Source organism: Plecotus auritus (genome assembly GCF_963455305.1).
Source record: "Plecotus auritus genome assembly, chromosome: 1".
Lineage (NCBI taxonomy): Eukaryota > Metazoa > Chordata > Mammalia > Chiroptera > Vespertilionidae > Plecotus > Plecotus auritus.
Window position 1 is genome coordinate 65,207,619 of NC_137770.1, and position 552,077 is coordinate 65,759,695.

The following is a 552,077-nucleotide window of genomic DNA, read 5'->3' on the forward strand; positions in this document are numbered from 1 at the left end:
GGCAACCGATAAATCTTCCCTCTCCAGAATCAACTCTTTTGTAATTGGCTCACGAATCCACCAATGGGCGCACAGGAGGCGCTTTCCCGCCACCTCTGGCGCCCGCTTTTAAACAGCCTTACTTTTGCAACTGCAAGCGGACTTCTCAACCAACCTTGAGCAAGGCGGAGACTTTCGCTTCCACGTCCCGCCCCACCCCGGCATGGCCCCGCCCACCAGCAGAGCCTCTAGTGGGCGATTGAAGGAGGCAGCTGTTCCTCAATGACATCAGGACTCCGAGTTCGGTTGTGACTAGGAAGGAGCTAGCAGATTGGAGCCTGGGTCTGGGGGTTTGCTAGAAGTTGGACTTCAGCTGGGGCTAGAGTTTCCCCGCGGTGACAGCATCCGCGGCCTCCGGTGAGTTTCGCTTAGCCTCCGGGCTTGGGGGGTACAGTTAGAGGAGGTGCGGGATCCTCCGGATTCTGGCTGAGGCTTCCGGGAGGGCTGACCCGCCCCCTCCCCAAATCCCGCGGAGGTGCATTGCCCTGCGGGAGCTCAGCCTTTGACTTTGAAGTGTCATTCTGCTTAGCTGTGAACTCTGGGAGGCCCTCTTCTCTTCTAGGCTGCTGGGGTAACCCTGAGCCTCTACACTGGGGACTCCCTCCGTGGTCACCCTGGCGCCGCGCCTGGCTCACAGTGGGTGGTCTATACACGTGTGTTGACCGAGTGCATGTGACGCTGGCAGGCAGAGCCCGCCATCCCAGGCATCCTGGGCTCTGTGCAGCTTCTGTCTCGCGGAACCTGCTTGCTGTGCCATAGCTGACGCCAGACGCAGTTCCTGGGTAAGGCCTTTGATTAATTCATTCGTTCAGCCCGTGGGTACTTGCTTACTCGCTGCATCCTCTGGGATCCCTGACTTGATTTGTCTAAGCTGCTGTCATTAGCACTGATCACAGATTATTGTCATTCTTTGTTTATATGTTTATTTTCTTCCACCAAGTCCTGTTAAGTTTTGTCATCTTGAACAGTGCTTGGTAAATGGTTGAATGAATGAATAGACCTCCTAAACCTGATATTGCAAGTCTAAAACAGTCTAGTGTGCTCCGGCTATTTCCATTCTAGAAGAGAAGCAGGCATGTAAGCAAATAAGTAGAATTTACTAACTCTCAGAGCTCTTATAAACCCCTTTTGTGGCACATAACGTTTTCTATCTTATAGTCATGAACTTACAGTGTGATTTAAGCTGAATTTCGTGGTATCCTTTCACCATATGTGACTATATATATATATGCACTTCCTAGATATGTGAATGCATTCAAGTAATTGCCTTGGAATTTTCTTATGGCTGGAATTGAAGCCAGAAGAAAAGCATAGGAAATATAGACCAAAAGTGGAAAAAGAGTGATTAATTCCATGGGGGAACAGGATAGGGAGGGCATTTTGAAGGAGGTGGCATTTTTATCTCAGAAGGGGTTGCGTTATATAAAAGTTTCCCACAGGCTAAACGTTTACCTTTTCTCAAATATTCTGAATGCTCTCTGTTCCACCTCTTTTGTAGTTGGCCGACTCTTATTCAGCATTAATGTCATAATAATAACTACAATGTATTGGTTGCTACACAGTGCTAAGCATTTAGTATACATTATCTTGTGAAGCCTTATAACCAATCTTGGAGGTAGGTACTACTTTTGTCCTCATTTTACTAATGAAGAAATGGAAACACTTTGCTCAGAGTTGGGCAGCTTATAAGTAGAAGAGCCAGATTTGAGCCCAGGTTGTCTGAATGAGTGTCCTCTTTCTTCACTTCCAGCCATATTGTGTCCTTGAACATCTATTTCTGATTACAAGTCCTTCTGTGAAACTTCCCGCAGCATTTTTTTCTTCTCAAAGTTAATATTTGCTGTTACTTTTCTCTATTATAAAATTTATGACAATGTATCATTGTAACTAGTAATTAATATCATTGTTTCCCTAAGGAACTGTTAGCTTCCCACGTTTGGTACTATGTCTTGGATATATCTAGGATATAACCTGGCACCCAGTAGGTGTTCAGTAAAGTTTTATCAAAATAATGAATCCATATAGGGTAACATGAATGCATTATATTCATTCAACCAGGACTTGTTGTGTGCCTACCATGTCCAAAGGGCAGGGTAGATACATTTAATTTCTGCCTTCAGAATGCTTGTAGACTCTTAAATGAGGCAACAACAAAATGTTTTAGTTTAGCTTAACGTTTTGTCTAACTGCACACCCATTGGTCTTCCTTCTCATTGCAAGGAGAGCAAAGACAACATAACTGGGGACAACAAAATGAGTACTGAGACCGAGCCCTTCTAATTTGAGTGCAAGAAAGGGCACACCATAGTCTTGATAATAGGTTCAGAAAAGTTATCTATCTGGAAGAAAGTATTAACTTGCTTGCTATTAAAAAAGCATACTCGACACATATTCTGCCTCTTGATTTTTAAATGATCAATCAATAAATATAGAAATATTTAACTTTTATTAGTGGCATAGTATTGCCAGGTTTATTCAAGAGTACATTTACTAGCCCTGGCTGGTGTGGCTCAGTGGTAGAGTTTAGGCCCGAATACTGAAGGGTTTCAGGTTCGATTCCCAGTTAAGGGCATGTACCTGGGTTGCAGGTTCATTCCCTACCCCCGGGAAGCAACCAATCGATGGATGTGTCTTTCTCACATGGATGTGTTTCTCTCTCTTAGTGGAAAAGTCCTTAGGTGAAGGTTAACAACAACAAAAAAAAGAATTGTCATGTCAGTTGCCTATTTTTAAATTGTTTTGTGTTTTCTTGTCCTCAATTTTTGTGTGAGAACTGTATATTGGGACTTTGTCATGTATTTTGCAATTATTTTTTCTCATTATTATTATTATTTTATCCTTTGACATTTTTAATGATGTATTTTTCCCTACATAATTTTTAACTTGTTAATGTTATCTTTTGCTTTATACAAAACTTATTGTGTGGTTAATTTCTGTCAAGTTTTTCCTTTATGGCTTCTGGGTTTATTATCTTGCTAATTTTTTTTTTCTAAAGCAGGCTCTTTTATTGTTCTGAATATTATAGTAAAGTCTCTGATAGCAATGGTAATTAGTAGAGGTTAATAAGTTGAAGAACATTGGCTTTTATTTTAAATTTTAATTAAAATACTCATTATCTTTTTAGTCCTTTTTTTCTTAACCACAGTTAGTTTATCAAATTCCCCTTTCTGCCTATAATAGTTCTTAATCTCTCTGGTATTTCACTTTTCAGAAGGAAAACTTGTTTGTATCTTTTCTTCTGCAATGTAGAGAGATTTTGGCCTTCTTAGATATTTTCAAATTTCTTCTTTAATGAGATGGTTTGAATTTAAAATGTAATTTAAAAAAAGATGTGCTTTTATCTTTTATATTCTCTTAACTTAAAAATCAAAATACCAGCCCTGGCTGGGTAGGTCAATTGACTAAAGTGACGTCCCCATATGCCAAGGTTGCGGTGTTTGAATGCCTGGCAGGGCACATCCAAGAAGCAACAAATGAATGCATAAATGAGTGGAACAAGAAATCGATGTTTCTCTCTCTTTCTCATTCTCTCTCTCCCCTCTCCCCCTTTCTCTTTCACTAAATTCAATAAATAATGAAAATACCTTATAGAATTCATTATTCGCTATCTGAGAAAAAAGTAGGCTCCTATAAATCTTTTTTTCAATGTTCAACACATTACTGGCATGTTAGTGAAAGAACACCTTCCCTTCTTTTACCTAATAAAGAAGAAATTAACCCAAATTCCATCTTCTGGCTTTAATGATAAAATTCAGGAAGAGGTGAATAAGAATCAAAAGCAGGAAAGATTTATTTATGCCTGGAGACTTTTGGGAAGTCTTTAAGGTCTAACTTAATCTCATTTCTTTTATGGAGCCAGGATTTAAATGGCCTAGTATTTTATTTATCTATAGATTGTGTAGACTTGATGTTCACAAGCAGTAGTGAAAAAAACCATGGACATGAGCTTGTATGTTTTCCCCTCGCCATTTCAGCTCTACTATAGACTTATAGCTCAGGGGTGGGGAATGTCTGGCCCATGGGCCGTATAAGGCCCGTGAAATCATTTGGTCTGGCAAGGCATTAGGGGTGAATTAATTAAGTGTTTGACCAAATAGCAGGCTAGTTTTTTAAAAAAAATATATATTTTATTGATTCTTCACAGAGAGGAAGGGAGAGGGATAGAACATTAGAAGTATCGATGAGAGAGAAACATCGATCAGCCGCCCCTGCACACCCCCCACTGGGGACGTGCCCGCAACCAAGGCACATGCCCCCAACCGGAATCAAACCTGGGACCCCCCAGTCCACAGGCCAACGCTCTATCCACCGAGCCAAACTGGCCAGGGCTAGCAGGCTAGTTTTTAAGTTGATAATTTTGGATGGCCTGCAAATGATGTTACAAATATCCAAATGGTGCTTGGCAGAAAAAAGGTTCCCCACCCCTGTTGTAGCTGCTGGGGGGAGACAGGGTTTAGGATCCCCAAGCATAGATATTTTCCCTCTCAGTGAAAGAGAACTCATGTCCCCTCCTCCTCTTAGCCCTGGCACAGGAGCAGCAAGGAGCAGGGCAGGCCTAGGCAGCAGAGGCTTGGCGGGTTTACAGCTGATGCAAGGAGTGTGAGTCTATAGAGTTGAAAGTGATGGGCAGGGTGTAGGAGTCCAGGAGGGAGGGATAAAAAAGGTGGACTGCAAATTAGAGTTTGGCCAAGAAACATAGTTCAGACCTTGAAAAACAAAAACTGGACAAATGGGAATTTCAGCATTGAAAATCCTGTTTGTGTTGACCTGTAATCCCATATTTCTCCTACTTTAAAGTGCACGTTTTAACATCTACAAAGTCAGGCTGCATTTTAAAATTAATGATGTGCCATAATTTAATTGGCCACATCTTTTTCTTGGTGGTACAAATGGAACTGTGTCATACCATCCAGGGTGCCTCAGATCTGATGATGTGGAATATCTTTTCCTTTAGAGCTGTTGGCTTATATAAAAGTTTGTGATCATAGCTCTCAACTGTTCACACGCAGGAGTTGAGTTCTTTATGGCAACATGCTTCTGGATGGCTGGGTCCATGTTTCTTATTTCACTTCCAGCTTAATGACATTTTAGAGCCTGAACAGTGTAGCGAATGAGCTGTGGCTCAGGCTCACATCAAAGTGCCTTTCCCTGGCGCACGGAAGGGCCCGCCTGGAGGGCAGTAGCAGGGTAATTGATGGCGCCCGTCTCCTTTTCTGTCAGGATTGTTCAGAGCTTTGAAAATCCGGGTCGTTTCTGTGTAGCGTCAGGATCCCAAAGTATAATTCAAATCATCGGCAGCTTTTTCAGTGTAAGTGCTTGAAAACCCATTTCCTGCTGCTGCTTCTGCCACAGCGGTTACCATTCTCCAGGGAGCCCCGGCTGTTGCCTTTGGAATGGGAACTCCACAGTGGTACCACTTCACAGCCTCCACTTCTGTTTTCCTGGAGTATTTTTTCCCTTGGAACCTGATTTTATCAGGTTTAAGAGCAGGACATTAACCACTTAGAGTTTAGTTGTGTGCAGTACGGAGTCCACCTGATTGAAAATGGTTTTTGGGTTCCAATGATTAACTCGGGATTTAGTGGCTCACTTTTTGTAAAACATGAACTTTGGATTTGTGACATTCAGAGGAGGGAGCCAGTTGCGGAGGTACTTACCTGTGCCATACCGAATACGTCCAATTAGAAACTTGGAGCATGTTCTTAAGATTTTTATGTTTTGGGATATTTCTAGTTTATTATTATTTTATTTTTTTGTGCGTGTGAACTAACGTCTTACTTTTTAAAAAAATCTTTATTGTTGGAAGTATTACATATGTCCCCTTTTACCCCCATTGACCCCTTCTAGCCTGCATCTGCCCCTCTGCCCCAGGCCTTCACCACACTATTGCCTGTGTCCATGGGTTATGAAGTCTTATTGTTTTAAGTTATATTTTTCAGAACACTGGAAAGGTCTAGTCATCACTTTATCACATTTTTGCATTTTTTTTCCTGCGAATTGCTGTCATACCGCTATTTTCTCTGAATCACAATTGATTTATAAGAACTCCCTTTATATTGGGAATACTAGCCATATGTCACACGTGAGTTGCAGGTGTCTTCTTTGTGTATGGCATCTTCTGTATGGTTTGGTCCGGCGGGAGTTTGGGATATTTAGAAACCAGACATCTTTCTCGTCTCGCAGGAGGACCATGTCACTAGACTTTGGTAGTGTGGCACTGCAGACACAAAACGAAGATGAAGACTACGACGACGAGGATTATGAAAGGGAGAAAGAGGTGAGTTGCTCAGGAAAAAAGACTCCAAACCCAATCTTAAACAACTTTATTTCCTCATTAAAATTATGTCCTTGTGTTATGTTGAAGGAGTTTATAATCCCCCCTGAAACCTGATCAATACTTGGACTAAAGGTGGATGAGTGGAAGGCTTCCTTTTTTGAGACGAGAACAGAACACAAGCTTGAATGATGCCACTAGATAATGGTTAGATTCTATAGGCCAGTGGTTGGCAAATCGTGGCTCGTGAACCATATGCGGCTCTTTGGCCCCTTGAGTGTTACTCTTCCACAAAATACCACGGCCTGGGCGAGTCTATTTTGAAGAAGTGGCGTTAGAAGAAGTTTAAGTTTAAAAAATTTGGCTCTCAAAAGAAATTTCAATCGTTGTACTATTGATATTTGGCTCTGTTGACTAATGAGCTTGCTGACCGACAGCCAAATATCAACAGTACAACGACTGAAATTTCTTTTGAGAGCCAAAAACCGACTTCTGCGCATGGGCCACGAAGTTTCAATCGCACTGTACGTGCGCACCTGCACGTGGTATTTTGTGGAAGAGCCACACTCAAGGGGCCAAAGAGCCGCATGTGGCTCGTGAGCCACAGTTTGCTGACCACTGCTCTAGGCTGTTTCATTTAGGAGGTAGTGGCTGGCTTTGGAGGCAGAGGCCTAGAATCTGGCTGCTTGGAACATTGCGTTGACCAAATGTGGCAAGGTCCTTAGCTTACTTCTTAGTGGAGGGCAGACCATTTATAAGAAAACAAATGAGTGAAGTAATTTGAGTGAGTTATAATTTAGCACTGATAAATGATAGGGGAACAAAATAGGGTTATATGAAGCAACTGACAGGGAACTGGGGAGGAGGAAATGTTTGAATTGAGGCTTGACTTATGAGAAGGAGCAGCCTTGCAGAAGCCTGAGGAAAAATATTCCAGGCCGCCCTAGCTGGTTTGGCTCACTGAATAGAGCATCGGCCTGCGGACTGAGGGGTCCCGGGTTCAATTCCGGTTAGGGACACATGCCCGGGTTGCGGGCTCGATTCCCAGTGTGGAGCGTGCATGAGGCAGCCAGTCAATGGTTCTCTCTCATCATTGATGTTTCTATCTCTTTCCCTTTTACTTCCTTTCTGAAATCAATAAAATATATTTAAAAAAATATTCCAGGCCAAGACATCAATGAGTGTAAAGCCCAGAAGTCGGAAAGAGACCCTGTGTGTCCGCCAAACAGCTGTTGGGATTGTGTGAGCAAGGGCTGAGTGGTGGAGATGGGGCAAAGATGTGGGCTGGGCCAGATCTCAGTATGTCATGGTGAGATGTTTGTAGTTTATTCTAGGAGCAATGGGAAGCCAGTGGAGAATTTTAAGCAAGGAAGTGATATCTGACCATATTTTTGAACGATCTATGTAAATGCTGTGTGGTGAGTAGACTAAAGGAGAAAAGGAGTACGTGGAGGAGATTTTATATATATATATATATAGTGCTTAATAGAATTCTTGGCACGTAGTAAATGGTGGCAGTAGTGATAGTAGCAGTTGGTGCAAGTCAACTTACTTGTTAGAATTGTTTTTAGTTTGAGTCAGATTTCTTGATTGACTGTGATAGCAAGTTTCTTTTGCATTGAGTCTATGCTTGACATGGCACTTTTCTAAGTGGCCCATTAGTGTTGACAGGAAGCAAGGAATAGGGTCAGTTGCCCTTGTGGTTGGCAGTACAGTTAGGGCAGAGATACAAAACTGCCAGCTCAGTGGGTTTTGTCCATAGACGTGTATTATTTGGTCGTACGGTATTTTTAAAATATTGAATCTATATTTAAAGATTGGAAATTTTCATATAACAGTTCAGATTTTCTGGTTTGTCTTGAGACGTCCTAAGCCCTGGCCACATGCGGCCTGTGTCTGCACCATGTGGCAGGGGGGCTGGAGCTGAACAGTGGCTCTCCCTTCCGGCTGGCCACGGCCCCCACCTCTCACACAGACATGGGCTCCGCTCTTGGACCTGCCAGCTTCACTCTTATACATTCTCTGCCAGGTCTCTGAGGGACTAGGTTTTGTGACCCTGGTCAGGGTGTTTGGATTTTGACAGGGTCCTTCACAGCAGTGTGGCAAGGACAGGGATGGGGATTTTCTGTTGCTTTGTGAACTCACAGCATGAGGTTTTCATGGCCCCAATGGCTTTGCATAGTTTGCTGAGATTTAGCTACTGGGATTCTTGAGAGGATCAGTTTAAGTAATTACTATAGTCGACTTTAGAGAAGAGGAAAAAATAAACGGATGGGATTTTTCATCGGAAAAGATAGTGGTAGGGAGATGGATAGGGTATGGGAGAGAATTTACTGCCAAGTGTATTGTGTGGTGAAAGTTTTAAAGGGGTACTGGTATTAGTTAAGGAATCAATTAATTCTAGATAATATACAAAATAGCCATTAGGATAACTTCTTTTTTTAAATATATGTGTTTTATTTTATTTTATTTTAGAGAGAGGAAGGGAGAGGGAGAGAGAGAAACATTGATGGGTTGCCTTCTGCAGGCCCCCTACTGGGGATGGGGCCCACAATCAGGCCATGTGCCCTGACTGGGAATCTAACCGTGACCTCTTGGTGCATGGTACGATGCCAACCAACTGAGCCACACCTGCTAGGGCGGAATCATTTCTTGATAGATTATGTGCTGGGGTAGGGAATTTCCAGAGGCAAAGAAGCTCTTTCGAGGTAAAGGATCTGCGAATGAGTGTTTCTAGCAGAGTGGAAGAAAATAACACATAGATATGTGACTCTGACATGATGATTATGGCTCGTGTTAATAAAAAGTGTTTCATGTTAATAAAAAGTGGTTTTACTGTTTTTTAAAATTGCTTCAAGGTAAGAAGTACAATGGATAAGGTTTCCATTGTATAGACACTTTAAGATTTTCAGCAACAAACTTTAGAATTATTCATGAAAATCCAGCTACATATACATTTTGTCACTGCAAGTTAAAACCAGAAGTTGACTGATCAGACCTAAGTTGTTTGCATATCCAAAAGCCTTTTCGAACCTCCTCACTCACTGACCTACAGTAGCAGAACAGCTAGATGTTAGCTGTGGCCTTTTCTTGCCTGCCTGGTTGGTAGTTGTGGGATTGCTGGCTGGGTTATGAGTGTTAGCAGTGGGCTAATGCATATGGCTTTCTCTACTTAGTGAATCCCTTTGTATTCAGTTCACTTATGTGGGCGGAATGCCTGTGTCAGTGAGGATGTGCTGTTGGCCATATCTGACTCAGAGTCTACCTTGCTAAGGATTTTGAGATCCTCTCCTGGCAGAATAATCCTGGTTTTGGTCAGTTGCTAATACAAGATGCTTTACCAGCTTGAGTTTTAATTTTGGAGCTCTGGGGTCAGTTGGGATTTTGTCCACACTTTCCCATAAGTCACTGAATAAACCAGAGTCAAATTCTAACCTCCATGCCCTCCTAATTAGCAGCTCTGCGATCATTAACTTGCCTTTTCCATTTCTATTCCCTCCATTGTTTGCTTTGAAGAGCAAATGGAGAAAATGCATTTAATCTTCAGAAAAACAAAGGATTTAATAAAGTGATTTAATATTCAGAGAACACAGTGGAATCTCAAGTCACAGCCCACTATGAATAGACCCATTTTTTTTAAGCTCTAAGAATTTTGCAGAAAAGGCAGTGTGATCGTTTCTAAATTGTTACATTCTAACTGGTATATTGGTAAACATTTGGCTACTGTGGGCCAAGGCATAGCAGATAAGTGTATAACCCAGAGCCTCACCCAGTGTTTCACCTGAAACTCCATCTCCTACCCAGTAAACAGAACAGATTAGGGTGCAGGTGAGTGAGGGCGATGATACCATGGAGTCATGGTGTAATGTCAGTCAATAGTCTTATCACTCAACATTCCTTACAACTTATTGGAGCTCATTGCTTTCTTGCTGTACCATTTGAGAGCTACTGATATAGTTCTCTTTCTTGCTACTAAGTAGACCTCATCCAAAACATGTTAGGCGAAATTTTCCTGGAAAAGCTGGCCCAGAGAAGAGGAATTGAAAAGTTCGTTCATTAACTCATTCTTAATGTGACACTGTGATTTTACAAAATATTTTTCACCTAAAGTCACTCTATTTTGGGATTTCACTGTCAGATATGAGAGAAATGTAGTTGATATTGTGATAGGAATAGTTGTTATAAACTTCACAGTTATTGGGAAAGCCCTGGCTTCAGGTAGATTGTCATTCGGGGTCTCCCGTTGGCTCGTATACAGGTACTGTATGCAGTGTCACCAGAAACAGCTCTGTGATCATTGCTTGGTTCTTGATAATAAAATTATGTATGTATGTACATATTTTGGAGCTGGTGGTTTGGGGCAGAAGTACTTAGTAATCTATGCTATCCAGATAATATTTGCTGATGATGGTTCATTTAGTGATGAAATATTTGAAACCTGGAAAATGATCTTGAGTAGAAAGGTCGGTGGTTTAAGTAGCAGATGGCCAACAGAAACTTGCACCTGGCAATTCCGATTTGAGGCCCTTTTGGTTTTTCTATTGGTACTCCTCTAATAGGATAATAAAGCTCAGTTGAGCTTGGAATTGTGCACTTTAGAGATAAGGTTTCCATTGTATAGCCTTTCTTCCACTTTTTTTCCTTTTTACTGCCTGATTTGATGTAATTATGGAAGCATTTTGATATTTTGTCCCCAGTAGAGGGAGTTGTAAAGCTACTATTTGTTTACATTTTATATTATTTGACCTATTTAGTGGAAATTTCTTGTCATCACCCAAGAAAATCAAAGAAACAAATGGTTGAGTATTCATATTTTTCTGATATATATATATTTTTAGCAACTTCTTGTACTTTATCTAGATTGGGCCTTTGAATGTTTCCCATAAGATACAGGTATTTTTTCAAGGACTGCTGCAATGGGAACAAACACATTGGACTCTGGCAGCCTGAAGTTTGTATACAAACAGGTAGAAGTACGTGTCTCCCAGTGGTGATTAAATGTCCTGTAGAAGAAAATAGGTGTGGAAATGGAGAGGGTCAGTAAATGGAGTCAGCTCTGGGGCTGTAATCCTCTCTTTTCATGGGCCTGCCCCGTACCTCCTCTGGGCCTTGGTTTGCTGACTTTTTAGGAGAGGTTTGGCTTGGAGGCACCCCTGTGCTCCTTCCAGGCCCAAAGTTCTATCTATTATGTGTCGTCTGTAGTGCGGCCGGTATTTTTCTCATGTTGCCATATTTCTTTTTCAGAGATGTGGCAACCTAGACAAAGTCTTCCCCACTAACATTATAAAATTTAGTTCAACTCATGGAATGGATTTTTTTTTTTTTGGTATCCTGCATAGAATGTAATTTGTCATCTAAAGTTTTAGCTGCCAAGTTATTTGGCTTGTTATCAAGCCCATAGAGGGCCTTTTCAAAGATGTTTTTAACTTGGCTCTTAGGTTAGAATGAAGATTCTGCTTAGTGTGTATCCATAAAAGTATTATTTAATAACTCATCTTCTAATCGATCAGAATCTTTACAGCATACTTAGGAGGTAACCTGTTCAGGAGGCACACGAGTGTTGGCAGTCCATTTGCTGCTTTGCTCTGGGGAGAAGATGGATTGTACAGTTTGTAAGCTGAGAAGTCTTGCTTTCATGAATCTCGAGAATCATAGGCTCTGAATACTGTCTGTTTAGTTAAGTTCGAAATCCTAACAAAAGGTTTATGTGTTCTCTGTTTTACATTCGCCCTACACGTAGGTTGTTGGTGTTCTACATTGAGTTATTGTAAAGTTTTTTGTTTTTGTTTTCTGAAGTTCTTTGAGTAAAATGCCCTCTTTTAAAGGAAGGAACAGTATGAAGTAGTAAAGGGAGAGAGGTGTATGGAATGGTTTAGAATGCACTTCAATAGAAGCCTTCGCAATAGCAAATTATCTTTTTTTTCTAGGGAAGGTAACACTTTAATTACTAAACTCAGCTGATTCACAGTAATATCCCACCGAGAAGATTGTATTTGCTGCCAAAAAGTAATTTGATGTATTTGGAAGTAATGAGTGGAATTAAATCTTGTCATTTGTAAGGATTGTTATCTTTGCCCTTGAATCTATTTGGTAGTGGATTGATCTTTAATGAGAAAACTTTATAGTTTCTAAAATTTTCAATTTGGTAACATGCATAAGTTGATCTGGTAATTCTGTGTTTTATGGCACAAGGTTCCATGACCAAAAGCAAAATCCATTTGACAGTGAATATGAGGAGAGCACACCTAAAATAACGTTTTTGTTTTTTTTTCAGTTTTTTCAATTACAGTTGACTTTCATTATTTATTAGTTTCAGCTGTACAACTTAGTGGTTAGACATTTATATAACTTATGAAGTGACCCCCCCCAATAAGTCTTACACCCACCTGACAGCATATGTAAATATTGACTATATTCCACATGCTGTACTTTACATCCCCATGACTATTTTGTAACTGCCAAAAATTTGTACTTTAAAAAAAAATATTTTTACTGATTTCAGAGAGGAAGGGAGAGGAGGAGAGAGATAGAAACATCAATAATGAGAGAGAATCATTGATCGGCTGCCTCCTGCACGCCCACACTGGGGATCGAGCCCAAAACCTGGGCATGTGCCCTGACCAGGAATGGAACCATGACCTCCTGGTTCATAGGTCAACGCTTAATCACTGAGCCATGCTGGCTGGGCCAATTTGTACTTCTTAATTCCTTCACCCTTTTCACCCAGTCTCCCAACCATTCTCCCCTCTGGCAACCATCAGTCTGTTCTCTGTATCTTTAAGTTTGTTTTTGTTTTGTTTGCTTATTTTCTTTCTTTAGATTCCACATATAAGTGAAATCATATGGTATTTGTTTTTGTCTGACTTATTTCACTTAGCATAGTACCCTCATGTTTTGGCAAATGGTAAGATTTCATTATCTTTTATGGTTGAGTAATATTCCATTGTATATATGTACCATGTCTTTATCCATTCGTCCTTTGATTGGAGTATTTAATCCATTTGCATTTAAAGTAATTATTGATAGATATATAGTTATTGCCATTTTATTAATTGTTTTTTATTGGTTTTATAGTTCTTTGCTCATTTCTTAATCTCTTGTTGGTTGATGACTTTCTGTAGTGTTGTTTTTGAATTCCTTTCTCTTTATTTCTCGTATATCTTTTGTAGATTTTTGGTTTGTGGTTACCATGTGCTGCATATCTACCATGCTGTGTATATAGCAGTCTATTTTAAGTTGATGTCTGCTCAAGTTCTAACACATTCTAAAATCACTACCATTTTTTCCACTCCCTCCATGTTTATGTTTTTGTCATTATTTTTTACTTCTTTTGTGTGTGTGTATTTGTGTGTATATCCCTTGATTTACTGTTGTAATTACGCATGATCTTCCTACTTTTGCCTTTTAACCTTTGTACTAGCTTTAGTGTTGGTTGATCCACTGCTTTTTTCCACTGCTTTTATTAGGGTCAGTGAGAATTTTTTTCTGCATTATTTTCTTATTCATATTTTTGATTTTTTCCTTCCTCTTCTTAAAGAAGTCTCTTTAACAATTCTTGTAATACAGGTTTGGCAGTGATAAATTTCTTCAGGCTTTTCTTGTCTGGGAAGTTCTTTATCTCTAAATGATAACCTTGCTGGGTAGAGTAATCTTAGTTTAAGTCCTTGCTTTTCATCACTTTGAATATGTCATGCTAATCCCTTCTAGCCTGCAAAGTTTCTGTTGAGAAATCAGTTTTATGGGAGCTTCCTTATAGGTAACAACTGCTTTTTTTCTTGCTGCTTTTAAGATTCTCTCTTTGTTTCTAAACTTTGGGATTTTAATTATGATGTGTCTTGGTGTGGTCCTCTTCAGGTTCATCTTGTTTGTGACTCTCTCTGCTTCCTGGACTTGTATGTCTATTTCCTTTGCCAGGCTAGGGAAGTTTTCCATCATTTTTTCTTCAAATAGATTTTCAATCCCTAGCTCTATCTCTTCTCCTTTTGGTACCCCCATGATGTGATTGTTGTTATGCTTGATGTTGTCCTAGAGGTTCCTTAAACTATCCTCTTTTTTTAAATTCTTTTTTTTTTTTTTGTTTGTTTGTTCCTATTGAGTCTTTTCTGCTACCTAATCTTCCAAATCACTGAATTGATCCTCTGCTTCATGTAATCTGATGTTGACTCCAAGTAATGTAGTCTTCATTTCAGTTATTTTATTCTTCATTTCTGACTGGTTATTTTTTATTCCCTATCTTTGTTAAAGTTTTCACTGAGATCATCTATTCTTCCCCTAAGCTCATTGAATATCCTTATAACCAGTGTTTGAAACTCTGCATCTGGTAGATTGCTTGTCTCCATTTTTTTTTTTTTTTTTTTTTTTTTTTAGTTTTGTTCTGTTCTTTTATTTGGTACATGCTTTTTGTCTCATTTTGGCTGTCTCTCTATGTTTGTGTTTATTAGGTAGAGCTACTACATATCTCAGTCTTGGCAGAGTGGCCTTATGTAGCAGTGGTGCAATCTCCCTATTTACCTGAGCTGGGTGCTCTAGGGTTTTCTCTGAGTCAATTGTGTGTGCCCTCCTGTTGTAGTTGAGCCTTGATTGCTGTTGGCACATCAGTGAATAGGATTGACACTTCGGCTATCTGTCTGTGAGGACTCCAGTGATTATAGTGGACAAGATGTTGTGGATTTGCTTTAGTGGGGTTCTGGTGCCCACTGAGTCCACCCTTTGGGTATGTCATTTGTGGCACTAATTGGGTGGTGCTCTGGTGTGGTCTGAAGCTGGCCACCAGGTGTGTTGGTTCTGGGGTCTCTTAGGGTGGGGCTCTCATGCAAGCCCAGGTCAGGCACTGCCTGTATCTGGCCTAGGGCCACCTGGTAAGAAGAAGGGTACACTTTGATCCTGGGAAAATGGAAGCCTTGGGGGTGGGCTTTTGTTCCTGAGTGAGGACTCACCTCATTTAGCGTCTCCCTGCCCTGAAAGTTGTGGAAGTCAAGGGAATATGGCCCAGCTATGCCTTTATGGAGAAGGTTTTTGAAGGTGAAGGAAACGATTTCAAATGTTAGCATATATAAAAAAATAGTTTATAAGGCATTAAATACTACAGGGATGATTTTGCTGATTGATTTGGATCAGCATGGATCCAGAAACATTCAGAACTTATTGCTTATACTCAATTAAATTTCCTTTATAGATACCAATTTTGTTAATGCTTTTTCAGTTACACCTGTGGTGTCACAAAGAAAGGTACAAGAGCTGCTTAATTATTGCATAGCTTTTTCTATCTTTGTGAGGGGAAAATGTACTGTTCAAGTGTCCCTGTCAAACTTCCCCTGAATTATAAGGCTATGTACTTGAACCTCACTGAAGATTTAGAAGAAAGTATTCTTTCTGTACAGGAGTCCTTACTTGATGTAAGTATAAAATATTTATTTTGTTATTTTTTTACCCTGTATAATGTGTGGGTATAGTCTTTTTTCTTAAAGCAATGATACATAATTATAGCCATAACAGGTTAGACTATTTTAAAAGACCTCATAGATATTTTTTTCTTCTTAGTAAATTTTGTGTTTGTAAAATCTCTTTATTTTTCACTTGAGGGTCACAGGTAATATACTAATATTTTGATATGTTCTGTTTCATTTTTAGTATTGTCTCTTTTGTGTTTCTTATTCTTTATATCTTTGCATCAGCTCTGATATGGCTAACTCTCAAAATGATTTTTCAATTACCTTGCATGAGCAGGTGGCCAATAATCAAGGCCTGACTTATTTAAATTTTGAAATGAAGGTAACTTGTCATTGAATAGAATATTTTTCTCTAATATAAAGAATATTTGTAAAGAACCAAATGAATTGAGAAAATCTTTTTTTTTTTAAGTTATCCAGTGAATATTAGAAATATATAAGGGAGTGAGGAAGTATACCCCCTTCCCACCTCACACACCTATTTTCCATTCCCAAGTTTGATTTCACCAAAAGTAAGTTAATAATTGGAGCAGACCTTTCTTAAAATATTTTTAACTTTTACCATATGTATTTTGTATATGAACATTTTTTATTATAAATGTAACTCTCAGATATGTTTTATAACTACATTTTATTTTTTATTTTAATGATAAAGTAGGGAAAATCTGTCATAGGCTAAGAAATGTTTCATTTTCTTCCTCCAGGGTTTTACACAGAGTATTTAATATCTTTAAATTTCACTCATTGCATAACTTAATGGGATTGATTTATATACTGTGGAGGGCCTCAGTCAACTTATTTATTTAACTGGTGCTTAATTTGAAAGAGAAGGCATTATAAACAGTCTTTTAACTACTTAGTAATATAGTATTTGAATCTGTTACAGTTATTTTGGGATTTGATAATGTATTGGGATTTTAGGAAAAACATTTACTGATAGGTATTAAAATTCAACAGATTAGACCATTCATCTCTTTATCACAGTTTATCTGGAAACTTAAATGAATTTATTCTATATCTAGTTTTTATAGTGAGAATGCTAAAGATATGAGATTTCTAGAAAAAAATTGGAGATCAAAGTCAAATGCTTTTATTGTTAGTTTTCGAGTTATGCTTTTGAGAGTGCGACCTGTAGAAAACTGAATCTTACGTCTCTTTTCACTCAGCTGTTTTACAACAGCTGAATGTTGCATATCTTTTCATCATTGGAATTAGATGGCTGTCTACTAATTAATCACGCCCCAGGAAGTTTTTGTCACACTTTTAGAGCTTTTAATAAGGGCTTCTAGGCCACCTGCTTCTTTTTCTGCTGTTCTCACCACCTGGGCAAAGCCACTCTGGCAGTTCAGATTTCCTGCAGGAAGTCTGGTTATCAAGTCCCCAAGGCCTGGTTTCTGGTAGAACAGGATTCTGAGACTCACATCTACCCTGCAATAACATAATACAGTGATTGTACCATTATTACGATGTGCTGTATTTTCAGAAAGAAGTTTTTAAGTTCTAATGCAATGTTATGTGTGTTTAAATCTAAGACCTTTGTAGAAAAAAATAAAGCCTTCTAATATAAATCCTGAACTGATCCCCAAGTGAAATGGTGAAAGTAACTGGTGTGGAATTGATGACGTTATTAAATGTAGAAATTAGGAACTTCTTTGACTTCTACAGTTGATTCCTTGTTCCAGGGCAGCTTAGGTTTGGCATCTTGTTCTAAGTTAGTGTGCTATTGACGACGACTCTCCTGTCTCAGTTGCAGCAGTTACTCACGGACCTGCCTCATGATATGCTGGATGACGACCTGTCCTCCCCCGAGCTCCACTCTTCAGACTGCAGCGAGGATGACACAGAGGGACGGTAAGGGCGCGAATCATTTTCACATGTGTATTACATTCTATAAGTGTCCATCTTTTGATTCTCTGCAGGTTATAATAATGTATGATTATAAAATTGTGGACTAATTTTTAAGCTTGTAGGTGAAGGTTGGAGGGAAAACATGTTAAAATCTTGGGGTTCTTTGTGATAGCTGCATCCAAATAAATGATAGGCTCTAAATCAAAAGTGTTGATTTTTCTCAAGACCTCATCCTTCTGAGCAATTGGAGATGAACTGGAATGACCATCAGGTGCTGCCTAAATCTAAAAGTGCAAATGTGAGTATCTGGTGTGATAATGATTTTGATAAGGGTGGGACTAGATCTTAGTGCTTTTGTCTTACTCTTGTTATCTAATAGGACTATAATGAGATTCGGGATATATATATGGGAGAGAAAATCGGCAATGGCTGGGAAGAGAATCCAAGTAAGACTGAAGAGCAGCATCCTGGGTACCATCCTGAAGAAGGTGGCAATGAAGGCGGAAGGGGTTACAGTTCTCCGAGTAAATATGAACAGACTGATTTATATCACCTTCCTGAAGACTTTAGGCCATTTACCAATGGTCAGAAGCAGGAATTTAATAATCAGCCAGCCAATGTAATTAAATTTTCAGATCCTCAAAGGAATCATTTTCAGGTATTGTAAGAACTTGACTTTTAAGAATTTGCTTATATGTGCCCACACATATGTCTATTTAAGGAATGCATGTAAGTACAATGATAAGATTTATTATAAGTATAAACAATTCTGAGAGTGCATTTATTCAGGCTCATGCTGAATTAGTCATGCTGGTTTCTGTTTACAATCTAATGAAATCATGATTTTAAGTCAGAATTTTAAAATATCATAGAGGCTTTATGGAGACAGTTAATTAAACATTAAGAAGTAAGTTTGTCAAAGGATAACATTCCTCATTTACGCTGTTTCAGGCTTCTACCACTTCGCTATGCTTTTGTGAGAAGCTATGTTTAGGTATCTTGATATAGTTTTTTATTTTTTTAATTTATTGATTTTAGAGAGAGAAATGGAGAGAAAAAGACATCAATTTGTTATTCCACTTATTTATGCATTTATTGGTTGATTCTTGTATGTGCCCTGACCGGGGATTAAACCCACAACCTTGTCATATTGGGATGATGCTCTAACCAACTGAGCTACCTGGCCAAGGCTGATACAGTTTTAGAGCAGTAAATCTATTTATTTAATTATCATGATTTTCTGGTTCACCACCCTTATAACACATTTTAGGTCAAACACTTCAAAGCTGATACCTGTTTTGTGATAATAATGGCAGTAGATGGGATGAATGTTAAGGAAAGAAACACTTTTTTTTTTTTTTCACTTAACCCTGTCAGAGTTTAATGAAGTAAGACCTTAGGATACAGTTAGCTGTTTCTTAGGCTTTCTTAATGATAATGAATGCCTCATTTTGCCAGTAACTATTCTGTGTCCCCCAGTGACAGGGTGATTTTTTTTTTTTCTTTTAAAGTGGTCATTTTCTCTTCTGTCTCTGTAGAATAGTATTCATTCCACAAAAGTTATTGAATATTTATTACATATGAAGCATTGTATAACATGTTCTTGGATATGTGTATTTTTGTGTTCCCAGGATGTTGGCATCATCTAAGTCATTCTTAAATATTTCTATAGTCTTGTTAGAATTCTCAAGTGTTATTTATGGGATTGGCCCGATATAAGCTCAAAAGTCCAATTTAGATGTGAGAAATTATATTTCACAGACTTTCAGTTAACCGTGTTAAATAACAATAAGTTATTTTAAAGCAAAGATCTTTGTATAAAATTTTAATTGCACCACAATTAAGTTTTGTAACAAAATTAAGATGATTCAGGTAATTTTTGAGGAAAAGGCCAAATCCTAATTGTCAGTTTCATTTATTATCATATAATAGCAATTTGGTACACCACAAGCTCCCAGTTGTCAAGTGTTGGAACCATATACAGTGGTATATAAACCTTACCAGTCTCCTGCTCCGCACAGCGACTCACCAACCCAGGAGATAGCAGGAGGTGACACATTTGAAGGCCTGCAACAACAATTCTTAGGAGCTAACGAAAGTATGTATCGTGTTTATATTTTTTAATGATTGGAGAATTTTAAACACGTTAAGCATGTTCAAGAATTATTTCTTTTTTAAATATGGTGATTGAATTGTGGTTGATTTTTTTAAAAGAACCCTTATTGTTGGAGATATAGCTGAAGTATTTATGAATAAACTGATATGAAGTCTAGGATTTACTTCAAATAATATGGTGATGGGATTCATTGTGCTCTTTTTTGTACCTTCTTATATATTTGAAATTTTCCATAATAAAAACAAAAATAAAATTTTCTCAACTGTACATTTGAGTCATTGTAGTTGGTTTAGATTTTTCATTAGTTTTATATTTTTCTAACTGAAGTCTAATTTGGAAAATGAAATATAGTTTTCCCTTTATTCTAGATTTTTTGTTATATAGAAATATAATTTAGTAAATCAGCCATTATCATCTTAATTTTTCCTTTTGATTTTTAGAATTTTAATGTAATAAGTAGACAACTCTGATATAAATTACTTTATCTTCAGAATTGAAACTGGGCTCCTATCTCAGGTTTAGTCATGTGGCACTTACCAAAAATTTTTTTGGATTGTATATGTATAAATATGAAAATGAGAAAAGTAGCTATGAGAGCATTTTGAGGAGATAAAACACCCAAAACCAAAAATCAAAACTTTTACTTAGACTGACCTGAATTAGTGTTGTCATACATCCAACTTGCATTGTCTACTCTCGGGTAATTGTTGTGCATGTTGAAGAACCATAGTGATCCTAAGGTGTGACAGCAAGTTTTTGTTTGTTTGTCTTTCAGTAAGAAATGGGCGTAGGGGAGGGAGCCATGTTGGATATTGTAGGTTTCCTGGGCTGTGGCCAAAGAGAAAGCTAGCCTTCAGGCTCTCCACATAGGCTCAGGCTCCGGACTCACAGGCCCTCGAGGAGTCAAAGCAAACATGGGGGTGGCCTCTCTTTGTTTATGCTACTGTGGCCTGAAGAGATGAGGAAGTGGACAGTGAGTGGCAGAACTGGTTTGGGGATGTGTCCATAAGCACCACCACAGGGGTCTGAGGTGTAGATTGCTTCAGTTCCCATGGTCGTTGGTCGTTCTGCATATATAACCTTTTATCATTTTCTTAATCTGCATTTTGTCAAGTTGATTTATTTTTTGTTTGCATCAGTTACACATGTGCCTAAATTTGACATTTGGAAGTTAACTGAGTAACTTAATGGCAGTGCCAGATTTAGTGATTACGGCTTCCTAGAAACAGTAGTTTAAAAAGATGACCTTGGAGAGAGGTGTGGCTTGTAAACTGTTTATTCCTGGGCTGGTCCTCCTCTAAGGTTGGAGAGAAATTTAACTTCCAACAATGTTTTCAGTCTTCAGTTTTTTTTTTTTTGGGGGGGGGGGGGTGGGGGTTTAACCATATCTCTTTTTAAAAAGAGGCCTGCTTTGTTTGCTAGCAAGTAGGAGCATTGGTCTAGCATTTGTCATTATGTAGTTTAAGCATATCCTCCTGTGAACCCCTTCCCCCCCACCCCGCAATCATTTTTAAGTGCTCCCTAATGTGACTTTGATCATTTGTGAAAGAAGTCCTCAAAATCCTTTATTAATCTATTCATTACTTTATTAATTCAGCAGTTTTGTGCCAGCATAAACATGAATACTATGTAATCCCCACTCCTGCTAGTAATAAAATATTTTGAGGATATCTAGAAATGTTTTTAAAAAATGGTTTTATACAATTTTATGAGATCATAGAACTCTATTCTGTTGACATTTGTGTCAATGTAAGAAACGTCCAAACCTGTAGAGAATTTTTATGGGTTTATTTGAGCCAGCTGATGGCACTGCTGGGGAACATACGCTCCGCTCCGAGAATGGCAGCTCTGCAGCTTATTTTATACATTAGAGTCAAAGGAGAAGGTGTAAGGACGGTGGATGAAATCCAATGCTGGTAGGTTAAGGGGTTGGGAGAAAGCATAGAAGGAAAAACTCTAGCACTGGATAAGAGGCAACATGGAGAAACACATTCTTTTACCTGGGTGGGTAGGGGGTAGTTAAATTTACATCACATAGAGATGGCCTGTGGAGAACAAGATAGCAATAAGGGGTTCTGTGGTCTTGTGCTCTGGTGCCTGCACTTGTGCCTTTGAGGGGCAGGAAAAGGAAACTACCTTGTTATTTCAAAGCCACGTATCAGAACAATGGATAGGGTTTCCTTAAGGCAAAGATGGGCCTCTGCCCACAATGCCATAGGCCTGGGACACGACTACGCACTGTGACCTGCCCAGTTCGGATGTGACCAGACCATCTGCGTGATTACTTTTGGTCACAGAGCTTGTCCGCCTGCCATGTGTTCCCCTGAGCTTGTCGGGGTTATGGCATAGCCTGACACATTTTCATTCACATTCGTATATATTTATTTTTAATTAGCCAGAATGGTCGTGATGAAGGGTTATACTCTATAAACTAGTGACATTTCAAACTCTTCTGGCAGTGAGCACAGTAAGAAGCACATTTTGTACATTGTGATGGGGTCTACAATACTTATCTAGGTAAATTAGTGTATGTAACTAAAACATACGTTCCACAAAACACAAAATAGTACTCATTTGTACTACATGATGGACTCTGATATGTTCTATTATAGTCTATGTTTTTTGTTTCTTTAAGAAATGCTAGCCACAGTTCACCGAATTGTTTTCATGATACTCTGATGAGTAGTACCCACGGTTTGGGGAAACACTGCCCTAAATGACCACAGATTTATATTTTGGTATGCTTTTATCTAATAAATTGTCTTTCATCCCAAATCAGGTTCTGCAGAAAATATGCAGATCATTCAACTTCAGGTTCTTAACAAAGCAAAAGAGAGACGCCTGGATAATTTAGTTGAAAAGTTAAGTGAAAGTGAGCGTCAAATCAGGTATCTGAATCACCAGCTTCTGATAATCAAAGGTAAGATGACAGCTGTCATTTATGAGGTATGCTAGAGCTTAGATGTCTTGTTTCAAAGATCCTCATTTTCAATATGAAGCTTAGCGAGTTGACGGATTTGGTCAGAGGGATCATAGTGAGTCAGTCAGAAGGAATCAGAACCCAGGACTTTGATACCTTTCTTTGGGTCACTTCTCTCCAGAGCATACTGTTTTGAAGTCCTCATTTTCTCTCACTTCTTCCTCCTCTTCTTTTTGTTAGTCTGTTAGAATAAGTGAGCATTATTTAACTATGCTGATAGCATCCTGTCCTAAAAATTTGTTGATGAATTTATCTTGGATGAAGTGTTACAATACCCAGTGAGACTTGTGATTAATTTGCAAGATATTTTCTGAGCCTACAAATTAGCATCAGGTTTTAATCCAAGGAAGAGACAGTGACCCTGAACTCCTTCAGGAGTGCCAAGGAGACAATGGAGCTACACATGGGAGAAGCACACAGAGTAAATACAGATTCAAATTCTAATTGCTTACTCTTCGTGCTTTCTGTAGTTTTGGTCCATGTTGAACTTTTCATTTATAGAATAATTTTGTGACTGCACTCCAACTCATTTCAAACTTAATTGCTAGTGATAAAGGTATCTTTCTGTAGTGATCATAAATTTTATTTTGAGAGAACAATTTGTAGGCTATCATATAAAGTATGTGGGAAGAATTAAGATTAGGTGAATTTAAGAGTTCATTGCAAGTATGTGTATGTATAGAACGTAATTCGTCTTCAGATTCCTTTTCAAAAAAATTGTTTTTTATTAATTTCAGAGAGGAAGGGAGAGTGAAAGAGAGATAGAAACATCAGTGATGAGAGAGAATCATTGATAGGCTGCCTCCTGCACGCCCCAACTGGGGATCGAGCCCAAACCCTGACCGGGAATCGAACCGTGACCTCCTGGTTTGTAGGTCGATGCTCAACCACTGATTTCTTTTCTGATTAACGGTTTTGTCACATCTGTGTAGCTTCTCAAATAAATAGAAGCTGAAGTCCTTGTTAGGAAACCTTTTGGTCCCCAAAGGGATACAATCAGATTTTTGAAGGAAGAGGTTCTGGTTCTCTAAATTTTTTTGGTGTCACTCAGGCATTCTTTTTTGGAACTTTTCTGGTTTTCTCTAAATCAGCTAAAGTTCATTATCTGAATTAAATGGAATGCAACAACTTTTATATGTGATATAGATCTGATACTTTATAGACATTGTGACAATTGGGGTCCCTTCACAGTAACATATTATTCCTGTAAACATTTTTAATGTCCTAGATGAAAAGGATGGTTTGGCCCACAGCCTTCGAGAATCACAGAAACTCTTTCAGAATGGGAAGGAAAGAGAGATACAGCTTGAAGCACAAATCAAAGCACTGGAGACCCAAATACAAGCATTAAAAGTCAAGGAAGAACAGGTAACTATTTTAACTATTGATGAAAAATTTAGTTACTTAACTTTTGGTATGGTAGGACTAAATTTAGTTCATACTTTCTTCCACCATAAGCCTGCTATTCTTTTCCTTACTTTGGAGGCATGGTGCTCCCATCTACCCAGCCATCTATACATCAGACATCAGGAAGAAACCCCAACTTCTCTGTTCCCCTTCATCTGCTACATTCTGATGAGTCTCCTCATTTCTGTTCACAAGTCCTGAATTTGGGATTTTATCTATTGCAAAAGTCTCTTACTAGTCTCTATTCTTTTATCCCTTCTCCAAATTCTCTCTTATGACCATCTGGTTAATCTTTCTAAAGTACAGTCCTGGTTATGTCTTTCCCTTGCCTGTCTCTCCTCTAACTCTCACACTTAAGTCGGTTCGTTGTTTTAGATACTTGTACATGGACAAAACTTTCCACAGCACACTGCTATTTGATTACCAAGCCCCTGCTCACAGGTTTTGTTTTCCCCAAGTCTCTCCTGCTTTCCTCCCCAAACCAACACCAAGCAATTCTCAGACACAAGCTGGGTGTCCAGGAATTCATCAATTCTGACACTGTCTGCACCAACTTTAGATAACAGGTGTAATCCGAGGTTGTTACCTGTACTTCTGACTGACTGGCTGTAAATCAGTGGTTCCCTCGACCCCCTTGTTGGGTCCCATTAATTGTTTAGAGAGGCTCACAGAACTCAGAGAAACGTTTTACTTACTAGATCATCCTACATACTAAAAGCCTAATATGCAAATCGACTAAACTGTGAAATGACTGGTTTGCAGGGGGGGGGGGGTGGCGAGCGGGCGGTGCCAGGCCAGCCAAGGCAGGTGCCAGCGGGCAGAGAGAGGGGACAGCAATCGGGGGGCGGAGGGGCGATTGAGGAGTGGGACCGGCTGCCCGATCGGCCCGCCGGTTGCTTCCTACAGGGGGAGGCCAGACTGTGGCTTAGGCCCGCTCCATAAGCCATCAGTTGGATATACCCTGAGGGCTCCCAGACTGCGAGAGGGCACAGGTCGGGCTGAGGGACTCCCCTCTCCCCGCAGTGTACGAATTTTTGTGCACCAGGCCTCTAGTTGGTTTATTATAAAAGGATATAACTCAGGAACAGCCAGGGGAAGGGAGGCATGGAGCAGGGTATGGGAAAAGGACGTGGAGCTTTCATGCCCTCTTGAGTACACCCTCTCCCTGCGTCTCCACATGTCCACCACCCCAGAAGCTCTGAGAACCCTGTCTGATTGGGTTTTTATGGAGACTTCATTGCCTCGCACGGTTGATTAAAATCAGCCACCTACGATTAATTCAACCTCTATCCCCTCTCCCCACCTTGGAGGTCAGGGGATGGGACTGAAAGTTCCAACACAACCAGCCCCCATCCTCAGGTGAAAAGTCAACCTCATTCATGCAAAAGGAGACATTTTATCACTCTCAATACTTAGGAAATGCCAGGGTTTTGGGACCTGTGAGCCAGGGATTGCAGATGAGGACCAAATACATTGGTCATTTGAATAACCAAATATATATTTCTTAGAAATCACAATATTGCAGTAGATTATTTGTATTTAAAAAGTTTTGAAAACTGATAAAGTTATTAGATTAAAAAGTTGAATTTATTTTTATGTAGTAAAAGGTTATAACTTTGTAATCTTCTGAATTAGAAATTGCATTTATCAGAAATAAAGTAGCATAAATACAAGAATAAAATAAAAAAACCTAATAGAATAACCAGGTGATTTGGTTTCTTATTGCTGTTATAAGAGAATATAAAAAATGTAGTGGTTTAAAACAACACAAATTATTATCTTACAGTTCCAGAGGTCCGACGTCTGACATGGGTCTCACGGGGCTAAAATTAAGGTGTGAACAGGGCTGTGTTGCTTTTTGGAGGCTCTATGGTGTTAGCGGTAGGGAGATCTCCTCATCCCCACCAGTTGCTGGGGGAAGTGGGCTTCTTGGGGTGCCACTGGAATAAGAATTTCTGGAGGTCCTCATGGGAAGCTGAGATATTGTAGAAAGCTTTATTTCTGTGGGGTTACACCCCTGAGTTTCCAAGGTCCCATTCCCCTCTGTCCAGTCATAGAAGTGTAGCTGTGACTTCAGTAGGGCTAGAACTAAAGCCGTTGCCCACCGTTTTCATCCCATGTTGGAGCAGTGTCCCGTCCAGCATTAAACCAGCTTAGTTTGTGTTCCCAGCTGCAGTCCAGCAGTCCATTGCATATGGGTCCCCAGGGCCACACGGCTACGGAGGGAACATGGGCAGGAGCAAAGCCAAAGGGACCAGAGAGCCAAGAGCCAAGACAGAGAGCTCCTTTGCTAGGGGATTATGTATTCCCAAATTTTTGCGGGCTTGCAGTAGCCCTGCCTCCTTTGTCCAGTGATTTCTGTTCCCAGGTTTGACTGATGGCACCTTCCCTAGGTCACCCCGACTTCACTGCCCATGTGCCCATCTTCCCTTTGTTCAGTCCCTCCCTCCAGTAATCTGCAGGGAATGGGCCGGTTGTTCCCTGGGGAGTGTGAAGCTGCAGCTTCCCGGTGAAGCTGCCCAAATGACATGCTTGTAATGTCTGGCCTCCCTTTGCCTTCTTTGCTATTATTAGTAACTAGAGGCCCGTTGCACGAAGATTCATGTAAGAATAGGGCCTCCTTCCCCTGGCTGCCAACACTGGTTTCCTCTGGCACCTGGGACCCAGGCCTTCGCTCTGGCTGCCACCTTCCACCTTTGCTCCGGCTGGAGCCTTCAGTGTTTGCTCTGGCGAGAGCACCACTCCTGTAGCTCCCTCCGCCCCCCACCCTCCCCCTCTTAGCAGGCATCCTGCTCCACCCTGCTGCTCCGGCGCTGCTTATGCAAATTAACCTGCCATCTTTGTTGGGTTAATTTGCATACTCACAATGGTATTAATGGGATAATCCATTTTCTTGCTTTTTCTAGCCTTGAGAGGCTACATGCAAAGGGTTTATGACCCATTTCCATCCTCAGAGCCAGAGGTCACTGGTTCTGATCTTTCTGCCTCATTTTTCCTCATGTAAGGACCATTGTGAATACATTAGGCCCACCCAGATAATCCGGGACAATCTCCTTATTTTAAGGCCATCAGTTTAGCAACTTCAGTTCAGTCTGCAACCTCAATTTTCTCTTGCCATGTAACATAAGGTATTCACAAGTTTCAGGAATTAGGACATGGACATCTTTTGGGAGCCAGTATTTAGCTTACCAGTATTTTGTAACTGTACAATTATAGCTTTCAAAACCGTGTTTTTAGTAAGTGACCATTGACAAGTTTCATCAGTCTTTCAAGAAACAGTTGTCATTTTTCTGTGACCTAACAATCGGATTGCCCCCCATACTTGGCTCACAGAGCAGTGCAAATAGCACTGGGACTGTACAGTAGCCGCAGGTTCCTTGTCTGGTACCCACATTGTCATCTCGGGTAATTCTAGTTTTTTTTTCTCCTCAGTGAATAATGTTTGCAGCCCCTATGGGCCTGGTGGGTCCCAGACAGGGAAATCTTAAGGAACCAGAGCCACCATGGGGAGACCCTTCTCTCCTGTCATTAAAGCATGGTTGATTTTGGGAGTTAACGTTTATAAAGAGAGCACAGAATCACATACCATAAACGTGGCTGTCGTGTGTCTGCTAGATGATTAAGAAGTCCAGGACGACGGAAATGGCCCTGGAAAGCCTGAAGCAGCAGCTGCTGGACCTGCATCACTCCGAGTCCCTCCAGCGCGCCCGGGAGCAGCACGAGAGCATCGTGGCGGGCCTCACCAACAAGTACGAGGAGCAAGTGCTGTCCTTACAAAACAAGTTGGATGCTACGGTGGCTGCTCTTAAGGAACAGGTTGGGATGATTTCAAATGAGCAACTGTTATCAATGAGCAAAGCCGTTCTGTCTTGTAATGACATTTTGTGGTTCTTCATATAGAAATTTTGGATGTTTGCAGTAGGTTTTTTATTGTAAGTAAAATTTTAAAGACAAAGATTTTTTATTTATGCATACTCCCTAAGGCAGGCATGATTTTGGAAATCCTTCCTGTGGTAGGATGGATTCTCACAGTGCTAGTCATTTACTTGTAGAGTGTTTATACATATTGTCCTGGAGTAAATCCAGACTGGAAGGAATGAGAGTTCTGGGAGATGGCGTGCACTTGAGGGCTGGTCCTGGGAGCTTAACAACTAGAACACCTTTCTTGGGTCTCCCAGCATTTGGTAAGAAGCCCATCATTAAGACTGTCTAGAAATGGTTCTTGAGAGAAGAGTTCATTTTGAGACTAACATAATAAATGAGGGAAGGTAGTCTGATCTAAAATTATTAAGGTTTGAGACTTGAGCATATTTCACAGTTTTTATTACTTTAGCCCCAAAGGGAATAGGATGTTGTTAGCTGATGGTGAGTCAGGTGGAGGGTTTGTTTGAGCTCCAAAACTCCAGGTAATCGTTTCAGTGAATAAAACTTCAGAGCGCATTTTCCTTAATGCAGTTTCAGAACTAATTTAACCGAAAGGAAGAAGAAGAAAAATAAGATGTGAGGGTATGGAAAATTCCACTACACTCAAAATTCATTCTGATTTGAGTTTTTATTTCTTATTTATACAGCTGACTCTAAAATTTTCCATTATTTAGGTAGAGCTATATAAGATGCATTATTGGCAATAATAATTGTTTGTATACCATTTTATTTTAGTTTTATGTACATTTATATGAGTTTTTATTATGTTCATTTTCCTAAATATGTTTTTATTCTTTTTATAGAGAAACTTATTCTGAATCTGACCTGTGTGGAGCATATATAGGGGTGGGGAAAGACAGGGCTATGTCAAATTATTGAAAATTTACTTTATATAATATACTAGAGGCCCGGTGCATGAAATTCGTGCACGGGGGGGGGGGGGGGGGCGCGCGGTTTGTCCCTCAGCTCAGCCTGCACCCTCTCCAATCTGGGACCCCTCTCACAATCCAGGACTGCTGGCTCCCAAATGCTCGCCTGCCTGCCTTCCTGATAGCCCCTAACCCAGGGGTGGGCAAACTGTTTGACTCGAGGACCACAATGGGTTCTTAAACTGGACCGGAGGGCTGGAACAAAAGCATGGATGGAGTGTTTGTGTGAACTAATATAAATTCAAAGTAAACATCATTACATAAAAGGGTATGGTCTTTTTTTTTATTTCAATAGTTTTATTCATTTCAAACATTTTAACAAGAAGAATGTAAACACTAATTATTATAATTTGAAACTTCAAAAAATGGAGGAATCATAGCACAATAACATACCTTATATTGAAGATGGCAAAGGCAAAATAAAATTGCCTAACAAAGGAAAGGTACAAAAGCCTTTCAAATTAAACTTAAATATAATAAAATAATTTAAAACTAAAACAAATAGAAAAGAACAAAATGTGTAAACAGTAAATGCGGTTAGTGGCCACGGTAGCATTACTGATACCGCATCCGTATCAGCAAAAAAATGCAGCTGCAGCATGGCTAGTGTGACATGTCCTCTGTGTGTCTTTTTCCCTGCTGCGCGCGTCCGCAGTGGGAAAAAACTGCAGTGGGAAAAAACTGCAGTGGATACAAGCCCTAAAAGCTGAAAGTCTTTGTTGTTTTATTAACAAGTCATTGTGATGTACAGAATGTGGGAACAGGAAAAAATTGTGTTTGAGTAGACCTCTTAATCTTGCCTCAGAAAGGCTCTGATACTGTGCTCTCCAGGGGCGTGTCTCCCTACATCACCACGATAACGTGTCTACGCATTCCTAGGGTGATGTCATTCCTAGGGTGATGTCGGGGGATGGGTCCACGGGCATTACAAGGAGCCTCTGGAAGATTGAGAGGTTGTTCCTTCTACTGAATGGGCAGATATAAATCCGCCCACTCAGAAGAAGGAGCTGTGGCCGTGTTTCCCGACATTGCCATGTTAACACTGCTGCTGGTGAAGGAGCGGAGGGGAGAGCAAGAGAACCCTCCGCTCTTTCGGCTCCGCGGGCCGGATAGAACAGCCGAACGGGCCGGATCTGGCCCGTGGGCCGTAGTTTGCCCACGGCTGCCCTAACCGCTTCTGCCTGCCAGCCTGATCACCCCCTAACCACTCCCCTGCCAGCCTGATTGATGCCTAACTGCTCCCCTGCCAGCCTGTTTTCCCCTAACTGCCCTCCCCTGCAGGCCTGGGTTCCTCCCAACAGCCTTTCCCTGCAGGCCTGGTTGCCCCCAACTTCCCTCCTTTGCCGGCTTGGTCACCCCTAACTGCCCTCCCCTGCAGGCTTGATTGCCCCCAACTGCCCTCCCCTGCTGGCCATCTTGTGGTGGCCATCTTGTGTCCACATGGGGGCAGGATCTTTGACCACATGGGGGCAGCCATCTTGTGTGTTGGAGTGATGGTCAATCTGCATATTACTCTTTTATTAGATAGGATAGAGGCCTGGTGCACAGGTGGGGGCCAGCTGGTTTGCCCTGAAGGGTGTCCCGGATCAGGGTAGTGGTTCCCTTGGGGTGTGGGGCGGCCTGGGCGAGGGGCCTGTGGTGGTTTGCAGGCCGGCCATGCCCCCTGGCGACCCAAGCAGAGGCCCTGGTATCTATTTATCTTATACAATTGAAACTTCGTAGCCTGGAGCGGAGCCAAGCCTTCTGCTTGCTCCGTGGCGGCAGTCATTTCTCTTGGGATTTATGTATCTTCTATAATTGAAACTTTGTAGCCTTAAGCGGAGGCCTGGGCCGGCCAGGGTGTGCGGAAAGCTTGGCTTCCTCCATCGCCAGGGGCAACCCTAGCCTCCTGCTCTTTCCAGCTCCGTGGCTGCCACCATTTCTGTTTGGGTTTATGTATCTTCTCTCATTGAAACTTTGTAGCCTTGAGTGGAGGCCTAGGCCGGCAAGGGCAGGCTTCCTCCATTGCCAGGGAAACCCAAACCTCCCTCCTGCTCTCTGTGGCCGTAGCCATCTTGGTTGAGTTTATTTGCATATTCGCTCCTGATTGGCTGGTGGGCGTGGCTTGTGGGTGTAGCAGAGTGATGGTTAATTTGCATATTAGTCTTTTATTAGATAGGATAAACAAATGGAATTTGAAATACAGTTTTGTTAACTTTGGCTGTGTGTGGGGGGAATAGCATTAAGGTTAGACATGGAGAATGGTCCTCCTTGGATGATGAGAGGAGTGGAATCTGACGGCTTTTGCATCCTGGGTTACTTGAGGATGTCTCCATTCTCTGCTGCCTTAGGCACAGTTACGGGGAGGGCTGAGAGAACTCCTGTGTGTTCAGCTCCTGAGCCCAGTCCATCCTTGATTCTCTGCCCCCATCGTAGAAGAACCTTAGACTGGAGCAGAGAACAAAGTCTTGACTCTGTGCTGAATGGGCTTCGGACCCCTGAACCATACACTGAAGGTGCTGATTAAGGTCTTTTTTCCGCGGTTACATTCTGTGACTGTTTTGTTGTTGTTCTTAAATAGCATAGCACAGCACGGCACGGATATAGGCCTCTGTGTATAATTGCACAACTGCTTTGCAAAGTGCGGATTCCAAAGTGCTTATCGTTGTTCCCAGAAAGAGTGTTTCATTATGGTGCCCCTTTGTGCTCTCCATTTGCTCTCAGTTGCCCCAGTAGTATTTTTAATGAAAGGTCAGTCTATATTATTTCAGAATCGAAATTGACTCTAGAGGTGCTGTAAAAATCCACCAGGAGCGAGGGCGATGCCTGCCTGTCATCTGAAAATGCATTGAGTCTGTTCCACACGGAGAGGGTCGATGTAGACTTTCTTACATAACCGGTAGCCGTACGTACATCCTGCATTTTACCCCTTGCCTGCTTTTTCTTCATAAGAGTTACTAAAGAGGGAGCTGTATGTTATTTCCCTTTCGGGTGAACATTTATCTGCTACACTCTATTCAGCAGATTGCAAAGAAAAGTAAAACAAGTCTTAGAAAGTAAGTAGCAAGGAACAAATAACTGGATAATTCAGTAAATGAGCTTGAATACGTCCGCCAGTGTCTGGGTTCTGAGCAGCTCTCATGTAGTTACACATGACTATATGCCCATGTACTGTGTGTGTGACGTGCACAGTGTTGACAGAGTAGATGCTCACGTGGAGTAAGTGTTCCTGGTTAGAGCGATTCTTACCCTGGCATCCTCTAAGGCAGTCGGGACTCGGCCCTGGGACATGGATGAATCCTCTGAACCTGGGGAGGAATTTCTTTTGGGTGTGAGCATATGCAGCTTTTTTTAGAAGACCCAGGAGCTTCCTCAGATTTTTCTTCTTTGCAGAAGATTGAAAATCACCGCTTTATGAAAAACACATTCTTGCTGGGAAGTGACTGCAGTTGTAGATTAATTACATTATTTCACCTGTTTAGCAAACCTTTATTGAAAAACAGCTAAACATCAGGATGTAAACTAGCTTGAAGTATATTTAAATATATTTTGAAAGACAAAATTCAACATGGATTGCCTAACTTAGCCATCCATGGTACAGTGGGCTTTTTTTTTTTTTTAATTTATTTTTTTATTGTCTAAAGTTTTACATATGTCTCCATTTTCCCCCGATCGACCCCCGCCCCCAGCCATTCCCACCCCAGGCAAGCCCCCACCGCCCCAGTGTCTGTGTCCATTGGTTATGCTAATAAGCATGCATACAAGTCCTTTGGTTGCTCTCTAACCCCCCCCTTCCCCTGCCATTTGTCTCTGGATCTATTTTTGTTCATCAGTTTATGTTGATCATCATATCCCACATATGACAGTTGTGCTTTCTAAAAATATCTCTGTGACTAGTATATTTTGAGAAATATATGGCTTGTGAAATTATAGTATGAATTTACTGTTGTCTTTCAGCCACCAGCTTTCCTGGGTAGGAAGGATTGTACACACTCACAACACATTGTAACAGTTTTCTTTACTTTGGCTGAGTTTCTCTAGGTTCCTCCGCGTGACAGGGAAGATGAGAGCAGATGAGCTGCTTGGAGCTCGGAGTGTTCCTCAGCGACAGAACTCGCTCCTGGCCAACTGTCTCCCAGATTCTCTCCTCTACCCTGCCTCTGTTTCTCTAATGCATGGAAGTGTCATATTCTAGAACCTCTGGTTGTCTCTCCAAATACGCCTCCCATTTGTGGAAATGTCATGGGAAGATCTCTATCTCCTTCAGGGTCTAAAACCTTTTTTCATTCTGATTTTGAAATCTGCAGCTTTCAGTGAAGATTTCTGTGTCATGATTTTCACGTGATCCCTTTCCTGCCTTTCTTCTAACGTTATATTAAATTTAAACTCATTCTATTGGCTGAGGGACTCTCACAGATCTCTGTGTGTGTGTGTGTGTGCATGTGTGCGTGTGTGTGCGCGCGCGCGCGCGCGCGTGCACGAGCTAATCCTCATTTTGGCTGTGTCATAGAAATCTGTTCAATTTTATTTGCTTCCATGGGCTCAGCGATTATTACTCTTCTTATGACCCCACTTGTCTCGTTCAGTCTTAAAACATGTCTTTGTCTTGAGTTGAGTGTTCTCATCACTCAAGCTAATCATGGAAAAGATGGAGCCATTCATTTTGTTACATTTGTTTTTGGTGTTTAAGTTGCACAGTTTATGAGTGTAATCTGTTTTCCTGAACATGTCAACAGGAAACAGCATGATTTAATTGATGGATGCATGTAGTCAAATTATCTCCATGGTCTGCCTTTTGTTTACAATTTTTTTCATATCTACCTTTAAAACACACACACACACACACACACACACACACACACACACACAAAACACACCCCAGTTTGCAGTCTCTTGTAAAATCTCTTATGACCTCCCCAGCTTGTAAACGTTAGTTCTCTCCCCACCCCCTCTTGCACACACGTTCGCACTGTCATTGACTCTAGGGCACTCACTGTGCTTGCCGTGGTACTCCGGTGCGTGAGAGCTCTGCTTTCCGAGCTGGCCTGGGGATCAGCAGCGTGGCCAAGAGGCTGGCAGTGTTGGATAAACACAGGCGGTTTCCAGGAGCTCCATTTTGCCCACAAATTCAGAAGAAAAAATTTAAAGCAAAAATGGCTACATTATGAACTAGAACACAAAGTTCACATGAATTGCTAAGCCAAAACAGGAGACTTCAGAGTCCCTTTCCTCTGCTTTAGGGCACTGTCAGTATCCTTATGAGGTGTGCTTTGGGGTGGTATCCTTAGGGCATTATTAGGCGTTAGGTTTTCCTATGGATCAGGCCCCAATGCTTTCTTTTCTGCTTTAAAGCCCTTTCTTGGTTTTCCTCTTTCTATTCATTTCTTCAGGCTTTTCCAGGGAACTTTAGCCAGTTTACCTCTCTGCCTTTCTCATGCTCCGTTGGCCTGGAATTCAGCCTGTGAAGCCCTTTTTGAATGAGAGGTGATGATTTCCCCTACAGGGGCTCGGCACTCCCGTGACTCACTACTCCCAAACACATTTTTTTTTTTTTTGAAGAAACTTGAATACATTGTGTACATGCTCTATATTTAAACATCCCCATACAGTTACACACATGCATGTGTGCACACATTCATCCTGTTTGTTGTTGTCATTTATTTTTAAGTTTTTTTTGTTTGGTTGGTTTTGTAGTACATTTTATGTGTAAGGCAGTGCATAGGCATCTATAAGGAGACTATGAAGAGAAATAAGACAGGTAAAAGGTAGAAGGAAAAAACATGAACAGATCAAGTTTAGAAGAAGTTGAGAAGACGGAGAGATTATTTTTGGCTGCTTAGAACTGAATGAGCTTTTGGATGCTCAGAGTCGAGTGAGGCTCTGTGTGTTTATCTGTGTCCTGCTGTCTTGGGATAGAAACTCCATGCTTCGGAGTCAGAGTGGCCTGCCTGTGTCTACGGACACTTACACTGGCAAATAGGAATGTACTGCCTTTCCTTTGGCCTGAATAGGACCTAGTTCTAGGACAGCAGTATCTTGTGAATGTAGAGCAGAAGGCACTTTAGAAATAATGGAATTCAACCTTTGTTAGTGTTATTCCAAAAGAAAAAACAGACTGAGAAGTTGATGACTCACCCAAGATCGCATGATTTGATTCACCTGACTCCCAGCCCCGTGCACTTATCCTTGTAGAAGAGGTGATGTTGCCATGTGATGATTTTATCGTTGACTTAAAACCCAATCATGAATGATAATTGATAGTTTAATACTTAATAACGGATCATAAAAATGACTTGTTGAACACTTTTTCTATTTAGGAAGACACTTGCTGTCATTTGAAAGACAAGGTGAAACAACTGGAAAGGAATCAAGAAGCAACCAAATTAGAAAAGACGGAGATCATTAACAGATTGTCCAGAAGTCTAGAGGAGAGTCAAAAACAGTGTGCCAACTTATTACACTCAGGTGGGTGTCCGAGGCACTGTGGTCTCCCTGAAGGCTGGGATACTATGCAGAGAGAACATAGGAGCCTTGAATTATAAAGACCCAGAAAAGCCAATCAAGATCATTGGTGACAATTTTTCAAACATTGTTATTATACTCTAGAGGCCCGGTGCACGAAATTCGTGTACGGGGGTGGGGCGGTCCCCTCAGCCCAGCCTGCACCCTCTTCAATCTGGTCCCTGTCACAGTCCGGAACCACTGGCTCCTAACTGCTTGCCTGCCTGCCTGATCACACCTAACTGCCCCCCACTGCTGGCCTGGTCACCCCCAATTGCTCCCCCTGCAGGCGTAGTCTTCCCTAACTGCCCCCCACCCCCCTGTGGCCTGGTTGCCCCAACTGCCTCCCCCCCACTGCCGGCCTGGTCGCCCCTTACTGCACCTCCTGCTGGCGTGGTCGCCCCCAACTGTCCCCCCCCGCCCCCCGCCAACCTGGTTGCCCTCAACTGCACCCCCCCTCCCCGTGGGCCTGGTTGCCCCATGCAGCCTGCTGCTCGGTCGTTTGGTCGCCCCTCACTAACCCCCCTGCCTGCCTGGTCGCCCCATGCAGCCTGTTTGGTCGTCCGTTCAGTTGTTTCGGATGCGATGGTCGCTTAGCCTTTTATATATATATAGATGTGTCAGAGCTAGTGCATATTTATTACTAGTAGATAATTTGGAAAACACAGACAGTATAAGGTAGAAAATAACAATAACCAATAATTCTACTGCATAGAAGTAACTGCAGTAGACATTTGAACGTATTTCCTTCAAGTGAAATGAAGGCCACACGCATAGACAATTCCCTGCTTTTGAAAACGTACCAAAGCTGAATGTTCAAAAATTGAATAATAAATTACATGTTATAATGTAGATTCTATCTCTGAAAGCTAAAAATGATATGAAATCCTGTTATATTTTGCTGTTTAGAATTGATCACTGATCATGTAGTCTCTCATTTTGTGTGACTTCTTTAATTATTTTCCCTCTCACAATGGAATATAGCCACTTACCTGTTCAATTGAAGCCAGTGATGCTTTTTTTTTTTTTTTTTTTTAAATCAATCCTCACTCAATTTTTCCATTGATTTTTAGAGAGAGTGGAACAGAGAGGGAAAGACAGGGAGAAACATTGATGTGAGAGAAACACATCGATTGGTTACCTCCGGCCTGGGCCCTGGTCAGAAGCATCCTACACGCCCCACACTGGAGATCGAACCCGCAACCTGGGCATGTGCCCCGACTGGGAATTGAACAGTGACCTCCTGGTTTATAGGTCAATGCTCAACCACTGCACCACACCAGGCAGGCTCCATTGATTTTTATAGAGTGTGGAAGGGAAGGAGGGAGGGGGGAGAGAGAGAGAGAGAGAGAGGGAGAGAGAGAGAGAGAGAGAAACATTGATGTGAGAGAGACACATTGATTGGTTGCATCCTGCACGCACCCAGAGGCGGGGGGTGGGGGAGGGCGGGGTAGGAGGGGCACCAGGGATTGAACCTGAAACCCATTATGTGCTCTTGATCCGATTTTGAACTCATGTCCCTTTGGTGCAGGGGCAGACACTGTAGCCACTGAGCACACCATCCAGGCCTGTCATGCTTAAGATTTCTCCTGGGTCTCCATTCTATTAAGTTTGAGAATATGCTTCCTATCATTAGTTTCAGCAGTCTTTTGCTTTCCTATTCATTTTTATAAAATGATATTAGAGTAAAAGGCAATAATAATTAAATTTTTATTTTCCATGCTGTGGAAATAGCTCAGTGGTTATTAACATATATATGAAAGTTACACTTTGGCATGTTAAGTCAATTCTGACTATTGGTACAATGTGTATATGAGTGGGTTATTCAAAAGTCAATGAGAGCCATGACCCTGGAGTAGGGAATGTGGTAGACATGAGCAGAGCAAGGATGATGGGCCAGGTACAGAAGTTCCCCTGGGCAGAAATCCCCAGGTACCTGGCAATGGGCAAAACTAGGAAAACAAGGACCTGCCTCAGGGTGACCTTTCCTCCCCTAGAGTGTCTCTGGTCATGGGTTTAGACTCCCTGACCCTTCACATTGATGGTCATGCGGTTCGGCCCCTCCCCTGACCTTTCCTCCCCTGGCATGCCGCTAGTCATGTGATAGACCCCCTTAGAGGAGGGACAAAGGGCTGAAGAGTGGCCTCATTTGACTCCCATGCAAGCCCTTGCACAACCACTCCCTTAAGCACTAACTCCTTAGAGATAACGTCTAAGCCTCAGTTGCATGCCAGGGCTGACATCAGGACCAGCTGCAATGACTAATGGTCCCCTGCCCTGGCGCCCACCAATCAGTGGAGACCACAGCCCTGAAAGGACACACCTGGAAAGCTGATGAATATTCTGTTGAGATCTGTCGCTAAGACCTCCCCTAAGATCCCTACCTTTAAAACCCTCAAGACAGAGCACCTAGCTCATTCTTTTGCTCCCTAGAGCACGCCCACTGGGGTCTTTTTTTTTTAGTGTACTTTGCTTTCTTTCTCCTGATTTTCAAGGGCCCTTCTTTTTGCCTCTCTGCCTGGTTTCCTGAGCCCAGTTCTTCTAAAGCTCACATCATCCATCTCTGTAACTTTCTAAAGAAGCTTTCTCTTATAAAAAAACACCAAAAAGTTAGGTTATAGGTTCAGTCCCCAGCCCTATTTGGGACACGTGCAAGGGCAACCGATTGATGTTTCAGTCTCACATTGATGTTTTTTTCTCCCTTTCCCACTCTCTAAAAAACAAAACAGAACAAGTCAAAAGTACTAATGTCAACGATTGTCTAAATATGTGTGTTTTGATCAAAATTTGGACCATGCTCTATTTAGGTCTCCCCTCCCTGTTTAGTTTTGTATTCTTTTGTTTCCCATGTCATAAACTATGAGCCTTTTTCCTTGCCATTAAAGGATTTAAAAATACGATTTTCTTTAGTTGCATAATATGTCATCATTACTTTGCTTAAACATTTCCCAGATGCTCATTTTCTTTTGAGGAAACCCAATAAAGTTCCTTGTAAATGGAATCCTCCTCGTCCCCCCACCTCATTTGACTCCATGTGGGTGTGGCTCAGTGGTTGAACCAGGGGGTCTGGGTTCCATTCCTGGTCAGGGCACGTGTCCGGGTTGTGGGTTCAATCTCCGGTGGGTGGGGGTGTGTGCGGGTTGATGTCTCTCTCTCATTGATGCGTCTATCTCTCTATCCCTCTCCCTTCCTCTCTTTCTCAAATTAACAAAAACTTTAAAGAAAGAATAAGAGAAACAAGAAAAAAATTAAATGGGAACCTCCCGTGTTTTATTTACAATACTAGGTTACTAAAGTTTCAGAGGCATAATTCTAATAGGCTTCTTTCACGTGTGGAGGTCAGGGTGGCGGAAATAAAAACATTTAGAAAGAAGCTGAAGGCAACCAGATGTCGTTTTCTTATTAGAGGGCAGAAATGGGTTCCAAAGAATTTTCACTTTGGCTTTCTATGAGTTGGAATGTTATGCTCCTATTAAAGGACTTCTGGAGTGTTCAGGTCTGGAGACGTGATTTGATTCACAGCAAGGTCACCATATCCCATGTCTTTAACTTCCCAAAGACATATGGGGAGCCATATTAAATCTTGGACCTATGCCTTCTGGGTCCCCCTGGCTATTCCTGTATGCACCTGAATATATAATAAAACGTAATAAAGCAAAATCCCACCTTCTGTAGCCTCAGTGGATTCATATCTTCTGTACCCCATAGGTGCTTTGGCCATTTACGTTTGGTGTATTCTGTGACCCTTCCCCCCTTAGGCTCAGTCCAGGAGGTGGCTCAGCTCCGGCTCCAGCTGCAGCAAGCGCAGAAGGCACATGCTATGAGCGAAAACATGAACAGGGCTTTGCAGGTGAGCGTGGCCCCTCGGAAGAGATGGCTGGATTATATCACCTTTCTGAACCTTGGATTTCTCTATATCAAGGAGGCAGTGGACCATCTCCAAAGCAGCCCATCAGAGTTATCCACAGTCTCGCCCCCACGGCTGGGTAGTCAAGCCCGGGGCCTGTCTATGTGTGTGCCCCAGAGAAAAGGTTATCTACAGGCGTGGGAAACCTACAGCGCAGCTGCGGTGCTGTTGCCTCCTCCTCCGGTGCTGCTGACGTTTCCTGCTGGAGGTAGAGGTCCAGGGGCAGCTCCACTGGAAAGAGGCGGTTTGCCTTTTCGCTGCTGGCAGACTATAAAGGACAGCCGTTGCTGGGAAACCAGTCTACTCTGTCTCCCGCTCTAGTGAGCCAAAAAGTGCTGCCACCGGTACCTCAGCTGCAGGGATACTTTTCATGGAGGAGAACAGAGTGTGAGGGAGGTGTGGGAGGAGCTCCTTGCATGTGCTTCCTCATGCATTCGTTCCTCCGTTCAGTTTACTGGAAAACCTGTTCTGCGCTGGCCTTTGTAAAGTTCTATTTAACGTGCGCTAACATGTATTTGAAGAAGCGTTTCTGCCTTCTCTTGACCATTAAAATGAATCTGAAGCACAGACAGGATGCCTTGATTCCTTCTTATAGGAAAATCATGAAAATAACTTTTAGTAATTTTGTGTTGTAGGAAGAATTAACAGAACTAAAAGATGAAATTTCTCTCTATGAATCTGCTGCAAGACTAGGAATACTTCCAAGTGACTCAGAAGGAGAATTAAACGCAGAACTCACAGAATCATACGTGGATTTGGGTATTAAAAAAGCCAACTGGGAAAAATCCAAAGTTAAGAGGTATGGAGAAAATAGTTTGCCATGGAAGAGTCTACATTAATAATACTGATGAGGCTTGGTAAACAAGTGGCACCGGGCATGAGGCGACCAGAGGTCCTTGAATGTGGGGCAGTATGTTTTAGTAATATCTGATGAAGTGCAAATGTCTGATATCAAAATGAACAGAAACCTCAAGAACTGATATTGCGCTCACTTTAGCACCAATAGGCACATCAGTTTTAGTAAGGTAAAAAATGACTAGCTAAAATATACAAAGTAAATTCTACAATTGAGGTTATGGATCTGTTTTACTATTAAGGCGAAGCATATTATTTTTATTATATTAACATTGTTGAAGGCAGGCATCTGGCATTTATCAGTAGTCTATGAGAAAAGAAGCATTAATTTTCCCTAGGAATCTTACTGTGGCCTTACTTTTAAAATAGGGACTTTGTCTTAAAATAGAGTTTTTAACACAGCTATTTTATCAGTCCTATGGAGGGGATTGTTTTATTGTCCCTCCCTGGAACTGACGGGGGAGGACATGTGGTATTAGAGGAGGGAGTACATTTAGGAATCATTACATTAAACACTTAAAAGATGAATGGAGGAGAGGATGCATATTTGTGAAGCACTTGCTTTCTGGAAGGTGTAATGCAAGGCACTGGGAGTGGAGACTACAGAAGATGAGCAAGAGACACTCCCTTCCCACAGGGGTTCACATTCTGTCTGGTGGCGAGAGGGAGACATACTTGTAAGCAGCCAAGTGCTACATGCTTAGTGTACAAAGGGGTATTTATCCTTCCCTCTGTTGATCTGGGGTAAGATGAGAGGTGCCTGTCTGGAAGAGACTGCATTCAGGCTAAGGAAAGCCTTTCTTGAATGCATTGGCCCACACCAGCACCATCTGGTTTCCAGTTCAAGACTGAGTTTACCATCGTTATTGTTTAGTGGGAGTGTCCATTTCCTGTTGTGTTTCAGGCATCAGGCAGCTAAATACAAGTATATGTCTCCCGAAGGGTTTGCTCTACAATAGCTTGTAGAACTTATGTATTTTAGTACTGGATTTTGTTTTTAGAACTGTAAGGTGAGATTCAGTAAATTGAAATCTCAAGCGATCAGGAATACTGTGAAACAATATGTTTTAGTTTAGTAAGGCCCCATTTATCTGGAGGTCAGTCTTTAGCGACTGTCGTCTCCAAAGACCACAGCGACAATCCGTAAGAAAGCAAAGAAGAAAATCCACAGAACTAAATCAGGTGGTGTATTTCATTGGAGTCACCGTCAGGCTCTTAGCCCAGGGCCATTATTGACTTGGATATGTTTGAACCCCATGAGTTATCTGATGGAAGAGTAGCCGGGGCTAGGGGTTGGGAAAGGCACTGCCATGGGTTAGCCAGACAGCTCAGCAAGGAGAGGTCTATGGGAGCACAGTGGGCTGGGTGGAGCTGCTGATCCACAATGATCCCAGGTTGTCCAAGAAAGCTGTCAGCTTGGTTAGTTAATTAAAGTGCAAGAGGATGAATGTGTTACAATTTTTAGTCAGATTCACATAAAATTTTAAAGTTAAAATGTCATCTGGAAAATTTACTGCAGTGAATGCCTCATTTCCTGTTGATGCCAGATGATTCAGCTTTTGTTTTGAATAATAGTTTTGCCATTTATTAGTAGCTTTATGACCTTGGGCAAGTTTCTTAACTTTTCTAAGCCTGTTTTCTTATCAGGCTTTTTCTATAAGTGGATTATAGGATACATCTTGGGGGTTCAAGTGAGGATTAAAACAGATAATGAATAAAAAGAACCTTATGTAAGATGTTCCAGCACGTGAGACACTTAATCAATGGTAGGTGTTACTATTAATATTTAATAGATGATTGGTTAAAATATATCATTGATCAGATCTTATATCAATCTACTTCTTACTCAACACATTCTTTATAAAAGGTCCTTGATCCACATCTCAACCTTGAGAAAAGCATCAGATCCATTATTAGTCATCACATTAGAATTGGGAAAATCAGAGCTCAAAGAGCTAAACTCTTCTGCCCAAGAAAGTGGACCATTATCAACAGAGCCAGTACTTGAATCCCAAACTTTACTGTCACGTAAACCTGTTGTTCTGTGTTTATATGACAGTCAAACCATTTGGCCTTAAACGTCATTCTTTATGTCTTTTATTTTAAATATTTAGTTCATGCCAGAAAAGCTTTCTTTCCAGTATATTACTGCTTTAATTTATGCCATAATTAGCTTGGAAATTGGGTAAATAATAATAATATATATTATATATGTATAATATATATTTTTTTCAAGTAGACTGACTTCATCACAATGTCTACTAAAATGTATTCTACTTTTGCTCTTTCTACTCAAGTAATACTCATAGCCAAAATCTTATAGTAATCTGAAGCCCATTCCCATAGATAATAAATCTGAGACATCACATCTCTGTCATGGGAAAGGGAATACCAGCCATGTACAACTGGGATAGTGGAGAGTCACTAACACATAGTGGGTAGTCATTGAGGCTCAGTGAGAAGAATTGAATGAAATACAGGATATGTGAAGAAAGGTTCAGCTACAGTTATCCCACCTACCCTCAGTTTAATAGATAAGAATTCAGTTTAGAGGAGAAAGTAGATATTTTCTTTCTTAGATCAGCATGAGAGTTTTAATAGGAGAGAAGATTTGTACCTTCCCTCTGTTGGCCTGTGATTCTTAGAACAAGTGGAAGCAATGGTTTTCCCAGTGTCGAGAATTTTAGTTCTTTGTTGACTTGAGCTGCTTTCAAATCACAGCCCCAATTATTAGCGGCTCCAAGCTTTTATCCGCAGCTACTACATCCCTCAAGCTACTGCCTGGTAAATGTGAAGGGTTTAGCCTCAGTGTTCTGTTTCACATTCATGGAATTTGAGTAACTAAATCTGCATGTGGCTTGCACACAGCTTCTCCTCTCCCTTATTATAGTTGGCTGCGAAGCTCAAATAATAAACATTTAACAAGTGGAATGCCTTTTCCCTTTGGTCTTCTCAGCAGGCTTCACAAGGGACTACAGTTTATTTGGATTCAGGGGAACCAACTTCCACAGGGCTCAGTAGTGACCTTATGCAGGGCTGGTCACCCCGTTGACTTTTTCCCTTTTGGGAAAGAAGAGAAAATTATTTTAGCAAGTACTTTCTCTGCTCTCTGACTTGGCTCCCTCCAGGAGTACATGATGTGCTGTTTCAGTGGTCAGCAGTCAATAAGGAAAGAAATGAGATGCATAATTTGTTAACTGAGCAAAATAAGTGTTCTGCTTAAAGTCAGTTCACCATGTCTCACAGCATGGGCAGATCCATTCAATATGTTTTATATTCTATTTCTTATATATAAGTCTACTTCTATTATATTTACATATTCTATCTAGATAGAAGTGGTTAAAATAGGTGAGATCTATATATACAGGCATATATATATACACACTGAGATCTATATATATACTCTGATACATATATATCACATATATGAACAGTATATCGATAAGTATGTCGCATATTGGAAGGAGCTCCTTTTATTATGTTAAAACTATATATGTTCTTAATTCTCTCTCTGTATGCATGAGTATGTGTACACGTAGCATATACACTAATGTTTCCTTTGGAATCATTTGAAACTGAAAACAGTAAAAACTTTAATTCAGATACTATTTATTTCTTTTTTAAGAAATAAATGTTAGTCTTTTAGAACTGTTTTAAATTTAAACAAAATTAGAATAATACAAAGAGTTCTTGTATACCCACTTTCCCCTATTAATGTCCTACATCAGCACAGTACTTTGTTACAATTAATGAAATAATATTGATATAGTATCATTGATTGATATATCCATGGTTGATTTAGATGGTCTTTGTTTTTATTTGATGTCCCTTTTCTGTCCCAGGATTACATCCAGGGTACCACATTATATTTAGGAGTCATATTTCCTTAGGTTCCTCTTGAATTTTCTTCTTTTTGATGACTGTGACAGTTTTGAGAAATATTGGTCAACTATTTTCTAGGAAGCCCCTCTATTGGAATTTGCTGTTTATTTCACAATTATGTTTTCCTTTTGGGTTTTTTGGAGAAAAACTCAGCAACGAGGTTCCATTTTCTTAAAATCATTTTAATGGTACATGCTATCAATATTTATTTTTTTTTAAAGTAACTTTCTCCTTTATTATGAAAAAAAAAATAGAAAATACAGATTGAGAAAACAAGAAAATTAAAAGCACCTATAATCTTACTTCAACTCCCATGAAGAAAACCACTATTAACATTTTAGTATATAATTTCTTTAAAAAAATATGTTTTTATTGATTTTAGAGAATGAGAGGAAAGGAGAGGGAGAGAGAGAGAAGCATCGATGTGAGAGAGAAACCTAGATCGGTTGCCTCCCACATGCACTCCAACTTGGGATCAAACCTGAAACCTGGGCATGTACCCTGAACGAGAATCCAACTGGCGACCTTTCAGTGCCTGGGAGCATGCTCAACCAACTGAGCCACACTGGCCAAGGCACATTTTGGTATATAATTTCCACATCTGTTTTGATGTTTCTAAGAGATAAAATAATGTAGACTATAGTTTTATAATGTGCCTTAATACATTCTGAAATCTTTAGTCAGTAGATAGTGTTATATACTAGAGGCCTGGTGCACGAAATTCGTGCCCGGGTAGGGTCCCTAGGCCTGGCTGGTGATCAGGGTTGATCTGTGGGGCGACCAGTGGGGTGATCAGGGGGTCCCCACTGGCACCTGCCTTGGCTGGCCTGGGGCCTGAGAGCTGGGGGGCAGCTCCTGCATTGAGTGTCTGCCCCCCTGGTTGTCAGTGCATGTCATAGCAACCGGTCATTCCACTGGTCTTTCTACTGTTTGGTCAATTTGCATTTTAGGCTTTTATTATATAGGATACTTACTAATGGATATGTGGATGAGTATAATATATTTTAGTTAGTGACACACTGTTTAAAAAATTTGAAATGGTTAATAATACATTATTATTACAAGCATCCTTGTAGCCAAGTCTTTATTCACATCTTTGATTATTTCCTTAAGATGTGGAGGAATATTCTTGCTAAAGGATTTGCACATTATGTGAGGCCTTTGATACATGTTGCCAAGTAGCCCTGTAGTTTGCATTATTTCCCATATCCTGACAGTACCTATTTCTATGTACCTAGCCAGTGTTCAGAGTTATCATTTTTTCCTGTTTAAAATTTTGCTGGTGGTATTTTTCTAGTGTTTTTATAGTTTAGTTTACTTTTTAAACCTTTAAAAAATTGTGAAAAACAACACATAAAGAAAAGTGTGTGAAGCATAAACTTAATGAATGATTTTAAAGTGAATTCCCATGGAACCACTGCCCAGGTCAAGAAACTGCCCATATTCCTCTTGCCAGTCACACCCTGGAGAGTAATTGCTGTTTTGACTGTTATGGCAATCATTTCCTGTTTTTGTTTATTGTTGTTATCCTTTCAAGACCTAATATTCATACCTAAACACTATAGATTGGGTTTGCCTTCATACGAATGGAACTCATATAGTGTTTGTGCTTGTTTGTTTTCTTCTACAGCTTTGTTTATATATTTCACAAACCATAAAATTTACCCATTTTAAGAGTACCGTTCAGTGGTTTTAGTATAGTCACGTCATGGAGTTGTGCAACCATCACCACAACTGAATCTTAGAACATTTTAATATCCCCCCCCCCAAAAAAAAACCCCATACCCATTACCAGTTATTCTCCATTACCCCTTCCTGCCCACAAGCTCCAGGCAACCACATTGTCATTTCTTGTCTCTGTAAGTCCAATTTGGATCTTTTTTATGTCTTCCATTTCTATCCTCATCATGTTTGATTTTTTTTCTACCTTCTTAAACATATGGTATATTTAATTCTATTGCCTGTGTCATTTCTGGTTCATTGTCTGTTGATTGCTTTATCTCCTGGTTATTTTCTTTCCTGCTTATCTGCGTGCCTGGTAAATTTTGATTGGGTGGTGGACACTTGAAAATTTGTATTTTAGAAGTTGGATTTTACTGTATATTTTTTTCTTTTTAAAAAAAAATAAATCTTTATTGTTCAGATTATTACAATTGTTCCTCTTTTTCCCCCCCATAGCTCCCCTCCACTCGGTTCCCACCCCACCCTCTGCCCTTATCCCAACCCACTGTCCTCATCCATAGGTGTATGATTTTTGTCCAGTCTCTTCCCGCACTCCCACACCCCTTTCCCCCTGAGAATTGTCAGTCCACTCCCTTTCTATGTCCCTGATTCTATTATATTCACCAGTCCATTCTGTTCATCAGATTTTTTATTCACTTGATTTTTAGATTCACTTGTTGATAGATATGTATTTGTTGTTCATAATTTTTATCTTTACCTTTTTCTTCTTCTTCCTCTTCTTAAAGAATACCTTTCAGCACTTCATATAATACTGGTTTGGCGGTGATGAACTCCTTTAGCTTTCTTATCTGTGAAGCTCTTTATCTGCCCTTCAATTCTGAATGATAGCTTTGCTGGGTAGAGTAATCTTGGTTGTAGGTTCTTGCTATTCATCACATTGAAAATTTCTTGCCACTCCCGTCTGGCCTGCATAGTTTCTGTTGAGAAATCAGCTGACAGTCATATGGGTGCTCCCTTGTAGGTAACTAACTGTTTTTCTCTTGCTGCTTTTAATATTCTCTCTTTGTCTTTTGCTCTTGGCATTTTAATTATGATGTGTCTTGGTGTGGTCCTCTTTGGATTCCTTTTGTTTGGGGTTCTGTGTGCTTCCTGGACTTGTAAGTCTATTTCTTTCACCAGGTGGGGGAAATTTTCTGTCATTATTTCTTCAAATAGGTTTTCAGTATCTTGCTCTCTCTCTTCTTCTGGCACCCCCATAATTTGGATGTTGGTACGCTTGAAGTTGTCCCAGAGGCTCCTTACACTCTCCTCATATTTTTGGATTCTTTTTTTTTTTCTTTTCCGGTTGAGTGTTTTTTGCTTCTTTGTATTTCAAATCTTTGACTTGATTCTTGGGATCCTCTAGTCTGCTGTTGGATCTCTGTATATTATTTTTTATTTCAGTCTGTGTATGCTTAATTTCTAGTTGGTCCTTTTTCTTATCCTTGAGGGTCTTGCTAAATTTATCGGCCTTTTCTAGAAAATTCTTGAAAAACCTTATAACTGTGGTTTTGAACTCTATATCCAGTCGTTTGCTTTCCTCCATTTCTTTCATTTGTGATCTGTTTCTTTGTCTCCGCATTTTGGCTGCTTCCCTGAGTTGATAGAGTGGCTTTGTGTGCTAGGTGTCCTATAGGGCTCAGGGGCTCAGTCTCCCCAGTTCCCTGAGGTGGACACTCTTGGTGCTCCCCTTTGTGGGCTGTGTGCACAGTCTTGTTGTAGTTAAGCCTTGATTGTTGTTGGTATCACTGGGAGGAATTGACCTCCAGGCCAATTGGCTGTGAGGATCAGCTGTGTCTATGATGGGAGAACTTCTGTGCTGGAGACACCCTTATGAGACAAGACTTGCTTCAGTGGGGCTTTGGTGCTCACTGAGTCTGCCCCCTGAGTGTGTCCTTTATGGATCTGAGGAGTTGTAATCTCGATGGTCCCACTCTGTCCCCTGGGTACACTGGCTCTTGGATCTCCAAGGAGGTGCTAATTTAGCCTCTGCCTGAGGCCACCCAGCAGGAGCTATGGAGAGATCTGCAGATTCCTCTTCTTTGTTTGGGTTTTGGAGGTGCCCAGATGAGGCCCAGCTGTGAAGCAATGCAAGCTGCTGTGGAGCCTTGGGCCTTCTTTTGGATGTTCTGGGTCTCTCTGACTCAGCTGCAGTTTGTTAGGTAAGTTTAAAATTCAAAGGACCAGGCCATTCATATGCCAAAGCCTCTGTGCTCAGCTTGGATAGGGCTGAGTCTCAGGGTGGAGCAATCAACAGTGGCTTTGTGGGGCGGAATCTCCGGGCGGAGCAAACAGTGATGGATTCCCGTCAGCCCTGCTCTAAGAGGCCCCTGGTTCTCAGTGTCCTGCGGTAATTGCTGCAAGCACCTCTGAGAGAAAGCCGCCCTCGAGTTTCACCCTCTTTCAGACAGTCCAGTTTCTCCCCGTATGAGTCTGGGTCCCCAGAGTCTCGCCTGGAACTGGAGTTCAGAGCAGTTGGGAGCTTTTGTCTCCCCCCTGATTGAGAAAGCCAGCTGCGTACTCAGTTGCCCGCCCTCTCCGCGCGCACGCGCGTCCCAGTACTTCTGCCTCCTGCAGCTCCTCTGAGTCTCAGTGTGCTTTTCTCTTTCCTTCTAGTTGTAGAATTTCCACTCAGCCAGCCTTCCTGTGGTTCTGGATGATGTCTGTTTTGTCTTTTAGTTGTAGTTTTGAAATTGTTGTGCAAGGCAGCAGTTTAGGTGTTTACCTATGCCACTGTCTTGGTTTCTCAGAATTTACTGTATATTTTAAAAAACTGTTATTTTTTTCCTATGACACAGTTAATTTACCTGGAATTCACGTTATCCCTTTGAGGCTATTTTATAGGTTTTGTGAGATTAGGTTTAGAACAGCCTTTAATCTGGGGCTTATTTGGCCCCATTACTCAAGCAATTGTTGATGCTCTGAATTAGGAGGTCTTCCCACTATGGCTCATTGGAATGCAAATACTTCCCACTCTGTTCTTTTCCTGGTCTTGAGGTAACTTCCTCACATTCGTACATAGAGCTCTAGAGCTCTCTTTCTGTGTGGCTTTCTTTTCCTCTTCAAGGAAAAGAAATTTGTAGCCATTTTGTCCTCCCCAAACCGAGGTCTTTGCACCTGAGGTTGCTGGGTCCTGTTTGGGTGTCCTCTCCCTGTGCTCCACCCTGGAGAATGCAGGCAGGAAGCTGTGGCAGCTGAGGGCTCCCCTTGTTTGTTCTTCTTTTCTCAGGGATCACTGTGCTATGCTGCCATTGCCTAACAACCAAAAATCATTGTTTCAGATATTTTATTTGGTTTCCCAGCTTTTTAAGGCGGGAAGATAAATCTGGTTCTTTTAACCCATTACAAGAAGGAGCATAAATTTTCATTGCAGTTTGAAATTTATTGAAACTAAAATTGGGATTAAATGGCTCTTATTTTTGTTATTTTTTTCCAGTTGCTCTGATATCCACTTAGACTTATGTTTTAATAAAAGAAATACAGAAATTGTAGATTAGGATGACTTATGTTTACTATTTTTCCTCCTTTGTTTTGTTGTATTTCTCCTGAAGTCATAAAGTACACACATATATGCATATACATCGTGTAGCTTATCAAAAACAAAAGCACGTGCCATATTGAAGTTCCTGTGGCTGACCTTTCAAAGGAGCAGCAGGACTAAGCTTAGGAATGGTCCTCCTAGGAATAAATGTATTCCTGTACATGGGGATGTAGCCAAAATGATGCCCTTGTGTCTGACAAAGGTTAACACGTTAAGCGCCCAGTCCGTTTTGTCTTCTGGACGGAAAGTATAGTGTCAGTCACCAGTGACTGAGAGGGCGCTTAATGTGTTAAAATTGCTTTTGAAATACTGGCATAGGATTGTATAGGTCAAACACATGGCCACCGTTGCAGTTTGTAGCTTTTAAGGAATAGCCTTGCTTGACCTGTTACTTGATTTAATTTTAAATATGGCAATTTCTCCATTAGCATGGTCCAACAAGAAGACCCAGATAAAGAGCTTTCCAAGGATGAGGTGATCCTGAGGCTGAAAGCAGAAGTGCAGCGTTTGCTGGGCAGCAACTCCATGAAGCGCCGCCTGGTGTCTCAGCTGCAGAGTGACCTCAAAGGCTGTCGGAAGAAAATCGAAGACCTACAGCAAGTGGAGAAGGATGTAAAAAGCATCGCGGTCGAGGTTCGTAGTTTGTAGAGCTAAAATGCCATTTTTAAAGAGCTCAATAAAGAAAATGCTTACAGTTTTCACAGTTAAATTAAACCTTTGTCTTTCCAGGGGTTCATTTGACTTTCTTAGAAGTAAATTTTAGAGAAGGGAATGCCACTTAAAGGAATACATTTTCTGGGTACTCTCGGCACCTAGTAAATGAGATGCCAATTTGCCGAAACCGGTTTGGCTCAGTGGATAGAGCGTCGGCCTGCGGACTGAAGGGTCCCGGGTTCGATTCCGGTCAAGGGCATGTACCTTGGTTGCAGGCACATCCCCATTGGGGGATGTGCAGGAGGCAGCTGATAGATGTTTCTCTTTCATCGATGTTTCTAGCTCTCTATTCCTCTCCCTTCCTCTCTGTAAAAAATCAATAAAATATATTAAAAAAAAAATGAGATGCCAATTAGATAATTTTTAAAAAAAATCATAAATCCAAGGAAGCATCCATCCTCTGTAACATGGTATCTGCATTTCCTCTAGATTGGCTTGTACCATCATGCACTAACATCTAGCTAAGTTCCCCACTTAGCATGGTGGCCATCAGATTTCTCTGGCCCATATTTCTGTAATGAAAGTCATTCTGTGTAAGGAAATGAATTATTTAGTGATGGTGTTACAGGGGGAGCGGCACAGAATTAGGTTTTGTCAGAGTCACTGATCTACCTTTATGTCTTTCAATTACTCTCCTTACTTTATAGGTGAGGAAAGGAAGCTGGAGCAGTTTGTGACCCTTCTGAGGTGATAGAGTCAACCTCGAAGCAAAATGAAATTAAAACACTTGAATGACAAATAGGTGAAGGTTATTTCCCCAAGATCGTGCTCTCACGGAGATCTTTAGGGTTGCCCTCCATGGACAGCTGCCTTTTTCACATTTCACAAATTCAAGCCCATGTGTACTCCCAATAGAAAATAAGGCGGAGAGACTTAGCAACTAACAGGAAAGGGAAGGAGGAAGATTAATGTAGATGGTGTATTCTTTTTCCTCCTGGATGGAAAACTTTTTTTTACTTCCTGTGTTAGTACTGTTTTATCTCCTGATCCATTAAACTAGGAATTGTGTTCATTAAAACAGTCCTATTAACACACAGTTTGCAGGATGTTCTATGGTGCCTATTATTGTGGAAATTTAATTGGGTCTAATTTATTTTCCAGAAATAATAGTATTCTTACTGTTAAAGGCCTGCCCAGTCGGGTTCCCTCTTCTGAGTAACTATATTTGATGAGTACAGCATTGATTTCAGTGTTAATGACCACTTGTGACAGACCCCCTTCTCCGCAGCACATCCAGCGTCTTTAAATCAAGCTGTTTGAACTGTTTCCATATGTTTCTTAAAAAGGAAGGAAGTGAAAGTTGGTGTCTCAAATTGTGTTAGATCAGAGTGAATTAGTTTACACTTTTTGGTGAGAGTATCCTAACATTTAGGAGAGTAGGAACCTGTTTTTGAGTCTGAACCTGAGCTCAGGTATCTTGGTGCTTTCTTCTTTTTTTTTTTTTTTAATTGATTTTTTACAGAGAGGAAGGGAGAGGGACAGAGAGCCAGAAACATCGATGAGAGAGAAACATCTATCAGCTGCCTCCTGCACACCCCCCACTGGGGATGTGCCCGCAACCAAGGTACATGCCCCTGACCGGAATCGAACCCGGGACCCTTCAGTCCACAGGCCGACGCTCTATCCACTGAGCCAAACCGGTTTCGGCGCTTTCTTTGTTTTATAATCAAATTACTGGTGGCATTGGTCAGACAGGTACACTCTCACATGTGTGGCAGTGATGGTGGTCATGGCCTATGTTGTTTTTTTGTTTTAGCCTTTCCCTTTGCCTCTGTAGTCTAGTTGATCAATAAGTCGAAGGGGGCTACCTCCTCTTTGAATATTCCTTTTGTCCAGCTTCTCTTTGCCATAGTCATTTCCCAGCAGTCTGCATTTGGCTCTTCTTTCTTTTTATTTTTCCTCACCCAAGAATATGTTTATTGATTTTTTAGAGAGAGAGGGAGAAAGAGCGAGAGAGAGAGAGAAAGGTAGAGAGAGAGAGAGAGAGAGAGAAAGAGAGAGAGAGAGAGAGAGAGAGAGAGAGAGAGAGAGAGAAAGAAAAAGAGGAAGGAAGGAAGGAAGGAAGGAAGGAAGGAAGGAAGGAAGGAAGGAAGGAAGGAAGGAAAGAGAAAAGAAGAGAAACATCAATGTGAAAGAGAAACATCAATCGGTTGCCTCCCGTATGTGCCCTGACTGGTGATTGAACCCAAAACCCTTTGGTGTGGTATTCCAACTAACTGAGCCACCCAGCCAGGGCTGCATTTGTTTTTGTTTTTGTTTTTGTTTTTTTACGTGTGACTTTAGCTCTTGCTGCTATGTCTGTTCTGCCTCAACTTACTATATAGGAAATTCTTATGAGTATTGTGTTGATAATTCTCCGCATATTTTCTCAATAAATATTTGTTGAATTAATACAACATTGAAGATCTACTTCCTAGATGGGGGAATGGGAGAGGATACAGTAATTTAACCAGTGGGTGGTTTTTTAAAATGAACTTTCAAGTTTAGTCATCTAATTAGCCCATGAACACCTTCAGGTCTTGCCTTTGTCACTCATTTCTCACATCTTTTCTAATAGAGTTTTCTATTAGTCTTTAAAGTCAGAAAGCAGTGTTAGGAGGCATGTGGAGAAAGAACAAATCATTCAGTGTAAACTTTTTTTTTAAAGATGCTTTGTGCAAGATCTTGTGGGATTCAGTGATAAAAGAAACAATGGCCGTTTTCTAAAGGAACTTTGAATCTAGAACAGCACTGTCCAAGAGAAATACATAGAGTCACATATGTAACTTAAAATCTAGTGCTGCCATTAAAGTAAAAGTAATAAGTGAAGTTAATTTTAATAATATATTTTATTTAACCCAACATATACAAAATATTCTCAGTATTAATCAATATAAAATTGTTGTAAGGTGGTCTGCATTTTTTTGTGTCTGTGCTAAGTCCTTGAAACCTGTATTTTTGACTTAACTGCACATTTCAGTCTGGACCAGCCACCTGGCCAGTGGCCATAAGCACCAGTGCCCATAAGCACACGTAGGTTAGCGGCTGCACTTTCAGCAATGCAGCTTTGTAGTGGATGGACACCTATAACTCTCTGTTAATAAGGGTGGTACTGGTTACAAAGCCAGGAGAAGGAATGACTACCTGGGCTTGGGTGGGGGCGGGGGTTGGTAAGGCAGCCTAGCGAAGTCTTTGAGGAGGCCATGCTGGGTCTCTGTCCTGAAGGATAAATCAAGGAGAGCCAGGTGGAAAGGGACATTTCAGATTGGAACACAAGTAAATAAAAGAATGTAGCAAAGAAGCTGGTGTGACTGGAGCAAGGAGGGCATGGGAATAGAATCCATATTGTGTAAGCTCAGTCTTTCTGAAATCTTTAATGAGGCCAAAACCATTTAGGTGTCTCATTGATTTCCAGAAAGAATGGTTTATAGCTGGGATGTAATGTTGAACTCCTTTGCTTGCTGTAGGGATGTTATGAGAACACATCAATTTAAACTTGTGTGGATTTGTTTTTAAAGATAACTAGGCCATCAAAATTCTCTCCTTAAAGCTTTTGTAAGAATTAAGAAAGCCAGCAAAAATATTTATGTACGTTGTCTTAATTTTTTTTTTAATTTCTTGATTTGAGAGAGAGAGAAACATTGATTTGTTGTTCCACTTATTTATGCATTTATTGGTTGATTCTTGTATGTGCACGGTGACAGAACACCCCACATGTGGGGATTGACCCTACAACCTTGGTGTATCAGGACAATGCTTTAACCAACTGAGCCTACCTGGCCAGGGCTATGTATGTAGTCTTATATGGCATTTTTTAAAAAATGAACATTATAAAGATATTGATATATTTATTGAATTATACATAACTTGTAGTACATTTTATGTTAGTTTATATCCCTTATACAGAACAAATTAATATTATGATACAGAATCAGTATTTTGCTTTCAAATCATATGACTATTCAAAGTGGTGCTGTTTTCTGGCATTCCTGGGATAATACGTGATGAAAATTAGGAGTCTGCCCATTCATAGCACTGTGTAATGATTGGGAATGGATCCGATACTTTGCTGATCGTTCCAGTTGAAAACTGGGCTGTTAAGGTAGAATGTGGTCAAGGCCTTAGGAAACCAGACTACTCACTAACAGTCAGGGTCTGCATCTGCACTTAACATTTTGTAAGCATAATAAGTAAAACATAGAGGCCTTTCTGTGCCTGACACTCAATAGAGACCGTTACCTCACCATATGTTGTGGTGAAAGCCATACTTTGATTCCAAGGTATTTGATAGACAGTGTTCAGTAGACAACCTAGAAGGTGCCTCGTTAGAATCTTTTAGGAACTAGGAAGATAGTTATGAGAGTTGGTGTAATATTATAATTCTTATTTTCTTGAAGATGATGTCTTCAGAATTCCACCTTTAGAAAGAAACTTGATTGTGCCATTTATGTGGTCCTTCTCTTTTTCAAGATGTTTGTAAGGGTTTTGTGCTGACAAGTACAGGTATCTAGGCCCTGTGTGCCTACAGTGTGAAAATAGGTAAAACGGAGTAATAGCTAGCTATGAAAGAATTTCTTTTTAGTGTATCTGCATATTACTTTTATTTCTAGTAATAAAAACTTACCAGTGGGGAAGGAAGCACAAATGATTATCAAAATTTTAGAAAGTAGAGGCCAGTCTTGGCCGGGTAGCTTGGTTGGTTGGAGCATCCTCCCCATACAACAAAAGGGCATGGGTTCAATTCCTGGTCAGGGCACATAACCCAGGTTGTGGGTTCAACCCATGGTTTGGGTGCATTCAGGAGGCAACAGATCAATGTTTCTTTCTCACATCGATGTTTCTCTCTCAAATCAATAAAAAAAATAAACGTTATCTTAAAAAAAAAAAAAGTGGAGGCCAAGTTAAAAAACTGAAAGCTATTCTCCTGAGTCAGAGATCTTTTCAAGTGTCATTAGTATCCCCATATCTGGAGAGAAGCTATCAGAATAAGCAGTCTTAGCTATTTTCTCTGCCAACTGGGGTAGGGGCAATGGCTTCTGGGAAATGATGGCAAGTGAAAAGGGGAAAGTCAGTAACTGGAGCAGTTTCCCTCTGAAAGTGAAGGCTCTGTGAATTAGAAGACTGAGCCAAAGCCTTGGTGTTTTGTCACTCCACCTGGGAATGAGATACACATACCTTCCCGTCCCCAGTGAGTAGAATGAACCTTGGTACACGATGTTTTTTAAGCATTGTGTAAGAGAGCTCAGAGTTCAGGTAAATACATAAACCAAAAAGCCTAATAATGTACGTTTTATTTTTTTTTCAATCTTTGTACCCCCTGAATAAAAAAGTCATAAATAGCCTGGCTGGTGTGGCTCAGGTGGTTGAGTGTCATTCCACGCACCAGGAGGTCTCCAGTTCCATTCCCGGTCAGGGCACATGCCTGAGTTGTAGGCTCGATTGCCAGTGCAGGAGGCAGCCAATCGATGTTTCTTTCTCATTGATGTTTCTGTCTCTCCCTCTCCCTTCTTCTCTGAAATCATTTAAAAAAAATTAGAAAAAGAACTCATAAAAATAAATACGAAGACATTTAGATGGTGAGAGGAAAACGTGCAGTCATATAAACAGACAAACTTGGGAACATGTAAAACAAATGAACAATGAGGGTATGTAAGAGGTTCCACTCTGATGGCAATACAAGGAATGCCAATGGAAGCCATTCTTAGATACCCTTTCCCCCATCAAATACAACCATTATTTAAAGATAGTCACTGCCATTGGATGTAAAGAGAGTTGGACAAACTCATGAGAGTATACATTTGTACAAGCTTTCTGGAAAAAATTTGCCAAAGTCTATCATAAGCCTTAAAAATTGTACCTATTGAGTAAAATATGTATCTATGAGTTAATACTGGTTATATAAATAAATAAATGCTAAATTTAGTGGGTGAAAGTATGATGAAAAATAGAGTATTTGCATAGTCTCGAAGTATCTTCTTATAAGGTACTTACTATTAATTGTAAGTGGAAAAATAGTAACTTTTCAGTGGAGGTACTTGCAGAAACTCCCTTCATCACGAGACGAGACATATTGGTATCGTGTTTCCCCGAAAAGCATGCGCATCATTGCTATGGCATTCATGCCAAAAATGCATAACCTGAATTTACTATTGAAGTAACATTAGAAAAAAAAATGGAGGGCCATGCTAAAAAATAATTGGTTAGTACTCAAAAATATCAGGAGTTTGAAGGACAGAGACTGAGGAGTTGTCCTAGACTAGAGGAGACCAGTGAGATGTGACAACTAAGTGCAATGGGGGATCATAGATTGGATGCTGAACCAGAAAAGGACATTAGAGGAAAATAAGAAAATTTTGTATGAGGTCTGTAGATTAGTTAATAGTATTGTGTCCTAGTCAATGTCCTGGTTTTGATCATTGTACTGTGGTTATGTTTGGGGACATGGAAAAAGTTATATGGAATCATTTGTACTGTTTCTACAATTTCTTTGTATGACATTATTTCAAAACTAGAGACCCAGTGCATGAAATTCGTGCATGGGTAGGGTCCCTAGGCCTGGCCAGCGATCGGGGCCAATCAGGTTCCCCGCCTCCCCACCTCCCCACCTCCTCCTTCCCTCACCATCTGCATGCCGCCACTGTGGTTCCCCTGCCTCCCCGCCTCCTCCTTCCCTCGCCACCCATATGCCACCCTGCTGCCGCTGGTCACATGCCATGTTCTGCGCCGCCCCCTGGTGGTCAGCGCATGTCATAGTGAGTGATGGAACTCCCAAGTCTCCCAGTCAAACTCCCGAGGGGACACTTTACATATTAGCCTTTTATATAGATAGGTAAGTACTTAGACTTTTTTAAGAACCTGAAAAACGTTTGACTTTTTTTAAACATTTAGACTAAAACAGATGCCTCAGAGAAACCAACTAATCAGTTATGGCCTGATTCTTCTACTTCTGAATTGATTGTCAAAGATGATATTCTGCGACTTGAAAATGAAATTCAAGTTTTGCAACAACAAAATCAGGTAATTAAAAATTTTAAAAATATTTTGTGAGAATTTCCATGGCCTCATTAAATGCAAAAGTACAGAGGCAATGTGCGTTAGTAGACAAGGATATTACAGTAGCTGTCTGTACGGTAGCTTGGCTAATAGAGGTGTCCTTTCCTCCTTAGCCAGCCCTTGACCAAAAAGTAAAACTTTGCTTATTTAAAAGGCTACTGAAGACTGTTAATTCTAAGACTTATTTTAAGGCATCAATTAGCCAATACTTCTCTGGTTAAGTGTTTTCATTTCATATATTTCAAATAAAATACAAAATTTTAATTTTTACTCCTTTCAGAAAGCTCCTTGTCAAAGAAATGATTCTGTACTCTCATCAAAGCATGAAGAGACTTTTGTGGAATTATGAAAATGCTATGTCAAATAATGTTACAGGGTAGAGATAAAATACAGAGGATGTTTAAAAATGAGATTAATCATTGAAAATGATACTTATTTCCAACAAACACTTTATTCTTTTATATGTAGGCACTAAAAGAAACAGAAGAAAAACTGAGAAATACAAATCAGGAGTTGTGTAATCAAATGAGACAAATGGTACAAGATTTTGACCGTGATAAACAAGAAACTATTGATAGGTAAAGTCTATAGTCTATATAATGCCTGCCTCCTGGGCACCCTCCCCATTTGCTTTCCCCTCATCTTCCTCCCCTCCCACACCCCCAAAAAAGATTCGAGAGAAATGATGGAGTGACCCCTCCCTATTGAGACCTTAGCTTGGAGAAGACGAGTCCCTGGCTTCTCAAATTAGAATTTGGAACTCATTTTCCATAGAAGTGGTGTTAGGTGGTGTGTTGGGTTCTATAGCACCGTCAAATGGTGATTCATTGAAATGGTATAGCTTAAGGGTGTTTTAAAGGCTATTTTATATAAGGAAGAAATCTGTGAGAGGGTATGTCTTCCAAATACCAAATCATAAACTTGGAAACGGACTTTTGGAACATAACTTACGTGTGAGTTCGGTACTACTAAGTATTTGTGTTTAATATAGATGACTTGCAATTTAGGAACCACACACACAATTTAGGAACACTTAACTCAGTTATTTCAATTCATTTTTTATAAACAAGTCCTCAGCACAGACTGTTCTCTCTGTGTGAAGGACGTCCTCAATCCAAGTTTTCAATTCTTTTTCTAGAAACATTTGAGGAAAGAAAAATTTGAAGATTCTTATGATACAATGAAAATTAATCATTACCATTTTTGGTTGGTGACAACCAATCTACCTTAATTATCATGGGCATTAGAGAAGAGTGGGGGAAAGGGAGGAGGGGAAACCAGTTGGTCCTGGGGTTTCTTGTGAAGCTGCGCACTGCCTTAGGTTTAGCTGGCCGCCTTGTTCGCAGGTGTGAGAGGACTTACCAGCAGCACCACGAAGCCGTGAAAGCCCAGATTCGCGAGAGCCTGTTAGCGAAGCATGCTATGGAGAAGCAGCAGCTCTTTGAGGTCTATGAGGGGACTCGCTTGCAACTTAGGTGAGAATAAAACAGTTTAGCTGTCTTTGAAGCTGTAAGACAACGCTCTCCTATTTCCTATTTTAGAGAACATTGTGCTGCAGCCCTTGTATTTTTTCTTTTTTGTGGTCATTTAGCTACTGGTTTTGTGTATCCAAGGTCTGAACTGGATAAGATGAATAAGGAGATGGCCTCTGTGCAGGAGTGTTACCTGGAAGTGTGCAGAGAGAAGGATGACCTAGAATCGACTTTCAGGAAGACCATCGAAAAGGAGCAGCAAACGCAGGAGAAGGTACAGCACAAGTTAAGACCATGTTTCCTTCAGTTGATTTCCCCGGCCTCGCTGCTGTCATTGAAACCAGTACACTTGTTCTCCTATGCAACAGGGAAGGCATATGTAGAAGTCTCTTTTCTTTTGGCTATTTCACACTACTATAGCTCACGTGATACATTTAAGTGTTGAAATGATTATTAAAACCTTATTAGAAATTGGCCTACATATAGGAGAAAATCATTCTTCTGTATCGATTCTTTCTTTTTTTTTAAAAAAAATATATTTTATTGATATTTTACAGAGAGGAAGGGAGAGGGATAGAGAGCTAGAAACATCGATGAGAGAGAAACATCGATCAGCTGCCCCCTGTACACTCCCCTACTGGGGATGTGCCCGCAACCAGGGTACATGCCCTTGACTGGAATCAAACCCGGGACCCTTCAGTCCGCAGGCCGACGCTCTATCCACTGAGCCAAACCGGTTAGGGCACGATTCTTTCCTAAGAGGCAAAAATGAGTTCTGAAAATAGGAGTGGACCCGAGTCACTTTGAGTCTGAAACCCGGGATCCTCATTTTGCATTTGTTTGTGGGCTGCTCAGGCGACCCTACCCAGTCCTCTGAGCCCAGTACAAAGTATTCCTTCATGGGCATTTTGCTCTGGTCCTTTTCTCCACCAGTGTCGGAGCATCGTTGCATTCTGGGGGGCACAGTGGTCATATGAATTTGGGTTTCACGACAGGGAAGGGGGTGTCATGGTGGCTGTGGAGAGAAAGGTCAGTGTCAGTGTGGCCTCTCAGGGAAACGGGAGGGGCTACCGTGTGCTCTCCTCCTCCCTGACTCTTTCAAGCGGCCATTGCTGCGTGTCCAGAGTCCGATCGCGTGGAAAGAGGTCCACCTCCTCTTTTCTTCCCTGCCCTCAGAGTCTCATCCAGACACAATTCTCACTCCCACTTTGCACCAGGTACAGACAACAGTTTGAAAGCCACCTGCATCTAGATTAGAAAATCTTTTTAAAGGCCTGAGTAAAAGTTCTAAACAGTTTTTGAATAAGTCACATTAAAGCAAGGCCTTGCTACCACGGACTTAAAAAGAATAGTAAAGAGCAGGTGAGGATCTCAATTCATTTAATATTTTGATTACTTTTGAGTAATTAATATGGTAAAAAAACATGTCGTGTAATTCAAAAGGGAGCTGTTAAAAGTTAGTACTGGAAGTGTAAAAGTTAGAAGAGATCTTAAATTAGCTAGAAGTTAAAAACTTAGCTTTTAGTAATGTTATAAAAATTAAAATAGATCTCTAGTGCGATTCTTTCTTTTTTTCTATTCTTTATATATATATATATATATATATATATATATATGTGTGTATATATATATATATACACACACACACACACACATATGATCAGTGGCAACGGCATAAGATCAAACACACACACACACATACACACACACATATATATGATCAATGGCAATGGCATAGGATCAAACACACACACACACACACACACACACACATATGATCAATGGCAAGAGCATAAGATCATTTCTCTCAAAGAAGTAATTCTTTTCAGGAATATATTTTCTGGTACTTTAAAAAGAATCAATTTGGCCCTGGCCAGGTGGCTCAGTTGGTTGGAGTGTTGTTCCATACACCAAAAGGTTGTGGGTTCCATCCCTGGTCAGGGCACATGTTTAGGTTGCAGGTTCAAACCCCAGTCAGGGTGAGTGCAGGAAGCAACTAATTGATGTTTCTCTCTCTCTCCCCTCTTCTCCTTTCCTCTCTAAAATCAATGAAGACATACCCTCAGGTGAGGATTTTAAAAAAAAGGAATCAATTTGTCTGTAAATTTGGACCGCATATAATTGGCCAGTTGCAATTTGTAGCTGCTGCAGACTGGTACTTTGGCTTTTGAGTGCTTGCAGTGGGGCAGGAAGAAAAGTCAAGACTGTTATTTGGCCCTTCTGAAGACACAGGTTAATTTTTTTTCTTTAAAATTTAAAAATTGTCCTACAGTAAAATTGACTCATTTTTAAATTTGGTATATAGCTCTATACATTTTTAACACATGTAGATTGGTCAGGATACAGAGCAGTTTCATCATCCTAAAAAAGTCCCTTGTGCTATCTGTCTCTTTGTAGTTACACCCCCATACACACTTAAAGGGCCAGTGTACTTAAAGCATGAGAAGTTTAATTCCTTCCTTTTCTTTAGTTTTTTTATTTAGATATATATAGAGAGAGGTACACCCTTTATTTGGCTTAGGATTCTTTATAAGCCAGTCAGGACAGAATTTCTTTCTTTTTTTTTTTTTAATATATTTTATTGATATTTTACAGAGAGGAAGGGAGAGGGATAGAGAGCTAGAAACATCGATGAGAGAGAAACATCGATTAGCTGCCTCCTGCACACCCCCCACTGGGGATGTGCCCGCAACCAAGGTACATGCCCTTGACCGGAATTGAACCCGGGACCCTTCAGTCCACTGGCCGACGCTCTATCCGCTGAGCCAAATCGGTTTCGGCAGGATAGAATTTCTTTAAATTTAAGAGACTTTAATTATTTCATATCCTCCAGAGCTAGGTAAAGATATACCAAACTGTTTTTCTATTATATATATATACATATACATACATATATATGTGTGTATATACATATACTTTACTATATTTTTATTGATTTCAGAGAGGAAGAGAGAGGGAGAGAGAGATAGAAACATCAATGATGAAAGAGAATCATTGATTGGCTGCCTCCTGCACCCCCCCACTAGGGATCGAGCCCACAACATGGGCATGTGCCCTTGCCTGGAATTGAACCTGGGACCCTTCAGTCCATGGGCTGATGCTCTATCCACTGAGCCAAAACAGCTAGGGCCTATGATATATTTCACACTCGTACAATGGAAGAATGTTATTAGACTCTGGAAAAAACTAGGTAACTTTTTGGGTAGCCCTTCTCTGCTGGGCATAAGCCATATTTCCTGTGGTTGAGCTTCAGGTCAGGGACTTAGTCTGGATACAGAATTTATAAGACAGTCAAAACCAGGAGTCCAAAGTTTCATATGTTTCATATGTGCTCTGTTCTGAAACAGTTATTGAGTCCAGCTGGGGGTTAAGTAGGAGCTCAATTCCAAGTTCTAAAGCTTTTATTAACACAGAACTTTCCTCATGTTAATCTGGCTTGTTCAAGAAAGAGAAAAAAAGTCATGCACACAGAACCCTTCAGACTCATAGACAAGGCAGAGATGTTCAATAGTCCCATTCATAATGCCATACCTGTACACATTAAGGCTCATATATTTAGTTATAATACATGCTAAGTCAGTCCTTACAAGTTAGAGGGTTTTTTGCAGTTCGAGCCATGCAAAACAAGTGCTTTAAAACTATCCAAATATTTCTCTCCCTTTAGTGGTACAACTTTCGGAATAGATATTTCTGTAATATCTTCAGGTGGCGGATCCCTATACCCAATAAACCTGCTATTTTTCCTCTGTGAAGAGAGGGAACAAAGTTTTCCTCACTGTGGTGAATTGCAGAAATGGCCAGACCTTCTTCCTATCCCTGAATGCATGCCCCCTTGCAGCGTGATATTTTGACTCTTCTCAATAAGAGGCAGAGACTCTTCCTAGTCCTTGAATTTGACCTTGGTCACATGACTGACTTTGGCCATTGGGAAGCATTGATGCATTGAGGCTTTTGGAAACTTGGTGCTCCTAGGAACCCTGTGGCCACCACCATGTGAGTGATCTGGGATAACCTGTTGGATGTTGACACATGTGATCAAGTCATCGCCATTGTCCTTGCAGACACCGCACTAACTACCAGACATGTGAGGCCAGCTTAGACCATGTAGCCCCAGTTGCCTGCAGAGACCAGCTGTATTGGCTTAGACCAGAATCAAGCCCTGGCTGACCCACAGTTTCATGAGAAATAAGAGAAGTTTGTTATTTTAAATCACTAAATTTTAGCTGGTTTATGAGGTAGCAAAAATTAACCTATATACCCACAAACACAGAAAATTGGTAGCAGTTTTCTGCTGTGAGTCAAAAGGAAATGCTGGTACAAATGGGAAAAATCTCCTGAGTGATAGACATGCACAGAGAGGAAAATTTGAGGATTTCTTCTATAGTCAAACAAAAAATAATCAAACAAAAAAATAATACCAGTGTTACGTGATGTAGCACCAGACAGTTTTCTCACCTATGTGATGCAGATGCAATCCCCAAGACCTGATTGTGAAGAAATGGGTCCCTTGGTCACTGGAGATTTTCCAAAATCACAGAGCACTGAACATAGAGCTCATCTAGTCGGCATGTGCCAGTGGTGGGGAGGAATCAGATGGCAATTAAGGCAGAACTAGTCTAGGTCAGCTGTGAGCCAGAAAAGACCCAGACAACCAGTGTGACGGAAGAGCTCCAATCCCAGGAGTGCCACACCATCCTTTGATAGTCCAAAAAAACCCACACGGGGGACCAGAGAGGAAGGATAAAGCCTTTACTACTTACACATGAAGAAGACCCCATGGCAGGAACGTTTCCGCCCTCAGCCAGGGTTAGGCAGGGGCTTACCTAGTAGAGGAGAGGGGCTGGGTGCCATGCTTGGAATGGCTTGCCTGCAGGCCGAGGACAAACAGAGTCTGGTGAGACTTGTAGGCTGTCAAGGACAAGGCACCTGAGTATGTGCTGCTCTGCTCCTTGTGGCTGCTGGCCAGGTGGGCACCGTTCAACTGACTGGAAGGGGGAATCGGGCTTTGTCCTCACATGATCCCACAACCAGGTAGTCAAGAATCAGAAATAATACCAAAAGAGAGGCAGAGCAAAAGCTCGGTGCTGCGTGGCAGTCGGTATGTGGGGTGTACGTCTCTGGCACTGCAGTTTGTGGGCATCTGTATGTTACTTCTCACGGCCTTTCAGTGATACCTCCAGAAAACTGTCTCTGAACATTTTCAAACAAACGCTCATAAATAATTTTGACCCCTGTGAGGAGTCTTATTTGCAATGATGTAACAGCATGCAAGGGATTCCCATTTTCAGATGCACTGGGTTCCTAGAGTGAATAGAGAATGTTGTATGAATAGTTCAAAAACTGACACCTGACATTACGTATCTGCTAATGCTTTAGCTAGTCTTGATAAAAACATTTTGTCTTTGACAATGAAAAAAACCCAATTTGGATTTATCACAGGATGCATAGCTTTTAGTACGGAACAGTGATTTTTGGCTTATCTCAAAATGTAAGGCTTTCAGAAAAGTAAATTTTTTCTGGGCTAAGATATCTGATGAATCCCCTGATGGTGGGATGTAAATGTATATTTCAGTTTTACTTTTTAAAAAGAGTATTTTGTTTTCTGGGACTGTATTTATTATATTAGATGTGTTTCTGTTGATAGAGCCATCATGATTTTTTATCCAATATTTGAGATGTATGCCGGCTTTTTACAAGCAACTTATTCAGCCAATTGACTTGGCATTTGGAAAGGTCATTTGTCTCTGTTGCTGTTCTCTATTGCATACATGTAACCATTATTTTATAAATTTGACTTGGAGAATATTAGTGTTGTACAGAGATATTTACTTGGATTTTTGTTTAAAGAGACAGTTATTGGAGGAAAGAGAAGAATATATAAGCAAATTGCAGGTGGAATTTGTAGAAAAGTACCAAGATACCCTTATTACAGAAAAAGAAAACAAGTGGCCAAAAGAACAGGAAAGTGATATTGAACAGCAGGTTAAAATGAAGTGATGTTAGCCAAAGCACACAGATAAGGATCAGAAAGGTATGGGTTAAAATTTCTTTCTAGTCACCATGCTTGAAAAATGTAGTACTAACTGTTGAGAGAGAATTCTTCCTGAACAGACATGTAACTTTTCATTGCCAAGTACATAATCACTCATTATACTTCTCAGAATTGGGCTATTAGTAGCTTAGTCCAATTTTATTTAAAAAAACTAGAGGCCCGGTGCATGAAATTCTTGCACTGGGGGGGGGGGGGGGGGAGTGTCTCTCAGCCCAGCCTGCACCCTCTCCAATCTGGGATCCTTCAGGGGATGTCCGACTGCCGGTTTAGGCCCAATCCCACAGGGGTGTACGTCTCTGGAACTGCAGTTTGTGGGCATCGGTATGCAGTGATTTTTGGCTTATCTCAAAATGTAAGGCTTTCAGAAATGTAAAAGGGATCGGGCCTAAACCGGCAGTTGGACATCCCTCTCAAAATCCGGGACTGCTGGCTCCCAACCGCTCACCTGTCTGCCAGCCTGATCACCCCCTAACCACTCCCCTGCCAGCCTGATCAATGCCTAACTACTCCCCTGCTGGCCCGATTGCTCCCAACTGCCCTCCCCTACAGGCCTGATCCCCCCCCCCCCAACTGCCTTTCCCTGCCGGTCTGGTCACCCCTAACTTCCCTCCCCTGCTGGCCTGGTCGCCCCCAACTGCCCTCCCCTGCTGGCCTGGTCGCCCCCAACTGCCCTCCCCTGCCAGCCTGGTCGCCCCCAACTGCCCTCCCCTGCTGGCCATCTTGTGTCCACTTGGGGGTGGCCATCTTTGACCACATGGGGCGGCCATCTTGTGTGAGGGCATGAGGGTCAATTTGCATATTACCTCTTTATTATATAGGATTACCTCCCATACCCCCCCCCCCCCATATTGATTCTTCAACCCAATTTTGGATATAATTTTTTTAGGGCACTTTTTATTCTTTAAAATGAAACCATGACCTACTTTCTTTTTTTTTTTTTTTAATATATTTTATTGATATTTTACAGAGAGGAAGGGAGAGGGATAGAGAGCTAGAAACATCGATGAGAGAGAAACATCGATCAGCTGCCTCCTGCACACCTCCCATTGGGGATGTGCCCGCAACCAAGGTACATGCCCTTGACCGGAATCGAACCCGGGACCCTCCAGTCCGCAGGCCGACGCTCTATCCACTGAGCCAAACCGGTTTCGGCATGACCTACTTTCATATTGTGAAATGATTCTAAGTTTAGACCAATCTATAATCCTATATAATAAAAGGCTAATATGCAAATTATCCCCTTGGGAGTTTGACCAGGAGTTCGATCACTCACTATGACGTGCACTGACCACCAGGTGGTGGCACGGAACATGGTGGGCAACCAGCGGTGGCGGGGCGCTGAGGGAGTGAGGGCAGGAGGAGGCGGGGAGGCTGGGAGGCAGGGAACCTGATTGGCCCTGATCGCTGGCCAGGCCTAGGGACCCTACCTGTGCATGAATTTCATGCACCGGGCCTCTAGTCCTATATAATAAAGAGGTAATATGCAAATTGACCGTCACCCCAACACACAAGATGGCCGCCCCCATGTGGTCAAGGATGGCTGCCCCCATGTGGACAGAAGATGGCCACCACAAGATGGCCAGCAGGGGAAGGCAGTTGGGGGCAACCAGGCCTGCAGGGTAGGACAGTTAGGGGCGACCAGGCCTGCAGGGGAGCACAGTTAGGGGCAATCAGGCTGGCAGGGGAGGGTAGTTGGGGGTGACCAGGTCTGTAGGGGAGGACAGTTAGTGGCGATCAGGCTGGCAGGGGAGGGCAGTTAGGGGCAATCGAGCCGGCAGGGGAGCAGTTAGGCATCGATCAGGATGGCAGGGGAGTGGTTAGGTGGTGATCAGGCTGGCAGGTGGGTGGTTGGGAGCCAGCAGTCCTGGATTGTGAGAGGGATCCCAGATTGGAGAGGGTGCAGGCTGGGCTGAGGGACACCCCCCCCCCCCCCCCCCCGTGCACGAATTTCATGCACCGGGCTTCTAGTTTAATATAACAAACAAAATTCTCCTGTGTTCCAGTGAGTAAAATTAGGCTCATTAATTAGACATGCAGAGTGCCTGCTTTGTGGAAAGCCTTGTGTTGATGGGAAACACATATTAATAGCAAAAGTTTTTCCCTTCCCTTCTCCTTCCCTCTCCTTTTCTCTCTTCTTCCCCTCCCATCTCCTCCCCTTCTCCCTCCCTCTCTCCCTCTCTTTCTCTCTCCTTCTCTTTCTCTTCCTCTCTCCCTCTCTTTTTTCTCCCCCTATTCCTTTCTTCCTATCATGTCATCTTGGTATCGGCAATGCCAAAGCCGATGGCATCTTGAGAGCAAGAAAGCCTGACCTTACACGACATACTTAAATTTTCCATGTGATTTGTGTCACGTAGATAAGGTCAAAGAGTAATTTTCAGGAATTACTTGAGAACATATTTCCACAGACTTTATTTCCAAACCTCATGTAATTATCACAACAATGTCTAGATGGTTTTCAAACACAGCTGTGGCTGCCTTTTTGGCTATCTATTCTAGTTTTCACTAATAATGATTTGAATATTTTTCTTTTGAAAACAGATGAAAGAAGAACTTTTTCAACAGATTGAAAAGGAGTGGCAGGCTAAGCTGGCTCAAACTGTACAGGCAATGAAAAAGACAACCTCTGACTGTTGCAGCCAGACGGACCAGGTAGCCGCCAAAGATGCTGTTTCCCAGAAAGAGATGGCAATGGTGACAGAAGGACAGGAGCAGGGGGCCCAGCAGGATCTAGAGCAGGAAAAGGACAGAGCTATCAAGGCAGCCCTGAAGAAACTGGAGGTTGAATTGGAACTCAAATATTGTGAAAACATTGCCAAACAGGTAATAGGTCTATTTTAGTAAAATTATTGGAACCGCTTGTCTATTAGCAAAAGCCTATAAAATGCTATCATCGCACTGGTTCATAACTTTATACTTTTAAGTGTTTGTGCATTCTAGGGTAGTGGACTCCTATGCGGTTCCTAAAATTGTCTTCATTATGTTTCTGTTATAAAAACTGTTACCCCTCAACGTTTTTGTATATTCTTTCCGTTGACAAAATGTTTGCTCCTCTGAGGTTACTCTGAGCATTCAGAAAGCTGAGGTTAAAGACGGTGGTTTTACAGCTGAATTAAATACAATTTAATTATGAATCTTTCCTGTCTAACTGTATAGAAAACATTCCACCAACGTAGGTGTAGATCAGCAAACTTAAAGTGAAAGGTCTTTGACAGTGTTTGTGTTAAGACTTGTGGAGTTGAATAAGCAGGGATGTGGTCTGTAAATCCCATCTTCTGCCCCAAAGTGGTGCCCTTACCTCCCCTGGGACACACCCAGAAAGCTGTTGCACTTCTAACTGGGGCTTGTCACTTCATTTCCAAGAACTGTCATACCGAGAAAAGTACAGCTCTGTGTGCACAGAATAAAGATGAGCTGTTTGTTTTATCAATTACAGCACTTGTTGAATTTTTTGGTCTTGGGCTACCTTTACATAAGGAATTTTTCAAAAACATCTATTATAGCACGTATTCCATCAGCTGTGAGAACAGTGACACCACCACATAACGTATTGCTCGGAGAACGATACTGTTTCAACGTGAGAAAACAAGAGTAAAAAAGATGGCCGAAACCAGTTTGGCTCAGTGCATAGAGCGTCGGCCTGCGGACTGAAGGGTCCCGGGTTCGATTCTGGTCAAGGGCATGTACCTTGGTTGCGGGCACATCCCCAGTGGGGGATGTGCAGGAGGCAGCTGATCGATGTTTCTCTCTCATCGATGTTTCTAGCTCTCTATCCCTCTCCCTTCCTCTCTGTAAAAAATCAATAAAATATATTTAAAAAAAAAAAAGAGTAAAAAAGATGGAGAATATCTGAATATTGTTTTGAAAATGGTTTTGACCTCACAGACCACGTGATAGGGTTTCTAGACCTTAGAAGTTCCTGGAACCTTTATATAATATTATTTATTGTGTATTTATTATTTAAAATTATTATTAAAAGTCTTAAGATAATAACCTGAAGTAACATTTTGAAAAACATACTCAGCTTTTGCTAAATACTTGAAAATTCTGCCTACTTGTTAAATTGTTCTACATGATGTTGCAGGGCATCCTTAAAGTCTGGAAACATAGGCAAATGCATGTAATGGTATCAAGAATATCTTCCGTCAGTTAAAATAATTTTCTGAAAGGTTTACCATAAGATTTGAACAGAGCAAGAAAATACTCTGTCAACAAAGAGACATGTTTAAGGGTTCAGTTATAGATCAAGCTCTTGTGAAGAAAAGCAAATAGCATAGTATAGTGGACAGGGAATTGCATACGAACTTTTTAAGGAATATAAATTTGTATAGGCACTTTATCTTTTCCCCATATTTTTAACTCTTTGGAATTTACCTGTAACTGTATTTGACATTTTAGTGAGGAATACAGCCTCTTATATCAGCTGCACTTTTGTGTGTATGTGTGGATATACTGTATGTATGTGTGTATCTGTGTATTTCAAAACAAGAGAATAAGGAATGATTATTTAATGATCTTATAATAGATTTATAAGCAGATTAGCCTTATAATTCATCAAGTCTTAGATTTTTGCCTGAATTGATGTACTACCCTTATTCTTTAGTCACAAACTCATTCTTGACTGCAGGAAAATTTGCCAGGTAAAAGGCTCTAAACCAGGGGTGGGCAAACTTTTTGACTCGAGGGCCACAATGGGTTCTTAAACTGGACCGGAGGGCCGGAACAAAAGCATGGATGGAGTGTTTGTGTGAACTAATATAAATTCAAAGTAAAGGAGCGGAGGGGAGAGCAAGAGAACCCTCCGCTCTTTCGGCTCCGCGGGCCCAGATGGCCGTAGTTTGCCTGTGTGTGTGTGTGTGTGTGTGTGTGTGTGTGTGTGTGTGTGTGTGTGTGTGTGTGTGTGTGTGTAGGGCGTGAGGACTGAGAAGGGGATAGGTGTACTGATTGGACAGCAGCTAGCACCAAGCAGCCCTCCTGTCTGTCTTCTCCTTTTCCCAAGATACATAGGGAAATGGCAATTGGTACTTTGTATAGAGCTTTCTAAAATAGTACTGGCCATCAAACATTTATAGGCCCTCACTTCCTGTTGTGGCATTTGCATGGGACAGTACGGGAAGTTTAGAACAGATGGATTAGACCAGTGGTCAGCAAACGGCGGCTCGCGAGCCACATGCAGCTCTTTGGCCCCTTGAGTATGGCTTTTCCACAAAATACCATGGCTTGGGTGAGTCTATTTTGAAGAAGTGGCGTTAGAAGAAGTTTAAGTTTAAGAAATTTGGCTCTCAAAAGAAATTTCAATCATTGTACTGTTGATATTTGGCTCTGTTGACTAATGAGTTTGCCGACCAGTGGATTAGACTCCACTGTTTGGGGTGAGGGGAGGTACTTGAAGTCAGTTATAACTGTGATGCAGTACAGTGCAGTGTGACATACACATGCCATCATAGTTGCTATTTGCAAATGGGGTCCTTTTGAAATTTTATATTCCCCTTTACCTCTTTCTCTTGCAATATCCTGCAGGTAGAAACAGCTGTGCAAAATGCTCGCCATCGATGGCTGGAAGAACTGCCTGAGCTTGCAGAGTATAAAGCACGTGTCAGAGCGGAACAGAAGAGGTGGGAAGAACAGCAAGAGGTCTTTGTGGCCAAACGGGTAAGAACTCTCCCGGGAAGGGCCCCTCCTGCCCTCTTCTCTCATCTCAGTCCTGGAAATTGGTGCCGACTCACAGGGTTGTTGGAGGGTTAAATGTGATGATGCATGTTAAGTATTAGCTCATAGTCTGGCCAGTAGTCCCTGTTCTCATTGTCATCAAGTTGCTCAGGGAGAGAGAATGTATTTAGGAAATCTTGAAACTCAGAATCAGGAAGATAACCTTACCTGTGAAACTCAGTTGCACTCTGTCTTGCCAGATCTTTAGGAGAAATTGAGGAAGGTGTTTATCTGTTTACTAGCTATTCAGTGTCCTTTCACCTGCTTAAAGATTGTTTTTTCTTCTGTGTCAGTAGTCTTCTTATAACATACTAGAGACTCGGTGCACGAGATTCGTGCACTGGGAGGGGGGGGTCCCTTAGCCCGGCCTGTGCCCTCTCCTAGTCCAAGAGCCCTCGGGGGATGTCCAATGAGGGGAGCGGGCCTAAGCTGCAGTTGGACATCCTTAGCGCTGCTGCAGAGGCGGGAGAGGCTCCCACCACGCCTGCTGCGCTTGCCAGCTGTCAGCCTGGCTTGTGGGTGGGAGTGCATTGGCCACCAGGGGGCAGCTCCTGCATTGAGCGTCTGTTCCCTGGTGGTCAGTGCTCATCATAGTGACCAGTCGTTCTGTCGTTCGGTCGATTTTCTTATTACCCTTTTATTATATAGGGTTCTCCTTGGTAAATAGTCAATCCAACTCTCCTTTTCAGAGATCTCATGTTCCTTCACTGTAATCATTTGTATTCTCCCAGCTTAGTTTCCTAGTGTAAATAAATTCTCATCAAAATGCCATCAAACTGAACATAGTCTTGAAATTTGACCCTATGATTCTAAAATTTATTGGAAAACTAAAAGGACCAGATATATTTTTTTAATGTTCTAGAAAAGAAGTAGTAGTCCAACCCCAACACAGAATATATTGGAAAGCAATAATTCCGATAGTAGAGAGTCACAAATATAACATTCTTTTTCATTCAGTAAAATACAGACTTCAGAGTTAGGCCCAACTGTGAATAAAACATCAGTAAATTATTTCAAAAACAACAGAATGATAAATAATATCATAATAAACACTCTTCTGACAGCCAGATAACACTTGGAAAAAATTGAGTTTACCTACACCCTGCATTGCCATAAAATCTAGGTTGACTAAAGAGTTTTGTTTTTTTATTTTCCATTGATTTTTAAAAATTTATATTTATTGTTGAAAGTATTATAGATGTCTCCTATTTTTCCCCATTGACCCCTCCACTCCACACCTCTTACCCCCCAGACCTTCCATCGATTTTTAGAGAGAGTAGACGAGAGGGAGGGAGGGAGGGAGAGAGAGAGAGAGAGAGAGAGAAAGAGAGAGAGAGAGAGGAACATCGATGTGAGAGAGACACGTAGATTGATTGCTTCCTGCACATACCCCAACTGGGAACAGTTATGAAACCTGCAACCCAGGTACGTTCCCTTTACTGGGAATGGAACCTGTGACCCTTTGGTTTTTGGGCTGACACTCTAACCACTGAGCAACATCAGCCAGGGGTAAGGAGTTATTTTTTAAAATTAAATCAGATATTTCAGATATGTATCATAATAAAATTTGAGGCAACAGACTCAGTAGCAAAGACAAATAGTATAAAATATGTACAAACCTTTAAAACATTTTTACTTGTAATAAAAAATAACAAAAGAAGATGATAAAAATAAGGAAAATAAATGAATCAAATAGGAGGAGCATTATTACTATATGTTAAGAAAACAAGCATCCATGACTAAGTGTGCCAAAGATATCCTATATAATAAAGAGGTAATATGCAAATTGACCATCACTCCAACACACAAGATGGCCGCCCCCAAGTGGACAAAAGATGGCCGCCACAAGATGGCCGGCAGGGGAGGGCAGTTGGGAGGGACCAGGCCTGAAAGGGAGGGCAGTTGTGGGGGGACCAGCCCTGCAGGGCAGGGCAGTTGGGGGAAACCAGCCCTTCAGGGGAGGGCAGTTGGGGGTGACCAGGTCAGCAGGGGAGGACAGTTAGGGGCGACCAGGCCGGCAGGGGAGGGCAGTTAGGAGTGACCAGGCCAGCAGGGGAGGACAGTTAGGGGTGACCAGGCTGGCAGGGGAGGGCAGTTAGGGGCAATCGGTCTGGCAGGAGAGGGCAGTTAGGGGCGACCAGGCTGGCAGGGGAGGGCAGTTGGGGGCGACCAGGCCTGCAAGGGAGGACAGTTAGGGGCGACCAGGCTGGCAGGGGAGGGCAGTTAGGGGTGACCAGGCTGGCAGGGGAGGGCAGTTAGGGGCCATTGGGCCAGTAGGGGAGCAGTTAGGCGTTGATCAGTCTGGCAGGGGAGTGGTTAAGGGGTGATCAGGCTGGCAGGCAGAAGCGGTTAGTGGCAATCAGGCAGGTAGGCAGGCAAGTGGTTGGGAGCCAGCAGTCCTGGATCATGAGAGGGATGTCCGACTGCCTGTTTAAGCCCAATCCCACTGGGATTGGGCCTAAGCGGGCAGTCGGACATCTGTCAAGGGGTCCCAGATTGAAGAGGGTGCAGGCTGGGCTGAGGGACACCCCCCACCCCCGTGCACGAATTTCATGCATTGGGCCTCTAGTGAACAAATAATCTTCATGAAAATCCCAAATAGCAAAAACCAATGGAAAAACATTCATACCTTCCAGATTGGAGACATGCAAACTAAGCCAAACTTCAGGTGCCATTTTGTGCCAAATGTATAAATCCTCTCTTCTTATCTGTAATACACAAAACATCATGGATTGTAGTATCAAGCATGTGCTACTGTCCCAATGTCACAAACACTTTGGATAATAATGTGCATGACAGACATTATAATGATTCATACATTGTATTTGTAATCTTATTCCACAAATTACTTAAGGAAATAATCCAACATAAATAAAAGTGTTTTAATCTAGCATTAAGTCATGTGGCAGTACCTGGGTGTTTATTACATTATTCTCTATACTTTTTAGTTTGTTGAAATAGTTCAAAAGGAAATTTAGGAGGCAGAGAGAAAGAGGAAATAATAGGATGTTATGCATGTGTGTCTCATAGCTGAAGAGTAATAAAGTTGGGCAGAATATAGAAAACAGAAAAGAGATCATTCCTTAAGAACACAGAGCCCTGCACTTACGCGAATGCAGAAATATAGAGACCAGAGGACAGTGTGTTGCTTCTCAAACTTGAGCAGGCACAAGAGTCACCTGGAGGGTTTGTTAAAGCAGATTCCTGGGCTTTTCTCCTGGAAATCTGATTTGGAGGGTCTCGAGTGAGTCCTGAGAATTTGCATTTCAGACAGGCTCCCCGCTGACATGACACTGCTGGTCTTTAGACCACACGTGGGTGGGAGTTGCACGATTGAGATAATTATTCAGCCACAGAACAATGTTAGCATGTTGGGCATCCACCCTCAAACCACAGGAGGCGGGCAAGGTCCAGTTTCCTAGCACTGGCTAGAGAGGCAAGTTTTTGCAGGATTAGAGTCTTCATCAAGTGTGTGGAAATTTAAAGCCATTTCTCAGAGTCAAGAAGTCGTCAGGTTGGTTTGGCGGTCCCCACACTTTGCTGCACATTGGGAAACCTTGAGGATTTTTAAAAAATATATTGTTGCCTGGCTCCCACACTTTATGTTCTACTTGGTATGGGGTGTGGCTTGGGCATTGGGATTTTTAGAAGGTGCTTATGTGATTCAAATATGCAGCAAAGTTGGGAACCACTGAGTCAACAAATGCTGTCCGTTGCTCCTTGTAAAACTTCATGTGAGGATGTGTGCTTTTAGTGAGCTTGGGCTGGCGATCCACATTCCGTAGGATCCACTACCTCCGCCTGCCACCTGGCAGTGATTTCCAGGCATCCATTGTGACATGACCTGTTTTCTCTAAAGCATTCTTTAAACATGTTTCATACACAACTGAACCATTCTGCTGGTAGCAAAAGAATTTTACTGTGAATTCTTTGTGGGTTCCTTTTAGTAAAGTAATTCAAATGCAATTACTTCAAATTTTTAAATTATTATATGCAACTATTTAAGAGCACATACAATTGAATAAAGATATATAACGTGTTTATAAATCTGTATAGGTGAAGATGTTTGCTATCCTATCTAAAAAAGAGGGAATATGCCCTAACCGGTTTGGCTCAGTGGATAGAGCATCTGCCTGCGGATTGAAGGGTCCCAGGTTCGATTCCAGTCAAGGGCATGTACCTTGGTTGCAGGCACATCCCCAGTGGGGGGTGTGCAGGAGGCAGCTGATCGATGTTTCTCATCAATGTTTCTAATTCTCTATCCCTCTCCCTTCCTGTCTGTAAAAAATCAATAAAATATATTAAATAAATAAAAAAGAGGGAATATGCTAATTGACCCTCACACCATCACAAAAATGGCAGCACCCACAGCCAATAAGGAGGGAATATGCTAATTGACTGTCCCACCCTCAAAGATGACAGCACCCACAGCCAATAAGGAAGGAATATGCTAATTGATTGCCCCACCCTCAAAGATGGCAGCACCCACAGCCAATAAGTAGGGAATATGCTAATTGACTGCCCCACCCTCAAAGATAGCAGCACCCACAGCCAATAAAGAGGGAATATGCTAATTGACTGCCATGCCCTCAAAGATGGCGGCGCCCACTGCCACAAGATGGCGGAGACCAGTCCCCTTAGCCACACCGGGGTGGCAGGCGTGCGGCAAGGTGTATGGCAAGGCCTGGGGGCGGGCCTGGCCGCTCTGCGTGCCTGCCTCCAGAGTCCCCCAGCCCCCTCATCCCCCAGCCGCCCATAGCCGGCACGAGGCGCAGGCAAGTCTTGGATGGCAGCTGCCCAGCCACCCACGGCCGGCCTGAGGCACAGGCAAGCCTCAGATGGCAGCCGCCCAGGGCCGCCCGAGGCTCAGGTAACCAGGGCCGGCCAAGGCTTGCGCTGCCAGCAGTGGCAGCAGCAGAGGTGTGATGGGGCGTCGCCGTCCCCTGATCACCTGGTCACCTCCTGCCCCTGAGGGCTCCCAGACTGTGAGAGGGGGCAGGCTGGGCTGATGGACCCCCATCCAGTGCATGAATTTTCATGCACCGGGCCTCTAGTAATTACATAATAGAAAATTTTGTAAGCAGATAGCCTATCGCAGCATAAGGAACAAAAGTGTAGTATTAATTAATCTAGGCTAAGCCTTTGGAGATACCCAATTCTTTTAACACTTTGTATTCTAATGACTTTTTGGAGTCACTCAGTGGATATTAGAACTAAAAGGGATTCAAGGTCATTATCCAGTTTGCTCATTATATAGATGAAGACACCAAATGCTAAAGAGATTGACTTTTCCAAGTTCAAGAAGTCAAAAGCAACAATAACTACATAACATTATTGAATCCTTATTATTTGCCACACTCTGGGCTAAGTGCTTCAAATGGATTATCTCTGTCATTTAATCCTAAAATAACTCTTTCATGTAGGCATGATAATTATCCCCATTTTATTTATTTATCTATTTATTTATTTATTTTGTAATCCTCACCCAAGAAACATCGATTGGTTGTTTCCCGTATTTGCCCTGACTGGGAATCGAAGCCACAACCTTTTGGTGTATGGAATCACACTCCAACCACCTGAGCAACCTGGCCAAGGCTATCCCGATTTTATTGCTGAGGAAACTGAGGCTCCAGGAAGTTGAGGAATGGGCCTGAGGTCCCAAAGCTAATTCCTGAGATCCCGCAGCAGTTGGTCTCCAGGGCCCCCTCTGATAAGCACTCTACTGTACTAAGGAGGATTAGAGCTAGAGCCCAGGTGTTTTGATTCCCTGTTACTTTTTGGTTACATACTCTTATTTTCTATGATCTACTATTTCTGTTCTGTTATAAAAGAAAATTAACGATAAGGGGGGGAAATAACCTTTTATGTTTGCTATTGTCATTTAATGAACTGCATTACCACTAAAATTGCAATTATGAAAATACAATTATGTTTGTCAGCAAGTAATTATGCAGGTATGTGTTATATTCATAAATAACAATAAGATTTCCTTATGAGGCTGCTTTTGCTTTATGTAAATGATGCTTAATTTGTTTTGAGGCTTTAGATAAAATTTGAGACCTCATCTGTATAAAACAAGTGATATGGATTTTTCCTAAAATTAGTTTTGAGTAAATAATTACAAATACATATTTTTGGCCAGTTTAAAGTTCTAATTCTTCATCAAGAAACCGTGTTTTGTTTTTGTTTTTTGTTAATCCTCACCGGAGGACACTTTTTCCATTGATTATTTTATATATATATATGTTTTTATTGATTTCAGAGAGGAAGGGAGAGGGAGAGGGAGAGATAGAAACATCAATTATGAGAGAGAATCATTGATTGGCTGCCTCCTGCATGCTCCACACTGGGGATTGAGCCCGTAATCCCGGGCATGTGCCCCGACTGGGAATTGAACCGTGACCTCCTGGTTCATAGGTTGATGCTTAACCACTGAGCTCAACCACTGGGCTCCACGGATTATTTAGAGAGCTTGAAAGATCAGGGAGGACAGGGAGAGAGAGGAGAGAAAGACAGAGAGAGAGAAAGAGAGAGAGAGAAACATGATGTAAGAAAGACACATCAATTGGCTGCCTCCTGCAAGCACCCAGACCAGGGCCGGAAACTGAACCTGAAACTCAGGTATGTGCCCTAGACCAGGAATCAAACCCCTGACTCTGTGGTGTGCAGGCCGATGATCTAACCTCTGAGCTGTGCTAGCCAGGGCAGATATTTTGTTTTATAAATAACATAAGATAAAATGTTAGGTGACTTAAAATGAAGGAAAAGATCCTTAAGTATAGTGTAAGAATATTTTAGGAATAATATCTAAATTCACTGTTTCCCCTTAATTTTGATTCTAAATCTCTTACTAAGTTTAGAGGTTAACCCAAATAATTACTTTAATTTTTTTTATTAATGAGGAGAATCTTAAAGATTTTTAAAAGTACATTATGTCGTTTAGATATTGCTTGCTGTTTCTGAAGCTAAAGAGAAATGGAAAAGCGAGCTTGAAAATATGAAGAAAAATGTAACACCTGGAAAGGAATTGGAGGAGAAGATTCATTCTCTTCAGAAAGAGCTGGAACTGAAGGCCGAGGAAGTCCCTGTGGTTGTAAGGGCCGAGTTGGCAAAAGCCCGGAGTGAATGGAACAAAGAAAAGCAAGAAGAAATCCACAGAATTCAAGAACAAAATGAACAAGATTACAGACAGTTTTTAGATGATCATCGAAATAAAATTAATGAGGTGCTTGCAGCAGCTAAAGAAGACTTTCTGAAACAGAAAGCTGAACTGCTCCTCCAGAAGGAGACAGAATTGCAAACTTGTCTAGACCAGAGTCGCAGGGAGTGGACTGTGCAGGAAGCCAGGCGGGTCCAGCTGGAAATCTGTCAGTACGAGGAGGACATTCTGACTGTCCTTGATCTTTTGCTAAAGGATACCCCGAAGGAGCAAGCCTCTGGTTCAGAGAACAAGCATCTCTCAGAACTCGTGTCGATGTGTTCTTCAAAGTGGGTGTCTGTGCGATATTTTGAAAAACTAAAGGCCTGCATTCAGAAAGCACTTCAAGATATGCTCTCCCTGCTTACGGAAAATGCCAACTCAGAATGGGAAAAGGTATGTGCCCAGGAAGTGAAAAGAGCTGTTAAACATCAAGGAAGATTGTAGAAGTTGCATTCGGTATTTTTTTCTTTCATTTTGCAGATGTAATACTTGTGTGTTTTTTAACCAGTGGTTTAAAAAACTTTTTGTAACAAATCTAAAGCATTGCATCCTTTTTTTTTCCAAAATAACATTACTTCTTCATAGTGCCATAAATATGAGGCAGAGTTTTTAACCCCCAGACATCTTTTTTTCCTAAAAAAAATATATGCTATTCTTTGTAAGTGCCTGAGATTTCAGAAACGGAGTAACTCTCATTCCTATTTTATTTTTTCGGCATTGCCACTCCAAGAAATATGCATCATATTAAAGTAGGGTTTCTTAAGAGCTTCTAAAGAGTTTAGAAATCTGTTTCTTGCCCTCAAGGAATTTATATCTCATATAGGCAAAAAAGTGCCAAACAAGTATAAAGAATATTGATGTAGAAACAAGCCAGTAGAGGTATGGCTTGCTCGGAAGCCCAGCTTGGCTGGTGTACTGTGTACATGCATGTGTAATGAAATCATTGTATCCTTCTTATTCTATAAGTACTTTTTGACACCAACTTTGAGTTTGTGGAACAGTTGATAAAGTCAAAGTCTTGCTCCCTTATGACTGAAGAAATTTGGTATGAGTGAAAAATCCAGAATAATACTCTAGGCATTGTGATCAGCCAGTTTCAACATTTGTAATTAGAGGAAGAAAAAACAAACCAGTATTATAAGGTTTGTCTGATAGAAGAGTTGAGATATGAGCTAATTCAGTCAGATAGCATGATTAAATATTTTTCAAGGCAAGAATTGAGCATTTGGTATTAATACCTCCTGCAAAGAGTCATAAGCTAGGAAAGAAATCTGAATTCCAGTCCCATACTTGGGGATAACTAAGTTATTATCCTGGGTAATCGTATAGTATTGTTTGTCATCTGAAAAAGAAAGTACAAATCCCTTGGGTTTTGGTAGGATACACATGATGCAGCTCAGCCTTTCTGCACCCCAGAATTTTAGAGCTGAAGAAACCTGAAAGATAAATCCCACCCCACCCCATTTCAATCCTGTCGTTTTTTGTTTTGTTTTGTTTTTTAATAGGTTTTTATTGATTTTAGACTGAGAGGGAGAGAGAGTTAAAAGCATTGATGAGAGATAAACCGCAACATTGATTGGCTGTCTCCTGCATGCCCCCCACTGGGGTTTGAGCCTGCAACTTGGGGATGTGCCCTGACCAGGAATCAAACCAATGACTTCCTAGTGCATAGGTCCACACTAAACCACTGAGCCACACCAGCCAGGCTCCAGTTGATATTTTTAATTCTTTTATTGTTATTATTTTTAAAATCTTTATTGTTGAGAGTATTACAGATGTCCCCTCCCCCGCTTTTTTTCCCTTCATTGCCCTCCTCCACTGGATCCTGCCCCACCCTATTGTCTGTGTCAATGGGTAATGCATATATGAATATAAGTTCTTTGGTTAAGCTCTTCCTGCTCTTTCCTCCCCTCCCCTCTCCCCCACTCTTCCCTCCAAGATTCGTCAGTCTGTTACATGTTTCCATGCCTCTGCTTCTATTTTATTCATCAGGTTTTTTTTGTTCATTAGAGTCCTTGTTTATTTATTTTGATTTTTAGATTCCATTGTTGATAGATATATATTTATTGCCATTTTATTGTTCATATTATTTATTTTTTCTTCTTAAAAAAGACCCTTCAACATTTCATATAATACTGGTTTGGCAGTGATGAACTCTAGCTTTTTTCTTCTCTGTGAAGCTCTTTATTTGACCTTCAATTCTAAATGATAGCTTTGCTGGGTAATCTTGGTTGTAGGTCCTTATTTTTCATCACTGAATATTTCTTGCCACTCCCTTCTGGCCTGCAAAGTTTCTGTTGAGAAATCGGCAAACAGTCTTATGGAGCTCCCTTATAGCTAACTAACTGCTTTTCTCTTGCTGCTTTTGAGATTCTCTGTTTGTCTTTAACCTTTGGCATTTTAATTATGATGTCTCTTGGTGTGGGCCTCTTGGGTTCCTCTTGTTTGGGACTCTCTGTGCTTCCTGGACTAGTAAGTCTATTTCACCAGGTAGGGGAAGTTTTCTGTCATTATTTCTTCAAATAGGTTTTTAATTTCTTGTACTCTCTCTTCTCCTTCTGGCACCCCGATGATGCAAATTATGGTACACTTGAAATTGTCCCAGAGGCTCTTTATACTATCTTCATAATTTTGGATTCTTTTCTCCTTTTGCTCTTCTGTTTGGCTGTTTTTTGCTTCCTCATATTTCAAGTTGCTGATTTGATTCTTGGCATCCTCTCCTCTACTATTAATTCCTGTAAATTATTCTTCATTTCAGTTAGTGTATCCTTTATTTCTGACTAGTCCTTTTTTAGTTATTGATGTCTTCACTAATTTCCTTGAAATTCTCACTAAGTTCCTTGAGCATCCTTATAACCATTGTTTTGAACTCTGTATCTAGTAGGTTGCTTGCTTCCATTTCATTTAGTTCTTTTTTTCTGGAGATTTCTCCTGTTCTTTCATTTGCGACATGTTTCTTTGTCTCCACATTTTGGCTGCTTCCCTGTGTTTGTTTCTATGTATTAGGTAGAGCTGCTATGTCTCCTGGAATTGGTAGAGTAGCCTTGTGTAGTAGGGGTCCTTGTAGGGCCTAGTGGCTCAGCATACCCAGTCACCTAAGCTGGGCACTCTAGATATGCTCCTGTGTGGGCTGTGTGCACTGTCCTGTTGTAGTTGAGCCTTGATTACTGTTGGAATCACTGGGAAGAATTGACCCCTAGGCCAATTGGCTATGAGGACTAGCTGTGACTATAGTGGAAGAGCTGCTGTGCAAGAGAAACCCCTATGGAGCAGGACTTGCTTCAGTGGGGCTTTGGTGCTCACTGAGTCCGCCCTTTGAGTGTGTTGCTTGTAGATGTGGTAGAGCTGTAATCTGCTGTGGTCTGAAGCTTTCCACAAGGTGCAATGGTTCCGGGGCCTCTCAGGAGGTGCAAAGTCAGTCACTGCTTGTCCCCTGCCTGGGGCCACCTGGCATAAGCTACAGAGCAATCTGCAGATGGCTGCTACTTACGTTGTGCTAGGAGGTGCCCAGGAGAGGCCAAGCTGTGAACCTTGGCAAGTTGCTGTTAGTGCCAGGCCTGGGGCCACTTATTGAGAGGAATGGTGCACACCAAGTCCAACTGCTGCTTGCTTGAGAGATTTTAGGAAAATCTGAAGCCTGAGCCAGAACAGGCCATTAATATAAAAAAGCCACTGCAAACAGGTTGGATAGGGCTGCAAATTGCTTGGGGTGGAATCTCAGGGGATCACCAGGGTGAACAATGTTGGCCAGAATGATGGAGCACCTGCCAGTCAGCTCTGTTTGTAGGGAGATCTCAGCAGGGAAACAATGACCTCTGACAGCACTTTGTTTAGGAGATAGCTGCTCCCCAAGTTCTTGCCCTGATGCTAGACAATTTAGTTCCTCCCCATATGTCCCTGGATCCTTTCAAGCTGCTGTCCAGCACTGGAGATCAGAAGGAGTAAGTCTGTGCAAGGCCCCTTTAAGAAGAACTGCCTGGGTCTCTGGCAGCTTCTGTGTCACTTAGCCATAATTCCTGCTGGTTTTTACAGCCCAGAGTTACGGGGACTTCTCTTCCCGGCACTGGAACCCTGGGCTGACAGTTTTGATGTGGAGCCGGGACCCCTTGCTCCTCACAGGAGGCTTTCTCAGCCAAGATATCCATCCCAATTGAAAACACGTATTGGACCAGCCCATTCTGTGCCTCTGCCCCATCTACCAGTCTCAGTGTGGTTTCTTTAAATTTTCTAGTTGGAGGGCTTTCATTCAGTCTAATTTTAGGCATTTCTGAATGATGATTGTTCTATATTTTAGTTGTAATTTTCATGGGTTGTGGGAGGTGGTGAGTACTACGTTAACCTATGCCGCCATCTTCTCTATAGCTCAAATCTGATATTTTAAATTACTGATTTCAAAAGATGTTATTACTTACTAGTTGCTTTCAATTTAAGAATAATTGGGTGAGCCTGACCGGTTTGGCTCAGTGGATAGAGCGTCGGCCTGGGGACTGAAAGGTCCCGGGTTTGATTCCGGTCAAGGGCATGTACCTTGGTTGCGGCCACGTCCCCAGTAGGAGGTGTGCAGGAGGCAGCTGACCGATCTTTCTCTCTCATCGATGCTTCTAACTCTCTATCCCTATCCCTTCCTCTCTGTAAAAAACCAATAAAATATATTTAAAAAAAAAAAAAAAAAGAAAAGAATAATTGGGTGAGACTCCTTCCCCCAAGAAAATGTAACACCTTTCTTCTACCATTAATATGAAATCAAACCTGGGGTCTTTTTATAGGGCTTATAATTGGGCAAACAGTGTAAGATCATTTGTATGACTCAATGTGGCTTACATGTCTCTGGAGACAGAATCACGTAATTTCGCTAAGAACTTAGACTTTTGTGACTTTAGTTGGGTGGGATCAGATTCCATTCCTGAGAAAAGGGTGGCTTTGAAATGCCTAATCTGGCGTTTGTCACAGAGTAATAATTGACTTTTGCTCTTTTAAAGCTAACTCATTTCAGAACCTTGAGGTAAAGCAGTGATTATAGATTTGCAATATAGGTGCCATAAATGTGAAGAGCTGTGATTGATGATTTATTAAATTTATAGTTTTTAGAGCTGTTCACGAAAATTAAAACAGGAACATTGATCAACAGGTATATATAAAATAAGTCCCATTAAAATAATTTAGATGATCAAAGGTTGTTTTTTTCTTTTTTCTTTTATTTTTTCTTTTTCTTTTTTTTCTTTTTTATTGTCTAAAATATTACATATATTAGTACATATATCTCCTTTTTTTCCCTCATTGACCTTCCCCCAGCCTCCCCTACCCCCTGTCGCATGCCCTCATCCCACCCCCCCACCCAATGTCTTGTGTCCATTGGTGTGCTTATATGCATGCATACAAGTCCTTTGGTTGATCTATTTCCCTCCCTCCCCAAGACTCCCCAGCCTTCCTGCTGTAATTTGACAGTCTGTTCAGTGCCTTACTGCCTCTGCATCTATCTTTTTATTCATCAGGTTATAATGTTCTTTATTTTCCATAAATGAGTGAGATCACGTGGTATTTTTCTTTCATTGCCTGGCTTATTTCACTTAACATAATGCTCTCCAGGTCCATCCATGCTGCTGCAAATGGTGAGAATTCCTTCTTTTTTTATAGCAGTGTAGTATTCCACTGTGTAAATGTAGCATAGTTTTCTAATCCACTCATCTGCTGATGGGCATTTAGGCTGTTTCCAAATCTTAGCTATGGTGATTTGTGCTGCTATGAACATAGGGGTGCATATATCCTTTCTGATTGGTGTTTCTAGTTTCTTGGGATATATTCCTAGAAGTGGATTACTGGGTCAAATGGGAGCTCCATTTTTAGTTTTCTTTTTTTTTTTTCCATTTTTTTTATTAAGGTATTATATATGTACATATCTTACCATTGCCCCCCCCCCCACTCCCATACATGCCCTCACCCCCTAATGTTTTGCGTCCATTGGTTATGTTTATATGCATGCATGCAAGTCCTTTGGTTGATCTCTTATCTCCCCCACCGCTCCCTAACCTTCCTGCTGTAATTTGACAGTCTGTTTGGTGCTTTACTGCCTCTATATCTATTTTTTTGTTCATCAGTTTATAATGTTCTTTATTATCCACAAATGAGTGAGGTCATGTGGAATTTTTCTTTCATTGACTGGCTTATTTCACTTAGCATAATGTTCTCCAGTTCCATCCAGGTTGCTGCAAATGGTAAGAATTCCTTATATTTTATGGCAGCATAGTATTCCATTGTGTAGATGTACCATAGTTTTCTGATCCAGTCATCTGCTGATGGGCACCTAGGCTGTTTCCAAATCTTAGCTATTGTACATTGTGCTGCTATGAACATAGGGGTGCATATATCCTTTCTGATTGGTGTTTCTAGTTTCTTAGGATATATTCCTAGGAGTGGGATTACTGGGTCAAATGGGAGTTCTATGTTTAGTTTTTTGAGGAAACTCCATACTGTTCTCCACAGTGGCTGCACCAGTCTGCATTCCCACCAGCAGTGCACAAGGGTTCCTTTTTCTCCGCATCCTCACCAGCACTTATCGTTTGTTGATTTGTTGATGATTGCCATTCTGACAGGTGTGAGATGGTACCGCATTGTCGTTTTGATTTGCATCTCTCGGATAATTAGTGACTTTGAGCATGTTTTCATATGTCTCTTGGCCTTCCTTCTGTCTTCTTTCGAAAAGATTCTATTTAGGTCCGTTGCCCATTTTTTTATTGGATCATTTATCTTCCTTTTATTAAGTCGTATAAGTTCCCTGTAGATGTTGGAGATTAAATCTTTATCTGTGATAACATTTGCAAATATGTTCTCCCATACAGTGAGCTTTCTTAAGTTGTTTTGTTGATGGTTTCTTTTGCTGTGCAAAAGCTTTTTATTTTGATGTAGTCCCATTTGTTTATTTTCTCTTTCGCTTCCATTGGCCTAGAAGTGGTATCGGTGAAGAAGACATTGCTTCGGCATATGTCTGAGATTTCTCTGCCTGTGGATTCCTCTAGTATTTTTATGGTTTCCCGTCTTATGTTTAAGTCCTTTATCCATTTTAAGTTAATTTTTGTGTATGGTGTGAGTTGGTGGTCTAGTTTCATTTTTTTTGCATGTATCTGTCCATTTTTCCCAACACCATTTTTTAAAAAAAATATATTTTATTGATTTTTTACAGAGAGGAAGGGAGAGAGATACAGAGTTATAAACATCGATGAGAGAGAAACATTGATCAGCTGCCTCCTGCACACCTCCCACTGGGGATGTGCCCGCAACCAAGGTACATGCCCTTGACTGGAATCGAACCTGGGACCTTTCAGTCTGCAGGCTGACGCTCTATCCACTGAGCCAAACCGGTTTCGGCCCAACACCATTTATTGAAGAGACTGTCTTGACTCCATTGTATGTCCATGCATCCTTTGTCAAATATTAATTGAGCATAGTGGTTTGGGTCGATATCTAGATTCTCTATTCCATTCCATTGGTCTATATGTCTGTCCTTGTGCCAGTATCAAGCTGTTTTGAGAACAGTGGCTTTGTATACAGCTTGAAATCTGGTATTGAGATCCCACCTACTTTGTTCTTCTTTCTCAGGATTGCTGTGGCTATTCGGAGTCTTTTTTTATTCTAGATGAATTTTTGGAGAGTTCTTTCTAGGTATGTGAAATATGCTGTTGGTATTTTAATGGGGAGTGCATTGAATCTATAGATTGCTTTGGGTAGTATGGACATTTTAATGATGTTGATTCTACCAATCCATGAACATGGTATGTTCTTCCATCTGTTTACGTCTTCCTCTATCTCTTTTTTCAGTGTCCTGTAGTTTTCCGCGTATAGGTCTTTTACCTCCTTAGTTAAGCTTATTCCTAGGTATCTTAATTTTTTTGGTGCAATGGTAAATGGGATTGCTTTTTTAGTCTCTCTTTCTGTAAGTTCACTATTGGTGTATAGAAATGCCATAAATTTCTTGGCGTTAATTTTGTATCCTGCTACATTGCCGAATTCATTTATTAAGTCTATTAGTTTTTTTGTTTTTTTTAAGTCTATTAGTTTTTTGATGGAGTCTTTTGGGGTTTTTATGTACAAAATCATGTCATCTGCAAATAAGGACAGCTTTGTTACTTCTTCTTTTCCAATTTGGATGCCTTTTATTTCTTCTTCTTGTCTAATTGCAATGGCTAGTACTTCCAGTACTATGTCAAACAGGAGTGGTGAGAGTGGGCATCCCTGTCTTGTTCCTGTTCTTAAAGGAAATGGTTTTAGTTTTTGCCCATTGAGTATGATGTTAGCTGTGGGTTTATCATATATAGCTTTTATTATGTTTAGGTATGATCCTTCTATTCCCACCTTGCTGAGAGTTTTTATCAAGAAACGGTGTTGGATTTTGTCAAATGCTTTTTCTGCATCAATTGATATGACTATGTGATTTTTATCTCTCAATTTGTTTATGTGATGTATCATGTTTATTGATTCGCGGATATTGTACCATCCCTGCATTCCTGGGATAAATCGTACTTGGTCATGGTGTATGATCTTTCTGATATACTGCTTGATCCGATTTGCTAGAATTTTGTTGAGGATTTTGGCATCTATGTTCATGAGGGATATTGGCCTGTAATTCTCTTGATCAAAGGTTTTTTTAAAATGGAAAGGATGGCCCTAGCTGGTTTGGGTCAGTGGATAGAGCGTCGGCCTGCAGACTGAAGGGTCCCAGGTTTGATTCCAGTCAGGGGCAAATGCCCTGGTTGCAGGCTTGATCCCCAGCAGGGGGCATGCAGAAGACAGCTGATCAATGATTCTCATCATTGATGTTTCTGTCTCTCCTCCGTCTTCCTTCCTCTCTGAAATCAATATAAATGCTTAAAAATAAATAAATAAATACATACATACAATGGAAAGGATGAAATGAATTAAAAATCAAGTGTCCAAGGAAATGAACATATCAAAATATATTAACACAACATTTCATAGTTGAAAAAGAAAAGAAAAATACCAATTGGAATAAAAATTTCAAGCAGACTTAAGGATGTACATTCTATCTTTTCTTACCACCAAAGTCAAGTAAAAGCTAAGACCAAAAAGTGCTTCCTAATTTTTTTTGTTATCTTAGCTTTTCTCCAGTTTTGAGTAGAAACTGGAAACATTGACTGTTTGGGGGCTCCACTTTTATTACTCCTTTTGGCCTCAACCCCATCTGTGTCCTCTTGAATGCTCGGAATTTGCCTCTTCTCTTTACTTGCTGATCTCTGCTTGTGGTGGACATCTTAGGTAGGTTTCCTGACAGTCAGTTAAATGAGTTTCTCATAATCAAAATAAAGGCTTCTAGAATCCAGCATATACTAGTATAATGTGTTTTAAGTAATTAAGCAAGACAGCCCTCTCAAGATCATTCTTTGGGATTTAGTAGTTGTCCACAATCTGAAAATACTACCTTAAAAGAATGTCTCACCACGAATTAGTTTAGTGGCTGTATTGCCTGTAACAGGACTAGAATGCAGAAAGTGTTCAATACGTGTTACGGAAGAAATGGTCTTGTGCAAGGTGCTTCATTTAGGTGAGCCTCAGTTTCTCTTTTTTTTAAATTTCTTTATTGATCAGTTTCTCTTTTTAACATTGGGATTTAACTGGCCTTCCTTTCAAAATGGCAGCATATATGAAAATATTTAGAAACTTATGTAAGTTAAAAAATTTTTTTTACTGTTGTTATTTTACTTTCAATTCACAGAAGGCAAAAGATCGCTGTTATAGTTTCTAATGAATTTGATTCCTGCTGCAGTGAAGATGTTCTGGATTTTCAAGAGCAATTTTGATTTCACCTAGTCTATCCAATGGTTTGATCACATAAACTACTAAAATACTTCAAATTCATATGTATCTCCATCTGTCTCATAGTTGGCCGCCAGTCCTCTGCCAGATAATATTCTAATTTGGAAAATTAGAGAGACTAGTTCATAGTAATGACAGTATTCACATTAACACCATAGAAAAATATTGGTGATAGTTTAGGCAAGATTTGTTTCAGGGTGATGGGTGTGTGTGTGTGTGTGTGTGTGTGTGTGTGTGTTCAATATTAGCACGTTAAATAGAGAATTGTGTGAAGACTTTTACTAGGCATTAATTATAAAGCTAATTTGTTTCAGAGAAACATGGGTGTCACCGGCCGAGGAGACCCTGGAACCCTGGTCGTCCTTCCTGCACCCACGTCTGGACACCATGCTCAGATCTCGGCCTCAAAACAAACAGAAGCAGAAGCTGGTAATGGGGTTTGATTCCTACTGATCTTTGTAACATCCATGACCACAGTTCCAGAGGATTGCTTTGAAGATAAAAGGAGAGCAAAGATGTATATAGTTTTTGAGTGAACAAATGTGTAATGTTACTCCTACTTGATGTGTGTCCTCCCCCTAAATTTCATTTTGCATTTAGAAGACAGAGTTGCCTTAGGCCCTCTTATGTCTATTTTTTCATGGCCTTCCCTCCATTCAGAAGTGATTCTGTTTAGAAGGAGAATAATGAGAATTTTAATGGTGCAGTCATGTTTTTATTCCCTGGCTTTATTGAGAAATCAAGGGTTTCACATAAGAAAATTGACAAATATCGGATACTTTTTCATTCAGGTTACTGGTTTATTTCAACCATTTTTTTCTTTTTAAAAAATATATTTTTATTGATTTCAGAGAGGAAGAGAGAGGGAGGGGTAGAAACTTTAGTGATGAGAGAGAATGATTGGCTGCCTCCTGCAGGACCCCCCCTCCCCCGCCCACGTTGGGGATCGAGCCTGCAACCCGGGCATGTGCCCTTGACTGGAATTGACCCTGGGACTCTTCAGTCCATAGGCTAACACTCTATCCACTGAGCCAAACCGGCTAGGGCTCAACCATTTATTTTATTTTTAATTTTTTTTATTTTTATTTTTTATTTTTTATTTTTTTAAAAATAAATCTTTATTCAGATTATTACAATTGTTTCTCCTTTTTTCCCCCCATAGCTCCCCTCCACCTGGTTCCCACCCCACCTTCTGCCCTTACCTCCCCACTACTGTCCTCATCCATGGGTGTATGATTTTTGTCCAGTCTCTTCCTGAACACCCCCATACCCCTTTCCCCCTGAGAATTATCAGTCCACTCCCTTTCTATGCCCCTGATTCTATTATATTCACCAGATTATTCTGTTCCTCAGGTTTTTAATTCACTTGATTTTTAGGTTCACTTGTTGATAGATATGTATTTGTTGTTCATAATTTTTATCTTTACTTTTTTCTTCTTCCTCTTCTTTAAGAATACCTTTCAGCATTTCATATAATACTGGTTTGGTGGTGATGAACTCCTTTAGCTTTTTCTTATCTGTGAAGCTCTTTATCTGCCCTTCAATTCTGAATGATAGCTTTGCTGGGTAGAGTAATCTTGGTTGTAGGTTCTTGCTATTCATCACTTTGAAAATTTCTTGCCACTCCGTCTGGCCTGCATAGTTTCTGTTGAGAAATCAGCTGACAATCGTATGGGTACTCCCTTGTAGGTAACTAACTGTTTTTGTCTTTCTGCTTTTAATATTCTCTCTTTGTCTTTTGCTCTTGGCATTTTAATTATGATGTGTCTTGGTGTAGTCCTCTTTGGATTCCTTTTGTTTGGGGTTCTGTGGGCTTCCTGGACTTGTAAGTCTATTTCTTTCACCAGGTGGGGGAAGTTTTCGGTCATTATTTCTTCAAATAGGTTTTCAGTATCTTGCTCTCTCTCTTCTTCTGGCACCCCCATAATTCTGATGTTGGTACGCTTGAAGTTGTCCCAGAGTCTTCTTACACTATCTTCAACTTTTTGGATTTTTTTTTTGCTTTTTGCTTTTTCGGTTGAGTGTTTTTTGCTTCTTTGTATTTCAATTCTTTGACTTGATTCTTGTGTTCCTTTAGTCTGTTGTTGGGACTCTGTATAATATTTTTCATTTCAGTCATTGTATGTTTAATTTCTAGTTTGTCCTTTTTCATATCTTCGAGGGTCTCGTTATATTTATCGGCCTTTTTTAGGATATTCTTGAAAAGCCTTATAACCGTGGTTTTGAATTCTATATCCAGTCGTTTGTTTTCCTCCATTTCTTTCGTTTGTGATCTGTTTCTTTGTCTCCGCATTTTCATTGATTCCCTGAGTTAGTAGGGTAGATTTGTGTGCTAGGTTTCCTATATGGCCCAGTGGGTCGGCCTCCCCAGTTAACCTGAGGTGGACACTCTTGGTGCACCCCTTTGTGGACTGTGTGTACAGCCTTGTTGTAGTTAAGTCTTGATTGTTGTTGGTATCACTGGGAGGAATTGACCTCCAGGCCAGTTGGCTGTAAGGATCAGCTGTGTCTACGCTGGGAGAAGTTTGGTGTTTGAGACAGCCTTATAGGATTAGACTTGCCAAATTGCAATAGCCTCTGTGCTCAGCTCAGATGGGGTGGAGTCTCAGGGCGGAGCAGACAGTCTTGGCTTCCAGTCAGCCTTGCCCTTGCGCAGGTGCACACCTGCAGACCTCTGCCTTCCCCAGCTTCTGACTCCCTTCCACTAGGGAAAGCCTGTGGCAACCTCCGCAGCCTTTGTGCGTACTGGCATGCACGCGCCTGCAGACCTTTGCCTTCCCCGGCTCCCGAGTCTCTGCCCGAGAGTCCAGATTCCCCCCACAAGAGCGTGGGTCCCCAGGGGCTCGCCTGGAACTGGGGTTCAGTGCAGTCAGAACTGGGGTTCAGTGCAGTCAGAACTGGGGCTCAGTGCAGTCAGGAGCTTCTGACTCCCTTACACTAGGGAAAGCCTGTGGCAACCTCCGCAGCCTTTGTGCGCACTGGCATGCGCGTGCCTGCAGACCACTGCCTTCCCCGGCTCCCGAGTCTCCACCCGAGAGTCCAGTTTCCCCCCTGTAAGAGCGCGGGTCCCCAGGGGCTTGCCTGGAACTGGGGTTCAGTGCAGTCAGAATTGGGGTTCAGTGCAGTCAGGAGCTTCGGACTCCCTTTTGCTAGGGAAAGCCTGTGGCAACCTCCGCAGCCTTTGTGCACACTGGTGCGCGCGCCTCCGGAACCCTGCCTGCCGGGGCTCTCCCAGGTCTCCCCCGGGTGCCTTTCTCTCTACCTGACAGTCCAGACTCCCCCTGTATGAGCCTGAGTCCACGGGGTTTCACCCGGGACTGGGGTTCAGTGCAGTCAGAACTGGGGTTCAGTGCGGTCGGGGGCTTCCTTCCCCCTTCCGCCAGAGAAAGTCAGCCAGGCTCTCAGCCGCCCTTCCCTCTGTGCGCACAAAGACCCTTTGCCGTACCTCCAATTCTCTGTGAGCTTTTCTCTTTCCTTCTAGTTGTAGAATTTTCACTCAGCCAGGTTTCCTGTGTTTCTGGATGGTGTCCGTTCTGTCTTTTAGTTGTAGTTTTGAAATTGTTGTGCGAGGCAGCAGTTTAGGTGCTTACCTATGCCGCCATCTTGGTTTCTTCTCAACCATTTATTTTAATGGAAATGTTCCTGGAGTGTATTAGGTGTTTTCTGATTTATTTGTGAGTTTCTTGTGGGCAGGGGCAGTGTTTTTATCTCTTCCTCCCCAGCACATGGCAGAGTGAATGACACAGAATTTGCGTTCCTTGAGTAGTTGATGAATTGACAGTTTGACTTTTCCTTAATGACTTAGAATTGTCATTATGAAAAAGAATTAGTGTGCTGTACTGCAGCCCCTTGAAATTTTCAGAGGTCACAGAGGAATATAGGGCTTATATTCACTGAGCTTTGGAGCTAGGCTTGGCATGTCTTTTAGTAGCTTTCATCCCTTATGGGAGATTGACCCCTTGCAGCCTGCTCCTTCCCCCCACATACCAACTCGTGCACACTCTCTCTGTTTGTAACCTGAAAAGAACTAAGAATTGCCAGAGCAAATCATACGTATTAAGCCAATAACCTTAGTTTCCACACATTTCTAATTCAGTAGGCAGTATTACTAGGATCCTTAGAGAACCTCTGCCTTGCCTAAGAAGTCAGTCAACAGTATTTTTCTCATTGTGCACAGATCTTTTCCCCTTACTGCGAGGTTGAGAATATCTAATTGCTAATTAGGTGCGTGGTAATACCACCTTAATTTATATCTTGCTCCTTACTTTTCAGTGTCATTTTATGTCTGTTGTTATATTTGAAATGGCCTGAGAATCATATTTTTGTGTGTGAAATGAGTAGTTTGGCTTTGGGAAATCCTGTCAATATGAAAGAAATTGGACTAAGTCAAATCAGACTATAAACAAATTTATTTTTCTTTCTTCGGTCTTTTCCTCTAAAAACAAACACATTAACAAAGTAATTAGAAAGGCTTAAATAATCCAAAACATATAGTAAGAGATAAAGTCCTTTACAATCCTACTCCCGGAGTGCTCCTGTTGACTGTTTGGTTATAGTCTTCTAATATCTCATTATTTCAAAAAGTAATTTAAACATTAATTATTAAATACTTGACACATACAAAAAATACATGTAATGCTTATATAAGTTATGAGGGCTGACAACCAGGAACCCACTTTAAGACTTAAGAAATAGAACATTACCAATACTGTTAAAGCCTGCTACCCTCCAGTTTGCATAGTTATTTATCTATTTGTTTGTCTGTCCACCCATCCATCTGCCTATCTACTTACCAACTTGTCTACCTATTCATCCATCATCCATCCATCCACCATCCATCCATCTATTCCATTTTTGGTAGGATTATTGGTATGAATCATGAATTCATATTTTAAAAAATATATATATTTTAAAAATATGTTTTATTGACTTTTTAGAGAGAGAGGAAGGGAGAGAGAGAGAAATATTGATGAGAGAGGACCATCATCGATTAGCTGCCTCCTGCACGCCCCCTACTGGGGATGGACCCACAACCTGGGCATGTGCCAGGTGACCTCTTGGTTCCTGGGTCGATGCTCAACCACTGAGCCACACCAGCCGGGCTAAAATATATTTTATAATTCATTACTATACTTAGTGTTCAAATTGTCCCAAATTCAGCTAATGGAGCCTCTTCAAACTGGCTCCCATTTCCTTGTGACATGCTATATATTTGAGTAATTTCTTACTTTCTGGTATAGCAAAATACTCTAGCCTCATCTTGTATATACCCTTTCCCAGTACTAGAGTCAGCCATTTCTGAAGATTTCAGGTCCTTTTTAGTGGGGAATGGTATTCAATACTAAAGTCTGAGCATTATTTTTCATAGCAATCGAAAATAGATGGTTTTATTCAATTTTGCACATTAAAATACTAAGTCTCAGAGAGGTTAAGCAATAATCTCCGAGTCACACAGCCAGTAAATAGTGGAAACAGGATTTAAACCCAGGTCATTCCCTTAAGTATCATACTTTTTACAGTTATACTGTAGCTTTTAGTTATGTCATTTGGTCTCCTTTTTCCCTCCTTTCCTCCCTCCCTCCCTCCCTCTCTCCCTCCCTCCCTCCCTCGTACTCTTCCTTGTAGTTCTTAGTCTAAATTGATATAAAGGTTTGCTATCATTTAATTTTTGCAGATAAGAAAAAGATCCCTGAAATTAAAGGTTCATGCTGTGGACACAGCTTCCAAGAACTTGAAAAGGCAAAGCAGGAATGTCAAGATCTGAAAAGAAAACTGGAGAAATGCTGTAGGCATCTTCAGCATTTAGAAAGGAAGCACAAAGCCGTAGTGGAAAAAATCGGAGGTTAGCATTTAAGGTAGCACTGCTACCAGTAGAAATCGCTTGATCCTTGTTGAAATGTTCAGATGTGACATTTTAGTTAACAGGCACTGATTCTCTTTGGGAATTAATGTAAACTAATTTGGACCTTATTTTTACTAACCAAATTATTACTGAACTCAAAAGGGGAAAATTGGAGCTCTGATGAAAAGGTCACATTCCTTTCTTCCTTTTTTGACTGAAGAGATATTGAGTGCCCATTATGTGTCAGGCAGTATTGTAGGCACTGTCGATACCGCAGTAAATGCATCAGGCAGAATTCCAGTTTAGATGGAGATGTGCAAGACTGTTCTTTTCCTTCAAGAAGCTTCTTATCAAGTGAGTAGAATTGAAAACAAATTAATCAATAATTTGTTGCATTGAGTTCTGGTGGCAGTATGTTTGTGTAAACTTGGAAGAAAAGATGTTAATTAACTCTTCCTCCTGTTTCGAGTTAAGGGAGGCTTTTTTTTTTTTTTTAAATATATTTTATTGATTTTCTACAGAGAGGAAGGGAGAGGGATAGAAAGTTAGAAACATCGATGAGAGAGAAACATCGATCAGCTGCCTCCTGCACACCTCCCACTGGAGATGTGCCCGCAACCAAGGCACATGCCCTTGACCGGAATCGAACCCGGGACCCTTCAGTCCGCAGGCCGACGCTCTATCCGCTGAGCCAAACCGGTTTCGGCAAGGGAGGCTTGACTAAGCCGTAAAAGGTGAAGGTCTTTGCCAAAGAGAACAGCCTTCTAGGCAGAGGGCAAAGGCATGAACAAAGGTGCCTGGGTCTGACCTGGTCGCCTTCCAGTCCATTTTTCACAGTGTTTTCAGGGAAATTATTAAAACAGGCATTTCTGCCATTTCCTATTGCCCTTGTAAGAAAGGAAGCTATTGAGCTTATGAGGGTGCACCCTCTTACCTTTCACTATTCACTTACATTCCGTGCGCTGTATTCTTTACATTTGAAATAGTTCAGATTCCTGAACTGGTCAGGAATTTTCTTTTACTACTGTAAGTACCCTGAGGATAAGGAATGTTTTGTCTTATTCACCCTTGTCCTGGTGCCCACTACATACCAGACAATAGTAAATGTCTGAATGAATGAAAGCCTGAATCCATGGGATCCAAATAATTGCATCATCCATAAAAGACCAGGTGGATAGACTTACTTTGTTTTTTCTACATTCACCTCTTGTTTGCCTGGGCAACCACAGTCACTTCCTGAGTCTTTCTGCTTCCACTCTTGTCCCTCTCATATGTTCTCCTCAGGTAGCTAGAGCAACCTTTTACAAACTAAATTGGATCACCACACTCTTAACACCCAGCAGGGGCTGGATGTGGTCCTCAGTGTGAAATACAAATACTTAATTGAAGAGTCTAAAAAGCCCTTCATGACTGAGCATCTGCTAGCCCTTCCGGCCTCCTCTTCCCCCAGCCCAGTTACCCATTCATAGAGCCATAGCATGAATTTCATTGTCTCTTTCCTCTGGACCTCTTTGCATTCCCTCCTTTTACCAAAACATCTGTCCTACCATCCTGGCCATATTGCCTGGCTAGCTCCTCCACCTCTCTCTCTCTCTCAGTGCATGCCTTCCTCAGGGAGGTAATCCCAGCCACCAGACTTGATTAGGTTTTTCTGGTAGACGTCCCCCCACCACCTGTGATTTTTATAATAGTCATCATCCTTGGAGTTATTGGACATTTATATTCTCCAAAGGAGTAGAGACTTGATAGTGACAAGGACCAAGTCCTGGCCTAGCACTTAGCACAGTGTCTGGCATGAGCACACACTGTAAACACCGTTGCCTAAGAGAAGCTGTGTACTTCCACCTACTGCTTGCTAAGTCTGTTAAGATCTATATATATAAAACTCTAAGCGACCATTACGACGGTACGACCGGAACAGCTGGTTGCTATGACATGCACTGACCACCAGGGGGCAAACACTCAATGCAGGAGCTTCCCCCTGGTGGTTAGTGCACTCCCACAGCCAACCTCCCTGTGTCCCTCCCCCAGCAGGCCTGGCCCCAATGGGCCCCAATGGGCCCCAATGGGGGGCGGGGCTGGCTGGCTAATCTTCCACGATCCCTCCCCCTGGCTGGCCAACCTCCCTCAGTCCCTCCCCCCAGCATGCCCCGCCAGGCTGGCCAGGCTGAAGGATCCCACCCATGTACAAATTCGTGCACCTGGCCTCTAGTAGATAATAATTACTTTAAGGCAAGAAGGGTTTTAAGAATTTTGAGAAAAAAACTTTAACAGTTACAACTCCTATAGTGATTGCTTACTTATTTAGTTTATTTGTTCAACTGTAGATGTAGATACCATGTAGCTACTGTAAAATTAGGTGAAAACCAACAATATCTGTTTTATAGAATAAAATGACAGGGCAGTTGGGTGTAATTATTATTTATAAATAATATTTAGCACCCTTTATTGTGATCATAAAATCATTCTACATAGTGCTTTTTAAAAAAAAATATATATATATTTTTTTATTGATTTCACAGAGGAAGGGAGAGGGAGAGACAGATAGAAACATCAATGATGAGAGAGAATCATTGATTGGCTGCCTCCTGTATGCCCCCCTATTGGAGACCAAGCCTGCAACCTGGGTATGTGGCCTTGATTGAAATGGAACCCAGGACCCTTCAGTCCCCAGGTGGACTCTATCCACTGAGCCAAACCAGCTAGGGCTACCCAGTGCTTTTTGAGGCGGACCTCTTCTGTAATTTGTGCACTTAGAAATAATCCAAGGAAGTTGGTGATTAGCTCAAAACAGTGGCTGAAAAAAAGGGGTTAACGTTAGAATTTAAGTCATTCAATAGTTTCATTTTAGTGTTTGTCTTAATGTAAATCTGTTGATAATATTTTTGCTATTGTGGTTGCTTCCTTTTTGTTTCTTAAATTCCCTTTCCACTGTCTTGGTAGCATTTATTGGAAAGTGATAGAGTAAGAAGGAATGGTTTAAAAATATACAGGTTAACATCAATCACTAGGGGGAATAGAGTGAACCATTCCCCAACTTACGGGGTGTAATGAGAGGGTTACAAGTAGGGTACATGAGGAGCCAGGTTTGTACTTCCTGAGCAGTGGTGTTGCCAGGCCTTATGTAAAGTGCGTTCATTTATTGTTTTATCTCTGTTATAATCTTCAAAGTAGGTAATACTGTCCCCATTTTTCCAATGAGAAAACTCAGGTTCAGATAGTTTAAGAAATTTGCCTAAGCTCATCCAACCGGTAAGAAGCAGAGTTAGTATTTAAACCTGTGTCACTGACTGAAATTCATGGACTCCATCGGTCTCCTCATCTTCTTTTTAAAAGTTCAAAGAATTGAAAAATCTGACTTTCATTCTGAAAACAGCAGCTACTTAAGCTTGATTTTTAAAAAATGTTTTGAGGTGCTTGTTCAGGGATCATTGATATTATCATAGACTGTACACCAGGATCCACGGGAACCGGGAATTAGAAAACCTAGTAGTTTCTACAGAGCTTCAGTCTAGCTGGAAAACAATTGGAAACCATTGCAGAACAGTGTACAACGCGAAGCAAGATGAACAAGCCGCGTGGGTTTTAAGTGCTGAGAAAACAGAACAGGAGTGGTCAGGTTAGGGCTCATCAGGGAATGAATGGCACAGGGAGCAACTGGAAATCCTGTAGTTTCCTCTATAAACATTTGGGTTGTGAACATAAGGGAACAGGATGCTGAGAAAAAAAAGATTAATTGATCAATATGCTATCAACTTCTTTTTTAGAAGAGAACAGTAAAGTTGTTGAAGAATTAATAGAAGAAAACAATGACATGAAGAGTAAATTGGAAGAACTGAGAACCCTTCGTAACTTACCACCAAGGTATACTTTTACTATTTTCAAGAAATTGCTTATTTCTAGGTATCTTTAAATTATTTACATCAATCGTGTTGATAATATACCAGGAAAATCAATTATTGCCCTAGCCGGCTTTGCTCAGTGGATAGAGCGTCAGCCTGCGGACTGAAGGGTCCCAGGTTTGATTCTGGCCAAGGGCACATGCCTGGGTTGTGAGCTCGATCCCCAGTAGGGGGCGTGCAGGAGGAGGCCGATCAATGATTCTCTCTCATCATTGATGTTTCTATCTCTCTCTCCTTCTCCCTTCCTCTCTGAAATCAATGAAGAAATATATTAAAAAAAGAAAAGAAAATCAATTATTGTCATTGTTATATATTCCTATGCCGTGTAACAACATTTTGCTTAATGATGGACTTCATACATGATAGTAGTCCCATCCTATATAATAAAAGCCTAATATGCTGTGTTCAACTGCAGTCGCTATGATGTGCACTGGCCACCAGGAGGCAGATGCTCCAACCAGTAGGTTAGCTTGCTGCTGGAGTCTGGCAGATCAGAACTGGGTGAGATGGGCCGGACATGACCTGGAGCCCTCCTGCAGTCCCTTCATGGCCCCGATAAGGCACTGGTGCCAGGAACCCCACTAGTGCATGAATCCATGCACTGGGCCTCTAGTTAGATTATAATGGAGCTGAACAATTCCTCTTCCTAGTGACCTCATAGCTGTTGAAATGCAACACTTTATTCATGTGTTTGTGGAGATGCTGGTGTAAACAAACCTGATGAGTCATACAAACATATAATACATATAATTATGTACAGTGCATAATACTTGGTAATGATAATAACTATGTTACTGGTTTATGTTTATTATGTTTCCTGTTCGCATCATTATTTCTGGTGCTTGATTTAATCTTATGTTGTTTCATACAGTGATAGGTGTACAGGCTTGTAGTCTAGGAGCAATAGGCTACACCAGTGGTCGGCAAACTCATTAGTCAACAGAGCGGCAAACTGCGACTCGCGAGCCGCATGTGGCTCACGAGCCGCAGTTTGCTGACTACTGGGCTACACCATATAGCCTACGTGTGTAGTAGGCTATGCCATCTAGGTTTGTGGAAAGTCACTCTGCGATGCTTGCACAATGATAAAATTGCCTAGTGACACATTTTCTAGAACTTATCCTGATCATTAAGTGGTGCATAACTATGTGGCACAAAGTATAAAAAAAAGAAGAAAATCTTCCAAAATCCTATCCCTGGGATACCCTCTTTTAACCTATTATTTTATATCATTTAGGCTCCTTTATATACACATACCATGTGCACATGTTTTAAAAATTGAGAATATTGTAAAAGCTGTTTTGTAATCTTTATTAACATTTCCTCACCTCATCATATACTCTATAATATGCTGCATAGATTTTTATCATGTGGATTTACCACAACTTATTTAAGTAACCATAACATTTCAGTTGTTTTCATTTTTCTTCTATTTTAAATAACTATATAATAAAGATTCTCCTATGTGAACTTTTAAGCATATTTCAATTTGTTTTATTGGAATATATAGACAGAAGTTTTACACTTACAACCTATGCTTTTGCAACCTTCTGTTTGTGTTTAGGTCATTGTCAGAAGGGGCCATTGCGTGCAATCAGGGGGCCTTGGAAGAGCTTCGTGAGCAGTACATTAAAGCAGTGAAAAAAATCAAGCGTAAGTCCCGAGAGAGAGTCCCACGATTTTCAAGTGGTTTGGCCTTTTTGTTACTAGCAGTAGTAATTTTTGGGAATTTTTCAAACTACTTTATCCTAGACTCTTACCAGCTTGTATAGGAGAACATTGATACCTTTCCTAATTAAACAGTAATTTCTTTTGGAAGTGACATATGAGGATAGAGTTGTTTTTATATTATTGATTATCCTGTTTCTTTTTTGGACACTGATATTAAACTAAAAATGTTATAATCTTTTAACTGGTAGCAAAGAAAAGGTCACCTGAGTGTTAAATTATTTTTTTACTACCATCAACTTTTAAGGACCATGGAAAACAGATCTAGTTAGGGGTCCTTCTCCTGTTTCTCATTATTTTGACTAAGTTGTAGACATGCATTTGTTTGCCAAGGCCTTTTCAGTCCTAGGTGGTGCAGTGCACCCCGCAGAGCGTTTCTTCAGTTATGTTTTCCCAGTAGCACGAATACCTCCTGGTTTTTAATTACAATAAATATTGCATAGAATGTGTGTGTCCCGGAACAATAACCAACACTTATATAGAAGAAATGTATATTTACGTCCTAACATTGCTTTCATTTTTAACAGAAGGAGTGGAGCAGGTCTCAAGTTCCGAATATAATTCGTAGATCATGAGAATCATCTACTTTTCAAGTAGATGTTTGAAAAGCCCATTTAGTATCATTTTAAGAGGATTTGCTTCTCAGTTGCCGCTTATGTTAACAGAGGCTCTATTACTACAAACAAGGCAATTTTTGTTACCAATCATATTAATTGGGAAATTGAGAAGTGAAATTTTAATATAACTTGTGTGTGCATGTGTTTACATTTTAGAAGTTGGTGGGAAATTTTGTGTTGACATGTACTTTGTTTTCATTGTCCCCACTTCAGATAGTGAAAAGTAGTCTATCAGTATTTTTGCAGAGAACATGTGATTTTTCAGGACAAGCTAACTGTTCTCTGTGAATTGGAATCCTTAATATAACAGGGGTGGTGATATTCTAGATGGAGGATGCAGGCCTGCGTTTGGTAACAAAAGTCAACCTTAGCTAAAGGTATTCCCCATCAAAGCATGCTGACTTAAAGACAAAAAGAGATTTTGAAAGCTTGTGGACTATTTTAAATGTGAATTTCAGAAGGCAACGTGAGTCCCATTCCTTTCCCTGCAATAGCACTGTGCACCTCTCTCTCGTGGTTGGTGAGATTCCATATACTTGAATGCTCACCAGTGCTGAAAGGATTGAATACATGATGAAACATGAATTTTCAGAGCACAAGTAAACAGAAGACTCTGAGTCTCTTCAGCTCCTTTTGCCTCCTTCTGTGTCTGCTCTCTCCTCCTTTCTGGCTCCCCTTTCCTGTATATTTCTTTTTTTCTCTTTTAATCAGACCTAATAGACAAGTAAAATGCATACAGGGTGGAGCAAAAGTAGGTTTACAGTTGTATGTGAAAGTTTATCCTTGTATTATTATTTCTGAATGATTGCATTTTCCATATGAACAACTGTAAGCCTACTTTTTGCCCCACCCTGTGTTTATGGTCGTTTTCTTATCTCAGTGTTTCAGAAGAGGACAGAATCTCCCCGGGGAATGTACTTTGTGTCCTTACCATATGTGGCTGTCATCATTCTGGAAAGACTTTTAGATTCCTTTGCCTTTGAGTCTACCAAAATAGTCATCGGAAATGTTCCATTTTAATGACCGTGGAAAAGTGTAGCTTTTAAATTATACCTGTAATCAGTTCATCTCTTAGAAAATTGGTCTGAAGTCTGCCTCTCTTGTTTTTGAAGAATTGGTAACAAACGTGCCTCTGTGGGGATTTCTCTGTGCGCGCACACACACACGCACACCCACACGCACACGCACACTTCTCCCCCTCCCCTTGCCCGCAGGTGACATGCTGCGGTACATTCGGGAGAGTAAGGAGAGAGCTGCGGAAATGGTCAAGGCAGAGGTGTTGCGAGAACGTCAAGAAACCATCCGTAAGATGCGCACGTACTATTTGACATGCCTCCAGCAGATCTTGCAGGATAATGGGAAACAGGAGGGGTAAGTTTAAACAAACATCGTGTCCTTAGAGTACCATGATGCATGTTGTTTTCTAAGCATTTTGCTTAATCACGCTATTAACTGTTTCTACATGATCAGCCATTGGGGGTTAAGAGAGGCTCAAAGGCTGTGCTGCTCTAATGTTGGCAGAGCTAAGAGGAAAACAGAAGTCCTGGGGTGAAGGAAACTCATTTTTTCCTTTAAACTATATTAATTTAATGTTCTGGAATTCCCACAGAGCTGAGAAAAAGATTATGAATGCTGCTAGCAAACTTGCTACAATGGCAAAGCTGCTGGAAACACCTATTGCAAACAGATCCCAGAGCAAAACCACAGCGTCAGGTATGTCATGAGTCACTTGCGGGGTTTTCTCTCTCTCTCTCTCTCTCTTTTTTTCTTTTGATACTTAATATTTTTTGAATGAAAACAAAACAAAACAGGAAATGTAGGGAGTGAGAGGTAATTTATTAACTTCTGTGTGTTTTTTACTTAAACTGGAAATGTACAAAACAGTGTCGTTTCCAGCTCAAGTAGGCAGACTCAGCAAACCCATCAGCTTCCTGTTGCTGCTTCCATCCCTAGAAATAATAGAAAAGATTGTAAACAACAACCGTAAAGAAGAAATTATAACTGGGCTTAGAAAAGTGTGATTGATAGGCCAGAAGCCATGAGAAATCTTAAAAGAAAGAAGACAGGAGAAGATTGAGGAGAGGAGCCTCAGTTCAGAACTGCCAGAGATGACAGCCACAGTAGGAGCAGTATCAGAACTGTCCCACAGACGAAGGTGGTTATGTTGCAGGAGAAGTAAGCCTGGGCAATCCCAATAGGAAAACTAGTTGGGGTTCTAGAACAGCAGGATCCAGGTGGGGTCACCCTCTTCATTTCTTCTCCTCTCCCTTCCCCAACCCCAATATTGGGCTGGGTCAGAGCAACAGGAAGAAGGGCCTGGAAGCAGGGCAGTGTTCGGGGTGGCCAGCCACACCAAGACGCAGAGTGGGAGCCCACATGCTCAGAGGACCAGCTTTTGTATTTTTTAATTTAATGTTTTTTATCCTCACTGGTGGATATGTTTATTGATTTGAGAGAGAAGAAGGGAGAGAGAGAAAGAGAGAGAGAGAAACATTATGTGACAGAGAAACATCGATCACTTGCCTCCCAAATGCACTCCTACTGGGGATCAAACCCATGACCTAGGTATGTGCCCTGACTGGGAATCAAATCTGCAACCTTTTGGTGTATAGAACAATGCTCCAACCAACTGAGCCACCTGGCCAGGGCCAGAGTACCAGGTTTTAGGTCTTTCTACCCTGCAGCTCATTTCTTCCCATTCCATTCCCAACTCCTTTAAACCAACAGCAAAAGGTAAGCATCATCACATATTTATAGAAAGCCAGTACCATGAAAAAAGGCACCAAACTCAAAAAAACAGAACTTATACCTAAGGAAATAGAATTCGTAGAACAAACAGCAGGACCTGAGAATGTTAGAAAAATATAGTATTCTCAGAAAAATGTAAGAGAAGATTATAGCGGAAACTAACAATAGGCTAAGATTTTTATTATTTTCAAGGAGAGGATATAGATACTGGTAATTCTAGCTATTACTAGAAAAATATAGGTTTAAGTATGTGTATTGAAATTTAAGGATAACCAATAGATAAATAGAAATAGAGTATGTAACTTTCAAACTGCTGGGGGAAAAACTTGGAAGAAGATGTTCTTAATCTCACAGAATCGAGAAGAGGAAAAAGACAACTAGAAAGCATGGGTAAGTAGGAAACAATAATTGGTTGAAATATCAGCAATCACACCAAATGTGAATAGCTTAAACTCACTAAGAGACCACAATTTGCAAACAGTTTTTTAAAAATCCAGACATATGTCCTTTTCACAGGAAGAACATTTAAAATTCAAAATAAAGGGATGGAGGGTGACATACCTAGTCAATGCAGTGCTGATATTAGAAAAATTATAGAGTTAAATGCAATATTAGGTAAATTACAGAGTTTTAGCATTAAAAGGGACCAAAGTTCATGATCAAGGAATTGCCTCCCAAGAAGCTATATAATTGCTTTCATTTTCTACAAAAAAAAAAGCTTTAGAATATGTAAAGCAACAGCTGGTGAAAATACATGAAAGCATTGGTAAATTCCACATGGATGTCAGGGAGCCGGATTTGGACTCTGGGAAGCTTCAGGTAGAAATTGTTCAGGAAACCGAGTCTGATATTAGTAGATGTAATTCTTTGTGTGAATTTTGGAATGGTAACGTGAACCTGGTAGAAAAGGGCAGTGGCATATAATAAGAAAAGATTTGTCTGGATTTGGAGCAACAGTGTGCAAACAGTGTTCCCAGTCAAAGCCCTCTTCGGGGACTGTGGGGACCAAGCTGTACTCCTCTGAGACAGATTGCCTCTGATTCTGTGCCCTGTGGCTCCTTTGCCTCGGGTCAGGTTTAATGCCTTCGCTGATTAAATGAGAGACTCCGATTAGTTTGTGCTGTGTGTGGGGGGGCATAAGTGTTGGGCAGTGCGGTTCTTCCAGTCAACTTTCTTCACCAGAAACTCCCTATCAGAACAGGACTGGAAACGTCGCAATTGGCTCTTAAAATGTTATAACATGTTGCAGAAAATGATAGACCCGGTGGTTAGCAATAATAATGTATCAGATTTCAATAACAAAATTGCCTACCTTTTTCTAATGCGTGTATATAAAAGAGGATTTTAACATGTTGACATTGATGTATTTTTGAGAGTGATTAAAATAAATATGCCTTCTTTGGGAATACATAAAATGTCCTTCTCTTTCAATGTTAATTTTCCCCTAGTTTTACATTCCCCTAATTTTGTGTTCCCTTGTATTATTGTAGTACTGCCCCTGACTTCAGAGATAATTGGTGTTGAAAAATCAAAAAGTAATGACGTGAACCAGACTATACCGGGTCACACTGAAAGCAAATCAAACAGTATGAAACCTCTTCCCAAAACTACGTGCGACCAGGTCCCCAAGAGGAGGGCTGCTTGCGACTTACGGAGGCGGCTGGAGGAGGCGGAGCTTGGGGACCCAAAGCACGTGGGTCCCAAAGGGTCCCATCCGGACTTTCCGTGTGAGGATAGCAAACATCGGGACGTGTCGCCAAGGACTGCCTCTCCCGAGTTTGTTCCTTGGGGGGGCGAAGGGGGCTTTGGTCTGCACGAGAAGAAAGACCTCCTCGGTGACGCCGCCGGCTCGGAATCCTGTCTGCATGCCGCCGGATACCCCTTCCTCGGACCCTGCGGAAGGAAGTCCTCGCCGAGAAATGGACCGGGTCTTTCCGAATCCGGATCCGCACACCTAACCTGTCGGAGTCCTAAGGAAAGGCTGGGCTTCAAAGTATACAAGTGTGTTCCCCTCAGTGAAAGTGAAGATGCTGCGTCGGAGAAAAGTGAGCGTCCGGGTGTGGAGGAAGCGCCGGTCAAGGACGGCGGGGACCTCGGTGCCTCCTCGCTGGGCTGGCATGGCAGCAGCGCCACCCTGCCCTGCAGCAGTCGCGAGGTGTCCTTTCTCCGCGGAGGGCCACACGAGACTCTGGATACGCTCGCCGAGGCTGGTCATTTCAGACAGTTCTTCGCAGCCGGTTGCCTTTCAGATAAAGAGAAAAATAATAAGAATTCTCAACCGATGAAATGTCGGACCGGTCGCATTCCAGACCTGTTCGAAGAAGCCATGTATTCCCAGCCAGGGAAGGTCAGCATGGCTCCTGGACACCCATCTCATCCTAAGGCTGATTCGTTGGCGTCAGATTTCAAAAAGCTGAGCAGTGCAGAGCCGTCCTCAGCGCATCGGCAACCTTCGAGAAAGCTGATGGCCCCTCTGTCCAGCCAGCAGGACAGCGGCTTTGACAGCCCCTTTGTCAATCTTGACTAATAGTTGTACAGTATTTAAGAAGAATTTATTGACAAGAAAACTGGAAGAGAAGACTTCATACTGAAAAATGTCTTGAGATGTTTTAATAACATCTATTCTATGAGTAAAGTATTCCCATAAAATTACTTGAGATATTAATGTTGCCTTAATCTCCCAAAGGCCTGATAGTGTGTGTGTAATCTGTTTCCGTGTGGTGTTTATATTTGATTGCTAAACCATCTATTTTTTATACTTACAAATTAGCTCTCTGTGCACTGTTAAATTATTTAAATAAAACTTGCATATGGTCTATAGATTTGTTATGAATTATTTTGTAGCTCATGATATAGAAATGTTATATTGACAATATGTTTGAAATTCATCCAGAAAAATATGTAAACTTCGATGGTTTGTGTGTATGATCAGCCAAATTCAATTTTTAAAATTGGCAATATTTAATGAGGCTATATACTCACTCTACACATACCTTTCCTGGAAGTATCTTCTCAAAATTTTTATTCTTGCTTTCAATTTGTAGAAGAGAAGTTTTGTAAGGATCGCCACAAAATATGTAGCGGTGTCCTGGTTTTATTGTTTAGAATAATAGTATACATTTTTTAGTTGGCATTCGCATTATTTCATGTCTCCTAGGACCGTGGTCGGCAAACTGTGGCTCGTGAGCCACATGCGGCTCTTTGGCCCCTTGAGTGTGGCTCTTCCACAAAATACCATGGCCTGGGCAAGTCTATTTTGAAGAAGTGGCGTTAGAAGAAGTTTAAGTTTAAAAAATTTGGCTCTCAAAAGAAATTTCAATCGTTGTACTGTTGATATTTGGCTCTGTTGACTAATGAGTTTGCCGACCACTGTCCTAGGACATCCAGAGACTTTCTTTGTCTCCTTTATGGTTTCATTTTCTTTTAGTTAAAATACCACTTTTTAAAAAGTGGAAATGATAGGCCTTGTCATGTAGCAAATAATTTTTAGCTATTAGATTTTTATTCTCATTTACAGAATAGAAATTGGCTAAGTTATTAATGCTATGTGTCAAAGATCATAACTTTAAACCATGCAGAAATGAATGACCACCTGAATACTGTTGTTTTTAGAGGAATTGTTTTACAGATTCTTAGAGGTGCGGATGAAAGTGTTAGGTGTATGCAGGTGTTTCTCTCAAACCTCTCACCCTCAACCATGTTATGGACAGGATATGTGGTTTGATTCAGTATAGTTTCCACCCAGAACCAGGCTAACATGGGTGTTGCTGGGAGGGGTGGCAAATGCATCCTCCTCCTGCTGTGAATCATCTCTAAAAGCAAGAACCTGGAACGGAACCTTCTGGAGCTTGGAAAGCTATATCATCTTAACTGGTGACTGGATATAGAGAGAGAAGCCTGAAAACTAGCCTGGATTTCAGTGCTTGAGTTGACATGCAGTTAGGGAAAGGAACACGGCATCTCTTCAAAGTCTCACTTCTGTTCCCGAGGATCAGTGTCCCTTGTCTAATAGTTTGGCTGGAATTTCTGACTCTGGGAAAACTCCTAAACCAGCTGAATTTATGGGTCTGGTTGGTGATTGGTCCGTTGAAGCCCTGGGTGTAACTGAACTGAGAATCTAGCTCATTGCTCACCTACCTTTTCATCTTTTGTTTGTTTTAAAACCTTATCAGGTATTGACATCCTCAGCATCAAGGTTGACATTGGAGATCATGCTTTCTGCTCCTTTTATGGTGTGTCTGATCTCTTTTGATATCATAATTTCAACCTAATTTTTTTGATATCCATATTTCATTCTATTCAATAGGATTAAGTTACTTTATTTCAAACACCTTACCCACAACCACCAAGGAAGGTATACACAGACAACTGCAAATGCAGGGACTGCACAGCCAAACCTGCACAGTGATTTGCATCTGAAGGATGATGTCAGACCAGAAAGGAAGCGGGAGCTCCGTGGATGACACGGTCACATAAATATAACTTCATCGTGGTGTTTAATCTTTTTTATGTGTTGCTGGGTTTTGTTTGCTAATATTGTGTTAGGAACGTTCATGTGTATGCTCACAAAGGATGTCAGTCTCTAGTTTTCTTGTGATAACTTGGTCTTGCTTTGATAAAAAGGTAATACTGGTCTCATAGAATGGGTTGGAGGGTGTTTCCCTGCCTCTGTTTTCTGAAAGAATCTGTATAGAATTGGTATTATTCTTTAAGTACTGGATAGATCACTATGTGAAATTTTGGTTTCTTTGCTCCCCCGCATCCTTATTTTTCTGTTTCCTATTTAATTGATTTTTCTCCCCTTTGATCTTTGTTTCCTTTCTAATACTTGCTTTAGGTTTAATTCACTCTTATTTGTCTGTTCTTAAAGTGGAAGCTTAGATTATTGATGTGAAACCTTTCTTTCCTACTATAGGTATTTAAACCTCTAAGTACTATTTGAGTCCTATCTTGTAAATTTTGATATGTTGTGCTTTTTTTTTTCATTTAGCTCAAAATATTTTCTGATTTCCCTTGTGATTTCTTATTTGACCCATGGGTTATATAGGAATTTGTAACTTCATTTCTAAGTATTAAGGATTTTCCAAATTTCTTGTTTATTTTTAATTTTTTGTCATTGGAGAATATACGTTGAATGATTTAAATCCCTTTAAATTTCTTGAGACTTGTTTTATGGCCTGGAGTATAGTTTATCCGGGAGAATGGTTACACCTGAAAAGAATGTGTACAGTATACTCTTGTTTGATGGAGTATTAAAACTGTCAGTTAGGCCCTAGCTGGTTTGGCTCAGTGGATAGAGCATTGGCCTGCAGACTGAAGGGTCCCGGGTTCGATTCTGGTCAAGGGCATGTACCTCGGTTGCAACCTCCTCCCTGGCCCAGGCCCTGGCCTGGGCCTGTGCAGGAGGCAGCCAATCGATGTGTTTCTCTCACATCGATGTTGCTCTCTGTCTTTCCCTTTTTCTTCCACTCTCTCTAAAAATCAATGGGAAAATGTCCTTGGGTGAGGATTAAAAAAAAAAAAAAGTCAGATCAAGTCGTTGGTTGATAGTGGTGTTCAAGTCTGTGGTCTGTGATAGCCTTGTTGATTTGTGCCTATTCTGTTAATTATAAAAAATGTGATATTGTGATTTCCAACAATAATTGTTAAAGTGTCTATTTCTCCTTTCAAGTGAGACCATGCTGTATGGGGGCTTTCCATGCTGATCAGAGGAAGCAGGCAGGGACGCCAGGAGGGCAGTGTCCTGGTATAGTTAGGCAGGAACAAGGCCAGAGCCAGGGTAGAAATGGTAGGAAAGGAGAATATCACAGCACTGAGCTGAACAGGACCTGCCGCCTGGTTGAATACAAGGTCAAGAGCAAAAGAAGCACCAAAAGAGGATTAGAGCTGGAATGATTGTGAAGATTATTGTGCTGTTCATCAACAGAGATTGGGAAATCAGGAAGAACATGGGACATGGTGAATTTAACTGGACGTACCTTCCATTCAATATGACAACGCCTGGTGCTTTGGTGGCCACACACTAATGTTAAAACTAATTTACAGACACTTAACTGCATGTGGAGCATTGTGCCAAGTACTTCATTAGCTCATTTAATCCTCACTGGAGTCTTTGAAGTAGGCTCCATATGACACTTTTTGGATGAATGAAATTGAGGCTTAGAGGGGTTAAATAATTTGCTCAAAGCTAACACAGCTAACACTTGGGCAGAGCCAGAAATCACACCCAGGTCTTTTTTTTTTTTTTTAAATAAACTTTTCACTTAAAATAGTATTAGGTTTACAAAAGAGTTAGAAAGATATTAGAGAGAGCCTCCAAATGTATCTCACCCAGACTCCCCTATTGTTAGCATCTTACATCACTATGATGTATTTGCCACAACTAAGGAACCAATTTCACCGACGTCTTTTTTTTTTTTCCCTCCAGAGCCCATGGTCTTAATCCCTATCCTGTCTATTTGGCTTGGCTTATAGGTGAGCTGGAATTCACTTTAAAAGGGGAGTTCTTTCCTTTTTCCTCTCCTTCCACTTCTCCCCCATGCTCCTGAGAAGGAAAATGAGTTCAGCAGGCTTTTCCACATGTGAAATCCTTTTAACTTGCTTTCTTGGTAGAATATAGGGGAAAAGAAAGATCTTACTCTTCAGTGGAGATTTATGGAATATGACATTATGTGGAGGTTGTGTTGCAATTCAGAATTTACCAACACAACTGGAAAATCTATAATACAATAGAGTCATCTTTCGTAATTTTAAAATTCAACCAATAATGGTTCATCTAAAAAGAAAAAAAGAAAAGACATTTAGAAATTTCCTAGCAGTAAATAAGCCATTCTAAAGCTTCTTGATATTATTATAACAACATTTTTCCTTAAGGACCAGAACAGGAAATTAATTGGAAATCAAAATAGTAATATCATTAAAGAGAAACTTCATTTGCAAAAGGAACATAAACTGAAGGAATTCTTTCATAAAGTTCAACAATAATATGAAAACTCAGAGACTGAGTTACTAGGTGTACTGGTTAATAATGCAGATTTTTGTAATCAAAGAAAACAATAATTTCAAGAGAAACATCAAAAGTGCTTTATTCAAAGTAATGTCCATTGCTAGCTACACATTTCCCCCATCTTTCAGGTAATTTGTGGATACCATCCCAATAGAACTTTCCTTGTTTTGAGGCAAACCATTCAGAGACCCAATTTTCCACTTTTTCATACATTTTGAAGTGCTGCTCAGAAAGTGCGTGTGCCATCGATCAGAAAAAGTGGTAATCTGAAGGAGCAAGGACTGGTGAATACGGTGGATGGTTAATACTTCCCAGGCAAGATCTTTTAATGTGTCTTTAACTGGTTTTGAAGTGTGTGATGGTGCATTATCATGAAGCAAAATTACTTTGCCATGTCTTCTGGCCCATTCTAGTTGTTTTACAATCAAAGCATGGTTCAAATTGATTATTTGTTGTCGGTAGTGATCAGTATTAATGGTTTCACCTGGTTTTATAAACTCATAGTACACCACACCTTCCTGATCCCACCAAACACAGAGCATTGTCTTCTTTCCGAAGGGATTTGGCCTTGCAGTCGATGTTGATGATTGACCTGGATCAACCCATGATTTTGTGCATTTGGGATTCTCAAAATCAGTTTTCATCGCCAGTCACAATTCGATGCAAAAAAGACTTCCTTTTGTGCCATTGAAGCAACATTTTACTGATGACTTTTCGGTTTTCCATTTCTTTTGTTTAGTTGATGTGGCACCTATTTTCCTTCATTTAAAATCTTCCCCATTGCTTGTAAACAATCGGAAATTGTTTGTTGAGCAACGTTTAATCTTTCTGCAAGTTGTTTTTGAGTTTGACACGCATCTTCATCCAAAAATGCTTGTAATCGTTGGTCTTCAAACTTTATCGGTTGACCTGGACATCCTTTGTCTTTCACATCGAAATCATCACTTTTAAAGCATTTAAACCAGCGCTCATGTGATATTTATCTTTCTCTGACTGGCTTATTTCGTTTAGTATAATGCTCTCCTGATGAACAAAAACAGATCCACAGACAGAGAAGCATCGATCAGACTGTCAAACCTCAGAGAGAAGGTAGGGGAGGGTGGGGGTAAGGGGGAGAGATCAACCAAAGGACTTGTATGCATGCATATAAGCCTAACCAATGGACATAGACAATAGGGGGGTGAGGGTATGAGTGGGGGGGGAGTAGGGGGGGTAAGGGGGGGATGAGGACACATATGTAATACCTTAATCAATAAAGAAATTTAAAAAAAATCTGAAAAGAAAAACAAACAAACAGCGCTCACAAGTATCTTGAGATGGAGCAGGTTCACCATAGCTTTCCGAAGTATACGATAACTTTCAGCAGCACTTTTCTTCAAAATAAAGTAATGAATTAAAACTTCCCGCAAATGCTCTTTTTTTGGGCAAGAAATTTGACATTTTTAAGCGTAAAAATATCTATGATGTTAACACCTTCAGAAAATTTAACATATGAAGTTTTGAAGCTTGCTGTCAATACAACAAAATAGCATACATATCAAATCGCATATATATCAACATATGTGTAACTCCATCTATTGAAAAAAATCCGCATTATTAACTGGTACACCTGGTAAATCTTGTGCTCTTAGAAATGTCTGATGAGTAAATCAAATAGAACCAACAAAAAATGTGGTTTTTAAAATTATCTTGTTTGGGTTCAGGCATAGTCCTTGTTGGAAAGATTTTGTTTTCTCATAAGTTTGATTTCACAATTTTATTAATCATGTTATGTACATAGTATACTGACCAAATTCTCCTCCTGGTGCTTCCTGATCTCATGTGCCCTAGAGTCATTTGTATAAGGACATAGAGTGAACACACTTTATGCATGATCACAATGCCCTATAGGTATTAATTGTTTTATTGGCTGTCAATGAGTTTTCTGGAGATTTTTGAAAATGTGGTTCAATTTCACAATTTACTCTGAAAAGTCTACAACGCTTTGATTATTGTTAGTTACTTTGATTCTTTGAATCTAAGTTGTTTCTGACTTTCCCATGAATGCAGGTTTCTGTTTTAATTGCTTAAAAATTTTCTAAAATTATTTTTTTTAAATTAAATTTATTGGGATGACATTGGTCAACATGAACATATAGGTTTCAGGTGTGGCTTTCTATGTTACAAGATCTGTACATTGCACCATGTGCCCACCACCCAAACCAAAATTCTCACCTGTTACGTTTCTTAAAGTTCGGCCTAGGTATAAACACAAAATAATAATATATGCTTTTTGGATACCTGTAATGGAGCAGTCATCATATTAAGCTCCATACATATACTTTGTCCTAATCCTTTCAACAGCCTTTCAAAGTGCATCTTCTTATCCTCATATGACCGTTGAGGAAGGCTTGAAAGGTAAAGGGACTTGCACAGGGACTCTCTGTGGCTGAGCAGGTAACCACAGTGGCCATAAATGCGAAGGTGGATATGAACCCATATGCTCAGCAAACATTGTCTTTAACCCAAAGCCATACATTTCTAGCATTGATATTGCTTCCCTTGCAAAAACAATACATGTGCATGCTACTGTATCATTAATAAGTCTCCATACTAAAGACAGTTAAGAGTTGCTACACTGTCCTTAAAAATAAAAAACAAAAAACCTTCCTAAAATTAGATTAGGTGTGTGCTGAATAGCTCATATCCAGTTAGTACAAAGTAGGCTTTTCTCTGGTTAGACACTGAGGTAGTGATTAGGCTCAGAACTTTGGAATCAAATATGGTTCATATTTTTATTCCATCACTTACCAGTGAACCTGCACCCCACAACTGAAAGGTGGGGATATGTGGCTGACACTGTTGGTTGTGTATCCAACATGATTGATTACCTAGTTCTTGTTGGCAGAGCAAGGAGGCGGGGTGTCTGTTCCTTCCCTCATGACTCAGTCCCGCCTGCAGAGCTGACTCCTGGTTGGCATGAGCTAATCACAGTGGTCCCAATTCCAGCTGCCAGGGATTGTTTTCGGGGTGGACATACAACTCAGTTTTGTGGGACATTGGTAGAAGGGAAGGGCTGGAGGGCTTCTGGAAAATGTTCCTAACTGCGTGTCCTTCCTCACTGGGAAGGAGAACTGACCTATAATGACAAATACTACTAGATTGGTGGTGAGACCCACTTCCTCAATGTCTTACCTATTGGAAGCAAATTATCTTCTTCAAGTCACCTGAATAAATATTGTAGGAAGTTTACTCTCAAAGGTCTTTTCTCTGGAGCACATCTAATTATTTACATGTATTTGCCCAAACTGAAGCAAAAACAGACAGAAGAAGAAATTCTGAACTGGCTCCAAATCAAAATATGTAAGATTAACCAGAGGTTTTCTTAGGAGAAATGAAAAGTCTTGTTGTTCTTGGAAGAAGTCTTCAAAAATTTTATGTTATTTATTTTTAATTGAATTTTGAGAGAGAGAGAGAGAGAGAGAGAGAGAGAGAGAGAGAGAGAGAGAGAATTTGTTGTTCCATTTATTTATGCATTCATTGATTGATTCTTGTATGTGCCCTTACCGGAGATTGGACTTGCAATATTGGCATATGGAGAATACGCTTTATCCAACTGAGCTACTGGCCAGGGCTCAAAGATTTTAGAGCCAAAACATATATGGGTATGGGCAGTATAAGATGAAAAAAGATCTCAAAAAATGAAATGTTTTGTCTCGTAAGTCCTTCAGAGTAATTAAGATGTTGCCGTAGCTGACAAAATCTATGGCCAAATATATAGAACCTGTAAGTTGAAAATCTGGAATCCTCTGACCTTCCACCTTGCTGCTCTCCTCCTTCCCATCAGCCTGCTTAGAGAGGCCAGGCCAGTCTCCCCAAGTAGGTGCAAAGATAGTGGCAGAGGAGCCAAAGCCCAAGGCCAGACATAGCTTTCAAAACCTCTCCTATGATGGCCTCAATGCGGAATGCAGAACACCCAATTGGCCAGAGAAAGGCTTTTGGAAACGGCTGAGGGATAGAAGTTCTTCGGTGCTCATTTTCCAGCAGGGACAAATATTTGATTATATAATGAAAAGTTACGTCTTCTGGCATCCAAAAAACTGACCTACAATGACAAATGTGCAACTTATTAAACACATTCCACTGGGCCTGCAACACATGCTGGTTGTTTTCTCTAGACACGTAGTAGCTTTACCACGAAGAGCCCTTTCCCCGTGGCTCCAGCTGGCAAATCCCTCTCTCATTCGTATTCGTGGCTTTGTAATCACACAAAGCTTCGCTGTGGGTTTTTTAAAACACAAAATAGGTTGATGTGGGTTCCCCTCTGCTGCCACAATTCTAGAGACTACGGATCATTGTTTAAGGCCAAACCCATAATGCAAGTTTCTATTAGTGAAAAAAACAGAGAAAGAGAGCCCCCTCCATGCTGTATCTCATATGTACTGCTTCCTCCCTGGTGGTTGTGGCTTTGTTTTCTTAATCAAAATTCACATCCTAAGCATATAAATGGGTTCACATGTATTTGTTTTGCTCTGGAGTTTTCACTAATGTTAGTTGGGAAATCTTGATTCTATATGTTATTGGGGTTTTTCCTTTTCCCACAAAGCACATGCATGGGTGGTTGTACCAATGGTGAGCGTGGTCACTACAGCTCATGAAGTTAACCGGCACAGTCACCTGCTTGCTGAGGAAGAAGAGGGGCATGTGGAGTATTTCTTTGAGGTCCTAGCAGGCTGGGCTCTGGCGAAGCTAGGGAAAGAGATGAGGACAGCAGTGGCTGGCTGCTCTGTGCAGAGTTGTGTTGTAAGCGCAGCAGACAGAATGATTGATCTATACGTAAAAATTGTTCACAACTGAGTTTGTATTGTTTTTTAAATTATTAATGGTAAGTTAAACTTGGATGGTAAGCTAAACTTATAGATGTTAAGTTTAACATTGCAAGAAGATGTATAGTGAAAAGCTTCCTTCCCAGCTCTGATCCCCAGGCCCCTCCTTTTCCATCTTCGAAGCAGAATCGATTACTCCGAGTCTATGTACACAGGGATGTGTATATAAATAGCCTCTATTCTAAGTGGTAGCTGATTATACCTACTGTTCTGTACCTTACTCTTACATAAACAAATTAAAGCAAGCGTATGAACAACAGATTGTCATACTTTTCCAATGCTACAAAATAATGAAAACCTGAAAATAGTGAAAACTGGATAAAAAAGATCAGTCCCTTATAAGTATGGGGTGGTCCTCTACAGATATTTATAACTGAAGTGTGGGGTGACCTTCTAGTGGGGACTGTGCAGTTACATGTAATCACTGAAAACTGGTTCACAGAAGCCTCTTCAAACATCAGCAGTACAAGACAGCACACTCAACTGCTCTCTCGAACAATATGCAAAGGAAGTGTAGGTCCCAGGATGTTGGCGGGTACAAACTATGTAGGCATCAGAATGTCAAGCAGAAACTTATTTGACATACATGTGAGCTCCTAAACAGTCCTACATTAGCTCACATGCAGGTCAGGTAAGAATGCCCTAAATATCACAAAGGACTATTAGAATTTAAATTTGAATTTCCGGTAAACAACAAATACCCCTTTAGTATGAGTATGTCCGAAATTACATGGGACTTGTTAAAAAAATTATTTGTTCATCTAATATTCAGATTTAGTAAGGAATCCTTTATTTTCTCTGGCAACCCTAGTCATTAATCTTAGTGGCTACATGATTGATGTATTGATTAATCTTAGGTACATAAGTTAGCACAGAGATGGGCACAAGACTCAAGCTAGGCAATCAGCCTGTCTCTAGAATTGTATATATAGCTGTCGAAAGAAAGGCTCTTTCTGGGGTGGATGTCATTTTTTAGATCCTCTTCCATTAGCCAAATAAAGTAGGCAGTATGCTATTAGAATTAAATTTAGGGACTCTAGAATAAAAATATAAAGAAAAACAGAGAGAGAAAGAGAAGAGAGAGAGAGAGACCTGATGACATTGTCTATATAGATAGCCTATTTTGAATTTGATTAAAGTTCATTGTAACCAAGAGTCCTGCTTCACATATTGTGCAGAAAAGGTTATGTAAATAGCTCCAGGTCACACAGAAATCAGTTCATCAACCTAGGATTTGTCCAACTGACTCCAAAATTAATGCTCTCTCTACTTTATCATCTGCAACTACTGGGAAACGAAGAAATTAAGACACCTCCCACCCCCTGAAGTAGAATTCAAAGAACAAGGATGTAAATCCCTGGTCCGCTGCCTGATTTTCCAGTGGAGCCCCACTAGGGCACCATCTTGCTGTTTCTGCTTCTACTCTTCCTTTCCTCTGAGGCTGGTTCCCTGAGAATAACCAGAGGCTCAGACCTCCTTTTAAAACATAACTTTAAAAGAGAAGATGAGAAAATGATATTAAGATTGTATTTCTTCAAAGTAAAAACTACTAGGCCAAGGGTCTCTAATAATTTTAATGTGAGAGAAATCCCACCTAAGGAATATTTCTTTCAGGCTTTGGATGCAAAGAATTTGGAACGCAGACAAGGTTCTGAGGTCTCTTTAAACATGGAACTACTCAAGGGCTGGGAACACTGGTGTTGTTCCTGCCTTTCAGTAAGAATTAGTTGTCAGGATGAAACATTTCTTATGAAATAAGGATTAGGGAATCTTTTTGGTTGCTGTAACTCAGTTGTAAATAAATAGAAAACTAGAAATGGAATGGGCATGCTTGTTCTAAGGAACTGATCTTGTTCCATTAGCCAGTGACTTTAAAGAGTACAAGGCTTGGGGCTGTATTCCATAAAGCAGAAGATTTCCACACGAAATTGGTGAAGCCCTCACATCTTTGTATTTTAAAACAATCAAATGTGATTGATTGGAAACAACACACATTAGGCAACAGTTGCAAATACAATTGATACAAGATACCCAAGTTGAATTGTGGTATGTCCTCATCTAATGTTTTACTCCCCTCTAGTGGCTTTTTATATAGGATAGCAGATTTTAGAGGAAAAAATAATTTAAAGCATATTTACGTTTTATAGAACTTCTGTCTAATTCTGTAGAATTTAAAGATAAAAAAATTGAACTTGAAGTGCTGTTAGTTTACTGCTCATTTTGTAAGTGAAGAAATTAAGGCAGGAAGGGGAAATGACTCACTCAAGATCACATAGTTGATTTCAATCAGATCTTCTCATCACAAATGATGTTATTGAACATATAAATTTATGGTTTTCATGGCACTAGAAAGTTTACAGCTGTCCACTCAGATGCTCACCAACTGAGGAGAGACTTATGCTTGGAGGAAGTTGGAAATTAAATTCAGTAAGTGCATTATGGACTATGGGCACTCTGGGATGAGAGGGGCTTACACCAGGAAGGGAAGAGTAACTGTTAACAAGGATACCTAGAGATGAAAATAACTGACCAGGTAAGCTCTGGTTTTCCTTTCTCCTTGCTAATGTTGATGGGTGCCATACCTGCACCGAAGTGTCCTTTGTCTTAGAGACTTTCCTATTTCACAGTCTGAATTCTTGCTATGTAATTTTTAGCTCTGCTTCATTCTCCTAAGGATTTTACTATCGTTCTCCAAAGTCTACTTCCCATTGTTCTCTATATAAATGTAAAGTTTCTTTCTTTTTTTTTTTAATGGAAAGTTTTTGCATATGATACAACTAGAGGCCCAGTGCATGAAATTCATGCACTTGGGGGAGGGTCCTTAGGCTGGCCTGCACCCTCTCGCAGTTGGGGACCCCTCAGGGGATGTCTGCCTGCTGGCTTAGGCCCGATCAAGCCGGCAGTCAGACATGCCTCTTGCAGTCTGGGGCTCTCGCAGTCGGGACCCCTTGCTCCTTACCGCCCACCTGCAGCGGAGGCTGGAGAGGCTCCTGCCACCACCACTGCGCTCGCCAGCCATGAGCCTGGCTTCTGGCTGAGTGGCGCTCCCCTTGTGGGAGCGCACTGACCACTAGGGGGCAGCTCCTGCATTGAGCATCTACCCCCCTGGTGGTCAGTGAGCATTATAGTGACCATTTGTTCGGCCTGTTGTTCCATCATTCTGTCAATTTGCATATTAGGGTTTTATTATATAGGATATTAATATAATAAAAAATAAGTTTTTTGATTATAAAAGAAACTCTTGATTACTTTTAGAATGCCCCTCCCAGGGATAACAACTATAAACAATGGGAAAATGAACAAACAAAGACTTCCTGGAAGCAATGGAGGCTGAACAGAGTTAAACAGGTTATGGAGAGGATTGGTATTTGGAAGAGGGAAATGGCTAAGGGTGAGTTTCCTTTTTTTTTTTTTTTTTACAGTTGAATACATGAGGAAGCTAAAATACCTGTAGAAAACCAATAGTCTTTCTGGCCTAAAGGCTCAGAGAGCAGAGCTTAGGCAATCATGGCCTCTGGGAAGTGAGGGAGGAATTCTGGCAATGACAAATCCTAAGAGAGGAACCAAAAATTCTGTGTACTCCTTAAGGGTGGGTCAGATTTTAAGTAGCTTAGCTCAGGATAAAATAACAGATTTGGGATAGTGCCTAAGAGACAAAAACTTGCAGTTTTAATTAAGCTAAGTTATCTGCTAAACCAAACCAAAACAACAATAATAAAAAACAAAACAAAAGTAATATTCTTCAGAGAAATGTAAGGTAACCCAGTCTCCCTAGATAAGGTTCACAATATAAGGATACAATCCAAATTTATTTAACATAATAGGAACAAAAAATATCTATTTTTGAGAAGAATGACAATCAAAAAGATGAAACCTGATATGACTCAGCTTTTGTAATTACCAGTCAGAGGATTTTAAAGCAGTTATTATAACTATGCACAATTATGTAAAGGAAAGTATGCTTAAAATGAATGAAAAGACAGGAAATTTCAGCAAGAAAAAAAACCATGGAAAGAACCAAACAAATTCCTGAACTAAAAATTAAATTACATGAAATATAAAATTTAACAACAGAAAGGAGAAGACAGAGGAAAGAACCATTTAAGAGCTGAAAGGAGATGTCAGAGAAAGAACCACTGAACTTGAAGATAAATCAGCAGAATTACCTAATCTGAAGTACAGTGAGCAAAAACACTTTAAAAACAAAGAAATAGTACCTCATGGATTTGTGGTACAATATCAAAACATTTAGCATATGTATAATTGGAGGCTCAGAAGTAAGAAGAAAAAGCAAATGCAACACAAAGAAACATTTTAAGAAATAATGGCCAAAATACCTCGATTTTTTGTAAATTATAAGTTTATGATTTATAAAAGCTTAGCAAGCCCAAAATCAGAATACAGTCAAACTGCTTAAAATTAAGAATAAAGAGTAAATCTAGATAGCAGCCAGGAAAACAAAGCAATGCATTACATATAAGAGTACAATAATTTGAATGAGTTCAAATTTTATCATACAGCAGTGCCACTTTTAATACTTTGGTATTAAAAATTCTTAGAAACAATGAAGAGAGAAGACAGCTAACCAACATCTTTAAAGAACTATAAGAGAGGGGGAAAATACCTGTTTGCCCAAAACTATATTAAAATTTTTATATCAACAAAAATATTGTTTAAGAAATGAAGGCAAATAAAGACATTTTCAGATAAAAGAAAATTCAGAGAACTTGTTTTAAACAGAACTACACTAAAGATACATTGAATAAAGTTCAGGCTGATGGAAAATAAGGCCAGATGGAAACCTGGTTCTTCAGAAAGAAGGAAGAGAGAGAGGGAAAGAGATAAGTAGGGAAAAAGGAAGAAAGAACATCTGAACTAGTAAAAATGTTACTTTTCTCTTCATTTCTTTAAAATATGTGACAGTTTAAAGGAACACTTGTAACATTATCTCATGAGTTTATAATGTATATAGATGTAATGCATATGACAATTATAGCATAAAGGCTGGAGGTGGCTGATAAGTGGACCTATATGGTTGAAAGGGTTTTACATTTTACATGGAGTGATACAGTTATATATCTTGATAGCAGTTTGAATTACACAGATACATGCATTTACCAAAACTCAGTGAATTTATATTTCATATTTGTACATTTTACTTTATATAAAAACTAGAGGCGCGGTGCATGAAATTCATGCACTGGGCAGGGGGTTGTCCCTCAGCCTGACCTGCACCCTCTCCAATCTGGGATCCCTCAGGGGATGTCGACTGCCAGTTTAGGCCCGTCAGTCAGATATTCCTCTCACAATCCGGGACTGCTGGCTCCTAACCGCTCGCCTGCCTGGCTGCCTGATTGCCCCTAACCACTCCCCTGCTGGCCTAATTGACACCTAACTGCTCCGCTGCCAGCCCAATCGCCCCCAACTGCCCTCCCCTGCAGGCCTGGTCCCCCCCAACTGACCACCCCTGGAGGCCTGGTTGCCCCCAACTGCCCTCTCCTGCCAGCCATCTTGTGACAATGTGGGGCAGCCATCTTGTGGTATGTTCTTCCATCTGTTTATGTCTTTCTCTATCTCTTTTTCCAGTGTCCTGTAGTTTTCCACGTATAGGTCTTTTACCTCCTTAGTTAAGTTTATTCCTAGGTATCTTAATTTTTTTGGTGCAATGGTAAATGGGATTGCTTTTTTAGTCTCTCTTTCTGTAAGTTCACTATTGCTGTATAGAAATGCCATAGATTTCTTGGCGTTAATTTTGTATCCTGCTACATTGCTGAATTAATTTGTTAAGTCTAATAGTTTTTTGATGGAGTCTTTCGGGGTTTTTATGTACAATATCATGTCATCTGCAAATAAGGACAGCTTTATTACTTCTTCTTTTCCAATTTGGATGCCTTTTATTTCTTCTTCTTGTCTAATTGCAATGGCTAATACTTCCAGTAGTATGTCAAACAGGAGTGGTGAGAGTGGGCATCCCTGTCTTGTTCCTGTTCTTAGGGGAAATGGTTTTAGTTTTTGCCCATTGAATATGATGTTGGCTGTGGGTTTGTCATATATGGCTTTTATTATGTTGAGGTATGATCCTTCTATTCCCACCTTGTTGAGAGTTTTTATCAAGAAAGGGTGTTGGATTTTGTCAAATGCTTTTTCTGCATCAATTGATATGACTATGTGATTTTTATCTCTCGATTTGTTTATGTGATGTATCACGTTTATTGATTTGTGGATATTGTACCATCCTTACATCACTGGTATAAATCCTACTTGGTCATGGTGTATGATCTTTTTGATGTACTGCTGGATCCGATTTGCTAGAATTTTGTTGAGGATTTTGGCATCTGTTCATGAGGGATATTGGCCTGTAATTCTCTTTTATTGTGTTGTCTTTATCTGGTTTTGGTATTAGGGTGATGCTGGCTTCATAGAAGGAGCTTGGAAGTGTTCTCAATCCATGTTCTATTTCACATTTTTAATGTCTGTATCTATTGACTTGTATTCTAGTTATTCATTTAGCCCTACTATTCACTTTGCAAAGTCTCTTTTCAGCTGCATCTGATCTGCTGTTTCACCTGTCATTGAATTTCTATTTTTAATTTCTAAACATTTTATGTGCTTTTCAAGAAATGATTTCTTGCTATTTCTGATAAACTCTTATTCCTTGACATATTTTTAATAGTTTTAAAACATTGATAGTTTTAAAACATTTAAAGCAAAGATATTTTATATTTATTTTTAAAAATTATTCTAACGTATCCAGTTTTTGTTGGTATAATTCTTAGTATATTCTTTTGTCAAGTTCGGTGACATTTTTAAAAGGGGAACTCAAGTGCTTTGAAACTTTGTTCTTGGGATTCACTGAATCCTAGTTTAATTAAAGTGTGCTACCAGCAAAGAACTGTGTTTGCTTCTGCAGCATGTATAGGGCATTTACAACTTGAGAATCCTTTAAATGAAAAAAAATTTTTTTTTTTGGCCTTAGATGATTTGGCTCAGTGGATAGATCATCAGCCTGTGGATTGAAGGGTTCTGGGTTCAATTCAGTCAAGGGCATGAACCTGGTCAGGGTGCTGTGCAGGAGGCACCCAATCGATGTGTCGCTGTAACATGGATATTTTTCTTTGTCTCTCCCTCTCCTTTTCACTCTCTCTAAAAATCAATGGAAAAATATCCTCAGGTGAGGATTAACCAGAAAAGAAAAAAGGAAAGTTTTTTGAACCCAATAGAAATTTAACTCCATGCTATAATTTTAGAAATTTCAGGAGAGAAATTTTATTTCCTCTATCTGAGGCAAGTCTGAGATAGGCAAAATTCTTTCAATGGGGCTTTTGTTTCTTTGTTTTCCATTTTGCCCACAAAGAGTGTTACCTTGCAGGGGTCTTGCTTTATGTGGGGGATCTGATCTGACTCTCCCTGCGTGGGTGCTGTGCTTCTTCTCCTGTGCCCCTTTTTCTCATAGGCCACCAGGGATTGACAAATATTTTTACTGCAACCTTTGACTTCAGTGCTGGCTCACCCTCTCAATTCATGCTTTCTTGTGATTTGGGGCCTCTGAGGATTTTCCTAACTTTCTTGCCACATAAACTATTTATTTAATGACTCGAGGGATTGCTTACTCACTGGAATTGAAAGATACTCTAACTGGATTTAAGGGAATAAGATCAGAGTTTTTGTTGGTCATTATTTGGCTGTACATCTGTAAAGACCTCCTACTGTATATAAAACATACATAACATATGCTTTTTATCTGCTATTTTGAAGTGTACTGTACTAGGAGAAAATTGCTGGCTATTTAATTCAGCATATTGAAAGCAATAGAAATACTTTGCTTCCTTTCATTATTGATTTTTCTTTTTCTTTACTTTTCCCCTCTCTGTCCTTCTCTGTCTACTCTGTTGACTTTCTTGTTTTTATTCATTTTCACTATTCCATTTTGTGTCATTCTATTTTTCTTTTCACTTGTCCTTGGCCTTTTTATTTCTTTTCACATTCTTGTCTCTTTATTATTATGTTTCTTTTCTTCCTTTGTTTTATTTCTTTCCCCTCCGTTCCTTTCCTCCCCTTTTTCTTTCTATTGTTCATGTACTTTCCCAACAAGGGCCAACAGATTATTCTTGGTCTCACTTAGAATAATTCTTTAATAATCTCTTTTATAAAAATTAGTTTAGCCAACACTAATTAGAATAAGGAGTCTATGTCATTGGAATGAGGTCAAATTTATAGTGCCTTTCATATAATAAGTGCTCAATAAATGTTTTTGTTTTTGAGTGCAACTTCAATAAAGATTCTAACTCGCCTTTGGTAAGCACACCATGAGATAAAAATGCTGCCAAGCAGACCATACCTGTGACTCAATCAAGTCTAACCCACACTGACAGGGAAGCGGATGGAATGTTAATTGAGAGCAGCTGGATGACTGGCATGCCTGCAGCCACAGGAAGGGGCCAAGGAGCTCTCAGTGAGTGGACAACTTACATGTACCAAAGACCCCAGAGGCTTTTTAATGAGAATGACCTCTGGTTAAAATTAGAGTGAAGGGGAAGTAAAGATAGTAATTTGGGGACTTTGGGTCTTAGCATATTTTCCACCTAGTAGCCACTGTCCTAGAAAATGAAACTCATGGAATTCTCAGAATAGTAATGACTTGGCCTTAATAATCTCAAGAACCCCGTTAGGTGGGCTCACCACTTGTTGGTTAGCAACATTGGGAAATATGTCATGTGGAGAAAACCGAGATAACCCCCCAGTTTAAAATACTATTATTGTTGTCTTGGCTGATAGAAAAGAGGTTGTGGTGATCGGATTTGCCTCTGAGAGGGATTGCTTACTCACCGGGATAGAAAGATACTGTAAATGGTTTTGAGGAGAATAAGATCAGAATTTTGGGGGATCGTTAGCTGGCTATACATCTGTAAAGACATCCCACGCTATGGAAAATCCTAAATCGAGGCTGGAATAAAGTGACAAAGCTAATCCAAAAGTTTTAAGATGCATTTTGGTGGGGACCCCCAGACAACTCCTTTTGGGATTTGGGATTTCACCAGGAGAAATTAGTAATCTCCCCATCCACTAAATGTTCCTGACACATCCATAGGAATCCATAGAAATCGCTAGGCACATGAGAGGAAGTATCATGGACCACGTTCATGTCTTGTGGCTTCATCTATCTAATGGACCAGCTGGGTACAACCTGGACTCTTCTCAAGAGTAGCCAGGATTCTACAATATTTACTTAACATTTCAAACATGCTCAAAGTCAAACTAGTATATTACAATCTAGTTGCATCAGCCAGCTTTATAGTCACAAACCAAAGGCCTCATTTAGTGGATGGGGAGATTACTAATTTCTCCTGGTGAAATCCCAAATCCCAAAAGGAGTTGTCTAGGAGACCCCACCAAAATGCATCTTAGAACTTGTTGGTTAGCTTTGTCACTTTATTCCAGCCTCGATTTAGGATTTCTAAGTACCTATACATTTTTATACCCATTTCACACCATTGACAAACTTGGAGGGAGTGGTTTCCTTGAGGACCCACAGACTATCAACCAATTCCACCTTTACATCCGATCAGCATATGCCCTGTAAGAAGTGTTAGGAACTGTGACCCACTGGGCGCCCATTTGGCTATTTCTCCTTTTTTCTTTGCCACTAGCCTCAGAAGGATGGCGGTGATTACACTGATTGCTTTTGTTTTACCTATATATGAAAATCCCATTCTCTGGATAAAAGACCATTTATCCAGAGCATAAAGAGATGTTTTTATTCTGGGAACCTGGAAGGTATTCTATCATCAGAGCACTGTTTAAAGCCATCTTTACATTTTTTACTATTAAACAGTGTTTATTTCAGGTATTTTCTGCTTCTTTGGGATGATTGTGAAGAAATGCAAGAAGGTATGTTGAACAGACAGACTTATTTGGAATTAATCAGCTTTCTTTCCCTCAGAAGGTACAAGGAAAGTAAGTTATAAATTATTATCTACTATGGTAGTCTTTCAGGTTGAATACTTTAAGTTGGAAAAAGGAGGCCTTTCCAACCCTATAACCCAAGGAAGTTTTCCCACTTGCACTTTCACTCAAAAAATACATTTTGAACAAATGAAGAAATTGTATAATATTTTAAATACATTATTTTATAGTTTAAAAATTATAGATATAAATTCTCTGGGAATTCAGATGTACATAGGATGATTTTTTTTTCCATTAGGAAGAGGTCCTAAGCAGTGATCTTCCTCCAAGTTTATGTAACTATTTTCCTGTGTGTGTGTGTGTGTGTGTGTGTGTGTGTGTGTGTGTATACTTTTAGCATTCTTAAGGTTTTATTTCCACATTTAATTTTTGGTCCTTGGAAATATTTCCAAGTAGTCAGGCAGTGGTCATAGTGGTTTATATTGAATAAACCATCATTTCTCCAAAGGTATAAAACCCTACCCAATTCCCAGAGTAATTTCTTAAATGTAAGTGTTTCAGGACAGTTTATTCTGTTCCATTAGTGTCTATAGTTCTGGTACCAATATCACGCACTATTATAATTTAGGTAACTTCAAAAAAAACTTTTGTATCTAATAGGGGAACTCTGTGTCAGAATGACCTAGAAAGTTTTGAAAAGTTCTGATTCCCAGGCACACACCAGACTTACTGAATCAGTAGGACTCTCAAGAAATGAGTCCAAGATGCATATTTTTGGAAGCTTCCCCTGATGTTTCTGATGTGCAGCCGGTTAATGTAGAGCTACATCCTGATGTTTAATGGGTGTATAATAGTCCATGATATGTGTATGCATGTTATTGCTATTATAAACAATATTGTAACAGACATTCTTGCTCCATAGACACTTTTTCAACTATTTATTTGGAATAAATTTTTAAAAATAACCATTTTAAAAATATGTTTTTATTGATTTCAGAGAGAAGAAGGGAGAGGGGGAGAGAGAGAGAGAAACATTAATGATGAGAGAGAATCATATGATCAGTTGCCTCCTGCACACCCCCTACTGGGGATAGAGCCCACAACCTGAGCATGTGCCCAGACCGAAAATCTAACCTGTGACCTCCTGCAGGGATTGGCCGCTGTGGGAGCACTGCTCATCCCATTCAGCTGAGCAGCTGTGGATTCACCCTCTGAGCGGCTGCTGAATGAGGAAATTAGTCTGAGCTGATATTTCGGGGTAATGTCTTGGGTAAAGGCATGTTCTGTGTCCTGGAGGAACCTGGCAGAGAGCTTTGCATCCCAAAGCCACTCAGTGAATGTCCTTGATGTGTGATGCCAGGTCGGTGACACCACCAGGAATGTTCAGGGCAGCTGTGCTCCAGGATTCAGTCATCAGGACAGCCTCCCCGGGGGTCCACAGTCAACGTCCCCTCTTGCCATCCACCTATGCCAGCTCACTGCACTCTTTCTGGAACACCTCTTAGAGGGCCTGCATTAGCTGGTGGGGTCAGGCCAGAGTCTGGATTGTCTCAGGTATTTGATAGGTGCAGAGACTCAACCTCACTCTGGGCCTGCTAGTGGGCTGCTCCTGCTGCGGGAGCAGCCAATCATCCCGATCAGCTGAGCGGTGCTCCCACTGTGGGAGTGCACTGACCACCAGGGCACAGCTCCTGCATTGAGCATCTGCCCCCTAGTGGTCAGTGCGCATCATAGGGACTGGTGACCAGTCGTTCTGCCATTCGGTTGCTGGGCTTTTATGTATATAGATTTGTCAATTGTATGTCTCTGTGAGAGTTGAGACTTGAGGGCATCAGGAAGAATGAGGAGGAAGAAGCATATCTTCAACTCACACTGGTGTATAACTCTGGAGGAAATGGGATTTGGAACAACGATACCCATGTTGTACTGTTTTCCTTAACTGTTCGTGTAGGGGGAAAGCACTTCTGGAGATTATTGAGGCCTAGAGGTTATTACCCTGGGCTGGGGTGGGGCTGAGAGAGGAGATAATATATACGAGAGATAGAATTTTCTGTAAACATGTGGCCGTCAGATGGTTGTTCTGAAATGGGAGATGTTATCTAGGAGAAAACACAAGCGAGAGTTTGGAGTGGAGTTGGTAGGTGGGAAAGAGGAAGTATTTTCTAAAAACTTCAAGAAATATCAAATAGGGGACTGGATTTCTTAAAATTACCTAAGATTCAGGTTTGAATTATTTTATTTGTATTTTTAAAAATATTTCAGGTATTATCCTTGTGTCATATATATTGCAAATATTTTCCTGAATGTATTGTGTACCTTTTTAATATTTATGGTAGCTTTTCTTTTTTGACATATAGACATGTTCTTTTTTTTTTTTTTAAACATTTTTATTTATTTCACAGAGGAAAGGAGAGAGAGAGAGAGAGAGAGAGAGAGAGAGAGAGAGAGAGAAACATTAATGATGAGACAGAATCATTGATTGGCACACCCCCTATTGGGGATCAAGCCCGCAACCTGGGCATGTGCCCTTGGCCGGAATCGAACCTGGGACCCTTCAGTCCAAAAGCCGACGCTCTATCCATTGAGCCAAACCAGCCAGGGCAAGACATGTTCTTTTATTTTATGGTTTTCACATAAATATTTCACATTTTTTCAGATAAAAATTGTAATTATTTGGTTAAATTTTTAGATGGCACTGGAATTCTTTGGGATTTATGATTAGTTCAGGTAAAATTGACATTTTTTATTGTATTTAATTTTTCAATTTGAGGCATACCATATCTGCCCTTTTAACTTTTTTCAGGTAAAATTTCTTGTATTGCTTCTGTCTTCTTCATGAAGCTCCTATAAATTCCTTAAGTTTATTCCTAGATATTTTATAGTTTTTGTTGTTCTATATTGTAATTTCTAATGGACCAATATTGGGATATAAGGAATCTATTGAGTTTGTGTATTAATTAGTAAAAGATTGGTTTCTTATTAGTTTTGTAGGATTCCAGTTGTTTTTCTTGGTATTTCAGCTAGGCAATCATCAGCAGTAAGTAATAATGATTTTGCCTTTTCCATTTCACAGTATTCCTTGTTTTGTTGGCTTCTCAGATTGTACTGACTAGCACTTCTAGAATGATTTTAAATTATTCTAGACTCTTTTTTGCCTTATATCTGATTGAAAAGAGAGTGTCTTTGTAGCAGTGTTTTTCAAAGTCCCCTTTGATATCCTTTAAAAAGAGTTCAGTAGTCAAGTATGTTTTAAAAACATATATTAGTGAGAGAAACCAAGATGGTGGCATAGGTAAACACCTAAACTGCTGCCTCGCACAACAATTTCAAAACTACAACTAAAAGACAAAACGGACACCATCCAGAAACACAGGAAAGCTGGCTGAGTGAAAATTCTACAACTAGAAGGAAAGAGAAAAGCTCACAGAGAATTGGAGGTACGGCAAAGGGTGTTTGTGCATGCAGAGAGGAAGGGCGGCTGAGAGCCTGGCTGACTTTCTCTGGCGGAAGGGGGAAGGAAGCCCCTGACCGCACTGAACCCCAGTTCTGACTGCACTGAACCCCAGTTCCAGGCGAGCCCCTGGGGACCCACGCTCTTGTGGGGGGAATCTGGACTCTCGGGCGGAGACTTGGGAGCCAGGGAAGGCAGAGGTCTGAAGGCGCGCGTGTGCCAGTGCGCACAAAGGCTACGGAGGTTGCCACAGGCTTTCCCTAGTGGAAGGGAGTCAGAGGCTCCTGACTGCATGGAGTCCCAGTTCTGACTGCACTGAACCCCAGTTCCAGGTGAGCCCCTGGGGACCCATGCTCTTGTTGGGGGAATCTGGACTCTCGGGCGGAGACTCGGGAGCCGGGGAAGGCAGAGGTCTGAAGGCGCACACGTGCGCGCAAGGGCAAGGCTGACTGGAAGCCAAGACTGTCTGCTCTGCCCTGAGACTCCACCCCATCCAAGCTGAGCACAGAGGCTACTGCAATATGGCTAGTCTAATCCTATAAGGCTGTCTCCAGCACCGAACTTCTCCCAGCGTAGACACAGCTGATCCTTACAGCCAACTGGCCTGGAGGTCAATTCCTCCCAGTGATACCAACAACAATCAAGACTTAACTACAACAAGGCTGTACACACAGTCCACAAAGGGGTGCACCAAGAGTGTTCACCTCAGGTTAACTGGGGAGGCCGACCCACTGGGCCATATAGGAAACCTAGCACACAAATCTACCCTACCAACTCAGGGAAGCAGTGAAAATGCGGCGTCAAAGAAACAGATCACAAACGAAAGAAATGGAGGAAAACAGATGACTGGATATAGAATTCAAAACCACGGTTATAAAGCTTTTCAAGAATATCCTAGAAAAGGCCGATAAATATAACGAGACCCTCGAATATATGAAAAAGGACCAACTAGAAATTAAACATACACTGACTGAAATAAAAAATATTATACAGAGACCCAAAAACAGACTAGAGGAACACAAGAATCAAGTCAAAGAACTGAAATACAAAGAAGCAAAAAACACTCAACCGAAAAAACAAAAAGCAAAAAAAAAAAAAATCCAAAAAGTTGAAGATAGTGTAAGAAGACTCTGGGACAACTTCAAGCGTACCAACATCAGAATTATGGGGGTGCCAGAAGAAGAGAGAGAGCAAGATACTGAAAACCTATTTGAAGAAATAATGACCGAAAACTTCCCCCACCTGGTGAAAGAAATAGACTTACAAGTCCAGGAAGCGCACAGAACCCCGAACAAAAGGAATCCAAAGAGGACCACACCAAGACACATCATAATTAAAATGCCAAGAGCAAAAGACAAAGAGAGAATATTAAAAGCAGCAAGAGAAAAACAGTTAATTACCTACAAGGGAGCACCCATACGACTGTCAGCTGATTTCTCAACAGAAACTATGCAGGTCAGACGGGAGTGGCAAGAAATTTTCAATGTGATGAATAGCAAGAACCTACAACCAAGATTACTCTACCCAGCAAAGCTATCATTCAGAATTGAAGGGCAGATAAAGAGCTTCACAGATAAGAAAAAGCTAAAGGAGTTCATACCACCAAACCAGTATTATATGAAATGCTGAGAGGTATTCTTAAAGAAGAGGAAGAAGAAAAAAGTAAAGATAAAAATTATGAACAACAAATACATATCTATCAACAAGTGAACCTAAAAATCAAGTGAATTAAAAACCTGAGGAACAGAATAATCTGGTGAATATAATAGAATCAGGGGCATAGAAAGGGAGTGGACTGATAATTCTCAGGGGGAAAGGGGTATGGGGGGTTCATGAAGAGACTGGACAAAAATCATACACCTATGGATGAGGACAGTGAGGGGGAGGTAAGGGCAGAAGGTGGGGTGGGAACCGGGTGGAGGGGAGCTATGGGGGGAAAAAGGAGAAACAATTGTAATAATCTGAATAAAGATTTATTAAAAAAAAAGAAAGAAAACATATATTAGTATATTAAAGGCCTTCAAATATCTATTGTAAATGTACTTGTTTAAATTTGTTTAAATATGCTTACCATTTCCTAATTAATAGTTCTTTATCCCTTCTCTCTCTTTTTTTTTTAACACAATAACTATAATCTTACTGAACCAGTGCTCTACATATTTAAGCATGCTGTTAGATGTTGACTTGAAATAATTTTTAAGACCACTTTACATCAGTTCCTTTGATTCCTGTATTGCTAGTAATTAAATGATAAATCTTGCCAAATATATTTTTTTAGTATTTAAGATGATAAAATATATATTTTTATTTTGATTGACATAATAAATAATACTAATAGTTTTTTAAAAATATATTAAACTGTCTTTGAATTTCTAAAAGAAACCATTCCATGACTATTGGGTTTCATATCTTTTATATTCTTCTGTATCTTATTTGCTAATATTTTATATAATATTTTAGATATATAGTCACAAATGATATTGACCTCTAGTTTTCTTTGATATGTCAGTATCAGCATTATGCCAGCTCCACAGAATGAATTCAAGTCTTTCCTACTTTCTCTATGCCCTGGACCAGTCTTATAGCACATAAATTATCTGTTCCTCAAGTATTTGAAAGAACTTTCTTGGAATTTGTAATGGTTTGAACACATCGGGTCTGACACATATTTTGGGAGTAGTTCTGATAGCCCTTTCAGTGTCATTCATGGTATATGCATGGTATATACAGATTTTCTCTTAGTCAATTTTTGCAGTAGGTTGATTGTATGGATGGATCCAATTAATGCCCACCTTGTGTCCATGCTCTTTCCAGTGGCTTTGCAGCTCTTCCCATCAAAGTGCGGCTTCTCTTTCTTTGCATCTTGAATCTGGGCTGATCTTGTAACTTGCTTTGGCCAATAGATTCTCGTAGAAGTGACAGTGTGTCCCTTCCCAGCTTGTACCTCACAGGGCCTCGTGCATTCTGCCCTTACTCTTGGAACCCTGCCACGCTCTGTGGATAAGCTAAAGCGAGCCTGCTGGAGAATGAGAGAGCACATGGAGGAAGTCATAGTGTCCCATCCAAGACCATCCTAGACCAGCTTATAGCCAGTCATCTCCTAAAATGTACAAGATCTGAGACAAGATTAGCTGAGACAAGATGAGCTGCCCAATTAACCTGCAGCTGACTGCAAACTTAGGAGGGAGCCCAGCAAAACCAGAAGAAACACCCAGCTGATGCAGACTCATGAACAGTAATAAGTGCTTACTGTTTGAAACTACTGAGTTTGCTATATAGCAGTAGTTAACGAATGCAGTTATATTTCTTTAGAAAATCATCCTTTACAAGGAGATTTTAAAATTTATTGCGGTAGTTTTATGTGATATTCTATCATGAATTTTCCATGTTTTCTTCTTATCTGTAGCATTACCTCCTTCATTAATTTTAATGTGTTTACATTGCCTTTGTGTATGAGTGTGTGTTTTAGTTAGTTTTGTCTCTTTTATTGGTACTTTCAAATAATCCCCTCCTAAATACTTTACATATACACTGAGTGGCCAGATTATTATGATCTCTGAACGCATAATAATCTGGCCACTCAGTATATATATTAGAGCCCCAGTGCATGAATTAGTGCATGGGTGGGGTCCAGCCAGCCTGGCCAGGGGGAGGGGACATGGGTGATTGGCCGGCCTGCCTGCTGGTCAAACTCCTGGTGGAGGGGACAATTTGCATATTAGCCTTTTATTATATAGGATATACACTGAGTGGCCAGATTATTATGCGTTCAGAGATCATAATAATCTGGCCACTCAGTGTATATAAATTTTATATTAAAAATATATTTCCTTCTTTTTTATTTGTGTTATTTTATAATTTAATAAAAAATGTATTAAGCCTGGCTGGTGTGGCTTAGTGGTTAAACATTGACCCATGCACTAAGAAGTCACCAGTTCGATTCCCAGTCAGGGTACATGCCCGGGTTGCTGGCTCAGCCCCCAGTAGGCAGTGTGCAGGAGGCAGCCAATCAATGTTTCTCTCTCATCAATGTTTCTATCTCTTCTTCTCTCTCTCTAAAATCAATAAAAAACATTTGAAAAATGCGTTAAGTTTTACCTTTACCCTCGGTTCAGCTTTGCCAGAAACTCACATTATAAGGTATGACGTTGTCATTTTGTTGCATCTTGTTACATTTAAATTGGTAGTTTTAGCCACTTTTTTTTTTTCCTTTTTTCATTAACATGTAAAGTGCCCAGTCAGTCACCGGTGACTGACACTATACTTTCTGTTTGGAAGACAAGACAGGCTGGGCGCTTAATGTGTTAAACTTTACATAAAAATGAATTCTTTAAAAATATGTATATATTTTTATTGATTTTTTACAGAGAGCAAAGGAGAGGGATAGAGAGTTAGAAGCATCGATGAGAGAGAAACATCGATCAGCTGCCTCCTGCACACCCCCTACTGGGGATGTGCCCATAACCAAGGTACATGCCCTTGACCAGAATCAAACCTGGGACCTTTCAGTCCGCAGGCCGATGTTCTATCCACTGAGCCAAATTGGTTAGGGCTAAAAATGAATTCTTAGTTTTTATTTTAATTTTGAAATTTTTTGGTTAATCCTCACTCGAGGATTTTTTTCTATTGATTTTTAGAGAGAGTGGAAAGGAGGGAGTGAGGAAGAAAGAGAGAGAGAGAGAGAGACATCAATATGAGAGAGACATATCGATTGGTTGTCTCTGGTACGGGCTTCGACCAGGGCTGGGGATCGAACCTGCAACCCAGTACGTGCCCTTGACTGGGAATCAAACCTGTGATTCTTCAGAACTTGGGTCAACCCTCTAACCAGTGAGTACACTGGTCAGGGCAAAATGAATTCTTAGTTTTTAAGTGTCTTTGACTTTTTCTACCTGTCCTTTAGTTATAAACTTCCAATTTTATGGCACTGTGGTTAGAGAATATGGTCTTTACAATTTTGAGAACTTGAGCTTTTTATTTTTTTGTGGCCTGGGATAGTATTACTTTCTGAAAATAAACCCCTGGACTTTCAATCAAAAGCATATTAGCCTTATGGATTAGTAAAATGTGAGAATTTTTATAGGTTAGGTTTCAGTAATACTTTGAGTACTTAATATAATATTATAGAGGAGAATTATAAAAGTAGAAAGGGATAATGGGAAATCAGTTCAAGAAATGCTGATGGAATTGCCAGGATAAGCAGGAAGGGAAAAGAAGGCCAGGGGAGCCTCAGTCTTGGTTGATAATATTGCCTTAATGTTTTAGTTTAGTTAAAGAAGAAAGCGAGAGCAGGTTCTTTTTTTTTTTTTTTTTTTCCTGAATGGGCTTTTACACAGAGAACAAAGACTCAGAATTGTATAAACCAAAAGACACCTTGAATGTTGTTCCAGCCCCCACCCCTCCTCATCCCTTCATCCCTAGTCCATAGGAATATAATATTTATCACTTGGGGAAAGACGGCAATTTTACCATCAGGTATCAATAGGTATAACAGTCATGTGTGGACCTGCATGTGGTTCTATCACCGAGGCTGTGCTGGGGAGAAAGCTAAGCAGTTCCCCTATTAAGTGGCTAACTGGGAAGTCATGTTTTCTCATGAGATGCTTAGGTACAAATAACCCAACAACCCTTTCTAATGATATAACCAGTGGTAAACAAGATACCCGTGCGTAAATTCAAACTACTGCATTATATTCAAGTTACATTCTTGATGTATGTTGCTATGGTCCCAGTTGATATTTTTTGCTGCTACTCACATCTTTGTCAGCTAAAGACTGGATGTGAAATTTTCATCAGAAAATAAAAAAAGAACTTCAGTCTTTCTCACTATCAATAATACAAATACTTTTTGTTACCGCTGATATTTCAAAACACACTTTATCCAATTTTGCTGGGTTTTAAAATGAAAGGTTTGGAGAAGGGAAGGGAATTAGTAATGGCTTATTAATGGCCTGTGGCAAACCATGCTTGTCAAATTGAAGATTTGAAGAAGGAAAAGTGCTTTGAGACAAATAAGTATTGTGGAACAGTAAATAAATCCTCACTAGAACCTGAAATAAATGAACAGAAAGTAAAATTATTCAGATCTCTCTCCCTCTCCCCCTCTCCCCCTCTCCCCCCTCCTTCCCCCTCCCTCCTCCCTCCCTCCTCCCCCTCCCTCCTCCTTCCTCTCCCTCTCCCCTCCCCCTTCCTCTCCCTCTCTCCTCCCTCTCCCTCTCCCTCTCCCCTCCCTCTCCCTCTCCCTCTCCCTCTCCCTCTCCCTCTCCCTCTCCCTCTCCCTCTCCCTCTCCCTCTCCCTCTCCCCTCCCTCTCCCTCTCCCTCTCCCTCTCCCTCTCCCTCTCCCTCTCCCTCTCCCTCTCCCTCTCCCTCTCCCTCCTTCCCCACCTTCCCCACCTCCCCCACCTCTATCTGAGAATTAGTTCTTTGCACATTCATGGAGGAAGCCACCAAGGGGCCTGGTGGTGTACAGGCTTGATAACTGGAGTTGAGATTAATATAGCTGCATCCCTTCCACCATGTGGTGAGATGCCAAGATCCTGTTCAACTGTAGATGCCACTTTCTTTTGTTTTTTTTCTTGTTAAATGTCTATGAAAATGAGAGAGAAAAAAAGCCAATCCATTTAAAAAAAAAAATCTTTATCTGAGGTAGAAAATCTGAAGTCTAAAGGGCTGAATCTAGGCCTATGGTTAATAATAGTTACATACTAGTATATGATGGCAATTCTGGAAACCCATTTTAGTCACAGGTTCAACCTAAATAGCATTGTTAGTGTGGGTAATTACAACTACCTGCCAGTGAGCAACCAGCACCTGGTGAACTTTGTTGCTGATCATATCTGTCAGGGTTTGGTGTAAGTTACATCACCCTGTAGAGGACCCAGTCCTCCTTGTTCCTCTAAGGACCTCTTTTAATATTTCTGTGCACCCTCCCCACAGTTTGTATAGGCCTTTGCTTTTAACCACCTGCTTCTCTCCAGAAAACTGCCCTGGGATTCCTGAGCCACGTTGTCTGTGAGCACAGGGGATCCCCATATTCTGAAGGTGTGGCCTATAGCCAGTGGAAGATGGTGGGAGGTTTTGAAGGCCCAGGTCTCTTGTCTCAACCTAGGTCAACCTCTGAGGTGTAACTAGCTTCCTGGGGTAATTTAATTTTTCCTGGGGTAAGCACTTCTGTGGGATCTGGATGAGGCTGGAACTATGACTAAAATTGCACCCTCACGTGGCTTCTTCCCTTTCCCAGTTCCACTTCCATCACCCCCTTCATGGTTTCTCTGGGAACCACTTCCTTAATAAATCACTTGCACGCAAATCCTCATATCAGGGTCTGCTTCAGGTAAACATGACTCAAGGCATCGCTGAGTATTTTAAGAAGAAATGGATTTAACACAGGGAACCAGGTGCTTTCAGAATTACTGAAAGGAAGCAGGAATCAGAGGCTATCACTGAGTTTAAGGATGAACTGCCACAGTCACAATCCAGGGAAGCTGCTGCCATGATGAGCACAACTGCCTCTCCACAGTTAAAGCTGATGGCTAGACAGCAGAACACCACGCCTGGCCAATATCAGGGAGACACGTGTGTTTAAGACCCTGCTTCTAGCTGGGCCCATCCAAAATCTAGAGCAAGTGGTATCCGACTTAATTCCAACTTTCTTTATTATAATTGTTATTAAATTTAGTGGGGTGATATTGGTTAATAAAAGTTTATAAGTTCAAGGGTATAGTTCTGTAATATATCATCTGAATATTGTATTGAGTGCTTTCACCATCCAAGTCAAGTCTCCTTCCAAGACCATTTATCCCCCTTTGCTCTCTTCTACTTCCCCCAGCTCCCCGTTCCCCCTGGTGATCACCACGCTGTTGTCTGTGTCTATGAATTTTTTTTTTCCTTAATCCCTTCACCTTTTTCACCCAGTCCCCCATCACCCCTACCCTCTGACAGCTGTTAGTCTGTTCTCTGTATGTGTAAGTCTATTTCTATTTTGTTTGTTAGTTTATTTTGCTCATTAGATTCCACATATGAGTGAAATCATATGGTACTTGTCTTTCTCGACTGACTTATTTCATATAGCAAAATACTCTCCAAGTCCATCCATGCTGTCACAGAGGGTAAGATTTCCTTCTTTTTAAAGGCCAAATAGTATATTCCATTGTGTAAATGTACCACTGCTTTTTTGTCTACTGATAGACATTTGGGCTGCTTCCAAATCTTGGTTATTTCAAATAACAGTGCAATGAGCATAGGGGTGCACATATTATTTTGAACTGATGTTTTGGGTTTCTTCTGATATATTTCCAGAACTAGAATTGCTGCATCAAATGGGAGCTCCTTTTTTAATTTTTTGAGGAAACTCCAACTGCTCTCCATCGTGCCTGCACTAATCTGCATTCCCACTAACAGTGCAGGAGGGTTCCCTTTTCTCCACATCCTCCCAGCACTGGTTGTTTGGTGCTGTATTAATGGTAACCATTCTGACAGGTGTGAGGCAATATCTCATTGTGTTTTTTTTTTAATTTAATAAATCTTTATTGTTCAGATTATTACAATTATTCCTCTTTTTTCCCTCATAGCTCCCCTCCACCTGGTTCCCACCCCACCCTCTGCCCTCACTCCCCGCCCCCACCACTGTCCTCATCCATAGGTGTACGATTTTTGTCCAGTCTCTTCCCGCACCCTCCACTCCCCTTTTCCCCCGAGAATTGTCAGTCCACTCCCTTTCTATGCCCCTGATTCTACTATTATATTCACCAGTTTATTATGTTCATCAGATTTTTTTATTCACTTGATTTTTAGATTCACTTGTTGATAGATATGTATTTGTTGTTCATAATTTTCATCTTTACCTTTTTCTTCTTCTTCCTCTTCTTAAAGAATACCTTTTAGCACTTCATATAATACTGGTTTGGTGGTGATGAACTCCTTTAACTTTTTCTTATCTGTGAAGCTCTTTATCTGCCCTTCAATTCTGAATGATAGCTTTGCTGGGTAGAGTAATCTTCGTTGTAGGTTCTTGCTATTCATCACTTTGAATATTTCTTGCCACTCCCGTCTGGCCTGCATAGTTTCTGTTGAGAAATCAGCTGACAATCGTATGGGTGCTCCCTTGTAGGTAACTACCTGTTTTTCTCTTGCTGCTTTTAAGATTCTCTCTTTGTCTTTTGCTCTTGGCATTTTAATTATGATGTGTCTTGGTGTGGTCCTCTTTGGATTCCTTTTGTTTGGGGTTCTCTGCACTTCCTGGACTTGTAAGTCTATTTCTTTCATCAGGTGGGAAAGTTTTCGGTCATCATTTCTTCAAATAGGTTTTCAGTATCTTGCTCTCTCTCTTCTTCTGGCACCCCCATAATTCTGATGTTGGTATGCTCGAAGTTGTCCCAGAGGCTTCTTACACTATCTTCAACTTTTTGGATTCTTTTTTCTTTTTTTTGCTTTTTCGGTTGAGTGTTTTTTGCTTCTTTGTATTTCAAATCTTTGACTTGATTCTTGCGATCCTCTAGTCTGTTTTTGGGTCTCTGTATAATATTTTTTATTTCAGTCAGTGTATGCTTAATTTCTAGTTGGTCTTTTCCATATCCTTGAGGGTCTCACTAAATTTATCAGCCTTTTCTAGAAAGTTCTTGAAAAACCTTATAACTGTGGTTTTGAACTCTATATCCAGTTGTTTGCTTTCCTCCATTTCTTTCATTTGTGATCTGTTTTTTATCTCTGCATTTTGTCTGCTTCCCTGAGTTGATAGTGTTCTATAGGGGCCAGTGGCTCAGCCTCCCCAGTTATCTGAGGTGGACACTCTTGGTGCACCCCTTTGTGGGCTGTGTGCACAGTCTTGTTGTAGTTAAGCCTTGATTGTTGTTGGTATCACTGGGAGGAATTGACCACCAGGCCAATTGGCTGTGAGGATCAGCTTTGTCTACGCTGGGAGAACTTCTGTGCTGGAGACACCCTTATGAGACAAGACTTTCAAAAGCCTCTGTGCTCAGCTTGGATGGGGCGGAGTCTCAGGGCGGAGCAGACAACATTGGTTTCCCATCAGCCCTGCCCTAATAGGTCCCTGTGTCTCAGTGTCCCATGGTAATCTCTGCAAGCACCTCTGAGAGAAAGCCATCCTCGAGTTCTGCCTGCTGTCAGACAGTCCAGTTTCTTCCTGAATGAGTCTGGGTCCCCTGAGTCTCACCTGGAACTGGAGTTCAGCACAGTCAGGAGCTTTTGTCTCCCTCTTGCTTCAGAAAGCCAGCTGCGCACTCAGTTGCCTGTCCTCTCTCTGTGTGTGTCTCAGTACCTCTGCCTCCTGCAGCTCCTCTGAGTCTTAGTGTGCTTTTCTCTTTCCTTCTAGTTGTAGAATTTCCACTCAGCCAGCCTTCCTGTGGATCTGGATGATGTCCGTTTTGTCTTTTAGTTATAGTTTTGAAATTGTTGTGCTAGGCAGCAGTTTAGGTGTTTACCTATGCCGCCATCTTGGTTTCTCCCCCTCATTGTGGTTTTAATTTGCATTTCTCTGATGATTAGTGGCATGAACATCTTTTCATATGTATATGGGCATCTGTATATCTTTGGAGAAGTGTCTATTCAGATCCTTTGCCCACTTTTTAATTAGATTGTTTTTTGTTGTTTTTTTTTTTTTAATGTTGAGTTTTGTAAATTCTTTATAAATTTTACATGTTAACTCCATATCAGATGTACCATTGGTGAATATGTTCTCCCATTCAAAAGGTTTTCTTTTCATTTTGTTGATGGTTTCTTTTGCCGTGCAAAAGCATTTTTAGTTTGATGTAGTCTCTTTTGTTTCCCTTGCCTGAGGAGATATATCAGAAATAAATATTGCTATAAGAAATGTCCAATATTTTACTGCCATGTTTTCTTCTAGTATTTTTATGGTTTCAAGTATAATATCTAAGCCTTTAATCCATTTTGAGTTTATTCTTATATATAGTATAAAAGGTGGTCTAGTTTTATTTTTTTGCATATATCTGTCCAACTTTCCAAATACCATTTATTGAATAGACTATCTTTACCTTATTGTATATTCTTGTCTCATTTTGTCAAATATTAATTGACCATAAAGGCATGGGTTTATTTCTGGCCTCTCTATTCTGTTTCACTAATCTAAATGTCTGGTTTTATGCCAGTACTATGCTGTTTTGATTACTATGGCCTTGTAGTCTAGTTTAATATGAGTTAGTATGATTTCTCCAACTTTGTTCTTTCTCAAGATTATTGTAGCTATTTGTTTTTTTTTTTTTTTTGTGATCCCATATAAATTTTTGGAATATTTGTTCCAGTTATGTGAAATATGCCATTGGTATTTTGATAGGACTTACATTAAATCTATAAATTGCTTTGGATAGTATGGACATTTTAATGATGTTAATTTTTTCTATCTATGAACATGGTATATACTTCCACTTATTTGCAACTTCTTCAGTTTCTTCCTTCAGTGCCTTATAATTTTCTGAGTACAGGTCTTTTATATCCTTGGTTAAATTTATTCCTGGGAGTAGGGGACAGTTTAGCTTTACTCACAAGATTCGTCATTCTATGATTATGTAGGTACACGCAGCACAGAAATCTACATACAATGCCATTAAGAGGTTCTTAATTCACACTTACTAAGGAGCATGTAAAATAACTGAACCACACTTAGAATATGTCTCATTTCAATAAACTACACATATTTACTTGGAATGTGTTTCTTATATGCTTCCTATTCTGCTGCACTAAGGAGTTGGTGACAAGTCTTTGCACCGAGGCCAAGCGGGGAGTCTCTATGCTAATCGGGTCAAAATTTATCTTCAGGTTCCATGATGCTCTTGTTCTATTACTGGTTGATTGTGCTAGGATATCTTTTCTTTGCTTAAGTTTCTCTGGTTGCAAATCTTATTTTGAGTTTATGCACTTTTTCAAAGTCTCTAGTCTACTCATTAGTCCTAGGAATAGTTAAGCAACACAAAGTCCATAACAAACCCTTTCTCCTTTATTCATTCAACAAATGTGGGAAAAAAAAGCTACTACATGACAGACCTCATGGCAAGGTAACAGAAAGCAAGACAAACAGTATCTGACCTCTCCTCTGGGAGCCAGAGTCTATTGAGGAGCACAGATATTGAACACGTGTGTGTGTGTGTGTGTGTGTGTGTGCGCGCGCGCGCACGTGTGTGCAAATGGAACTATAAGGAGTGAATTACAGAGTTCTCTGCAATACACAGAAGTACCACAGCCAGACTTAAAATACCAGGGAACTGAGGGAGTTACTTGTGAGGAAATATTTTTCGACCATTTTTACTATGACCTACACTAAGAAATACAACTTAGAGTACAACACAACACACACACACACGCACACACACGCATAAAACCAAAACATATATTTCATAAAACAACATTTATTTTTCTATTTTATTTTTTATCCTTTGTTTTCTTTGCTGGTAAATGCCTACTAGAGTAGGAACTAAGACTAGCAGACACATATTCCGAAACACAATGCACAAAATCCTGGAATGAATGCAGGTTAATTCATTCTTCTCACCTTTCTGTTGTGCTTATGATCTATTTGCAAACAGCTTTTGGGTGCCTTCTGGTTCTAGGATTAGGAAGTAAAAACTAAATTTCCCAGACTTCCTTAGAGCTAAGTTTTTATATTTGAAATAGGTTATGTAAGTTAGCTGCAGTATCATCATTAGAAAGTTGGAATTGGAGGGGATTTTAACACCCCATTGATATCAATGTATGATCTTCCAGAAACAGTGGCTTTAAATGACACACTGGATCAGATGAATTTCACTGATATCTTCAGAGCATTTTACCCCAAAGTGGCAAAATATACATTCTTTTCAAGTATACATGGAACATTTTCTGGGACCATATGTTAGGACATAAAACAAGTCTCAATAAATTTAAGAAGGTTGAAATCATATCAAGCATCTTTTCTGACCTTGATGGTATAAAACTAGAAATCAGTCACAAGAAAAAAAAACACCTGAAAAACACACAAAGACAAAGTGGCTAAATAACATGTTATGAAACAATGAATGGGTTAACAATGAGGTCAAGGAAGAAATCAAAAGTTACCTTGAAACAAGTGAAAATGAGACCACAACAAACTAAAACCTATGCGACACAGCGAACACAGTCCTAAGAGGGAAATTCTACCTCAGGAAACAAGAAAAATCTCAAATAAACAATCTAACTTTCCACTTAGAGGGACTTGGAAAAGAAAAACAAATAAAGTCTAAAGTGGGTAGAAGAAAGGAAGTAATAAAGATCAGAGCAGAAATAAACTAGATAGAGTTTAAAAGAATACAAAAGATCAATGAAACTAACAGCTGATTCTTTGAAAACATAAAAAGACTGACAAACCTTTAACCAGACTCATAAAGAAAAGAAGACAGAGGTCCCAAGTAAATAAAATCAGAAATGAATGAGGAGAAGTAACAATTGACACCAAAAAACAAACAAACAAACACAAAAAACAAAGAATTTTAAGAAAATATTACGAACAACTATATGCCGACAAATTGGCAATCTGGACAAAATGGTTAAATTCCTAGAAACATACAATAATCCAAAACTGAATCAGGAAGAATTAGAAAACCTGAATAAGCCAACAACAACTGATGAAATCAAAGCAGTAATAATAATAAAAAAACTCGCAGCAAACAAAAGCGCTGGTCCGGATGGCTTCACAGGGGAGTTTTACCAAACATTTAAAGAAGAACTAACACCTCTCCTTCTCAAACTTTTCCAAAAACCCAAGAGGAAGGAACACTTTCAAGATTTGTTTACAAGACCAGCGTTATCCTAATTCCAAAATCAGATAAAGACATTACAAAGAAAGAGAATTACAGAACAATATCTCTGATGAACATAGATGCTAAAATCCTCAACAAAATATTAGCAAATTTGATCCAGCAATACATTAAAAAGGTCATACATCATGACCAAGTGGGATTCATTCTAGAGATGCAAAGCTGGTACAATATACACAAATCAATAAATGTGTTAATCACATAAACAAATTGAAAGCTCAAAATCATATGATTATATCAATAGATGCAAAAAAGCATTTGACAAAATCCAACACCCATTTATTTTAATAGAAACTCTCAGCAAAGTGGGAATAGAGGGATCATATCTCAACATAATAAAGGCCATGTATGACAAATCTATAGCCAACATCACACTCAATGGGCAAAAACTAAAACCATTTCCCCTCAGAACGGGAACAAGACGGATGTCCACTTTCACCACTCTTATTCAACATAATATTGGAAGTCCCAGTTGCAGCAATTAGACAAGAAGAAAAATAAAAAAGCAGCCAAATTGAAAGGAGGAAGTAAAACTGTCATTATTCGCAGATTACATGATATTGTACATAGAAAACCGTAAAGACTCCACCAAAAAACTACTAGATTTCATAAATGAATTCAGCAATGTAGCAGGATACAAAATTAACACACAGGAATTAATGGCACTTTTATACATCAATAATGAACTCTCAGAAAGAGAAACTACAAAAAACATCTAATTTACCATTGCAACAAAAAATTAAGATACTTAGAAATAAACTTAACCAAGGAGGTAAAAGACTTGTACTCAGGAAACTACAAGATGTTGAAAAAGAGATAGAAGAAGATATAAACAAATGGAAGAATATACCATGTTTAAAGATTGGTAGAATTAACATCATTAAAATGTCCATACTACCCAAAGCAATCTATAGACTCATGCAATCCCTATTAAAATACCAATGGCATATTTTGCAGATCTTGAACAAATACTCCAAAAATGTATATGGAACCAAAAAAAGACCCCAAATAGCCGTGGCAATCTTGAGAAAGGAGAACAAAGTTCGAGGGATCACAATACTGGATATCAAGTTATACTATAAAGCCACTGTAATCAAAACAGTGGTACTGGCACAAGAACAGACATATAGATCAATGGACAAAGACCCCAGAAATCGACCCAAGCCATTATGCTTAATTGATATTTGACAAAGGAGGCAAGAGTATAGAGTGGAGTAAAGACAGTCTATTTAATAAATGGTGCTGGGAAAATTAGACAAGTGCACACACACACAAAAAAAAAAAAAAAAAAAAAGAAACTAGACCACCAACTTACACCATACACAAAAATAAATTCAAAATGGATAAAATACTTAAAATATAAGTTGTGAAACCATAAAAATCCTAGAAGAAACTGTAGACAGCAAAATATCAGACATCTCACAAAGCCAAATTTTCACTAATGCATTCCCTAGGGCAAGAGAAACAAAGGAAAAAAATAAACAAATGGGGCTACATCAAATTAAAAAGCTTCTGAACAGCAAAAGAAACTAACATCAAAATGAAAAGGGAAACCACAATATGGGAGAACATATTTGCCAATGATACATCTAATAAGGGGTTAACTTCCAAAATATATAAAGTACCTATACAACTCAACACAGGGAACACAAACCAACTAAAAAATGTGCAGAGGACTGAATAGACGCTTCTCCAAAGAGGACATACAGATGGACAAGAGACATATGAAAAAATGCTCCAAGTAACTAATCATCAGAGAGATGCAAATTAAAATGGCAATAAGGTACCATCTCACACCTGTCAAAATGACTATCCATCAACAAATCTACAAATGACAAGTGCTGGTGAGGATGTGGAGAAAAGGGAACCCTAGTACACTGCTGGTGGGAATGCAGATCAGTGCAGCCACTGTGGAAAACGGTATGGAGTTTCCTCAAAAAATTAAGATGGGAACTGCCATTTGACCCAGTGATCCCACTTGTAGGAATATATCCTAAGAATCCTAAAATACCAATCAGAAAAAAAATGTATGCACTTCTCTGTTCATAACAGTACTATTTATAATAGGTAAGATCTGGAAACAGCCCAAGTGGGCATCAAAACATGAGTGGATAAAAAAGCTGTGGTAGCCCTGGCTGGTTTGGCTCAGTGGATAGAGCATCAGCCTATGGACTGAAGGGTCCCAGGTTTGATTCCAGTCAAGGGCAACTGCCCAGGTTGTGGGATCGATCCCCAGTGGCGGGCGTGCAGGAGGCAGCCGATCAATGATTCTCTCTCATTCTCTCTCTCTCTCTCCCCTTCTCTCTCCTCCTTCCTATCTGAAATCAATAAAAATATATTTTAAAAAAGCTTTGGTACATTTACACCATGGAATACTATGCATCTGTAAAAAAGAAGGCTCTCTTACCCTTTGAGACAGCATGGAACGACCTGGAGAATATTATGCTAAGAGAAATGAACCAGTCAGAGAAAGACAAGTATCACATGCTCTCACTAATATGTGGAATGTAGTGAACAATATAAACTGATGAACATAATAGATCCAGAGACACAGGTACATGGAACAGGCTGACGAATCTCTGAGGGAAAGTGGGTGGGGGATTGCAGGTGTGGGAAGAGATTAATCAATGAATTTATATGTATATATGCATAATCCATGGGAACAGACAATAGTAAAGTGGTGGCAGGTGCGGGGTAGAGGGGAGTCAATGGAGAAAAAAGGGGAGATCTGTAATACTTTCAACAATAAAGATAAATTAAAAAAGAAAATAAATGAATAAAGCTGCATATATTATTATGTAGCAGGGACTGGGCTAAGAACATTATGTCATATAATTCTTACAACAACTCTGTAAAGTTTTAGCTGCATTTTATAGATCGAAAAAGTCAGACTCAGAGAGAGTAACTATCTTGCTCAAGGTGGTAGAGCTAGTGTGGAATCACTCCTGAGCCCATGCTCTTAACCACTCTGGCAAGGCAAGTGGTGACTAATTGTCTAATCCTTCCCCTTGCCCTTAATTATTGCTTTCTGCTTCTTTGTGGCCTGAGCTTTATTTTAATTTTTCTTGTGGTTGATGGTCTCTGTTCATATACCATAATTGCAAAAAACCTATGTGGATGGCCAAGAAAAACTTCCCCTTCAGATTGCAATTGCTTGGAAACATTTGCCTTATTCTGTAAGTGCTCATTTATGGCTGGAATGTATAAGATTCCTTGTTAGTTATGCTTGTTTATTTATTTAAAAAATTGTTTAATACTATGTATCACACAGAATTCTAGACATTGGGAATATTAACCAAGTCCCTTCTCATTAGAGGAGATAAATAATTTATATTTGACATTCTATATAATAAGAGTTAATATGCAAATGGTCGTCATGCCCTCATGCCCTCGCACTGGGGCCAAGGGACCTGAGGCCAGGCTGGGGGACCTGAGGCTGCACCCTCCTGTCCAGCGCCCTGCTGGGGGACCTGAGGCTGCAACCTCCGCCTGGTAGGGCTTGAAGGAGGACCTGAGGCTGTGTCCCCTGCCCTGCGGGGCTTGACAGGGGTGGGGCCAGCCGGGTCTGGGTCTTGCAGGATTTCAAGGCATGAGTGGGTGGGCGGGGACTTGACTCTGGGTCCCATGGCGCGCCCCAGACTCTGACAGGAGGGAGATTTTCATATATATTTTACTAATTTTCTTTCATCTCTGACACTTCCTCCTATCTAATAAAAGAGTAATATGCAAATTGACCATCACTTCAACACACAAGATGGCTGCCCCCATGTGGCCAAAGATGGCTGCACCCATATGGACACAAGATGGCTGCCACAAGATGGCTGGCAGGGGAGGGCAGTTGTGGGCGATCAGGCAGCAGGGGAGGGCAGTTAGGGGTGACCGGGCCGGCAGAGGAGGGCAGTTGGGAGGGACCAGGCCTTCAGGGAAGGGCAGTTGGGGGGGACCAGGCCTGCAGGGGAGTGCAGTTAGAGGCGACCAGCCCTGCAGGGGAGGGCAGTTTGGGGGGGACCCAGGCCTGCAGGGGAGGGCAGTTGGGGGTGATCAGGCAAGCAGGGACGGGCAGTTGGGGGGGACCAGGCCTGCAGGGGAGGGCAGTTGGGAGGGACCCAGGCCTGCAGGGGAGGGCAGTTGGGGGGGACCAGGCCTGTAGGGGAGGGCAGTTAGGGGTGATCAGGCAAGCAGGGACGGGCAGTTGGGGGGGACCAGGCCTGCAGGGGAGGGCAGTTGGGGGGGACCCAGGCCTGCAGGGGAGGGCAGTTGGGGGGACCAGGCCTGTAGGGGAGAGCAGTTGGGGGCGATCAGGCCAGCAGGGGAGGGCAGTTAGGGGTGATCGGGCCAGCAGCAGAGCAGTTAGGCATCGATCAGGTTGGCAGGGGAGTGGTTAAGGGGTGATCAGGCTGGCAGGCAGAAGCAGTTAGGGGCAATCAGGCAGGCAAGCAAGCAAGCGGTTGTGAGCCAGCAGTCCTGGATTGTGAGAGGGATGTCAGACATCCCTCAAGGGGTCTCAGGTTGGAGAGGGTGCAGGCTGGGCTGAGGGACAAACCCCCCCATGCACGAATTTCGTGCACCAGGCCTCTAACCTATTATAAAGGGCAAATAGCAATATTAAAATATTTCCTCTAATTAATTCCCTTTTAATGTGCACTAATTTTGTGCACCAGGCCACTAGTATATAATACGAAAAGTGGAAGTAAGTACAACAATAAAAGCGATAATGGGAGATAGTGACAGCTGTATCTGTATGTAGGTGTGTAACTTATTTTCTCTAGGGTGGTCCAGAAAGACTTTTATGATAGGATGACATTTGAGCAAGGACATAAAAACAAAGAGAGAGAGAGAGTCCTATGGGAATGCAGGGTAACACTTTCCAGGTTGATGACCTACAGGTGTAAAGGCCCTGAGGTAGAAGTGCACTTGGCTTCTTTGAGAAACAGTAAGGAGGTTCGTGTAAGTGAAATGAAGTGAGTGAGAGGGAAATGGTGAAGAGAAGGGCAAGAAGCTACAGGGTCTTATAGGCTCTGTTAAGGACTTTACCTTTATTCAAAGTGAGACATTATAGAGCACTTATCAAAGGAGTTATATGATCTGATTTACTTTTTATTTTTATAAAGTTTATTATTTATTTTAAATCTTCATCTGAGGATATTTTTCCATTGACTTTTAGAGAGAGTGGAAAAGAGAGGGAACGACATAGAGAAATATCGATGTAAGAGAAACAAATGGATTGGTTGCCTCCTGCATATGCCCCATCCAGGGCCCGGGACAGGGAGGAGCCTGCAACCGAGATACATGCCCTTAACCAGAATTGAACCTGGGACCCTTTGGTCTGCAGGCTGATGTTCTATCCACTGAGCCAAACCGGCTAGGGCCGCTTTACTTTTTAGAAGGATCACTCCAGTTGCTGGATGAAGGCTATAATAAAGGGAACAAAAATGGAAGCCAGACCAAAGAGGAGGCTATGGCAGTACACCCGGTATGATATGGATTGGATTAACATGGTGATGGTGGACCTGGAGAAAAGAGGTGGGATCCTGGACATAGTGTGAAGATAAGTATAAAGGCTATAGAGCTCAGGTGAGTGGACAGAACTAGAACTATTTAAGGGCAGTTGTCACGTAGAGCTGGGACTGAATGAGACGTCTGAAGAGGGGATGTAGATAGAGGGTAGAAGAGGTCCTAGAGTTGAACTCTGGGACCCCACAATGATTACAGTTTGTAAAGGTGAAGTGGAGCCAGCCAAAGCAGCTGAGAAGGCGTGAACGGTGATGGACAAGGAAAACCAAAAAGTGTGGCATCTTGGCCAGAGCCGAGTGAAGAAAGTGTTTCATAAAGGAGTGAGAGGTCAACTACATCAGATACTGCTAGAGATTGAACAGGATGGGTTGGATGACTGAGGATTAACCAATAGATTTGATGTTGTTGAAAATGTTGACACTTTTGGTAAGAGCTGTTTAGGGGAGTAGTGGCATTGAATGAATGAAAGAAGAAGTCCTGGAGGTAGCAGGTAGAGGTAGCTCTTTCTTGAAGTTTTGAAGAAAAGTGGGCTGGAGAAGGATATTGATAAGGAAATTTTTAAATTTGTTTTTTAATGATAGAAGAAATGACAGCATGCCTGTTTGTTAATAGGAATGATCCAGCAGAGAGAAGTTAGCCTCAGATAATAGGAGCTGGTTTGTCCACCTTTGAAATGGGAGAGAAGGCAGTGTCCATGGTCATAAATGCAGGTAAATGATAGTGGAGGGGGCATGTAGATTTACCCTTTTGATAGCTTTTATTTTCTTAGTAAAATAATAACCAAGGTTAGCAAAAAAGAGTTAAAGCGGAGGGAAAGCATAGTAGGTTTGAGAAGAGAGGAGACAGTGGGAGAATTGAACTGAACAGGAAAATGTAGGAGTTCCAGGCAATATAGAGGGCCCATGAATTCAAACTAAGTCAAGTCAATATAGTGGTGTGATTTTCTCCACTTATACTCAGCTGCTTGGGTGCTGTTCTGGGAGAATAGGTGAAGAGTTGGATTTGCCAGGATTGTGGTTAGCCAGGCAAGCACAAGAAAATTTTCCAGGCAGAGAACTTACAGAGGGACAGAAGGGGAAGGGAGTTGGGTGAATGTGAGAGAGTAGTTATAATAATTTTTCATGGTGTCCAAGCTGAGTAAGAAGGAAATAACTCAACAGGATTGATGGACAGTAAATTGGTGACAGGGTCAGTAAATTGGATGTCCTGGTGGTGTCAAAGAACCAGCAGAATTGAGGTTCTAAAGAGATGCAGCAGGAGATATGGGCATGTGATGTTCAGGGTATAGAATGCTGGAGACTTAGGTTATAAAATGACCCAATTATTGGTCCATAATGTGAGAAGTAGTCAGGCATTCCTTGGCTGAAGATAACCTACTATTTGATTATTAAAACTACTAGAGGCCCGATGCATGAAGATTTGTGCAAGAATGGGCCTTCCTTCCCCTGGCTGCTGGCATCGCCTTCGCTCCAGCCTGGAGCCGCCTTTCCGCCTTCCCATGCTGCCCAGAAGCCCAGAGCAGCTGGGGCAGTGCAGAACGCTATGGGAACGATGCAAGCATCCTGCCCCGCCCCTGGCTGCTCGGCACCTGCATATGCAAATTAACCTGCCATCTTAGTTGGGTTAATTTGCATACTCACTCCTGATTGGCTGGTGGGCATCACGAAGGTACAGTCAATTGGCATCTTACTCTTGTATTAGTGTAGATTATTTTATAAAATATTATATTAGTAAAAATAATATGTTAAAAAAGCATGAACATAATATGATTGTATTACTGAGTCTTTTTTCAAAAAGATTTTTTATTAAAATAATTTAAAAATATGAGGACTTCCTTTGGACCCAGGAATTCCATATTTAGAAGATAATTAGAGATGTGTACTAAGATGTATGTTCATACTGCTTACCACATAATTAATTATAATAAGAAAATTTGGGAAAGCCTATTGGGCTTTAAGAATATCTAATCACCATCGAACAGACTGTCAAACCTCAGGGGGAAGGCAGGAGAGTGGGAGAGGGGTGGATAAGAGATCAACCAAAGGACTTTAGCAATAATTGCTAAAAAGGACTTGTATACATGCGTGTAAGCATAACCAATGGACACAGACAATGGGGGTGGTGGTGAAGGCCTGTGCTGTGGGGCAAGGTAGGGCTGGGAGAGGTCAATGGGGGTAAAAGGGGACATATGTAATACTTTCTACAATAAATAACTTAAGTAAGAAGACATGTTATAAATATGATGTATCTAATAAATGTTCTAAAACAGATGAAGCAAAAACTGACAGAAATAAAGGGAGAAACATACAACTCAACATTAGTTAGTTAATAATAATATTTAATTTATAATTTAATAATTATCTTATTATTAGTAAAGACAGAAAATCAGCAATGATATGGAAGACTAGAGAAACAGTATCAACCAACATAAATTAACTGACATCTACAGAATACTCCAAAAATATAAAAATAAATAAAAAAAGCTAATCCCATATATTGATTAAATATACAGTATTATGGCCCTGGCTGGTGTGCTCAGTTAGTAGAGCATCATCTCATGCACCAAAGAGTCGTGGGTTCAATTCCCTGTCAGGGCACATGCCCAGGTTGTGAGTTCAATTCCAGTTGGGGTACATTCAGGAGGCAACTGATTGATGTTTCTCTCCCACGTTGATGTTTCACTCTCTCTCCCTCTCCCTTCCTCTATCTCAAATCAATAAAAAACTGTTAAAAATATATATACAGTATGATGGAATATTTATACAATGGAATATTATACAGACATTAAAATACTATATGGAAAAATATATTTTTGGCCTGAGATATATTTACCACACATTACTAAGAGAAAATCAGTAGGTATATTATGAGACTTTTGGTAAACAACATAGGTCTAATTGCATAAAATATACTGGACAGAAATATAACAGTGATTGGTGGCATTGTTAGAAGATATATTTTTCCTCTTTGTGAAAGAGGTTGTCTCTGATTTTCAAGGTTTTTAATTGAGCATGTACTACTCTTGAAATTAGAAACCAAAACAGACAATAGTTGCTATTTAAAAAATTCTACCTTTGTAGTACCTATATCTGTTAACAATTATGGCCCATTTATAATTTGGTTCTTTCCTTAAGCTTGAGCAGAAAATTTTTTCCCAAATTATCCTTAGTTAGATTAGGGTTCCTAGGCTTATCGGTAGCTAAACTTTACATTCTTAGGACAGTTATTCAACTTGTGTTTCACCTGAGAGATTTTTCATGGCCATAAACTTTTTTACTCTTCTAATTATATCTATTTCCAGCTATCACTTCTCATGTAGCCTGAACAAATAATGAAGCAATATAGATTTCAAGTAAAATTTAAAGATATATCTAAAGAAAGAATCCTCTTGCTCCTTTTCTGGTCATAAAAAGGTGTTTTTCTTCATAAAAGAAAAGCCTTCTTATTTCCAGCATCAGATATTTAGCTGATCAATGTTTACTGACTGATTTCCTAAATGTGACTGCTGGCATCCTTGACTACACTGACTGCAGGCTTCCAGATCATTTCCAAATCGGGATCCTTTAGGAGCTCTATCCCATTGTCTTTTTTGGAAACAAAGTATTTAAAAACCATATTTAATCGACAACCAATGAAGTTGTTTAGAAATCTAGCAATTTCTCAACAGCCTCATTGGGTTGGCATAAGGAGCCACTGGTTTTTGTTAATGGCATGGTTTGTTTCTGATTTCTCTATTGCTTATTCTCCTGGGGCATAGAGCCAAGTACATATTTTCAAGATTCAGCTGCATTCTCTACACCTAGGAAATGTGAAATGTGTGTCAAATCCACTGAAAGACTGTGCCTTCCCCACGGAGTCTTCTTCATTTGAACATCTACTTTGGTTTTCCAGTGTGAGAATGCTACTTTCTTGTACAATTTAAGGCAAATATTTTCTTGAGTAGTTCTTCTGAGTCACCCCTTATTCTAATATTGGGTTTTCCAAACTGAACTTCCTCTTACCTTTGTACACTTCTAGGTTTAAATATGATGTAAAAATTTTACTGTCTTTGTGGTTTGGTTTGTTGATTTTCCTCTTATACGCAAGGTTGAAATGGCAGATTTTTCTTTCCATCAATAGCTTAGTGGACAGATAATGAAATCAAGTTTGCATAACACAACTACAGGGCTATCTACAGGAATAACTGAATGTTTTATGAAGATAGTGTCAGATTAATAATGCTTTCATTTGGCTTGACCATCTGACTAACTCTTGAATTTCTATGTGTATGTGATTTCTACTACCAGCTGTACACATTTTTTTAAACTATAAAAAGAATAGCTAAAGTACTAAATGTTTCATTTTTCTGAATTCCCTTAGAATATTTGTCCAGGCAAATGTTAACAGACACATACATCTTTCCAATTAAATCTGCACTGTCATCACTAAGTGAAAGCAAATGGTGGAAAAGGCAATTCTGAAAGAGTAAAAAGTTTAAATTGCAGAATATTTAAGAAACTTGTGCCCTGACCAGTGTGGCTCAGTTGGTTGCAGTGTCATCCCATACACCAAAAGGTTGTGGGTTAGATCCCTGGTTGGGGCATGGGCAGGGGGCAAGAGATCGGTGTTTCTCTCACACACTGATGTTTCTCATGTGTTTTTTTTCTCTCTCGCTTACTTCCTCTCTAAAAATCAATAAAAACATATCCTCTGGTGAGGATAAAAACCCCCCAAACTTGTTTCAGAGACATTGAATCAAGGCTGCTTAGAAATGTTCTTCAGGGATTTTGTTTTACAGATTAACCAAGGTAAGTTATTTATAATCAACTTCTCAAGTGTTTGTTAATTGGTCTCAAAGTGAGGAAGATGCTTGAAAAAGTCTAGTATTTCTTCAGATGGTATCTGTTGGCTCTCTGATGTACCTGTCAAAATGCAGCTTCCACTTCCAGCTTTAGTTGTGAATATAAAGGCTTAGAAGTTGTCACTCCTGTCTTTACAACAAAGAAAAGCTGAACAAACTGAAAATTAGCATCATTTTTGGACCCCCTCCCTCTCAGAAAACTGAGGTTTTAGGACAAATCACCACCTTAAAATCTGAGGAGAGGCAAATCTAGAGAGTCATAGCTGAGATCTGCTTACTTGGGGAACTCCTGGGATGATAGACGGATATAATACACTTAAGTAGTTGTTTTGATTTATTGGCTGGAGGCTGACTGTGGTCTAGCTTGAGAGTTAAAACCTCCTGGGGGTATAATCTTAGGAGGGGAATCTCTACATTTCGTGGAACCTTACCATTTCTCATGGTGAAGAGTCAAGAAAGATCCCCTTATAGTTCTGGAAGGGAAAAGGGAAGAGCAGCTATTGTGAAATACAACTAAGCAATATCCACCTCAAAAGCCTACTCTCCAGGGGAGGAAATATTGCCAGAGTCCTAACACTTCTGGAGGAAGGTCATTTCTTCAAGGATAGCCCCTACTATCCTCCCTGCATCACCTAAGCAAGATGGGGGAGATAGAACCTGGAGAAGGAAAAGGTTCTAGCCCAAGGACATGGGCCTGCTAAGGGACAGATTTAATCACCAGGCCACCACACCAATGGGGCTCCATGGATTATAGGTGAGAGAGCTTTAAGATTCAGAGTTTATCTGAATGGAAGTTCTTCAGCAAACCCAGAGCAGACATAAGCAAAGACACTAAACAAATTTGAAGCCCTTGGCACCTATAGCTACAGCAAACATGCAAGATGATAGAGAGAAAAAAATCCTCACCAATCTAGATTCTGTATCCAGTGAAATTATCCTTATAATGTGAAGGAGAAATAAGGCTTTCTCAGAGTACAAAACGGATGGAATTCATTGCCAACAGACCTGTCCTGTAAAAAATGCAGAGGAAGTTCTTTACGGAGGAGGAAGTTGATATTGTCAGAAACTCAGATCTCTATAAAGAAAGGAAAGCATCAGAGAAGGAATAAATTTCTTTTGAAAGAAATATAATCTATCTATCTATCTATCTATCTATCTATCTATCTATCTATCTATATATAACGCTAATATGCAAATAGACCGAATGGTGGAACAATTGAACAACTGAACAACCGGTCTCTATGATGTGCGCTGACCACCATGGGGTGTGCACAGAACATGGCGGGCGTTGACAGTAGGCAGCAGAGTGTGGAACATAGTGGGCATCGGCTGTGGTGGGATGGTGGAGCAGATGAGTGGGGGCGCCAGATCAAGGCGGGACACCAGTCACTGTCATCAGGGTGAGCCTCTAGTGGTTACTGAAAATTCTTTGCTCCCATGTACCACAGTCCCACCCAGTGCTCACATCTGCCGCAAGCACTGGCCTCACTTGCACCCGCTGCCCGGAGCTGGTCCTGATTGCTCGGTGCCATCAGTGGGTGCGAATGCTGGCTGCCAGCCCCTGAGGGTTTCTCCACCTCCCCCTGCTCCTGAGGGGCAATCGGGGCAGCAGCAGCCGCTGCTCGCACCCGCTGATGGTGCCGGCCCCAATTGCTTCGTGCCGTCAGTGGGTGCGAGTGGGGCCGGTGCCATCAGTATGTGGGAGCGGTGGCAGCGGGAGTGGGGCTGCCAGCAGACAGGGGACCAGGGGCCATGGCGGGCGGGGGCGCAGAGGATGGGCGGAGACCTGCCCCTGTGCCCACTGCAGCCTTGCAGCCCACAGTTCCTTTCAAGGTGCACGAATTTGTGCACTGGGCCCCTAGTTGATATATAAAGAGAAGAGATAAAATGGAATTACACAAAATGTTCAATGAATACCAGAGAAGACAGGAAAAAGAAGAAACAAAGAACAAAGACAATAAATAGGAAACAGTTTAAACATGGTAAATAATTTTATATTCTATATCTTTGGTTAAAGTAAAATGTTTAGGACTTGCCATTGCCTGTTTTAATGGAGTTTTTCATTGCCATCTAGCTCTCAGATCCAACAGGTCAGGTGTGAGGACACCTGCTGCATTTGTACGACATGTGAAGAGATGGTGCCCTCAGTTTGGGTTCCTTTGCCTATTCATGGGCCTCTTTCTCCTTTGCCTTCTTTGTGCAATTGCCTTGAAAGGAAGCCATGGCATGTTAGACTAGAGGAAAACCTTGGACCAATTTTGGGGAAGAGTTTTTCTGCCAGAAGAAACCTGTGCTGACTCTTCTGCTCCTGCCTTTTTCTCACAGAGCCCTCAGGAAAGATGTCTCACTCAATTATCTGAGAAGCTAATATATGTAGCAATGACAATAAACCCTTGGGGAAATTATTTATATTCTGGAATTCCATGACACCGTTAACTCATGAGAATAATAAGCGAATTCTGGCTCCCTGCCTTCCCCACTGGAATAGTCTAATTTCCAGGTGCATTGATCAAATCTCAGTTTTGCTATAAGGCACATGCCATAAAGCTTTAAGAACGGATATCGATCTAATAAGTAGTCATTGGATAAACACAGTCAATTGACGTAATGGGATTCATATAGAGGAAGTAAAGGGACTCTCACCAGGGCATGGCCTTCAGAAAGATCTCCATGCTTTTTCTCATTAGGCATACCCTTCCCTGATGCCTTTCCACCCCATCTTTCTCTATTAAAATGCTCAATCAACTTTTACTCTAAAATTAACATATGCTTATTTTGTCACATTAAAAATATGCACGTGATTCACTCTCAGATTTGTCACCAAATTAGATACACTGTGCATACCTTATATAGAATTAGCATTTAACTTGATCACAGTAACTGTGCTTTCTAGTACCGAGAGATGATTCCTTAGGGTTACAACATTCCTGAGTGACAGAAGTTCCAGTTTTCACTGTTCAAATTTTCCTAGGGATTCCAAGAATGCCTGTTAGGCAAAAAATAGGATCTGCCTTTATTTTCCACTCAACAAATACTGGTTAGTTCATTTGCCTTCAAAGGTCCATCACATGTTTATCCTTGCAAGTTATCATTGTAAAATATGATAACTCCAAATTCCCAGGAGGACATTTAAAATATTTCCCACATTTTAATGTACTGAGATGCTTTCATACAATTAGAGTAACATTTCCTAAATTGATGTTCCATGGATATTAATAGTTTGCCACAAAAATTTCTTACTAAAATATTTTTGAGAAATTGTATTAAGATAACTTTAAAAGATTATGAGTACTAATATTCATAATAAATTTATAGAAAGTGTTGTTAAATACTTGGGCAGTGTTTAATAGCACACTCTCTAGAAGTCCCTGCATGGTTAATTTAGCAGTAAACATGCAGTTTTATTGTTAGTTTTTAGTAGAAATTTTCAAGGGAAGCTGTGAGGATACATTACAATTCAAAGAAGTCTGGACACACACAAAACACTTCCTTAGTAATTTGTGTTGTATTTGTTTTTGTGCCTGAGGCAATTACTAATTATGTGGGGATTGAACTAGAAGATAACATGGTAAGGTTTAGGATTCAACCAATATTCTGACTTATTAGAAGAAATGAAGAGATTCTTAGGAGAGATCAAATACTCAGAGTAGGAAGCTGGGATAGGAGATGGAGATTCTTGATAAAGAACTTGAAAGTTGGAAATATGTCAAGGGGATGTGAAAGGAAGAAAAGAAATGACATCACTATATACAGATCAGAGAAGCTGGGTCTGGAGAGAGAACACCCAGAAATGAAGCAGTAGCAGCCACTCTTGCTCCAAACTATTAAGGTGCCTTCCCAGGTATTGGCAGTTTATGGGATCCTATTATCTCAGCCTCAAGAAGAAGAGACACATCCTTGGCAGTTGATGCAGACTCCTTGCTGAGAAGAATGGAGGTGGCCAGAGAGAGCCCACAGGTGGTTACCAAGGAAGAATACATTTCTCCTGGAGTATGCTTCCAAAACAAGCTGACTACCGCTAACCCAAGTTGCTGTTATACACTTCTGCAGGTTCGTGTGGAACAATTCACATTGCCTTAGGACTCATGGACTGTTTATCTGGTGAATGCACTCCTGAGAAGGAAGTTAAGGGCACGTAGCAAACAATTATGAGCTTTGGAGAAAAAAAATGACTTGCTTGCAAGTAGTGTGATTTGGGACAAGTTCCTTGGCCTTCCTAAATCTTAGTTTTGTTCACTTCTAAAACAGGGATGATGTCTGCATCTTCAGAATATATAAGATGTCTAGATTAGAATTTTGCATATAGAAACCTCTTACATAAATACATTTTTAAAAGCTCCAAATACCTTCAATTCAGCTTTGATTAAAATTAAAGCGAGGCCCATAAATATTTCAAGGAAGAAACTTTAAGACTAAGAAGCAACATGTTTAAAAAACTCAAAGCACGACATTCTGGAAAAAGGGTAACTATGACGGTTAAAAGGCTGGTGGTTGACAGCGGGACAGGTGACAAATAAGTGGAGCACAGAGGATTTTTAGGGCAGTGAAATACTTTATATGATATCATAATAATGGCTATATATTCATTATACATTTGTTGAAACCCACAGGACTTACAACACCAAGAATAAACTGCGATATAGAAACAAATGTACCATGGGGCTGGGGCGGGGGTTGGCTAATAGTGGGGAGGCTATGCATGAGCCAGAAGGGGTATTGGGAAATCTCTTGACTTTTTCTTCAATTCGCTGTGAACTTAAAACTTCTCTTTAAAAAAGTTGTAATAAAAAATAATCACAAAAGGGGGGTGAGGGCATCAGTAGGGGGAGGGGGCAATGGGGCGATAAGGACACATATGTAATACCTTAATCAATAAAGAAAAAAATCAAAACACTAGGTTAGTCATTAGATTTTTAAAAGAGAAAAGATAGCAAATATATACTAATTACCTTAAAATTTAATTTAAATCTATATCTTGTTATCATAAGGTCGAGTTTCTATTTAAATCTGTTTGCAAAAGTATTTTTGTTGTAATGCTTTAGGACTGTTGAATTGTGACTATGAATGCTTGTTATAGGAAGCTACATTTGTTAAAATGTGTATGTGGAAAACTGTTCAGTTAAAATGATAGCCATGTCTTATGAGGCTAATTTCATGCTTTGACTGGTTTACTGTATAAATTAACTCCACTAGTATAAAAAGACTATACCCCTGATTTAAAGGGCTTTCCTTCTTACAAAATTTACCTTTCATAGAAAAGTGGCTAAAGCACATTAACTTGAAAATACAATGCAGAAACACAGTTTCCCTTAACACATATAAATATTTGTCCTAGTCAAGTCTGCAACCTCTTTCTTCTTCCTTGAAAGCTGATATTCCACATAGCCCATGGTCTGGCCAAACCTCAAAAATTCTAAGTTAAATATTTTAAATTCAACACAGAGGAGGACAACCCTACCTTTTGCCATTATGTTCTTGCTTCTAACGGGTTATAACCTACCTGTCTGGCTGTTTGCTGATTTTAGAGCCATTCTAACTTAACCGGGAGAGGACGGACAGGGGAGGGGCTGGTATGCAGGTTGTGAGTGGTCATAGTCATTCTATGTTTACATAAAGTTTTCATTATCTCTGGGTTTTCTCCTGACTCTTTTTTATTAGGACTCTTCTATATTGGAGGGGGGCGGGGAGAAAATGATAAAGCAAATTGGTCTAAATGTTAATAATTGGTAGAGCTAATGTATATGGGTTTTTTGTTACTATTCTCACATTGTTTAAAACGATTTCAAAATAAAAAGAAGCATGCCCCAAATTCCATATAAGAATCTTCCCAAACATTTCATGCTGCACACAGAAGACTCTAAGAGATGGTACTGCCTGCCTTCCTGCTGTCAGCTCTGACTCGGCTGCTGCACCATGTACATGTGGATGAGGAGTTAGTGACCTAGAAAGAAAGATGACTTGCCTAAAGGCCATACTACATCTCTGGTTTTCAAAATAGTTGGGGGTATAATCTAGGCTTCCTGACCCTGACTTTATGAAGGTAATAACAGCTAGAAAGGTCTGAGAAAGCCAAATGGGCCGCTGCCACCCAACTTCAAACCGTGGTGAAGTTTTCTGACAGGGAAGAGAGAAATAGTTTTCTGTGTGTGTGTGTGTGTGTGTGTGTGTGTGTGTGTGTGTGTTTGGGGAGGGGTGTGGTCTGAACCATTTTTCCACAACAAGCCTGGATCAGAATCCCATTATTCACTTTTCCTCCTTGTCTCTCTCATCCCCGCCACACTTCTCTTTCAGGAATGGTTTCTGGTTCTGGAAGATTCCACCCAACATGGCCCAGGTCCTTACACTCTGAGTGAAATTTCATTTAGGAGCATGAGTCAGCCAGGGCCCAGGAAGGAACACCTGTTGCAGCAGGCTGCTGCTGGAGCCTGGGCCCAATACAGGGGACCAGTGAGATGGCAGCACAGCAGCAGGTGACCTGATGGGCATTATGGACCTTCTTCATGTCTGCACTGTTCTCAGCACCCTGCCAGGAAAGCTGTAGGAGGGCTAACTACCTCCTTTCCTTAGATAAGTCCATTGATTGGCAATCAAACTTGGGCTCAAATTTGACCAATATTTAAAAATACAGCATACTAGCCTGGCTGATATAGCTCAGTCATTGAGCATAGACTTATGAACCAGGAGGTCAAGGTTCGATTTCTGGTCAGGGCTCATGGGTTTAATCCCTAGTGGGAGGAGTGCAGGAGGCAGCTGATCAATGATTCTCTCTCATCATTGATGTTTCTATCTCTCCTTTCTTCTCCCTTTCTCTCTGAAATCAATAAAAATATTAAAAAAAAACATACTAATAAAAAATCCTATCTAATAAAGAGGGAATATGCTAATTAACCATCACTCCATCACAAAGATGGCTGCACCCACAGCTGAGGCCAAGTTCCCATAAGGAGCCTTAACAAGCAATCAGCAGAAACCTGAGGCTACACCCTCCCCCACCCCTGTGGGGCTTGACAGGGGACCTCAAGGTGTGCTTTCCGTCCTGGTGCTGGGCTAGGGGACCTCAGGCTGCTCCCCCTGCCTCAGTGCCAGGCCAGGGGACCTCAGGCCATGCCCTCCACTAGATGGGGCTTGACAGGGGACCTAAGGCCACACCCCCCACCTGGCAGGGCTTGACAGGGGACCTCAAGGTGCACTTCCTGTCCTGGTGCTGGGCTAGGGGACCTCAGGCTGTTCCCCCAGCCCCAGTACCAGGCTGGGAGACCTCAGGCCATGCCCCCCACCAGGTGGGGCTTGACAGGGGACTTCAGGCCATGCCCCCCACCCTGGCACCAGGCTGGGGACCTCAGGCGGCACCCCCACCCCAGCACCAAGCCAGGGGACCCGAAGCTGTGCCCCCCTAACTGGCAGGGCTTGACAGGGGACCTCAAGGTGCACCCCCAGTGCTGGGTTGGGGGAATTCAGGCTGCGCCCCCCACCCATAGGGGACCTGAGGCTGCACCCCCCTGCTGATGGGGCTTGACAGGGGACCTGAGTCTGTTCCCCCTTCCCAGTGCCGGGCTGGGAGAGCTGAGGCTGTGCCCCCTTCACCTGGTGGGGCTTGACAGGGGACCTCAGGCCATGCCCCCCACCAAGCGGGGCTTGACAGGGGATCTCAGGCCATGTCCCACACCTGGTGGGGCTTGATGGGGGACCTCAAGGCACGCCCCCCCATCCTGGCACCAGGCCAGGGGACCTGAGGCTACACCCCCTGCCTGGTGGGGCTTGACAAGGGTGGGACTAGCCAGGTCTGGATCTATCCCAATGAGGGGGGTGGGCGGCCAGGTCTGGGTCTCACACGATTTTGAGGCACATGTGGGTGGGCGGGGACTTGACTCTGGGTCCCATGGTGTGCCCCAGACACTGACAGGAGGAAGGTTTTCATATACATTTTACTAATTTTCTTTCATCTCTGACACTTCTATTATAGAGAAAGGGCAAATAGCAATATTAAATTATTTCCTCTAATTAATCCCCTTTTAATGTGCATGAATTTTGTGCACTGGGCCACTAGTTTGGGATATAAAAGACCAACACATCAGAAAGTGATTACCATTGAGAAGATAGTTTATTACTCATATTCCCAAGAGGAGGGGGTGAACCACGTTACAGCAGGGGTGGGAGGACACGTGTGGAAGCACCAGGGTCATTTAAGAGGCAGAGGGAAAGGGAGGCATTGTTGACAAGAGCCTTTATTATGGTTTCCACAGGGATATAGGATTTATAATTTGCATCAAAATCATTGTCATATTCTTGTCTAACTGGATACTTTGTGTTATACTCCCATCGTATCATTGGTTTCCTGATACACCATAATATTAAAAACAATGTAAAAGTTTCTAATTAGAGTTACAGCAAACCCAGAGGCAAAGGAAACTTTTATATAAAGGAAGGATTGCTTTGCTTGTTCAGAATCTGCATAATGGCTGATGATAATGAGAATCCTGAGCTTTCTGTGAGGTTACAAAGAGTTCAGAAACATAAGATTGCAGACATGACACATTTGTGGACCCCAGAGAGTAAGTTATATGTGAATGAGAGTTTGAACTAAATGAACTCTATATCCTGTCCAGCTATAGGGACTGTAAGATAATAGAACAGCTCAAGAAGAGGAGACTGTAGGCCAGCAGCTCCTCAGTTCAAGTTTTGCTTTCCATCTCCTGAGTACCAGGCCACAGAGAGCTAGGCACCACTCTGGCCACAACAGGGCCAGAATATTTGCAGTGTCTCCACAGAGATAAGTTACTACTGACAACAACCCCGCCATGCCTCAAATAGGGTGGCCAAAGGCCCCAGGACAAGGCTAGCTGGGAAACTGCAGGTGGAATGATCCATTCTAGGAAGTGATCAGAGGCAATGGGGTATGTTGTAATAGATCAGAGGATCTCTAGACCATGGGAAGATGATCACTGTGGTGACCCTAACATGGCACATTTCCCCATGGTTTTCTGGTATTTTTGTAATTGCTTTTATTTCTGCAGCACTTTATAATGAAGGGAAGGCTGGACTGGGTGGTGAGAGCCAGTCTAAGTGCCTGTAGGGATGGCCTCTTACTCTGACTTTATGAGACTTTGCCTTGGATCCTTCCCACTTCCTCATATTTCTCTATTAATACACGACTCATAATTGGCCCTCTAGAGAATTTGAGAAACATTTTATACTAAATGCCTTCATTGGTCACTTCTGTGAAATCAGTTGGGGGCTTTGCACTGTTGAATCATTTGTTTTTATGTAGGGCCACCTAAGAGGGCATTGGCTATACTGATGTCTAAGTTTTCACTTTCCCCTGTGGGGTCTGGCTTCCAGTCTTCTCATGATACCTCAGAGTAAATCCCCCTTAAATTTCTTTTGACCACCCAATTGCCAACTAGAACCAAGATTTAGAAATCCTGGGTGGCAAATTTAATAAGTAGATTTGATTAATTCCTAGATAATAAAATTTTAAAATGTCTTCAGATGCATTTAAAAATGTGTCATGTATTATTTTAGGCATGTGAGCTATGAAATAATGGCAATAATGATGTGTTTAAAACCATTAAATCATGTCGCTGGCTGAAAGTGTTCCATAAAATAGAGTGGGAGTAATAACTGTAGGTCAAATTGAATTCTGAAAGATGACCACACAGGGACCAGGAAGGCTCAAGAACATGGATATAGTCTGAGACAGAAATCATTTTAATGGAATTTCCTGAGGTTCACAGAGAACATATGTAATTTACAAGACAAAAATAGTATGAAGGTTCAGATATTTAATAATTGATGTAAAGGTCAAATAGAATGGCCTGCTGAGATAGTCCTTCCATAAGTCAATTAGTGTTGGACAAGTTCTATATGTAAAGGAATCTGGTAGGCTCTGAGGAATTCACAGTTGATTTGTTCTAAGGTGTTTTTATGCATCCCATTCAGTTCTTTCATGAGGTAGGCAGAGCAAATAGTTGTCTCTCCATCTCACAGATGAAGAAATTGAACCCTGTGGTACCTCTCAAATTTTAATGTACCTATAAAACAACTGGAGCTTCCACTGACATGCAGATTCTGCTATGATAGGTTGGGAGAGTGGAGCCTGAACTTTTGCATTTCTAACAAGTTTCCAGAGGATACTGATGCTGCGATGTGTGATGAGATCTTATAGGGCACGAATGATTCCAAATAGCATGGTCAGGAAAAATGAGACTGTTTCAAGGCATAGTGGAAAATAAGTGGACATCATATGTTTGCTGAGTTAGTATCCTTGATGCTATAGGCTAATAGTTAAAAAAAAATTTGGTGAAGACCTCCATAATATAACTGATCATGATGAACTTCACCTTACTTGATACTGAGCCACCTCCTCAAGCAGCCTATATGTTCCTGAGAAGTAATAGTGGTGGTGGTGGTGGCAAGGGGTGAGGTGGTCATAGATAATGACAAAGATGATGATCCAGACAACAAGAGCTAAAATTTATTGAGTTCTTACCTGTGTCAGACATTGTATTAATCCTTCACATCACTTAATGTTTACCACAGTCTTTACCATGGGACAAATATCATCACCCAACCTACAAAAGAGGTACTTAAAGGCTAGAGAAGATAAGCAACTTGTAGCTGTTCTTCAAACTCAGGTGTGTCTTATTCAAGACAGAGACTATGTATATCTACTGTCTTTGTCTTTTGAGAGCTGACATAGAACTGGAGAGGGGTAGCTTTTGTTTTTGTTAAATGGATATTTTGGGCCAATAAGAGGTTGTACTTCCTCATAACTGTTGAAATGATAGAATGGGCTTTACTGATGGAGCGAATGCCCTGATTCTAAGGATTCTTGAACTGGTGGGCAACTGGACTAACTCAGTGGTTTAAAATATATATATTGATTTCAGAGAGGAAGGGAGAGAGAGAGAGAGAGAGAGAGAGAGAGAGAGAGAGAGAGAGAGAGAGAGAGAGAAATAGAAACATCAATGATGAGAGAGAACCATTGATCAGCCGCCTCCTGCATGCACCTCACTGGATCTCGAACCCACATCCTGGGCATGTTACTTGACCAGGAGTTGAACTGTGACCTCCTGGTTCATAGGTCAATGCTCAACCACTGAGCCATACCGGCTGGGCTAACTCAGTGGTTTTCAAATTGTGTTTTATGGAGTTGCTTCAGAGGTGACCTGAATGGGGTTAAGTAGAGGCCTGGACCCTCCTCTGCTTTTACCAGAATAGCACTGTTTTATCTGATTTATATATTGGGGTTTTGTGTAAGATGTTTGAAAAAAGGTTTCTGATGTCTTAACCGTGTTCAAAGTCTTTGGATCAGGTGATCTCTAAGATCTGATCTAAAGTTCACATTGTATGATTGGTGGCAGAGCTTGGACTAGAATTTTGGTAAACTGGCTCTTCCTTCTCTCATGCTATCCTGGTGCCCAGATCTAGTACCCCCTTTTACAGAAAATTCACTGACAAACTTACTTTCCTGAGGCCCAGTAGTTTGGGGAAAAGAACTGAAAATTGGGTGACTTTGGTACAAAACCTGACTCCTCCACTAATTATCTATGAAAACTGGAGCAGTCATTTATTTATCCATCAAATATTTATTCTAGCTCACTATGGACCAGGCACTGTTTGGTGCACTGAGAATATGATGGCAAACAAGGTAGACAGAGTCCCTGCTCTCATCAAACTCACATTCAAAAGGGTGCCAGCAAAAATAGACAAATAAGATAACTTCTCCTAATAAGGACCTCCTTACATAGAAAAATAAAAAGGATAAGAACAGACAGTAGAAGTGAGAGAGGATTTGCCTTGGGCTTTAGCAGAGGCTCAGAAATAGTTCTTTAGTACTTCTCCACCTCCCAAGAGGGTAGGAAGTTCTCTCAAACGGAAACAAAACAAGGAGATTCATGTCTCTTCTCAGTTGGATCCATCCTTTTGGAAGGAGCAGATACACTTAGACCTTCTGAGACCCCATCTTCAGAAGGCCTGCTTGGGACAGGTGGACACTCAAAGATGTTTCAGTGGGCACGAGAAGCCGCACGTGACTCCAAGGTGTTCTGATTCCCCCCTCCCTCTTGGTTTTCACAACCTGCACAAGCCGTGAGCACTAACTAATCGGGTACCCTTAGGGACTTCTAGAATTTTAGAGCACAAGATCATAGGGAAATTCTTCATTTTACAGATAAGAAAAGGAGATTCCAAGAGGTCAACATTAATTCAAGGTCATTTGGTGTGTGCAGTCAGGTCTAGAACCTCAGGCCTCATGATTCCCAGGTCAGTGTTTCTATCACAAAATGTTCTTGCTCCTTCTCTGGGCCTTAGGTACCTCACCTGTAAAACAAGGGATTGAGTTAGGTCAGGGGCCTAACCAGTGCATAGATGTGCTTGGTCTGGCCAGCATGGGGCTGTAAAGTCCTTCAGTGTGAGTCCTTGGGGTGGGTTATCACATCTCCAGTTTGACACATACCCTGTGACTCCCCTTCACTATTTTCTGTCATCTGCCTGGCCCTTGTTTTCATGCGTTTAGGACCCTAGACCACATGATCTCTAAGATCCCTCCTAACCTTGTCTGATCCCAAGTCTTCTCCCCTCACACTTTAGACAGCAGACAGGATTTCTGATGGGAAAAGAGAATCCTTTGGACTGACTTTGTCCCTTTCTGGCAGAAATACCACCCATCAAATCAGAGAGGAGTGAAAAATTACAAAAGTTTAGTCATCTTAACCCAGAGAGGCCAAAGTCTGACTAAAGATAGCCTCAGCTTATTAAATTTAACTCGTAGACAGCCACCCAGCAAGATCAAGAGGACTAACCCCTTTAGGCTTTGAAATGAAAGCCCCGTTGAAGCTAAATCTCACCCTTTCAGGGAGACCCCTGCATCACACATGCAGAAAGCTGCAACTCCATGTTTTCTGGGATGGCAGCGTCCCAGTGGATCCAATCTGAAGCTTAGTGCTGGGAGGAGCAATGTTGGCTGCAGATATTGGCCTCGAATGAAACAATGACTATGCATGCTTTAGGGAATTTTACTAAGTATGAGATCACCCCGGCTGTGCTGGGCTTTCTTCACACAGCCTGTTATCTATAACAGGGGAGTTAGAAAAAGCAATGATTTTAAATATCCCTGGGAGCCTTTCCCCTGCCCTGCAGAATGAAGCTCTTTCTCTAGCCCTGCTGGCCCCCCTGCCCACAGGACACTGGCCTCGGATCCAGGAAGGATTTACCTCTTGTTTCTATGCAGTGGAAATGTGATTTGCATGGTTTGCTCTGTCAAAGGGCCTGTGTGGTCCAAGCAACAAAACATCAGTTCTATCATATATCATCTTCCTGATCGCTTCATTTATTCATTTACTTGTTTTGCTCAACAAATATTTATTGAGGGTCTACTATGTACTGACATTATTCTAGTGCTTAGGATACATGAATGAACAGATCAAGAAAAAAATATCTTGTGCTCACATGTTCTATTTATGCAATAGATGGCTAGTCTGTATGGATCTTAAAAGGATCTAAATTTTTATGAATATCTTCTTAGTTGCCTGAAGTCTCTTTGATGGCATTTGAAGGGATACTAAGAGTCAAATGCAACCCCTCACTTTTCTTCTCACACCCACAATGACTGCGAAGAACAAAAATATGATTTCTGGGATTCTATGGCTCTTTGTCTTCCTCCAATCCTATAACCATTGGAGAACCTCAAAGCTTGACTATCATAGCCTCAACTTTCACCCTTGACTTCTGAATGCCAAAGGTAGGCATTTCAACACCCTGATTTATATATAGAGTTTATAATAACTTCTTGAATGTCCACATGAACAATTGTGATATTCATAAATGAACTGGTTTCTCCACAACCATCTATCCATCCTGGTTTTGATATCTCTGTTATCAACATAATTTTTTTCTCCAATTTTCTAAGTTTGAAAACTTGTCTTTAGTCACTTCTGATATCTCTGATCCTCAGTCAGCTATCTGACTTCTTTTATCTTGTTCTTTACGTCTGTTTCTGTCTCCCTGTTGTAATTGCCCTGCACCCCCACCCCCAGCTCCTCTCCAGCTCATTCTTGGATCAGTACATCAACTTCCCAGGGAACCTCCCTGACTTCAGCTTCCCCTGCTCTAATCTACCCTGCACGTGGATACCAGATGAATGTTCCTTAAACGTTGCTTTCATCTTACCACTCCCTCCTATCCAATATAAATCCTTTGCCAGGTTTCCAAGGCCCTCCATGGTCTGACTTCCCTGTACATTACCAACAGCTTTTTCCATTTTCGTCTACACATACTCTCTGCTCTCAGTCAGGTAAGTCTCTTAATGTCCTTCAGACACACAGAGCTCATTCCATGTATGCTCATACTTTTCCTCCTCAGCCTGACAGCCTATTCTTACTCTAGCCTAAGTAGATCATGTATCTGTCACTTAGAGTATAGTGCCATCTTCTCCACAGAGACTTCACTGACCAACTCAGAACACCCTTCCTGTGAACTTCCTCAGGTCTACAGTTTGTCTGTAGTGTTTAGCAATCATTTACATTAGTCATTAATGGTTTGTTCATTGTTTCACATATTAATCCCATCTCCCCAAATAAATCAAAGCCCCTTGGCCAGGAACTATAGACTATATACTGTAAAATATATACTCTATTTTACTCCACTATACCACACTGTACTACACTATGATACAGTCTAAGCTTTTATGTCTAAGCTTTTGAGATTAAGCTTTTTGGTTGATTGTATTTAAGTAGACTCTACCCCACCCTGCATTTCCCCAAGAGAAAGGAAGCTGCCGAATTTTATTGTCTTTTCATAACTCTGCTGTGTCAAAGATAAATAACATTTTTTTTTATTATACATAACTAGCCATGTTTATCCCATCTTAGATAATCCTTATTTATGCAAATGGATACATTATACATTTTCAGGCAAAGGGTCTATTCTGGTGTTCTTGGCCATAACTTTTATATTGATGTGAGATTGTTAATTAAATTAGTTAAATTTCTCACTCTTTTTTTTTTTATCCCCTAGTCATCTGATCTCAAAGAAAGAAATAATTTCCTGTCAAGGAGCTAAGATTTTAGAATCATTTACATACAACAGTCACTTTATGCCTGTCAACATGAAAAATAATTTGTCTGGAAGAAACGGGAATATGGTTGTTTATTTTTTTGGCAATATATGCAACTTCAAACTCAGTAAGCTAAAAATCTGTTCCTTTCTGAATATAAATTGACTGTCAAAAATCTGTGTACCAAATGATTATGTTGCTGCATATTTCTCTCAATTCATGCACCCCATGTATTGTATAACATTACCTCATATGCTGTAATCATCATGTGTCACATGCAAGATACATAAAATACATCATGAATGTCCCACTAGATATCAAAGCCATCCAAGTCTAATTAACTTATTTTACAGACTATTTCTAGTTCTTGTCTCAGAACATACAAACATCAGAAATCAGAAGTCAGTCTAAATGTTTGAATATCCTATTGTAGTAAATCATAATATCTTTGTTTGCTATTCTTTGGCTATCTGGATTTCTTTCAAGTGCACTCCTCGTTTGTTTTTTAACATCACTTTGGAGCAATTAAAAATGATACAAACAGGAACTCCATTTCATATTGAATAGGCTCATGAACTGTGAATTATTGCATGTAGCTCAGTCATCATTTTAATCCACTATAGGTTTTTCAAGAGTTAAAAGGCTCTATCTTGCTTCACTACAGAGCAAAAGTCACACTCCTTTCATTCAGGAGAGTCCATAGGTGGTAGAGAAATCTGCAGGAGAGAATAGAGCTGATTTTCCTCACAAATCTCATAGACATATTGAGGTTTCTAGCCATTTGGGATCTGCGCTACCTCAGAGGGAGATAATACCCGAACTTGGAGGACAGAAGAAAAGCATGGCGTGGCTCAGCCTCCATTATCTTTCAGGGCAGGGTGATTGTGTCCACAGAGCTCAGACCGAAGAGAATATGAGCTCTGACCCATGACTTTGTGCATGTCTCTTACTCACCAAGGCACCGCCTTGTAAACACATTCCTCCATCCCACATGCAATTCCCTCCTCTGACACATGCCTTCCGTACCCTCTGCTTTTCCCAGATGCATTAGGGTCAGAGCAACATAGGGTAACATGGGCCTGGCATGTTGGGGAGACTCTGTGTCAACAACAGTTATGTGTCCCTTTCCTGCTTTGGGAAAGATAAAAATTTTCCTCTCAAGAAAACTTTTTGCTTATTTCAAGCAAAAAGAAATAAGGATACGAAGTATACTTAGAGGCCCCCATCCATTCCTGGTTTAAAAAGCAGGACCGGTGCTTCTTGACACAAAATCCTCAGGTGAAGGGTTAAAGTTTGTAGGCTTAAGCAGTCTGAAGTCCAGAATTTCACCGCGACACCTGTTGCCATCCAGGAATCAGTGGCTGTGTCTCAGGGTTCACTGACCATTTGGGTGAGGTAGCTGGCTGTCTTCATAGTCATCCTGGTTGGGCCTGCTAGAGAGATGCCCAATCCCAGGGTGGAGGAAGCCCTGAGCCTTCCCAGAAGACCGCAAAGGCTAAGGAAACTCTTAAGAAATCCTGCCAGCTTGGATTGTAGTTTCAGTACTTTTATGACAAATTCCTGTAAGGTTTATTAATTTTCCCAATTTTTCCCAGAAAAGCATATATCTCTGCCTCCCAGGGTTTGCAAGTAATGCTGACACATTTTTGTAGCAGCTGTTATTGAATGATACATTTCCTAGTTTTCATCATGAAGTTAGAATTCATTGAAGTGGGACATAGGAAGTATTTTTTTTCTGTGGGTTTGAGACCATATTGAGGCAACAGCAATAGAGGAAATGGGTGGGGAATTGTTATTAATGATATTGAACTTGAGTTCTCCCAAGTTGAAAACATTATTTTTCTAGAAAGTTGCTCTGAGCTCTCTTTCTTTTTGCTCTTTCATTTTTCTCTCTCTTTTTTTTTTTTTTACTAATCTGAAATATGAATTATTTCTACATTATTTTCTGTTTTTTAACTTTTTATTATATTATCAGCCTTTTCCCAAATTATTACCAGCATGATTTTTAATAGGCATCTGTATATATAATAGAGAAATATGCTAATTAACTGGGATGCTTCACCGGACAAGAGGAGGTTGTGCGCGCAGCGTCGGGGGCGGGGCAGCAGGGGCTTCCGCGAGCACCTGCACTGGGGGAGGGGCTGCTTCAAGGGCCGGAGAGGCGGGCAGGGCTGGACCGGCAACTTGAGGGTGGGCCGTGCTGCACGATTTCGAATTGCACGCTGGGCTCCTAGCATCATATAATATTCATGCTTTTGCCCTTTCAACAAGATTATTTCTAATATTGAAATACTATAAATATTGAAATAAGGATGCTGTGACCATCCTTATATAAAAATGTTTTTAATTCTAAGTGTTTCTTTAGGGTTGATTTTGTAACTGAAATCACTGGGTAAAGGTATATTTTCCTTACAAAGTGTATTAAAGAAAAGTGGCAGAATAGTAAGGTGAAACCTATGTACCCATCACTCAGCTTCAACAGTGATCAACTTAGGAGCAACTTATTTCTCCTCCACCACTCCCCCTCCACCTCCTCCAGGGCATTTTGAAGTAGATCCCAGTCATCTGGCCATTCCATCCTAGAACTCATCTTTGACTTCTTTCCTAGTCCTACACAGATAATCCATCAGCATGTCCCACTGGTTTTATCTTCAGAAAATACCTTGACTGTGTCCATGGGGCCATTCTAGTCCAGGCCACAATCATCTCTTTCCTGGACCATTTCAATAATCTCCTAATTGGTTTCCCTGCTCCTACCCTTGCCTACTTATCTTAAGGTAAAGATTTAATACTTCTAATAATGATTTCAAAACTATTTCCTATAAAACTCATAATAAATTGACCTTGTCTAATTCTTCAAATTTTTGTTGAGCATATTCTTTTTTTTTAAAAGGATTGCAAAATGTGTCCATCCTGTTTTAACGAGGTCATTCTAGGTGCAACAACAAGAAGTAATCTCTTGATAGAGAGATGGGAAAATATTTATAATTGTATATATATCTAGATTATGAAAACAAAGAGATGGAAAAATATTGCTAAAATCAGTAACTAAGTGATATATAAAATTGGCATATCTGGAGGTCTTTAAATATTATATATGCGTATATTAGTTTAAATATATACACATGTATATATTAGTTTAAATAGTTTTGCCTGGAGAGAGGTAAATTAAGTGACTTCCTAACCTTTCTTCTAGTTACTAAATTCTTGGAGTCTATGATATTTCTTTTTTTTAAATCATGTTTTTATTGATTTCAGAGAAGAAGGGAGAGAGAAAGATAGAAATATCAATGATGAGAGAGAATCATTTATCAGCTGCCTCCTGCACACGCTACACTGGGGATGGAGCCTGCAATCCAGGCATGTACTCTGACTGGGAATCGAACCATGACCTCCTGTTCATAGGTCAGCGCTTAACCACTGAGACACACCAGCCAGACTGATATTTTTTGATGTACTTCAAATTTCCAGGTAAAAATTGAACAGTTTATTGCTTTTGAAGACACAATAAAGGTAAGGCTAAGGTCAAGAAGATTTTGATTAAGTGAATGATGGTGATGCTTACCTAATTACTAAATAAAATACATAGATTTACATCTTGTCTGTCCTTTGGTTATTGAAGCCACTGTTGTCATGGAAAATGTAAGAGGACTGAGATATGATGATTTATAATGGTCTGTGGAAATTTGACTGTGCTGACTCCTTAAATTAGAAGACTCAGTTTCTATTACTTCAATATTTACACTTCGGACTATGTCAGACAGCTTTGAAGCATCATTTCCAATATCCCTGTATCCCCAGTCTGTATGGCAACCAACTCTATGCAGACTCCCTTCAACTTCATGCCGGTGCAGTGGGGCCCATGGCTACTTCATGGCCTCTCACCTCCTGCACACACCTACTTCGCAGGAAAGCCCACTCCAAGCCCATGCTTAGCAGAATAAAGGAGTCAGTTCCTCGTGGGCAAGACTTTATGGATTGTTAGGCAAAATGTTTCTAATGCTTGATGTTTCCAATGCTATCTTCAGAAGCACATTGCTCTCAGTGACCGCCAGTTCACCCCAGAAGACGAGGGTTCGTATCATCTGAAAAGAATGTTCTTACATAGAAAAGTAGGCCCATTAAGTTGTTCACTGCTTTGAAATGTACAGTGTTTATCAAGCACATGGCACTGGAATACAAGCCTGGAGGCTACACTAGTATATATCAACCCCCCATCCCCTTTCCCGTGTGGAGATCTACCATCTTACTGTGGGCCAAGACTCTACTTCTGTCCGTAAGTTTCCTTAATAAACTCTTTGATTCTGGAGTTTTTAGCCTGGGGAACTCAGGAGAAGGGCAAATCAATGCAGGACCAGGTGACTTAAGGACCATGTGAGAGAGTGGAGGGGGTGCTGTTAGCTTGCTCTAATATCCAGCACAACTGTATTTTGTCTAGTCCATGTTTCCCATGAGATTTCACCGTAAGTGCCAACCGGACAATACCAACCACCTATGTGTTCCCCTACGGCGAGGTTGCCTTCCTGTGATTTATTGTCTTCTTCAAAGCTGCACTTGCTATTCATTTGAAGTAGGTTTCATTTATGCCAGAATATGTAGGGTGGGGCCACCGTACTCTGATTCATTCCAGGTTTCACCCTCTCCCAGAAGTAAGCAAGCAGTGTTTTTACTTCACATGTGGGAAAAAACTGGTTCATAGGGAAGTTAAGAATTTGTCCAAGATGAGAAATCGGAAGGAATGGCAGAAAACTTTATAACATTCTCCAAGATGCAGAAATTATTTATTTGGACAATTACATTGTTTTGAAATCAAATATATTTGAAAGTTTTTAAATTCAAGCTGACTTTTGGTGAAGTCCTTAGAATTTATCTTCAATATGTCCTGTCTTTCATTTCTGTGGTTTCCCTCCCCTCCCAACCCCCCTACCCCCGCCCACCGCCGCTCTTTTTTCCAATGCCTGCATATCTATGATGTTTCAACCAAGTATCTCCTATCAAAACCTGGTCCAAGCAAAGGAGCTGAATCTATACCCTCATACAGAGAATATTTATTAATGTTTAAGGTATTACTTCTCCCTAAAATGATGCATAAATGAATTTCTAATTGTGGAACTTGGGGACTACAAAAACTGGGATAGACTTGATTGGAAAAGCAAGGTGAAGAGTGGGGAAAGAAGTTTGGAAAAAATTTATTTCCTTGACTCCTGGAACAGATGAAGGTTCTACTTATGTGTCCTGTTGTTGGAATGTGCCTTGCAGTGGCTAGCAGGGTGTGCCAGGCAGAGTGCATCAGGAATAGTTATCCTACTTGCTCAGGCTTACATATACTTTTTAAATAGACTATTCTTTAGAGCAGTTTTAAGTTCACAGCAAAAATAAAGAGAAATTATTGAGAGTTTCGACGTATCACCTAACTGTCCCCATGCACAACCTCCCTTGCTATGAACATCCTGCACTAGAATGGGACATTTGTTACAACTGAACCTATTCACACATCATAAGCACCTGAGGTTCATAGTTTATATTTGGATTCACTCTTGGTGTTGTGCATTCTATGCATTTGGACAAATTTGTAATGACATGTATCCTTCATCATAATAGCACGCAGAATAGTTTTATTGCCCTAAAAATCCTTTGAGCTCCCCCTATTCATGCCCCCTCCTCTGAATCCTTGACAATCAGTCATCTTTTAACTATCTCCATGGTTTTGTCTTTTCCAGAATGTCATATAGTTGGAATCATACAGCATGTAGCCTTTTCAGACTGGTTACTCTCACTTGGTAAGAACATTTAAGGTTCCTCCTTATCTTTTCATGACTTGATAGATTATTTATTTTTAGTATTGAATAATAGTCCATTATTTTAGATATATTAGTACTGGAATAAACAAAAGAGTCAGAAGTAAATCCATTTATTTGTCCATTTTACTGAAGGATATTTGGTTGCTTCCAAGTCTTGGCAATGAGGAATAAAGTGGCTATAAACATCTATGTGCAAGTTTTTGCATGGAATATTTTTTTCAAGTAGAGTGTGATTGTTGCATTATATGGAGAAAAGCATGTTCAGTTCTGTAAGAATCTGCCACAGTGCCTTCCAAAGTGGCCGCACCATTTTGGATTCCCACCAGCAATAAATGAAAGTTCCTGTTGCTCTACATTCTTGTCAGCATTTGGTGTTGTCAGTATTTTAGATTTTAGCCATTCTAATAGGTGTGTAGTGATATCTCATTGATGTTTTGCCTTGCAATTCCCTAATAACGTATGATGTAGAGCATCTTTTTATATGATTATTAGCCATCAGTATATTTCCTTTGGTGAAGTATCTGTTCAGGACTTTTGTCCATTTTTAAACTGGGTATACCTTTTCTTACTATATAAGTTTGAGTGGTTTTTTATATTTTGGATAATAATCATTTATCAGATATCTTTTGCAAATATATTCTCCCAGTCTGTGGCTTGTATTTTCATTCTCTTGAGGCTCATGCTTCCACATAAGAAAAATAGTTTGTATTCTTTTTCATGTTCACTTACTTCCTGGTTCCTGAGCAGCTGCCAACAAAGTTGAGGTGATATGAAAAGAACATTATGTTCTGGTATCCATGGAGTATGCAGATCCCAAGATACACAACATATTTCTTGTCTGTTTTTAGCTGCTGTATGCCATATATCTCACCACTAGCAGCTTATATAGATGGATCAAGGAATGGTATATGTGGCCTCTGGGATGGAGGTTACCCCTAGGGATTTCTGTTATATATTCCTTAGAACTTCAGGATATGATTGCTCTTGGAAGTTTCAGATTCCAAATTTGTGTAAATGTGTTGTCTGCAGGACCAGCCCTGTTTCAAGGGTTGCTTATCAATAAAATAAATTAATTCCTCTAGTACACAGTGATCACATTGTGGTTTTAATTTGCATTTCCTTGATAACAAATGATGCTAAACATCTTTTCATATACTATCTATATGTTTTCTTTTGGGAAATTTAAATATTTTGTACTTTTTGTAAATTGGTTGCTTTCTTATTATTGAGTTATAGGAGTTCATTACATATTCTGATACGAGTCCTCTGCCATATATACACCATTTCTCCTTTTGCCTTTCCTTAACAGTGTCATTGATAAACAAAAGTTTTAAATTATGATGTTCATTTTCTCAGGTTTTTTCTTTTATGGCTAGTACTCTTGTTTTCCCTGTCTAAAAAATCTTTGCCTACTCAAAGTTCACGAAGATATTCCCTTCTATTTTTATCTAAAAATTTATTTTTTACATAGCTCTTTTTTGTGTTAAGTGTTTTTTATGGTGTGAAATAAAGGTCAAGGCGCATTTTTATCCACGTAGCTGTCAGTTTTTTAGCATCATTTATTAGCAAGACTGTCCCTTCTTCATTGACTTACCTTGCCACCTCTATCAAAAATTAATGGCTCATATATATGTGGATCTACTTCTGATTCTCTTGTTTATTCCCATCTTGATTATTAATTATAGTGTACATCCTTTAACTTTGAAATTTCTATTTCAATATTATTTGGGGAACTTCTGGTGTGTCTAAGATTGTGTAGCCCCATTGCACCCAGCTCCTTCCCCTTACAACTAAAAATCCCTGGACACAACACAACTATGAGCATAGGAAGTCTCTGAAAATCAGAAGAAAGAAGTTGGGCTACCTAGACACCCCAGCACTTAAGGGAGAACAAGATGGCAAGTTTCTGAATTTCCCTGTAGACTCTCATATATCTTAAATAGGGAGCTCAGAAACCTCCAACCAACACCAGGCACAGATAAAAAATTCTCCAACCCCTACCCCCAAAACAAATAACAAATTACTCTATCTTCCCTTGTCAAAGAATGGGAAAAAGGGGGTCCTAACAACAAATATATTTCTGGCAATTCCCACCCTACTCCATCCAAACACCAATAGGAAGCCCATAGCCCCCTCTCCCACCTTGCAAAAATAGATTGTTTCTCAATACCGCCCCCCCTCCCCCCACCTGCTGTCAGCAGGGCTGAGCAGGAAGCTGATCTTCCATTCCCTCTCTGCTCAGTGGAAGCTAACAGTGCTCTGATCTCCACCACAGGGCAGTGTCTGTGCCTTCCTGCCCATACTGAAGCAACAATAATTAAGGAGGCAGTGCCAGGCAGTGCTTGTTACCACAAGAGAGGTAGACAAATCCACAATTCTAGCTGGGGACTTCAATACCTCACTCTTTTTTTCTTTTTAAATTTATCTTTATTGTTGAAAGTATGACAGATGTTCCAATCCCCCCTATTTTCTCTCTCCACCCCTCTCACTCTTAGCAATTAATGGAATAATTAAACAGAAAACTTGTTTTGGTTAATTCTAGGCTCTTTGTATTTTCTTTGTAAAATATGAACCAGTTTTTCAACTTCTGTATAATAGACTACTGGGATTTTTAGTTGGGATTATGTTTATAGGTTGCAGGTTTATAGATCAATTTAGGAAAAATTTACTCACTAATATTGAGTCTTTCAATCTATCATAAACTGTTATCTTCCCATTTACTTAAGCCTTTAATTTCTTTTAGTGATGTTTTATCATTTTTAGTGTAAACATCTTGCACATATTTTATTAAGTTTATTTTCTATTGTTGATAGTATTTTAAATATCTATTTTTTAATGAAAATGTATTTAGTCTTCAAGATATTTTTGCTGCATATAGAATTTCGGGCTGATAAGTTTTTTGTTTCAACATTTTAAGGATATTGTTCCATATATTTCTTGCCTCCGTTGTTTCTAATGAGAAGTCCATATTAGTGTCATTGTTCCCCTGTATATAATATGTCATTTCTTTGCCTTCTTTCAGGATCTTCACTTTGGTTTTCAGCAGTACCAGCATAATTTTGTTCATATTTATTCTTCTCAGGGTTTGCTGAGCACTTTCAGTCTGTAAATATATGTCTCCAAAATAAGGAAATTTTGGTCACTATTATTCAAAAATTTTATGATCTCTTCTATCTTTCTTCTCTTCTGTAACTTCAAATACATAATACATGTGTGTTAGACCTTTTTATATGGTCCCATAAGTCCTTGAGGCTCTCTAAGTTTTTTTCCAGTCTTTTTTGTGTTCTTCATATTGGATAACTTCTATTGATTGAAATTCAAGTTTCCCAATTCTTTTCTCTATCATCTAAATTCTACTATTAAGCTGATCTAGTACATTTAAAAAATATATTTTGTTGATTTCAGAGAGGAAGGGAGAAGGAGAGAGAGAGATAGAAACATCAATGATAAGAGAGAATCATTGATTAGCTGCCTCCTGTACACCCCACACTGGGGATCAAGCCTGCAATCTGGGCATGTGCCCCGACCAGGAATTGACTCATGACCTCCTCATTCATAGGTTGACACTCAACCACTGAGCCACGCTGGCCTGGGTTACATTTTTAATTTCAAATATTCTATTTATCAGTCCTAGTATTACTCATTGGTTCCTTTTTTTTTGGTTTATGCAACTTTATTGAAGAAAAATAAATCAATTACTAGCAGAGCTATTAGTTGATCACTCATCCATTGACAACTTGCATCATTTATTCAGTGCTATATTAAACAGTGTATTGGAAGATAGATTAACTAATAGCTCCAAGCCTCCTAACAATTTAAATGAAAATTACAAAATGTTTGAGACCCTATTTTGGAATACAAAGGGTGTTTGACTTCCAATTTCCATTCTCCGTAGAACAAGAACAGGTCATTCCTTTATTGACATGCATAAAATACATCACATTTTCTGTGCTGCTGATGCTATAAATTCAATACCAATTCTCCAGCCACATCAGTTATGAGCATAAAGTATATCATGTAACCTCAGATCTCTAACAGTGGAAGGCTTAAACAAGAATGGATGCTGCTAGAATAATGCTGTTTCATTTGATGCGACAACTGAGACTCCATTTCCCTCCCCCCAGATGATTTCTTCAGCATGTTAGAGCAGTGAGGAATGGTTTTAGTCTCATAACCAAATTAGAGTGAAGACATTGGCCACATAATACACATGCTCCATTTTTTTTTTTTTAAATTCTGAATCTTGGGCAACTGTTCTCTTGTAACTACTTTACAGTTCCTAAAAGCAGTTATTGTCCAAAGCTGGAAGAACTTAAGTCTTCTCAGATGAGCATGTGAATGAATGGAGGGAGGTAAACAAAAAATAAAATTAAAAAAGATGAGGTCTGATAGGAGAGCAGCCGGATAAGAAAATCAAAAAAGGAACAGTAATTTAAAGTTTATTCCAGCTATAATGCAGGTTATTCTGACTTTAAGGTAGCATCACATGGCATATTTCTGAGTCCATTCCCGAGATATTCTGTTGTACTTATCTCTGTCTGTTTTATAGATCCGTGCAGTCTCTGGCACTAGGGGGTCATCTGGGTTTGGATCACATAGCAGTGAACAAATGGATAAAAGAACTTTAGAAATAGTTAATGCAGGAGACCACTGTGATCTTAGAATATCGAGACAAATGCTGCCATTACTGTTAATATTTGGATGATAAATTCTTGTTGTAAATGCAACCTTAGATGGTTTGAAGGGGTAGTCTGTAGGAAAATGAATTGTCAAAAAGAATACACCACCTTGATATGGGCTGTCATTAGGTCCCATAATTGTGGCTTGCCAATGAAACATGTCATCCCCAACTGGACCTGCAGAACACTGTGCTGGAGGGTCACGGGCCAAATCACTAAGTTCCTTATTAATCCGTTTCAGCGCCATAGTCTGTGCTTTGCGTCTGGCTCCTCACTATCTCGGTGTGTGCTCAAAGGTCCGGCCAAAACTCTTGATTACCCCGGCGGCAGGGAAGGCTTGTCTCTTGGTCTCACACCGGCTCTGCCAGACACAGGCGCTGAGGGGCCGGGGCCTCCCTCTGGCTGTGGCCTGGGCCTCCTCCCCGCTCGGAAGCTGGGTGCCTCCCCAGCCCTACGGGGCTCGCGCGCACGACACAGCCACAAGATGTCCACTCTCTCATTGGTTCTTTTTTGTAATTTTTATTCCTCTGCCTTTTCATTCATCATATTTTCATTTGCTTCATTGATCAGAATTATAATATCTGGTTTAAAAATTCTTGTATGTTAATTCTAACATCTAGATCATCTTGGGGTTTGTCTCTGTTGATTGTCTTTACTCCTGAAAATTGCTTGCAGTTCTCCATTTTTCGTATGTTGAGAATTTTGGATTGTATCCTGAACATTGCAAATGTTAAGTTGTGAAGACTTTTGATCTTGCTCCTTTATTTCCAAAGAGAATTGTGGTGTTGTTTTGTTTGGTTTAATAGACAATGAACTTCGTTGGACCCAATTTATGAACTCTGTCTCTTGGGCAGTAGTTCAAACCACAGTTCAAATTCTTACATTCTTAACTGGGTTGGTTGCAGTCTGTCCAAGGGTTAGGCAGAGATTAGGGATGAGTATATACACAAAATTTGTGATCCCCCCCCACTCATGCTTCACCTTTTATGTGATTCTACTCTCGCTTTTTAGCAGTTGTGCTGCCTCAAACTTTGTGTTTTCAGTCCAGAAAGGCCATGGGATTTCTCTCAAACTTTCAGTCACCTTGTGCAATGCTGGCTGCAGCTTGTCTTTAGACCTAAAGCCCTAAGAAATGGGATGCTCACCCTATACTATTTCCTTCCTTTAGGTGACAACTTCCCTCCAGAACCTGCCTGCTTTTGTTCACATTCCAATCCTTTAGGTAATTTTGTTGTTATTGTTTGCTTTGTTTTTATTTTATTTTTCAGAGTTTACTGTTATTATCAGTGGAAGGATCAGTGGAGTAGGGGCCTACTCAGCCAAACAAAAAGTAGACTACCCAATGATACTGTTTTTAAAAATCTATTCCATAATTTTTTCCCTAGCACATAGAATTTTAATGGAATTTTTCTAATGAACATGTATCCTGGGTCCTTGCTGAATTTACTTTATAGCTCTAGTCACTTTTTTGGTAGATCCTTAGTGTACTTTATGTACATGATCATTTTGTCTGTGGCGCTTTTAGTTCTCTCTCTCTCTAATTTGTATGTCTGCATGACTTCATTTCTTTTTCTCACCTGATAACACTGGGTTGACAACTTCCAATACAATGTTGAATACAAGTGGTTAGACCAGATATCCTTCCCTGTCCAGATTTAGTCTTTGAATATTAAAGGTGATGTTAGTGTAAGTTTTTCATACATGAACTTTATCAGGACATTCTCTTTTATTCCTAGTTTGCTGAAAGCTTTTTATCATAATTACTACAGGCCTGATGTACGAAATTTGTGCATGGGTAGGGTTCCTAGGCCTGGCTGGTGATCAGGGCCGATCTGTGGGGTGACCGGCAGGGTAATGGGGGGGCCCCCACTGGCACCCGCCTTGGTTGGCCTGGTGCCACCTGCTCACCGGTCCCACCCCCAGCCTCCCCCTCCCGTCCCCCCCCCCCGGCACTACCACTGATGCTGGTCGTTTCCCTCTGCCAGAGGTGACCATAGGGGCAATGCGGCAGGGGGAGGGGGCGGCCAGTGCTGGCCCGCTCGCCAGCCAGCCCTGCCCTCCCCCCCACCTGTTGCCTCCCTCTGCGGGTGACCAGCGGGGTGATCGGGGCCCCTGCTGGCACCAGCCTTGCCTGGTCTGGGGCCTTCAGGCTGGGACAGCTCCTGCATTGAGCGTCTGCTCCCTGGTGGTCAGTGCACGTCATAGTGACCAGTCATTCCACCAGTCATTCCACCGTTTGGTCGATTTGCATAGTAGGCTTTTATTATACTGTATAGGATGATTTGGTGTTAAATTTTGCCAAATGATTTTTCTGCATCTCTTGAGGTGATCATATGGGGATTCTCTTTTAACCTGATAATGTGGTGAGTTACATTGACTTTTAAATGTTAAATCAACCTTATACTCTGGAATAAATTCCATTTGTTCATGATTCATTTTCTTTGTATATATTGCTTGGTTTAATTTGCTAAAATTTTGAGGTTATTGCCCCCTTATTTTTAAAGGATATGGACCCGTCTTTTCTTTTCTTTTCTTGTAATGTCTTTGTCTGGTTTTTGTATCAGGAGGATGATGAGCTCATGAAATGAATAGGGAAGTGTTTGTTTCTCTTCTATTTTCTGAATGAGTTTTTACATGATTGTTAATATTTATTTTATAAATGTTTGATAAAATATACCTGTGAAGCTATTTGTACTTGGTGTTTTCTTTGAGGAAATATTTTAAATTATGAATTTAATTTCTTTAATTGCTGTAAAGTCTCTTCAACTTTTCTATTATTTTCATATCAGTTTGGTAATTTATGCATTTCAAGAAAAGTTTCCATTTAACTTAAGTTGCCAAATCTACAGGCATAAATGTATTCATATTATTTTCTTAACCTTTTAATGTCTGTAGGGTTTTTAATAAGGTTCACTCTTTTATTCCTGATATTGGTGATTTGGGTTTCCTCTACTTTTATCCTGAGCAGTATAGAACTTGTATTACCCACAGTAGGCTTTTAGGGATGTTAAAAATATTAGACCATGCCCCAGGAGAGGGTGTCACCTTGGATGAGGGTGCTCCCTTTGGTCAAGGGCAGTGTCCACTTAGGGACATAGCTGTTAGCAGTTAACATTACCAGCAACTGGTGGATGGGTATATGAGCCTAGAAGAGGAGATCTTAGCAGAGAATGGCATTATCCACTTGGGAAGAAAAAGCACATTTTGAGTGTGAGGTAATGTTTGAGCAAAAGCAGGGTGTTGAGTAGCAAGAGATCAGCACAGGCAATATAGAATTTGGCTTGGTGAGGACCAAGGAGCAGAGAAAGGTCCCTAAGTAGTACCCACAATTTGGATCCCCTTAGTTTCTAGGGGCCTAGGAAAGCCATAATGTAATCCTAGAAACAGTGATGACTGCCCAACTAACTATATCTACTTTACATTCTAATTATTTCATGCTGATGAGCACCTAGACTAATGGAAATGGATACTCATTTTACTTAAATACAGAATAAAATCTGTTAAAGCACAAGCCTCTGGTGAAAAATTAATAAAGGAAGCCTTTAGTGGTAAAAAGTTAAAGGCTACTGGCATGGACCCTCAGGTGAAAGAATTTTGGTTTAAAGTCTGCAATAGGAATATACTTCTAGGTTCCTGACCAAGAAAGTAATTATAATGGATTCTCAAATCTTAAGTCCAGAGTTTCAAATTTAACTCTGGCAATGTAAATTTGTTATTGTGTACTGTAGACAAGTTTGAAGCAAAGACTTCTCTCTTAAAAGAATACAAACATTTTCATAGCTTTTAAAATTGATTATGGATCTGAGAGACAAAATGGCGGTGGAATAGACAGACTTGTCCTGAGCCTTGTCCTGGAGCAGATAGAAAGATCAGCTGAGGGTCGCACGGGGAGTCTTTGTTGGTGAGTTGAGGGACAGCTATACTCCAGGAGACGGTGGGGACTGATGGACAGGGCTCCCCTAACCAGGCACCCCCCACTGCTGCTGGGTTCCCTCTCGGAGCAACCAGATCAGATGCTGAGAACGTGTCATCTTGAAGGGGAAAGTGGATGTTATCGGTTGCCTGAAAAGCCCAGGGAATCTATAACTATGGCATGCACTGAACAGCTGCGAACCCAAGAACACGGGTCCCCTAGTGGCGCAAGCACGCGGAGTCAGAGGAGCTCTGCACTCCACCACAGAAAGGTCAGATTTCGCCTGGGATAAGGTGAGGTCTGTGGTCCCGGCAGGAGAGAGAAATGCAAGCACAGCGGGAACTGGAGGTCCTGGGGAAGTCTGCGCCTAGGAAAATCCGTGGCTGTTGGGGCTGACGTGATCCATGAATATGGAAGTTGGGTTCGCAGAGCTGCTAACAGAAGGGAACTCTTAAAAGCAACCCATTTTGATCTGGGTGCAAAAGGACAGCCTAAAAATTTTAAAAGTGTCCCGGCTGCTTAGACCCAAGGGGAAAAAACACTGCACAGACTTGCGCACAGCCCTGAGTTCGCACACTTACTCTGGTTTTTTTTTTTTTTTTTTCCTCTTTAAATCCTTGCTTCTGATTACTAACTAGGCGTCCTCAAACTACAGCCCACGGGCCACATGCGGCCCACCGAGGACATTTATCCGGCCCACCGGGTGCCGCTGCCTGTCCTGTTTAGTAGCTGACTCGTTCTGGGCCCGCAGTGCGCATAGGAATTTGTTCATAGTTTTTTTTTAAAAAACTATAGTCCGGCCCTCCAACGGTCTGAGGGACAGTGAACTGGCCCCCTGTTTAAAAAGTTTGAGGACCCCTGATCTAAGCCCAATACATAGGATCACCCAATTGGGGTCACTCTAAGAGACTGCAGGGGAAAGTTGTTTTTCTGGAACCTGGGGATCAGAGTGGGGAATAACCACCAGAGAACCAGCTCTGGGGCAACTCACTCCACCAAACTGGTATTAAGTGCCACAGGGAAAACAAATCTAAACACTAGCTAGAGAGGACCTATAGACCCGGAGGTCTATCCGGAAACACTGCCACCCAGGGGTTGAAACACAAATTGACTTCTGTGTAAAAACAAATAAAGGAAAATAAGAAATAGAGATGTATTGCCTGCTTAAAAATCAGGACTGGCTTACAACACTGAGGAGCAGCGGAACGCAGGGAACTTCAAAAATGTCCTGACTAGGAAACAGGCATGCCAAACAGAACAGTAGAGGAAGTGAATGACCTTCACTACTGCACATTTTTATTTTTATTTTTTTCATTTTTTACTTAAGAAACTAATTTTTTTTCTTTTTTCCTCACTTGATTTTTTTTAATTATTACATTTTTATTTTCAATCAGTATTATTATTACTACTATTTTATCTTTTCTTTTTAAAGTGTCATTTTATTTTCTCTTTATTTTACTTTGGGATTAGTGTTCTACATTCTATTTTCATCTTTTCTTTAGCATCATTCTATTCTATCTCAACTTTACCTTTATGCCAACACTCTTACTCACTTTCCCCCTTTTGTTGTCCTGTTTCTCTTACCCTATTCCTGCTTTAGATTTTCCCTATTCCTTCTTTTTACCCCCGTTAAAATTTCTCCCTACTTATATATCTAATTTTCAATCCCCTGCTCCAAGTCCATACACACCTCTCTTCTCTTTCTTCACTATCCAAATTTTTTTTCTCTCTGTCCTTTTGTTGTTGTTTGCTTGATTGTTGATTATATTGATTTTTTATGCGTTTGTGAGATTGTTTTGCTTTTTCTTTTTGTTTTTTTGTTTTGTGTTTGTTTGTTTTTTGCTTCTGTTTTCCCTCGCCTAGCCTGATATTAGTTGTTACTTGCAGTTTGCATTCACCTCCAGGTACTTGTTGCTGACATTTGTTGGGATTAGTGGCTGTTCTATTGGAGTTTTCTCCCATATATATAGTTTTTTCCCCTCTTCTTTCTTATTCTCTCTCTTTTCTCTCTTACTTTTTTTTTCCTTTTCCCAATTTCATTTTGGCATGTCTTTTCCCCCCCTTTTTTCCCCTCTTCTTTCTCTCCTATCCTCTAATTCGCCTTTCTCTGGTGGTCACCTTTACTTGGGGTTATTAGTATCGTGAATACATGTGTGTTCAGTCCCTTGTGCGTTGTACCTTGTTGTGTTGTATTTTGTGCCTTTAAATAATCGCAGGAGAGAGAGAACTACAGAACCAGACAACCGGAGAAGAAAGATCATGGGGAGACAAAGAAACAGCCCGCATATGAAAGAAAAGTAGGCATCACCAGAAAAGGGAGTAAATGAAATGGAGGCAAGCAACCTGTCAGAGAAAGAATTCAGAGAAATGGTCATAAGGTAGCTGAAAAGAATGGAAGACAAATTCGACAATATGTGTAAGAACCAAGAGGAAATGAAAAATGACATCACTGCTGTAAAGAACTCAAAAGAAAGCATCAAGAGTAGACTAGAAGAAGCAGAGGACTGCATCAGTGAGCTAGAAGACAAGGTAGGAAAAAATACACAAGAAGAGCAGCTTCTAGAAAAAACAATTAAAAAGCAGGAGGAGAGCCTTTAATTTGGGGAACTTTGGGACAACACAAAACAAAACAACATCAGCATAATAGGGGTTCCAGAAGGAGAAGAAACTGAGCAAGGAATGGAAAACCTGTTTGAAGAAATAATGACAGAAAACTTCCCTGATATAGGGAAGAAAAACCCCACATAAATCCAAGAAGCTCACAGAGTCCCAAGCAAAATGAACCCCAAAAGACCAACGCCAAGGCACATTATAATTAAACTGGAAAACACCAACGACAAAGTAAGAATCTTAAAAGTGGCCAGAGAGAGAAAGAAAGTTACCTACAAAGGATCTCCCATCAGGCTAGCGAATGATTTCTGAACAGAAACACGTCAGGCCAGAAGGGAATGGAATGAAATATACAAAGTGATGCAAAGGAAGTGTCTGAATCCAAGAATACTGTACCCAGCAAGGCTATCAATCAAAATTGAAGGTGAAATCAGGAGCTTCACAGATAAAAAAGGACTAAGGGAGTTTATTACCACCAAACCAGCAATGCAAGAAATGCTAAAGGGTCTGCTGTAAAAAAAAAAAAAAACAGAAATAGGAAGCGAAGAAGGAACACAGGGTAAAGAATAAAAATGGTGACAAACAAGTACCTATCAATAATAACTTTAAATGTAAATGGATTAAATGCCCCAATCAAAAGACATAGGGTAATGGATTGGATAAGAAAACATGACCCATATATCTGCTGTCTACAAGAAACCCACCTCAGAAAAAAAGACGCACACAGACTGAGGGTGAAGGGATGGAAAAAGGTTTTTCAGGTGAATGGAAATGAAAAAAAAGCTGGGGTAGCAATACTTATATGTGACAAATTAGATCTCAGAGTGAATGACATAAAAAGAGATAAGGGAGGCCACTTCATAATACTAAAGGGAACAATCCAACAAGAAGAAATAACTGGTAAACATATACGCACCCAATACAGGAGCACCCAAATACATAAAAAAAAAACTCCTGGAAGATATTAAGGGAGAGATTGACAGCAATATAATCATAGTAGGAGACTTTAATACCCCACTATAACCATTGGACAAATTCTCTAAACAAAAAATCAGCAAAGAAACATCAATCCTAAATGACTCACTAGACCTGATGGAATTAATTGACATCTTCAGAACATTTCACCCCAAAGCCACAGAATATACATTCTTCTCAAGTGCACATGGGTCATTTTCAAAGAGAGACCATATATTGGGTCACAGGCAAAATCTCTTCAAATTCAAGAAGACAGAAATCATATCAAGCATCTTCTCAGATCACAGTGGCATAAAACTGGAAATTAACTACAATAAAAACAATCCAAAAAAATCAAACACATGGAGACTAAACAGCATGCTATTAAACAATGACTGGGTTACCAGAGAGATCAAAGAAGAAATAAAAAACATCATGGCAACAAACGACAATGAAAGCACAACAATCCAAAATCCATGGGACACAGAGAAAGCAGTCTTGAGAGGGAAGTTCATAGCTCTACAAGCCTACTGCAAAAAACAAGAAACAATGGCAACAAATGACCTAGAAGTAATCCACTTCTAGGAATACATCCCAAGAAACTAGAAACACCTACAACTCAAAGAGTTAGAAAGAGAGCAACAAGAAAATCCCAATGTAAGCAGAAGGAAGGAAATAATAAAGATCAGAGCAGAGATAAATGACATAGAGACCAAAAAGGCAATACAAAAGATCAACAAAACCAAGAGCTGGTTCTTTGAAAGGATAAACAAGATTGATGAACCTCTAGCCAGGCTCACCAAGAAGCAAAGAGACAGGACCCAAATAAACAAAATCAGAAATGAAAGAGGAGAAATAACAACAGACCCCACCGAAATACAAAGGGTTGTTAAAAAATACTACCCCTGTTTTCCCGAAAATAAGACAGTGTCTTATATTAATTTTTGCCCCCAAAGACACGCTAGGTCTTATTTTCAGGGGATGTCTTATTTTTCCATGAAGAAGAATACGGTACACATTTATTGTTAAATGAAAATAAAGGAAATTTATTACTTGTATACGGTATGGTAGTACGGTAGTTGTCAACACAAACCAGACAAACTGTGAATCCTACAGTATCAAGAATTTACTCATTTATTCAATGACAATCATGTCATCATCTTCTGGAACACCATCATAACAATCCAATTCCTGATTTTCCTGGTGAATTTCTTGTGACTCCATTTCTTTCAGAATCAGTGGACCAGATCTCTCATGTTTAGCAATAGCGCTGTCTTTAAATGAGTACTTCTTGTCAAGGTAGCCTACTCGCAGTGCATTTGCAATGCAACTGTCAGTGATTTTCTCCCATGAATTCTTCACCCAAGTCACAACTTCTTGCAGTTTAGGTTTCATGAAGTTTCCACGCTGATTTCTCTCCATTCTATTTTCAAAGTAGACATTAATTTCCATGCGCAAATTGTCTTTGAATGGCTTGTTTATTGCAATATCAAGAGTCTGGAGATAGGCCGTCATTCCTGCAGGAATCATTATCTGATCTATTTTTCTTTCGTGAAGAAATGTCTTCATGTCTTTAGCGCGGTGAGTGCTGGCTGCATCCCAGACTAGCAGACCTCTTTGGCTCCCTCGCATAACAAGCGGCAGCATTAAATCGACCCACTTCCTTATAACTGCTTGTGTGGCCCAGGCTTTTTCAGTTTCAGGAATAAAAACGTCCAAAACACGTTCAATCTTTTCCTTCTTGCCCTTAGAAATGATTAAAGGTGGGATTTTAGTGCCATCCAGACGAATTGCCAAAACACAGGAAACATGTGCACTTTCGTAAGCAGTGGAGGGAATGTACGCTAAGGAGGCACCCTGCTGTTCAGTTGTTGTTTGAGATGATTGGCCCATAAACACTGCAGTTTCATCCATAGCAATCATGTTGGAAAGATTGTATTTAGAGAAGTCAGCATCCTTAATAAAGGACTTGAATGCAAGTGCTCCCTTAATAACTTGAGTATCTTCCAACCTAAACAATATTGTAGATCTTCTTAAAGACAGTTCACTTTGCTGAAGGAAATTATCTAGCCAGTGTTGTGATGCTTTGAAGTCTTCGGGGGCTATGTCAAACTGTGGTGCCATTGCAAGGGCAAATTCTTGAATCTGAGCCCTATTCACAACCAAAGCCTTTGCTCTCCTGTCAACAACCCATTCACAGATCAGGTCTTCCAGCTCGGAAAATAATGGTTGCCGACCTGATCCACACTTGCGCTTTTTAGCATTTCCCTTGTCCACTTGTTCAATGAGGTTACCATACTCTGCTCGCCATTTTCGGACCAATTGGATACCCAACATCTTCTCTTTGCAGAAAGCAGTAAGATTTTGGCCCCAAGAGTCTTCCACGATTCCTTTCTTGTACTCCACGGAGTAGCTTTTTCTTTTTGCGCTCATTTCTAGGGGTAAAAAAAAAGGAATTGGGGTATCAAGGTGGGGGGAGGGGGATCACTCAAAATGACACAGGGAGGATCAGAGGGGGGAATCAAAATGGCACAGGAGAATCAGAGGGGGGATTATCATTTTAGTAACCCCTTTTGATCCTCCTGTGTCATTTTGATTGTTTCCTCTGATCCTCCTATGTCATTTTGATTGTCCCCTCTGATCCTCCTGTGTCATTTTGATTGCCCCCTCTGATCCTCCTGTGTCATTTTAAGTGATCCCCCTCCCTCTACCCCTGTGCCACTGAACACCTTCACCAGACATCCCCCCTACCCCTTTATCAGACATTTACCCCCTGGGGCCTGCCTGGGGACTGTCACTGGGCTTGCTGGGGCCTGGATCTGGGCTGGAGCAGGGTCTGCCACTGACTGAGAACCTTCAGTCATCATGAAGGCGGCCGCGAGCATCAGGTAGTGTCACCAGAGACAGACCAGCACTCACCACCTTCGCCGCGTCCCGTCCGCTCTAATCCTCCTGTTCTTGTACACGCATCTGCGAAAGTCTCCTCCTCTCTCCCACCCCGCGCTCACCGCTCACTCCGATCTCTGCTCCGCCTCCACACAGCAGTGACGTCAGGACTCTGCATAATGTCACTGGTTGCTAGACGCCAGTTGGGGCGGCCCTAGCGACCAGTTTACGGTAAATTAATTTTCATTCTGAGACAGAGCCTGGGGGCCTTATTTTCGGGGGATGCCTTATATTTCACTCAGAAGGAAACCTGTAAGTAGGTCTTATTTTCGGAGGATGTTTTATTTTCGGGGAAACACGGGTATGAATAACGCTATTCCAACAAACTGGACAAACTGGAGGAAATGGACATATTCCTAGAAAAACACAACCTTCCAAAACTCAATCAGGAAGAATCTAAACACCTCAATAGGCCAATAACTATGGAAGAAATTGAAGCAGTCATCAAAAAGCTTCCAGCAAACAAAAGCCTGGGGCCAGACAGCTTCACAGGGGAGTTTTACCAAACATTCAAGGAAGAACTAAAACCTATCCTCCTCAGACTATTCCAAAAAATTCAAGAGGAAGGAACACTTACAAGCTCATTCTATGAAACCAGCATCACCCTAATACCAAAACCAGATAAAGACAACACAATGAAAGAGAATTACAGGCCAATATCCCTCATGAACATAGATGCCAAAATCCTCAACAAAATTCTAGCAAATCAGATCCAGCAGTACATCAGAAAGATCATACACCATGACCAAGTAGGATTTATCCCAGGGATGCAAGGATGGTACAATATCCACAAATCAATAAACATGATACATCACATAAACAAACTGAGAGATAAAAATCACATAGTCATATCAATTGATGCAGAAAAAGCATTTGACAAAATCCAACACCCTTTCTTGATAAAAACTCTCAGCAAGGTGGGAATAGAAGGATCATACCTCAACATAATAAAAGCCATATATCATAAACGCACAACCAACATCATACTCAATGGGCAAAAACTAAAACCATTTTCCCTAAGAATAGGAACAAGACAGGGATGCCCACTCTCACCACTCCTGTTTGACATAGTACTGGAAGTACTAGCCATTGCAATTAGACAAGAAGAAGAAATAAAAGGCATTCAAATTGGAAAAGAAGAAGTAAAGCTGTCCTTATTTGCAGATGACATGATATTGTACATAAAAAACCCGAAAGACTCCATCAAAAAACTAACAGACTTAATAAATGAATTCGGCAATGTAGCAGGATACAAAATTAATGCCAAGAAATCTATGGCATTTCTATACAGCAATAGTGAACTTACAGAAAGAGAGACTAAAAAAGCAATCCCATTTACCATTGCACCAAAAAAATTAAGATACCTAGGAATAAAGTTAACTAAAGAGGTAAAAGAACTATACACAGAAAAGTAAAGGACACTGAAAAAAGAGATAGAGGAAGATGTAAACAGATGGAAGAACATACCATGTTCATGGATTGGTAGAACCAACATCATTAACATGTCCATACTACCCAAAGCAATCTATAGATTCAATGCACTCCCCATTAAAATACCAATGGCATATTTCACAGACCTAGAAAGAACTCTCCAAAAATTCATCTGGAATAAAATGACCCCAAATAGCTACAGCAATCTTGAGAAAGAAGAACAAAGTAGGTGGGATCTCAAAACCAGATTTCAAGCTGTATTACAAAGCCACTGTTCTCAAAACAGCCTGGTACTCAAAACAGCCTGGTACAAGAACAGACATATAGACCAACGAAATGGAATACAGAACCCAGATATTGATCCAAACCACTATGCTCAATTAATATTTGACAAAGGAGGCATGAACATACAATGGAGTCAAGACAGTCTCTTCAATAAATGGTGTTGGGAAAATTGGACAGATACATGCAAAAAAATGAAACTAGACCACCAACTTACACCATACACAAAAATAAATTCAAAATGGATAAAGGACTTAAACATAAGATGGAAAGCCATAAAAATACTAGAGGAATCCACAGGCAGAGAAATCTCAGACATATGCCGAAGCAATTTCTTCACCGATACCATTCCTAGGGCAATGGAAGCTAAAGAGAAAATAAACAAATGGGACTACATCAAAATAAAAAGCTTTTGCACAGCAAAAGAAACCATCAACAAAATAACAAGAAAGCCCACTCTATGGGAGAATATATTTGTAAATCTTATCACTGATAAAGGTTTAATCTCCAACATCTACAGGGAACTTATACAACTTAATAAAAGGAAGATAAATGGTCCAATAAAAAAATGGGCAACAGACCTAAATAGAATCTTTTCGAAAGAAGACAGAAGGAAGGCCAAGAGACATATGAAAACATGCTCAAAGTCACTAATTATCCGAGAGATGCAAATCAAAACAACAATTTGGTACCATCTCACACCTGTCAGAATGGCAATCATCAACAAATCAACAAATGCAAGTGCTGGCGAGGATATGGAGAAAAAGGAACCCTCATGCACTGCTGGTGGGAATGCAGACTGGTGTAGCCACTGTGGAGAACGGTATGGAGTTTCCTCAAAAAACTAAAAATGGAACTCCCATTTGACCCAGTAATCCACTTCTAGGAATATATCCCAAGAAACTAGAAACACCTATCAGAAAGGATATATTTACCCCTATGTTCATAGCAGCACAATTCACCATAGCTAAGATTTGGAAACAGCCTAAATGCCCATCAGCAGATGAGTGGATTAGAAAACTATGCTACATTTACACAGTGGAATACTACACTGCTGTAAATAAGAAGGAATTCTCACCATTTGCAGAAGCATGGATGGACCTGGAGAGCATTATGTTAAGTGAAATAAGCCAGGCAATGAAAGAAAAATACCACATGATCTCACTCATTTATGGAAAATAAATAACATTATAACCTGATGAATAAAAAGATAGATACAGAGGCAGTAAAGCACCGAACAGACTGTCAAATTACAGCAGGAAGGCCGGGGAGTGTTGGGGAGTGGGGGAAATAGATCAACCAAAGGACTTGTATGCATGCATATAAGCACACCAATGGACACAAGACACTGGGTGGGGTGGGATGAGGGCATGCGACAGTGGATAGGGGAGGCTGGGGGAAGGTCAATGGGGGAAAAAAGGAGATATATGTACTACTATATGTAATAAAAAAGGAAAAAAACTAAAGTTTTCTGAAATAGCAAAAAAATAAATAAATAAAATTGATTATGCACATGTAATTGTATTTATCATCTAGAAGTGAACGAGTTCTATGAATGCAATTTCTTAATCATCCCCCAGAATACCAACCACCATTTCCACTGGTGATGTGTAGGTCTTTTTTTCTCCTGGTGTGTGCTGGGAGCATAGTCCATTTCTGATATTTATAAGGTGTCCCTCTTTGACTCTTTAATTACTCAAAATTTCTACCCTGCTTGCCTTCAGGATCTCTTCCCAAGAATATATCAGAAAAAAGAACAAATGATGGTTAACAAAAGGGTTATCCATCTCTTTCAGGTTGATTTGAACTTTTATTAGGAATCAAAACTCTAAACTATGGGGAAAATGCAATTTTAATTAGTTGGTAAATATAATATCTTACAGATGCTCACAATTCTAAATCCCAAGTGCCCCAAATCAGCCCTCTGCATCTCCTTTGCCTCCTGGCTACTCCCCTTGGCTGAGCTGCCTTCAGAATTGCCACATAGAATAAGCATCAACTTGACATCTTCTCCTTCCCACATTCCCAATTTCCTCCTTCATTCCTCATTTCTGCTCATACCCCATTCAACTAGTTTCACGTCTCCATGTCATCTTTGGCTTCCCCCAGCCATGATTGTCCTACCATGACCTCATGCAGTAATTTTTCTATTCTGCTTCATGTCTGCTGCCACATTCCTGGAGCACACGCCCATCACCAAGACCCAGAGGCTGCACAAGCTTCCTGACCTCCTTTCTTAAAGGATTTTATTCCTTCATCCCTGAAGCATGGTGACAAAACATTAATTTTCAAAATCATGTCACTCCCATGCTCTATATTCTTTAATGAGGTATATTTTCCTACAGTCCTCAATGTTCTGGCCCCATCCCACTTTCCAATCTTGTCTTACTCTTCTTTCCCTCTATACAGCCCGCTGGTTTTGTCTACCAGCTAAACAGGTGGCAGAATTGCCTGTCTTTGGCCTTCCTTTTACAATAGTTTCTCATCCCATAGGAGAGGAGGGCTCCACTGTTCGCTTATAAAACATTTCCCCATGTTTTCAACCTTCAGCTTATCTCCTCTCTTCTCCATGACTTCTCTGGAATAGAGATATCTTTTTCTCCGCTAAGCATCTAGAAGTCCAATGTTCTGTCTAGTTAGTATTTAAGCATGTACTGCCTTATAGTATTGGTTCCATTTTCTTAGTGTACAGGGTCAAAAGTATTACGTTAGACATGGCTATGACCCTTCAACTGAAAGCGGATCCCAGGCTTTTCTTCTGTGGAAAATACAACAGAAGCTGAGAGAAGGGGGAAAAGCTCTACCTAACAAAGGGCTTGTGGGCCAGAGAGGGGAGGGGAAGGGTGCAAGAGAACCAGAGTGAGGGCAGGTGAAGTGGTTGATCTGAGAAATTTGGAGAGAGGGAAAAAAGGGTCTGAGAGAGAGTTTTCACAACAGAGTGTCTTGCTGTGTGCAATGTGGCAACAAGTTCCCTTTTCACCTCCTCATAGGGCTTTAGCAGCGACTTGCATTGTTTAACAGATATTTTTTTATTAAGTTAGATTTTGTCTCTTTTTTATGTACTGTGACCGATTTTTTGTGTCCCCTCCAAATCCATATGTTGAAGCTCTAAAGCTTCAAGAGTGATGGTATTTGGAGATGGAGTTCTTGGGAAGTAATTACACTTAGATGAAGTTATGAGGGTGGGGTGCCCATGACATTAGTGGTTTTATAAGAAGAAGAAAAGCCAGAGATCGCTGGTTCTCTTCCACATGAGGAAAGAGTGAGAAAACCACTGTTTATAAACCAGGAAAAATGTCCTTTACCAGGAACTGAATCAACCAGCACTTTGATCTTGGGACTTCCCAGTCTCTAGAACTGTGAGAAATAAATATCTGTTGTCTAAGCCACCCAGTGTCTGGCATTTTGTTATGGCAACATGAACAGACTAATATAATGTGACATTGTGTTGTGATAGGCTGTCAAATAGGGACAAGAAGGCCTAACTCTGTACACACACACACACACACACACACACACACACACATTATCATATAGTTTGTAAATTCTTTTGGAGTAATAACTTTTACTTCTCAGTATCCATGCAATGCCAAGCAGTACTGTGACTATAAGGAGCCCACCTCCTAACCTGACTGTTTGTCTTTGGTATTCCTGGACCTTTGTGTCCCTCTTCACCCAATTCCAGTATACCTGTCATGGCCTCCAGTGGGTCTCCCAGTAAGGGCTATGTGTCCCAGTGACTATGCAAGGATATCCATTAGGGTTTGGGAAGAGAATAAAATGGAAAAAAAGAACAACCAACAACACCACACCACACACATGTGCATATACACATATGCACACACACAAATCCATTCTTTAAATTTTTTTGTTTTATAATGTACATGCAAAGTAGAATTGGCAATAGTAAAAACTATCTGGCAATTACAGTATTAGGATTTAGATATCCTTTGAGAGGATCTAGTTCAGTATTTCCTTGATAAACTTCAAGGAGCTGGTCACTTTATTTTTTAATTTATTTTATTTTTTAAAATATATTTTTATTGATTTCAGAGAGGAAGGGAGAAGGAAAGAGGGATAGAAACATCAATGATGAGAAAGAATCATTGATCAGCTGCCTCCTCCATGCCCCCTACTGGAGATTGAGCCTGCAATCCGGGCACGTCCCCTTGACCGGAATCGAACCCGGGACTCTTCAGTCCGCGGGCCCATGCTCTATCCAATGAGACAAACCAGCTAGGGTTAGCCACTTTAGAAATACAGATTTCTAAGCCCCACCTTAGACCTGCTGAATCAGCATGGGGTAAAGTAGGGACAGGACTCTGAAGTTTAACAAGCTCCCAGTTCACCCTGAAGCAATGCACCCGTGGGTCTGCTATCCACTGACATCTAACCTCCTCATTTTGCTGAAGAGGAAAGTGACTCTTAAAGAAGTAAATGACTTGCCAAGGACACAGCCAGTTAGTAGTAAAGCCTCAACCAGGACCCACATTTCAGCCTTTGAATCCTATGCTTGTTCTATCTCCCATATAATGTGCTTGCTTTTCAAGATACGGGCATAGTTTTCAAGTTTCCCAGACTCTCCCTTCTTCCAGTCTATCACTCTGGACACTTCCCAGGGGTTTAGTATCTGCGGAAAGACATCCAGGATGATGTCAGAATCATGCAGAAATTGAGAAAGTTCAAGCTGCGGCATGTGACGCTGCACAAGTGGCTTAATTTCCAGATGGAACTCACAGGGGGCAATATTTCAGCTTACTAAGTCATGTTGATTGAAAAATACAAAAGCTTTTGAGCTTTTGTAGCTGTAAGAAAATCAAATGAAGGACTTCTAACATCCTATTGTCAGCTTAGGGGAATGGGTGCATGGTGGTCCTAGCAATTAAAATAGAGAATTTAGGGGAAGAAACAGGTTTAGGGAATTTGGTGATACATTAGTTAACTTTTTTGTGGAACAAATTACATCAAAATTTAGCAGCTTCAACCCCCACACATTTATTACCTCCTAGTGTCTGTGGATCACCAATCAGGCACTGCTCAGCGAGGTGCCTTGGGCTCAGCATTCTCATAGGTTTAATCAAGGTGTTGTAGTCCCCGCTGAAGACTTCCAAGCTCACTCATGTGAGTTGTTAGCAGAACTTAGTTCTCCCAGGGCTGTTGGACTGAGAGCCTTAGGTCCTCACTGGCTGTTGGCCTGAGACCTCCCTCAGTTCCCAGCCACAGGACCTCTCCATTGGGACAGCTCAGAATATGGCAGCTGGCTTCCAGCAGTGTGAGCAAGAGGAGAGTAAGAAAGGGCAAGCAAGATGGAATCTAGCCTTCTTGAAACTTGGTATCAGGAGTGATACCTCATCACCTCTGCTATACTCTGTCTGCTGGAAGTGAGTCACTAGGCCCAACCCACACCCAAAGGGAAGGGATAACTCAAGGGCGTGAGTACCAAAAGGTGGGGACCAGTGATCATTGCAGGCCATCTTGGAGGCTGCCAACTGTGGGAGGACTAGGTGGGGACACACGGCAGGAATTTGGACATCTGCATTTGAAGCTTTAGGGAGATATCTACTGGAGACACAGATCTGGGAGTTAGCCCTTTATGAGTAGGAGATGAAATCATGGGAACAGATAGTCAGCCAGAAAGAACATTTTTTTGTTACCCACTAATTACTAACTTCTAGAGAAAATTCATATTGATATTAAAAAAGAAACAAAAATATACTAACCAAAGCCATTTGTTACTCCTAACTTAAGACTTTCAGATTGGCCATGAAAATTTGGGTTAGTGCATGTGGCATCTTCTGGTATGATTGGAATATTATTAAGATTCTGAGAACAAGCTCATTCTCCACTAAAATTCCTTAAATTAAGTGACTAATTGAAACTTGGAACATCTCCTGATGAAGAAAAATAACTTCTAGTTTGTCCCCCATCAGTTTTAAATTGTGGATCTGGTGGATCTCAGTGTTTCCAACAAGTTTTGGGTGATGAATATTATAAATATTCCTAAAATATGATTAATTGTAGTCATTTAAAGGCCTGTTCCCAGGGCCCACAATACCCATCCCCTTCATACACACCAGGCCCAGGGTGTGTCACAGAAACCTTGGAGAGCCAGAAGTATGTCACCGTCTCCACTGGTCCATGATCTTTCCTCCCACTGTGCTTTGCCTTGTGCTCATCACTTCAGCCTGGGATGTTCTCCCCAAACGGTTCTGTGCAGCCAAATCCTACCCTCCCTTCAAGGCTGTGCTCAAATCTCTTCTCTTCCATTAAGTCTTCCTGACTGGACCAGCCCACCCCACCTCTCTCCTCTCTGGACTTGGGTTGTGGTGCCACCCATTTTGGGGACTAACTCCCAGCCATTTCCTATCCTTTCCTTTGTCTTATTCATCAGGGGTTGACAAAGTATGGTCCATGTGGCTAATCTAACCCCACTGCCAGTCTTTATATGGCTTGCAGGCTAAGAACAGTTATTACATTTTTAAATTGTTGGAAAAACCCCTCAAAAGAAGAACAGAATTTGTTACATGTGAAAATTATATGAAATTTCAATTCAATGTCCATAGATAAAGTTTTATTTTGTCAGTAAAACACTTGTGGAAATTTTCTTTCTTTTGCTTCTGGCCCCACAAAGCCAAAATTATTGATTATTTGTCACTTTATAGAAAGTTTGCTGACCTCTGCTATACGCACTTGCTTTCTCCCTCCATGAGGACACAGTGCTGACACATGCTGGTAGCTTCTGCAGGGTCTACCAGAGTCCAGAGCACAGAGCTGGTGTTTGCTGAATGCTGTTGAATGGAGCTGAGAGAAAATGTGTTTTTAATTTGTGATGGATACAATGTTATGTCCTTTCTTGCTGTCCAGGCCTTCTCTTTATTCCCCTCTGCTGTTGGGCTGGTATCTGTTATGTCTGGTAGAAAAAAAAAATGACAGGGAATACCAGGGTGGGTCCCAGAACTCATGGAAAACACAAATGAAATAAAGTCTGGGAACCAGAGCTTTTGTTTTGGGTGGGGAGGATCTGTTTGCTTTTGGGGATTGAGGTAATGAAAGTTATTTCAATAACATAATTCAATGGTTGTGCATGCTTTCTGCCAGAAGAATGGCTAAGTGAACCTCACTCAGGAACCCCATCTGCAAAATGCGAAGGGTAAACACTGAAATGCTGAGCAAATTCTCCCTCAGCAGAGTGCAAAACTATGCACAATATGCGGGAGGCTAATTCCAGCATGTCATAATTACGCAAGAAGTTCATCAAAAGGTTGATGAACCTTGGGGCTTCAGCAGGGCTGAAGATCTGCATATATTATTGCCTGCTGCAAGACAGCTGAAGGCAGTTCCCCAACCTGATAATCTTACTGTTTACCAAACCTTACCTTTGATATGCATATCTGCTTTGCTATAGGGCAAAATGTGTTAATAAAAAGCTAGGGGTCCAGAGACTGGGAAACTTAGTTACTAAAGCTAAGCCTCCCCTTGCTCCCCCAAAATGCTCCCAAGTTTATATTTCATGTCTAGTTTATTAATTTACTCGTGGCCCCTTCTCCAGATTCCTGAACCCTTCTAGATGTGGATAACACCCTGGCACACACACTTAGGTTAGACTATGTAAGAAGCACAATATGGACAAAGACTAGATGAAGATGTGACTGGAAAACCGAGACAGAGAGGCAGGGACGTTGACTACAGCAGCTGTCATGATCCCTTCATTTCCCGGTGAGACTTAGTGATGGCAGCACAGAATACATGGAGCTCTCAGATAGGATGTGATGTAGTTTCACATAGCAAGGAAGCGCAAGGGATGAATTTGTAGCTTCCAAGAACACACCAGAGAAGTGTTATAGATACTGGGAGTGAGTCCAATCTATATCAACCCTAGATCTTGCCTGAGATTTTTATGGCAGATGGATGAGGTAGCTGTGATGAAATGAAAAGTGGCCTTGACTTGTATCAAAGGCATGGTTTTGAGTCCAGCCCTGCCTCTAGTACTAGTTTTATGAATTTGAGCAAGTTTCTTAATTGTTCTGAATGTCAGTTTATTCATCTATAAAATTGAGGCAGAAGTATTTTCTTTCATAAGTTTGTATTAGTTATCTATTCATGTACAACAGACTACCCTAATGATTAAGTGGCTTAAAATTACCATAATCTATTTATTCTGTGGGTTTACTTGGCAATGCTTGAATCTTGAGACAATGTAGTGGACATCTGGACATTTTTGTGTGTGTATCTGACAAGCATCTATTCCCCAGTTTTTGGCAACAGTGTTTTGCACCTTTATGGAGCAACTCTTTTCCTCTAGCATGCCTTCTTGTTGGGACCATCCATCAAGCTTCTCCATCTTCCCCTGGACAGAACTGTGGGCCAATTGGACCCTAGCCTTTGAATTTGAACCCTGAGAAGTGTGGCAGAAGGACCAAAATGGTTGTAATGGATTCACTCAAACAGTATCACACTGAAGAGATTCTCCATTTGTTTCTGCTGTTTCTACTCAGAACTGAGCTACTCACCATTTGTCACAAAGTCAGGTTCAATGAGCCATCTTATGACCTGATAATATTTTATACATTTTTAAAAACTTAAATTGTCCGGAGTTAGTTTTCTTGCTTGTAGCAGAACCCTTGCTGACAGAGACATCTATTCAGGAGATATAAAATGATGATAATGGTCTGGAAACTAAAATGTCAGAAGATTCCAGTTGATCAAACAACAACAAATTAACTAGTTATGTTTTGTAACAGTTTTTAGGACATTGTACAAGTTTCCTTGAATAAGACATGTAACCTTGTCCTTAAGGATCCATAATCCAGCTAGGGGAGAACAAGTACAATGACTCAGAAAAAATATATATTTTACTTTAACAATATAATAAACATCCCAATTGTCAGTACCTAACAGTGCTTGGCACACAGGAGGCATACTATAATTACATATTACAATTAATAAATTATTAAATGAGTGATTCAGTTAATAGGTGCAATGAGGAACAAGAGAGAGACCATAAAAACTAAAACGCCTCGTGAACAAGGAGGAATTTGAGCAGATGCTCTTGGAATGGATAGAATTCTTTGAAATGGGAAAGTGGGATAAAGGCATTCTAGCCTACTAACTTATTTTGCAAAGAGAGTTATAAACTGTGATAAGTATGAAGAGAGGTGGCTTCTGAATCATCTGGCAAAAGAAAATCTTATTGCAAAGACATAGATTTTATTTGTTACTGAACTTTGTTACTGGAAGCACACTGCTCTACTATATGGTGATTGCCTAGATAATGGGAATATTTCTTATGTATTTAAAAATGCATTTCCCTTTCAGTAATCAGATTTTTGCACCGTTCTCTGCAGATTTTTAATCTTTATAATTAATGGTAGAAGTCATGAGACTTATTGCCCAAAGAAGGGAGGATATGAGCTAGAGCAGCCGTCGCCAACCTTTCAGACCTCACGGACCACCACTGGTCCGCAGACCACTGGTTGGCGACCACTGAGCTAGAGCTCCCATGCCATAGAAAGAAGATGCAGAAAGTCTTTCCTCTACTGAAGGAAGGGGCCAAGGAGAAAAGAGGAGAAGATGGGGACAAAGCGCAGAAGCAAACATTTAATCTAAATTTCTCCCTTAGAGTGAAATCCTGGAAGGTAGTTTAGGGTTGAGGTAGGAATCATAGAAATAGCCAGAAATGCTGGAATGGGGGCCGTGCAAGGCACCAGGATATACTCTTTGCTTAGTGGGAAAAGCCTTGGAAAAGTTGTGTTCAGTTGCTGCTGTCCAACATGACACTGAGTGGGAGATTCTCAGAGAGAGCAGAGAGCGTCTCCCATGTTAGTGGAGTGTAGGGAAAGCAGGCAGGTTCCATCAGCCCTGCTTCTCCTGAGCCACAGTCCCTCTGCTCAGACCCTTTTCCCAATCTGATCAACCCCCTTACCTCTCCCTGCCCATGGAACTTTTAAAATTGCCCCAGGGAAGGTTCAACCCCAGAAATCAGAACCATCAGGGGTTGGGTCCTGGTGACAGACTTTTTTAAAGCTCATAGGTCATTCTACTATATAGCCATGGCTGAGTACCACTACCCTAAGTCTAGTCCAGTCATGTGTTTGAAGTTAAGTTAAACATCACTTCCTCATGGAAGCTTTCCCTGATAGCCCCCAACATAAGTCAAGTCCCCTTTTTATATGTCCTCTAAGCAAACACCCAGTACTTCTCCCTCTTGGCATTTAACAATTGGGTCATTATTTATTTTAAGTAGACTGCCTGGAGAGAAACATTCTGTCTTGCTCTCCAAGGAGCCTGTTTCAACCATGCTCTAACTACTACACAGTGCTCAGCAAAAAACTTCTTGAATGAATGATTGCCTTGACTCAATCAAGGGTGTGTGATCAAGGTTCCAATTTATGACTCTGCTAAGAGCATTTTAAACCTTAAACTAGACCCCATGTACTTATAGGACTATGATTTGAAATGGGCTCATGGTTTTGGCAATTAGTTTTCTTCTCCACCTTCATGTGTCACAACAGTTCAGCAGGCTCATTCATCATCACGATTACAACCCGTGTGGTCAACATTATTATTATTATTATTATTATTCCCATTTTGCAATTGGAAAGATGGTAAATAACTTGCCCAGGTGCCTATACCCTATTATTTAGGCACAAACTATTGCAAATGAGGAAAAACCCCTTCAACAGGCTTCCTGTTGTGTTGAGCTGTGATTTCTGGCTTGGCAGCTGGTGGCTGATACATGGGGATTTTCTGGGGGTCTCCAGTCCCAGCGGCCAAGGCCCAGGATGCGATTTCCTGGCCTCCTAAATCGTTATAGGGTGCAGGGAACACCGGGCCTTATCCATGTAAAGATGCCATTGCCATAAATACTATATTCTCCGAAGTCACAGTGCTTTGCTTGTCCTGGACAGGCAGTGTGTGTGTGTGTGTGTGTGTGTGTGTGTGTGTGTATGCTCCCGCGGTTTGGGCAGGTGAAATAGGGTCATCTAGCAGAAGCCCAGTCTTAGCTTTGGGCTGGGCAAGAGGACCATCTCATCACAGCCCTACCCCAAATCCCAGGTTTCAACATGCACAGGCCTATGGGGCAGAATCACACTGAGACTACTGGAGTATCCTGGATCCAGACTGGCTGGCTTGAACCAAGCCTCAGAAGAGCTGTGCCTGGAGCAGGCTCTCGACTCCCCAGGTGGCAAGTGTCAGGGTCCCCCGTTCCTCCCCCCCACCCCACCCCCCTGCACATCAGCCCCTGCCAAGGCCCAAGACCCTTCGGGGCCCCAGGTCCTGGCCTCCAGCGCAGGCGCTGCTCGGTGCCCTGCCCAAGAGGCGCTGTAAAGAGGCACAGGCAGCGAGGACAGGTCTCATCTCGCCCTTCAGCCGCCTAGGCCTCCAGGGCCGCTGTCTCCAGCGCGCGTTCTTGGTGCAGGTGGCACAGCTTCCGCGCGCGGGCCGGGTTTCCTAGATCACGGGAGAGGCTAATCTTGGGTCTTGACCTCCCAGCCGCAGAGCGGGCTACACCGCTACTCCACTTCTTCCCATTCCTTCAACTTCTCACCCGCAAACGAACAATCCCAGGCCGGGCAGGACCCGATCACCTCTGCCTCCTCTCACTGCACTAATTCCGCGAGCGAGGGAGGCCCCTGCACCGAGGCGGTGGCTGGCAAAGGGGAGTGGAAAGGGAGGATGGATGGGGCCGAGGGGTGGGGTGGTGATGAGGGGGATCTAGGAGGGGGTGTCATTTTCTTTTTCTTTCTTTTTTTAAAAAAGTATTTCTCTCGCGAGAAACCGCTGCGCAGACGATACTTGAAGAGGTGGGGAAAGGAGGGGGCGCGGGAGCCGCGGCAGAGACTGTGGGTGCCACGGGCGGACAGGCGGCCACAGCTGGAACAGCTGCGGGCGGAGCGGGGCAGCGGCTGCTGCGGCCAGGACTGAGGGACAGCCGCCGCCTCCCCAGGAGCCAGAGCCGCCGTTTTTCCAGTGGGTGCAGCCGGGGTCCCGACAGGGGTCGGGCGGCTACCGGGGGGCTGGAGGGGCGGCCACCGAGGCTGGAGCTCCAGCCACCGAGGCTTTTGCGTTTGCGCCGCTTTGAGGACAGGGATGGGGGTGAGGGGCTGTCCCAGAATCCCAGAACGTCCACAGCTGGAGCTGGCTCCCTTCTGCCTGACAGCTTCCTGGCCCGGGTCTCCCGGTGCCCGGCTCCGAGTCAGATGCTTGGGGGGCGGTGGCAGCGCCCGCAGCCGGCCTCGGAAGGCGCGGCGGGCTTCTAGCCCCGCGGCTTGGCGGAGGGGACAGGCTGGGCGTTCAGAGCGCGCGACTCGCGCAATTTGTGCCATTAAAAAATAAACCCAGCGAACTGGCCCCCGGGCGTAGGACCTCTCCGGACATGGGTACTTTGCGGCGTGCTTTTCAGGCGGCGCCCGGGAGGCCGTGGGGTTGGCTGGAGCCACTACTGCCGGGGGCCTGGGCTTTTCAGCCAGCTGTGGACCAAACGGTCTTCACTTACCCAAAATAAGTGCGCCACGCGCAGGCGGCGCGCGGGCTGGGCTGGGGAATGGGGACAGCGAAGCTTGAGCATCCCGATGCCCTGAATGACTCCCCGCCCGGGCGATTTGTCTGTTGCAGCTGGCACGGGCCGCCTGAAGTGGGAGCAGCGCCTGGAGAAGGCGGGAGGAGCCCGGCCCGGGGGACGGGCGGCGGGAGAGCGGGACCCCGGCGGCGCGGCGCGCGTGAGGGCGCAGCGGCGGCCGCGGAGCAGCCCGGGGCGCGGCGAGAGGCGGCGGGAGCCGGCGGCCGCTCGACACCATGCGGCGAGGGGGGCTGCTGGAGGTCGCCCTGGGATTTACCGTGCTCTTAGCGTCCTACACGAGCCATGGGGCGGACACCAATGTGGAAGCTGGGAACGCGAAGGAAACCCGAGCCAGCCGGGCCAAGAGAAGAGGCGGCGGAGGACACGACGCGCTGAAAGGGTAATGCATCGGGGCAGCTCCTTTGGGGTGGGTCTCCCCACCCTCTCCTCCAGAGAAACTGAGGGGGTGGACTCCCGACCGGGGAAGTATCCCCGACAAGACCTCCTGGGGGCACCTTAGAAGTGCAAGCGTTACCGGTCCTCTACGCATTCGAGGATAAACCACTCTAAAGATTCCTGCCCCAGAGGCGAGGAGGTCATGGGTAGAAGGAATCTTGGGCCATTGTGGAGGCGATTTGGGGAGGCCAGAAGGGTTCTTTGAGGAAGAAGGGGAGGAGCTGCGACTGAGAGTAGAGAAGTCCATTCCTTTCCCTTCATACCAATTCCGGTTGGGTTTGGGGGCAAGTACTTTCCTGTGGGCATCTTTGCAGATACTCCGTTTGTAAGGGAGCAGGGACAGGGAGGGATCCCAGGGACAGTGGGAGAAGACGCACAGTGAGTGGTCGGCGTCCTCTAACTTGTGCTGTTAACATTAGGGAGTGAGTTTTCTGAGTAGCGCTGCTTTTCAGATGCTCAGCCTGGAAGCACAGCAGGGCAAGCGTTTCTGAGAACTTGTTTCTGGGTTGGAAGGAGCTCTTCATCTCACTGGGGCACTAACGCTGCTGTGACCAGCTTTAAAGGGGTGTTTTAAACCAGTGGTGTATGTGTTATGTACATGCAACTGGGCACTTCACCAGCTTCTTATGCCCCTGTTACAGAAACTGTTTCAGCAGGAACTATTTAAATTGGGCAGCTCGACTGTATAAAGATTGTCAGTTTCCTGAATTGAAGAAGGGTGGGAATACACTTCTTTTAAAATTGCTCAGATTGAAAAAGAAATTCCTTTCTGAGGTTAACGTCAAGCCTCCATAGGAGCAGCAGGATGGACTGTAAATGACCCATTTTACCTCCTGGGAGGAGCCTATTAAGTGAACCCAGACAGGAAATACTCAGAAGCTTTCCATGAAGTGCTTATGATTCTCATTGTTGCTCTTTTTTGAGTAGTTCTGTAGCTTGATTATAGGGCCCTGAGTGACCAAGTGATGTCTCCTGGGATATGTGGCTGAACAGTTCACTTATTATTTCTTGTTATGGGCTGTTTTAATTATATATGTAGACATTTGTGTTTGCGTGGCCCAGGTAGGGAATAAAAAGTGCAATAAACTGACAGACAAGGGTTTTTGAGTCCTGGTCTGGACTGGGGACACGATGATTGTCAGAGCCACGCACTTAGGCTGTGGTAAAACATGTGTGATTTCCTGACCCCAGGAAATAGTTACAGTTAATTTAGTTCCATCTTGGTCTTTGTGGGATTCTTGGTCTTTGTGTTGGAAAGACAGTTTGCCTACCATGTGAAGCTGGATTCTGATCAGGCAGCAGGCATTGATTGCTCTTTGTGTGAGGCCCATTGCAAGTTCAATAGATGGACCGAAACTCTGATTTTCATATGCTCTCAAAAAGACCTAATTTTTCCAGCATTTTTTCCTTCAAAAAATATTTCTGCTATGTAATATTATCTTGATATCTAAGCTTGATGCCATGGTTCCTATAGAGAGAGAGAGGAAGTGGGGGTTTAATTCTGTGGGTGAAAGTCTGCAGGGAGACATTAGGCCCGGCAGACATTTGTCTGATCTCTATGTGCTCTCACCAACCAGGGTGCTTCCTTGGGAGGCACAGACTCAGTGTGGAAATAGAAACTAAGCTCTGCTGCTTAACAGGATGTCCACACTTTCACGCACACCAGCGCTGACTTCTGTTGGGTTTTACATTTTTATGACTATAGAGAGATAACCCTCTCTGTTCCTCGTAGTATTTGCTCACTAACACAGATGTTACCCTGGTGCAAACTATTTATAAAGCCTTCCTATAAGCATGATATTAAATAGAACAGCAATTATGACTATTCCTAATTCTCATGTTACCTTTAAGATGTTACATATAGAAATGTTTTAAAAATAATTAAAATTAACCTTTATAGTATAAATATTATATGTTAATATGATATAATGTAATAATGAACCCTCATAATATAAGGGTTTTTATTGTTATCTTTCTCATGTTATCTATTTGGAGAGGTAAAAATGATCATTTAAAAAGATATACAATTAAGAGTTTTCTCTACCTAGCACTCAGAGACCATTTTCTTGGGCATTTAAACAAATTATAGGCATATACATATACAAATACATATACACATAAATATATATGTATATATACACACATATATGTGTGTCCTTTTTAAAAAAAATCTTTATTGTTAAAAATATTGCAGTATGTCTCCTTTTCCCCCCATTGGTGTGTGTCCTTTTTAATTCATGGAATATATTGTACATATTGTATTGAACCTTGCTCACTTTCATATATCATTAGTGCATCCATCTATAAACTTATATGGACCTACCTCATGCATTCTCTTGGCATATAGAATTCCATAATGTGGCCGGTACGTTCCCTAGTGATGGCTCTTTAGATTATATCATTTTTGTGTGCAATTACTAACATTCTTCTACATACCTACGTGTGTACATGTGCAAATTTATATGTGGTATATATGAATAAAAATAGAATTGCTGGGTCAAAAGTTTTCCGATTCATTTTAAACAAATGCCAGTTCTGATGTTAAATTTGAATAGCATTTAAATGTATTCTCTCTGCTTATTGCTATTACAGTCTCCCATGAATAAGTCTTTGAACCATGCCCTGCTGCATAAATCATCAGGGAAAGCAGTTGTGTGTAACATTTTTCCAGTTATTGCTTAAAATTCTATTTTTGCTAGTTAAAATATTACCAGCTTTAAAACTAACCTCTTTGACTAAAGTAAAACCTATTTACCATTTTAATGGAAATGCACCATTTATGAAGTGAAAGTGATTTGTAACCCCTAAGTCTGCCTGATGCCCAGATGGTGGCAGCAACTTTCAGCACCTCACTAATATTTCCTCTAGTTAAAATGCACTTTAAGCTCATCAGTGTCTGGTGTGCGCTGGCCTAACCTCTCTTACAAATACTGCCTTCTTGTCTTTCTCTGAGGTGACAGGTGGCTACAGGATTCGCCTTCATGTTCTTGGTACGTATATGTATTCCTATTCTGTCAGCTGCCTCACTTCACAGGCTAGGGACTGCCTAGCTTTACCATCTGGGTGTATAGTCCTAGCTTGTCTTCCTCTCCTCCCATCCTGTTGCAGGTGTTTTTTTTTTTTTTTTTTTTCTCTTCCCACTGGGCAGCAGAAGTTGTTCCACAGTGGAAATTTAAGCATCCTCAAGTTTCTTCCCAGTTTTTGCTGTGTTTTCTTAGAGTAAATCACCAATTCCTGTCTTTACAGGAATATTTTTAAATGGAGTGAGTGTGGTCTGCATTTACTCGGCAAAAATTACATTTTTCTCAATTTTGAAATGAGAATTTTGCAAGTTTCAAAAGTGTTTTCAAATAATAAGTGTATAGTAGTTTTCCTTTGCTTCGGTGTTGTTAATTTGTGTGAAATGAGTTTATGAGAAATAATAAAATTCTAGCTTTGTTGTTGAAATTTCAGTCCATCAGATTTTTTTCTCAGCCAAATTCTTAACTTGTGTGATTAGGCAAAAAGTGTGGGAGACAATCCAATAAAAAAACACAACCACGCACAATTTTACTTGAATAGCAGTAGTTATGCGCCATTTATTCATGATTGCCTTATTGCTTTAGCTCTCAAATAAGGAAATATTACAGTTTCCTGTCAAAGGGGAAAAAGAAATCATTAGAGTGGAACCCCTGTCCCTAAATCTCTGATAAGGTGAATTGAGAAGTTTTATCCTTGTTGCCTGGTTTCTAAGTGTATGAGATTGGTTGTATTTCACACAATTTGTACCCTTGTGCGTGATTCCTTTTGGTCTTTGTTTATTTGTTTATTTTTTCCAGAGGTCTTGTTCCCAGAAAAATACACATGGAACAGTTCATACACAGGGTAGATTATGTGACGGCAAACTCCTAGGGATTAATTACACAGAAGTCTGTTATTAAAATAAAGAACGTTAACAGGGAAACAGAAAAAGTTCTGTAGACTTTATAAAGCCCATTTTTACTTTACAAAGAGGACTTTAAGGCTTCACCTGAAGTCCGATAGGCTAATCATGAAATATGGCTGAAAGACTCCTGCAGTGGTATGGTTTGTCCTTGCATTTATTGAAAAGATTAAGCTAAAATATTGAGGCACCATTAAAAAAGATATTCTTAAGTAGAAGGCTTCAGTAATTCCACATTTTAAACAAGAAGATGGAGATACAATATTTATTTATGTGACTCATTTCGTAACATTAAGACATAGTATCTGTTGACAAAAATGCATAAGTTGTTGATATTACAAATTAATTAAAACATGCACCAGTTTCCTTGAGATGGGGTTAGGGCTGATGGAAACAGAATTACAGATATCTGTCCAAATTTATTTGGAATTATAAAGATGAGTGAAATGTTTCTTTCTTGTCGTGTGTAGCAGATACTTAACAAGGTTATAATATTATGCCAATGACTCTAAGCAAGCAAAATACTGAACAAATTATTAGGCTCTTTATACACTAGTTTGTTTGCTTTTTCCTACAATAAACCAGGCAACCAATCTAAATAATTTGGGAATGTGAGCCTTAATTTTCAGTGTGAAAATAAGATTTTAAATATGTTTTCTTGAGCTCTACTAACATATTTTCTGTTTCTAGAAACTAACCCCATAAATGGGGCCCATTCGAGCAACTTAGAATTTTTTCCCCATAATTTTGTTTTTAGAAAGCTGAAGTCAATAATGTATTAGGCCTGAGTTATATGGCAGGCATATGAGAGTGGAATGTTTCAAGAGTGTTAAGCTTGATTTTCCCATTAGGTTGTAAAATCATCAAAGGCAAGAAACCAGTCATAAGCATTTTAACATTAACTTATTGTTAGATAGAATTTCAGAGAGTTCATTAACTCAGGAAGCCTCAATTGAAAGCCGTCCTGAATTTAGGTGCGTGGAATGCCAGAGACATACAGCCAATGGCCTTGAGGGGCTTAATATTTGCAGGCACAGTCAGATGCATTACAGGAACCAAGAGTCAACAAAAAGATAGTAGAGGACATGGGACCTAGGATTAAGTAAAAACAAATAATAACAACAATTGTTGCAGTGGCAGGTGACATTTAGATGACATTTATGTACCAGGCACTGCTCTCAGTGTGTTACAGATGGGACCTCATTTGATGCCCACAGCATTTCTATGAAGTGAGTCCTTTTATTAGCTTCCTTTTACATCTATAAGAGCTGAGGCACACAATGGTTAAGTTTTAAAGACCAATTTTTAATATTAATTTTTTCTTCATTAATTTTAGTTCTGGTTTTGTTTTTTCATTCCACTGGACAAAAATGTGGGGCTAAAACATTGTAAAATTTCCCTTAAAATTCCTAATATTTCTTTGTGCCTGATCCCAGGCATAGTTAATAACATGATAATATTTTGTCAAACAAGAAAATTTCTTTAACATTTCTGCAATAACGTAATAGAACAGAAGGAATTAAAGAATGTTAGATCTGGTGGGGTCTTTGGATGGCGTATATCTTATGTTTTAGTATTATACCTTGACTTTTATTGAGAGTGGTAGGTGACCATCACAGGCACTCTCCTGCATCACCCAAGGCTCTGAGCTACAGACATTGCTCATGATGTCATTCAGATGTCATTGCTCATGATGTCATTCATGATGTCATTGAACTCATGTGCCATGTGAGAGATTTTTCTCAGAATCAAGTTGCAAGAGAGACTTCTCTTTCCAGGAGAGACTGCTATGTGTCTTAAACTCTTAAGACAGAATATGATGAGTTACTGAATTCTTTCATTTTTTACCTTGGTTGTCTACAATATATAATTTTTACATTAAATTGCAGGAATAATGGTAAAGAATAGCAGGCTCTGATATATCCCTCACGATTGCACTTTACATATGTTAATTCATTTAACACATACCTTCTTTTTTTTTTTTTTAAATATATTTTATTGATTTTTTACAGAGAGAAAGAGAGAGGGATAGAGAGTTAGAAACATCGATGAGAGAGAAACATCGATCAGCTGCCTCCTGCACACCCCCCACTGGGGATGTGCCCGCAACCAAGGTACATGCCCTTGACCGGAATCGAACCTGGGACCCTTCAGTCCGCAAGCCAACGCTCTATCCACTGAGCCAAACCAGATAGGGCAACACATACCTTCTTGAAGAGGGAGATTATACCTACTTGCCCATTAAACAGATGAAGAAATGGAGGAATGCAGAGTTCTAGTAGTTACTCCAGAGATATAAATTAGTAAGTAGTAGAGTTGGGAAATCTGTCTTCATAATCTGTGCTCTTAAACAATGTGTTGCACTGCTTCTCCAGTGTAATAAATCTTGTACCTGGTAAGTTTATTCTTTTCTCCATACTCTTGAATCTTTCATTTCCCCAAAATCTTTTACCATTGCTGCGGGGAAAGACTCAACATTTATTGAAGGCAGATGCAGTCACATGACAAAGGAAGCATCATTGTGGAAATTGGATTAATCAGAAAAAGACTTCAATGTGAAAGTCTACCAGGGATCAGCCAACTGTGGACCAAGCTTCCTGTTTTTTATAAATAAAGTTTTATTGAATCAAATTCATGCCCATTGTTTACATATGGTCTATGTCTGCTTTCACACTACAGGGATAGAGTGAAATAGTTGAGACAAAGACTGTATGGCCTGGAAAAAACCAAATTATTTGCTATTTGTCTTTACAGAAAAAGTTTGCTGACTTTTGTTCTATGGGACAAATAAGGGGCTATCAGGATTGAGAACTTTCTAAAAGCAGTTTCCTTTTTTGTTTTATTTATTACTAGGAATACTTAGGAGTTGGGCATATGGTAGGTATCCAATATTCAATTTTTGAATGCCTGGCCATTTTGAAAGACTGGTTGACAGGATAAGGTAAATTATATAAATTAGAGCTCCAAGGACATATATGAGAGAAATGAAGAAAAATTTGAGTGGAAAAGGCACGAAGTGAGAAGAATATAAAGTGTTTGTGGTCATGGGCAGGGTTTGCATTGCCTGGCTCCAAGGGGCCCAGCTCACAGTGTAGCCTGTGAGAGTGGTGCCTTGGAGTTGTGTAATATGCAATCTTGTGTGCCTGTCCATAGAGTGACATTGTCAGGCTGGGAGAGGAACTAGAGGACACATACCATTCGCTACCTGATCGTGGGAAAGGAAGATGGTGAGTTAGTAAAGGACTTTAAGATGGGAACACGATCAGATCTTTGCCACGTGGTTTAGAGAGTAGAGAGATTAGAGGCAGGGAGGTTTGGGGGGCTAACATAGCAGTTAGGGTGAGTGTGGATGATGGCCTAAGCCCGTGGTCAGCAAACTGCGGCTCGCGAGCCACATGCGGCTCTTTGGCCCCTTGAGTGTGGCTCTTCCACAAAATACCACGGCCTGGGCGAGTCTATTTTGAAGAAGTGGCGTTAGAAGAAGTTTAAGTTTAAAAAATTTGGCTCTCAAAAGAAATTTCAATCGTTGTACTGTTGATATTTGGCTCTGTTGACTAATGAGTTTGCCGACCACTGGCCTAAGCAATGGCAGTGGAGGGGGTTAGAAGAGGCTCAAGGTGTTCCAGAACTAACCTGGCCAGTACTCAACCACTAAGTTGTGTGAGGCAAAGTGGGCGAGGCACTTAGGTTGCTCCCACCTCCATGTATTATTAAAACTTATTACACATGAGAACATTATAGCACCATTAATGAGAAATGAAATCATTCCAAGTCCCTGTACTACAAGGAAATGAGCTATTTTCATCTGTGTTTTGGTTATCTTATTGCTATGTAACAAATTACTCCCAAACTGAGTGGCTTAAAAGAACAACAATTTTATTATTTCTTATGATTCTGCAGGCCAGGAATTTGGACAGGGCACAGTGGGGAACCTTGTCTCTGCTCCCTGCAGTGTCACTGGGGCTGGAATGAGCAAGAGGACTTCTTCACGTGTGTTTCTGGTTCTGTGACTGTGGACTGGCGCCTGTAGCCCTGTTTACTTTGGTGTGGTTTAACTAAATGGACAGATAGAGGAGGGGGATAAAGGAAGCAAAGAGTCACTTGTCTGGCTCTTTTGGGGGACTTCCAGGTTTTAAAGCTCTCTCCTATCTGATCTCCTGCCTGGGCCTGCCCCTGGAGATGGAGCCATGTAGTGTGTTTTTTCAAAATGGGGAAACTGAGCCCCAAGTGCAGTGACCAGGCCTTGCTCAGGATAAGTGTCTGTTGTAGCTCAATCTTGAGCAAGAGCTTCTTGACCCTGGGTCACATGCTTTAATCCCATATGTTGACTGCAGAACTGACTTGAATGGCTGAAAGCTGGCTGGAAGGGCTGGATGGGCACATTGTGTTTGGATCATTGGCTGCGTTCCTCACATCTTCATGTAGTCTCAGATTGTCCCCCTCTCACATGGCCTTTTACATGGCAGCTCAGGATTCCAAGAGTACAAAAGTGGGAGCTACCAGACTTTCTTCAAACTTAGCTTGGACTTGCATGGCCTGGAATTCTATGTAAGTCACAGGCTTTGTCCAAGTTCAAGGGCATGAACAAAAAGCCATAGTTTTAGCATGGATGGAACTGGAGAGCATTATGCTAAGTGAAATAAGCCAGTCAGAGAAAGATAAATATCACATGATCTCACTCATTTGTGGAATATAATGAACAACATAAACTGATGAACAAAAACAGATCCAGAGACAGAGAAGCATCTATCAGATCATCAAACCTCAGAGGGAAGGTAGGAGAGGGTCGGGGTAAGGGGCAGAAATCAACCAAAGGACTTGTATGCATGCATATAAGCCTAACCAATGGACACAGACACCAAGGGGGTGAGGGCATGAGTGGGGGGTTGGGGGGCAATGGGGGGGATAAGAACACATATCTAATACCTTAATCAATAAAGAAAAAAAAGCCATAGTTCCCCCCCCACCCAGGTTCTTCCTTTATTTTTTTCCATCACTATATATCTACTCTATGCCCTCATCCACCTCCACCTACTTCCCCTGAAATCACCACACTGTTGTTCTAGTTTTTTATGTGGGGAGCAGCATGTGTCTGTAGGAAGGGGAGGAATTGGGGAGGACATTTTTGGAAACTAGCTATCAAAGTGAAGGAATGGGTTTTGGGGAAGGATAATCAGATGTTTAAGATTTTTGTTGTTGTTGTTAATCCTCACCTGAGGATATTTTTTTCCATTGATTTTTAGAGAGATTGGAAGGGAGGGAAGGAAGGGGAGGAGAGACAGGGAGAGAGAAAGAAAGAGAGAGAAACATTGATGTGAGACTGACACATTGATTGGTTACCTGGCCAGGGTAGATGTTTATGTTTTAATCTAATTTGATTGAGTCTGATTGGCTTAGTTTCCTACTGAAGATGTATCATTGTGTTTTGCTACCGTGACTGCATAATGAAAAATGAACAACATGTTTCCACATTCTGTTAGGTTAATGTTAAGGCACTGTTCTTAGCTTGTCTACAGTTCCACATTTAAAGAATCCACAAACCCTAGGAATAATGTTATAGTTCTAATAAACTGGCCAGTTTTTAATTTATTACCTTAGGTACCTGATATGTTTTGCCTTCCTTCTATATGGGATTTTATTTTTAATTTCTATTAATAGCCAATTTTTTACATATCTGTTGGTGTAATTTACCTTGAAAGTGTTTTTTTTTTTTTTTTGAATCAGGGAGTATAATTAATAAATAAAAAAGATGTACAGTTGCCAATAGAATTAAAGTTGTAATGAGCCGAACGCTATTAATTTTGTCTTAAACGGAGCAGCCATATTGTTAATAGAACAAAACTGGCTTAGGAATGCAGTTAAGTTTTGATTGTGGATCCAATACTCTACTATCAAAGTCTGATTTTAAGTCCTTGTGACTTTCCCACTTTCTCAAGTGGCTTTTGTGTTGAAGTTATCACAGAGTCTATTTATTCAGCCCCTTGGAGCGGAAGGGAGAGGGGACAATCCCCTATCTCTGCCATTCCCAGCCGGAGATGTATTCCAGACATCAGGCAGGCCAGAGCGGGAGAACTGCTCCATTAGACAAGTTATTTGGTTCAGTGTTCTGAAGGGTTGTGAATTCCTAGACCATCAGTCATACTTACATTCAAATATAAGTATCCAAACACATCGAAGTCCAAATATAGTACAACCACTTTACGATGTGGGTGCTGGGAGACAGGATTTATGTCGGCCCTATGGACACTTTATGTCTGCTGTTAAGCTCTGAGTTTCATAGTTTTGAACTAAACTGTTGTGATATCCCTGTTAATAAAGAGAAGTATTCTAGAGACAGGTTTTTGTTTTTCTGTTTCTTCTCCTTTTTCCTCTACCTCTTTTCCTTCTTCTATGTCATCAATATTCTTCTCCTTTTTACTCTTCTTCTTCATCATCATCTCAGCTTTTTTTCTTTTTCTTATAAGTAACTTCATGAGCTGAGCTTCACATAAAATAGGGATAATAGGAATATCAAGTAAGGGTTAAAACATTAAGAAAATTAAATTTTAAGTAAAACTTTACATTTTTACCTAAAGGTTTTGGGGTGTTCAAGAAGAAAAACAGAGGTAAGGTTTTGTTAGGGGAGGGAAGGAGAAAGACTGAGGGAGGCAGCAGAAGGGAGTCAGGAGCAGGTTCTGGATGAAGAGTCCAGTCTACCAGTTACCTGTGTTGGACAGAACAGGTCCCTCACTCATGGCAGCCTTGCTACCATGTGACCTATGGCCTTACCAGACTGTTCAGGGGACCAAGAAAGATAGACACTTGGATGTCAGAAAGATTCTTATAAAAATTTTAGAGGAATTTTGTGGAAAAATCAGGTCAAACCAGCATTTATTATGCACCTATGTATATGGTACTATGTAAGGGTTGGTGCTCTCTCACTCTCCTCATGAATGATGGCTTATTGTCTGCCACTTCCCCTACTCATCTGATGCTCATTTATGATTGAGTAAATTAATAGGTGCCTTTGATGAATAACTTTTAAAGACTCTTCTTGGTTTTGATTTTTCTGGCATATGGAATCATGACTTGGGTCTTCCTCTATAGACAGACCATCCATCTTTATAAAAATACTAGAGGCCCGGTGCACGAAATTCATGCACTCGGTGTGTGTGTGGGGGGTCCCTCAGCCCGGCCTGTGCCCTATCGCAGTCTGGGAGCCCTCAGTTGGACATCCTTAGTGCGGCCACAGAGGCAGGAGAGGCTCCTGCCACTGCCACTGCACTTGCCAGTCGTGAGCCCGGCTTCTGGCTGAGTGGTGCTCCCACTGTGGGAGTGCACTGACCACCAGGGGCAGCTCCTGTGTTGAGCATCTGCCCCCTGGTGGTCAGTGCGTGTCATAGGGACTGGTTGTTCTGCAGTTGGGTTGATTTGCATATTGGCCTTTTATTATATAGGATTACAAGTTAGAGTGATAGTGGGGCAGACATTAAAAATTTATAGATGCAGAAACCGAGGCCCAGAGAGAGTTTATTAACAAGTGCTCAAGATGCTTATTTCCTTCTCTATGAAGTAGAGAGATGTGGAAGCTGAGTCCCACAGAGCCAGGAGCCGATTTAGATAGACGTGTGTCATTGCACAGGAGATTATGCCTCTCTTTGTGTTCATGCCCTGGAGAGGGTGAGTGGTACTTGAGAGTCCTTAGCTGGGCTGCCAGTAAGGGCACAGGGCACAGGCACTTTTCTTGTTCTCACTTTATTTGCCTTAGGAAGTGCGATCAGCCTCTCGGTGGTCGATCCAGATGGGAGGCTGGACATCAAAGCTTTAGCTCTTCAGGACACCCTTCAATCAGTGGAAGTCTCTGGCTTAGGTGGGGTCAAATGGGATGGGGCTTTTAATTGAAGGTGGTTTCTGGTGAGGGTAGCAGTGAGTGGGTGGGAGAAGGAGCATTGGGAGTCTTCTCTGGGAGTCTGAAGAGTAACTGCCCCTCACCCCACCCCACAGTCACACTTCTAATGAGCAATTAGAATGTCAAATGTCCTGGGATGGGCCACAGCAATTCTAGGTCTGTAAACTTGGACTCTTGTCACAACGTGCAGACTCAGTTATCCAAACTATTAATTTATACCTTTAGAATCCATGTAATAAGCATGCCAGTAATGAAAAAAACTCAAATTCTTGTTTTCCATATCGTCTATCCCAGTAATTTTGCGGAACATCTGCCTAATCTAAGTGACAACTACTTATTGAGCATTAGCCGTGTTTGAATCGGATCTAATGCTTAATTCTCAGAATGAACAGCCTGTCTCAAGCCAGTTGATATTATTATCTTCTGTCTAATGATTCTAGGCAGAACTACATTTGGAATACCTTTCTCTCTCTTTGCTGATGGGGTTAATGTCCGAGATGACGTGGACACGTGCTCTGCAAGGAAGGACTTGATATGCAACCTTCAAGTGGATAGAACGTTTTTAATCTTTCATGGACTGCTGCTGCTTCACACCCCAGAGTTTAGGCCACTGACCTCAAGTTTGCAAATTTTATATCCCATTACCACCCTGTGAGCTCCGTACTCCCCAGGGCCACATAGTTGATGTTTTAGCTGGAATCTGAGAAAGTGTCTGAACATTTCCTGAGGAGTTGGCGAGGAGCAATTTGGCAGTTCAGTCATAAAAACCCAGAGCTAGTGGCTGGGGTATATGTTATAATTACCTCACACTGTTTCCTATTTGAGCCTGGTCATGGGTAGCTGGGTAGAGTGGTATTGCTTGCTGGACTGACTGTATTTTAAAGGTCCGAGGAGTCATTTTCAATGAAGACTAATAACCATTGGCCATGTTTTCAGGGAGGCTTAGAAGTGTGGCATAGGATCTGTTAGGAAGGAACCTCAGACAAGTGGCTTGATCAGTCTGAGCTCAGTTTCTTCACTTATAAACGAGATTGTAATACTTTTCTGGGTTGCCCTGAGGTTTAATGAGATAGTACATTTCCCATTCCTACTACAGTGCCTGATGTGTTTAGCTATGGCAATGAAGATGATTCTCATTCTGATACAGTGAAGGCAAATGAGGGAGGGAGTCATACAAAGAGGTGGGATTTTTATGGCCAAAGCAAAAAGTTAGATAATTATTGGTATCTGGAGACCACAGTCTCCATTTTCACTCCTTGGAACTGATTATTTTCAGAAACAAAGGAAGCAAACTTGAACTTCAAAATCTTTAAAAATATAATTTTAATGGAAACTTACTTTGTCTGTGGAGCTCTGGCTATACCTAGAGGCAATGTGCAGGTAAGGTTTTTATTTTTAAATGACCCCTTCATCCAAATTGTGTTGCCTTCGTTAGGAAATAAACTTACTAAGCACTATTCCTTATTAATATGCCCCTCTCAACTCCTCCAAAGAAGTTTGCATTGTTGTTTTGGCAGATGTGGCAAATAGGCTTGTCTTTTTCCTGAAGGTCACTTTTTTTCCAAGAGCTTTGTGAAAGGAATTTGTATTTTAGGAAATGGAAGGACTGGCCCCAAACCGTTTTCTTTGGCATCAGTGCAAAGAGAACCCTGAAAGATAGTACTGTTTTGTGGTGAGGTGGTTGGCCGTTTATTGAAACGTGCTTTCTTTGGTTACGATGGAGTGGACGACAAGCCACACTACCTTTCAGCTCATGATCTCACAGGTAGAGAGAGACACTCTTTCCCAGCTTCCATACATCAGAGCCCATGGAGAAATCTGGCTCTCCTCCTGTTCATGTGCCCACCACTGTGGCCAAGGAAATGGGGCACTGGGGCTGGCCAGGCCTGAGCCATGTGGAATGGGTTCCTCTTAGGAAAGAGGAGTTTGGCCAGCAAAGAAGAGGAAGGGAAGCTGAGTGGGTAAACAGCACATCTGCACCCAAACAAAGAAAGCTCCCTTTTTCTTTCTTTTCTTTATTTAAAAAATATTTTTTTTACTGTTAACAGTATTACAGATGTCTCCCATTTACACCCCCCCCATTTGTCCCCCTCCCCCAGGTTTTCAAAAGCTCCCTTTTTCGTAGACCCAGGACATCTTCAACTCACTGTTATTACCGTTCTCCCTGGGCGCTTTGTGGGCGGGCCTCACTTGCCTGATTTGGGGCCAGGCTGACACAGATTGGCCACCCCTGAGAAGAGCCATGGCCTTCACCTTCCAATGGACCGTCCCCTTCCTTTGGCTTCATGCTTTGCAGCAGCGTAATGCACATTCAGTACAAAAGGGTTCTTATTTGTTGTTTTTCTTCTGTGCCCTATTTCTCTTGAGAAATTGAAAATAGTTTTATTTTTTTTTCTTTTCTTTTAATGATTCCCATTTTGATTTTCAAGAGATCTTAAACTGTTGAACATCCAGGAAAGTGGAACAAAACATACATTATCTTAATTGAGGCAAAGCTATAGTAGAATCCCTGCACCCTTACATTTCAGCCTCTGGTGAATTGATGGCTGTAAACATTCTGAAGTTGTGGTTGCTTCATACTCATTCTCAACCTATAAAAGTAAGAGTGCTTTAAATAAGGAATGGTTTCCACAGATAATAATTTTTCTAATTGTCATTAAAAATGTTCGCATTCCCTAATATTTCTCATCCCTTTAGGGTAAATCACACAGCCACCAATACAGTCAAGGTTTATGAAAAAGCAAAAATATAAAAACAAAGCAACAAATACCAGGTACTTTTTGTGCTCTGCTAACTTCTCAAGAAAGAAAGAAAGAAATCTCAAATAAGAAAACAAACTTTTCTTTTCAAAGTTTTGAAGACCTTTCAGGAATTTTACAAGAATATGAGAGCCATTTTTCTTCTTCTTTTTCTTTGGTAAGCAATTCTGACTTAATATTAAGGATATTGTTGACTATTTGACAGAATTCTAGACAACAGAGTTTCCTTTGACCTTGGATTGAGTTGTCTGTTCATTTGCATTTGGGCTCTCCCTTGAAAATGGGTTAACACAGATTCTCACATATTGAAGAATCAGAAAACATAGCAGGATTTCTTGCTAAATGATTTCCTCCTCTCATCTCATATTTCCCATGACTATAAGAATTCTCTCACTTATGAATAGAAAAGCCAAAATTCAGCCCTTTAATGGACCTGATACAAATCAATCCCCTCAAATGTATTTTTTTTGTTAACTGATGGGTTTATTTTCTTATTAAAAAAGATAAAGTATCCTTATGAAAATGAGTCATGTCAAAAAGTAGTTGTAGTACCCAGGGAAGCCCATCCCTTGGGCTGACATGCTTAATTCTTTGCACAAGTGTAGTGAAGTCATTGCTCTTGGAGTCCTTGTCTAATGAACAGCAGCCTTATTTAGTTGCCACACACTTTAAATCTGTAGAAACACGTTGGTTAGTTTTTGCCACTTGTTTAAGATGGTAAACATGTTGGGATTGGACTGTTATCTCTAAATGGGGATTCCCATCCCTCTTAAGAATGTTGAGATAAATAACAGATAAAAGTGGTTCCTGAAGTGGTGTGGTGATGGTGTGTAGGAGAATATGCCGATGAGGATGAACTACTGCAAAGTTGTTGTTTTAACTTTTTTAATAAGGAGAATTTAATACATAAAAAAACTAGGGAGAACAATACAAAAGCTCCAGCTTCTGCAGTTATCAATTAATGGTCAATTTTATTTTATCCATTTCACTCTCCACCACTGATTATTTTTGAAGTAAATCCCCAAAGATAATTTAGTGAATATTTCAATATGCATTTCTATAAGATAAGCATCTTTAGGAAACTTAAACTTAATACACTATTACATTTAAAAATAACATTAAAATATCATCAAACACTCAGGATTTAAATTTTCCTGATTAGGTCATAAATTTTATTTATTTATTTTTTAAGTTTGTCCAAATCAGGATTCAAGTAAAGTTCATATTTTGTAATTATTGATATGTTTCTTAAAAATGTTTAGATATATAGATTGTCCCCTTTGTCATTTTATACCTTGTAGTTAATTTATTGAAGAAATTTGTTCATTCTATTATATCACTTGTATGAGGAATCCAAAAAGCTTAACAAACTCAGAGAAACAGAGAGTGGAGGGGTGGTTACCAGGGGGCTGCCAGGTGGGAGAAAAGGGGGAGATATTGGTCAAAGGGTATAAATTTCTGGTTATAAAATACATTAGTTCTGGGGATCTAATGTACAGCCTGGTGATTATAGCTAATAATACTGTGTTATATACTTGAAAATTGCTAAGAGTAGATCTGAAATGTTCTCACCACAAGAAATAGGAACTATGTGATGAGGTGGAGGTGTTAGCACTTGTTAGGGTGGTAATCATGTTGTATCAAATCAACACATTGTACACCTTAACCTTACACACTGCTACATGTCAATTATATGTCAGCAAGGCTGGAAAGGAAGAAACTGGTGCATGTCCTGTAGAGTAGACCTACTTAAATGCCAGTCCATAAACAGCTTATTACCAGTTTCTAATGAGACGAGAAGCATGTGCCAGATTGTAAATCCAGTCACTAAGCACACTATTTAGCTCAGCTGATCCATATTTTTTTCATAGCAAGACTTTCTCCATGAAGGAAGCAGGGAGGGATTTGAATGCCGTCAGCCCCTTATCTCATTACAGATGAGTACTATGGAGTGTGCGGACCAGCACTGTGAATCCTGGGACCACACCTGAGCACACTGCTGTCCAGTTTCTCAGTTGAGTGGTGCCTGCATCCAGTGCTGGTGGTACTTGTCCTTCTCCTCTGTCTCCTGTATGCACTGTGACTTGCTTGTTGGCGCTAGAGGCGGATCCAAATCAGAATCAACTTTTTGGCGAGAAGACTTTGTTAGGTGTACTCCTATTGAGAGGCCGGTCATGCCTACCGGTATATCTTTTTGTGATGTGAACAGCCCACATTGATGATCATTGTCTAGATCCATGAACTTACGAGGGAAGCAGAATGGGCATATTTGAACTTGTCACTTCCTATTTATTAACACTGTAAAGTTTTATACGTAGATTTGAACTTATGCTCATTGCTCCACAGTCAGCAATGTCAACGATGCTGCCAAGTGCGCTTTTTCTGCACTTATCCAGACTGACCCATGGCTCTGAGAGTTGTGGACAATGATTTAATATCGAATACTAAGTCTTAGCAATGTTGAGGCATAAAATTTTTGGAAATTCATGCAGAGGAGCCTGGCACTCGAGGGGGCAGAAAAGAAGGATGTAATTATGCAAGTGTCTGTGGCTCTCCCCTTATCCAATGATTGTGTGGGAAAGTCAAGATGGAGAAGCTCAGTGTGTTATTTTTATTTCACAGTAAGAGTTTCGGGCCGGGGTCTTATGAAAAGTTGGTAAGATTTTGGACCAGGGGTGGAAGGAAGATGCTTGCAGATATTTTAACATTCAGGAGTGAATGTTTGTCTTGTCATTGCAGCATTGCTTTCTCAGGAATGCTCTTTTTAATTCAAGAAATAGTAACGTTTAAATAAACTTTATTGTAGTAACCATTTCATAATAGTTAAGTCAAATCATTATGAATCTGTTTAACTTAAACTTATACAGTGCTACAAGTCAGTTATATCAATAAAACTGGAAAACAAGCAAACAAAAAGAAATGGTACAGCTTTAATGACTCAAGTGAAAGATTTTGAAAATCACCGATCTATCTAGATCCCCTTGGGAAAGGAATGCGGGGACAAGAGCTGCTCCAGTAGATTCATACTAAATGTTTGTGGGGAATAGCGTGTGTGTGTGTGTGTGTGTGTGTGTGTGTGTGTAAGTCACATTTCCTGTGTGTTTCATGTCAGTGAAAAAGATGTATACAGTTCCTTGAGAACAGATGTATTTCTACCTAATGTCCAACTTCCAGGTACATTGGCAGGTTTTTAGACCAAGGCTTTGTCTTTGGGAGCTGCTGCAGAGATTGGGAACCTTTCAGGTATGTTAGAAGGTAGAAAGGTGGACACGTTTCCCTGTTCTGACAGCATCGTCTCCTGCTCAGAAGTTGTCACTCTGTTGAAGTTTTGTGCTGACATTATCACCGCCTCTGCATAATTATAGCTTGAAACATGAATGCTGCCACACCCTCCCCGGAGCTCCAAGGTGTTGAGAGGACAGCGCTGGCACCACTGAGGCCCAGAGAGAAAGCTTTTGGGTTGGATTTCAGGGGAGAGCTGTGCTGGTGGTTGGGATGAATTGCCAGTCTCTCCGTACATTGGACCGAGTGCCAGCAGCCTCTGCATTAAGTCAGAGAGCTGTGACCTGGAGGGTTTTGTAGAACATCGTCCTGCTCACCCGGCTTTCGTGCACCAGGTCAGATAGTTACCTGGGTGATCTGATGCTTTTGCTTGAAGCTGCTTTTCTAAAGATGAGACACACCCCTGTTCAAGTGTATGTGCAAAACACATTCCAGTGGGGGCTGTGAGTAGGTTTAGAATTATCCACATTTTGAATCTCCACATTGCTCCCCACCCACCCGCTCCCCTCAACACTGAACATGTTAAGAGCTGGCTGCTATTTCACCAGAGGGAACAGGACAGGATACTCACCATGGAGAAGCTATTTCAGAAAGGGAAGTGCCAATCTGTAGGAGTGAGTGCTCCCAAAATGTATTTATCATTGCTTTCCCTTTCCAATCTACTTTGTAAGATTGATCTTCAAATTTTTGGTTTGCACACCCAAGAAAAGAAAACCAGAGCACAAAAAATGAGGCACACATTAGTTTTTATGAGGGAACACATTCTTTTTTTTTTTTTTAAATATATTTTATTGATATTTTACAGAGAGGAAGGGAGAAGGATAGAGAGCTAGAAACATCGATGAGAGAGAAACATCGATCAGCTGCCTCCTGCACACCTCCCACTGGGGATGTGCCCGCAACCAAGGTATATGCCCTTGACCGGAATCGAACCCGGGACCCTTCAGTCCGCAGGCCGACGCTCTATCCACTGAGCCAAACCGGTTTCGGCGAGGGAACACATTCTTTCTGGGATATTTATGGAAACATCTTTCTAATCGCTAACCTAGAAATCTTTAGTACTAACCTTGGGATATTTTAGGAGTAAATTCTTTTGGTTCTGAATTAGTGACCTATGACATGCTTCTATTGTGTACCCTCGGAACAATTACTTCACATCTCTGAATTTCAGTTTCCTCATCTAAAAAGGAACACAATAATACATTTTCTTGATAGAATCCGAGGGAAGAGTCACATGATAATTTTGTAAATTATAAAGCTCTCTAAAATTTGCTAATGATATTTGTTCTACAGTGTGACTTCACATGGACTAGATAAATTCCTGATTTAGTCATATTCCCTCAAATTTAAATTAGGCTGTTTCATTAAAAGTTTTCTAGATATCTAAATGTTTAGAAATAATGCTTACACTTTTGCTTCAATTGCAAAGTTAGAAAGAAAAAAAGACTTAAGTTCTTGACCCCTAATATTGTGAATTGTTAATTTCTATGACATACTCTCAACAACTTGCTTTTAGCTAACTTCCTCTGACTTTTTAAAAACTTAAACTCTATCAATGAGTTGTTGTTGTTTCTTAGGAACAGTGTTGTCTCTGTTCTTATGAAAGGGTTTGGTAGAGAAATGTTTTGAAAGACCCACTGCCTGTTGACTCCCATGAAATAGAGGTAGAGATACAAGACCCTCGAAGCTTTTGTAGCTGTAAAATGTTTCTAAATAATGCACCTGAAACATGGAAAAACTTTACTCTTGTACCCCTCGCATTCCACCAATGGGTATTTTTTATGTTTTTGATTTTTCATGTTAATTTCTTCAAATTTAGAAGAGTGAGTGAAATTATATTGATTTCTTAGGACTCATTATCTTTTTTATTCCTTTATTATTGGATTTCTTCTAAACAGAGGGACCTTTGCAATAAATTAAATACCCACTACTCTGACTGAATTCGGTCCCCTTGTGTTGTTTTAGTTGGATGTACGTTTGACACCTGAGCCTACATTTACCATTTAAGATTCAGGTATTGTGCGAGATGCTGGGTGGCAAAGATCATTCTGAACTTTATATCTTTAAGGAACTCACATTGCAAAAGAGAGGGTAATTTTTTGGTTCCAGGGGATCTGAAACGCTTGAATAACTTGAGTACAAGTGAAAGCTGCCAAATGGAGTTCAAATATGACCTGCCTCCTTGTTTCATCGGGAAGCTAGTCTTTCTGGAAATGGCTCCCTGAACCCTTGTTCTGTGAACCCATCTGGGGACTGATTTTTATATTGGAGTTGCAGGTGGGGTGGGACCTTCTGGTCTATAAAAGAAACCAGGTACATTGAGGATGAGAATATCTAATTCCTCGCCAGCGTTTAAGTTCCTACTTTATGGACTTATGGATATCCTGCATTGGCCCCAATGGTCTTGGGCTAGGGGCGAGGGTGACACTGAGCCTGGGGCCAAGAAGGCTTATTCTGGCCGCCCCCTTAGGACTGTTTGGAGTGGTCTGAGTTGAAGGTGTTTCGTTCTCATAGTTCTCTGGGCAGCTTACTGTAGCTGCAGGGACCACAGGCTTGAGTGGCCAAGTTTCCCTCGGCTTGCCTGCCGTGGAATGTATTTTCCCATAGAAACAACATTTTAAGTTGTGGTCAGGTTCCCAGACCAGCCTATAATAACCTATTTAGCTGATAATGTAGTCCAGAGACTGCTATTTGACTAGCTTGGGGACCAAACCACCACCTATTAACATTGTTTCTATTGGAAGAGCCATCCCGAGTTCTAAATACCAATATAGAAATGACATTTGGAGCCCTTCCTGTTTGTCAATTGGGAGCTGCCAGTACTCAGACCCGGAATATCGCATCACTCTGCACTCCCAGTTCCTGAAGAACCCCATTCATTCCCCTCAGCCTGACCCCACTGACTGGTATTCTTGTCTTTTCCTGCGGCTGCCAATACATTCAGAAGATATTATCGCCCTGGACAGAGCTCTGGGTTTGAGAATTTCTGGGAAGGGGTGAGAATCATGGTTTCTGGCCCCCACTTCTTCTGTGGGTGATGAAGAGGAGGGAAGGGAAAAGTAGGGCTAATGGGGCAGTGAATTCCACAGACCTAGCCCTGGCCTGCCTCTCACCATGCAGGTTCTGGACCACTTGCTGAGTTTATGTGTTTGTGTTTTAATAATCTCTATAATTTTGCCAGTCTTTGGGAAAGTACAGTATGGCTTTGGTTTGAGTGAATGGAGCAAATATGCTAGTAAAGGCAACTGTGATGCCCGTCCTTGAACTCGTGCAGAAGGCCAAGGAGTTGCAGGGCTTCGGGAAGCCATTCTACAGAAGCTGTGTGTTTCCATGGTGTCATTGGTCAGATCCTCTAGGATGCTGGAGAGACACAAATCTGAGATGTGCTGGTTTTCCTGTTTTGAGGAAACCCTCCCTCATCCTTACAGAATCAAAGAGTAAAGTCCAAATTCGTTATCAACAGATACACCGCCTTCCACATTTAGATGGGAGCATCTTTTATACAACCAAGCATGGGTGTGATGCCGGCAGGCCAGGCACAGGTCCCTCCCTTAGAGCAGTGGTTCTCAACCTTTCTAATGCCGCGACCCTTTAATACAGTTCCTCATGTTGTGGTGACCCCCAACCATAACATTATTTTCGTTGCTACTTCATAACTGTAATTTTGATACTGTTATGAATCGTAATGTAAATATCTGTGTTTTCCGATGGTCTTAGGCGACCCTGCTAGCGTTTCTCAACCTGTGGGTCGCGACTGCTGTAGAGCCTAAGACCATCGGAAAACACAGATATTTACATTACGATTCATAACAGTAGCAAAATTATAGTTATGAAGTAGCAACGAAAATAATTTTATGGTTGGGGGTCACCACACCATGAGGAACTGTATTAAAGGGTCGCGGCATTAGAAAGGTTGAGAACCACTGCTTTAGAGAGAAGTGGGTCCAGTGCAGACTGTGGCGGCAAGTTAGCCAGAGCAGCGCCTTCAGAAGTCGGGGGCCTCTGGGTGTTTAGTAGTGTGTGCAGCCTTGGTGCTCTCTGTGTTGCTCCGTGCAGAGCACCAGAAGTAGGAAGTGCCCAGCTTCAGCGGGATCAGGAAATGCTGCACACAGCCGCGGGCTTCTGGTCTTCAGGGTTCTTTCCTATCACACTGCCCCAGGGCTTTAAATTCTTCCTTTCTTTTTTTTCCAAAGTAAATCACATATACCCACATGCTTCAGTCACCCATAAAAGATTCCAAAAGTTGGCCGCCAGTCTAAAATGACCTCCCAGATTGGGGAATTGCCTTTGCTGCTTTCCATTCTTTCAGCTTCTTAGTGTGTGTGTGTGTGTGTGTGTGTGTGTGTGTGTGTGTGTGTGTGTGTGTCTGTCCTTGACACAGTGACCTAAATTCTTTGGTTCTTAAGTCCTTGGTCTATTGCTTTTGATCAACACAAAATCCCCTCAAAAGCACAGTTTAGGGCAGACAGCAAAAAACTGTTGACGCAACACCCTCTCTGTGCTGTGAGTTCCCTACTCAGCGGTGGGAAAAGCCTTTGTCCAAACAGCACCTGCGGCAGGCCTCTCCAGGCCACCCAGTGAACTTTGTGGTGTTTACCTTTAGGAATGGGCTGTACATGGTGGCTTCATCTGTGGCCTTGGTCAGCTGCACCAACCTGTGAAAAGAAAATATGCACCAATTTGTGAACTGAAAACTTTTGTTTCATTGCTTTTGGGATTTTGATCAGCTGCCTCCTGCACACCCCCCCAAGGGTGATAGAGCCCATCACCAGAGCATGTGCCCTTTTGCTAAAGAAATAAGTAGAATCAGAAATTCAGATATGATTTTGTCTACATTGATTTTGTTTTTTTCTCAAAGGAAACATATTGATCCCTGAGTTGTAAACACTGATAACTTCACTGAGCAGAATAAATTAGTGCGCTCTGGCCCGTGTGGCTCAGTTGGTTGTCTGTCATCCCATGCTGGTTCTATTTCCAGTCATTACACATGCTCAGGTTGCAGGCTTGATTCCTGGTGGGGGGTGTGCAGGAGGCAGCTGATCGATGTTCCACTCTCACATTGATGTTTCTTTCTCTCCCTCTTCTTTCCTCTCGCTCTAAAATCAATGAAAATATTAAAAAAGGAAATCCTATATAATAAAAGCCTAATATGCTAAGTGTCTGGTCAACCGGTTGGCTGTTCAACCAATCAAAGCATAATATGCTAATGATATGCTAAGGCTGCTCAACCTCTTGCTATGATGTGCACTGACCACCAGGGGGCAGATGCTCTTACCAGTAGGTTAGCTTGCTGCTGGGGTCCAGCCTATTGAGACTGAGCAAGACGGGCCGGACATGCCCTGGAGCCGTCCCGTGGCCCCTCCCCAGCTGGCCAACCTCCCGCGTCCCTCCCTGGCCCCAATTGTGCACCAGTGGGGTCTCTCAGCTTGGCTTGCACCCTCTCACAATCTGGGACCCCTTGGGGGATGTCAGAGAGCCAGATTTGGTAGGATCCCACAGGCCAGGCTGAGGGACCCCACTGGTGCATGAATTCATGCACCAGGCCTCTAGTAAATTAATGATCAGCATGTCAGCAAGTAACCAAGGCATGAAACCATTATACATCACTGTTTAACTGCCTATACCTTTCAAATAGGCATGAAATATGCTCTGTTTAAATAGATTAACTAATAAGAAATACTTCTCACTATTAGACAGACTTCCATGTTGGTGACATTTACAGCTGGCCTATTTATGACACCAAAGGGATGGTGTTCATCTTTGTTAATTGTACTTTGTACTTACTAAGGCATTTATTTAGTTCTGTGTGCTTTTAAAGAGACTCCAGGATATTCTAGGCATAACAGACACTGTTTCTCTGCTTAAAGAACTATTAGTCTGAGATCAGAGTGGGTGGGGGCAGGGATGAGAATATAGACATATAATTATTTAGAATATATAATTACAGTATAGCATATGTTAGTTTTTGAGACGTATGTTTGGAATTGTGTTGATAAGGTTGCAAGGTAGGTGGGATTAATCCGGGAGTAGGGATTAACAGTATGGGGAGAGATGGACTGACATTAAAAGGGAAAGATGGGAGAAAAGTTTGGATTTAGCATGTGCATGTCATGGGTGTGGGGGCATGGCATTCATGAGGGCTGAGACGGTAAAGAGGAGCAGAGCAGGAGAGTGAAAGTGAGGGTACAGGTGAAGAAGAGAGCGGCAGGTAGGTAGGCCTTCCTGGTAGAGATCTGAAGCTAATAGTGAGATGTTTCACATTTTATGGAGGGTAAAGGTCTATCTCTGGATCATAGAACAGAATTAATCATGGTGAACATGGAAAAATACTTAGCTACATTGTCCTAATGGAGTAGAGAGGAATTAGAAAAAGAATGTGATATTGATCCCACAATGAAACACCAGAATTTGGACAAGGGATTTGTTAATGGGGTTAGAGAATTTAAGAAGAATTTCAGCAGTGGGGTGAAATAAAACTAGCGACTCCTCTAAGCATCTGGGAAACGTTAAGTCATAGCTCAGATAGTCTCCTTCTGAGCCTACTCTGGATCATGAGGCGAAACACCGTTGTTCTGGACTTGTTTAGCTCCCGGGCTGACCTTGATGCCCATGCTTTACCTGTTCCATGGACACTCGGTGCTGGGTCAACATACATGCCTATCTTCTTTCAAGAACAATGACTGTGTTTAGTCATGTTTTTGGGGTTGTAACAGTTTATTTATGATCACATGGTTACAAACTTATTATTTTACTTTTTAATAAACTTTTCATTTTAGAAGTTTTAGATTTACAAAACAAATCACCAGGATATTACAGTAAGTTCCCTTATACTCTAGACATAATTTCCTCAGTTAGCATCTTATATTAGTTTAACACACTTATTACAATAAATGAACCAATACCGACACATTATTATTAACTACAGTGCATTCTTTATTCAGATTTTCTTAGTTTTTAACTGAATATCTCGTTTATGTCCAGGATTCCATCCAGGAGACCAAATTACCTCTAGTTGTCATGTCTCTTTAGGCTGTGCCAGTTTCTCAGACGTTCCTTGTGTTTGATGACCTTGACAGTTTTGATGACTCTTGGTCAGGAATTCTGTAGATTGCCCCTTAATTGGGACTCCTTTGGAAGGAAGTCACTATGCATAGTCTACACATAAGAAACGGGAGTTAGGCTTCACCTCCCTGAAGGCAGAGTTTCTATATGAATTATTTGGAATCTCCAGCACAGGAGATCCTTCTCTTCTTTCCATTTGTTTATTTATCCAATGATGTATTAATCACTATGGACTCATGAACACTTATTTTATACTTTGGATTATAATCCAATACAACTTTCGTTATTTTATCACTCACATGGTCTGAGCTTTGACCATTGAGAGTTATTTCATTTGCCTCCTGTGTCCCTTGACATACCCCATTGTGGGGTTTTTTGGGTGTGTGTTTAGCACTTCCTTACTTTATTACTTCCTGTTATTGCAAGATGCTCTAGGCTCATCTTGTGTATTTCTTGTTCAGTCCTAGAATCAACCATTTGTCCCAGGAGCTCTGGTTCCTTTTACTGGAAAATGGTGTCAGAAACCAAGATCTGGGAGTTAGATCTGCTCATCTTTGTCATTTTTCTTTTTTATGTAACACAGTGCTTGGCACATAGTAGGTTCTCATTAAATACTGTTGAATAGCTTTGTGCTTGTGGGCAGGTGATTACTTATGTACACCATGTGTGCCCAGCATTGAACTTACTGGCTATACAGGAAGGTGAGCTGTGCGATCTTGACTACAATGAGTTTGAGGTAGAATGTTTGGTTTTATTTTATTTTTTTTAATTTAATAAATCTTTATTGTTCAGATTATTACAATTGTTCCTCTTTTTTCCCCCATAGCTCCCCTCCACCCGGTTCCCACCCCACCCTCTGCCCTTACCCCCCCACCCACTGTCCTCATCCATAGGTATACAATTTTTGTCCAGTCTCTTCCCACACCCCCACACCCCTTTCCCCCTGAGAATTGTCAGTCCACTCCCTTTCTATGCCCCTGATTCTATTATATTCACCAGTTTATTATGTTCATCAGATTTTTTTATTCACTTGATTTTTAGATTCACTTGTTGATAGATATGTATTTGTTGTTCATAATTTTCATCTTTACCTTTTTCTTCTTCTTCCTCTTCTTAAAGAATACCTTTTAGCACTTCATATAATACTGGTTTGGTGGTGATGAACTCCTTTAACTTTTTCTTATCTGTGAAGCTCTTTATCTGCCCTTCAATTCTGAATGATAGCTTTGCTGGGTAGAGTAATCTTGGTTGTAGGTTCTTGCTATTCATCACTTTGAATATTTCTTGCCACTCCCATCTGGCCTTCATAGTTTCTGTTGAGAAATCAGCTGACAGTCATATGGGTACTCCCTTGTAGGTAACTAACTGTTTTTCTCTTGCTGCTTTTAATATTCTCTCTTTGTCTTTTGCTCTTGGCATTTTAATTATGATGTGTCTTGGTGTGGTCCTCTTTGGATTCCTTTTGTTTAGGGTTCTTTGCACTTCTTGGACTTGTAAGTCTATTTCTTTCACTAGGTGGGGAAGTTTTCAGTCATTATTTTTTCAAATAGGTTTTCAGTATCTTTCTCTCTCTCTTCTTCTGGCACCCCCATAATTCTGATGTTGGTACGCTTGAATTTGTCCCAGAGGCTCCTTACACTATCTTCATATTTTTGGATTCTTTTTGCTTTTCTGGTTGAGTGTTTTTTGCTTCTTTGTATTTCAAATCTTTGACTTGATTCTTGCGATCCTCTAGTCTGCTGTTAGATCTCTGTATAATATTTTTTATTTCAGTCAGTGTATGCTTAATTTCTAGTTGGTCTTTTTCATATCCTCGAGAGTCTCGCTAAATTTATCAGCCTTTTCTAGAAAATTCTTCAAAAACCTTATAACTGTGGTTTTGAACTCTATATCCAGTCGTTTGCTTTCCTCCATTTCTTTCATTTGTGATCTGTTTCTTTGTCTCCGCATTTTGGTTGCTTCCCTGAGTTGATAGAGTGGCTTTGTGTGCTAGGTGTCCTATAGGGCCCAGTGGCTCAGCCTCCCCAGTTACTTGAGGTGGACACTCTTGGTGCACCACTTTGTGGGCTGTGTGCACACTCTTGTTGTAGTTAAGCCTTGATTGTTGTTGGTATCACTGGGAGGAATTGACCTCCAGGCCAATTGGCTGTGAGGATCAGCTGTGTCTACGCTGGGAGAACTTCTGTGCTGGAGACACCCTTATGAGACAAGACTTGCAAAAGCCTCTGTGCTCAGCTTGGATGGGGCGGAGTCTCAGGGCGGAGCAGACAGCATTGGTTTCCCATCAGCCCTGCCCTAATAGGTCCCTGTGTCTCAGTGTCCATGGTAATCACTGCAAGCACCTCTGAGAAAAAGCCACCTTCGAGTTCTGCCTGCTGCCAGACAGTCCAGTTTCTTCCCGAATGAGTCTGGATCCCCAGAGTCTCGCCCAGAACTGGAGTTCAGTGCAGTCGGGAGCTTTTGTCTCCCTCCTGCTTTAGAAAGCCAGCTGCATACTCAGTTGCCCACCCTCTCCGCACGCACGCCTCGGTACTGCTACCTCCTGCAGTTCTTCTGTGTCTCAGTGTGCTTTTCTCTTTCCTGACAGCTCAGTTTCACCCTGTATGAGTCTGGGTCTCCAGAGTCTTGCCTGGAACTGGAGTTCAGCGCAGTCAGGAGCTTTTGTCTCCCTCCTGCTTGAGAAAGCCAGCCGCGCATTCAGTTGCCAGTCCTCTCCGCACACAGGTCTCAGTACCTCTGCCTCCTGCAGCTCCTATGAGTCTCAGTGTGCTTTTCTCTTTCCTTGTAGTTGTAGAATTTCCACTCAGCCAGCCTTCCTGTGGTTCTGGATGATGTCTGTTTTGTCTTTTAGGTGTAGTTTTGAAATTGTTGTGCGAGGCAGCAGTTTAAGTGTTTACCTATGCCACCATCTTGGTTTCTCCCAGAATGTTTGGTTTTAAATGCCCTGAGGATGGGAACTGAAGGGAGAGAGGGAGAAAGGAAGGGAGTAAAGGAAGGAAAGAGGGAAAAAAACAGATGGATATTGGCTTTAGAAGAAAAGGCAATGGAGTCACTAATCTACTGGGGATGGAAGAGAGAAAGAAGAGGTTAAAGGTTTTGCAAACCAGAATATGAAATTGTTCATCTTTCTGTGTGTTTTTTTTTAACGGCATAAAGTAGCTTAGAGAGGTTGACTGGCTTGCTTCTTCAAAGAAGGAAACTGGCATTGTCTACATCCCAGCCAGTGTTGACCCAGACACTCCAGAAATGAATCCCTGGGTCTGGAGAGCCTGGCTGAGGCTCGAGGAGGCCATGGGAGCTGTTTTCATGACCAGGGTTTGAGGTTTCATTACTCAAGTTGTTGTGACTGGCAGATGGGTTGGAACAGTCACATGTGGTATTCAGATCACTTCTGGGAGATCTGACCTCTGTCTTCAGTGAGGAGGGCCAGAATACGGCACTAAAATAAGAGAGAGCATTTGCAAAGTTTATTGGAGTAGTAGTGGGGCCCCTTTATCAGATAGTATACATGACTTTTCTTTTCTTTTTTATCTTGATAAAAATTTTGTCAAGGAACTAATACAGTCAAGATGTGTGGTTCACAATACATGTAGCTCATTTGTGTATTATAATTTTTTCATCTATCATAATTTTTACCTTGAAAATTAAATTTTTGTAAAATTCTGGAACAGTGGAATATTGCCTTGAGGTATGTTACATGGGCAGATGGGCCCTCTTCATTATGTAGGGCATATTCCTCTTGATATCCCTCCACAATTATACTCAAGGAGACTAGATCATAATTTTTACCCCCAAGTTCGAAAAAGCAGGCCACTCATGGAGCAGTGTCCACCTCGTTCACCTTTATCTAATATTTAGTGTTCTCCTTGTCTAAGGATTGAATCATGTCACAGCCTAAGAAACTCACGCAGATGCAATAAGAGCCCCTGAACTTGTTTCTATTACCCCAGTCTTGTCTGGAAAGCAGTTTGCACTCGGGATAGGAAGCAGAAAGGCTATCTTGCTATAAGAGAGGCCAGACTTGCAGAAGTGGGTTCTGGCTAAGGAATCTGGACACACTGCAGACGTTTTGCACAGAGGCCAGTTCTTGAAATAATGTGGTCAGACGTGGTAGAGCCCAGCTGTTTGCTCCATTGAGAGGGGCTCTCGCTAGCCCACGCAATCTCTGAGTGCTGTGTCTGAACTGGATCCAAATATCCAGCCTGCTGAGGCTCACCCATCCCCCAGACGGATGGGTGAGCCTCAGCAGGCTGGATATTTGGATTGTTTCAGAACACAATATTCACAGCAATTTGTGAGAGAAGTTACAGATGAAGACTTAGCAATTTAAAAAAATGTAATATACAGCGGTGACGTGGAATGTAAATGTATTTCTTCCTTCCCCCCCATGAACTATTAGAATACAACTATAAGTAATTTATGCTTTATCTTTGGCCTATTGATGGACATTTTGTGATTTCTGTTACTCGTGCCACCATGAAATGTCATCTTATTTCCTAAATACACCTCTGCCTTAACATAGGGCTTAAGAGGGTGTACTAGTATTTCTGAGTAAGGTTTCCTGAGTTCAAATTCCTATTCTCTACTTCCAAGCCATGGGACCTTGGCAGTTTGTATAACCTTCCTACGCCATGGTTTCCTCAGTGTTAAAGACAACAGGAATAGAACTTCCCTCAAAGGGCTGCTATGAGGATGGGAGAAAGTAATGTATCTTTAGCATTTGGCACGAGGTTCTTTTCCCTTTGACTTTTCCCTTTAATTTGCTGAATGATACTGCCACTTTCATGGGGCTTTAACTCTGACTTTTTTTTTTTTTGATGGTGGGCTAGTGGGTATGGCTGATGAAGTGAAAAGGAAGAGAAAGAGGTATATGAACACTACACTTCCATTTACACAAAAACGTAGCTTCATTAAAGACATATCTTCTTTGTTAATACTTGTGCTGAAACCTTAAAGTCTTTCACAATGGAAATAATCCAACATGTCTACTTTAGACTTTACATGTGTTAGTGCTTTCCAACTTCAATAAGACACTCATTTATTTCTAGAATTAGAGCTGTTCTTTTATGTGCATACGTAGAACAGATGCCACCCAGCTTGCTTGAATGAGTTCTGTTAGTTTGCCGTTCTCAAGACCAAAGTCAGCAGAGGAGAAATCTTAACATCTTTGTAATACTTTGCATTTAGTCATATAACATAGTAGTATTTAGTGTTGTTAAAGGACGAATGAGATTAAAACAATCATCAGGTGAGGATGTTGGTTGAAACAACTGAAATTAAATGATACATTACTTATTATGAAGGATAAAGTTATGAAACACAATAAAAAGTCAGAACATGCAAACTAAATAAGTCACAATTCAACATTATCTAGCATCTTAAGAAATGCAGTGAAAGGAAAATGTGATAACTGAAAAAGGGACTGTGATAACTAATAAAGCAGAAAGTGACTTGTTTGTGAGATAAGATGTTTATGCTTTGAAAGTAACTTGTTGCTTTAAATAAAAAATGATGGCCCTGGCCAGTGTGGCATCATCTCATGCACGAAACAGTTGCCAGTTTGATTCCTGGACAGGCACATACCTGGGTTGCAGGCTTGATCCCTGGTGGGATGCATGCAGAAAGCAGCCAATTGATGTTACACTCCCACATCCATGTTTTTCTCTCTTTCCCTCTCCCTTGCTCTCTCTCTAAAAATCCATTTAAAAAATCTTTTTTAAAAAGACGATCAAAGTATAACAGTGTATATTTTAAAAATAAACAGTTTTGGATGGGATTAAAGTGAGAAAGCAAGCCCACGGACACGGACAATAGAGTGGCGAAGGCCTGGGAGGGGTGGGTATGGGGTGAAGGTGGGTCAGTGGGAAAAACAAACAAATAAACAAACGAATGGGACATCTGTAATACTTTCAACAATAAAGATAATTGTTTTTAAAAATTGAGAAAGCAAAAGAATTCTCTTTCCACTTCCCCAGATCCTCAGCTCTTAAGGCAACATGTTTTAACCATTTCTGTTTTTAATTCTTCTCATATTTATCTGCATAGCACCATCTGCTTTGCTTGTATCTATATGCTTAGATGTAAACAGTACCCACTGGCTCCTTGCCATGAAAGATGGGGACATAGCTCACGTAGATATAACATCTAACATGTTTCCTTGGTAGGTTGATTCTAAACACTAAAAAGACCAATAAAGAACGACTATATTTCTGTGATTTTTCAAATACCTTGGAAAACTTTTTGAATACCTTGCTTTATAGGACTGAAATTACTGATTCTTTTTTCCTTAACTTTTTCACCCTGTTATGTGTGTTGTTACTCCATAAATATACTCATTCTTGTCAGACAATATGTCCTGATTTTTGTTTGAAAAACATCGTTTCTCCAAACACAGGACACCCTGCAAAGGCTCAGGGGCCCTCTGAAGCCATTCCAGGATTTGGTTTGAGGTTGGACTGGATCCAGTGGGGTTGTTGCAAATGGGATATTGGTGAGGGAAAGTTTGAGGTGGTTGACTTTAGCCTGGATTGTCATTTTAGATGGAGAGAACATTTATGAAGTTTAGAAGGGTTGAGTGCCCCCCTGCCCCCTCCCCTCCTTGTAGCCCCCTACCCTAACTTCTCTTCTCATTGTCCTTTCCAAGATTTTAAGTTGCCCTAGGAAATTCTGGGGCAACTGAACTAAAGTTTTTGGCACTACTTCACAGGAGGGGCAAAGGATTGATGGCTGTTGGCTAATAATTCTTACAAAATCTTCCTTCCTCCCTTCCTCCCTTCCTCCCTTCCTTCCTTCCTTCCTTCCTTCCTTCCTTCCTTCCTTCCTTCCTTCCTTCCTTCCTTCCCTCCTTCCTCCCTCCCTCCCTCCCTCCCTTCCTCCCTCCCTCCCTCCCTCCCTCTCTCCCTTCCTTCCTTCCTATCTTCTATGGTTCCTTTGGCTGAGTAGGTAATTTAGGTTAGAAGATGATTCCATCAAGAAATCCATTACATTTTCATTGTCTTTTTCATACATGGAGCTTTCATATCCATCATTTCAACTAACACACATATTTCATCCTAATGTGTAGAGAAATAAACTAAGGATCAGAAAGGCCCTAAAGTCATGTAATGTACATATTAAGTCTCTATCTAATCATTTTCTGTTTAGCCTTGGAGAAGCCCTGGGCTCTTGGGTATGGATTTAGGGCCCTTGGCCTGGTCCCTCCATCTTTCTTCCTACTTCTCTTTCTGACCTTAGCATCAGTGAGCCTGAAGTATGCATTTTATCCTGCAAAGTGTTCCAGGTTCTCTTAGTCTGTCAAAGGTGTACAGGACAGGGCAAAGACCATACCTGCGTTCTCAATCCTGCATGTGGTCCAAGTAGTGACTTCAGAGGAAGATGCTCTGCATACATAGGGAGAAAGTGTGAGTTCACACCAACCAGAACTACATTTCAGCTGTGTATTTATTTTTAAAGGCTTATGCTTATGGGCTACAGTATACCAGAAAGCCTCAGAATAGCTCTTGGTTTATGAAATTGATTGCAAAACATTTGACCTTCCTCATTAGTCCCTGAACTCGAGGAACTAGCATGAATGTTTAGGCTTCAGATGTGGCCAAGTATCCTCAGCCATTGTGGAACTAGCTGGATCCTCACCCAGTTGCTCCTTAAAATTTTAAATATGGATCATCTGGATTTTAAATGGAGGCTTTGCTCTAAGATGTGTGATGAGTTGTCTATAAACAAGAAGCCCAGAGTGACGTTGACTTTATTTTCCTGTAACTGTGGGTATCAACTGTGTTTCCAAACTTTGGCTAAAGAAATATTTATGTGTTTCGGCTTTTATTTATTCTGAGTAATGTCAGGATTCGCATTCCTGTAATTCTGGTGAAGGGAAGAATGCGGTCATCCTTCCTTTTTAGAGGTGAACTGGGCCATAGAAAAAAAATTGTACAAAGCTTCAATGAATAGAAATTGAAAGTCTTACATGCAATATATTTTATGGTGACCTTTCTTAACTAGATTAGTAGGAAGTTTATTGTTTTTTAAATGTTTATTTAGACATTTCATACTGTTTTTTTTTTAAACATATTGTTATTGATTTCAGAGAGGAAGGGGAGGGAGAGAGAAACATCAATGATGAGAGAGAATCATTGATTGGCTGCCTCCTGCATACCCCACACTGGGGAATGAGCCCACAACCCAGGCCCTGATCAGGAATCGAACCATGACCTCCTGGTTCATAGGTCCATGCTCAACTACTGAGACAGCTGGGCAGAAGTTTATTGTTTAAATTAGACTCCTCTATAGCTCTACAAGCATTTATATTTGTGTATTGGGATAGAAGGCACTGTATTTTGCATCCCTGTTTTTTATTTTTTTTTTTTGATGTACTGTATGCGCAGGTGATATTAAGGGATATCGTTACTGATATCATTATGTTAAAGTGTCTCAAACTAAAAAGCCAGCATTGAGTTCCATGAGTTTACTTTTCTCTGTCTGCAAAGATTCATCCTGCTCTTTAAAGAACTTTTTGTAATCCTTACCCAATGATATGTTTTTTTAATTGATTTTTTAGATAGAGAGGGAGAGAGAGAAACATTAATTGGTTGCCTCAGGTATGCACCCCGACCAGGGATCCAACCTAAAACCTGGATATGTGTGACAGGGAATTGAACCTGCAACCTTTTGGTGGACAGGATGTCGCTCCAACCAACTAAGCCACCTGGCCAGGATTATCCTGTTCTTATAACTCAGGAATTTTTGCTTTTATTTGGTTATAGTTCTTTCTTAAAAAATTATGGATTTCTTATCATTGAATTTTGCTTTTGTTTTTGTTTCAGACCCAATGTCTGTGGATCACGTTATAATGCTTACTGTTGCCCTGGATGGAAAACCTTACCTGGTGGAAATCAGTGTATTGTTCGTAAGTAAATAGACAATCTGTTATTCTTCATGTTCTTCCTTTGTGGGTTGGTTGCATGGTGATTTTTAGTGTTTGGTCCTTTGTAATTGCATAGCAGTAATATGTTGGAGTACCTTCCAGCTGTAAGATTTCCCTACTTTCTCTGAATCCAGTTGGGAAATACACTAATGGGGTCAGACCATTGTTATCCTTGAACTCAGTGACTTCTTTTGGAGTATTTCTGAGATACGGGAATAGAACCTTAGAGTACTGGGATACTTGGGTCAGTGTTGCACGTCATCACATATGCTGTGCCTGGCTGCATAGATCATGTGATCTCTTTGAAGGGATTGTGAAAGAAGGTTACTATTGCTGTTTTCCTTATTTTAACTTCGTTGTTAGCCAGCCACAAGCCTACCCAAACGTTGTATGTTGAGTTTGTGTGGTCAAGGCCACAGGCAGACCTTCCTGTTAGACAAAGGGGAAAGGAGGCAGATAGAGCATCAGATGAAGACCAGTGAAAATATTAGGGAAAAACTCAAGTGACACCAGAGATTCCTCTGGGAACTGTGCTGCTGTGGCAAACCTCCAGGTTCTCAGAATAGCCCACAAATGTTGAGTGGTATACCACATTCCAGGCCAGATGTTATTTAATGGAGATACTAAGTTAAATTAGTTATGGCATCTGTTCTCCATGAACTTTTACAGTCATCATACCTATGAAATAATTTTCAGTTTTCAGAAAACTCCATTAGTATAATGGGAGAATTTACAGCTGAAAGGACACTAAGGAATCACTCAGTCTACCTTCTCACTTGGCTAACAGTGGTATGTGGATAAGAATAGACTATTTCAATAAATATTCACTTGGTGATCTGAAAAAATTAATCCTTTTTCCCAATTCTATTTTTCCCCAAATTGATTTTAGGCAGAGAGAGAGGGAGGGAGGGAAGAAAGGAGGGAGAGAAAGAGAGAGGAAGGAACGGAGGGAAGGAGGGAGAGAGAGATTTTTTGTTCCACTTATTTATGTATTCATTGCTTGATTCTTATATGTGTCCTGCTGGGGAATTGAACCCGCAACCTTAGCATATTGAGACGATGCTCTAATCAACTGGACTACCAGGCCAGGGACCTTTTCCCAATTTTTGATTCTGACCAAAAGCAACTTACTCCTTTAACACATTGCCATGTATTTCAAAACTAAAGTTGAGTCAGTAAAAAAGAGATATAAATGATATTTGGAGTTTTTTAAGTGAACTTAACAACAGAACCCTTTCCCTGGTGTTCTGTAGAATCTCTAAGAAATGCTATCCAGATATTTAAATAAATGTTTATAGGATCCTTTGACAACTTTTTTCTTAATAGTTTTCAGTCTCCATCCGTGGATGTTTTGATGTTTCAATGCATTTTCTATCAAGTGTATTGTATTTAGCCTTGCCATCTCATTTGCCTCTTGCAAGGTTGTGTAGGAGTTTGAGGAAAGGATCATGCCTATGAGTATTAAAAATAGTCACCAACTTTTAGTTTGGTGATAAATAGAAATCATTTGCCATTTAGACTTACTGTTTTGGCCACTGACAAAGCATTTGGTACCCGTAAGATATTAGTCTAAAAACCAACAGCTTCCTGGCTGTGGAAGTAGGACTGTTGCAGTGGATTTCAGACATCTGCTCTCAGACTGTAGACATGACTTACGATTGGATTGTAGGCAGGATCAGAGCTGCTCCATAGATCGTATGTTCTCAACGAGCAGGATCTGATCTAGAGAAGGAGGCTCAGTGGGCCCCAGTATTTTTATACAAATTATTAAAGATTAAGCATTTACGATAAACTAGACTTCCAAGAATACTGTGGTAATTTTTATATCATTAAATATTAAAGTTGATATAAAAACAGAGTGCTTGTAGGTATGTAAGTATGTTTAGCCGCAGGATTTGTGTTTTTGTTTTTCCTTCATAGGATGTCTGGGGCCTCTGGATAGACTGAGTGCTGTGGAATAAGCCAAGAGAGGCTGAGAACCACTGACATGGATAAGGAAGTTACCAAATTTTATAGCCAGAGTTTATTTAGTCTAAATGATTTGTTTTTCAAATGAATAAACCTGAGGCCTAAGGTCCCATAAGTCATGATGACAGAGTTAAGGAGGAGCCGGAGATCCCAGGTTCCTCATTTGAGGCCTGGGTCCTCGTCAATCAGTGTGCGCTGAAACCGTGTGTTCACAGCCCTCTGGTTTTATTCACAGCCATCTGCCGGCATTCCTGTGGGGATGGATTTTGTTCTAGGCCGAATATGTGCACTTGCCCATCTGGTCAGATATCTCCTTCCTGTGGCTCCAGATCCAGTGAGTATAACATGTTATTATATATAATATTATTTTATGTGGTTATGCCCTATTTTCTCCTAAATTTGCATTTGGCTTTTCTCTTGCCTGCAATACATTTTTCACTAGAACATCTGCCTTCTCTGTTTTGCCCAAAATACTTGGAATGACTTTGCTTAATCTGGCCTCCCATTTCCCTTCTTCACTCTTTATAGGGAAATTGCTATATGGGGCATAGTTACTATGAGTAATATAAAGATTATGACCTTCTTCTGTGTAGCCATTGCCTTATTTATCTTTGTATCTCCAATGTAAACACCATAAAAGATGCTCAATGAAATGGTTGTTTAATGAACATTTTGGCTCAACCTAGGCATTCTTTCTTGTGGTACTGAAATATGAATCTGATTAAACACTTTTTAAAAAACTCAAGACCCCTGCCTTTGCAAGAAGAAAATGCAAGAAGTCATTATGGCAGTTTCTGGGGGTGATTTATCTTGAAGCACAAACATATTTTCCCTTTCAGAATTTTATCACTTTGTTCATTCTGTGAGCCAAACAAATATTTACAGTTCATTCCTCAGAACTTTGCTTGCTTGTTCTTTAAGTGTGGGGTTCTCAGCAGTGAATTAGGGGAAATGGGGGGGAGGTTGGAAGGAGGTGAGTCATTATTGGTTGTTAACAAGTTGAAGTTCATGTTCCTCAACACCTTGACACTCCCCTTATGGTGTGTTCTGTTTCTGACAAGGTTTTAAGGGAAGGTATTGTGAAATAAGTTCATTCTTTTTGGTTTACTGCAATTAGAGACTTCAGCACAGTCAAGGTTCATCATCCATTCAGAATTCTGACATTTAAGTGTGACTCTCATAAGCCAGTTAACAGGATAAGGCAACTAGTGCTGGGTAGCCGACCCTCTCGATGCCCACTCACATACCTTGGCATTCGTGGGTTGACTCTGCCTGAGACATCTGTAAAATTTTCCTGGCCAGGGAGCATGCCAGGTCTGCATGCAGGGAAAGATGGAAAGGCTGGGAGTGGGAATGGGGACAGTTAATGGCCCCAGAAGCAACTTTTAACCAATGACAGAAGGAGAGTGTTAGTGCCCTCGCTTCCTTGCCTCTCAGTTTGCATCACTATGAGGTGTATTCTGCACTGTCTCCTGAAGTTCCCCACTTGAACACAGTAGGAATAGGCTTGATAATGTACTTTATTAGCTTCTTTCTCTTCCCTGTCTCACTTTCCCACTCTCTTATCAGTGTTTCCTGAAATTACCTCTAAAATAAACTACTCACATTCAAATAATTGTCTCAGAATTTGTTTTTGATGGAAACCTAGAACTACACACAGACAGGTTGGGATAGAAACCCCACCTTGGGCTGGGACTCATTTGCTTATTGCACTGAGTATAGTTTATTCTTATTTTATCTCAGCTTGGTTTTGAATGTATGTCCTTCAAGCAATAGAAGGTTCATTTGCCATATCAAGGGCACCTGAGTGGGAGGAATAGCAAGAGGCAGAGAGGTCAGCTGGCAGCACAGGAACATGTTGGACGTCTCTATCCTCATCAGGATGGCCCTCAGGCTGCTGCTGAGGAGTGAGAGCCTCAGGGTTGGGGGAACAATCTACATATCAAGCTGGGAATAGACCATCTCTCAAATTGGTCCTTGAACCAATTAGCAACACCGTATTCCTCTGGGGGAAGAAAATAAAGCCAGATGGCAAAACTGAGCAGCCAGCTGGAAAGGCCTTCAGTGATAGTGTGAGCTGCTAATGATTTCTGTCAAGTAATGACATCTCTGTCATGAGATGTGGAGACAGCTGTTAATAAGACCAAAAGGGAAAACTGTGGTCCCAGTAGACCTCATGCTAGCAATGAGGTGGGAGAAATGGTAAGTCTTATGCCCAGATTTAGGCGAGAGATTGAAGTTTAAGACTTCTGGGTGATGTTCTCTAAAGAGGTTTGGGTTCATCTATGGTGTTTGGACACTGGACAAAGTAGATCGTGGATGAGAATAATGTGAGGAGGAAGATTTGGAGCATCAGGATCTTTGCGGCATTTGGAGCCTGTAATGTTGTTGGTTTGGGCTCTACATGACCTAATATTTTCTAAATAGCTTGCAAAATTAAAGATGGCAGAATGTTTTTCATTAAGGTAGCTGGGGATGATCAGAACCATTTCTGATCTTATGAAGTGATGTTCTAGGGAAGAGCTACACCTTCCTATAGAACTTCCTGACCATGATGTGGTAGACAATAAATGTGGATGGATCACATTGCTAACTCTCTTGCTAGTAGAGGATAACCCAGCTCAGTGAAATGTTTGCACTCACTCCCTATGGTTCTATGAAAATGGGGTAAATTTAAATCATCTCACTAATTTTTCCTATTAGAAGTTTTATGCTTGTTTTGTGATAGGTGTCAAGGAGTGTAGGCAAGTTGTAGGACTTCTGAGGCCTTAGTTTTCTCACTTGAAAATGAAAAGAATGAAAGGAAGGCTGTTCTTCTAGGACCTAGGTTGTTTTTGACTTGAGTGTCCTGAGAATCTGAAAATTGGAAATGACTCCTTAGTGGTCTGAATGAGAAACTGCATTTCCAGAAGGTCCAAAGTGCTAGTCCGCAGTTCCTTTAGATAACAAGGGCATGGCTTCCCTTAATCTATTGGGATTCTTCCCACCGGTCATTGAGGCATCAGGGTAAAAAGAGAAGGTTGGCTAGACAAGGTTATAACAATGGATTTTTTTTTACTCTAATTCCAACTCTCAGGACCCTTCTCTACTCTACAAGTCTCCGAGGCTAGATGGATTCTGAGTAATCCTAATTCTCACAAAGATCTCTCACGGTTGACTGATCCATGAATTTGTCCATCAAGTTACTTTTACACTTTTGTCAAAAATTAGTTGGCCATATTTATGTAGGTCTATTCCTGGGTTCACTGTTTTATTTAATTGATCCATATGCCTATCCCTTCTCCAATACCATACAGTCTTAATTACTATAGCCATATGATGTCTTGAAAATTAAGTAGATGAATTCTTTTCACTTTTTTCTTTTTTTAAATTTATTTTAGCTATTTCAGTTCCTTTGCCTTTTTATACATATTTTAGATTAATCTTGTCTCTATCAACAAAAATATTTCTAAGATTTGATAGGAATTGTATTAAGCCTGTATGTCAAGTATTGGCATCTTTATACTTTGTTAAATTTTATCATTTTCAATTCACTTCAAATTCAGTGAAAATTTGGTGTGCTTATACTCCCAATAGGAATCCGACCTCTAAGGGTAAAAGAAGGATAAGACCAGGGTAACATTTCCAGAGCAACATGTTATTGGGTCTGAGTGAGCATGGTGCAACCACATAGTGAAACTGCAATGACTCCCCAAGCACGGGAAGGTGATGTAGCTAGTCTGGAAGAAGTGACCCTTTGAGTAGTTTTTCAGGGAAGTGTGGGATTTATATGGTCAGGGAGGAAAGGGGTGAGTAGAATCTGCTTAGACTGGTCCATAGAAACAATTCAGTTCTTTGCTTTCTAGTCTATCCTCTATGGAAGTGCCTTTATCATTGCTATTGTATAACTTGCCTTTCTGGCCCCTTTCCAGCTCTGCTAGGTTGTTGGTTTTTTTGTGTTTTGTTTTGTTAATACTCACTTGAGGGTATTTTTTTCCATTGCTTTTCAGAGAGAATGGAAAGGAGAGAGGGAGGGGAAAATAGATGGAGGGGAGAGAGAAAGAGAGAGAGAGAGAGAGAGAGAGAGAGAGAGAGAGAGAGAGAGAGAGAGAGAGAGAGATTGAAGTGAGAGAGACACATCGATTGGTTGCCTCCTGCATGCACCCTGACTGGGGATCAAATTTGAAACCCAGGCACACGTCCTTAACCAGGAGTCAAACCTGTGACCCTTTGGTGAGTGGGCTGGTGGTCTAACCTCTTAGCAACACAGCCAGGGAGAGTTTGTTGTGTTTTTTGTTGTTGTTGTTTTTAGATATTTTAGTGAAGTTGCTCTTCTGAGTGGTGTGTCTTTAGGCAGCACAGGATATTTATGCACTTAAGGAAAATGTTATTGCTGTTATCTCTTCCTGTGAAAATCTTTTTTTGTCTTTCAATGATTCTGGTTGCCCTTATGTACTGTTGTCTCAGGCAGAGAGTCAAGAAGTCAGTCCAATTGTTTGATTTGTCTGTCTTGTGCTTTTCCTAGTTCCTAAATTAAAATCACCTGCTCACCATACATATACTTATTTGCAAATTGCTCCCAATGTTCTGTCTGCCCCTGTGCCTGCCAAGATAATGGCAGGTTTTTGAACCATTTCCAACCTAATGCATCCCAAAGAAAATCGTTACCTGGGTATTTAGACCTTAGTGCCAGCCCGGCATATCTTGTTCCAGTAGTGTGCTCACATTGTTCTCTTTTGATTGGTTATTTTAAGAATTAATTTGTACTGGGCTGTGATCTAAAGAAAGTTTCCTTTACTTCTCCTGATGCCTGTCAAATGGAAGGCATTCAATCAATGCGGGATGACTGAAATCTGGAACGAACATAAAATTCATTGGGATGCTACATGAATACAGGTTAATTCCATCTTCAAGGGTAAATCCTCACTGGGCTTCATGAACCTTAGGTGGCAGCCTGCACACCGACACTGGTACTGAGAACATCCAATAAATTTAGAGCATCTTTATGGTTTTAAGTAGAGCTATTATTTTTCAATTGCCATTTGTTGAGACATAGAACTTGGTCTCCAAATTGACAGACATCTGGAATTCTTGTTCACATCAGAGTAGACTTAGAATATGCATCAATGGAAGAACTCAATAAAAAATACAACCAATTGGTGTGCATATACTTTCTAAACTGTTTCTGTTGTGCATTGAGGTCCTGGGTGCCTGCTCTCCCCTAGAGATCTAGAATGCAGTTTCTGCCCTGCCCCGTTTGGCTCAGTGGATAGAGCGTTGACCTGTGGACTGAAGGGTCCCGGGTTCGATTCTGGTCAAGGGTGCATACCTGGGTTGTGGGCTTGGTCCCCAGTGGGGGGTGTGCAGGGGGTGGCTGATTAATGATTCTCATCACTGATGTTTCTATCCCTCTCTCCCTCTTCCTTCCTCTCTGAAATTAATAAAAATATATTTTAAAAAAGAATGCAGTTTCTTTGGTAAACATATTTGCGGCAAAGCAGGTGTGATTAAGATCTATTCTCTGTTGATGAGCTTGCTCCCCCGGGCCAAGGACTCATAGCTCATTGTTTTATTTGGACCACTGGACTCACCATGCCTTATTGTTTCACAAATCTGACCAAGTTCTTTTATATTTTAAAGGAGAAAGAATATTTCATGCTGGAAAAAGTTCACTTGAAAGGGCAGAAAATATATAAAAGCATATGAGAGAGGTTTTTATTATATTTATTATATTTAAATATAAACTTACCATTCTTCCTCGAAGGAAGAATTAATTTTAGTTTCTAATTTGAACAAATAATGTAAAGTCACTATTTAATCTGCTGTTAGCCTTTTTATCTCAAAGTAGCTAAATGGCTTTGCTGCTCATGTGGGAATGGAAATTAGCTTTTGGCATGAGCCACTTTAATTGAAATCAGTTTGTGGGTTGAGTTCCTCTGCTGCTTGACAGATGACATCATTTCCTGTGCCTTTCCCAGTCCTCGCTGTTTTGCTAAGATAGGATGGAGCTAAGTTTAACTTCAAATTTTAAAGCAACTATACACCTTTTCCTGACCTACTTAGAATACTATCCAAATTTTTCAGCAAATCATTTCCTTTGTGTACTTAGTTAAAAGCATTTTGGCTAAGACGTTTTAATGGAACTATAGGAGCCTAAAATAACAGTTTGTTTTAATCAGTTTCCTGGGTTGCTTGACTTCTATAACAATTCTTCAACAAAGGAGTTATTTCTGCTTTTACACACGGGGAAATGAAGATAAAAATATTTTCACTCTTTGGTGGTGCTCTGTGAGGGCATAGTAAGTGTTGAGTTCGGGGCTGTATAAAGTGCTTAGGACACAATGGGCAAATTCCCAGTCTCAGCTTTTTAGCATAGCTCTTGATATCATTATCAGGTAGCACGATTTACGTAAGTAGATGTTAATTTAGTAAAGTTTTAAAAAAATATATGTTTTTATTGATTTCAGAGAGGAAGGGACAGGGAGAGAGAGATAGAAACATCAATGAGAGAGAATCATTGATCGGCTGCCTGCTACATGTCCCTTACTGGGGATTGAGCCCACAACCTGGGCATGTGCCCTACCCAGGAATCGAACTGTGACCTCCTATTTCATAGATCGATGTTCAACCACTGAGCCACACCGGCTGGGCAGTTTTAGTAAAGTTTTTACTGCATCTACAAATAGGCTTGGGTTACTCTGAGCATTTATGAGGCTATAATTAATGATCATGATGCTTCCCACTTTCAAGAGCTTTCAGACAAATGGGCTGAGGATGGGAGAAATAATTTAAAAAAATAGGTTTGGTGACATAATATACATTTCAAAAGACAGGTATAAGGTTCTCTGGAGTCAGAGGGAAAGAAGGGGAGTGAGGAGAGAATAGAAATGAGGAAATGTCAAAGTAGAAAAGAGATGTTTGCAGTGGGTATTGGAGATAGGTGGGATTTCAGATTTGGTAAGAACTGTGTATGCTTTATGTTGGGGGTGAAGAGTTAGGCTCAAGAGACAAAGAGGTTAAAGAGGAGAGTCCATGAAGAGACCAGTGCAAACAAAGTGCCTGGCATTTTGTACGGTATATATTAGGCACTCAGAAATATTTGTTGAGTGAATGAATGGCTGATAAGGAGATCGGGGACTGAGTCATAGGACATATTAGCAGTTTGCAAAGGAGCCTGAAAGGCGCCTGGGGCCTTCCTGAGGAGGGCTTTGATGCTGAGAGATGGAGGTTGCTCTTAATACAGTAGAGAGAGTGAGCCTTTGATGGTGTTTCAGTCAGTGTGTGACATGTTCTTGCAAAGGTGCGTCACTTTCAATGTGACTTCACTCTTCGGTGCTCTGTGAGGGCATAGTAAGTGTTGAGTTCTGGCCCCTTCCTTGCCCTGTTGTCATGCTGAGATTTGTGTAGCTCCTTATGAAATGGCCCTTTCTCCTGGAGTCAGCAGCTGCTTTTAGATCCTCACAAGGCTGCTGGAGTCTTCTCTCTGCTCCTGGGAGAAGATTTGGCCTCCATGCTCCAGGAAAACTGAGCAGAAGAAGGAGCATAGCCCCTGATGTCTGCACTTGCACAGAAGGATTCTCTTCTTTTTTTCCCCCTTGTTAAAATTCTTTAATGTAATGATTTTTTAAAATTTTCTTTATTGATTAAGGTATTACCTATGTGTCCTTATCCCTCCTTTCCCCCCAACCCCCAGTCATGCCCTCACCACCCCCTCTCCCCACCCCCGGTATCTGTGTCCATTGATTATGCTTATATGCATGCATACAAGTCCTTTGGTTGATCTCTCCCCCTTACCCCCACCCTTCCCTACCTTCCCTCTGAGGTTTGACAGTCTTATCGATGTAAAACTGTTGAGCCTTTTTCTCTAGAAATTTACTCCCACTGCTTGTAGGACAGGAGAGTAAGGCAGACTTCCCATGCCTGGCCTGGCCTCCTTGTGTAGGGATGTGTCACCGAGGATTGATGATGGATTCAAGCAAGCCTTCAGTCTTTTCCAAGTAGAGTAGTTACTGTTTCTGGAGTCCTAAGGAACAGCCTGGGATTTTGAAAGAGTTCTTAGCATGCCCGCATGACTGCAATAGAGACAGCCTAAACTCTAGAGAAATGAGAGCCCACGACTTGCCATCACACTCATAGGCGTCTTTTACTCCAGCTTTCTCTCAAGTCTGCTTGCCTGCCTGTGGTCTTTCTGTCCTGGGCCCTGAAGCCCCCACTTCTGTAGGTGACAATGTGATGAAGAATGAATTTCAAACACTGCAAGTCTTATTTGATTTAAGGTTACTGTTGAAGCAAGCAGATCTTTCTGAGCCCAGTCCAGCAGGTCTCCATTATCAGGAGTCTTGTGACTAAATGCTGTTGTAGGGTCTTCCTCTTCTTTTTTGTTGTTGCCAAAACTTCTTTTAACAAAGTTCCTTGGACTTTCTCACTCTGACTGTTTTCCTGGGCACCTAGCTGGAATTCTAAATCTTTTAAAAGAAAAATTATTGCCGTAGTAATCTTGCCTCATATGGTTACTCAAAACACTGCTTTCTTGGTATAAATTACAGAAATGATATTGAGCGGTAAATTCTGCTAAATTAGGGAAGTCGGTTAGCATGATTAGAGTAAATATCAAAGAAACAATTACATTGCATTGTAAATTATTTCATACATACAAACGATAACATGTTTATCATTGCCAATTAGGTTACTTCTGAATAAATATATGAATCTTGATAAATCATTTTATTTCCTCTTTAAATCACTACAAATCAACTTCTGTGAACTGTTGCAATCTACGAACTTAAATTGCTAAACTAAGGCATTCTTCTTTTCTTTTTCTTTTTCAAGTCCAACACTGTAATATTCGCTGTATGAATGGAGGTAGCTGCAGCGATGATCACTGTATATGCCAGAAAGGATACATAGGGACTCACTGTGGACAACGTAAGTAAACCATAGCTGTAAGTATTCTAGATGTTAATCCATGTAGACAGACATGTAGGCAGATATATAGGCCAAGAGAATACAGAGATAAGTACCAATGGATTTTCTTTGATTACCTGGGACATGACATTTTCATAGACGTCCAGTGGCTTATTGGTGAATAGGTCACTTACCCAGCACAGTTAGCACCAAATTTCTAATAGGAACCTTGGGAATGGGTAGTTTGATTCATTTTCCTCTCATTTGTCTTCACTAGCCCACTTTACCTTATCCCTTTGGTTTACAGTCACCACTAAAGGTGCAGAATTGTTATTCATTCCAGCTGTCTACCTTCCATTTGATCACTGACCCTGTCCACCTGAATTTTCAAGAAGCATTTCAAATAAAGAAATCAATCTCTTCTTTCTCCTCAAATGTGTCCTTTCTCTTGATCAATGGTGTTTGCATCTCTCTAGTTTCCTAGTCTAGATTCTGCTACTCTAATAGGTATCACATGGTGTTCAGTTTGTTGGTTCATTCACAAACAGTTCATTGTGTGTTTGCTCCTTTATAAGTCCTTGTGCTTTTCAGAAGAAAAGAATTCCTTTTCAAAAACTTATTTTTTATATTACACCAAGATAAAGATATATATCCTGCAAAAATTTGGAAAAGTTCAAAAATATAAAAAATAAAATTATCCATAACGCATCATTTCAGATATCCCCTTAGTCTTTTAATGCATATTTGGAACATGAGATCTTATCCTATGCATACTTTTTCATATTACTTTTTCACTAAATATTTTATTAGAAGTATGTTCCATGTAATTAAACATTTAAAAATACATTTAATGGCTAAATTTCATTACATGGATGAATTCTTAAGGATGAGTATTTATTCATGTTGTTTCCAATTGGCGAGAGAAAAGGGGGGACAGCCTCCCCAGTGTGGGACACCCTTCAGCTGAGTCTTGAGGGTCAGCTAGGAGTTCAGTTGTAAGATGATGGGAGATGGGCCTTCTAGGCAGATGGCCAGCATGGGCTACAGTGCTGGAGCGTGACAGAGCATGGGCTGTTGAACATGGTGGGTGCTTTGGTGTTGCTAGAACTTCTGTGCTAAGGGGAGATATGGGAATGGAGATATTGCATGGAATGGAAGCCATGGGCCAGGTTTTGAGGATCTTTATGCATACCCTGTTTTTGCCCAAAGTAGAGCCTGGAAGGGGAGTGAGATAACAACCAACAACCAGAACAACATCATTCATCTGTTGAGTTACTTACTCTGTGCTAGGCACATTTCAGACTCTTTGTATGTGTTACCTCATTTACTATAACAATAGCCCTGGGTTCCTTTGAGTTTCAAGTACAGCAGTGAGTAGACATAAATATAACCTATGAAGTGATTCCCCCGTTAAGTCTAGTACCCATCTGACACCATACCTAGTTATTACAATGTTATTCACTGTGTTCCCTATGCTGTACTTTACATCCCCATAGCTGTTTTTATAATTGGCGATTTGTATGTCTTAATCCCTTACCCCTCTTAACTCACCCTCTTAATCCCTCTCCCTTCTGGCAACCCTCAAAATGTTCTGTGTATCTTTGAGTTCAGTGATGCCTTTTATAAAGCACCATTTTGGATGCGGAACTGAAAGCATTGCTCCTATGCTTCCTGGAATGAAACTGCCAGTGTTAACACAGGTACAAACTCACCTATCCAGGCAGTTTTACCTAAGAGTTGACTGAGGGACATGGAGGAGCTAGACCTGTAAAGTAACTGTTTAAAACACATACCACAGGGATCATTTAGATTTTTTTATTGTTGTCCTTTCAGAGGGCAGGAAGTGTTATTTCATTAGCATTAGAAGGCTTCTCAGCTCCTCTCTCCTTGTTTTCCAGCTGTCTGTGAAAGTGGCTGTCTCAACGGAGGCAGGTGTGTGGCCCCAAATCGATGTGCGTGCACTTACGGCTTTACTGGACCCCAGTGTGAAAGAGGTAATTTGTAAAAAAATGAATTGGTATACAGATGTTCTGGTGGCTACAGCTGTTACTGATTTAAATACACACTCAATTTGTGTTGCTGCTTCATGACTTTGGCTGAACCTTGAGGGGCTTTCCAATTGTCACTGGGAAGGATCCTAGGATGATAAGACAGTGGTCTTAAATCTGTGTATGTCATTCAGTTATTCTTTCCAATGGACTCAGGACTCCAGAGTGAGCATAAGTTCCAGTTGGCATCAAGATAGAAGAAGGAGAATTTCCCATACTGAGCTCATTATTATCTTAGTAAAGTAGAGAAATGGTTCTAAACAGAACGTATGTAGAGAAAGGGGAAAATTTAGGATGAAGAAAACACACCTAAAGATCTATTAGGACCCGTTGAAGGCTGTAGTGGCACAGACGCTCAACATTCAGAATCCACTGTAGAAATATCGCCATGTCTGCTGTGGCAGTGTGCGGCTTTTCCAGCACTCTGCACCTGCTGAAGGGTGTCACCATCCTCACTATCCTCACTTTTGCATCTGAGAAGGTCGCACACATAATAATAAGCTTTAATTTGAATGTGAATTTTCTGTGTTCAAGCCTAATGCTTACTCCTGTCCTAATAAAAACAAATGTTTTACCTAAAAATGCAGATGTATGGAGATGTGTAATGTGCTTGAGGTTCCTTCACATCCTTGGAACTATGGCATTTTTTATCATTTTGTCTCCACATTCATAGCCATTTTCTTATCGTTCCCAGTTTTATAGTGAAGTTTTAGACCAGAGGTGGGGAACATGTAGGCCATATAAGGCCCAAGAAATCATTTGGTCTGGCCCTGCCCAGGCATTAGGGGTTGAGTTAATTAAATATTAGAACAAATATAGCAGGCTAATTTTTAAGTTGATAATTATGTATGGTCCACAAATGATGTTATAAATATCCAAATGGCCCTTGGCAGAAAAAAGGTTCTCCACCTCTGGTTTAGAGGGGTCATTTTACACAAAACTGCAAAAATACTGTACTCATGAAAAGTATTAGTTGAAAAATGCAGGCAGTTTTCAGGTTACATCAGACTCGACTTACGTCGTTTCGTGGTTACGTCGCCATCTCCCATTTATTTATATACTAGAGGCCCATTGCACGAAGATTTGTGCAATAGGCCTTCCTTCCCCTGGCTGCCGGCACCGGTATTCCTCCGGCACCCAGGACCCAGGCCTTCACTCTGGCCTCAGCGTAGAAGCCAAGCCTCTTCAGTCTTCAGTCGTCTCAGTCTTCAGTCATCAGTCATCAGTCTTCAGTCTTCAGTTTCATTCAGGCCGGAGCCTTCAATCTTTGCTCTGTGCCTGCATATGCAAATTAACCTTCCATCTTTGTTGGGTTAATTTGCATACTCACTCCTGATTGGCTGGTGGGTGTCGCAGAGGTATGGTCAATTTGCACATTTCTCTTTTATTAGTGTGGATAAAAAAAAGTTCTGTCATTTCGACGTATGTACATATGTGCTTTATGTTTTTTATTATTTATTTACCACAAGTAAAGGTCAGGAATTGTTATCTTTCTTTGAAATTTTTTTTACTGTTTCACTTCATTACCACTGTGTATGTGCTCCATGTGAGTGACGTAGGTGTTTTTGTAGGTGGGTTCCAACTTACAGCGAAATTGCGTTACATTGTGCCGTAGGAACAGATCTCCGACATAACCCTAGGACTGCCCATACTCATAAACCTTTTACACTGCATCATCACTTGTACCCAAAGTTGTTAAAGATCTTTTTATTCGAAGACGGAAAGTAAAGATTTAGTAGATGTTGAATATATGTTATTTTAAAACAGAGCAGAGAGTGGTATGTGATAAATTGTTCTCTGTTTCTATTTTTACAAGTTTATTTAAATTGAGTTATTGTTGATAAAGCAACAATACATATTTTAGCAAGTAACTCTAGGTAATTACTATGATTACTGGATAAATAACATTGTATCTCTATTAGTAAACCATTGTGTGGTATTGATGTGTGATGGATGCATCATGGCCTCTTGGCCTTTACGTTGCATTTGGTGCCATGTTGGAGGCCCTTCTTAAAACCGTTTCTTTTTACAACTTGCACAGATGTATTTTTACTGACTTGTAGCTAATATTTGTCTAATGGTATCCAGAGTAATAAAAATAAATATTTTGATTAGGTAGTATCACTATGGCTTCATTATTTACTCAATGAAGATGTTGTAAGATTTAAATTAATTGAGATTAAAATTGTTAATGTGTAGGTTGAGAAAAGTGGTATGTGAAAATAATTCTGCAATGGTAATACTAGGTTCAATTTGTCTTAGAAAAAAATCACTAATAAAATGAAATTATAGGCTATTTTACATCTAAGAAAGTGATTAATAATTTGCAGCAAAGTATATTGATGTCCATAGTTCTGGTATTGATAATAACCCAATCTAAGATAAAGAGGACATGGTGTTTAACCATCCTACAGTTATGTCTTTAAAGACTTGATTTTTTACCAAGATTAAGAAATGAAATGAAAGGGTTACATTACTAAACTACTAATTAAAACTGGCATATTACTCAAGGGTTTCTCCAATTTTTGGAGAGCATTTCGGTCACCTCCCCTGAAATTTGCACTGAGGTGTGGGATCTTCGCAGTATCTAAATAAAATTAATCCCTAAATGGCAGATTTTCAGGCATTTGCGGTAGTTGAGATGGGGGAATAGAAAGTGGGCTCTCTTTAATCATTACCTTTTGCCTGTTCCACCCTGAATGCAGTCCCAGACCTTCAGCACGAGAGGCGATACATGGGTATACTTTCCTTCAGTACACAGGAGAGGGGAGTCTTTTGGATTCTAGAATTGTATTTCCCTTACTAGAATTTTCACTGTTTTCTGCTCATGAGAAACTCATCTGCTTACCTGTTTACAAAATTAGAGGCAATATATCTTTTTACTCAAATGTACATTTGTGATTTCAGGAATCGTTACTAAATATGCAGGACTCAGGACAAATACATCTGGAAGTGAAGGGAAGTGTCTGTGTGACTTCTGTGGTTGGGTAGTGTACTGATTACCTCGTTTATTATCTAGGCTAGTTTAAACTGCCTAGGCTAGTTGTATTATGTTTTAATTGGGATGTTACTTTTTATTTTTAAAAATGAACTTTCAGGAAGGCTTTATTAATCCCCTCTCTTCCAGGCGGCTGGGGCTGGTGCTCCTTCTGCATCCTTCCTTAGCTCTCTTTCTCCATGCCTCTTGTAGGGACATCACCATGGTACCCAAGTGGGTTTCCCTGTCCACCTCTCCCACTAGAGAGTAAGCTCTTCAGCAGCAACTATGGTTTCATCTTTTAAATTCCTACTGATGCATGGTACATGGCCAATATATGTTGAACGGGACTTATTTTAAAGCACCAGAAAACCTGGAGATATGATTATCAGACACAAATAAATATCTCCTGGAAGTAATTGCTGTTTGCTCACGGGGACAATCCTGGATATTTTTCATTGGGTTTATCGTAAGCACAGTTTACACTGTTGATGCTTAATTGAATTTGGCCCCATCTTTCACAAGTATGATTTTTTTAGGGCCACAAGACTGTTATTTTTCAATTGACAAGGATGCAGAAAAAAAAAGTGTGTTTTGGTCCATAGCAAGTGGCAATAAACAAACAAACAAACAAACAACTTCCTGTCATGATATAATGCACATGAAAGGAACATTTAAAATGTCAGTTACAAGTCCTTCTTAGAATAAGCAGCTTTGTCCCTGGGAAATCTTGGAACTTTTATATACCTCTAAGTGCCTTAGGGAGCCGATACAAGTGTGGAATACCCTTTGGGGATGACTTGGGAAGAATTTGGCTCACTTTAAGCCAATAAGTGAATCTTAATTCATGGACATAGTGGTTTGGTCTGTGATGGAGAGGAGCAGTGGGTGCACGCTTGAATTATGAATCATAACAATTCACTCAGCAAATGCAATCAGATTGTGAAGTAAATTTGTCTTACTTGCAGCTTTTAGCCAGTAAAATAAATATGTTTTTCAAAACATTTCTTGGCTAGTCACCCTCGTTGCGCTGGTAACAATGACACTAATTCCTATCACTGCACTAGAGGAAGAAAAGTAAAGGCCTGTGACTTTTTTGGCTTGCAATGTTTACTTTTCTGAATGCAAATACCTTTAGTTACATTCTTCGGTTTGCCACAACCTCCACCACTCCCTATTATCATCCTGCCCACTTCATTTATTTAGCTTGCTTCTTAGCCCCTGTGAGTACTTGCATTTCCCACTCCCTACTATATTCTCTTTGAAAGATAGAATCTCTTGTATTTTTGAGCCACTTTTTCGGGAATTACCTTTATAGAGTCAGCAATACATTAAAACGAGCACATGACCATTTTTTCTTCTCTTTCTGGGAGGCATTTGAGTTTTGGAAACAAAATAGTGTCAGCTCTAATGACGTCAGCGGATAGTCAAGCACGTTAGTTGTTTGGGGTCAAAAACTGACTCATTAAAAAGCAGCGAAAAGGATCGTCTTGCATGGCTCTCGCAGCCCATGGAAGTGGATTCATGTTTCATGGCAAACTTTCTGTGAACCGGAGGAGGAAGCCTTTTGGAAGCATGAGTGCACCTAACGGAACGTTTTCTCTCGTTCCTCCATCTGGCGGTCCTCACGCGTGCCGCTGAGTGTAAGCATGGACACGGAGCCTTCTAAATTCCCATGCATTCGTTCAGTGTTAAATTCCTACCCAAGTCTAAACGGTGAAGACAGTCATTGGGTTGTTGCCAAATCAAGAATGTCTGTTGGCTGTTCTGTTGGCTCTTCCTCGATGAAGCTGAAGGGAAAGCATTGTCAAAATGATCGCTTTAAGAAAAAGAACAGTGGGGCAAATGTGGAGTAGAATAAAAATGAAAGTATTGCCATAATTCTCTCTCCCTCATTGAAGCAGACAGTGGAAGGGGAACTAAGCCCTCCTTCCCCATACTTGCCTCCTTTATGGAATTGCAGTGTTAATGGAGCTGGAAAAGGTGGTATTGTTTTTTTTTTGTGTGTGTGTTTTTTTTTTTTAAATCTACATCCTCATATGTGTGGTTGGTATATAAGAAATTGTCTTTATCATATTTTGTTTCCCTGATGATAAAAACTGGTAATTTTGCACAGAGATGTTTTTAAATGATTTCGTTGAACAATTATTTAAAAATAATCCTTAAACAATTGATAAGCATTTATTTTGTAAATCCAGGAAAGCTGCATTGTGTCTAATGAATGGAAAGGACTAACATATAATGTTCCCAATACATCATAACCAAGTCGTGCATTTCAGATACATTTGCCTCATAAAAAGGAGCTAGAAACATGGCCTTCTCACAGAGGCCTGCCTAGGGTGCTTCATGGAATCAAGGCCTGGTTTTCTCATGCTTTTTTCCCTGGAGCTTTTTCTGGAAGGAATTAATGAAATGCGCCTCTCTCTCTCTCTCTCTCTCTCTCTCTCTCTCTCTCTCTCTGGAAGTGAATTTTACAGGGCTGCATTTTTGACACTAATTTTACATAATGTTAAATTTGAGGTGGCTGTTACTGAAGTTCCTAGTGTAAATGCCGCAGGCCATCTTCTGTTCTCAAAGTGCTTTTAGAGGGCAGAGCTCTTCGAGCTAGGTGTCTTGTTTCCCTTTTAAGTAACCAGCAATACTCTGTTGTCACTAAAGTATATCGAAGCCCTCTGTGAGCCTCACTTTTGGTATTTAGTCTAGATGGAAACTAAGTACCAGTGTGCAGAGAGCAAAGGCAGAATGCCCTAAATGTTACCATGCATCTGAAGTGGTATGGCAATACTCGGCAGGTGGTGGATCATGGAATAAACTTGATTGTCCTAGAATAGCTGCAGAAACCACATCTGTTGACACAGACATTCAGTTTTCATGGTTGAGTCACTGTATGCACACAGGGAACATATGCTACCATGCCTCTCAAGGCTGCACATGCTTGGCATGAAGACGCAGGACTGGTGGGATGCTGTGATAAAGCAGTTGCACTTTCCCCACGCTCTGTCCCTCTCAGCCCACTCAGTGGGCTAGTTTTTCCTCTGTTGGTGGATGAAATTCTTTCGTCCCTTTCAGAATTTCTTCCCTGTTGGTTAATGTGAGCAAATATATCTAAGTTCTTAGTTGTTTACAGTTTCTTTTGTCCAGTGGTACCTCTGGCCATTTGAGGCCTCTTTGCTGCTCCAGGCAGTCCTCTGAGAAAGGATCTAAGCCCACTCCACACCAGCTTTCCCTTGCAGTGGCCCACCACTAGCTGGCAGAAAACACTTGCATTTTTTGCCACAATAAATTTTTGAGTACAAACCAACTTTGACAATAGCAACCTCTCCCTGGAACCATATCTGAGCATCAGGGCAGTCAGTTTTTTTCTTTCTTTAAAAAAATTTTTTTAAAAAATTAATTTTAGAGAGGAAGAGAGAGAGAGAAAGAGAGAGAGAGAGAGAGAGAGAGAGAGAGAGAGAGAGAGAGAGAGAAACATCAATGATGAGAGAATCATTGATTGACTGCCTCCTGCACACCCCACACTGGGGATTGAGCCTGCAATCCAGGCATGTACCCTGACCGGGAATTGAACCATGACCTCCTAGTTCATAGGTCGACGCTCAACCACTGAGCCACGTCAGCTGGGCAGGGCGGCCAGTTTCCATCATTAGACAGTCCCCAGTGTCCTGCAGATGTCAGGGTTATATATCATGTATTCTAAGCAGCCTCCTGGAAGCAACCCTCGTGACTAGTCATCATAATGTGGTCTTCCGCCAGTTTCTCAGAGAGAGCTAGTGATAGCTCAGCTCTCACCCAAGTAACCCCCTACCCATCTCTTGCTACCTCAGACACTTTGATACTCTTGGTGTGCATGAGGTTTAAGAGCCTTGTGATCAGATTGTCATCACCCCCTTTGCAAATTCTGATCACAGCATCACACTTGATTTAGAATGTGGTATCTGTTGTCTTGGTGGAAATGTCTGTTTTCACATCCTGTTCTATTCTCAAAGCCAATGCAGCTATTGAATTTGAACAAAGATTTAGTATCATGGATTCATCTTTGAAGACAGTTTGTTTTCAACTTTATTGTTTGTATTTTTAGCACTCTGATCTTTAAAAAAATGAAAGTATCCTATATAATAAAAGCCTAGGTGGCATCATGCCATCGCACGACGTCATCACAAGATGGCCACCACAAGATGGCCACATGCACAGCAAAGGCGGGGCCCGGTGGCCTCTCCGCACAGTGAAGCCTGGGGGTCCCGCAACTCAGCGTGGCATGGAGGAGGCAGGTCCTGGCATCTCTGCCACCTTGCGTGGAGGAGGCAGGTCCTGGTGGAGGATGCAGGTCATGGCAGGGGAGGGCAGTTGTGGGTGATCAGGCCAGCAGGGGAGGGCTGTTGAGGGTGATCAAGCTGGAAGGAGAGTGGTTAGGGGGCGGTCAGGCTGGCAGGCAGAAGCAGTTAGGGCCAATCAGGCAGGCAGGCAGGCGAACAATTAGGAGCCAGCAGTCCTGGATTGTGAGAGGGATGTCCGACTGTGTGGGCGATCAGGCCAGCAGGGATTCAGCCTAAACCAGCAGTCAGACAGCCCCTGAGGGGTCCCAGATTGGAGAGGGTACAGGCTGGGTTGAGGCACCCTCCCCCCTTCGAGCTAGAAATGACTATCCCTCTCTCTTCCACACTCTCTAAAAATCAATGGAAACATATCCTCAGGTGAGGATAAAAAAAGAAAGAAAGAAAGAAAGAAAGAAAGAAAGAAAGAAAGAAGGAAGGAAGGAAGGAAGGAAGGAAGGAAGGAAGGAAGGAAGGAAGGAAGGAAGAAAGAAAGAAATGTCATATCCTATGAAAGACACATCTTGAAAATGCCTAAAGAAAGCTGTCATTTTTTCATGGTGAAGGGACTGGAGTCCGTGTTGATGAAAACACCTTGGCAGCTGCGGTGGCCAGCAGTAGCTGCAGCAGCAGGGTGATGGGGCTTGCGCCTTCCCCTGATCAGCCCGGTCGTCTCTCATAGAGTCATGTTATTTAGATATAACAATTATAGCAAGTATTTCATAAAGGCTTGGCCCTAAGCTAGGCACTAGGATGGAACCAAAAAGAAGTGTGTGATTTTTGTCATCAGGTTCTTGAAATTATTTTTTTGAAAGATAGAAATGCATATATGAAATAATTAAATAACAGAGCAGGGCAAAGGTTTAGTGAGCTGAAGCTCGGTTATTTAATTATTTCATATATGCATTTCTATCTTTTAAAAAATGATTTCAAGAACCTGATGATAAGGACACATATGCAACACCTTAATCAATAAAGAAATTTAAAAAGAAAGGTTTAGTGAGGCAGCGTAGGTGAGGCGAAGTACAGGTGAAGGGAAAAGAGCGTGCAAAGGTGCAGAGGCTGGAAATGGCTGGGAAAAGGGAGAAAACAGTCACCCTGAGGAAGTCCCTGCTCTGCCAGCTTTCTCTGTGTTGGAGACCTCCTATGAGAAAGAGGGGGCAAGATGCCAAATGCTTTACTTCAAAGAAGGGAGGGTGAATTTCAAATCTCTCTGTGGTGCCCCTCTATTCTACTGAATGGTGCTTCAGCACAATATCTGTATGATGCGGGGTTTTGGGATTTTGAAAATTCTCTTTTGTATGTATAAATTAGTGAGTGGACTGGCCTGTTTCTGAAAGTGTTTCAGCTTAACCCTGTGGATAGCAGTCTGGAGACCCTTCAAGATTTTGCATGCTCGATTGAGGGTCCTTGAGGACGCTTAGTGTTTTATGTTCCTTCGGAGTTATGGCCTCTAGAGAGTCTGCTGCTTTTGGTTTGGGAATGTATACTGAACATATATATGGGGCTTTGTGGTCCAGATGATGTGCCAACGTACTTTTTGTAAAACATTACTCCTATGAGGGTTCCATGCAATGAAGTTCCATGGCTGTAGCATTTTGGAAATGCTATTCCATGTCCTTGTCTTGGAGAGGCACTGGTGTATTCGCAGACTAGCTCCCGGGAGTCCTGCAGGAAGGTAAGCGTTTTCACTTAGTTTTAACCCAACGCTTTCAAATCCATTCATTTTACCCTCCCTCCCTTTCTCCCTCAACACCTTTAACATCCTTATTCTAAAGATCTGGATTCTGATCTTGACAATCATTTTGAAAGTCATTTGACATCTCCATGACAACATCTTCATATTCTAGATAGGTATTTTAAATCCATATATGATCCTCATCTGTAGATGAGTATTTGTCAAAATGTCTATAGAGGGTTTGGAGGAAGATCTTCATCATGTAGTGACTCACCTTTTGTGTTCCTAAGAGGACACATGTGACCAGAAATTAAGGCAATAGGAAACACCCATTCTCTTGGGTTTGGTTCTTTAATATTCTAAAGTATTACCAAGGCAAGCTGAGTTATCTCATTAAGTAGTGATAAATTCATAGTCTGAATGGTTTAATGTGGTTGGCATGTATGCCTTCTGATTCTTATCAGCCCTTGGGTGTACTACTTATGAAAAACGAGAAGTATTGGATATTCTCAGAGCTAAAACTTTCTTTTCTAGATTTGTTACTTTACTTTCAAGGTCAGGTTTAAGGCTTTATCTTTCCTCAGTTCTTTCCTGACCAAAGGGGACTCCACCACGAGAGCCCATCAATTTCCATGCAACTTCACTGACATCACCACCTCTGGCCGCTTGGACCCCACCCACATTTCTATTTGATGGTCAATGCATCTGTTCAAATTTTGGTCTTTGTAATTTACTTTAAGGATTACATCAGTTATTTTAGTATTTTCATTCCTCTAATGACTTCTTGTTTTCTTGCATTTTATTATGTTTTAAGATAATTGGATGACACAGTCCTTGTCTTTGGGGATGATGGTTTTATTTGTGTGTTGTTGTTTTTTTAAGAATATAATCTTTTTTTAAAGTGTTTTTATTGATTTCAGAGAGGAAGGGAAAGGGAGAGATAGAAACATCAATGACGAGAGAGAATCTGATTGCCTGCCTCTTGCACACCCCCTACTGGGGATCGAGGCTTCAACCTAGGCATGTGCCCTTGATCGGAATCTAACCTGCCCAAACCACTAGGGTGGGATGATGGTTTTTAATGATGTTACCTAAGAGGTAAGGAATGAGCACATTCACCTTGTCAAAAAATGTTTTTAATATACATTTGTTGATATACTTATATCCTAATAAAGTGATCTAGAATCCTTTTTCATGTCTTTTGGGAAACCTTATAAGCAAGTTATAATACTTTAAGCTTTCTTTAAAATATTTTCTTCATCAAATGAAATACAAATGACTTCTTAATTTTAAAACATATATATGTACTTACATAAACATGAATATATACACAACTATGAATATATATGTAAACTAGAGGCCCGGTGCACAACATTCATGCACTGGGGGTGGAGGGGTTCCTCAGTCTGGCCTGTGCCCTCTTGCAGTCTGGGAGAGGGCCTAAGCCAGCAGTCGGACATCCCATGAGGGGTCCTTAGTGCTGCCGCAGAAGTGGGAGAGACTCCAGCCACTGCCGTTGCGCTTGCCAGCCGTGAGCCTGGCTTATGGCTGAGCTGTGCTCCCCCTGTGGGAGCACACTGACCACCAGGGGGCAGCTCCTGCATTGAGCATCTGCCCCTTGGTAGTCAGTGCGCATCATAGCTACTGGTCGTTCCACAGTTCAGTAGATTTGCATATTAGGGTTTTATTATATAGGATACATGTGAATATATTTTTTCTCTACAAAGTAAATTTGGCCTGTCAGACCCCATGATATGGGCATTATAAATGCAGCTAATCTAGTTCTAGTTTGGGGGCTAATAAAGCACTGATTTATATATACGTCTCCAGCCAGGCTATGGTGCTTTCCATAGAACAAAGAACAAAACTATGATGCTCCTTCCTATGGCATTGAATACCAAACCCAGTACTGTGATGAATTGTTTATTAAATATCTGTTGACTTACTTTATTTAACTGTGGGATCTTGAGGTTGCTGAGAGATAGTATTTTAATGGTAAATATATTGGTTTGATACAACCTTTTTAAAAAAGGTACTCTGAAATGTGTGGGAAGTGAATTCTGTGGAACATATGAAAGGAAATGTTCTCCAACTTTCCTTTCATATTCCCTCATCAGCAATCCCTTCTCTCTGAACTGTTTCAGAAGAGGTTTATAAGTAAACAATGGATTGGGATATTTATTTCCTCAGGAAATAAAGAATGTTGTAATGGTGCAATTCATAAAACAGGCCATTTCTCTCTGTCCCTGGAGAGCCTTTGTCCTCTTGCCTGCCTTTTCATAGGAGACATTGCTGATCTTCACTGATGTAGGACACTCAACTGAAAGAGAAGGCTTTCAGGTTTGGGGGCCAATTTTACCCAGATTAAAAAAGAATTATAATAAATATGCATTAGCTCTTAGGGATCATTTCTTCCCTAAAGTCTCAATGAAAAAGCTCAAATTTTGTTAGGGATTCCAGTGATATAGTCTTTAAATTAAAAACTAGTGAATTTTAAAAGACAAAGGCAAAGCCATGGTCCTCTAAATGCAAATTTTGATTCAATCTTTGTATAATGATTTGCAAGCATAATTTGAAAAGCTGGGAATATTTTGGAACTTGTACTAGGGGGAAAATAAAAAGCATATATATAAATATAATATAAAACTTGCTTTGCAAAGCAGAATGTAATAGAAAAGTTGACTTGCCCTCTTTGAGGAAAACAACCCTTAAACACCATAGAAAATTCTCTATTTTTTTAAAAAAATAGTGTGATTTGGAATTAGAGCTATTTCTTTTTCTTTTTTAAAACTTATCTTTATTGTTGAAAGTATTACAAATGTCACCCCTTTTTTTCCCATTGACACCCTTCACCCTGCCCCTGCCCCTCCCAGGCCTTCGCCACACTACTCTCTGTGTCCATGGGCTAGGCATATAAATTCTCAGGTTCATCTCTCCCCACCCACTCCCCACCTACTCCCCACCCCACTCCCCTCTGAGGCTCATTAGTCTGTTCCATTTCTTTTCAGACCTTATTTAGGCTTCATTTCTTTCGGCAATGCTTTTTCACACTGCCAAGCCCAACAGCTATCATAAAGCCAAACAAAAGGCAAGGTTCGGAGAAGTCATTACAGCCTTTTACTGAGCCAATCTGAAGTGTGCACGGGGCTCCCCTGTTGTCTGGGTTGTTATTCTTTGTTTTTTTTATGAATGAGAGGAAATGATTGGGAAATGATCTTCAAGACTAAGTTTTATACCAAAGGAGTCCCTTCTTCCAATTTGCCAGTATTACATGACAATAATTTGAACATTTTAATTAAAATTCCTAATTAAGAAACATTGTGTTTTTAAAATTGCTTGTTAATTTCCAGAAAACGGGTTAAGAACTTAGAACCTGAAGAAAGTCCTGCCACATGTTGGCTGTGGGGCTTTCCAAAGTTCCTGATCGGCTCTTGGCCGCACTTCCCTTATCTGTACAAGGGGGAACTAAAACATATCTAGTGAGACTGTTGGGATATTAAACGTGATGGTATACGAAGTACTTAGTGTGAGGCCTAGCCCAGACATAATACATGTTTAATAAACATTTGCTATTAACATTTGCATTCTCATGAAAGTGAGAGTAATCTTGGTTGAAAATGTTACTAGTATTCATAAACAATATTATCAAACTACCAACTATCACCAATACTAGACCTAAACTTAGAGGCCCCATTGTGACTATGTTCTGTCATTTTACTGTTACAACATAGTTTTTGGGCCGCCTATTCAGATTAAGCTCAACATTCCCTTTTGGACATCATATCAACCATGTGCTTTTCTTCATTACACACCCAATTGTTGCAGTTGTAATGAAGGCTGAAACTCCAATGGTGCAAATAGCAATAAAAGGAGGAGAAAGTGAAGGAGTGAATGACAACCATTTCCATAAAATGTCGTGGTGACTGTAGCCCAGGAAAACATTTGTTGTCACAACAGCTAACCAAAGATTACTAAAAGGTTTTTGTTTCCATATACTGACATATACAGATACAGAAGAGGGAGTGAACTTGTTTCTTCAGAAAAGGCCAGCAGTGAAATGTAGAAAGCATTCAGCTATTTTAGAAAGGTGTCATTCTAAAATCATTGAGAGATCATAGAAACTTACCAATCGGCAAAATAAAATGAACTCCTATGTAAAGTATATATTCAGCTTTCCAGGTTGGTATGAGAACTTGAGTCTATAAAGATGGCATCAGGCAGTTTATGGGTGTGTGGGGAGGTGCTTTTACTTATAGACTCCACATGACATTCTTTTTTTCTATGTTTCTATCTATGTATCTATTTATATATCTATCAACTTTTTTTTTAAATCCTCACCTGAGGACATGCTTAGAGAGAGGAAGCGGAGGTGGGGAGAGAGAGACAGAGAGAAACATTGATCAGTTGCCAGTTGCCTTCCATATGTGCCCAGACCTGGGATTGAACTTGCAATCCAGGCATGTGCCCTGACTGGTAATCGAACTAGCAATCTTTCAGTGCGCAGGATGACACTCAACCAGCTGAGCCACTCCAGCTGGGCTTATCTTTTCTTCTTTTTTTTATATTATTTTTCAATTAGTTTACATCCAATATTATTTTGTATTAGTTTCAGGTGTGCAGTATAGTGGTTAGACAATCATATACTTTACAACGTGTTTCCCCAATATTTCCAGTACCCACCTGGCACCATACAGTTATTACAATATTATTGACTATATTCTCTCTGCTGTACTTTATTTTTATTATTATTTTAATCCTCACCTGAGGATATTTTTCCATTGATTTTTAGAGAGAGTGGAAGAGAGAGGGAAAGACAGAGAGAAATATCAATGTGAGAGAAACACATCGACTGGTTGTACTTCTTACTCCCTTCACCTTTTTCACAGTCCCCCAAACCCCCATCCCTCTGACAACCATTAGTCAGTATCTATGAATCTGATTCAATTTTGTTTGTTTGTTAATTTTGGTTTATAGATTCCACATATAAGTGAAAGTCACATGCCATTCTTGAAGCCCACATCTGTAAAAGGACTGAAAGTGCTAGTCATAGAGGAGGACTACAGCTAGAAAAGCCAAAATATTGACATTTCCAACCTCACTCATTAGGGTTTTATTAAATGCATCTGTAAGAAAGGTATGCCATTAGGCTGGAAAGAATCGTTGTGAGAAGAAGAGATGTGAGTGTGTCCCTGTGCATCTGTTCTTTCCCAGGCACGGTGCTATAGGAGCACATTTACCCTACCTTCTGCAGTTACATTCTAGTGGGGTAAGCAGAGAGCAAACACGTAAACACAGAAACACCCAAGTACCAGTGTGGGCTGGAAATGAAGGGATATGGAGGGCGTAAGGGCAGAGAATAATGACACATGGGGACCCCTGGTCAGGGGGGCTCCCTAAGAGAAGTCTCCAGCTGTGTGAAGAGAGAGGACATTGTCTAGGTAGAAGGAAGGATATGTGTAAAGATTTTAAGACGATCCAAGTACCTGAGACAGTTCAGACCATGAGGGAGCGTGATGGGACCTGAGGCTGGAGAAGCGGTCCGGAGAACATGTGGGGAGCTCTGCACGCAGCCCTTTAGGACGAGGGCAGTGGTGCGTGGCACCCACGCTGCAGGTGATAGGATGCTGTAGATTATTTTTTACAGCACATTAGAAACCCGATAGCTCAGGTTGTCCATGAGAATCTTTTGTAAAGAGCTACCAAATCCTGACCCAGATAAGGTGGGAGAGTTCTTGTAGGTTTCCAATGCCCTTCAAAACCAGGGGGATCTTGAGTTTTTTATTGCTTAACACTGTTTTTTCTCTTGTGTTTCTATAGGGACTCCAACCCCTACCTTTTCTCCAGGGAAGTGACTAAGCTGCCCTTAAAATACATAAAACAAGTACACCCTAAAAATGGTTTGTTCAGGCATTAAATATTTTGAGATAATGCATGCTTTCAAGTGGACGCATGCAGACTTGTCTCCGGGGAATGCCTTTGGATGTCATAATAGCAATTCTGGTATCAATAAATCATTTACTATTTGGACAAGTCATGGCTACCACCTCAGTCACTAGATACATTTGTAATGGTTTTTATGAACAATAATAACAACCACCTAGCAACATAGTGTTTGGGCATGTCAGTTTTATAATAGCACATGTGGCTTTGTGGGCTTTGGAAGGATAAATTCTTACTGTCTGTAAAATATTTTGAAAATTAAACAGCCAATATTGTTGGAGGCCCACTGTGCACAATACATGAAGTCATGCTGCATGGTGTGTGGCTTTATATAAGAATGACACATCAGTGTTGGGTTTTTGTGTTTTTGTGTTTTTTGTTTTTGTTTTTTTTTGCTGGTTTTTAAGTACTTTTCTGCTTCATGAAGGAAGGGACTGATCTTTCTTGCTCCCATTTTTATCTCCAATGTAGAGGGCACATAGTAGCTCAGTAGTATGTGTTGACTGAATGAATAAATGAATAGTTTCTAGGCACAGTTTATTCCTTGAGTTTCTTATAATGAATAAGAAATGAGTGATCTGCCATCTCTACTTTGAATGCATAGCTTTCCCCTTGACCCTTTAAAACCATGACAGCTTCAAATATAGCCATTTGTTATTGTTCACAAATGAATTTTGATACCCCAGAGAAGCCAAAGCTGTATGATCTCTTCCATTTATGCAGTACTTTATAGACATACACACTGTCTCAGTTGGTCCTTGGAGGTTGCTTGAGGGAATATATTTCCAAGCTAAGGAAACTGAGCTTGGAAAGACCCTCTTGTCTCTTCTAAGGCAGGTGTCTAGAAATGAGATCTGTGTTTTCTAACTCAGCCCAGACTGTGGTGTATCCATATTATCCAACAAATATTTGCCTGGCCTTTGGGGCTAAAACCATCTCTAGCATTACTTTTAGCTATTATTAATCATCTTTTTTTAATTTTTAATTTTTAATTTTGTTCTCTTCTCCTCTCCTTTGGTCCTCAGTTGGGTTACTAATTCTTGGCTATTGCCATTTTTGATGTCTTTCAGTCTCTAGATCAAGTCTTAAAATTCTACATTTCAGGTGACTAAGCAAAATTGTTTGATTGTTGGGGAATAGCTTGTCTTAAGTGGATTCTGTATGATAAAACGATTTTCCCCAGACTGTGATGAATACATGGATGGATGCGGGAGCTTAGCTGAAATTGAGCTATAATTAGAATCGGAAGAGAATGTGGTGCCGAAGGAGCCTGAGAGAACACACAGGCACCAAGAATCTGGATGTCTGAATGAATGTCCTGCTGCCGGGTTGCTCTGCCTAGGACACCCTTCTGTAAGGGTGAAGTTAGACAGGTGTACTGGAGCGCCTGTTTAGGGAAGGACTAAAAATTGGTTTTCTTTTGTGATCTTTTTTTTTTTGTTTAAGTATATATGTCAGGAGATGTGCAGTTCACTCTTATAAAAATGCCTGGGGATTGAGGTAGGAGAATGGTCTTCTCTAGAGCGTGAGCTCTGTGAGAACAGGGGCTTTTGCCTGTTGTGTCAAGGGCCTAGCATTATACCTGACACATAGTAGATGCTCAATAAATATTTGTTGAATAAAAGACTGGATCTAACAACGGATCTAGCCCGTGGCTTTTAGCAACAGGACTGGGTTCAGAGTGGACCCCGTGATTTGCTGGCACGTCGCTGTAATGATGCTCTGAGCTGAATATGCCTCAGTTACTTAATGACCAGAAGCTCCAGCCAAGTTGGAGCTGGCGATTGACTCTGTTCTGCCACACTGTGCATGCAGTTCTCTTCACTGTCTCAGTGGGTGGTGACCTGCCCCTCTGATATGCTCTACTCGATTATGAAATTATAATTGGCTTTAGCTCAACTCCACAGAATAGAATAGTGACTGTAGCTTATCTGTGGCTGAAAATAGGGGAGAAGAATGAAAAGAATTAAAAGGGACTGTGCTGGGTAGCCTGGAGTGACATTGATTAATATGCTATCAATTTTCTTCCCCTGAGAAACATTTGGTTACAAAGAGATCTGGCTTTCAGAAGAAATTTAAATTTGGGTGTGAGGCTTTTTGGCATAGTCTGGTATCATTGGAATGGTCTAAGTAGCATTTGTTTCTTTTTTCCCATGCCTTACCATACTTGCTCACAAAGGCCCAGTGTAGCCCTTGACTGTAGAGTTATCCATCTTCCACGGGTCGAGCATTACCTTGCCAAGTGCCATGGAGGAGCCAGTGTGTGGAGTGCACGTGGGGCAGGACATGTCGTTCTGTGAAGCACCTCAGGAAGTCTGGGAAGCTAAAGTCCGAGGGGATACAGTGTGGAATTTCCAAGGAGAGGCTGAGAGAGAAGGAGACTGATCGGTTGATTGATCTCCAAAGGGCAGCGGGTATATTTCATGATTCATGGTGCTGGGAGCCTGCAGGCTTTGAACAGATGCCTTTCAAGCGCCTCAAGAAGTACAAATGTCCCATTTGTTAGCTCAGTGGTTGGCAAACTGTGGCTCGCGAGCCACATGCGGCTCTTTGGCCCCTTGAGTGTGGCTCTTCCACAAAATACCACGGCCTGGGCGAGTCTATTTTGAAGAAGTGGCGTTAGAAGAATTTTAAGTTTAAAAAATTTGGCTCTCAAAAGAAATTTCAATTGTTGTACTGTTGATAGTTGGCTCTGTTGACTAATGAGTTTGCCGACCACTGTGTTAGGTTTTCAAGAACTAATGGCCTAAACAGGGTTCCGTGTTCTCTTTTAGCCATGGTGCCTGCGTAGTGGCTGTAGGTTCTCTGACAGCGTCACAGTGTGGGTAGGTAGGAGGAGCTGCTGGCTGAAAAGCAAATGAGAAAACTGGAGAGGAAGAAAAGAAAATTAAAATAAGATGTTGGATTGAGAAATACCAAGAAGGGTGGATGTTTCAGGCTTTCTTTTTGTAACGTCAGTAACTAAAAAAAAAAAAAAAAAAAAAAAAAAAAAAAAAAAGATAAATAGAAATGTCATAATCTATCTTTTTAATTTTACTTTTTATAGCTATCCACTCACTGACTTTTGTTCTTCTTCAAATTCTAATTATACAATATTAAACATACTTCAGAAACTTGCTCTTCACCAAGTATAAAATGATCATGTGAGAGGATGCTATCACAGCAATCTCATTTTGGATGAGATTTTGAAAGATCTCATCCAAAATATTTCAAAGAAGTTAAAGAGCAGGTCAAGTTGCTGCCTTGGGAAGCAAGGAAGTACTTGCTCCTTTCTCCATCACAAATGTCTCCTTAGACTCGTATTATTTGGACTCTTTTTACCCTGTTATCTTTCACGAATTCATTCCATCTTATAATAAAATAACATTGGTTTTAATATAGAACTAACTGATTTTAGAATAAATAAGTTTTTTTCACGGGCTCCTTGTTTTGACCTCGGGATGTTGATACTAATAATAACTCTCTTAATCCTCAGGGTTGCTAAAACAGATCTGCACCCTTCCAAGCTGAGACACTTTAGGTGGATTGCGTGTAAGTGTGCACAGGTTTGATGAAGTCTGGAGGGAGTGTTCATTGAGTAGGAGCACTTCCGAGGACATCCACGCCTGAAAGAGCCTGATATAGAACTTATTTTCCCTCAGCACTTTGGGAAGGGATAGAACACGAAGTGCTCTTCTGTGGGGTGACATGGGCTGAAAAAGACTCGGGGAATACTGTCCTCAAAGAACTCACACCTGAGGCAGAAGATGGCGCCAAATATTCCCCTCATTGTTCTTCAGAGACCTGAGCTGTTCCCGACATCCACAGGTTTCAGAAAGCTAGCTTCTGGGAAATGGAGATTTTATAGCCTATTAAAAAATGAAAATACCCACTCTCTTCTTTCCCCACTCTTTTGAGAGGGTGATAGAATTATATGTGCAACTGTATTGTAGTTTAAAGTACAATATAAAAAGGAAAAAAAAAAAGGAAGGGCCATTATTAACATTAAGCAACAGACCTAGCAGTAATCCTATAACTGTTTTGCTTAATACATGGAATTATTCCTAAATTCAATTAACATGGTATTTTTAAGAATGGACTTTTGCCAAGAAAGTATCCATTACAAACATGTAGAGAATAGCTCCTTATCATTCTCTACTATAATTGCTACATTCAGACATGCATCATCACACCCAACAAGACTTGGCAACGCTCTGGGTGAGGTCTCTGGTCCTCACACTGCTTTGGCCCTTGCCCGCCCTCCTTTCAAATCTGTGTTCACCACTTGGGTACCTGGTCACTGAAAGTACCTACAAGCTTCAACAGGTTGGAGTTGCATTTTTGCTGCTGACATATTTTACTTAAAAATAAGTCACAGGATGCACTTTGGAGAGCACAGGTCTAGGAATGGAACATTAACAGAGGGTATGTCAAACCGCAAATACTTCTAGTCCATCCAACTCAAAGTATTTCCACACAAGCCTAAAAGATAAATAACATGACCAGCAAAAGTTTTGTCTTGTCCATAACTTTCCGTCATTGCCCTGAGAACTTTTTGAGCACACATTTGGAGATTAGGAACCCAGTGATAGTCTCCTTGGAGATTTCAATGTTCTTCCTTACTTGCCCCTTTGAATGAAGGAACTGACAATGAATTTGAACCATGTGCCAACCTTAGAGGATTTGATTTTAAAATATTTTTTCTTCTCAAATATTTGAACCAATAAGAATCACTTTTGATTCCCCAATCCTATTCCTGGCCAAAGCACACATTCTAATCTTCAAGTTCTTCTTTGTAGACAGAGTGTTCCAAGATTGTTTGTTGATATAAAGAGCAATATTCTTTTTAGCAATAAGCCCGTAGTAACAGCTTAATTTCTTTTGAATTGAATTGTTCAGACTTACAAGTCAATCATTTGGTGCCAACTGAAGATTGCTTTTACAAGAAGATATGTGTCATAAATAAACGAAGCTTAATGATATACACCTCCTTAGCCCTTAGGGCAGGGGTTGCAAATTGGATGCTCATGCTGTATTAACCAACTCGCTCCTTAACTTTCATTATCTAATGAATACATTATGGAGAATCACCAGCACATGAAATATAAAAGTGAAAATGACACTGTTGAGTAATCGCAAGATGTTGACTAATCTCCAGGGAAGGGAGGGCAATGAACATTCTTTAGGCCACTTAATTCAAGAAAGAACAGGCTCTGTTTACTTAAGAGGCTAGTTCGTCTGTTTCCTGATTGCATTATTATTGTGAGAATGCCAGAATGTATTACAATGGATAAAATGAGGAAAAAAAAAAAGATTAACTTACACAGGCCAGGAAAGAGTGGTGGTAGGTGTTTGAATGTTTCTTTGGAATTAATCAGTGGTTCATAAACTTAAAATACTTTTTTTCTTAATCTCGAGAAATGAGTTTTTGATTCAAGTTACACAGGAGAAAATATGAGTTGGCTTGAGAAAGGAAAAACCTTGGTTCACATAAACTTGTGCACAGATGCCTTTATCATGGGAAACTTGTAATTAGGGGTCCAAATCTCGAGCACACGATTGCAACCTAGTTATTCCTGTACTGCAAGTGCTCACAGGAGGTACTGGCTAGACCTGCAAATAACGAATTAAGAGATTCCAGCTGGGACGTGATGAAAGCATTTTTGTGAATCTCTGTATCTTGGCTGGACCACAGGGTTATAACTTGGAGAAAGCTAACTTGTAGTAGTATGTGACAGATTTATAGCCCAATGGATGTTGGGCATCAGAAAAAAAGACTGAGGTTAAAAGAATGACTCGAGAATTATGAACTTCAAAACAATTGCCATTGGAAGGGATGCTGAAGAAGGAAAGCACAAATTCCTTATAAGAAGGGAAATAAAAATAATAAAGATTGATGGTGAGGCATTGAATGGGAAGCGAGGTAGTTTGTTTTTTATGGCAACCCTCTCCTCCAAGACCCCTGTCCACTTTCTCTGCTTCACAGTTCTCCATGCCACTTCTTCCTCCTGACACATTGTAGAGGTTGTTTAGGATCTAGTTCTTCTACTACATTGTGAGAAGAGGGATTGCGTTTTTGGCTCCAACCTCCTTCAGCTACTTTATTGCATCTTCAGCTACCAGAGTTGTGTCTGGGACATAGTAGGCTCTCAATAAAAATTTGTTGAATTAATGAATCTTGTGACTTTAAGCCAAAACTTTTAGTCTGTCTTTCCTTCATCCCTTTTTCTCCCCCTCCTTCCCTGCCTTCCTTCGGCAATTACATACAGGATGTGCTAGGGCCCAAAGACCAATCAAAACAAGATTCCTGCACTCCTGGAGTGTTCAGTCTATTGGGATAAATCCAATTGTGTAAACGGGGGAGTAAATGAGTAAATGAGGGAGTCCAGTTCAGGTTGATAATGCTGTGATTGACATTACTTGACGTGCAATGAGGATATAGAAAAAGCACATACATTTAAATCAAATTGAGAAGCCAAGGAAAAGTTTTTTGGAGGAATGGAAAATGAAGGATTTATAGAACCTAGAAGGATTTGTGAGTTGATGAAGAAAAAGACTTGGATGAAAGCACAAGCCTGGAGGAACAAAATAGCATTTTCGGAGAAACCGGAGTAAGCTTGTGAACGGTGATAACACTAGAGCATCCAGAGTTTTGGAAATAAGCAAAATGGACACTAATTTAAAAGTCATTGACTTTATGAGGTGTTTTGGTGTTTTCATTGGGCGAGTCCTTTATACTGAGATTTCATAATACTTCAGACAAATAGGTGAGATCACTCATCTGTCTTTGGTCATCTTACCCTTTTATTTCCTAGTTTCCTATTTGCCCCTTCTGATCTTGATATCCTAGGCTTAGAATTAATAGAGCTCTAAAGTAGAATTGCCACTTCACTGCCAGCATGGTATTTGGAATGTGGAGACTTTTTTTTTAGCTTGTAATAACTGGTTGCAAGGCCGTAAAGTCTGTTAGGACAATGGCCCTTTCAGACGAATTTTGTGATTTGTGATTGTGGGCAGGGGTTATCTCTGAGAGAATACTCTTACCTTCCTTGAATGAATAAATTAATGAATAAATGAATGAATGAAGTTGAATGAATGAAAGGACAAATACACACGAATTATTTCTGATCTCTATTCTGCCACTGTTCTTTTCTGGAATCTGTTTTTATATTTAGCTTCTAGTCATGCCTAGCTGTCGATTAAAGTGATAGTTCTGTGTTAATCTGATCTGATATAACCTTCAAATTTCATTAGTTTTAGTGTTAATGTCTTTATATATGATAAATTTGCCATCTGTATTTGTTCATTTAAATTGATATTTAAAATTAAATGAACAAAGCAGTGATTTTCATAAAATTGGATGCTATTTTGTGTCTTACTTGAATTTCCAAATGGGAGACTCCTAATTGTCCTGATCTGATGTTGTGTAGAAATCATGCATACTTTCAACCTTCCCATGTTCTTAATCATTTAATTAACATTTCTTGGGAGGATCCAAGATGGCGGCATAGGTAAACACCTAAACTGCTGCCTCGCACAACAATTTCAAAACTACAACTAAAAGACAAAATGTCTATCACCCAGAACCACGGGAAAGCTGGCTGAGTGGAAGTTCTACAACTAGAAGGAAAGAGCAAACAGCATTGAGGGGTGCACAAGCGCAGAAAAGCTGAGGTACGGAGACACGCGAATCGGGATCACTGCTGTTTTCAACCCGAAGGGAGATAAGCTCCCGATTACTCCGAACTCCAGTTTCTGGGGAGACGCGGGGGACCCAAACTCCTACGGGGAGAAGCTGGACTGTCTGCCATCGGGTCGGAAAGTGAGGGAGGCTTGCTTGCAGGGCTGCGCGCAGGAATAATTGTTTACTGTGCTGGGGCGCGGGACGCGGGGACACGGTCGGAGACACAGAGCCGACTTCTGGCAGCCATCGCTGTTTGCCACGCCCTAGCCTAGTGACGCCCTGAGACCCCGCCCCGCACAACCTACAAACCCACCCAAGCTCCAAGCAGCGGCTTTAGCATATGTATGGTCTGCCCTATTGCAGCTTAACCTAGCAAACTTGCAGCCCGGGTCAGACAGCTCCAAAACCTCCGAACCCCAAGCAAAGAGGAGAAAACTGTAGTTCTTGCTGTAGCTCCTGCTGGGTGGCCTCAGACAGTAGCTGACCTGCACCCCATTGGAGATCCAGAAGCCAGTGTACCTAGTGGTCAGAGTGAGACACCAGATTTCAACTCCTCATATCCATAAGTGACACATTCAAGAGGCAGACTCAGTGAGCACCAAAGCCCCACTGAAACAAGTCCTGCACCATAAGCGTGTCTCCAGCACAGCAGTTCTTCCATTATAGACACAGTGGGTCCTCACAGCCAATTGGCCTGGAGGTCAATTCCTCCCACTGTACCAACAGCAATCAAGGCTTAACTACACCAAGACTTTGCACTCAGCCCACAAAGGGGTGTACCAAAGGCGTCCACCTCAAGTGATTGGGGAGGCTGAGCTACTGGCCCCTATAGGTCACCTACCACACAAAGCCACTCCATCAACACAAGGAAGCAGCAAAATGTGGAGACCAGGAAACATGTCACGAATGAGAGAAATGGAAGAAAGCAAACTACTGGACGACATAGAGTTCAGAACCACATTTATAAGGTTACTCAAGAATCTTCTAAAAACTGCTGAGGAACTTAGTGAGACCTTTAAGGATCTTAATGAGAATACCAAAAAAATGGAAAAGGACCAGTCAGAAATTAAGCATACACTGTCTGAAATAAAGAATATACAGAAACTCAACTGTAGATCAACATACCCCAAGAATCAAACCAAAGATCTGAAATATGAGGAAACAAAAAACACCCAACCAGAAAAACAAAAAGAAAAAATCCAAAAATATGAAGATAGTGTAAGGAGCCTCTGGGACAACTTTAAGCATACCAACATCCGAATTTTTGGGGTGCCAGAAGAAGAGAGAGAGCAAAATATTGAAAACATATTAGAAGAAATAATGACAGAAAACTTTCCCTACCTGGTGAAAGAAATAGACTTACAAGTTCAGGAAGCACACAGAACCCCAAACAAGAGGAATCCAAAGAGGACCACACCAAGACACATCATAATTAAAATGCCAAGGGCAAAAGACAAAGAGAGAATCTTGAAAGCAGCAAGAGAAAAACGGTTAGTTACCTACAAGGGAGCACCCATACGACTGTCAGCTGATTTCTCGGCAGAAACTATGCAGGCCAGAAGGGAGTGGCAAGAAATATTCAAAGTGATGAACAGCAAGAACCTACAACCAAGATTACTCTATCCAGCAAAGCTATCATTCAGAGTTGAAGGTCAGATAAAGAGCTTCACAGACAAGAAAAAGCTAAAGGAGTTCATCACCACCAAACCAGGATTACATGAAATGCTGAAGGGTATTCTTTAAGAAGAGGAAGAAGAAGAAAAAGGTAAAGATAAAAATTATGAACAACAAAGTGACATCAAATACATACCTACCAACAAGTGAATCTAAAAATCAAGTGAATAAAAAATCTGAAGAACAGAATGGGCTGGTGAATATAATAGAATCAGGGACATAGAAAGGGAGTGGACTGACAATTCTCAGGGGGGCGGTGTGAGGGGTGCGGGAAGAGATTGGACAAAAATCTTACACCTATGGATGAAGACAGTGGCGGGGGGTAAGGGCATGGGGTGGGGTGGGGAATCAGGTGGAGGGAAGCTATGGGGGAAATAAAGAGGAACACCTGTAATAATCTGAACAATAAAGATTTATTAAAAAAATAAATATAATATGAAAGATAAAAAAAAACATTTCTTGGAATATTTTCTAGCTTGTTGCATTTATATTGGTCTTGTTTTAGAATGATAAGTAGATGTATCTGAAAACACTGCCTGCACAAAGTAGAAACTTAGTACATATTTGTTGAATGGGTGAATAAGAGAGATTTTTAAAACATACTTCTGATCATTAGCAGTTTTTCACTGTCTTTAAGGAAAAGTCCAGACTCCTTTGTAAGAAGCACCAGGCCATTTACCGTCTGAGACTGGTACATCTTTTGGGCCTTATCTCTTGCTGTCACACACAATAATTCATGTTCTGCAATGCATGTTCCTAGCTCTGTGCCTTTATTCGTTCTGTCCCTTCTGTCTGACAGATTCTTACCGACCCACCAGATAAGAAAGGTTCCCCTAGTCCTACTGCAGAAGAATAACTTCTGCGCTATTTCTGAAACGTAACTCCCATTGCGCCATTTCACCTTCTGTGTTTAGCTCCTTGTCTAGCTTGTACATGCAAGACAGAGGCGCAGTCTTATTTGCCTTTGTGTCTCTGTGGTTTAAAGTTGTTCCTCTGATCATTTCAAGGACTCAGTAATGTGTTTTGAATGAACAGATGGGGTTGTTAGGCCATTGCCAAGGCTTGAGAGTCACCCAGTTGCTATTGGGCCTGCTCCACACCATGAGGATAGGAGCCCCGTGGGCAGGACAAGCAGAGGGGGTTAGCGGGCTGAAGAGACCTAACCCACAGCTGGGGCACCTGCAGGAGGAGAGACCATTGCCAGCTTCGAGAAGGCCATGTGTCCTGGCCCGACTGCTCGCTGGCCTTTTTTGGAGGAGTCCTTGAATGGTGCTGCCCTTGGTTCCTCGCCGGAAAAGCCTTTCTCAAGAGATCACGATCCATCAGAAGTCTGAAGTCTAGTTCTCAGGGTTTCTTTACTTGTTTGCCAGGCATCAAGGAAGAATGACAGACTTCAAGGGACTGTCGAGAATCCGAGATCTCCTTGTTGGGCTGCAGTCATAATTGAGAGCCATGTCTTAGGGGTGTAATAGTGATTATTTTTCTCAGAACTATGATTTTACGTTTGCTGAAGCTTATTTAATACTTAACTGCTCATCCACTTAGCCTTGTAAAAGCTTTCTGTTTTATAATTTCTTTTGAGAGCCAAATTTTTTAAACTTAAACTTCTTCTAACACCACTTCTTCAAAATAGACTCGCCCAGGCCATGGTATTTTGTGGAAGAGCCACACTCAAGGGGCCAAAGAGCTGCATGTGGCTCGCGAGCTGCAGTTTTATAAAACAGGCATGGTGCTTTTATTGTTATTACACAATAAGCCACGTTGTCAAGTTTATGATTTATTAGACTCTACTAGGGTGTAATGAGTAATGGTGGTGTTGAGTACAGAAACGTGATTAGATGTCATTCGTTGTGCCATAGGAGATGAATGTTCTTCACACGAGCTTCAGATAGGCAGTTTCAACATGTAAATGGAAGTGTGTTGTATATTCTGGGTCATAACTGTGACATAACTCAGACTATAGTGATATAAATATATATGCAAAATACAAGCTTTCCAAAGTAATTTGAGACGAACTCGAAGAGATGCCAAAGAAAGATTCCTTTTTTAGTTGAAATGCTTTATTAGCTTCCAGTTTGCAGGTAGTGCTCAAGCTCCTTAGCGTAGCAGACAAAGCCCCTCCTGATCTGGTCCTTTCCTACCTCCCCCTCCCCTTGCCACTGCTCCCTGCCAGCAGGTACCCTTCACTTGTCTCGGGACCCACGCCCACTTCCTCCCTTTGTCCCACTTCCCGCAGATTTTTCCAACACTGGTCAGCATCCTCAACTTTCCTTGCTCTTTGCCTCTTCTTTATTTATTTACTTTTTTAATTTATGAAATGTAGAAAAGTACAGAGCATAATACAACAAGCATATGTAAACTCTCCACCTAGGATTAACTAGTATCAGCATTTCATGAATTTTGCCTCTAAATGAAATAGACAAACCATAACATCTCAGATAAAGCTGATGACTTCTTTTTTTTCCTTCCTGGTTCCTTTGCCATTCCTTTTTCCAGAGGCAACTGCCATCATGAATATATCCTGTAGTTTTTCATCTCAACACATTACTGTACAGAAGAGCCCATGGCCGCTTGTGACTGTACAGATTTTGCTGTGTACGTTCTCTGCCCTATTTCTAAGAGAATGCTAATTTAGAGAATCCCAGTGCTTCCCTCTGGGAGCTCCTTGTTTCCTGTGGTTTGAGGGTTCTTTGTTTTCTAACAATTCAGTTGTTGCCTTTTTTTTTTTTAAGTTTTCTAAAATTTCTGGCCTGGCGCTTCTTCAGAGATTTGTTTTTTGGTCAAAGTCTTATAAATTTTAAATGTGATTCTCCATTTTATTGGAAGGTTGGTTGGCTGTTCTTCTAATCCCTTCCCCCTACAAATATAGTTATTAAGTATACATCATTTCTTTTTATAGAAATCATATTACCTTTTCATTAACCTGGCAGTTTTAGCAGTGAGAAATTTTATTTGTAATGTTCACAATTTTTCTTAACAACTTAAAATTTTTAATTCTTTAGTTTAAAAATATCTTGATATCAAAATAATACATGTTCATGTAGACAATGTGAAAAGTGTTTTTTAAAGTCAGAAAAGTGAAAAGCAGTTGGAAAAAATGCCAATAGTTCCTTGGGAAACTACTGTTAATGTTTAATATGCTCATTTAAGAAAATTTAGAAAGCAAAGGGAGGTAAGGAAAAAATGACCTACTATGCTAATATAATTACAGTGTATATTTGCTTGACTTTATTTGCTTTTAGTTTTTATTTTTCTTTACATAGCCATTTACTTCATAATCAGGATATAAATGCATCTTACATTATATGTTTATCTACACATAAGTTTTAAAAACATTATTATATAAACCTGTGTTTCCATTTTGTTGAGCATTTGGGCTCTACCTTTAGTTTTATTTTTTTTTTCTGTTATATCACCATGTTTAACATCTTTGTACCTGGAGCTTTTCCTGCATTTAGAATAAAGTGAAATTATTGGGGCATGGCTATGGGCACCTTAAAGCTCTTGATACATATTGCCAATCTGGTTGTGTGCCTCTGAGTGTCTGGGTCCTAGCTTCTCCTCATTCTTGCTAACATATGGTGTGTGTGTGTGTGTGTGTGTGTGTGTGTATTTAAAATAATCAAGAAGAAAATAAATGTTTGCTCATTCCTATCAATAGGCATCAGCTCTTTTTAAAAAAAATATATATTTTTTTATTGATTTCAGAGAAGAGGGGAAAGGGAGAGATAGAAACATCAATGATGAGAGAGAATCATTGATCGGCTGCCTCGCAACCCAGGCATGTGCTCTTGACCAGAATCTAACGGGGGACCCTTCAGTCCACAGGCCGACACTATCCACTGAGCCAAACCAGCTAGGGCAGGCATCAGCTCTTTATAGAATTAAAATCTTATTTCTTTGATGTCTTATTTGTTTTAAATATTTTCCCAGATACATTTATTGTTTGTTAGTGTACAGATATTTTTATTTAATATCACATATGGATATTTTCCTTGTGATTCTACCTGTGGCTTTTGAGAGTAAATAGTCCTCTTGCTTCCAAAGATTGGATACATATTTTGATTTATGTTTTTCCAGTTTTTTTTAATGGTTTGATTTTTAAATGTATTTGATGCTGTAGTTCAGTTTGAGGATTTATTGTGGCTGAAGACAGAGGCTACTGAAGTGCCGTTGTTCTGTCATGCCTAGCAGAGACCGTGAGGAATGCAGTGGTGGGAGGATGCAGCTCACACTTTTTTGCACCTGATTCCTATTAGAAGTATTATTTAAATCATACTGGTGGGTGTTACTAAAATGTTGGGCTAACCCTGGACTTCCCAATACCTGTGCTGCTCCTCTGTGACTCAGTGGAAAGCTGGCGTCTGTCCTTGCCGGGTGCCCTTGTTTCCTGATTGTTCCCCAGCTAGTTCACACTAGGTCTTTGGCCTTTCTCTTGGACTTGTAAGCTCTGCCTTCTCAGCAGATAATTCACACAGCATTAGTCAACAAAGCCATTTTCCTTAGGCTCTGGGAGTTCTAAAACACAGGGTCATTCTTCTACAGACAGGATCTCTTCCCATCACCTTCCTCCAGGACCTGCTCACCCATCTGCTGCAGCCCAGCCAGCAGAGGCCAGTGTGCCCGGCCTGGCCAGCTCATTCAGGCAGCTCTGCCTCCTTAGCTGGATGAAAGGCTTTCTTTGCTAGCTCCACTGCTTCAGAATAAACATAAACTCTGTTTATAGCAACAACATTGTTTTTTATTTTTATTTCTTAAGGAATGAGTATGGGGTAAGCGATTCAATAACTGATCAAGGATTGACTTTTGAGTAAACAACACTTAGTTGGCAGAACAGCTTTTGGAACTACCCAGTTTAAATGTAATGATCTCCTTGTCACCCAAAGTGTTCAACAGAGATGGGAAAACATTTTAACAAATGGTGTATCAGGGAGTCACACATTTCATGAGGATAACCTCAATAACTTTCTCTCTATAAGGGTCTAAAGTTATACTGACATCTCATTTTCACCTTTTTTTCCCCTCCTCAAAGTTCTAAAATTTATAGTAGCAGAGGCTCAAAACAAATTTCCAAGTTATAGAGTCAGTTTGGAAAAAAAGAATTCCAAAACCATAGGATACATTTGATTGGAAATGGGTTGGTTATCTGCCTCAAGTGATTAGAAATACAAAGCTTACTCATGTAGTAAGTAAAACAAACCAAAACTCATGTAGTAAGTAAAACAAACCAAAAGGAAGAAAAGAAAAGGACAGTAAGTCCATTCAGCTAAGACAGAACTAGGACATCTAACTGCAGACTCATAGGGCTTAGTATATGATTTTTTCAGTTGACAATATGTGCATATCTTAGGTAAATAAAAAACTGATGAGCCAATCCATTTTTAAAACAGCCCAATGGAGGCATAATTTATACATCATAAAATTCACTCATTCTAAATGTGCAGTTCTTTTTAATAAGTTTAGAGTTTTGCACCCATCACCACAATTCAGTTTTAGGATATTTTTCATTCTCCAAGTAAGGGATGTCTCTTCACTTACTTAAAGATTCTTCAGTTCCTCTCAGAAGTGTTTTGTAGTTTACAGTGTGAAAATCTTGCACTTACGTTGTTACATTTATTTCTGTAAATTTTATCCTTTTTGATGTAATTTTGAATAGAATTGTTTTTAAATTTCACTTCAAGATTGTTTATTGTTAATATATACAAATGTAGTTCTTTTTATGTTGATTTTGTATGCAATGACCTTGTTTATTAGTTATAGTAATTTTGTGTAGGTTCTTTAGGATTTTCAACATGTAAGATTATGTTGTCAGTGAATAAAGATACTTTTACTTCTTTCTTTCCAAATCGTATACTTTTCTTTTCATTACAGCACTGGCTAGAACCCCCAATTCAATGTTTAATAGAGGTGGCAAGAGCAGATAGATGTCCTTGCATTTGTCCTGATTTCAGAAAGAAAATATTTATTATTTCTCTTATTTATGGTGTTAGCTATAGGTTTAGGAAGTTCACTTCTATTCCTATTTTGTTAAGAGTTTTATATGAATGGTTGTTGGATTTTGTCTAATGCATTTCCTGCAGCTATTGAGATGATCATGTGTTTCCTCCCCTTCATTCTGTTGATATGATGTATTATATTGATTATCAGATGTTAAGCCAACCTTGCATTCCTGGGATAAACCCCACCTGGTCATGGTGGATAATCTTTTTATATATTTGGTAGTATTATGTTAAGGGTTTTTGTGTCTCTGTTAATAGGAGATATTGGTCTGTAATTTTCTTTTCTTGTGATAACATTGTTTGGCTCAGAATAAATTGAGAAGTGAGCCAATTGATGTTTTTGTTTATTTGTTTTTTCCAACTAGTCTTAATTAGGAGGATAGTTTAGAACAGTGTTTCTTTATGGTAAAATTCCATTTAAAAAGTAATTTCTAATCTATTGTGAACTGGGGCTTTTTATAAAGAACAATAAAAATAAATTACTAGGAAAATTATCCAAAATATACAAATATAAGTTCCATTTCTAAAAATAAATTCAGCTTCTATAAGCTTTATTCAAATTGATACAAGAATTTCTAAAGGCTTTTTATTCTTAATTTCTGTACTTGTTTCTTCACAGACTGGACACACATAATTCTCACCAATCTGTAAACTAACTCTGAGTTAACTTATGTTTCTCAGACTTTAATCACCCAGGGATTCTGTTAAAATGCAGATTCGGATTCAGTAGGTCTGGGACAGGGCCCAAGGGTCTGCTTTTCTGTCAAGCTACCAGGTCATACTGATGCTGTTGGTCCACAGACCACACTTTGAGTACTAACACTATGAAATATAATACAGATAGTAAAATAAATGTGATCTCTTTTATGACCCTATTATAAATTGCTTTGGGACATATTTTGGTTTTTCAAGGATTGTTGGATTGTTGCTCAATGGTCACGGTTCCCTAGATATTCAGTGTTTTTCTTGGCCTCACCTTTCTGGGCCTGCAACTGCTCATCTCTGCATCGAGGGGGTTGAACTAGAAGATTTCTGAAGTCCCTTCCTGATCTCACATTCTGTGGTTTTAAGCATCCACGTCAAAGGACAATTATGGCTGCATTTGCATTTTTTTATATAAACCTAATAAAACAATGAACTCAAACTCTTATTTTACAACAGTTCTTAATGTGATGTTTAAAAATAACAGTAAACATTCTTTGCAAAATTTTGGATGATCCAGAAAGATTAATATCAACATTCAAGGATTTTTTTCATGTTGAAGTCTTAATAAAAATGGGCAGGGTTCTTGTTTAACCTTATAGTTGGAAATCCAATAAAAAAAATAATTGACTTGCTTAAACTGTGGAGAGAAAAGTAAAATAGGTGTTTATATTATGAAATTCAAGTTGACACAAAATAGCTGAAAGGCTTTAATTTCAGCCAAGTTAAAATGATCTCATTTTTCTTTATATTTCATTTTATATACTGAGACAGTTGAAACATTCCACCCTCTCTCATCTTCCCCCCTCCCCCCCCATGCTTAAAAGGAAATGAAAGGGTGGTAAATCAGTGGTAGAAATGTGTTGTCGAAACCTCCAGGGGCGGTATCCTCAGTTTTCAGCACATATTAGTGTGATTCTGCTATTCTTAATACAGATGATTACAGCAAACTCTGCAATGAAGGGTGGAGGCATTTGGTCAGCCTCCAAAGAAAGTGACTAATAATTGACCTAATGTACAGAGCACATGAATAACATATTCTTTGGGTAAAAAGTATATATATGGTTTATGGGGTGTGAGAGAGTTCACATCCCTTTTTCAGTTCTTCCAAAAGATTTAAAAACTTAGCACTAGCCCTGGCTGGTGTGGCTCAGTTGGTTGGGCATTGTCCAATGCATCAAAAGGTCACTGGTTTGATTCCCGGTCAGGGCACATGCCCAGGTTGTGGATTCGATCCCCGGGAGGCAGCCAATTGATGTTTCTCACTCACATCCATGTTTTTTTCTCTCTCTCTCAAATCAGTAACAACATATTTAAAATAAAACAAACAAAAAAACCTCAGCTGTTTTATTAAAGTTTTAATTTCTTAGTCTCAAATGCAGGTCATGCATTCAATGTCACTATGCAATTCAAAAGCAGATTCCTGATCCCAAGATTTTCTTAAAATCATTGTTTAGAATTTTGAAGAGAAGAGTATTGATTTTGTTACATTTAAGTTTACAGTGACCTCATACTCTAAAACAATTTTATTATAGTTTTTTACACCATTGAGCAATTGTTTCCCTTGGTGAAGAGATTTGATGTCTCCAAAATACATAGGAGTTTTAACTTGTTGAGAGATTAATGGAAATTATAATTTTTCTTTCCTTTTTTAATTTAACACATTGCACATCACATCAATAATACACTTACTGTATTTCTGTTATTCTTGGCTTGTCTGCAAGATATTTTACTTGGTGGATTTCCTTTTATTCACTTAGTAATAATGGGGTCAGCCATGCAGACCTTTTCATTTTTAATTGACTAACCCTTATTGTGTTATGTGCTAAGACACATCCATTAATGTTAGGAAGGACAAGGATCAAAATGTTTTACAGTGATTCTTTCTGGGTGGTGAGATTATAGTTGAATGTTATTTTCTGCCTTCTAATTCTTTGTATATTTTTTTCGGAAATGTTCTGCAAAATCCATGTTTTGAATTTTTAATTAGGAAGGACTACAAGTATAACAATTAACAAAAACATTTCTAGATTTATTTCTCTCTAAAGAAACTGTTTCACATAACTATTTATCATAGATGGTGTGCCTGCTGTATGTAGGGCACGCTGCCCGGTCTGAGGCAGTCAGGCAGATGAGACTCAGCTGTCTAGTCCATCATCTCACTAAAGTATCTCAGTGGGAGCCAAAAACTGGCACCCCCAATAAATTAGTACCACCTGTAAAGTAGGAATAATTCCATGCCTCTTTCCTGGGATTAATTGAGATTGTGTAAGTGAATGATTGCTCTGACAGTTGGTACATAGGAAGCTTTGGTCATGATTGCTATGCTTGGCTCATTCCTGTGGATGTGGAACTCATTGCTTCCAGAGGCAGCTCAGTCTGTCCTTGGGGAAAGGGAGACTATGCACCCAGGTGACCTCTTCTCTGAGGACCCCTGTCCCCATGCAGTTGCTGTTCCACAGAGCCTCCCGCTGAGCACTGACTGCTGGCGGTTGGAGCTGTTACCTCTGTTCCTTCCAAGCCAAGCTACAGTTGGGATTTTCCTGAGAAGGCATCTCTGTCTCATGAGGGATAGTGAGAAACTAGGATTTCATTTCTGGTTGCGCAACTCTAGAGAGTTATTTTGTAGATATGTAAGGGCCACCTTGGGCTTTTGCTTTTTAATAAACGGCATGTTTTATAGTATTAGTAGAAAATAAGCATTTGAGAAGACAAAAATAAAACTAGAAAAAATATATGCTGGGTCACCTAAAGCCATTCAGATGAAGACATCGAGTCCAGAAACTTCCAAATGTCTTTTCTTTGACCTCACAACAAAGCACACATAAAACCCCACTGGCTTTGTCTCACAGAAACGCCTCCTGGTGCAAGCAGATGATTCTAATAAGCTTGCTTTATTGATCTGGTTGCAAAGGGCGCTGTCCAACAAGTAATCCTATACAATCAAAAGCCTTCTTGGGGGATCTTTTAATAGTGAGGGTGCTGTTGGTGTCTGCATGATGACGACGATAGTGAAGGGGAAAATTTAGCTAATCACACAGTTATTGTTCTACAGTTAAGCAGCCGCAGCGGCACTCTCGAGCTTTCCGAATGCCTGCCTCCCATACCAAACATTACAGCCTTGCCCTGAAATTCCCAGACCACCCACTGTAACAGTATAGTATATAAAAGGATCCAGATGCTCAGAAAGAGAACGGGTGAAGTGTCGAGCACGTGTGATAGCTTCTCCTTTGTCCTTCCAGATTTTGAGCACTGTTTTCTCATAGCTGGCTCACTAGAGAGATCAAATTCCATCTCAAAGTCTTCTTTTCGGAGTTTTTTTTGGAAATAGATCAGGATTAAATTTATCACAAAAATATGCATTTTTAAAATTGTATTTGATTCAAGGGTCTCTGTGCCTGTCCAGCCTTTGCACTTCTCTCCTGTATTCCTTAGAGAAAGAAACTGTAGGCTGCGCACACATGTTGAGACCTAATGACAGATAGGATGTGGAGGGTATCATGCAACAGAGTGATAACCACCAGGTCAGGGTATCAGGTAATGTGGAGCGTGCATTTACAAAATGGGAGGAGAGAACTGGCTACATACAGATAACTTATTATAGTTTAAGGCCTAATTTCTTGGAAGCTTAAAAATGCTTTCTTTTATACATGTTTTGGAAGTGAAGAGCTATTTGGAACTTAAACATCATGGCAGCTTTGCAGTGGTTCAACTGGTGATCTATGGGTATTTGTTCAAAACAGATTTAATGGATGTTGCTGTTCCTCTCCCCCAAACACTCCACTCAGGACAGGGGATTTAGAAGAAGAAACTTTCTTCAGAGGAGAGTCATTCATTTATTCATCCTAACCCCTTTATTTTCTCTCACCATCCTGCTGAATTGTGTTTCCCAGTCCCTCTTTATCACATTACTATATTTTTAAAAATGCCTAACCTAAGATTTTATCTCTTCCTCAAGAAAGTTAGCTTCAAGAGAGCAGAAGCTGGCTGCCCATTTTCTGCTATATCTTCAGGGCCCAAAATAATGCCTGGCATATAATGGGTTCTCAATAAGCATTGATAATGGAACTTGGCCCATAAAGGGATTCTAGCTAGGATTGTGAGGAAAAGATCTTGGTTCATTCATTCGTTTGTTCATTCATTCAGTCTACAAGCATTTATTGAGGACCTGGCATGTACCAGGGACTGTGGGCTGGTTACTGGGTAAACCTGCTCTAAAAGAATTTACAAATGGATAAAAACTCACTTAACTATAATGTAGTACAACCCCTTCATTAAGGAACAAGTTAATGAACACTGGATTTAAAATGTCTCATTAAACATTTTAGAGTCTTTCAAAATCTTTATTAACATATAAAAATTTCCCTTCTAACTTAAATGCTGTAATCAGGGAGACTGTGAGAACAGGCCTGTGGGGGCTGCTGTCTTGGCCTGACTTAGGCAGGGAAGATGCTTTCTCCAAACCATGGGTATGCCAGTGTTGAGGGGTGACCCACCAGGGGGCCATCACCAACTCAATGCCATCTCTGAAAACAGCAGATCTTTATCCTTGAAAATGAAAATGGTTTGGTTTTAAAAATATGTTTTTGTTTCTAATGAATCCAAAGCTTGGCTTTATTTAAAGGCATGCACATTCCCCCTTGCTGATGGAAAACAAAAATTTCATGCCTGTACATGAAGGCCTATTTCATTTTAGAGTCTCAATTGTCCATTTGTAATACACAACCTGACCACCATTTGGCAAAAATAAATAAATAAATAAATATCCTTAAAGCAAGGAAAAACCATAGGTTACTGTGTTGCATGCTCTTTCAGAATAAGTAGTTTCTCTGAAGTAGATGCATCACAACAACCCGCAGTCTCTTTGTGGCCTATTATCCATCAAAGTTGTCTAAGCTGTCACAGCATCACAGTAGACCTCTGGAGGGGAAACACCTTATGACCTGCCCAGTCTCTGCCTTTTGTAGAGGATGCTATGAAGGTCCAGTAAGCCAAAGTTCCTTATCAGGGGTCATGCAGTTAATTGATGGGAGTTTAGACATTTTTCTAACTTTCCAGTCCAATCTTTCCCCAAATGTGGTCTGTTGTCACTTGAATCATAATTGCTAGGGTTGCTCAGTAAAAGGTGATTTCTGTTCCTCAAGGAAATTAGAATAGCTGGGAGTTCAGCTCAGAAGTTTGTGTGTTAATAAGCTCCTCAGTTGAGCTTACATTAAGTAGTCTGCTTGCACAGAGCGGCCTGCCTTCCTGTTGTGCTCCAAGGAGTCAGTTGACTGTATCCCACTTAAAGAGGTGATTTAACCGGGCCGCAGTGGCTCAGTGATTAAGCATTGACCTATCAACCAGGAGGTCATGGTTTGATTCCTGTTAAGGCACATGTCTGGGTTGTGGGCTCAATCCCAAGTGTGGGGCGTGCAGGAGGCAGTTGATCAATGGTTCTCTCTCATCACTGATATATCTATCTCTCTCCCTCTACCTTCTTCTCTGAAATTATATATATATATATATATATATATATATATATATATATATATGGAGGAGCTTTAGTGATCTGAGAATATTACTGTAGTTTAAATGGCAAAATTCCTAATTTAGAGAGAGATTATTTTCCCATAGTGTAGCAGTAGAAAATTTTTCATTTGAAGGTTGTTGGGCCAGTGGACTGATTGGGAATTGTTGATCAAGTCTAAACAGATAAATGTGATTCTTTAAAATTTTGAATTGAGTCTAATAGAGCTTGAGATGACACTTAATATATTCACTTCTGTTTGTGTTATCATAAAACATTCTCTGAATGGATGTTGAAGGCACTAATAAAGGGGTTACCTATTTTGTGGAAGGGACTGGGCAGAGGGTAAATGAGGGGGAAATGAAACTTTATAGTAAATATTTTTTATGCCTCTTGAGTTTTGAACTCTGTGAATGTATTGCCTATCCCAAATTTTATAATCATATAAAAGTGTAAAGTGTTGATAATCACCGTCAGACCTTAGCAGGTGACAGCTCTGACTGCCCAGGCAACATGAACACACACTCTGGAATCTTGATCTCCCTGTAGCAGAAGGTAATGCACATTTCTGAAGGTCAAGGCCAGGAAGGAAAAGACTGCAGATTCAGCTAGTTTTAAGGAAATCACTAGTTGGCTTGAAAAGATAAGTTGCTATGATTGTCCACGTATACCCACGGTCTTACAGCTCCACCCAGCATCGCACTCAGCACTGGGAATTATGGTGACCTTGGGAAAATTACTCAGTCCTCTTGAGACTTAATTTTCCAATCTGTAATAATAATGATGAAAATTAATGCTTTTCAATTTGCTGACTGTTTCTGAAAACATTAGTTAGTCTTCAAAACAGTTCTGGGGGCAGATAATATGGTACCATCTCTATTGTTCAGATGAGGAAATTTTGGCCCAGAGAGGTTAGGTGGTTTAGGGTCACACAAGGGTGGGACGTCTAACTTCAACTACTGGATTTTTTTTTAATGTGACATGAGGTTCCATGAATTAGACAATTTCCAAGGCCCTTTCCAGCATTAAAGTCTTTGAGGATATGAGCTATTCAGGACTCAGGCAACTTTTGTTGAAATCTTTCAGAGAAATCCAAAAGAAATGGAAATGAAGAGCTCTCAGTTTTAGGAGCTTGCATGAAGAAGACCAAGGGATACTTACAAATCCAGTGCATACCAAGTGCAAATTACACATATACAAGTTCTCTTATCACATAGCACCGTCTGTGCACCCGACCACCAAGAGGGTGGGGAATTCTAGTTCCCAGGAAATAATGTCTGACTGACTCTCAGCCTCTCCATTAGTAATAGTGACAACCAGGGACTGCTCTCTGAGCACTCCCTGAGGAAAGTGTTTGTTATATATTATCTCATTTAATCCTAACCACAACCCTCAGAAAAATATTATTTGCTTTTATAGATAAGGAAACCAAGACCTAGAGATCAAGTGATTTAAATTATAGGTGGCAAGGCAGGTCGCTACCCAGGATCCTTTATTGGTTTCAGGTGTGTGAGCTCCCTTCATGCCTGTGCCATCTTCATGTTTGAGAACGCATGTCGGATGGTTTCAGATAAAGATATGCTGTGTAGAGAAAACTTAACCAACCTCTGTCAACATATAGGCATGTTTGGTTTCATACAACGACAATTTAAGTCACTTTTAGTGTGACCACCAGTAGAAAAGGGCCCATGAGTTCCACATTCTTGTCTCAAAACTCTTTATCATGTGAGCCTGGCCTCTCTTGTGCATTATATATCACCTCATTTTGCTTCCTATATAGGAAGTAGAAGTTGATCAACTTATCTTACAGATTATGGCTGACTGAAGGCAAATGATGGGTGTACTAACCAATTCGCCAGGCTTTGTCTCCTCCATAACAGGAGGGTTTTGTGGACCACGTACTTTCAGTCTGTCTTTTCATCATGTTTTGTTCATTCTTTTTCTGTGGTCAAATGTGACCACTTTCCTCTGTCATATGCCATCATCTCTTTCAACGCCTTGCCCGTGGCCAGAGGGGATCCACGCAGAGTCAGCATTTACCCAGTCATTCTGGGAAGTGAGGGGAATTTCCATCATTTTCTTAGTTCACATGGACACAGCAAGGTTCATAGCTTGCCCGGATTGGCAGACAGTTTTTGACGATTGTAAAAACTGCTTTGCTCAGGACCCTGGCTCCTTGCAGAGGTCTGCCTGCCTGCCTCTCCTTGGTCTGTGTCCTCAGCAGGCCTTTTCCTCGAGTCAGACTCTTCTAATGAGAGCGTTCTTGGGTTTCATTCTGGGGGGAACCCAGCCTCTACCCGCCAGACTTCCTGGAGAGCTCTCGGCTTCTGCCGAAAAGGCCTGGAGCCTTGAGGATTGGATCAAGCTCCCTTTCGAAGGGGGGTCTCAAAATTCCGTACACATAATATATTTGTGGCTACAATTTGTTAAGAAAGGAACCAGGCTGTTCCAGCCAATAAATTGTCAAAGTAACACATACCTTAGATAAAGAAAACGATTCTCAGTCCACAGTCCTCGTACTCCCTTTCCTAGGGCTCTGCCTTCAGGATTTCCAGTAACTTCAAGTATAGCTCATTTCTAAGCAGACCTCTGGGTGTCTGCTCTTTCCATTTTCCAAACTCTTGGGGCCTATGTTTCATGAGGACAGGCCTCTTCATTTGCCTGCCTCTTTGTCTAAGCTTCAGGTAATCAACACAATCAACCCTGTTTGTTCCCAGTATGAATTCATAGAACTCTGAAACAGCATTCCTTATGGGAAATCAGGTAAGTGAGGTTTCTCGGCAGGGATGTGTGTGCAGATGTCCATGCAGTGCTCCCCAGCTCACTGAAGAGGCGCTGACCAGAAAGTTAGAGCTCGAGAGTGCACATAGCTGCTCCCTTCAAAGATTTCTGTGGCTTTGTAAAAATTAGCTATCAGAAAAACAGAGCTGGCCATATCACCCCACAGGCTTTGAACTTCGAAAATACATTTCATATCTATTCCAACATAATCTTCTCTCTAAATCTGATCCCTCTGCTATTCATACATGTCTGGTTTTGTATTAGGATATATTGTAGCCAGATATTTGGCTAATTTATATGATTTTTTTTTTACTTTTCATAATTCTCCCCAATTTCTTAGGTATAGAATTTCCAAAGCTGGCTGTCAGTGTGCCCAAATAGCCTTATTCTTTGCTTGACGAGGTTATAAGATGACTTAGATAATTTATGCTTCCCTTCACCATTCTTGAGGGAGTACTTGCTTAGAAAGGGTTTACATCTTGGCTTGAAATAGGTTGAATAATTTAAACCCTCCCTCCTGGAATTAGCAAGACAGAAAACACACACACACACACACACACACACACACACACACAAAAAAAAAAAAAAACATACAAAAAAACCCCAAAACAAAACAAAACAAAAACTAAGCCTCATGGTAATAATGTGGAAATGATGTTTAAAATGATATTCAAGTATTTATGATTCTTTATATCCTAAATTACAGTATTGAGATAAACTGGGGAAAGATAGTCTGGAGTGGGAACCAGTTTAAAAAAAAAACAAAGGTGTATGCATAGAAATATGGAAAATCTGTTATAGAATCAAAGATTGAGCAGTTTAGATGAAGCAAAGAGAATTCAAATAGGGAGGCTGGAAATGGTGTTGGATGGTAGGTTGGCCTCGCTGAGAGGACTTGGGCTGCTAATTATTATTTATGCCAAGTTTGCTTAAGAGTTCTTCTCTTTATAGGAAGACAAATTTGATTGGGGTACGGGAGGGGAAGTCTAACTTGACTTAGTCACTAAAACAGAAGCCTAGTATTCAGACCTCAAAGTCTTAACTTTGACAAAATCATCTCCTGGTGGTGGCTTCATTATATTTTTGTCATAGTGTTTAAAGTGAGTGTTAAGTTTTTGGTTTTTTTAAGTGAGAATCTTGCAAATGCAAACGTATCAAGTGGTGGCCAATGTCACAGGGACCCTCCACAAACAGCTAAATTGGCTGAGAGTAGCCCCAGTGGAGGAAAATGCTGAAAAGGAAATCCAGTCCTCGAGTACCTTTCCTTCACCCTTCACCTAATCCTTTTCTCCTCCCTTCCCCAACCTGGACCCATCTTGCCTAGCCTTTTCAATGAATACTTGGCTTGAACTTAGTTCACTCAACTTTGTCGCTGACACGCCCGTCGTACTGACGGAATCCTGGCTTGAATGGAGCTTGCTCAGCTGTGCTTCAGACAAATCCTTCTGGCTGACCTGATTTAAACCTGGCTTTCTTGACATCATCACTGGCATGTTTCAAGGTGAAAAAGGACTCCGCTGCCCCTTTGATTGCTCCCCTAGAGGGGAAACCAGTTGCCACTTGGCACCAGAGCTTATCAGGCCCTCATCCAGAGCAGTGACATGATTTAGTGCTGGAGCAGGAAGCAGGAAACTCAAGTTCCAATGCTGGCTGTGCTTTGCAGCAGCCGTGTGATCCTGGGCAAATCATTTCCCTGCCCTGGCCTCAGTGTTTTCATCTGTAAAGAAAAGTTAGGCCCTTTCCGATCCTGAACATCAGGAATTCATGTGATGTTAGCAGACGCTTGAGTGAACAGAGATCTTGGTTCCGCGTGCTAATCTTTTTACCTGCCACACTGCATCGTTCCACATGGAAACATGGACCCTCTCCATTGTGACTCTGTAGTGTACACTCCAACCACCTCTTCATCTTTGTCTTAGGAATGGCAAAGCCCTTCCTTCTGCTACAAAGAAGGCCATTCGAAAAGTTGGTTAGTTGGGGAAGGCTATTCTGCGTATTAATTTTCTCTCTTGAATGTTTTACATTATTTTCAGAAGCTTTTTCTTAAGTTAAATCACTCTGTTATTAGCCCCTTTTGGGTGATGATTTCAAAAATATCACTGATAACAGCTATGTACTTGGGACACTTCTAGGTACTTTACATACGGGGGAGGGGTGGCAAAAGTAGGCTTACAGTTGTGAGTACACAAAACAGGTTTTTTTGTATTATTATTTATTAATTATTGTATTATTTTTCATACCAGCAACTGTAAATCTACTTTTGACCACCCCTGTATAATATTCACCTAAGCCTTAATAAGCCTATCAGGGACATATCATCTCCATTTGATAAATGAGGGAATTGAGTCTCTCTGAGGCCACTCAGAGCACAGAACTGATACAGGCTGAAATTCAGATCCAAGTTATCTGTCCATAGCCTGAGCTCAACTACTCTCTTTGCTATGAGAAGTAGCTGCCAGCGACATAAGAGCCTAGTGTTTTGTGCAAGAGATCTCAGGGAACCCCTCTTGTTAAGGTCTCAAAGAAAATAATCTCTAACTGCATTTCAGATGCTTGGAATTTATGCTTTGCTGAGCGGTTTTCCACTTAATTTTAAATCCATGGGTATTTCAAGGGGAATTTAACCCATATGTTTCTGATTCATTTGTACTTAACTCATCAAAGAGGATTGTTTTGTACACTTTAGATTATTTTCACCAGCACTCTTGAGCTCATATTTGACTGGCATGGGCTGGATTTCCAGTCTGCCAGGGTTGAAGCTTGATTTTAAATCTTCTTTCCAACCACTATTTCATGGTGGTTTCATCCTGTGAGTTGATGGAAATTGAATCCTAAAGACTCTTCCACCACTCACCAATATTCCGCTGATATAAAAAGAGAGCCACTAACCTTTCAAGGTCTGTTGTGCTCACCTACAACCTTATCTCATGAAGCTTTTGACCCATGTATGGATGTGTTCTATGAGGGGGGAAAATGAACTTCATAGATGCAGCATTTTCCCCTGGAATGGTATAGAGCAAAATTGTCTTTCAGAGATAAGGTGTTTATGGAGCTTAGGTATATTATTAGTACCTTGGAAAAACCTGTTAGCTTAGAATTCTACTTGGGTGATTCTTGAGTTGTACAGCTACAGAAAGTTTTCTTCAGAGACCTCCATTTGAAATGCAGAAGGCAAAGCCTGCTTATGATCTCAGCATGTAGATGGGTTGGGTACATTCAGTTCTGATAACCTGCTGAGTTGGAGAATGAATTAACTTTACATGAGTTCATCTAAGGAATGTGTATAGTTGTTGGTAGTTGTGCATGATCCAAAGGGAAGCAAGAAAAATTTTTGTTCCCAGTTAACAGTTTGGTTCTATGAACATATATGTAGAGTGTCTTCTGTCCCTGGCATTTGGAGATAGAGGATGAGAGATCTGAGAAAAACAAGAGACTGGAAATTTACCATTCGGTAGGCTATGTGACGTGCACACTTTTAAATGTACCATAAAGCCAAATGGTCTGAGTACCAAGTAGACAAAGTACAGGCAATGCACCATGGGAGCTCAGAAGATGATGATGTTTATTTTGGTTGATGAAGTTGGACAGGCTTTCTCCAAAATGAGATGTTTAAGTTTGGGCTTGAAGGATGAGAAAGCTTTTGAAGGGGGAAGGGTATTCTGGAATGAGACAACCAGACATGTTCTTGGATAATAGAGACAGTCTCAAATAGTTATCCCAGGTCCCTGCCCTGGTGTAGACGTGGGCTGGGGTGAGTCTGCAGAGGAGGATCAGAATCCTAGAAGCTCATTCTGGGCTTGCAGGAGTTGTGCACACCTCTGAGTAATGAGCAGCTGGGATTAGTTTGACAGCCTTTAACTGGGCACAGGTTTGCAGTGCAGGGAGCGTTTTTTAGTCTTGGATCAAAGAGAGGACACTGGAAAGAGGCCTGGAAAGGAACAAGATGTGAAGGAGCAGTGCGTGAAATTTACATAAAAATTAATGTATGAATTGGGGGGGGGCATATGTAATACTTTCAACAATAAAGTTTTAAAATAAGAAATAACAGCCCTAACCAGTTTGGCTCAGTGGATAGAGCGTCGGCCTGCGGACTGAAGGGTCCCAGGTTCGATTCCGGTCAAGGGCATGTACCTTGGTTGTGGGCATATCCCCAGTATGTGCAGGAGGCAGCAATGTTTCTCTCTCATCGATGTTTCTAACTCTCTATCCCTCTCTGTAAAAAATCAATAAAAATATTTAAAAAAATAAAAAAGAAATAACAGAGAAAGCAAAATAAAATTAACATAAATACCATAAATGTATAGGTGAAATTAACAATACATTACACATAGCCTTGTACTTGAATAGTGTATAAATGCTGGTCAGTTCTATTTGATGTAGAAGAAACCAATCAAATGATGCATCCTATGTGAAAAGCTCTATTCACAGTATCATTTTCATAGCATAAAAAGAGCTACTATTAGACACAAGATTAAACATTTTACATACTTTACCTCATATTGTTCTTATGAACACCCTGTCTTATTATCCCCTTTATAATTAAGAAAACTGAGACCAGAGAGTAAATAATTTGCCCATAATCATATAGTTGTATAAGGTTTGCAGAGACAATGTGTATGTATGGATGTGGTTTAGTCCTTTCTATCCATAATACTTTTTCATTGCAATATATGGCATATAAAGGATATATGTCACATATGTATGACTTCTGAAGCTAATAAAAGTATATACACTGCCTAACATAAGCACTAGAACAATGCCAAAACCTATTTAGGCTTTCCCATCCTCTTTCCTGCTTCATTCTACAGAGGTAGCTACCTCTGTTGTTAATTTTTAATGCATATATTTTTCAACTGACACCAACATTGCTTCTGTGTTATCATGGTTTAGGGTGAATATATTTATAAAAACAAAATTAGGATAATTTTCATTTCATGCAAACATTTCAATATTACACTGATAGTCTGAAGGTAGCTCAAGATGTAAGTGTCTGAGAAGTAGGACTCTGACACTGATACAAACATCACTTTAATCACAAGAGCTGTGATTTAATCCTGGGGGACAGGAAGAGCAAAGAACTAAGAGAGATATGCAGTAACAGACAGGACCCGATTCTAGATTTGAGAGATCTAAGTTCTAATTCCATCTGCCATTAATTTGTTTTGTGACATTGAGAAAATTACTTTGCTTCTCTGAGTTTTAACTTACCCTTGTATAAATTGTATGATCTTTTTGAGAAAGGCAAAGTAGTATAGCGGGAAAAGCACTGATTTTTAGAATAAGAAACACCAAAATTAGAATTTGCATGGTGTGCCACTTAACCTTTGTATAGCCTTAGGCAAGTACCTTTATTTTCAGCCTCAGTTTCCCATTCTGTAAAATGGAGTGAGAACATACTCCTCAGAGAATTGTTATGTGAACTAGGTGAGAAACCATGTAAAAGTAGCCAGTACAATGTATTTCTTTTCCTTCTTCTATAAGTTTCTTTCCAATTCCAAAATGAGAGATTCCAATGCTCATCTTATACATAGATTTTTGAAGCACACCAACTCATAATTATGGAATTTCCTGTATTAGCAGGCTAAGCATTTCTCTCAAATCAGACTTGTCATCGAGGACTTTCCAAGGTCTTGGTGAATCTTTTCAAATTAACAACAGCATCTGAGATAAAAAAAAAAATACAGAAAAACCAGTTCCTCTCATACACACAAGCGTGAGGGGAAAGGAGTGGAAAGAAAAGTGTAATAAAAGTTCACTTACCACCCTTTTCCTTTCCCTTCTCTGAGCCAAAACAATAGAATATAAAGCTAAGACTTTGTTTTTATTGGTTGTGTAGACCATCTGTGCTTGCATGAAATATCACTACTGTTGCCATATTTAAAGATTGAATAGTTCCCCATGTCGATTTGAATGCAGTAATTACCTTTCAATGACCTTCCAGTTTCTCCCTACCCATAAACCTCCTTGGCATTTACATAGTTCCTTGCTTTCTTCTCAGTACATTCTTATTGACATATAGTTTGAAATTGCCACTGTTTGGGAATAACTCCAAAATTCCATTAGTTCCAGATGTCCACTGTATTTGTTTATATTTTATGATTGTTATGGTAACAAATCAAATACATATAACCTTTGGGAATCTAGGGGAGGGGATAGTGGTCATTGTTTTCAGTTAAGGGTAGCATATGGGGCACATCCCATTTAAAAAAATATCTCTAATGTTTAGAAAATTGAATAGATAAATATGGTATTTAGAGGTACCAGTGAGCTTATTTTAAAAAATGGAATGCATTTTACAAATGAAAGCTGGCATAACTCTTATGATGGCGATGGTGCATTTGGCCATTTCCATGCTGATTAATTTAAAAAATGTGTGTACATCAGAGAGCAGAGTATTAAGGCAGATTAGCAGAGTCTATTCATGTCCCAACATTAGGCACCTTATCCAGTTGCCAGGAAGGAAAAATAGGTTGATTTTTAGAATATGAGTTCATAAAAGAATAGTATCTGGGATTCTCTTTTGAAGTTAGGTGTTTATTTATGCACTTGACCAGTTTTGCCCAATCATTTTGCTGGCAATCTTTAAAGTACATGCTATATATAAATTTCCAAAATGAAATATTTCATTCTTGGGTCATTTTTTCGTATATGTCAAATGTCTACAATATCCATGCACTTGTTGTCTCAGTTAGGAATCAGTTTAGATGAAGTAATGGGAAACCCAACCACAGTGGTGAAAGCAAGTAGGGCTTACGTTTTCTTATGTCACAAGTGAATTTGGAGATATCAAAAATGTGATCAAGGATCACGGCTCTTTGTTCTTTCTGCTTCACCATCCTTAGTGCATGAATTTTTGTCCCCACAATTGCAGTTTGGAGGATGGACTTCCAGGCATCACATTTGCTAGAAGGGATGAAGGACGAGGGGTAATCCAGATGAGCGTGTCTCATTATATCAGAAAATGAAAAGTTTTCCTTGACTATCCATCCTACAGGCCTCCACTTGCATCTTATTGACCAGACCTAGGCACATGTCCACTCCTAGCTGGAGGGTAGCTAAGAAGAAAGAGATTGTGGAGATGGTAGAACTTGCTCAGAGCAAGGGCTTCATGTATCCAGGCTTGGACTTGATTTGCACGTTGACCTTTACTTTTGCTCTATTTTTAAAATCCCAACCTTTGTTCACAAGACAGGGCAAGCAACAGAGTAGAGATGACTTAGAACAAATCTATCAGCATTACAAACAGATTAAAAGATGTGTGTCCGGTAGACTGTGGATCAATGACATCATCTATTTTTAAGAATTGCAGAATACTTAAGTTATCTTTAGCCATGGTATGTGTGGGAGGAAGAGAAAATAGAACTAGTGACTCTGCTAGGTCTTTCATATACATGGTTTTGTTTACTACTCATGCAACCCCAGGAGGTAAAGGAAACTGACTCAGAGGGCAATGGTTCATTGTCTTGTTGATAATCAGAGTTTGAGGATTCAATTAAAGTATGATAGATTCAAGGAATCACAACAGTTAATTATGGCTTGGGCAAAGTGAGTGAACAGTGCAAAAGATGATGGATTTAGACTAACTTGAAGATTTAAACTAACTTGTTTTCATCATTCATTCATTCATAAATACTTATTTGCTTATTATGGGCCCACAGACTATTCTAGGCCCTGATGATACAGAGTTTAATGGGATAAAATATTTATCCTTAAAACTCACAGTTTGATGAAAGACAATTATATAAATCAGTGATTAAAGATAATAATTTAATAAATCAGTGATTACCGTTGAGCTTAACTACTAACACAGAGGAAGAGGGAAGTGGTGAGGGAAGACTTCCAGAGGAGGAATTTGCTGGGCATATAGATTGGTAACAGCTCTGTGAGTTGAGGAACTACATACAGTTCATTCAATGTTGCTGCAGAGAATTTGCACTCAGGAGTGGCAGAAGATGAAGCTGAAGCTGGGTGATCCTAACTTAAGTTCACACCTGCAGGGTCAGGGGAAATGGGGCTCTACAATAAAGCAGCGACAGTTGAGTTGCAGAGGAGGGGCATATTAAGAAGCTGTTGGGGTGGTAAATTTCACAGGGTTTGCAGTGATGATGGAGATGGGGTGTGAGGGCTTCTGTGATACCCCAACCAAGTTTGTAGACTTGATGTGTGCTATGATGATGCCCTTCAACAAAGTAAGAAGTGTGGGAGGAGCCAGTCTAGGAAGAAAACAAGCTCAAACATCTTTCTGCACACACGCTGTCCTTCTTAGATGATGAAAACAACCCTTTTTCCCTAATCTGGCTGCTGCTGTCTGGCTCAGGCCACCAGGGCACCTGAGTGGTTCATGGTTCGGCCACTTAAAGTCCATCAGACAGGTGGAGTGTCTGACTCAAGATGCACAGCAAATAAGTTGCTGAGCTGAGACTGGGAAGCAGCCCCCCTGACTTTTTAGGCCTTCTGCCTTTCAGTTCCACCGCTGTGTGTAGTCTACCTATATAGGGCAGGCATATAGCAGTATATGCCTGCTGATGTTGGGGGAAAATCAGCTAGAACTTTGTGTGTTACTGACAGTTAGCCACTGATTTATATATGTCTGTGATAATTTTCCTGCAAGTTTATCTATTTAGTTGAGTTACAACTAAAAGGGTAGCTTGCTGAAGTGGTTTTTGTTTGGGATGGTGTTACTAATTGGGAGGGGTTTTATATTTTCACTTTTCTTTGAGAATGAAACATTACACATTTCATAAAACTCTTTCTGATAAATATGGATGATTATGTAAGTAGTGCCACGTTCTTCTTAGTGACTTGTTAAACAGTACAGGGGCTTGGTACATTTTTAAAAAATATATATATATTATTGATTTTTTACAGAGAGGAATGGAGAGGGAGAAAGAGTTAGAAACATCAATGAGAGAGTAACATCAATCAGCTGCATCCTGCACATCCCCTACTGGGGATGTGCCTGCAACCAGCGTACATGCCCTTGACCTGAATCGAACCTGGGACCCTTGAGTCCACAGGTCGACGCTCTATCCACTGAGCCAAACCGGTTAGGGCTTGGTACCTTTTTTTGAGCAATGGATACTTTTAAGAATCTTATGAAAGCTGTGGACTCTCTTCCTCCAAAAAGGCACAAATGCATACCCATGTTGGGTCAGATCCATCCAGGTGGTTGCAAATAAGGAAACCAGCTTTTACAGAAAGGGAGATTGATTGTGAGGAGCCTGGGGTGTGCCAGGAATCCCAGGGAAGTGGTGCACTGTGGCTTGATGAGGGCTGGAGGCAGGAACCAAGTGCTCTCTCAGCCTCTCCCTGGAGCCACAGGCTCTCTGTCCTCCCTGTAGACCTTGTTTCTACTCCATGTAAATGGCTTGTTCTGTGCTTCCTCTCGTACATACTGGCCCGCAGCTCCGGAGGTGACATCATCTGACGTTCCAGACGGATTAAGACCAGTGTTTCTCAATCCCAGTTCCAAATTTCTGGAAGAGAGCATGTGATTGCTGCATGTGGCTCCAGCACTCGGATGCCAGGCCCCCTCGACTGTGTCCAGATCTTTCACACTGGTGCATGTGACCCATGCACAATGTCAGGGCACTTCTGGATGCCCTGAGTCCCAACTGTGGTCTTCAAGTTAAGAACCCCAGACTAGAGAAATTTGAATGCTGTTGGCCCAGCAGCACTACCATTTAGCCATAAAACTTTCAGAAAATGGAATATACATTTGAGTAGAAGGTATTTGCACAAGCGAAGAGCCTTTGAGCACTTGCTCTGTGCAGAGTTGTGAAGTTGGAATATCAGTAGTGAAATCCCAGGATGGTGAATATGATGTAGATTGAATTATAACTCTCTCCAAGGTCGTTGATATTATATTCCTAACTTTTACCCTTAAAGGTTTGGAAATTCAATTTTAATTATTGTTAACATGCCTCATAAATATCCAGGGGAATACAATGTAGACCTGTTCATACATCCAGAGAGCCAGAATCTGGCTTGAGTTGTTTTTTCTTCCACAGTTGGAGAAAATTGTGGTGTTCGGCTTGCCTCTTGGGGCATGTTAAACCACTTTTAATGCTGTCTCTTATTATTTTCTAACCATATGCACTTTCCGCACATATCTAACTAGCTGCCTCAGATGAAACCCCAGTGTCTGGCCAAACTGGTGTAAATCTTCAGTAAGTGGTAAGAGGGAACAGAGTAGCACAGTGCCTCTAATGTTCAGACAGTGCACAATTTAATAGTTAGACCTCGTCGTCTCAGGAGCAACTTCAGATTTTGTTCCAGTCCTATAGAATGGAAATTTCTGAGCTGTACTCCCTTCTCCCAGTGGCTGCACCAGGCAACACTTCGTTGAAACTAGGTTGGCCTGTGTGCCTGGATAGTGTGGTGTTGCTATTTAGCTCTTCAGATCATTAACCTGGGATGTGTGGGACATAATTATTACTTCTAAAGAGCATAGCACATATCTATCAAATTGCTATTCTATGCTGTATGTAAGTAATCACCTAAAAAACATAAATGTCCCAGAACATCAAAACCTATATGTTAGAGGGAAGCTGCCGAGAAACCACCATGCTCGTCCAGTTAGTGGCATGTTGTCAGTCCACGTGGTAGATCCCAAAGGTGGATGACCATAAAATAACAGCAAAAATGCAGTTTTGAGTTTCTAAATGCAGCTTTGTCTTTGGTCTGAGAAAATCAGCCTTCTGCCATATTTTGGTATATGAGCATGCACATATTTTTTTTAAAATCAGGAATCTTCTTTTGTTGTTTAATTAAACCTACATGATCAGACTTTGGTACCACTGTCTCTCCCATCCCCTAGTGTCCATGCCTGTCTTCTGCATGGTTCACGCATGTGTTCTGAGTAATGCTGTACTTTCTTCTTACTTGTCTGTCTTCAGTTGAGTTCAGCGCCAAACCCTGAGCTGGAAACAGTCTCAGGAATTTTTCTTTCATCAAGATATTTTCTTCCAAAGAAAAATTCTGAGAATGGGAGGGTCACCTTGAGAACTGTTTGATGATATATTAGCATAGTTCAGTGGTACATGTCTGTGTCTGTGTGTGTACATGAGTATGTGTGTACTTGTGTGGTTTTGTGTATGTGTGTGTGTGTGTTTGAGAGAGAGAAAGAGTGAGAGAGAGAAAGAGAGAGGGAGAGAGAGAGGAGCAACCTATTATCATATACCCATCCTATCTAATAAAAGAGTAATATGCAAGTTGACCGTACCTCTGCTACACCCACAAGCCACGCCCACCAGCCAATCAGGAGCAAGTATGCAAATTAACCCAACCAAGATGGCTGCAGCCATGGAGAGAGCAGGAAGCTTGGGTTTCCCTGGCAATGGAGGAAGCCAAACTTTCCACCTGCCCTGGCCTGCCTTGGCCTCCGCTTAAGGCTACAAAGTTTCAATTATAGAAGATAAATAAATCCCAGATACCAGGGCCTCCGCTTGGGTCGCTGGGAGGTGTGGCCGGCCTGCAAACCACCACAGGCCACTCACCCAGGCCGCCCCACACCCCAAGAGAACTTCCACCCTGATCTGGGACACCCTTCAGGGCAAACCAGCCAGCCCCCACCCGTGCACCAGGCCTCTATCCTATCTAATCCTATCTAATAAAAGAATAATATACAAATTGACCGTCACTCCAACATACATGGCTGCCCCCATGTGGTCAAAGATGACTGCCCCCATGTGGACACAAGATGGCCGCCACAAGATGGCCAGCAGGGGAGGGCAGTTGGGAGGGATCCAGGCCTGCAGGGGAGAGCAGTTAGGGGCAATCAGGTTGGCAGGGGAGCAGTTAGGCATCAATCAGGCTGGCAGGGGAGTGGTTAGGGGGTGATCAGGCTGGCAGGCAGAAGCAGTTAGGGGCAATCAGTAAGGCAGGCAGGCGAGCAGTTGGGAGCCAGCAATCCTGGATTGTGAGAGGGATATCCGACTGCCCATTTAGGCCCAATCCTGGTAGGGCAGTTGGACATCTCTTAAGGGGTCCCAGATTGGAGAGGGTGCAGGCTGGGCTGAGGGACATAAACCCCCTGTGCATGAATTTTGTGCACCGGGGCTCTAGTTTATATATAAACTTCATGGTTGAAATTCTTACTTCAAACACATTTGGCTGATTCACACACAGAAACCTAGTGTTAAGTACACATGGCTCAGACCAACACTAAGTGACGGAGTCCTGGCGCGACAGGTGGAAGTTCTCCCAGAGCGGCTGCGCTCCACACCTCTGAACTGACAGGGCAAGGGAGCCCATGACCACTGGCATTCCAGCTGCCAGCTAAGCTCACAGGACAGGACATAGGTACATGCCATGTTCCAGTGATACTATCAATTGTCAGAGATCGGGTGGGAAACTTAAAGGAAGGACAAAGGTTCAGCCATTTAACCACAACTAAGCCATGCCTCCTATAAATATGGTCTTTATGTAATATCAAGGCAGAAAAACAACAGTGAGAGCCTTCACATACATTGGTTGGGAAGTGTTATGTCTAGATTTGGCTTTTTACCAAACATTTATTTGCTTACTAGAGACCTAGTACATGAAATTCGTGAACGGGGAGGGGAGTTTGTCCCTCAGCCCAGCCTGCACCCTCTCCAATCTGGGATCCCTCTCACAATCCAGGATTGCTGGCTCCCAACTGCTCGCCTGCCTACCTTCCTGATTGCCCCTAACCGCTTCTGCCTGCCAGCCTGATCACCCCCTAACCACTCCCTTGCTAGCCTGATTGATGCCTAACTGCTCCCCTGCCAGCCTGATTGCCCCTAACTGCCCTCCCCTGCAGGCCTGGTCACCCCTAACTGCCCTCCCCTGCAGGCCTGGGTCCCCCCAACTGCCCTTCCCTGCAAGCCCCGTTGCCCCCACCTACCCTCCTCTGCTGGCCTGGTCACCCCTAACTGCCCTCTTTTGCAGGCCTGGTCCCTCCCAGCTGCCCTGCTGGCCTGATTGCCTACAACTGCCCTCCCTTTACAGACCTGGTCCCTCCCAACTGCCCTCCCCTGCTGGCCATCTTGTGGCGGCCATCTTGTGTCCACATGGGGGCAGCCATGTGTGTGTTGGAGTGACGGTCAATTTGTATATTATTCTTTTATTAGATAGGATAGAGGCCTGGTTCACGGGTGGGGGCTGGCTAGTTTGCCCTGAAGGGTGTCCCAGATCAGGTTGGGGGTTCCCTTGGGGTGTGGGGCGGCCTGGGCGAGTGGCCTGTGGTGGTTTGCAGGCCGGCCACACCCCCCAGCGACCCAAGCGGAGGCCCTGGTATCTGGGGTTTATTTATCTTCTATAATTGAAACTTTGTAGCCTTGAGCGGAGCCCAGCCTCCTGCTTGCTCCGTGGCCACAGCCATTTTTGTTGGGATTTATTTATCTTCTATAATTGAAACTTTGTAGCCTTAAGCGGAGGCCAAGGCAGGCCAGGGCAGGTGGAAAGTTTGGCTTCCTCCATTGCCAGGGAAACCCAAGCCTCCTGCTCTCTCCGTGGCCGCAGCCATCTTGGTTGGGTTAATTTGGCTGGTGGGCATGGCTTGTGGGTGTAGCAGAGGTATGGACAATTTGCATATTACTCTTTTATTAGATAGGATATCTGACTGTGATACGACTAAGTGCTTGCTCACAAAGAGGAAGAGAAGCACAAGAAATTTAGTGAAAAAGCTAAAATACACTGCCTAAGGCAGTGGTTGGCAAACTCATTAGTCAACAGAGCAGCAAACCGCAGCTCGCGAGCCTCATGTGGCTCGCAAGCTGCAGTTTGCCGACCACTGGACTAAGGTATACTCCGTTACACATAGGTTCTGCTTTATTTTGATAGCCTCTGTATTTACAGAGGCTAATATTGTTTTGTGCAGGGCCAGACTCATCAATTCAAATCACTTGTCCTATACTGGGTATCGGATTGTAAAAGTGTGAAGAACTTTCACACTGAATATTGGTAGGTAGAGCCTCATCTTCCCACAGGTTCTCCATTTCAGTGAGTGGCTGGCTGCATGTCCAGCTACCAAAGCTAGACACCCAGGAGTCATTCCTGTCTCTTGTTTCCCTCACTCACATCCAATCCATCTTTAAGTGCTCTTGGTTCTACTCCCAAAGACATCCCACCTGCGACCTGCTCTTTATTTCTATGCCACCACCTTCACCTAGTTAACACCATCTCTCACCTCAGACCCTTCAATAGCCTCTTTACGAGCCTTCCCCATTTCCATCCTTGAACCCTCCAAGCAGCACTTTTTAAAAATAACACATCATGTTTTCTGTGGCTTCCTGTTGCACTTAGAGCCAAATCCAAACTCCTACCGTAGCCTGGAATGTGCTGTGTATTCCAGTCTCTGCCTAACGTTCCAACCTCATGGAGTGCCCCTTAGCCTTTGCTCTCTGAGCTCTGGTCACAATGGCCTCCTCTTGTTACTAGAGAAGCCAGACCATGTACTAGCTCAGAGTCACTGTTCTTGCTGCCTCCTAAACCTGAAGCACTGTCACTTTGCATAGCTGACTTGCTCTCATCCTTTAGGCTCCAGTTAAATGTCATCTCCTTCAAGAAATCTTCTCTGATAATTCTACCAAGATAGGTATCCCTAGTTACTCTGTATCACAACAGCATGCTTACTAGTATTTCATTTGCAGACTAAATCACATCCTCAAATCTATTATTACTTTAAGTATATTTATCTATTGACTATCTCCCCTACCACATTGTGAACCCATGTGGTTTAAGTACATTCACACTGTTATGCAAAGATCACCACCATTCATCTTCAGAACTTTTTCTTATTATACCAAAGTGAAACTCTATACCCATTAAATAATAACTCCTTATTTCTCCCGCCCCGCAGCTCCTGGAAACCACAAATCCACTTTCTGTCTCTATGAATTTGACTACTCTAGGTACCTCATATTAGTGGAATATTTTGAATCAATTTATTTTATTGCTCCTTTACTAACATAGGCCTTTACTCTCTATATAGAAAAATCTCATTTATAAGAATAATTTCCCAATTTTATTGATAAAACATTCTACTAGGATCCTTCAGAAGTTTAATTCACTTTTGAAAGAACTAATGTTTGGAAATTAAACAATATTACAAGGCACTTTTAAGATATACAAGTATCATTGATCATAAGGCCTGTTACTCTTCTGTCATTAATCTGGCTTTTGGATTGTAGAGAACCTTTGATACTAGGTGGCGTTGAAGAAAATTTAAAAGAACAAATAGCTCAAATGGTTATATGATAACTGTTGTTAATGTTTTTTTCTTGCTATTCAGTAGCTGATGCTCTTCAGTGAAACTGTAGTTTGGTTTCATGGGCGCTCATACAAGCCATTTAAAAAGTGAATAAATAGGAGCCAGCTGGTTCTTTAGCATGGAATTTGCAAACCATTAAAAATGAAGACACTCGCTATAATTTTATTATCTTTTTTTAAAATTTTTTTTATTAAGGTATTATATGTGTACATATCTTACCATTGCCCCCCCCACCCCACTCCCATACATGCCCTCACCCCCCAATGTTTTGCATCCGTTGGTTACTCTTATATGCATGCATATAAGTCCTTCAGTTGATCTCTTATTTCCCCCACCTCTCCCTAACCTTCCCGCTGTAATTTGACAGTCTGTTTGATGCTTTACTGCCTCTGTATCTATCTTTTTGTTCATCAGTTTATAATGTTTTTCATTATTTCCAAATGAGTGAGATCATGTGGTATTTTTCTTTCATTGACTGGCTTATTTCACTTAGCATAATGTTCTCTAATTCCATCCAGGTGCCTACAAATGGTAATAATTCCTTCTTTTTTATGGCAGCCTAGTATTCCATTGTGTAGATGTACCATAGTTTTCTGATCCAGTCATCTGCTGACAGGCAACTAGGCTGTTTCCAAATCTTAGCTATTGTAAATTGTGCTGCTATGAACATAGGGGTGCATATATCCTTTCTGATTGGTGTTTCTAGTTTCCTAGGATATATTCCTAGGAGGGGATTACTGGGTCAAATGGGAGTTCCATTTTAATTTTATTATCTTGATGGTAAACATATCACCGAAACCAGAATTTCACTTCTGTTCACCTTCCACCCATTCCGCACCCCCTAGTAAAGGTAATTGAGAGATAACTTTGGCAGCAAATGAAAATCAGTAATGACTTATAGGATATCCAGTGAGGGAACAAGTAATGTCAGGTACATGATTATTCGGAAATGAGATATCCTCTTTCCTGGACAAGATTGCTTACTGTTTTCTTCAGCTTGCAACAGAATAAAATGTGGTAACAATTTTCTGGAGTTGAATTGCTGCCACACGTAATTGGGTCCCACATAACTATGGCCTGGGTTTTGGTGAATTTTGTAGTATGCATTTTTAAAATTTATTTTTATTTTTTAAATTTATCTTTATTGTTGTAAATATTACAGATGTCCCCTCTCCCCCTCCATTTGCTGTTTTAAATAATATTTATGTTAACATTTATAATAGTAATACTTTTCACTTAGGAATTAAAGAAGTTAATAGGTAAGATATTAACATATAGTTTGTTTTATTTATGCTTTATTTCTAAAGTGCTTTAAAAACCATTCATTACAATTAAGCTGTACTTCAAATACAGTTGCATAAAGATAAATATTTTGCATATTATAGTTTAGTAAAGTTTTACAAAGGTTCATATTCTTTAAATAACATTATGTAGACCATAGACCATGCTCAATAGGTAATCTTGCATGTAGTATTTTATAGAAATGTATGGATTGGAAAGTATATTCAAAATTTATTGTCATTAAAAGAAACACATAACTTGAATGAAATGGGAGAGGCAATATTGCCTAGTAAAAGTAGCCCAGAAAGGAATTCCCACTTTCCCCAAATTTTTATTCTGGAAAATTTAAAACCTACATTAAAGATGAAATAAAAATATACCTATATACCTTCCACCTACATTAAATATTTGTTAACCTTTTCCACTTTTATACACAAAATACTCTCTATATGTATATATGTATATGTGTATATCTCTATAAATATATAATATGTTTATATATAATATATGTATATAGTAGTATATGTATACATTATTATATAGTATTATATAGTATACTAGGGGCCCAGTGCATGAATTCGTGCACCTGAAAAGAACTGTGGGCCATGAGGCTGTGGTGGGCACAGGGCAGGTCTTGGCTGATCCTCCACACTCCCACCTGGCCCCTTCTGCTGTGGCCCCGGTCCTCTGTCTGCCGGCAGCCCCGCTCTTGCTTCCACCACTCCCATGCGCTGACGGTGCCAGCCCCACTCGCACCTGCTGATGGCATGGAGCGATTGGGGCTGGCGCCAGCAGCGGGTGCAAGCAGGGCTGACACTGTCAATGGGTGCAAGCAGCAGCTGCTGCCCCAATCACCCCTGAGGAGCAGGGGGAGGTGGAGAAGCCCTGAGGAGTAATTGGGGCTGGCAGTCACCACTGACAGTGCTGAGCGATCAGGGCCAGCGCTGGGTGCCCGCAAGTGGGTGCAAGCGCTGGGCAAGACTGTGGTGCGTGGGAGCAAAGAATTTGTAGTAACCACCAGAGGCTCGCCCCAATGACAGCACCCAGTGCCTCGCCTTGGTCTGGTGCCTCCACTCATCTGCTCCACCATCCCGCTGCTGCTGATGCCCGCCATGTTTCACGCGCACCCCCTTGTGGTCAGCACACGTCATAGTGACCGGTTTGTTCCGTTGTTCCGCCCTTCAGTCTATTTGCATATTAGGGTTTTATATATGTAGATAATATTATACATTATTATTATTTCTATATATATAATTATATACTGTATAAGAAAATATATAAAATTGTTTTGCTGAATCACTTGAAAATTAAGTTGCATACATCATAACACTTCATCTCTAAAAAATAAGGACATTCTCGTATGTAATACAATATCATGATCACATCTAAGGGAACAACAGTTCCACAATAGCATGTAATAGCAGCCCATAAAAAATTTTCCCGTTATCTCTTTTTGAGACAGTATCCTTCTTCCTCTTCCTCTTTTTCTTCTTGCTCGCAGCTGGGGGTCATATACTTTTGGAAAAGTACAGGACAGTTGCCTTTCAAAATCACAGATTTTGGATTTTCTGATTCCTTCCTCACGGTGTCGTTTATCTTGTTCTTCTATCCCTGTGTGCCCTCTCAGCTGGAACTTAGGTTTGTAAGCTTGCTTTGATTAAGGTTTGACTATTTGGGGCATACCAGTAAACTTCATAAATAATGCTTAATACTTTATATTTCATCAAATCAGGACCTGTGGACCTAAGTTTGATCATTCTGTTAGGATCCTGGTTGGAGAATGCCCCTGGAGTTCCATCCAGGTCGTAGCTCCAGCACTAGACAGGGAAGCAGGAGGTAGGGGTTTATGGTAGAGGAGTGATGTCATGTATATAAATGTTCTTTCTAACACTGTGAATTCAGTTGACTATTAGGATAATGGAGTAGTGTGTGTTAGCCTTCTTAAATTTTGGTTTGTTGTTTGGTTAGTGAGCTTGTGGAGAGTATAATTAATAAAGTATCTCATAATCAATCAACACTAAGGAGATGAACACTATTTTGCCGTGATTAGAAGGGTAGTCCTGGTTGGGAGATACTGGATTGTGTTGAGTGTTGATGATTCCAGGGTTAGAATCACATTTCTAGGGTTAGACTTTTAGGTAAGCAGCCAGCTCTCTTGCAAACACCTCCAATTAATAATGGAACATAAGCTCTTCTCAAAGTTTTAAAAAGAAATAGAGACCCATTCAACTGAGAGCCCTAGAAGGCAAAATCACTTTGGGAGCTTATGCAAAATATGGATGCCCTTACCCAGTGCCACATCTACTGTGTCAGATTCCATGGGGGAGGCCTGTGGGAGAACAGGGGTGAGGCTCAGGCATCAGTATTTTGCAGAACCTCTCCAAGGGATTTGGTTATGTCCTAAGGTTAAGAATGATTGGAGTAAGAAAAAAATAGCAGTTATGAGACTGATTATGATCATGGAACTTCTTTGCCTTAATTTTCTTCAGACCAACAGTTCTCTGAACTCTTTCCTAAGAAGGAGGTATTAAAATTCCATATATCAGGAACTTAGGCAAACCAGTGCGCCCCAGGGCAACCTACCTGGAAGAAAGAAGCATGGCTGTGACCCTCTCTGTCATGAATAAATTGAAATCGCATCCTTTCTTTCATTTGTAATTTTTATGAAAAGGATTTAAAATAATTGGAGCCTAGTGCCCATAATTATATCCTTGTGCCTTCCCTGCAGCTTGTGGTTTCGTGACTGGGCAGGAGTGACAAGAATTCATTGGACCACAGAATATTCTTTGTGAATGATGCATTTGCTTCAGAGTGAAGTCTGAATACAAATGAAGGTGACATGATGCTATATGTCACAGCATTCTGAGCTGCAGAGCTGGAAAGGAGCTGAGGGTCGAGGCGGACACACATTGGTTAGATCTCAAGCACTGAGGCCAAATCTGTTGGGACTGAGGAAAAATCCTTGAGCCTCACCACTCAGAATGGGAACATTTAGAGGCAGAATTTCCCATGAACTAGCTATACTAGGGTAAGCCAGTTAAAAACAAGTAAAATTGCATTTTAATTTTGGAAAGGCTTGGCCTGTTGCCCTAGTTCATGGAGGTCTTATATGGAAGTGATTGTAGAGCAATTTGCAAACAGCCAGTCTTTTTAGTACTATATTTTAGTTGCATTAGGAATAATGATTTACGTTGAAGGAATGAGTCAGACGTTACCCAAGCGTTGAATAAGGCACATTCCCTGTCTATCTGGGAATATTTTATTTGAAAAAAATAAAAAAGTATGTAAATTTAGCCTATTATCATGTAAGTGCTATGGGCATAATTGTACATAATTGGATTATTAGGAAGGAATTGGAAGTGTGGGCAGATTTTTTTTTCCTGTGGTTGGAGTATTGTACTAAAAGCAGCATAACTTTGGTAATTTAAATGAAGTATGGGACATAAAGCACATGCTGCCAAATCGGAATGGCATTTGAAAACCACGTTGATACAGCATTGACCTTCCAAGAGATTTTTAGATCCAACTCTGTTTCATCCAGATTATGCCTCTCCCTCTGCAATCAGCAATTTTTATTGAAAATATGGCTCTATAAATATATTTATGTCCACTTACTAATCTGCATTGGCAAATGAGCTGGGTCTTTGTCCACAGTGATAAGGATCTAGAGTGGCAATGTGTTAAGTCCATAAATTTTGTTATACACACTCAAACTATTTGCCAAATATTCAGAATATTTAATAAAGATTGCTCCCTATGGGCTCTAGAGATGACTAATGAATATTGTCAGAATTAACAAGTGCCATTTCTATTCCATGTGTTCCATATTGAAATGAGAGCAAGATGTTGTTGACCCTGGAAAAGTCTTAAGGGTTATTTTTCTTTTTGTGAAGGCCTTCCAATGAGGAATTCATGTCTGAAGTCATGAACCAGTGTTAGACAGGACTGAATCAGATTTTCCTAGCATTTTTGTTTTGTGCCCTGATTCTGCCAATGTCACCCACAAAACACAGTGTTTGCACCTACCCTGAATCTTTGCATATATAATTCCGTAGGATATCTTGGGAAAATGAAGAGGGGAAACAAATCCAAGCAGTGTTGAAGAGAGGGTCTTTAATTAAAATTCATGTTTCATTATGTTTTTTAAAGATTGAAAATGGCACACCAACATGAATCTGTTTGATTAAAGCATTTGCATTTGTCTCAATACATTAAGAGGAGGAAAAAAGAAATAAATCTAAATTTTCTTCCTTGTTACCTAACATGGAAGGTTTCATTTGTTTTTTAAGTAAAAGATTGTGTTGCTGTGATCTTTCTAGCTTCAGATTTAAGATCTGTATAGTCATAAAAATCTTGGTGGCTGTGCATGAGACAACATTTTTCATGCTAAAGGAATTCATCAGTAATATACACTGAATGTTGTGTATAATAATGAAAAATTGGAAGCAATTTAAATGACGTACAGTAACAAAATTACTGAATGAATTATTCTGTAACGTCTTGGAAAATTATGCCATCAGAATCATATTTTGGAATAGTATCTATATATATAAAAGCTACCATCGGTTGCTATGATGCACACTGACCACCAGCTCAATGTAGTAGCTGCCCCCTGGTGGTCAGTGCCCTCCCACAGTGGGAGTGCCGCTCAGCGAGCTGACCGAGCGGTGGTGGCAGCGGGCGAGGGGCGCAGGCTCCTCCCCAGCCGCCTGCCGCTTCGTGCACTACTACATCCCTCGGGGGATGTCGGACTGCCCATTAAAAATACACACATGTAAAAGTATATCAGATAATATAACCAATATGGTATCAAGGGTAATTACATGTAAGGGCTATGGGAATAATTGTGAATAATTATATTTTTATGTTCTTATTTATATGTTACTGCTTTTGCTAATTGTCTGAAATAATTATTTTTGAATCAAAAATGCATGATAAAATATTAAAATAGAAAAAGAAACACCATATTTCAGAGAAGTATTCATTGAATGTCTATAGGCAATATGTGGAAGAATTGGGCCAAAGAAAGAAAGATGACTTTAGCTTTGCCCTTAGTCCCATGTAGTTCTTCCATCTAAAAGCAAACTGCTGTGGTGCTGAGTGACTTTTTCTTTATTGACAGAATGAAATGAAGGCAGAGATTGTATTCAGCAGCTCAAGCATTTAATTTCTGTATTCTTGTTTGAATTTAGTATATAGGGAGGAAGAGCAGATTTTCAACAGATATGGCATTATGGAGAATATTAAAATATACCTAGATTTGACTATATAAAAGTAAAAAATAATTAGGTGGGTGAAATATCCATAACAAAGTAAAAAGACAAACTGAGGAAGTGTCAAGAGGGTGGGCTGGGAAAGGTGGGTGGGGCCAGAGCATATAGAGACTTGAGGGGAACAACTGTCATGAAGTCTTGTCCTTAGCAAATGGCATGTCTCTGTTCCATGAGCTACTTTGAGAAAGAAAGAAAAAAAATAAAAATGAAAACAAAACCCAGGGTTTCATTGGCACACACAGGGATGTTCATAAAACCATAGAATTCAGAGGGGAAAGGAACTTACTGAGGTCATCTAGTCCATCCCAAGACTCACAGGAAACACTCTATCTGTATCTGTGTGCTTCCAAAATGACACAAGGAATCTTGCAATGTTGGGTAGCGGATGGGAGCCCATGAGCCTTGCCACAGCCCAGCCTCCCTTATCAGTTGAGGCCCTTATAGAGCAGAAGGGGACATTATGGTCCCAATTTCTCCCACAGGAGACAGAGGACAGCCTGGCTTTGGTCTTCTGTGTTCCCCACATCTTACTCTTTCTTGCTTTCTTGTTGGTTGCTGAATCCAGATGGACTTTCTCCCTTATTCAATAAATAAATAAATAAATAAATAAATAAATAAATAAATAAATAAATAAAGGCAGATCTTGTATTTTGGTGAGACTACTTGGAAATTCTCCTGTGGCCTTCCTTAGCTTATTTCTGTTTGCTTTAAGATGTTCCTTTTGCCCAGGGATTATAATGATTTCAGACCATTGTTCTTACTCTTTATATTATTCAATACCTCATGTCTTTATCATGGCTAAATTTAAAAAAAACAACTTTTTTTGGTTGTTTACTTGTTTTTGTATTTGAAATAAAACAGATTCAGTTCAGAAGAAACAGGTAACTATTTCTTTGGTTAAGGAACTTCCAAGAAGAAGGTGACATGAGTTGCCTCACTGAAAGTTCTTAAATTCTTTGTTTTTACAACTTGAATAATGATAGACTGTAAGCTCTGTGAGGATAAGGACTTTATCTCCTAATCACTGAAGCATCTAACCAAACATTGGGCTGTTTCATAGTAGGCACATCTGATACCTTTTCTTGAGTGAGCGGATATGTAATAATGTCATTATGTTATATTTGTATGGCACATCTCAGGTGTAGTATCTGTTAGCTCATCTGATCCTCACAACAACATCTTCAAAATGGGTAGGAACTAAAAAAAAAAAAAAAAACACAAAAAACAAAATGGGTAGGAACTGATGTTTATATCCCCATTTTGTAGGAGAGGGAAATGGGGTTCAGAGGTAGAATGGACTTCCCAAGGCATCATATGAGGTCAGTGATTTGGAGTTAAGCAAGATGGGGCATAGGGTTCCTCTGCTGGAGGGTTCTGGTTTTCTGGACTTTCATGGCTTTCTCCTTCTTTATTTTCAGATTACAGGACAGGCCCATGCTTCACTGTGGTCAGCAACCAGATGTGCCAGGGACAGCTCAGCGGGATTGTCTGCACAAAAACCCTCTGCTGCGCCACCGTGGGCCGAGCCTGGGGCCACCCCTGTGAGATGTGCCCTGCCCAGCCCCACCCCTGCCGCCGCGGCTTCATTCCCAATATCCGCACAGGAGCTTGTCAAGGTAAACCCCAGGCTGATGGAATTATTAATGGATTCATCTTGTTTGCTCTGGAGGGCCATTCTCCAACAACGTTGGAGAGAATGGAAAAGCAGCATCAGAGACATAACTTCACGATTTCACTGATGGTATGACATCCAACTTAGGCGTGTGAAGCATGGTTCTCCCTGGATTTTCCTTGCCAGCAGTTTCTCCTTGGGACCCCAGAGGTGCTTCCCTGAGGTGCTATGATTCTAGTTATAGCAATGCTGTGTAGGCACACAATCAAAATTTGTGGTCAAGGTAGTTTGTTTTTCTTGATTTTTTCCCCCTTCATATGAAATCGTTGGAGTTTCCCTGTCTCCTAGGTTGTACTCAGTTGACCTGAAGAAAATTGCATTGCTCTCCATTTTACTGTTGTATCTCTCTCCATTTTATGGGCTACAGTATGCTTTTTTTTTTCTTTACAAGTCAGAAATAAATTAGGCTTTGGTTCACAGTTTTAAATATCCCCAGATGTTGCCTGCTTGCTTCTTCTCCTGCCTCCCCTAGAAGCCCTTACTCTGTTTTTGGCTTTTACTCCTGTTCTTCCAGCTGTACAAATTCTTTTATTGTCTGGATGTCTGGCAGGAAACAGGAGGAAGTGAACGGAGGCAGCCGTGCACTAAACTGATGGGCCTGAAAACTCCCAGGCTGTCTCTGTTTCCTTTAAACATCTTCGGTGCTTTTTTAGCAAGTTGCAATATTTGCAGAAAATTCAGGGTATGCTTTTCTGAGGCAAATAGAGACTAGTTTGGTTTTGTTCTATATGTTAATTCTAAGGGTAATATGCAATAAAACAGAACTTGAGCTTAATCACACAGTTCTATGGGTCTCCATTAAATGATACTTCAATAAATTCATCTCCTGAGAAACACTGTTGGTGCTGGCTTCTGGCTTCTATGTACAACATACGACTCCTTTGGATGTATCCTTCTCAATATCAGAAACAGCAAGAAGTCACTTTGAAACTAGAATTACAAAGCAGTTGATTGTATGATTTTATAAGATAGGGTAAATTTAGTTCCCCTTTTCTTTGGTGTCTTTCACTTTTCTCAAACTTAGAAAGTCCCAGTGAATTTTGAAGAAATTCTTGGCCTTGGTGTTCTGAAATCAGCTATGCCCATGAACTCACTGACTGACCAGGGAGCCAGAATTTGAGTGCCCAGCTGCCCATCCATGAGTCAGAGGCTGAGGTGCTAAGATAATTTGGAAGAAAGAGAATTAAGAGAGAGAGGAAAGAGCTACTGCTCTTTAGCTTTGCTGTTCATTTAATACAATCTGGACATTTCCAGCATTTTCTTTCTGTCCTTCCCTGACTCTGCTATTCAACATCCAAGAAAAAAAATATCTTATAAGAAAATTTGTGAAAAGCCATGGAATCAAAATGGTAGTTGTATTGCCACTTTGTGAATGAAATTCTTCATCTCCACCCTGAGGGATTCTGCTGTCAGCTTGGGGCTCTGTCTCCTTGCTGGTGTTCTGAGTCCTTGGGCCAGATGTAAGGGGCTGTGGACAAAAGGGTTTATCAAGGAACTTATTGGGTCTTCATTTTTGGACTGTATGGCCAGTAGAGAAGTGCCCTCATCTATATTTCCTCTTGGCCAAAAATCATAATCAACAAGACTATATAGTTTTGCTTCTATGTACAATCTTAATTTTAAATAACATTTTAATAAACATATTTGACCTACCAAGTGAATGGGAAATTCTGACCTAAGAAAAAATTGAGATAAGCTTTAGAGCATAATTTAATTATATTTCACATACAGTCATTAATTTGTGGGCCAGGACATTCCATCTAAAACAGGAATCAACACTTTCATACCAAAACTAGAGGCCTGGTGCACAAAATTCGTGCACAGTGTGTGTGTGTGTGTGTGTGTGTGTGTCCCACAGCCCAGCCTGCATCCTCTCCAATCTGGAACCCCTCGAGGGATGTCCAACTGCCTGTCCTCTGGGGATCGGGCCTAAATTGATAGTCAGACATCCCTCTCACAATCCGGGACTGCTGGCTCCCAACTGCTTGCTTGCCTGCCTGCCTGATTGCCCCTAACCACTTCTGCCTGCCAGCCTGATCACCCCTAACCACTCCCCTGCCAGCCTGATTGATACCTAACTGCTCCCCTGCCGGCCCTATTGCCCCTAACTGCCCTCCCCTGCAGGCCTGGTCACCCCTAACTGCCCTCCCCTGCTGGCCTGGTTGCCCCCACTGCCCTCCCCTGCTGGCCCGGTCACCCCTAACTTCCTTCTCTTGACAGCCTGGTTGCCCCTAAGTGCCCTCCACTGCCAGCCCAATTGCCCCTAACTGCCCTCCCCTGCCAGCCTGGTCACCCCTAACTGCATTCCTCTGCCAGCCTGGTCACCCCTAACTGTCCTCCCCTGCAGGCCTGGTCGCCCCCAACTGCCCTCCTCTGCTGGCCCAGTCACCCCTAACTGCCCTCCCCTGCCAGCCAGGTCACCCCTAACTGCCCTCCCTTGCAGGCCTGGTCCTTCCCAATGCCTTCCCCTGCTGGCCTGATTGCCCACAAATGCCCACCCCTGCTGGCCATCTTGTGGTGGCTATTTTGTGTCCACATGGGGGCAGCCATCTTTGACCACATTTGGGTGGCCATCTTGTGTGTTGGAGTGATGGTCAATTTGCATATTACCTCTTTATTATATAGGATAAAAGGTTGTTCTTTTGTTGCCCCTTTTTCTTTGTGCCAACTTTTCTCAAGAACGCAGGTTGTTTAGAGGTCTTACAACTGGTAATTGCTCTCTTGCTTCACACAATGAAGAGTAAAACTAAAGAGGATAGTAGGCTTCTAGATTTCTAAGAAAATACCCGAAGCAGAGGAAGAAGCATTAGATTGCTTCCCTGGGGTTCTTCATTAAACCAGACTTTTGCATGTTGCTGATGAAGAGATGGAAAAAAAGTACACGCACTTTCACCATCTTTCTAACTGGATGTAATGAGCTTGGACTGATTACATTTGTTCCTGGAAGGTTCATAGTTGAGGCTCCATGTAGGACCCACAAGGTTTCTTCCTTGGGTGCTGTGATACAGCAGTGAATGAAATGAACAAAGAACCTGGTCTATGGAAGATAATCAATTTATAAAATAAAAACAAAGCAAACCTATGTATTAGGTCACTTGATGATTCATCTTATGTAGAAAAATAAGCTGATTAACTAAGAAGGGTGCTGACTGATGGGGGGCTGGGTGTTTCTATTAGACTGGTCAGGGAGGGGTCTTCTTCTGAACTGCCTTAGGAGCAGAGACCTGATGGATGGGACGACAAGAGCCAGGCAACTGTGTGGAGAAAGAATGGTCCAGGCAGAAGGGCCACCACCACAAAGCCTGTGGCAGGGCATCCTGGGTGTATTTGAGGCCAGGCAAGGATGCCAATGTGCATGGAGAAGAGTGTGAGAAGGAGGAGGTTAGGAGATGAGGTCAGAGAGTAGAGGGGTTCAGCCGTGGGCAAACTACGGCCCGCGGGCTGGATCCGGCTGTTCTATCCGGTTCTCTTGCTCTCCCCTCCGCTCCTTTACTTTGAATTTATATTAGTTCACACAAACACTCCATCCATGCTTTTGTTCCAGCCCTCCAGTCCAGTTTAAGAACCCATTGTGGCCCTCAAGTCAAAAAGTTTGCCCATCCCTGGGTTAGGTAGAATTTTCTAGGGCTTAATGTGGATTTAAGTTTTGAGCTGAGGTGGACATGATGTGACTTTAAAAGGACCTCACATCGCCACTCTGCCAGCAAGGTGCTTCATTTGGGATTTCTCACTTCTTGACCTAACTTCCTGGGTTCTTTAATTTTTATTGCACAAGACAGTTCTACAGAATGCAAGGTGAACATGTTGCATTGAATTTGTATAAAAACATTAGCTCTCTTGTGTAGTCTGAGTGACCTTATTTAAGTAAATTCTGTTTTAACTGAATTATTCAATACAACTCAAAGACAGTTTTGCTATAGATTGTGTTACGTTTTTATTCTAAGGGTTTCTTGAATAACTCTAGTTTTTAATATCAACCGCTTTTGTCATTGTACCTTTGTACTTTACAGCATGCATGATCAAACCCCCAAAAGTTAGTATAAATTCTTCTCTACATGAGGAAAGATGGAAGATGGGAAAATAAAGAATGCTTGTAACTTCATATAGAAAGCATTATAAGAATATTTTATATGAATTAATAAATTTTGTATAAATTAATCTCTTTCTCTCTCCTCTCTCTCTCTCTCTCTCTCTCTCGCTCTCTCGCTCTCTCGCTCTCTCTCCCCTCTCTTTTTCTCTCTCTGACCTAAAATCTGACAGATGTGGATGAATGCCAGGCCATCCCTGGGCTCTGTCAAGGAGGAAATTGCATCAATACTGTTGGATCTTTTGAGTGCAAATGCCCTGCTGGACACAAATTTAATGAAGTGTCACAAAAATGTGAAGGTAAGAAATATCAGGCTTTGTAGTTCGAGGGTGGAGGGGCAGGTAAAATCTAAATCAGTGGCGAGCTTTTTTTTGTAAATTGTTCCTAATTCCTTCTGTCTTTGTCATTCCTATGAATGTGTAAATATAACATTTTTACCAGGAATAATACGCCTTCGTTCTATGGAACCAGAAAAGCCCGGCAGCTTTTCCACTTTTATAGACTCAAAATAAGAGATCCATCTGAATAAAATTAAAACATGACATTTTAATTTAATTTCTGTTGTTGACATTATTACAGATGTCCCCCTTTTTCCAATATTTGGGTTACAATGTTTAAGACACATATTTTTGCATAGTTCTGGAGATATAAATTTAAATTTGATCATTACATATAATTTAGAATACCTTATCTTCTAATGTTTTCCTACTTAAAACGTACGTCTGATTTTTTTTTTTTTTTTAAAGAGACCTATGAACTCATTTATTCTCCAAGTACAAGTAGGGTAAGGGTTAGGGTTAAGTAAAGTTTAGGCTTTGCTTTTCTGCCTATTAAATGGACACCTTTTTATGTTAATCAAACAAAAATAACTTGAGGTAGATTGATTTATTTGCATTTAGTTTATAGATTGAACTTCTAAAAACATATGTACAGAAAATATGTTCATATTCACCATTACTGCTCTGTAACAAAAAGAGGCCTGGCTTCCAAGTGTAATAAATACTATTTTTTTTTTATGAGAGGGAAACACCCAGGAAATAAATAAGCAGCATTGAATCCTCTTTTCTTTGTGAGTGCATGTACCTTATGTGTAATATCTGACAATAACGTACCACCATTCTCAGGCCTACATCTCTGATCAGCAGATAAAACATTTTTCATCTTTTGGTTTACACTCTAGCACTTACGTTGTCTTCTTTCCTAGATGTAAGCCATTACCTCTACTTTTTTTTAAAAAAAATATATATATATATTTATATTTTTATTGACTTCAGAGAGGAAGGGAGAGGGAGAGAGAGATAGAAACATCAATGATGAGAGAGAATCATTGATCAGCTGTCTCCTGCATGCCCCACACTAGGGATTGAGCCCACCACCCAGGTATGTGCTCTTGACCGGAATTGAACCTGGGACCCTTCAGTCCGCAGGCCAACGCTCCATCCACCGAGCCAAACCAGCTAGGGCAACCTCTACTTTAACAATTATACTTCCACATTTTAAAATATTATGGTACAGGTTCTTAGGTATCATCATACATATATTTTTATGGCATTAATACACTACTAAGATTTATCACATGCAAAATCCACATCAGTTTGGGCTGTGGCTTACAGGCTTAGGCTGTCTCAGATTAATATATTCATCTTCAAGAGACAGGACAGCTTTCAGAGAGGGGAATATGGGGCGTAGGACTTGGCCAGTCTGTTTTGTTTTCTGGAATTATTATTGCTTCCAGTCTGGCCTAGAATCATTTTCCTACGTCCCTTATCTTTCACCCAGACCCATCAGTTAGCATCAATTGGGACTGATCACCTTCTGTGGTTGTGAACGAGACAGAAGACACTCGGATTTAATATCCAGACAGAAAGAAAAATGATTCAAAATCCTTTTATTAAAGCCAAGAAACCTATTATGGTGGTGTATCTAATGGACCAAAAATTCAGTCTGAGAATTACTTAACCATTTCCCACAAATATTCCACCTTAACCCCCATTCCCCAAGCTACATATTGAAGTCAGTAGCAAGATAAAAACCGAATACTTTTGGCTAAACCATTTTTTCTTTCTTTGACATATACTGTTACATTAAGTTCAGATAGTGGGGTTTTTTCTTCCTTTTTATTTTTCTTTGCAAATTTGATATTGGAAGGGACCCTGTTTATACTACGTGTACTGTGAGATGCCCTCCTTAGCCTCTGGTTAAGGAAAGTAAGCAGAAAGCCCTCTCAGGATGCTTGGTGAGCTGGGTCCCTGCCAGGCTCTTTGCTCTTCTCCCGCTGCAACACCTCACGATGGGGATGGCATAGCTCTGGGCATAGGATCATCTCCAGATGCTCAATAGGAGGAATTCCAGACACTCTGGCCCACGTGGCTGAAAGGATGACGAGACCATCTATGAGCCCTCAGAAGATGGTCAGGCCAGAGTGGGATTCTGTGCCCTTGTGGGCATTGTGCTGGCATCTTTGTCATTACTTTGGGTGGCTTTTTAAATGTATCTTCCTCTTGACTGGAAGCCCACAGTAATTTAAAAACACACACCAGTTCAATCAAAAATTGGCATTAGCCAATTTACAAGATGCTAACCTTCACTGCCTTTGTGATTGGGAAAACAGCTTTCCATAAGATTTTCCTTTGGGAGAATTCTCCTTTCTTAAAATATTCCACTTTTCTCAAAACTTAAAAACAAAGTCATGTACCAAGTTTTGTATCAACACACACAATTTAGGTACATTTGACGTGTAAATGAACAAACTGAAGTGGTTAAATAATAATTATTAAATTTTCATAAATGGGAGAAGAAGATTGAGAGTCATCCTGTGAATGGAGAAAGACAGACACAGTCCATGCCCTCCTTCGCTGGGATTTTTTGATGACTAGAGTGTGCACACTAAAAGGACATGAGCATTTTCTTCTTGGAAACCAAGCCCTATTTGCATAGGCTATTGTGGGGGAAAATTAAGAAATAAAGTGTAATGAAAGGATTAATTTTTATTTCTGGAAGAAGTCCCTTGGATTCCTTATGAACCACTCATATTTTGGGATTTAGATTATCACCAGCCCAGCCTTTAGCAATTATAATAGTGCTGCACAATGCAAAGGGCTTTTTAAAAATGTAGTTCTTGAGTTTGTGCACTCCCTACTATGTGAGCCAAAAACCTAGGACTTCCCTTTCTGATATAATGGCATACTTATCTGATGGCTACTTGCTATTAGGGATTCTTACAGCTCAGGCAGCAAGAATTCCTGGGTTACTCAACCCATAGACATAGAAGGGGCTCCATCTTCTGCAGCTGCTTACAGGCCCTTGGCTCTCACTGTTCAAGGTCGCCGGTTCCCTGTACCGCTGCTGAACAAAATCTCTGTGGTAGAGACATAAGAGCCCTGGAATAGAGTAGACCTGGCCTCAGTCCAGGTAATGTCCCTCATCCTCCGTGTGATCTTGGACAAGTCGATTCCCAGCTCTGAGTTACTTTCTGTTTTCAAATGAGGAAGTTGACCAAGATGGTATCTGGGTTCTTTCCAGTCCCGCCATCCAGACCCTTTTGCCACATTTCTCACTATTGTCCAGTTGTGATCAGGCTGTCGGTGCTGGGTGAATAAGAAACCATGGACACTGGCATACCTGGTGTGACTATCAAATAGCATGCCTGATGGTTTCTTCCATGTGGCTTGAAGAATCAGCCTGTTTACTTTTTAGTCACACATTTTTCACTGGATTTTGTGTGTGTGTAATAAAGCAAAATTCATCTCACAGGCTTGGTGACATTCATAATTAGTAGTGTCACATGTTGCTTTTAAACACCTGCCTCAATTTTTAGTTTTATATTTTTCTTAGTGAATAATTTAGATAGTCCAGATCAGGTTTACTGGTTTCCCTTATTTCTCACTCAGGGTAGATGTCCATGGTCCTGGATGGAGCTCCTGAATATTGATACCTGGACCAACCTCCATTCCATTTGCCCTCTCCTTTCTTCCCTCTGCTAGAGGAGCCCCAGGATAGGGAAGTGGCTGAGGGACAGGAAGAATGCCCAGGGAGAGACAGAGGGAAGGGAAGGAAGACCAAGAACAAAGATGGGGGCAGCAAATCCAGAGGAAATGGACCTATCATTTGTGTCCCTTCTCAAGTTCATAGCAAGAAGCTAACCATGGCACAGGCATCTCCCAAGGGCTAGATACTTCCCAGCAGCTCTGCCTCTCTCTCCTGCCCCAGGGGAACAGGGGAAGTGTCTCAAGCACAGAAGGACCTCTTCCCAGCCAAGCCTCACTGCTCACCAGGCCCCTGAAACGGGTTTACTTTTGTGGCTGGCATTTGAGACAGATGGACTTGCAGAAACTGAGAAAGCCACTGTTCCTAGACTCTCCTACCTGGGGTCCCTGGTAGGAGATAAATGCAGAGTGATAAGAGCCTGGAGAAATAATACATTCATATGAATGAATTTCAGAGTATGAATGATTCTAATACAAATGCTTTATTTATTTAGTATTTTCCTCTTGAGACCTCCTCATACCCTGGTCATGAAATCAGAACTCTTGCTTCTGTCCCTGGGAAGCAATAAGACCGAGGAAGCGAATGGGTGCAGGGAAGTAGAAAGGCCCTAGACACATGGAGGAAAGGGCTGTGTCACTGAGGAAAGGACACTGAAGGGGACTCAGAGCCACTGAAGCTTTCTCACATTGAGCAGTATGGCCTGGGAGTTTTATCTTGATCTGTGTGAAAATTAGGGAGGTTCGCACTTCAGTGAGTTTTCTAACCTGCTGCCATTTGAGGGTGTGCACCTAAGTGGAAACTCTGTTCCTCCCTCTCCCCAGCCCCTGGCAGTGGAGACTTGGGTTTAACATCACTTTATAAATGAACCTCTCTGCTCTTATTTTGGGTATTACTCATGCCAGTTCTCTGGAGGCCTTCTGGGCACCAGAATTACAGGGATAATTGGATGCGTTGACACACATAAAGCATTTAGACAATGCCCGGCACCCAGCACATGTCACCTCATTCTTATTGTTGTTGTGATAATCTTCAGTAAGGGGTCCAAATCTGACCTAGCCAGCATATGAAAGATGATTTGCCATCTGGCCAAATTAATTCTGGTTTTAAAATGGCTTTTCTCTGATATATGCTATCACATAAATAACCTCTTTGGATATATATATATATATATATATATATATATATATATATATATATATATAGTGTTTTTAATAGGAATGGTAGCAACCATTTATACTAACAGGTAGAAAAAGATTTCTTTCCATAGACACTATCTCCCCACAGGATCTTTGATAGATATTTTATGACTTAGACATTTACTTTTAGGGGCACTTTGAGAAAGGTGCTTTCTTCTTAATACTGTTGTGTGTTCTGGGTGGAGCATCCCAGTGTCCCCCACTGCTCTCCCCTGAACCCACAGAGAAGCATCATAATGGCAGTCTGAGTGCTCCTGAGAACACCATTTTGGCCAAGTTTGGTCATCACTCAGACCACATTTTCTTCTCTGAGGGATTTTAGTATCTGCTTTGTGGAAAATCAGATTAAAACACAATGTAATAACTGATGCAGATCATAGAGTAAATAGAGAGGAAGCTTAACTGAATGCAAACCATGGAGAGAGAAGGGGAAAACAGAATTTAAAAATAAGTGACATTTGGACTGTTAGCATGCTGTAGTTACTTGGTGAAATAGCAGTACACAGTTTTAGATTTTAAAGGGGAAATTTATTTTATTTTGCTCTAATAATGAATTTGGTGAATTTCTTGGGTAAACCTGTGTTGAGAGGAGAAGCACCCACTCATTGAATTGACTGTTTTATGTGCAGCTTTTATTCTGTAAAGATTGCTGTTTCTGGCGATACTGTTTGACTAATGTCACATCTGAGTCCTTGGGTGACAAACAATTGTCTATTGTGTTCTATGAGTACTGCAACTCTTCTTTATGTTCCAGATATTGATGAGTGCAGCACCATTCCTGGAATCTGTGATGGGGGCGAATGTACAAACACAGTCAGCAGCTACTTTTGCAAATGCCCCCCCGGTTTCTACACCTCTCCCGATGGCACCAGATGCATAGGTAGGTCTAATTGTAAACAGCGTGCATGGTTTCTGTAAATTAGTTCCATAACATCTCTCTAAACAAGTCTGTTAAGGGGGTCATATAATTTCTCACTTAATGTAAAATGTACATTTATAGAAATCTATTAAACAGTCAAGCAACCTTGGAAAGAGCAGAGGCACCCTGTGGTCCTGTTTGGGGATTTTTGTCTCCCATAAAGAGAGGTGATCCAGAAGACCCTATAGATATCCTCAGGCTATGAATTAACCTGCAGTTATGCAAGTGTCAAACCATGAAATAGTGCTTGACTCTTCTCTCTTTTGACCCCCAACCTTCAGTCACTTCCTGGGACCTATACTAATTCAGGTCTGAAGTTTTGCCATAATCTTTTCATTGGTCTTCCTGCTCCCTGGCTTCTCTACAATTTATCTTGTCAGATTTATCTTCCTCAAGTAGTGCTCTGATTAAATAACTCTCTTGCTCTGGTAGTTTTCCAATAGGATTTGGAGATTAGTGGATCCTTCAGGTGCTGCAAGCCCCCCAGAGCTTTTGGGGTTAGAGAGGGAGCTGTGAACATGGGGAGGCTGAGTGGAGAGGGCTCTTGCCTTCCACCCCCAATCCCCACATCCACACCCTCCAGCTCTGTTTTTGTCTGGTTGGATGTTAAACTTCCATGAAAAATATTAATTAAATAAGGGGTTCTGTTGTTTAAAAAAATAGATTTGACAACTGCTGGATTTAACAATTGCTAAGACTCCCTTCAAAACCAATTATTTTAGACTAAAGTTCAAGTTTCAGAGTGTGCAGCCTGATAGCTAAGAAGCTTTGCTCTCTGCCCGCTCCCAACCTCACTAAGTTGTCAGCACAGCTCCTGCTTCTCACTCTCAAACAGGCCATTCATTTTCATTTCTTCATGCCTGTAATCATACATGTTGTACCCATCACTCAAGACACCTCTCTTCCCAGCTCAAGCTCCCTTTCACATTCTTCTCAGGTCCTCTGTCTTTGAGGATGTCCCAGACCAGCTTACCTGAAAGCTATTTCTCCCTTACTTGGGGACATGCTTCTCATAAATGGCCTCATAGGGAAATTCTATGCCTGCATGTTTTTATCTCACTAATTATGCTGCTAAGCTATCCTTAAAGACTAGTAACTGCTGTCCTTATATCCCTGGTGGTTCTCAGCACAGTTTCTCCAATGTCGTAGGCACTCAGTAAGTATTTGTTGAATATCAAGATGGGTAATTCTTTACTCTTGGGACAATGCTAGGAAGCCCGTGGCAAATGGCCTTGGAGAAAAGCAAAGGCTATCTTTTGATGTTTGTTTCTGGCCCATATTTTTGGAGACACTCAGCTTCACATCCTCACCACAGGCCATGGATTTCAGACCAAAACTAAATTGCACTTGAAATTCTGAATTCCTTTTTACTTAGTCACATATAATAAAAGCCGAGGGCAGTCTCTTACAGTTGACATTTGGATAACTACAACTAGTGAGGGATGGATATCTGACTTTTCCTTAGAAACAATGGGAGTGCCCAGATTGCTGGATTTTCCAAGATCTATCCATAGAATAGGAACTGCAGTGAAAGAATGGCAAGTGCAATATATAGTTACCCCCACCTCCCCCCCAAAAAAAGTCCCAATTAGCATATGATCTCTAGTGGATATGTTTAGCACAGAGGTAGATCAGAAGTCCTTTCCTGGCCAGATAATAGGTAGATTTTTTTTAACCTTCAGAGACTCAAATGACATTAAAATGGTTAAAACACACTTACAAATCAGATTGCTTACATTAAAAGTTTTTTTTCTTTTTACTAGATATATCCATCTAATTTTTTTACAAGGGAAGAGAATGGGGAGGGAACTAAGATTTATGGATTACCTTGGTCTGAGGTACTTTATAGAAGTTACCTAACTTAATGTTCATGACAGTGCTATAGATGAAAAAAGCTGGGGTTTAGAGAGTCCAGGTAAATAGGTTGGTTCAGTTGTTTAAGTGACTAGTAAGTGAGGGAGCTGGATTTCAGCCTGGGCCTCAGTCCACAGTCTGGCCACCTTCCACTGCTTCCTCCCAGATGAAGCCCATGCAGTAACTTTCTTGCCATACCTCCAGGCAAATGCTGTTTCTCCTTTGGAACTTTCTGGTACCCATAATTAGCAATTTATTATATAAAATTATCCAGAGGACATATTTGCCTTTGCTAATGCTAATATTTCCTGCCATGATAAACCACAGAGACACCCCCCTCAAATAATCCCTATTGGCAGGAAAATAGACTTAGTCTCCAACTTATATACAAATCCAAGGCTAGTTGGTAAGTTGGCTGTTTGGAATCAGTAAATCTAACCAATAGAAAATTCCATATGTAGATAGTGGTCTGCAGTGTTTCCATATACACTGAGTGGCCAGATTATTATGATCTCTGAACGCATAATAATCTGGTCACTCAGTGTATAGCCTATATAATAAAAGGCTAATATGCAAATTGTCCCCTCCACAAGGAGTTTGACCAGCAGGCAGGCTAGCCAACCGCCCATGTCCCCTCCCCCTGGCCAGGCTGACCGGACCCCAACCATGCACAAATTCATGCACCGGGCCTCTAATACACACACACACACACACACACACACACACACACACACACACACACTGAGTGGCCAGATTATTATGTGTTCAGAGATCATAATACATAATAATCTGGCCACTCAGTGTAGATCTCTTCACATCCTGAGACTCTCAGCCCTCCTCAGCCCCAGTGCCCACTGTGTTCTGTAAGCTCTGGCAGAATGTTTCTTGTTCTGTGATCATTTGTTGGCACACTATGATCCTTTGTGTAGGGTTGTCTTTTCATAGTAGTGTGTCTGTCACATCAACTTCCAGGAGTCCTAAAGATGTCCTGTACCTAGTTTAGGCCTCACTGCCCCTAACTCTGGGCTGGACACACGATGCTAGTGATTGGATAGGAGAGGCCTGTTGATAGGCTAGGAGGACCTGCAAACACCTATTTATAATATATTTGTTCTGCTATGATGTGACTTCTGGGTCCCAAGAGGAGGGGGGAAAGGAGGAAATTCCTGTTCCTTTCCTGCTAGATGTCTTGGCCAGGACAGGTTTAAAATAGCTGACGGTGTCTGCGGTTCACCCTCACTCGCTTTATCTCCTTCAAATCTTGACATTCTTCCCCTCAACTTCTGTAGGTCTTCATATTATCTTAAATCCACCCCTGACCCTCCATGCAAAGTGATCCGGCACCAGAATGGTTTTCTCCCCATTTACTATGGCATTGCTACCTGATGACATAGGAAACTTCAGGCTGGTGTGCCCAGGGCTCAGTTCCTCAAAATAGTGCCCGGTTTTCACACATTTTCTCTTCTTTTACCTATTAGCCCATAGGTTTTCTTTAAAATGTTGAGTTGTATAAATGTGTGCATTTTTAACAAAGGCTCTCCTGGGAAAAAAAAGCAAAAGCAAAATGATTATTGCATGTGCAGGTGCCATTTGTAAATCAAGGACTGTGGCAACTGAAACATGGCTGATAATTTTTTCAACATTCACCATTTTGACCAAGAGTTTCAGACTCATTAATTTAACACATAAGATAGCCAGCAGAGCAGTAACATAATGTCATAGGTAATTTGCAAAATAATAGACATTAGCCCATTATGAGTTTGCCATCCCCAGCTTTCCTCTGAAAGATAGCCCATGCTGAAAATTATGTAGACAAATTTTGGTCAAGTTTTTACACTGGGTTTGGACCACTAAATTTATTGGAAGCTGGGATATAAGCCAGTTTTTAACATCTCTTTCCATTCTTAACAGCCTTTGGTTTCTGATCTTCAAATATTTACTAAACTCTGAATATACAAAGTACTAGTGGCTTTAAGGCATTGCTAACTAGAATGTAATAACTCCTATCTCTCCAGTTCTTCAGAAGGAGGTACCACCCTTGGCTTCACAGAACATGCCTTGTCTGCACCCCTCTCCCACTCTCTACCCTGGACCAGCCTGGAATAACACTTGTCCTGCCTCTTTGCTGAGAATATTAGTCTGACCAGAGGTGCAGGAACTGGGATCACAAAATATTCCTGGAAATCACATTCATTCTTGCTAGTGGTTTTAAGTCCTTTTCAGAAATGATCTTGCATCCTTTAAAGTGGACCCATAGTTTTACGGTTTGTCTAGGCCAGTGGTCGGCAAACTCATTAGTCAACAGAGCCAAATATCAACAGTACAACGATTAAAATTTCTTTTGAGAGCCAAATTTTTTAAACTTAAACTTCTTCTAACGCCACTTCTTCAAAATAGACTCACCCAGGCCATGGTATTTTGTGGAAGAGCCACACTCAAGGGGCCAAAGAGCCGCATGTGGCTCGCGAGCCACAGTTTGCCGACCACTGGTCTAGGCTTGTTGTACCCTTTATCACTTGATGTTAACAATGTAACTCCTTCTAAGTTAGCCTGGTTTTTAAATTTTATTTCACTTTATTCATTACTAGAGGCCTGGTGCACGGGATTTGTGCCCTGGTGGGGGGCGTGGCCTGCGGGGATTGGCCCGCTGTGTGAACACTGCTCATCCTGGTCACCTGAGTGGCTGTGGACCCGCCCTCTGAGTGGCTGCTCCCTGGTCTGGCTTCTTTCATGCTGGAGCACTCGCCTCTCCAGGGTACCTGGTCGTGGCTGGGCCCAGGGACAATAGCACTGAGAGACAGTGGAGTAGGCCTCAGTCCTGTGGCGGCCATGAACCCGCCTCCTAGTCTCTGGGGTCAGCTCTGTGAGCCCAGCTGCGGCACTGCAAGGCCTGCAGACATCTGGAGGAGGTGGCAGGGAGCGAGGAGGAGGAGCCTGGGGTGAGGAGGCAACGATCGCAGCCTGGGTTCCTGCCTGTCCGCCCGGGGTTCGCAGTGGGAGCAGTGGCTCATCCCAGTCAGCTGAGCGGCGCTCCCACTGTGGGAGCATACTGACCACCAGGGGGCAGCTCTTGTGTTTAGCGTCTGCCCCCTGGTGGTCAGTGTGCATCATAGCAACTGGTCGACCGGTCATTCTGGTCGTTTCACCGTTTGGTCACTGGGCTTTTATTATATAGGATTGCAATCACCAAGATTTGAAGGCTTTGCATTCCTAAGAATGATGTAGGTGAAAACCATGCTAGGTATAACCCTCTTTGGGCAAACTTCATGTTTAATATTTAGTCTTATAGGAAACATAGAGACAGATTTTTTTACTATTAAAAAATTCCACACTTCAGAAAAGGATTTGCCACTTATATTCTTTTAAATGACAGGCATATGTAAAATATTATTTACATTTCAGAACATTATTTTGTATTATCTGTTCAGAGATGTAGTTTACTTGAAGAGAAGCATACCATTAACGTAAGCCAGGTAGACCAAGGTGTTCAGTTGGCTCCTTCTTGGTAGCCCAGAGTTGCACTTTGGTGTGTCAATGTTGTCATGACAGTCAGACATGATGTCACCCAGTAAAAGTGATCTATAGGAAGAAATATGTCTTCCCATGTTGCTTTGGGATGATACTTTCTGCCAAAAATAAATAAATAAATAAATAAATGCATCCAGAACCATTGTCTCCTATAGGTCTAAGCACTTGGAATCGCCTGCATTTTGAACTTGTAAATATTTCGTGCCTTATAAAATTCGTTAGGGCCCCAGGACAAAAGGAAATCTTGATTAGCAAGCATTGGCTCTGTCTGCAAAATGGCTCATTCCTTAAAAAAAAAAAAAAAAAATCTCACAAGTCTGACTCATAGTTTCAGACTGCAAAATAAGAAAGATCTTTTAGAAATGCAGACTATATTACAGACTTAATGTTGTTTTAAAATAGATTTATATCAATATTTGCCTAAAGGGGCTCGAATGAAATCGTTTGAAACCAAGGACAACACAGTCTCCCTTCAGTAGCGAGACCTGTCTTTATAATAATTAACTGTCACCGCCGTGGTTTTCTTAGTCTCTCTTTTTCTATGGCACATATGGTTGTAATCATTCGTTCCCACCTTGGGATTGGAATGTGGGCCTTGGGCCAAGTGCACCAGCTCGCAGGGGCACAAGGTGTGAGCCGAAGACGGGGTTTATGTCGGAGCATTGTTCCTGAGCGGGGCTCGCACCTTCCCTTCCAGGGGGCAGGAGTGTCCGTTCCTGCTGCCGGAGCCCAAGTGGGAAATGCAGAAGTGGCGGGCAGCAGAGTGTTGTAACCAGTTTGATCTCAGTGATGTGTGTGTGTGTTTCTTTCTTCTCTCAGACGTTCGCCCAGGATACTGTTACACGGCTCTGGCAAACGGGCGGTGTTCTAACCAGCTGCCGCAGTCCATAACCAAAATGCAGTGCTGCTGTGACATCGGTCGATGCTGGTCTCCGGGGGTCACCCTCGCCCCTGAGATGTGTCCCATTAGAGCAACTGGTAAGAGCCCTCCCAGCTTACTGCAGGGTGTCCCGACTTGGCCCCCACAGGTCTGGTGGCAATGAGCATGATGGAGATTCCATGGAAACCCAGGTAAGTAAGATTCTCAAAAATAAGAGATGACATTCAGGAAAATTTCCCCAGGTCATGGACTGGGAAAATAGAGAGGCCTGTATCAATAACACTGCTTCCAGGTACTGCTTCTTACTTAGCTTGCTTATGACCGTGGAACAGCACCCTTTTCTGGAAGTACTTGCTCCCTCTTATTCGCATCTATTTCTTTTGGCCTCATGCAGTCCTCCAAAGCTCCGAATAAAACGCAACTCTCTCAGCCTTTCAGGGGAGCTATTCTGGGTACACATTTCCTCCTTCCCTAACATCTGACACTTTCCTTTTCCTACTTGCCAAGTTCTGTTGACTTTTTTTTTTTTTTTTTACAATATCTCTTTCATCTGTCATATTTATTTCCACGTAATGTTCATTTTCCCGCGTCTGGGCTATTGCGGTAGCCTCCTAGCTGATCTCCGTGAACTCCACAGCTGCCACATACATTTCCCAAAGCATAACTCATCTGAAGTTCAGTTAAAAAAATTACATCTGAAGGGAATATGTAGAGAAAGATGTCCAGAAAAATTTTCCCAAGACGAAGTCAGGCCATGTATACTGGTCTAAGTCACTTTATTTCTTGAAAATAAGATTTTAGTAATTAGCCTTTTATTTAGTCCCTAAATCTGCTCCCTGTTCATCTTTTAATTCCAGTTCTTTGTAATAGCTTTCTTTCCTTTTTTTTAATATATATTTTTATTGATTTCAGAGAGTAAGGACAAGGGAGAGAGAAATAGAAACATCAGTGATGAGAGAGAATCATTGACTGGCTGCCTTCTGCATGATCTAGACTGGGGATCGAGCCTACAACCAGGGCATGTACCCTGACTGGGAATTAAATTGTGATCTCCTGGTTCATGGTCCAACCACTGAACCACACTGTCCAGGCTAGCTTTATTTTCTAGTTAAATAATGTGATCCAGTGTTCCTTGAACCCAGTCACAGTATTTCTAAACTCAAATGTTCTTTTCTCTTAACACTTCTCCCCAGTTCAGGTCCTTCTTCCTTCTTCCTCGCCCCTGCCACCTTGCTCATTATCTCCCTCTTGTCTGTTAAGGATTGGCTCAAAGGTGACCTGGTCCACATACTCTCCCTAGACGACGAGCTGGAATTGCTGCTTTGTCCTCTGTGCTTCTGCTGCGGCACCCATCCCCCCAGCTCTGCCTGTGCCTGTGTGTTCATGCTTTGTGTTTTCACTAGTTGGTAAATCTCATTAGGAGGTCTCCTGCATCATTATAGCCCCATATTTCTTATGCTTTTTTTTTTTAACACTTCCACAGTACTTAACAAAATCTTGCTTCTAGGAGGCAATCAGTAGAATGAACAATTTATTAAGTGACATCTTTCCCAACAGTTCTAAGTTACAACTGGGGTTATATCTCCTTCTCAACCTGATTCCTGAAAAGTGTGTTTAAATCAGAGAAAAGGAAGGTGAGGGTGGATAATGCAGAGTTAATGAAATACTTCAGAGTATGCTACTCACAGAATGCGAATTGCCCATTATCAGGGGTTATAGAATTGCTCACAGATGTTGCTATAAAATTTCTGTTTATTGCTGAGAATTATATGTGTGAGTTAAAGAAGCAATAAAATATTTCAATATATTTTAACATATACCAAGTCATATATTTTGTTTGATTTGCTTACGGTCTCTGGCCTAAAAATATAACCCAACCTCCTTCGTTCACTAGGGAGACCATCTAGTAGGTCACTGTTTAGACACACGTATCTTCCTACTAAGACGTATGGATTGGGTACCAGGAAAATTGCTTTTTAAATACATATGTTAACTTAAGAATCAGCAGCATCGATGCGGATTTCTTCCTGTGTTGAAGCTTGAGTAGAGGAGAGAGAAAACTGGAGCAGGTTTAGGTGCCTGAAGACTTACTTTGGGACACACAGGGCAGAAGGCCTGGTTTCCTCGGGTCGTAGGTGTACCAGGAAAGATGCACAGGCTGAGATAGACCCAGGGCAAAGCAGACTGATAGAGAAAACACATTTGCGGGTAGGTGTGTATTTGCTCAAATGTTCCAGTACCAGTGCTACAGAGCTTGGGCCACTTACAGAGAGTGATGATATAGGAAGGAGTATTTTAGATATGTCAGTTTTTTACTCTTCAAAAAATAAAATCTGTATCATCTCTGGGTTAAATGGGGATAGGAAAGGTGGACACCAACTGAACAAAATTCGCCCCTGGTTTGCTGATCCTGCTTGTAAAGCCATTAAATGCCTTTACATGCAGGATCAGCAAACCAGGGGCGAATTTTTTTCAGTTGATGTCCACCTTTCCTGAAGAAAGTACAGGGCCCAGTCTGATATACTCTCCTGGAGAGGACATGATGAAATTAATGGCATGCTTAAAGTAATATATCAACCTAATTAGCAGAAATTATGATAAGCTATTGAACTTTTATACAAATGCTGAAAGACGAAAGAAAGAAAGAAAGAAAGAAAGAAAGAAAGAAAGAAAGAAAGAAAGAAAGAAAGGAAGGCTGCTGGATGCTTGGAAGCAAGAGTCCTTTAATATAATTAGCATTCAGTTAAATCCAGCACATTAACAAGTTCCTCTTATGTGCATTTTAAGACACAGTTTAAGGGCTAGGCTGAGAGTGGGAGGTTGAACTATGAATGTATCTCAGTAAGACATTTTACTGTGTCTTAGAAGAAGCCAGACTTTAGTCCATAAGGGAATAAAAATATTGGCCTAATTTCTATTAGTGGATTAAACTAATACAGAAAGTAACTACGGGAGAATCTCTATGTGACAGTGCTAATACAATTATCAATATTCTGGCAAGAGAGTAAAAGTACATTAAAAATTGCATGGTTAGTTTTCTCATAGAAGGTTATTATGACAGAATGTGGCTATTTGTGGGAAAAATGAAACTGATTAGTTAAGTGAATACATCTCTGGAAACCTAGGTACTGTTTAAAAACCCTGTTTGGAAGCCCAGGGGGTAAGAAAGTGTCACAGATCTAAAGACGATTTCTTCTAATAAAGACATGGCATTATGGGAAATAGGAATCAGCCTGCATCAGGGTGTACTGGTTCAGAGGGTCATTAGGCAGCATTAGCAGCAGACCTACCCCCCCTGGGCCCTGTGGGCCCCTCCTTCACCATCACTTTGCTGTCTTTCACAAGTAGGTGTTTCTTGGGGGTTCTGTCCCCGCATTCCCTTATTTGTTTCCCACACCTTCCTTAGATGAGCTCATCCATCTCTATGGCTTTAGATATCACCCATCCACTGATAACTCCAAAACTTATGTCCAGCCTGACTTCTCTTTAGGCTTCAAACTCTCTTAGACAAATGCTGTGTGACATCTGCACTTGGATGTCTGATATCTCAAAACTCATCTGTAAAGACGGAACATAGAGCTTCCACCCACCAAACCCACCCCACCACACTTTTCCCCATCCCAGGAATCGGGGCCCGCATCTACCCAATTGCACAACCAGGAAATTAGAAGTCATTCTCAATTTCCTCTTCCCTCTACTCTGACATTTACTCCTGCACCAAGCACTATCCTTTTTTCTCTAAAATGTGCTTCAAATTTATCTATTTCTGTCTGATTCCATCACTACCACCTTTGTTCAGTCATCATTGTCTTGCCCCGGGTTCTGCAGCAGCCTTGGCTCCCTCCAGTACATCTTCCACGTTAGCAAGAATGATCTGAAAATGTTCATTTGCTCATCTTCACCCTGCTGAAGACCTCCAGTGGCTTTCTATTGCGCATGAAATAAAATCTGGGCTTTTAAGGGTACTCTTTAGAGTCCTTTGGGATCCACAGGTGGGACTAGATGGAGAAAGTGGCATTTCTTCTCCTTTGAAGTGAATTGTGATATAAGTGAAAGACTTCCTGGGGTTGGGAGAGGCATTGGTACACCCCCTGGGGAGTTTGTTTTGGGTTTTGGATTATTGTGCCATTATGGCTGCTGTTGTAGCTATTCTGAATGGAAATGAAGTCAGTTGGCTGTTTTCCTTTTTTTCAGTTGACCTATGTGGTTTGAAGATCAGTGCTATTCAAAGATTTCTTTGAAAAGTAAGGATGATTTCCATGGACCTATGACAGATGATACAGCTTAGCTGTTGTGTTCTGTTGTGTTTTTCCAGAGGATTACAACAAGCTGTGCTCTGTCCCTATGGTGATTCCCGAGAGACCAGGATATCCTCCCCCACCCATTGGCCCCATTCCTCCAGTTCACCCTGTTCCTCCTGGCTTTCCTCCGGGACCTGCCATTCCGGCCCCTCGACCACCAGTGGACTATCCGTATCCATCTCGGGAACCACCAAGTAAGAATTCAGAAGTCATCTAGCAATTTTTCTTGCATTAGTCAGCTTAACTTTTTTGTTGTTGGTTATGCTGTTTTAGTCATTAAATAATTTTACCAAATCTTGGATTAAATTTGAGTTTATATAGTGTTGTATAAAACTTTCTCAATTTACCTGGTTCTTAGATAAAAATGAAAGGTTTCATATTCTCCAGAGATTAATGTCCTTTTATGTTATAGATGTTTTCAGTCAACTGTGGGAAAGATTTGGGAGAGGTTTAAAGCTGATTTACAAGATGAATTAATAGAGGAGGTGTAAAATTATCCATGGGTTATATGTCATACACAGCAGTTTTGCAAGTAAATGCCAATAACTCACTGCCTTTATTTCTCCAACCTGGAATCTTGAGATTGGGGTGGGAAAATGGGTGGAGAGGAGTGGACAGAGAAGCAGATAATATCTGGCCAGGTGTGCCACAGTGCACATGCGCTCTCTGTGAGCAGGATGGAAGTATGCTTTAGTGAAACCGGATGACCTTTGCCCAGAGAGTTTCCTTCTTTTATGATCCAGCTTCTTGCCCATTATTGCCAGATTAAGTGCTGATGAAAGATGCCCTAATTATAAAGCATTTTAATGGGATTTAATATGATTCCTTTAGGGGTGCTGCCAGTCAATGTCACTGATTACTGCCAGTTGTTTCGTTACCTCTGTCAAAATGGACGCTGCATTCCAACTCCTGGGAGCTACCGGTGTGAGTGCAACAAAGGATTCCAGCTGGACCTTCGTGGGGAGTGCATCGGTACGTAATAGATAGTTAGGTTGGTAGCAAGAAGTTACTGCAGTGTTCTGTTCTTTGACTATACAGGTTTTCTATTCTGCTGTAACAAGTCACCTCAAACTTAGTGGCATCACAAGTTAGTGGCATTGCAAGTGGCAACACAAATGTATTATCTTATAGTTCTATAGGTTAGAAGTCCAGCACAGTCTCACTGGGCCGATAGCAAGGTGTTACAGTGCTGTGCTCCCCTCGGAGGCTCTCAGGAAAATTCATTTCTTTGCCTTTCCCAGTTTCTGGAGTCTGTCTGTATTCCTTGTCTGAGGGCTCCTCCCTCTATCTTCGAAGCCAACAGTGTAACATCCTCAGATTAGTCTCTAACTCTCTGGTTCCCTCTTCCAAGCCCCTCTTCCACTCAAGGACATTCGTGATCACCATGGGGGATCTGTGTGATCCAGGAGACCCTCCCTAGCTCAGATCTGCTTATTAGCAGCATTAATTTTACCTGCAACCTTCACTCCCCTTTGTCATGTAGTATATGTACAGGTTCTGGGGATTAGGACATGAACATATTTGGGGGACCATTATTCTGCCTAACACAGTGACTTTTAACTTTTATTATAAAACTAGAGGCCCAGTGCATGAAAATTCATGCACTAGAGGGAGGGGTCCCTCAGCCCGGCCTGCCCCTTCTCACAGTCCGGGAGCCCTCAGGGGCACAAGGCAACCCAGCGATCAGGGGAAGGCAATGCCCCATCACACCTCTGCTACTGCCACTTCCGGCAGTGCAAGCCTCAGCTGGCCCTGCTTACCTGAGCCTTGGGCGGCCCTGGGTGGCTGGGCAGCCTCCATCAGAGGCTTGTCTGCGCCTCAGGCCAGCCCTTGGCAGCTGGGAGGCTGAGGGGACTGGGAGACTCCAGAGGCAGGTGCTTGGCAAGGCCGGGCCCAGCCTTGCCACATGCCTACCACCCCGGCAGGGCTGAGGGGACTGGGCGCCGCCATCTTGTGGCTGTGGGTGCCGCCATCTTTGAGGGCGTGACAGTCAATTAGCATATTCCTTCCTTATTGGCTGTGGGCACTGCCATCTTTGAGGGTGTGGCAGTCAATTAGCATATTCCCTCCTTATTGGCTGTTCACACTGCCATATTTGAGGGCAGGGCAGTCAATTAGCATATTCTCTCCTTATTGGCTGGGCACTGCCATCTTTGCGACAGCGTGAGGGTCAATTAGCATATTCCCTCTTTATTAGATAGGTTACATTCAAATCTTTGCTGGTAACTCCAGCTTAACTCATCTTACTAAAATGCATGAGCATTAAAAGTATCTCAAGATTATAAAATCTTTTCACATTTTACTAATTTAAATGGACAACTTACCAACTCTCTCTAGTTAGTCATTAAAAACTGAAGAGAGAAACTTTAAATGGTTGACAAGACCTTTAAGCTAGTGAAGGGAGGAAATGTCCCACAGGGACCTTATATGGATAAGAAAACCCAGTTGCCATCTAATGTTTAAAGAAAAATAATAAATTCTTCCCTTAGTTCTGTTTCAAATTCCAATTCTGAAATTATGAATCAGGCAAAAATCAGTCATTCTTGGTTTCTTGTACTATGGAGTTTCCTGGCAATATAAAAGCCCCTCTAGCATCCCATTGGAAAGTCATTCAACCCTAGAGGTCACCCAGAGTTGGGCAGAAGAAGGAACATCCAGCTCAGTGCTGGGGAGTGTGAGGTCAGACCTGTATCTGCCACAAGAAGCATGAGACCTTGGCCAAGTAGTTTATCTTCTGTAAGCCTTAGCTTCATTGCCTTTACAATAGAGAAATGTAAACCAGTTTACCTGTAAATCTACTGATAGTTCGCTATGACTGTAAAACTAGTGGGAGCCTGTCTGGGGACATGGTGGAGGTGGTGGAGGGCTCTATGATGGCTGAGAATGGCCCTTTAGAGGACAGCGGGGTCATGTTTTGTTCTAATGTTCTCAGTGGAGTTCAGCAGGGGATGCTTAGATGCCTTTACAGCATCTTTTTATTGAAAAATCCGGCTTCAAGAGATACTCAGAATCCTATCCAGAAGCCGCTTCTGAAGTGTTAGTCTGTTTGATTCTTTTGGGCCAGACTCAGGGAAAATAAAATGTTTATTAGCTTGGAGTGTTGAGTTGCTATGTGTTCAGCATTTTTCTCTGAAAAATGACACAAGAAAAGAATACACTTTAACTGCTGCACCAGTCTTCAAGTGGCTGGTGACATGGCGCACTGCAGTGGAAAGAAAAGAGGTCCTTTCACTATGCTCTTTATTTCTTAAAAGGAAAGTGTTTTAACATAAAAAGGAAACCAATAAAATGGTCTGGAGTTATGAGTTATTGCTATCAAATTTCTTACTAAAATATACTGTGTTTTTCAGATGTGGATGAATGTGAGAAAAACCCGTGTGCCGGTGGAGAGTGCATTAATAACCAGGGCTCCTACACCTGCCAGTGCCGCACTGGCTACCAGAGCACGCTCACCCGGACGGAGTGCCGAGGTACGTCCTCGCTGGGATGGGGGCGTGTCTGCTCAGTGAGGGATTTGCTTCGAAGGAGTTCAATGGAGTTTAACTAACCTTTATCAGTAATGGCTAACACGGTCACACTGATTTTCACACTTCACTCCAAATATTGTTACTTCAAAGGACATTGTCATAAAATCTGGCAAAACATTCAAATTATTTTAAAAGAAGCTTCTGTGCCTGCAGACATGTCCTGTTTTCCACTACTTTTTAATCTGAGATTTAGGGAATGGGGGTGTCTTTTGTTGACACAAAAACTGAGGAAAATTTCAGGTGAAATTGGATGCAATTAATTTATTAGTAGCAAGATCTAAAGCAGGGCTGGGGAACGTCCAGCCTGTGGGCTGTATGAGGCCCGAGAAATCATTTGGTCTGGCCCAGCCAAGGCATTAGGGGTGAGTTAATTAAATGTTTGACCAAATATAGCAGGCTAATTTTTAAGGTGATACTTTTGTATGGCCTGAGAATGATGTTACAAATATCCAAATGGCCCTTGGCAGATAAAAGGTTCCCCACCCCTGGTCTAAAGGCTAAGGAAGTAGCCTGTAAGTCTTTGCTGTTTCCTAGTGTGGTCAGCAGCTGCATTACCTGTTTGCTGGGTGGACGTGCAGAATCTCAGGTCCCACCCCAGATCTGCCAAGGAAGAATCACATTTAAATTCAACATGATCCTCAGGGATCCACAGGCACATTCAAGTTTTCGAAGCACTGTTATCAATGTTTCCTCATGAAAATTTCCCCTCAGGTTTGCTTCTTCATTAACATATTAAGTCACCCAAAATGCCTTTTATTGGCTGACTGTGATATACCAAGGGGTACTTCCCACCCTCAGAGAACTCATATATCTATATCTTTATAAATTTGGCACAGAATGAGCTGAGCTGTATCACTGATCCAGTAAAGCCAGCTAAAAGCAAGACAACTCCCTGTTAAAATTAAATACAAGGAAAGATGGGAGGTTTGTGTGACTTAAAAATTTGTAAGCCATTAATAAGCATTAATTTTATTGCCTCTTTTAGCAAAAGCTATGAGTTGAAGACATACAGAAGTTATAAGTGTTTGTTTTTATCAGTGACTGATTTCAAAATCTTTGTATTTAGTTCTGACTTGGAGATTGCTTGCCAGCAGTTTATTTTAGTTCACTCCTTTGGCAATTGGCAGTTTTGAGCAGAAAAGAACTTCCGTCTGCTGATATTTCTATTAATAGCATACTTACTGAATTATAAATGTGGATAGTTTGATTATTTATCTGATTTTAGAACCTTCTTAATATTAAAACCATTGTTTAAAATAATTGGCATGTACAAACAGTATATGAGTAGAAATAAACGGAAAGCGATGTAGTCAGAAGTCCACACTATTAAATAAATGACTCTAAGACACTATTGAGAGCACTCAGGTAGGGCACAGCCAGCAGTGGAGATGAATGTTGTTGTCATTCATGTGAGAATTGATTTATTAGAGACTGAGGATTTCCTAAAAGCCTCCAGCACTGTCTTCGTTAAGAGCTAGTGCTAATTAGCTTATCACAAACATAGAAAATTGATAACATGCTCACATTTTTGGGTAGATACTTGCCACAGATGGTCAGAAAGGCTGTGTACTTCATTGAGAAATACATGATGGGCTGAATAGAGTCAGAAGAGAGAGACTTTGAATGGCAAGCTTTTCATTCATCTTGTAGAGCAGCAGGGAGCCTGAGGCATTCAGAAATTAGTAAGGAGAAAAATCGCTGAACTCTTTATCCTATCCTCAAGAATATGTGGGTTTTCCTATTTTTTTTGGAGTGTGGAGCAACTCAGATTTTAGCAAGGATTAAGAAATAAATGAGAGAGAAAAGATCGGAGGTTGTTGGCACAAAGATCAGACAGAAGAAAAGCCCAGACTGCCTCAGCTAGTCCAAGGACTCGTGTGGAAACCACTGCTGGGACTGCCCAGAAAGAAAGTGCGCCTGAGGGTCAACCACAAGACACCATGCAGACGCAGGGTAGACAGTCAGAACCACCCATGTGCCATGAGTGCACATTCTTGTCCTCCGGAGGATGTTGAGGGCACTTATAATCAGGCACATGTGGTCTCGGCTCCGATAGGTAGGTCTGCTCCCATCTGTTTCTACACAGATCCTTGGTCTTGGCCTTCTGGGGAATAAGCCCTGGCAAAGATTGTGTGCTGTGTAGACAAGGCGGTTTGTTTTCATCCTCTTTGATGTTCCTCCAGGTATCTAGCCTAGAAACGGAGAGGAGCAGATAATCCAGAACACTGTCTTGTCCAATTTGGGTTTATTATCAATCTTTAAAGGAGAGATCAGATATAAGTTTACTCCAGTTATTGTCATCTTTAACACTTTCACATCAAGCTCTGCTGTTTACTTTGGCATAATATTGAATACAATAGAAAAAAAGAGGGAAATGCCCACAGTACCAATATTTTATTTGGTAGATAGAATACTCACGAAGATAGAAGAGCAACTAGGAATAAATAAACAATAACATTGTACTTGGACCAGAACTGCCATCAGGAAGGTAGACATTTCAGAGTCATGTGATTGATGGTTTTCAGATGGAATTAAATGTTTTTTTTAAATAGCATTTGTGTTTTATTATTTGGATATAGCTATCAGATCTGCCTTTTTTTTTTTATCATATACAGGATGTGGCAAAAGTAGGTTTACAGCTGTTCATACATGGAAACAGAGTTTATTCTTGTGTTATATTTTGTTGAGTATTGTATTATTTTCCATACAAGCAACTGTATTGAAGGACGCCAGCCAAAGTTCAACAGTATATACTGGCTCATTAACTCAGCTAGGAAAATGGTGAAGAAGAATCTATTTTATTTATAAATCGAGGTTTAAAGAGTCTTATTAGAAATTAGAGTTAGAGTGAATACTATTATGTTGATATTTTTCTTCTGTGGTATGTCTTTCAAACTCTTATTTCTCACAATATTTGATACCAACTTTATGTTTGAAGAATATTATTTAGTAATTATGACCCAAGGTTAAGATTATGAGTTTGGAGATGGAGGGAGGGAGAAATAAAATAATTTTTAATCCCCTATCAGTGGTCGGCAAACTGCTGCTCACGAGCCACAGGCGGCTCGCGAGCCGCGGTTTGCCGTTCTGTTGACTAATGAGTTTGCCGACTACTGACCTAGACTCTTGATTCCAATAATTACAGGCTGTTGCTGTTCCTTGTGATTAAGCCCCTATCTAAAGCTATTTCTTCTACTTTAACTTTGATTTTAGACATTGATGAATGTTTACAGAACGGCCGGATCTGCAATAATGGACGTTGCATCAACACAGATGGTAGTTTCCATTGTGTGTGTAATGCAGGCTTTCACGTTACACTAGATGGGAAGAACTGTGAAGGTAATGACAGCATGCTAACAATAACAGTATAATACTGTTATCTCCCTTCCAGTGAGTGTCAATATCAGAGGTCTTTAACAAGACCAAGTCAACCATTGAGTGAAAGGTCAAAATATCAAATATATTTCACATATTATTATCCGGGAGGCAAGCACAATTTTCAACAATATCTATGCCTTTAATTCACATTTCTGTGAGTCAAATACATTTTAAATATAGGAGGAGAGCTTGCCATTTAAAGATGCCTGGTTATTATGAAACTTTGGTGGCATAAATCATTACTTCCAAATTTTTTATAATTAGAATTTGTACATAGTTTTTTTAAATGCAAGGCACATCGTTTATTCTTTAGTCATATATGATCCTTTTGTTTAAACTCTCTACCTAGTAATAACAAATTATTAATGGGTGTCTGAAAATGTAAAATTTGATTGAGAATAATTGACTATAGAGAGCCAGCCATAATCTTATATTATCTCTTGAATTAATCGCCTCACTTTTTTTGAATTGGGCTGTTTCAAATATTTTGTCATTTTTCCTAAATTGAAACTATGGCAATTATTGATGAGTTTCCACTTCTTAGACTTTCTGTGAAAAATGAAGAATGGCCCTTATCATCTTTCCCAACGTCTTTGGGAAAGTCCCAAGAATCTATTCATACATTAAAAGAATTTCAAAATTGTTCTTAGAAACATTTTTGGCAGAATATTATCTCAGTGATTCAATTCAAAGACGTAATGCCAAAATTCTCGGTTGGGATAGAATCCTGTTTTAAAAAAAAATCATAAATTACACTGATCTGACTAATGCCGGTAAGTAAAAACACACCATGTCTAGAAGATCAAGTGCCTTCCAAGATATCCTTAATATTAAATAAAATAACATATTGATGAATTTAAAGAAATATCTTCATGGTCAAAGGATCCTTAAAAGTTAGCTGGCATGACTGTAATCCATAGTCAAATCTTGCATTTTAAAAATACATTTTTTTCTTACTCCTATTTGAAATTGCTTCAGACTTCAAGCTGTCCCCTGATTCTCTGGTTTCCACTTTTTAAACTATATATATTGATTGATTTTTAGAGAGAGGAATTGGGAGGGAGGGAGAGAGAGAGAGAAACATCCATGTGAGAGCAAAACATAGATCGGCTGCCTTCTGCATGCCCCCTATGGGTGGAGCCCACAACCTGGGCATGTGACCTGCCCGGAAATGGAACCAGCAACCTTTTAGTGCATGGGACAGTGCCTAACCACATGAGCCACACTGGCCAGGGCTCTGGTTTTTACTTTTTAAAGAATCAGGAAATCACCTAAATGAATTTCAAATTCCATTATTTAATCTTTATTTTTGGTATATGAGAATAATGTGGATCTGTGAAGTAAATATAACCATGAGGCTGCTAACACATTTTCAGTTTGTAAACTACTATTCCTTAAAAGAGTCTTGGTAGTTTCTATTAAGTCAAATTTCATAATATGTATATGTATATTTTTATGACATAAAATTATATATGAACTTTATATATATGTATACATGTATGTGTATATGTGCGTATTATATATACATGTCATAAAATAAATTTAGTCTTATAGTTAGCATGCATATGTCAAAAATTGAGAACTTGAGATACATATTTCCTATGGCCCCTCTCTGTTTGCGTGCTGTAATTTGGATGATAATTAGCCTTAGACTATAATTTTAAAAAAGAAAGAAATGTAAAGAAACAATTACATCCATCTAGATTGACTTCTTTTGTAAACTTATTCTTCTGGTTCTAAGAAAATGTATATTTTGTATTTTAAGATATGGATGAATGCAGCATACGGAACATGTGTCTTAATGGAATGTGTATCAATGAAGATGGCAGTTTTAAATGTATTTGCAAACCTGGATTTCAGCTGGCATCAGATGGGCGTTATTGCAAAGGTTTGTGCTGTAGAACTCTACATCGTATTCTGCTTTTTCCTTCTCTCTACATTTCTGAGAGGTACCGTTTTCCTTATTGATTCTCCCCATTTAAATTACTCCTCATTCTGGTTTAGGCAATGTCCTAAGTCCAGCCATCTAGAGAGCTACCATGAGTGCCCAGGAGGCTGTCCTTATTATAGAAATGATGCTTGGGGTCTCCTTAAAGGAGCCCAATCAGTCTACCAACAGATGAGAGTGCCTTTTAGAGAAGCTGGGTCTGCCTCTTCCTTGCAGTTGGGGGACAACGGCAGTTAGCCTCCTTGATGGCTTCCCTTTGCTAACCTCTTCCACCTTCACCGGGACCAAATAAGGTGGACTCATTGCAGTGATCTCTTTTTCATGATTCCCTCCACATACCTTAAGGAACAGAAAATTATTCATGGACAATTTATTTAGGCTTTATCAAGAAACAAAAGGGTAACAGGATTAAGCAGAACAGATAAATGAACCAAGAGGCACTGTGTAGCTTGGTAGCTTTTGAAATAATCTCATTGCTCCAGGTATTGAAGCAAAAGTGAAGATTTTCACTTGTGCTTTTGAAAACTGGGGTTCTAAGGAGAGTCCTAGGGGATCCACCTGTGCTTAGAGTATCGTGCCGTATTTAGTCAGGAGTGAGAGGTTATTGTACTTATGTTCAAGATCTGAGTTGGAACCAGACTTCTCAAGAAACCTCGCACTCAAAACGGGCCCAGGAAATCTGCTAAAGTGCTGCACACAAAGCCTTTTGCTCCTAGTTCAGATGCAGAAGCACAGAACATCAAGCTCTTCACGATTGCAGGATAAAGTTCGATGGTGCCCCTTCTCCAGCTGGTAGACAGCTTTGGTAAAGGTGTTATGGAAGAAAGCTTTATATCAAGTCTTTGGCAAGATGTGCATGTTCTCTAGGCTTTAAAGAGCTTCTAGTTCTTGGTTGTTTACCTACATTCTCTATGACCTTCATAGCAGTGACTTAACTTAATGGTGGGCAAATCTGTATTCATAGCAAGGGAAAACATTTGAATTTTCAAATCTGAGGTAGAAAATTGGTTTCTGTACTTTTGAGCCCTGTACAGGGAGAAACAAATTTCGGAAGACAAGATGAACATGTGGAAATATTCTGCGACGTAAGACAGCATAATGGAGTGCCAAAATGTGCAGATCAAGTGCTGTACAAGTGAAAAAGAAAGGGGAAGAGATGTGAAGGCTCCCTTGTGAGCAGACCTTTAGCAAGAACACACACTCCTCTTAGCTACCCACAGAGCACACAAGATTCGCTTTCAGTGCCTTTAGGCTGCTGGTGAGCCCATAGCCTCTCAGCATTAAGTATGGCCAATAGAGAATGGTGATGGAACTATTTCAGAAGACACTATGACCTCATAGATGAAACTAGTTTTTGCAACTATTTGCAACCAGTGAAATATTATCTTACCAATAAACTAGAGGCCCAATGCATGAAATTTGTGCAAGTGGCTCAGCCCTCACAGCCCTGGTGGCTGCCTCAGCCCTCGCAGCTCCAGCTTTCTCTGGAAGGTCGTCCAAACGGTTGTCCGGACAGTCATTCAGCTGTTCGGTCTAATTAGCATATAAGCTCTTTATTATATAAGATTATATAAGATAGGTTGTTCCATTCATCTGAAAGTGCCTAATGACTTGGAAGATTTGTTCTGACTTTACCATTCTGGCTTAAGAATCAAAGCTAGAGAGAGAGAATGAGAGAGAGAAAATGCTCCGTATTCTTACCGGTCTTCTTTTTTTCTGGTGTATAGAGAACATGGAACACATACTATAATAAGAATAAAGGAAAAAGAAAATTCCTTATATGCAGATTTTCTTATTTCCCATGGTTTTTTAAAAAAATATATTTTATTGACTTTTTACAGAGAGGAAGGGAGAGGGAAAGAAAGTTAGAAACATCGATGAGAGAGAAACATCAATCAGCTGCCTCCTACACACTCCCTACTGGGGATGTGCCCGCAACCAAGGTACATGCCCTTGGCCAGAATTGAACCTGGGACCCTTGAGTCCCCAGGCCGACGCTCTATCCACTGAGCAAAACCGGTTAGGGCTCCCATGGTTTTTCTCTTGCCATCACAGGACAAGGTTTTTCTCTTGGCAAGATGTGCATGTTCTCTAGGCTGAGCATTAGTTCTGAGCCCACAAAGATGTGATTGTTCAAAGCCAAATAAACAGTGCTAATTCAATCTCTGTAGTTAACTGATCTGATGAGCAGCATGGCCTCCTTGGTCACTTTAAATATATATATATATATTGATTTCAGAGAGGAAGAGAGGGAGAGAGATAGAAACATCAATGATGAGAGAGAAACATTGATTGGCTGCCTCCTACATGCCCCCAACTGGGGATCGAGCCTGCAACCTGGGCATGTGCCCTGACCGGGAATCGAACCAGTGACGTCCTGGTTCATAGGTCGACACTCAACCACTGAGCAACACTGACCAGGCTCCCTGGTCACTTTTAGGCTGCTCACTTTCAGCAATCAGTGGTACATCTGTGTCCCCAGTAAAAAACATACAAGAAAACCCGTCATGTTACTTTTCATGTTGCAGTTGCCACTGTTTTACTATAGGTCTTGTCTTAAACAAAAGGTTACTCAAATAACTGAACCAATTTGAGTTCATGTATTTAAATATAACTGCCATTTTAAATACAAATCTGTACACAGAATCTTGGACCATCTGTATATATTTTGTGCCAAACAACACAAGCTAAGTAAAAGACAGAGGTGTTTCAGTCTCAATTTGCCTTTTTAAGGTCAAAAGAATGGAAAGAGTTGCATACACCAGTTGTATATTATAAAAGGAGTTGTTATAAATGACTTGCTTCTAAGTGTTATATGTTTTCCAAAACACAGTTTTGGTACCATCTCTATTTCCCTATATTAAGAGGCGGGGGCGGGGGGATCACTACTATTATTGATATGTGTCCAGTAAAGACACTTATCAGGTTTATCTAAGTATGCACACACGATACTATAAAGTGTAATGCCTGTGAAATGTTCTTCTTTGCTGGGTTCCAGTTACTTACAGTGCTGTTGTTGGCCAGGAATGGTCATCAGAATCATCTGCATTCATTTTCTATTCCCGTCCTATGGTGTGTCATCGAGGCTTTAGTTCTGTGTCTCTTAATGCCATGCTAATTATCCCAGAGAACTAAGGCCTGGGGGATACTAGAATGAATACAAGTCTGGGTGTTGGATGCCCAAAGGAAAAGCTTTCTGCCCAGGTCAAAGGTGCAGTTTATAATCAAGCTAGATTCCTGGCAGTCCTGGAAGAACTGCCGTGTGAAACATTGCACCAGATCCTTTGTATTTTAGCCGTCACTTTTCTTCTGCTTCCAGTTCTGTTTTTGCCTTTGTGATTCTTATTTTGGATTATAAAAAAACAAACACACACACACAAAAAAAACCCTCAGGAGAATGTTATTAAAATAGCTTTCTGCGGAAAAGAAATAAACTCAACCAGGTTATTTCTCTTGGTTTGTGTTGCTATTCTCTCAAAGGACACTGAAAATGCATTTTATTGAGCTTTGATTGCTGATCCCGCGTATTATGTCCCATCTTCCCCATTTCCAAATGTTGTAACAGAACTATAAACATGTTATGGCTGTAGATGAAAGTTACTTCTTTTTAATAAGTGCTTTTCCACACCACAGATATTAACGAGTGTGAAACACCGGGGATCTGCATGAACGGGCGCTGTGTCAACACCGATGGCTCCTACAAATGTGAATGCTTTCCTGGGCTGGCCGTGGGGCTGGACGGGCGAGTGTGTGTTGGTAGGTTAAGCCATAACTAAATGTAGGATAGCGATCCACTCTCTGTCAATCAATAAAACCCACCGATAGCAAATGTAATCGACTGTAACAGATATGATATAATTAATATTTATGGAGCAACAAACCAACAGTCAGTTCTCTTCTTGGATAAATTGGATATTAATTTAAGGGATAGAAAGATGAGCTGCAGTAAATGAAAAGCAAGGGAATCCTCACCTCTTCTTACCCCTTTTCTTTCCTAATCACAGAGCTGTCCTCAGTTTTCTCCAACCCTCCTTGATTGATAATGGTTTTTGAAATTGGCCTGTATGTTCATTATCTCTTGGCAACATGTTCATCGAGTATTAACGTCCAAAGGGAAATATAGAATACAGCAGAAGAGGATATGAATAACCAAGAAACTTACATGATAATAGTTTTATGTGGCTTTATAAGAAGTTTGAGATTTCTTGAGAAATAGATATGAATTTTATTCAAATTAAGAAAGATAGTTAGTGAACCCTTTGAATTGGGAGGGGATTGGGCATAGCTGGACACCCCCTCCCTGATGCTAAAGATGACACTATTTACTGGCCAACATTTACAGATTTCTATAATGAACCTTTACAGATCAAACTTCCCTTTTTTGAAAGTACATCTAATTCAGACATTCAATAATTACATGTCTGTTTGGAGGTAGGCCACAATTTATAAAGATCTTATTTATCATGGGTTGATATTCAGCCATCAGCCATCATTCATCATGAAGTGTGTGCTTTGTACAGGCCTGGGACTGACAAAAATGAATGAGGTATAATTCCAGTGCCTAAGTGCCTCCCAGTTAGGGAAACCATGATAGTCCCTAGAACACTGAGGCCACTGGTTTCCAGTGCTTGGAAACTGAATGTAGTTTTTTTGTTTTATTGTTTTTATTGAGACCTAACACCAGAGGCATTATTTGTGAGTAAGAACAGGGATGATGGATAAAAAAAGCTAGCTTCAACTTTGACCTGGGGGGTCTCATCTGTTTGAAGCAATGGTGTGATGACAGATGTGTCTTTCCGTTTAGACACACACATGCGGAGCACATGCTACGGTGGATACAAGAGAGGCCAGTGTGTCAAGCCCTTGTTTGGTGCTGTTACTAAATCCGAATGCTGCTGTGCCAACACTGAGTATGCATTTGGGGAACCTTGCCAGCCATGTCCTGCACAGAATTCAGGTATGTGCTGTCATACGGATGCCTTCCTTGCACTGCTAGCCTTGTGCCACCATGTGCAGTCTTGCATTTGTGCAGGTCCTAGGGAAAGATTACATATGCTCTCCAGGTACATCATGTACCTTCCTGGGGTCTTGGCAGGAGTCTTGATCCACATTACTCACCCGATTCTAACAACCGTTTGGAATAGACAGCACGTTTGTGCCTCCCATCTGAACTGCCCCACCTTAATAATAGTCATGCTCTTTGGAATACACGTAACTTTGTTTTCTAAAGTAGTTTCATGGTGTTTGCATTTTGTAGGGACGACTTATAAAGCAGAATTTTACACAGCATAAGAGTAAATAATTTTCAGGTTACCTGAATATTTCCAACTTTTCTCCAAAAGGCCTTGTGAATTTTGTTCAAATCCATCGTGGTGATTTTAGTGTGCTACTCCTAAATGATTTTATTCAAGCCTAGGGAAAAAGTAATTTCCACTATTTGAAGCAACACGGAACAGTGGAAAGAAAACTGGTCCACGAGTCAGAATTCTGCTCCCAGGCCACAGGCAGACAAAGTACTCAACTGGGGGGTGGGGGGGCAGTGGTGGAGCGGGGTTAGTTTTTTGTTGATTTCTGTTTATTTAGGAATTTTTCTCACCTATTTGCAAAAAGGTTTGAGGTGGCTTACATTAGTAAACATAATTATAAACTAGAATGATATGGAAAAGGGATTCTTAGTTTTCTCATATCTAAAATGACTTGTTTTAGGTAATCCAGAGGAGCCTCTCCACTTGTAAATTATATTTATTTGTAAGACAAAAAGCGTGTATTGAAATTAAAACAATAGACTGTCTACATTTTAAGGTGGCTTGGCCATGGCTTCTAATGCCCTAGAGTTAGATCTAATATTGAAAACATGTAGCTCTGATTGGTTGGTTCATGTTGATAGGTTCTGTTAGTTCATTTCTGACCTAGAAATTAAAATATAATAAGTTAGAGAAAGTTAAATGGAGACTTTTAAAAAATGGGGATACCAGTGAAAGAATAAAAGCTTTATTCTGTCTGATTACTTTACCCAGTGACTAATATACAGATGATCATTTTATATATGATTATCGATCCATTAAATACTTGTTTATAATACTTCAATTATGTAATATACAAATATAATTTTATTCAACAAAGATACTTTCATATAGCTTTATAGTCCTACATTATTACTGTCAGCCTTTTGTTTGTTACTTTAACTTTTCAAAGTACTTTTGTTGCATGCTTTGAATTTAGAAGATAGATAAATATCTTGAAAACTGGTGCACGAGACTATAGGTGATTTGTTCATATAGGAAATGAGTGGAAGAGCCAACCTTAGACCCCAGGACCCTTGGTGCATATAGTTCTTAGTTCTCACCTTTTTCCTCTGGACTGAGTACATCTCCAAAGAACTTGAGCTGTGCCAGGTGTTACGATACGTAGGAAAATAAGTGGGCTTATAAAAAGATGACTAAGGAGACCAGATTTCTTTGGAAAGCTTAGAGTGACATTTGAAGCCCAGTTCCACTAGCCTCTATTTATATTTGAATGGATTTGCACAGCAGAGACCCACATGTGGAAGTGATTTCATTTAGTGTGTTTCTCTACCTCTTTGGTAAATGAAAATGCCAAATTATGAAGGATCTGAATATAGGCAACCCTCATTTCAGGAGAGAAGAGGGATTTCAAAAGGTATTGAAAATATCCAGAAGACATATCTTTAGTTAATCTACTGAGAAACCCCAGCCACACAACGTCTAAAGCCTATCTTTGTGCTCTGGAGGTCAAGTGGGCTATATATGAAGATATTTCACACTGGCTGAGCATTCCCTCTCACAGAGATCAGTCAGTTTAATACACAGAAGTGTCATTATTAGGAATTTTTTCATCTGTCCCCATACCACTGTCTTCATGGCACAACACTGAGTTAGCTCAGCAACACCTGTCGTCTTAAGTGCTTGAGCTGTTCCAGGTGTTATGCTGAGCACTTTCCACGTTCTCTCATTAAATCCATAGAACTACAGTGTGAGTTGGGTATCATTGTCTCCAATTTATAGAAGATGAAACTAACAGAGGGAAAATCCTTGCTCCCAAGACCCCCAGCAGTAAGCATGGCCATCAGCATTCAAACCCATGCTGACCTGAATTCACCACAGGGAATACTGTAGTACCAGATCTTGCCCAAATGGAAAAGAACAACAATGTACCTGCATTTAGTGCAAGCATCAGCTAATTTAGCACTAATGTTAAAAGCACTTTTTACAAAACTGGTCTGATTTTGCTTTTCCTGTTTTTATTACATAGAGTGTTTCTCCACCTTTTGGTTAGATGTCTCAATTAATTGCTAATGTGAGAGAACAAAAAGGATGTGTTTCCTTTTGCTCCCAGTTCCTGTCTTTCAAACACACAATGGCAGGCACCTTTCATTTGTTCCCTTTTCCCACCCCCCTTTAAGATGATTTAAAAATTAAGGGATTTCCCTACTTTTCTCAAATTTACATTTGCTAGAAGGCACAGGTTCTGAGGGATTCAACCTTAGTTTTTTCCCTATGTATGGCCTAGCTCATTTGCATCACTGTCATCAGGAACACGATTTTCTAGTAAGACTGTAAGGACTGTTGGCTTGAGCAGTGAGCTGCAGAAGCGCCTGTAAAGATGCTCATCTTTAGGATCCAGTTTTCCTGCCACTTCAGTGCAAATGATTTGCATTTAACCATGAAGCTCTGATGTCCATCAGATATTGTTGAAATTGTATGTAAAACATTCTATCGATTTTAACCAATATTACCCCAATAATTTTAATTTTTAAAAAATAAATAGAAATCTGATCCATCACAATCTTGGGAACATAGTCCATAAACTTCTATTTCTTCAATAAGATCTCACAGTTTTAGCATCATGCAATACTTCTCCTAGGGACTTACATAGAATGAGTCTAGCACCCTGAAAAATATTCACTTTAAAAATATACTTTAATGCAAACACAGATACCCTGTTGTTCTTGTGAGTGGAGGCTAAAGACTTTGCAGAGAGAAATGAGAAAATGTTAAGAACTGGGTACTGAGAAAACAGCTCACACCGAGAAACGAAATTATTCCCAAGATGGTGGGAGAAAGTTTTATTAACAGTTAAGAAACCACACTTTAACAGGCACATTTCACTGTAAGTGTAAACTGTTCCCTGGTGAACAAAATCAAGTTATAGGAAAAACACCTTTTCCGAAAGTGCTCTGCACGGGGAATTGCTGTAACTTGCCTATTGCCTTAAAACTTGTTTTCCTCAGTGATGCGGAGCCTTTAAATGGGAGCTCCGTGTAATGGTGACTCCCCCGGGAAATGCCTCCTTTTCCGTTGCCACTTATTTCAGTTCCACTCACTTTGGAGGAAATGATGTGTGCAAAACCAAAAGCAGGATCAACCTGTTCTGCAAACAAAGGGATCATTTACTGTCTGTTAATTTATTGCAGCGGAATATCAGGCACTCTGCAGCAGTGGGCCAGGAATGACCTCAGCAGGCAGCGGTAAGGACTGGTTTCAAAATTTACTACCTTGGGCATGTGCAGAGGTGGGATCAGGCCTTCCTGTGGGTTTCCAGTTGGCCCCTTTACACCAGTCTGGTCTGACTCCCTTGTTGGCCATCACTGCATGATGTACCTGGGTCACTGAGAAGCCCCCAGTGGCAGAGCAATCAGGGCACAGCGGGTCCTGGGACTGCTGGGTGTGGGTGTGGGGCTTGGAAATGACGATTGGGTGCCCTCCCTGGAGGGCGCAGTTAGAGGACGGTGGATGAGATACAAAGACTGTTTGCTCATTTACAAGAAGGGGCAGCCTGGCCTTACTTTGTATCTTCCATTATCAAATACAATTGAGGGTTATGGGCTCAATTGAATTGTTATTTCATAATTGTCCAGTGCTTGGTCATTATAAGATGGCAATTGGGAGCCATCTTATATTTTTCATCTTTCGTAGCAGGCAATGACAGCAGTTAACTCAATTGGATAAGAATGAACTATTTAAGTGTAGGAGTAAGAACTAGAGAAATATCAGTGCTATAAAAGGAATTACAATTAAAAGGGAAAATTGGAATAAGTATAAGATGGGTGATAAGAAAGCCGAAAGGATTATTTTATTAATATAAAATGAAACTATTTGATTCAGGGGAGTTTTGCAAAAAGTGGACTGGCTGAATTTTTTGTCAGTTCACTCAACTTGATTGATTTTATCACACTGAGTGGATGAAGGTGGGAGAGGATATTTGGAGGACACAAGAGGAGAATTTAGGTAATTTATAATGAATAAGGAGCTAGTGTGGAGTAACTAAGTTGTGTTAGGGACCTGCAGAAGTCAAAAAGGTCAGCTCTGATGTATAGAAGAATCAGGCACCAAGATTTGAGACTGCCGTTCACTGATTGTCATTCTGTATCGCCTTTGACTGTTAGAGCTCTCCTCAGTCTGGGAGGGCACAGCAAGGGGAACCTAGCATCCTCTGGGCAGAGCCGCAGAGGTCTCCCAGCACAGGTGTGTCTGAGTGGGCTTTGGACGGGAGCACAGGTCTCCCTCAAGCATTCTGGACACAAAGTGAAGAGGGTGTTTTATGTTCATGGAAGAGTGAAAAGCTTAAAGTCAATAAACAGGGTTCGTATTTTAATTTGAGCTTGAGAATATTATTAGAAGAGTTTGAGCCATGATAATGACACAGTCACCTTGTTTTGAGGTTAAGTCTGGTGGCAGTGTGGAAGGTGGATGGGAGACGGACAGCAGGTGGCAGAGAGACCAGTTGTAGGGACTTGGGCTCTACTTTTGATTCACTTTTCCATCTCGGTGTTTGGGTCAGAAGCCAGGAGGTCTCCTTCAGTTTGATTAAGGATTGGAAATCTTGTAAGTCTAGGTCAGAAGCCAGTTCCTCTCATAGACTAAGGGAAGGAAGATTTGACTCAGGATATCTTGTACTGAGAAAAAGGGATCAAAGTTTTTTATCAAACTGTCACTGTTTTGTTTTTTTGTTTTCTTTTCACAAGATCCTAAGGTCATTACATTTATTGTAATGTTATCTTTTGACAGTTCATTTGGTTTTAGAATGTAACTGATTTTGGACTCTTTTGTGGTGTAGATATAAACGAATGTGCGTTAGATCCTGACATTTGTCCAAATGGAATTTGTGAAAACCTCCGTGGGACCTACAAATGTATATGCAATTCAGGATACGAAGTGGATTCATCTGGGAAAAACTGTGTTGGTGAGAAGTTTCCCCTGTTTTCTAAAATGTTCCGTGAACATTGCTTTCCTCCTTTTGATGCTTTGGCGGAAACTACTCATGAAGGACTTCAGGGACTGGGCACGTGTATGCTCTACACTTTGGGTGACAGCATGGTCCATCCATGTCTTGGTGGACAAAAATTTATGTAGCTGAATCTTGATAATTTATGAATAATCATGTAGCAGATTCAGTCCTTAAAAGAGGAGCTCCTTAGATACATAAAATGAAAACACTGAACCATTCTGGGATGGCTACGAAGGCATCCCTAATTTTTATCATGAAGCAGCTCTTTTCCCAACCACATTTTAGGATTAATGAGAGAAAAGCCAGCTTATTTTCAGTAATAACTGCTCTCTGTTAACTTTAACAAATATCATTTTTATGCTCTAACAATCCTAATGAAGGTACCAGCCAGTAACTAAATAAATCCTTTGGTTGAGAAGAAAATGGTCAACAGAGACACCATTGTTTTCTTCTTCAGCTTCTCCAATTGCCTAGACTAGTATCTTCTGAAATGTAGTGTCCATTCTGTGGTATAGTGACATACTGCCTCCGGTTTCCTGAAGTTCGGCTTCAAAAACCAGAATATTTAGACTTGTGAAAATATGCCAAAGCATACCGAAACCAAAATGTAAGATGGTGAACCTTTTTTATTTGTAAGCAAAACACATTTTACCTCAAAGCAAACATACTTTCATGAAGTGGGATGAAAATTAGTAGTCTTTAAGATAAACAGGAGACCTAAAATATATTTTTTACTTTATAAAAGCCATTTGGGGCTTAGAGGTGGGTGTTTACTTTCTTCTGCCTTTAGGGTTATGTATGTATGTATGTATTTATGTATTTTTATCCCCACCTGAGGATATTTTTTTTTACTAGTTTTTAGAGAGAGAGAGAGATTAATGGTTGCCTCCCATGTGCATCCCGATGGAGGAGGATGGGACCTACAACCTTGTGGTGTATGGGATGACACTTCAACCAACTAAGCCAACCAGGTTTATTAGTGGTATTTTTGGAGTAGGGTTTGAAATGTACTGTTCTAAGGTGGTCAGTCAGTTGGAAATGTAATAATTTATAGATGCTACAGATTGAAATAAACAAATGTCCTGTTCATTCTTTTAACACACAATCTAGCAAGTATCAACTACCTATTGGGTAATGGACTCAACTATCTCCTATCTAGCCATTAGGGAATCACCATATGTTCTGATCCTAGGAAAAAAAAGTTTCTCCCATATGTTCTTGGGTGTCAGCTGTTTTATTTGTCATGTTTCTCCCTTTACCATTTGGAGTCCTCTGGTGTTGGAGAGCTTGATGAAATACTGGGACCCCTCCCAAGAAACTTGTTGCCTTTGAGTAGACAAATAGTGCTTTAATTTATAAGAGGAATGGGATCAAATTATATCATATAGAACTTTACTCCCTTGAACAAGGAACAATGGTCATGCCAATTAAGTTTTTTTATTTATTACTAGAGGCCCAGTGCATGAAATTCATGCACTCGAGGGGGATCCCTCAGCCCAGCCTGCACCCTCTCGCAGTCTGGGAGCCCTTAGATGATGTCCGATTGCCGGCTTAGGCCTGCTCCCCACCTAAGCTGTCAGTCAGACATTCTTAGCGTTGCCATGGAGGCAGGGAGAAGCTCCCACCACCGCCACTGTGCTCACCAGCCGTGAGCCCAGCTTATGGCTGAGCAGCACTCTCCTGTGGGAGTTCACTGACCACCAGGGGGCAGCTCCGGCATTGAGCATCTGCCCCCTGGTGGTCAGTGCACATCATAGCGACTGGTCGTTCCTCAGTTTGGTCAATTTGCATATTAGTCTTTTATTATATAGGATGCTATATAGGACTATTTTAATATTGACCATCTCTGAAATATTCATAACTTGTCCCGTGGCCTTTTGTTATTACAAACATTCTTTCCAAAGCTCATTCAGCCTAACTGTTATTTCTGATTCCTAGTGCCAAGGTACTTTGGTTCTCTACAGCACTTTTAATCTGTTACAAAGACCTTCATTCAAATGTAACTTTTTTATAGTTGGCCATTTCTTCTTTTTTTCATAGCTCCTCCTCCTATAAAATTCTGTGTTTATATTGACACTCTGATATCAGTATTAAAACAATGTGGGTACTTTAACACAGCGATACATGATGAAGGTCTGGACTCTATTTATAGCTCTATCTAAATTAAGAAAAGGGAATGGAGGAGAGAGAGAGAAAGAGAGAGAGAGACTCTAAAACAACCCTTAATCACTTTGCCCCCTCCCACTCTCTCTGCATCTCTGAGTTATTTTTGTAAGTCTCCTGTTCTCACACCTTCTATTATGCTTTTCTTCTTTCCTATACTTTCATTGTTTTTTATGAGTAATTTTTACTTTATCTTCTATTTATCTACTTACAGAATGGAACATAGCTAGTGTACTTACTGCCCTTCTCATACAATGTACAGTTGTCCAGTTTTGCAGGTGGAAGCAGAATGCTGTACCTAATAGATCCCTCTGTTGTTAGGGCTTCTTATGATTGTCATTGTGGCCAAGGTACAGATATGTTATTTTGGAAAAAGCAGAAATCTTACTTATTTTCACCTGCTTGCCTTCTTAATATGTGGCATCTGCACATGTGGGAAAAAAACTAACAGTAGAACAAAGCATCTGCTCCCATTTAAATCAGCTTTCATCTGGGTTTCAGGCTAAATCAGTATCTAGAAAACATGGAGGATGGAAGCAGGTCAGGGGGGCTACACACCAAACCCTCCTCTTTGAACTACAGGCTTCTTTCTCCCTCCCTCTCTTTTATTGCTGGCCCAAACTTGGCCCTTCCTTCTCTGTGGTCTACATTGACTTTGGAGAAATGAATTCTTTGTCTCGCACACCCTTAATTGTAGGGCCCCTTTGTAGGCTACACATAGTACTTTTAAACTAGACTCCACTTAAAACAAGTTTTACTATTTCATTTTTCTATGAGAGCCTCTCTTCATTGGCAGACATGAAAAATCATTATTTATTTGGGCAGGCCAGAAAGACACAGGGATGTTTAGCTCCATCCAGAAAACACCCCATGGGAAGCTAAAGGGAGAGTTTGAGAGGCTGTAGGGATTCTTTGTTCAGTGCTTTAGTATACACTGAGTGGCCAGATTATTATGATCTCTGAATGCAAAATAATCTGGCCACTCAGTATATATCCTATATTATAATAGGCTAATATGCAAATTGTCCCCTCAATCAGGAGTTCGACCAGCATGCAGGCCGGCCAACCCCCCATGTCCCCTTCCCCTGGCCAGGCTGGCTGGACCCCACCCATGCACGAATTCATGCACCAGGCCTCTAATATGTGTATATAATATACACATATTAGAGGCCCGGTGCATGAGACACACACACTGAGTCGTCAGATTATTATGCATTCAGAGATCATAATAATCTGGCCACTCAGTGTATACTTCAAAGTTGGCACTGTTAATATCAAGTCAGAAGTATCTTCAGATTTCAGATTATGTTCAGAAGTATGAAGTTAGGACTCAAAGGTCCACTCCAGCCATTTCCCACACAGGACTCCAGGGCCTGGCTAGTTTTTAATGTTTATCATCAATTCCTCAGTTTAAGTTTTCAGACATCATCAAAGTTTAAGAATTGTAATATGACCCTTTTGGAAAGTATTAGCATTCCGTATATTATTTTGACAGAATTCTCAGTATGCTACTTACTCAGCTGATAACATGACTTCACACTTGATTTTCCCATATTAAAAACTTTAAAAATATGTTGCTGAATTAAGTGTATTTAATACTGTGAACCCATGCAGCTTTCCAGTGCTGAATTTCTATATTCTTTATGTCAGGGTTACTAGCTTGTCAAATGATGATCTAAGCAGAACCTCTCCATGTCTAAAAAATTCCTTGTGAATATATAGCTTTTTCTGTGGGCTGTGTGATGTTATAGCCCAAAGGGATACTTTAAAAAGCCTTGTAATTTCTACACTGCCTAGTCTAAGTCATACATATCAAAAGTTAGATTTTGCATCAGATAGGCCAACTATTCAGCTGAAAGCAAGAAGTTTTCCGCAGCTCTCTAAATCTCCAGTCTAATTCCCCGTGACAATGATAAACTCTGCAGATTGCCTCATACTTGATAAACATAACCAGAGACCTTTCAAATTATTCTAAAGAAGAAACACCCATCCTGGAACTAACACATATAAAAAATGGACCATACCTTCTAAATCTTTATTTAATTTCTTAAATAAATAGATGAGTCCTTTGAATTCTGGTACAATGAGACAATTATATAAAGATTAGTAACTTCCAGTAAATCCAGATTTTCTTCCTTCTCAAGAAAGTAGTGAATTGAACAGTGTGTGGTGACTTTAGACTTTGTACATACCAAGTACAGATAGTCAGGTCAAGCCCCTATTTTCCTAAAGTTGGGTGGTTTAGGCAAAGACCAAATGGGACGGGCGTTTTGCCTCTTTGTTTGAATTAATCATATCATTGTGACTTTGTAAACCCAACTAAAAGAGCAAAGAAGTTGCATGCAAGGGATGGGCTCTTTTAAAAGTTCATTTTCATTGGTTTTCTAGATATTAATGAATGTGTATTGAACAGTCTACTTTGTGACAATGGACAATGTAGGAACACTCCTGGAAGTTTTGTCTGTACCTGCCCCAAGGGATTTATATACAAACCTGATCTAAAAACCTGTGAAGGTAAACTACATTTTTTTTTTTGTTCTTATACTACATACTTTGATTTCTTTGGTATTGCCACTAGAAAGACATGAAAATAAATTAGAGTCACTTCTATTTTAGATAATTATGCCCCTTCAGTTGAGAATCTGTGGTCCTAAATGGCACTTGTATGCACTTTGCAAGCTATTGGTGGTACTTACCTGCAATTGGCATATTATTTGTCCTTTATTCTTAGTTTAAGTACCTTTTAAAAGCATTCATTTTGCATTTGCCTGCTATTGGCATTTTATTAGCTATAATTTAATAGATGCAGAAGATATTACATATATGTTGTTTGAGTTCATTATTCAGAAATCACACTTACAGATTTCCTGAATAAAAATATTCATCCACATATCAGATTCTGTACCATAGAGACTTGCTTAATTATTATTTTTGGCATTCCATCTAGTCTAGAAAAAATTTATTTAGGTCAGCTTTACTATCTAATGAAGAATTTATGATAGCCATTGAGGCCAAAGTTTCCAGATTCATTCATGCTGAAGACTAGTGTTTAAACTGAAAAACAGATACAGAGACAGAGACAGAGAAACATCAATCAGACCATCAAGCCTCAGAGGGAAGGTAGGGGAGGGTGGGGGTAAGGGGAAGAGATCAACCAAAGAACTTGTATGTATGCATATAGGCCTAACCAATGGACACAGACAACAGGGGGTGAGGGCATCCCCTGAGTGGGGGGATGGAGGGTAATGTGGGATAAGGACACATATGTAATAACTTAATCAATAAAGAAATTAAAAAAGACTAGTGTTTAGCAGTGATATAGAGCTGTTTTTGTTTCAGATATCGATGAATGTGAATCCAGTCCTTGCATTAATGGAGTTTGCAAAAACAGCCAAGGCTCATTTATCTGTGAATGTTCTCCTGAAAGTACTTTGGATCCAACAAAAACCATCTGCATAGGTATTTATCTTCCTGAGAATGATTTCCTGGTGTTTACCAATGCTGCTGTATTGAAATACCTATTAAATATTATCCCTCCATCCCCCCCACCCCACACACACAGAAACCATCAAGGGCACTTGCTGGCAGACTGTCATCGATGGACGGTGTGAGATCAACATCAATGGAGCCACCTTGAAGTCCGAGTGCTGTTCCTCCCTTGGTGCTGCCTGGGGGAGCCCCTGTACCATATGCCAAGTCGGTAAGTGAAATGGGCACTGTGGTTCCTGTGCCCATCTCACTGGTCACTTTGCTTAGAAAGGGGAAGCCTAGTACTTTGTGCATTTGGGCTCACATGAGGATTTTAGAAGGCTTAATTCTGATGACTTCAATAAAACATATTACTGAATAGGAAACTAAGAGAAGTATCAAGACAATAATTTCAGGTAATTTGGCAATTTATTGTTTTCTATCACCACATCGTAATACAGTTAGCTGGTGTTGCTTTCCTGGACCAGCAATTCCAATTGGCTCTCTGGAGAATCTTGGGACTATGGTTTCAGAGCCTTTTATAGGTGCACATTTTCTTCCAAAAAAAAAAATTGAGTAACATAAAGAAATCAGTATTCATGACTAAATTTCTAAGTCTGTTGCAAAGCTGAGGTCTGGGAGACTTGCTGATGATTTTGTTGATTCAACGTTTGGGTATATAAATGCCTGAATTTACATAGTGTGAATGCTGCAGGGCATGATATATTCAAGTTCTAGACTTTGGTTTCCAATTCATGTTACAGTAATCCCATGGTTTGATTCTTATTTTAGGGCTAATAGCAAGAGAGAAATCTAGTCAGTTTCCTTCTTGGTCTTCAATGTAACATGATCTTTAGGGCACCTTGGGGACTTTTGGATATCTCACAGGAACTGAGCTTTATTTAAGGATACATTTCATTATTATTCTTTTTCTCTTATGCAATTTCAGAAACACTTCGTTATCTCAGACTTATTCATAGAAACAAAATGTAATTCATGTTCCCTGTCCTCTTTCGTGTTTCTTATACTAGGTCATAACTACAAAGTCTGGATATTGTTATCTCAAATTTGTTTTTGTTTTTGTTTGTTTGTGGGTTTTTTACAGATCCCATATGTGGTAAAGGCTATTCAAGAATAAAAGGAACACAATGTGAAGGTATTTATGATTATTTATAAACCACAAATTTCTGTGTGCTTGAAGAATGCTTGTGTTAACTTGGACTGGATAAAAATGTCATGTAACTTCACAATGAGAAATATGCTGCAGATAAATAAAATAATGAGACTGCAGAGCATAACAGATATTAATTTCACAAGCATATATATGCTCTTGCCAGTTTCAAACTACTATGGCCAGAGTACAGGGTGGCTGAGAATGTAGGCTGACCATGGTTTGAATTGACTGCCCTTTCAAAATGCTGTATATCAAGAAGATAAAACAGGAGGTTTTTAATGGGGCTGTAAAATTTGCTTTTTTCTTGGTTTGTCCTATTTTTTGTTGTTTGTTTGTTTCATCACAGATGATTTAGAACAGTGGTTCTCAACCTTTCTAATGCCGCGACCCTTTAATACAGTTCCTCATGTTGTGGTGACCCCCAACCATAAAATTATTTTTGTTGCTACTTCATAACTGTAATTTTGCTACTGTTAATGAATCATAATGTAAATATCTGTGTTTTCCGATGGTCTTAGGCTCTACAGCAGCGGTTCTCAACCTCTGGATCACGACCAAAAGGTTGAGAACTGCTAGCAGGGTCACCTAAGACCATCAGAAAACACAGATACTTACATTACGAGTCATAACAGTAGCAAAATTACAGTTATGAAGTAGCAATGAAAATAATATTATGGTTGGGGGTCACCACAACATGAGGAACTGTATTAAAGGGTGGTGGCATTAGAAAGATTGAGAACCACTGATTTAGAAAGACACACTTAGCTGCATTATTTTTGAAAATATACATGGATTAATCTCTAGTTTGCCGTGATTCTTTCTTCTGGAGTCCCAGATAGACATAGGTCAGGGTGACTAACACAACCTGACATGACACAGCATCTGAACAATTTTAAAAACAGCAATTAGTCCCATATGCGGATGAAATGCAATTTCTTCCCTGCTAAAATAAAGAGGAACACTATCACCCCCACCTAAAGTCTTGCTTTCTAAATAATGACTGAATTCTTTGGCCTTTCTTTGGTCCAGACCCACTGTTAATAACTTATCTGACCTCAGCAGCACATTTTTGTATACAAATGGCCAGAACAAAACAAAAAAATACCCAAAAAGGTAAATTTTCCCTTCCCATTTATCTCTCTTATAAGGAAAGATCAGGAACATTTTTTTCAGCATCCCTAGTTTGAGAAATATTTCTTCTAAATAGAGACACTATATGTGAATTTCTTAACCAATGCTCTATGTTTTTGACATTGGCAAGTAAGTGCCTTTCTTTGGATTAATTTGATGGTGAATATTTTTCCAAATTAAATGCAGAGAACATATTGCTTTGCAATAAGCAAACTGGTACAGAAGGGCACATTTGAGAGAGAGTCAGTGAATGATAAAAGGATGAATATGACCATCTTTTGACTCTCCCCAACTCAAACTGGGACCACCAAGGTTTTGACAGAACAGTGAGGCCATTGCTGAGGTAGAACCAGTAATACACTCCTGGGGACTTCTCAGCACTTCTCAAAAGGGAATCTTTTTACCAGCCCTACATATTCCTCAGTAGGATTTTTTTTTTCCATGCCCATGTTTAAGCTCTTTATTCTTTGCCAGTTTGAAAGACCAGGTTTCTGTTTCTCTACTTACTTCCAAATATCTGGTCTCATAAAGCTGATTATCTGGTTTCTGGGAGCCTTCCCTGAGATAGTCACAGTACCCAGAGCTGTCTCCAAGACCTCACACCAGCCCCCTGTCTCTTCAACTCAGAAATTACTCCTGAGACCAGTGGAGAAACTCATATCTTTAGCAGCAGGTGAGCTCTGTTTGTTGCTATTCAGACACCCCAGAAATTCTACCTAAACTATTTGGAAGCAAACTAATTTGTGATCTTATCAGGTTCAAATGGCCTTTTCTGTTAAGAGAATAATTATGACTTCATGAATGGGATAAAGTAGAATGATGTTACAGATATATTAACTTCATGCTTTTTTTCTTCATAGATATCAATGAATGTGAGGTGTTCCCAGGAGTATGCAAAAATGGCGAATGTGTGAACTCCAAGGGATCATTTAAGTGCCAGTGTCCCAATGGGATGAGTTTGGATTCCACTGGGAGGATCTGCCTGGGTAAACACAGAACTTATTACCTTTCTAGTGATCATTTCTTAAAGATTATTGACACTTCAGTTAATAAGATAGAGCTGAATATTTGGTTCCAAGTACAGATACACGCATCCTAAATTCAGCATTTCCGTTAGGATCCATGGTGGTTTTCTGGAAAAAGAGCCTTCCCTCCTGAAGCTCTTTGTTTATTCTTTATCAAAAGAGTAGAGAACGTGTTAGTGAAGTGAATTGTATGTAACTGTTTATTCAATCATTATCACCATAGTTATTATTCCAGAGCTCTTAAATCCACCCCCATATGCCATGGGCTCTAAGATATGAGGTGAATGGTGGGGAGAGTACTTTCAGTTAAAAAACTATAACTCATACCATACCTGCTAGGCATGTCCTCCTATTGGCCAGGAGGACAGGTGCTTGCAGGAAACTTTTGTGGGTATCAGGAAAGAGAGGGAATATCATGCCTTATGTTTTAATTACACTTTATAATTTTAAGATGCACAATCTCATTTGTTTCATTGTCTTAGACAAGCAGACTTCTTAGTCACAGAATAGGACCAAATTCTAGGTCTTCTGACCTCTGGTCTGCTATTCTTTCTATTCTTCCTCATAATCCCATGAATTTGGGGTTGGAGCTAGATGTACCCCATGTGTATCCAGAAGAATGTGTACATGAACACATGTTGAAGTGAAAGGAATACTTGAGAAGATGAGTTAATAGCTTTTCTTTGCTGCTTTTCCTCATTTTTAAGTTTACCAGTCCATCTCTCCAAAATGAAGTGGATCATAGGAAAAGGGGCTGGGGTCAGCTCAGATGTTCTCCAAAGATAAAGTGTAGTTTGATTTTAGCCTGAGAAGAGATGGCAAGACCTCATGGCTGATATGCATTGGTAACCAGCATGTCTGTGAAAATATCTCCCCCAAGCACATTGCAGGATTTCTTAGAATACTGCTCCTTTCATAGAATTATTGGGGGGGAAAAAACAAAAACACAGAGTAGCTCTCCTCATGCTCCCTCTGCTCTCTGGCAGATATCCGCATGGAAACCTGCTTCCTGAGATACGATGACGAGGAGTGCACTCTGCCCATTGCTGGCCGCCACCGCATGGACGCCTGCTGCTGCTCTGTGGGGGCAGCCTGGGGTACGGAGGAATGTGAGGAGTGTCCCGTGAAAAACACGCCTGAGTATGAAGAGCTCTGCCCCAGAGGACCTGGATTTGCCACAAAAGAAATTACAAATGGAAAACCTTTCTTCAAAGGTACAATGGTTTCAGTGGTTGGTTGCCCTTTCTTTTAGACCAACAGGATACATTTGCACGAGCCCAGAGTTCTACCAATGAGATTATGAGTACCATCAATGTGGTCATCCCTCCATCATCTCAGCATACATTCTTTGCTTCCTGAATGATCTGTAACCAAACATTCACTCTGTAATGGGGTGTTTTTTTTTCTATATCTCAGGATTTCCTGAGGTTGCTTGCCTCACCCATCTAGCCATTTTTAAGTGTTAAAGTAGATTTTAATGCTACCCTAGGCTAAACATGAATGAAAGGAAATGGGAAAATTGTATGCCATCTGCTAAAGCCACATGAGAAGACCTTTTATCTGCTGATTTGAGTGTCCATGTCTCTGCATTCCACCTGAGTACAGATAATGGAGGTTGAATGGCATGAGAAACCCAGCAGCAGATCCTCTTTGTCCAAATGTAGTGAAACTCATTCCTGTGGCAGACACACTCCAGGGACAGGATATTTCAAATATTAGTTCAGTTAATTATGCTATAATCTAAAATCCATGCAAAAAACAAGAAGTCGAAGATTTAATCTAATTCCAATTTGATTTAAGTTTTTGCACACAATGAAACAAAGCTTGTTTACTTTAGCATATGGAAAAATCATAATTGGTTATTCAGAATTCTGACTATTCAGAGAGGCTCAGCTTATGTTCCCAGTATAGAGTTTTGTGTTGGTTGCCCATTGTGTCTGGTCCTAGTTATTATACTTCATAATTGAATGAGATGGGAAATGCGTATATAAATATCTTTATAGAAAAATGTGTAGACTTTTTTTTTCCTTCTTAGCATTTTGTCCAAGAAGCTCTGGGGTTTAAAATTGTTGTGTCTAGAAAGACGGTTTCTAGATGGCCCTCTTAAATGTCTCTTAAGTAAATTTAAAGGAACTCGAGTGATTTGCTTCCAAAGGCTGTGGGAATCCATTGCCACAGAAGGACTTGATGTTCTTGAGATTTAATCTGCCTGTTCTGTCTCTCATGACACTACACAAAAATTAACTTGTATTTCTTGAGCTTTAGGTCTTACTCTGAAAAGGCTCCTAAAAGGGTAAACTCAGATTACACGTTACAAAAATCATCTCCTAGTATACAAAAAAAACAAACCTCTTTTACTTATACTAATGAAACTCTATGGCTATATAATATTGATAAAATATTTTTAAATAGTATACATTATTTCCAAATAATTTAAATTAGAAATGACATCTTCTTTGAAATTCTTGTATTTTGGGCATATCCAAAAACACATAAAAAAGCATAAATGAATATCTTATTTCTCTACACCAGCAATGTTCAACCAGTGTGCCTCAAGGATTCTTAAAATATGCAATATCTAACTACTTAGTCAGGGGCACTAACCTCTTTTCCCTGAGATTGTAAAATTAAAAAATGACAACAGCCAACACAATAATAGCCATCTGGTGTGAATGAATCAAAATTATACCTTTTTTTTTTTTTTTTTGGTCAGATCAGCCAAGAATGTAATATTTTTTTTGGTTTACCATAGAATTTTAGTATAATTACTTTATATGTGCCAGGATATGAAAAAGGATGAAAATCTTTGCTCTACACACTCAATTGGTTGTTTGTGGGGCAATATATGCTAATAATCTTCTATATGCTTTAAGTATAAACACTGGTGGTTTGGACCATTCATTCAGCAGATAGTTAAATGTTCAGTGTGTATCAGGCTGGATTCTGAAAGTCCAAATAAACACACTCCTTACTTCTCTGATAATGCTTTCTAAAAAAGAAGTTTAAAAGACTAGAAATGTGTACACAGTCATATTTCTCATGGATCATCACACAGTCTTTAAAATGAATATTGCCAAGACCTTATATCAAGACCCTCCAACCTCCTGGGTTTAACACAGTGGGATTGAGACCTATTGGTTACTCACAACTTTTCACACATTTTATTTTTCTTGAAGATATCAATGAATGCAAGATGATTCCCAGCCTCTGCACCCACGGCAAGTGCAGAAACACCATCGGCAGTTTTAAGTGTAGGTGCGACAGTGGCTTTGCTCTTGACTCTGAAGAACGGAACTGCACAGGTCAGTGAGGGGGCTCACCTTGGAGGGACAACCTTTAGACTCTTCATCTTTATTCCACAAGAATGAAGGCTATGCTAATACTCACTTGCTGCCACTTGCTGCTTTTGTGCAGACATTGATGAGTGCCGCATATCTCCCGACCTCTGTGGCCGTGGCCAGTGTGTGAACACCCCAGGGGACTTTGAATGCAAGTGCGACGAAGGCTATGAAAGTGGATTCATGATGATGAAGAACTGCATGGGTAAGTGTGTGCCCATTTGATCAGCACAGGAAAGAAAGGATTCCAAGCAGCTTTGAGGACTCATGGCCCATGGCCCGGCTTCTTCCTGTTCCCCCAGTGCACTGCTCTCCTGACCAGTGAGGCCGGAATCAGTCTGTGGCAGTGGGAGACTGACATGTGGGAGAGCTGAGAGAATTCATGCTGCAAGGTGGTGGGTGGTCTCAGACACCAGTTATGGGTCCCAGACAAGTGAGTGTAAACCCTAGAATAGACACCCCAGGGAAAAGAGAACAATTCAAACATAAGTTATATTCAAGATAACATTATAATGTCTCTGCCCAATATTCCTAGAAAAGGAGATTATTTAAGCTGGTTGCATTAAATCAGGGCCCCAAGAAACAAGTCTGAGATGGAGATTATTTTGAGGGAGTGCTCTCAGGAGGAGCATGAAGAAGTGAGGGAGGCAGGTGAGGGAAGGAGAAGAGAGGCTGACTTCAGCCTTACCAGGCTTCCACAGGAGACTTGGGAGTGTGAATGGCATCAGAGAATTGTCCTACATTGAAACAAGGAGGCCAAGATTTTCTGTTTCCACATTAGTTCAATCAACTGTTGGCCATGGGAGCAAGGGAGGGAAATACAATATCTCACCTCTCAGATATTTCTGAGTGAAATGAACAGCAGTTCTTCAAGAAGGAATCTGTGAGCCATTAGCGGCCAGGACACCCAGAAATGGGGTGATGAGTACATTGGCCTGGGCATGGGGACCTGGGCAGGACACCACCAACATCTTCAACACGGGTCGTTTCCATTTTGCAGATATTGACGAGTGTCTGCGAGATCCCCTCCTGTGCCGAGGAGGCGCTTGCCTGAACACCGAGGGAAGTTACCGCTGTGAATGTCCTCCTGGTCATCAGCTGTCCCCCAACATCTCAGCATGTATTGGTAAGGAGGAAGAATTCAGACCACTTACTTGTGGTCAGTCATTAGACCCACGTCTCTGCCAGAGTCCGAAGCTGATGGCTGGGTGTTTGCTATTCCTATTTTCTGCACAGACGTCAACGAGTGTGAACTGAGTGCAAACCTCTGTCCCAATGGCCGGTGTGTGAACCTCATAGGGAAATATCAGTGTGCCTGCAACCCTGGTTATCATTCAACTCCCGACAGGCTGTTTTGCGTGGGTAAGTTCTATACAGTACTTTGTTTTATATTTTATTTTATTAGTCTCTTTCTAAAGCACTCAAGCCATGTTCTCAGAGTTCTGCTCCCATCACTAGTTACCTTTACTTAATCTTTCTTGTTTCCCTGTAAGTAAAAGTCTTTTCCTTGTGGCTTACAATCTTCAGATATCATCAACTCCTTGTGTGTTTAAAGAGCAGCTAAGTGAGAGCTATGGAATGTTTTAGTTCTAACAAGTATAGTTTGACCCATGCTGCTTTAATGGTGAATGGTAGCACATGCTCTGTTTACACATATGCATAACCAGGCAAATCAGCACGTGATTACTAACCCCCTGAAATAATGAAGCATGGTGAGTGCTGTGAAAAAGACAAAAAAAACATAGGGTGTAATCTCTGCCCTTAGGTGGTTTAGATCAGCTGAGAGGTTTCAAAGAATAATTATTCGAAAGAAGACTATGATAGCTTACCCAGAAGGAGGCCAGGTCTGACACTCCTTAAAGAGGGAGTTTTGTGGGACAAGCCTTTTGCTTTGTGGCTGGCCCTCTGTAGGGTTAGTCGTGCTGGAAAGAGTGGCTCAGAAAACCCTGTGGCTTTATTATGCCCAAGTCAAAGTGAAACTTTGTGGAAACTGCCAGTTTTTGCCTGGTTTGGGATGTACATCATGTGGAACCGCCAAGTCTCACATGGTTTCTACCCAAAGTCATAAATCAGCCCAAAAATTCTCCTGAAATATGGCCCAGGACAACTCAGAACTCTAACTCAAGTTCTTGAAAGGTTTAGAACTTCAGCCAGTCAAACCGAATGTCAAGTTTATAACTGAATCTGTGACCCAGAGAATTTCACCCATGTGGTCATTGTCATATATGTTTTCACAGCCCCTAGCATTTGTTCTACGTTGCATGTGGCATACTGTGTATTGTGTAATTAATTGTTCATCTAATTCTCCAGCTGCAGTTCAGCATTATGAGGGTAGGTCTTGTGTCTGTCACATTCACCATTAGATTCACATCTCTAGCATACAGTAGGTGTGTAGTTCATATGTTTTGAGGGAATCAAGCAATGTGGTGACTTCCAGTTGCCCTAGGATGTTCTTTTTTTGTTTGTTTGTTTTCCTTGACCCATGCCTAGAAATTATAAACACATGCCATGATCATAAACACAGAAAAAGGTAATATTATTTTTATTTCTTTTAGACATTGACGAATGCAGCATAATGAATGGTGGTTGTGAGACCTTCTGTACAAACTCTGAAGGTAGCTATGAATGTAGCTGTCAGCCGGGATTTGCACTGATGCCCGACCAGAGGTCATGTACTGGTAAGTAGGTTTTAGCCTCCTGGGAAATAACAGGTCCCTTTATAGAGTAGTTTGGTGCCTGGGCTGTGGAGTTAATAGTCCTGAGTCCAGATCTTTGTTTTGTTACATATTTTAGCTGTGTGTCCTTGATAACGATCCTTAGCATAAGATTTCTCATCTATAAAACGGGGGTCAGATTGCCTATGTGGAAGAGTATGTACAGCACTCAGTGTAGTATCTGGCACATGCTCAACAAGTGAGGTCTAAAATAGTGTCTCCATTGATCAGAATTTTGAAGAATCTGATCTCTTGACTTACTTCAGTGCTCTTCAGGGTGTGTTGCCTGGACCAGCAGCATCAGCCTCACCTGAGCATGTGTTAGAAATAAAAAATCTTGGGTCCCACCCCAGACCTACTGAATTGGAAACTCCTGGGGGTGGAGCACAGTAATCTGTTTTCATAAGCTGTCCAAGTGATTTGAATGTGAGAAATGCTGGTCTAATTTACACTTCTTGATGTATCATCCTGGGCTAGAAGGGCCATGTAGGCATCTAGAGGTGAAAAATGAGGTGGGTAGTATAGGTATTGATTTTGGCTTGGGTTAAGAAGAGAACTTAGACCCTAACAAATTTGGCTCAGTGGATAGAGCATCAGCCTGCAGACTGAAGGGTCCCAGGTTCGATCCCGGTCAAGGGCATGTACCTTGGTTGCGGGCACATCCCCAGTAGGGGGTGTGCAGGAGGCAGCTGATTGATGTTTCTCTTTCATCGATGTTTCTAACTATCCCTCTCCCTTCCTCTCTGTAAAAAATCAATAAAATATGTTTTTTTAAAAAGAAGAGAACTTAGGTGTAGAGACCAAAAATATCTTATCTGGTGTAGAAAAATCTCCCTGAAAAGCCCTAAATATATATTTTGCTATAAAAATTAAATGTTGGAAATATTTTTACTAAAATTACATCTGAGTAGATATGCTTATTAACTAGTTTTCACTTTAAAAATGTTAATGAAACAGAAGATGATAGACTTTAGGCATTTAAATTTCATAAAAAATAGGATTCATAATCATTTTTGAATGATAAATTCACATCAGAGATAAAATTGCTAATTAAATGATGGACTTTTAGGTGGATGTGGACCTTGACCTTAAACAGTATGTTGGAATCTTGAAAATGGTTTTCTCCTGACAGCATGTTCTATGGAAAGCTTCATTTGGATTTGAGAACTAATTCTCTAATGCAAGTAGGCTGAATCCATTCAACTTGGGTCACTGAATTAATAGAACCAATATCAACAACAGATCATTGTTGGTTTTATTCTCTGCAGATATTGATGAGTGTGAAGATAACCCCAATATCTGTGATGGTGGTCAGTGTACCAACATACCTGGAGAGTACAGGTGCTTGTGTTATGATGGATTCATGGCATCTGAAGACATGAAGACTTGTGTAGGTAAGCAAAGAAAACAGAATTTTCCATTTTCTCTGATTATTCACAAGTACTGTTAAATTACATAAAGATTAGTTTGGGTGGCTGATAGATCCTGTATGAAAAGTAAGGACATTTAGGGGTATAATGCCAATATTCCAAAACTAGCATTTCAAAAAGCAACTTCCTTGTGACTGTGATATGATGCTCAGATATGTTATGTGGACTGAGCTACGGTTGGTCAACTCCAGATAGAGTTGATTTTGTCTATGCATTATTTCTGTCCATTTAGCCCTCCTGCTATAATTAGAGTTTAGGCTTTTAAAATGTTTGAAAGCAAGCAAAATTTATTTCTGACAAAAGGCAATAACTCTAGAATTGATTGCATTTGTTTTAGAGTTTCTATTGCTATGTATTAAAATTTGTTAAACTTTTCTGCAATATCTAATCTGCCTTTAATTCTGTTCAGTATGTTTTTTTATTTCAGACATCATTTTCATCTCTAAAATTTTATTTAAGTATTTTTCATACTTCTGTGTCTCTATTTGATATGTTCAATCATTCCTCTAGCTTTTGAACATGTGGGATACAGTTATAATAACCATTTTAATGTCCTGGTCTACTAATTCTGTCATCTGTGTCAGTTCTGAGTCATTTCAGTAACTTGACTTTTCTCTTTATTATGGGTCATATTTTCCCACTTCATGGAATGCCTGGTAATTTTTGATTGGATGCCAGACATTATAAATTTTTACTTACTAGGTGCTAAATATTTTTGGATTCCTAGAAATATTCTTGAGCTTTATTATGTAACTCGGTTATTTGGAAACAGATTGATCCTTTCAAAATCTTGCTTTTACGCTTTTAAGAGAAGTTAGTCTTGGGCTAATTTTGCTCCATTACTGTGGCAAGATCTTCTGGACACTCCACCCAAACCCCTGTGAATTCTGGGATATTCCAAACTGGTAGGTGCAGGCCTTCCATGAACGCTGATGATTGTTTCCTCTAATTCCTGTGGGAGGTACTTCCCCCAGCTTCGAGTAGTTTCCTTGCATGAATCCACTGATCACTACTCATCCGAATACTTGACTGGGCCCCTTTGCGGTATTTGGATGCTTTCTCACTGTGCAGTTTCCATCTGTCTCTTGCTCTGCCCTGTGAACTCTAGTGACCTGGGCCTTTCAAGACTTCCAGTTTCACCTCCTTGACCCAGGGACACTACCTGGTTCCATCTGTCATCCCTTCTCTATGCCAGGGACTTAAAACTCTCCCTACATAGTAATCTGGGGCTTCATAGAACTCATCTAGTTTGTTTTCTTTCTTTGAGATCATTGTCTTTTGTTGCTTCAGGTGGGAAGGTAAATTCTGTGCCAGTTACTCTATCTTGGCCAGAAGCATGAATTTAAAATCGAAAATATTTAAATTGTATCACATTTATAGCTTCAGAAAACCCTTACTGAATATTTGTGAAGTCCCAGAAATGAAAGTGAATGTCATAAAAAAGTAAATAACTTTAAATTTTGGGAAAAAGTGAAGTTTGTAGCTACCTACACTAAGACTACTAGTTCATCTGTCCTTTCTTTAAAAATATGGAGGCTAACTTGTTGGCATCATGCAAACTGAATTAAAAGTTTCATCTTGCAACATAATATGCTGTTTTGAAAAGTTTTCTAGACTGTCACATAAACAGGCTCAATACTTAGCCTAAAGTCAATCAATTTCTTTGCTTACTTGACCTCCTGCCTATGGCCCAGATAAATTGCCAGTGTGCATGGCTAGCCTGAAATGTAGAAAGCACAGGTGAATTGAGTTCCACAGATATGATGCATTTTTTGAGTGAAAGTATTCATTCTTTCTAATTATTTAGCACAGTTGCATTATCTAGGGGGAAAAGTATTCACTGATATCAAACAAATGGTTATATGCATTAATGATAGCTATGTTTTACAGATGTTAATGAATGCGACTTGAATCCAAATATCTGTCTAAGTGGAACCTGTGAAAACACGAAAGGCTCATTTATCTGCCACTGTGACATGGGATATTCAGGCAAAAAAGGAAAAACTGGCTGTACAGGTATGTTTTTTAAATCGTACAATAAAACATTAAGTGGTTAAGAGACTGCTACCATAATTATAGATTAATACAAATTTTACACCAACTAACATTTTAATTACGTTATAAAGCATTTTGTATAACATTTTTTACTAACTTATCCTGTACTTCTTTGATATTTGTCTTACTATAGATTGGATCTAAGCTGAGAGTTTTTTCTTTACCTGTGAAACAAGGCATATTGGATAAATTACCACTATAACTAACACTATAAGTATCACATTTTTATGAGATTAAAAATCACATTTTATATCAAAGTAATTAACGTGCTAATTACCAAACATTCATATCCCTTTACAGTTGTGCACCACATATAATGTTTAGGTCATCAGACCACACGTACAACAGTGGTCCCATAAGATTATAATGGAGCTGAAAAATGCCCATTACCTAGAAATGTTGTTGCTATGGTAACGTCATAGTTCAAAGTCTTTGTGGTGATGCTCGTGTGAACAAACCTACTGCACAGCCAGTCATATAACAGTACAGCACATCCAGTTACAGTAGGAGGCTGCACCATCTAGGTTTGGGTCAATGCACTCTGGTGTTCGCACAACGACAAAATTGCTTGACTATGCATTTCTCAGAACGTACCCATCATTAAATGGCACGTGATTGTATTAAAGCAAGCCTTTCTCAATAACCTCCACTGCCAACACTTTATTTAAGGTCATAACTTTTTAAAGAAGCACATCCTATAATTCAAATATTTCATCAATTCTCATCAGTCTTCTAGTTCCTTAAATTAGTGTGCTTTTGATGTATTAAGTGGCATTAGCCCAAATAAGTCTTTATTCTTGGGACTTAACAAATCTTATATAGTGCTAATTAAGCCATTTTGTAATTTTGGTTGTCTAATACTAATAGCACAATAATACCAATAAGAAAAATCTTTCTACACCCAGCCAGGGCTGCTCAGTGGTTGAGCATCGACCCAGGAACCAAGAAAATCTTTTCACAGTATTTCTAGATTATTCTATTAAATGTCAAATAAAAGAGGTAGTTCTTTGTGAGTGATTTTGTTTTGAAGTGTTTAGTTATTATTTTCAAACTTGAGACAATGATGTGTAAAGTATGTAGAATAATGAGCAACATTTTTCAGTAATTATTTATATAACAGATTATGGCATATAACATAATTTAAAACATAATAGAGACCATGGTGAGCTTGAATTAGGTAACTACAGAATTTCTTTACAAGTAACAGACTTTAATTCCAAATGCCAGTTTGGCAAGCTCCTGTGACTTAAAATGAACATTAAAATATTTTCAGATTGGCAACATGTTAAGTATACAGATCCTTTTCTAAATTATAGCAACATTTTCCAAGAAAACCCCCAAATATATTATCATTTTAAGCTGTGCAATACTACCAAGTTTCAAAGTTATAGATATACAAAATAACACCAATAACATTACTATTGGTTCAAAAATGGCAGATTCTAGCCAAATTATAAAAATAAGCATGAAGCTGGAATGCTTTCATCCTCACTATATTACTCTTCATATGAAGCATGGCTAGGGGTCCATTCTAATAGCACAGTGTTTAAAATCTCAACTCCTCATGTGGTCTCTGGGATACAAATGATGCTTAGCTCACTACATCTATGGTGTAAGCTTTATTTTTAGCTTCCAGTATAAATACAGAACTTGGGATGAGGGGGGGAGGGATCTGGCAGGAATGAAAGCAAAGGTAGGACAGTTTCATATTGCATTTTACTTAATAGAGACTAATGCCAATGTTTGGCTCAGTTGAACTCACTGAAATTCACCCCAGGGAATAGTGATGTTTAAGAAGGAAGAAGTTAATCTAAAGGGATGCTCTTCAGCTATAAGAAAAAGAGATTCCTAGAATTGTATGCTCCAAATTCCAGCTAAGAGGGGCATGTGCAGAGGCCAATTATTTTAGGCCTTTCACAATGAAGACAGTTTTCATTTTCATGTGATGTTAGTTTTATTTTAGGTAAATGAGATATAATGCCCTTGGCACAGTGCTTGACATTCAGTAGCCGGTCAATAAATAGTAGCTCCTGTTGTTATTGTAAAATGAGACGTAGACAGTGTCTAGAAGCCATTTAATTGAAGACATAACTTCTAGTCTAGCAAAATTCTATACTACTGTTTACTGACACACACTTGAAATCAGTTTCAAGAAAGAAAAATCTTCCCCTTTATATTAAAAAGGCTTGGTTTAAGTGAGTTTGCACAGATACTGAGACTGTGGTGAGAAGAGCTGTGTACATCATATGAGATAAGGTGACACCAGTTTTACTTTACGAACAGCAATCTTTCAGTAAATTATGTGAACAGAAACAGAGATTTGAAGTCCAAGAAATTACTCTATCTCTTCCCAAGAGTCAACATCCACCTACTTTCAAATTATAGCCTAAGATGAATTTTAATTTCTTAAAACACAGATAGCACTGTAGGGAGAAGACTCCAGTCTCGTGGCCCCTTTGGTATCACAGCAGTATGGCCTATGCTCTTCTCCTGGGAGGCAGAAGAACTCTGGATTTTATTCCTAGTTCTTCTACTGATTCATGAGCTTGAAGAAATCATACAAGCATTCCCCTTGGGCGAACACCCTGCAGTGAAGTAGGGAAAGAGGGAGTGCATTCAGGGGGGGTGGGGGGAGAAAAAGAGGGCCTCTGTAAATACTGTTATTAACAACCAAGGGTATCACATCTGATTGAAAATGACTTACACAAACAGGAATTGGCAGCACGTCTGGTATACTTAAAAACAAGTTTTTTAAAATCTGAGCCAAAATATTTTTTAATCCCATGTAACTAGGGCTCTTTTAGCCTGCTTTTAGTTTAAAATTAGTGTCACTCCCAACTTAGAATACTAGTAGGTTACCTTGGTGATAGCCGTGTTAAACACAAGTGTTTATAATGTCCCAGGCAACTAATATAAATACAGATATGTTCTCGCCTAATGGGACAAGCAAGCCACACAACAAATAGCAATGGAGAGCAGACCTGGAATTATGTTTTGATGAATATCTTATATATATTTCTATACAAGCATAATATGTATAATATACATAATATATATTTTTAAAATAAGAGCCTGTAAAGGAATTATAAAAATATGTATACTGTTCCATAGGGAGGAACTTTGTGTCACGAGAACTAGAAAAATGTCCTCTGGGTTCCATTACAGCTTTGTCTAAATATTTCAGCTCCCTTGTCATTACTGATTGTTTCCATTTTAACAAATAAACATGTTTCTCCCCCCACCCCCCACATCACTTCAGCAGTGTTCAGAATCCACCCACTGACTTACATTCCCAGCCTACACAGATGTTAAGGGTTTCTTTTTTTTCTCCATAAGCGTTGTCCAAATCCTGGGTTGAGGGGAATGTTCGATTTAATGGAGGGAGAAAGTACATTTGTTTGAATCTAGAACACAGCTCTCTGTCCCTGGCTTGAGGGAGCTTGCTGGGTTACAGTGTTTCTGTGGCCCCATGCAAGGCTTCTGCTGCTCCTTTTGCCTAATTGTCATTAGACAACCAATCAGAAAGAGAAAAACTAGGTTGCTGCTAGGTGCCATCCTTGGTGGGTCCTGGCTTTCACAAGCTAATTTGCAAGAACCTTCCACCCTCATGTGCTCACTCAATTAGTTAGCAAGGTATACCATTAACATCAGTTGTTTTGAGTTAAAATAGCGAGATTTCTTGGTAATGCCATTTCTCAAACTGTGTGCTTCTTTCTACCTGAGAAATGTTGCCAGTAGGTCCATGAGAGAGAATCATATACTTCAAAACCACCAGCATTCAGTGACAATTTGCACCCACTTTCTTCCAGCTTCTTATCACCACTAATTGTCCTCCACTGGCTGTCAGCCTGTGGAAACTCGGTGGGTGTTCAGTTAAATTGTCTTGGCTCCAAATTTGGATTCAAATGAAGAAATCCAAGTAACCTTCACATTTGGCCTCTCCATTCACTCAAACGTCCTCTTCCCCAATGCCTAATCAAGGAGATGCCACAGTGTGTCAGCACGTGACTGATGCCCAGATGGTGGGAATGCAGGTGTTTGTGTGGGTGATACAGTCTCTCCCTGTCTGACTGTCAGAGGCGGCCAAGCAGCTCAGAGCACAGCCCTTGTTTGAATGGCAGTGGAACACACCCAAGCCTGCGCCTGGGCTCTGCTCAGGCCACACCCTTGCCCTTCCAGGGAGCCCTGCAAATAGGACCTTTGAGTCTGTGAGGCAGCTCTGGTGGGGTTACGGAGGCTGCAGTGTCAGCCCTAAGTTTGAATTCCCTTGCTTTCCTTGGCTTATGCTTTATTCTTAATCTTAAAAAGGAATTTTCTGTCTGGAGCAAACTTGTGGGGGAAAGAGAACATTTGTACAGAAAGAGATGTTCTTGGCAAATGCGTGCTATGTTTCCTTCACATTACTGAAGACTAGAGTGTTGTAATTAGAATGCAGCATTTTTGTTTGCTTGTTTTTCTTATGGCTCAGTTTCCCCTTCTGTTTGTTTTTATAATGAGGTGCAGTCTTAGGCCCAAGTCTGCCACGAAACCGATTAAGGAATAATCGTTGGCACATGCGTGCACATACACACATGCAGCAACTTTTTATGCAGAGATGCCTTTATACTTTATGACGAAGTCTTTCTAATTTATGTGTCACGTACTGAGAGTGTAAGACATTGAAATGATGATATACAGCTATTCACAAAATGGGGAATTGAATATTGGCTCCCGAGTCACTCTCTCCTCATATCCTAAAGCCCATGACACTTGGCTTCTTGCAAATGTAATTTCTTTTCACCTTGGAAATGTGTGGTGAAATTGCACATATTTTCTTGAATTAGAAATTTATATTAGCATATTATTAATAATTTAAAAAGGAGGGAGTATCTCCTCTTATTTTTAATTTTGTTGTTGTTGTTGTTAATCCTCATGTAAGGGTATTCTTTTCATTGCTTCCTAGAGGGTGAAAGGGAGAGAGGAAGTGGGAGGGAAAGAGAGACACACACATTGATTGGCTGCCTCCTGCACACGCCCCCACTAGGCCAGGGATCTAGCCTGCAACCCAGGTATGCTCTCTTGACAGGGAAGTGAACCCTAGAACCTTTGATATGCAGGCTGATACTCCAACCGCTGAGCAACACCAGCCAGGGCGGCTCTCATTTTAAAGGAAATTATGTTTTTTAATTGCAACACTAAATATGGAAGGTAAAAATAATTCATATGAAAATAAAGGTAACTTTGGTTATTAGAAAACTGGAAAGAAAAGGATTACAGAATTACTAGATTGACAGACTATGATAATCTCTGAAAATTATACTTAGTAGGAAAGATTAGTGAAGACTTCTAAGAGTCTGTTAAACTCACCAAGATTTTGAAAACTCCATAAAGCAGGACTTATAATAAAGTCCTGGGTATCTAAAGAAATCAGCCCAACTAGGCAGCTGAGGCCTAAGGGAAAGAGCTCTAAGCAGTGGATGGGGAAAGTGAGTTACTGGTGGTCCTGGCTCTGCCCCTCACTGGCTGTGAGGCCCTCAAAAGTCCCCATGCCTTTGAGGACTTCTGTATCTTCTTCTTGGAAACTGAGGATAAGGAAAGTAGAATTCTAAATTCTTTTCACTTAGAAAATCTCTTGATTTTGTAACATTTGGGGGCTATAGTACTTAGGCAATTGAAGCTCATCATTTCTACCTAATTCAGAGATCATGACAAATAAAGGAGGGAAATTAAGAAGACTCTTCAAGAATTGTTGGTTTGCATCATTAACTCTGAGGGGAGTGATTATCTGAGGAAGAGAGACATGTCCATGGCTCTGGTTGGGGGCCCTTTAGGTCAGGCTTACTTTCTTGAATTCCTTTGCCTACTTAGCACTATTATACCTGAGCAGGCCTGGAATGTGCCGGGCTCAATTATCCAGTTGGTTAAAGCTCCCAATCACATGTCTAAAGCTGCCTGGTATGTGCCTCCCTTGACCTACTAATAACTCAATAGGTTCATGTGGCTGCCAAGGTTACATTAAAGTCACCTATAGAATACGTTGTAATTGTAAGAACTTTCTTTCAGGTGTGTTTTCACCTTATGATTATTAGTGACACTGCAAAATAACTTGGTATGGAAATGTTATTATTTTATTTTGCGTTTTTTCTAGAAGTTCTGAAGAAGCCAAAGAGCCTAGGACCATGTCAGAGTTTCAGATGAAATATTTGGCAAACAGTGGGGGGTTTGCAAACTCTTTCAAATCATTTAATTGGGCTTCTTAAGTAAACAAAAGGGTACACATAAGTTTCTTGCCCAGTTTCCTATTCATGCCACTATTCAAGCGATCACTGAAAATTCTTGCAACATTTTGTAGGCCAGAATTATCCTTCTTGACCCAAGTTTTGTGTTAGGCACTGGTTTCTCTATAGAGTCATCCATACCTATGAGCTCTTGTTCTTAGTAAATAAAAAAAAGTTGATTACGAGGTTAGATGCCTGGCTTTCCGTATCTAATGGATTAATTTTAGGAAATAAGAATTTGGTACCAATTCCAATTCTGATCATTAACAAGGTGTCTTATAATTCAATGAAATTCGGACACTAGCTTCAGGTAGATAGTGTCAGAGTCCACAAGTTAAGGGCTCAGTACCACAAGACTGTCCCAATTCAAGTGCCAATCACAAGTCTAGGTTTGTTACCTGTGCTTTTGACAGACTGGCTGCAAATCCTGTAAATCAGAGGTTCCCACACCTCTTCCTTGGATTTGATTAGTTTTCCAGAGAAGCTCACAGAATGCAGGAAACCAGTTTATTCTCTAGGTTACCAGTTTGTTATACAGAGGATGTAATGCGGGAACAGCCAGATAGAAGAGGTGCATAGGGCAAGACATGGGGAAGGGATGTGGAACTCCATGCTCTTGCTGAATCTCCATGTGTTCACAAATCCTGTTCTTTTGGAATTTTATGGAGGCTTTTTTACATAGGCATGAGTGGTCTTAGATTGATTCACCCTCCAACTCCTCTCCCCATACCTAGTCCTAAATCAGGGGAGTGGGACTGAAAGTTCTAAGCCTCTAATCAGAGGGATGGTTCTCCTTCCAACCAGCCCTCCTGCTTACAGTCGCCTCATTATCATAATAAAAGACACCTTCCTCACTCTCATCACTTAGGAAATTCCAAGGTTTTAGGAGCTCAGTGTCAGAAATGGAGACAAAACCAACTGTATAAACCTTATTTTAAATTAAAACTTCACAGAAAAAAAACACCCATTTATATTCTTTATTGTAACACTTTCATATTAGAGAATCTATTTAGGCTAAATTTGGAAAGGAAAATTTGGAGAACAGAGAACTTTCAAGAACTGGGAGTCTTAGTAATGTGACCCTAATCTGGTACTCCTTTTACAGAGACATCTCCATTGGATTGATTTGAGTTTTACATGAACCAAGCAAGAAGACTTGGGTCTCCAACGTGCTAGGACTCTAAGAAGCTAGAGAAAAGAAGGTTCACACACTGCCTTAAGGAACATTCTCTGCAAATGCTTAAATTAGCAATACCTAAAGTAAAACTGTTATAAAAATAAAGCATAATTAAATAATAGTATTTTACATTTAAGAATAAAATATATTCAATATATAGAATATGAATATAGAAAATATAGAATATGAATATAGAAAATATATTCAATATATAGAATATTTCCAATATGCCAGCACATTGCATTCCTTTGTCTGTATGATTGACTTAATAAACATATTGGATATAGAAACGCCTGACCATGAGTGCTAATACCATAGAACATGAGGCAACTCACTTTTTAAGGTCAACTGGGAAATGTTTCCTTTGGTTTTGCAGTGACTAGACACTTACATAGGATAATGGAAAATAATTAAGAGTCAATAATAGCAAGTAGCATCATGTTGTTTTTTTATAAATTGAAATTTAAAGCTGTTGAATCTATGTAGAGTATTTAGGTGGATGTTAAACCAATATATATTTTACTGTGGGAAGTGTCAAAGTAAGTCCACTTTTGATGTTACTAAGTTGCTATCGCTACAACTTAAAGGGCCCAAAAAGGCATCCGTGCTAAACTTTTTTTTAAGCTGCTGCTTCTTTTTTTCAGACATCAATGAATGTGAAATCGGAGCACACAATTGCGACAGACACGCCGTATGTACCAACACAGCAGGAAGCTTCAAATGCAGCTGCAGCCCTGGATGGATTGGAGATGGCATTAAGTGCACTGGTGTGTTGGAAAATAACAGACATTTTCCCATGAACTGCAGAGATTATATGAATTCTGTAAAGAAAAATCTAATGTGTGCATTATTGATGTTCAGTGACACACTTTCTGTTCATAATGATATGTTCTGTTTCCTTCAGATCTGGATGAATGCTCCAATGGAACCCACATGTGCAGCCAGCATGCAGATTGCAAGAATACCATGGGCTCCTACCGCTGCCTCTGTAAGGAGGGGTACACAGGCGATGGCTTCACTTGCACAGGTAGGTTTGTGATGGAAACAACTGTGTAAATAGCAGTCAGAGAAGCAAGGTCTTTCAGACCATCAGTTCTTTTCTGAAGGCTGTGTCGGTTACGGAAGTCTTCAACATAGAAGATTAGTTCTTTGAAACTAGATCCTTGTAGAATGGAAATTTGGAGGTAAGTCAGTTAGGAAAACCTCAGAAACTCATTATATATGTATATAGTTATTAGTGCTCTATATATCTCATTGTATCTAATGATGTCATTAATTTAAAAGAAGTCACATTTCCTTTTATAAACCTTAGTTTTTATATTTTTGTGCCCAATTCTCACTGTTGACTTGTTTTTCATGCCGTACTTGAGAGTGAGCTTGCTGTAGGAAGCTATGTTCTGGATCATGTTGGCAGTATATGTTTTTCTCCCACAGGCCGTCATCATTATCACCCCACATTAGTATAAGCAAGAATTTCCCAACTGCTTTCTAAGGAATTCATTCACTTCCAGTTTTACAATATATCAATGACATTTTTCTTCAGTTATAATTAATAGTCATGGAATTAACATGAATTGCTACATTTTTTTCAATATAGATAAATAAAAATGTGATTGTGTAAATATAGTGGTGGACAAAAGTAGGTTAATAATAATAAATAATATAAGAATTAATAAATAAACAATAGTACAAGAGTAAACTGTTTCGAGTACTCACAATTGTAAACCTATGTTGGCCCACCTTGTATGTTACATACTGTATACATCCATGAACACATAAAAACAGTAATACTTTTTATGTCAGGGCTTTGGTGTTAAATAAGATACCGAGATCCATTTCTCATTGACCATTATGTAGCATAGCTGCTCACATGACTTTAAGTGTCAATTTATCCTGAGCACTTTGCTCACAAGAAGTCATTCAAACAAAAAAGAGGCAAGGGCCCAGTAAGTGATCTACCTGAGTTCTTTGTAACTCTCTGCAAGTTGTATCATACTTGAAATTGTTTTTGCCTAACTCAGTGAAGTTTTGTCAGCATAAACCTCTCATTACTTTTTAGAAAATATTGAGTGCTTCATGTATTAGGCAAGTATGATTCTTGTGTTTGATACTTAATACCCATGATTTTTTTTTAATTTTTTAAAATATATTTTTATTGATGTCAGAGAGGAAGGGAGAGGGAGGGAGAGTTAGAAGCATCAATGATGAGAGAGAATCATTGATCAGCTGCCTCTTGCACTCCCCCTACTTGGGATCAAGCCTGCAACCCAGGTATGTGCCCTTGACCAGAATCAAACCCAGGACCCTTCAGTCCACAGGCCGATGCTCTATCCACTGAGCAAAACTGGCTAGGGCTTTAATTTAATTTTTTTATTGTTTAAACTATTACAAATAGTAGTACATATGTCGCCTTTTTTTCCCCCATTGATGTCCATGATTATAAACAAAACTCGGTAAGATTAAGCAGATGGGAATTTTTGGTGTCCTCTATCGTTGTTGTCCTAGCTCTTTTGCTTCCCCTCTGAGCTGAACCTGAAATTTGAAAAATAGGCACAAACCATGCTATGTTATTTCCTGCCATGGATGTGTCTTCATGTGGATGGTTCTGCTAGAAAAAGCCTTGGTTGGAATGATTTGTTTAACTTACTCATTTTACATCATTAGTGATGATTTAGTATCTGAACACCATGTTCACTGAATATTCAATATCAGCATTCAAAAAGTGAGTTTAAATGTGTCAAGGACAAAGTGTGACCAAACACCACTACACTCAGGAAGCTGACAATTATAAAAATTATTGGACCTGAGGAGTGGGAAAACTAATGGAGAAAGAGTAACTTGTGTTTCTTTCTGGCTATAGATCTGGATGAGTGCTCTGAGAATCTGAACTTGTGCGGCAATGGCCAGTGCCTGAACGCCCCGGGAGGATACCGCTGTGAATGCGACATGGGCTTTGTGCCCAGTGCTGATGGGAAGGCCTGCGAAGGTAACTGCTGGGGAGGCTGCTGGGGGCCTTGCAGGCCTGATGAGATTAGGTTATTTACACATTCCTGATTTTATTTTTTAGCTGAAACGTGTTTCGGCTTCAACCTCATCAACTCAGTTTGTGGAGGGATTAGGTCTCCAGCCAGATCATTTTTCTTTGTGCAGAGAAAATCTTCTCTGGCCATAAGCTGCACATCCAAAACCTTGGCCAGATAGTCTGCAACAGTACACTTGTTGGTCATAAGTGAGAAGAGATCACCACGTGTGTTTAACTCAATGCAATCTATTTGTCCCCATTGCTGGGGGAAAGAACTCAAAGTGCTAGTCCCCTGGTAATAGCCTATTGAAGGATTCTCTTTAGATATTAGAAACACAGTTTGGAGTCTCTGCTATGGTTTGGGTTCTGGAAATAGAAACTTTAAAATAGCAGCGAGCAGATAGTCTTTTCCACATAGAATAATGTCTTGGGTACATATGTCTCACATGGTCTCTAAATGTCTTTTTGCAAATCTGTCCAGGAGGAGACCCTTTGGGATAATGCCATAGGTCATGATATGTCTCAGCACAAGGCTCTGTCTTTCTGATAAGTGTTGGTCAGACAGGAAGAGCCTTGGGAGCCTGTTGGCTAAGGGTGGACCCCACTAGGAGACGCGGGATTCTTCTCTTTGCCTACACATGTGAAATTTAAGCACATTGTCCCTCATTGAGAAGAATTAGTCACTACAGTGAACTAAAAAGATTTCAAGAGAAATAAACAAATGATAACGATTGACAATAGAAATTTAAACAAGACTCTGACTAATGTTCTTAACTAATAGTTGTTGCTTGTTAATAGGACATTAACTCAAAATCAATCTTTAGCTATGACATGTATACTAATTCCCTCATATAGTTCTATAAATACTTTGTAATGGAACCATTGGGTATTCTTTATACAGTTTATATTAATATGCAAAGTTTGATATAAAATTCCTCTGAGTCAAGAAACTAGATTATGCTCTTGGTCATGTGCCTAATGCCTTGTTTAGTTTCGTTATTCCAAACATCCAAGGAAAACAGGTACTGTGCCACCTCTGGTAACATAAATAGTTGCATTCAAAGTTTTACTTCTCTTAATGCTACAAGGGAAGGTTTTGTTTGTTTGTTTGTTCTTAATATAAATCATCCCTAGCAGAGTGGTCATGGCTATTTAAAACCAGTCTCAAGGCTGAAAATGTGCCCGTGTGTCAATTACACAAGCAGAATGTTAATGTGAGGCCGGGACAGAGGCCTAGAAGAAGTGTCTGCAGTTTTCAGATCTCCATCAACAATAGCAAAGACATGACATAGGGATACAGAGGGTTAGAAAGCTGATTATCAAAATTACCACAAAGCCTTTGTGATTCTCAAAATTTTAACCTACAATGAAAACTGTAAATGGATAGATTAAAAATAATAATAATTTAGGCTAATGTGGTCTTTTTGGCTTTTTACAAAAGTGATGTGGGCCTATGTGAAACACCATAAATGAGATAATATATGTAAAATGCTTAGCCCACTACTTGGCATGTAATAGAGACTGAAAAAAGTAAGTTCTCACCTAAAAGACTTCCCTATTCATAGCAAGTCATCTAAAAGTCAATAGAAGTGCCTAGATTTATGTCTGATAGTCCTGATTTTCCTAATAACATTAGTTGACGAATTATATTAGGCAGTTTCTTTAGTAAAAAATAAATTTAATTTTCTTTTTTTACCTCTTTCCAAGATATTGATGAGTGCTCCCTTCCAAATATCTGTGTTTTTGGAACTTGTCACAATCTTCCTGGCCTGTTCCGTTGTGAGTGTGAGATTGGCTATGAACTGGACAGAAGTGGCGGGAACTGCACAGGTAAGGTGTCCATTGGCATCAAAATTTGCTTCCAGGGGTGCCAGGGGACTTGGCTGTTGGGGCCCTGCTGGGATTCCACAAGGATATTCAGAGTCACAAACAAAAAGCTGGGATAAAGCATTAGGGATCACATTTTCTGAGACCTGGAACTGATTGTACATGAGGATCCAGAGGAAAGCGTTGAAGGCAGCTGAAGAAGCAGAGTTTGTAACCTCAGAATCAAGCTGTAGCTACAGAGAATGTGCCAGGGGTGCTCCGTCTATAAGGCTTCCCAGCCATTGTTTTTCTCCTTGGGTGCAGTTTCAGAGTTTCCTTCCGAAGGCCACGGGATTGGATTGTCTCCTTGTCTTCTCCAAAGCGATACTCACTCCTTCTCGGCCCTGGCCTGCCAGTGGTCACCAGAGAATGTGGTACTCAGCCACCCATTTGTAGTGTGTCGATCATCTTCATGTAAAGCAAAGGACTCTCTGGGAACACACGAAAAACATGAGAAAAGCTATGGGCATGCCCATAGACTGTTACTCTGTTCGCTTTGGCACTGAGTTAAGACTTTGAAAGCCATTTGCACTTCTCCATCCTAGTCTACCCTTTGTTCAAGGAGACTGAGGAAACAGTCCCATTCTGTATGGGCTCAGGATATCAGGAAGAAAGAGATTTTCCCAGCAACCCTCACAAGTCATGACTCAGTGGCTCTCCAGATTATGACCATAAGCTGCATCTCCACCCTCGGCTCCTCCCCAGATTGCTCTGCACTAGGCTCACATTCTTCTCTTGGTTTTCCTAAAGACAGTCATGACACTGAGCTGGGCTTCTAGTATAACACAGGAAGTTGTCTCTCCACATGCCATAGCCTCCCCTCAGTGCCCCAAATCGCCATCGGCATCATTCTATCCAACCTCATTTCTGTGAGTCTGCCCTGTCCCTCCAAGTTCCCATGAGATATGAGCAAAATAATTTTCTGCTACAGGTTCCAGGTCCAAGGGGGAGGTCCCCAGGAGAAGGTACTATCCTCATTCTTCAGCCTCTCCTCTCTGAATCCCTGTTTATCTGATCTTGAGTATTTTGTGAGTGTTCAACACAAACTAAAGGATTACACAGAGCTGGAATTTGCCAAAACGCATGTCCTAAGTATCTAGAATTTTGTACATATTTTTAGACTAGAAACTGAAAGGGAAATCCTCAAACCAGCATCAGTGACAGGAGAGAGACTCTTAGCGAGCGGCCTTGTGGAAACACGCTGAGCCTCGTGCCTGTGTGTGCTCACACTGGGCTGCAGCAGGGCAAGCACAGCCAACGGGGGAAGCAGCAGAAGTGCCTGCTCCTGAGGGTTCCCTGGGACATCGTGCTCTAATTTGATGAAATAACAAGTCACACATATTACATACATTTTCTTAAAACCTGTGTCTGAATTTCTGGTTGACCGAGGTCACGGTCATGTTTTACTTTCAGTTACCTTGACTGGAATATTTTTCTGAGTTCCAAAGTCATATTTTCTCCTGATGACAAATTTGAATGCTAAATGTGTTCCAGAGGAAAAAAAGACCAAAGACTATGACATATTTCCTTCCTGAGGAGTTGTATTTCACAAGTAGAAGACTGTATTTCTAGGTGTAATTATAATGAGTAATTCTTAGAAAATTCTCGTTGGGAGCCCTAGATTTGGGAGCTACTATTTTATGGTGATGTCTTCCCCACATGAGCTCTTGTGACAATTCTGCCCCTTGCTGTTTGGTTTTAGATGTTAATGAATGTCTGGATCCAACCACGTGTATCAGTGGGAACTGTATCAACACTCCAGGCAGCTATACCTGTGATTGTCCACCTGATTTTGAGCTGAATCCGACTCGAGTTGGCTGTGTTGGTAAGATCTTAAAAACTTTTCAGAGAAGCATACTGTTTATTTTTAAAGCAGCATCTAACATTCCATTCTCAATTTTTTTTTAAAAAAGTAATAATATGAAAATGTAAACATTTTCTAAATTTGGTTTATACTTTCGGATTCCTTTTCTGTAGGTAAATTCCCAATTTAGTTTCTCCATAAAAATAAATTTTGTGTTTTTTAAAAGTTTCTGAAACAGTTTCTGAAATGGATTTAAATTTTCAGCCCCCTTGTAGAAAGAATCTGCCTGACACTTTTTTGTTTGTATATGGTAAATAGATACCCGCTCTGGAAATTGCTATTTGGATGTTCGACCTCGAGGAGACAATGGAGATACTGCCTGTAGCAATGAAATTGGAGTTGGTGTTTCCAAAGCTTCCTGCTGCTGTTCTCTGGGGAAAGCCTGGGGTACTCCTTGTGAGCTGTGCCCTGCTGTGAACACCTGTAAGTGAACATCCACTTATTTATTATCATTATTCCAGCTTAGGCCAGTTCTCCTCGCTAGATACACAGAATAGAAGCCCCAGAGGGAGGGAGCTTCCACTAGTCTCTACTCTTCCATCAGGAAAGGAGATCAGTCCTCTCTGCTTTGTTGAGGGGACCCTGCTCCCAATTTGGTGGTCAGAATGTGTCACCCGTTGGCTTGCACTAAGAGGTCAGGTGGAGCAGGTTACAGCTCCCTTCTACCTGAGTGATAAGCAGATCCCATTATGTTAAAGAACACCTTCCAGGCTAAGTCACTTATAGTGCTTCCCTTCCAGGGACACATTGATTGGTCTCTCCTTTGTCATCTATTGGCTTGTTTCAGAAGTTCTAGGTAGGACAGGTTTGAGTGTCCCTGAGTTTTCAAAAAAGAAGCAATTAGTTAAGCAAACATGAGATAGAAGATTATTCCATTCTTATTGTATGACTTTAAAGAAGGTTCTAGAATGATTTTAAGACATAAATAATATATCCTAAAAAGAATAAAAGGCTTCCCATTTTTCTAAGTGTGTCCCCCAGTATGATTCAGAGTTAGATGTAATTTCTTTGGCAAAAATCAATGATTGCTACTTATGGGGTATATTGGGATAAACATTGATTCTTTCCTTGATAAAAGGCCATTTATTAAGTTTTTCTAAAAGTACTTAGAGTACCTAAAGTATGTACCTTGAGTATGCAAAGATGAATTTCACTAGATCCTGCCCTCCAAGAGTATACTGTCTAATAAAGTAAGGCCCACGCATATAAGCAATAATTCAATGTAGGCCTCAATAAGGGAGAAAAAAGGGCAGACTGTGACATGAGTGAGAGGAACAGCACACCTGGTTCTAATTAGGACTCCATCTCATGCCACTCATGTAACTTTGGGCAAGTTGCTTAGCAAGCCTGAGTTTCCTCATTCATAAAATGTCTCATAGGATTAAATGAAATGACTTGAGTAAAGCACTCAGCACAGGATGAATGTTCAGCAGGCATCTCCTTCTCCTTACTCTTCAGAAAGGGAAGTCAGTCTGGCATAGGGTGGTGATGACTGTGCTTTTTAAAAAAAATGAATTTTTTTTTTAGAGGGAGAGGAAGGGAGATAGAGATAGAGAGAGAGAGAGAAAGAAACACTGATGTGAGAACCAGACACCTGTCGACTGCCTCCTGCATGCTGCAAGCCGGGAATATGTCCTGACCCGGAATGAAACCGGCAAACTTTTAGTGCATGGGAAGATGCCCAACCATCTGAACCACACTGGCCAGGGCATGACTGTGCATTTTTTAAACTGGGCCTTGAAGGAAGGGTGTGATGTGAAAGTGAAGACTTAAAAGGAGTAACAGACAGCAGAAATAGGAGGAGAGAAAAAAGTAAAAGAGGAAGAGGAGGGTAGTTAATTTCATTGATATTGAAAGAAGCAAACCAAGATGTTTAAGTGGGGGAGTCAGCTCTGTTGATTAATAATGATTAGCAAATAAAAGTCCACCTTACACCAAACTAGATTGGGGCTAAAACTGGAATATATACATATTTAAATTTATGTATATATACATAAAATTTCAGAAATCCAAGAGAGGGATTATCAAATTATGAAAGAACATGAGGACCATGAAAGAATTGCTTCTTATAGATACTCTCCAGGGCTTTCCAGCAGGTTAGGGTCATTCTTATTCATGTGTTCCTGTATGTATCACACTGCTGGTGCATAGCACTGAAATAAATGTTTTTGAATGAAGTAGTTGGATAAGAGAATTAATCGGTTAAATCAAAGAACACTGTAAAAACTTGGTCAGGGGCATCAGTATTACTGTCAGTTAAACAGAAGGCAAGAGAGATCTTGCGTCATTACGGAGAGAAGTGGGGTGGGAACCAAGAAAGAGCAGCTCTTCCTAAGGCTCTGTCTGGGAAGGGTTTTGGAAACAGGCTGATTAACATTGTTATGGAAACTATAATTTCCAGGAAATAAGGCGGAAGCAAACATAAAGATGGAGGAGTCTGTGAGAAAATAAAAAGAAAAAGAAAATCTTTAAAAAGAAAGAAGGATGGAGATGAGGGAATAAAATAGTTCACAAGAACATAAGGCCAGGGAAGTGTATATAGGGTTCAGAGACTGAGGACAGTGGCCATAGTAAAAGCCTTTTGAAAATGATGAGTATAGATAGAGATATTAACTTCCTTTAGATGAGTGGGGGGGGGGGGTCACTGTTAGAGATTGCTGCAAATGAATATGTGCAGTTGCATATGTTGGTATTTCTCTCAAGGATACCATTGCTAGAAATTTTATCCTCAAAAGAACTCAATTTGATTTTTTTGTTTCCATAGCTGAGTACAAAATTCTTTGCCCTGGAGGAGAAGGTTTTCGACCCAACCCCATCACTGTTATACTGGAAGGTAATTCTGTTTCCTTTATCCGAAAGAGCATACATTTTGAACTTCCTTGGGTTTATTGACAATGCTGAAGAAATACTGCTATCTTCATTTTGACAGACATTGACGAGTGCCAGGAGCTTCCAGGGCTGTGCCAAGGCGGCAAATGCATCAACACCTTTGGTAGTTTCCAGTGCCGCTGTCCAACGGGCTACTACCTGAATGAAGATACCCGAGTGTGTGATGGTAAATGGCCCCGATAGGATGCTAAGTTCTTTCCAATATTGAGAACTGACCTCAAAAGCCAGGAAAACTGAAATTTAACAAAATAACACAATGGTCTAAATAGGAACATAGTCAGGTAAATATGACATGTGGCAGTATGCACTAACATTACTGACATAATGTCATTGTCATAATGCCAAAATGCCACAAACCTCCCTCTTTTCCTGTGGAAAGTATAGTTTTACTATCTTACACTTATGCACACAAAAGTTTTCCATGTTTTTCAGAAAAGCCATTTTTATTAGAGCAGCACAGGTCCCATACAGTGACTTCTATATGCTGGGCAGTTCTGGGCTCTTCTTCCTGCCCTTCACCACTTAGCATTGGTACTAATGCATTTAAATTAGCTTCTCTTAAAGGTGGCCCCTTTGGTTTCATGATGTGATGACTCCTGTTCATCCTGGGAAGATGGAGAATATTGACCACTTTTAGCTGTAGGACTTGGGCTACAGACCAGGCTGAGAGAGATGGATTTCATTTACATGCAGGAGTCACAGGACTAGTTAGAGAAGAGACTTCCTTGCATCCTGGAGGAAAAGTAGTCCTCTGATTCTCCAAAAGGCTTATTGGGTGACTCAATGACAACCTTGTTGAGTGTTGGTTGAGCATTCCAGTGTGTACAATATAGCTCTAAGATCCATGGAGTTAACAAAAATTGGAATCAACCCCTGTGTTCGAAAATAGGGAAGGAGGTGTGAAATACCTGTTTCCATGCTCCCTTACCAATGCGGGGTCATAAATCCAACTGTCAATGGCTTCAGGATACATCATATCCTTCCATGGATTTTGTGAACATGTGAAGTACTATACACAGTTGTCTTTCTGAGGATGCTTAAGAATTGTATTTTCTCCACATTTCCATCTCTGCATGCCTTTGAGGATGTTATGGACTCAGTTATTAGGAACTCATACCAGAAAGCAAAATTCCCCTTGCTAAAACCTCCTTTTCTGAAAATGCACACCCACATTAGCACAGATAAAGGACACTGATGAACTAAACATCTGTTTCTCTTGTCTGGATTTCAAAGTGCTCTGTGGACTTTCTCCTTCCTTGTCAACATTTATAGTGAGTACCAGGCTATACCCAAGAGTGAAGTGTCCATCTTCCCATACCACTTTCTCTTTGGATTACAGATGTGAATGAATGTGAAACTCCAGGAATCTGTGGTCCAGGGACATGTTACAACACCGTTGGCAACTACACCTGCATTTGCCCTCCAGACTACATGCAAGTGAATGGGGGGAATAATTGCATGGGTAAGTCCAAGCTTTTGTTAATAATGCATGATTGGTCCTCATCTGCAAAGAGAAAAGAGCTTACAGGTCCAGCAATTAGTCCTTATGTTATTTTCTCCTTGCACTGTCTTTGTGAGAACCACCTCCCCTTTAAATCATGAGTTTGGCCTTTTCTCACCACCTCGTGTGGGTGGTTGGGAGTTTTCTTTAAACTGTAATGTTGGAAAATCCCAAACAATGGTTTAATAGTACTTCTTTTGTTTGACTTTGGGTGTATCTTTATATAATTATATTTACAGCACTGACCTGAAGTATTAAAACATCATGAGTCGGAAATGAGAAAATTACTGCCAAACAGCAGTGGAGAATTGTTACTAGGAGATGGGGTGGAGAGTCATATAAAGCTTGTTATTGCTACAGCTACATAATGACCTAGTTTTGTGGCACCAAATATCAGGGAATATATTTCTCAGTTGTTTTTCTTATGGCACCATAGGTAGATGGAAAGTTGTGTAAGAACAGGCTTTGCCCTTATCAAAGTCTGTTCAAAAGAAGCTCACTGCTTGAGTATCCCCTTAGAAATCCTCATGGCATCACCAATCCCTTCCTTCTTCCTTTCTTCTAGATATGAGAAGAAGTTTGTGCTACAGAAACTATTATGCTGACAATCAGACCTGTGACGGAGAACTGTTGTTCAATATGACCAAGAAGATGTGCTGCTGTTCCTACAATATTGGCCGAGCCTGGAATAAGCCCTGTGAACAATGTCCCATCCCCAGCACAGGTGAGTTTTAGCTTCACCATCACCAAAACTATAGGTAAATCAATTACTCATAGATTGTTGGGGAAATGTGTCTCAGCCAGGAAAGGGATGGGTGCATTGTTAATCTTCATTTGAAAAAAAAAATGAGCTCACAAAGGCAAATATTTAAATTTGCAGTTGATTCTGGTTCTTCCAGCTGAAAATTTAAGTTACAGAATATGCTTTCTAATTTTTATATTCGTTAATTTACCAGACTTACAGACTCAGCATATCACAAAAGTATAAATACCGTTATCATTGTTATGGAGCTTGCCATCTAACTAAGAGACTAGAAACATCATGCAAAGCAATATGACAAATAAGCAAACCATATTCCCATTATTTTAACTTATTTATAACTAGTACTGTTCCAAAATAGAATTTAAGGCAGCCCACAAAGATTCAAATGTAAAACAAGATGGCCTAAGGCAAATGGCAAACAAAGGCAAGAAACTTGGAGCAAGTTAGCAAGGCTAATCCACAGAATTCCAGCCAGGAATTTCCAAACACTCGCCAGAGATGAGCACTAACTTTGGCTCCAAACTTCCCAACAGTTCACATGAAAAAGGGAGACATGAGCAAGTTTAAGAGTCTCAGTGACCATGGAGCAAACTCAGCACTAAAGGGAAGCGCAACTTTTTTTGATATTGAGACCTGAGAGAAATTTCTTTTTCTATCCTCATAGAGAAAGATCTATATAATGTTACTTGTTTTTTAAAAAGGATAATTTTATCCTTGGAGTAAATCTACTGAGAACTTTGGTACACTGTTATTATAGCATGTGCTAGATGACATATTTCATGTATGCCATGATGACATCACTTACTAATGTGATGACTTAGATTGAGTGAACTATTGTGTATTCTGTAGTACCTACTCCATTCTCCACAGTGATCCGTAATATAGCAAATCTATGTCTAGTGCTACCTGATAACACATGAAACATTTTATTTGAGTAAAATATACCATTTCATCTATTGTTTACTGCAGAAATAATGTAGTATCTACCACTTAGAATTGTAAATTACCTTACTCTGCAAGATATCGCTAAACCAGGGTTGATAAACTACATACAGCCCCTGGGCAAAATCTAACCCACCACCTATCTGTATATGGACCACAAGCTAAGAATGAATTTCACATTTTTAAATGGCTGAAAAAAATTATTAATTTTTTAAATTACCAAAAAAAAGCTTTTTAATCCTCGCTCAAGGATGTGGGTGTTTTTAAATTATTATCTATTGAGAGAGAAGAAGGAGGAGGAGGAGGAGGGAGAGAGAGAGAGAGAGAGAGAGAGAGAGAGAGAGAGAGAGAGAGAGAGAAACATAGATTAGTTACCTCCTATAAATGCCCCAACTGGGGATTGAACCCACAACCTAGGTATGTGCCCTGACAGGGAATTGAACCTGCGACCTTGTGAAGCATGGGACGATGCTCTAACCAACTGAGCCACCCTGCCAGGGCAGGACAGACTTCTTAAAATAATATTTACATGACCTGAAAATTATATGAACTTCAGATTTTGGTGTCCATAAATAAAATTTTGTTAGAATACAGCCACACTAATTTCTTTACAGTGTCTATGGCTGCTTTAATGAGATAGTTGAGACTGCACAGCCTGAAAAACCTAAAATATTTACTCTTTACCTCTTTAAGAAAAAAAATTTGCTGACCCCTGTCTGATTGTCTTTGATGATACATACCTTTCAAAAAAATACCTGTGGGTTACACTCACTTGGTGTGTGTATTCACATATAAAAGTATATGTGTATATATCTCTATATATTTGTTTTTAATTATATTGGAAAATGAATTTATTTTTTAAAAATGTTCTATTATAAAATATACACAAAAATCTTTAGATTTTGCAAAGCTAAATAGAAATTCTAGTATTTTTTAAATCTTAATGGATCTTTGTATATTCCCTTGGAGACCACATTGGAGACCCCTGATAAAGATTATCATTTACTTTCAGAAGTGTCTGCCTGAGGTTTAAGTATCTGCATACTCTTACTAAAATGTAAGATGTATTCCTCATATTGAATATTGACCAAATCCAATCATAGCTTTTCATTACCTATGCAATCTGCACACATTTGAGGAGTCCCTGAAATGTGCCTGGATGACCAGTGTCTGTTGGCATGGCACTTATTGGAAGTGGACACTCATAGATTAAGACATAAATCACTAGGAGAAGAACATGCTACATTTACTTCTAGAAACCGTTGACTAATTTTCAGTGGGTTTGACCAATAAGGCAATGGCCATCTTGAACGTAAATTTATATCATGCCATAATAGTTTCAGTCATGATCTGGAATGACAAAATCTCAGAGTTAGAAAGGAAAGCAGATGACATTTAGTTCATTCTTTATTATCAACTTTGCTGAATTCAGGCACAAGAGAAAGATAGAGGGTCAGGAGAGAGAGAGAAAGCAAGAGTGCAGCTCCAAAAGAAATCCAGCTCCGAAAATTGAAGTAATGGTGTAAGTTGGTAGTTTGGCATGAATTAGTGATTAATAGACCTGATGTCAAGAACTTGGCTAGACTTACTATGGTCTTCCCCAATCTACTGAGGAAATGGCTTTTGTAGGCATTCCCCTTGATGCAGAGTGGAAAGAGACACTCTTGCTAGTCCTTGGGTTCAGAGGTGAACGATACCCTTATAAAAACCCAAATTCCTACAGGCAAGTTCATACAAATGAGTGTCAGATGGTGGGGAGATCGCTGCTTGTCCCTCATGATGTCAACATGAGGTCACTTTTCCTTCAACATTCATCTTAAGGGCAAGATTATAACATCTGTAGGAATTTTCAAATTTATTTTTTATTTTAAATTCTTCAAAATATAGATAAATATCTTTCCAGAATGTTTACGAAGTAATTCTTTCAGCCCAATCATTGCTCTTTGCTGATCCCTGTTCCTGTGCCCCTCACCTCACCTTTGTCTAATCACTGCAGATGAATTTGCTACACTCTGTGGAAGTCAAAGGCCAGGCTTCGTCATTGACATTTACACCGGCTTACCTGTTGGTGAGTTGTGATGCTATTGTTGGAACTTTCTGCTTTTGCTTTTGTGTTAAGAAAAGGATTACACATTGTTATTTTCTCAATTTGCTTTTTTTCCTTAGAAGGAAAATTCATTAAACAGTGTCATTTCGATTTATTGAAACACTGATTCTTAGTTTGAAAGGAACTGTGCAAACACCCTGGGTAGCTCCACCTAATTGGCAGCAGCATTTGTTGCTCATGATTAAGGGGATTGGAAGGCTTTTCACAAAATTACAATCAAGCTTAGTTAAACCAACCCTAGTCATCAACAAAGAGAGATTCTGGGAGCAGGGCCAGTTGACGTTTGATTTGACTGTAATTCCCAATCCTGCCTTCTGACTAAGACATGCGTTAAATATGACTTTTCGTACCGATCCTCACATGTAGGTTGTTCACATAAATCCCTTCTTGTGGATCAATTTTGTCTTTCATGGAATCTCCCCAGGTCATCTGCTTTGGGAATTCCAGATATGAAATTAAAAAAAAATCCTTCCAACTGGTAACTGAAGCAGAGACCATTATAGTGCTAGAGATGCTTGTGCAAGAGTCAGAAGTATTGCACAGCGGTCAGCCAACGAGGCAATGCTTCTGTGGTTTAAAACCAAATAACATAAAAGTAGAAAGCTATTGCAGTCTCAAAGTTCCCCTGTGTGATTTATATATATCCTTAGATGCCCCTCCTCAGTCTGAGCAATTGAGTGGAGGAGCAAACATCACCACTTGCTTTGTTCCACCTTATTCCTAATAAGTAAACTGAAATCCACATCAGCCTTTCCAATGACCTTGTTTAAGAAAACAAGGGTCTGGTCCAGCAATCAGCCCAGCTCCTTTAGTGCCAAATCCATATGGCTCCACAGTCTAGTCCACGTCCAAAGAAACTTCATGGTTTGGAAAAAGAAACTGCTAAATGACACTGGCATAAAACACCTGGCCCCAGCTGCTTTGTTTCTCCCCTTCCCAAAACAGATCTTTTCATCTCCCTAGATTCTCTGATCCAAAGATAAGGGGTCTTAGTAGTGATGAGTCTCCGTGGTAGGACCAGGAGTGCACCCAGAAAGGCCCGCCCTGCAAGGCTGGCAGTAGTCAGACTCTAAACAGCATTAGCACCACCCACTAGTCGAGCTGGAAAGGTCCCAGACAGCATCTAGTCCAAATGCCTTGCTTTGCAGTTGAGGGGACAGAGGCCCAGAGAAGGGAAGGGACTAGGCCGAGGTCACCTAGCTAATTAATAACAGAGCTAGGACCAGAATCCATCCTGACTCACAGCTTGCTTTGACTCTAGCTCTTGAAAACTGGAAATGTGATAGTGAGCAGTATACTTACTGTACCAAATTCCACCATGACAAAATATTTAGATGACTGGGAAACTTTGTTTTATTTAAGCTTTATACTCTTCTTCTGAAAGGCCTTAAGATTGTTGGCATATAGAGTCCATTCGTATGGGGTTAAAACTATAGCAAGTTTATTAATCTTGTCTTAAAATATAAACTTCTCCATGTTGAAGTTCAAATGAAATCCAGACAGGAAAAGAAAATATAAATTTTTATTATATCCTTTGGCTGTTTTATGCCGAACAATGGCTAGAAATTTGACCCAGCCTGTTATTGTTAAACATGATAATATATCACATATTTAAAACAAATAAATATGAATATGCTATTTCATGTTTTAACCCATTCTGTTGTTGGACTGGGTTGTTGTTTTTTGTTTGCTGATCAGACACAGCTGTATTCTTATTTGCATAAGTTTTTAACAACATGAATGACAAATGTGTGAAAAATCTAAAAACATAATTACCTGTATTCAAAATAGCAATAAAACTTTTGAAATTTTTAAGGTTTTATTTTTAAAGAGATCAATTTGCCTTCACACAAAATCAAGCCCTTTAGAAAAGGGTCTAAAATAAATGGATGGCTTGTCAAATTTCTCCTCTAAAACAGGATGGTTTCAGAGGTGAGTATTCTGAAATTATAGCATCTTTTGTTGGCTCCACTTATGTCTATGGCCATCTTCTTACAACTTAGGCAAAGCACCTTGCAGAGGCTCCAGACTACAATAGTAAATGAAAGGATCTCAACAACAGTAATAGAAACCTGGAGAATTGGAAAGACATGTGATGCAGATAGACCAAAGCTTTACATCCTCTCCCAGCTTCTGGAGTGTTTTGTGAAACTACCAAGGGGCTGATGGAGGGGCCCTGAGAATAACAAATGCTTTTATAAAGGTTCTGAAATTTGTATGACTGTGATGTGAAAAAACACAAGGGAGGCAGGATAGCTGGTTAGAGGATTCCTGGTATCAAATCTGGACTCTGCTTCTTATTGGCTGTGTGGTCTTTGGCAAGTTCCATCCCCTGACTTGGCCTCAGTTCCATCACCCACATAGACACCACCTCGTAGAAAGACTGATGATTTAGTGAGTAAATCCAGGTTGACTGCCTGAAAAACATACTTGACGTATAGACATTATTAATACTATTAATATTATTATCCTAGAGGGAATTGAATGAATGGGAGGTCGGAGCAGGTTATACAGAGAGTGGGCCCACCAGGCTGGTGGGGAGTGAGACCCTATCCACAAGGTTCCCTCACCAATTGGCCAGCCTGTGTCCTGTTCAAATGCTCACCAACTCCACTTCCAAATACTGGTTCTTAATTTAACAAATTTTAATTGACACTTAGTATTTGTCAGACAATATGCTAGGGGGCTTGTAACAGTGGTGTAGCAGCTAGGCCCAGCCCTGGCCTTAGGAAGCCACAGTCTATTCCAAATTCTGACAGTCTTTCCTTAGTGCTTACTCCATCTTCACCATCAGCTGGGGCCCAGAGTACCCCCAGACCTGACCAAAAACCTGGTGAAAGAGGAGGGGGCACTGAAGTTGAATTTGAAAGGCCAGAGTTGGCTTTGACCATGGTCTCCTCTTCTGTTCTTTACCAGCTCCCCTTTACCATTCTAGCCAAATATTGCCACACACTTCGGGTTGAGAGGCTGTCTCCTCTCAGCAGTCACTTTTTCCTTCTCCTCTGCCCAGTGTCCAGGGGGTGCAAAGATGGCTTCCAGCTGGACAAAGAAAGTGGATGTTCTGAAACAACATAAAAAAGACAGACACTAAATCCAGATAGACACATGAGTGTCTGGAAAGTGGTTTTGTTATTTCAGTTTGCCACTCATTGATGTTTCCTTCCCCTTCCATCAACCGCAGCACCCCAACATACACCCACACACGTACACACATGCACACGGCCACACACGTGTGTATGCATTTTCTCTTCTTTGGTTTTAGACTTTCGTTGAACATCGAGTGACTTTCCCTCCCGATCGTCCCTGCCCAGGGGCCATGTTCTGTGCTGTCACTCATGCCTGGCTGCTCTGTTTCTAGATATTGATGAATGCCGGGAGATCCCGGGGGTCTGTGAAAATGGAGTGTGCATCAACATGGTTGGCAGCTTCCGATGTGAATGCCCAGTGGGCTTCTTCTATAATGACAAGCTGTTGGTTTGTGAAGGTAAGTGATGTTGACACTCTGTCGTGTCCAGAAGTGAGCTAACTGGTGAGCTACTTACCCACACACTTGGCCCATTTCACAACATTGGAATTTCATAAATTCATCAACCTCTAGCATAGCACAGGGCGCCGTGGGGAATGGCATGAAACCTCATGCAAAAAAAATTCACCAACTCCCAGTGGAAAAAGCAGGACGTACATTCCCCAGCCCCCTCCCCCTACACACACAATGTATTAGATTTCCCAGCTGATAGAAAAGAGCCTTGAGTTCCTGGGTGTGTCAGATAGATTGCTTTTGTTTCTCATTGCTCGAAAGTGAGCGTGAGTGGTGGGCAGTCATCTTGAATTGAATCTCAAAATCAGCGTTCTCTTCCAAATGGAGCCTTTGCTACTCCCAAGTGAAAACAAGGCTAATGCAAATATTCCAAATGCATGAGAGAATTTCAAATGACAGGAACGGCAAATTTGATTTTATAGGAAGAATGTTGGCCTGCATGCAAATGGTACTTTTTTCATGTTCAAATAACCTTCCCTTGCCATGTGTATGTACTGTGATTCTGTACATTCCTTGCAGCACTTCATCTTTTTCCTACGTCTGGGGAAGATAGTGTCCCTTTACATTTTAGTAAAAGGGACAAAGTTACTGGTTATTAAATATACCATGTGCCCTGGGATAGCTGGAATAATTTTCTATTTAATATGTAAACTTGGAGCCCCTAGCAGCGTTTTTGTTCACGTTAGAAAGTGTTAGTATCCCTTAAAGCATGGATTAGAGCACATATGTCAACATTTTAATGTTAAAAAAATACTTTTCTCCTAAACTGGGGACAATTATAGACCATGTTATAGCTCTAAGCACATGTTTGTTAAATTCTCCTCACCCGGCCTTTGGTTACTATGGCCAAGTCAGCACATGGCCTTTCCTCTGCCTGCTGGGTGAGGGAGTGGGAGTGATGTGATAGTCACTCAGAGCCTTGCTAAGGAGATAGTCATTTCAGACCTGGGCTGGCCCTGTATTTGGAGGCAATCCAGGAACAGGTGTCTGAGGAGGAGGCTTGATGCCAGGGAGAGAGGAAGCCCACTGCGGATGATCATACAGTGCTAGGGTTGACCTTCTTCAAAGCTATAGTCTTCTCCCTTCCATACAGGCCTCAGGATGGCTGCTGCCTCCTTGTGGCATCTCCCCTCTGCTTCCATTCAGAGGACCTTTGATGGTTCCTTTATCCAGATGCCTCTTTCCTGTTCATATTTGCTAAAGCAGCAGCCCTTGGCCAGAACCCGTAGGGAAGGCCACCCATGACCACCAAGTCAACCTAGAGATTGATACCCACATGAGATCAGAAACCTACAGCTGTGCCAATGTAAGCCACTTAGCTGTCAGGGCAGCATTCAGTGGATATTGAGATTACGAAGTGCTCCAACTTTTGGTTTCCGTTTCATAGGATATCCATCTGCAGGGTGGGTGTTTAATCCAGGGTCAGCCGATTCCCAGCACGATCCTAGCTCTAAGAATCAGAAAATGAAGGTTGATTTAGTACATGCCTCAGCAACGCTGAAGTTGGAATGAATTCCAGAAGTGATTTAGAGGGAGCTACTATGCATCTGCTCTTCCCAAGTCTGCACACAATCAGATGTTAAGTGTCTGATGCATCACAGAAATGCTTGTCTGTGACACCGTTTGGCTTCTCCAAGGATACAAGCTGCGCTCGGTGTTTCTGTACACCGTTAGCTAAGAGCAGGGAACACATGGTGGGTGAGGTGGTGCTGGGTGCTAGAACCCGAAGCAAGCAGACTTCTGCTCTTGTATCTACTGCACAAAGAAGCATCCCTCCCCCGCCTCCCCCCCCCCACCCCGCCACACACACACACACACACACACACACACACACACACACACACACACACGACAGAAACTCCCACTGACAGCAGTCCTGACATTTTCCCGCCACAAAGTGCAGGCCTGAGAGGCATAGTTTGATGTATTTGCCGCCCCCTTGTGGGAACTTCTGCTGAGCCAACTCTGTGTGAAACCGCAGTGCTGGGGCTGAGGGCTGACTCCCACCTGCGGTATAGGCTCTTCCTTTAGTGGTCTTAGGCCTGAATTAGATTATTTCATTGGAGCAGGCACAGGGAGCACGTATTTTGCCGCATGGAATAGACTGGAATGTGCAGTAACTTTTGTGATGCCATGAATTTGAACTACATTTTAATTCCATTTACTACATAATTTAAAGTACATAATTACATTTAAATGACTTTAAACTAAGTGTTTAAATACATACATATATATATACATATATATACATATATATGTATATATATGTATATATATGTATATATATATGTGTGTATATATATATATATATATATATATATATATATACACAAACACCCCCCTGAGCATAGGCAAAGCATTGAAGTACACAATATCCATTTTATTCTTTTCTTTGATAATGTGAATTGGGTTGTTTGCAGTAGTTTTATGTGCAACATGTTCAGCTTCCTTGACTTGACTGCCATGTGGCAGTAATTTGAGCAGCAGCCTCTGCAGCCCTGCGCTCCAAGTGCATCTGTAGACCAGGAGCACCAGCTTCTCCCGGGAGCTTATGGGAAATGCAGGCTCTCGGGCCATGCCCAGACGTGCTGGTCAGAATCTGCCTTTCCACAGATTCCATGTAATTCATACGTACCCCGAGGTTTGAGATGCTCTGCCCGCCAGATCTCCAGACAAGAGAAACCGGATTGAATCATAAAAACCTGGGGCTTTGAGCAAATACAAGATTCCCTGGGATCATTGTCTCCACCCATGTAAAGTCCTGACTGTAGCAGCTGAGTTTCACGCCTTTTTAAAAAGACATGAGTAACATTAGAATCCATATGTGTCCTAAATCAAATACTAACATTTATGAAAAATACTAGTAAGGTGGGAAAATTAGAAAATTCGTTTTCAGGCCACCATTGTGTGTTTCATAAAACTGATCAAAATGAGAAAATATAAATTTGTTTTGTGTGAGAGGCTTCCTTGACTGGATACCAGATTCTTTTCTCCTTCTAATTAACTTCTCTTCTGCCTGAAGATATTGATGAGTGTCAGAACGGCCCGGTGTGCCAGCGCAATGCCGAGTGCATCAACACTGCCGGCAGTTACCGCTGTGAATGCAAGCCTGGCTACCGCTTCACTTCCACGGGGCAGTGCAACGGTAAGTAGTGCCCTGTTGGCTGGACATGCCTTCCCAGGGGGTTGTATATATATATATATATATATATATATATATATATATATATATATATATATATATAATTGATTTCAGAGAAGAAGGGAGAGGGAGAGATAGAAACATCAAAGATGAGAGAAAATCATTGATTGGCTGCCTCCTGCACGCCCCACCCTGGGGTTCTAACCCGTAACCCAGAGAATTGAACTGTGACCACTGAGCCATGCTGGCCAGGAGATTATCTTCATTTAGACTGCTGAGTTCCAGCAGTCTAAATGAAGATAAAAAAGCAAAACTTGCAATGCCTAAACACTTACCTTCCCCCCTCTTTATAGATGAGATGTTTTCAAAACAATAAATAAACCATGTACGTGCATACATTTCATATTTACCCATCTGCTACCCTGCTGCAAACAGCCACACCCACAAATACATATACGTAGACACACACACACACACACACACACACACACACACACACACACACTTCCCTGCAGGACCAAATACTTTTCTTTTTTTTTTTAATTCCACATAATCCCCCTTCGGTAGGTGAGGTTGTCACCATCTCAGCCACACTCCCCAAATCTAGACAGCGAAGCTCTCCTGAGCTGCACATTAACCTGCAAAAAATGAACAAAAAAGAACCCAACATATCTCTTCCTCCTAAACATTGTACGGATGTAAGATCACTCACTGAGGACAGCAAACATTAACAGCCTTTTATTAGCTGTAAGTCCTCTACAGTAAAATGAGAAACTGTCTTCCAGAGGCTAGTCTTTTGGTTGTTCACTTGTATCAGGAATGTGGTAGAAGTAAGGAGAATGAGTGTGTTACCAACTGAAATTGATGGTAAAGGTATTAAAGTATCTGATGGTACCTTGTAGCCAGTGGTATCAAATTAAACCACTGGTATTTCAGCCCAGAAGCAAAATAATACTTTATAATGATTTTCATATAAGTTTTAGAGTAATTATAAATCATTATATATTTAGCAAAAAGGTCAGGGAGAATGTGTTATTTTGCTTATGGTTCATTTCACAGGGAGTTTCCTGGATATTTTATGCATTTGTGAATGAAACAACCCAAGGGAACATGGTCAGATTCCCCTTGGATTTTCTTGCCCACCAGTGAGTAAGTGGTAGGAAGTGCACTGCTCTCTGCAGGGTATTTTGCATTGTTTCATGAGAGCTCGGTGGGAAGAGGGTATAATAGCAGAACAGAAACTCACTTTGAGAATCAAGACTTGTTTTGTTGAGTTTAGAGGAGCATGTGCAAGTGTTTAGCATTTTGTCAACAGTGTTGGTGTTATCCACGTATTTTTAAAAAAATGACAGGAAAAGTGGGGACGTCTCTGATATGAGCCACAATGCCCTCATGAAACTTGGCATTGAGACCACTTCCCTGCATTTTGCTCTTAATTTATATTTCTTTGAAACTGAATGAAATAATTCCAATCCAAATAAAGAGTTGCTGATAATATAGAATGTGCCATTTCACACCATTTTGTGCTCAGGCAAGAAGTTCTTTATACATTAAGATAGCATGTCCAGCCAGGGCCTGCTGGGCTCAAGTCCTGTCATGTTCTCATAGAGTTAACATAAATGAAATTCATCGGGCATTAACCAGCCATGAGGGCTGTGAGAGTGTTGTTTGTAGCCAAAGCTTTATTTCCCTCCTTCAGTGAAATCCTCAGAAGAAAAGGAATGTACATGCATTTTACAACTATTCAGTCTCTAGGGGTGAAGACTTCATTCTGGTAATGTCTTCATTTACATCTTACTTTAAAAATATTTTTACATGTCTTTAAATGCTGTTCTATATATGGCATTTTTTTAGACATAATGCATAATACTGCTCTTTTCCTGTATTTCAAATGAAAAGAACTAAAATTTTCTTTTCATCATGAGATTTTTATTTGAATTCATCAGTTCATAATTTCAAACCAAAATCATAGCTGGTGGCCATAATGCCCACATTGTTGCTGAGAAATCTGAGAAAACGATTAGTTAGTTACCTAGGCCCTGGATGCTGGCAGGACTTCAGGAGTTGCATAGTTACACAAATGCAGCCCTCTTCTGCAATCTCTCACCCAGCTAAAGACAAGAGGCAGGTTCTTCCCAACCACTGTCTCATGGTCTCTCCTCTCTCCACTGACTATGTGAGTTTTTCTCCCTCAAATACCATGTTTAAACCTCTTATCTCAACCTCAGACATAATCTCCTGCAAATTCACATCCTGATGCTTGAGAAACCTAGTTTTCTAGTCTCAGAACAAAGTGAACTTCACCATTAAGTTCTATAGAAACTTTCCGTTTCACCAGTAGACTCTCAAAGTACTCCATGTTTCATTTTTAAAAATCATCATGAGATAGGCAAGGTAGGAAAGAAAATTCCTGATTGGGGAGCCATTTCTAAGAAGACCCTTAATGTTCTATATTTCCTGGGGGCTCCAGAGTTAAGACAGACCTAGTCCCCTGCATACTTCCAGGTCTGGCACTCAAGGTTTTGGTCAACTATTGTAGGCCCAAAGACACACTTCCTCAAATCAGCTTCTTTCCCAGAGCTTGGCGATGGAAATCAGTTTCCTCTGCCTATCCCAGAGAACAGTTTGCTCATTTTAAATCCATTTTCTTCAATGGAAAGAATCATAATTTGTTAAGTTAACTAGCATTTCTGCATAGGCTAGTGGTAGCTCCTAAGCTGCTCTATACCAATTTCCTCTCTTAATGGAATATTCAACCTTACTTTTAAACAGTATGGTGACTGATCACAACTCTACATGTTCTGTGTATTGGAAGGAAGTGCTTGAAAAAATGGCAGCTGGAGCCCATGGAATGGAGGGGATACCATCTCTTCTGGGCACCAGTGCTCTGTGTAGTGGAAAGTGCCCATTCCCAGCTGCTGTCTGCTCAGCAGGCAGGGCAGACAAGCAGCAAGTGTGGATTATTTGGCTGAGAGCAAGATGCTGCTGTGCCCTACAGCATCTACACCCAAGGGGGCCGTCTGCTTTTTGCTTTCTTCTGTGATAATGGGAAAATCAGGATGAGTCGGTGCTCTTAAAATTATAGTTGCCCTAAACATGTCCTGAAAGCTTTAAAAAATTAAATTAGAGACATAAGTAAGCATATAATTATATCATATGTGGATTCGTGCAGTCAATTCTACCCTGCAGATGATTAGATTTCAGGAGAGCAACCAAGGCTTAGTTGATGAAAAATACACTTTAGAGCTTAAAGACTGGGCAAGATGACAGAGCTTTCCTTAGAATGAATGTGAATAAAAAGAAAGAAATATCATTAGGATTGTCAAGTGCTGAAAGGAGCCATGTGTAGACATAAAGACTTGGTTAAAATGGAACTATAGGTTATAGGAATAAGACAAAACAATGAGGTGAAACTTGAACAAGGGACAAGGCAGGTTGTCCATCATGAAAACCTATCTTAGCAAAGGGATTTGTTTGACTTTGGTATAAATTTCCAAAGGAAGCTGTGAAGGGTCAATGATTTGAGGCCCCAAATCTTGACTAGACAAAATACTTCAATTAATTCCACAGTCTGTGATGATGCTTTTAGGGAAATAATCAAATGAATTATCTCCCAGCTTGGATTTTTCTTCCCCATTCTACTTCTAAGTTCTCTCATCTTTCAGAACATTTTTTTGAATAATGCCCCTGTTTTCATTTTTTTTCATGTATTATTAACATACTCTGAATGTGCCCAGTAAGTGAAAATAAGTTTTAACCAGTTTTGAAGCAAAAAGAAACATAATGCCTGTGCCTGTTTTACTGTCTTAGTTTATAAAGAGCTAGGGTCAGCCCTGGGAGAAGTACCTAGAAGTAAGTTATTCAATTTGATTTTGAAGCTTCCACGTAAGATGCTAAAGATGCCTTTTACCTACAGATCGCAATGAATGTCAAGAGATCCCCAACATATGCAGCCATGGACAGTGTATTGACACAGTTGGAAGCTTTTATTGCCTTTGTCACACTGGTTTTAAAACAAACGCTGATCAAACCATGTGTTTGGGTGAGTATGTGATTATTATTTCATTTTTCTTTCATATCCTATTGAAAAATTCATTTGCATCTGAATATATATAATAGTTAATACTAAACTTTTCAGTAGTTATTTTGCTATTTATAAAATAAGAACACAAGCAGGTGTGTAGCATTAACATCCTTTGGTATTTAATCTCTGGCCATCTGAACATCATAAACTTCTTCCTTGCTATTCATTTGGCTGTTAGTTCAGAAAAAAACTTCAGACTAAGGTATAAATTTAGAAAGATATTTCAATAAAATTACCTTTTATTAGTGTTAATAGCCTGTTATTATTCTTTTATAATATTTATGGGGGTTTGGCTGATTGGAACAGAGTGCAACTTTTGAGTGTTTGAATATGAACATTCTTTAAGACGAGTTTATAGTTTTTACCAGATCCTCAAAAGCAAATTTACAGATGCTACAAAGGCATGAAAAGTAAAGAAACCTTTTCCTAGGAGAAAAGAGCTCAAGATTTTAAATCTCTTCCCAGGTGTTAGTACTGAATCAGGATATTGATTTAGAATAAACTTCAAATATGTAATCAATCATTTCCTCTCTTTATCTCCTTTCTTTATCTACTTTAAAGCAGCATCCATTAGGTCTTGTGGGGACTTTATGAACATGAATCAGTTTCACAGCTGGAAAAAGAACAATCAATACAGTAATGTTTAAAGTGCTTGCCTTTGGCTATGATTGAATTCACCCATTAGGGAACATTCTCATAAAGTTTTGTCTTCTTCAGAGCAGCTTCGTTTTAAATGAAAGGAGTATAATCAGCCCTGCTCATCACTAGGGAGCTAACCTCTGCATATGAATGGGACCCTGCCCAGATTCTTTCTGTCTCTTTCATCTGAATTATCTGCAACCCGCTACCAAAGAACCTACCCTACCAAAGCTCGGCTAAACGTGAATCACTCTCAGCTGAAGCTCTTGCTTGCTGGCAGGGTGACTTACCTGGATGCCATCTGCAACCACAGACACACACACACGTTGGAGTCAGTCACCCTGGAGTCAGCAATAGCTGCTTGATTTAGAATCACAGATTATGTATCTTCATGTGCAAAATTGGAAAGGACAGGAAATCCTAACTCTGACACTACACTTTGCCAACCTGAGGTGTTGCCTCTCACTCCCTCTCCCTCTCTTTGTCCTTCTCTTCCTCTTCCTGCCTCACTCTTGCAAACCAGCAGTATCAGCTTTCTTTCATTTAAATGTCTTATTTCTCCCTTAATGTACACCTGCTCTTCATAAGAAAGATACAAGCTGCTGTGGTGAGATGTATTATAAGATGTCCAGATAGCTTTACAAAATAGTCCAAGAGAAAACTCATAGACCAATGAAAAGACAAACAATAACGCATGAGTGTGCGAGAGGAGCCACGTTAAGTGCCAACACCACCTTGAGATCATTTAGGAGAGAGAGAGAAGTCATTCTCGGTGGGAGTGGTGGAGGGTTTTAGGGGTGGACTGGGGGAAAAGGAAAAAATGTCTAAAATGTCAGGTGAGTTGGAAAGCTAATTTATGTTGTTGCTGATTGCAGGGAAATATCGGGTGACTCACTGCTTTTTGGGAAACTGGAGTGAGAATCTTACAGGCTGACGTTTGCCAAAGGTGGCAGCAAATCAAGACCCAGATGCTCACAGAGTTTTCCATTTGCAAGTGAAAAAGAAATTGAAAAAAGTGGCAAGGGTGGAGGATTCTAGAAGTAAATAGAATAAAATAATTCCTGTCCAGTTCTCATGTCCTTAGCTTGCCTCCTTTCACATGCCAACTAAAAAAATGATTTACTCCCAAGCGTTAGAACCTCGCCTTTTGCTGGGTTCTCACAGGGAGCTGCCACTGCTGGAACCTATACCAACACCAAGGACTTCTCAGCCCATGAGTGGCACTTTATGAACTCTAAAATGCCCTTTAACCCCAGGTAAACATGCAACCTCCTCTTCTGTTAATAATCATGTTTTCTATGTCCTTTGCTCCTACTAGACATAAATGAGTGTGAAAGAGACGCCTGTGGAAACGGAACTTGCAGAAATACAATTGGCTCCTTCAACTGCCGCTGCAATCACGGTTTCATCCTCTCTCACAACAATGACTGCATAGGTGCGTGTGCAAAACAGTCACCAAGGGAGTCAAGTTCATATGTGCTCTTTGGAATTAGCATCTTTCCCAGTGTGCCAACTGTCTTTTTTTAACATATGCTGTCATATGCATGACAATTGTTTAAAAGATTTGTCAAGTAGGATATGCTAATTAAATGTCATATGTAATAACATACATCCATTACTTTTATTAAAATGCTTATTAGCAACTATATTTTTATGCTTGCTATGCTGTGAATTGAATAAATTTTAAAATAATTGAAATGATTACATTTTAAAACATATGCAAGTGATGCTCCGTATAAAAATTACATAATTTGTGAATAATGTGGACCTGCTTATCTACGTTTCCCTCTAGCCTCTTTTAAAAGAAGTAAATTATTGAATCTATTAAAACCTCCTCATAAAACATGCACCATTATTCATAAATGAGTGTAATGAACCAACTACGTATTGTACTTGGGGCGAATTTAATATAATTCCAATTATGGGAATACTTAATAATACCCTCAGTGGTGTTGTGTATTAGTAACTCAGTTTTAGCCTTTAAAATTAAACCTAAAGGAAGATTAAGATAAACTCATATAAGATTGTAATATAAACGATCAATCTCTAATTAATAGAATGGCGTAATCTTTTAGGTTTTGATAGGTACTTATAGCCAGGTCTAGATTTTCATTGGAATTTCTTATGTTTGGCTGATCCGGCAAAGGCCACTGAAATTCAGAACAAGTATTTTTCCCTTTAAAGGTTTTGATCATTGCTGGGATTATGACATTTTCTTTGGAATATATCAAAGGATATTTTTTTGGCAGATGTTGATGAATGTGCAACTGGAAACGGGAACCTTTGCAGAAATGGCCAGTGCATCAATACTGTGGGGTCCTTCCAGTGTCAGTGTAACGAAGGCTATGAGGTGGCTCCAGATGGCAGAACTTGTGTGGGTGAGTCCATTCTCAGCGAGACCCTCCAAAGAACATCCCAGAGACTAAAGAATCATGCAGGCTCTACCACCATGCATCCTTCTGGAAGCTCAGAGGGAAAAAAGCAGAGTAGAATGACAGTAATTCTACACACACACACCTACACACACACACACACACACACACACACACACACACACATACACAAACACTTATACCACTTTTCCCCCTCATCTTTTAAAATCAAATTATACTCACAGGTAACAGTTAACCTGTTAAAGAATTAGACAATTAAATAATTCTATAAACAATTGTAATTCCCTTTATTATATTTATTTTTCTTCAAAATAACTTTGTAGTAAGTTCTTATATGATTTTTTGGCTGCTCTCAAAATCTTCATATCCATTGACTTTTTACATGCTACACTTTTCTGGAAATATTTCATTTAGAGTAGGTTAAATAAAATGTGGTTGCCATATTGCACACTTCTGAAAGCTGTTAAAGCTTATTTTTATTGAGTCATTAATTTTTCTCCATGGTAGTTTCATGGACTAATTTTATTTAGTTTTATTTGTTTCTTTGATTTGATCCCAGTTTCTTTGAGTTTTAATTGCTTGATGGAAGGCATGCCAGTTGAAACCTCTTCCATCTTTTTTTCTTTTCTTTGCAGATATCAATGAATGTGTTTTAGAACCCGGAAAATGTGCACCAGGCACCTGTCAGAACTTGGATGGGTCCTACAGATGTATTTGTCCACCTGGATACAGTCTACAAAATGACAAGTGTGAAGGTAGGAGGGCATTTGGAAATAAGTAGTATTGGTTACTGCACTGGCATTATCAAAGTCAAAGCTTTTCTGATGGTGTGATAGTGTCTTCATTTTGGAATGCTTTAGCAAAAACAAATCCAGGAGTAGAGAGTGATTTATGGCCTTAGATGGTGAGACAAGGACATCTAATTCTCATGCTAATCCTTGATGAGGTTATTTGCTCTGTACATAAGGATGGTCATATGACCCTGACTCTTTTCCAATGTGCTTTTATGCAGCTTGTAAAATATCTTAAATTACATCTTTTTAAGTGCTAACAGTTTGCAACTAAAATTAGCTTCCTGATTCCAGTTAAAATATTTGTGACCACATTCAAGGTTGGATGCACGTGGCTATATAATTTGTCTGTGTTGTTTTGACCTATAGAGAGGTGGAAATGTGTTACTACAAATAAATTCTCTGCAAATTTTATAGTACTGCCTTCCTCAGTACATATGCCATTGCATTAAATAAAAGACATTAATTTATTAACCAGAACTTCATAAATAACTAGGGTTGAAAGGATTCTTAAGAAGTCACCTAGCCCATGTTTCCACTTTGAACAGGACTACATAATCCATAATGAGGAAGAAATGTCTCTACGTTTAGTATCATCAATGAGTAATTTTATTATCTATCCAATTTAAATTGCAGTCAAGTGAAAATACTATACATGGAAACATATAATCAAAATTAGGCCGAAATGCAAATTATTAAACATGTTATTTTACTCTTAAAGATCAGATTTATTCACTCCACGGTTACTGCAAACTTCCTCTAGAATGAACAGAATAGAAGTGTATAGAAAGAAAAACAACTTCCTGAATAGTCAATAAATGTGCCCATTCCACAGTCTCTTTGTCCCCCCTCTTAGGAAGTCAGCATTTACAGGTTAATTTCTACTATAAGAGAACAAATCATAACAACAAAGATGAAAACAGTAACCAAAAAGAAATGTTTGACATTTTTACAAAAGTTGGCTTTTCTTTTAAGAAAAGGTTGGATGTTGCAGTGGAGGGATTGTGGGAATGGAGTAAATCATCAGCAGCAGTTCAGATTTGTTAATAAACCACAGGAAACGTGATGCAATTATAAATGCCATGTAATAATGTGGAGTGATGAAGAGGCTGGCTTTGAATTGTACAGAAAGATAATCACTTCATAGTGCACATTACCAAATACCACATTTTTCGTGTGGTATTTGTAATGTTAAGTCAAGATAAAGAAGTTAAGTTTCTAATTTCTCTTTAGTTGGACCTTGTGGGAATAAAGCTGTGTGAGGCCAATACATTTTGGTGTGGGTAGAACCCTTTGTACAAACATCACAATAAAGAGCCCCAAGATGCAAGAGATATGTGTTTTAAAGGGGAGAAAGGTATTTCCATAAAAATATAGCTCAGAATCAAGAGTGACCTCTTTTTCCCGACAAATGTCTGCTGAAAAGGGAAACAATGGGCAAATCCGTTGGAAGGAGTGGCTATACTTTTCCCATAAGTAGGGTGGTCATGTAATTTTATGACCAAACCAACACAATTTTAGGATGGGCACCATTAATAATGAGGCCAGGTCAACAGGCATGCACTGGGACTCTTTTAGGGAATCTGGGACTATGGTTACCCAAGCCATTCAAACTTTACCTGGGACCAGCCTTAATCACTCCTTCAGAATAGCTAGGATGCAGAAGGAAACTTGATACAATTATAAGTGTATAAGATTTTTATTATCTGGAAGATGAGAGAAGAATGACAGGAAGATATTTTTGTGTTTTCAGAAAAATGAACCTGCAAGTGAAGAGTTCAGAGCCTCATCCTCTGTGATATCTTTAGTTCGTACTGCATCGGGTTATTTCCATGATTGTTGGTATCTTTGTAAAATTCAGTGTTAGGGCTATCACATGAGGTATTGTGCAAAGCAATGTGGATGAGTGGAAGAAAAGAACTTTGGTTCAAAGCCAGATCTCTCACTGAGTAACTCGTTGTCAACACACTTAAAATGTCAGAGCTTCTGCTCAGTGTGCAGTAGTGAAGCCAGACTGGGGTTTGTTGCATCTTTCCTAGCTTAGGGGAGGTTGGGATTACTCCAACTTTTCTAACTAACCAAGCAACGCAGTTGCATCTCTTAGAAGGTACTTGCCGATTCCATTTTTGCAAGGTGTCAAAGACTAATTTTTAAAGTCATCACAGTCTAAACGTCTACCCATAGCGCATGATATAGAAACGTATCCTCATGATTGGGAGAATTTTGAAAGCCAGTCACACTTCGTATTTCCACATTTTGCATCTGGTACCTGATGGTTTGACTTTGTTTGACACGTGTACTTCTTTTAGATATTGATGAGTGTGTTGAAGAGCCAGAAATCTGTGCCTTGGGCACATGCAGTAACACTGAAGGCAGCTTCAAATGCCTGTGTCCAGACGGGTTCTCTTTGTCCTCTACTGGAAGAAGGTGCCAAGGTAAGTGCCTTTGAAGGCCTTAGACTTTCATTACCTTGTGTTTATTTGTTGTGGTTTTATTTTTAAAACATGGCAAAGCTTTGATTCTTTGCAAAAAGAGAAGATGGAGAGTTTTTATTCACCCAGAGGTCTAATGACTACCATATGTCAGAAAGTTCATTTTTACTTTTAAGGTTAAACACTCATCCATCAAGTTATGGTTGCTTGTGCAACAACTGTCCTGGCACTGAGACCCAGACTCCCCTAAGAACACAGATGCTGGTAGGCCAGTGAGTGGGATCAGCCAGTAGCCACTGAATGTGGCAAAGCCTGGCATGATCAGCCATCAGCCACACGGTCTCTGTCCCTGAAGAGGTAACCTAGATAAATATGGGCCAAAACGTAGGCTTTCAGACAGAAAAATGCAATTAACCCACATGTCCCCAGGATATAGTGCCCATCCTTACATCACAAGTTTTCTAAGAAAACAGAAAAATAAATTTGAACCGACCAAGATTCTTGCTAGGCCATAGTCTGTTTGCTAGAATAATACATGTGCACTTTTTTAAAAAATCAAAAGGGAGCCTGAACTTAAGCATAACACAGTGTATTGTGTCCCAGAAAACTGTTTAGATTTTACTTAGCAATGCAATTGTGTGAGTCTGTCTATTTTCACAAATTAGTTTAATGAATTCAGGACAAAAAAAACAACCTCACACAAACACACATAGTTCTCCTCCCTGCCCCCCAGTCCTGCTCCAGTGCCTTTTTGTTGTTTTTGTTCCATTTTTTCTTGTTTTGTTTGTTTGTTTGATTGTTTTGTGTGTGTGTGTGTTTGTTTGTTTTCCTTCTATATTACCAAAGGAGAGGCAATGGATATCACTTAAGATTCTAAAAATTGTGTTTAAAGTCTCAGCCCTGCCATGTTTTGCCTAGGGCAGTGGTCAGCAAACTGCGGCTAGCGAGCCACATGCAGCTTACGAGCCGCGGTTTGCCGTTCTGTTGACTAATGAGTTTGCCGACCACTGGCCTAGGGCAAGGCATTTAATCTTTTGTAACCTCCATTTTCTCATTTTAAACAACAATAATACCTGCCCAGACAATCTTATTGAACATGTGATAGAGCTTTTTTACTTTGAGTCCTTCATAGACTCTTGTTATTCTAATGTATTCACTTTTTACTTTACAGCTGGTCATTTAGCTACCTAGTATTTAAAAGTGAGAAAGGGAAGAGTTGAGAATTCTCTGGTTGGTTTGGTCTTAATAGGTAGTTATCGGAGGCTGTGGGTTGATTTTTAGGTTGCGGGTTGGGTGATGCTTGATTCAAGCAGATACTCAGTCTGGATGGTATAGACTAGCCTGATAAATTCTAACTTCTCCCTGGTTTTTGTGTGCCTTTGGGTTGGCCTGAGTTTGGAAAGAAAGCAGTGATAAACCAGGTGTGAATCTGCCGATGTGGCAAGCCAGAGGAAACTCGGAGGCTATTAATTCAATTTGCACTGGCCTGTCACAGAGCAAGCTAAAGCTGCAGGAAGAATCGGCCCAGCTTGTGAGCAGCCCTGCCACATGCTCAGCGCCAGAGTTGAGGAATGCAAGCAGGGAAAGCAACTGTTGTAGTTCTGATGCAATTTCAAAGGTCATTAAGGGCTCTTTGCAGATGGACTGGTAAACAGGCATCCCAGGGAGCCCTAGTTAAAGTGTGTGGGCAAGCCACAGTTCTCTTTCCCAATGCAAGGCACCTTTGATTAATAAACCAGTTCTAGAGAATCTAGCAAATCTCCCACAGAGCACAGATTTCAGTGGAGCCAGGGAATAAAGACCCAGGTTTTTCTTAAAAGATGACAAATTAGGAGTCAGGCTTCTATTGCCCATGAAATGAGAAAAGTCCACAGAACTACTGATAATGCTATGAAGGAACAAATGTGATGGATCGTGGCACCCGGAGGTCACAGATGTAAATGAGCCACTCCCACTTACAAAGTTCAGTGAAGATAATTTGTCACTTAGGCTCACCCTAAATGTCCTGTGTTTGAGCCTCTGCGTAAAGCCTAGATTTTTTTTTCCAGGGGTGGGTGGGGTGATGGAGTAGGGCTGGGGAGACTGGGCTAAGGAACAGGGTCAGTGATAAAAGGAAGAGAGAATGAAAACATTAACAGACTAGTATTAGAACATGCACGTATCTAGATTTCAAAGAAACATTACAAGCTGGGAGACAACGGAAGGAATTAAGCTTTAATATATTTGTTGAGACATATTGGTGAGTGGTCACTAAAGTATATCTTAAGACATTTGTAGGCATGAATTATAAAAATAGGACCGATAAACTCAAAACTTTGAGAGAGTGACAATGAACTTGAAGAGTAAAGCAAGTCAAAAGGTGTCCTTGCCATGATTATATGGCTCAGCTGGTTGGAGCATCATCCTGTACACCAAAAGGTGGCACGTTCAATTCCCTGTCAGGACACCTACCCAGGTGTTGGGTTCAATCCCTGGCAACTGATCTCTGTTTCTCTCTCATATCCATGTTCTTCTCTCTCTCTCTCTCTCTCTTTCTCTCTCTCTCTCTCTCTCTCCCTCTCCCTGTCTCTTTCTAAAAATCAATATATATATTTAAATGTGTCATTCAGGGAACTATCATTTGTTAAATCTTGAAGCTTCTCAGCAAAGCAAACATTTGGTTGGCTGCTGCAGGATGAGGACTGGCTTTTAATTGCTCTTGATCTTCCAAAGAGTAGTTGACTGAAGGGTGCCTGTGAGGTCCTGTCTATAGCAGATATGGAAGTGAAATAGAAACTAGGGAGACAGTTTATGTGGAAAAGTTGGTTGAAAAAGTTGAACAAGTTCATTGGGGAGGCCGATAGAATTTGACTTAACAGAGCCTCATAAATCAGATAGACAGGCAGACAGATATTTTTACTTTAATTCATGAAAATTTTTCTGGTATGATCTTTGGCAACTCAGTTATTTTTACAATTGTTTCATTTGTCATGAGATAAAAGCTGGTGAAAACGTCTTAACAGAAATGCATAGGTGACTATAATAGTATGCTACCTGAGACTGGAAAACTGTAACAGGAGAGAGCAGACCTGATCAAAAATAAAAAAGGGGAATTGTGCAGAGTGGATATGAAAGCATTTTGTTAAAACCTGCAGATCTCGCCTCTGTGTAACTTGAGAGGAGATTGCAAGGCTCTGGAAGTCAAGTTTGAGGGAAAACACACTCCAGGCTCTTGGATGAGCTCACTTTTTAGAGTCACTCAATTTGCACTATAAGAAATGGAAAAGTCAGTTGCCAAAATTATGTCGCACAGTGTTGGAGAATTTTGTAGGAACTAGATCCCATATTCCATGTTGGAGTCACCAAGAAATAATCAATATTAAAGAAATATATTCTTTGATAGAGAGAGTATTCTCCCTTTCATTCACTCCTCTCCCTGCCCTCCTCTTTACCTTCCCTCTCTCTGTGTTAAGCCAAACAAGCTTCTGTTGGTGTGCGTGTTGGTGTGCATGTTCATGTGTAAAATCTGCAGAAAGCTCTGCCTCCACTTTGCAGACAGCAACTGCGTGAGTAGCTGCTGCGGTAGATGACCATTGTGTTGTGTTCTTTCCAGTCCACAAAATCGCACGTCTTTATCTGCTCTATGCCTGGAATCTGGGGTTTTATTTTGGCTCCAGGGCTTAGGGGACACAGAATTGACAGCAAAGTGTGGTGCCACAGTAAGTACTAGCACTGGGAGGTCTGCCTTCACCTAGTGTGCTTGCTCAGTGTTATCCCAAACATGTGTAAGTAGAGCTCCCAGTGAAAGGTAATTGTGAACGACTCCATCTCTGGATGTCCCCATCCTGAAGTCACTGATGATATCAGGTTTGAAATGTGACAATCTTCATTTTTATTATTTACATCAGGTTATTTGGGAAAAGTGGCAAAAATGAGAAATAATATGGTGAAAGTCACATAGATTTGTCCAGATCTCACTATAAAAGTTACCTATGACTATGAAGACTCAGCTCAGTTATTATTATAATCACTTAAGGGGTGTTACTATAGTCATGAGAAGAGAACACATTAACAGGATGGCTCGTTTCTTTCTTTTTATATATATAATCTTCACCTGAGGATATTTTTTCCATTGATTTTTAGAGAGAGTGGGAGGAATGGAGGGGGGCAGAGAGAGAGACAGAAACATCTATTTGAGAGAGACACATCGATTGGTTGTCTCCCACATGCGATTGAGCCTGCAACCTAGGTACCTGCCCTTGACCAGAATCTAGCCCTCAACCCTTCAATGCACAAGGTTGATGCTCTGACCACTGAGCAACATCAGCGAGGGCGGGGATGGCTTATTTTTTATTCCCTATTATACATTAACGATTTATTCATTTAGTAAGAAAGCTACTGAAGGGCCTCTTGAATTTATGCTGCAGATTTGCGAATGAGCTACTGTTATGCGAAGTTTGAAGGAGGAAAGTGTTCATCACCCAAATCCAGGAACCACTCCAAGCAGGAATGCTGCTGCGCCTTGAAGGGAGAAGGCTGGGGAGATCCCTGTGAGCTGTGTCCCACTGAGCCCGATGGTATGTTTACATCTGTGTTTCTCTTTGGCCCATTCAGGGTGCACACTGACCACAAAATAAGCAAGACCTTAATTTAATTGTAAGTCTAACTAAAATATTTGTTAAAATTGTTTTTCCTCGGGAGCTAGGTAGTTCTTTTCTTCTAAACTATGTTATGAATTGGAGCTGCCCAAGTAGTAGGCATGGCAGCTCTGGGACCATGTTAATTGCTCTGGTTTCTGGGCTTGTCCCGTTCATTGTTTCCCAATATGTGCAGCATGTGGCAGTTTGGCCACCACATAATGCTTGGGGAGGAGCCTATGGCTGGTGCCACTGGTCTATCTATTAACGAGTATGTCTCCACCACAGAGGCCTTCCGCCAGATCTGTCCCTATGGAAGTGGGATCATTGTGGGACCTGATGATTCAGCAGTTGGTGAGTGGCCTGTCCTAGATTCTCAGCATTTCTAAGTATCAACTAGCTTCTTCCTTGCTCATTTCCAATTGTTCTTATTTCTTCACATCTGTCTTCAAAAATTAAGCTCATTTCTTTGTCTTCTCATTTAGGTACCAATTGTATTTTGTATTGTATTTGAGATATTGTATTGTAATAACTATTCCATGGATTAAGCACTGAAATGATTATAATTTACCTCTGTGTTTAAAAAAAAAATACCTTGTTATTTACTTTTTCCCTCTCCTTTGCTTAAGATATGGATGAGTGCAAAGAACCTGATGTCTGTAAACACGGGCAGTGCATCAACACGGATGGCTCCTACCGCTGCGAGTGTCCCTTTGGTTACATTCTGGAGGGAAATGAATGTGTAGGTGAGTGATAAGTCGGTTTCTTCCACTGGACTTTTACAAGTTAAAAATTAAGCTCTACAGCAAGCATGTCAAACTCAAAGGCTAACACGGGCCAAATAAACAAGATTTAAGCTTGTGTGGGCCGCAAAAAAAACACACAAAAGCTTAAATTTTCATAGAAACATACATTTATTTCAATAGAGACATGCTGAATACAAAGGGCTGAAATGAGTAATCATTAACATAAAATAATAGAATATTTCAATAGAAATTAATATTTTTTCTTGAACATTAACTTACCAGACACTGAATAGCTGCACAGATTAATAAGCATAACTCAAATAAACCTATTATTCTCCAAAAGTGAAATATTTCCTGTTGTGCACACCAAACAAGTCAATTCAACACTAATGACGTGGCAATCGGCTGCTAAAATATTCGCTGATAGTATTAGTGGAAAGAAATAGTGTGCCTGCTCGTAAGGCGCGTAAGGGAAATAAATGCAACATGATATAGTAATCAGTCATTAGGGAATGTTGTAGTTCTTTATTAATAATTATGTGTAACAGGATATTCTAAAAATTAAGTTACAAAATTTTTATTAAAATGTTTCTTACATACCGTTATATTGGCTGGGCTGCATGCGGTCCGTGTGCCGTGAGTTTGACATGCTTGCTCTACAGCATTCACACGAGGAAATACAAGTACCAAGATGGAAGAAAAATAAATTTTGTTCATTCGTTTATGTATTATTCATCTAGCAATACTAGCTGAGGCCCCACTATGTGCCAGGCACTTCGTTTGGCTCTATGACTACAGCAGTGAATCAAGACAATATTGTCCTTCCTTGCATGGACCTTAAATCTAATGGGAAAGACATATTTGAAGAGATAGTAGAAAGGACAATATTATAATGAAAGTCTTTCTGAAATTAAAAAATATTAATGGTCATAATCTTATTCTCTCAAGATAAAAAATACAAAATTTGCCCAGATTTTATTGCACATAGTAATATGAAATGCTATGTACCCAATGTTTTTCCCCTTGTTTTAACCTTCTTATTAAAATTTCAAAGAATGGCTTCTATGGCTGCCCTTTGACCTCTTAATTCACACTAACTCCACATGGAATCCAAGTATTATGTCTATTTATCTAAGAAATCCAAACCCGAATTAATAATGGCATAAATGCTAAGAGTCTGTGTACATTAGAAAGTGTTCTTTCCACACAGGGAATCAGGGTATGAGGATTTCAGCTGCAGTGAGGCCTCTGGGAGCTGAAGCAAGTTCTTTAGGCCTTAGAATGTAATATTATGCAGATGGACCAAGTTATTTCTAATTACCTTATAACTCTAAAAATCAATGATATTGTGATTATTAACTTGAAGGAGATATGACATTCCTTACAGTGAAATGGAAGTTCATAGCAGAACAAAAGCAAAGTCATCAATGGTTTCTCTCTGGCATCTTCAGTTAGTGCTACCCACAGTCTCTCTACCACAGTCTCTTGTCTTCACTTGTTGAATTCAGGGCCCAGCAGAAGATAGAACCCTTGATGCTAGTCTATTACTTTTCTGTGTCCTACATAGCTAAAATACAATGCTATTTTTCAATCCCCCCCCCCTCTCCCAAAGGAAGATGTTTTAGAATGAGGATTCTAGATAGATGAGTTGGGAGGCATATCTATTTTTTGGACCTCCGTGGTAAAACTTGTTCTCTCTCTGTAGTTATTTAGAGAGATCAGACCCTAAATATATTTCTTTCTAGACTTTCGTCTGCCTAATATAAGCCATCTGGCTTCAACAGAATCAACAAAATCTACTTGGGTCTTGATTTTATCCAGTGTATTAATTTTGCTTAACCTCTGGTCTCTTATTTTGCGTCAGTTTAGTCTTCTATTTTATATCTGGCAGAGCTCCATCATGTTTAAGGCTTCTTGGAGAGTGATGTAATGTAAGGCCAAGCTGGAGATGTATTTCTAGCTTTAAGTAAGTGAAAACTTTAGACTTGTGAGAGAAGCATTGTTTTAACCCTTTGAACATCTATTCCCACTAGAAGATGTACCTCTTTATAGTGTGGGATGCTGGAGAAACTCACAGAGAAGAGCACTATGAGAGCTAGAAACCCAGCTACTGCCACTGTCATTGTCACTGCCACTGCCACTTGGCAAGTTGGATTTCATAGCCACAAACCTATGGCAATAGGACATGTGCATTCCTTCTCTGCAAGGACAGAATGAGAATAAAATAAGACATTACAGATCAGAGTATTCTGATAGAATGAAAGGTATTATCTGAGTCCAAGCCCATTTTCTCTCAATTCATTGTGTTTTGAATATTCTCCTGGTCACCTGCAGATATTGATGAATGTTCTGTGGGCAATCCTTGTGGAAACGGAACTTGCAAGAATGTGATTGGAGGGTTTGAATGCACCTGTGAGGAGGGATTTGAGCCTGGTCCAATGATGACTTGTGAAGGTAAGACTCTTAAATGCATAATAGTTGGTTACATGTTCTCATCTTGGAAGAAACAATTGGTTAATTATAATTCTTAATAGAAATACCACTCAGGATGTATAGAATAAAAAACATCTGGGCCGGATGGGCCATTCCATCTTTTCTTCTTTATGTGTCCACCTTTCTGCAGGGAGTATCTGAAAAAGATTCAGATGGCTCATGACACAAGTTATGCTGCAGATCATGCAGAGTTCTTGGTGGTGTTTCCCTACTACTGATATTTGTATACAACTCCAGTCTTGTTTATTACCTTCTTTCATACTTTCCATTTTCCCCTTCTGCCTTTATTTTCATCTCACATGCTCCCTTTCTTTTTCTCTGGTTTTTCTTTTCTATTCATAGAAACATCTACCCACTGAGGTAACCACCAACATCCCGCAGCCGTCACAGTGGGATTGCCTATATGTTATATGTGTCTGCCAGTGTGGCTGGAAGAATGAATGGAAAGAAAGCAAAGGGAGAGAGTGTCTAGAAGAGTGGTTCTCAAAGGATGGTCCCTGGACCAGCTACATCAGCATCACCTGTTAACTTGTTAGGCTTCAAATTTTTAGGCCTCATCCCAAACCTCCTGAGTCAGCAACTCTAAGATTGGGGCTCAGCAGCCCTCCAGGTGATTCTGATGTGTTCTCTAGTTGAGAACCACTGGTCTAAGAAAAGCATGAAGGGGAAATGAAGGCAGAGAGTAACGTTGGTATTAAAATGACCTCTGCATTAGAAATAGGGCCCATCGGTACCCATTATTGAAGTTGTGAGTAGATCTTTCAAGGCTATAACTAGTCATGATCTGGGGTCTCACTGATGATCTCAGTTGGCATCAGTGGCCTTATGGAGAAACATGATCATCAAGATGGTCTGTTTTAACCCTGATTTTCCAAAACACATTCTGATGTTTTCAAATTATGAAATCTACAGAAATCACTTTGACCCACTAACAGTAAAGTCATTCCCACCTATTGAAGGCTCTAACCTGGGCATCAGTGGGAACTAGGTATCTCTGTAAGTGTATAATAATTCGGAACACTATTTGCTTGGGTAAAAGGAACACTGTTATTTATCAGAAGCCTCTTCTCTATGGGGAAAGGGCGGGGTTTAACAGTCATGGAGGGGTCTGCTTCTGTTCTGACAGCAATTGACTTGGCAGTTGTTTTGGATGAATGGGGTAAAACTGATCACCAATCCATGTGACTTTGGGGGTGGCAAGTGATCATCTTGAGGCTTCAAAGCAAGAATTTTAGAACAGCTCCCTCTATATAGGTGACCTCATCCATCTAAATAACAATTCATAATTACACAGGCATAACAACCATAAACTTGACTGTGCTGGGAGTATCAGGATGCATGGCCACCCTACTGATACCAATTATAAAATAACCAGATCATTTTATAGCACCCTGAAAACCAGAGACTGCTTGGTCCACCCATGTTTATAACAATGAAGCATGTCAGCTTTTGGTAAAAGTAGATTCCTTTTTTTGGTTGATGTCCATGATCCATTATTTTCTTACTACCTCTGCTGCAGATGTAAACGAGTGTGCCCAGAATCCTCTGCTCTGTGCTTTCCGATGTGTAAACACTTACGGGTCGTATGAATGCAAATGTCCTGCTGGCTATGTCCTGAGAGAAGACAGGAGGATGTGCAAAGGTGAGACATTCATGTTCAAGGTCATCCAAGCCAGGGAGCTGTAACATGATGATGGGAGATGTCCCTCCAAAGCTTCCAACCATAGAGGAGGGCTGGGAATTGGGGAACACTGCTGTAGTTCATGGACATTATGAGAGTTGTCATTGCTACCTTTCCTAGTAAATTGTTGGTGAGGCTTCAAGCTGAGTCAAGGGCTGCACTGCAGATCCCTTTTAGTTCACTATGCGTTGCATGCCAGCCATGCCACAAATGTGAAGACAGAAAGAAAAGAAGACATTTCCCCACATTCAGGAAGTTCTATATGAAGAGGTTGAGATGGAGATATTCAATTAACCAAAAAGTATTAAAAATCATGCTTCCTGCTTTTGAAGAGGTTACCAGTTAGTTAGGGAGCAATTTCTTCAAGTTCATAAGTGGTTAGAAGACCTCTTCTCATTCTTGGGAGGCCAGAGTCCAACAATGCAAAAGAAAATAGGTTACTTAGTACTGTTTTATGTGTAAAAGGCAAGAAATTAATTCAGCTCCTCTTATAAATTTGTGGTTGCACATTCTTTCCAGACCTGGATGAGTGTGAAGAGTTGAAGCATGACTGTGCTGAAAAACAAATGGAATGCAAGAACCTCATTGGCACGTATATATGCATCTGTGGACCCGGGTATCAGCGTACACCTGACGGGGAAGCCTGCGTAGGTAAGAGAATCCCAGCAGAAGGAGCTCTGAGTGAGTCGGAAGTGACAAAGGAAGGGACTTGGGGTAAATCCTTATGGGCCCTATGCTCTTCTTGGCCAGAGCCATTTTGCCCCTCATAATTAACCTTATGCCATAACTTCCGGTGGAGGGCCCCTTGTCTCTTGATGATCTGTGAATCCCATGAGCTCTGTGATTTTCTCCCTCTGAGCTGGCCTTTGCCTACTTTCTCAGCCCATTTTGCTTCTAGGATTGGAATATTGGGTGTTTCCTCTATTTCCTTCCTTTACATTTTTGTACTCCTTTGTTTTGGAGTCAGTTCCACTTACTGCATTGGAATGTCTCCCTGTTGACCCAACTTTGCTACCAGTACCCTGGCATTGAGTTCTGATGCCAGGTCCTAAACAAGGAACATCACTAAACCATCACTAAACCAGTGGGATCCACCTCCAGAGAATGGGTGGGTGCAGAGTGGGTCCCAGGCAATGGTATTTTAAGGCTCCCCTAAGTTCCTATCGTGTGGATCCAGCATTAAAAACCACAGCTTTAGACTAGGGGTTGGCACACCACAGTGTGAGGTTCAAATCCAGCCTGCCAGCCCACCACGTGTATTTTTAAATGGAGTTATATGGGAACATAGCCCTAATCATTCATTTATGGTCCATGGCTGCTTTCCTGCCACAGTGGCAGAGCAGAGTAGAGCACTTGCAACAGAGACCATATGGCCTGCAAAGCCTAAAATTTACTATACATTTATAGTAATACTGTAGTATTAGTATTACCTATAGAAAGTTTCCTGACCACTGCTTTAGACAAGAAACACAGGAGAAAATTACTAGAAAACTCTCACATGCATCCCTTTCCTTTCAAATAATCAGTGACATTAGAAAACATATTTTATGTTGTCGGTCAAGAATCTTAAGGACCTCCCCATCCCCTTCCTCTGTAAGAAACAGAATTAAATAGTCATTAAAGAGCAGACTTTAAAAGCACAGGAAAAGGGTATGGACTGAGGATCCCATTCTGGGGCTTCTGGGATCTGTGCTGCTGACTCTCAGTGGCACATCAGAGTCAGAGAGCTTGGGTTCCACTCCAGAGATTCTGAATCACTTGGTCTGCCACTGGGATTTTTAACCTGTTCTAGCCCTTTCTAGGTGTCACCTTCCAACTCTCTGCCTCTCTTTTTGAGATCTGTGCCTCAGGGACTTGGAACTCCTCTTTCGAATGGGATGCACGTAGGCAAATTATTTCATCAGACACTTCTAAGAATCTCAAGCTACTTGAATGCTTTTCTCTAAAGCTGGGAGATTGAACTATGATTTATTCTTTCTTAAGAACATTGTTGAAGTATTACAATAAACATAATCTATATTGAAATGGAAAGTTAGTCTAGATAAACTGCCTTAGGTCATAACTGACTATTGCAGATACTATTCTACTGAATTATTACAATATTTCTTTAATGTGTTGATTTTAGTTAAAAATTTTTCCCTTCATTTGAAATGATCCTTTGAGAATCCTCTTTATGTACAGATATGGAAAATTTTAAATTTTATGAAGTGAAAAACTGTAAGTGTACATAAAATGTTGTCATCTATGTTTTAAGTATATGAAAATGCCATCAATTATGTTTTTTAAAGGGTGGAGGTACACACACAGATGTACGTATCTGCTTGTATGTGTGCAGTTCATCTCTGGGAAGACACCTTAGTAACACGGTTGACTCCCTGGAGGGGAATTTGGTGGCTGGGGGAGGCGGAGAAAGGGGAAATTTTGCTGAATATGTTCTTATGCCTTTTGTATTTGGGACCAATGAATAGCTTACCTAGTATTCACAAACTAAATTTAAGAAAAGAAAGAAAGAGTCCATTCTTGTACAAAGCGGTCTGATGACTCCTCTTATTTTCGGTCCTTCAATGAAACCGCACAGATGAGAATGAATGTCAGACCAAGCCAGGCATCTGTGAGAACGGGCGCTGCCTCAACACCCGGGGGAGCTACACCTGCGAGTGCAATGATGGCTTCACAGCCAGCCCCGCCCAGGATGAGTGCCTCGGTGAGTACGTGCAGCGGGATGCCTTTGCAACTTGCCTCTGCACTGGGGTGCTTAGAACCCAGATCTCTTCTTTGAAATAATAGAGACTGTCAAAATTTCAGGAAAGGTTAAAAATGTTCATATTTTGGAGATGACTCAGTGACTGATTGTCCATTGGACTTAGCACCACCCTGCAGCTCCGTTCTTCCTTTACAGTACTAATTGTATCACTGAATCACTTGTTTGAAATTTCTTTCTGCCTTTTTAAACCCTTGGTGTCAGGATGCTTCCATATGTTTCTCTGCTTCCATAGCATGACTATACTTCTGGGAGCAGGTAGAGTTGCAACCTTGTCCAGACCAATGCTTTTCTGCCTTCTTACTGAATTTCTTATTTGTCTCCTCAGATGTCATCCTTTCTCTCTCACTGCAGTTTCCAGCTTTCCCTTCTCGCTCCTTCTCACCAGGGTAAAGTGTTATATCCCTTGTGGGTTTCATATCTGACCAAATTTTTGAAAGTTTGCTGTGCTTAGAAAATTTCCTAAAATTTTCCTTTTAATATAATGTCCCTTCCAGACAACCGGGAAGGGTACTGCTTCACAGAAGTGCTCCAGAACATGTGCCAGATCGGCTCGAGCAACAGGAATCCTGTCACCAAGTCGGAGTGCTGCTGTGACGGAGGGAGAGGTTGGGGTCCCCACTGCGAGATCTGCCCTTTCCAGGGTACTGTGGCTTTCAAAAAACTCTGCCCCCATGGCCGAGGATTCATGACCAATGGAACAGGTACTTCACTTTGTTCTGGTTTATTACCAATGGATCAGGTAATTCATTTGGTCCAAAAATACTTGCAGGGAATTTGTTTATTTGTTCTATGAAAAACAGATGAGAATATGGAATCTGCAATATGAACCTAGGCTGAGTTACATAGTTGAGGTTGACAAAAATTCTTCATTACGATATTTTACATATTCAAGGCCATGTTGCCAAAGTGTCCTGAATAAGTTGTGTGTGCTAGGGTTCCTGCCTCTGCTTTATAAGGAGTCTTCAACTTTTTATTTATTTATTTATTTTTAAATCCTCACCTGAGGATATGTTTTTATTGATTTTTAGCAAGAGAGGAAGAGAGACAGAGACAGAGAGAGAGAGAGAGAGAGAGAGAGAAAGAGAGAGAGAGAGAGAGAGATGTGTGAGAAATATCGGTTGGTTGCCTCCCACATGCACCCTGACTGGGGATTGAACCACAACCTTTTGGTGTATGGGATGATGCTCCAATCAGCTGATCTACCTGGGCAGGGCAGGAGTCTTCAACTTTTTAAACAAAAGTTTGTTATAAGTGTTGCTGATTACTCAGAATATAATTTTTAGATAAATCTTAAAATAAATGTACATTAAATTCCTAAACTAGTGTACCAGTATGTACTTTAACTCTTAAAATTGACTGAAATATACTGCATAAAAGTATGCTGGATTTATGTTCATATTAGAAAGATGTGGTTAATGGTAGAATAACAGAACTGGGTAGATTAGATGGAGTGACCAAACCAAATTTATGATTTTTTTGAGGAAAAATTAAAATGGTGGGAAACACTCATTTCTTGAAATGAATGAAAGTGGGCTAAATTGCATTTCAGCGTAAACTTGAACAATTTCAGTGAAAATATTAGCTGTTGGTATAAAATGGTTATTTGACAATCAACAGTGAAGAAATCGCTGGTGTTGGCCCCCACCAAGCAGTAAGTGGATAGGTGGGTCAAGGTGGGGAGGACAGTGGCTTTAATGCTCGACAGTGCATACTGAGCAAATCTCCTTTGGTGGAGCTGTGAGTGGGGTTCTATCTTCTTTAGCAGACCACAGAGGCGCAGCCCAGTGATCCACCCCAGAGCCCTGGGCCTCCCTCACCAAAGAGGTGAAGTTTAGTCCATTTTCTCCCATACTATGTGATTTGATATTTTTTAGGATTAACTTTATACACAACAAGAAGAATAGAAAAAAACTTTTCTCCTTATTTTGGACATGCAATTTTAGAAAAAAAGTGGGATTTCCTTGTCAGAAGGGTCCACTGCTGTGAGTCACTTATGGAACATCAGCCCGAGGCGAGCTTGATGGCGTGAGATGGCACAAGGAGCTAAATATGTCTAGATGAGGTAGATGTTCTATGACCCACAGGAGGAAAACGGTATAAATCTAGAAAGAAATTATTTTTAAAGTTTTCTCCTATCCTGACTAGTTTACCACTGCAGTCTGATAAAGTTATTCTTTGCCTTTCAAAATAGTTACTATTACATGTGAAACGTATGCTGTCATCCCTTCGGTTCAATTCCTTAGGTCCATAATTTAGTATCGTGGTTCATTAGTACTTACACTGAAATGATTCTTACATATTAATATTGTCCATTTTAATGCCTTTCTTATTTTAATTTCTGTTTATTAAATGACAGATATTGATGAGTGCAGGGTTATCCATGATGTTTGCAAAAACGGGGAATGTGTCAATGACAGAGGATCATATCATTGCATTTGTAAAACTGGCTACACTCCCGACATAACTGGGACTGCCTGCGTAGGTAAGTATTCTATTTCTTCTGCTTTATTAACTCGAGCTAAAATTGTAGAATATGGCAAAATAAAATAAAATAAAATTCTCAAACTAAAAAAATCTAGAAAGCCTGTGTAAATTCATAAGAAAACATAAGAAAAGGATTAAACACTTCACAGAGTTTACTTTTTCTTTTCTCAAAACAAAATTTTTTCATTCAACCTTGTGGGTATTGATATTTATGCATCTTTTCAGATAGGGAGTCACACTGTATTTCTTTGATCATAGATCTGAATGAGTGCAACCAGGCTCCCAAACCCTGCAATTTCATCTGCAAAAACACAGAAGGGAGTTACCAGTGTTCATGCCCAAAAGGCTACATTCTGCAGGATGATGGAAGGAGCTGCAAAGGTAAAGTAGAATGTGCTTTCACCCGCTCACCTGCCTCCGGGGCACAAGGTTACCGACAGACCCTCTCTACACACAAGAGGTGCTCCCCTGGTGTTAGAGCCTCTATGGAGGCTCCCTATGCGGAAGGGAAGGGAGATGGTAGAGGACCAGTGGCAGCAGCTATCCTCACTGCCTGCCCCCTGGGCATCCATGGGGGCCTTCCCTGAGAGTCTCAGGGGCAGCAGGACCAATTCTACAAGGCTGGGATACTGAGAATACCTAATTGATTGCCTCTGCTTTCTGTTTATTGCATCTGTGTAGTCACTATGTAGTCAGACTGTTCAACAACTAAATATCCTAAATCTCCAGCAGAGTCCAACCTCACACTAATCAGTGCCATGACCCAGAGGACATTGAACTAAGTAAGTAAGCACTTTGTCTAGGCCAGCGGTTCTCAACCTTTCTAATGCCACGACCTTTTAATACAGTTCCTCATGTTGTGGTGACCCCCAACCATAAAATTATTTTCGTTGCTACTTCATAGCTGTAATTTTGCTACTGTTAATGAATCGTAATGTAAATATCTGTGTTTTCCGATGGTCTTAGGCAACCCTGCTAGCGGTTCTCAACCTGTGGGTCCGCTGCTGTAGAGCCTAAGACCATCGGAAAACACAGATATTTATATTACGATTCATTAACAGTAGCAAAATTACAGTTATGAAGTAGCAACGAAAATAATTTTATGGTTGGGGGTCACCACAACATGAGGAACTGTATTAAAGGGTCGCGGCATTAGGAAGGTTGAGAACCACTGGTCTAGGCTTTTGCTCTGCAAAAAAGGGCCATTCCTGCCCTGCAGGAGCTTATCTGAGACATAAATGTCACAATGAATTAAGAAACAGCCAAAGCTTCAGCAAAAATCCCTTATCAACCCAGGATTTTGCAAAATTCTGTTGGTATAAACATAGTCCTGTGAACAACTTCCTCAACATTAAGGAATCCATATATTGAGTGAATATCACTAGTGAGTCATTCTTAAGGATAATTTGGAAAATGAAAGATTTGGAGAAGGTAGACTAGATAGCAGAACAAGAGTTATAGAGTATTCTGCCATGAAGTCTTAAAAGAGAAAGAGGGAAATAAGGAAGTTAAATGGTGGGATGGAGTGGAAGTGGGGAGCAGAGGGAAGGAGGGAGAGAAGGAGGGAAGAAGGAAGGAAGGGTCCTACATTCACAGTGATTTTTTAAAATTAAAATTCTACTTACATTTGGAACCCACTCCCGATGTTATTTATAGCAATGGAGTTGAGAATGAACCTTAACTTTCTGGCAGTGAGGAAAGAAGCCTGGTCAAAGCAGAGGATTATATTAAGACGTGAGGAATAATCTGTAGGCAGTTTTTAAACGTGCTACTAGCTTATCGGAATGAGTATTTTTCTTTACTTTTTTCCCTTCCTGATTGCTCAATTTTGTTTTATCCCAAGGAGGATCTCTAAACAAAAGGTCAGTTTTGTTTGGTTTGGTTTGGTTTGGTTGACCAACTCCTTTGAGCAGAATAAAAACCAGCAAAGAATGAAGTGAACAAATTTTCAGCCTCAACATTTCTTTTTATGTTTCAGCTTAAACAGATCTTTTCAACACTCTGGAAATTTTTTTGAGAATCCCTAGTCTCTTACCTCATTAAAAATTTATTTAAAATTTTATAACTGCCGAAACCGGTTTGGCTCAGTGGATGGAGCGTCGGCCTGCGGACTGAAGGGTCCCGGGTTCGATTCCGGTCAAGGGCATGTACCTTGGTTGCGGGCACATCCCCAGTGGGAGGTGTGCAGGAGGCAGCTGATCGATGTTTCTCTCCCATCGATGTTTCTAACTCTCTATCCCTCTTCCTTCCTCTCTGTAACAAATCAATAAAATATATTTAAAAAAATAAAAATAAAATAAAATAAAATAAAATTTTATAACTGATCTGAAATTTCTTGAAGAATTCCCACTTTCCTCTAACTAAAGAGAATTGGGTTTTCCTTGGATTCTCCCAAAGAGCTACATTTTTAATCTAAATTGAGACCACGTTTTATCTTTCAAACTCTTATCTCCTGGGTGCTCCCAGCCATTTGCTTGGCTCTGTTCTGGCCAGGCACACTTGAGTCAGTGAGATGAAAACTCAGAGCTTCCTCCTAGGGCAGCTTCTAGGTACGCATGCTGTCAGCTCTACTCCAATGCCTGTCTTGCATTTTCTTGTAGATCTTGATGAGTGTGCAACTAAGCAGCACAACTGTCAGTTCCTGTGTGTTAACACCATTGGCAGCTTCGCTTGTAAATGTCCTCCTGGCTTTACCCAGCACCACACTGCCTGCATTGGTAAGTGGGGAGGAAAGGACCCTATGTGGGAGATAGCTATTCCTTCAAGTTCTTCTGTTGTTGAAGTAAGAAGACAAAAACTCGGAAAAATATGGTGGTACATATATGTGTGTATGTGCATGTGAACAAGTACATGTGAACAGTTACAGGCCTTTTTGGGTCTTTTCTAAGTGAATCATCCATCTCTCTTCCTTTTAAATAACAGAAAGAGAGCTTCAGGGAATCCCCCTTACCGCCACCCCACCTTTACCTACCCTGTCTCTTACAGATAACAATGAGTGCACCTCGGATATCAACCTGTGTGGGTCCAAGGGCATTTGCCAGAATACTCCTGGGAGCTTCACCTGTGAATGCCAGCGGGGATTCTCACTGGATCAGAGTGGCGCCAGCTGTGAAGGTGAGTAGGGCCCTCAGCTCCATCCAGCTGGTGGGTCTCTCTGAGGGTCCTGTGTGACTGTCAACATCTTCATCATCGTTCTCTATGTGATATCACACCTGAGCACCGGGGACACCCACCTGAAGACAAGAAAGGTTTACCTGATTTGCACAGGTCCCATACCTTAGCAATCCCATCTTTTGTTCTCATGCTTGATTGTGTCGATAACCCAGGCTTTTCCTAGGTATTTCTGCCCAGTTATTAGTTTAATTGAATAAGGAATTACTCAGTCAAGAAAAATAACTAGATTCCTGAATTTTATTCATTAATTTTCTTGTCATTGGATTCAGAGTCATGAAAGGATTCCCCCAATGTGGATTAAACATATGAGGAAAGCCGTTCTGATAATGTATAATTAAAAGTTTAAACTATTTTTTTAGCATTTTACCTTTGTATTGACATTTTTTGGTTTCTAATTCTGGTACAAGTAAGCAAATAGAAATAATTTACACAGCTAACCCATAAGGTGCCTATGTGCTTTGTATTAATTTCTTCATCATTTTTATTTGTAGACTTTACCAGGGATATCTGAATATTTTTCTCCTTAAACTTAACAAACCTCCAGAGTAGATATTCTTAAAGTTTTGGGTGGTAGAATAATTTTTCAGAATGAAAACAGTTATGGGGATGTAAAGTACTGCATAGGGAATATAGTTAATGATATTGTGATAACTACAGTGGGTACTAGACTTATCGGAGTGATCACTTCATGAGTTATATAAGTGTCCAATCACTGTGTTGTACAATATATAATATTGTATGTCAACTGTAATGGAAAACTGAATTTTTAACAATATAGCTCAGAAAACAAACAAAAAACAACCGTGGAATAATTTTTTTCAGGGTCAGATTGCCTTTGAAAATGGCTTTCACTTTAGCACACATATAAATGTTGCTTCAGAGAACGCCTCTGAGACAGAAAGGAATGTGGCTTAAAGGTGACTGCACCTCCTTTTTCAGATGTGGACGAGTGTGAAGGAAACCACCGCTGCCAGCACGGCTGCCAGAACATCATCGGGGGCTACCGGTGCAGCTGCCCACAGGGCTACCTCCAGCACTACCAGTGGAACCAGTGTGTTGGCAAGTACTTTTCCTTCTGAGCAAGAGGAATTGTTCTAAGCTCCTAGGAGTCAAAATGCTGCTTTCTCTCCATAATAAAACTTACTTTGTTACGGAAGCAAAAAATATTCATATAAAACTGCCCTAAGCCATGGCCAGTGTGCCTCAGTGTTTAGAGGGTTTGATTCCTGGTCAAGTGCCTGTACCTGGGTTGCAGGTTCAATCCCCGATCCTGGTCAGGATGCATGTTGGAAGCAAACAATTGAGTTGCTTCACATCAATATTTCTCTCTTTCTCTCTTTCTCCCTCTCCCTCCCTTCCACTCTCTCTCTCTAAAAATGTATGGAAAATATCCTCGGGTGATGATTAACAATAAACAAACAAACAAACAAACAAACAAATCCTATCTAATAAAAGCCTAATATGCAAATCGACTGAAGGGTAGAATGGTCGCTATGACGTGCACTGACCACCAGGGGGCAGACGCTCAATGCAGGAGCTGCCCCCTGGTGGTCAGTGCGCTCCCCACAAGGAAGCGCTGCTCAGCCAGAAGCCGGGCTCATGGCTGGTGAGTGCAGCGTGGTGGCGGGAACCTCTCTCACCTCTGCAGCAGCACTAAGGACCCCTTGGGGGTTGTCTGCCTGTCAGCTTAGGCCCCCTCCCCATGGCAGGTGGACAACCCCCGAGGGATCCTGGACTAGGAGAGGGCACAGGTGGGGTCCCCCCCCCCCCACTGCCCAGTGCACAAATGTCTTGCACTGGGCCTCTAGAAATAAAATAAAATAAAACTGCCCTAACTTGGCTAAAACCAGAGGGAAGATATAGCCTTCACAAAATAGCAAACTAAGAAAAAAATAATGATAGAGGACACTTCAAGGCATTTGAAATGAAAAAAATTTAAGTTAGTTTATGGACTCCCAATATCCCTCTGCTCTTCTGTTGCCTTGCTAGCCTACTCAGCCCACACTTGACTTCTGTAAACATCAGGGGCTGACAAAATCTACTTCTGACTGAAAAATATCAGCCAGCTAGAGGCCACTAAGGGCAACTTTTGGCCTAAAGATGAAAAACTGGTTCCATTCAGCTCTGCACATCTTAGGGGCAGAGAGCAAGTAGCAGACACAACAATTTTTTTCAGAATTGCTTAATTCTTTTGAAAATTAAGGAGACCCAAAGGCTCTCTCATTAAATTGAAATTATGTCATTTTTGATTGCACAGTGTCATGGGAAAATAACTTTTTGTTGTTGCTGTGAATCTTCACCCGAGGATATTTTTGCCATTGATTTTTAGAGAAAGTGGAAGCTAGGACAGGTCACCGGAAGGGAGGGAGGGGGAGAGAAATAATGATGTGAGAGAGACACAGCTATTGGTTGCCTCCCACATGCTGGGGATTGAACCTATAACCCAGGTACAGGCACCTGATCGGGAATTGAACCTGAATTCCTCTGGTCCACGGGCCGACGCTCTAACCACTGAGCAACATCGGCCAGGGCTAACTCTTAATGCACATCAGAGAATTCAAAAATGGTGAATTTAGAGGGACCCCTGATCCACCTAGCAGCCTGAGCTCTTTGATTTCCTGTTGAGGACCTGGAAGCCCAGGGAGGAGAGGGAAGTTGTCCTTACCCAGGTCCTCTAATGATATGTCTGGAGATAGAGCCCAAGGCCCTTAACTTTAAGCATCACGAAATCACTCCTGTTTTCACTCCAGAAGCATCTGTGACCTGTCCCAGCTGCCACACTCTAGGGGAACCCTCCTTAGCAAAGATAAGAGAATTCCTGGTCTTGTCTTTCGTTAGGGAAGTGGGAGTGGCTGCTCTGCATTGCCATGCTTCACTTTATTCCAAACAAAGACACATCATTCAATGTGTTTTCATTTGTCAAAACTGTGTCTCTCTCATCTGGTTTGATTTCTTACAAGACACAGTTTTTCAGAAGTGAGTAGGATTAGCTAAAATGACCCCCGTGCTAGAGGAGTTTAGACCGCACGTGTTGCTGACCAGCTGTCTGGTTTTAATAAAAATGCCTTCATTGTTATGGGCTCAGGGAGAACTTGGGTTTTAGTTACCAAACTCTGACACTTTCCACAGACTTTCAGAGTGAGCTTTATTGGTTGTTGTCCTTGTTATGTAGATTCCTTGAATTAAATTAGACCTGGGTAGGGGGAGGATAAGAGAGGTGAGATCTACCGCTCCTGAGCTTTTGCCCTCCTTTCCCTCCCTCCTCTCCCTACCTTCTGTCCAGGGATAGTAGAGATGGCCAGGTCGTGCCCTAGTTGTCTGGGCATTCAACTTTGGCCCCATGAAGATCATCTCCTGGCTGAAGTTATAGATAAATAGGTTGATTAAGAAGCAAGAAGAGCCCTGGTCATTGTGGCTTAGTTGATGGAGCATCGTCCCTTGCACCAAAGGGTTGCCAGTTTGGTTCCTGGCCAGGATACATACCTGGGGTTGATCCCAGTTAGAGGGTGTGCAGGAGGCAACCAATTGATGTTTCTCTCTCACATTGATGTTTCTCTCTCTGTATGTCCCTTCCTCTCTCTCTCTCAAATCATTTTTAAAAAATCATATTTTAAAAAAAAAAAGAAGCAAAAATAGGTTTGGGAGTTTTTGATGCCCAAAAGATACCAGTCCAAACGTGGCTCATAATTCTTGAGAATTATAGTTACCCAGAATGAGGGTTGCCTTGGGTCAGAATGGCTTGCTCAGAGCCATGCAGAGCAGAGCAGATCTCTTAGACCAGCCCAGCCTGAAGGTCACTCTCAGAGGATGGATGGGTTTGGGACCAGGGGCCACTGGATTTCATTGTTTTCTGAGAAATATCAAACTTCCAGCTTGCAGTTGGAGTTGGCCCATTTTGACCTGGAGGAAATGAGTCAAAGAAAGCCCATCCTACATTTTGGAATTCTCCCAGTGGTTCTTCATCCCACAGTGAACACTATGCACACCAAAGGCTGACAACTTTTATTTCTGAGGACAGGGTGGGTAGGTCTCAATCTGCTTTTAAGGAGTATTTTTTTGGAGACTCTAAGGCTGTTTCAATAAAATTAGAATTGTCCTTTTTTTAATAAAAAGAGCAAAACCCTCACCAATTTAAGAGCCAACAGAAAGAATAAAACAAAGATTTGGGAGTGTAGAAAAATTCCTTGTGGAGCCCTTTGCTCCAGGTGCACAAGGTGAAAAGGTCAGGAAAAGTGCAAAGCATGTTAAACAAATTGTGGTGTTTGTATATTGATAAAAAAGGGTGAGTGCACGGAGTATTGTCAAGCTGTAAATACTCAACATTTGCCAACTTCTTATCTTAATTCGTGCTCCACTCTACCCCACCTCTCCAACCCCGATAAGCAAGTTTAATTTAAATTTTACTGGATTCTCTGGGAGGGAGAAATGTAAAATAAATAGGAAAGGATATGAAAGGGGAGGGGAGTTCTCAACTGAAATTGATGCTCAAAAGACTTTAGAGATGATCTAGTCTGACCTTATTCCTAATATACAAACCCTACTCCTACCTCCCTGGTCATCCAGGTTTGATATAAATGCCACCTTGAGGGGCACTCACTTTCTCCCAAGTTGGCAAATGTTGAGGATTTACAGCTTGACAATACTCCGTGCGCTCACCCTTTTTTAATTCTTAAAAATGTCTTTTTCATAGAGAATGAACTTCTAACCATTGCACCTAATTCTGCATCTTAGGGAAAAACACACCATGACAGGTCTTTCCCCACATATACCTATGCCTTAGGGATTTTATCAGTCACTAGAGGCCGGGTGCACGGATTCATGCACTGGTGGGGTCCTTCAGCCTGGCCTGCGGGGATCAGGCCAAAACCGGCTCTCTTACATCCCCCAAGGGGTCCCAGATTACGAGAGGGTGGTTCTCAGGTGACTCACCCCGGAATCGGACTCCCTCCTCTCTAGTTCCGGGTGCATCACCTGAGAACCCCAGCTGCCAAATCACTGCAGCTTGGCAGCTCCTGTGTTGAGCGTCTGCCCCCTGGTGGTCATTGCACATCACAGCTACCAGTTGGACGATCGAATGGTTGTATGGTCGTTTAAGCTTTTATATATACAGATGGTCCCAGCAGGAAACAAATGGCTGAGCCCAACCAAAAGCACAGGGCAAGGGAGAGGAGCCTGTCGGTAATCTATAAAGGTGAGCCTCCTGGGAATGAGAGCAGGTGGGAAGTCTGCAGACAGACATAGAGGGGCAAGGAGAAGACATCTAGACCAGGGATATTCTCTCCATCAAAGTAAACACCCTCGGTTCCTTATTCACTCTTTGGTGCCCATGGTCTCCACTGGTCTCTATGGCACACCTCATCTCTAATTTAACATATGGGGGGAAGAACACAGACAGTGGCATATTTCATTATTTCTGTTCTAGGAATCTTGGAGCTTAAGTGGTTCTTCATCCCACAGTGAACACTATGCACACCAAAGGCTGACAACTTTTATTTTTGAGGACAGGGTGGGTAGGTCTCAATCTGAAATTGATGCTCAATTGATGCTTAGGTGGGAGCTTGAGAGCCCTTGGATAGTAAGGACCCTCAAACAGACTCAGAGCTAGGCACTGAGTCATTGCAGGCAGCTCAGTGCCTGGCTTTCTTATTATGTATCCACTCCCTCTCCCTGTAACCACACACAGGAGAAACAGAGAGAAGGAGACAGAGAGGAAAAGAAGGGAGGTAGGTAAGGAGAGAGGGAGGTAGGAAAGAAGGAAGGACAGAAATATGAATATTATGTATATATTGCAAGCATGCTGCCCCCAGTATTTTTACCCATCTATTTTCCTAAATTGAAAAACAGATATTTTCTTAGAAACAATATTGTTCTTTAAAAATGAATGAAAAGACATTTCTAAGAATTAAGTTTTCTACATGAACCAAATAAGGCAAAAATAATTAAAGGAGAAAGGAAGTATGATTTTAGATGGAGGTGAGTCTCTGGAGAAACATCGTGGCATAAAGGAAAGCATGTGGTTGCTGCAGTCAGACAGACCTGGGTGCTGGCTCCGCCCACCGCGGCTGTGGGATTGACAGGGGCTTTGTTAACCTCACTGTCTTCATCAACAGGGATTATAATACCTCCCTCCCATGATACTTAGGAAGGTGAAGTAAATGAATGTGAAGCACCTAGTCTCCCATATGTCATGCAGCAGGCATTTAATAAGCGCCAATTACCTTCTCCCTCCTCCCTTTTATTGGAAGTATTTGCTAAGTGAGGACAAGGCCAGTCTACCTGCATTAAAATGAACTTCCGCCTAAACATGAGCTATAGCAATTAACAACTGTCTTGCCAGCAAGCTTCCAACGTGCCCTTCAGAGGCAGGTCTACAAAAACATACTGGATGTTTCAAAAAAGTATAAATTAGAAATAATGAGAAATTCGAGGTTTTCTCCCTTCCTGTTGACTTAAGTTAGATTTTTTCCCCTGCTTATTACTATCAGACTTGGCAGGTCCCTGTGGGCAGCCGGTCTGCACCATCTGTCTCTCTTGTGGGTTTTCCAGAATTATTGCTCAAGAAGTTTGCACGCATCTCTTCCAGCCATACTTAGTGTTAGACACGGCCCAGACTCTCGGGTGGGAGTCTGGTTTGGATAAGGGGGACCCATTCAGAGATGGGAGCGGACATACCAGAAGGTACTATTCATCCCCAGCACAAGCACTGGGGGGGCTTTTGCAGATTTTTGAAAAGGAAGGCCAAGGGGGGCAGACACTTTTAGCAGGTGTCAGCCCTTGCCAGCCCTGTACATTCTGAAAAAAGGAGATGGAAAAGCAACCTCCAGGAATGTGCTTGGTCTTTGCTTTAGAGACAGGCATGCTGTTGCACAGAGAACCATGTGATTCCTTCCCTCTCACCCTTAACCCTGAACCTTAGCTATGAACCAGCCTCATGGGGTGCTCATGAGCATACTACTGTAGGCTTCCAGTGAAAATTAGAGTCTGCCGGTCCTCAGAATGGCGTACTCTATTGCCCTCCACCCAGTGCATTTGACCTTGTCGAACACATTTGTTCACCATATGGCAAAAGCCCACATCCATTTCCATATCTTCCTCTTGTTTTCCTTTTGTCATCCCAGACACCTCTGCCTCCTTCAGCTTCCTGAGAGCCTGGCCGAGGGCCAGCTGGCCAGCAGCCAGTGACTTGACCCAGACTCCTCGATAGAAACCTCTGGCCGATGTCACATATGCCTTGTCTTCTGGTTCTTCCTGCAGATGAAAACGAATGCCTCAGCGCTCACATCTGCGGAGGAGCCTCCTGTCACAACACCCTGGGGAGCTACAAGTGCATGTGTCCCACTGGATTCCAGTACGAGCAGTTCAGCGGAGGATGCCAGGACATCAACGAATGTGGCTCTTCCCAGGCCCCCTGCAGCTACGGCTGTTCCAACACTGAGGGCGGCTACCTGTGTGGCTGTCCACCAGGTTACTTCCGGATCGGCCAAGGGTAAGCACTGCTACTTGCCATCCTGGTTGGAGGCTCTCTCACTGATAGTATAATTCAGCATATTTAACTGTTCTCAGAGAGCAGAGTTATACATTTTATAACCCTTGAGTTAATTTCAGTTAGCTCCATAGAGGTTGTAGGTTATTTTATTTGAAAGGGGGCATCTACAGTTCTGAAAATTTATAGAAATCAAACAAAATAGTCTACCTCATTCTTCATCTTCATCTACACATCTTGTTGGAAAGTGATTCATTTCTCAGGAAATATGGGGGCTGACCCATGACAAAGCTGGGCTCACGTAGCACATTGTTGATTCCCTCTCTTCTTGGGCAAGTAGTATTCTGTCTTAACTTAAAATGCCATCTTGCCCAGCGCCTAGTAGGATAAATCCAAAAGATACCTTTTCCATGGTTTTAAAGTATATTTCACATTTTAGACTTAAATTTACATTAAAATTACAAAAAAGAGTATTAAAATGAGAGTTAAAATAGTTATTACATTTTCCAGTAAAATATTTCACTGCATTGTATGTATGTGAGTTGGAACAGGGAAGACCTCTTTTTATTTTATTCAGTGCTTTAAATTGGGTGGCAAGTTTTCAAAGTTTAGGTCTTTTTCCCTGCCAAGTTCATCTAGACTTGAACGTCTGTCGAGTTTTGGCTATCCTGTGAAGGATCTCAAGTTTTAATTTTTTAACTGGGAATACACAGACATTAAATGTGCAAACACTCATATGCTCTTGCACACACATATACACCCCACACACAAAGTTAGTTACATATTTCCCAACATACACATACATGTATTTGTCAAGTTATTAACTTAGTGGCCTTGGATTTCTTGACACAAATGGCAAGCAATTCATTTTGGGTCTGTGTAGACTTGAAGGCAAAAGAATGCTTGATGGGAAGCACACAGAATGCCAGCCATGGGACACACATTCCTAGATGTCTGTGTCGGCTCTCAGGAAACTCATTCTTTTTAAGTTTAATGCCAGAGCCATTGTCCCAGCAAAATATTGTGAGACTCCATACTGGCTTCTGGCCACTGGGGCTTCATAGTCACACTTCTTGAAAGTGGTGTTCCAGGGATATGAAAATCCTGGGAAAGAGTCCTGAGAAAGGAACCAAAGCCTGCAAATTTAGGGTGGGTGTTGCCTGTCTATAATGGAATCATTATGTGACTGTATACACACACACACACACACACACACACACACACACACACACACACGCGATGAGCATTTATCATTTCATTCATTGTTATTGTTTCTACACATTTCATGTTGCAAGATAAAGAAAGAAGAAAAGGAAATGTATTGGGCTCTGGCAGCATTGCAAAAAATGGTAGGAATCTGTATATTGAATCTTACTGATTGAGAGAGAGAGAGAGAGAGAGAGAGAGAGAGAGAGAGAGAAACATTGATGTGTTGTTCTACTTATTTATGCATTCACTGGTTGATTCTTGTATGTGCCCTGACCAGGATTGAACCTGCAACCTTGGTGTATCGGGATGATGCTCTAACCAACTGAGCTGCCTGGCCAAGGCCTATATTGAATCTTAACAGCATAAAAGAAGATGGGTTATAAAGAGTAGGCCAGCTAATACAGAAAAAGAGATAAATAATGTATGGTCTACATTTTGACCCATTATACCCATTTATATATAGTTTTGGCTTCTCTATGAATCACTAGAGGGATAAGACCAGGCCCCCAAAATAAGGATTCTTTTTGAGTCATTCAGATATTTCAACACATTTTGAAAGGGGAGCCTACTAAATACATTCCAAGTGACCTATGAAATAGTAAGCAGAATAAGAAAACAAGGTACTTGTGAAACATGCAGGCCTCCGTCCATAATTTGGCTTTGATAACTCAAAGGCAAAGAAAAACAGCTGAACTAGTTCTCTCTTGGGCAATGGGTTTGTTTGTCCAGCCTCACATGAGTCAGAGCCAATGGCCCTAGTGGTTTTGAATGACTTGAAACAGTTTCCCACAGTTGAGCAAGCTCTGATACATGGGTTTTATACATTTCATATCTTCCCAATTTATTTCTAAGTCAGCCTCAAGTATCACCTAGAGCTTTCTCCCTACCTTCAGTAGCTTCAGCCAGAGTAAGAGGTTAAATAATAGGAGAGATTTCTAAGAAGCTCGAGCTATGAAGGGTGGTGATGGTGGCGGTGATGGAAGTGGAGGTGGCAGTGATGGTACCCATTAGTTGGGAAGAGGGCAAGGAACTGAACAGTGATGTATTACACTTTTCTCACTCGTGTGGAACCGATTTCATAAAAAGAAGACTTATTTAACCTCCCAAATTGCATGGTCTTTCCAAGACAGGAGGAAAACAACACTCCATGTCCCTTCCCCACGTAAGTACAGCAAATCACCGGCCACATTAGGCTTGGGGAACAAAGGGGCAAATCAATATTCAAAATAAAGCCCTGAGAGAATGGAGAAAAATCAATAAACTAAGCAGCTGGGAGTAAGAGGTCAACCACAGAGGACTTCAATATGGTTCTCAGAACCGTCTACTCACCCAATGGACATGTAATCAAGGGCTGAACATCTCCAGGTTTCACCAGAATTCTCATATCACCTCCCTATGACCTGCTTCTAATGACAAATGTCTGTGCTCCCTTCCCATTCTCCCACAGGCACTGTGTTTCTGGAATGGGCATGGGCCGAGGAGGCCCAGAGCCACCTGCCAGCGGAGAAATGGATGACAATTCCCTCTCCCCAGAGGCCTGTTATGAGTGTAAGATCAACGGTTACCCAAAACGGGGCAGGAAACGGAGAAGCGCCAATGAAACAGATACCTCCCACATCGAGGTGGGTACAGAGTGGTGGCTCCTGATGTCTCCTATTGCAGAAGGGCCTTCCAGATTCCTGTGGTTTCCTCTAAGGATGCTCCAAAGTGAGCAAAGGCTCCCCGGGGAGAAAATCCAGACATTCCCCGAGCTCTAGGCTGCATTTTACAAGAGTCTGTGAGGCTCTCTGGACTTTCTTGCTGCTTTTAGGGAGTGGCCATTCGAAGGTTTTCACATACTTGCTCATTTCCTCTGTCTCGCCAGAAAGAAAGCCCAACACCCACCCAAAGTCTGCTGAAAGGACAAGGTCTGAACCAGGACAGCCAGTGGGCAGAATAGTGAAGTGACATAGTGCTTCCTACACAGGGACGCCAAGTTCTGAAGCTAGAGGCTCCTCTCCTGAAAAGAGCCATGTGGAGTGTGAGGGAACTTGGATTCTAGACAAGAACAACATGGAGCTCAGGCAGCCTGGTTTTCTTTGCCTACGGCTGCCGCAGCCTTTCAGTCAACTCAGAAATGCACAGATACTCACCCAGACCTCTGGCTCCTGGCCCTGAGAATCTAGCACATCTGGTCCCAGAGAGGCAAGCAAGAAGCCAGGTGCAAAGCATTGAATATTAGCAGATCATCAGAGTCAGGAAGTAGGTTCATAGGTGTGTCCTTCGGAGGGAACGGTTTTGCATCCGTGAACAAAATTGAAATAGACTGGTTCTTTCTTAAGCATCAATGCTGTAATGCATCCGCTGTGGTTTAGGAAATGAGATAATCTTTAGAAAGAAAACAATCTATTAAAACAGTGGTTCTCAGATTTGAGTGTGCATCTGAATTATCTCAAAGGCTTGATAAAATGGATTTCTGGGACACACCCCCAGGGCTTCTGGTTCAGTCACCCTAGGGTGGCACCGAGAATTGGCATTTCGAACAGATTCCCAGGTGATGCTGAGGCTGCTGGTCCAGGGACCATACTTGGAGACCCACCACATTAAAAGACCTCCAAATACAAGTGATTTCAAGCTGACCTTCTTCTTGACATAAGTTTAATACTTTTAATATTATAAATATGTGTGAACTTAACACTTCTGTGGTTTTAAAAATGTGTTTTATGAATATGCTTTTTCAATATAGTTTATACAACCGGAGAAGGAAGTTGTATCGGTGTGAGAATCATGTCACCTTTCCTTTATAGTGGGACACAAGTACCTTATCTACAGTTTATGTAACACACAGCATGTGTCTTTTCAGGATCAGCCAGAGAAAGAAGCCAATGTGAGTCTTGCAAGTTGGGACGCTGAGAAGATGGCCATGTTCGCTTTCAATATTTCCCACATCAGCAACAAGGTTCGAATCCTAGAACTCCTTCCAGCTCTTACAACTCTAACGAATCACAACAGATACTTGATTGAATCTGGTAATGAAAATGGCTTCTTTAAAATCAACCAAAAGGAAGGGATCAGCTACCTCCACTTCACAAAGAAGAAGCCAGTGGCTGGAATCTATTCATTACAAATCAGCAGCACTCCACTTTATAAGAAGAAAGAACTGAACCAGCTAGAAGACAAATATGACAAAGACTACCTCAGTGGTGAACTGGGTGATAATCTGAAGATGAAAATTCAGATTTTGCTTCATTAATTCACCATCCAGAGACCCAATAATTAAAAACCAAAGATAGATAGGTAGAACTGAATTTTCCCCCCCATCAGAATTTTATAGGTACAATTTTTCACCACATCAATTTCTATAAATAAGCACTATTCTTGTATTACCAAAGCAAGGTACAGGAGACTACCCTAGTTCAAAACAACCACTTTCTCAGGCTTCTCATGTGTGTAGCTAAGCTACCTTGACATATGTGTTGATTCTTGAAAACTGGGATGTGTATTTCTACTGGGGGCTGGCCATCCACGCTCACGTGCCATCCTTCTAGCAGACATACAGGAATGTGCTTTCAATTGTTGGACTTCTATTTTTTTTTTCAGATTTTAAAACTTTGCTTCTCCAAATAAAAGTACTAGGTTGGCCATTTCTAATATCTACTTGGTGCTAGTAAATTCTCAAACTAGATTCATAAATGCACTGTAATATTTACACAACTTAGAAACCAAATTCCAAGTATTCAGCTCAAATACTTCATTAATTTCAATCAACCAAAGTTAGTTCAGTAGCTTATCTCAGTTATGAGTATAATACATTACATGTAAATTAAGTGTGTGTATACTGTAATCGTGCTATTTTTATCATTGAAACATTTATAAACTAGAATAATAATACCCTTAATGTGAGGGTTTGTAATGGTGCTTATTAAGACCAAAGACTTGTTAAATGTGTACACCAAGTGGTATTGAAATTTCTGTGACTGGCCCGCACGTGCACGGAGGTCTGGGAGGACCAAGAAACAGCCTCAGCATCCAGAACATCACCAGTGCATCCTTCATCACACCTGTGCCATCTGCCAAGATGACCCTCGGTCATTCATGTCCACAAGGGGTCCATGTCATAAATGTCACAATAAAACAGTCTCTTCTTTTTTTAGTGTACCCCTTGATTTTGTGTTCTTGCATGGATGTGGGATTGGAGGGGCCATTCTGGAGGCTAAATAAAGTCTCCTGAATTTGAATTATCCTGAGTCTGTTACTTACAGCTTCTAAAGGTGCCAAATGTATAACCACTGTAAGCAAACTTAACATATTTGAGTCTCTTGTTTCATAATTCATTAAAGACCGCAGCATTATTTCTTACCAGTGAGAGATTTAGATTGGAGCATCATTTCTAAAGCATGACCTAATTACTCCGGTGACTTTTAAACTACTAGATTTAAGTGCTTTAAAAATCTCAAGTTTAGTCATTGTCTTAGAGCACATGCATTTCATTACAAAAGATTTATCATGCCCCCTTTCCTCAAATATATACACAGTGTTGGCAAGCCTTCAGTGTTCCATCCCTTTTTTCCCCCTAAACATCTGTTGTTAGTCAGTACTAGTCTAATTACAAAGGGATAATTCCAAATTGAATCCAATTGAAGGCTATTAATCTTGTTTTCTGAATGTCATAATTTGAAAATGCAGTTTTAAGTGCAATATTGAATAGTTAACAAGCTAATTCAAATGATATGAAATGATTTTTAAAATACCAGGAAGGTCAATGGTAGTGAAAATAAAGGAAAGTGAGATTGCCACATGAAGGAAGAAGAAACCGTACAGGACTCAGACAAATCCTCTCAAAATCTGGGGACAGCTAAGGAAGATGGAACAGACATATTCCAGAAGACAAAACCAGGATCGTTTGGAGTGCAGTTCAGTTTAGCACTTACCTGCCTCGTTCTGGGTCTACCCTCTGAGACAATGGGTTTCCTTGCAATGTGGTGACATCCCTGTCACTAGCTGGGTGGTTTCAGTCTAGGCATAATGTCGGCCAATGGACGAGGATGCTTTCTTCTATCTGAACATTTTTTAAAATACATTTTTATTTTTTAAAATATATTTTTATTGATTTCAGAGAGGAAGGGAGAGCGAGAGAGATAGAAACATCAATGATGAGAGAATCATTGACCGGCTGCCTCCACACCCCACCGGAATCGAACCTGGGACCCTTTAGTCTGCAGGCCAACGCTCTACCCACTGAGCCAAACCGGCTAGGGCTACCTGAACATTTTAAAGTCTTTTTTCATATCTCTTATTTTGCCATCCAAAAAACCTTGCTCAGAATAGGTGCTCAATAGAGATGAGTCGAATGACTATTTTGGAAAGGACTTGTATATTGGTTAGGAAGTTAAATTTATGACTCAAAATTTCCTTCTAACTCTGTGCTTATGGCTCTGTGATGGAAGTGTGCTAAAATTATTAGGGAAGAATATATAGCATATGGTAAATGACAGTTTACAATATGGAAAATGTCTTTGGTAATTTAACCAGAACTGCATTATATTCAATAACGGATTTTCTTTCTAACAAACAACAGAAGAAAATAGAGTTGGCACATAGTAGATCACTTTGATATTTTTAATAGTCTCAGTCTGGATTTTATTTATTTCAGAGCCAACAATTTTCAACGGCATATTTTCCATGTTTCTGACTGTAACGAAACATTTTCCTCATTGTTCCATTGTAAATATTCCTCTTGTTGGAACCATCTTAATCCCGAGACTTAAACCTGTACCTTTTAATTGTTTGTGACCTTTCAATTTTACTTTCAATGATTGAAGAACTTGGTTTTGTAAATTGCTCAGAAGCTTGAAAACGTCTTGTCTCTACCCCCAGCCCAGTGGTCGGCAAACTCATTAGTCAACAGAGCCAAATATCAACAGTACAACGATTGAAATTTCTTTTGAGAGCCAAATTTCTTAAACTTAAACTTCTTCTAATGCCACTTCTTCAAAATAGACTCGCCCAGGCCGTGGTATTTTGTGGAAGAGCCACACTCAAGGGGTCAAAGAGCCGCATGTGGCTCGCGAGCCGCAGTTTGCCGACCACTGCACCAGCCCATTTCATTTGCCAATAATTACTTTGTAAGTAGGGTTGAAGTGAACTCAGCTGGCCTTGTGAAATGTTAAACTTGCACAAACAACTACATTTTTATTCAACAAATAGCACTTTACTCAGCCAAAATTGCTTTGGACATTGCCATTACAAATACTGTTCAACTTCAGAAATCATGTTTGTAAATTAGATGAGCCAAAATAAAGGACAATTAAGTTGATATTATATACTTAAAAGTCATATACCTATAAACTCTTAGAGATTTTTAAATCACCGTCAGCTTTGTGCATAGAATGTACTTTATTCTGACTTCGCTATAATTCTTAGGGTATATTAGAAATGTGATTATTTAATGGTTTAAGGACATTGTTTTTAAATGCTAGCAGATTATCACTGGGAGAATCGTTTTCACATACATAGCTGACGACAGTTATTTCCCTCTTGCCAATTTTAAATAACACTTTGTTTTTAAAACAAGGTAACTAATTTACTTCATTAGACTTGTGAGGCCCGATGTGAGCCTAACTATGTATTGTTAGGAAAGGATTCTCAGTATTCTGCTGAGAATTAGAAACAAGAAGGCTGTGAGTTTGATTTTGCTAATTTCCATGTATCCATGACTGGGTTCACTTACAGGGTTGGGTCTCAATGAAAGGTTCTGACGTTCTCACAAATGTCTGTGTAAACACGAGGGTCTTGTGCATTTGACATCCGACATACATTTGGCAGCACCTGGCAATATCACAGAATCTGTTATTTCAACTAACTGCTAATGATTCCAAAATGGCTTTTTTGGCAAACAAAATCAGAAACCTCCTTTTAAGACACGGGCTGTTTTGCATCCTTGGTTCAAGCCTGAATTGTGACCTCTGCAAATGGATGTCAGTTTCATTTTTACCCTTGGACAGTGGAAGGTGCATCCTTTTTAACTGAACGAACTCAGGCGTAGCTCAACTCCATGCTCTCTGTCCATTGTTATTTTTGTTCCGTGTAAAGTAATACTCATGGTTATTTTTGATCCCCGTGACTTTTCCCGTTTCATGAATAAATGCAGCAGTAACCTCTCTCTGCTCCCTTAGGCCTCTTAAGGGTTGGGTATAGTGTCAGCTAGTGTGTTTCTGAAATCCTAGCTCAGCTTCGAAGTTAAGCAGCACCGAGGTGGAAAAGGTTAGCAGAAAGCAGCTGCTCTGTTCAGCAGGTCCTGGGTCATGTCCATACCCCACCTGATGTGGGCTTTGCAGCTGCGCTCGGAGTTGCCTGGTTCCTTTTTAAAATTCTCTCTGGGGGAAGACTGAAATCAAAGCTGAGTGATTCGGCTTTTGCTTCTCCTGGAAATGGAGACATTTGAAAACATCCCGATGGTAATCACAGGTCCCGTGGAGCGCACCAGCTATTGAGAGAAAGAGGTCACAGGCCTGGGTTGTTGTGTCTGCGTGGTAAGCTCTGCTCTGGGCGCCCCCAACAGCTCTGCCAGGTAAAAGGCCAGACCTGTCCTGAAAGATTAATGGACCCTGACATGTCGGGATTTCAAAGCCTGGCAGGCTGGGTTGGGTTGGTGTCTCTGTATTTTTATTGCTGCATGAAATCACGGTCATGTGTTGTTCAGCCTTTCTGTCTTCAGTTGCCCCTAATTATACCCCTTTAGCATGTTCACTGCACCTCTCCGGGCCAGTCCTGTGATCCAGCTCCAGTGACCCCAGGTAGGGGGACCAGCTCCTCCAGGGCCCGCTGCTTCCTGCACGTTTGTAGATTGACCCCAGCAGGCTCTCTTGTGGGTCCTTCACAGTAATCAGTGAGCCCAAGAGTCCGTCTGCTGCAGAGCCAGCTTCCCAGGAGCACACGGCTCCCAATCGTGCCCATTGGGTCCAACCCCACCCATACTGGCCCCACATCCCCTGGGAACGGGCATGAAGCTGGGGCCACCATTCTTAAAGGCTGAAGCTCTCGGTCTCAAGTGTTGTTGTTTTTCTCAGGGTCTGTGATTCTTGGTTCACAGAATTTTGACTTCTCCTTGTCTTATAAGAAAATTTGCAGAGAGTTCTGTCGGGTCCTCAGGCGCTCTTGGTCCAGAGTCCCGACTCTGCAGGAAATCTGAGGTCAGAAAGCTCTGTCCAGGGCTTATTCCCTAAGTTATTCAGCCAGGGCAACTCAATGTTTCTGAGTGTTGTTTTCCTCATTAGTATTTTAGGGTTAATGATAACACCATCCCTAGATGCTCACAGGGATCAGTATTGCCTGTGATAGATGCATGATAGATACATAGATACTTTTAAAAATCTAACACCTCTAGTTTAAAAAGCACTTGTGAACAGTGTTCCTCTGCATCTCACCTCAATCCTGGGTAATTATAATCTTCACTAGAGGCCTGGTGCACGAAATTTTTGCACAGGGGTGTGTGTGTCCCTCAGCCCAGCCTGCACCCTCTCCAATCTGGGACCCCTCGAGGGATGTCCGACTGCCTGTCAAAACGGGCAGTCGGACATCCCTCTCACAATCCAGGACTGCTGGCTCCCAACTGCTCGCCTGCCTGCCTGCCTTCCTGCCTTCCTGATTGCCCCTAACTGCTTCTGCCTGCCAGCCTGATCACCACCTAACCACTCCCCTGCCAGCCTGATTAATGCCTAACTGCTCCCCTGCCAGCCTGTTTGCCCCTAACTGCCTTCCCCTGCAGGCCTGGTCACCCCTAACTGCTCTCCCCTGCAGGCCTGAGTCCCCCCCAACTGCCCTTCCCTGCAGACCCAGTCACCCCTAACTGCCCTCCCCTACAGGCTTGATTGCCCACAACTGCCCTCCCTTTTAGGCCTGATTCCTCCCAACTGCCCTCCCCTGCTTGCCATCTTGTGGTGGCCATCTTGTGTCCACATGGGAGCAGGATCTTTGACCACATGGGGGCAGCCATCTTATGTGTTGGAGTGATGGTCAATCTGCATATTACTCTTTTATTAGATAGGATAGAGGCCTGGTGCACGGGTGGGGGCCAGCTGGTTTGCCCTGAAGGGTCTCCTGGATCAGGTTGGGGGTTCCCTTGGGGCGTGGGGTGGCCTGGGTGAGGGGCCTGTGGTGGTTTACAGGCCGGCCACGCCCCCTGGCGACCCAAGCGGAGGCCCTGGTATCTGGGGTTTATTTATCTTCTATAATTGAAACTTTGTAGCCTGGAGCAGAGCCAAGCCTTCTGCTTGCTCCATGGTGGCAGCCATTTCTGTTGGGATTTATGTATCTTCTATAATTGAAACTTTGTAGCCTTAAGCGAGGCCTGGGCCGGCCAGGGTGTGCGGAAAGCTTGGCTTCCTTCATCACCGGGGGCAACCCTAGCCTCCTGCTCTTTCCAGCTCCGTGGCTGCTGCCATTTCTGTTTGGGTTTATGTATCTTCTATCATTTAAACTTTGTAGCCTTGAGTGGAGGCCTAGGCCGGCAAGGGCAGGCGGAAAGCTTGGCTTCCTCCATTGCCGGGGAAACCCAAGCCTCCCTCCTGCTCTCTGTGGCTGCAGCCATCTTGGTTGGGTTTATTTGCATATTCACTCTTGATTGGCTGGTGGGCGTGTCTGGTGGGCGTGGCTTGTGGGTGTAGTGGAGTGATGGTTCATTTGCATATTACTCTTTTATTAGATAGGATTGTGCATGAGTGCAGGTGTCTTGCCAAAGGTCTCTCTCCTTAAAGAGGTACAACTGAGGCTAAAAGCCCCAGACCTCCTGATGACATAGCACTTACTCATTTCACTGTGCATGTCCAAAGAACAAATAAGATACAATATATGAGAGCAAAATAGGAACCTGTAAAGCTACAATTACCCTTGTGATTCAAGATCCAGGCTCCTCTCTGCTCTTCCAGCTACAGAGTGAACACGAAGGAAAGAATTGAGCCACACCTTGCTCAGCCCTCTTGCTCCCCCTCCCCTTCTTCCCCCAGTAAATGCTTGTCACTGCTGCCTCCTTTGTGTCATTTGAGAGCTCTGGTGGCAAGAATCTGCTTTGTCTTCATAGCTCCATTGCGCAGCTCAGTGCCTGGCACATAGTAGGCACTGACTATGTGTTGAATGGATCAATGATTGAGATTGGAAGAAGTAAAAATACAAGTGAAAACAGGAAAAACCCATACAGAAGAGCAAACCATTTCTTCTCGCTGTTGTGTGACCTCTTCCTCTCCTCCCGTTTCTTTGTTTTCCTCAACCATCATTTTTTTCGCACTTTCCTTGTGCCACCGGCATGAAGCACGAAGGACAAAGGTGAAAGAAGCCAGGTTTCTACCCTACAGGAACTTTAAAATAAGGGGGCGCCAAGCAGCTCTCTTTGGTGGGAACATGGTTAGACTTGGCAGGCCTCTGAAGGAGGAGGCAGGGGCAAGATATGGCTCTGGAGTAGATTCACCTTTGACATCTAAAAGACCCATGTCTAGCCCTAGCTGATTTGGCTCAGTGGATAGAGCGTTGGCCTGGGGACTGAAGAGTCCCGGGTTCGATTCAGGTCAAGGGCACATGCCCAGGTTGCAGGCTTGATCCCCAGTAGGGGGCGTACAGGAGGCAGTTGATCAATGATTCTCTCTCATCATTGATGTTTCTATCTGTCTCTCCCTTTCTATTCCTCTCTGAAATCAATCAATAAATAAAAAATAAAAATAAAAAGACTTTCCTTTAAAAAAAATAAAAGACCCATGTCTAGATCTTTATGAATCATCAAAATTAGAAACAGCATTCTACCGCACATAATGCTGAAACATGGCAATTTTCAGTGGTGAATGCACTTTTGGAGTTAGATTCCTATGTTTAAATGAAACTTACCCTAATTAAATCTAAAGTAAAATATAAGCAGAGCTGCTTGGCTTAAAGCAGAGCTAGACAGTCTGGGGTCTCTACTCACTGCCTCCAAAACAATTTTTATTGAAATTACAACTGAAAGGTCCTTTAGAGTTTCATTGATTCTACAAATGTAAGACAAATATAATGTATAAAGTTAATTTTAAATGTTGACACAAACCCTAAGCCCATGGTTCTTAAATAAGGGTGTTATAAACACATGCCAAATGATGAAGTTATAAATATTTTCATAATATTAACATAAGGCAGAAACTGACTAGATGCTCACCAACCCTACTTTTCACTCTCAGGCCCATAAAAGGACATCCCCTAACTTCCTCTGCAGTTAGGCTGTGGTCGGGTGATGGATTCTAACCATTGATACGTCAGGAGAAGTGCTCTACGCCATTTCCAGGTCTAGCAAAAAAACACATTGCCCTGGCCAGGTAGCTCAGTTGGTTAGAGCGTTGCCCCCATACGCCAAGGTTTCTGGTTTGATCCCCAGTCAGGGCACATGTAGAAATCAACCATGAAGGCATAAATGGGTGGGGTAACAAATCAATGTTTCTTTCTGTCTCTCTCTCAAGTCAATCATCCACACTTAAAAGGCATAAACTTTATTGCATTAGCCACTGATATTTTAGAATTATTTGTTATATTTATAAATTTATATGTACATTTGTACATATGCATACTTGTCTAGGCTGTCTAGAGTCATTGTATTAGTAAGGGTAGTTCATATAGAGCCACTTCTTTCACATCAGCCTTAGCAGCACATTAGAATGACTCACAGAACTTTTTATTTTTTTTTTTTTTATTTTTTTTTCAAATTTTTATTAAGGTATTATATGTGTACATATCTTACCATTGCCCCCCACCCCCACCCCACTCCCATACATGCCCTCACCCCCCAATGTTTTGTATCCGTTGCTTACTCTTATATACATGCATATAAGTCCTTCAGTTGATCTCTTATTTCCCCCACCTCTCCCTAACCTTACCACTGTAATTTGACAGTCTGTTTGATGCTTTACTGCCTCTGTAACTATTTTTTTGTTCATCAGTTTATAATGTTTTTCATTATCCCCAAATGAGTGGGATCATGTGGTATTTTTCTTTCATTGACTGGCTTATTTCACTTAGCATAATGTTCTCTAATTCCATCCAAGTGCCTACAAATGGTAGTAATTCCTTCTTTTTTACGGCAGCATAGTATTCCATTGTGTAGATGTACCATAGTTTTCTGATCCAGTCATCTGCTGATGGGCACCTAGGCTGTTTCCAAATCTTAGCTATTGTAAATTGTGCTGCTATGAACATAGGGGTGCATATATCCTTTCTGATTGGTGTTTCTGGTTTCTTAGGATATATTCCTAGGAGTGGGATTACTGGGTCAAATGGGAGTTCCATTTTCAGTTTTTTGAGGAAACTCCATACTGTTCTCCACAGTGGCTGCACCAGTCTGCATTCCCACCAGCAGTGCACGAGGGTTCCTTTTTCTCCGCATCCTCGCCAACACTTGTCGTTTGTTGATTTGTTGATGATAGCCATTCTGACAGGTGTGAGATGGTATCGCATTGTTGTTTTGATTTGCATCTCTCGGATAATTAGTGACTTTGAGCATGTTTTCATGTGTCTCTTGGCCTTCCTTCTGTCTTCTTTCGAAAAGATTCTATTTAGGTCCGTTGCCCATTTTTTTATTGGATCCTTTATCTTCCTTTTATTAAGTTGTATAAGCTGCCTGTAGATGTTGGAAATTAAACCTTTATCAGTGATACCATTTGCAAATATGTTCTCCCATACAGTGGGGTTTCTTGTTGTTTTGTTGATGGTTTCTTTTGCTGTGCAAAAGCTTTTTATTTTGATGTAGTCCCATTTGTTTATTTTCTGTTTGGCTTCCATTGCCCTAGGGGCAGTATTACTGAAAAAGTTCTTTTGGCATATGTCTGAGATTTTGCTGCCTGTGGATTCCTCTAGTATTTTTATGGTTTCCCGTCTTATATTTAAGTCCTGTACCCATTTTGAGTTTATTTTTGTGTATGGTGTAAGTTGGTGATCTAGTTTCATTTTTTTGCATGTATCTGTCCAATTTTCCCAACACCATTTATTAAAGAGACTGTCTTGACTCCATTGTATGCTCATGCCTCCTTTGTCAAATATTAAATGCGCATATTGGTTTGGGTCGATATCTGGATTCTCTATTCTGTTCCATTGATCTATATGTCTGTTCTTGTGCCAGTACCAGGCTGTTTTGAGGACAGTGGCTTTGTAATACAGCTTGAAATCTGGTATTGAGATCCCTCCTACTTTATTCTTCTTTCTCAGGATTGCTGTGGCTATTCGGGGTCTTTTTTTATTCCAGATGAATTTTTGGAGAGTTCTTTCTAGGTCTGTGAAATACGCCGTTGGTATTTTAATGGGGAGTGCATTGAATCTATAGATTGCTTTGGGTAGTATGGACATTTTAATGATGTTGATTCTACCAATCCATGAACATGGTATGTTCTTCCATCTGTTTACATCTTCCTCTATCTCTTTTTTCAGGGTCCTGTAGTTTTCCGCATATAGGTCTTTTACCTGCTTGGTTAGGTTTATTCCTAAGTATCTTAATTTTTTTGGTGCAATGGAAAATGGGATTGCTTTTTTAGTCTCTCTTTCTGTAAGTTCATTGTTGGTGTATAGAAATGCCATAGATTTCTTGGCATTAATTTTGTATCCTGCTACATTGCCGAATTCATTTATTAAGTCTGTTAGTTTTTTTATGGAGTCTTTCGGGTTTTTTATGTACACTATCATGTCATCTGCAAATAAGGACAGCTTTACTTCTTCTTTTCCAATTTGGATGCCTTTTATTTCTTCTTCTTGTCTAATTGCAGTGGCTAATACTTCCAGTACTATGTCAAACAGGAGTGGTGAGAGTGGGCATCCCTGTCTTGTTCCTGTTCTTAGGGGAAATGGTTTTAGTTTTTGCCCATTGAGTATGATGTTAGCTGTGGGTTTATCATATATAGCTTTTATTATGTTGAGGTATGATCCTTCTATTCCCACCTTGTTGAGAGTTTTTATCAAGAAAGGGTGTTGGATTTTGTCAAATGCTTTTTCTGCATCAATTGATATGACTATGTGATTTTTATCTCTCAATTTGTTTATGTGATGTATCACATTTATTGATTTGCGGATATTGAACCATCCTTGCATTCCTGGGATAAATCCTACTTGGTCATGGTGTATGATCTTTCTGATGTACTGCTGGATCCTATTTGCTAGAATTTTATTGAGGATTTTGGCATCTACATTCATGAGGGATATTGGCCTGTAATTCTCCTTCATTGTGTTGTCTTTATCTGGTTTTGGTATTAGGGTGATGCTGGCTTCATAGAAGGAGCTTGGAAGTGTTCCTTCCTCTTGAATTTTTTGGAATAGTCTGAGGAGGATAGGTTTTAGTTCTTCCTTGAATGTTTGGTAGAACTCTCCTGTGAAGCCGTCTGGCCCCGGGCTTTTGTTTGCCGGAAGCTCTTTGATGACTGCTTCAATTTCTTCCATAGTTACTGGCATGTTGAGCTGTTTAGATTCTTCCTGATTGAGTTTTGGAAGGTTATATTTTTCTAGGAATATGTCCATTTCCTCCAGGTTGTCCAGTTTGTTGGAATAGAGTTGTTCGTAGTATTTTTTAACAATCCTTTGTATTTCAGCGGGATCTGTTGTTATTTCACCTCTTTCATTTCTGATCTTGTTTATTTGGGTCCTCTCTCTTTGCTTCTTGGTGAGCCTGGCTAGAGGTTCATCAATCTTGTTTATCCTTTCAAAGAACCAGCTCTTGGTCTTGTTGATCTTTTGAATTGTTTCTTTGGTCTCTATGTCGTTTATCTGTGCTCTGATCTTTATTATTTCCTTCCTTCTGCTTACACTGGGCTTTTCTTGTTGCTCTTTTTCTAACTCTTTGAGTTGTTGGGTTAGGTAATTTATTACCCCTGTTTCTTGTTTTTTGCAGTAGGCTTGTAGAGCTATGAACTTCCCTCTCAAGACTGCTTTCGTTGTGTCCCATAGATTTTGGATTGTAGTGTTTTCATTGTCATTTGTTGTCATGATGTTTTTTATTTCTTCTTTGATCTCTCTGGTAACCCAGTCATGGTTTAATAGCATGCTGTTTAGTCTCCATGTGTTTGATTTCTTTGGGTTGTTTTTATTGTAGTTGATTTCCAGTTTTATGCCACTGTGGTCTGAGAAGATGCTTGATATGATTTCTATCTTCTTGAATTTGAAGAGACTTTGCCTGTGTCCCAACATATGGTCTATCTTTGAAAATGACCCATGTGCACTTGAGAAGAATGTATATTCTGTGGCTTTGGGGTGAAATGTTCTGAAGATGTCAATTAATTCCATCTGGTCTAGTGAGTCATTTAGGATTGATGTTTCTTTGCTGATGTTTTGTTTAGAGGATTTGTCCAATGGTGATAGTGGGGTATTAAAGTCTCCTACTATGATTGTATTGCTGTCAATCTCTCCCTTGATATCCTCCAGGAGTTTTTTTATGTATTTGGGTGCTCCTGTATTGGGTGCATATATGTTTACCAGAGTTATTTCTTCTTGTTGGATTGCTCCCTTTAGTATTATGAAATGGCCTTCCTTATCTCTTGTTATGTCCTTCAGTTTGAGATCTAATTTGTCAGAAATAAGTATTGCTACCCCAGCTTTTTTTTCAGTTCCATTTGCCTGGAAAACCTTTTTCCATCCCTTCACCCTCAGTCTGTGTGCGTCTTTTTTTCTGAGGTGGGTTTCTTGTAGACAGCAGATATATGGGTCGTGTTTTCTTATCCAATCCGTTACCCTATGTCTTTTGATTGGGGCATTTAATCCATTTACATTTAAAGTTATTATTGATAGGTACTTATTTGTCGCCATTCCTATTCTTTACCCCTGTGTTACTTCTTCACTTCCTATTTCTTTTTTTTTTACAGCAGACCCTTTAGCATTTCTTGCATTGCTGGTTTGGTGGTAATAAATTCCCTTAGTCCTTTTTTGTCTGTGAAGCTCCTGATTTCACCTTCAATTTTGATTGACAGCCTTGCTGGGTACAGTATTCTTGGATTCAGCCCCTTCCTTTGCATGACTTTGTATATTTCATTCCATTCCCTTCTGGCTTGATGAGTTTCTGTTGAGAAATCAGTTGCTAGTCTGATGGGGGTTCCTTTGTATGTAACTTTCTGTCTCTCTCTTGCTGCTTTTAAGATTCTTACTTTGTCGTTGTTGTTTGCCAATTTAATTATAATGTGCCTTGGTGTCGGTCTTTTGGGGTTCATTTTGCTTGGGACTCTGTGAGCTTCTTGGATTTGTGTGTGTTTTTTCTTCCCTATATCTGGGAAATTTTCTGTCATTATTTCTTCAAAGAGGTTTTCTATTCCTTGCTCAGCTTCCTTTCCTTCTGGAACCCCTATTATGCGGATGTTGTTTTGTTTCGTGTTGTCCCAAAGTTCCCTTAGACTCTCCTCTTGCCTTTTAATTTTTTTTTCTAGAAGTTGCTTTTCTTGGGTATTTTTTTCCATCTTGTCTTCTAGCTCACTGATGCGGTCCTCTGCTTCTTCTAGTCTACTCTTGATGCTTTCTATTGAGTTCTTTACAGCAGCGATGTCATTTTTCATTTCTTCTTGGTTCTTCTTCATTTCCTCTTGGTTCTTGCTCATATTGTCGAATTTGTCTTCCATTCTTTTCAGCCACCTTATGACCATTTCTCTGAATTCTTTTTCTGGAAGGTTGCTTGCCTCCATTTCGTTTACTTCCTTTTCTGGTGATGCCTGCTTTTCTTTCATATGCGGGCTGCCTCTTTGTCTCCCCATGGTCTCTCTTCTCTGGGTGTCTGGTTATGTAGTTCTTTCTCTCCTGGGTTGATTTAAAGGCACAAAATACAGCACTACCAGGTACAACTCACAAGGCACTGAACAGGAATGTATTCACGATATTAATAACCTCCAATAAAGGTGACCACCAGAAAAAGGCAAATTAGGTGATAGGAGAGAATGAGGAAGAGGAAAAAAGAAAGAAAGAAAGAAAAAAAGAAAAAAGGAGTGTGAAAATGAAATTGGGAAAAGGGAAAGTAAAGAGAAGAAAAAAAAGAAAAAAAAAAGTAAGAGAGACAAGAAAGTGACTAAGAGAGATAGGGGAACAGACTATATATATTGGGGATAAAACTCCAATAGAACAATCACTAATCCCAGCAAATGCCAGCAACAAGTGCCTGGGGATTAGTACAAGCTACAACACCAACTAATATGGAGTGAGGCAAGGGAAAGCTGAAGCACAAAACAAACAAAAAAATAAACAAAAGAAGAATAAGCAAAACGATCTCACAAAAAAGCATAAAAATTGGATATAATCTACATTCAAGCAAACAACAACAAAAGGACAGAGAGAAGGACAAGTTTATGGATAGCTCAGACAGCGAAGGGAGAGGTGTATGTGGACTTGGAGCAGGGGATTGGAGATTAGATATGTAAGTAGGGTGAAATTTTAACAAGGGGTAAACAGAAAGAATAGGGAGAATCTAAAGCAGTAAAAGGGTAAGATAAACAGGACACTGAAAAGGGGGAGGTTAGGAGGGGAGTGATGGCCTAAAGGTAGAGTTGAGATAGAGTAAAACGATGCTAAAGGAAAGATAGAAATAGAATGTAGAACCCTAATCCCAAAATAAAATGAAGAGAAAATAAAATGACACTTAAAAAAAAAGAAAAAAAAAAGATAAAATAGCAGTAGTAATAATACGGATTGAAAATAAAAATGTAATAATTAAAAAGGTAAAATCAAGTGATGAAAAAAGAGAAAAAAAAGTTTCTTGATTAAAAGATGCAAAAAATGAAAATAAAAAAGAATAAAAAAATAAAATGTAAAAATAAAATGTGAAGTAGTGAAGGTCATTCACTTCCTCTGTTTTTCTGTTTGGCACGCCTGTTTCTCAGTCCAGACAGTATTGCAGTTCCCTGCGATCCACTGCTCTTCGGTGTTGTAAGCCAGTCCTGATTTTAAGCAGGCGGTGTGTCTTAATTTCTCGTATTCCTTTATTTTTGATTACTCAAGAGTCAATTTGTGATTCAGCCCCTGGGTGGCAGTGTTTCTGGATTAACTTCCGGGTCTATCTATGGCCTCTCTAGGCAGTGTTAGAGCCTTCTTTCCCGCACTCGCCACTGGCCTGTGGGAGTGGTCTGCCTCAGAGCTGACTCTCTGAGGGTCACGCCCAGCTCCGATCCCCAGGTTCCAGAAAAACAACCTTCCCCTGCAGTCTCCCAGGGTGTCCCCAACTGGGTGATCCTATGTATTGGGCTTAGTAATCAGAGGCCAGAATTTCAAGAGGAAAAAGCTCAGTTGTGCGAACTCCGGGACTCCGCGTAAGCCCAGGCACCCAGGGAACGCAGGGGCTGCGCGTAAGTCTGGACTGCCTGAAATTCTTAGGGTGTCCCTGCACTTCAGATCAAAGTGGGTTGCTTTTTAGAGTGCCCTTCTCTTAGCAGCTCTGAGGACCCCTTTCCACAATCACAGATCACGCCAGCCCCTACAGCCACGGATTTTTCTAGGCACAGACTTCCCTGGTCCTCCAGCTCCCGCAAAACGCGCGTTCCTCTCTCCCTCCGGGACCAGAGACCTCACCTTATCCCAGGCGAAATCTGACCTTTCCGTGGTGGAGTGTAGAGCTCCTCTGAACCCGTGTGCTTGCGCCAGTTGGGGAGCGTTGTTCTGGGGCTCGCAGCTGTTCCTGGGGTGCCGCAGTTGTGGATTCTCAGGCTTCAGATAAGCTCCACTTTCCGGATCAAGATGGCGCAGACTCCGCGTCCAACCCCGCAGCTCCGGGAGGGGACCCAGCCGCAGTTGGTGCTGCCAGGTCAGGGGAACCCCGTTCAGCAGTCCCCCACCTCCTTCTGGAATTCAGCTGTCTCCCAACCGGCCAACAAACACTCCTTGTGCGACCCTCAGCTGTTCTTTCTTTCTGCTCCGGGACAAGGCTCGGAACACGTCTGTCTATTCCGCCGCCATTATTCCCTTTGTCACAGAACTTTTTAAAACCCTGGTGTCTGGGCTGCTCCTCTGACCCATTGCTTCAGAATCTCTGGAGTTGAGGCTCAGCCATGGTCGGTGTTAAGAGCTCTCCAGGGGATTCCAGTTTGCAGCCAAGGCTGAAACCCCTGCTCTCAAACTCAGGCCTGTTGTGAACAGCCGCTTGGAGAAATTCACCCCATAGTTCTGAGATGCATTCCACGGCTGCTAACACTGCTGGTCTATATGTCATTGGATTATCATAATCACATGAACCTTGACATTTTCTGACTCTGCAAACTGTGTCTTTTCATTGGAGTTTGGGGTGCAGCATCGGTAGGGAGCAATCAAGCCACAGCGAGGTGTGGATGTCACCAGGTGGTTGCCTAGACTCATTGACCTACCCCATGACTATCACACACACTAGCCTTTCGGCAAGATTGTAATTTTTGCCTCCAGACTGGGTAGTTCTCAGTCTCAGGGAGTCAACATCTCTAATGTGAAGTCTGTTCATAGGAAAACATTGGGGAAGCCCCCTAAAAATATCTAAATTAGAACTACAGTCCAGTTAACTCACATTTCCTCATACCACCTTACAAAACTGGAAAAGGTAAATTCATTCTTCTGAAGTGATAGTTCTCTGGAGTAAAAATGGAAGCTATCTTTTCCAGAAAGTATCAATTTCTGCTAAGAGTGTGCAAGTTAATACAGTGGGATATGGGGTCAGGCCACCACCCAGCCCCTGATCTGACTCCAGGTTCTGTCACTGGGCCTTGCGACACTGGAATGATAGCACAGCACATTTACCAGGGATGGCACTGGGCTCTGTTACCTAAGATTTAAGCCTCTAATATGCCTTCCAAGGAGTTTTTTGTTGTTGTTCAGAAAACCACAAAAGAAAAACTGAAGATGAAACAAGAACTACAGAAGAGTGGGATGTTGTTGCCAATATGAGAGTCAGAAAAAGGGACTTTAAAATGTATTTTGAATAAGCATGCTCAATTGCATTTCCATGTACTTCATGTGTGAAGGACTATCTAATTACAGAGGACAAAAAAGATCGGATATCCTATATAATAAAGATGTAATATGCAAATTGACCGTCACACCCTTGCACAAGATGGCTGCCCCCATGTGGTCACAAGATGGCTGCCACAGGAAGGCCGGCAGGGGAGGGCAGTTGTGGGCAATCAGGCCAGCAGGGGAGGGCAGTTAGGGGCAACCAGGACAGAAGGGGAGGGCAGTTGGGAGTGACCAGGCCTATAGGGGAGGGCAGTTGGGGGTGACCAGGCCCGCAGGGTAGGGCAGTTGGGGGGGCCAGGCCTGCAGGGGAGGGCAGTTGGGGGCGATTGGGCCAGCAGGGGAGCAATTAGGTGTCAATCAGGCTGGCAGGGGAGTGGTTAGGGGGTGATCAGGCTGGGGCAGATCAGGAAGCCTTGTTAGGGGCAATCAGGCAGGCAGGCAGGTGAGCGGTTTGGAGCTAGCAGTACCGGAATGCAAGAGGGATGTCCAACTGCTGGATAGGGATCGGGCCTAAACCAGAAGTCAGACATCCCCTGAGGGGTCCCAATTTGGAGAGGGTGCAGGCTCAGCTGAGGGACACCCCCCTCTAGTGCACAAATTTCATGCACCAGGCCTCTAGTAAAAAAATAATTCCAGTTCCAAATAAGTTTAAGTGTTTTATTACATTCAATGCATGTGATAAATATCCTATGTGGAATATAAAGAAAGACATCCATTTCAATCAAACAGGGCCTCAAAAAACGTTTGCCTCCTAATGGGTATTTATCCTTTATCTAATATCATCAGAATATTTGTCAGAAGAGGTTAGGAATTGTATTTATATGTAAAAAACATGTCAAACACCATCAGACTTGAAAGGAACTTCAACTGCCTCTTCAATAGTGGAGAACAGATTCTGTGTGATATTTTTTAAAATAAGCTAAACTGACTTCGGATAATCCATCATTCCTTCATTGCTCTTATTCTTTAAATATGTGTCCTCTTTTTAAAAACACATTGACATAATTCCCAAAGACTCAACATACCAACCTGATGAGATGGTTGATCCTCATCAACTTAATATTTTATCCTGGGCCGAAGTGCTTAGCAACATCTTCCAACTTAGAGATTTCATCATACATCTCGTGTCTATAGCTCGTTTATAAAATATGAAGCAAGGCCACCTCCAGCATGGTTCCCTCACAATCTGTTCCCAAAGACCTCAATAATCCGCCCTTCCCTTCCCTGTCTGGCTTCTGCTCCATTGGTTACAAACCACAAAAGGACTTTGATCCAAATAGATACACCCATTTACTCACTGACTGAGTAACAAATTTACACAAAAATATACTTTACAGGGTAGGGGGCTGGGAAGTGGAGGGAACTGGACCAGCAGGAGAGGGTCTTGGAGGAAGAGAATGAAGGGAGCTGTGTGATGGGGTGGGTGGTGGTGGCCCAAGAGGGGAAATCATCAAATGGGTGGCAAAGGAAGTTAGTTTTGCTTGTTTTAAACCAAGATAGGTATGCTTTTAGTAAATATTTATTGAGACCTTCTCTGTGTTTTGCACTGTGCTAGGCTTTACGGCAAATGCAGAAGGGGTCTGCAACATTAAAGCACTATGCAAGGGATTTAAAATCTAGTGACAAGATGAACACACATGAAGCCACTGCATGGGAGTGCTTGTGCGCGTGCGCGCGCACACACACACACACACACACACACACACACACACACACATGTTACAGAGAAAATTTGGTTTCTACAATGTCCCAAGAACTTTAGAAATTTCTTATTTATGTTTCATAACCATTCTGCAAAGTTAGGTACTGTTAACCTCTTCTTATAATGGAGAATCTGAGGCCCAGGGAGTGTAAGTGATCATCCCAACATCACACACCTAACAAGTGGCAGAGATGGATCCAGTCCTAAATTATCTAACTCTGTTTTCGTCAGGGAAGATCTCAGTGGTTCTGTCTAATAAAAGTTTATTTCCTGCCTGAAGTCTACAGATGTTCCTGGTTGGCTCTCCCGGAAGGTTATTGTCCAGGTGAAAACTCGGGAATCCAGACCCTTTCCCTCCTGAAGCTCTGCTATCCCCAATGCCTGGCCTCTGAGCTTGTGGATGAAGAGGGAGGTGAGTGATGATGGCACCGGAGATACTGTAACAACCCCCTCCAAACGCACTACAGATCACTTGCCCTTCTCGGACCATCGTTAGTTTTGTAGCCCAGTAAGGTGCACAGGGCTTGGGAAATGGAGTGGCTGGGTAGCTGGATCCCAGAAACAACCTGCCCTGGTGGAAGGAGAGAGAATACCTTTGGCTGCCACCTACCTCTCTCCCTGCCACAAGCCCCAAAGCCACGAAGTGTCACACTTCTGGGCCATCTGAGGGAGAGCTAAATTATGTGGCGCTACATTACAGTTCCTGAAAGAAGTTCAGGGGAGTGGGAGGGCAGACGTTTGGAGCAGAAGGAAGGGAACCTGAGTAGGTGCTGAAAGTGGGTGAGGAAGACATTCTGGCTGAGAAGAACCAGAGTAAACATGCGAAGCTGGGAAGGTAAGGATGCATTCACAGCCATGCTATGAGACCTAGTTACAGGGTGAACCACACGCAGTGGCCTCTGTCCCAGACCAAGCTCCCAGGGGAGGGAAGCTCTGAGAAAAGAAGGGCTAACAGGGCCCTGGCCATAAGCTCTGTCAGCTCAGTTGGTTAGAGTGGTGTCCTGATACACCAAGGTTGTGGGTTCCATCCCCGATCAAGGCACGTACAAGAATCAACCAATGAATGCATAAATAAGTGGAACAACAAATTGATCTCTCTCTCTCTCTCTCTCTCTCTCTCTCTCTCTCTCTCTCTCTCTCTCCCCCCCCCCCTTACTCTCCCTTTAAATCAATAAAAAAAAAGTAGGGCTCATAAGTGTTTCTCAGCTGACGCAGGCTGTATGCTTCCCAGGGACTTCTGAAGATGTAAACTCACATAGGCCAGGGACCATGTTTTGCATGTTGTGTTTTGCTATTCAGCACCCAGAACTTGGCAATGGCTCAGAAATGATGAGTGGTGCATGTTCTATGGACAAGGGTGGGCTTTTGAAAAAATGCACCAAGAGGTGGATCATCCAAGGCCTTCCAGTTTCATTGTCAACCACGGGGCTTTCCATTACCTAAAAGGAGTTGTCAAGTCCTCAACTCTTGTAACCTGTATCTTTTCCACAAAAGAAGCTCTACAACTTGGTAAGAGCATATATAGCGGAGGTGGTAAAAGCATTTCCATCAGGGACCTGGGTGAAAACTTCTTGGAGATGTGGCAGCCATGCTGGGATGTTATAGAGAGAACTAGAGGCTCAGGCATGGATTCGTGCACAGTTGAAAGGAAATTAATTAGAAGAAATATTTTAGAGGCCGGGGAGGGACCACTGGAGGTTGGCTTCAGGGTGTGTCCGGCCCGTCTTTCCCAGTCCTGATTCCGGCCCATCGGGACCGGCTGGCCGGGGAGGGACTGCGGGAGGGCTCCAGGGCATGTCTGGCCCGTCTCGCCCAGTCCCAATCAGCCAGACCCCAGCAGCAAGCTAACCTACCAGTCGGAGCATCTGCCCCCTGGTGGTCAGTGTGCATCATAGTGACTGGTCAAATGGTCGAATCAACGGTCAGACACTTAGCATATTAGGCTTTTATTACATAGGATATCTTGTTAAGGGCAGTGACATGGGCAAGAACAGAGTGGGCAGTAGGGCCAGCTGGCAGGTATGGCCTGGAAAGGGAGGAACAGGGTCATGAGGTTGTGGTCATGGGTCTAGAATGCCTGCCCAGACAAGTTCAAACACAGGGGCTGTTTGGGGGTGCTAACCCAGCAGGAGTGCACAGGATTGTCTCAGGTGGTGGGGCAGATCAGGAAGCCTCAGGCTGTGGACAGATCAGGCTCTTTTCCATCCTCATTTACGATCACTTGGCCACCACTTAGCAGAGGCCCCTTATCTCCATGGGCATTTAGGCCTGAGGCTTCTGTCTCAATCACTTGTTGAAAGAATGAACTCCTGCAGTAGTGCAGGTAGGAGGCCTCGGCCAGGGGGAGGGAGGGAGTGGATTTAAGAGACAGTGAGGAGAGTGTCCTGTTCCCTGCAGTTCTGCTGAGGAAAGTCTCCTCTCTCCTCATCTCCGTTTTCCACCTTTACCTGGCCCGCTGTGTCTGGACACTGAGAAGACAGGGTTATAGAAGAGGTTAGGGACGACTAACAGGAAGGGGACTTGTGACTTGTGTAAGACCTTGGGTAAAGGAGGGAAAGGTGAAGCAAGGGTGACTGGGGCTCCAAGTCTCAGGCATGGGTGACGTCTTCAGGCCTCAGTGGCCATGGGATGCAGGACCCTGTGGGAAGGTGGGAGAAGTAAAAATAAACAGCTGAATGAATTGGGTGAATGTGAAATTAGCAATTATAGAATGCAGTTTTGCCTTGGTGGCTGAAAAAGAATAGTAACAAGAAGAAAAGTAACATCTTTTAAGCTTATAAAAGACCATCAGGACCAAAGGCGGCGGCTGGATGGGTGGTGGATCTGGGCAAGTTGGTGAGGCTTCTGTGCTTCAGCTGGCACAGCTGGGAAAGGAAGTGGTAGGGTTCTGCCTCAAAGCTGCCCTGGGTGACCTCCCACGTCCACCTGCTCCCCTTCTCCCTCCTCTGAGCCCATCCCCTGTGCGTCCAGCCATCAGATTCCATGGGAACCAATGACCCATATGGCCCTCCCCATGTCACTCTCCATTCTTCTGGTTTCTTTAGGGACACAGAAAGGCTCCTGGTAAAAATATGGAACCCAAGGTTTGCTAATGGGGCACCTCCACCCCAATGTGAATCCCTTTTTGAGAGAATTGACGAAGGACCCTGTGCTCTAAGGTTCGAGAAGTCCTACAGCTCAATCCCAGGCTGAGGTCTTGTACATTTGGAAAGATCTTTCCAACTTGCAAAGTGTTGTTACATGGGCATGTTCTCCCCTAGAGTGAGGGTGATAAACAACCCGATGAGCCCCGGGTCTGGCTGCTGCGTGTTCCAAGGGAGGGGAGGCCTCCCTGACCACGCGAGGTGCCCCACACCCTGTGTCCTCCCTTTCTCACAATTGCCAGACCCCCAGGGAGTGCTGGAGAAGATGAGCTCGTGCTCAAGGCTCCCAAGTCCGGGCAAGCCCTAGGCCACCTCCTCTGCCTCCCGACCACAGCCAGCTCAGAGGAGAGATGCTCCCTGCTCAGATCCGGGCTGGAACCAGAGTCTCAGGAGAAGGGCCAAGCAAATTGGGTCAGACTTCCTTGCTGGGATGAGAGATTCCTTGGAGTGACTGGGTATGTGTCAGCTGCTAAAAGATTCCACTCTCCTTTCCCAGCTCCTAAGCCTCCGCCCTCCCCATAGGGAGCGTCAGCTGCCAAGGAGCGCTGCTCTGCCCTCTGGTTGCTGTGGCACGTGTGCTCAATAATAATGAGCATCTTTTATGGGGTCCTTAGAATGTGCCAGGCAGCATGCTAACCACTTTACAAATGTAGCCGATTCACCAGCTCAGGATGTGAAATGAGCTCACATTCGCGCAAATGAACATTAAATGCCTGGGCATCGTGTTATATCTATGTAAGAGCCCCAAGGCCTCAGAGAGGCTTCTTCTGTCCAAAGAGTCGGTTCAGGTGAGTACAGCCATAAGCCATAAAACCCAAACGTTACCTAGTCAGCCAAGGAGCCTCATCCTTTTAGGCTGTGGTCGCCACTGTCAGTAGTCACTGTTGGGATTCCACAAAACCTGCCTAGAGACAGTCCCTTGATGAAATCAATGACCTGGTGTCTGTGGTGGCCTCTGCCCATTCCAAAACTAAACCCTTCCAAACAGGCATTTCCAGCAATGGGAACAAGTCCAAAGCACTGTGGATGTCGGAAATGCACCTGCTATGCTCCACTGTCCTCTGTCCATGTCACTTAAAGGCAAGGGCCCTTAGACAAACACCAAGTGCTAGGGCTCGGCTCTTAATACACAGTTCTGAGTTCACACAGTTATTTTTCCCAATTCAGCTAACCACCATGCTTTCTATGCCTGACAATGGTGTAGAAGGGACCACCTCTCCATACATAACAACAATCCTATTTCCTGTCTCAGTATGACCAAGCATGCTTTTCAGGGAATCACTTTATTTGTGGGTTATCTTTTTAAATTCTCAAACCCCTTTGTATTATTAGCTTCATTTCACAATTGAGAAAATAGTTAAATGAGGTAAAAGGAATCACTCAAGATCACACAACAAATAAATGGTAGGACTGGGATTTAAACCCACATCTCCATCTCACTAAAGTGTTTGTAGTTGGGGTGTCCATCCACAATAAAGTCCAGGGAAGAGGCTCCTTAAATAGGTAAATGTGTTTCTTTGTGGAGTCCTGGATATGGGGAAAATGAGGAAAAACATGGGAAGCCAGTGAAGCTGAAAGCCCCCATCTAAGCTGCATTGGAGGAGATGAACACCTAGTAGTTTGTGAGTAGCTAGGACATGTCATACCACATGCAGGGTGTGGCAGTTTAGCACACGTGTTGGTGTTGGACTGTGGCCTGGCCTGACTCTCTTGCTAGGCCAGCAGTATGAGTTAAGAAGACCCAAAAGGTTAAATGTGAGAGAGTCTAAAGGCTTGTGTGCCAGCTATGAGTCTGTGTCCATCCCTAAGCTGTTTTGTTTGTTTGTTTGTTAGTTTGTTTTGTTTTTTGCCTCAAACTCAGCACTAGTCTCCTTGTCCATAATTGTCTCTACTCTGGGTCTGATACCCTTTGAACAGAAACACATGGGAATAAAGATTGTATCTGGTTTCACTTAAAAGTCATTTGGTTAAATGAACTTGACTTTTCCAGTATCATCCTGAATCACCTTCTCTCCCAACAAAGGCCCACCTTGGTGAAACACTATCTGCTCCAGAGAAGTTCAGGTGGAAAATATTTGAACAGAAGTTAGAGTTGAGTCTCAGGCAAGAGCCAAGTAGCTGATGGAGAAATCAGAGAGCAGAGGCTATGGGTACAGAGAAGAGAAGGAGCAGGTGGCTCTGAGGGAGACTCATATTCTGGGGTGACGGCAGAGGAATGTTAGCAGGAAGTAAGCTGGGAACCACCAAGCCAAAGCAAACAGAAGATCCAAAGCTCCCCATATGGTCTATCCATAAGGAACATTGCCAAGAAAGAGCACAGCAGGGAGGAGAGAATGGAAGATTCTCGGCACCTTGCTTAGCAGCCAACAACTGGCGGAGGTGGCGCCAGCAAGGCATTCTGGGCTCTACCTCTTGAGTAACTCAGATGGGGTGTTTCTGCCCCTTACATCTGGGTACAAGAGGCTCAAATCCTATCTCCATCCCCAAACCTAGATTGAAATTAAATGCTGTACCCAGGATTTCTTCGAACTCCTGAGGGTTTATATTATCACCACTTCCTCTGCCACTTAAGCTTCTACTTTCCAGCATGTTGTGCCTGTTGTGTACCATATTGACCCACATGTCAAACACAGTGACCTCCCTCAAATTTCTAAACACCTCTGCCCTACTGCCTTCTGAAATAGCCTTTAAAGGAGTTTAGTTTAAGGGGAGCTGGAGGAGAGGATTCCTCATGGTGATGTAAAGCAATGGATACAGATGGCCCTTATTACATCTGCTTGCTTTGAACTTTTTCAAAGGGTGAATACTTTGCTACTACATGTGCCCAAATATATGATATCTGCTTCCTGAGAGTGGGCAGGTGGGTTTTTATATAAGCCCTAGAGGCCCGGTGCATGACATTTGTGCACTGGGGGAGAGAGGGGTCCCTCGGTCCGGCCTGCGCCCTCTCACAGTCAGGGACCCCTCAGGGGATGTCCGCCTGCCAGCTTAAGCCCACTCCCTGCAGCAGTCGAGGGGTCCTTAGCGCTGCTGTGGAGGCAGGAGAGGCTCCTGCCACCGCTGCTGCACTCACCAGCTGTAAGCCCAGCTTCTGGCTGAGCGGTGCTCTCCCTGTGGGAGTGCACTGACCACCAGAGGGCAACTCCTGCATTGAACATCTGCCCCCTGGTGGTCAGTGCATGTCATAGTGACCCATCGTTTTGCCATTTGGTCGATTTGCATATTAGGGTTTTATTATATAGGATTAGATAATAACCATAAATACAGCTCACATTTATTGAGAATGTACACATGCCAGGCACTATTAAGACATTTAAGTGGAGTAATTCATTTTATCATAACAACTATCACCATTTCACAGACCAGGAAATTATTAAGATATTGAGTGGTAAAGTAACTTCTCGAAGGGGACAGAGCTCATACATAACAGGACTGGGATTTGAGCCCAGGCAGTCTGACCTTTACTCACCTGGAGCCTATCTAGAGCTCCTATCTAGAGCCCAACATCACTAGAGAGAATGGAGAACAGCTATAGCAGTAACTGGACCATGTGTATGAGAAACAGAAGATGGGAGAAAGGGAAAATGGAGATGAGAGTGCCTGAGGGATTATTAAATGGTCAATAGAATCTGGACTCTGAGAGAGAATAATTTCAGAAAGAGCCTAATTTTCCCCTAGAGCCATGGTCGGCAAACTGTGGCTCGCGAGCCACATGCGGCTCTTTGGCCCCTTGAGTGTGGCTCTTCCACAAAATACCACGTCCTGGGCGAGTCTATTTTGAAGAAGTGGCGTTAGAAGAAGTTTAAATTTAAAAAATTTGGCTCTCAAAAGAAATTTCAGTCGTTGTACTGTTGATATTTGGCTCTGTTGACTAATGAGTTTGCCGACCACTGCCCTAGAGTCATACATTTGGACCTGAATTACAGCAAAGTTCAGAAAGAAATGCAACTCTAATGGACAGGGGAGGTAACCTGAGCCTGAACCTAGAAAAACCGGCTACGAGAATTCAGATAAGGTCTGGGCAGGAGGCTGTCTCTGCTCTATGCTGTAGATACAGATACAAGAAGGTTCTTGGCTACTTGCCACTGGTAATGGGAATAATGGGACAAAGGTAGGAAAGCAGCAGAAGATAAATCTTTGTCAGGAGTCTAAAGATCTCTAAGTGTCTTTTATTGTCTCTTGATCTTCAACGTCTAACTTGTTTCTAGAAACATTTTTTCCCAGTTGTATAGATGATATAGCTTTACTGTGGAAAATTTGGAAAATGCAGAAAGGTATAAAGTAGAAAATGGCAATCACTCAAGGGATTAAGTTAGTATTCTATTAGACCCATGCATAACAGTATTCTGTTACATTAGACCCATGCAAAGTAGTCTTACTAGTATAATTAAGGTTACACTGTAGATCAATGGGGAAATGCAAATTTTTCAATAAATTGGTGATGGTATAATTAGATGTCAATTTGGCAAAAGAAATGCTCTTTTGGGAAAACTCTGTTATTCATCACCATCATCATAAAAAATCTAGGTGGGCTAAAAACCTAAATCTAAGCTACATAGCTTATAGAAAACATGTAGGAGAATATCTTGATTTGCTCGGAGTAGGAAAAATTTCTTAAATAGGTGCCAAAAACATTAATTACGACAAAAAAGATTGACAAATTCAGCTACTTTATAATTAAGAAATTCTATTCATCAAAAGGCAATATAGACTGGCCGGTTTTGCTCAGTGGTTGAGTGTCGACCTATGAACCTGGGGGTTATAGTCTGATTCCCATTCAGGGCACATGCCTGGGTTTCAGGCTCAATCCCCAGTAGGGGGCGTGCAAGAGGCAGCCAATCAATAATGATTCATCACTGTTACTTCCATCTCTCTCTACCTCTTCCTTACTCTCTGAAATCAATAAGGAATATATGTTTTTAAAAAGACAATATAAAGAGGCTAAAAAGAGAAGCCACTGGTCAGAGAAAATTTGCAACATATATGACTGACAAAGAACTAATAACCAGAATATATAAATAACTATGAACCAATAAGAAAAAGAAAGACAGAAGAAAGGAAAATTTAGGTCCACATAAAACTGTGTACATCATTGTTGATTGCAGTATTTCACTTTTCAAAAAAAGTGAAAACAACCCAAATGTCCATTGACTGGTGAATCAATTAGCAAAATGTGATATGTCTACATAAAAAAATATTATTTGGCAATAAAAGGACATGAAATACTAAAACATGCTATAGTATGGATGAACCATAAAAACATTATGCTAAGTGAAAGATCAAGCCAGTGACAAAGAACCACATATTGTATGATTCCTTTTATATGAAATATGCAGAATAGGAAAATCTATAGATAGAAAGGAGATTAGTAATTGGCTACATCTGGGGAAGTATGTGGTAATTAGGGGTGATAGCTAAGTGCTGCAGGGTTTCTTATGGGATAATAAAAATGTTCTAAAATTGGTTGTGGCAATGGATGCCCAACTTTGTGAGTATATTAAAAGTCATTAAATTGTATACCTTAAATGGGAACAAAGACATGGCATGTCCAAAAGGGTGTGAGTGAAGAGAGTTTAATAAAGGGATTGTTTACAAAGGCATGAACAGCATTAAAAGAACCACAGAAATGGTAAACCACTGGGGACTAACTAACCATGGAGACTTTTATCACTGCAAATCCTGAAGCAACAAGAGGAAGAAAGAGTCCTACCAGAGCACTATGAGAGCTGAGAAGAAAGGCAGCACCCCAGCAGCCAGAACTGTGGGAAGCAGCGAGGACGTGAGGGGTTTCATACTCCAGACACTCTCCTTGCCCACCTCTAAGCTTATGCTGTTGCCCACCCCCACCCCATTTGCCAAACCTAACTACAGCTGGAGGCAAAGCAGGCTGTGCTACCGTTCATAAAGGGATACAGAGCAAGGCAGAGAAAAATGAAGAATGGACTGGGAGGGTAGAAGTAGCCAGTATCTCCCATGACCTAGTAAGTGCACTCAGAGGTTTACACAATAAACAAGCTCAATGCACCATATTCAAGGTATGTGTGTAAGACTAGTGGTGGCCTCATTCTATCTAATAGACCCAAATTGGAGACTACTCAAACACCCACCCATCATAGAATGGAGAAATAAGCTGTGCTGTAGTCATTCATACAAAGGAACACTAAAACAATGAAATGAATTCATACAACTGGACAAAATGGCAAGGATGAATTCCAGAAACACATGCTGAGCAAAAGAAACAAGGAACATATGAGTCCACATATATAAAGTTCAAAATTGGGCAAAACTAACTTAAATTGCTTAGCAATACATATGGTGATAAAACTATATATTAAAAAATAACAACAAAATGATGATCATAAAAGACAGGATAGTGTTTCCCTCTGAGGAAGGGAGAGAACAGATTATGGTACATGCTGTATAAGGGGAGGGGGAGGGGAGGGGACCTTCCGGCAATGTTCTACTCCTTGATGTGGCTGTGGTTACACAGATGTTTGCTTTATATACATTACTAGAGGCCTGGTGCATGGAAATTCATGCACTGGAGGGGGGGGTCCCTCAGCCCGGCTGCCCCCTTTCACAGTCTGGGAGCCCTCAGGGGCAGGAGTCGACCCAGCGATCAGGGAAAGGCAACGCCCCCATCACACCTCTGCTGCTGCCACTGCTGGTAGCACAAGCCTGAGCCTTGGGCAGCCCTGGGTGGCTGGGCAGCTATCATCCAAGCCTTGCCTGAGCCTCAGGCCGGCCCTGGGCGGCTGGGGGGCTGAGAGGACTGTGGGACTCCAGAGGTAGGTGTGTAGGGGAGTGGAAAGGACCATGCACCTGCCACCCCAGCAGGGCTGAAGGGACTGGGTGCCGCCATCTTGTGGCTGTGGGCACCGCCATCTTTGAGGGCGTGACAGTCAATTAACATTCTCTCCTTATTGGCTGTGGGCACCACCATCTTTGAGGGCGGGCCAGTCAATTAGTGTATTCCCTCTTTATTGGCTGTGGGCACTGCCATCTTTGAGGGTGGGGCAGTCAATTAACATTCTCTCCTTATTGGCTGTGGGCACCACCATCTTCAAGGGCAGAGCAGTCAATTAGCATAATTCCTCCTTATTGGCTGTGGGTGCCACCATCTTTGAGGGCGAGGCAGTCAATTAGCATAATCCCTCCTTATTGGCTGTGGGCGCTGCTATCTTTGCAATGGCATAAGGGCCAATTAGCATATTCCCTCTTTATTAGATAGGATTAGAGACTTGTTGCAAAAAATTCATGCAGTGCGGGCGGGGTTCCTCAGCTCAGCCTGCATCCTCTCGAAATCTGGGATCCCTCTCACAATCCGGGACCACTGGCTCCTAACAGCTCACCTGCCTGCCTGCCTGATTGCCCCTAACCACTCTGCCTGCCTGCCTGATTGCCCCTAACCACTTCTGCCTTGGCCCCCACCATGGTGGCTTTGTCCTTTTGATGTCTGGAAGGTCGTTCGGCTGTCTGGTCTAATTAGCATATTATGCTTTTATTATTTTATTATTATTAAAGTATATTTTATCTGCATACTTATAATATATCTAATAAAAGTATAAAAACATCTCTATATATAAAAAGCCAGTGACCAGAATGCCAGGATGACCAGAACAATTGGTCGGTTGCTATGATGCCCACTGTGGCTAGCAGGTTGCTATGACACCTCCCTGGCTGGCCCCACCCCTGACTATCCCCCCACCCCAATAGGTGGCGGGGCCAGCCGGCCAACCTCCTGCAGCCCCTCCCCCTGCCCAGTCCCTCCCCCAATGGGCCCCCACCAGCCTGATCGGCCTTTGGCCCCTCTCCCCAGCCAGCTCCACCCCGGATCAGCCCCCCTACTCCAATCAGGAGCAGGACTGGCCGGCCAACCACTCATGGCCCCTCCCCAAGGCCACTGGCCCCCAATCGCCCCCCCCCACCCCATTAGGCAGTGGGGCTGGCCGACTCCCCACCTACAGCCTCTTCCCATGACCGGCCCCCCCCCCCGAATCGCTCCCCCCAACTCCATTCAGGGGCGGGGCCTGCCGGCCAACCTCCTGCCATCTCCTACTCCTGACAGGCCTGGCCCTGATCTGCCCTGAATGGGGCTGGGCTGGCCGGACCCCACCTGTGCACGAATTCGTGCACTGGACCTCTAGTTTTAATATAATTTTCACGTTTTCTAGACATATGCATATATAGAGTGAGTGCATATTCAACATCATTTCTGCATTTGCAACATTTTTATTTAACCTTAGAAATAAAGGTTTTCTGAAATCAATAAAAACCCTTTCCGAGTTAGTTTTAAGGCTATATCATATTGCCAAATAGTATATATTATAAATACTTGACAAAAATATTTTAGTATTTTATGATCGAGTAATATTTCATTATATATAGTATGTACCATCTAACCCATGCTTTAAAAAGTGAAAAGTTAAAGGTTCCATGCACTTACTTGTCTCTCTCCCATACTGGGAGCTCCATGAGGGCAGAGACCACATGTACTCTGCTGAACTCTATCCTCAGAGTCAACACAAAGCCTACTTGACACAAATAAGATGCTCAATAAAATTGTCAAATGGATGAACAGATGACTGTATCTAGTCTATCCTGCTCATCTCTATTACAAAACAGAAACACCACTGGGTGTCTAAGCAGAGGACCAGCTGGGAGGGACAAGGGTATGGATGGAATTCCTTCACCAGTTGTGATTTGGACTAGTGGTGTCTAAGGTCCTTTCCACTCCCCAAATCCTGGGATTTGTTACCTGCCCAGAGCCAGGACTCAAGACCGGAAGTGTGGAACCTCATGTATGAACAGAAAGAATTTGTTTAAAAGTTACTGAAGAGTATTAGAAGCTATTTTCTTTCTTACCGACAAAAAGGGGAGAAACATTGAAAAATGTGAAAAAATTGCACAGGTAAATGAGCTTTGAGGGAGTGGCAAAAACAGAATCTACACTTTCAAAGTGTAAAACTAAAAAGCATTACTAAAATTTGGCAAGGCTTTTAAAAAGGATGCATGTTTTAGAAGTCTGTCTCAAAAAACTAGGCCACTGAAACTGTCTATGGCTTGTGCTTTTCTACACTCTGATTTGAGAGTGTAAAACATCCCCCTTTATTGGAATTAAGAACAAGTAACATTTCTTGTTAGATTTAAAGCAGTGAAACATCAGTCATAATTTAAAAAAAAAGAAAAAAAAAAGAGGCAGAACTCTGTACAATGGAAAACTGAAAAGTCTCCAATTTCAAGATGAATCAGCAAATAACTTCCCCATGACAGGGACCTGGGAACCCTGCTGGACAGACAGACCTACTTAAATTGAAAATCAGCTCTATTTCCTGACTTGCAGGAACAACTGTCATTTGAAGACCTTCTCTAGGAGATATGTGAGTGCCGGTGCCTGGTGGAATTTATTAGGAACGGAACAACATATCCCAGGACAATATTCACCTACAGGAAAGAGTTTTCATTCAAAGGAATGTGGTTACGTCAGGCCGTCTCATCCCACCCAACCTTTCCATCCTTGCTTTCCCACAGGGTGCAAGCTGTTTAGTGCGGCTGCCAGTTTTTAATTATAAATTCTCATATTTGCCGGGAAATCATCAACACCTGGCTTCATACTCACGAGTCCCACAATCCCCTCATCCCACTTCCAAATTAATTTCCTCTTGCTCCAAAGGGGAATGCTTTTGCCAAACATTCTTAATCCTTAGCAACTTGTTCACTCAAAGAAGGGAAGTGGGGAGGGCAAAGAGGACAGAAGAGGCGGTGAGTTCTTTCCTTTCAGCTCTGGCCATCCCAAATTTTTGGCATTTCTTGGAGCTTCATTTGATGCCCTCTTACTTCTGAGATGACACTGCCTGTGATGTAAATTACCTACATAGTCTTAACCAATGGAACTGGCGCCCTCTATTCCCAATGAAATTCGGTGTAGAGACTGAGTATTTGAGAGTTTTTAGATCTTGAGTCAAAGATACCAATTTGCTTAGTAACTCCTATCTTCCTCTTAACTCTGAATCCATGTAGTTGTCTCAAATTTTATTTGGCTCAAAATTAATTTTTCTATAAAAATGTCATCCATGGTGGGCAATATCTAATTTTCTATAGTGAAAACAGGACCAACTTTAGTTGAAAAGATTATTTTTTCCCCCTGTCTCGCAAGCTCAGAGCGAACCAATCACTTTTAAATGTATTGGTCACCTTTCATCTGTCTGCACAGCAGCTCTCTCTCTTTTTCTGGGATAGCAATGCCCTCCCTCTCTTTGGAGAACTGCCTCTCTCTCCACTTCTCTCATTAAATTGATCTTCTTGGGGCTGAAAAACTGGCACCATCTGAGAGTCTACTGAAGGTTCTGATACCCTGAGAACCTAGGAAGATGTTTCTCTAGCAAAATGTCCAGTGAAGCCTAACCTGAACACATCTTTAACAAGAAAAGCTGCCCCCAGTTTTGTGCCTGGGAGATGCAGAAAGTCATCCTGGGACAGGGCATCCTTGATGTTTCGCTGTAACACTGGAATGGTCTCTGTCAAGTAGAGTCGGCCATTCTCCAGGGAGAAGAGTGTGTTACACTCCAGCCTCAGAACCACTGAGACCCCTGTGGAGTACAGCAGGATTAAAGCATCTCGATGACTGAGATGGTCCTGACAGAGGCTCACAGAGACATCAAGAGCTCTAACGAGGAACTACCTGTGCAGTGAACTGGGCTACTGCACTGTGGGAAGAACTTCTACAAGTGAAGCAACCAAAGTAGACAGTTACACTATGTCTCTCTTGCCACATAAAAAATTACCCACAACCTTAGCAACTTAACACAACAAGTATTATTTCACACCAGTTTCTGAGGGCTAGGCGTCTAGGGGTGGCATAAGATCTCTCATGAGGTTGCAGTCAAGTTGTCATCAGGGGCTGCAGTCATCTGAAGGCTGGATGGGGGCAGGAAACTTCACTTCCAAAATGATGCACTCATGTGGCTATTGTCTGGAGACTTCAATTCATTACAATGTGGGCCTCTCCTTAGTGCTGTCCACTTATAGTAAATGGATTCCCCCAGAGTCAGTGATGGGAGGAAGGCAGGGTGGGGGTTAAAGGAAAGACAGACAGAGAGAGAGAGAAAGAGAGAGAGAGAGAGAGAGAGAGAGAGAGAGAGAGAGAGGAAGAGGGAAGCCACAGTGTCTTCTGTAACCTAAACTTAGAAGCAACTTACTATCTTACTATCTCTTCTGCCATATTCTACTGGTCACACAAACCATCTCCAGTACAATGTGGGAGGGGAAGATATAAGGGTATGACCAGAAGGCAGGAATCACTGGGAGCCATCTTTGCATATATAGAGTGAGAGACTGGCTACCACAACAGCAGAATCAAGAGAATGAGGGGGAAAATGAGTCTTACTGATACTGCTTGAGCCCCTGGAACATCTGTGCCTTATATGAATCAATAAATGCCTTTCTGTATTTAAGTTGTTTTGAGCTGTTTTTTGGCCCATTGCTACCAAAAGGTTCTTGACTAGTACAATTGCTAACTCTTATTGAGCCCTTACTCAGTGCCATACAATGAGCTAAGTCCTTCTCCATGACAGCTCCATGAGACAGGGACTATTATTTTTTATATCTTTTTCCCAGATGAAAAAGGGAGTCTAAGAGATGTTACATGGTTTGGAAAGAAGTCATGCAACTGGTAAGTAACCAATGCAAATTTCACACCCAGGCAGTCTTACTCTAGAACCTACTCTCTTGCCATATAAAGGGTTACTCTTTATGCACTTCTCCTCTCGATTCTGTTCGAGATCTTTTCCCCATGAGATGAGCTGTGAACTTGGATTCTCTTGTGCAGTGGCTCCCACACCAACTGAGACTGGGCCCACACTCACTGGGTCTATGGCCCAGAACAAAAGCTGCCTGAATCAGAGGAGAGAAAAATGTTACTCTGCTAAACCATTCCCACCGTGGCATCCATGGTGCATATCCAACAAAAATCAGGAGCCAACCAGTCATCCATCACCAACCCAAAAGGTGTCTTCAGTTTCTCATCCCAGTAATTGAGGACATGTGTTACTCTGCAAACAGTCCTGATGGGAAATGGTTGATGATCCCTCTTCTCTGAAGCTTGGCAAATGAGAGGGAAGAGGAGTGGGGGGAGAGGAGGAGGCTGAGCATTTTCATTTTCTTATGTTAACAACTCTAAATGATTAAGGGCAACAAGGGGATGGCAATAGAATATAAAAATGCTTTGTGTAGAGTTCACATTTACTCACACTTTTAACTCCACTGTGGCTTATTAGTTCATGGGAAAAAATGACAAAAAGGAATAAAAACCTGACTATGAATCCAGTATCAACAATTTGCAGCCATAGTAACCAAGAAAGTGCAATTCATGAATTGAAAAAAAGAAAAAAAAATGTGTGTGAAAGAGAGAGAGAGAGAGAGAGAGAGAGAGAGAGAGAGAGAGAGACCAGACAGATGTCAGAAAATGGTTACTGAGTGAAGAATGCAGTTAACCCCTAGTAGTTAAGCAGGGCAGCTCTGGATTGGCCTTGTACACACCCTGGCTAAGATGCACAAAAGGAATTGGCAAAGAAGTTCTAATTCCTATTTGATAGAGTATCCAACTCAGCTGAAAAGAAATTCACTCAAGGATAAAACAACATGAAAAGGCTCTGCCTAACAAGAATTTCTTGACTTTTTCTGGGGGGGTGGGGGGTGGGATAAATCAAATTTGGTTTGCATTAGTTCAGCCTAGATTCATTACAGGAAGACAATGGGGTGTGTGACTTCTCGTGTATTTCCACAGTTAGCTCTGGAACGACTTGGAGCCGCCTTGTGAACACAATTCTGGATAAAGTACAGCAAGCCAGGGCTCAGAACCACACCCCATGCTCTTCACCTTTGGGACATAAGTCATCTGTTTCTTATTTGTGTAGCCAGGTCTCAGGAATGGATGGCTCCAGGGCCCTGGAAGGAAGTCCAAGCAAGTGCAGTGGTTTTGGAGGTCCTGGGGCAATGACTCAGATGGGAGTTATGGGCAACTTGGGAACTATCCAGTTATCAAACATGGGGCTAAAAGCATCTTTAAGGGTCATCGAGTCCAATGAGTCATATGAGGCTTAAATTCCCCTTTTTTTCCAACCTTTGTGCTGAAGAGGTAGTTCAGCCCATGCTGAGACCTCACCCTTGAGAAGGAACTCCCCTCACTTTGGGGCAATCCATGTAGCTTTAACTGCTAAAGAAATCTTTCTCCCTATAAGTTACCACTCACAGCTCCTTAAAGAAAGTCAAATATTCATATATTTGAGAATAAATGGCTATTTTGTCCTCAGCCTTCTCCAATATAAACATAAAGAGTTCTTGATCATTCTGCATTTGGCTCTTTTCCTTTGAAGACCTCCAAGTATGGCCCCTTGCTTTAACTATACCCCCTTGAAGTATGCTCACAACACTCAAAGAATATTCTGTCCAGAGAAGGGAAGTAGAACCACTAATAGCTCTATCATTCTGAGATTTTACTTCCGTTAATATTGCCTCATATTTACATGTTTCTAACAGCCTTATGCATTTTGGTATTTACAATTAATTTACTTCACTAAAATTTGTGTGATAGGCAAATTAATGATGCTTCTGGTCATCAATTACCAATTCTGCTTTACTCCCCAAGCACATATACATGTCCCCACCCCTTGAAGTTAGTTGTGGTTATGTCCCCAGTTTTGACCAATGGTCAAGGTCTCATATGTCAATTCAGGGTTGAGACATTTAATTATTCATTCTCAGCTTTCCAGCCCATTTCCACCCACCCCTCCATTACATCAATTGTCAACACATGTGTTGATTAGGAAGTGTCATGGACTGAATCAAGCTGTGATGCTGAACCAACATACAAAGGACAGATGCCCTGGCAGATTGCCTGGACATACAGCACAATTTGCTTGAGGAAAAAACTTTTGTTGCATTATGACAAGATTTTGGGGTGGCTTGTTATTGTAATATAGACTAAACTTTCTGACTTAATTTATAAGTCTTTTGCATAAGTAGAATTAGATTTACCACTCCACACATCCCCTTACACCACCTTTTTATATTTTAACTAGTAGCCTTGCGCATGAATCCATGTGCCAGTAGCTCGCAAGTAGCTCGCTGCCACCCTCCAGTAGCTCTCCACCCGCTGAGCCGCCCTCCTGTAGCTCCCCCGCCCCCTCCCCCCTGCCCCCCCAATAGCTTTCTTCCCTGCCCCCTCCTGTAGCTCTCCACCGCCCACTTGTAGCTCCCTGCCCCATCCTCCTACTGATCCATGGTCCGGTCGTTACACGGCGGTCGTTATGCTTCACGGTGTAATGACCATTTGCATATGACATCTTTATTATATAGGATAATTGGTTTTGGAGTATGAATTAGGAACTTATGTGGGGGTTTTTCTCATGATAATTAGTTTTAATTATTTTAGTTCAATGGCCAGTGAGGCAAAAGTAGGTTTATAAAATTTAAAAAATATGGAAAATAATACAAAAAACAATGAATACTAATACAAGAATAAACTGTGTTTTAAAATATGTTTAAAATAATTTCTTAATCTTCACCCAAGGATATATTTTCCATTGATTTTTAGAGAGAGCAGAAGGGAGAAAGAGGGAGAGAGAGAAACATGGATGTGAGAGAGACACATTGATTTGTTGCCTCCTGCACGCACCTGACCAGGTTAGGAATCGAACCTGCAACCCAAGTATGTGCCTTTGACCAGGAATCAAACCCATGCCCCTTCAAGAGTTCATGGGTAGTGCTCTAATCACTGAGTCACACTGGCTAGGGGTAAACTCTGTTTTGTGTACTCACAACTATAAACCTACTTTCCCTCCATCCCCTGCATTTAAAGACTGGAAAGGAGACATTTGCAATGCCATACTTTTCTTAGCTCCCCATCTTCTATTCTCATAGTAATATTTAACCCTAATGAAGTAATGAAGATAGTTCCAGCCTCAGTGTAGAGGTAAAGAAAGAAAGAAAGGAAGAAAGAAAGAAAGAAAGAAAGAAAGAAAGGAAGGAAGGAAGGAAGGAAGGAAGGAAGGAAGGAAGGAAGGAAGGAAGGAAGAAAGAATGAATCTCTGGGGAACCTGTAACTGCTGGAGATCTTGTTTTTATTAACTCAATGAAATCTCAGTTCCTCTAATTAAAACAAGACATAACAATGGGAAAACATGACTACTTTGCTTTATTCAACAACAAAATCATTCCATTTTGAGCACTCTGGGAGAAATCTTATGATACATAACACTCGACTACTATTCTCAAGGTGTCTGAAGCATAGACTCGTGAAAAATTTAGGCTGAAATCAGCCTGCTTACATGGAGAGACAGCTCCAGCAATATCACTGTGACTGACACTGCTGGCTGTGCACTTGATGGTGAATCCCGTTTCTTTCATGTTAACCAAATCCTGCCTTTGTTCAGGTATCAGTAATAAATGAGCTTTAGGAAGTATAGGTCCCATCCCCAGGACCAGTTATCTGAATTATATTTTCCTTTGCCAGTCCTTGGTTTGGGAAGGGTCATGTAATTCAATTCTGGCCACTATGATAAAGATGAAGACTGAAGAGAAGTTTCTGGGAAATTTTTTCTCACTCTTACAAAGGGACATGGGGAAGGACGGTTCTCTCCTGCAGCTGTAAATATGCACGAGTGAGAATATAATGCTGAGAGCTGCCTCAGTCATCTCTCACCATTAGAGGATACACATGAAGACAAAAACAAACACAGATAGCCTGGCTGGGAAGAACTAGGTGATATCATATCATCATATATTTCTTGTATTACAGTATTTTAGACTAGTAGTAACAGTAGTAACATTATTAGTAGCAGCAGAAGCAGTAGTGATAGTAAGAGAAGAATAGTAGTTAGAGTAGTAGTAAAGGAGGAGGAACAATGAGAAATACTGTCTTACAGGGATAAGAACCTACTTTGTGGGGCACTATAAGAACCATGTTAGATAGGTTCATTTTCCCTTTATTCCTCTAATCAAGACCATATCGCTTCCATTCTGGGCTCAACATGTCATCCGCTCTGTATCACATGGTCTTTTATCCCTGGACACTGACATTCAGAGAATCCAGGAAATTGGGTGGTAGGCAGTTACCATGGTACAACTCACACTAGTCTCCATCTACTCACAGCGAAGGGAATGCTGCCCTTTCTGTATTCCACTGGTGCTGTCATTGTGTTGTTGCTACATGGGATGTGCTACTTCTGGTGCCTGATGCAGGAAGATGGGGTACAACAGCAATACAGTTTTTTATTGACCAGTTCACATGCCGCAGATGCCCTCTGAGCTATTTGTTTGGAGAGTCTCAGAACAGTATAGGGTAGTGGTCAGCAAACTCATTAGTCAACAGAGCCAAATATCAACAGTACAACGATTGAAATTTCTTTTGAGAGCCAAATTTTTTAAACTTAAACTTCTTCTAACACCACTTCTTCAAAATAGACTCACCCAGGCTGTGGTATTTTGTGGAAGAGCCACACTCAAGGGGCCAAAGAGCCGCATGTGGCTCGAGAGCCGCAGTTTGCTGACCACTGGTATAGGGCAATCAGGGGTCCAATCAGTGGATAGGTAGTTCTCAGATGGTCATTCCTGGCATTGTGAGGCTATATAGACAGACAAGACACAACAGTGAATTTGCTCAAAAGAGCACAATTGTTATGGGCATGGACTCAGGAGTTAGACAACTATAGTATCAGGTTTCACTATCTATCCTGCCACTTGCTAGCTCAGTGTCTTCATCTATAAAATGAATGTGCCTGACACCTAGAAAAGGCTCAATAAATTATAGTCATTGTTATTCAATATCCTGTCCACAATGAAAATGTACTAACATGCTGCCTGGGTCATGTAAAGGAAAACCTTTACTAGTCTACTTCCCTCTAAACATGAAACAAAAGTGAAGACTAAATTCTGATGACTGCATCTAGCTATGCCTAGAAATAGGTGATCTCTGGATGTGCAGTTCCTTCTCTAAGGGAATTTGAACTGGGTTTTTGTCACAACCAGGACATTTGACTAATGCAACATTAGTTAGGATCAAGCTCAAGTGTTTTCTCTATAAACTTTCCCAACATAATCTATATATATATTAGTAAAAGCCTAAGTGATCATCCAACTGTTTGACCATCTGACCAGTAGCTATGACATGCAATGACCACCAGGGGGCAGAAGCTCAATGCAGGAGCTGCTGAGCTGCAGTGACTTGGCAGCTGCAGTTCTCAGGTGATGCACCTGGAACTAGAGAGGAGGGAGCCTGATTCTGGGGTGCATCACCTGAAAACCACCCTCTCACAATCCAGGACCCCTGGGGGATGTCAGAGAGTCGGTTTTAGCCTGATCCCCACAGGCCAGGCTGAGGGACCCCACCAGTGCATAAATCCGTGCACCGAGCCTCTAGAATGACATAATACATAATATGACAATTCATAATCTTTTATTCTTCTAATTTCTATATTACCCATTGAGCATTTACCCCTATCTTGCTTGGCTTTTTTACTTAGCTATTTTATGTGCATATCTTATTTTCCCAATGTTTTTAAGCTTCTCAAGGCCAATAGCAAGGTAACCTACTAATTTTCTGCCACAGAACCACGTACTGTTCTGGGCATACACCAGCCCATAATGAACACCATCAGCAAGGTGGTTTTCATTGGGACCTAAGTTAGGTTCGCTGCTGAATGGAAGCCTGGCAGGAAGGGTCTTCCAGGAAAGAACCATGAGAAAAGAGGACAGAGTCATGCACACAGCTCTGCCTTAGTCAACAGAGACCATGGGAATCTAAGCATGAAGTACCTGTGAAATGCTTGGAACATCAGATAGCACTGTAAGGGGGCAAGTCTAGGACACTGTATCTTATCACAGTGCAGCCACAGAATGACAAGGGGGAATAGTCACATTCAAGATTCTATAGCTGAATGTTTGTGTCCCTCCCCACCCAAATTCATAGGTGGAAAACTAATCCCCAGTGTGATGGTATGTGGACATTTGGGGTGATTGGGTCATGAGAACAGAGCCCTCATGGATGGATTAGTGACTTTATAAAGGAGACCTCAGAAAGCTGCCTTGCCCCTTTGGCCATGTGAGGACACAGCAAACCGATGGACATCTAGGACTAGGCAGCTGCCCTCCACCAGACAATGAATCTGCCAGTGCCTTGATCCTGAACTTCCCAGCCTCCAGAGCTGTGAGAAATAAATGTGTGTTGCTTGTAAACCACCCAGTCTATGGTATTCTGTTATTGCAGCCAAACGGACTAAGACACAAGGCCAGCTCCCACACTGGTGGTGGCAGAGAAACCAACCTCGGTGCGTTTCAATAGCAAAGCTCATAACCCGAGACACAGAGATCCTGGGGGTGCAGGGGCACCACAGGCTCCGTGGTGATGGGACACTGCTGGAGGACAGGCCCTGATGTGTAGTCAGTGACAAGGAGCAGAATCTTGTCACTTAGTGGGAGCCATTGAAGACATTTCCCAGAAATGCTGGGGTAGCGGGGGGCGGCGGCGGCGGGGGGTCTTCTTTGGAGTCTAAATACATTGCAGAGTGTCCTGTGGTACCCTAGAGTGCATTCTCCAGGGAAACATGAATTACACTTGCAAACTAAATTGGGAGGACTCCAGTGTCATGGCCCGACTGCCACCTGGCTGAGGAGGAGCAGGGACAGCAAGGCTGCCCTCCTCTCACTGTGCAGGCATGCCCTGCTCTCTGCCCAAGCTCCCGCCCCGGCTGCTTTTCTCCCAGTGGCCCCTGGACCGGCAGGAGTTGGATGACATTTCCCCCCTGCCCCTAGGAGGTCCACAGTTACATACTATTTTTTTTTGGCTCCAATTCTATTTAATTTTCAGAAACTGGATTTCTACTTGTGTCTATGACTGTAGTTGTTTTCCTCAATTTGTTTTAATCCAGTCTTTTAAATATATTGTTTTTCATTTCTCCTCTCCTCTGAGAATGGGTTTAACTATTAAGACCCAACATTGTTTGTTATAAAATGTAGTCTATGGTGTTCTAAGTTCTTTGGTCAACAGGTATACGTCAATAAGAAGTGACCCAGAAGTTTGCGATGGCTTTAAAGGATATAAAATCAGTTTACTTAACCCCACACTTCTCATTCTGTGGTTTGTGAAATATTGAGCTAAGTATAGAAATGATTCCTTTAAGGGAAGTTAAGAACTTGTGGAAGCAATGTTAACACTGTAGAGCTACAGGGTATTAATGACTAAATCTTTATTTCAGAGTTTTGGGAAGTGCCTGTCTGCCCTCTTCCCATCCTTTGGCTTCCAAAGGCTGTGCCTAGGCTCACAGTTCACCTTACTGCATCGACTGAATAGACTAGGTGGCTGTCAGCACATGGGTTGTGGACATACCAATGGGGGGATGTTACCCATTGTGGTCCTATATGAACTTCAGTAGCCTGGGAGGGTTGCCAGGCTCTCTGATGCTCCTTGGTGGTTTCTGGGCACCTGAACTGAGGCGGGCACTTACCAGCCAGGGTGGGAGTCTCACCTCACGCCCTTCCAAGTTGGTCCCTGGGAGTGAGAAGAGGGAAGCTGTCACTGCTGGCTGCTGTATCCTCCTCCAGGTGGATGGAGCTGCAGCAAGCTGTGGCACAGGAAAACACGGGGGAACTGTTGCAAATTGCTACTTACAGTTTTCCTCCCATCTGTGAAAACAACGTTCTCATTGTCATCACCCAAGAAAACAAACGGAGGCCTGTGGGCTATGGGAGGATGCTTCCCGGTTCTCGTATCCAACTCTGGGCGCACTGGACACAGTAAATGAATTGCGCTGCTAGTTGGTCATAATACCCCAGCTTGGAAATGGTCATGTTTATTTTCTAAGAAATGAAATTCTAGTGCCAAAAATCACTACCTCAGCCATTTTATTATGAGAGAAATGGTGGCAACAGAGAAAAAATGAACATGCAGTATGTGGTAAATGTACACAAAACTATTAATCCCTGGTGGCTGCTGAGTTCTCTGTCCTGAATAGGCACAAATACATAAAGTGGAGTAATTTCATGTTTAATTAAAATAAGAATAAGAATGTTTTGTTTTAAATAGAGAAGTTTTTAAAGCAATCTTTCTCTACACTTTTTCCAACCTAACCCTTGCCCTATGCCATGTCCCAGAGGCAACCACTCCAACAGCCATCATCGTGGGTAATAAGTATACATCGCTATTTCTTGATCTATCAACTCTAAATGATACCAATTTACTCTTACAATGACAATTTAGCTCTTTTACATTATCTTTCAGCTTCCCTGATCTTTAATAATTCTATTACTCTTTTCAGTTCTCCCACTGGCATCCTTTGTGACATTATATACCACATTTATATCACTCTTTCATCCTTTAGTCAACATTTCAATGCTTTTCTCTTAGAATAAGCTACAACTATAGATGCAATCTTTGCATTACCAAAGCGGTTAACATTTATTTATGTTTCTGGTGCCAGGCACTTGTGCTTTGTCTAATTTTAAAAAACAAAAGCATACATGAGTGAGTGAATATTGTGCACCGCTGAACTAAGTGGCATACTGGGAGTGTGTCTTCTCTTCTACAAGTCATCTGAGCTGTGTAAGGGGAATTCTTTTAGCATTCAAAGCCAAAAGGATGCTCTTTCCTCACACATTATCAATTGCTTAAAATTACAACTTTGTATTATTCTCATCATGTTTAGGCAAGACTTTCTTATGTAGATTTTTTTCTGGAATTTCTAAGGGCCTTTGCCTTTTTTATTAACAAAAAAATAATGTGCTTTTATGACTTCTTAAAGTTTTGTTTGTTTTATCCCTCAGTCACGCCATTGACTGCAAGGCTGCCTCTCCAAGCTGTTCATCCTCTGGTTTCACCGCGGACATCTGAGATCCCCTTTTACTGCACTCGTGGGGTGAGGTCTCTGTTTCCCAAATCCCACGTCTCCTTTCCTTGGTGTTCTTTTTCATTTTTTCCCCTAACATGCATTCTTAATTAGCGTCAAACAAAGGTGCCCTTGCTTGTCTGGAAAGATCTTGATTTTGACCTCACACTTACTGGATAGTTTAACTGAATTCAAGATTCAAAATCCCCAACCTCACACTCAGCCTCAAAACTATTTTCATAGACAGAGTTACGCTTACACTTTCATAAGCATACTTCCCCAAAGTTTCATCACAAATGAAAAGGTACAATTTAAAAAAAAAAAAAAAAAAAAAAAAAACCCTCCTCTCCTCACAATTCTGACTTCTGCCCCTGACCGTTCGTGGAAATGGATCTCTCCAAGATCACAGATGCCTGCTTCATCTAACAAGCTCTTTTCGGTCTGCGGGCCTAAGGGTGGTGACCATCCTCAAAGCCATTGTGTTGTCTTGGAATGCACAGGTGCTTTCCAGCAAACACTCAGACTGAGCATTTTGATTGGGATGGAAGAGAAGGGAAGCAAGAAAAAGGAGCCACATGAGGGCCAGAGAAAGAGAGGTGGCCCTAGGAGTGTGAGAGGAGCCTGGGAGGAAGAGGGGAATATACAGGAGGAATGTGTTTTCCCTCCCCCTTCTTCTCCTTATCATACAAGATTATAACAATAGGCTATTCTCTTATTAGTATAACATAGTAGTTATATTAATTCTTTCAGTTCTATTATCTACTTTTACGAATTTAAATAATACATTTATGTCACTATTCAGAGAGAATTATAACAATATTAGAGACCTGGTGCATGAAATTCGTGCACTCAGGCGGGGGGAGGGGAATTCCTCAGCCTGGCCTGCGCCCTCTTGCAGTCCAGGAGCCCTCAGGGAATGTCTGACTGACAGCTTAGGCCGGCTCCTGAAGTGCACTGACCACCAAGGGGCAGGTCCTGAATTGAGCATCTGCCCCCTGGTGGTCAGTGTATGTCATAGCGACCGGTCACTCTGCAGTTTGGTCAATTTGCATATTACCCTTTTATTATTATAGGATTCAAAAGGAAAGCAGCTGTGGCTTGTTAGTTGATTGGACATGTAAAAGTTGTACATGGGGTGGCAGTTGGACATGTAAAAGTTGTACATATTTAAAGTACACAACTCAATGAGTTTGGGGGTAAATACACACCCATGAAAGCATGACCACCATCAAGGCCATAAACATGCTGGTTTTCAGAAGGAGGATGCAGTGAGAGGCAGGGAGGGCCCAGCAGAGCACTGTTTGTGTGAGGGTGACTCGGGGCAGGCAAGGGGATGAGAAGCTGGAGTACTTCTGTTCCCCTGTGCCCCACAGAGCAGGCCAAGGCTCCAGCCTGGATGAGAGACTAGATACATACCAGAGTCTTCCCCTTGCTTCAGGGAACACAAAGTGCCCAGTGCAGCCGGGACCCCGAGGAACCAGCTGTCATGTTAGGACCTTCAGGTTCTAGCTTTGGGAACACAGGAAATAGCACTCCACAGAGCAGAGGGAGCCGGTGCTCATGGAGGGATTCTCACAGGGACTGGGGATGTGGCAAAGGTACCCGTTTCAGTGGCAAATACTACCTGTGAGGGGGCTAGAATGGACTACCATTAGAACTAAGTGTGAGCACATGTAAGGTGGCCCTGGAGAGGCCCGAAATACCCAGGGGAGGCTGAGGTCCCGCTTCGTGTCCATGGGCACAGGTCCTTGAAATACGAACCACGACAATTAGCCGGGCTCTGTGCCTGCATCTGGGGAGACCTATGAAGTCAAGTTGATAAGAAAGAGAAAACAAACTGCCACTTCAGAAATTTTCAAGGGCCCTCCCTGGTAAGAGTAGTATGCCACCAAGAGGCCCAATGTAACTCAGTTTTGAAAACCAGATTAAGCTGGTCCAACTCCCATAATTCAGCTTCCAATGCCTCATTTTGCAGATTGACAGGAGAAATAGGAGATGTGCAGGGCTGGGGGGGAGAGGCTATTCCATTCCCTTCTATCCCTATCCCTTTACTTCCTTCCATTTAATAAACAAAAGGTAATTTGCCTGGCATTTTTGTTAGGGAAACCAGTCTCTCCCTACTCCAAACCAGGTTTTCTGGTGTAAAGGAGTGAGGATATTCTTAGAAATAATATGGAGAGCTGTGCACTCAAATGATGATGCAAAACACAGCTTCCAGGACTGCAAAGCTATCGGGGATGACAGAGATCATCCAGTAGAGCACTGCCTAGATTCACGTGCTCTTTGTGCCTCCATCCTCCTGCCCCCTTCCAGTCAATCAGGGAAAAAAATAGATTGGGCTTTATAGCCACATTATATTGAAGAAAGGCTAACAGTGGATGAGAGAATGAGTCTTTTGAACGTAGAGCATGAAGAGAAATGCCAACCCTTGAGAATTCGCAAGATAGGGAAAAAAACACTTTCCTTTGAGTGTAAATCTCAGCATTGTGGTATTGAAAAAGAGAAAAGTAGCTAGAGGAATAAATATAAAAGATGAAAACTGGGATGAATAAGGAAGGGTGGAACTCAGGAAATGAACAAAGAGAATGGAAAGAAAGGGATTAGGAGGAGGGAAGTGGGACTGCGAGGAAGAAAGAGGCTCCTGAGTAGAAAGACCTGCTGGGTGGGGAGGGGTAGAGATGCCCAAAGGGCGAGACTGGGCTGATAATGGCAGCCTGGGGAAGATGAAGCAATCACGGGAGTAGAGACAGGCAGGGAGGAGATCCAGCAAAAGGAATTAACAACCCATCCGGGGGTTAGTGGTTGGGAAGAGGAGAGAGGTTGGGAGAGAAGAAAGGATGGCCCAAGTCCAGGTAGCCTCACACAGGGAACCTCTGAGCAGTGACTCACCATCTCTCATGCAGGAGACTTGCTGAGGTCCCAGGGCTGTACCACTACTTGGAATCATCAAGAAGCTTAGCAAATTAAGAAGTGAACAATATTAAGGACAGAGCCAGCTATTGTTGCCAATTTTATATGATTAATGTTATAATAGTCACTGCTCAGCTTTCCAGAGTCCATCTTGTCATTGACTACTCACACGGTCTTGTTGAGTCTTTCTGCTTTTCTTCACCTCCAAAGCCCTGTGGTTGCCTTTCCTTGATGTTGCTCTTTGTGGAACTGGAGCCTCCCTTCACCCCACCTCACAGTAATTTGACTAAGTGGTCAGTGATGTTAGCATTAGGAGTAAGTTTAGCAAAATCTTAGGAGGCAATATCTCTGCCCTTGAGTGACTATTTAAAAGGGCAGTGAAATAGCATCCATAACTGTGCAGAAACAGATGTTATGACCACTGTTCCCTGTGGTGATGAGTCTTCAGAGGCAGCACAGTTCAGGGCAGGCAGCCTCTCCTCCCTCCCTTTCAGTCTCCTCAGTCCCAGAATGATGGTGAGGCAAGGATGGGAGTGGGGGTTGAATTAGATCAGAAATGGTTCATGAATTTCTTCTCACATCTTGGAAATATTTCCCTGTAATGCTGTGCTGAAAGAAATTCCGAGACTGTATCATGGCTAAGTGAGAAAGTGCTAATAGGGCTCAGTGGGAATATAGACATTTTTTGAGGATTCTGTGAAAGTCACTGTTCTAAGTGATTTATATGGATTATCTCATTGTTATCCCATTTTATAGATAAGGACAATCAAAGAGGGTCTTGATTGTTGGTGTCTGCTATAATCTTGAGAAAGGTCAGAGGCAGCATAAAGGCCATGGTTTCTGACTTCTGCACCAAGTAATCTCTCAATTCTTTTGTTTTCTTTGAATACTCTAATAACATGAGTGATTCCAGCAGTGATCTGCCTTAAGTCACTGTCCCAGCAGGTGTCCCTTTTGCCACTTCCCGTGTTCATCATCCTTCTCTCCAGGGTCTTAAGAGCTCCTACTTAAATGCATTGAAATAGTCATGGTCTCTATGACAACTTTTACATTGTTGACCCAGGAGGGATGATGAAACTTGCCTTGCTCTGTCTGCAACCCCACATAGTGCTTGGTTAAACGTGCTGAACTGGTTGTTCAGAAATTCACTGTTTTCCCAGTGCTGCCAGAGACCCGAGTTCAGTGACTATCCTCTGCTCTTTGGCACATTACCATTGGAGATGTCCATCTTCCTTAAATTTCCTTCTGGCACAAGCTGAGATTCATGACCATACGTCAACTCTACATCCATAGCACTGGGAGGATGCTGAAAAAAAAGCAGATCATTTTCTTCCCAAATTTGTATCCTCTTATGTGTGCCTCCAGAGCCATTAAAGGTTTTCAAATGATTACAGTCTAACCAAATGTCTTTGGTTATAGATCTCGTGTCTCCGGCACACTAGTGTATGTATTCATAATTACTTAAAAGGTATATAGAATGCATAGTTTACACAATTCATTTATGCAATTCACTTAATTTTATTTTCATTCTCACAACAACTAAAGTAGTATTATTATTTCTATCAGCCCAGGAAGAAATCCAGTCTTAGGGAGTTCAAATGATCTTCACACACAGCTGGAAAGAAGCAGAACTGGAGCTGGAATATAGATTGTTTGACAGGAGGCCCACGGAATTTACAAGAGCAGGAAGTTGGTGAAAAACTTGGACAAGAAATTGAGTAAGGGGATGGGCAGCTAGCTTTACTCTAGGTCACCTCCATCCCTTACTCTGAATAGAATCCAGGGAGCTTGGGTTCAGAGGCAGGTCATAAGAATAAAGCTATAATTACTGAGTGAAACAGCTGTTGAAATGAGCCGCAAACATTTTTGGCTTCCTCTTCCCTTTCAGAATCCTGTATGTTAGTGGTTTCCAACCCATGTCCTGAGGAGCCTTTGAGTTTGTGGAGATTCCTCAGGGTTAACATGACATTGTGGTGGAACACCTTCACAGTGCCACATTCATCTGCTTTAGATACTGAGCAACTGCATACAATTTAATTTGAAGAAAACAACATTCTGCTACTTAACAGTGTGGTAATTGCGGGGGGAGGGAGGGGAAGTGGGAGAGGGTAAAGAGGGGATTAAGTGGTGGTAGTGAAAAATAAAATAAAATAAATGGAAGAAATAAAAATAAAACAGGAAAAAAAAATTAATCATCATTATATAGGACTATTTAACGTCCTGCCCATATAGTTCTCTTGGACATCTAGATAATTTTCAGCCAAGGAATTTGCCCCTGAAAGAGGTGAACCATGACCTACTAGTAAAGTGACTCAGAAGGAGCTTGGAGCTAGAGTAATAATCAGGCTTAAGACACAGGATTAGAAGCCATTGGGACATGGTCACCTGGGGTCAGAGGAGGGGCCCACCAAGGCTGTGATGGCGGCAACTCTGCACTGAGCAGGACACTTCAGGGAAGGTGTGTGGACGAACAGGAACTGAAAAATGAATGTATAGGTCAAATTCCAGGTTTTTCTCACACTTACACCAGAGTTCTCCTAGTTTCTCGTGGTCCAGGCTGGGCTTCACTCCCGGGAGCCTTCATGAACTAAGTTCAACTGGAAACACCACCAACCACCTTGAATAGAAGTGGGTCTTGTCTTCTAAGCATTCTGTCACTTTCATAACTGTGTGAAATCAGCATTCAACCCTGTCGTCTGGCTGTAATCACTGAACTCCATAAATTCTACTAGTAAGCCTGGCTCCTTTCAGGTCAGGATCTGGACTGGGTCAAGAATTAGGAACAAGAAAGGATACAGATTGAAACTTGATATAAAATAACTAAATTTAATCCTAAGCCACCATCATCACCATCCTGAACCTACTATAGAAATTCAACAAACCATTTTTTTTCCTTGCATAGGGAAAAAAAAAAAATCAGAGACCTTGTCAGAAATCATTCTGGTGGTTCTGAAGAAAAGGCGTCTCAGCGGCATGAACACAAGAACAGCAGTGTAATTAAATGCTCTCCTTTCCCCGACCCTGGTATCAAATAAGCAGCAGCTGATATAGAATATTACCTCGGAGAGGAGGAAAGACCTTGGACAGCTTACTGCTGGGTATCCTTGGCCTGGGTTGAACATTGAGGGGGAGCTCTGGTCTGTCGGTGAGCTGTGCACTAGGTTGCTACAACCACTCAGCCTAAGTCATCCCCCTGGTGACTCCGTGTCCCCACAGCAGCGCCCTGAACTCACTGTTATGTTAGGCAATTGCGGCAAGTCCCGTAACCCGATAGCAGCACGTTATGTAGTTTTGTGGGAACTCTTGTTTCTGGAACAGATTGAGGTTCCCAAGCTCTGGTCTTATGCTGTTCGGGTGTGTCTTTCATGAAACACTATGTAAAAAAAAAAAAAAAAAAGTCTAAAGTACTAACTAACTCCGTCCTTGGAATTTATTTTCAATAATAGCATGAAACTGACCCATTTCTTTCAAAGGATTCTTGCCAAAAAGAAGAAAAGTTGCTGAAAGCAATAAATAACTTCCTTCTCGGTCTGACATTTGTCACCTAGTTTGTTGAAATACTGTTCTTTTGGGTCAGTTACATTTTTTATAAATTAAAATGTAGTGAAATAATTTTTTATTGTTGATGAAGGAGGTACCTTAAACCCTTGTTTCTTTTTTTTTTTTTAAATATATTTTATTGATTTTTTACAGAGAGGAAGGGAGAGGGACAGAAAGTTAGAAACATCGATAAGAGAGAGACATCGATCAGCTGCCTCCTGCACACCCCCTACTGGGGATGTGCCCGCAACCAAGGTACATGCCCTTGACCAGAATCGAACCTGGGACCTTTCAGTCCGCAGGCCGACGCTCTATCCACTGAGCCAAACCGGTTAGGGCAAACACTTGTTTCTTAAAGAACCCACTAAACTGAATAGGATGCCAAAGTGTAACATTTCAGATATAATAAATGAAAATTAGTGGGGAAAACTAATAAGGATTTAACTCCCAGTTTTCACAGTTGTAATAAGAAGTAAATTCCTCGTGCCTTGTCATCCCCCCTTTACAACAGCAGGCTTTGAGAAAATAGAAATAAAAGAGAAGAAGCAGAGTAGAACATCTTTATTATTCAACCTGAGGGACTTGTTGTAGATACGTAGGAAGAAAAGAAAAAGGAAAAATTAGATGTCACATCCAGCGGCAGCAACATTGTCAGTTTGGGCTTTATGAGCCGTAGTCCCATGTTCTCAGAGTGAGGATTCAGATGATATATGGGGCTGGACTCCCTGATCAGATACCCTCAAGGGTTACTTCTAAAGCTATGTTGGGGGAGTTGGAGAACACGATTTACCATGACCAGGTGCAGGTGAGAGCTTGGGGAAGAGGAGAAAAGAAGGGAGGAGAGTAGGAGGGAAAGACAATAGCTGAGCAAACCAGGACAGGAGGGGAAGAACTCAGCAAAGCTCATAAGGTTTGATTATATCTCTCCTAGGTAGATGTGGGAGAAGTTGAAGCATGATTTGAAACATGACACATGCAATCTGAGAGAAGAGAATTACAGATAACTTTTAATGTTTGTGTCAAGCGTGTGGTGCCTACGTGTGGGATGTGTGCAGGAGATGCAGCTGAGGGCTTGTTTCCCATCAGACTCTACGGACCTGTAAGCTGGCTCAGCTGTGGCACGAGCCCCTCAGCCACTTCCTCTGCAGTGAGCTAGGGACGCAGCCTGTGATGCCATGTATTAGAAGCTTCCACAGGCAAGTTTTTAAAATTGGGGAGCAATCACTGCAGAATTATTTGCCAACAGTTTTCACATAAAGAAAAGTTTCTAAAGGAAGGAGCGTGTTCACCCAGATATCCACATTTTTACTAGAGGAAATTTCCAAAAACAATTTATATCATAGGATATTGTCTTTTCTGATACATTCGTTGTATTTTTAGAAATTTCTCATTTAAAATCAGCCTCCCAGCATTTTTATGTCTTTTTATCAAATCCAGTGCACTGCTTGCTATGTTTGGAGCTGTAACTCTGTCCCCACTGTCTCCTAAGAGACTGACCATCAGCTGGAAGGGGCAGCCCAGGAAGCCACAGAGGTCTAAGTGTGCTGCCTGACAATGTCACGCTAGACCTGAGTGGACTCTGATTAACCGCAGCTCAACCATCAGCAGGCCAGTGACCTGTGGTCTGGTGAGAAAAGCGGAATCGGTCCAATTAGATTCCTTCCTTGACATTTTTGGACTTGGAAACTGAGAGATTGGCTTGTTAGCTGTAAGAAGAGCATGTGGACTTGGGGCTGGGGTGGCCATGATGGAATGGGTTCGAAATGGGAAGAGAACAGAACAGATCCAGAGAAAAGGAAAAGCAGCAAAGACAGAGCAGAGGAAAATACCCTTAGAGAGTAGTTTTGGTTTCTGGCAATAGTCCAGGTCTCAAGAGTTCATATGGTACTTCATTTCTTGTCTTTGAATTCCTGTGACTCTGATTCCCAGCCATTACAACTCCCTGCCACCATTCCCAACAACTCCCCTTCCAAAATGCCAGCACCTCCACATCTGGGCTTGCCTGGCTCTCTAATCCTTCTAACCATGAAGACAAATGTCTGAAAAAAACATCTTTCTTGTTCTATTTGGGACTACCTTTAAAGCTGCCAAACCAAGAGAAATACCAAGTGCCAAAAAGAAGAAAGAAAATATAAGTGAAAATCAAGGAAATAGCCCTGGCTGGTTTTTCTCAATGGTTAGAGCATCATCCACGGCCCTAAGGGTCGTGGGTTCGATTTCCGGTCAAGGGCATGTACCTTGGTTGCGGGTTCGCTCCCAGCTCCCTGTAAGGGTGCTTGCAGGAGGCAACTAGTTGATGTGTGTCTCTCACATCAATATTTCTCTCTCTCTCTCCCCCTCCTCCTGTCTCCCTTTCATTCTGGAAATCAATGGAAAAAAATATCCTCAGGTGAGGATTTTAAAAAAAGGAAATAATAAACTAAATATAAGAGACCTGATCAAAATTTAACTAAATTTGCCCAGCCAGTGTGTCTCAGTCGTTGAGCATCAACCAATGAACCAGGTTTGATTCCTGGTCAGGGCACATGCCTGGGTTTTGGGCTTGATCCCCAGCAGGAGGCAGCCGATCAGTGTTTCTCTCTCGTCATTGATGTTTCTATCTCTCTCTACCTCTCCCTTCCTCTCTGAAATCAATAAAAAAATATTTTTAAAAAATTCAACTAAATTTGTTAAATTTAAGCTCTTAAAGTAGCAATTTAAACTTAAAAATGTACACCCTGAAAAAAGGAAGAATAAAAGAGGACAACACAGTGAACAGAATAGGAAAAGACTGAAATTTTTAAAAAGTACAAATGGTAAAAAATAAAAAGAAATACTAGGGAGACCTTCAGTGCTTTTTCTGAGAAGAGAAATGCCAGAAGAGGATGCCTTCTATATGCCAGCTGCTTTATACACATTATCTTGTTGGATTCTCACAACCAGCCCTGTTTTATAGGAGCGCAAACTATTTAAAACAGGGAAATAACCTGCCAAAGTTGGAAAGCAAAAGAGAACAAAATGCCATGTCTGACTGGCTGCAAAGGTGATGCTGGGAAGGAACACTCTGAAGGAACAATGGGTTTGAAGTCTCCAGTCAGGCAGCTGTCAGAAAAGGCTCATGGGCCTTGAGATGGGTGCCCTGAGAAGGAGCGATCTCCAGCAGGTTCCCCACCTGAACGCCTCAGTAACAAAGGGCTGAGGATTCTACTCTATTGAGCGTTTGCAGTTGTTGGGACTTTCCATATGGCTGGCTCTTTTACAAAACAAAGCCTGGCCTGAGACATGGTTACCAAGTGAGACAGCTGTGGGGTGGAACTTGCATGTAGCCTCATCTGAGGTCAGTATTGAGCAAACGAGATCAGGCACATCTTGTAAAAAGCCTTGGTGATATTTACCAAAGGATGTGGCTGCCAATGCGAACAGCACAGCCTCAGTGGTGGGTGGCTTACAATGCCTGGATGCGGGACATTCCCCAATGGTGCTGTCCAGCCATTGGTAAGGAAGGACTTTATCTGGCACAACTAGAAAAACAATTCAGCTGCAGAGTTTGAAACAGAGGTACCCGTGACTTTATTAGAGCTGGCCTGAAAGGCTTGGAAGCTCAAAGCAGTTTTTTAACCCCTCTCCAAAATATGATGGCATTCTGTGAGGTATCCCTCTCTGGCAAGGGAGCACACTGAGAGCAGGAAGACAGGAGTGAGTTATGCTAGAGTATTTACTGCACCTCCACTCGGGCAAAAATTGGGACCTGAAAGTCCTACTTCCCAGGTGAGGGGTTTGCACTTTGGTGCCCTTGTTTACAACACCCATGGGTCTTGTAATATCTTTTCCTTTTTCATTCATTGGCCACACATATATAAAGATAGATATAGATATATAGATATAGATATAGATATAGAGGTATAGATATAGATATAGATGTATAGATATAGATATAAATAGATATAGCTATAGATAGATATAGATATAGATATAGAGGTATAGCTATAGAGGTATAGATATAGAGGTATATATATAGATATAGATATAGATGTATAGATATAGATATAGATATAAATAGATATAGATATAGAGGTATAGATATAGAGGCATAGATATAGAGGTATAGATATAGATATAGATATATAGATATACTAGAGGCCCGGTGCATGACATTCGTGCACTGAGGGGGGGTCCCCTCAGCCCAGCCTGTGCCCTCTCATAGTCCGGGACCCCTCAGTTGATGTCTGCCTGCTGGCTTAGGCAGATATCCCCCGAGGGGTCCTTAGCGCTGCTGCTGAGGCGGGAGAGGCTCCCGCCACCACCGCTGCACTCGTCAGCCTTGAGCCCAGCTTCTGCCTGAGCAGCGCTCCCCCTGTGGGAGCACACTGACCACCAGGGGGCAGCACGTGACAGCGTGAGGATGTGATGACCATTTGCATATTAGCTCTTTATTATATAGGATAGATATATAGATATATATGTATGAGATATCAAAGGCACTTTGCCAAATGCTAAAAATTTCCAAGAAGCAACAATCTTAGTCCTTAATGGCTGATATGTGCAGCAGTCCTCCACTGTGAGCCTGGAAAATACTACATCTAAATTCTCCATGGTAGATTGGGAAAATAGAACTGATTTTATACATGTAGATTCACCACTATGTGAACACATAGGAAAAGAATGACTTTGGGCTGGAGGAGTCAAAGTATGCTTCAGAAAATCCTCTAATACAAAAGATTTAAAAAGCAAAAGCAACTACAAATAAAAGGGGAGGTGAAGTATGAGTACATGTTCAGGAGAAAAAGAAAAGCAGATTCCAAGTAATAGGAACAGTCTATGCATGGCTTTGAAAATAAGGAAGGGCAGACATGTTTGAAAAATAGCTGATAATCCTGTATGCTGGATTGTGGGGTTAAGATTAGAAAAGTGACCAAGAGTCACATTATGCAAAATTTTGTGTGCTAACATAAGGTTAGAATTAATGCTGCAGATGAACAGATTTTAAAAAGAGGAGTAATATGATTATATTTTAGCTTTAGAAAATAATTGACTCATATTATACATGGAAAATTTTTTAAAAAGTGTTTATGTAAACTTTCTCTACAACTTACTGGAAATGACAGTGAGGAAATTAATAAAGGTGTGAACTCCAAGGATAAAAAGTGGGGTAGAGGAGACATCAGACAAGAACTGTCAACTGTATTTTGGAAGATGGGAAGCTGAGAGAAGGGGAATAGCTGACTGAGCAGAACAGAGAAAGCTAATAAAACCTAAAAGCCTAATAAAACCTAAAAAGAGGAAGCCAAGAAGAAGCAAGATGAGTTGCTCTAAAGAGCTTTGGAAAGGTCAGGAATTTATGGCCCCTGGTGCTTATGAAGATGAAGGAATGGGTGGAGCAAGGAAACAAAGAATTTGTCAAAAATCTGCATAAGTTATGGGCCTTTCCCTTTGCTCCACAACCAGGTGAGTATCTCTCCCCTGTCCTTGGAGAAAACAAGATGTTTGCTCTCTGGAGATGCTGACTCAGCCGGGTTCTGGACTCAGTGACACCAGGGAGCTAAACAGAAATGGAGTTCAATGACAGCCACATTCTGAAGGGTGGGAGCTGGAAACTTTCCCTTAGCTCCATGAATGTACTCCAAGCTTATACTCCCCATGGAGGAGACTGGCAGGTTCTTCTTTGAAGAAAGTGACCCACCCCAATAGAAAAAACAAAAACAAAAAAAAACCTACCAATACTGACAATACAGTCCCTACCAATACATGGAAGTCACCCAACGAATGCCTGGGTCCCACCTCATCACTCAACAGAGAAGCTCACTAGTTGGTAAGTCCTTCCCAAGTACAAAGGGCTTCCAGTCAACTTTTTAGTCCTGGACACCTAGATGTAAACAGACAGAATCTCCAGGTGTATAAGAAAATCCTCTAATACAAAAAATTTAAAAAGCAAAAGCAACTACAAATAAAAGGGAGGTGGCGGGGGGGAGGGGGGCGGAGAATAAACCATGGAGAAAAGAGAAGCAATGCAAGAGAAGAAAACTTTAAAGAAACTTTTATTAATTAACAGTTATTGCATGCATTAAACAACACGATGCAATAAAAAGAGAATAGTAAGTAAACAAGAAAAATACCATGCAAATTATAAATATATAAGTAGAAATATTTTTTAATTAATATAAAATAATTGAGAGTTAAAATTGAGAAAATCTTCCAGAAAGTAGTACAAAAATACAATTTAAAAAAATTAAAACGTAAAATATCCACACCAAGGCATATCATTGTGAAATGTCCAAATGTGAGGGATAGAGGAAATCCTAAATACTTCCAAAGAGAAAAACATAATGAATCACAGTGGTGGTTAATTTCTTAAAAGTAATACTGGAAACTAAAAGACAATGAAGAAATGACTCCAAAGAAAGTAATTACTTTCTACCTAGAGTTTAGCACCTGGACAAACTTTCATGTCTATATGACATTAGAACAGAGGTATTGCCAGGTATGTGAAGTGTGGCAGACACTACTTACACCAATATTTGTTTCCCTTTTCCTTCCTGGAACCTAGAAGGTTGCACTTCCCAGTTAGGCGAGGCCACGTGTTCTGATCAAGTGGCTGTGAGCAGAAGTGAGGTGTGCCACGTCCTGGCCAGAGCATTAAAAAGAGAGGTGTGAGCCCCACGCTTTCTGAAGAGGCCTCATGTTGAGATGGTAGAGCCACAAGATGGAAGCAGTTTGGAGCACTGGAAGGCCAGAGGAGAGACAGCTGCCCTGGAGGGTTACCTGACCTCCAGCAGACTTGTCTGAGTCGGAAGAGACTTGACACCATAAGTTGTGATGCTTATTTGTAGCATAGTCTGCCCTAACCAATACATAACCTACCAAAAATAATTCTAACTGCATCATTTCTCAAAAAGTTAGTGGCTACCCTGTGACCCAGCAATTCCACTCCTAGGTGATACACCCAAAAGAAATGAGCGCGTGTGTCCAACAAAAGATGGGTACAAGTCTATTTGTAGCAGCTGTAATTATAATATCCAAACACTTTACATTTATACTATATACCATTGTAAAAAGCAAACAAAAGAATAAATTACTGGTACATGCAACAACATGGATGACTCTCTAAACTTAATGAAGGGTAAAATAAAGCCAGATGTAAGACTACATACCTTATGATTCTTTTATATGAAGTTCAAGAACAGGCAAACGATTGATGGTGATAGAAGTCAGACTAGCGATGGCCTTGTTGGGGGTGGTGTGATGGCATAGGGTATTATTGGGAAGAGGCAGGAGAAATCCCCATAGAGTGTTGGAGATAGTCAATCTCTTAATCTGGATGATAGTTACAAGAATAATTACCAAAAAATTATTGGGCTGGACCAGGGGTCCTCAAACTATGGCCCACGGGCCACATGCGGCCCACCGAGGACATTTATCCGGCCCACTGGGTGCCACTGCCTGTCCTGCTTAGCAGCTGACTCGTCCCGGGCCCACAGTGCGCATAGGAATTTGTTCATAGTTTTTTTTTTAAAACTATAGTCCGGCCCTCCAACGGTCTGAGGGACAGTGAACTGGCCCCCCGTTTAAAAAGTTTGAGGACCCCTGGGCTGGACACTTAAGTTTAGTACACTTTACTGTGTTGTACCTCATCTAAAATAATTTTCTTAAAGAAAATAGAAGAGACTGGATCCACCAAAATGAGGGCATAAAGCCAAAAGCAGGAATGCATGGGATCCAGGTGACAGGCAATCCCCGGAGGGACAGATATAAAGGGGAGTCCAAAGACGATGGGATGGCGATTCTTATGATGGCAGCTGTACAGCAGGCTGGGTCACAGTCAGTCATGGTGGGAGGCAGAGGCAGAGATCAGAGAGAGAAGCGTCTAGAAAAAAGGGAAAGGAAAAATAAACTGATAGATTATCTCAGTGTTCAACTCTATTGGAGAGAACATCAGTATTCCCTAGAAGAATTTGGGGAGGAATTAATGATAAACACATGAAAAACTAAACAAAAAAAAAAAGAGGCTATTATTAATGAAAAAAAGTTACATAAACACATTACCATAGTACACTATATGGCTGAGCTTACATTTAGCCAAAATATTGTTATACAATTATATTGGGAGGACGGGAAGTAGGAAGGCAGAGTGGGCAAGTGTGTAGCAAAGGGGTATGTATGGTAAGAAATATGAATTATCATCAGCTGCAGAAGAACAGCTGTAGAGTGCCTACATTTAAAAAAAATAAGGAAATAGCTGCACATGCAAATTATTTAGAAACAGAAAGCAAAGAAAATAACAGTTGAAAGTGTTGTGACTCAAGATGGAGAAGACAGAGGACTGCTATTTTTTATTGGCTTATAAACTACACACAAAAAGTATTTCAGCACCTTGTTGAAGCAGTTAAAACACGTCTAAAAAAAACTGCAAGACATCCTATCTAATAAAGATGGAATATGCTAATTGACCCTCATGCTGTTGCAAAGATGGCGGTGCCCACAGCCAATGAGGAGGGAATATGCTAATTGTCTGCCCCGACCTCAAAAGTGGCAGCACCCACAGCCAATGAAGGGATATGTTAATTGGACTGCCCCGCCCTCAAAGATGGCGGTGCCCACAGCCAATAAGGAGGGAATATGCTAATAGCTGCCCTGCCCTCAAAGATGGTGGTGCCCACAGCCACAAGATGGCGCCTAGTCCCCTCAGGCCCCCAGCCTCCTAGAGCCAGCCCAAGGCTCAGGCAAGCCTTAGATGTTGGCTGCCCAGCAGCCCAGGGCCGCCTGAGGCTCAGGTAACCAGGGCTGGCCCAGGCTCCCGGCAGTGGCAGCAACAGAGGTGTGATGGGGCGTCGCCTTCCCCTGATTGCCAGGTCACCTCCCACCCCTGAGGGCTCCTGAACTGTGAGAGGGGTCAGGCCAGGCTGAGGGACCCCCCCATCCAGTGCATGAATTTTCATGCACCGGGATTCTAGTCCTATATAAAAAATATGCAAATATGCAAATCGATCCAATGGTGGAATGACTGGTAGAATGACCAGTCACTATGACACACTGACCACCAGGGGGCAGACACTCAACACAGGAGCTTCCCCCAGCCCGCAGGCTCCAGGCCAGCCAAGGCGGGTGCCTGCAGGGCCCCTCACCCCCCATCACCATGCCGATCGCCCCATAGATTGGCCCTGACTGCTGGCCAGGCCTAGGGACCCTACCCATGCACAAATTTCATTCACTGGGCTTCTAGTTTAAAATAAAATAAAATAACTCATTCCAAAGCACATTTTGATTCTCAGCTCTATCACAGCTGATAGTACAATGAAATTGTACCAGGGTTTAGAATATTTTAGATGTAATCACTTTTGTCATGATTTTAAATCCTGGTTGTGCAATTTAAATGTGCCTTTAAAAATTAGGTTCCATTAAAAGGAGCATGGTCCCATTAAAACGAGGCACACTGTACCTAGAAGAGGCTAATCCTGCAATTTCTGCAGGCTTAGTAGAATCATAATGTGGGAAAAAAAATAGTATTATATTTGTTAATATGCAAAAGTTGTAGGGAATCAAAAACCTCAACTCAGTGTGGCTGAAAGAATAAAAAAGAGAATGTATTTATTCCTCTAAAGTGCTTAAAGGTAGAGAGATTCCAGACAAGGCTGCCTCAAAGAGGTCACCAAGTATGCAAGCCCTTCTGTTGCTTTCTGCTTCACATACCACAGTGTTAGCTCCATCCTGCAGCTGGCACCTCTCTTCGTTTTAAGATGCTGGTACTGTCTGCTGGGGCTAATCTTTCCTCATTCAAGCCCATTGGGAAAGAGTAGGTATCTGTGACTGATGATGCCCAGCAAAAGTCTCAAATGTTTCCCATTGGACAGGCTTAGGTCACATGCCTGCTGTTGAACCAATCATTGTCCAGGAGAGGAATGCACTAGAACTCCTAGTGGACCAAACCTTCCTAGATCCACACTGATGCTTAATTGCGAAGTAAGAGCTGTTGGTAGAGGAGGAAGGGAGACAGATGGAGAAACAATTATAAATGTCCCCAAAGGTACTTAAAAAGGGAAGAAGCTCTGAATATGTTGGTATTTGCAAATGCACTATCTTAAGATTGTCATGCTATTGCTACCTCAAAATTCTCATTTTCTAAATTCCTGTCGAAACTTTTGAAGAAAGTCAAAAAGAGTGTTATTTTTGGAAGTGCAAATAGGGCCTTTGCCATGATAAGCTCTATGTAGGAAATAGCATGTCTCTCCTAATGGAATGAAGACTAGGATAATGTAATGCTTTGGTGAACCAAAGGCTTTTGGTTTTTTATTTGATCTAAAGATAGGCAAACCCTAAGAAAGTCCCTAAATCAAATTAAGCCTGGAGGAACATCATAGCATATCACGCTGTAAGCATAGTGTTGGTACAATCAAAAGAATTTGTTTAAAAGTTCAAAAGATGTAGGATTCTCCTGAGAGTCCTAGTTTAAGTCATTTATATTAAAAAGGGGAAAATAATGTTCCATCTCGCTTAATGGTCATAAGAATCAAAACAGATTATTATTTGTTTTAAGTACATATGTATGAGGAGTAAGTATGAGGAGAATATGAATAACTGTGGAAGATTGAAAAGGCTGCCTAAGTTCAAACTTTAAGATCTTTTTCTACTTTGAGACAGTAGGAAGTCTGATAAATGTCGCACTTATCTGTAAGAATAAGGCACTTAAAATATAAAATTGTGTAATTGAGGGGAAAATTACACAACCTTTGACTCCTTTTATCACTCCTGAGGCCACCTGCCTGTGTGGACATGGACATATGATTTCAAAGGGTGCCATTGCATCTGCTGGAGGGCCACTGGAATTGCAGCCCTGGTCCCAGGAGGAGAGAAAGCACACCTCTAATGCTGGCCTTACAAACTCAGATCAAATGGTGGTGGAAAATGTCACACAGTGGAAGAAAAACACAGAAGAATTCCATAATCTCAACAAAGTTAAAAAAATATATTCTGGTGTGCATCTGGATTGAAGAGAGACTGAGTGATCACTTTAAGATGTCTGAATTTCATCATTTGTATTCCATCTGTATTAATTTGCTCAATACGTTTGCTGTAAATACTGCAGCTGAATATTTGATGAGCCCTCCTGTTTAGACCAAACTGCTGCCAGTAGAACCATAGTACTTAATTTGCTCTACTCTTAATCAGATGATTTATCTAATCATATGACCTTTTAATTCATTGGCATTAAGATTGTTAAACAATCTTATATATGGTAGTAAGACTGTTATGTGAATATTTTTGTGTTTATCACAAATCAATGATTTACAAATACGGGGGATATTTTAGACTGATTTTTAACATATATTTTTATTGATTTCAGGGAGGAAGAGAGAGGGAGAGAGAGAGAGACATATCAATGGTGAGAGAGAATCACTGATCGATTGCCTCTTGCCCGCCCCCTACAGGGGATCAAGCCCAAAACCCCAGGCATGTGCCCTGACCAGGAATCGAACCATGACCTCCTGGTTCATAGAAGCACTCAGGCCAGGCTAGACTAATTTTGAAAAAAGAGAGAATGAATGGCAAGTGAATATATTTTACTTTGCCCACTATCTCACTGCATTCTCTCTTAAATGGGCACATATTTAACAATTGTTTTGCAAAATATCTCTAGATTAATAGATGTTCTAAAGCAATTTTTTTCTACTTTTCAATTGCATTTTACATTCAATGTTATGTATATTAGTTTCATGTGTACAGCATAGTGGTTAGACAATCATATACTTTACAAAGTGTTCCCTCCAATATTTCCAGAACCCACCTGACACCATACAGTTATTACAATATTATTGGCTACATTCCCTATTCTGTACTTCACATCTCTGTGAATGTTTTGTAACTACCAATTCGTACTTCTTAATCCCTTCACCTAGTCCCCCAACCCTCCTCTCTACTCTCTGTGCCTATGAGTCTGTTCATATTTTGTTCATTTATTTCTTTTGTTCTGTAGATTCTACATATAAGTGAAATCATATGGTATTTGTTTTCCTCCGACTGACTTATTTCACTCAGCATAATACCGTCCAGATCCGCCCATGCTGTCGCTGCTGGTAAGATTTCATTCTCTTATAGGCCAAGTAATATTTTATTGTATATATGTAGCAAACCTTTTTGAAATATTTTTCTATTTAATACAAACATGAATAATTTATTACAATTTTATTTTTGTGTTTGTATTAAGGTGGTAAAACTAATCACAAACCAAATTCAAAATGTACTTCCATGTGCTTTAGTGACACAACTTTGACCCCACACACTCAACTCTTTGCAAAGTTTTCATCAGGCAAACATGGCAGATATTATAAAAATGGCCAGAGTTAGTAAGGACATAATTGTCTGGCTTCATAATAAAAATAATGATAACAGATCCTACTGAACTCTTACCAGGACTAGGCCCTGTGCTAGGCATTTTGAAAAATAGGGTTTGAAAAAATATAATTTCCCCCACTTTACCAGAAGGGGATACTGAAGCACAAAGAGGCTAATTAACTTGCCCAAATCCACACTTTGTAAGTGGCAGAGGCAAGGCCCGTACCCAGAATGACTCTACAGTAGAGCTAAGACTGCCAATAACTCATGCGTTTTATTCTGGGTTTTCATATTCTTTATTTGAAGGGTGTTTTTTTTTAAACATTCTGGTTTTTAATTTTTAAAATACTTTTCATTTTTATTATGTCATACTATAGCTTTACATTAAAAGTAAAAAAGGTGATAAATCAATTTCTAGTATTACTGTACTTCATTTTTATTTCTATAAAAGGAAGATAATAAAATAGTGTTTTGTACTGCCATATAAAAAAGCATATGTATGTGGTATAAATGGAATAAATCTTGATAATACTATCCAACTCTCAGTTCATCTCTGGAAAAGAAGACATACCTTATGACAATGAACAATAGAGAGAAATTTGATGGCAAGTTTAAAACAATCTTAAATTGAGTTTATAGTCTGTGTTTCAGACCTTTAGAGGAAAAGTATTTCAGACCAGAATGATAAATGGGTCTTTTCAGTCCTCAATTTTTTATTTTTTACTATCTATCATAGGCTCTTTATTACAACACTATTTCTAGACTAAAAGTAAAAAACAGAGACCTGGTGATATTTTTATCAATTTCTACCTGCTTCAAATATTTAGAAAAAAAATTGTTAGCTGAGATTTTCAGAAAATCATCCTCAAATCAATCCAATCTGCTTTCTTCATGTTCCCTTTAGTTCTCAATATTTCAAGATAAATATTTAGCAGTTGTCAACCTTTAAAAGTAAGAGAAGTTCAACATGGTTTTTATTCTCATAATGTCTACACCATGGAAAAATGAAAGACAAGTCAAAAGACAGACCAAATGCTATCAAATGGCCACACTTTAAAAAGGGTAGGGGGACCCTTGGTTGAGACTTTTGATTTTGGTGGTTTTTACATTACAGAATCCATTTGACCAAAATTTAGATATAAAGATTGAGCAAGAAAGATATTTCTTCTCTTCTAACAGTTAGTATTGCCACATAATGTATGTTGGTTTGAAAATAGCTTTTTAAAAATATGAATGTGTTAGAACACAGTAAATAAAATGTCTTTGTATAGCTAGGTCAAGTTGAGGAATTATGTAAGTCTAGGAGCAGCAAGATGTTCAAGCATTCATCGGTTTAATAATTTTAGTAAGTCAGTTAAAAAATCTATCCCTGTTTCTTATTTGTGATGTTTGGGGAATGAATATGCTGATAATTCTTTCGCAACTCTCGCATGCATGCAGCAGGACTGGTTTTAGGCTTGGGACCCTATGAGGTACTAAAGCAAGCATTCACTCTCTCACACTTGAGGTCACAAATTTTTGCAAGTCAAAAATGTTGAGCATGCCAAAAACATCACAGCACACACTACCAAATAAAAGAACACTGTTATTCTTACAAGGAAAGGTTTGACAAGACAGGAAATAGGCAGGGTCAGAGAAGTTTACTTAATACTGAGACTTATTTAACCATCCTGAAGCCAAAGTACAATGACAGTTAAAAAAAAATAAACAAATAGCTGTTACACAAAACAAAACCCCAGGATACATGGTCTCTACTGGAACTGATTATTAGATTTTGAGCAAATACAGGAAGTGGATAACCCCAGGGAACCTCACAAAATTTCTAGCCATCTTCCCCATTTACTTTTGTCACATGCCCTTCACTGAGATAATATGGATTAAAACAGTTTTAATTCCATAAGTAGAAATATGAACCCAAACAAAAATTGGCCTTAAAAATGCTACAAAATAATTTCATGAAAGGGCAAGACTTTTAAACGTTACATTCTCCTAAAAATGGGGAGAAAGAAAAAAAGAAAATGGAAGATAGGAAAAATGTAGCTGTTCATTACAATTTTCCATTTTTTGTTTAAACATAGCAGGAGGGCAAAGCTGCTGGCTCCTCTTCATCCTCCCAGATGCCAGGAGGGATTGTGCAAAGCCCCACAACCACCCCGATTTTCCTTAAAGTTATAATCATTGTTCTCCTGTAATGACCGCTGCCTGCTTTCACTCAATGTTACTGCAGCTTGTTTTCTGCCAGCATGGACCCTCTGGGAGCCACGGACTCATAATTGCGATAAAACTGTTTGTTTTTTAAAAAGAAACTTATGTAGCACATTGACAAAAAAGCAAACACCAAGTGACATCTAGTGGATGTCTATATTATTTTCTAAAGCCTCTAACAATATTCTCAGCAATAGGTTGTCTTAATATTGCTTATAATTTTTGTTTCTCAGAGTCTCTGTCTTTTCCTAAGACAGAAAGGCAGATTATCAGGTAGGAAAGTTGTCATTTTCTTTGGTGGAAGAAAAAAATATTCTCTTCCATTAGCATATGAATAACAAGTCTCAAGATAAAATATTCTGGAAATAACTCACCTGTAACACATGCTACAAGTGTGCAAAAAAGGTATATTCAACATGGGACACATTTGGGCCATTATCAGCTATGTAGGCAGTTCTTAGTGAAAGAATGAGAGAGAGGGCCAAAGAACCAGGACTACAGGCTTTATTAGAGGAGATAACCCTGCTGGGCTGTCTTGCAAGGGGAGAACAGCAACAAGTGCAGAGGTGAACACGCCTTTTGAGGGGAGGAATGGGAAGGGATGGGGCTTAGGGGACTCAGCACACGCTGATTGGTGGTTTCATGTAAGGCACATGATTAGGCACTTAGGTACTTAGGAATCAAGGGCTTAGGGTATTTGGCAGGTGCTGATTGGCGGTTCAATGTATAGTCCATATAAGGTGCCTGGTTAGGTGCTCAGGAATGTCCAGGCCGCAGGTGCAGATTACGTCATACTCCATCCATCAGTTGGGGGAAGGGAGGATCTATCACTTAGATATGAAATACCAAGTACCAAGTTTCTCTGTTTATAAATTTAAAGATAATTACTAATTTAGCAAATCTATATTTAGTACAACTCTTGTCCCCATTTTCCATTGCTGTTTGTTTTTGTTTTCATTTTCCTCTTGAAAATGCTGGGGAGAATTGTGTGAGTATCTAGGTCCACTTTCCATAACTTCTGGTAATGTTTGCTGGTTCACCACAAGTTATTAAAGAAGAGTAACTTACCCAGGGTTACAGAAAGCAGCTGAAAACTTAATTGGGATTGGGACTGTTTAACAATTCCTCTCCAGCAATTTCATGTGTCTGGAAGGCTTTGTGGAGAGTAAATGCCTTGCACTGATGTCTAGAGACTGCATTTGTGGAAGAGACAGAAAGGGAAATTGTTGAGTGAAAAATTGAAAGATGGTGTTTAAATTTAGTATTTTCTTTTCTTTCAAGGAAAGGAAACTTGGAATATGTAACCCAGATGTCAGCTGTCTGGCTGTCCCCAAGTCTTGCAGTCTTTTAGAGTTATTCTTCATTTCAGTAATAACACACACACACACACACACACACACACACACACACACACACACGGCCCTGCATGAAGCCCTCCTCTAATTTCCTATAGAAAACTAGCAATGCTCATTCTTAATCTCAGCTCTGCATCAAGCTTTGTAGGACTGTCTTGTTCTTTACCCACTTTCGCTGGAATGCAGGCATTGTTGCTGTTAGCCCTCACAGGGTCATCTTTATTGAAGTTGGGGTAAGAGGAGGGAAGCAACATCACCACTCAGCAAACAGATTAAAGTGTAATCCATGCAGTGATACAATGTCTTGGATTTGTTTCAAAACAATTCATTGTGGGAATACTCAGCCATAAAAAAGATGAAATATTGCCATTTGCAACAACATGGGTGGATCTTGAGGGTGTTATGCTAAATGAAGTAAGGCAGAAGGAAAAGGACAAAAAATATGATTTCTCTAACTAACAAAACAAACTAACAAACAAACAAGTAAACTAATAAAACAAAAACTAACTCCGATTTCAGATAACACAATGGTGGTTACCAAAGGGGAAGGTGGGTGGAAGGGCAAATTGGGTAAAGACAGAAGAAAACTAGACTTTGAGTGGTAAGCATGCAATAGAGTATACAGATATTCTGAGTTATAATGCTGTGTACCTGAAATATATATAATGTCGTTAACCAATGTTACCTCAATAAATTTAATTTCAACATTAAAAAAATAATGTATTGGGGTTGGGAATGAGGGAGTACGTAGCGATGTAGAATAAATAAAATCAGCTGTGGGTTGCTAATTGCTGAAAGTGAGTGCTGAGTGTATGGAGTTCACCATACTATGCATTCTACTTTTGTACCCGATTGAAATTTGCATAATAAATATTTAAAAGAGTAAGTTCCCTGGTGATCCCCGATGCAGGAGCTTTCCCACTGGCTCCCATCCCTTCTCCCATTAGCCTCCTACCGCATTTGGGGACCTCCTCCCACAACTTCTGAGTCTCCCTGCCTCTCCTCCTTCCCAGGCTTACCTGGGCTCTGGAACCCACTTTAAGACCTGGGTAGCCCATCAGAATGGTTTGCTGACTCCCTAAAAATAAAAAAAAATCAGTTTTCACCCTCAAAGAAATTCTGCCCCAGCTTTACAAAGCACCCCGTTCAGGTAAAAGCAACACGCTAGCATAGATAGCATTTCAGGTTAGCTCTCTTCCTCCTCCTATTTGTGTTCTAACTGAAGTTCTGGTCATTGTCTAACAAGGGTTGACTCAGAGAGTTATAACAGGACCAAGCAGGTTAGCCTTGGGGAGAAAGCACAAGTCAGATGTGGCAAAGAGGTGCTTGTTTTGCATTCTAAATAAAAGATATGCAACGTAGCCCTGCCCGGTGTGAGCATCCCTTGCACGGAAAGGTGGCCTGTTTGATTCCAGGTCAGGGCACGTGCCAGTGTTGCAGGGTTGGTCCGTGGTTGGGGTCCTTAAGGGAAGCAACTGATCAATGTTTCCCTCTCTGTCTCTCCCTTCCACTCTCTCTAAAATCAATGAAAACATTTTTTTAAAAGACATTGTGTCATACATAAATAAAATTACCTTAAAATAAAGCATATAACTTTCTCTTGGCTACTCATCTCTCCTGCAGTAGCCCAGCGGCAGGCAGCTAGCGCGGCCAGCCCAGCCTCGGTGTCCTGGAAGCCAGAGGTGTCTGCACCCCCATGCATTTCCGTGAGATGGGAGAGAGGCCCAGGGCAGGCGGCCCAGCACGATTAACCAAGCTTTCTCCTATCTTAGCATCAACTGGCAGCTGCTCCTTTAACTTAACTTTGTCTACTTTGGCCTAAAAAATGCAGGCTTTGCTCACTGCAGCCCTGAGGTCAGCTGAGGTGAATGTTCACCACCACCCCCTCCCCCACCCCAAAGGTGTGCTTCTTCTAGAGAGGCAGAGAAGTTACGTAGGGAAAAAGTGTTTCGCTTCAAACACATGTGGGGGTAGACTGGGAGAGTCACTCTGGATTACACTAATAATGTAAAGGTGGAACTTGTGTATGCTATCCCCCATCGCCTTTTAAAAATATATTTTTATTGGTTTCAGAAAGGAAGGCAGAGGGAGAGGGAGAGAAACATCAATGATGGGAGAGAATCATTGGTTGGCTGCCTCCTGCACGCCCCACACTGGGGATCAGCCCACAACCCAGCCATGTGCTCTGACCGGGAATTGAACCGTGACCTCCTGGTTCATAGGTTGAGGTTCAACCACTGAGCCACGCAGGCTGTCGCCTTTTAACATTTCCTGGAGGGAGGACAGGGACTGAGCTTTGGGGGAGGGAGGGAGAGGGAGCTGTGGCTTCTGCAGCCACTTGCCAAACACCTCTGATCAAGGGACTGGGAAAAGTGGACGTGCTACGGTTGGCATGTGCCATTGTCCCCAAGCACATGTGAGACAATGTCAGCACTTGCTTCTGGCTCCAAATTGCAAAAACACTTCCTCTCTTTCTGCCAGCACCATTCTCCCTCCCACTCACCCCCGGAGTCCGACACAGTTTCCATTCCAAGGAGACCTGGTAATGATTCCAAGGAGACTGGCTAACATGTTCCCGTGACAGCGCTGGCGGGCGGCGGAGAGGGCACGGGATAAGTTTAGGCTGAAATGAATTAGGAAACATTTTCAAGTTACTCTTTGAAGCTTTTATTGCCTTATCATCAAACGGCTTCTCTTCTGTGGCTGTATATTGATTTTTCTGACGATGAAAAAGTGTTTCATCTCTTCTATGATAATCAAATAGTCTCAGTTAATGGTAGCCTTCTTTTTTCTGAACTGTATTATTCCACATATTATAGAATTGTCCCACAGTCCCCATCTCCCAGGACTGCCATTCAGCATTAGTCTCTTTCTAATATTATTTTTCCTATCGTCCCCCACAATGGAATGTCTCCGTTCCAAACATACGGCTGCAGGGGATTATATCATTATTTGCCTTTGCTCTAGTCAAAGTATTTTATGGGAGCTTCCTGTCATTTGTCCTGATCTATGCTACTGTTTGTCAAAACATCGCCTCCAAAATTGCCTGCTTCTCTAAGATGCCAGAAAAATATATTTCATGTCAAATACAAGTTAAACCATTATAAATCCCACTGGGGTTTCAAAACGGGGCACACTTGGGATTTTATTTTTCTCTAAGAATAATGCCCTTCCTAATACTAAGTGAATGGACTTGTAGATGAGTATACTGTCATAACATGTCCCCAAAGCCCCTGGCCCATTAGAAAATAGACACACACAAAAATGTGTTTCTCTCCCACATACTTGCGTGGTGTATGTGAAGGCTGACCTCATGTTTGGTTCAGTGTTCATACCCGAGTGGGAAGTGGGTTAATATCTTTCCTGGTTGGAAAAGGGAGTATTAGACCCAAATCAGGAACTCTGGAGTCTAGTCCTACAACTGCTGTAGTTTAGTGGTTCCCATGACATCAAGCACATCTTAGCCTCCCTTTGTCTCAGGTTTCACTTGTAATCTTACAATGTCTTCAGTCACCCTAGAAAGATTATTTACAGCTTCATCTTTGCAGTTTTTTGCTCTCATTTCCATCCATCTTTCCTTTGCCATCCTCTGTGCTCCTTACCTGGTGTTTTGACAATGGCTTCTTGAACTTCTTTGTCACAGACATTTAGTTTAATAGCAATCTTCTCAAAGCTCAGCTCTGATGACCTTTTTTTTTTTTTTTTTTCAGAGAGGAAAAAAAGAGGGAGAGATAGAAACATCACTGGTGAGAGAGAGTCATTGATCAGCTGCCTCCTGTACCCCCCACACTGGGGATTGAGCCCACCACCTGGACATGTGCCCTGACCGTGACCTTCTGGTTCATAGGTCAACACTTAACTACTGAGACATGCCAGCTGGGCTAATCTTACTTTTTGCTCCAAATTATTCCATGGCTGGCCATTGCTTCCCTGGTGTTTAGGACCCTCCAAAGTGGACTTGCAACCTACCATTCCAAATAGTTAGCAATGTCCTACACGTCCTTTATACTCTAGTCTATTTGAACTTTGGTTTTGCCAGTTTCTGAATGTGCCTTCTTTGTATTTTGAAGGCATATCACAGATTTCTATATTTGTCTAGAATATAGATGGCAACCTTCTAGATAATAACCTTTCTGAAGATAGTTGATAGCATTTATTGACCAAATATTTTTTCCCATGGACTGTGTGAGATATTTTACATTCATCATCTCTAGATTTTCTAATAATGTTAGGTGGATAGTATTATCTGTATTATTCAGTTGGGAAGTCTGAGGCTCAAAAGTGGTTAAATGATGTCCTCAAGCAACACAGCAAGCATATGACCACTCACTTCTTAGTTGTTTGACCTGTATCATCTAGAAAAACACTAAATGGAATGGTACTCAGTAATACTGTAATAACTATGCACAGTGCTAGGTGGGTACTGGACTTATGGGGGATCACTTTGGAAATTATATAAATGTCTAACCACTATGCTGTACATTTGAAACTACTATATAATAATATTTAATATCAACTCTAAATAAAAAACAACAACAACATAAAAACACTAACGTGAATGAATCATGATGCTGGCACTTGCCCAGAAAATGTAGCTGGGCAAATTTAAACATGAATGAATGTAAAATGATGTTTTTATACCTTAAATGCAGCCCCCTCACTTTAGATAACTGCCACCAGGTGGCAGTAGTTTGCTACAGCCATAAAGTCTGGTCTCAAGATTCACAAAAATGGAATATGAGAGCAGGACAGATTGGGAGAAATTATTTGATGCACATTCCTTATTTTATGATAAGAAAACTGAGAATCTGTAAGGCTATTCAAATTATTCAGATCTTTTAGTCAGTCAAAGAACAAAACTTAAACGTGGGTCTAAAACTCCCAAAGCTAGTATTTCTTCATTATACACACTTGCATATTTTTTTCTTCAAAATTTATAATTTATAGTTATAACTTCCCCATATTTTCAATATTATAATATTCATTAAAATATCAAATGTAATCAAAATTAAACAAAAAATTATTATAAAAATCTAAGCAGTTTAAAACAAGTAATATGGCTTTCATGTTAATAAAAAAAATGTTAAAATATAGATAATGCAAAAAAGGAAAAAAATTACATTTCCAACAACTAGAGATGATTATTATTTTGGTATATATTTTCCCAGAGGTTTGTTTTTACTCATCTGTAAAACCCATTTTAAAAAATTAGACATAATTTTTATTCTAAAATTAGACAGTTTTCTTTTCTCATTTTTAAAAAAATAGATACAAACCAAGACATAATGTAATAACTTGTTGATCAAATTAATCTTAAATTTTCTCTATAATCTTACTTTTATAAATAGACATTTTCTTTAGGGGACTACTTGGATCTTTTTATTTTGTTTTTTAAATATGTTTTTATTGATTTCAGAGAGAGGGTGGGAGAGGGAGAGATAGAAACATCAATGATGAGAGAGAATCATCAATTGGTTACCTCCTGCACATCCCTACTGGGGATCAAGCTCGCAACCTGGGCATGTGCTCTGACAGGGAATCAAAACAGTGACCTTCTGGTTCATGGCTCGGTGCTCAGCCACTGAGCCACACCAGCTAGACTCTTGGGTCTTTTAAAATTCTCCCAACCTAACCATGTTTACTAATAAGGGGAGACCATTTTTAATGTACTGTTTTTTTCTTCATATACTTCCTGAGAAGATTCTCGGGAAAAATTTCAGTTTCATTTATATTTTGCTTTTTTCTCATTTTCTTTCCAGTAAGGAAAAGAGCACTGTCAGAACACTGTGTACCCAATCCATCTCCAAGTGGAGATGTATCTTTTTTGCAAAAGGCATTTCTTTTTCACTTTTGAAATGTTATTCTTTCCCACCTCACCTGTCTTCTTAGGATGATGATACAATATCAGAGGGTATTTCTCAGCTGAAAGGACCAGGTCAGTTACATAAAATAGTATATTTTACACTAATGAGCATACGATAAGATGGCTATAAATGCCTGACAAAGGTCAATCACATTGTCTTTACTAGAATGATTACATGCCTCTTATGGTGGGTTCTGTCAAGCTTTCTCTCTATACAGGGATGCTCTCTGAATCTATAAATATTACTACCACTATTAGGAAATTTAGGCCCATGTGATTTCTATCCTTCTCTGTATCTGCTGTTCTTAACAGTCTATCACCTTTACCTTATGGGTATGCTGTAGAGGTGAGCAGGAGGAAAAGAAGTTTGGGACAGGGGATGGGGAGCAGAGATAAGTGCCAACTATTAGTTCTGTCTTAATGGGGACCACTGCCAGAGTTAAAGATGTGGGGGAAGATAAAGGCAGATGAGAGAGGACCTAGTGTGATTTGGGAATAGTCAAAGCAAGAGGATTGGGGTAGGAGCCCTGCTAAGAATGTTCTATATGACATTGGACTCAATACTTAGGTAATTACTAGAGGCCCAGTGCACAAAATTCATGCACGGGGGTGGTGTCCCTCAGCCCAGCCTGCACTCTCTCTAATCTGGGACATCCCTCTCACAATCCGGGACTGCTGGCTCCTAACCACTCACCTGCTTGCCTGCCTGATTGCCCCTAACCTCCTCTGCCAGTCTGATCACCACCTAACTGTTCCCCCAACTGCCCTCCCCTGCCACCCTGATTGCCCCCACTGCCCTCCCCTGCCGGCCTGATTGCCCCTAACTGCCTCTACCTCGGCCCCCACCACTGTGGCTTTGTCTGGAAGTTGGACATCTGAAAGATGGTCGGTCACCCAGTCTAATTAGCATATTACCCTTTTATTAGTATAGATATCAGTGTTTCTGAGGCCCATTAATCCCAAACTCTGATACCTTCACGTCATAAAACTCCAGGTGCCTGCGGATCCTAGCCTTGTAGCCTTCCACCATTCTTCCATTGATGAGATGGAAAATGAATCTGAGGAAATAATCATTTGATAGCTCCTCCCAGGTGGAATAAAGATAGTCATGTGGCAGGAAGTACTGTGCAGAGAAGGTGCTCTGGGCTTCGGCCCCCCATCCACCCAGGCCAACTGCTGAAGTACTGGTATGTGATTCCAACTGCATAGCCACCAAGGTGAACTGGAGCATTAGATTAGTCTGTAGGAGTCACCCTGGTTGTTCCTCTTCTGATGTTACAGGACCAAGAACAGGAGTGGACAAGGAGTCATTAGTGAGACAGAACTGTGAAGGATGAGAAAAAATGCCTGGTTCTGGCTGGGAAGTTACCAAACTGTTAAAATCCAGGTCTTCTCGACTATGTCATTTCTCCCTGTGAGTGTCCTTTACTACTCACATGCATTTCACTTTTGGTCATCAGATGTGTAGAGGCTTTCCTCTATACCAAGCAATTCTGTGACACCAGCTGGGTGTCCTACAATTTAATTCAGTTCTGATCCTGTCTACATGAAGACAGTGTCAGAGGCCACAAGCCAAGTACTCAGTCCCACAAGAATGTCTACTCCCCTCACCCACTCCCCCACACACACTTCAGAAGCTGGTCAGAAGCCCAGGTTAGCACCCCATTCACAGCACACACACTTCTCCAAATAGCCAACCTGGGCTTCTGACAAACTGACTATGCAGAAATCGCCAACCTCGCCAACCGGTGGTCTGTGGACCAGTGGTGGCCCGTGAGGTCCGAAAGATTGGTGATTGCTGAATTAGAGGTTCTAAAGACCCACCCTCCTTGAGGTTAATTTCCTAGAGCAGCTCACACAAACTGAGGAAACACTTATGTTCAGTTTACTAAAAGGTATGATAAAGGACACCGATGAAAACCCAGATGAAAGAGAAACACAGGGCAAGGTATGTGGGATAGGGATGGAGCTTCCATGCCCTGTGTGAGTACACCACTCTCCCAGCACCTCTATAAGTTCACCAACTTGGAGGTTCTTTGAAGCCTGGAGTTTTGGGGTTTTATGGAAGCTTCATTTTCAAGAGAATGGGGGTAGAGGGGGGGGCCTGAAAATTCTAGGCTTTCTGTTCATGGTCTTTCTGGTGACCAGTCCCCATCCAGGAGCCATCAAGGTGCTCACCTAGAGTCATCTCATTAGAACCACAGACACTTCCATCACCCAGGAAACTATAAGGGTTTCAGCTTTGTCAGGAACAGAGGTCAAAGACCAATATTAAAACAAGAGATGCTCCTAGTGTTCTTATCACTTAGGTCTATGGTCAGCAAACTGCGGCTCACGGGCCACATGCGGCTCTTTGGCCCCTTGAGTGTGGCTCTTCCACAAAATACCACGGCCTGGGCGAGTCTATTTTGAAGAAGTGGCGTTAGAAGAAGTTTAAGTTTAAAAAATTTGGCTCTCAAAAGAAATTTCAATCGTACTGTTGATATTTGGCTCTGTTGACTAATGAGTTTGCCGAACACTGACTTAGGTAATTACAAGGGTTTTAGGAGCTATCTTTGGAATCAGGGGCAAAGACCAAGATACCTTTTCTATTATCTCAGATATCTGTAGTTTAAATCTAACAAGCCTATCCCTTAGGAGTCTTTAAGATCTAAGAACATCTATCATACATATCCCAGGGACCTTCTGCTATTTCCCCTGTCCCCATTCACAGCACACACACTTCTCCAAATAGCCAAGTCTTTCATCTATCCCCCATGGATATGGTTATCTCTTTCTGAGTAGCTACAGATCTGAGCATTTTTCTGTAAGTATGGTGCCCAGATGGAAAAATATTCCACATATGAAACAGATAAGGGCTTTCGTTAACTACCTTTTTCATTCTATATTCTGCCACCCGGAAGACTGAAGTACTATAAAGAACTTGGGCTTTGAAACACAGGGCCCAAATTTTATTAGTGGTCATATTGGCTGAAATGTTAAGCAAGTTATTAAATACCTCTGGGACTTTTTAAAAAAATTGACATTAGAGAGAGGAAGCTCAGGGGAGAAAGACATCAATCTGTTGCCTCCTGTCCACTCACTGGCTAGGGATCAAACCCATAATCTAGGTACATGCTCTGAACTGAAAATGAATCCATAACCTTTTGGTGCACAGGACGATGCTCCAAACTGAGCCACACTGGCCAGGGCCCTCTGAGCCTATTTTTGTCATCTATAAAGAGTGTTTTATCTACTCTCCCACAGGTATGCTATGAGAAATAGTTTGTAAGTGCTTAATATAGTGGACTTCAGTAAGGGGAAACTAACATTAACAGTGTAAGTTAAGACCATCTCTTAGAAGTCATACTATTTGTTCTTACTCAACTGTTACTATGTATGGTCAGGGTTCAGAGAACAGAACTTACTCTGGCTAGTTCAGCAGAAATAATTTATACCACAACCCAATACACACATAAATATGTAATTCAGTCTTTATAGTATTTACCCACCTGACAAGTGTCGTTCTGTTTTTCTATTCAGTTTTTCAAAATGCTAGTTATGACCCACTGTGCTCATGTCATGACTCACTAATGAATAGTGACCCACAGATGGAAACCACTACATTGTAGGGTATTAAATGGCCTAAATGGCCTAGAGAACCACTGGACGAGCAGCAACACACTCTAGCCCAGGGGTGGGCAAACTACGGCCCGCGGGCCGGATTCGGCCCGTTGGGCCCGCGGAGCCGAAAGAGCGGAGGGTTCTCTTGCTCTCCCCTCCGCTCCTTTACTTTGAATTTATATTAGTTCACACAAACACTCCATCCATGCTTTTGTTCCGGCCCTCCAATCCAGTTTAAGAACCCATTGTGGCCCTCGAGTCAAAAAGTTTGCCCACCCCTGGAACAGCCGAACGGGCCGGATTCGGCCCACGGGCCGTAGTTTGCCCACGGCTGCTCTAGCCTGTGCTTCCAGGACCTGGGTGGCCAGAGAGCTGCCAGCTCCGGCAGTCTGCTATGACACCCCCCCACACAAAAACGATGTGTCGGAGTCCCACACTAGTGTACCTGGAGCAAAGGGGTCTGGGAAATAGAATATAGGAAGCACACCTAGAAGTCTGCAGATGTTAATCAAACAAATCCACAGAAATGAAATGCTGCTTAAACATATTTAAACAAAGGTACATGGGTTGGACAAACCCAGTGGACTAAGCATACATCATTATATTTAGTTTATTCTGATTAAATTCAATATTTCCTTGGGTACAGCCTATTAATGCTACTGCAGTGAGGGAAACCAATATACTAACTACAACTCGTACAATTTACTTGATGAAACAAAATTTGGAGAAACCAACTGGAAATTTCCAAGTTACATTTCCTTTCACACATACTCTACCCAGTCAACCTGGGGTCTACCAAAAGGAAGATTGAAAAAGCAACAACACTAAAAATAGAAAAATAAACTGATGATTCCCTTCTTCCCATTCTCACAAAGAAATATTAAGATTAAAAATTTAGACTCTCCGCCTCTCTCTACACACACACACACACACACACACACACACACACACAGTTTTTAGACCAATAAAGAGAACAAGGAATAACTTTTTTTATTATCTTTTAGTTCAGTTTACATAATAATTTGTATCTGTGAAAGAATTCAAATTTATTGAATAAAAGGCTTTGCTTATGATTTATAAAACAAATCGAAGAATAAGTTGTTGAATGGGTAGCATTTAGTGAATTAAATAATACAGTTCTGGGGATCTGTAATGGTTGTACATTTGATTGAAAAAAAAAAACACAAAAAACTATTACGTTACCATGAATATTTGTACAACAACAAATGTAGAAAAACACAAAAAAGTTCAATGTGATCCCAACAGAGTACCCTTCTCCTTGATCATGAGACAACCAAATATTTTTAGAATCTAAAGCTGTTAAGTTTACAGAAGTGCAAAACACCAAACAAAAAACTCTTTCTCATTTTCTATTCTTGGCATAAATTTCAATTTTTTCCAGTAGAACCAAAACCTCCTGAGCCCCTTTCAGTGTCATCCAAAACCTGAAAAGATAAAAGGTGGTAAGCCATCTGGTTAATTTCAGATCTTCTCAGTTCTCTCCAGCTCCACATTAATAAGACTTTCATTCCTGCTATTCCATCTTTTAAAAAAATTACAGAAAATAAAATTTTAAGAAAGCTCCATAAATTTAAATATTGAGTAATTTTCAAAAAAGCTAAGGAAATAGAATTTCACAGTATATCTAAATGATTTATTATCCAATATAATGCTATATGGTAGCCATGAAAATCATTAAGAAATTCTAAAGCTAAGATTTTAATTTTGCTTAAAAATGGGACTAGTCATTTATGCTATTTACTAGTAGTTACAGATAGCATAATTAAATCTCACAATTTTAATTTCCTACACTGATCATTCATTCCCTACTCAGTTTTTATGATACTTACTTGAACTTCTTCTATTTCTGGATAAAAAATCCGTTCACAAATGAGCTGTGCAATTCGGTCACCCTTTTTTACTTCAAAGAGAAAAACAAAAACAAAAGTGCGTTACTGATCTTTTATTAATGCATTCTCTGTACTCGCCTTATACAATGAGAACTATAGCATGTGTTATTTAGATGTGCATAACTTGGAAAACTCACTGCATCTATGTGACCATATGTATTTAACATACCTTCAAATTTTTCTTTGCCAAAATTAAACAGTACAACACCAAGATTTCCTCTATAATCTTCATCTATAACACCAGCTGGAGAAAAGAAAAATAATGTTAACTTGTTTTATGCTACCAAAACACTAAGAGTGTATAATTACCTCAAAATCACTCTTATGTGGCTCTGAGATTTTTAAATATTTTTAAAAATTAATTTTTAGAGAGATAGGGAGAGGGAGATAGAAACATTGATGAGAGGGAAATATTGATCAGCTGCCTCCTGCACAGCCCCTGGTGGGGTATTGAGCCTGCAACCTGGGTTTTTACTCCGAACCAGTGACCTCTCTTGGTGCCTGGGTCAACGCTCAACCATGGGGCTTCACCAGCTGGGCATGACTCTGCGATTTTTATACAACTGAGTAAGCATTTGGTAACTATGTAAATCATCAAAACTAAGAAATATTACTAATATGCAAATAAGAATTTAGAAGGTGTCCTTCATTTTCCAACCGGTTACCCTTATAAATGGTGACAGTCTCCTACTCTAAACTGGGAGCAGGCACTTCGCAACTCAGACAGGTCATCCTGAATTGCTCTTTAAACCCACTGTCTATCCGCTGCACACCTGCCAAAAAAGACCAGGAGAAAATTATGATTTGGATTTTAAAGGCTTTTCCTGGTGGCAGCTTCCTACTAATCTCCACATCAAAATATGATTGAGTCATAAATAAAAATGTCAGAAAGCCTGAAGATCGGCAGTGGAATAAGTCAATGCTGACATCGTTAAGCAGCCATCTACCAAATATCAGCACATTTCATTTTTATAATAAAAATGGAGCTGAACCTTTTAATTTAAGCCACCACCTTTTCTTAGATAGTGATCTCTCAGAAGACATTAGCACATTAGCTTAATAATGAGCACACTTTTACTTAGAACCCTATGTAATTAGTACCTGTTTGAGACTATAAACACAAGAACAAGAGAGAAATGTAAGCCAGGGCCCAGCTTTGGCTCAGAGAAGTACATTTACCAGACTTGTTAGCACTTATCTTTGAGCCAGGAATTTAAAATGTTTCCATAAACACAAGCATAGATAATATAGGTGGCACCAGGCCTTTTCATTTCCTTTTTTTAACATTGAAACTTAATTCACAATTCACAATTTTTAATGTATTCAGAGTTGTACAACCAACGGCATAATCAATTTCATAATATTTTCATTAGCCCAAAAGAAACCCCCTATCTACTAGCAGTCTCTCTAATCTCCCCTCCACTCCTACCAATTTCCTTTATACCTGCTAATTCTTTCCCCTTGGTTTGTAAAATGCTGGATAGAATTCATGCAAACCTAATCCAATGCAGGTCCATGTAATGTCTATCTATTAACACCTACCTTCTAAAAAAAAACCCTCTTATCAAAGGAAAAAAGGAAATAAAAGTAATCAGGAACTTAGCTCCATGGGTACCAATGCTGTTTGGCAGGCTTCATTATTTAAAGGTCAACTGAAAAAAAAAACTTTTCTTAGAACAAGGGTAAGCATTTCCTTTCAATTTTCTTAGATGGGGCGGGGGCGGGAGGGGAAGTAAATAATAATAAAAAGAAAAGTTCCACCATAGGAAAAAAAAACAAAACTCAGAAAAACCAACATTTTAGATTTTTCCAGTGGATCCCAGTAGAAGTTTAAATTAACCCCTGTACTTCATGGATGAATTACTAGGGATGTAAAATTGAATTTAAGTATTTCTTAAAACAGTCTTCCTTTCTATTTATACAGCAATGACCAATTCAAAGAATACTGAAGCCTGATTTCTTTCCCCGTTACCAGCTGACCATTAAATTTGTCCTTAATATTTATTGATATAATTAAGACAAAGATGGGACCAACTCTTTCCTTGAGATCTATATGCAGAGAATTTTGGCTGCAGGAACAATGTAGATGAGATTTAATGCAGAAAGCCCTCAGCAGAACATGCTATCCATTGCCTGCACAGATGACCACTAAAGGCAATGGAATCCCATACTGCAAGGCTTGGAGTACAGACTAGGACTCATTTGTCTAGATAGAATGTGCGATAAGACAATGTGGATTGACTTCTGGATTCTTTTGTTCCTATTTTACCAGAACATTTTTAGATTACCCACAAAGAACAAACACAAATAAAGTAAAGGCTAATAATGTTCCCCTGCCCTCCCTCAGGTAGCCAATGTTACAGTAATATATTTTATACATTACTTTCTTTTTTTGCCACATAGACATTCTTTGAGACTAATATGCATAAATCTTAGTCATTCTTTTTAAATCTAAGATATACAGGACCATTATTAGTATGTACCTCTTACATATTATCACACGTTCAGGTTATTTTCACACTTTTGCTATAACACACAGAGCAGCCCTGTACATATGTCCTTGTGTATTACTGCTTTTTATCCTCATCAAATAGTTTCCAAAAAGCACTTTTCTGGGTCAAAGGGTGTGTACATTTTAAATTTTAGTGGACAATTTGCCAAAAAGGTTTAGCACTTCAAACTTCCATCAACAGTATTTAAGAAGGCCCATTTCCAAAGTCTTTGCAATACCAGAGGTAGCAATCTTTTTAATTCCAGCCAACGTGATGAGAAAGAAATGGTATTTCATGGCATTACTTTGCGTTTCCCCGGTGACTAGCGAGGCTGGACTTTTCCTCCTCCATACGATTGCTGCGCACTTGCATGTCCTCTTCTATATTTTGTTTAATTTTTTTTTTCTGATCTCTTTGGGTATTTAACTCTTTTGCATATGACTTAAGTATTCATTTTTTTAGTCTATGCTATCTTCTAAGATACAAAAACACTCCCTTTGTGTAAAGGCCTTTGCTATCTATCTATAAAGTTGTTTTATCAAACTCAAATGGTTGGGTATTTTAAATTCTGCAATGCCAAGTAATCCACCAAGATTTTATGCTCAGCATACAGACATGGGAAAAGCCTTCAACTAACTAAATGAAGTTGTTTGAAGTCAATTAAAATGTATGGCAGGGAAAAAAAGCTCTCAATTAAGTTTATTTTTTAGCATGAGTGGCAAAAGTATATATATAAAAAAAGTTCCAAGTCCACTTATCACTCAAAGGCAATTTGACCTTCAAGAAAAACCCATATAGTAAGGGACATTAGTTACATCAGGGACATGTCTCTTCATGAGAAAGCAGCAAGCATTTTGAAGTTATCACTGGAAAAATCATGCATTGGAACTGGCAGAGTGATTAACTGACTTCAGGCAACGTTTCACTCTGTCAAGACTTTGGCATGTCGTTTGTTGGAAACCTTTAGTGAAAACTATCCACACCTACCAGATGCAAGTTCTGAACAGAAGCCTGCATACTCAACTTTTCCCTTTGACCCTTATTTACAGCCTGGGATTTCTAACAACATCTCTCCTCTGAAATAAAAACTGTGGCCAACTGTGATAAACTTGTGCCTAAGAGGCATTTTTAAGATACTTTGCATCCAAGAACACACCACAATGTGATTTTATAAATAAATACCAAACCAATCACCAGGCAAACTAACTTTCCATTTCCTTTACATGAATTTTTTTCAGAGGGTTTGTTTTCAACAGAGCAAAAATTAGTAACAAAGTTTCCACATTAAAAAAAAAAATCTGTGAAGTCCCTAGGGCAGTGGTCGGCAAACTCATTTGTCAACAGAGCGGCAAACCGCAGCTCGCGAGCCGCATGTGGCTCGTGAGCCGCAGTTTGCCGACCACTGCCCTAGGGCACAGGAAATATAACTTCCAGGATCTAATATAAGTCAAATAGTATCAGAGTTACATACATTAGCATTTAATCCTCCAACCCTTCACAGGTGTGCACACTAATTTTCACTGTTGTTTCTCCAAAGCCCATGTGCCTTTCCCAACCCTTTGAAACTTCTTTTTAAATATACACAATTTTTTATATCCTTAACTTATAGTCTTAAATTACCATACTTGACCTTGTACAAGTATATTTGAAAATCACGCATAACTGAGCCTAGGTTATTAATCCTCAAGGCGATCCGTCCATCCCTGTTGTGTCAAACTCAGCTTCTCTTAGGAACTACTTTTGGGCTCCTGTCTTGCCCCACAGCACCACCTAGTGACACCATGGGGAGTCTAAGGGGCAGGCAGGAGATAGTTCAAGGACAGGCCTCAATCATGCTTAACCCATGCAGTGTATGTGACAATGAGCTAACTCAGTACAGATTATGGCTGGTGGTGGATGGGCAGGGTGATCAACAGCATTAAACGGTGCTGGAAAGAACAAGTGGAGTGAAATCATATGGATGGAGATTCCAGGTTTTAATGTGTCTACTTGGACTCATCTTTGAGCCAGTTTTCTCATCTGTCAAAAGTAGCTACAGCATGTTAGTGAAGCACTCACTATTATCAATGGGGATAAGGAAGGGTCAGGACATAACCCTGTCAATGGGGTCTGTCACCAGTAATGAGATCCAAGTAAGGGAGGCATATCAGGAAGGTGAGAATTTCCGTTCAGTAAAGGGCGGTTAGAGGTGGCCAGCAGAGGAGACTAAGGCTCCCTCATGAAAGGGGCCTGGTGAGGAAGTTGTTGACTTTGGGAGACATTGAGTAAGGCTTTGTTATAAGGGATAGGAGTCATGGAGGACTTGCTCAGTAAGAAATCCTAACAGGCCCAGCTGGTATGGATCAGTGGTTGAGCATCAACCTATGAACCAGGAGGTCAGGATTTGATTCCCTGCCAGGGCACCTGCCAGGGCACATGCCCAGGCTGTGGGCTCGATCCCCAGTGTGGGGCATGAAGGAGGCAGCCGATCAAAGATTCTCTCTCATCACTGATGTTTCTCTCTCTCCCTCCCTCTCTGAAAGCAATAAAAATATATCATTTTTAAAAAAAGAAATCGAGATAGGAAAGGACAGTGTCTTCTCTCTTGACTTTAGGGAAAGATTCTCTTTTTATCTTTTGCCAAACATGGATACCTCTCTTAAGGAGGTAAGAAAAATCTTAAAATATAGACCTGCATTTTCTAGAACCTTTTGCTTAAGTGACATAAAAGCTTTTCCTTCTCTTATAACAACAAAATTTCTTCTATGAATGGAGTCATTTTTGGACTAAATGCAGATTAACACTAAACCAAGGCAATAATCCTATCTGTCAGATAGTGTCTAGTTAGCCTAGTAGTAAAATAACATGCATTTCACATAATGGTCATTTAAAAATTAAACATATTCAAATAGCATTTATAACTATCATGATTGTGTTATTCAGAGATTGAAATTTCTAAAAGGCAAGACACAACAAAAAACATTTCCTTTTCTTGAACTAAAATAAAAATAAAATTTGGCATTAGATTACTTCCTCCTAATAAGCAAATGCAAAGTAAATACTTGGAAATATTTACAGAATAAAAATGTAAATACAATACCTCCTACATCTATAAAGTGTTTTGCAGCCAAGCCGGAACGTGGAGCTAAAAAAACAAAAAAAGGAGAAAATGGCTATTTTAAGAGGGAAGGGCAATTACTTGATACAACTGACACAATTTAAACATGTTATTACTCTTATTTCCTATCATTGATATCTTCATCTTCACTTTACTTACTACTCTGTATTACCAAAGTAGAAAAGAATAGTTTAGAAAAATCTGACAAGGTCTAATTTGAAGCCCAACTTAAGCCAGTCCATACAAGTTCAGTCAATGGAGGACTAGGGTGGTTTAGCCATGGACTACTAGAATGAACTGAAAGGTGAGCAAGTGGGACAACCCTAGACAACTCTGAAGCAGGGCCACAATGGGAGGACTGTAGCTGGCAGGGGCACAGAACTGAGGAAAAGGACTTTTGTTTTAAAATGAGAGTTCTGAGCATGTTGCAATGCAAACGGGAAGAAGGGGGAATGGTATGGGAGAGGAAGAGGGAGAGAGGGGGAGGGGGAGAAGAGTCATAAACCTAATCAAAGAGTAGCAGAGCCCAGTCCAGAACTTGGGGCTCCAACTCCTGATACAGATGCCAAAAGACATGTCTGTATTAACAAGTGAACCAGAGTACAAGGCTTAACGTCAGCTGAAAAAATGCCAAAAACTAAACCTTAGAAACTCAATTTACTATGCTTTTTATTCTTACTATGCCTTTTATTCTTAAAAATAAAATATAAAAAGCAGGGGTTGGGGGGGGGGGGAAATCAACCAAAGAACTTGTATGCATATATGCATTACCCATAGACACATACGATAAGGTGGTAAATGCCTGGAGTGGGGCATTAGCAGGTCTCATGGCCAGATAATGATACTCTTGCTATCACCTCCCACCCCAACCCTGGGAGAGAAGGGTGGGTCACAGCTCCACTTGCTCCTTTAGGTTTACTCTAAAGTTAGTCAGGAAGTAATTATGCTCTTGAAAAGAAGTTTTAAACTCTCCAGTGACAACTGAATCACTCTAGGAAAGTCGAACCTGAGAACTTGCACTCCATTTTGTCCTAGCTCCTCCCTCTGTGAGGTGTTTCCCTCACTGAAGGTGTTTCCCTAACTCACTTCAAGGGGGCAAACCCAAAAGGGAAAAGGCTAAGTGGCCTGATATACTCTGGGACTAACAGGTTTTAGAAGTTCCACTCTCATGATATAAAATGCCATGTGCCATTATCCTGAGCAGCCTCTATTTTCTTAAATAACAAATATTAGCCATTCTCATCACCATCTTCACAAAGAAATCTTGACTTCATATGCAATCTGGTTTTTGAAGGGGGGGTTGGTGGTAACACTGGAAAAAGTGCCAGTTAAAAATCACCTATATTTTCAGTATTTCTCACAGTGAGAACCTCTTGGGCCAATGTGAGCCTTCTAAGAGCTAAAGTAAGGAATCGAAAAAATGGCAAAGAGATAAGAGGCAAAAGCAGATATAGGCATACCTTGTTTATTGTGTTTCGCAGATATTATATTTTTTACAAATTGAAGGTAAGGCCCTCCATCAGCAGAGAGATTACAATTTGCTGAAGGCTTAGATGATTAGCATTTTATAAGCAATAAAGTGTTTTTAAATTAAGGTATGTATATTTTTAGACATAATGCTTTTGTATACTTAATAGATTACAAAAGAGTGTAAACATTAACTTTTATATAAATTAGAAAACCCCCAAAAATCACGTGACTTGCTTTATTGTGATATTTGCTTCATTGCAGTGCTTTGAAACGGAACTGGAATATCTCCAAAGTATAATTATGTAAATGAAAGTTTTCAAATGGCTGCATTTGCCATAACAGTTGGCACTTCCTTATTTTAGGACTCAGACCAAGAAATATCCCTTCCCTCATTTATACCCCAGATAAAACTAAGATGAAGGAACATATCACAAAAACATCTTGAGTCACTTACCTACTCTTCCATAGCACCCAGAAGGAAGAGCTATCTGAATGTCGGTTTTCACAAGGGTTTTCTCCATGGGTGGTATTGTGTAATCATAGGCACTAGAAAGATATTGGAAAAACAGAAACAAATCACTGGTATTCAGATGTAGTGATTGTTTTCTGGTGAAAGAGGTGACAATATATAAATGTATTCTCCCCTGAACAAAATTTGGTTGGGAAATTGAGGTAATGATTTAGCAGGAGGGGACAGAAAAGATGAACTTTTAAAAAGTGTGTGCTTTTCTAAGGTGGTATGAAAAGAGGAAGATAAAGAGAGAACCAGGGAAGGACGGTAAATAATAGCTAACATTTATAAAGCCCTTACTATGCCCAGGCACAGTTCTGTTTTTTATAACGCATATTAGTCTCACAACAATCCTCTAAGGCCGTGGTTCTCAACCTTTCTAATGCCACGACCCTTTAATACAGTTCCTCATGTTGTGGTGACCCCCAACCATAAAATTATTTTCGTTGCTACTTCATAACTGTAATTTTGCTACTGGTAATGAATCATAATGTAAATATATGTTTTCCGATGGTCTTAGGCAACCCTGCTAGCGGTTCTCAACCTGTGGGTCCCCTGCTGTAGAGCCTAAGACCATCAGAAAACACAGATATTTACATTACGATTCATTAACAGTAGCAAAATTACAGTTATGAAGTAGCAACGAAAATAATTTTATGGTTGGGGGTCACCACAACATGAGGAACTGTATTAAAGGGTCGTGGCATTAGAAAGGTTGAGAACCACTGCTCTAAGGGATCATGGAAAACATGCAGAGAAGGAAAGGGGGCAATGGGTGGGCCACCTAACTGGGGAGAGCTGGCTGCATCTGTTCTGCTGGTCTTGGTGGGTTAGCAAGCACACCCAGCTGTGGCCATGACCTTTCACCAGCTGAGGGAGAGAGCTGACCACTGTGACCAGCCCTGGAGAAACGCACTGCTGAGGAACTGATTCTCCAAGGTCCACCCTGCAAGTGCTGCTGCTGTTGTTTTTATTGTAGCCCCCTCTTTGATAGAAATTTAAAAATAAGCAGAACTGGAAATGACTTTGAAGACCTTCATTAAGACTGGTAAAGCGGTAGTGTATTTTTACTTTCTTCAATTAAATTTGCTCTCCTCAAATAGTTAAACACTAATTTATTAAAGAGATCCATGTCTATTTCAGTATATAAAGATGCTCAAAGTACCTTAAATCAGTCTCTTCTTAGATTCAGAATAGTGCCCAGACATGACAGTCAAACTACATGTTGTTTTCTATTCATGAAAACTAAGGGGCTGAACCATAGTCCCTTTCAGCTACAACAGTCTATACTTCACCTTTCTTTTTCTTTCTCTTCGCCCTTACTATCATCACAGTGCTTTCTCCTCTTCTCTTGTACTGACTCTTAGACCATAGTTCTCAGGTTAGAATTACCTGGAATGCTTTAAAATACATCCTAAGGCTCAGACCACTCCCTATCTCCAATATCACTTTTCAGTTACCTTAATGGTCCTAAGAAGTGGGCACAGAAGTCCAGTGAAAAAAGGCACTTAATTCAGGGTCAAAAATGCTCTTACATTCAAGCCTTTGGATTAATCAATTCAGCTCCTTACAAACCCCTCGCCTGTAAAAACATAACACTCACCTATTCAGACTGTTATGAGGATTTAAAAAATATACATTAAAGTTTTTAGTATAGGTAAAAAGTACACAAGTGAAAAGGTGGGAGTATTACTAATATTTCTGCTTTTCATATTCAAGCCCTTTGTGAAATTTCCAGTCCTCGGGGCAAACTTAAATATGAACCCATGGAGAAATTTTTTTAACTCTTTAAACAAAAGCAGCCTTCATTAATCCTGCCTAGGTATTTTCATACTGAGCACCTAGGCTCCACCCTGGCTTTTCCTTCCATTATGCACAGCATCATGGCTCAGGCCTTGAAGGGCAAGGTGTGCCTCACACATCTCTACCTTCCACTCGGAGAGGATGCAATAAAGGTTGCATAACAACGCCTCAGAGAACATTTAATGTTGCAAAATAACGCCTCAGAGCACATTTATGAATATTTATTTACTATTCTACACTCTTTGCCCAAATCCCTGTTAAATTCAGGTTAAAGAGGCAAGCTAAAATTTTCAACATAAAAAGTCAGAAACCGTACATATATGCAAAAAACGTTTGTCTCTGTAATCTTTTAAATGGAAGTTTCAAGCTGTAGCAGCAGAATGAAAACTAACGTGGCAGAAAGCTCTAAAATTCGGGATTTAGCCTTCTCTACCGGGGGCAGCGAAGGAGGGGACAGAAAGCGGCCTTCCCAGGCTCTCCGCCCGGGCGACCTCCTGCGGGGCGCGGGGTGCGGGGCGGGCGGCCAGCACTCACCTGTACAGGTCGTAGCCCGCGGCGCGCGCCGACCCCTTGGTGGGGGCGGTGGCGTGCTCCGAGAGCCGCACGAAGCGGAGCCGCAGGCCGCCCTCCTCCGCGGGCCGGGGCCGCTTGCTGGGGGAGATGGCGAGTGTGTCTTCGGAGCACGGCATGGCAGGGTAGACCGCGGGCGGAGGTGGGCGCAGGGGAACAAGAGGGAGCAGAATGAACCCAGCCGCCGCAGCGCGCTCAAATTCTGAATTTCCCGCCAGCAACGCCCCGCCACGCCCCCTCCTCCTAGACGAGCCCAACAAAGGGCGGAGAGGGGAGCAGGGGCTGGAAACCCTTCTCCGAAAACAGATTTGGGATCGGAAACTATGGATCATTTTTAAACTTTCCAAACTTAGCACGCGTGTCCAATGCAGGGGGCGGCTTCGGTGGCCTCCCACGCACACAATAGAAACCACGGCACCCCACGGGGTGACCTGAATGGCCTCGCTCCCGCGCCAGGGGGCTGCGCGCCCTCCCCTAAGGCGCCAAGTCCCAGGACTTCCCCGGGCCCTGCTCGCCCGCCGCCCTCCACACAGGCCCCGGGGCGGGCGCGGGAACCGCGGGCCCGGCTCCCTCCTCCCCACGCCTTAGGAAGCCCGGCCCAGACATTACTGGCGCTGCGACATTCTCGGCTCAGGCTGCGAGCGCTGGACAGCGGCCGGGAGGCCCCGGGCGGCGCGGCGCCCGGCGGGGCGGGGCGGAGGGTAGGGCCTGGCCCGCGGAGTCCCGCCGTGGCGGCGCTCGGCGGTGGACTGCGCGCCTCTTTAAACACGGAGCGGAGCAAAGACGGAAGGAAATAGTAGCCGAGCCCGGGGCGCGGGCGGAGCGGAGTCATTTGCCAGAGCTACAGGCGCTGGTCGGCTATTCTGCTCCCGCGGCGCCGCCAGGCCTGCACCCTTAGGACCGTCCGGTAAAGTGACCTCGGAAGCAGTAACCGCCGTCTCCGACCAGGGGCGCACGGAGGCGGCCTCTATCGGCCCGGCGTAGGCCTTGGGTATCCGGGAACGTGGCACACACTGCGTCCGGATCCGGCTGCCTCTGCCTCCCTCCGATTCTCGTTTTTGTTTTTGTTGTGTTTTTTTCCCCTCGGGCCCCCTTTTTCTTTTCTTTTCTTTTTTTTTTTTCAAATTTTTATTAAGGTATGTGTACATATCTTACCATTGCCCCCCCCCACCCCACTCCAATACATGCCCTCACCCCCCAATGTTTTGCATCCGTTGGTTACTCTTATATACATGCATACAAGTCCTTCAGTTGATCTCTTATTTCCCCCACCTCTCCCTAACCTTACCGCTGTAATTAGACAGTCTGTTTGATGCTTTACTGCCTCTGTAACTATCTTTTGGTTCATCAGTTCGGGCCCCCTTTTTCTGAGACTATCTTGGAGTCCCACTGCCCGGGCCCTGCCCAGCTGTTGACTCACCTGAGGCGGCGCCGCCCGCGGCCATGACTCCCCAGGTACTAACCTCAGGGGCCGCCAAAGCAGCGGGGCGGCCTCACGTCGCTGGTGCGAGCCACTGCGCCCCAGGCTGTGGGGAAAGAAGGGTGTTCGATTCCCTTACAACGCTGAGTGCGCAGGTGTATTGTTACTCTTAAAGGGTTGTCAGTTGAAATCCTAGCACTGTCCTGATGACCCCACAGCTGCATGGAGCGTCCTCTCCCTAACCCCCCAACCCGTGGCTGTGATTCAAAGATCTGGGCCACCTGGTACAACTTACAGTGGGAATGAGCAAGTCACTTTCTATATAATAGTAAATTGATTTTTCTTGGTTACAAATATCTCCAGTTATCTCTGGAACCAACGCAGAAATCTGAATACCTAATTGTAATGCACTTTGTCAAAATAAATACAAATTATAGTGACAGGGCAGGAGCAATTTTAGAAAAATGGCAAAAATGTCAGAGCATTGTTGGGGAAGGTTTGAGATTTCCTTGTTGTGCCTTTCCTTAATGGCAGTCCCCACCTTTTCAGGCTCCTCCTAAACGTTGGAATTCCTCTGGATGAGGTTATGGGTTAGGGGTGGGCAAACTTTTTGATTCGAGGGCCACAATGGGTTCTTAAACTGGACCGGAGGGCCGGAACAAAAGCATGGATGGAGTGTTTGTGTGAACTAATATAAATTCAAAGTAAAGGAGCGGAGGGAGAGCAAGAGAACCGGATAGAACAGCCAGATCCAGCCCGCGGGCCGTAGTTTGCCCACGGCTGGTAGACTGTGTGCTCTCTCTTCCCATGGCTTTAAATATTGCCTCTACCCTACAGACTCCCCAAATGTATACCTATAGCAATATGATCTGGGCCATCATCCCGGGCACCTCTGGTGGTGCTTCAGGCCACCTGGCTTTTGAACAGTTTCTCGATGCACCAGACTTTCCTGCTTGGGAATCCATATGCATCCATCCATAGTCTGAGCTTCATGTGTTTCAAGTCTCAAATCATCTCAAAAAGGCCTTCGCTGACAAACTTACCAACTGGAATAGCTGCCCATTCTCCATATCACCATTTTCTATCACAGTAATTAGTTTTTTGTTCTAAACATACCTCTTATAACTGCAATCTGTACTTCTTTTATATATTTACTAGGGGCCCAGTGCACCAATTCGTGTACCTTGAAAGGAACTGTGGGCCTCGAGGCTGCTGCGATGGGCACAGGGGTGGGTTTCCGTCCATCCTCTGCGCCCCCGCCTGGCCCCTCCTGCCATGGCCCTGGTCCCCTGTCTGCCGCAGCCCCACTCCCACCACCGCCACTCCCACACCTTGATGGCTCCAGCCCCACTCGCATCCGCTGATGGCGCCGAACGATTGGGGCTGGCACCAGCAGCAGGTGCTAGCTGTGGCTGCGGCCCCGATCGAGAAGCCCTCAGGGGTGATCGGGGCCACAGCCACTGCTCACAGCCACTCACGGTGCTAAGTGATAGGGACCAGCACCAGGTGCTGGCAGTGAGTATGAGCGGTGGCTCCGGAGCTGGCAGCGGGTGCGAGAGGCGGCTGCCAGCCCCGATCACCACTCAGGAACAGGAGGAGGTAGAGAAGCCCTGAGAAGCGATCAGGGCCGGTGCCAGGCACCAGCAGCAGGTGCCAGTGGTGGCTCCAGTGCCAGCAGCGGGTGCAAGTGGGGCTGGCGCTGGCAGCAGGTGTAAGCACCGCGTGGGACTACGATGTACAGGAGCAAAGAATTTTCAGTAACCACCAGAGGCTTGTCCCGATGACAGCGACCAGTGCCCCGCTTTGGTCTGCACCCCTTCCCCCCCACCACCTACTCCATCATCCTGCAGCAGCCAACACCATGTTCCACGAGCGCCCCCTGGTGGTCAGCACACGTCATAGTGTTCAGTTATTCCACCATTCGGTCTATTTGCATAGTAGCCTTTTATATAGGACTAGAGGCCCGGTGCATGAAATTCGTGCACGGGGGGCGGGGGGTGTGTCCCTCAGCCCAGCCTGCACCCTCTCCAATCTGGGACCCCTACCAGGATCGGGCCTAAATGTGCAGTTGGATATCCCTCTCACAATCCAGGACTGCTGGCTCCCAACTGCTTGCCTGCCTGCCTTCCTGATTGCCCCTAACCTCTTCTGCCTGCCAGCCTGATCACCCCCTAACCACTCCCCTGCCAGCCTGATTGATGCCTAACTGCTCCCCTGCCAGCCTGATCACCCCTAACTGCCTTCCCCTGCCAGCCTGGTCACCCCTAACGACCCTCCCCTGCAGGCATGGTCACCCCTAACTGCCCTCCCCTGCAGGCATGGTCACCCCTAACTGCCCTCCCCTGCAGGCCTGGTACCCCCCAACTGCTCTCCCCTGCAGACCTGGTCCCTCCCAACTGCCCTTCCCTGCAGGCCTGGGTCCCCCCCAACTGCCCTTCCCTGCAGGCCTGGTCGCCCCCAACTTCCCTCCTCTGCCAGCCTGGTCACCCCTAACTGCTCTCCCCTGTAGGCTTCATCACCCCCAACTGCCCTTCCCTGCAGGCCTGGTCTCTCCCAACTGCCCTCCCCTGCTGGACATCTTGTCGTGGCCATCTTGTGTCCACATGGGGGCAGGATCTTTGACCACATGGGGCAGCCATATTGTGTGTTGGAGTGATGGTCAATTTGCATATTACTCTTTTATTAGATTGGCTTTTCCTGTTTACTATTTGCTGTAGTAGATATAAGCTTTATGAGTGCTGGGACCATACATGTCTTCATTCACCATTGTAGGCCTAGCTTAGTGTCTAGCTCAGGAGGATGGTGCTGGATAAATATCTTTTGTATGGATGAATGACAGAGATCTCGTTGTTCATTCCATTGGGCTCCTGTATATGATCACTTCTCAGTCTTTTGATGTTCCTGTTTACTCCTTTAATTTTTAGCCCAAGGATTTTTTCCATATAATGCTTTTACAAAGGCCTACAATAAAAACCATCTATTCCTGCCCACTCCTCTCCACAAATACCCTCTCTCAATCTCACTCTTCAGAGGCAACCTTTCAACTTTTGCTGGCTTTCTACTGGGATTTACCTCCCTATTTATAAGTTATATTTTGCTATTTCTTTTGCTATTTCTTTTTTTGTTGTTTGTTTTTTGGGGATTTTAGAAATCTTTGTTGTTGAGATATCACCCCCCCCACCCCCCCGCCATTGCCCCTCTCCATCCAGGTTCCACCCCACACCAGGTCTTCGCCACCCTATCGTCTGTGCATATAGGTAATGCATATATGTCTAAAAGTTCTTTGGTTAATCTCTTCCTGCCTCCCCTCCCCCCTTCCCTCTGAGATTGTCAGTCTGTTTCATGTTTCCATGCCTCTGGTTCCATTTTATTCATCAGTTCATTTTGTTCATTAGGTGCCTTGTTCCTTTCTTCCGATTATTAGATTCAGTTGTTGATAGATATGTATTTATTGCCATTTCATTCATATTTTTAATCTTTTCCCCCCTTCTCCTCCTTCTTCTTAAAGAAGACCCCTTAACATTTCATATAATATTGATTTGATGGTGATGAACTCCTTTAGCTTTTTCTTATCTGTGAAGCTCTTTATCTGACCTTCAATTCTAAGTGATAGCTTTGCTGGGTAGAGTAATCTAGGTTGTAGGTCCTTGCTTTTTATCACTTTGAATATTTCTTGCTACTCTCTTCTGGCCTGCAAAGTTTAATGGCATAGAAATTATCTTCTGAATTAGGGTTGTTGAGATTCAGCCTATCACCCCCTTCTCCACCCCATTCTTCCAAAGTTTTAAAGCAATTTTTGGATAAGTCAGCAGTTAGTATTTACTTTATGGAGACTATGTAAGTATCATTCACTGCTGAGACAAATAATGTGATGTGATTATATTTTTTCACCTGTTCCCCTCAAGTTAATTATTTTGTTTTCTATTTGTCTTTGTTAGTGGTGTTGTATATAATTCATCTGTTTTTGTTTTTATCAAATGCTCCCGTGGATCCAATACTTTAAACATCTGTCACAGCAAATGAAACTAAAACACATCAAATCCTCTTATCAGTTCAATTTCCCTTCTCTTACTCCTCTATTCTGTTGCTCTAATGTGTGCAGGTGACCCTGTAGTCCTCCTGAATAGCTGTCATCCTGAGACTTCCTGGGACTTGCCCCACTTTTGTATTGGAGCCCTGGTTTTATGGATATAGTATCTTGCTCTTAGTTTATATCCCATTTTGCTGAGGTATTTTCTCTAGAATTTTTCTAAGGAATTTCACAGGCGAGAGAAATCATTTGAGTCCTTGCATATCTTAAAATATAATGATTGTAATTTTGCCCAGATCCAGATAAAAATCACACTTCATTCATGAAATATCCTTACAACCAGTAGTGAACTCTGCATTATCTTATCTCTTATAACACTATAAAATTCATTACCAATATACTCATAATTGTGTAATTGTCCCATATATATGAACTTTATCTTTCACATTAATGTCTTACAGTTTTATGAACCCTTCAAAGCGCCTACTTCAGGGTATTACATAAAAATTATTTGTTTGGCTCTTTATGATACCTAGCACCAAGAAAGTATTCAGCTATTTCTTCTGTTATAGAAAGTGTGGATACAGAAATTTTTTACTTACTATTATCACTTTTCATCTAAGATTATTTTAAGTTGAAAAGAGAAAAGAGCATAAACCAACAGGAAAGGAGTAACAGGATAGAGTTCTGAATTAGTCAATATTTAATAAGACATTCCGTATGACAAATAAGAACTAAACATGTCCTACCTATAGTCAATTTCATGCTGTTTTTAAAATCAGAATATACTTACTCTATCAGTCATGTTGATTAATTCAATTACATAAGTCTAGTGTCAACTAGAACCTGTTGAGAATGCACGTCATTACAAAGTTCTTCTTCCTACCTCTGCCATTATAGTTAGTCCTGCCTTATCTGTGATTTGTCCTTCAGCTGTTTCAGTTACCCATGTCAGTGTGCTCTGAAAATATTAAATGGAAAATTCCAGAGATAAACAATTTGTAAGTTTTGAATTAAACACCATTCTAAGTAGCATGATGCTATCTCATACTGTTATGCACTATCCTTCCCCTGTCTTGAATCATCCCCTTTGTCTAGTGTATCCATGCTGTATATGCTCGCTGCCTGGTAGTCACTTAGTAGCTGTCTTGGTTATCAGATAGATTGTTGTGGTAGCACAATGCTTGTGTTCAAGTAATCTTTTTTAAAATATATTTTTTTATTGACTTCAGAGAGGAAGGGAGAGGGATAGAGGGATAGAAACACCAATGATGAGAGAGAATCATCCATCAGCTACCTCCTGGGGATCGAGCCCACAACCCAGGCATGTGCCCTGACTGGGAATCGAACTATGACCTCCTAGTTCATAGGTCGATGCTCAACTACTGAGCAACACCAGCTGAGCTCAAGGAATCTTTACTTTACTTACTGATGGCTCCAAAGCCCAAGAGTAGGGATATGCCAAAGAGAAGCTGTAAAGTGCTTCCTTTAAGTGAAAAAGTGAAAGTTTTTTACTTACTAAAGAATGAAAAAAAAAAACTTGTGCTGAGGTTGCTAAGCTCTACAGTAAGAATGAATCTGCTATCATGAAACTGTGAAGAAGAAAAATTCGTGCAAGTTTTGCTGTTGCACCTCAAACTGCAAAAGTTACAGCCACAGCGTCTGATAAGGGCTTAGTTAAGATGGAGAAGGCGTTAAATTGTGAGTGGAAGACATGAACAGAAAACATGTTCCAGTTGACGTCAGCATGTTGCATCAGAAAGCATTGAGCCTGTAGGAAAACTTCAGCTAGGGAGCCCCTGAAACTAGTGATACCGAGCCATTTGCTGCAAAATAAGGGATGGTTTTACAGATTGGGGAATAGGTTTGGCCTGAAAAATATAAAAATGACGGGAGAGGCGGCATCTGCAGATGAAGGAGCTACTGCCACATTTCCAGCAGAGTTGATGAAGGAGAAAAGATTTCATCCAAAGCAAGTTTTTAATTGCAGTGAAAACCAGACTCTTCTGGAAAAAGATGCCCAATAGAACCTACATTCATAAAAGCGCAAAGGAGGCAGCAGGGCATAACACATGGAAGGACGGATTAACTCTGGTACTGTGTGGCAGTGCTGCAGGGCATATGTTAAAGCCCTCAGGCATAGTGTATAGAGCAAAGAACACAATCTCAGAAACAAAAATTACCTGCCTGTGTTCTGGCAGCATAATGAGGAAGCATGGGTCACAGCCACCTTATTTATGGAATGATTCCACCATTACATCCATCACAAGAAGGGTGAGTAGAGTAAGATATTGAGAGAGACCACATTCACATGATTTATTCCTGTATGTTGTTATAATTGTTCTGTTTTATATGTTATTGTTCACCTCTTATTGTACCTAAATTATAACTTAAACTTTAATGTGTGTGTTTGTGTGTGTGTGTGTGTGTGTGAATAGGAAAGAAACATAGTATATGTAGGGTTGGGAACTATCTGTGGTTTACTGTAAGTTTCCACCGGGGCCTTGGAACATGTCCTCCTCTGATAAAGGAGAACAACTATATGGGATTTCTCTCTCTCTTTTTAACAAAGACTTACATGATGATAACTTATTGCCAGTTTTATTCTAAGTGGTGTATAAATATTAACTCATTTAATCACAACTACAAGAAACAAGTGCTATTATTATCCCCATTTCATGGATGGGAAACTGAAGCACAGAGAGGATTTTTTCCCTTAGATCCAGGATTCCACTTCAGGTAGTCTGGGTTCGAAGTCCATGCAGTTGGTTTATGCACCCTATGATTACCCTTTTCAATACTGAGCCCGCTGTTGGCTATGCTTCCAAGTCTGGGAAAGATGTGTAGTAAAGTAGCCAGGCATTCTTAGTTTCACAGTTGATCATGCCCTCCTTGTTGAAACAGTTCCTCACTGGGCCACACACCTTCTCTTCCTGCCTCACTGGCTGCCTCTTCTCAGTCTCCTTTATGGCTTCTCTTCTCAACCTCTCTTCCTGCCTAAGATAAAGAGTCTGGGAGTCTTGCTTCTTCTCCCTCTTTCTCTCAGACCTTCCCTTATCTAAAAAATGTCTCCTCCTAATGCTTTACCCTATTTTATTTTTATTCATAGCATGTATTGAAATGACATTTATTTATTTCACCTGTTAGGTGTATGTTTCCTCCACTAGCATGTAAGCTCTGTGATGGATTTAAACTAGCTTAACTTGGGTTCTTTTCAGATGTTCTATGTGTGTTTTTTTAACCCATTCTTGCCCTTTTAAAGTTTTATTATTAATTTTGTTTTAATTAATTACTTTATTTTTTTCCTATACTAATTTAGAAGTTTTACTCTCTGATTCTGGTGTTAACTTAGATAAATTAAAGCATTCATGCTTAATTTATCAGTGTCTGAAATCTAAAACAAAAGCTGTTCAAGAACTAAGAGATAAAATTCTTGTCTCTCCGGGCTCATATGATCTCTTTCAAATCATGTCTCTTTCATCTTTGAAAAGCATCTGATTGAACTGAAAATTAGCCATATAATGTGTTATAATGTAACCATTATACTGACTAGTCCCTAGTTCAGAGGTTAATAGTATGACCAACTTTGGACAGAATGGCAGAACTGGTTTTACTTCAGCACACTGATTATTATTTTTTTTAATATAATTTATTGATTTTTTACAGAGAGGAAGGGAGAGGGATAGAGAACTAGAAACTTCGATTAGCTGCCTCCTGCATACCCCCCACTGGGGATGTGCCCGCAACCAAGGTACATGCTCCTGACTGGAATCAAACCTGTGACCCTTCAGTCCGCAGGCCGATGCTGTACCCACTGAGCCAAACCGGTTAGTGCCACACTGACTGTTTTTTATCAGTAGGGCAGTGTAACTAGCAAACACTGAGTCTTTGTAAACTGTCCAGTATATTCCTATTGTTAAACATATTTGGCTATGAAACCCTTGGGAAATTCTGTTGACCTATCTCTCCCAGGAATCTTTTCAGGTCATCTTCAACCTTCCAGCCTGAACTTTGGCAGGTCCAGAGGAGGCACCCCAGATCTTCTGATATTCAGAGGAGCTTAGTTTGAAAAACTATGCCATTTGTAGGCTCTTGCACAGCAAAGTCAAATGAGTAGAGTAATAATTGACAAAAGTGTGTGAAATAAGAATTTCTAAAATGACCCAGAGACTAGAGAGGCTGAAGAAATTGGAAATTTTCTATGCTGCTAATCCAAGTTTGAGGTGATGAAGACTGTATAAGTTTTGTATTGCTGCTGTAACATATGATCATATCAAATCACGTTATTGGCTTAAACAATACAAATTTATCTTATAGTTCTTTGGATAAAAACTCTGACACATGTCTCACTGGGCTAAAATCAAGGTATTGTTGTCAAGACTTCAATTCTTTCTAGAGTCTCTAAGAGAAAACCCATTTCTTTGCTTTTTGCAGCTTCCGGAGGCAGACCACATTCTCTACTTGTGACCTCCACCCTCCATCTTCAAAGAGAAGCAAGTTGAGTCCTTCCTTCTTATGCTGCCATCTCTCTGGTTCTCTGATCACAGTTGGAAAACGTTCTCCCCCTTTAAGGACTCATGTAATTAGGTTGGGTCCACCCAGATAATCCAGGATCATCTCTCTCAAGGTCAGTAATCTTAATCACACCTGCAAGTCCCTTTTGCTTTGGAAGGTAATATATTTGCAGGTTCTATGGATGTCTTGGGGTGCCATTACTATGTCTAACATGAACTACTAGAGCAAATATTTTAAGCAATCAATAGCTGGGTTGATGGCCATTAAGTCAATCTGGTATGAAAAGGGGGTGGAAGAGGTGGAAGAAGATATTGAAATCAAGCATTAGTCATTTGGGTAATTTCACCCATTTCTTCCATTCTAAGACATGTGAAGATCGTCTGTCTGCTATCTTTAAGAGGAAAATCCTGGAAGTCAAGAAACAATGGATATCTTGGTGAAGCATCTAGATCTAGGATCAACAAGCCTTAATAAGCAGGCCTGGTCTGTTCATGTTTTCAGGAATGGGCCTCTTTTCTCACCTTCCCTGTGAGCCCTGGTGCCTCTCCTGCTGGCTCCCAGTTGTTGGGACGATCTGCCTTTTCCTCCTCCTCTTTTCTCATATGGGCCCCTACTCACTCAGGCCCACTTCCTGGATGGTGCAAATGGGACCAGGGAGCAGGGTATGGAGAATGACTGTAAAAACAGAAGAAGATGTTGGGGCCACACTGGAATCGGTACGTGAGTGGAGACCCGCTGGATAGTTAGAGTGAGATGAATGTGGTGGCCGTCATTCTGAGCAAAATATGAGCACAAGAGTCTTTCAGTATCATCAAGAGAAGCACCAGGAGAAAGGATGCTTGAAGATATTACCTCAGACAGTTTTGATCTCTTTATTTCTCAATCTCCTTGGTTGCACCAGATTTTCTCCACGACATTGAACAACTGTTGTATGGTTTTACTGTTGGTAGCACACAATTTTTCCAAATTAAGGAAAATAAAAAAAGACAGGAACTAAAAGGTTATGCTTTTCATCTATGTCTGTGTAAACAAACCCAGTAATTACCATAACTCAAATTGCTGCGGAAACTCTCCATATTTTAATGTACACACTGTTGCTGTTGCTACTAAATCTCTGCATATATACTGGGAAGTTAATACTGCATTAGGAAACGGAAAAACTGATTAAAATAAAATTGGGCCACGTTCATGATTTTTATATTCATAAGATTCAAAACCTCTGTGAGGAGATGCACGATGCTAACTGAATTATCTTCCAGAGTAATAACAAAAAACAAAACAAAAGAAAAAATGGAAACGGAAACTGGTAAAATATGGGTATCCATGCAGAGAGATGTATTAATTAGGCTTGCTATGGTTGATTGTGATTCAATATTCTGCCTCTGTCAAACACACCTTGCTTACTAGGCTGTACAAACGCAATTCTCTTCAGTCTGAAGTAGATATTATCCATTTTTCATGTAGCAACATTTCTTCAGATTTTACCCTTTTAACAAAAGAGGTTTTTCACTGAACTTTGAAGATAGCATTATTAGTCCTTATAATGTTTTAATCACTGTCTTTTCTGACTGCCTTTAGGACAAAAGAGCAGTTATAAATGTTCAAAGAAAAGTCAGGAAGGTGAAAGGCCATTGTTTTTGTGCCTGTAGGTGCTGGCTAAGTGAAATTAAGTGTTAAGAAACTAATGTAGAAAATTCGAGTCACTACATTTTCTTTTAATAAATTGGATTAATTGGAACATCTTTATAACATATCTTTCTTTTTCCCTTCCAGACCCACTCTGTCCCTGTCTACCCTGCTCTCTGCCAAGGAGGCTAGGCTGACCTGTGTGGACCTCACCAATGATCGCTCTTGTCCTCTGGTTTGCATTTGGGTTTGAGAGTAGAGAGCTCCAGCAGGAGGTCAGAGGGAGAGGAGAGGGAAAGGTCAGGGCCCCCTCTGCACTGCCATGCCCCTCTGCTGAAGACCACTGCTCTTGTCAATGTGGCCTTTCTTCCAGGCTCTGGAAACTACTTTCTCCCCTTTCCCTTCAGGCCTGGCACTGCTCTAAGCTTCAGAGTAGTGCACTCTCTTTGGCTTCCCAAACTTTGTCCACCCCTTTATAAAGACCCTCTTTAGTAAACCTTCCTCCAGTTATCCTAATTGGACTGTGCTGTTTCATATTACAACCCTTCCAAAAACACAATCTGATTCATTTGGTCCTGTATCTAAATTCTTCCCACATTCTGAGGCCACCATCATCTCTTACCAGGACTAATAAATGATCTCCCTGCTTCTACTCTTTATGGCTTAAAATCTCCTGAAGATTTCCCATAATCTACACTAATAAAAGAGAAACATGCAAATTAACCATCACTCTGCTACACCTACAAGCCACACCCACCAGCCAATCAGGAGCAAGAATGCAAATTAACCCAACCAAGATGGCAGCTGGCCACAGAGATGGAGCAAGCAGGAGGCTTGGGTTGCCTGGCAATGGAAGAAGCCAAGCTTCCCACCTGCCCTGGCCGGCTCTGGCCTCTGCTCAAGGCTACAAAGTTTCAATTATAGGAGATAAATAAATCCCAACAAAAATGGTGGTGGCCATGGAGCTGGAGCTGAGCAGGAGGCTTGGGTTGCCCCTGGCGATGGAGGAAGCCAAGCTTCCTGTCGCCCTGGCCTGCCCTGGCCTCCGCTCAAGGCTTCAAAGTTTCAATTATAGAAGATAAATAAATCCTAGATAATTGCTTCCAGCCCACCCTGGCCTTGGCTCAAGGAGGCGCTGAAAAAAAAAAAAGAAAAAAAAAGGAGGGGCTGGGACCTTGTGTCGCTGGGGGGTGATCAGGCCAGGATGGGATGGCAGGGGCCATTGGGGGTAAGCAGACCAGCAGGGGGGCCAGTTGGGGGCGAGCAGGCCATCAGTGGGGGTCAGTTGGAGGTGATCAGGACAGCGGGGGTGGGGGGCAGTTTGGAGTGAGCAGGCCAGCAGGGGGGCAGTTGGGGTGATCTGGCTGGCGGGAGGGCAATTGGGGGTGAGCAGGCCAGCAGCAGGGGCAGTTGGGGCGAGCAGGCCAGCAGGCAGAGTGGTTGGGGCAATCAGGCAGGCAGGCAGGCAGGCAGGTGAGCAGCTGGAGCTAGCAGTCCCGGATTGTGAGAGGGATGTCTGACTGCTGGTTTAGGCTCGATCCCTGTTAACCAGCAGTAGGATATCCTTCGAGGGGTCCCAGATTGGAGAGGGTGCAGGCCGCGCTGAGGAGCACACTGCCCCCTCCCCCCCCCCCCGCTGCTGTACATGGATTTTGTGCACTAGGCCACTAGTAATTATAATAAAATCCAAATTCCCTACCATAGCCCAAGGCCCTATATGATCAGGCTCTTACCATTCCACTTCATCATCTTGAGACACACTCATCTCCCAGATTCTAGAACACACCAAGGTCTCTTTTGCCTGAGGGCCTTTATCCATGGTATTCACTCTCTACATTTCTCCCTGCTCTTCACTTGGTGGACACTGTCCAAGACAAAACCAAATAGGTAAGGAGATAGATTTTATTCAGGCTATTGCAATAGGAAAAGCACTCCAGATCTCAAGATTAGAGTATATGTCAGTTTTCTATGGTTGCTGTAATGAATAATCACAAAATGAGTGGTTTAAAACAATGGGAAATTATTACCTTATAGTTCTGGAGTCCAAAACAAGTTGTAATGGGTTGCACTGCCTCTGGAGGGTCTATGGGACAATCTGTGTTTTTTGCTTTTTCCCACATCTAGAGCTGAATTCCTTGTCTTATGATCCCTTCCTCCACCTTTAGAACCCATGGTATAGCATCTTCCCTCTCGCTCTGCTTCTCTCTGCTTCCATTCCACGGCTGCCTTCTCTCTGTAGTCAGGTCTCCTTCTGCTTCCCCCTTACAAGGATACTTATAATTATATTTGGAGTCCACCCACATAATCCAGGATAATTACATCTCAATCTTTTCAATCTCATTTCCAAAAGCCCCTTTTCCATATACAGTAACATTCATAAATTCCAGAGATTAGGGCCTGGAAATCTTTTAGGGACCATTATTCAGTCTACTACTGGGTACCTCAGCAGGATGGATTTGCCTTAGATTTTTATAGGGAGGAGTAGGCAAGTTATAGGTGGGGTTATTTACAATTAGGATTGTTTTTCAATGGAAAGAAGTTTCAGTGAAATAGGAAATGTTTGTTTCTATGTCTAGCTAGTTTCAGGGGAACAAATAATTCAATTCTCTGTTAATAATTCATGAAGCAACAGATTCAGGCCAGAAGGGACCCGTCTGGGTTTGGTTTTGTCACAGGTAGACATGGAAATCTTCTACGAGTCTTGTGGGAATCATGAGAAAGAATGGACAGCAGGTCTTATGTAAGCCATGTGGGGAATGGTGGTGATTGCAGTTAGCTGTTTTCTAGAACACAAAAGGGTGGGGAATTGGAGGAACAAAGAAAGGCTGGTGAGATTTCAAGAACATAGGGCTCAATTAAGGTGCATGATTGTCAGGATCTTCTTATAAAATATTTTTTCATAGATAACCTTTCCTGAATACCCTAAGTACTTCCCTTTCCATTATTCTCTGTCATTGTTTCCTCTTTATTTTCTTTACAGTCTTTTTCATAATCCATAATTATTTTGTGTACTTGTTTGCTCATCAATTTAGAGTGGTGGTTGGCAAACTCATTAGTCAACAGAGCGGCAAACCGCGGCTTGCGAGCTGCATGTGGCTCGCGAGCCGCAGTTTGCCGACCACTGGTCTAGAGCATAAACTTCTTTAAAAAATATATTTTTTATTGATTTCAGAGAGGAAGGAAGAGGGAGAGAAAGATAGAAACATCAATGATGAGAATCATTGATTGGCTGCCTCCTGCACGCCCCCTACTGGGGATCCAGCTTGCTGCCCAGGCATGTGCCCTTGACTGGAATTGAACCCAGGACCCTTCAGACGGTAAGCCGACATTCTGTCCACTGAACCAAACCAGCTAGGGCTGGAGAATAAACTTTTTGAGGTCAGAGAACATGGTTGTCTAATATCTTGAGAGCTTAGAACAATGTATCTTTATATCTTTAGAGCCTGGCACATTTTTATTGAATTGACAAAAGAGGCAATACCAGATGCTAAATAAACTCTTGAGAAACTGTCTAGTAATTACCTCATTGGTAATGAAATAAATGAGAGTAAAAATAACAGTGAGATAAACAGGAAAGAGTCAAAAATCCCAGATAGGAGGACTCACATGTTCAGAGACACATAGAGGTATGTGTGGAATGTGGGGCATGACTGGTGTGAGCTGAGCTGGTGGGGTGAAGCGCCACAGAGAGTCAGAGATCTGCCTCAAAGGAGATTATCTTTATACCTCTTATTCCCCCAGTGTCCTGATTTATTTATCCTTTTAACACATATTTGTTGAATGCATTCCATGTGCTAGACCAGGGGTGGGCAAACTTTTTGACTCGAGGGCCACAATGGGTTCTTAAACTGGACCGGAGGGCCGGAACAAAAGCATGGATGGAGTGTTTGTGTGAACTAATATAAATTCAAAGTAAACATCATTACATAAAAGGGTACGGTCTTTTTTTTTTTATTTCAATAGTTTTATTCATTTCAAACATTTTAGCAAGAAGAATGTAAACACTAATTATTATAATTTGAAACTTCAAAAAATGGAGGAATCATAGCACAATAACATACCTTATATTGAAGATGGCAAAGGCAAAATAAAATTGCCTAACAAAGGAAAGGTACAAAAGCCTTTCAAATTAAACTTAAATATAATAAAATAATTTAAAACTAAAACAAATAGAAAAAAACAAAATGTGTAAACAGTAAATTAAACATTTTCTTTAGTGCAACTTCCAAATTATGCCCGGGACGTAGATGTAGATGGCAATGTAGACTGGGTTGAAAGGTTTTTGGTCTTTAAAACATCAACTTCGGTGGGAACAGTGTTGTTGGTCTCCTTTTTAGCTAATGCTCTGATACTGTGCTCTCCAGGGGCATGTCTCCCTACATCACCACGATAACGTGTCTATGCATTCCCAGGGTGATGTCGGGGGACGGGTCCGCGGGCATTACAAGGAGCCTCTGGAAGATTGAGAGGTTGTTCCTTCTACTGAATGGGCGGATATAAATCCGCCCACACAGAAGAAGGAGCTGCAGCCGTGTTTCCCGACGTTGCCCTGTTAACACTGCTGCTGGTGAAGGAGCGGAGGGGAGAGCAAGAGAACCCTCCGCTCTTTCGGCTCCGCGGGCCGGATAGAACAGCCGAACGGGCCGGATCCGGCCTGCGGGCCGTAGTTTGCCCACGGCTGTGCTAGACACTGGTCTAAACTTTGGGAACATAGCAGGGAAAAGACCAAAGATAAGTCTGACAGTAAATAGAAGTTATTAAAATAGTGCTGAATGTTAAGGAGAAAAGCAAAGCAGAAGAGTGAGACGTGGAATGTAAGCTTGTGATTTACAGAGAGTGGCCAAGGGAAGGCCTCAGTGAGAATATGCTATCTGCCAAGTTTGGTAATGGGAGAGCAGGAGGTGTTTAACCAAATTTAAAGGGAGTGATATCTGGGGGAAAGGCATTCCAGGCAGAGGGCACAGGAAACACTTGGGTCCTGAGGCACAAACTTGTAAGAAGTCTGATGTGGTCTAATCAGAGTGACGGGGGTCACACAGTTGTAGGAGATGAGGTCACAGATGCGGAGGATGAAAGTTGCAGTTGTAGGGCCTTGTAAACTTTTTGTAAGGACAGCGGCTTTTCCCTGAGTGAAATGTGAAGCCATTAGAAGATTTTGATAAAAGGAAGAACACACTTTCATTTAAATAGATTTTACTTCATTTAAAAGAATGCTGAAATGAGACAGAAGGGATCAAGCATAGGGGCAGAGATCCAGGTGAGAAATGATGGTCGTAGCACAGATTAGGGAGGTAGCAGTGGAGATGGTAAAATGTGATTAGGTTCTGGATATATTCTCAAGCCAATAGGATTTGCTGATGGGTCAGATGTGAGGTGAGGGAAAGTTGTCAAAGATGATTCCAAGATTTACGGCAAGGATGGGGTTGCCATTTACTGAGCTTTAGAAGAGCTGCTTTGGGAAAGAAAATAGCTCAGTTTTGGACACATAAAGTCCAAAGCCCACAGAAATAGGGTTTTTAAAATAGAATTCACCCTGGCTGATGTGGCTTAGTTGGTTGGACATCATCCCATGCACCAAAGGGTTGCAGGTTCTATTCCTGGTCAGGCCACCTACATGCCTGGTTTCAAGCTCCATCCCTGGTGAAGGGCGTTCGGGAAGCGATGTTTCCCTCTCAGATTGATGCTTCTCTCTCTCTCTCTCTCTCTCTCTCTCTCTCTCTCTCTCTCTCTCTCTCTCTCTCTCCCCCTCTCTCTCCCCCTCTCTCTTTGTCTCTTTCTAAAAAGCAACAAAAAATAAATAAAATAGAATTCATATTATAAATGTGTCTGTGAGCATTAGGAAATCATAGAACTACTGACCATATCAGCAATGTGCTGGTTGCATTAGCAACTGGAGTAGTTTAACATTTTTCAAGATGTGATATCGCTTGCTTCTCTGAACTCATCTTCCTGAGAATATTTCTACCACTTCTTTGTTGAAAAAGTACAAAAGGGAAATTAGAAAATGCAAGTACATAATTGATTTGGAAGAAAAACTGAGAGGTCTGTATGTGAAATATCTCTGTTTCCTGATCTCTTGGTCATCTAAAAGCAGATGAACTGCATTCAGAAGCTCAAGTGAGCCTCCAACTTTGGAGAAAGAGCTGCGTCAGAACAGAGGCCTGTGCTCTGGCCCCACAGCTCTGCAGCTGCGTCCACAGCTTGGAAGTTACTCATGTCTCTAAAATGTTGACTGCTTAGCTTTGGCCCCAACCACCTTCTGCTGAGAGATATTCCAGGCTGATAAAGAAAGCAGTTTCCTTGCTCCAGATGTCATTGCTTATCACCTTCTCTGAAGCAATGACATTCATTACCTGGATCTTGACCTCAAACTTTGAGTTCTTCCGAATTCCTCATCTTGAACTACACAAGCTGAAAATACATTAGTTAAGTGTTATGCAAGAGTGCCACATAGGCTGCTTCACCACAGTCCTTCCATGTAAATTAATTTTCCAGGTAACTGAAGCTTGGCCATCCTGCGATGTCAACCAAATGAGGGAGACTTTCTGAGGATGAACTGCGCATATTCTTGCTTTCTTAACCAGAGTGATGGAACAAAATTGAACTTTTATGCCATTAGGCTGTCCTCTTACAAAGTGATGATGTCCTCAGGCTCTAGTGAGGTATGTAGGGTTTGTGCCTCCTACACGTATGACTGCAGACTAACATGTTTTTGAAGCTTGTATTTGCTTTAAAAAAAATTTTTTTGTGATGTTTTGCTGCATCATCCCTGCTGTCATTTATTGCTGGTTACTGCTCATTTAACGTGCTGGAAAATACTAACTGGGAAACCATGTAAATAGAATTGTGTATAAATATTCTGTTGGAAGACCCTGCTTTAGTAGTAGAGGATCTTTGAGATCATTTTCAGCTTATTTTTATGGTTGTAGATTTCCTGAAAATATGGGCATGATATATTGTGCATAGTAGTGGATCATTTACTTGGATACTTCACAGGCCATTTGTAACTTACTATCTGAGTCCCAGCTTGACTGGTAAGTAGCTGAGATATGATCTTCAGAAATGTTACATAGCATTTGTGGGAGGTTGAGTTCTAAGATGGTCCCCATGCTTCCTGCCCCCATCATGTTCATACTTTGCATAACCTCCTCCCCTGAGTCTGGGAAGGGCCTATTGAGTATGATGGGATGCCACTACAGTGATTAGGCTGGTTACCTTATATGTCTGGCAAACGTGAAAGGATTTTGAATATGTAATTAAAGTCTCTAATCAGTTGACTTTAAGCCAATCAAAAGGGAGACTAACCCAGGTGGGCCTGATTTAATCAGGCAAGCCCTTTAAAAGAGGGTCGAGGTAAGAGGTTTTCTCTCCTGCTGGCCTTGAAGAAGTAAGCTACCATGAGTTGCAGGGAAATGAATTTTACCAAAATCACGAGAGCTTAGAAGAGGACCCTGAGCCTCAGATGAGACCACAGTCCCAGTCTTATCGTGACTGCAGTGTTGTGAAACCTGAGCAAAGAACCCAGTTAAGCTATGTCTGTACTCTCAACTCATGGAAACTGAGATAATAAGTGGCATTGTTTTAAGCTGATAAGTTTGTGATAATTTATTATGCACTAATGGAAAATTAATACAGCCTCCTATTTGGATTTTGTGTTTAAAGGGGCAAAAGGACATACTGCACTTATAAAGAATGCACGGGTTCACACAAACTTAATTACATTATTATAATTAGCCCATCCTACTGTGCATAATATCAATTCTGAGTTTTATTCAGCCCAGGAAAGAAAAACAACCAGAACCTATTAAGGTTAGACTTGTCATTCCGGAGTTTCAGAACATAAAATATGCAGGACTCTAGTGGTAAATCCAACCCAACATTTCTCTTCTCTATGACTTCCTTTCACTCAGAAATCATAAGTTTAAAAAGTATCTCATGTTTTTTAAATAACCAAAATGAAATAAAACTAAACTTATCAGTAGGTGTGTGCTGGGTTCAACTTTTTTTTAATAGTGATATTTTAGTTGCTTACTTAGTTTTGAGTGTTTTATAAAACTTTTTAAAGTTTATTACATACTAGAGGCCCAATGCACGAAATTGTGCAAGAGTAGGCCCTCCTTCCCCAGGCTGCCGGCACCGGCTTACCTCTGGCACCCGGGACCTGGGCTTCCCTGGCAGAGGGTGACCCCGCCCACCCTCCCCAGACTGTCGGGTGGCTTGGGCCTCCCTCTTCGGGGTGATCATGGGGTAATGGCTGCACCCCCGATGAATCGAATTGCACTCACCTTGGCTGGCCTGGCGCCTGTGGGTTATCATAACGTGGTCCTGGGTAGTCGTCCAGATGGTTGTCCAGAAGGTCATTCTGCAGTTCAGCTGTCCAGTCAATTTGCATATTACGTTTTTATTATATAGGATGACCTTAACAATAAATGTCACTTCAAACATGAGTTAGTAATTAAACAGTCTAGCAGGCAAGTAGTTTTTTTATTTATTTAATTTTTAAAATACTATTTTTGAGTAATTATTATTGGTATATGGTAAAAAGTAAATCTCTCTCTCACATACTTGTCCTTTATTAATCTCATTTTTCTCTCTAGTGTCAAATCTTACCAGTTTCTTGTGTATTCTTCAACAAGTATTCTGTGCAATTACAAATAAATATTCAATTATGAGTAATTATTAATTATTTATTACCACTCAATGTTATTAATTAGATTAACTAGTTTCCGAACAATAAGGTCCTTCTGTGTTCCCATACTACCTGTATTCCTGGTGGATTATCATTTGACTACTAAAGGCCCGATGCACGAAAATTTGTGCAAGAGTAGGCCTTCCTTCTCCCGGCCGCTGGCACCGGCTTCCCTCTGGCACCCAGGACCCGGGCTTCCCTCCTCTGGCTGCCAGCAGGTACCTGGGATGCTGGCTGGCTTCCCTTCGGCTGCCCACAGGCACCCGGGACCCAGACTGGCTTCCCTCCAGCCGTGGCTTTGTCAGAAAAGACATCCGGAATGATGTCTGGAAGACGTTCAGTCTAATTAGCATATTACCCTTTTATTACTATAGATATTGATAAAGTTGAATATATTGATAAAGTACTTTATTTTGGATTTTTTACATATTTTTCCATACAAGAAAGTGACTTGTACTTTCCAGTTTTTGTAGTCTGTCATATTTTCCTATTGAGTTTATGCTAGTTTCACAGAATAACTAGCGGGGAAATAACACACTTTCTTTCCCGAAAGAAAGTGTGTTATTTTGCTCTGTTCAGCAATAGCTTAAATACAATGGTAATTATCTTTTCTTTGAAAGTTTAAAAGAAGCCACCTAGAAAAAATTCTTTCTTAGTTGTTGCCCTTTTGGAGCTAATTCTTCGACAATCTTTGTGTTTTATTCTGAAGTATTAGAGTTTATCAGGTATTCTATTTCCTGTCTTAATTTTAGTAATTTATGTTTTACTAGAAATTGATACATTTCATTGGAATTTAATAACTTACTAGTCTAGTTTTAAAGAGCATTATTCTCCAAAGTTGTACCCATAGGTCCCTTGCTCATTTTAAATTTGTGTATATTTTATCCTTTGACATTTTATCTTTTTAATAATAGCAAAAAACAGCACTTGAGTTTATCAGCTGTTCTGTTTTTGTCTTCTCCCCAAATTATTCTAACACTTGATTAAGTGTTTACCAAAAAGTGCTCAGCCAGTTACTGTGCTTAGCTATTAATACACAGGATCTTATTTCCTTGCTACAACCCTCAGGAGTAGATTCTTTTAATAATCTTCCTGTTACATATTGAGAAAGTGGACTCTTCAGGAGGCTTGGTAATCATCCCTCCACTAGTAAGTGGGGAAACTGAGATTCAACTCCTTTCTCTCTGACTCTAGTGCCTCAGCTTTTATTTACTTTCCTGCTTTTCTTTCTTAATTTCTTCACGCTTTCCTTTAGTTACTTTGGCAGTTTCTAACTTCTTGAGTGGAATGTAAGCTTTCATTTTCTTATTTATTACTAAATCTATTTATAGGTATAAATCTACCTCTGAGTACTGCTAGATCAGCATAAAATACATTTTATTTGGAATTCTCAATGTCTCTTTTGTTAGAATTTACAATTTCATTTTTTTCTTTTGACCTGCTTTATTTAGAAGAATTTTCTTTTCCATGAGTAAAGTTTTTGATGTTATTGTTTATATACAAGGTGTACCAAAAAAATGTATACAAACTTTTTTCTGATAGCTCACTTGATGTTTCTTTCTTTTCAGATTTAACTCATTGGAATGAATAATTATTCAAAGCATGTATACATTTTTGGGGGGACACCCTATCTTTGTAAATAATGTTGGTTTTATTATAATATAAATATGATATTTATACTTCTACGTTTAATAATTCACTAAGTTATCTAATATATAATTTGTTTTTATAAACACTATATATTTTTAAAACAGGCTATATTCTCTATGGGCGAGCACTATTGTGCCTATTAAATCCATTTTGTTATGTAGTGTGATTCTCCTATATTTGATCTGTCAAAGGTGGTGATATAGGTGAGCTGTTTCCTAAGAAAATTGACTTTCTTTGACTCTTATATTTCAAACAGTGCTTGTATTATTTATGTCAATAGCATGCTATTTGGTTACATAAAGCTCTATTACTATTATAGCTATATTGTGCCTCTATCTTACCTAATAATAGACAAACATGTAAATTGACCGTACCTCCACTAAACCATCAGCCAATCAGGAGTGATATGCAAATTAACCCAACAAAGATGACGGTTAACTTGCATACACAGGCGCTGAGTGATGGGGGTGGGACGCTTGCGTCATTGCTATGGCGACAACGCAGGCATTCTGCCCACACCCAGTCTCTCAGAGCCTTTGGGCAGCGTGGGAAGGCGGGGCCGGAGTGGAAAGAGGCAGCTCCCGGGCCTAAGTGGAAAGGGGCTGGGTGGGAGTGGAAAGGCAGTGCCAGCAGCCAGGGAAAGGAAAGCCCATTCTAGCACCAATCTTCATGCATCGGGCTTCTAGTATGTTTTATAAATGTGAAATGATACTCTCCTATCCTTCCTAATTCTTTTAGTCTGAAACTTTGAATATTGCCAACTCTATTCTTTTGTTTGAATATCTCTATATATTTTTGTTTATTCTTTTGTTTTTAGCCTTTTTGATATATAATTTAGGATATGAAGCTGATAGTTTGATTTTATTTATTTGTATTACATTTGAGTCTTTAAGAAAGATAAACACACTTATATTTTTTGCTTATTTCTTTTATGTGTGATCTTTTCTATTCTGTTGTATCATCCTATTATATTGTATAATTTCTCTCTTTTTAATAATTTTTTCTGACTTTTATTTTTTCTAATTTATCTTTATTATTGAAAGTATTACAGATGTCCCCCTTTGTTCCCCTATTGACTCCTTCCACCCTGCTTGTGCCCCCTTCCAGGCCTTCACCTTCCTATTGTCTGTTTCCATGGGTTATACATATCCTATATAATAAAAGCCTAATATGCTAACTGTCCAGTTGTCCAGTCGTCGGTTCAACCAATCAAAGTGTAATACACTAATGATATGCTAAGGCCACTCAACTGCTCACTATTGACATGCACTGACCACCAGAGGGCAGACAGTTGACTGGTCAACCAGTCGCTATGATGTGCACTGACCATGAGGGAACAGATGCTTCAACCGGTAGTTTAGCTTGCTGCTGGGGTCCGGATGATCAGGACTGAGTGAGAAGGGCCGGCATGCCCTGCAGCCCTCCCACAATCCCTCCCAGGCTAGCCAATCTCCCACATCCCTCCCTGGCCCTGACTGTGCACTTGTGGGGTCCCTCGGCCTGGCCTGTGCCCTATCACAATCCGGGACCCCTTGGGGGATGTCAGAGAGCTGGTTTTGGCCCGATCCCGCAGGCCAGGCTGAGGGACCCCACTGGTGCATGAATTCGTGCACTGGGCCTCATATAAGTTCTTTGGTTAATCTCTTCCTGACCCCGCCTTCTTCCCTCTGAAATACATCAGTCTGTTGCATGCTTCAATGTCTCTGGTTCTATTTTATTCATCAGTTTATTTTGTTCATTAGCTTCCACATATGTGAGATCATGTGATATTGTCTTTGTCTGGCTTATTTCACTTAGCATAATACTCTCTAGGTCAGTGGTCGGCAAACTGCGGCTTGCGAGCCACATGCGGCTCTTTGGCCCCTTGATTGTGGCTCTTCCACAAAATACCATGGCCTGGGCGAGTCTGTTTTGAAAAAGTAGCATTAGAAGAAGTTTAAGTTTAAAAAATTTGACTCTCAGAAGAAATTTCAATCGTTGTACTGTTGATATTTGGATCTGTTGACTAATGAGTTTGCTGACCACTGCTCTAGGTCCTTTTATGCTGTCTCAAATGGTAAAAGATCCTTCTTTTTTTACAGCTGCATAGTATTTTGTTGTGTAAATATCCCACAGCTTTTCTATCCACTCATCTACTGATGTGCCCTTGGGCTGTTTCTAGAGCTTAGCTATCTATATATATAAAAGCCTAAGCCACTGGCTGACCGGCCAACCAGCTGACCGGCTGGTAGCTATAATGCCAATGACCACCAGGGGCAGATGTTCAACACAGGAGCTGCCAAGCTGCGGTGACTTGGCAGCTGCAGTTCTTGGGTGATGTACCAGAACCAGAGAGGAGGGAGCCCGATTCCGGGGTTTGTCACTGAAGAACCACCCTCTCGCAATCTGGGACACCTCGGGGGATGTTGGAGAGCCGATTTTGGCCCAATCCCTGTAAGCCAGCCTGAGGGACCCCACCTGCGCATGAATCCGTGCACCAGGCCTCTAGTTGTAAATAACACTGCTATGAACATGGGAGTCCATATATTCTTTCTGATTGGTGTTTCAGGATTCTTAGGATATATTCCTAGAAGTAGGACCACTGGGTCAAATGGCAGATCCATATTTAATTTTTTTAGGAAATTCCACACTGTTTTCCACGGTGGTTGTACCAATCTGCATTCCCACCAGCAGTGTACTAGAGTTCCCTTTTCTCCACATCCTCACCAGCATTTGTTGTTTGTTGATTTATTGATAATAGCCATTCTGTTGACTTTTCTGTTTTAGATTTTTTTTCTTATTTTATGCTCTTTATGTATTGGAATTTACACATAATTTTTAAATTTCATTAGAGGAGACATTTAAGCTATTTTTAAAAGTCAATAATTATCCAAATTATTAATGCCAATAATCAAATAGTGTCTATTGGTTTCCCCTCATACGATACCCTGCATCCTGGCACTCCTGGTGGCACTGAAGTCTTGTCATGTGGGGGAATGAAGACACTCACTCTGAGTGGTCAATAGAAGAGCAGGACTCAGAAGTGGAATCAAATTTATTTTTCTTCTCTTTCCCTTTTTATGTGTATCTACATAATCCTTAAAAGGTATATAAATACAGCAAAAATGCTAAGTGATAGAATATTTTGTCCTAGTTTAAATGGCAGATATTTTTCTTCTTTAGTGGGACTTAAAATAATGATGTATTTAGAAAGGTGTCACAGATGAGATGAAATCTTTTAGTTTCTATTTGAAAGCACTGTTTCTGCACAAGGAAGGGAAGACTGAAATTGTTTCCAATGTCAGAATTTCCAAAAGAGGTTAGATTGACCTACAGGTCTCTGGGTCAGATGCACGACCTGGAGTGGGGGTTTGACCTCTTGGGTCTTCCTGCAACTGATGGGGACGCCATGACCTGTCAGCAACTGGGTCATCTTAGCACCAAAGTGAGTCTCATCCAAAGAGGAATTTCTCCTCTGCTCCCCATGTGGAATCCAGACAGATCTTTATATCTGTGTGGGCCCTACATCCCTGCCCAGGAAAACATTAGAAATACTTGGTAAACTGGCTGTCAATGACCCATGTGGTGACATCCGCCAGCAGGGACCATGCAGGTGCTAAGACTTGTGCACCCACTGACAACAAGCAGATGTGGCTGGTCTTCTGTGATTGGCACAGAGACCTCCACCACACTACCTGGAGGCCTGGTTAATATCAACTTACAGTGCCAGTTGGTAAGCCAGCAGCCTGAGAGCAGTGAGACCCAGGGACTGGATTGTCCATTCCTGCAAGTTTTCTTTGTGTTAGGAAAAGTTGTGCACTGAGGGCTGACTCTTTGGCTCAGCCTCTATAGCAGGCAGATATCTTTCTGGTGCCTTTCCAAGGCATCCATGAGGTCTCACTCCAACAGCCATGTCTGCGTTAAGTTCCCACCAAGCACATGGTTTGGCCTCTCCCCTGTAGCCATTTCTGAATGGTCTGGGCATCCAGCAAAAGGATCCCACTCAGTGTTGCACTCTCCTCCCTTGAGCTCACCTCCAGCTGCCAGCTGCGGGGAGGAGTTAGTGGAATTCTCCCCGAGTCTCCTGCAATGATTTTTCCATGACATTTTGTTTTTTTCTCAGGAGCATTGGTTGCAAGCTGACCTTTATAGCTTCCTTCATTCTTTCCCAAGTAAACAGTTTTTTAAAATATTACCATATGGCTGGCATCCTTGTTTAGTATCCTACTGTAACATTGATTTTTCCTACTTTGGTCATTTCAGGGGGGATCTGATAGACAACAGAGAAAGAGAATTAGATGTCTTTGTTCCAGTGGTGTAGGTTGAGTTTTTAATTTTTTTTTTTTAACAGAAGTCTGGTCATCCTGCATTTAGGATATCTGCAGGACTTACAAAGAGAAACACAATGAAAATCAGTGATTGAGTCTTTGTACCTGAGGCTTAGGGCAGATCTGGGTTAGAAATGGAAATTTGGGAGATATCCGCATGTAGTGGCAGTCAAGTCCCTGGAATGGGAGAGACTGCTTGGAGCAATAGTTTCAAAATCTTGGAGAACTCAGTCCCTCTCCCAGAGATTCTAACTTACCAGGCCTATGGAGGTCTCCAAGGGTCTACAATTTTTTTAAAGCTCCCATTAAAAGATTCCTAGTATTGAGTATTAGGAAAAGAACTTCTAAGACAATGCTTCCAATATGGTCCTATTAGTGTAGGAAAATTTTATGTCTCTGTGTACATGGGTAGGTCGTAGGGATGGAGATTATTTTGAAAAGTCGATTGTGGGGGAAGCTGATGAGAAATGTAAGCACGATGAGAGGAC

The 552,077-nt window shown here is 41.0% G+C and overlaps 4 protein-coding genes across 6 annotated transcripts; 2 read left to right on the forward strand and 2 right to left on the reverse strand.

Moving 5' to 3' along the window:
- The first annotated feature begins 269 nt into the window (after nucleotides 1-269).
- CEP152 (centrosomal protein 152) lies at nucleotides 270-105,005 on the forward strand. Its single transcript, XM_080677406.1, has 27 exons — nucleotides 270-396; nucleotides 6,223-6,316; nucleotides 17,510-17,613; nucleotides 17,836-17,908; nucleotides 17,990-18,268; nucleotides 19,543-19,708; nucleotides 22,506-22,646; nucleotides 23,935-24,074; nucleotides 27,729-27,929; nucleotides 35,263-35,410; nucleotides 39,205-39,296; nucleotides 39,989-40,152; nucleotides 49,782-49,986; nucleotides 56,935-57,063; nucleotides 57,568-57,677; nucleotides 58,446-58,574; nucleotides 58,713-58,845; nucleotides 67,162-67,443; nucleotides 70,141-70,272; nucleotides 77,273-77,923; nucleotides 87,670-87,784; nucleotides 93,030-93,197; nucleotides 96,965-97,061; nucleotides 98,664-98,752; nucleotides 100,659-100,815; nucleotides 101,054-101,157; nucleotides 103,683-105,005. The coding sequence occupies exons 2-27, from the start codon at nucleotides 6,230-6,232 to the stop codon at nucleotides 104,717-104,719; spliced, it is 5,133 nt and encodes a 1,710-aa protein (XP_080533532.1). The 5' UTR covers nucleotides 270-396; nucleotides 6,223-6,229; the 3' UTR covers nucleotides 104,720-105,005.
- A 71,680-nt stretch (nucleotides 105,006-176,685) lies between these two features.
- LOC308243259 (ubiquitin-conjugating enzyme E2 D3-like) lies at nucleotides 176,686-177,595 on the reverse strand. Its single transcript, XM_080658639.1, has one exon. The coding sequence runs from the start codon at nucleotides 177,351-177,353 to the stop codon at nucleotides 176,910-176,912; it is 444 nt and encodes a 147-aa protein (XP_080514765.1). The 5' UTR covers nucleotides 177,354-177,595; the 3' UTR covers nucleotides 176,686-176,909.
- Nucleotides 177,596-201,070: 23,475 nt separating this feature from the next.
- FBN1 (fibrillin 1) lies at nucleotides 201,071-440,365 on the forward strand. The gene is made up of 66 exons (XM_080644028.1): nucleotides 201,071-201,212; nucleotides 201,858-202,201; nucleotides 235,990-236,072; nucleotides 238,294-238,392; nucleotides 246,867-246,962; nucleotides 248,840-248,935; nucleotides 311,430-311,627; nucleotides 315,944-316,069; nucleotides 321,708-321,833; nucleotides 328,074-328,232; nucleotides 332,450-332,629; nucleotides 333,267-333,407; nucleotides 335,786-335,905; nucleotides 339,176-339,301; nucleotides 341,106-341,228; nucleotides 344,922-345,044; nucleotides 346,093-346,245; nucleotides 349,723-349,776; nucleotides 351,366-351,491; nucleotides 356,088-356,213; nucleotides 357,039-357,158; nucleotides 357,262-357,399; nucleotides 358,273-358,323; nucleotides 360,333-360,458; nucleotides 361,484-361,711; nucleotides 363,674-363,799; nucleotides 363,912-364,040; nucleotides 364,836-364,961; nucleotides 365,072-365,197; nucleotides 366,391-366,513; nucleotides 367,818-367,943; nucleotides 369,870-369,995; nucleotides 378,113-378,235; nucleotides 378,373-378,495; nucleotides 380,329-380,454; nucleotides 382,198-382,320; nucleotides 384,059-384,181; nucleotides 384,479-384,643; nucleotides 386,985-387,053; nucleotides 387,150-387,275; nucleotides 388,449-388,571; nucleotides 389,176-389,334; nucleotides 392,312-392,383; nucleotides 395,781-395,906; nucleotides 398,983-399,105; nucleotides 403,019-403,144; nucleotides 405,144-405,260; nucleotides 406,075-406,203; nucleotides 406,854-406,973; nucleotides 409,319-409,444; nucleotides 413,848-413,997; nucleotides 414,346-414,411; nucleotides 414,687-414,803; nucleotides 417,138-417,257; nucleotides 418,816-418,938; nucleotides 419,497-419,628; nucleotides 421,556-421,681; nucleotides 422,236-422,442; nucleotides 424,098-424,223; nucleotides 424,484-424,606; nucleotides 426,826-426,942; nucleotides 427,211-427,339; nucleotides 428,339-428,458; nucleotides 434,654-434,885; nucleotides 437,539-437,713; nucleotides 438,934-440,365. The coding sequence occupies exons 2-66, from the start codon at nucleotides 202,038-202,040 to the stop codon at nucleotides 439,321-439,323; spliced, it is 8,616 nt and encodes a 2,871-aa protein (XP_080500154.1). The 5' UTR covers nucleotides 201,071-201,212; nucleotides 201,858-202,037; the 3' UTR covers nucleotides 439,324-440,365.
- A 74,105-nt stretch (nucleotides 440,366-514,470) lies between these two features.
- On the reverse strand, nucleotides 514,471-527,033 carry DUT (deoxyuridine triphosphatase). 3 transcript variants are annotated; one of them, XM_080687220.1, is made up of 7 exons: nucleotides 526,773-527,033; nucleotides 525,317-525,455; nucleotides 522,923-523,014; nucleotides 520,981-521,025; nucleotides 515,579-515,653; nucleotides 515,350-515,420; nucleotides 514,471-514,944 (listed from the first exon to the last, which is right to left on the reverse strand). In XM_080687220.1, exons 1-7 carry the CDS (start codon nucleotides 526,795-526,797, stop codon nucleotides 514,888-514,890), a joined length of 504 nt encoding a protein of 167 aa, XP_080543346.1. In that variant the 5' UTR covers nucleotides 526,798-527,033; the 3' UTR covers nucleotides 514,471-514,887. The 3 variants fall into 3 exon arrangements, with proteins under 3 accessions (XP_080543346.1, XP_080543345.1, XP_080543344.1); XM_080687219.1 differs by lacking the exon at nucleotides 526,773-527,033 and adding an exon at nucleotides 525,962-526,282; XM_080687218.1 differs by lacking the exon at nucleotides 526,773-527,033 and having other exon boundaries at nucleotides 525,317-525,826.
- Between the last annotated feature and the right edge of the window lie 25,044 nt (nucleotides 527,034-552,077).

What these genes read in the sequence shown, in the direction of transcription:
- CEP152 (XM_080677406.1), top strand. Translation starts at nt 6,230, where the DNA reads ATGTCACTAGACTTTGGTAGTGTGGCACTGCAGACACAAAACGAAGAT. An exon ending in GAAAAATCCAAAGTTAAGAG is followed by an intron (nt 40,153 to 49,781) that starts GTATGGAGAAAA and finishes TTTCTCCATTAG; the next exon opens with CATGGTCCAACAAGAAGACC. An exon ending in GGGACTCGCTTGCAACTTAG is followed by an intron (nt 58,575 to 58,712) that starts GTGAGAATAAAA and finishes TGTGTATCCAAG; the next exon opens with GTCTGAACTGGATAAGATGA.
- LOC308243259 (XM_080658639.1), bottom strand. Translation starts at nt 177,353, where the DNA reads ATGGCGCTGAAACGGATTAATAAGGAACTTAGTGATTTGGCCCGTGAC.
- FBN1 (XM_080644028.1), top strand. Translation starts at nt 202,038, where the DNA reads ATGCGGCGAGGGGGGCTGCTGGAGGTCGCCCTGGGATTTACCGTGCTC. An exon ending in ATGTCCCATCCCCAGCACAG is followed by an intron (nt 389,335 to 392,311) that starts GTGAGTTTTAGC and finishes TAATCACTGCAG; the next exon opens with ATGAATTTGCTACACTCTGT. An exon ending in CGCCCAGGATGAGTGCCTCG is followed by an intron (nt 421,682 to 422,235) that starts GTGAGTACGTGC and finishes TGTCCCTTCCAG; the next exon opens with ACAACCGGGAAGGGTACTGC.
- DUT (XM_080687218.1), bottom strand. Translation starts at nt 525,684, where the DNA reads ATGATCCATAGTTTCCGATCCCAAATCTGTTTTCGGAGAAGGGTTTCC. An exon ending in GCGGGCTACGACCTGTACAG is followed by an intron (nt 523,015 to 525,316) that starts GTGAGTGCTGGC and finishes ATATCTTTCTAG; the next exon opens with TGCCTATGATTACACAATAC. An exon ending in CAGAAATAGAAGAAGTTCAA is followed by an intron (nt 514,945 to 515,349) that starts GTAAGTATCATA and finishes TTATCTTTTCAG; the next exon opens with GTTTTGGATGACACTGAAAG.